General features: G+C 35.6%; 2 protein-coding genes and 1 long non-coding RNA gene across 6 annotated transcripts; 2 read left to right on the top strand and 1 right to left on the bottom strand.

The window, feature by feature from the left end:
• Nucleotides 1-17,368: 17,368 nt before the first annotated feature.
• Nucleotides 17,369-44,887, top strand: LOC136794508 (uncharacterized). The gene is made up of 3 exons (XR_010841412.1): nt 17,369-17,445; nt 26,715-27,115; nt 43,195-44,887. It is a non-coding gene; the product is annotated as an uncharacterized lncRNA (long non-coding RNA).
• A 31,563-nt stretch (nt 44,888-76,450) lies between these two features.
• Nucleotides 76,451-106,751, bottom strand: DCUN1D5 (defective in cullin neddylation 1 domain containing 5). Of its 3 annotated transcripts, XM_059068605.2 has the most exons (8): nt 106,329-106,751; nt 104,240-104,331; nt 98,833-98,903; nt 98,331-98,422; nt 84,058-84,166; nt 83,867-83,971; nt 81,814-81,916; nt 76,451-79,783 (listed from the first exon to the last, which is right to left on the bottom strand). In XM_059068605.2, exons 1-8 carry the CDS (start codon nt 106,412-106,414, stop codon nt 79,728-79,730), a joined length of 714 nt encoding a protein of 237 aa, XP_058924588.1. In that variant the 5' UTR covers nt 106,415-106,751; the 3' UTR covers nt 76,451-79,727. The 3 variants fall into 3 exon arrangements, with proteins under 3 accessions (XP_058924588.1, XP_066894666.1, XP_066894667.1); XM_067038565.1 differs by lacking the exons at nt 98,331-98,422; nt 98,833-98,903; nt 104,240-104,331 and having other exon boundaries at nt 106,329-106,738; XM_067038566.1 differs by lacking the exons at nt 98,331-98,422; nt 104,240-104,331; nt 106,329-106,751 and having other exon boundaries at nt 98,833-98,908.
• A 25,163-nt stretch (nt 106,752-131,914) lies between these two features.
• DYNC2H1 (dynein cytoplasmic 2 heavy chain 1) lies at nt 131,915-512,604 on the top strand. 2 transcript variants are annotated; one of them, XM_067038564.1, is made up of 90 exons: nt 131,915-132,284; nt 136,970-137,140; nt 137,575-137,710; nt 145,519-145,637; nt 146,625-146,769; nt 147,515-147,747; nt 150,329-150,463; nt 150,568-150,681; nt 150,799-150,910; nt 151,247-151,371; nt 152,379-152,554; nt 154,773-154,968; nt 158,382-158,477; nt 162,803-162,955; nt 163,553-163,651; nt 164,702-164,841; nt 164,924-165,152; nt 166,264-166,391; nt 170,259-170,374; nt 173,352-173,479; nt 178,740-178,889; nt 179,680-179,885; nt 180,875-181,030; nt 181,120-181,234; nt 181,786-181,956; nt 182,942-183,324; nt 185,011-185,143; nt 185,249-185,366; nt 186,955-187,067; nt 189,218-189,337; nt 192,905-193,055; nt 194,767-194,972; nt 196,178-196,360; nt 197,099-197,281; nt 199,007-199,230; nt 199,994-200,109; nt 208,845-209,044; nt 209,881-210,145; nt 211,455-211,662; nt 214,034-214,163; nt 216,985-217,140; nt 218,757-219,016; nt 219,865-220,111; nt 221,158-221,309; nt 222,514-222,658; nt 224,872-224,974; nt 225,508-225,675; nt 230,544-230,674; nt 231,911-232,159; nt 232,668-232,776; nt 235,701-235,814; nt 236,823-236,965; nt 241,217-241,301; nt 243,260-243,414; nt 244,931-245,068; nt 250,311-250,424; nt 251,030-251,190; nt 252,163-252,286; nt 253,101-253,222; nt 263,388-263,474; nt 265,900-266,026; nt 274,528-274,669; nt 275,459-275,568; nt 280,602-280,622; nt 282,224-282,322; nt 283,665-283,788; nt 297,006-297,169; nt 298,826-298,945; nt 299,495-299,629; nt 301,341-301,484; nt 305,358-305,447; nt 332,913-332,978; nt 334,771-334,821; nt 335,606-335,683; nt 337,468-337,599; nt 338,815-338,887; nt 349,633-349,793; nt 352,639-352,764; nt 355,500-355,610; nt 361,493-361,648; nt 374,188-374,263; nt 380,126-380,334; nt 383,215-383,319; nt 425,901-426,017; nt 436,134-436,343; nt 450,382-450,471; nt 478,052-478,161; nt 489,038-489,119; nt 502,120-502,236; nt 512,344-512,604. In XM_067038564.1, the coding sequence occupies exons 1-90, from the start codon at nt 132,090-132,092 to the stop codon at nt 512,500-512,502; spliced, it is 12,945 nt and encodes a 4,314-aa protein (XP_066894665.1). In that variant the 5' UTR covers nt 131,915-132,089; the 3' UTR covers nt 512,503-512,604. The 2 variants fall into 2 exon arrangements, with proteins under 2 accessions (XP_066894665.1, XP_058924280.1); XM_059068297.2 differs by lacking the exon at nt 280,602-280,622.
• The last annotated feature ends 64,112 nt before the right edge of the window (nt 512,605-576,716 follow it).

Below are 576,716 nucleotides of genomic sequence, written 5' to 3'. Positions count from 1 at the left end.
CTCCGCAGCATGTGGGATCTTCCCAGACCAGGGCTCGACTCTGTGTCCCCTGCATTGGCAGGCAGATTCCCAACCACTGCGCCACCAGGGAAGCTCTCAGACAATGTTTAAATGTGCTTCATCATGCCTCAGGATGAAGTGAAGTTCGAGGCTAGGGAATATTCAATTAGGGACACTAGGGCCAAAAATGGGGACAAGAGGTGATTAAAAAATATAATGATTGAGGGCTTCCCTGGTGACGCAGTGGTTGAGAGTCCGCCTGCCGATGCAGGAGACACGGGTTCATGCCCTGGTCCGGGAAGATCCCACATGCCGCGGAGCAACTAAGCCCGTGAGCCATGGCTGCTAGGCCTGCGTGTCCGGAGCCTGTGCTCCACAACGGGAGAGGCCACAACAGTGAGAGGCCCGCATACCGCAAAAAAAAAAAAAAAATAATAATAATAATAATAATAATAATGATTGACATTATGATGTGGCCATTTTGAAAATATATTTGTCAAAATGTCTCTCATTTCCCAGAATACCCTGTTCATATGCTGGGCAGTGTGGAGGGCATAAAGTAAGAGATGGAGATTTTTTTTAATGTAGGTGGGGTGAAATTGTAAAGGACTTTGAATAACATTTAGGTGAGTTTGTTTCATAGAAAATGGGAAACAAGAGAAGATTTTTGAATAGTGTTATTATGTGGCAGGTGCTATACTAGTCACTGATATAAAGTGATACTAGCCTTCCAAGAGTTACTAGTCTAGTCAAGGAGATGAACAGATAGATAATTTCCATACAAGTAAACAGAAGGATATAGGGTGACATAATCTTAGTCATGTGTCAGAAATATCTCTTTGGCAACAGTGTGAATACTGGTTGAAGGAGGAACAGAGACCGGAGGCAAGGACCTCAATTAAAAAGCAATGCGGTATCCAAGAGGATCACCGAGTGGTCGGGAGGAAATGAAGTCTAGCACATAGGCAGAAGCATTCATTTTGGAAAAAGCAATTTTACTTCTGAAACAGGTGAAAGAAACAAGCACAAGATACAAAAAATCATATTGCCTTTTAGACTTGCATGATTTAAAAATCATTTTCAGGGCTTCCCTGGTGGCGCAGTGGTTGAGAGTCCGCCTGCCGATGCAGGGGCGCGGGTTCGTGCCACGGTCCGGGAAGATCCCACGTGCCGCGGAGCAGCTGGGCCCCGAGCCGTGGTCACTGGGCCTGCGCATCCAGAGCCTGTGCTCCGCAACGGGAGAGGCCACAGCAGTGAGAGGCCCGCGTACCACAAAAAAAAAAAAACATTTTCACATTTTAATTCAACAGGGTCTTCTCTTTCACTGGTTGTGATGGAAAGTATTCAGACCAATTACTCAGATTCCAAACAAAGAGCATACTTTTTTGTTTATTTAACTCTAATATGGCCCAGCTGTAGAAAAAAAGCAAGAGTTGACCACGGTGTCTGTTTGTACACTTAGAAAACTATAGGTTAGATTCCCAGAGGTTTTTATTTTTCCAGGAATCAAAACCACAGTCACTGTAAAATTATGAAACTAAATAGTCAGGAAAGTAAGATGGGAAACTCTTTTTGAGAGGACAGGGAAGGAAGAGGTACATATCAAAGTAGATTCAAGGTGATAGGCAGTAGATACTTGTAAAGAGGTTACGATCTCTAGGCAGTTATTCAGCTACCCCTGAATAGCTCATAAAATCAACTGCCTACATTGACATTCACTCATTCATTTCTGAAATATTTATTAAATGCCTACAATGAGCCAGACAGTCTTCTATGTACTGGGGATATAGAAGTAAATATAATAGACAAAAAAATTTATCCTCATGGAGCTTATATTTTAGTGAGAGAAGTCAGATAATTAAAAAATAGATAAGTGGAAAAGTAATGTTAGATGGTAATTGTTATGGAGAAAACAGCATGGAAGTTTTGACGAGATGGTTATAGCTAGGGAGAGGGATGTGAGAAGTCTTCACTGAGAAGTTAACATTTGGGTAAAGGCCTGAAGGAAGTGAGAGAGTGAATAATTAACGCGTCTCCTTTTGAACGTCCAGAGACTTAAGAATCAGCATGCTCAAAAAGGTGGTTCCTATCTGTTAACAAAATTCTTTGGCGTTAAAAATGTATTTTAAAAAATATAAGTATAATTTACAAGGGCTATTTAGAATCAATTCCATTGAACTTTCTAATTTGCTTATTTGCTATCTTAGGGTTAGGAATTTGGGCAATTAATATAAGCAGATGATTCATTCAGCTCTATCTTAAAATACATGTCCAGAATCAGACCACTTCTCATCACTGCCATTCCTATTACCTTGGACCATGCCTTCGTCATCTCTCTTGCCTAGATTACTGCAACAGCCTTCTAACTCATTTACCAGATTTATCTCTTGCCTCCTCTTCAACTGATTCCCTCAATACAGCATACCAGGGAGATCCTTAAAAGTTAATAACACAAAACTCGGGCTTCCCTGGTGGCGCAGTGGTTGAGCGTCCGCCTGCCGATGCAGGGGACACAGGTTCGTGCCCCGGTTTGGGAAGATCCCACATGCCGCGGAGCGGCTGGGTCCATGAGCCATGACCGCTGAGCCTGCGCGTCCGGAGCCTGTGCTCCGCAACGGGGAGAGACCACAACAGTGAGAGGCCCGCGTACCGAAAAAAAAAAAAAAAAAAAAAAAAAAAAACCCACAAAACTCTTCTGTTCAAACTCTTCAATGGCTTTCCATCTCACTAGAGTAAAAGTCAAAGTATTTAATGGGCTGAAAGGTCTTATTTGATCTGGCCCATGGGTATCTTTTTGATCTCTTCTCCTATAGTTTTCCACACCATAATTTTAACTCTTCCACTCAGGTCTTCAGTTCCTAGAATACAGCAGGCATACCTCTGCCTCAGGGACTTTTCTCGTGCTTTTCCCTCTGCTCACAACACTCTTCCTCAAGATATTGGCATGACTTGCTTCTTTAACTTTTTCAGGTCTTACTCAAATGTTAGCACCTAAGTAAGATTTTTCACTGATGATCTTGTTCACACACACACACACACACACACACACACACACACACACACACACATCCTATCTCTTCTTCCCTATGCTTCATCTTCAACTAGAACGTGAGCTCCCTATTGTCAGTTTCATTCACTGCTGAATATCCAGCACCTAGAACAGTGCCTGACACATGGAAAGGACTCAGAAAAATAGTTGTGGTATGAAAAAATGAATTTATCGATAATCCTTATTGTATGTCTACTAAATATCAGGCATAATTTCTAGTCCTATAACGATTCCTCAACAGCTGTTTATCTTAGAGCAAATCACTTAATTTGGGGGGCCTATTTTTTGCCACTTGCATAATAATAGTATGTAGTAGCATCAGTTTAATTCATCAGCTCAACAAAAAATATATTGAGCAAGTACTATATACAAGGAACTAGGCCTGGACTGATAAAGGTGGGGGATGTTTAAAAAAATGAAGAAATATTTTTCTTCAAAATATTTACTTCTAAAGGGGGAGTTAAAAGAGGAATACAAAAAAATCAAAGGAACTCAAAGACAACAAACATTACATTTTATTGGGCAGTCTTTGCAATGATTTTGTGGCTTATTTAGCTATTTGATGTCTTGAAGGATGGTTAGGATTTTTAAAGGACTGTATTATAAATGAAGTGAATACAAAAGAAAAAGACAGCAAAATAGATAGCAATGGAAAACAAGAACATGTCTGGTTCAAAAGAAACAGAGCTAATAGTGGAGAGGGGGAAGTCACACTGTATTTTGAGAAGGTACATACGTTCTCAGAAAAGCAGAGAAGGCAGTATATCTGTGTTAGCCAGAGGTCTTCCAATAACAAGTCTCAAAAATCTAAAACCATCTTAAGCAGAAAAAGAATTTAATACAGTGACACAGTTTCACAGAGCCCCAAATGGGCTTGCAGTTATGAAAAATTTGAACTAGGTTTTGAACACTGCCTCGTCCACTTCTACTTTCCTCCTGACTTCTCTTTGTGAGTTGACTTCATTCTTCTTTCTTGTTGCTCACAGTTTATTCTGGTCTTCAATCCATGTGCCAAGCTCCTGCAAAATTATTTACAAAATTACTAAGAAGAGATGCCTTGTGAGCACTTGGAAAGGAGAATTGACTGGGAAACAAAAACAGGTTCACAGAGAAAAGTCATGCCATATCCATGACACTTCGTTTTTTTAACAGGGTTACTAAATTGTAATATTAGAAAAATACTTTAGAGCACTAAAGTTTTACATGATATGCAAATATGCCATATTTAGTTAGCTATGTTAGGCATTTCATGATCTGACCCCTGACCTGCCTCAACAGTCTTCTTTGCTACTCCTATTGCTCCCTGTCACCCTGAACATATCATCTGTCTCTCCTGCTAGGCTGTAAGTTAAATGGAGGGTAGAGAGTATGTCATATTCACCACCATACTCTCAGCATCTAGCAAAGATCCTGGCCCATAGCAGGCATTTACTTAATGTATACTTAATCAATAAATGAATGAATAACATTTTATAAATAAAAACTATGGTATGTGGGCTAAATGAGAGTAAGATTTTGTTTGTTTGTAAGTAAATTCATTAAAAATATGCTTAGGTTCATGTAGTAACATCAAGTAGTTGAGGGCTATAAGGTCTGAACCTAGCTGTGTGCTATTCAATACTCCCATCAATAATTCAAACACAGAAAAAGGAGGAATGTTTATTATACCTCCAACAAAGCTCAAGGGACATGAGATTTGGCATTTCATTGGAATCTCATTCTGCCATATTGTGGAATGACAATAGCAGATATCAAAAATATCTTGACAGGCTGCAGAGATGAAAAGCAATAAGATGGAATTTAACAAAAATAAATAGAAACCTCTGCATTAAAGTTCAAAATCAACAATAACAACGGAGAAATGATTTGACAATATTTCAAAAGGTGAGCCTGAGAATAGAACTGTATTTCAGTTAATTGCCTTCATTTTGCTGTCCTGTGTATTTTATTTTTGCGTTTAAAAACATTCCAAGAAAGGATACAACACTAGGTTGCGAATGGAATTTCATGGCACAAAATCCATGAGAATTCCTGACCTACAGGCTCTACTTTTTCAAAAAAAGCTTTATTGATTTATAATAATTAACCCTTTTAATTCATAAAAATTAACCCTTTTAAAGTGTAAAACTCAGTAGTTTTTAGTATATTAATAGTTATGTAACCACCACCATAATAAAATTTTAGAACTTTTCATCACCCCAAAAAGAAACCCTATACCCGTTAGCAGTCATTCCCCAACCCCATTCCCTCCATTTCTTGGCAACCACTAATCTACTTTTTGTCACTATAGATTTGCTTGTTTTGGACATCTCATATAAAGGGAATCATACAGTATGCGATCTTTTGTGACAGGCTTTTTAGCATAATGTTTCAAGTTTCATCCATACTGTAGAATTATTATTGGCCAAATAATATTCAGTGAGTATGACTGTACTGTATTTGTTAATTTATTCATCAGCTGATGATCATTTGGGTTGTTTCCATTTTTTGGTCATTCTGAATAATGCTGCTATGAATATTCATGTAGAAATTTTTGTGTGTAGATATGTTTTCACTTCCCTTGGACAAATACCTAGGAGCAGAATTGCTGGCTATGTTTGAGTTTCCTAGGAACAGACAGATTGTTTCCAAAGTGACTGCACCATTTTACAATCATGATAGTATGATTGTACATGCTACCTCTATACAGAGGGTTCCAATTTCTTCACCTCCTCTATAGCACTTGTTTGTCTGTATTTTTTATTACAGGTCTCCTAGTGGGTGTGATACAGTATTTTGTAGTTTTGATTTGCATGCACCTATGACTAATGATGTTGAGCATATTTTCATGTTCTTATTGACCTACTATATATCCTCTCAGGAGAAATGTCTATTCAAACCCTTTGCCCATCTTTTAATTATTTGTCTATGTATTATTGAGTTGCAAGTGTTCTTTACATAACCTTTATACAAGTCGCTTATCAGATATACGGTTTGCAAATTTTTTACTTTGGATTGTCTTTTCATTTTTACTGACTATTCTTGACTATAAAATCAATTTGACCCTTTTCACAACATTGCCAACAAAAATTCACATACTGTCAAGCTGTGTTAATAAAACTATAAGATGCAGATCAAAATATATCTGCTCTCTGCTAGTCTGGCCACTCTGGAATTGACATTGTTCATAACACCACAGTGTAGAAGGCATACAAAAAAATAGTTAAGATATTCCAGGGTTAAGCAAGGGCCTGACAATCATTCCATATTTCTTATGAGGAACAGAATAGGGAGCAAAGTACATTTAGCACAGAATAAGGGTTCTCCACTCTTAGTAAAGGATACTCATGTAATCCTCTGGAAACCAAAAGTAAAATAAATAGATGCCAAAGGAAGAGACACATTTGGGGGTCTATGTAATGAAGGAATTACAACAGTCATGCAATGCCAAATACTTATTAAGTATTTAATAGGTATTAGTTAAATTGATCAAGGAAGAAATGAATTAGACCTATACAAAAGTAGAACAAGCAGTTTCAACAAGGAGTAGGCTCCCATTAATAAAATGTTCAAGAAAGTAAAAGACTATTATGTGCTGCTCTTATAGTAGAAAAGTTTCCTGCCTTGGTAAAAACGATTGGATGAGACAACCTGTAAAGTCTAAGACTCTGTCACTTAAAAAACACAGATCGGGCAGCTATTGATGAAAATTCAAATTTTTAAATTAATTTTGAATTAGGAATGTACTCACAAGGAAAAGCATAAGGTACAAGAGAATATATTGAAACTCAGATCTTTCTCCCATCCCTGTATCCCAGTCACCCAGTGTCCTTCTCCAGAGGTAAACTTTGTTATTGTTTCTTATCCAGAGATATTCTTCTTATGTAAGTACATACGAAAATATATTTTTACAAAATGGTAGCTTGGTACACATGTTTTGCATCTTGCATTTTTCACTTTAAAATCTATGTTGCAGTTGTAGATTATATCAGTACATAAAGACCAATTTTACTCCTATTAAAGGTTATACAGTATCCAATAGTATGTAACTACTACAATTTATTTAACCTGACCCCTATTGATGGATACTTATGTGGCTTTCTATTTTTTGCAGTTACAAACAATGCTGAAATGGATACACTTACGCATTCCTCATTTTGCATTTGTAAAAAAATAATTGTCTTTAGGAAAAATTAATAATAGGATTTCTAGAATCAAAGGTTTTGCATTTTGTTTTTGATAGAGAATGCCAAATTGTTTTTCTTTTTTTTTCTTTTTTTTTTCCAACATATTTATTGGAGTATAATTCTTAACAATGGTGTGTTAGTTTCTGATTTATAACAAAGTGAATCAGTTATACATATACATATGTCCCCATATCTCTTCCCTCTTGCATCTCCCTCCCTCCCACCCTCCCTATCCCACCCCTCTAGGTGGTCACAAAGCACAGAGCTGATCTCCCTGTGCTATGCGGCTGCTTCCCACTAGCTATCTATTTTACGTTTGGTCGTGTATATATGTCCATGCCACTCTCTCACTTTGTCCCAGCTTACCCTTCCCCCTCCCCGTATCAAGTCCATTTTCTAGTAGGTCTGTGTCTTTATTCCTGTCTTGCCCCTAGGTTCTTCATGACCTTTGTTTTTTTAGATTCCATACATATGTGTTAGCATACGGTATTTGTTTTTCTTGCCAAATTGTTTTTCATTGGAGTTGTAGCAATTTACTCTTTTACCAAAAATGTTTGAGAATATTTATTTCCCCTCACCCTCAACCCCTAATTCAATTCAGTATTTTCATTTTCTTCTCTTTGCCAGTATCATGAGTGAAAAATGGTCACTGTCACTTAATTTTTATTTCTATTATTTTGAATGAGCTTCTGTTCATGTTAAAGAGTCACTTGTATAATTTTTTTAAATATCCTTATCTAGTTTGCTACTGGGTTATAGGCTTTTTTTCATAGTGATTAATTTGGTATTAATGTGTTAAGGAAATTATGTATTAAAGAAATTAACCATTTGTTTATGATAAGAGTTGCAAATTTTCCCCCAGGTTCTAATCGTATTTTGTTTTTATGTTTTTTTCATCGTATTTTGTCTTTATGAAGTTATTCTTCAGTTTATGTAATTGGATTAAATATCAATGCTTTCTGTTATGACTTGTGAGATTTATTTCAACTTAGAAAGATCTTCCCTATTCCAGAATCATATTAAAAATTATCCTCTAGGGCTTCTCTGGTGGCGCAGTGGTTGAGAATCCGCCTGTCGATGCAGGGTACACAGGCTCGTGCCCCGGTCTGGGAAGATCCCACATGCCGCGGAACATCTGGGTCCGTGAGCCGTGGCCGCTGAGCCTGCGCGTCCGGAGCCTGTGCTCCGCAACGAGAGAGACCACAACAGTGAGAGGCCCGCGCACCACACACACAAAAAAATTATCCTCTGTATGTTCTATTACTTTTTTGATTTTGTTTTTCACATTCAAATCTTTGCACCATCTGGAATTTATTTTAAGTGGAAATAGGGATTCACAGCGTGTTTTTTTCCAGATGGTTACCTAAATGTTTTATTGAATAGAGATGATAGATGAAGTTCATAGTGCTGAGTATAATGCTCATAAATTATCACAGTTTCTACAAGAGTAGCATGTACATAGTGGCATAATAACAATAGCAACAATAAAAATAATAGCAACAGCAATAATACTAGCTATACTTACACGGTACTTAGTACAGTAAGTGCCAAACACAGGTCTAAGCATTTTACACAAATACTACTGGGTGATTATCTCTCATCCTAAGAATTGGCCAGGTTCACTACAATGATTGATGCAAGAAGGCAAATCCTTCCTATTCTCTAGGATAGCCTGCTTAGAATATAAATAAAAACAAAGAAGAATTTCCTCATCTTTACAGTGGAGTTAGAGAGAGATCCAGGAATTAAAACAATTTATTCATTTAGGCAAATGAATAAATAGTAGCTCAGTAGGTATTTGTTGAGTACATGGCTTTGCACTAGGGAAATGGGATAAAGGCTGGATTTGATTAGCCAGTGCACCACAATCATAGTTTGCATGTGCCAGGCATCACAGATATTCAGCCTGTACACACTAGAACAAAAACACCAGCTGGCTCCACTCTGATGATGGAGCTCTGTATACTCTGATTGACCAACCCCAGAGCTATACTGGTTGTTAAATATTTCAAATAGCACCATAGTGTCAGTGCTATGGTAATTTTTTACATGCATTAAAAGTGCTCTAAAAAATTAGCAGTTTGGGATTAAAATATACACACCACTATATATAAAATAGGTAACCAACAAGGACTTATTGTGTAGCACAGGGAACTGTACTCAATGTCTTGTAATAACCTATAATGGAAAAGAATCTAAAAAATAATAGATATATGTATATGTATAATTGAATTGCTCTGCTGTACACCTGAAACAAATACAACATTGTAGAGCAACTATATTTCAATAAAAATTAAAAAACAAAAAATCAAAAAGGAACAATTTTAACAATAAAAATAAATTAAAGTGCTCTAACATCTCTCCCTGCATGTTTTCTTCAAAACATTTACTACAATTATACACTTTTATATAATTAGATTCCTTCTGCCAGATGAGACTGTAAATTCTCTGAAAGCTAGAACACATCTGTTTTGCTCAACATTTTATCTCAGTGTCTAGCACTTAGTAGGTGCTCAATAATTATTTGTCAAGTGAATTATTTTAGTTCTAGAGGCAAACAAACCCAATGTCTAATTATTTCCCCACCTCTTCCTGACTATGTGACCTTGGGCATGTTTCACAGTTCTCTATACTTTGTTTCCTCACCTGTAAGTGGACATAGTAATAAATGTTACCTAATAAGGTTGCTATGAGAATTAAATTAAATATTATATCATTATCACCATCATACTGAGTTCTTATTATATACCCAGGTCCTCTCAGCTCTAGGAAAATCTTGCAGAATGTGGCCCACACATGCTCATGTTTGAAAAGCCAGTCCTGAGATTCCATATCTGAATGTTCAGGCTTTCCTTTAATCTCATGACTCACACCCTGGCATCCAAAATCTACCAAGCACAGTCAGAAGAGAGAGAGGGACCAATTTTTTTCTTTTATGTATGTGTTCTGATGTTGCCTAAGGTGTTTGTCCGAGACTCTTAAAATAATGGTGACATAAGTGTCCATCGACAGATGAATGGATAAAGAGGAGATATGGGGATATATGTATACATATAGCTGATTAACTTTGTTATACAGCAGAAACTAACACAACATTGTAAAGCAATTATACTCCAATAAAGATGTTAAGAAAATAAAATAAAATAAAGTAATGGTGACAGACATATACCACATATAATAAGCAGTTAAGCAGCATATAATAAGTAGATAAGCAGACAAGGCAGCAGAGGGCCTGTCAAGTGAGTATGAACAATTTTAATGACAAACTGTTCATACATTACTCCCTAAGGGTTTATCATCCAATATTCTGTAAAACTAGGTGAGGAATTCATGGCATACAATCTTGCATCTGCACTTTAAATGCCCTAAGATTTACATTGCTGGTTTGGCAGCCACATTACCTCTTCTATTATGAACTTGATACTGTCCTAAAGTGCTTCCAAATCTGCATAGAACCTACTACTCTCATGATGATAACTTAACAGGAGACTTTAAAATGTCTTTGAACAAAGCTACAAAATACACTTTGTACAGAGCACTAAAAGGATACACTAGGGGATCTACTAGAAGAAAGAAGCGGAACTCCCAACATCAGGGAGCTTCTTCACTCAGCTTCTATGTCATGATAACTCATGTGTGTGTATGTCTCCAGTCCAGTCCAGATTGTTTTATTCAGCTATTTACTGGACATCTCCATGTAGTGTTCCAAAGGCTCATCTGCCTCACCAGTTCTAAATGAAATTTGTTGTCGTTTACCCTAAGTGTGTCCCTGTTTTGGTTATTGGCTCCATCACCTGCCCAGTTACCCTTACCAGAAACTTAGAATGGGGCTTGGATTTCTCCCTCTCCTTAATACCCCTCATGTAATCATTCAGAAAACCTGTCAATTTTATCATCTTCATATTTCCTTACTCTGTTCTTTTCTCGCCCTCCCCACTGCCACTGCCTTAATTCCTGACCTCATCATCTCTGACCCGGACAACCACAAGAGTCTCCTCAGCTGATTTCCCTGGCTCCAGTCAACCCTGCCTCTAACCCGTTCTCTTCACTGCTGCTGAAATGATGGCTCCAAATTCAATTGTTATCAGGACCCTCCACTGTCACCAAACTTTTGACTCCCAACTTCATAGGATAAAGTCCAAACAAGGCCGTTCATGAAATGCACACTAATTCTTGCCCAGGCATTTTTTGTCACCCCACACCCACCCTTACATGCTAATGTCAGACAATTTTAAATATTTAGAATGGTCTCTGTGAGGCCTTCTCTGATTTACCTGAACCATAGTTGATGACTTCTTCCTTTATCTCATTAGTGAAATTCATCTGTGTCTCTTTCTGCCATTTCTCACTGTATTCCCATTTTTTTATGCCAGTATCTCTTTCTAAACTTTAAGTGTCTTAAAACTGGATCTTTTAGTATAACTCTTCAATCCATGAAGCGCTCTCTATATTCGTAACCATCACACTTGCCCAAGTCAGCACTTCTCTCCAGAATTATGCAATAGATTCCTGACTAACGAGGTTCTCTACTTCCACTGTTGTCTCCTTACAACCTGTTCTTTCTCTGAATTTGAAGTGTTTTATTTAAACACAAACAGATCATTTTACATATATATATATATATATATATATATATATATATATATATACACACATATATCCTTCACTTCCTAACATATGTTAGTGTCTCCACATTTCCCTTAAGAAGACTGCACATGCCCCAGTTGTCCCAGCTGCCCCAACTGCCCCTGAAAATCTAGAGCCCTGATGACATGTCTGCCTCCTATCCCTTAAAATTCCCTTACTCCCCTCCCTTTGGGGAGAAGGTATCTTTAGAGCAGGAGCTCTCCCTTCTCCATTCTTTGATCAATGAACAAATGTCTGCTCTGCTATACCAAACCCAGTCTCATTCAACTGACATTGTGACTGTGGGCAAATGACCCATTAAAGGGTCCTCGACCCACAGGGGATCAGTAACACATTCAGTGTTACTTGTGTGTTTATATCTTCTCATTAAACACACAGAAGGGTTTAGATTTTCTACTAAAGGACATAAAAGTCAGTAAAAATAGTTTATTAAGTGGGTACCATGATGCAAATATACCAGAAAGGAGGAGTCCATATATACTCTTCGATTGGATGAGTCCTATGTGACCAGCCAGAAAATTGGTGCAATAATCTGGGTGTGACTTGTGTGATGGCAGTGCACACAAAAGAGGCAGGAAGAAATATGAGACATTTCAGAGGGAAATTCTTCAAAATTGGGTACCTGTTTAGTTATGAAGAATGAAGGGAAAGAATGGGCCACAGGAGAATGATTCCCTAACTGAGAGAGAACAACTGGGTGGGGGTCTTGATTTGGGGTTAAGACAATGAGTTCTACTGAGACTTGTTACATCAAGCTGAGGGAAAGTGAACTGAAGGAAATGTTCCTGCGAAAGCATGGACAGTATAGCAATACAGATCTGGGAGCATCCACATAGCACAGAGGGAAAGGCAGCAGCTTGAGTGGATCTGCTCTCTTGAGGAGACTGTACAGAGGAAAGGCCAGAGGTGGAAACAGAGCCAGAGGAAATGCCCAGAGCATTGAGTCAAGAGAAATAAGAGAAGCTGTGGAAGAAAGAGAGGACTATCAAAGAGCTAGGCAGAGGCTGAACACATGATGTCTTGGAAATCAGAACAGAGGAGGTTTCAAGAAGGAGCAGGTGGTCAGTGATATGAAATGGAGGGCACACAACATCATGGAAAACAAAGACTGAGAGAGGGCTTTTGGATTTGGTAAGAAAAAAAAAAAAAAAAGAATATCATTCTTGACTTCTCAGAGAGCCTCATTAGAAGGTAAGAAAGAATAAAAACCAGAGAAGAGAGTGCTAAGGAATAGGCTATTACTAACCCCTGAAAAAAAAAGTGGTTTTCAGTGATATTTTGAAGAGTTAAGAAGGCAAACCACTGGTTACTCACCAGACATCCTGAAACACCTCTTTGTGTTCAGGAGTAGGTTGCCATATGTTGTAAGCAGAGACTAAAACCATATAAAACAATTCTCTTAAAACCTCCAAGGTTGGGAAAGCTGTGAAAAATCCCAGTATAAAATGTTTTCAGAAGCTTTCCCCATCTTCCATTCCTGCTTATTCAGAAGAATGTTTGCAGTCATTTCTTTTCCAGAATGATGTCTTCATTCTGTCATTGTGGCAGGAAAAAACGCAGCTGGCTGCTTTCTTCTTGTTTATGTTTTGCTTTAAAGTAATTCAGATCTGAAATAGCCCAACTCTCCAGCTATAACTTCATAAGCTACTAAAGTTTTAGAAAATACCTAAACTCTTATCCTTTCATTCTAAACCTCTGTATAAACTACTTATGGCTCAGAAATACCTATCTCCTAGCTTTCACTCAAATAAATGAAGTAGCTGTGTCCAAAGACTCTTTTAAAAAAATGACTTTTATTTCACCACTTAGTGAATTCTATGTGAGCCAACCATTATGCTGGTTTCTGAAAAGATGAATGACTTCCCGGCCTCAAAGTTTTCACACTTCACTTGGGGCTAACATGTACTCTTTTTCTCCCATGGGAGAAGGTGTAACTTCCAAGAAGAGTAAATTTGAAGATATGCTAAGAGTCCCAGCTCAGATTATCACAGGAGAGCCAGTGAGTGGAGCTCACTGATCTATACCAGAAGGGAAACTGCAGAGCATTTCTCTTCCCTGAAAATTACTTTATCATTATAATCGATAAGTTGGGCATGTACCAGGGTGGAGAGCCAAGAGCTCTTTAAAGATAAATTCCTTCACCTGGTTAGGGGCATGGCTTATGCTGTGTTCTTTTCACCTTGGAGTGAGCATTAATGATCTTCTTCTCCTGCTTACTGGGAACACAATTACAATTTGCTCTAAACTATGCTGAAAAGGAGATCATTAAAGGGCGTGGATAAAGAAGATGTGATACATATATACAATGGAATATTACTCAGCCATAAAAAGGAACAAAATTGGGTCATTTGTAGAGGCATGGATGGATCTAGTGTCTGTCATACAGAGTGAAGTAAGTCAGAAAGAGAAAAACAAATATTGTATATTAACACATATATGTGGAATCTAAAAAAGTGGTACAGATGAACCTATTTGCAGGGCAGGAATAGAGATGCATACATAGAGAACGGACATGCGGACACAAGGGAGGAAGGGGAGGGTGGAATGAATTAGGAGATTAGGATTGATGTATATACACTACCATGTGTAAAATAGATAGCTGGTGGGAACCTACTCTATGGCACAGGGAGCTCAGCTTGGTGCTCTGTGATGACCTAGATGGGTGGGATGGGGTTGGGGGAGTGAGGGAGGCTCAAGAGGGAAGGGATATAGGTATACTTATAGATGATTCACTTCGTTGTACAGCAGAAACTAACACAACATTGTAAAGCAATTATATTCCAATTTTTTTAAAAAGGGCGTGGACAGATTCGAATGACTATCCAAATGAGAAAATGCATTCCTGCTTTTAAGTGAAAGAACTCAGCTCAGTTATAACAATGATTTTATTTTCCCTTCCTTCTGAGGGAAAATTTCAAGCTAAGGAAATCTGCCAAATCAACCTAACGTTTCTTCAACATGTTTGACATTTTCAGCAGGGAGTCCAAAAGGTCGCCAGAAGTTAGTTAAATATCTGAAATTACTGTGCATCTCACTTTGTCATATAATATTTAGAGTTGATCATTTTGAGATGTCTAGATAGGTAGTTTTTCTTCTGTGTTTCTTCCTCCCCAAAATATTAATTGAGCCATTCAGTATTTGAATATCAATGAGCAAAAAGCTACCATGACAAATTTTCTAAGTTTATACCTTTTATGTATTGTCATTATTTTGAAATGTTAAAATTCATTCACTATACATCTTTAATTTATTAGCATTTTGCAAACTCATGCCTCTAAATTTCTCTTATTCTTCTACTCTCAGTTAGGAGGCAGCATACAAACCAACAGCTTTATATAGAGGAAAATGGTGGGGAAAGAATTATGTCCCACCTTCTTGGTAGAAGAATGCTTAAATATTCAAGGTACATTAGGAATTTCCCTAAAATAAAATATTGAGCTCACCTGGAGCTACCTTGCTTTTACTTACATCTTGTTAGTTTAAATAGATCCAAACTAATTGTTCTCTAATTGTTTTTTTATTGAGCCAGATATTAGATCAGGGATTACGCCAGGTGCCAGTGATTCAAAGGTCAAACCAAGAGCTCGCAATTGACTTAAGTTTAGCCTCTGTAATGAGATTCTGAGTTTCTTGATGGCAAGAATTATTTTAAATGTTCCATAAATTATTTATTCTTCTGAGTACCTTAACAGAGAATCAGTACTTAAAAGAACTGCAGAGCTAAGAGGAACCTTATATACCATCTAGGGTAGGGCTAATCAATAGAAATATAACAGGATCCACAATGAGAATCACATAAGTAATTCTAAGTTTTCTAGTTTCCACATTTAAAAATGCAAAAAAAGTGAAATTAATTTTGATACATATTTTATTCAAGGCAATATATCCAAAATATTATCATTTCAACATATATTCAATAAAATTAATAAGGTATTTTACTTTCTTCTTTTGTAATAAATCTTCAAAATCCAGCATGTATTTCATACTTACAGCACACTTAAATTTAGGTTGGCCACAGTATCAAATGCTAGAGTCTACCCCTGAACTTTACAGATGAGAAAAACAGAGATTCAGAGAGGTGAAATGACTAGCCGATCAGTGAACTGAAGAAAAACTCCAGAGAAAAAGTGATTGCAACCCTGAAATCACAGGGTTTCCCTACTGAGAAAGTTGTGATAACATTTCCCACTTATTAAACCCACGCAATGCCTCTCTTTTTTCCCTCACCTCCAATATCTTAACCCAGGGGTCTGGGTAATCATGATGAAGTCACTGCCTTCAAATATAGGTAAGAAATTTGCTCCCAGGAACTGGTTGTATTTGCCCTGCCACACCTACTGATGAGACAAGACCACTTTTTTAATGATGTTTGCCCTGAACACTCTTCAAATATGAATTCTTTGATATACTGACTAATTGTTTTTGGAGGTAAATACAATTTCAAACTTTCCTCTCCACATTAAGGTTTCTCTTGCCCCTTGAAGACAAGATCTGATCTGTTCCTGTTCACAATCTTGCTCTTCAGACAGTAAAACTGAGTAACGTTAGTGATCAGAAAGGTAACTGAGGTTTTCAAAAAGTCAAAAGAGAAGGGCAAGGTAGAGGTGTGAGGAGAGTTCTTTCAATTTAGAACTTATTCCTCAAAAAGGTTATGAACAGGAAGTGCTTTCCTTAGGATAGAAGAGACATATTAAAAGAGCCACACCAGCTCGGTGATTTGTGACCACCTAGAGGGGTAGGATAGGGAGGGTGGGAGGGAGGAAGACGCAAGAGGGAAGAGATATGGGAACATATGTATATGTATAACTGATTCACTTTGTTATAAAGCAGAAACTAACACACCATTGTAAAGCAATTATACTCCAATGAAGATGTTAAAAAAAAGTTAAGTAGGGTTAGTATATATGTATAACTGAATCACTTTGCTGTACACCTGAAACTAATGCAACATTGTAAATCAACTATAATCCAATAAAATTAAAACAAAAATGTTAAAAGTAATAATAATAAAAGTTAAAAAAAAATTTTAAAAAGAGCCACACCAGGCTGGACCCTGTGCTTGGCACTGATCCTATGAAGTGAAATGAAGGACCCAATCACACTTGATGGCGTGATAAGTGGAGAGAGCCCAGGCACTCAAACCAGGATAAGATAAGGAAGTGCAACTGGGAACTGAGAAGAGTGAAAACTGCAGTCCATGGGATTTGTTTTCTACAGAAACCTTTCCAGAAGATGATTTGTAAATATATTGCCAATCAGATTAAGGCGTAAAATTCAACATATCAATAGACCATAAGGCGCAATTTGGGGAATTACAAAACAGTGACAGACCATTCTGATGACTTGTGAGGAACATGGAGAACCATAATCTGTCCACATTCTTGGTGTTCCTCCAGCAGAACTGGTGCAACAAATAAGCTTATCTACCCGTGACGCAACACCACCTCCCCGCGCCCCCGCCCCCACACACACAAAATATATATCCAGATCTCCATCTGCCTTTTCCTAGGGCTTCAAATTCTAAATTCACCAAGTGAACCCAGTTCGAATGTGGCTTTCTCTCTGAAGCCTCCCCCGACACAAGTAAGTACTCGTCTTTTCTGCCTCTCATCCTTCTGTCATAGCTACTTTACTACAATGAAGTTTCCATCCTCCCGAACTGTGGGTTAGAGTCAACTGATGACCTTTTAAAGATTAAGAGCCCTAGACCAATTAAACTACAATCTCTGTGGGTAGAGCCTTCCCTGTTATTGATATTTTGCTAAAAACAGAGAGATTAAATTAAAATCTATATTCTAAACAGTGAACTATATAGGCTCTTCCATCCACCCTACTTCCCACCATCACCCTCAATTCTAAGAAACCTGGCAATCAAGCTTATACCCTCAAGGCAGTCAAGAGAAAAGGCCTACAGATACTGGTATTTGATGGGCAGGAGGAGGCAGAGACCAAAAAAAAATGTATCTAGGTCAGCATCCTGCAGTCCCTAAACCAACCCTGTTTACACATAGAGCTTCCAATCAGTTTCTTAGTGCCTCACTCTTTTTTTTTTTTTTTATGATTCAATTTATTTTTAAAAATTTCCTTCCCTAAGGGGAACAGGATTTTATTTTTTTGTTTTTTTATTGATTTATTTTATTTAGTTCACTTACGATATTATGTTAGTTTCAAGTGTACTGCATAGTGATTTGAATTTGCATACATTATGAAATTATCACCATGATAAGTCTAGTAACCATCTGTACCCACACAAATTTATTACAATATTATTGACCATATTCTTTATGCTGTATATTTCATTCCAGTATCTTATTTATTTTATACCTGGAAGTTTGTACCTCTTAATCCTCTTCACCCATTTTACTCCCCACTCCCATCCTTCTGGCAACCACCCATTTGTTCTCTGTATATGAGTCTGTTTTCATTTTTTTGTTTGTTTTTTGTTTTTAGATTCCATATATAAGTGAGATTATTCATTATTTGCATTTCTCTGACTTATTTCACTTAGCATAACACACTCTAGATTCATCCATGCTGTCAAAATGACAAAATTTCATTCTTATGACTAATATTCCACTGTACATATATTACCATATCTCTTTATCCACTCCTCTGTTGATGGACACTAAGGTTGTTTTCACATCTTGTTTATTGTAAATAATACTTCAATGATCATTAGTGTTCATCTTTCTGAATTTGTGTTTTTGTTTTCTTCAAATAAATACCCAGAAGTGAAATTGCTGGATCATATGGTAGTTCTATTTTTAATTTCTTGAGGAACCTCCATACTGTTTTCCATAGTGGCTGCACCAATTTACATTCCCACAAACAGCACACAAGGATTCCCTATTCTCCATATCTTTGTCAACACCTGTTATTTATTGTCTTGTTGGATAATAGCCATAATAACAGGTGTGAGATGGTCTCATTGTGGTTTTGATTTACATTTCCCTGATGATTAGTGATGTTGAGCATCTTTACATGTGTCTGTAGGCCATCTGTATATCTTCTTTGGAAAAATGTCTATTCAGGTTCTCTGCCCATTTTTAAAATGGGTTGTTTGGGGGTTTTTTTGATGTTGAGTTGTATGAGTTCTTTGTATATTTTGGATATTAACCCCTTAACAAATGTACTGTTTGCAAATATCTTCTCCCATTCAGTAGGCTTTTTCATTTTGCTGATAGTTTCCTTTGCTGTACAAAGTTTTTTAATTTGATGTAGCTCCATTTGTTTATTTTTGCTTTTGTTTCCCATCCTGAGGACAACAGATCCAACACGATATTGCTAATACTGATGTCAAAGAGTGTATTAGCTATGTTTTCTTCTAAGAGTTTTATGGTTTCAGGTCTTAAATTTAAGTCTTTAATCTGTTTTGAGTTTATTTATGTATATGGTGTGAGAAAGTAGTGCAGTTTGATCTTTTTGCAAGTAGTTGTCCAGTTTTCCCAACACTATTTATTTAAGAGGCTCTGTTTTCCCCATTGTATTTTTTTGCCTCCTTTGTCATAGATTAATTGACCATATAAGCATGATTTTATTTCTGAGCTTTCTATTTTGTTCCATTGATCTATGTGTCTGGGTTTTGTGCCAGTACTATACTCTTATTTTTTTTTTCAGTACACAGGCCTCTCACTGTTGTGGTCTCTCCCATTGTGGAGCACAGGCTCTGGACGTGCAGGCTCAGTGGCCATGGCTCACAGGCCTAGCTGCTCCGCAGCATGTGAGATCTTCCAGGACCGGGGCACAAACCTGTGTCCCCTGCATCAGCAGGTGGATTCTCAACCACTGCACCACCAGGGAAGCCCAGTACTATACTATTTTGATTACTATAGCTTTGTAGTATAGTTTGAAATCAGAGAATATGATACCTCTAGCTCCATTTTTCTTTCCCAAGATTGCTTTGGCTATTTTTAGTCTTTTGTGTTTCCATACAAATTTTAAAATTATTTATTCTAGTTCTGTGAAAAATGCTCCTGGTATTTTGATAAGGATTGCATTAAATCTGTAGACTGCCTTAGGTAGCATGTTCATTTTAACAATATTAATTCTTCCAATTCATGGGCACAGTATATCTTTCCATTTGTTTGTGTCATCTTCAATTTCTTTCATCAATGTCTTATAGTTTTCAGAGTACTGAAAACTGAGTACTCAGTGGCCATGGCTCACAGGCCTAGCTGCTCCGCAGCATGTGGGATCTTCCCAGACCGGGGCACGAACCCGTGTCCCCTGCATCGGCAGGCGGATTCTCAACCACTGCGCCACCAGGGAAGCCCTCTGCAGGGTTTTTATCATAAATGAGTGTTGAATTTTGTCAAAAGCTTTCTCTGCATCTATTGAGATGATCATATGGTTTTTCTCCTTCAGTTTGTTGACATGGTGTATCACGTTGATTGATTTGTGTATATTGAAGAATCCTTGAATTCCTGGAATAAACCCCACTTGATCATGGTGTAGGACCCTTTTAATGTGCTGTTGGATTCTGTTTGCTAGTATTTTGTTGAGGATTTTTGCATCTATGTTCATCAGTGCTATTGGCCTGTAGTTTTCTTTCTTTGCGACGTCTTTGTCTGGTTTTGGTATCAGGGTGATGATGGCCTCATAGAATGAGTTTGGGAGTCTTAATTTTTTAAAAAAAATTTATTAGAGTATAGTTGATTTACAATGTTGTGTTAGTTTCTGCTTGCTGTACAGCAAAGTGAATCAGTTATACATATATATATATGTTATATATATATATATCTCCACTCTTTTTAGATTCCTTTCCCATATAGGCCATTACAGAGTACTGAGTAGAGTTCCCCGTGCTATACAGTAGGTCCTTTTTAGTTATCTATTTTATATATAGTAGGGTGTATATGTCAATCCCAATCTCCCAATTTGTCCTTCTCCCCCACTTACTTCCTGGTAACCATAAGTTTGTTTTCTACAACTGTGACTCTATTTCTGCTTTGTAGATACATTCATTTGTACCCTTTTTTTAGATTCCACATATAAGTGATGTAATATGATATTTGTCTTTCTCTTATTATACTGGTCCTACGGTATCTCTGTTGATGATGACCACAGGGGAAGGGTTCACTGAGGTCCCTCATCATATCATACCTGCATCTCTCCCTCGGCAGTGGGGACAGCCCTCCTTTATGTGAGGGTCTGAGGAACAGGGCACAGGAAACCCCAAAACCGTTAACGCACATCATTCATTCTGGACTAATTAAGACCTGACCATAGGAGTAATACCTCAGAGGAAACAAACCCGATTTCCTAGATAACAAATTCCTAGATAATCTGAAATAGGTGATTAAAAATTAGGTTTCTAGTTTGAAAAGAAATTTTGTCATTATTTAAGAAGAAAAAAAAGTACCAAAATGGTCACTGGTGGGAAGCTTAACACGTGGAAACCATATTGGTCATAAAGTGAGGAGACCTGTGTCATCTTGTCTCCCCACACCCTAACCCTGGGCTTCAGGTTCCTCAGCTATAAAATGAGGCTGGCTTGGATGAGCCTCTTGTTCCCTTCCAACTTGGCAGTTCCATGACCCCAAATGACCCCGGGATCTAACAGCCCAGCATTGCCTAAATGTTCCCGAGAACTAGCAGAGCATGAAGTGGTTTCATGCTCAGTTGGGAAATATAAAAATGGGTCTGTTACTTGTGGTTAGAAAAAACACATCACTTCTGACACAGAAAGAAGACAGAGGGTGAGGAATCAAACCAGAGCAGTGAGTCTGAATTGCCAAACACAAACGATTTTCCTCTTTGAGGTTAGAAGCCAAGCAGTTTGAGAAAGTTACATAATGGTTTGTCACTCCTTCATTCTCCGGCTTGTGCTCTGTTATGATGATTGCCTCTCCTAGACCACCTGGAAGGTAAACGTCAAGAGCTTCAAATTGTACTTGAGGCTTTGTCACCAAATTCTCCCATAACCCTAGGTAAGTCCCTTAATGCCCAAGACCTCAGTTTCTTCAATTGTAAAATGGTTGGATTGAACAATGAATAAATGTGTTAGTAATAATAAATAATAATGTAATAGGTGAAAAGCAGGGGACAAAAATCACTAAAAGCAACAGTAAAATATATGCAGATTATGTCATCAAGATGTAATTTTTATTCATTCACTGAACAAATATTTATTTCTTGTGCCAGGTATTATTTGAGGTACTGTGGATATGGAATTAAAAAAAGAAAAAAAAAAGCAGATATTCCTGCTTTCTTGGAGTGTAAATTTCTAACAGGATGACAGTAAATAGACAAGCAAATAAGTGAAACATGTAGCATGACAGATGCCATAGAGAAAAAGGGCAGGGAAGAGACGTAGAGAGTCCAGGAAGGGGGTGGTAGTGGAGTGGGTGTGGAAAATTCCTGATGGAGGAGAAAGAATGAGCCAGGGCTGTTAGGACAGCTCTCCAGAACGGGAACAACAAGCACCAATATGCCAGGAACCATAGGAACACTAGTGTGGCTAGAACTGGTGGGCTAGGCAGAGAGTAGTAGGAAATGAGCTCAGAGATTTAACAGAGGACAGATTGTACAGAGCTTTGTAGGACTGTGGTATTTACTCAGAGTGAGATAGGAAGAACTGAAGGATTTTGAACAAAGGAATAACTAAATCAACTAAGGGTTCAAAAAGAACATTCTGGTTCAGTGTGGAGAACACAAAAGCTAAAGCAGGGAAATCAGTTAAGAGGCTATTACAATAATGTGAGATGATGACTGGGATCAGGATGATAGCAGTTCAGGTGGGGAGAAAGTTCATATTCTGTGTATTTTAAAAAGCAAACAGGTTTTGTTAATGGATTAGATGCAGATTCTGAGAGAAAAAAAGAGTCAAGAACAACTTTTAGTTTTTTTAGCAAGAATAACTGGAAGGGTGGGATTGACATTTCCTGAAATGGGTAAGACAGCAGGATGAGGAGGTTTGAAGAAAAAGATTGGGAGTTTATTAAGTTTGAGATGTTAGACATACAAATAGAAATGTTGAAAAGGTAGTTGGATTTACAATCCTGAAGTTCAAAAAAGAAGTTGTCAGAGCTAGCAGTATATATCCAGGAGTCTTCTGTGTATAAATGACATTTAAAGTGATGAGGCTGGAGGAGATCACTAAGGAGGAAAATGAGTTATAGAAGAGTTCAGAGGACTGAGATATGGAGCATTCAAATGTTTAGTGGTTTAGCAAGACAAAGAGAAACCACCAAAGGAACCTGAGAGAGAGAGATGAATGAGGTAGGATAAAAACCAAGAGAGAAAAATATTTGGAAGTGAAATGAAAGAAAAGTCTTTCAAGGAAGGGGGATTAGTCAACTGGGTCAAATGCTGTTGATAGGCCAAGTAAGATGAGGAAAGAGAAGTGATCATTGGATTTAGCAACGTGAAGGTTGTTAGGAACTTAGACAAGAGATGCTTCATTGACAACGTAATTGAAATGGCTTCAAGAGAGAACTGAAGGAGAGGAAATGGAGACAGCTAGTATAGATCACTCTTTCAAGGATTTTTGCTGGATAGTAGAGCAGAGACTTGCGGCAGAGCTGGACTTGGGGCAGAGTTGTCAAGAGAGTGTTATATTTTTAAGCTGGGCTACTCTACAGTATGTTTGCATTCTGATGGAAATAATAAAGGGGGAGGAGCAGGGGGAGGGAAGGAAGGAAGGGAAGGAGGGAGGAAGGAAGGAAGGAAAAGAGGGACGGAGGGAGGGAAGAAGGGAGAAAGAAAAGCAAGTAGTGAAGGACAGGGAGAAGAGGAGAACAAGAGAGGGGAGGGGAAGGATTGAAGGATTGAGGAAGGAGGAGGAAGGGAATGCAGAGGCAGAAGGAGGAGTAAAAATTAATAACACACTGAAAAAGAAAGAGAAGTAACTAGCTAAATCAGAAATGGAAGTGAGGACATTACTACGAATCATCAGAAATAAAAAGGATTATAATCCTTTACTATGAACAATTGTAAACCAACAAATTAGATAACCTAGATAAAATGGACAAATTCCTAGAAACACGTAAATTACCTACCTAAACTGATTAAAGAAGAAATAGAAAATCTCAACAGATCTATAACAAGTAAAGAGATTGTATCAGGAATCAAAAAACCTCCCAACAAAGAAAATTCTAGGACCATACAGCTTTACCGGTGAATTCTACCAAACATTTAAAGAAGAAGTAACACCAATCCTTCTCAAATTCTTCTGAACAGTAGAAGAGGAGGGAACACATCCTAACTGGTTCTATGAAGACAGCACTACCTTGGTCCTATCTGGTGCAAAACACAGATAAAGATATGAGAAAAAGAAAATTACAGGTCAATATCCCTGATGAGTATAGATGCAAAGATCCTCAACAGAATACTAGGAAACTGAGTCCAACACCATATTAAGAGGATTATACACCATGACTAAGTGAAATTTATTCCATGAATGCAATGGTGGCTCCACAAAAGAAAATTAATCAATGTAATATATCACATTAATAGAATGAAGGGGAAAAAAAACACATGATCATCTCAATTGACACAGAAGTGGCATTTGACAAAATCCAACACCCTTTCATGATAAGAAGTGAATAGAAACAAATTAGGATTAGACTAGAACTTCCTCAACATGATAAAGTGCATTTATGGAAGACCCAAAGCTAAAAACATACTCAGTCATGAAGGACTGGAAGCTTTCCCCCCTAAGGTCATGAACAAAATAAGGATGCCTACTTTCACAACTGCTATTCAATATTGTAATGGAAGTTGTAGCCAGAGCACAAAAAAATAAATAAAAGTCATTCAAATTGGAAAGAAAGAAGTAAAATTCTCTCTATTTACATATAACATAATCCTATATAGAGAAAATCCCAAAGAATCCACAAGAAAGCTCCAGAGCTAATAAATGAAATCAGCAAAGCTTCGGGGTACAAGATCAATGCACAAAAAATCAGATGTGTTTACATACACCAGAAATAAAGAATCTGAAAAGGCATTAAGAAAGCAATTGCATTTATAATTTCATCTAAAAGAATAAAAGGCCTGGGAATAAATTAACCAAGGACATAATTGTTATACACTGAAAACCAGGAAATATTGCTGAACAAAATTAAATAAGATCTAAATAAATGAAAATACATCCTCTGTTCATGGTACAAAATTTAATATTGTTAAAATGTCAATACTACCTAAAGTAATCTACAGATTCAGTACAACCCCTGTCAAAATTCCAACAGAAATGAAAAAGTCAATCCTTTAATTCATATGGAAAGAACCCCAAATTTACCATCTGGATTTCTGTCTTGTATGTGTGTGTGTGTGTGTGTGTGTGTGTGTGGCCAGCATTTTCCTCATCGTTACACTAATCTAGATGCTGTGTCTAATCACTTGCTCAGGATCCTTTGTGGCAGCCCCTGGCTCTTTCCTGGTTAAGAGTGTTCAGGCCAGCATCTGGTCCTTGTGACAGTGACAGAATGGAGGTGAAGAGGGAACACAGAGAGACCCCAGGTAGGATAGGTGTGTAAGCCAGCCATCGTGTTTGGAGTGTGGCGTGAAGCAGCAGAGGAGACCTACGAGCTGCTGCTTTGGATTCGGTCTGGGACAGCTCATCTGAGTGCTGTCAGCCCCCTCTGTCCTGACATCCACAGCAAGAAGGGATTTGCTAAGCATGAACAAAATGCAAACCTGAGATCTTTGTTGCACAAATTTTGTGCTACAGGACCATGACCAGTTCCTCTTAACAGGTGCAATACGTATAGAGTGCACATCTGATTACTGGTGGGTCCCTTCCTGTGTAGTGCACATCTGATTACTGGTGGATCCCTTCTTTGTGTTTGAGAAAGTCCTGTGGAGAAGTCATCATGGAGAATTAATGATGGCCCTTGCTTGCCACAAACCCTGATCTCACAGACACTTGTAGCATCTTTTTTACATTCCTAACATCATCTTGACCCTTTAGTAACCCCAAGAAAGTAAAAGGTGATCTGAGGATTGGACCCTTAGTGAAAATTGTTGTTTCAAGTTGATAATGGCCAGCCTCAAGGCAGCTCCAGAAGTCATCAGCAGTAGTCAAAAATCCTTGCTTTGTCTCCAAACCCCAGAAGGCAAGTGTTTTGTCACTTGACACAAGAGCTGGGGAATGAGTTCAGAAATTTGGCATCTTAATTTTATATTCTGAACATCTGTGTTCATGGTGCTTGGAATAAAAACAGGTACAACTAAGGGACTAGGTGGACTGCAGCCATTCATCTGTGCAAGGCAAAAACAATTGCCAAGGCCTTTGCCCCATCCTTACTTGGAATCTTTGTGCACAATAGTCAGAGCAAATAATAGTCCTTTGCACTTCCTTGGCCAAGGCTGCTGGCCAATGTTGTTGGTACCCACAGAGTGACAGCAAAGATGAGATGAAACTGAGTTGCAAGAGCAATATGAAACCCCAGCCAAGAGGAGTATTTTTCAGCTCTTTGGCTTTGGTATAGAACAGTTACTTTATCTAGGACCAGGCCTGGAAGAGGGATTTTCTGTGATGAGAATTATTCCAATCTCAGACCTTCCTTGTAGGCACTTCTGTGTTTTAGGACCTAATCTGTCTCCTGGGAAAGGAAGGGGCCAATGCCAGTCTCTAGGTTGTTTCATTAATCTGACATTACAGATACTGCAGAGAGAACAACAGACCGCCCATCCTGTCACATTCCCCCAGTAGGCTCTTGAATGGGTTGAGTCTTCTTCATGCTTCTGGCTGACTCTGACCCTCCTTGAGAGTCTTATAAGAAGAGAAGAAATTTTATGCCCCACCACCCAAAGTCTTGTGGACCAACCCTGAAATAATGAAAAACAAAGGCAATAATTAAAGGAGTATAGATTCAAAATAAAAAGAAATATCAATTTTTGTTTTTCAGGATCTTCAGCTCTTAACTGGAATCTCATCAAGTGTTCCTCATTGCAAAGAATGGTGTGAAAAATCCTGGGGGGAAATATGACCCAGGCTTTGGAAAACTGGATATCTAACTGCAGGGAGAAACTACATGAGATTGAATTAAAATATTTATGAATATTATGATGAACAAATTCTAAATAATGTGACAACTGGTATAAGCTCCAAAGGGCTTCTACCCATTTGGCCTTCACAGTCAGGTACTATGAGTCAGAGAAGACTTCTTGGAGCAACAGAGTTTTGAAGAGGTTTTTGAAAAGGTAATGCACACAGATTTCAGCAAAGGAAGACCTTCTCACTAGGGTAAATGACTAAGGCATATAGATGTAATGAGAAAGCCACGTGAGGAAGAGGGGCTACAGGAGGGTAAGTAGAAAGTAGGTAAGTTTCCTTTTAATAAGCCTGAAGTTAATGCCAAATGCTTCAAACTTTAAGTCATGATTCTTGAGCAATATTTAAAGTATAACATATTGAGAAAATGAATTCAAAAATGATTCACTAATTGAATGATACAATCCAAGAATGTTTTGATACATTCAAAGGAACTTACTAAATGTTATTATTCTGCCTTGTGTTCTTATAAAATCTAAATCTCATCACAGTATTTTTTTGGAAATGGTATTAGGACTAACCTTTACTGGGTACTTATTATATTCCACACACTATTCTATGTGATCCACACATACTTCAGTCAATTCTTGTAACCATCCTATGAGGTGAGCCTTATTGACCACCCTTTTTATAGCTGAGGTACAGAAAGGATAACTTCATAGACTCAAGGTCACATGACAGGTCAGGATTAGAATCCAGGCTGAGTCTGCCTTTCACATGATGTGAGGTACCTCTCCTTCAAAGCAACAGTGGCAGTCAGACAAATATTTCTCTCAATAGATTCATTTTATGGTGACAAATTTATACACCAAAAATGGAGGAGGTAGGGGCCAAGAGAAGAGTAGGAGAAAAGACTCTAGAATTTTAAATTGAATTATATCAGATAATTCAATATGAATGTCATATATATTTTTTTCTTTACTGAACAGTCTTATAGCCAACAGGAGATTTACTAAGCCTCATAAGTGACAGAAAGAATTAAAAAGTGCATGAATCACGTTATTGCCTTACAGGTGTCTATAATCTAAGGGGAGAGCAACAATGATAAATAATGATGATTTATCTGAAGCTAATGAAATCAATCCTATTCTTGAGGCATAAGCACAGTGAGAGCACAAGGAAAAAAATGATTAACTCTGAGTACATGGTGGAAAGAACTTCAAAGAGGAGTGGGCCTTTGAGCTGAGGTTTAGAGGATGAATAGGATTTTCACTAGGTAAAGCCTCGGGGAAACACAATCTGGGCATGAACAAAGGATAGAGATGTGGTGGGTCACAGAATAGTCAGATGGGAATCCCTCAGGAGTGGAGAAAGATGTGGAACTGGAGGCTGGAGAGGCCCTGGAGTCATGATAGTGGAGAACCCTGAATGCCACCACATTGAAACATAAGGACTTAATTTTTGGGGTAATGGAAATTTTCTTGTGTTTTGAGCTATAATGTGAGCTCCTTGAAAATGAAAACAAGGTTCATGTCTCAATCATCTCTGAATTCCCAGTCTCTTGTACAGCGTCTAGAACACAATAGACATACACAAAGATGGATGGATGGATGGATGAATGGATGGATGGATGGATGGATGGATGAATGAGGCAGACTCAATACAAGCTTAAGAAGTTCAAATGACAGAAGTTAGTAACTAATTGAATATTTGAGCATCAGGAGAGTCAAAGACAACTTGAAGGTTTCTAGCACAGATTACAGAGAGTACAAAAGGATGAGCTGGTCTGAGGAGGTAAGAAATATTTTAATAAATCTGCCATACGCATCTAAAAATGTGGAGTTGGGGGAACCACACAGCAAAGAGGAGACAGGAAAGCATTAAAGTAGATAAGCACAATATAGAAGTCCTGTGTCTGTAAGTGGGATTCAGGGATAGTTGTCACTCCTTGAGCCCAGACAAGCTTCTTCTAGGGTTTGCTCAGGGATATCAGATGAATGCAATGCCCTTGAGAATAGGGAAAGGGTAGGGAGAAGGTGATGTACTTCAGAGCTTCCCCCTATCCCATCCTCTGGTTTACCTGAGATAGCCATCCCTATCTATCTCTTTATTTACCTCCTTACTCTCCCCCAACATTACACAGTATCACTGCTACCCCACAGGCCCATAGACATGGGGAAAGAATCAGCTTGGTCAGAAATGTCATTTTAGATTATACAATGTCTCATAAACTTGATCATATTCTGTCTGGATTTTTCTGGCATTTTAAAAGCCTGCAAGGATCACTGAATTCTTTGGAGGAAAAGGACTAAGCTATACATGTATATGAAAAAAACGGGGAGAAAAACTATTAGCAAAATGAGTAGAAAGTGATACGCCTACAATAATACTCTGTTAACTTTACTATTTTCCCAGAAAAAAAAAAAAATTAACAAAGGAAGGCTGATGTGCCACACAGAATCCATAGATAGCCACAAACCAATAAGAATTCTGGTGTTATTTTGGCAGAATTGGTTTGAATCTGCCTCTGCCAGTCATTATCTGTGTGATTTTAGGCAAAACAGTTAACTTTTATGAGCCTCAATTTTCTTATCTCTTAAATGGGTTTAATAACATCTCCCTCCCAGAGTTATTGTGAAGATTATATGGGATGATCCATATGAAGTTTTCAGTGCAATGTTTGGTATAAGTATGAATTCAGAAATGTTAGTTCACACCTCCGCTTTGTAAACTGCTGCATAGGAAGCTGGATCAAGCTGATACACAGAAAGAAAGAAAGAAACTAAAATGATGCTTGCAATTTGTGGGTAAATGCAGATAATATGAATATAAAAGGGTTTACTAACACCAATACAAGTAAGTAAAATACCGGCTAGTTACTGGCATACAGATTGCAAATGTCTTTCAAGTTTCTCTTGCCAAGCCCTCCTTCTCTGACTCTCCCCCTTGAAGTTTGATGGCTACATTTTTAGAACTTCCCAAAGAGAGAAGGAAGAAGATAATTCCAACCATCAGGCACAGGCATGCTATGGAATTGTTTGTCTGAACAGGAATTTGGTGATATAATTGCTGAGGTCACCTAAGAACTTTGAAGACTTTTTTCCAATTTTGAGGATATGATAATTATATAAAATTAATGCCGATTGTGTGCATTTAACCTTCACAACTACATTTTTGCTAATGGAGCCTTTGTTGCATTTAAAAAAGGAAAATACTGCAGTTTACTCTAGTTTATGGCAGAGCAGTCATTTTGGGGAAAACTTTCATTTTCACCTATTCCCCATAACCTTTCTACTTTATTTTTCTCCCCTCACAATCTTTCTTATCTCTTCTCTGCACCTTTCACAGTCATAGTTCTTTTATTTATTCATTTGTTAATTTAACAAATACTTACTAAATGCCTACTATATTCCAGGCACTCTTCTAGGTGAATCCTAGTAGGATTCTACTGAATCCTACTAAGGATACAGTAATGAGGAATATTAAGTCCCTGCTTCCACGGAGACAGAGAGATGACAGAGAATAAACACATGGAAATATAATTACTGGTAATGACCAGTGCTACAAAGAAAAATAAAGCAAGGAGTAGAGAGTAACTGGGATATGGTTACTTGCTTTAGCATCACTTTATAGACTCTCAGATGCCCCAGGCTACAAGATTGCCCGAAGTTTCATTGCCCTGTGCTAGTTACCACTTGCAAGAGACTGGAGCCAAGACCTACAAATGCATGGTATGATACCCCCACTCTCCACTACCACCCAATTTCAGTTAATCAAAGTGATATGAGAGCTGGAAATTTTTCAACAAATAAACATGTATTAGATTTATAATCATATTACCAAGTCCAAGCTCATACTGCTCACTTCATGACAGGCCAATAAATCTAGAGACAAGTTGTTGGGGCAAGGAATAGTGACTTTATTCAGAAAGCCAGAGGCTGAAAAAATGGTAGACTAGTGTCCCAAAGAACCATCTTTCTCAAGTTAGAATTCAGACTTCTTTTATACTAAAAGAGGAGGGGGTGTGGTTGGTTGTTGCAAACTTCTTGGTGTCAGAATCCTTTGTTCTTGCAGCTGTCCATGTAGGTCAGGTCATGATGTTCCTATAAACCTCCGAAAAGACAAAAGTTATTCTCTGTACTGCAACTTTTTAAATATATAAATTTATTTATTTATTTATTTGTGACTGTGTTGGGTCTTCATTTCTGTGCTCAGGCTTTCTCTAGTTGCGGCGAGCTGGGGCTACTCTTCATTGTGGTACATGGGCTTCTCACTGCAGTGGCTTCTCTTGTTGCAGAGCACAGGCTCTAGGCACTCAGGCTTCAGCAGCTGTGGCTCACAGGCTTAGTTGCTCGGCAGCATGTGGGATCCTCCCAGACCAGGGCTCAAACTCATGTCCCATGCATTGGCAGGTGGATTCCTAACTACTGCACCACCAGGGAAGTCCCTGTACTGCAACTTTTTATCTCTATAGTGGAAAAGTATTATACCTTTAAAGGTCAGAACCTTGAGAATAGGCTATCATACATATTTCAAGCTATAGGCAACATTCTTAACTTGTAGCAAAAGCAATAAGAATACAAAGGTTAAAGTAAAAGGATCCAATATGGAGTCAGATTTATTCTTCCCTATTGCAATCAGAAGGGAAAAAAAATTCAATCTTATGTTAAAAAATGAAAATCTATTACATTGAGATCTAAGAGAAAGATAGTGTTTTCAGGCTTTTGATGCAAAAGTGCTCTCAGTGACTGATGATAAAAGGAGACAAGAATAACCTGGATTCAGATATAAATGTATAACCCAAAACCTGAATACAAACACAATTTCAACATGTATCTGCATCAAATCTCTCACAGGAGCATCAAGCATGGAACAAACTTTCCACATCAGAGAGAGTAAAGATTTGTAAAAAAGGTAGCAGAGAAGAACAAAGAAAGACATCTAGATAATCCACCAAATTAAATAACTGACAATAAAATAATTGATTTTAAATTAATTTGTAACTGCTTAACTGAGAATGGAGGCAGTATAAAGTCAAGAGCATGAGTCTCAAAGATAAATCAGGGTTTAAATCCTATCTCCACCCTGTATTGTTTGGGTGAGCATGAACAAGTTATTTAGTCTTTCTGAGCCTCACTCCCCACATCCTTGAAGTTATCAATAGAATACAATGATTCCTACGTGATAGGGTTACTATAAGGACATACAAAGAATTTTGCAGTGTCTAGAATATAGTAACTATTAAATCAATAGTAGCAATTATTATTATTAAAAGTTTTCAGCCTCATGACTTCAACTTTACCAAAGTGGTCTTTTTAGATGATGTTGACATAAATATGCTGCATTTTTATAAGTCTTCATATTGTTTAAATTAAATATATTATAAGAAAAGTATTGCAAGTTCACTGCAGAGATAGCATAATATCCAGATAAATCATAAGAAGGATTTTTTTACTTTCATTAATACAATTTATTTTTAAAAATCAGAATCATTCTGTGCATGCACATCATTTTGAAATCTGCTTTTTCTACTTAACATCATACCATTAACATTTTTATGACATTAAAAAGTCTTCTACATTGCAGTTTTTAATGGCCATTGTATATGTAACCAATTTCTGTGCCGTAACATATTTAACCAATCCCTTTATGTTTGATTTTCAAGATATTTCCAATTTTCTGACATTATAAATAAAATCCTATGAACATTTTTGCATATAAATCATTATACATAGCTATGAATAATTCCTGGAATAAATTCCAGGAAGTAGAATGGCTAGGCCAAAATATACATACTATTTAATAATTTTAAAACATATTGCCAACTGACACCCTCAGATGTATTATTTCACAGTCCTGTTAGTGTATGTAAGTGCCAACTTCACTGCACTCCTCACAAAAATTGTACATTGTTCTAATTTGCATAAAAAGGCAATCTTAAAAATCATAATCATTTCACTACTTACAAACAACTGGTGATATATGTACATATCTTTTAGATCTTTACATAAATCAGTTTATTAAAATGGAGTTGTAGTAGTCTACTGTGTTATAATCCACTTTTTAAATTTAAAAATATAAAGATCTTCCTATAACTATCCATCTAAAATACTATTTTTAATGACTGAATTGTAGTCCACTGTATCAATAAACAATTTATATACCCAGTGCCCTACTGGTGAGCATTTAGATTTCTACCAATTATTAGATTTGATGAAAAATCTTGTAGGAAATCTTGATAAACATTCTTAATATTTTTTATTTAATTTAATATTTATTTTAATATTTTAAAAATTTGATGTGAAATTGCTTGTCAAAATGGTTATAAAACTTTGTCTTGAAAATATATTGCTAAATTACCTTTCAAAAGGAAGCATCAGTTTATACTCTCATCAACAGTGTGTGAGAGTGGCATTTCCCTGCACCCTCAATTATGAATTATTATTTCCTTCCATAATCTTTGTCTATCTGATAGGTAAAAATGATATGGCACTTGAATTCACAGTCCTTTGCATATTTTTTAATTGAGGTATAGTTGATGTACAGTATTATATACGTTTCAGGTGTACAACATAGTGATTCACAATTTTAAAGGTTATACTCCATTTATACTTATAAAATATTGTCTATATTCCCTGTGTTGTAAAATTTATTCTTATGGCTTACTTATTTTATCCATAGCAGTTTGTACTTCTTAATCCCCTAACTCTATCTCACCCCTCCTTCTCCATTCTCCCCACTAGTGACCACTAGTTTGTTCTCTATATCTATGAGTCTGTCTTGTTTTTGTTATATTCACTAGTTTGTTTTATTTTTTCCACATATAAGTGATATCATACAGTATTTGTCTTTCTATGTCTGACTTATTTCACCTAATGTAATACCTTCCAAGTCCATCCATGTCATTGCAAATGACAAAATTTCATTCTTTTTTATGGTTGAGTAGAATTTCCACTGTATGTATGTGTGTGTGTATGTATGTGTGTGTATACCACATCTTCTTTACCCATTCAACTGTTGATGTGTCCATATCTTGACAATTGTAAATAATGCTGCTATGAACATTGGGGTGCATGTATCTTTTTGAATTCTGTTTTCATTTTCTTTGGATGTATACCCAGGAGTGGAATTATTGGGTCATATGGTAGTTCTATTTACAGTTTTTGGAGGAAAATCTATAATGTTTTCCACAATGACTGTACAAATTTACATTCCGACTAACAGTGTACCAGAGTTCCCTTTTCTCCACATCCTCACCAACATTTGTTACTTATGTTCTTTTTGATGATAGCTATTCAAAGAGATGTGAGATGATATCTCATTGTGGTTTTAATTTGCATTTATCTGATGATTATTGATGTTCAACATTTTTTAATGTGCTTGTTGACCAATCTACATGTCCTCTTTGGAAAAAATGTCTATTCAGTTCTGCCCATTTTTTAAATGGGCTCTTTGTTATTTTGCTGTTGAGTTGTATGAGTTGCTTATATATTTTGGATATTAACCCCTTATCAATTATATCATCTGCAAGAATTGTATCACCTTCATTAGGTTGTCTTTTCATTTTGTCAATAGTTTTCTTTGCTTTTTTGCAAAAGCTTTAAAGTTTAATTGGGTCCCATTTGTTTATTTTTGCTTGTATTTCCTTTGCTTTAGGAGATAGATCTAAAGAAATATTGCTACAGTTTATGTCAAAAACTGTTCTGCCTATGTCTTCTTCTAAGAGTTTTAAGGGTCCAGATCTTACATTTAAGTCTTTAATCCATTCTGAGTTTATTTCTGTATATGGTGTTAGAGAATATTCTAATTTCATTCTTTTACATGTAGCTGTCCAGTTTTCCCAGCACTATTTATTGAAAAGACTGTCTTTTCTCCATTGTATATTCTTGGCTCCTTTGTCACAGATTAATTGACCATAAGTATGTGTGTTTATTTGTGAGCTCTCTATTCTCTTCCATTGTTCCATGTGTCTGATGATGTGCCAGTACTGTACTGTTTTGATTACTGTAGCTTTGTAGTATAGTGTGAAGTCAGAGAGTGTGATTCCTTCAGCACTGTTCTTCTTTCTTAAGATTGTTTTGTTTATTCAGGGTCTTTTGTGTTTCCTTGTTTTTTAAATTATTTTTTCTTCTTCTGAGAAAAAATGCCATTGGTAATTTGTTAGGGATTGCATTAACTCTGTATTTTGCCTTGGATAGTATGGTCATTTTAACAATATTAATTCTTCCAATTCATGAACATGGTATACCTTTCTATCTGTTGTGTTGTCTTCAGTTACCTTCATCAGTGGTCTTATAGACTTCAGATATAGGTGTTTTATTTCCTGAGCTAAGTTTATTCCTAGTTTTTTATTCTTTCTTATGTGACTAAAAATGGGATTGTTTCCTTAAATTTTTTTTCTGATAGTTTGTTGTTCATTTATAGAAATGCAACAGATTTCTGTATATTAATTTTGTATCCTGCAACTTTACCAAATTTACTAATGAGCTCTAGTAGTTTTTTGGTGGCATATTGAGGATTTTCTATGTATAGCATTATGCCATTTGCAAACAGCAACAGTTTTACTTCTTCCTTTCCAATTTGGATTACTTTTATTTATTTATTTTCATTGTCTAATTGCTGCGGCAAGAGTGGGCATTCTTGTCTTGTTCCTGAAGCCATTGGGTACGATGTTGGCTGTGAGCTTGCCAGATATGTCCTTTATTTTGTTGAGGTATGTTTCCTCTTTGCTCAGTTTCTGGAGAGTTTTTATCATTAATGGATATTGAATTTTATGAAAAGTTTTTTTCTGAATCTATTTAGATGATCATATGGTTTTTAATACTTCAGTTTGTTAATGTGGTGTATCACATTGATTGATTTCAGGATATTGAAAAATTCTTTCATCCCTGGAAAAATTCTTACTTGATCATGGTGTATCATCCTTTTAATATATTGTTGGGTTAAGTTTTCTAATACTTTGTTGAGGATTTTTGCATCCATGTTCATCAGTGCTACTGGTCTGTAACTTTCTTTTTTTGTTGTAGCTTTGTCTTGTTTTGGTATCAGGGTGATGCTGGCCTCACAGATGAGTTTAGGAGGATTCCTTCCTCTGTAATTTTTTTTGGAATATTTTGGAAGGATAGGTGTTAACTCTTATCTAAATGTTTGATAGAACTCACCTGGGAAGCCATCTGGTCCTGGACTTCTGTTTGTTGGGAGTTAGTTTATTAATGATTCAATTTCATTACTAGTAATTGGCCTGTTCACATTTTCATTTTCTTCCTGGTTCAGTCTTGGAAGATTGTACATTTCTAGGAATTTGTTCTTTTCTTCTGGGTTGTCAACTTTTTTGGCATGTAGTTGTTTATAGTAGTTTCTTATGATCTTTTGATTTTCTGTGGTAGTGGATGTAATGCCTCCTTTTTCATTTTTTATTTCATTGATTTAGGTCCTCTCTCTTTTTTTCTCAATGATTCTGGCTAAAGATTTATCAATTATGTTTATCTTTTCAAAGAGCTAGCTCTTAGTTTTATTGATCTTTTCTTTTTTAGTTTCTATTTCAGTTATTTCTTCTCTGATCTTTATCATTTCTTTCCTTCTACTATCTTTGGGTTTTATTTGTTCCTCTTTCTCTAGTTCCTTTAGGTGTAAGGTTAGATTGTTTACTTGAGGTTTTTCTTGTTTCCTGAAGTAAGCTTGCATCATTATAAACTGCCCCCTTAGAACGGCTTTTGCTGTATCCCATAGATTTTGTATCATTATGTCTTTGTTTTAATTTGTCTCCAGTTATTTTTTAGTTCCTTTTGAGTTCTTCAGTGATCCAATGGTTGTTTAGTAGCATATTGTTTAGCCTCCATCTGTTTGCATTTTTTGCAATTTTTTTCTTGTAGTTGATTACTAGTCTCATAGCATTGTGGTGAGAAAATATGCTTGATATGATTCAATCTTAAATTTACTGAGACAGGTTTTGTGGCCTAGCATGTGATCTATCCTGCAGAATATTTCATGTGCACTTGAAAAAGTATGGATTCTGCTGCTTTTGGATGGAATATTCTATATACATCTATTAATTCTTTTTGATCTAATGTGTTGTTTAAGGTCAGTGTTTCCTTATTCATTTTCTGTCTGGATAATATGTCCATTGATGTAAGTGGGGTGTTAAAGTACCCTATTATTATTGTGTGACTGTTGTTTTCTCCCTTTATGTCTGTTAATATTTGATATACATATTAGGTGCTCCTATGTTGAGTAGATATATACTTACATCTTGTTATATCTTCTTGGATTGATCACTTGATCTTTATGTAATGTCCTTTATCTTTTTGACAGTCTTTATTTTAAAGTCTATTTTACCTGATATAAGTTTTGCTACCCCAGCTTTCTTTTGATTTCCATTCACATAGAATAACTTTTTCAATCCCCTCACTTTCAGTCTGAGTGTGCCTTTAGATCTGAAGTGAGTCTCTTGTAAGCAGCATGTATAAGAGTCTTGTTTTGTATACATTCAGCTATTCTATGTCTTTTGATTGGAGCATTTAGTCCATTTACATTTAAATATAATTCACATTACATTTAAAGTAATTATCAATATGTATGTTCTTATTGCCATTTTGTTAATTGTTTGGGCATTGTTTTGTGGGGTTTTTGTTGTTGTTCTTCCTTTCTTCTGTGATTTGATGGCCATCTCTAGTGTTACATTTGGATTCTTTTTTCTTTTTGTCTGTGTGTATCTATTATGGATTTTTGGTTTGTGGTTACCATGAGGTTTACACATACCCATATATATATATATATATATATATATATATATATATATATATATATATATATATATGTATGTATATACTGCTATATGTAATACATATATATATATATGATTATTTTAAGTTGCTGATCTATTCATTTCAAATGCATTTTGACAATCCTGCAGTTGTACTCTCTTCCCCTCAGGATTATTGTTTTGATTAGATTTTTCATCTGATTGTTTTGTGTATCCCTTAACTGCTTACTATGGATATAGATGATTTTACTGCTTTGGTCTTTAACCTTCCTAATAGCTTTGTGCATGGATGATTTCCTACTTTTACTCTAATGTTTGCCTTTACCAATGAGCTTTTTCCTGTCATAATTTTCATGTTTCTAATTGTTGCCTTTTTTTTTTTTTTTTTTTTGCTTAGAGAAGTTCTATTAACGTTTCTTGTAAAGCTTATTTGTTGGTGCTGAACTCTTTTAGCTTGTGCTTGTCTGTAGAGTTTTGATCTGTCTATCAAATCTGAACAAGATCCTTGCCGAGTAGAGTGTTCTTGGTTGTAGGTTTTTTCCATTTATCACTTCAACTATTTTGTTCCACTCCCTTCTAGTCTACAAAGTTCCTGCTGAAAAGTCAGATGTGAATCTTAGGGGAATTTCCTTGTATGTAACTAGTTGTTTTTCCCTTGCTTAAAAAAAAAAAAAAAATTTATCTTTAATTTTTGGCATTTTAGTACAGTGTATCTTGGTATGGTCCTCTTTGGGTTCATCTTGTTTGGCACTCTCCATGCTTCCTTGTCCTAGATGTCTGTTTCCTTTCTGAGGTTAAGGAAGTTTTCAGCTACTGTGTCTTCAAATATGTTCTCTGTCCCCTTCTATCTCTCTTCTCCTTCTGGGACTCCTATAATATAACTGTTTGCAAGCTTCAGGTTGCCCCAGAGGTCTCTAACTGTCCTCATTTCTTTTCATTATTTTTTCTCTTTTTCTGTTCAGAACCAGTGATTTCCACTACACTGTCTTCCAGCTTGCTGATCCATTCCTCTGCATCATTTAGTCTACAGTTGATTCCTTCTACTGTATTTTAAAATTTCAGTTATTCTTCATCTTTGGTTCTTCTTTATATTTTCTAACTCTTTATTAAAAACGTATAACTTCTCTCTCTGTTCATCCATTCTACTCCTGAGGTCTTTGGTCATCTTTATGATCACTGCCTTGAACTCTTTCTTGGGTAGATTGCCTATCTCCACTTCACTTAGTTCCTCTTCTGGGGTTTTATCTTCTTCCTTCATTTGCAACAAGTTCCTCTGTTGCCTCATTTTGCCTAAGTTTCTGTTTTTATTTTTATGTATCTGATGTCTTGGTTATGTTTCCCAACCTTGGAGAAGTGACTTTTTGTAGGGGACATCCTATGTGTGACAGCAGCACTCTCCCCTCTAGTCACCTGAGCTATATGCTGTAGGGGTTCCCCCTATGAGGGTTGCGTGGGTCCTTCTGTTGTGGCAGGCTATGTCAGTGGTTTGGTAAGCTTTGTTGGCCCTCAGTCCATTTGGTTGCCAGGCCCTGCCTTGTGCAGAGGCTGCTGGCTGCTAGTTGGCAGGACCAGGTTATGTGGCATCTGACTGTGGAACTGTGGCCAGTTCCTGACACAGTTGGATGCAGGGGCTGTATTGTCTCAAAGTTCGAGTTGGCCTGCTAGTAGGTGGGGCCAAGGCCCAGCTGGTCCTGGGGCAGGATTTGGCTTGTTACTGGGTGGTCCAGGTCTGTGGGCTACAGGGCTGAGGTTTTCTTGTGGCTGGTTTCTGCCCCCTGGTAGGTGAGGCTGGTCCCAAGGCTAGAGCAAGCTTCCTGGAAGATAGGGCTGGGGACCAGGTAATTCTGGAGCTGGTGTCTGCCCACTGGTGAGTTGAACTGAGTCCTAGGATCTCTGGCTGGAGGATACTGAGGGTCCTAGGCCTAGTGCCTGTGCACTGGTGTATATGATAGGTCCTGGCTCTCTGGAAGGCAGGACCATGTCCAGAGGCAGCTGTGGGCTCAGGGGTCTTAAGGCAGCCTGTCTGCTCATGGATGGGACTGTGTGTTTGCCCAATTAGTTCCTTGGCCTGAGGAGTCCCAGCACTGACACCTATAGGCTGTTGAGCCAGGGTGGGGCTGGGTCCTGGGCCAGTAAACTAGAGGGAGGATTCCAAAATGGTGTTTTTCAGCACCAGTGTCCATGTGGTAGAACAAGCTCCCCAAATGGCTGCTGCCAGTGTCTATGTCCCCAGTTTGAGCTCCAGTTGCCTCCTGTCTCTCCAGGAGACTCTCGAAAATCAGCAAGTAAGTCTGAACCAGGCTTCTATTAAATTACAGCTTCTTCCCTTGGTCCCAGAGTGTGTAAGATATTGTGTGAGACCTTTAAGAGTGAAGTTTCTATTTCCCTCAGCCTTCTTGGTCTCCTGAAAGTAAGCCTCTTCAAAGCCAAATGTTCTGGGAGCTCATCTTCCTGGTGCAGGACCTCTGGCTATGGAGCCTGACTTTGTGCTCAGACCTCTCACTCCTTTGGGAGAACCTCTGCAATTGTAATTATTCTCCTATTTGTGGTTCATCCACCCAGGTGTATGGGACTTGACTATATCATGTCTGCCCTCCTACCTGTCTCATTGTGGTTCCTTCCTTATATCTTTAGTTGTAGAAGATCTTTTCTGGCAGGTTCCGGTCTTTTCCATTGATTTTGTTTTGCAAATGGTTGTGATTTTGGTATGCCTGAGAGAGAACGTGAGATCAGGGTCTTCTCCTCCACCTTGGCTGATCGCCCTCCACAGTCTTTTAAATTAATGAGGCATTTTAAAGTTAATAGGTTACTTTTATTTTTATTCTGTAAATTGTTAGAGTAAATCCTTTAGATATTTATAAATTGGTGTGTTCATCTTTTTCTTATATATTTATAAAAGTTTGTATATATTAAATAACCCTTTGGCTGTCCCACATATTAGACATATTTTGGCCCAATTAGTCATTTGCTTTTAAAAAATTATTTTATTATACTTTATAGTCAAGGTAATTAAGATATTATTTAGAAAAAGTGAAATTTTCCCTTTTCTATGAATTTTAACAAAAGGATACACTCATGTAATCATCAGTACAATCAAAATATAGAGTAGTTTTATCACACTAAAAAAATTCCCTCTTGAGATTTCCTTGGTGGTGCAGTGATTGAGACACCATGCTCCAAATGCAGTGGGCACAGGTTCAATCCTTGGTCAGGGAATTAAGATTCCTCATGCCACATGGTGCAGCCAAAAAATAAAATAAAATAAAATCCCTCTAGTTCTCTTCTCCCCCAACTCTTCTCCTTAGTAATCACTGATTTTTTTTCTGTCCCTATAGTTTTGCCTTGTCCAAAATCTCATATAAATGACCTCATACAATATGTAGTCTTTCTAATCTGTCTTCTTTCACTTAGCATAATGCATTTCAGTTTTATCCATATATCAGGTTTTTTTTCTTTCTATTGTATTCATTCTATGCATATCCACAGTGTATTATCCATTCACCAGGTGCTGTAAATTTTTATTATTTCTGAGTTTTGGTGGTTATGAATTTTAAAAATTAAGTCTCTATTATTATTCATATAGAAATGTTTGTGTAGACATATGTTTTCATTTCCTGTGGCTAAATATTTCAGAGCATGGTAAATGTATATTGAACTTTGTAAGAAATTGACAAACAACTGTATTCCAAATTGGCTGTAGTATTTTTGCATTCCCATCAACAATGTATAAGAGTTCCAGTTGCGACCTTCAAGATGGCAAAGGAGTAAGACGTGGAGATCACCTTACTCCTCACAAATGCATCAGAAATACATCTACATGTGGAACAACTACTACAGAACACCTACTGAACGCTGGCAGAAGACCCCAGACTTCCCCACAGGCAAGAAACTCCCCACGTACCTGGGTAGGGCAAAAGAAAAAAGAAAAGAATAGAGACAAAAGAATAAGGATGGGACCTGCACCAGTGGGAGGGAGCTGTGAAAGAGGAAATGTTTCCACACACTAGGAAGCCTCTTCACTGGAGGAGACAGGGGGTGGCATGGGGGAAGCTTCAGAGCCATGGAGGAGAGCGCAGCATTAGGGGTACAGAGGGCAAAGTGGAGAGATTCCCACACAGAGAACTGGTGTTGACCAGCACTCACCAGCCTCAGAGGCTTGTCTGCTCACCCGCTGGGACAGGTGGGGGCTGAGAGCTGAGGCTCTGGCTTCAGAGGTCAGATCCCAGGGAGAGGACTGAAGTTGGCTGCATGAACACAGACTAAAGGGGGCTAGTGCACCACAGCTAGGAGAGAGTCTGGGAAAAAGTCTGGAACTTCCTAAGAGACAAGAGACCATTGTTTCAGGGTGCGTGAGGACAGGGGATACAGAGCAACGTCTAAACCAGCTCCAGAGAAGGGAGCAAGCCACGGCTATCAGTGCTGACAACAGAGATGGGCATGAAATGCTAAGGCTCCTACTGCAGCCACCAAGAAGCCTGTGTGCAAGCACAGGTCACTATCCACACATCCCCTTCTGGGAGCTTGTGCAGCCTGCCACTGCCACGGTCCTGTGGTCCAGGGACAACTTCCTCAGGAGAACACACAGCATGCCTCATGCTGTTGTAACATCACGCTGGGTTCTGCTGTCGCAGGCTCACCCAGCATTCCATACCCCTACATCCCAATGGCCTGAGTGAGCCAGAGCCATCTAATCAGTTACTCCTTTAACCTCATCCTGTCTGGATGGGGAACAGATGCCCTCATGTGACCTACATGCAGAGGTGGGGCCAATCCAAAGTTGAACCCCAAAAGCTGTGCGAAAAAAGAAGAGAAGGGGAAATTTCTCCCAGCAGCTTCAGGAGCAGCGGATTAAATCTCCACAATGAACTTGATGTACCCTGCATCTGTGGAATACCTGAAGAGACAACTAATCATCCCAAAATTGAGGTGGTAGACTTCAGGAGCAACTGTAGACTTGCGGTCTGCTGTATATAACTGACCAGTTTCTGGTTTTATGTTATTCTTAGTTTAGTATTTAGAATTTACTATCATTGGTAGAATTGTTTATTGATTTGGTTGCTCTCTTCCTTTTATATATGTATATATATATATATATATATATATATTTTTTTTTTTTTTTTTTTTTTTTTTTTTTTTTTGCGGTACATGGGCCTCTCACTGCTGTGGCGTCTCCTGTTGCGGAGCACAGGCTCTGGACGCGCAGGCTCAGCGGCCATGGCTCAGGGGCCCAGCAGCTCTGCGGCATGTGGGATCCTCCTGGACCGGGACACGAACCCGCGTTCCCCGCACCGGCAGGCGGGCTCTCAACCACTGCGCCACCAGGGAAGCCCTATATATGTATATTTTTTTCCTTTTTCTCTTTTTGTGAGTGTGTATGTGTATGCTTCCTTGTGTGACTTTGTCTGTATAGCTATGCTTTTAACATTTGTCCTAGGGTTCTGTCCATTTTTTTAAAATATTGTTTTAGCTCTTGTTATCACTGGTGGATTTGTTTTTTTGATTTTGGCGCTCTCTTATTTCTTTCTTTTTTCCTTTTTTATTAGTTTTTTTAAAATAATTTTTTATTTTTTACTTTAATAACTTTATTTCTTTTTTTTTTCTTTCTTTCTTTTTTTCTCCCTTTTCTTCTGAGCTGTGTGGCTGACATGGTTTTCACACTCTGGCTGGGCATCAGGCCTGTACATCTGAGATGGGAGAGCCGTGATCAGGATATTGGTCCACCAGAGACCTCCCAGTTCCACATAACATCAAACAGCAAAAGCTCTCCCAGAGATCTCCAACTCAACACTAAGACCCATCTCCACTCAAAAACCAGCAAGTTACCGTGCTGGACTCTCTATGCCAAACAACTAGCAAGACAGAAACACAACCCCACCCATTAGAAGAGAGGCTGCCTAAAATCATAATAAGGTCACAGACACCCCAAAACACACCACTGGAAAGGGTCCTCCCCACCAGAAAGACAAGATCCAGCCTCATCCACCAGAACACAGGCACTAGTCCCCTCCACCAGGAAGCCTACACAATCCACTGAATGAACCAGAGCCACTGAGGGCAGACACCAAAAACAATGGGAACTACAAACCTGCAGCCTGTGCAAAGGACACCCCAAACACAGTAAGTTAAGCAAAATGAGAAGACAGAGAAACACACAGCAGATGAAGGTGAAAGGTAAAAAACTACCAGATCAAACAAATGAAGAGGAAGAAAGCAGTTTACCTGAAAAAGAATTCAGAGAAATGATAGTAAAGATGATCCAAAATATTGGAAATAGAATGCAGAAAATACAAGAAATGTTTAACAAGGACCTAAAAAAAAATGAAACAGCAAACAAACAATGATAAATAACACAATACATGAAATTAAAAATTCTCTAGAAGCAATCAATAGCAGAATAACTGAGGCAGAAGAATGGAGAAGTGACCTGGAAAAGAAAATCATGGAAATAGCTACTGCAGAGTACAATTTAAAAAAAGAATGAAAAGAATTGAGGACAGTGTTAGAGACCTCTGAGATAACATTAAATGCACCAACATTTGAATTATAGGGGTGCCAGAAGAAGAAGAGAAAAAGAAAGGGTCTGATAAAATATTTGAAGAGATTATAGTTGAAAAATTCCCTAATATGGGAAAAGAAATAGTTAATGAAGTCCAAGAAATGCAGAGAGTCCCATACAGGATAAAAACAAGGAGAAACATGCCAAGACACATATTAATCAAACTGTCAAAAATTAATGCAAAAAAATATTAAAAACAGCAAGGGAAAAACAAAATATAACATACAAGGGAATTATCATAAGGTTAACAGCTGATCTTTCAACAGAAACTCTGCAAGCCAGAAAGGAGTGGCAGGACATATTTAAAGTGATGAAAGGGAAAAACCTACAACCAAGATTACTCTACCCAGCAAAGATCTCATTCAGATTTGATGGAGAAATTAAAACCTTTACAGACAAGCAAAAGCTAAGAGAATTCAACACCACCAAATCAGCTTCACAACAAATGTTAAAGAAACTTCTCTAGGCAGGAAACATAAAAGAAGGAAAAGACCTACAATAACAAACCCAAAACAATTTTAAAAATGGTAATAGGAACATACCTATTGATAATTACCTTAAATGTAAATGGATTAATTCTTCCACCCAAAAGACATAGACTGGCTGAATGGATACACAAACGAGACCCATGTGTATGCTGTCTACATGAGACCCACTTAAGACCTAGGGACACATACAAGCTGAAAGTGAGAGCATGGAAAAAGATATTCCATGCAAATGGAAATCAAAAGCAATATGGAGTAGCAATTCTCATATTAGACAAAATAGACTTTAAAATAAAGACTATTACAAGAGACAAAGAAGGACACTACATAATGATCAAGGGATCAATCCAAGAAGAAGATATAACAATTGTAAATATTTATGCACCCAACATAGGAGCACCTCAATACATAAGGCAAATGCTAACAGCCATAAAAGGGGAAATCGACAGTAACACAATCATAATAGGGGACTATAACACCCCACTTTCACCAATGGACACATCATCCAAAATGAAAATAAATAAGGAAACACAAGCTTTAAATGATACATTAAACAAGATAGACTTAATTGATATTTATAGGACATTCCATTCAAAAACAACAGAATACACTTTCTTCTCAAGTGCTCCTGGAACATTCTCCAGAATAGATCATATCTTGGGTCAGAAATCAAGCCTTGGTAAATTTAAGAAAATTGAAATCATATCAAGTATCTTTTCCAACCACAATGCTGTGACACTAGATATCAATTATAGAAAAAAATCTGTAAAAAATACAAACACATGGAGGCAAAGCAATACACTACTTAATAACAAAGAGATCACTGAAGAAATCAAAGAGAATATCAAAAAATACCTAAAAACAAATGACAATGAAACCATGATGACCCAAAACCTATGGGATGCAGCAAAAGCAGTTCTAAAAGGAAAGTTAATAGCAATACAATCCTACATCAAGAAATAAGAAACATCTCAAATAAACAACCTACCCTTACACCTAAACCAATTAGAGAAAAAAGAACAAAAAAAACCCAAAGTTAGCAGAAGGAAAGAAATCATACAGATCAGAGCAGAAATAAATGAAAAAGAAATGAAGGAGACAATAGTAAAGATCAATAATACTAAAAGCTGGTTCTTTGAGAAGACAAAACTGATAAACCATTAGCCAGTGACATCAAGGAACAAAGGGAAAAGACTCAAATCAACAATGTACAAATGAAAAAGAAGTAACAACTGACACTGAAGAAATACAAAAGATCATGAATGATTACTATAAGCAACTCTATGCCAATAAAAAGGACAACCTGGAAGAAATGGATACATTCTTATAAAAGCACAACCTGCTGAGACTGAACTAGGAAGAAATAGAAAATATAAACAGACCAATCACAAATACTGAACTTGAGATTGTGATTAAAAATCTTCCAACAAACAAAAGCTCAGGACCAGATGGCTTCACAAGTGAATTTTATCAAACATTTAGAGAAGAGTTAACAACTATCCTTCTCAAACTATTCCAAAATATAACAGAGGGAGAAACACTCCCAAACTCATTCTATGAGGCCATCATCACCCTTATACCAAAGCCAGACAAAGATGTCACAAAGAAAGAAAACTACAGGCCAATATCACTGATGAATGTAGATGCAAAAATGCTCAACAAAATACTAGCAAACAGAATCCAACAGCACATTAAAAGGATCATACAACATGATCAAGCAGGGTTTATCCCAGGAATGTAAGTATTCTTCAATATATACAAATCAATCAACATGATAAACCATATTAACAAATTGAAGGAGAAAGACCATATGATCATCTCAATAGATGCCGAAAAAGCTTTTGACAAAATTCAAACCCATTTATGATAAACACTGTCCAGAAAGTAGGCAGAGAGGTAACTTACCTCAACCGAATAAAGGCCATATATGACAAACCCACACCCAACATCATTCTCAATGGTGAAAACTGAAACCATTTCCACTAAGATCAGGAAGAAGACAAGGTTGTCCACTCTCACCACTATTATTCAACATAGTTTTGGAAGTCTTATCCACAGCAGAAAAGAAAAAGAAATAAAAGAAATCTAAATAGGAAAAGAAGAAGTAAAACCGTCACTGTTTGCAGATACCATGTTACCAAACATAGAGAATCCAAAAGATGCTACTAGAAAACTACTAGAGCTAATCAGTGAATTTGTTAAAGTAGAGGATACAAAATTAATGCAAAAAAAAAATCTTGCATCCCTATACTAATGATGAAAAAATCTGAAAGAGAATTTAAGGAAACACACCCGTTTACCACTGCAACCAAAAGAATAAAATATCCAGGAATAAACCTACCTGAGGAGACAAAAGACCTGTATGCAGAAAATTATAAGACACTGATGAAAGAAAATAAGATGAATCAAACAGACAGAGAGATATCCCAAGTTCTTGTATTGGAAGAATCAATATTGTGAAAATGTCTATACACCCAAAGCAATCTACAGATTCATTGCAGTCCCTATCAAACTACCACTGGCATTTTTCACAGAACTAGAACAAAAAAAATCACAATTTGTATGGAAACACAAAAAACCCTGAATAGCCAAAGCAATCTTGAGAAAGTAAAACGGAGCTGGAAGAATCAGACTCCCAGACTTCAGACTATACTACAAAGTTACAGTAGTCAAGACAGTATGGTACCCAAACAAAACCAGAAATATAGATCAATGTAATAGGATAGAAAGCCCAGAAATAAACCCACACACCTATGGTCACCTTGTTTTTGATAAAGGAGACAGAAATATAAAATGGAGAAAAGACAGCCTCTTCAATAAGTGGTGCTGGGAAAACTGGACAGCTGCATGTAAAAGAATGAAATTAGAACACTCCCTAACATCATACACAAAAATAAACTAAAAATGGATTAAAGACGTAAATGTAAGGCCAGACACTCTAAAACTCTTAGAGGAAAACATAGGCAGAACACTCTTTCACATAAATCACAGCAAGATCCTTTTTGAACCACCTCCTATAGAAATGGAAATAAAAACAAAAATAAACAAAGGGGATCTAATGAAACTTAATAGCTTTTGCACAGCAAAGGAAACCTTAAACAAGATGAAAAAACAACCCTCAGAATGGGAGCAAATATTTGCAAATGAAGCAACTGACAATGGATTAATCTCCAAAATTTACAAGCAGCTCATGAGCTTCTGCTCATGGGCAGAAGACCTAAATAAACATTACTCCAAAGAAGATATACAGATTGCCAACAAATGCTTGAAAGGATGCTCAACATCCCTAATCATTAGAGAAATGCAAATCAAAACTACAATATGGTATCACCTCACACTGGTCAGAATGGTCATTATCAAAAAGTCTATAAACAATAAATTCTGGAGAGGGTGTGGAGAAAAGGAAACCCTCTTCCACTGTTTTGGGAATGTAAATTGATGCAGCCACTATGGAGAACAGTATGTATGAAGGTTCTTCAAAAAACTAAAAATAGAAATACCACATGACCCAGCAATTCCACTACTGGGCATATACTCTGAGAAAACCATAATTCAAAAAAAGTCATGTACCAAAATGTTCATTGCAGCTCTATTTACAATAACCAGGACATGGAAGCAACCTAAGTGTCCATCAACAGATGAATGGATAAAGAAGATGTGGCACATAGATACAATGGAATATTACTCAGCCATATAAAGAAACGAAATTGAGTTATTTGTAGTGAGGTGGATGGACCTAGAGTCTGTCATACAGAGTGAAGTAAGTCAGAAAGAGAAAAATTAATATGATATGCTAACACACATATACGGAATCTGAAAAAAAATGTTCGGAAGAACCTAGGGGCAGGACAGCAATAAAGACGCACACATAGAGAATGAACTTGAAGACACAGGGAGGAGGAAGTGTAAGCTGGGACAAAGTGAGAGAGTGGCATGGACTTATACATACTACCAAATGTAAAATAGATAGCTAGTAGGACGCAGCCGCATAGCACATGGAGATCAGCTCAGTGCTTTATGACCACCTAGAGAGGTGGGATAGGGAGGGTGGGAGGGAGGGAGACACAAGAGGGAAGAGATATGGGGATATGTGTATATGTATAGCTGATTCACTTTGTTATAAAGAAGAAACTAACACACCATTGTAAACAATTATTCTCCAATAAAGACATTAAAGAAAAAAAAAAAAAAAAAAGAGTTCCAGAGGCTCCATTTCCTTGACAGTACTTGATATTGTCAAGTTTGTTTTCTTTTTCCTTTCCTCTTTTTTTTTTCCACTTTAGCCATTCTAATAAGTGTGTGGTGATACGTCACTGTGGTTTTAAACTGAATTTCTCTAAGAATAATGATGAACATTTTTCCAGTGTTTATTTGCCATTCCTACATCTACTTTTTTAAAGTGTTTAGATCTTTTATTTATTCTAAAAATGAACCTGTTTGTTTTCTTATTATTGAGTTATGAGTGTCTTTACATACTCTAGATGCCAGCTCTTTATCAGATATGTGTTTTGCAATTTTTTTCCCAGTTTGTGGCTTGTTTTTTCATTCTCTCAACAGCAGCTTTTCAAAGAACACATCTTTAATTTTCATGAAGTCAAACTTATCAATTGTTTCTTTTATGACACATACTTTTTGTGTCTTATCTAAGAAATACTTGTCTATTCTAAAGTTGCAAGGATTTTCTTCTATGTTTTTTTTCCAGACGTTTTATGGCTTTAGGTTTCATACTCAGATCTATAAGCCCTTTTCAGTTCACTTTATGCTTATGGTGTAAGAAATGGATCATTGTTTCAGAACCATTTGTTTAAAATGACTACTTTCTGTCCATTGAATTGCCCTAGCACCTCACCTTTGTAAACAAACAAACAAACAAACAAACAAATCAGTTGACTATACACATGTAGATCTATATCATGACTCAATTCCTCCATTTATCTCTGGATTTATACTTTTCCCAATACCATATTACTTTGATTACTCTCAATTTACAATAAGTCTTAAAATCAAGTAGTAGGAATTCTTCAACCTTCTTTTTCAAAATTGTTTTCAGTGTTTTTATTTTTTCATATAAATTTTAGAATCAACTTTATATTTCTACAAAAATAAAATGCTGATATTTTATTTGGAATTGTACTGAACGTATAATTCAATCTGGGGAGAAAGTTCATTGTAATAAATTTTATCCCAGTCTGTGAACATAGTATGTCTCTCCATTTATGTAGGTCTTCTTTTTATTAGCTATTTCATCAGTGTTTTGTAATTTTCAGCATACATTTGTTGTATTTTAATGTAGGCATTTCATATTTGTTGGTGCTATAGTAAATTATACTTTAAATATTTCCCATATTTATAGTATTTTTGCATTTATATATTCAATGCAATTTATGTATTTCATTTAATTAATAATGTTTCATCTGGCCTGTGTATTGCCAATATTTTTGCCCAATTTGCCATTTACCTTTTAATCTTGTTTATAGGCAAATATTAAGTCTTTTCATTCATGGTTCCTCTTTTTGCATAAATTCTTTACATTTCAAATTACTTTACTTTTATCTATAGTATTTCATTTTATCTTTATGATAACTACAAAGCTACAAAAAGGACAGTGCTATTCCTCTTCTATAGTTTATTACACTGATATCAAAAGATTAATTTTTCTAGATTACATAGTTTGTCAGAGGGATTTTTCAAACTAAACTTTTAGTTACTCTGCTTCTAAATACTTTTCACAGACCCTGCACTCAAGGAGCACACAGTCTAATAGGAAAACTAGATAAATAAATGAATTTAATAACACTTCAGTGGTAGCCTAGAGGAAGTACAGTATTTAACATGAGGCGTAGTCACATCTGTACTAACTTCCTCAGTGTGCCCTTAGAAGTCGACACAGTCCTTACATCACATGTTAATTTAGTTCCTGATTGAGACAGTACTTATGGGACTGCATTTTAAAACTGCCTTCACATTACTTTCTGGACTTTCTGACTCGTGTATTTTTTCTACTGATTGAAAGCTCTGAGATTATATCTTGTCATATGACAACTACCAAATGAGGTAAACCAATATTCTAAGTGTAAATTCATAAATTTCTTAAGTGAAAAATAAAAAGCAGCACTAAAAATAACCCAAATATAAAAGATATTATCATCATGGATAAACTTTTGGAAAAGCTGGCATGTGGATCAAAATGGTACCCCTGGACCTGGCAGTAAAAATTATTGGTAAAATGTATGAATATATATAAGGAAATGTAGCTACTAATTACTTTCAGATTAAGATTATAATAAATCTTTAAGAGAATGGTACATATTTTCCATTCCAGAAAAACATACTTATCAAAATACAAGAAATAGCAGAGGATTGTGTATATGTTTTCAGCACAAAAGAGGCTATTTCCTCAAGCTAAACATAAATGCTCATCAACAGCTTCATTTAACTCTATTCCCAGAGAACCAACCTAAGCCAAATCTGCCCTTATGACAAAATCTAAACTGTAACTCAAGAGCTAAATGATGAGGGGCCTCTCTGGTGGCGCAGTGGTTGAGAGTCCGCCTGCCGATGCAGGGGACGCGGGTTCGTGCTCTGGTCCGGGAAGATCCCACGTGCCGCGGAGCGGCTGGGCCCGTGAGCCATGGTCGCTGAGCCTGCGCATCCGGAGCCTGTGCTCTGCAGCGGGAGAGGCCACAACAGTGAGAGGCCCGCGTACAGCAAAAACAAAAAACAACAAAACAAAACAAAAGAGCTAAATGATGATGGTAAGTAAGACAGAATTCACAGTCACTTAGTCGAATATTCTTAGTCTTCTGGGGAAATAGAACTAGTCTTACAAAACACCACACAGCATCAGAAGATCTCTATTTGGATCTTTGTTGATCACTCAAGTTGCAGTAATTCCTCTAGAAGGAAAAGGCTCTCCATCTGAGGAACACTGACCCACTCATCTGTCAACAGATTTGTTTTTAAATGTGCTTGTATTGGTTGCAGAGATTTTAGTTTTGTTTAGGTAGAGATAAATTTTCTTTTAGATTTGTTTTAAGAAATGCAATATTGAGACACAATATTTTATTTAACACATTTATAAATTTACTTTTATTCAACTTCAGTCTAAACAAGGGAAGAATCCAATATGAAAGGAGAGGGATAAAAATAGGAGAACTGAAGATAAAGACGAGTCTATTCTCAATAATGCATTTAAGAAAAACTGTATAACTTGAAAAGATTGAGCAGAAAAAGGAGCAAAAATAGTGAGCAGGGAAGGGAGAGGAAGGTGATGGAGGAGAAAGTACTTGCACAGATGTACATCTCACAGGGATGTACACATGGTAATTAGGTAAGGAGATAATGAAGAAAAATTCTGGAGGAAGCAATTGAACAGAAGCTATGTGAATACTTAAGAAGAAATGGGTGTTAACTATAAATAAGTATGGATGAGTTCACCAAAATCTTCTTATCAGCAGATCGAATTTCCTTCTAAAACAGGGTTATTAAATCAGTAGATCAAGGAAAGACTTCTACTGATTTAGGGTATATCTGACAAACTCTCTCTTAGTACCTTTATGAATAAAAAAAAGGAAAATATAAGTTGAATGTTGGCTATGTTAGATGGGTAGATATCTAGTTGAATAAACTTACCCAAAGCATATTGCTTAATATGTTAATTCATTCACTCATTAATTCTCCAATTATAAACTCTTAAAGTGGCTTCTATTTGCCAGGTACTATGTTAAGCCTTAGGTGTACTAAGAAGACCAAGGTGTGGTCTCACAGTCTACAAAAGAGAAGCAGTTTTATCACAAATAACTGCAATAAACTGTTCAGTAACTAAGATTAGAGGGAAATCTTTAATGAGAAGAAAAGACACTCACAAGGTTCTTTCCAAGCTTACCTTATTCAACACTTTCCCCAGTAATGTAGCTAATGCCAGAAAGGACTTGCTTATCATTTGTTCAGATGTCATAAAACTTGTAGATGTGGCTATACATTGGTAGGTAAAAATAAGAAGCCAAAAAAGTTATAATGGTGTAATGATGGGCTAAAACCATGATGAATTAAATAAAAATAAATAAATGTAGCAGTCTACATTTAGGTTAAAAAACACAACCACATGAATACAGGACCTGGAAAACCTAACTTGACAGCAGCTAATATAAAGAGGACTTGACTCTTAGTCAAACACAAATTCAACATAAGTTAGCTGAGAAGTGTAATGGGTGAAAATACTTGTGTAATTTGAGGTTGCATTATCAAAGCAGCATATCCAAGCCAAGGACTGTTAAGACACTGCATTCTATGCTGGTAAGAATGATTCTGCAGTGTGGGGTCCAGTTCTGGGGCACATTTCAAGGAAGCATTTGACATATTAGTGAGGATTCAGCAGGAGGTAACCAGGAGAGTTTTTTTTTTATATAAAACCCATTCATTTTATATCTTTAAAAATGTGTAAGGAAATGGAGCTCTTTAGTTTAAAGAAAGGAAGATATAACAAAACATGGCATTGTTTTCTTTAACAGTGAATAGAATTATTCTATGAAGTCCCCTAGGGTGAAATAGGAAAAACTAACTTTTTATTGGGATTCATTCTTTGCAAAGAATTGTCCCATGTCCTATGAACCACAGAATGTTGTTCTTATAATGACCCTGAGAGTTAGGTAATGCAGACACTACCTATTACCACCATTTTATAGGTGAGGAAACAGGTTCAGAGAAGTTGGGGTTTGCCTAAAGTGAAAAGGTTAGGGGCCAAATTCCAATTTTCTGACCTGAGACGTATGCTTTTCCCATAATACTATGCTATCCTTCCACTTAGAAGCAGATTTTATCTCAGTACAAAGAAAGTCTTTCTAATAAGGACCACACAAGAATGAAACAGACTGCCTCACAAATTAATTGTCTTCTTTTCCAGAAAAAGGCCAACAAGAGCTGGAGGACTTTGTGTCAAGAACATATTTTGGAGGTGACTTCTACTCATGGAGGAGAGTGGGTCAGGTGACCTTAAATCCATTTAAATAAATGTTTACCATGGGAAAAAGAGAGAGAGGAAGAAAGAAAGAGAGTGAGACAGAGGGAGTGGGAGTGGGAGGGAGGGAGGGAGGGAAGAAAAAAGAAGTTTTGAGAGATTCAAGGTGATATTCATTAGTCATCCACAGAATTCATTCATTCATTCAGCAGAAATTCACTGACCACTTACTATGTGGTGGTGGATTCTGGGACAGTAATGAGCATACCAGACTTGAAAATAAAAATCTTGGTATTAAGTACTAGTTAACTCAGTTATTATCTGTGTGACTTTTTGAGTCTAAATTTTCCCATATGTAAACTGAGGATTATAAAATCTGTCTCAAGAATTGTAAGAATTAAATGAGATAATATTTTTAAAGTACTAAGCACATAGCAGTATCTCAAAATATTAGTTCCCTTCTTCCCTTGAAGTATGAGGGATGCCATGAAGTTGCTAGGAGATAGTTTTATGAACTGAGTATGACAATAAGACAGGACCTAGATATAGAGAAAATGAGGTGCAAACAGAACATCCTTTGGTGTTCCCATTATTTAGCTGGTTAGAGGGTGATCACTCAGGCTTAACTCTGTAAGAATAGGATAGTTTGTTAATTCACAAGCCTAAGTACAACATCTCTAAAACTTTGTTCTCAATCTAAGATTTATTTCTTTTCATTGATTTTTATACATTCTTGAACACTTTGCACTAGTTACTTATTCTCAGACAGAACTGGAGAAAAGGAGATATTTGTCTGTTGGATGCTCTTATAGATGAAACAGAAACAGGAACAGTGTTTTATAGTGACTTAGATATCCAAAATAATATCTATCTAAACATGTTTTTAATCAGAGAAAAAAAATCATTTGCCTAAAAGTAAGAAAATTTCCACTTAGATTTACTAGTTACACATTTCTGCTTGTAAAACTGAACTTCTTGGCTGTATCTAGAGTGGCTTAGGATGTAATAGTTTAGATAACTTTGCCAACTTCATGTTCTGGCCACAAATAAGAACACATCAGGAGACAATGTCTCAGTTGGTTATGAAAGATTATTGGTCAGTACATAAGGTCACCCAGCTATGGAAACCTAGTTTGTAAACAAAACCTTGCTCAGCCCTGCTGAGCCATCCTTTCAGAAATAAGACTGAGTGAAGACATTTACTTTTCTTCCTGTTTTGCTTTAATATATAAATTAAATATTTGCTCAGTTTTACATTAAATCATTAACAAAAACTGAATTCTTATTGAATACAGAAGTCCTTTACTCACATTCATCTCCTGCTGTGTACCCAGAAGTGTAAAGTTTACCACAGAAGTATGAGTAAATCTATGGTTAGGTGTTTTCCCATGTTGAGAATATATATTTAATAGACATGAAGCAGTTAAATAGCAATATAAAATTTATTTGATATTCATAACAGCAAACATTTATTGTATAACAAACCTATTATGTGCTATGCACACTCATTCTTGAGACACTTACAGTCTGGTGGAAGTGGAGGGTGGCAGATATAGACAAACTTGTAATAATGGTATAATGTAAAATGGGTTTCATTAGAGCTTAGGACTATGGTACTATTAGGAGGTTATGGCAAGGTAAGATTGTGTGTCTGTGTACACAGAGAGGGTGGAGAGAGAGTGTTCCAACTCTCAAAAAAAGTTGTCTTATTGAGCCAAGCAATACCCTAACTAAATAGCTTGAAAATTACATAATGCAAAGTTTAACACGGAAAGCAAAACAGAGATTCACTTTATTGCATATTAAAAACCCCCCCAAAAATAATTCTCAGCTCCCAAATACCTAAGAAGTACCTGGCAGCATGCTAAGTGCAGACTCCTAGCTTCACAACAAGACCTTCTGGTTCAGCAGCTCTGGAATGGGCCACTCTTCAGTTTAAACAAATCAGGTGATTCTGATGCAGATGTTCTGCAGGTCTCATTTTGAATTATTCCACCAAGGGAATAAAAATTAGAAAGAATAGGATACAGCTTTTTCAATCACAGACTTCAAAGACTTAAAACTCCTTTAACAAAAAATATAAATTCCTGTAAAAAAGAGCTCCAGGTACATCTATGTTGCTGCAAATGGCATTATTTCATTCTTTTTTTATGGCAGAATAATATTCCATTGTCTAGACCTATATGGGAAAAGAATCTAAAAAAGAGTGGATATATAGATATGTATAACTGCTTCACTTTGCTGTACAGCAGAAACTAACACAACATTGTAAATCAACTATATTCCAATGAAAATTTTTTAAAAAAAGAACTCAAGGAAAGAATTGTTTTTTTAAAATCAAAATAATTAACTATGCTCATTATCATATTTCCTCCTTTAATTTCATCCAGATGATAACAGCAACTGCAAAAGGAGTGAACTAGGATCATTTCTAGGAGAAACTTCCTGACAAATAGAGTATAATTTGCATTATGGTAGAATGAATTATTAAGTAAGAGTAGAGAACATTTTTCCTCTGGTATCATAAGGTTACAACCACGTGATATCAAAACAACCATTTGAATGAGATAAGGTGATTCTACTCATCAAGTATTTCCTTAGGAGACTACCATGTGTATGACTGTATGGGGAGAGGAGATGGGAATATTGCTTGAGTGAAATCTAAGCTGCTGAGAAACCTAAAATGTCACTTAAGAGACAGTACAAAAGTACATAAAACACACATATGGGAAACAATAAATGTATAGTAGAGACTATGAACATTGGATAAGTTCAATGAATCTTAATGTGCTCTGGACTGATGTAGGAAAAGAGCAAGAATTGGAGTCTGAAGGATGGATAGAATTTGGATCGTTAGAGAGAAGAGGAAAACGGTATTAGCAAAAGCACAGCACACTGTTTTGTTTAGGCTGCTAAACAGGGAGACGAAATGCTGGCTAAGGGATCAAGCAGTCATTTTGAGGTCACCAAAGCACACCGTTAGTTTTTCAACAAAAAAACCCAGTAAAGATAGGCAGAGAGAGCAAGAAGAATAAGATAGAGACAAATAAAGGGGAAATTAAATTCCAATGAAGAAAGAAGAATGACTTCTGTTAGTCAGACAACATATTTCTTCACTGAATACCCCTGGGTTTATTTAAAGTAATAATCCAAATAAAATAGCAAACATTTATTGATCACTTGCCGTGTATCAAACACTGTTCCAAACACTCTCATGTATTAGTTCCTTTAATCCTCCTAAGAATTAAGATTGAGATAGGAACTCTTTCCACTATAGCATCAGAGTTCCTAACAGCCCATCACCCTCCTAAACAAAGAGCTTTAAATAGAAGATTGATTTCATTTGGTCATGTTCATTACTCCTAATTTTTATGCATGAAATAAGTTTGCTTTAGGAAAATATCCTTTATTTCCTGTGAACATTATATTTAATTAGTTGTAATGTGAATTTTAAGAGTTAAAATCAGTAAATTCCCAATGAATGTTCAATACAAACTTTACATATATTTGTCTTATGTATACATTTTAAAATTATTAGTCTTAATAAGAAACAAAGTATATAAGCTTATACATCAGTCTAAGAGAATGAGTCGATGTGGAGCAGAGGAAGCCCAGAGGTCAATGTCAGAAGAAAGTCACTTAAGAATTTAATAAACAAGGCCAAATAGAGTAAACTAGAGACCTAATGGAAAAATATACCTACTGTAATCTTGCATTTATGGTGATAGACCAGCTCTGTCAGTAACAAGTCAAGTGGGTTTAAGAATTACAGCTTCTATTACTTAAACTTTCCAGCAATTCAGAAAACTCAAAAGATTTTTTTTGCAACTGAGTTTTATGATGACTCTTCTGCATAATATTAAAATTCTAAACATCTCTGATCTTTTCCCAAACTTACTGAGCAAAAATTAATGACTTAAATGCAGAGTCCACCCTTGTTTAGTAATTACAAGTTTCCCTCTAACCTTAGCAAGAATGCATTCCTGAAAAATTGATTTCCCCACATATACCAAGCAAATTGTCTTTTCATTGACTGAATAGGCTCAAACCACCAAGTTGCTTTAAAAGTTAAACAGTAATATGTTAATCACAGTTGTAGAAAAATTTAAGGTGACATTTATTGGACTAGTTTCCAATCATGTCTAAAGATCAATAATTTAGGGGCTTCCCTGGTGGCGCAGTGGTTGAGAGTCCGCCTGCTGATGCAGGGGACGTGGGTTCGTGTGCCGGTCTGGGAGGATCCCACATGCTGCGGAGCGGCTGGGCCCGTGAGCCATGGCCGCTGAGCCTGCGCGTCCGGAGCCTGTGCTCCGCAACGGGAGAGGCCACAGCAGTGAGAGGCCCGTGTACTGCAAAAAAAAAAACCATAAAAAACAAATAAAGATCAATAGTTTTGGAAATCTGTAAACTTACTATTAGTTACATGCATTTCACATAATCATTGCAGTATTGATGTTCATACCACTTGAAATTACTTAATAGCATTTTAGATTCTATAAAGTGCTTTGCCATACCTTATCTTACTAGAACCTTATGACAAGTCCTGGAAATCATCTATGCAAATCATCTGGCTTCTAGTCCAGAGCTTTTTCTACCACTAATAAATCAGGGTTATGAGAAGGCAAAGAGAACAGTGAATTCTCAGTTATTAATGGACAGATTTTTCTAATTTATAGAGAACTGGTCTTCTCCAGATTGACTTTTGGAAGGGTGAGACCAGCTCCACAAAGTGGATGTACAAATTCCCCTAACATATTTATCTCATTGATCATAGAAACATGGACAGACCATTCTCCCAGAAGTGCATAGAGTTTTATATTTAAAAGAAATAGTTTCTGAATGAAATCCTGATGTCCGCTGATCTCTCTTTTACTTTTAGATATTATTGGTATTTTTCTTGACAATTTCTATTTTTTAGTGGTTGAGTAATTTTCTAATCTTACAGATAATTAACTTATGTTAAGGAAAGTTGTTTCATGAATGTTAAAATCTTGAAAATGAAGTTACCACAGTATAAGCAGATCAGTTATAATAAAGACAAAGAGGCAAGCATGTTTTACATAGATAAGCATGAAATAAGGAAGCACAAAAGTGAAAAACAAATCTAAAAATATCTCAGCTAAGAGTAATGCCAGAAGGCAAAAGCTCAGTATAAACTGAAGACTGTGGAAACTGCTGGGGACTTCTTCAGTTAGGTTCAGGGTAAAAGAACGGAGAAAGGTAAGGATGGCTAGTGAAGAATGTCACATTGAGTACAGAGAGAAAATACAATTGCTTGAGTCCTAGTTTAGTTTCTCTCCTCTCCATTAATGTGAATGTAAATCTGAAATAAAAAGAAGATAGTTTCAAGAATGAGGGGAGTAACCAATTCTCTACACTCTGAGCTGGTTGTATCAAGCTGGAGTTTTTTGGGTTTTTTTTTGCGGTATGCGGGCCTCTCACTGCTGTGGCCTCTCCCGTTGCGGAGCACAGGCTCCGGACGCGCAGGCACAGCGGCCATGGCTCACGGGCCCAGCCGCTCTGCGGCATGTGGGATCCTCCCAGACCAGGGCACGAACCCGCGTCCCCTGCATCGGCAGGCGGACTCTCAACCGCTGCGCCACCAGGGAAGCCCCAAGCTGGAGTTTTATGTTTGTTTCTAGATTCAATATTTTAAGAGAATTCAAAGATCATTGAAGCAAAGTATATTAATTTGTTCATCCATAAATTCATTTATTCATCAGCAAATACTTCTTGAGCAGCTACTATATACCAGAACTCAAATTACATGCTAGAAAATATATTCATTCATTCACTCATTCACTTATTCATGCATGTGCCTCATGTACCAGGCACTGTGGACAAGTCAGTTAAGGTTCCACCTATCATAGAACACACAGATATGTAAGAAACTTAGAAAACAGTATAAAAATCACTGTAGTAAGTGGTGTGTAAAATATAGTAAAGCATCTATGAAGCACAGAGGACAGAGTTAAAATTTTGGCTGGAAGAAGACAGGGTTTAAATTGAGCCTTGAGGAATGAGTAATTCAGTACATGGAGGAAGGGATGAAGGGTAATGAAGGCAGAAGAATGGCATGTGCAAAGTCACTGAAGTGCAACTGTACAAACAGACTGCATCAGGAATAAAGGCCAATTTTATTCCTTATAACAGAAACTGTTACATGAGAAACATTAGAGAAACTAGAATTTTTTTATTGAGATATACTTGATTTACAATATTATGTTAGTTTCAGGTATACAGCAAAGTGACTCAGTTATATATATACATATATTTTTTCAGATTATTTTCCATTGTAGATTATCAAGATATTGAATATAGTTCCCTATGCTATACAGTAAGTCTTTGTTGCTTATCTAATTTTATGTATAGCAGTTTGTATCTGTTAATCCCATACTCCTAATGTATCCCTCCTCCCTTCCTTACCCCTTTGGTAACCGCGTAAATTTGTTTTCTAAGTCTATGAGTCTGTTTCTTTTTTGTATATAGGTTTATTTGTATTAATTTTTAGATTCCATATATAAGTGATATCAGTGAATCTATGACAAAGTAGGCAAGAAAATACAATGGAGAAAAGACAATCTCTACAGCAAGTGGTGTTGGTAAAGCTGGACAGCTATATTTAAATTAATGAAATTAGGACATTCCATCACACCATATACAAAAATAAACTCAAAATGGTTTAAAGACCTAAGTACAAGACATAACACCATAAAACTCCTAGAAAAGAACATAGGCAAAACATTCTCAGACATAAATCACAGCAGTATTTTCTTAGATCAGTCGCTGAAGGCTAAAGAAATAAAAGCAAAAATAAATAAATGGGACCCAGTAAAATATAAGCTTTTGCACAGCAAAGGAAAGCATAACAAAATGGGATTGTTCCCCTAGTTTTTCTTTCTGATCTTCTGTTGTTAGTGTATAGGAATGCAAGAGTTTTCTGTGCATTAATTTTGTAATCTGTAACTTTACCAAATTCATTGATTAGCTCTGTAGTTTTATGGTGGAATCCTTAGGATTTTCTATGTACAGTATCATGTCATCTGCAAACAGTGACAGTTTCACTTCTTCTTTTCCAATTTGGATTCCTTTTATTTCTTTTTCTTCTCTGATTGCCATGGCTAGGACTTCCAAAGATATGTTGAGTAATAGGGGGCAGAGTGGACATCCTTGTCTTGTTCCTGATCTTAGAGGAAATGGTTTCACTTTTCACCATTGAGAATAATGTTTACTCTGGGTTTGTCATATATGGTCTTTATTATGTTGAGGTAGGTTCCCTCTATGCCCACTTTCTGGAGAGTTTTTACTATAAATCGGTGTTGAATTTTGTCAAAAGCTTTTTCTGCATCTATTGAGATGATCATATGGTTTTTCTTCTTCAATTTCTTAATATGGTATATCACATTGATTAATTTGTAAATATTGAAGAATCCTTACATCCATGGTATAAATCCCACTTGATCAGGGTGTATGATCATTTTAATACGTTGTTGGATTCAGTTTGCTAGTATTTTGTTGAGGATTTTTGAGTCTATGTTCATCAGTGATATTGATCTGTAATTTTCTTGTGATATCATTGTTTTTGGTATAAGGGTGATGGTGGCTTCGTAGAATGAGCTTGGGAGTGTTCCTTCCTCTTCAATTTTTTGGAAGAGTTTGAGAAGGATAGGTGTTAGCTCTTCTCTAAATGTTTGATAGAATTCACCTGTGAAGCCATCTGGTTCTGGACTTTTGTTTGTTGGAAGATTTTTAATTGAAGTTTCAATTTCATTACTTGTCATTGGTCTGTTCATATTTTCTATTTCTTCCTGGTTCAGTCTTGGAAAGTTGTACCTTTCTAAGAATTTGTCCATTTCTACCAGGTTGATCATTTTATTGGCATATAGTTTCTTGTAGTAGTCTCTTATGATCCTTTGTATTTCTGTGGTGTCCATTGTAATTTCTCCTTTTTCATTTCTAGTTGCATTGATTTGAGACCTCTCCTTTTTTTCTTGATGAGTCTGGATAAAGGTTTATCTATTTTCTTTATCTTCTCAAAGAACCGCCTTTTAGTTTCATTGATTTTTGCTATTGTTTTATTTTTTCTATTTCATTTATTTCTGCTGTGATTTTTGTGATTTCTTTCCTTCCACTAACTATGAGTTTTGCTTGTTCTTTTTCTATTTCTAGTTGCTTTAGATGTAAGGTTAAGTTGTTTATTTGAGATTTTTCTTGTTTCTTGAGGTGACATTGAATTGCTATAAACTTCCCTCTTAGGACTGCTTTTGCTGCAACCCATAAGTTTTGGGTCATCGTGTTTTTGTTGTCATTTGTTTCTAGGTATCTTTTGATTTCTTCAGTGATCTCTTGGTTATTTAGTAGCATATTGTTTAGTCTTCATGTATTTGTATTCTTCACAGGTTTTATTTTTATCCCTGTAATTGATTTCTACTCTCATAGTGTTGTGGTCAGAAAAGATGCTTGATATGATTTCAATTTTCTTTAATTTATCAAGGTTTGATTTGTTGACCCAAGATGCAATCTATCCTGGAGAATGTTGTGTGTGCACTTGATAAGAAAGTGTATTCTGCCACTTTGGCGTGGAATGTCCTATAAGTATCAATTAAGTCTATCTGCTCTATGTGTCATTTAAACCTTGTGTTTCCTTGTTTATTTTCTGTCTGGATGACCTGTCCATTGGTGTAAGTGGGGTGTTAAAGTCCCCCAGTATTACTGTGTTACTGTCGATTTCCCATTTTATGGTTGTTAGCATTTGCCTTATGTATTGAGGTGCTCCTATGTTGGGTGCATAAATATTTACAGTTCTTCTTGGATTGATCCTTGGTCATTATGTAGGGCCCTTCCTTGTCTCTTGTAACAGTCTTTATTTTAAGGTCTAGTTTATCTGATATGAGTACTACTACGTCAGCTTTCTTTTGATTTGCATTTACATGGAATATCTTTTTCCATCCCCTCACTTTCAGTCTGTATGTGTCCCTAGGTCTGAAGTGGGTCTCTTGGTGACAGCAAATATATGGGTCTTGTTTTTTTATCCATTCAGCCAGTCTGTGTCTTCTGGTTGGAGCACTTAATCCATTTACATTTAAGGTAATTATTGATATGTATGTTCCTATTACCATTTTCTTTATTGTTTGGGGTTTGTTTTTGTAGGTCTTTTCTTTCTCTTGTGTTTCCCACATAGGGAAATTCCTTTGGTATTTATTGTAAAGCTGGTTTTGTGGTGCTGAATTCTCTTAGCTTTTGCTTGTCTGTAAAGCTTTTGATTTCTCTGTCAAATCTGAATGAGATCCTTGTTGGGTAGAGTAATCTTGGTTGTAGGTTTTCCCCTTTTATTATTTTAAATATATCCTGCCACTCCCTCTGGCTGCAGAGTTTCTGCTGAAAAATCAGCTGATAAACTTATGGGGATTCCTTTGTATGTTATTCTTTGCTTTTCCCTTGCTTCTTTTAATATTTTTTCTCTCCATTTAATTTTGTTAGTTTGATTAATGTGTGTCTCAGCATGTTTCTCCTTGGGTTTATCCTGTATGGTACTCTCTGTGCTTCCTGGAGTTGGGTGGCTACTTCCTTTCCCATGTTAGGGAAGTTTTCAACTATAATCTCTTCAAATATTTTCTCAGTCCCTTTCTTTTTCTCTTCTTCTTCTGGGACTCCTATAATTCTAAGATTGGTGCATTTAATGTTGTCCCAGAGGTCTCTGACACTGTCTTCATTTCTCTTCATTCTTTTGCCTTTATTCTGCTCCTTGGTAGTTATTTCCACCGTTCTATTTTCCAGGTCACTTATTCGTTCTTGTGTCTCAGTTATTCTGGTGTTGCTTCCTTCTAGTGTATTTTTCATTCCAATTATTGTGTTTTTCATCACTGTTTGTTTGTTCTTTAGTTCTTCTAGGTTCTTGTTAGATATTTCTTGTATTTTCTTGATCCATGCTTCTACTCTATTTCCGAAATTTTGGATCATCTTCATTATAATTACTCTGAATTCTTTTCCAGGTAGGTTGCCTATTTCCTCTTCATTTATTTCGTCTTATAGTTTTTTACCTTGCTCCTTCGTCTGTAACATATATTTTGTCATCTCATTTTTTTTCCAATGGGTGGGCCTGTGTTCCTTTCTTGCTGGTTGTTTGGCCTGAGGCATCCAGCACTGGAGTTTGCAGGCATTTGGTTAGAGTTGGGTCTTGGTGCTGAGATGAGGACCTCCAGGAGAGCTCACACCAATTAATATTCCCTGGGGTGTGAAGTTCTCTTTTAGTCCAGCTTGGGCTTGGCACTCCCACCACAGGAGCTCAGGCCCAACCCCTGGCCTGTGAACCAAGACCCTGCAAGCCACACGGCATGGCAAAAAAAAAAAAAAGCAGAACAATAACAAAGAATAAAAAAATAAAATTAGGTAGATAAAAAATATATTAGAAAAATTAACAATAAAAATGAAACAACCACAAAGCAAAAGAGAACCACAAAAAATAATAAAGTAAAATAAATAAGAATAAAAAATAAGAAAAAAATAAAAGATAAAAAAATAAATTAAAAAATTTAAATTAAAAAATAAAAACTAAAAATTTCCCTAGTGCCTCCTCTATCAGTGTCCTTGCCCCCATGGTGAGCTACAGCCTACCCCTTCTTCCCCTGTAGGCCTCCAAGACCTCTAGGTAGGTCTCTGGACCCACTTTGTCAGCCTCATCTCTGCATGTTTTCCTCTCACCAGCACCTGTTACTGAAGCTGGCCTGGAGCACACATGTCCAAGCAGGCCAGCTGGGAAGCAGGCCTCCACAGGTGCACCACAGGGGCTGGCACAGCCAGAGAAGGCCTTGGAGGGGGGCAGCACTCGGCCCACCTGGACCCGTGCAGCCAAAGGAGGCCCCATCAGGGGTGGCAGGGCTGCCAGGATGCTTGAGGCCAAAGGAGGCTTTGGTGGAGGTGGGACTCAGGGCCAGGACCCGTGAGGTCCATGGAGGTCTTGTCGGGGGCAGTACTCAGATCCACCAGGACCTGCATGGCTGGAGGGGGCCCCAGGAGGATGGGGCTTGGCCCAGCACCCACACCATAGGAAGCGACCTTGGCGGGGGGTGGGGACAGGGGCAGGGCTCAGGCCTGGGGTCCCATGCAGCCAGAGGGACCCCAGCGGGGGGGTGTTGGTGTTCAGGCCCAGGACCCCAGCAGGCTTGCGGGGGCCTGAACGGGCAGGGGAGACGCTGACCAAGTTCCCCTCTGATCCCCCAATCCCCCAAAGGTCCTTCATCCCTGCTGATCCCCTCACTGTGAGTGGACCCCTCCAAACATGGGAAACTCTCACCTCCCCCAGCTCCCCTCAGGGGTGCCAGTCCCATCCCACCTCAACTATTCTTCCCCCTTTCCTTCCCTCCCACATCCTACCTGGCCACACGTGGATTCCTCCCGTCCCCTTAGGTGTCTGAGGTTCCCCCACCAGTGCCTCAAGTTGGGGTGGGATTTTTTGGTATATTTTAGTCTTATTGTCCATAATTTGCCCCAACTGCACATGAATGCAGTTATTTTTAGTCTCTTACAGTTTCTCTGTATTTTGTTGCTCGAGGAGATGTTTGTCCAGCTGCAAGCACTGCAGCAAAGGGTCCCAGGGCCCAGGGCCCAGCCTGTCTCAAAGGGAGCTTGATTATAGAATCCAATGCTTTCATTTTACAGATGAGAAACAGAAGCCTTGGAAAATAAATGGGTAGTTTAAGGTCACCTAGCAAATCAGTGGTTCCATCTGGACTAGAGTCACCTCCTCAGTTCCCTGTGTGATGGTTATCCCATCATATCACATTGCTGTTCTGAATTGAATCCAAATATCTGGACCCGGAATTCTCAGAGAATACACAGATGTGATAACCAAAGCACAGTCTGTGATGTTGAGGAAAAGGTGGGGAACAAGAGGCCCAGCTTCTAGAGAATTTGGAATGGGCACACATTTTTCCTTATTGTTCAAAAATAAAGAAGGTGGCTTCTCCCATCTACAGCCCTCTGAGGTCTTTATTTCAACACAGGAGAAATATGCACCAGGTTAAAGAATAATAATAAGGAAGAGATGATCACAAGGAACCAGAAGGGAAAACAATTCATCTCAAACTAAGTTTTCTTTACTCTTTAACATGGTAAGGAAATATATTTCTCTATTCCATCATTCATTTCATTTTATCAACAAGGAAATATTTGTTTGAGTACCTGCTATGGGTCTCACACTGAACTAAATATACTAGGAAGATGAAAGACCACATATTTGGTTTTAAGGAGCTCAAGATAATACAACGTATCATGACCAATGCTATATATAGAAGGTAAGAGAGGATGTTGGGGAGTAGGTGCAGGTAAGCAATGCCTTCCCAGTAGAAGCAATATCTATGCTGGGATTAGGGGTTTCAAAGGATGAGTGAGAGTTAGCCAGGGGACACCTTTCAAGATGGTGAGAGTAGCATGTGAAGGAATAGTAGATTTGGTAAATTGCAAGTAGCGTAGTGCTGTCCTGGAAGTATATGGTATCTGTATTTCACCAGTTGACAAAATCTATATAATAATCTTTGCGCATAATATAAACATATCAGGTAGATGGATTACTGACCAGCTGAACAGCCCTTCCCCAAAAGTAAGGAGCAACAAATTTATGTAGATGGGGCAAAGGTTTTAATTTACTTTATCCAATTTTATTTATGAGGTTAAAAATAAAAGTACAATTTGAGCAATAGCTTAACATTGACTAATACAGAATATTCATAGATATGAAGCATTTGTTAACTACAAATTCTATGAGAAAAAGCAAAGCAAGTTAAGGCTACCAATTAAAGATATTGTAGAAGATATATAAGCATCAAGTACAAGATTTCTTTTTAGTTTGAGAATCTATATTTATACAGATTAGAGTTTTACAAAATGAGAGGCCCAAGTGACCAGAAAGAGCACTGGAGTAGAAGGAGAGTTTTTAAATTCAAGTTTAGATGTGCCATTTAGTATCCATTCAATCTTGGGCAAATTTCTTTGGGATCCATTTCTGTCTCCAAAGAGAGAGGGATGGACTAGATACTCTTTATTAAATTCCTAGTTAAAAAATTAATTTCAAAATACAACTAGTTTTCAAGAATATGATTCTTGCCCTTATATCCCAAGTTCCAAGGTCCAGTAGGAATATCAACAAATATTTCCTAAATGAATCAATCAATCAATGTTACTTCTGCATTGGCCCCGATTGTAACCTATGACTACCATGGGCAACAGGTGCAGAACAGGTAGAGAAAATAATCTACCACAGTGGGTCCTGGTGAAAATTCCTGTTTCAAGGTTAGTCTCTCTTCCTTCATTGGGAGAATGGGTAAAATCAGCAAAGGAGAAAGTATGCTTCTTTATTTACTTTTTAAAATTACCAAAGTAATACATACTCATTGAACATATTCAGTACAGAAAATGCAGAGAATGAAGTAAAAATTAAAACTCCTGGTGATTCTATCACGAAGCTACAATTTTTCTGATTTTGGTGTAAAACCTTTCAGTCTTTTCTCTGTACATTTACACATACACTGGAGTAACCAATTGTACATACTGCTTTAAACCTGTTTTCCCCCCTTTGATAATACAGCATGCATTTTTCAAGATGGTGTACTCCACTGTATGAATATATTATAATTTATATAACCAATTTCCTATTGTTAAGCATTTAAGGTTATTTCCTTTTTTTCTATGATATGATATGATATGATATGATTAAAATGTTTTACAAATTTTTAATTTATCATGTAGGATAAATTTCTAGGCATAGAATTGCTAAGTGAGAGAATATGAACATTATTAAGGCTTTTGAACATATTTGCCTAAATGCCTTCCAGAAAGGATCTGCCAATTTAGATTTCCTTCAGCAAAATATAAAAATCCCTGTTTCCCTGTACCTTATCTACAATGAGTATTATCAATTTAAAAATCTGTGCCAATTTTGGAGGCAAAAATGTCATAATTGTTTTAATATGCATTTCTTATTTTGATTTACATTTGTTTAGTAACTTTAATAGTAGGTCAACATTAAAGATAGAGCTGTACTGGAATTTCTGCCATACGGTGAAAAAAAATAGACAAAAGATAGACACCTTACATAAGCAAAATCATTTATTTATCTGTTCATCTTCATGTATTCATTTGTTCCATTTACTGAGTACTTTCCCTATACTGTGGCTAATTGTGAACAGTGGAAAAATAAAAGGCAAAAATACACAATCCCTGCTCTGCAGATCCAGTTAAGAATACATAAATTATACTTTATAATACAGTGTTATCAACACTCTAATAAAAGTATATACAAAATGATAGTGGTTCAAAGATAAGCAGGGGGCTTCCCTGGTGGCGCAGTGGTTGAGAGTCCGCCTGCCGATGCAGGGGACACAGGTTCATGCCCTGGTCCGGGAAGATCCCACATGCCGCGGAGCAGCTAGGCCCGTGAGCCATGGCCGCTGAGCCTGCGCGTCTGGAGCCTGTGCTCCGCAACGGGAGAGGCCACAACAGTGAGAGGCCCGCGTACCGCAAAAAAAAGATAAGCGGGAAGGAAAGGATGTTTCTTTAAAAATAATCAGACCCTGAATAGGGGTAGAACCCTCAATGACTATAGGAGGCAGAAGAGATATGGGGTATTTCAGAGGCAAAGAAAGATGCTGTGACTTTTGAACGTAAGAGAAAAGTTCCAATAAATCCAATCTTACATCATAAAGACTATTACCAGCATACATTTTCAGCTCAAAACGAATCATATTTTCCCTTATTCAGCTGGTGGCCTGTTAACTTTTTTCAATTATTATGTAACACCAGACTACTCAATGTAACCATCTTATGACCAATATAAAACAAATTACCAATTAAGGGGAGAAAATGACTCATTAATAAGTAAAGATGCAAGCAATTAAAGCAAATGAAGCATTCATCCTTCAGGAAGCTTTTTTTCAAAAAGCTATTCTTCATTGTTTATCTTGTGGTTTGCTTCCTTCAATAAGGCAGCAATCTTAGAAATAATGTCAGCATGAAGAGCTCGTGACTTATTCACCACTGACATAACTTTAGCATCTCATTGGAGTTTCCAACTAATCCAAAATGTTTCTTCTGATCATGAGATTTTGTGGCTTCACATATTTACTTTTCTTCCCGTAAGAGGCAACAGGTTTACTGGCAGATTGCGGGAGCTGACATTCCAGGGCTTCCACTCTTTTCATTAATCAATATCATATTTTTCTTTGTCATTCAGCAAAAGTTTATCTGGAACCCACTGCATTCAAAGCACAGCATTATGTTTTACTTGGCATTTTACAAACACTTTGAAGTACAGTATCAATATGAACAACAGCCTTACCTTTACTTCACAGAATAGGAATAGGAAACTACAGTAATCTCAAGGCCCTATAGCCAGTGAGCAGCAAAACAGAAATTCAGAATACAGATCTTTGCTCTCTAAGCCCAGGGCTCTTTCCACATTGTGCCTTCCTTACCAGTCTCCCTGTTCCCAGCCTCTTTCCTCTCCAGCTGTCTAATTCATGTACTTAAAACACCAAAGTACCACCCACCTTTGTCAAGTCTCAGACTCTGAGAATCTGTCTTGACCATTTCAGTTCAAAGAATTCTCCCTCCTCTGAACTTCTATAGCTTGTTGCTCATATTATTCAACTGGTCCTAACTCAGAAAATGCTTAGTGGGATCTCTGTCTTCAATTATGAAGTAATTTTAGTATCTATTTAGAAGGCACTGTGTCAGTTTATGTGGACCTACTCTGGTGCTATTCATACTTAAATTCTATTCAGTTCTACATTTTGACAACTACTATGAGTGAGGCACTATGCTAAGAGCTGAAGACATGGTTTCTTCCCTCAAGAACCTTAGTCTAATGGGAATGTAGATATGTAATTTTTTATGTACACACGTACATTTATTCATTCATTTATTAATTCAGTAAGGAAACTCTAATTTACTGGCTGTGCTACCACTGGGAACAAAAAGATAAGACATGGCCCATCTTTCAAGTAACTTGTAGTTACTTGAAAGAAGATAGACATGTCAATGTTTTCATTCATTCAGTAAACATCTATTTAAACCCTTATTATGTTGTGGACACAGAGCAAGGAACACTTATGAACACCATCCCTGTTCACAGAGTTGTTTCTCCTTTAAAGATTATAATACTCAAGGATAACTACACTCTTTTTATATGTAAAAAGGGACCTCAGCTAGACATTCATTCATTCATTCTTATACCTATTCCAAATCTCTCATGGCAATTCTCATGTAACACTTCCTTTTAGACCAATTCTAGATAATGAACCTAATTATCATAAACTTTATAGCACTAGTATAAGCATTTCGAATGATGCTGAAATATCTCATCTTATTCCATAAGAAAACAATGTCAGCCACATATTGGTTTTTATGCAGAGAATTAAATGGAAGTTTCTAAACAGAGTCTGAGCTTTCTCATTCTATTACTTTATTCACGTTTGACAGGACAAAGTGCAAATGCGGAAGCAGTGGGTTTCAAAACACGCTAGTCAGAGCTAGGGGTTCCTCTGAGGTTTCTTGGAAGTGATAGTGGCAGTGGGGCTGGTGAGAGGGAAAGACTCAGAGCTTCCTACTTCAACCAGAGCATGTCAGTTTGCTCTGTTTTAAATACTGTGCTTCTAAGTACAACTTCTTTTGGAAAAGAATCCTGCTACTTAAATTAATGAAACAAGGTTTAAGAGAATCAAATAATGTAATAATATATAGTATTTTGGCTTTATAATTTTTAATTATTTGTCTTAAAAAAAAAAAGAGTCCTTACTATGAGGTCAAATTGGTCCACGTTTAAAGACAGCTACAGCAGCTAATGTTGTCGAGTGTTTATTACTTGGTGCCAAGTGCACTCTAAATTGATCATCTCATTTAGTCACAGTTAATATCCCTTGGAATGACCATTTCACTATAATGCCCCACATCAATGAAGCAAATAAATCAGTTCGTATCACTAATATTAGAGACTAATTTGTCAAAAGGTTTGCATTTCTAAATGTAACTGATTTAGTGGATCAACTTTATTTTGCCATTTATTTAATTCTATTATATAATAAGTAACACTTAATGAACACAAATCCATCCTACCAAGTACAATTGATCTGTTTTCCAGACACCAGTGAAGCTCATATTTACTGCATGCATTATTTCATTTCATCCTCAAATCTTACGAGGTGAGGACTATTATTCTCATGTTACAGGTAAGGAAATGGAGGAACTAGCATGTAGAAGTAGGGACCCTAAAAAGACTGGGGAGCAGAAGGATTATGTGTGGGCAAACTTTCTGGGTGAACAGTGGGAAAAGGAGAAGAGTGTCCTCAACCCAGAAAGCTCGGTTTCACCTCAAACTTCTTGAAATGACAAGGGCCAGATAGGAGTCGTCCATTTCCACATTTATCCTTCTTCTCCACTTCAGTGACCATCAAAAGGCTAGACCTCCATTCTCAATGAATGCCATAGGTATTTCTACTCACTGCTCTTGATAATCTCCATAACCCTTTTGTATTTGTTAATAGGAGGGCTTTCCTGCAAGGGAAAAAGTATGAAAAGAAAATAGATTTTTGCAAAGGCATTGACTCTGTTCTTCTTTTTTCTTTCCTGTTTTTTCATTCATGTATCCACATGCTATGAACTAACCTAAGTACCAAGCACTGTGATGGGCACTAGGAAGTACCAAAAATAAATGAGTCATGATTTCTATTATTTTTTTTTTTCGGTACGCGGGCCTCTCACTGTTGTGGCCTCTCCCGTTGCAGAGCACAGGCTCCGGACGCACAGGCCCAGCCGCTCCGCGGCATGTGGGATCTTCCCGGACCAGGGCACGAACCCGTGTCCCCTGCATCGGCAGGCGGACTCTCAACCACTGCGCCACCAGGGAAGCCCCATGATTTCTATTATTGAAGGAAAAAGACATTTAAATAGATACAGCACAAGATATCAAGTGCTATAAGATGCTACACCAAAGCTTATTTAGGCAGGGACTATATTTTACTTATTTTTGTAGGCCCAACTCTTTATCACAAAAGATAGAGTGTGATAGCACAAAGATAGCTCAATACATTTCCTGAATGAATGTTTTCATGACCAATATTTATTCTGACTGGCTTCAAATTCTCTTATGCTCATATATGTGTGGACCTCTATATAAGATCTTAACCTACTTAACCTAACTGTAGTAAGCTACGCTTCTGTTTCCTTGGACTTCATATGCAAATATCAACTGTCGATCCTAGATATACTAAAATCAACCACTAGCCTAATTTTATGCTTTCCCAGCAACTCAAAAAATATAGTAGATAGTATACTTGTCGATTGAGAAACAAATCCATTCATTAATTGGGATTGAATATAGGTACAGTAATACATTTGGCTAAATTAATCCATTCACAGCTCTTCACAGTCTAAAGCCAAGCCTGCCCTCTAGTGCTAAAACTCACAAACTGAATCAGAATAGCAATTTCCAACTACCAGAAAAAAACGAACTAGCATTTCAGATATATTAAAATGCAAAACTGTATTATTATCCCAAAACAAAAAGCCTCATTACAAGAATAAAACGGCATTCCCCCTTTTAAATTTGTCATATGCTTACATATTATCAATCTTGTTTCTTAAATCTCAGAGCTTCCATAACATTGTGGAAGGTAATGATTTTGTGTGTAGCAGAAAATGTTAACATCACATTTGTAATTGAAAAATCACAAAAGTTGGCCCAAATTTCACTAATCACATATTTTCAATTCAGGCCTATTCTCTGGCTATACTTACTAAGTGATCTCATCCATGCCCTGACTTAAAATAAGGCTATACACCAATGATGTCATATGATATACATATATATAGTACACATCCAGCTCAGACCTCCCTATAACTTCAAATTCAAATATCCAACTGCATGCTCTACATTTCCCTTGGGACATCTAATAGGCCTAACTAACATAACATATCCAAAATTAAATTCGTGATTTTCCATCCTCAAACATGCTCCTGAGTCTTATTCATCTTGGTAAATGGCTGCTTCATTCATAGTTCTTCAAGATAAAAATCTTGGAGTGATTCTTGATTCTTCTTTCTCATACCCCACATCCAATCCATCAGTATATTCTACCAGCTCTATTATCAAAATATTTTCAGAATCTGACCACTTATTATTTCCATTGCCCTCGGTCTCATTCAACCTACACCATTTCTCATCTGGATTACTGTATTACCCTCCTATCTAATTCTACAGACTTCCATCCTCGCTTTGATCAGAACCCTAATTGCTTCCCCCTTCACTCAATGAAAGTCTAAGTCTTTGGAAAAGAGTACAATGCCCTACATGATTAACTACAATCAGGCACAACAATCATTACTCCCAATCTCTCTAACCTCAATTTTCTCTTTTTTTTTTTTTTTTTTTGGTGCTACGCGGGCCTCTCACTGTTGTGGCCTCTCCCATTGCGGAGCGCAGGCTCCGGACGCACAGGCTCAGCGGCCATGGCTCACGGGCCCGGCCGCTCTGCGGCATGTGGGATCTTCCCGGACCGGGGCACGAACCCGTATCCCCTGCATCGGCAGGCGAATTCTCAACCACTGCGCCACCAGGGAAGCCCTAACCTCAATTTTCTAATCCTGGCTAATACTCTCGTCTTGCTCGTTATCGTCTCAATGATTTTCTTGCCATTTCTTAAAAACACCAAGCAGACTACCAGCTCAGAACAGTAGTCCTGAGCTGACGACTGAAGAACAGAAAGTCCTTCTGCCTGGAATGCTCTTCTCCTGATTATCCATATGGCTTAACCGTTTACTTCTTGAGATTTCTGCTCAGTATCACTTCATCAGTGTATACTCCATTTAAAATGGCAACCCTATACTCACACACTCCCCAGACCCCTTCCTCGACTTATTTTCCCTTAATAGCATGCCACCATACGATATTTTATCAACTTTTAACATATTTTATCAATTAAAATGAAAATCCCATAAGGGTCAGAAATAGTTGTCTATTCTATGCCTAGAACACATCTCAGAACATACTAGATGCTTGGGATTTATTGAAACATTTAGTCCAAGAGGAATATGAATAAGTCAGATATAATAAGGGGTAGAATAAAACAGAAAATCTCAGCTATTCCAATTTATACAGAATGGAAAAATTTGTTAGAAAAAAAAGAACTATTCTGACTAATTGCTTTTCATTTAAATACCAAGGTGTATTCATTCAACATTTACTTAGTGCTGTTGATAGGGCCCTGTTTGAATTTCACAACAACACTGGTAAGTACTATTATTGCTATTTTACAGACAATAAAACTGAAGATGACAGAAGTCAAGTGACTTGTCTAAAAGTGACATAACAAGGATGTGGCAAAGAGGAAACCAACTCAGTTTGCTTTGATATTACTTCTAAAACCTCTCTCAATATTTAAAGTAGTTTCAAGGAATGATATAAATCCAAAAACAGGTAAGGTTTCTGCATTTGTAGATTAAAAATAACTGCATAAACTTGCTATAAGCCATCTGATTTGCATAATAGAATACGGGGAAAGTACTAAAGGTAAACTAATTGCACTTAATTCAATACAAAAAATAATTTTGCTAAGTTTGGTAACTTAATAACACTAAGTCTCTAATGACAAGTTGTTTAAATAATTTAGCCTTTCATCTTTCATGGTTCAAATGCAACTGGAAGCAATCATATGGAAGCACATTTTCTTTTCACCAAAATATGTGAAGGACTTTTATCCACAAAGCTATTTTCTACATGGAAAAATAAATTATGGGTAATACCCAGTGACAGTTTATTTACACACACACACACACACACACACACACACACACACACACACCATTGGGTCTGGGGGGGTAAAGCTGGTTTCATACATACCCATTTTGCTTATTTTTGTTAGCTTTAAAAATAATTTTAAGTACTGTATTTGAGTATTTCATAATATCCACAATTTTAGTTTATATGTAAAACAACACATCATGTGTGGTACAATTTTCATTATTACTTTAAAGCTGAGAAAACCAAAATTGCAAAGGATAAAATTTCTTCAAAATGATATAACTTGGGGAAAAACTAAGAAAATTTTAATATAACTCTTACATTTATGGACCATAGATCCATGAAATAAATAAAATAAAGCTCCAATAAAATTGGCGTCATAAGATAAGAATCCATACTCATGTTAAAGTCTAACCTTTTTACTGGATGTATTTTAAATAATATTTAACACATGATAAACCAGAACCCATGCAAAATTGAGCCGTATTATAAAAGGTTTAATAAATTACAGACAAAGCACACAAAATAAAAAGAAAATGATCAAACCAATAACTGGTCTAGGAAAGGAGCAAAGGAAGCACTATCTGTACAGGATATAAAAGATTATAAAGTGGATATGGCAAATTTGTTTTATTAAGACTGATATTTGAAAAAAGGTAAATTGTGCTTTAAAAGATCTAAAGATTTGGTCCAGTGAAGTAAAAGTTCGCAAGAAGGGTCTCTACAATTAGTGAATTAGAGATATTTCACCTGAGGCTTGGGGCTGGAATTTACCTTTACATAATCTATATAAATTTGACCATAAAAGTTAGACTGCTTTTTTGGGCTTCGGCAGTACTACTTATAGGTAACAATGTCTGTCAACAAAAAAGACTACATTCATTAAAAAATTATATGATCTAGGGACTTCCCTGGCAGCGCAGTGGTTAAGAATCCGCCTGCCAGTGCAGGGGACATGGGTTCAAGCCCTGATCCGGAAAGATCCCACATGCCGCAGAGCAACTAAGCCTGTGTGCCACAGCTATTGAGCCTGCGCTCTAGAGCCCGGGAGCCACAACTACTGAGCCCACGCACCTAGAGCCTATGCTCCGCAACGAGAAGCCACCGCAATGAGAAGCCCACGGCACCGCAAGGAAGAGTTGCCCCTGCTCGCCGCAACTAGAGAACGCCCGCGCAGCAATGAAGACCCAATGCAGCCAAAAATAAATAAATAAATAAATTTATTTTTAAAAAATTATGATCCAAAATATTTAATAATCCAGGTTGGCCTTTCCTCAGGATATCAAAGATATTTTGTTGTTACTTCTCTTTTCTCCTGAAGAGTAAATAAAGCCTTCTTTGAAATGTTTCCATGTAATGATTGCCAGTATCAGTCAAGAAGTAATACTACCTCAAGAAGAGAGAATTCCTCTTTAAGAATTCTTTAGATGTATGATTAAGAGATTATTTTTCCTTTTCTCTTTGTTTAACATAGAAATGCATTTAAATTATGTATTAAAATGTCCCAAATTTATTTGATACTTTAGACATTTGGTAAGCACATGAGAGATGTGCTACAAAACTAGGCTATAGGAGCCTTGAAAGCCCGAACAAAACTTTATCAGATTATGAATTATCATAACAGTTTTAAGTACACTTCAAGAAAGCAGTTAAAAAAATTAGTATTCTTACTGGCTTCTCAAGCTGAGTACATAATGTATTTCAATAAATGCTTTTAAAACTTCACATAAGCATTTAAGGAGAAGGGACATGTTTTCATGAAGAAATGGTTCAAAGTAAAATGTTTCAGGGCTTCCCTGGTTGCACAGTGGTTAATATTCTGCCTGCCAATGCAGGTTTGAGCCCTGGCCCAGGAAGATCCCACATGCCGTGGAGCAACTAAGCCCGTGTGCCACAACTACTGAGCCTGTGCTCAAGAGCCCGCAAGCCACAACTACTGAGCCCACGTACCACAACTACTGAAGCCTGTGTGCCTAGAGCCTGTGCTCCGCAACAAGAAGCTACCTCAATGAGAAGCCCATGCACCGCAACGAACAGTAGCCCCCGCTCACCACAACTAGAGAAAGCCCGCGCGCAGCAACAAAGACCCAACACAGCCAAAAGTAAAAACAAACAAATAAATAAATTTATTTTTTTAAAGTAAAATGTTTCATTGTTAATACTCTACATTAACTTGTATGCTTTAAAAACTCTATCTTAAAATTCTACTCTCTTCCTCACCTCCTCACACAGTGACAGCATTAATATGGTTAAAGATAAATTTTTGGCTCAACAGATGAAAAGGCATTTGTATTTAAGAGAAATACTCTTGAGGGTCAATCTAACATTCCCATAGAAGGCCCTCATATTCCCATTTAAGAAACACTAATCTAGAGTACTTCAAACAAAGTAATACTCAAATCAACAAAACCTATACATTATACATAAAAATACTATTACTGTAAAAAATGGATTATGTCAAGAATTTTACTGGAAGCATTCGAAAAACAAGAAACCATTAGACAATAAAAGACAAACATTGCAACAGAGTCAGATCAGCACACAATACACCATTTTTTATCTCCTATTCAAGTAAGTTACCTGAATCCCTAGGCTATTTCCTAAAGATACCATTCCTTGTTAAAAATTATTGGCTCCGAGGGTTTGGGGGACAAACTCTCCATCCTCTCAGAGAATCAACACCTGGCTCTACTTTTTTCCAGTAGTATAACATCTGTATGTTATTCTGTAAGAAGTCATTTCCAATTACCAAGCACCATTGAGTATTTCATACCACATAAAGGAAGTAATACTGAAAATTTTACAACAGGAGTTCTGGGAAGGCACTTAAAGCTAACTAGCTAAAAGAGCTCCAACAGTTAGAAGGTTTCTTTTTCATACTGCAGGCTCCTTAATACTATCTTCTTTGCTTATACTACTTAACCTCTTGATCAGTAGTTTCCCAATAAATTATGTTCAAATATAAATTAAAAAAGAAAAGACAAGAAAGGTCAAGCCCACATTCTGAGATGAATGAGGCAGAGTAAGTTTGCTTCCAAAATAAATGAATGTTATGACTCTAAGAAGTTAAGAGATCTAAGAAAAGCAAGAGAGTAAAGCAAGCATGGCCTGGGTATAAGTAGGCTGTTGACTTAAGCAAGAAGTAAGTTTCATTTAAATTTTCAGGTTCAAAGTCTAAAAGGTATCTTTGGATAAGTAAGCAAACTAAATAGTTCCATATATTTTATTTATTTAAAGGTCATCTATAAGTTTTGAGTGTTCCTTATTTCACTTTAATATTGAAGATGACAAACAATAAATTTTGTTCAGGCCATAAATGGACAACTTGTAAAATTTCATTTAAATTATATGTTTTGGAATTAAATAAAAATGGGCAATATTCTTCAAGTTCAGAAGTTGTTCCTTGAAGAGTCAAATTATAAAGACTCAAATGTCTAAAAATCAAAATGCTTTACAGTTGTCCCTCAGTATCTGAAGGGGACTGCTTCCAGGAGCCCCCAAGTTTACCAAAATCTGCAGATGCTCAAGTCCCATAGTTGGCCCTCCACATCCACAGGTTCTGCATCCATGGATGCAGAATCCATGGATACAGAGGGTTGACTGCATACTTATTTTAAAATATCTGCCTATAAGCAGACCCACACAGTTCAAACCCATGTTGTTCAAGGATCTACTGTACTTATAACAAATTTAATATGAAAACATCATTCATAATGTCATAACACTGTATGCTCAGTTCCAATAATTCAGTGATTCTAATACTTAGCACAAGTATTCCAGGAAAATTAACCCTATCTATCAGACATTTAAGGGAAAAATTATTTTCCATATTATATCAGTGTTTTACAAAGTTGTAAAAAGTGATTTCATTAAGAAGTAAAACAGCAATCATTTTCTCCCAGCCCATTATCCAAAAAGCAAAATAAAATAAAATAAAAATCTTTAAAATGCTATTCTCCCATAATCACTTCTGTAATCACTCATTAAATAAATTCACCATTAAAAATCAACCTTTACCTTAAATCCCAATAGAAATGTCCTTATTATGGAAAAGTAACTTATTTACTTTTCTCCACTCATACAATGAAACTAGGAATGTTACGGAGGTTGTGACTTGACTGTAAATGTGAACAAGGTTTTCTTATCACTGGGATATTGGATGGTTTGAAAAGGAATGTACAAACAGCCCTGCTGCTAGTCCAAAAGATGCTTTTCGTGTGAATTAGAAAAAAGGCTGTCCTGTCCTCAAGATACTTTATTGCCAAGTCAGAAATATGATAATTAGCAATGTAATTGTATCAATATAAATGGCACCCTTGAGTTGGGCACAATTACACCCAGAGTTCTCCCATAAGTCCTTATTCTATTATATATTTTTTCCAATATATATTTTAACTAAATCCACAACATCAGAGTTAAGGTTCTCTTATGACCAAAAAAGAGATGGGGGAGGGGCGTCCTCAACAAAACTCCCCAAATCACAAAATGACAGTTAAAAACGATCATATATATATGCCACTAACAACAACAATAATGATGCTACAGCTTCAATACTAGTCTTAATTTCTCTCCTAAGGCTGTCTGATTTTGAAACTATTAATATATGAACCTTGCTCTTTCAAATATAAATGAAATTTTTAAACTGACAGAATACAAAAAACTTAAAATTCACATTAAGAATATACATGCAATGCTGATTTCTGCTTATTGACAATATTATTTAATGGTTAGGAAAAAAAATAACTAGACATAATCTTTCCAATTCTAAACTGTGCAGATAAAGTATGTGCACAGTATGTTGGCAGCTTTCACAGAAAACCACAGCTGAAAGCTGGAGCACTTCCAATATCCAGACATGTATTTTATTAGCTGAATCAGAAAATCATTACCCCAGAAGTCAAGGCCAATAAATATTCTTTCTAATTGTGCAGAGATGAATATAATGAGCTATACCATCAGTGGACTACATTGCCAAATATTAAGATTGTTTAAAATCTTTAAAATTTCACAAATTCCCAGTATGACAGACCTCTAAAATTCAAGAATTAAAATTTACAAAAATAAATACCACTCTGACACTCAAGGGACATCTTCACTTTAAGGCCTTTGTCACAAATCTGAATCTTTATTGTTCTGAAATAAATGTTATAAACATAACTCAAAACAAAAACTTCAATATTCAGTCTCGGAAGAGGTGTGGCTCAATGCCCATAACATGTAACAAGAAAACTTCCTTTAAAAAAAAGGAAAAAAAAGTACTATGAGAAGTCTTTCATGAGTGAAAATGCACCCCTTTGGTTTTTTCTTTTTTTTCCTTGTCTCATTAGCTTGTACACACGTAAGGATCTAAAGGTTTGCATTTTCTTCACAATAGTTCTTGCTATGACGTTTGACGAACTTTCTGCCACTCGACAAATTCATCAAGAAGAACAGGCCCTAAAAATAAAAGGAGCAATTTTATTAAGAGTTCAGGGAACACATCTCTCCAACTATAAAACAAACTCCCCACAAACTCTGTGGTGATGATAGGGAACTAACCCTTCCCTTCTCCAGGTGGTTTCCTTTCAGCCTCCCTATTCTACTTCATGAGTGCTTTCTTAGCCTTTTTTTTTAGACATAAGGGACTTTCCACAATAGATATTTGTAGAAACCTCCTTCTCAAGATTTGTTTCATGAACTCTCCAATACTAAGTCAATATTAACCTCTCCCTTTTTCTAACTGCGCACAGCTTTCTGCCATTTAATTATTAAACAATCTGAAAAGTGTTTAATGTAGTATTTCTGTTACCTCACCAAGAAGTTTGTAAGTTTATTGAAGGTGTGGCCATATTAGAGACATATATTGTTCCAGTAATAGGACCTAGTATAAATCTGAACACAAAGCAAGTACCTAACAAATACCTGACTTAAGAACTATTGTAAAAAGATATTTTTATAACGCAGGGGGTTCAAATTCATTTACTTACAGAAGTCAGATAGGTTAGATAAGCTCACTGTTTATCTTTTGTAAATGTAGGAAAACTCATTGCCACAAAGAAATATGCTTGCCCTATTCTTAAAGCACACAACCCTCTGGTGGTCTCACTTTTTCTCTTGCTTTTGATAGACATATTTCTCTACTGTAAGAAAAACAGCAGATCAGCATAATAATAAATGGAAACTGAAAAGCAACCTAGTTGTTGGCATACTGTGGACCAGCACACCAGAACGCAAGTCCAACATAAGCCACTACTTGGTTCCAGCCTAAGTCCTATAAAAGAACACAGGAACAGTTTTGTCAGATTTTCTAACTTTTCAAGCAAATCCAGAAGCTGTAGTTGTCTCAGTTATAATGTTGACTCAAATGCACATGAAAACATACATTTGCAGGCCAGACAAAGCCCTTGGGCTCCCAGTTTACTGCTGTAAGGTATTATTTCTAAAAATATTAAATTTTATACCATTTTGTAGGGGGAAGACACAATATATATAGAAAGAAATAAAGTTATCCCTTCTTCAGTATTTTGTTTCTTCAGTGTCACAAAAATAAGTCCATAATTTCAGTTTACATTTATAGGAATGTATCTTTTCTATGTAACCCTTCACAACATTAAAACAACATATGCAACCAAACTGGTGGTGGGAAATAAAAACTTAATTTAGGGCTTCCCTGGTGGCGCGGCGGTTGGGAGTCCGCCTGCCGATGCGGGAGACGCGGGTTCGTGCCCTGGTCTGGGAGGATCCCACGTGCCGCGGAGCGGCTGGGCCCGTGAGCCATGGCCGCTGAGCCTGCGCGTCCGGAGGCTGTGCTCCGCGGCGGGAGGGGCCACGGCGGTGAGAGGCCCGCGTACCGCAGAAAAAAAAAAAAAAAAAAAAAAAAAAAAAAAAAAAAAACTTAATTTATAGTGAGAATTCGTTTGGCTTATCTAAATAATTTATCATGACTTCAAAGTTTTTTTATGGCATTCTGGATTTTCCACTTTAGGGGATGAACAGATATTTTAATTTGAAGGATTAAAAAATTGTAAATATTTCATTTCCTGTTTACTCAATAATTTCTGAGGGAAGTTACTTTAACATCATTTGCCATATTGTGAATGGCTATTACGATATTAATTTTAAAGCTTCTGCTATTGCAGCTGAGGTTTTGCTTTCCTATTTTAAAAATCATGACTATACTCTTCTTTCATAGGAAAATGCCAGGAAAGGCAGGAATAAAGCAGAATTTTAGCTTCTAGCTGCAGAAATTATATTCTAAATTTAGCTACCAAGTAACCAAAAATACTTCATTTACTAGCACAGATTTTATAACGTTGCTCAATCTAAGTTCTCTACCTTCTACACCTGCCTCCTCCACACTTCCCACACAATTAAATAAGAAATTGTTAGGAAGTTTAAATCCTTTATGGTAATGCTACCAAATCCACGTTCTCATTTAATAGTTTTAAGAATTTTGCTTTCATAGGAAAACATTATATTATACTTACAAGCACCATCTTCATCATAGTTACTAAGATCGGCATGGACTGTTCTGCTGAATTCTAACACATTGTACCACTGATCTTTGTTCATAACGCGATACTTTGATTGCTGTAGAAATGATATAAATTTTGGATTACAGAACAAGCACTATTTATTAGGACTTGACTTCAATAAATTCAGTTATAACCTTTTTTCTGTGATTTAGTCTTTCCTAAAACATATTCCTCTTTTAATTATTTGTGTTTCTAAGAGAATCCTCAGGGTCATTTAGATGTCAACTTCATCAAATTTATTTTTCCCTTTATTTTTCTTTCATTCTTTTTTTTGGGGGGGGGCAGGGAATGGCATGTGGGATCTTAGTTCCCCCACTAGGGATCCACCCCCTGCAGTGGAAGCATGGATCTTATCCACTAGACTGCCAGGAAAGTCCCCTTCTTTCATTCTTGAGGAATAACATGAGCATCAAGGGCACTAATAGTAAGGGTAAAACTCAATAAAGTTTTACCAATGTATACGCTTGTGTAATCACCAATGAGATCAAGCTATACAATGTTTCCTAACACAGTAAATTCCCTCCTACTGCTTCTCATTAAATCATTTCTTTACATAAGATTTACTGTTTAGCACATTTTGAAGTTGGCATCTTTGGAGGCAATGGAAAAGGTATAGACTTGGGTTCAAATCTCACTTCTGCTACTCGAGTGATCTTGGGAAAGTTATTCATTGGCTAAGTGGAGATAAAACATAATTCAAAATGGTGTTATAAAGATTTAAAAAGATAATGTATGTCAAACACCCTCCACGTAACAAGCATTTGAAAATATTTACTTATCTCAGCTCCTTTTAGAGGGGAATATTTTTACAGAGTTATACTTACTGTTGCCCCAAAACTACTAATATGAGGAAGATTGATAACATCCGTCAACCAATCTACTTTATTAGGCTTAAAGATTTAAGTGTGCACAAACCCATTCATATAAGACCTTCTTATACCACTGTCTCTTATCACAAGTTTTAAACAAAACTAATCTGGGGAACTTGTTATGATAAACAACCAGCTTTATGAGAAATTATTTTCAAAGCAAAAGCATCTGTATTCAAGAAACAGTGAGGGTTTCTCTGGTGGCACAGTGGTTGAGTCTGCCTGCTGATGCAGGGGACACTGGTTTGTGCCCCGGTACAGGAGGATCCCACATGCCATGGAGTGGCTAGGCTCATGAGCCATGGCCGCTGAGCCTGCACGTCCGGAGCCTGTGCTCCGCAACGGGAGAGGCTACAACAGTGAGAGGCCCACGTACAGCAAAAAACAAAAAAAGAAGAAAAAAAGAAAGAAACAGTGAGAAGTATACAAAAAATAAAATCAAATGAAATAAAATGAAATAAACAAAATAAAATAGAAAGCACAAAAACAGACAGGAAACTAAAGACAGCAATGAAAAAAAGGACAGTATCTTTTTCAAACCACCACATACAGAAGGTGCTATGATAAACCTTCTAAAAGAATACTTTCTTCATAAATTCAGCAAATATTTCTCAGTAATCACTATATTTAAGTACATCCTCATATTTGTGTACATAAAAGTTTATTCTAATTCTTTAGATTGAGCCTAAGTTTTAATACTAAAATTGGTTCTCTTATATTTATTTTTTCAGCCTAATACCCTGTATAACAGAGAGAAACCTGATTTAGAAAGCTTGAGATTTGTGCACTAGCATAAATTCTCTCCTGCAAAAATCCCAAGAACCTAATTTTACATGAAGGATGTCTGTGCTAAAATATATTTCTTGAAGGTTTCTTTTTTATCTTTTGTTTAGGGGGGGTTGGGTTGCAAGACAGGGAATAAAAGTAACTTATGTACAGAATATGTTAATGAACATAAACTCATGTCTAAAAATGACAGCGGATATGTACACATTTTAACAAATTTTCAAACACTTAAGCAGAATTTTTAAAAAGCACAGTATTAAAAAATCTACTTGTTTTTCTTCAATTAAAGGTATATTTTCAATCAGCTTAAGTTTTAAAATATTATTTTAAAAATAAAAACACATACATACCTCCAGGTACTGGTAAAATACTGAAAACAGTGGCCATGTCCTCCCAAGGAGAAGAGCTAACATAGACTTAGCTGTATCAATATCAAGGCTTCTCTGATCTTTATCCTAAAATAAAGGTAAAAAAGTTTTCCTAAGTGTGGTTTAAAGATTAAAAAAAATATTAAAATTGAAAACATGGAAATTCGACCTACCCTTGCAAAATCAAAGGCATATCTGTAGATATTCTTAAATGAAGAAATATCATTCAACTGTGAGCGCAAAAAGTCAAATTTGTTTTGTAGCTTTTCTGTGCAGTCACACCTTAAATTAAAAAAATCAAACATATTACATAATTAAGAAAATTACATAAAAGTATCTTTAGGGGTTAGAAGGAATGCATTAAAGAAAAAAGTGAGCACATTTATGAAGTTAATTTAGGTTTAAAATTCTCTGATTCACAAATTTAGAAAAACTATTGCCTTGTATCTACCAATGCAATACAAAAAGGAAAAAGGATAAAAGAAAAAGAAAATCTGGCCATCAATGAAAGTTCACTCCAATAACTTTTCTTTAAAAAAAAAAAACCCACAACTCCATCAAAAACTCGAATAAAATCACAAATATTTGATAAAAAGAGAGGTACTAAAATGTGCTTTTACCACAAATAAAGTTAAGATGACAGAACAAATAAAATTAATCAGGCCTCTGATACAAATTTCACTGGGAAGTTCTTAGGCACCAGCTTGGTGAAAGAGATTAGCCATGATTGCTTTTACAAGTTTAGTATATAACCCAGAGGAAATACATTAGTAATTCAGTCATAAAGTCAGATTCCTACATTTTTAGTAAACAAAAAAAGTAAATCAGTGATAACACCTAACTTCACATAAGGCACATATACAAAAGAATGCAAACAAGTAATACATGTTATTTCTAAAGATAAGACATGAAGTATAAGAAGCTAAAGAGATGGAATGTTCAAAAATATTTACTGGTTTTCTGACTCTCCCTGGAATTGATATATTCCCCTCCTTAGGAAGAAGCAAGGCAGACAAAGCCTTTCACAACTGGCACAAATCTCCAGTCTCATCTCCTGCCAGGGCCCAATATCCTTAAAATATAACTGTGCTCTAGTTATAATTTCACTTACCATTCCCAAATGTCACAGCTATGCTTTAGCACACATTATTTTATCTACTTGATATGCTGTTCCTTCTAACATTTTGACAAAATATTACTCATTAAAACCTAACTCAGAGTTTGTGCTCTCTGAGATCATCTGACTCCCTCTGATCAAATTAGTTGTGCCATCTACTGTGACCAACTGCATTCCACTCAAAACTGAATTTTAGTATTCATGACGTAGACACCTAGCATTCTCAGCTTTAACCAAGACTTTCACTATTCTAAATCAAAAATGTGATGTGTAGTGACTTATTGTTTTATTAAGGTGTAAATATCTGAATAAATTTCTAGTGTTACTTAACTCTTGCATTCTTATAAGCCAAACTTGGCGATGTTACCTATTTTATACACTGCTAGATATCTTGCTATGTTCATAAGTGAGACTGGCTTGTAAATTTTATTCTTTCACACTCTCTTTTCTAGTTTTATAACAAGCTTATATCATAAGCTTCAAAAAAAAAAAGAGAGAAATAGTACCCTTTCTTCTGTTTTCTGAAAAAGTTTACTGAACACTGGAATTAGGAACTGTCTAAACTCAGTAACTGAATATCCACCTGGGCCTTTTCACTGAGGGAAGTAAAACCTTTAAAATACTAAATCAGCATTTTAAATGGCTATCAGACCATTCAGATTTTCTATGTCTTTTTAAATCACTTTTGGTCATTTATACACTTTTCTGATCATTTATTTCATATATAATTTTATTTAAATATGCCAATTAAAATATTTATAATATTTTCTAATATGATTATCACATTTATATATTTTTGCCTTGTCTTTGCTTTTCTTAATCACCTTGCCATAATTTAATTCTCTCAATTGTATCTTTTTTCTATTTTACTAAGGTCTGGACATCTTTTTATCTCTTTTCTTCTGCTTTCTTTGGGTTAATCCTTTTTCTAACTTCTTAAATTAGATACCAGTTCATTTGGTTTCAGGCTTTTTTTCTCTTTTAATATAAAATTTAACACTATAGACCTCCCTCTAAGTACAATTTTAGCTTCAGCTAGTTTTGTAAGTATTATTGGTTTGATTATTCACTTGTAAATGATGCCTTAACAAGAGTGGTTTCAGAGAAGTCACAGGGATAAAAGTTTTGCTAGAATAGGTTTAAAAGAGAGAACGAGAAGAGAGAAACTAGAGAAAATAAGCATAGACAATTGCTTTCAAAGAGTCTGGTTCTAAAATGGAGCAGACTTGCACTGCTGGTGGGAATGTAAATTAATACAGCTACTATGGAGAACAGTATGGAGGTTCCTTAAAAAACTACAAATAGAACTACCATATGACCCAGCAATCCCCACTACTGGGCATATACCCTGAGAAAACCATAATTCAAAAAGAGTCATGTACAAAAATGTTCATTGCAGCTCTATTTACGATAGCCAGGACATGGAAGCAACCTAAGTGTCCATCAACAGATGAATGGATAAAGAAGATGTGGCACATATATACAATGGAATATTACTCAGCCATAAAAAGAAATGAAACTGAGTTATTTGTAATGTGGTGGATAGACCTGGAGTCTGTCATACAGAGTGAAGTAAGTCAGAAGGAGAAAAACAAATACTGTATGCTAACACATATATATGGAATCTAAGAAAAAAAATGTCATGAAGAGATTAGTGATAGGACGGGAATAAAACACAGACCTACTAGAGCATGGACTTGAGGATAGGGGGAGGGGGAAGGGTAAGATGTGACGAAGTGAGAGAGTGTCAGGGACATATATACACTACCAAATGTAAATTAGATAGCTAGTGGGAAGCTGCCGCATAGCACAGGGAGATCACCTCTGTGCTTTGTGACCACCTAGAGGGGTGGGATAGGGAGGGTGGGAGGGAGGGTGACACAAGAGGGAAGAGATATGGGAACATATGTATAACTGATTCACTTTTTTGTAAAGGAGAAACTAACACACTATTGTAAAAGTTATACTCCAATAAAGATGTTAAATAACTAAACAAATAAATAAATAAATAAAACGGAGCAGAGAAAAGAGCTCTAAAGTGGGATAGTGAAGGAGGGCTGAAGGTTTGCTTTTTTAAAAAACAGATACAAGAAATAACTTCTACTTCTAGGAAAATGAAGTAAATGTTCTCTTCCCTATCTCTCCTGCTAATTCAACTAAAAGCCCTAGACATTATATATAAAACAAACAAAAGAAGACTCTGAAAGAATCTGAAAAACAATACAGTAGTATGTTCCCTGGGTTTTCTTTTTGCCTTGTCTATCCCAGACCTGGAGATGAAGGAGTCAGCAAAACGGAAATGCCAATGAGGGCAGACAAACAAAACAAAACAAAACAAAATCCTGCTCTCCCGCTAGTCAAAAGTAAGCTAGTCAAAAGTAAGCAGCCTAACAAGACAGAAAACATTAGAAAGAAACACTCTTCTCCTGTCAAACACCAAAGAAAAAACTGGCTCAAACCCCAGCAATGCCAGCAAAGACTGAATGGGGACCTGAATGGTCTACCCTCACCAGAGTATAAGGAGTTTGCCCTCTCAAATTCTGCAGTGTCAATAGTGGGAACCACATGGGGAACACGAACTTCTACTTCCACCGGTTAGTAAAAAGCAGCCAATCCTCCTCTGACCTGAGGTACCGTCAGAGGAGGATTTATAAAGAGTCAGGGCTTTCACCATCACTGCAGGAACAAGGTCACCACCCTAGTAGTGTCAGTAGAGATTTTTTGGGGAAGCCACCACCCTAGTAGTGTCAGTAGAGACTTTTTGGGGAACAAGAAAGTATCGGTGGAGGCCTAGTGGGACCTAATACTTTCATGTCTGCTAACAGTAATAAGGACTTCCCTCCTCGGATGTCAACAGATGCAGAGTGAGGAACTTCGATTTCTATAGGCTGTAAGTAATAAGGTAGTGGCCCTCACTCTTCCTGCTGAAGTGGTATGAGAGGAAGCTAGCTAAAACAGAAGGCTTAAGGAAGATCCAGAGTTTCATAACGTAATACTCAAATCTTCCAGGTTTCAATAGAGAAGAAAAAATAATTGCTTGCCATAGCAAGAACCAAGATCTCAAATAGAAAGGAAAAAGACAATCAATAGATGCAAACACTGAAATGATAGAGATGTTTAGAATTATTTGACACAGATTTTAAAGCAGCTATTATAAAAATGCTTCAATAAGCAATCATGAACAAATTAAAACAAATGAAAAGATAGAAACTACCAGCAAAGAAATACAAAGTCTAAGGAAAGAAATATATAAAAAGAACCAAATGGAAATTTTTGAATTATAAAATACAGGGCAGACTTAAACCCTAATATATCAATAATTACATTATATATTAGTCTAAATATAACAATTATAAGACAGAGATTGACAAAGTAGGTCAAATAAACCAAACAAAACTAACCCTGCTATTTAGAAGAAACTGACTTCAAACATAATACAGGCAGATTGAAAGTAAAAGAATGGAAAAAGATATATTGTAGAAACAATCAAAAGAAAAGAGGGGTGGCTACACTAATATCAGCTAAAGTAGACTTCAGAGCAAAGAAATTAACAGAATAGAGAGGAACACACATAATGACAAAAGGTCAGTCCACCAAGACATAACAATCTTAAATGTATGCACCAGACAATGGAGCTGCAAAATATGTGAGACAAAAACTTATAGAACTGAAAGGGGAAATAAACAAATTCACAATTATAGTTACAGATTTCCACACCTCTCTCTCAGCAACTGAGAGAACAACTACACAGAACATCAGCAGATGTGTGGAAGAATTCAACAGCACCATCAATCAACAGGATTTAATTGACATTAATAGAACATTCTATTCAATGGAAACAAAATACTTATTCTTTTCAATCCTGAGCCATAAACAAACCTTGACAGATATAAAAGAATTGAAATCACACAGAATATGTCCTCTGACCACAATGAAACCCAACTAGAAATAACACTTAGAAACTAAACAGCCAACTCCTAAATAATCCATGGGTGAGAGCAAGTCTCAATGGAAACCAAAAAATATACTGAACTGAATAAAAATGAAAAAACATATCAAATTTTGTGAGACACAAAGCAGTGCTGACAGGGAAATTTATAGCACTAAATATAAACATCAGAAAAGAGAAAAAGTCTCAATCAATAATCTAAGCTCCTACCTTTGGAATCTTTTCTACAGAAAAAAATCAATGAAACAAAGATGTGATTCTTTGGAAAAGATCAGTAAAATTGACAAGTCTCTAGCAAGAATCACAAAGAAAAAAGAGAAGACAAAGATTACCAACATCAGGGATGAAACAAAGGATATCATTACAGATCTGCAGATATCAAAAGGATATAAATTTGACAACTTAAGATGAAATGGACCAATTCCTTAAAAACAAAAATACAACAGTCAAAATTTTAACTATTTGAGTATGTAAGTATTAAATTATTAATAAATTGAATTCAAAAGTTAAAAACATCTATAAAAGACATCTACAGGCTCAGGTGGTTTCACTGGAGAATTCCACCAATCTTTGAAGACCAATTCTACAGCCTCCTTCAAAAAATAAAGTATAAGGAAAAACTTCCCAATTCATTTTATAAAGCCAGTATCACCTTAACAGCAAAACGAGAAAGACAGTATTAAAAAAAAATCATCACAAGAAAATTTATAGCTATGTATACTGATGGATGTTAACTAGACTTATTGTAATCATTTTGCAATATATACAAATACTGAATCATTATGTTGTATACCTGAAACTAATATAATGTTATATATGTCAATTGTACCTCAATAAATAAGAAAAAGAATAAAATTACAGACCAATATCCCTCATGAAGCTGTAATAAAATATTAGCAAGTAGAATGAAGAAGTATATAAAAATAAGTATACACCATGATCAAGTGGGATTTATTCCAGGTATGCAAGATTGATTCAGTACTCAAAAATCAATGTAATCACATTCATAGGCTAAAAAAAGAAAAATTACATGATTATATGATTTAACGCAGAAAACATATTTAAAATATTTAATATCTACTCATGTTAAAACTCACAGAAAAACAGAAATAGAGGAGAACTCCCTCAACTTGATAAAGAGCACCTACAAACAACCTACCAGAAAAAGTACTTAGTGGTGAAAGACTGATGTTTTTACCTCAGCATGGGGAGCCAAAAAAGGATGTCTGTACTCACCACACTTATTCAACACAGTAGTAGAAGTTCTAGCCAATGCAATATTTCAAGGAAAGGAAATAAAGGGCATACAGACCAGAAAAGAAATAAAACTGTCCCTATTTCACATCATAATCATATGACATGACTATCTGTGGAAAACACAAGGAATACACACAAAAGAATCTTAGAATAAGTGAGTTCAGCAGGGTCACAGGACATACAAAAATCAATTATATTTCTATATATTAATAATGAGCATGTGGATGCTAAAATTAAACATACAATACTACTTACAGTGGTCAAAATAAAGATGAAATATTTAGGTTTAACTCTTACAAAACATGTACAGGACGTATGTCTGACACAAGACTGATGAAAGAAACCAAACACTTAAATAAATGGAGACATATCTATCTTCCACGAATTGGAAGAGTCAAAAAAGTAAAGATGTAATTCTTCTGAAATTCACATTCAGTTTAACAAGAACCTCAGTAAGATTTTTTTGTAAATGTAGATTATTCTAAAATTTTTGCAAAAGCAAAGAAACCGTAGTAGCTAAAAAAAAATTTGAAAAAAGATGAATCAGTCTACCTGATTTCAAGACTTAGTATGTAGCTAAAGTAATCCACACTCTGTGGTAGTGGAAGAAGATCAACAGAACAGAACAGAGAACCTAGAAACAGACCACACAAATATCCCAAATGATTTTTGACAAAAGTGTAAAGCAATTCAATAGGAGAAAGAGCTTTTTCAACAAATGGTACTGGTGCAAGTGGACATCCACAGGTAAAGAAATAAACCAAAATCTAAGTCTCATAGTTTTTAAAGAAATCAACTCAAAATGGATTATTGATTTAAAAGTAAAATGTAAAAATATAAACCTTCTAGAAAAAAAGTAAGAAAAAATTCTCGGGATCTAGAGCTAGGCAAAGAATTTCTTAGACTTGACACCAAAAACACATAAAAAGGAAAATCTGATAAACTGGACATCATCAAAATTTAAAACTTTTGCTCTGCAGAAGTCCTTGTAAGAGAATGAAAACACAAGCTACAGAGGGGGAGAAAATATTTGCAAACCACATATTCAATGAAGGAATTAAATCTAGAATATAGAGAAAACTCTCAAAACTTAACTGTAAAAAAAAAATTTATCCACTATAGCCCTTAACCTCTTTCCTATTTTCCTCAGATATTGTAGGTCACTGATTCCTATTTTATTTACATTTATCTCCTTTGCAGCTCACCTATTGAACTTTAAATCTTTTATATATTTCACTTTTAGAAATGTAATTATCTGAAATCTGATCATCTGAGATCATTCCTCTTTTTTCTTTTAAGATATATTAAATGTAGTTATTTTATACTGAGATTATAATTATTCAAAATATTAGCCTTAAAGTCTTATTTTAAAGTTTAAGATGTTTCCCAACTTTAGTGATTTCTGATTGTTAATGATCACTGAAATTTTTTCTGCAGAAATTGAGGCTTCTGTTTAAAATGCCTTCCTGTACAGAATGGCTTCCACAAAACATATGGGAGTACTGATTACCTGGGACAATTCCAAAATACCTTTCTGGATTGTGCCTAAATCTGACGAAGAGACGTGCTGCGCGGCTTGTGGGTTCTCAGTTCCCCACCAGGGACTGAACCCAGGCCACAGCAGTGAAAGCCTGGAATCCTAACCAGTAGGCCACTGGGAAACTACCCACAAAGAGCTTTTAATTAGGAATTCTCTCAACCAGAAGCCCTCTGCCTCCAACTGTATATGAAGAACCAATCCCAAGCAATCAAGCCTCCATCTATTGGGTAGGTTTGGCATCAATGACTAAATGTAGGAGGTTTTGACCTGATTCTCGTTGCAATTTGTCTCCAGTTCCCAACACGCACAGATAAATGGCCAGATCCTAGGTGACTAAGAATAGGTAGGTATCCTCAGGGTAAATGCCAGCTCTGTAGATCCCTATAGAATCACCATCTCTTATAAATTCTGGCCTCTGATTATTTTCCTTAATTTACAGTCAAGTCCAGGTGTGTTTTTTTAAAAGATGCTTTAATATTTTATCTGACATTTAACTGTTTAACATGGGAAATGGTTTGTTTGCACATTTAGGATGCCATAACTGTCAGAAACAGAAATCAAAATTTGGATAAGTTAATCATCTAATTTTTCTGGGGCCTAGTTCCTTGCAAATGAATAAGTGCACAAAATGTTTCATGCAGAAACAAGAAAAATTTATTTGTACCATTTATTAGAAATTTATTACTTACTATTTCAATAAATGGCTTCTATTAGTATAAAAATTCTTCATATGGAAGTTTTAATGAAAGTTGAAAATGCAGTTAACTTCTACCAGAAGAATACACAAAAGAAACAAATTCTCAGATTACATGCTACTATTAAGCTGTTTGAAAATTAGGAAATATAGTCTTCAATATCTCCAAAGTTATCAACTGAGAATGTTCAGAAGGTACTAGTACTAAAGTAACTAGTTACATGTACTCCCTTCCCCATCATGATCTATTTTAGGTAGGGGCCTCATTTTCTGTAAATCTTTGTAGCTTCCTGAAGTAGTGCTTTTCACATTTTTTTTAGTGATGTGACTCACATTTTCACACAAAGTCTCATGCAGAATCTTAACAGACTTGAGATAATAACATGGGGCCTGGCATATAGAAGCATTGCAAAATTATTTGTTAAATAAAAGTATTATTTAAGAAAATTATGTTAAATAATAAACCACAAAGTAGATGATATATTAATTTAATTACAATAAGTTTCAAAATTCCTACCTGGGGAAAGGTTAGTGGAAAACTGTAGTTCAAACAAAATTGTAAAGTGTATAAGTAGTGACTGACAAGTTTCTCAAGGAGATAAGAATCCAAGAGATTACAATGCTTCCCAAATATTTTACATTCCATAGGTACATAAAGCAACAATATCACTTAGGATATGATCTCAACAAGCTTTAAGACAGAGATAAAGAACGAAGTTTCAAGTCAAATAGAGACCAGTTAAAATTCCAATTTCTCCACTTTCCAGTCATGTGGCTTTAGGCAAGTTACTTAACCTTTACCAATCTGTTTCCCATTTTAAAACGACAAAAACAGTAAGAGACAACCGTAAGATTAAATGAGAATCATGTATTAAATGCGTAGCACAGTTCTTAGCTTGATAGGCTCCTTTTGAGGCAAATGGCTGAAAAATCATCTTCACATTGGTGGCTCTCTCCAAACCATTTCTTATCATTATAATCGTTTATCTACATCTTTCAGTTGAGAAATAATTTAATAGAACTGACAATTAATGTTTTCTTCTTGGAGAAGAGTGAAAAAAATAAGAGCACAAACTTCCGTATTTATTACCAACATCATAAAGACCGTGACCAGACCCAGCAAAACCAGTAATCATGCCCAAGCAGTTAAACACAATTCTTATATTTAATCTAGCCCCAAAACAGACTCACCAGAGTTAATAATGTTGATACCTCTTAACTTGACAAGTTTAGAAAGACTATTTCCCCTGAACTAAAAAGAAAAGCATACTTAACTACTGTAGCATGGAAAGTTAAGAATAGCACTTTTTAAAATAACAATCAAATAAAACCACACAGATTTTAGGGAACACTGGCACAATATGACAGCAATCTCCAAGGTCACTGCTGTTAGAATCAGTGAAATGGGTTTAAATTTCAACATAAAGACTTGGGAATTCATTTCCTGAGTATTGTTAAACATCTGATTAACAAGAGGCTTCTGAATTTCTGCTTCATTTAAGACCTTTAAAATGAGAAAAAACTTTTCATTTACATATTAGATCTAAGTGAGGTTATCTTCCTTAATCATTAAGTCAATAAGAATGCCATGACACACTGATGTATGACAGGAACAACTTTATTCAACAAGTTATGGATTTAGAACTTTCTCTGATGAGACTGGGCACATTGAGAGTGGTATGGCCATAGACTAGAACTTTCTCTGAATCAGGTTTATCAATCAGAACAATACAATTAATCCATCTCTGGGGGGTATCTGGAAATGTGGGGCGGGGGCATTTTGAAATTGTTTTGATGACTCTGGGGGAGAGCAAAGGGAAAGAATGCCAATGGCAATTAGTACTTGGGCCCAAAATGCTAAGTGAATGAGAGTCATAAACCACAGACACCACAGCATCCAATCTATTCAACTCTTCCACTCCCACCAAAAAAATTGTATAAATGTTCCCCATTCCTCTCTCCTAAAGAAAGTGAAGCCAGTTAAGCCTATAATCTTCAAAGTACAGGGCTCAATATGGAGACCAGAAGGTGTACAACTTGTAGTCTACTGGCAGACAGCTTAGTTACCATTCTTGTCAGATGCTATCCTTTTGGCTCTTTTTTTCATTATCATAATCAAGTATACTCTTGTCAAAGATATATGCCCACAATTTTCTCTAACAGCATGGTAGATGCTCCAACAACAAACTTTCAGCTAGCAGATATGAGAAAAGTTATCTGCTCCAGTAAGGTATGCCAGAATAAAATTTTCAAGTATCCTTGGAATCTTGCCTCTACAGATGTACATCTTAATGGGGATAAAGTCCAGTTTTCCTAAAGTTCTCAAAAGAGTCTATGACCTAAAAAAAAAAAAAACAAAAAAAACACCTCCTCTATTGAAAACTATCCCCCAAATCTTTGATGATTCCTACACTCAAAAATCTCTGATGGCTTCCCAAGCTGAAACATATGGTTTAAACTCTCTCAACATATTAGTCAAAGCCCTGCATAATGTAGCCATTATCCCAACTATCTGGAGTTTAAAACTACTCTGTCAATTTTCTTTATGTACCTTTTGATTCTAGCAAACTAGACATATGTTTTCTTTTCTCAAGGCTCTACTCACAATTTCTTCTTCAAACAACATTTTCCTATACCCTCAACCATCAAAATCCTAACCATTCTTCAAGGTCCAGTTTAAATGCCACACCTACAGTAAAGACTTTCCTATCTACTCAGCTGGAATTAACCTCCTTAGCAGCTGTGCTTTCATAGTATTTGGTACTTTTACTCTAGTACTTGTCCCATCCCACCTGGATTTATGGTTACAGTATGCCTATGGTTACAGTATGGTTGCAGTAATGCCTTTCCTGCCCTACTGAAATGTAACTAAGGGGCAGAGCTGTGTCCCATGCCTCACTGTGATCATCAGTAAGTGGCACAGTACTTTAGATAAAATAGGTGTTTAAATATCTCCTAAATTAAATCTGACTTGAAGGGAAATTTGACTATTATTAAACAATGATGAAAATGAAATAGAGCAAAGTATCTGGAAAGGATGGCAATTTCATCCCTGAAACTTAAAAAAATGGCCATTCTAGTCCAATTACATACAAATTCATACTCATAAATTCTTTGACACAAAAGGACAATTCAGTTGTGGAAAGTCTGTATGAATAACAGCTTTAAAATAAATAAATGTAAAAAAAAAGTATTCTGAAAACTGTTAAGCATTATACAATTACAGATTATAATTAACCATGATTATAACAGTCCCCTATTCTTAACTATAATATATGTTTTAACAGACTGTTTCTATTCTTTAGCAGAGCTCTACTTAAAGTTTTCTACATGTTAAAATTAATTAATTTGAAACAATTGATAACTACATTAAGATGATTTAGGAACCATCAAATAACTATGTCCAGATTAAATTAAATCCTAAAAATATGAAAAATCTATAAAAGGAATCAAGTCTGTGAAATTTTACATTTTATAATGATTATATAAAACCAAGTATACTAGACAACTATACATTTTTTAAAAAACAAGTTTTATAGATTCTTTTGTCTCTATTGGTTTACATTTTAAACAATTTATTCCTAGCAAGTTCTTTACAAGAAGATTCAGGGAGTAATAAGACTTAGCCAATTAAGAGAAGATACTCTGTACTTCAACAAAGCAATCTAGATCATTGGCAGTAAAAAAAAAAAAAAAAAACAACAAACAATTTTCCCAGTCAAGAGTGCTTGCCTAATTTTAGTAGCTTCAAAGATCTACACTACACAGTTCTAAGCAGATGGGCAGGGGACAATAAATGAATGAAACAGAAACCTCTGGGTCAATTTTAAGTCCTAAATATTGCTTTTATTTTGTAAAGCCTGTGAACTTCCTATTGGAAAGATACGCTAATAAACAACATGCTCATGGGTTCATCAATTTCCCTAGCATATACCCAAGGCCATATGCTAATTATTCAAAACTAAATACTAGAAACACTTTGTGTTTACATATTTCTGTTATACAGAGGCTCTTTATATTACATCAAGTAATTCAAAAACATAAATAATTAGAAATCTTTGATTTAAAAATATACAAACAGTTATTAGCTGAGATATTTTAAAAAGCAATAGACAAAAAAAGCAGTAGGAATAGTACATAAAGCAGTTGTAATGCCAAATAAAATGTCTTACAATTGACAAGCCATGCAACAACTGATATAAATTTTAATAAAACAGACTGAGCTACATGAAATTAGTTTATATTCTTTGCATAATCTTGTATATTTTATCTTTCTCTATAAAGCTAATTAAATGGTGAAAAATAGCTCAAAGAGTTTCAGAATCAACATTATTTTAAATTGGCATATTATGACACCTAGTGAATGGCAGTCTTGGTTATAAATACTATGATTTTAAAAGTTAATAATGGCCTTCTATTTTATAAAGAATGTAACAAAGGAATATACATAAAGGGATGATGCAATAGGAAGTACAGTATGGTAGACTGGTAATCAGGAAATTTAAATTCTATGTCCTAGCTCTGCCACTAAGAACTATGTAAACTTTGGCAAAAATTTTCTTCACCTCTCTGAGTCTCAGACTCCTCATCTCAGTTATAAGTAATAAAAGTGAGAGGGTGGATTTTATGTTCTATTCTAGGATCTATGATTTGGTTCATATGAGCAAAGATTTTTACATTAAACAAATATATATATGTGTGTGTGTGTGTATACATACACACACACACATATATATACACACAGACACACACATACACACACACACACAAAATATCTAAATGTTAATGCTGGTTAAAAAGGAGAATTACAAAACATTAGACACTGAAAATCCAAATATAAATATTTAAGCTTCATATGAACAAATACACTTAAAAAAATAGCCAAGTATTTTGAAATTTAAGGATAGGCAAACAAGGAGTAAAGAACAGTTAAGTGTGTTAATAAAAGCATAATCACAATAGGAAATCACATGGCTAATTAACCTCCAGTTTGGGCCTCAAAAATATTATAAATTTATCTTTGCTCTAACTATTTTAGAATGTTGATTATTAATAACTTCCTGCAGGAACATCAGGAACATGAGATAATATAAAATTAATACACAATTACTAACTGACTCTGAAACTAAGCACACTTTACTCTGGAAAGCCAAAATCAAATTATTTTTATAAAGAAGCAATTTTATAACTTATAAAAGTGTCCCAAGGCAGCATCCTAAACTGAAAGCATACAACTATAAAATGGCTAACGGTTGCACAGGAGCCAAACAATATTTCTACTTTTGTATTCATGAGATTCATTTGGCAAAAAAGAAATAATAAAAGTGTCATGTAACTCTCTTCAAATTTCTTTTTTTTTAATTTTTTTGCATTGAAGTAGAGTTGATTTACAATGTTGTGCCAATCTCTGCTGTACAGCAGAGTGACTCAGTTATATACATACAGATATTCTTTTTTTTAATATCAAATTTCTTTTTTAAGTCAAGTATAAAACTGAAGAGAGAGGAGGCCCCAGAGCTTAGGACTGCCCAAGAACAAACTCCTCATGTAGTAGAATTCTACATTCTGAGAAGGAAATCCCTTATCACTCAAACATCCCATGAGGTAATAACTTTGATCATGAATCTCTAATTCACCCATCAAGAGAGTCAATGAGTTTTAATAGAACTGTTCTTAAATTCTTTCTTAGGGAATATTAAAACTGGAGTAACAGTTCATTTTGCCAAAGACCATAATATAAATTTTGTCAATCCTAAACTGATTGTTCTAGATCAAACCAATTTGATTAATTTAAGGTGAAACCTTACTCCCAAAAAACTATGAAGCACAAAATATCAATTAAGATCTTCAAATAGGCCATCAAATTTGTTTTTTAAAAAAATTTCTTACTGTAATGAAGTCATCCCCTTTAACCATTCTTCCTTGGTAAAAAATCCCATGCTTTCAGCCTCCAATTTCCACGCTAAAACTAACATAATAATCTGGAAAGAACAGAACATAAAGGATAGGGGAAAAGTCAGCATAGAGATAATCATGTCTATATTTATCATGGAGAGCATTTTTATACAACTATTTCCATCCTTTAACTATTAAAGAGTACAATCTCTGGAATTATTAACTGTAAAGAAATTTAGATGGGCCAATTTCTTAAAAGCAAAAAGTTCTAACAATTTCTGAAGGTAGAATCTCTCTAACTCTATTACAAATGACATTTGTATCAAGAAAGAGAACACGTGCCCAATTTAAATACATTTAAAAAAACCTAAATGAAAATCTACAATATTCATGAAGAAGCAAAATCTTCTGCTAGATTAAAGTGTTCCAATTTTTAGAAATTTATGAATATGCTATACCCCACTTGTATTCCATTCTACTTAGAAATAAAACATACATTTTCAGGTTCAACACCAATGTCTTCACAAAATTTTTCCATTCCTTCTGGCCCTACAACTTCATCAGGACCTTCAAAGACAAAAATAATTTATATATTTTATTGTTATAATTTAATATCAACATAAAACATAAGTCACTGTGTTAAAGGCATCTATGAATACATCATAACATTTTTTTTGTTTTGTTTTTTTTAACTGAATTTGAATTTTGACATACCTTTGATAAAGTATAAATACTTGTCACCAGATTAAAAATTTTTTAATTTTGAAATACTCTTTGAACACCACATTATAAAATATAATTAAAGAAACAGAAAACAAAGCAACATTAATATCAACTGCTAGCTTGTACAATAACCTGAACCTATCCATTAAAAATACATTTACTGAGAACCTCCTCTGAAGAAAATTTTTCACAATGCATTAATAAAGAAGTACAAGGAGGTTTGAGCTTCTTATTCTACTAGACTGTGACAGTACCAACCCACAATTCAAGACAGTAAACAGAGGAGAGTATCTGTTTCTTACTAAAACAGAAGGTTACTCATTAACCTTCTGAAATATAGCCAAATAAAATTTACTAGTTTTAAGATATATTATGAAAATAATGATGTAAGGAAATTACAACATTCAGATTCCAGAATGAAATATTTTCCTTATTTACTTGGTCCTAAAATAGACAGTAAAGCATAAGCATTATGTCATCTTAATGTAGAAATAAATGCTTAATCCCTCAGTTAGCTATGTCTATCATTAGTACAAAAATTAAGGACATTTTTCTTATATTTTTCTCCTTAGTAACAGTAAATATAAGTCAGTAAACCAATTCTCATATTTTTTACGTTATCAGATTCCCATATAGTAATTACATCATTGCTAGGTCTCTTTTTTGACTCGATAAGAGTAAAACAAATTTGTGACAACATGAATGGACCCTGAGGGCATTCTGCTAAGTGAAACAAGCCAGACAGAGAAAGGCAAGCACCATGTGAGCTCACTTGTATAAGCAATCTACCAACCCCCTTCCTCCCCACCAAACTCAAATACAGAGAACAGACTGGTGGTTGCCAGAGGCAGGGGTGGGCAAAATGGGTGAAGGTGGTCAAAAGATACAAACTTCCAAACTTAGTAAGTCCTGGGGATGTAACATAGAGCAGGATGACTATAGTAAATAATACTGTTTTTCGGGCTTCCCTGGTGGCGCAGTGGTTGAGAATCCGCCTGCCGATGCAGGGGACACTGGTTCGTGCCTCGGTCCGGGAAGATCCCACATGCCGCGGAGCGGCTGGGCCCGTGAACCATGGCCGCTGAGCCTGCGCATCCGGAGCCTGTGCCCCGCAATGGGAGAGGCCACAACAGTGAGAGGCCCGCGTACCACAAAAAAAAAAAAATACTGTTTTGCGTATTTGAAAGTAGCTAATAGAGTGAATCATAAAAGCTTTCATCACAAGAAAACAAAATTTGTGACTATGTGTAGTGACAGGGGTGATCATTTTGCAATATATACATATATCATTATGTTGTACACCTGAAACTAATATAATGAGGAAGATAAAGCAAATTTTAAAATATAAAATATGATAGAAATGTTTACCACAACAGGTTTTTCGAAGAAAATACAGTCTTCAAATATTACTGTTAAAGTAGCTATGAGAAACTTGTTTTCCTTTCTTAAGGACTAAAAATACTCCAGCTTTGTAAGTCATAGACTAGACCAAGGCTGCTCAGGTGGCATTTTATAGCACCACCATTAGTTCACAAGCACAACATGAAGCCAATGTCCTATGATTTTTCTTCATAGAAGAATGTAACCATCCAATATGTGACCAGTTAAACTCTTACTATCTCAGATAAGGTCCAGGCTGCTAAGATGATGTTCACAACATGGTCTGAAACCAAAACTTTTAACATTTTCTGGTTTAAATAAGCACTGCAATTATTTATGCAGTGAGGTGTTAAAAGGTGAAGGGGTGGTAATTACAGGAAACGTTCACTTCCTAATATATATTTGGAGGGTTTTTTTTAATAAGAATGTGTTAATTATGTAATTTTAAAAGCACACATATGCAATTAAGGTGTTAAAAAATACTGAATATGAATCCTTATATGCGGTTTGGATGAAAGTAAAAATCTGATAAAAAATTTAATGGAAGAAAAGTTTTTTTCTTAATGTATGATGGAAATATATTCTAAACTTTTCTAATGCAACAAGAAAGTAGACTTGCCCTCAAAGCTGCCATCATTAGGAGTTAGAAGAGAAAGTCATGTCAAGAAATATCAGTTACTGTCATAAAATATAGCCTCCCTAGAAAATGGGAGATTAGTTATTAAAATTTGATAAGAATCAAGTTAAATTATGTTATATGGAGATATATAAGATAGATATAAGACCCTTCTGTAAATGACAAGTGACTTTCACAAAGCAATGCAAATAATGATAGCAGCAATCTAAATCTAAAACAAGGTCTATACTAATGTTCTTTTCCCCAGATTGCATAACATCAATTATTCTTCTTGAAACAAACTTCAATAAAACTACTCCCAAGGCAAAACCTCTGGAGTGGAATTTAACTGACTCTTTCAGGCACAAAATAGGCTTCCACTCAATTTAAGAATCTATGAAAATGATTTAGTTCACTCTACCAGCTGGTTACTTATTAGGATTATGCAATTCTATCCCACCTTTTTTCTGATTCTTTATAAGACCTTAAAAGTGCCTTTTCACCTTCTATGCTTTTGTTCAGTAACAGGCCCAATGTATTACTGAATCCTTGCTGATGTAAATAGCACTCAAGATGAGAGGTGTTATGAAAGGGCAAAACTATCAGGCTTATCACACATGACCTATAATATATAAACAAGATTTGTGGTAAAACATTTTTAAAACTTAAAAAAAAATCAATTTTCTGATGTCTTAATAACCATAAAGAAATGTTCCCAGGTATACCTGCAGGCTCTAAAACAATGCTAGCCATAGCAGATGCTTGGCGGGGGCAGGGGGGGGAAATCTGCTCAATGAAATGACACAATACCTTCAACATAAACTACCTAGGAATTATACTGTTAATTTTGGAACAGTATTGTGAAAATATACAACCAGTAAATCTGATGCTGCAATACTATTACTTTTTAAATAATAGCTGACACTTATTGGGTGCTGACTATATTTAACCAGGTATAGTGCTAAGTGCTTTCTTAGCATGTATTATCTCAGTAGGCACAATTATTGTCTCCATTTTAAACAGGGACATCCCAGTTATTGTTTATTTAGCAAACAACTGGCACCTCCTTATCAATTAGGTCTCTGACCAAAGTAATCTCTAGAGAGGCCTTCCCTATTCACCTTATTTGAAAGTCCATCCCAACTTTCTACTTTCTATCCCTGCCTCATACCATATTTATTACTTTTATAATCCTCCACAATCTGTAATTATCTTACCTACTTAACTTATTTACTGTCTGTCTTCCCTGCTAGAAGGCAAGTCCCCCAAAGGCAGGGATCTTGTCTGATTTGTTTACCACTATATTCCCAGCACTTAGCACAGTGCCTGACCTACAAGTGTTCAATAAATATGCATCATTCAGTGAAGGACAGAAGATAAGTTAACCTAAAGTACACTTACTAATATCTTCTTTGTAAAAGAAAAACTAGCTGCCATGTACATATTTTAAAATAAGACAGTAGTAGTTACAGCATAGGCTCTATGGTCAGAATGACCTGAATTTGAATCCAGGTTCTTGTCACTGTATGATCTTGGGCAAATTACTTAATCTAAGCCTCAGTTTTCTCATCTAGAATATAAGGATAACACCACCTACTTAACAGGATGGTCACAGGAGAAAATTATATAATGAGCATAATTTCTATAATAAAGATAGCAATTATTTTGCTGGCCATTAAAAAATGTTTGTATAGGAAATAAATGTTTAAATCAAACCTTATGCTACCCAGGAAAGTCCCTACGAGAAGTAAAACAACCAAGCATGAAAGAAAAACAAATTGACTAATTTTATGGTATCTAGTACCCTTTATAGGCAAAATAAGATGACTGACCTTTTGATTCTGTATCATTATCATACATAACAGTAAAACTGGCATTTTGAATACTGGGTCAACATTTTAAATGGAGGTCAAAAGAAAATGAATTCCCTCTATTTAATTTGGGTTAGTGGTTGTCTTGGGATGCCAGTAATAGCAGTTTTTCTGGTCTAGAAAGAATCTGTTCTGTTACTAAACAATTTTTAAATTATACTTCTGGGATCGCTCAGTGGATCCCAACAGTGAAGTTACTGTCCTCCAAAATAGTCTTATTTTCCATATAGTTAGCCTAAACCTTAACCTTAAGTTCGAAATACTCTTGAGACCTTAACTTGATTAGCAATAAATACAAGACAATGACTGCATATACATTTTTATTCTAAACAAACACTCTGAGAATGATAGTGATAAAAGGGGAAACAAAACAAAACAAAAAACCCAACCAGGGAGGCAGGTAAAAGAAAGGAAACAGAGGGGAGGAAAAAAAAAAAGCTTTAAAATCAATAATTCCAAAAGAATTAAATCATTCTAAGGGAAAAAAATTTCTTTTCATATATGTTTATGAAGAAGTTAATCCTAAATGGAAAACAAATGTTCTTTTTCATACATTTGCTTAACTCTTTGGCCTCATCTCAGGCTTTGACTTTTACCTCTGAACTACAGTTTCACCCTAGGTCTAGAGTGTTTCATTCACCACTTACAGGATTTACTGTAGTTTAAATTAACTTATTCAAGAAGTTTTCCCTGAAACTTCCAAGGTTGTATTATACATTTCTCTTATGAACTCTCATAGTGCATATTCCTAATATAGCATATAGTACACTATACTAATATCAGTCTGTTTATTATTGCATCTCCAGTAGAAATGAATGGCTAAATAAATACCAATTACATTAAAGGATAAATCTGTCATATAATGATATACCTGAGTTTTAAATCTTTTACTATGTCTCTCAAAAGTTTCAGAAAATGTCAGTTTATGGTTCAGAAAAATTTCAAAAGAAAACTGAAAAGAAAAACAAATATAAAGTATAAAATGTTTTATTACATACTTTGTGTTTTCCAGAATACCAACTCTACTGTAGCCAATGGAGGTAAACCAATAAGTGAATCTGTTTACAAATTTTACTAACAGTAAATGAGTTTCACCCCTCCCATTAGACATATACTGAATTATATATTTAAAGAAATATCAGCCTGAAAGGGCACCAACTTCTTAGCCTAACCATAATCCTCTGTCTTGACCCTGATCTCAGCACAAAGGACTAATACATAGCAGGCCTGCAATAAATAATTTGTTAAATGAATAAACCAAAAAGAACGTTTTAAAGCATGTGACTGTTATCTTCTTATATTAATTTCATTACCTGCATACTCATAAAACCAAGCCAGGCACTTCTTGCTTGAAAAATGTTCCTCTCCACTTATTAGTCTAGCAGGGGGTTGGGATCTGCAATAGCTTAGAAAACACACAAATGCCTAAGAATTTTAACAAGTCTCAACTTTTAGTGAAAAGCTAAGTTCAATATGAACTACTTCAATTCAAACCAAAGTATTTTTTTTTTTACAGTTGGTGTTATAGGGAAAAATTGGAATTGTTAAATATTTGCAATTTGAAACAGTAATCTATATATAAAAATTTCTGTCTAACAAAACCCAAATGCTACTTTGCTCACTATCAAATTCCAAAAATATCACTAAAATTATTTCCCCCAGATTTCAAAAGACCACACAGAAGTTCAACCTAATGGTCTCAATCCAGGACTGGTAGTTGGGTATAAATGTTTACAGTGATTCTTCTGCTGATCTGTATGGAAATTATATATGAGTATAATTTGAAAACAAAACTTACAAAGTATATTTTGATACTCAGTGAATCAATATTTCAGAATAGTATTATATATTAAGAGTTGTTTATCATCTACGAAGCTTAAATCAATATTTTAAAGACAAAAGATAATATAGGACTTAAGGCTATAATTAGATTAAAAAGAAAAAAAAAAAAACCTAACAGATAATACCAGTTCAAATAATTGGGCCAAAGCCTTGAGGATTTAATGAACAGAGAACCTTTTCTCAAGGTTCCACACTACCACTATGACTTAGGAACGCTATAACTTCTTCAACTGAATAATGTAATATAAAATAAGGGTGCCATATTTAAAATTTTAAGTTGATAGAGCAAAGTATCACCTGAGTTCTAATAATACTGACTGCTCAGCAGTTTTAATGTGCTTAATTTAAATAATTTTGATACATTATACAACTAAGATTACTACAAGTTAATGTAACAAAAAACTAATTTGCATGTTTCAAAAAAATATGAGCTAATGGAGTAACTATGTCAAATTCTAGTATGAGTTATCAAGAGGTATAAGAAAACAGTATCTTTCACAGTAATAGTCCAAGAAATACGCTTGGGCTCTTTTGCCAAACACAGTAATGAGGGAAAAAGTTCAACCAATTACAAAAAGGATAATGCAGACTAAAAGAAGTCACCTACCTCACATTTTAAGCAGACCTCTCTTTAAGTATAGTTCTATCATTATCTCTTCTTTATAATGCTGGGTACTTTAAATGGTAGCATCTGAAGTTGTTACATTAAGTGCCAACCACTAATACAGTCAAGACACCCGAAAAGGTAATTTTAAAAACTCACTTCTCACACCTAAATTGCAATGATTTTTTGCAGCATACAACGTTGCTGTAATGCCTTAATGACACGCTACAAGGGGATCAAAGAGCTATACAACACAGCTCTGCCTTTTCTTTTTCTCCAAGAGGATACAGAGTACAATAGCTCTCAAATTATTAATATTTATATTGAGAGCTAACAGCATCCTGATGGTTGAAAAACCAAACGCACGCAGGGCCTTTCCAACTCCGCACACAGGGACTTGGCTCAGGTGGAGGCGCTATACTTCCAGAAAATGGGGCTCCTGCTGGGATGGTCCGGGTTAGATCACTCCAAATACTAAATGTGGAGGCCAATTACAGCATAAGGAGCTTTTTTTCTACCATTCCCATGGCAGTTGTCAGGTCAAAATTCCTCGTGCTCTGCTCCTTTCATCACACTCTACAAAGAAATTCTAGAAGTGACCCTCACACGGATCTGTACTCACTTCTAGGTCTGGAAGGAAGGTGGGGGAAGGGATTAAGGGAGTAGGGGGTAACGGGAAAAAGGGCAATTTGCGTACGCATTCCTGTTTCCCCACCCTCCCTGGCACGTAGGCTCAACGCGAGGCGACTCTCCGAGTCCGTTCGCTGGCGCCAGAGCACACAAACCGAACATGAGGTGGAGCCGAGCGCAGACTCGCGCGATTCCGCGCCTCCCACCTAGGTTTATCAGAGGGGGTTCACCTCTCCCCAGCCCGAGTCCCGGAGACCCGGCCCGCCTCCTCCTTCTCTAGCCCTGCAGCAGAGGAGGTAACACTGAAGGGTAGGGGAAGGTGGTACCTGGAGATTTTACACTTTTTGAGGCCTCCGTCTTCCGCTACTGCCGCTGCCACCCCAGGAGATTTTCTCTTCTTCTTCACCGGCATCTTCCGCCCTCCCCGGCAGGGCGGGCAGGGGAGCCGGGGAAGGGGCTTGCTGTCAGCTGAAGGCTCCTCAGTGCTCGCACCCGCTTCCCAGAGACAGCAGCAAGCGAAGGAGCAGAGTCGCCAGCCCGCCCCAGAGCGACCCAGCCCGGCCGCTGCCCGCTCCCAGGTCCCCTCCTCGTCCTTCTCTGCTCGAGGCAGCGGGTATTCCTCGCCGGCAGGCACTGCAGCTTGATCACACTGGGAAGAGAGAACACGGACAGCGCGGCACCTCCACCAGTAACACACTCGGAGAGCAAGAGGCTCACTCTGACCCGGACGCGAATCGCCCAGGGCCGGAAGTGACGCAAGCGCAGAGACGGACGCCGGGAGGGGCGTAGCTCTGGTGGGTTCCCCGCTACCTTCCGCCCGGCTGGGTTACCCTGTGTGGACTCCGCGACAGGGGAGATTGGGACGTATTGATCGTTTGACCGCCTTAGGTTGTCCAGTCTATTCCGACCTTTCTCACGAAGCTCCACCCTGCCCTAATACTGAAGGTCACCCCCCCAAAAGTCTTACGAAACCACTAACACTCTGCAGTTGGCGTTAAAAACAGCCTGGTAGAGTAAACCAGGTTTCACTTCTGACCTCTTCCTTGCGGTAACCTAACGTTGTTTCCCATCCCTTAAATGCATGTTTCTTTATGGGCCATCGATCAGCCCCCACTTACCCATCCCCACTTCTCCGTCATCCCTGACCTCTGCTTATCCCTTTTTCTCTTATTAAAACTTAGCTCCACCATTTCTGTTTCACAGAGCTCACCTTTCAGAGACAGTAGGTGATCGCTGACCTAGTAAAGAGGAATCTGAAGGACAATTCTAAGGGATTATGCAGTTCTCTGTTACTTAACATCAAAAGAATGTTGTTCTAGAATTCTGTAATCCTCCAACCCAATTAAAAGTGCATGAGGCAGAAAAAAAAAATTTCTTAAATAAGATCAAGTCTCTAAAAAGAAATAGCATCTGTAAGTAGAGGACAGAGAACTGTTAAACCTCAGTGCAATCAGCAAAATCTACAAGAAAAATGACCGAGATTCCACAACAAATTATTAGAAAGAGGGAGAGAGAAGGAAATTTTTTAAAGATATTTTAAAAATAGATCAGTTTTTTAAAGATATCTAAAAAATAGATCAATCACTTTTTGTATGTGGTTCTTCTTTGAATCTTTATTCAAATGGCATAAACAATGTTTTGGCATTTATGGGACAACTGGAAAATTGAACATAAGCTGATATTTGATAAAATTCTAGAACAGTCAAAATTATGTGTATGACAGCTATCAGTGATGCTTGGGGTTTGGGTTGGAGTGGTGATGGAGGTGGAAGACTTGACTGCAAGAGGCACAAGGGAACTTTTTAGATAATAGTAATATTCTATATCTTGATTAAGGTGGTGGTATATATACTTGTCAAAACTCATTGAACAGTACAACTGAAAATGTATGCCTTTTATTGTATGAATGTCATTTCCTCAGTAAGGTTGATATAAAAGGTGCCTAAAAAGTCCCACAAAACAAAACAAAGGACAATAACAAAACCCTATTAGACATAACCAAGCTTATTTCTTCAAGAAGTGAGCTACAAAAGCTAAACATCCCTTTTCCCAAATGGGACAAAAGAAATGGGATAAAAATCTAAAGGAGATGCACGAAGACCTCAGAGGACAATGTTCACGGGATATCCTTACAGGGAGCAGAATGAAGGCCTATTTGAAGGATAAGAAACCCTCATAATGCCTGTCTAGCAGGATACCAGCATTGTTACGGACCTGGGACTATTGCATATCTTCTTTTCTAAATAGGAATATTTATTGTGGTTATCGTGTTCCTTCTCCACTGTTGTTTATTGCATGAGAGTGGGGAGCAGATAATTGTCTCTGAGTTCACAGGTGACTAGACCATAAAGAGCCACTTCCAGATGTAAGGAAGAAGACCCCATCACACCTGGAGATTTCTGGAGATTCAGTTGAATGCACTGACTGGATAGGAGCCTGCCTGCATGTATACAATCCTCTGAAAAAAAATACAATTGCGGGGGCTTCCCTGGTGGCACAGTGGTTGAGAGACCGCCTGCCGATGCAGGGGACGCGGGTTCGTGCTCTGGTCCGGGAAGATCCCACATGCCGCGGAGCGGCTGGCCCCGTGGGCCATGGCCGCTGAGCCTGCGCGTGTGGAGCCTGTGCTCCGCAATCGGAGAGGCCACAAGAGTGAGAGGCCCGCGTACTGCAAAAAACAAAAAACAAAAAACAAAACAATTGTGAGTCTATGTATGATATTCACTCATTCAGTCTGTTACTCAAACAATATTTAGTGATCACTTAAACTAGGAACTGCTGGAATTAGGGATATAAAAGGCAGGCATGACTCTTGCATTCATGGTGCTTACAGTTCGGAGGAGGAAATATATGTAGCCTATTTACATTTAAGAGAACATTATGAACAAAGAATAGGGTCAATAATCTATGCTTGTTAGTGATATTAAAGGGAAGGTGATTTCCCTGGAAATCACTTAGATCATTTTCTTCATTGCTTTCCCTGATCAGTACATAATGCCACCACTATACCTCCATTCTCAAAATGAAGCATTCCATTACTCCAATTGCTCTAATAGGAGGGGCATCACTGTCTGTGAGCAGTATAGAATTGCCTAGTTATGTGGTTTTAATCTTTTCTGCTGTTCACCAACACACAGATATACATTATTTTTCATCAAGAAAGCACCTAGAATGGAGAAACAAACTATGACAGAGTACTGTGGTTCTTTGTTGTGTACTATAATTTTTTTAATAAAAGTAAATTAGAAGGAAAGGGAGGGATGAAGCATTTACCTTAAATAGAAACACATGTGTTCTGGTTTCAGATCCAAAGACACTCAGTGACTTTAGGTTAAGTCACAAAGCTTCCTTTCTCTTTCATCTTATTTTACTGTTATGTGAAGGCTATAGAAAAAATAACTAAATAATATCCATCCATAAAGACAGAGGACATATATTTATGCCAAATGGGGCAGTAGGCAAAAGGACTGAAAGTGAGCCATAACTTTCATCTATTTGACATTTTGGTTGTATATTCATCCCGTAGCTTTGGGGGAGGTTATAGCATGAAGCTATGAAAAAGATCGTTTAAAATTGTTGTATCTATATCAAAGCAGTCAAAAATAGTGCCCTAAAATATGTTAATTCATATATCCTGTACATAGTCTATTTTTTTCATAACACTTCTTTAAAATAGGGCATTTCAACTTGACAGAAAAACAAACAATACAAAAATTAAGTGATCTGTGGCATGCCACTTATTATTGGGGTCCTGGATCTATACAAATACTCTCCTTTCCATACATTAACATTGATTGTTTTCAAAACAACCTTATAGGTCAAAATTTTATAAAATACTTCCATACATATAAACCCAGAGAAAGAAGACTATGGATATATCCTGGCAGTCCAGTGGTGAGGACTCAGCACTTTCACTGCCACGGGCCTGGGTTCCATCCCTGCCTTGGGGAACTAATCCCTCAAGCCACGTGGGGTGGTCAAAAATAAATAAAAAATGACTATAAGAGACAAATATGGAGAGACAACAGTAGAGAGACAAATAACAATGAAAACACAACAATCCAAAACCTATGTGACACAGCAAAAGCAGTTCTAAGAGGGAACTTTACAGCAGTACCATTTTACCTCAAGAAACAAGAAAAATCTCAAACAACCTATCCTTACACCTAAAGCAACTAGAGAAAGAAGAACAAACAAAACCACAAGTTAGTAGAAGGAAAGCATAAAAATCAGAGCAGAAATAAATGAAATAGAAACAAAACAATAGTAAAGATCAATGAAAGTAAAAGCTGATTCTTTGAGAAGGTAAACAAAACTGATAAATCTTTAGCCAGACACATCAAGAAAAAAAGAGAGAGGTCTCAAATCAATAAAGTTAGAAATGAAAAAGAAGTTACAATGAATACCACAGAAATACAAAGCATCATAAGAGACTACTACAAACAACTATATGCCAATAAAATGGACAACCTAGAAGAAATGGACACATTCTTAGAAAGGTGCAACCTTCCAAGACTGAACCAGGAAGAAATAGAAAATATGAACAGACCAATCCCAAGTAGTGAAATTGAAACTGATTTAAAAACTCCCAATGAACAGAAGTCTAGGACCAGATGGCTTCACAGGTGAATTCTATCAAACATTTAGAGAAGAGCTAATACCTACCCTTCCAAAACTCTTCCAGAAAACTTCAGAAGAAATAACACTCAAACTCATTCTATGAGGACACCATCACCCTGATACCAAAACCAAAGATATCACAGAAAAAGAAAATTACAGGCCAATATAACTGATGAACATAGACTCAAAAATCCTCAACAAAATACTAGGAAACTGAATCCAACAACACATTAAAAGAGTCATAATAGTCTCTTCAGTAAGTGGTGCTTGGAAAACTGGACAGCTACACGTAAATGAATGAAGTTAGAACACTCCCTAACATCGCACACAAAAATAAACTCAAAATGGATTAAAGATCTAAATGTAAGGCTGGATACTATAAAACTCTTAGAGGAAAACATAGGCAGAACACTCTGTGACATAAATTGCAGCAAGATCTTTTTTGATCCACCTCCTAGAGTAATAAAAATAAAAAGAAAAATAAACAAATGGGACCTAATTAAACTTAAAAGCTTTTGCACAGCAAAGAAAACCATAAACAAGGTGAAAAGACAACCCTCAGAATGGGAGAAAATATTTGCAAATGAAGCAACCAACAACGGATTAATCTCCAAAATATACAAACAGTTCGTGCAGCTCAGTATCAAAAAAAACAAACAACCCAATCAAAAAATGGGCAGAAGATCTAAATAGACATTTCTCCAAAGAAGACATACAGATGGCCAAAAAACACATGAAAAGATGCTCAAATCACTAATTATTAGAGAAATGCAAATCAAAACTACAATGAGGTATCACCTCACCCCAGTCAGAATGGCCATCATCAAAAAAATCTACAAACAATAAATGCTGGGGAGGGTGTGGAGAAAAGGGAACCCTCCTACACTGTTGGTGGGAATTTAAATTGGTGCAGCTGCTATGGATGTTCCTTAAAAAACTGAAAATAGAGCTACCATATGTTCCAGCAATCCCAGTCCTGGGTATACATCTGGAGAAAACCATAATTCAAAAAGATACATGCACCCCAATGTTCATTGCAGCACTATTTACAATAGCTAGGACATGGAAGCAATCTAAATGTCCATCAACAGAGGAATGGATAAAGAAGATGTGGTACATATATACAATGGATTATTACTCAGCCATTAAAAAGAATGAAATAATGCCATTTGCAGCAACATCGATGGACCCAGAGATTGTCAAACTGAGTGAAGTAAGTCAGGCAGAGAAAGATAAATATCATATGATATCAGTTTTTTGATGAATATGAAAAAAGGGTACAAATGAACTTTTCTCCAAAACAGAAATAGAGTTACAGATGTAGAAAACAAACTATGGTTACTAGGCTGTAAGGGGAGGGAGTGATTAATTGGGAGATTGGATTGACATATACACACTACTATACATAAAACAGGTAACTAATAAGGACCTACTGTATAGCACAGGGAACTCTACTCAGTACTTTGTAATGAGCTATATGGGAAAAGGATCCAAAAAAGGGTGGATATGTATTTATATATGTATAACTGATCCACTTTGCTGTACACCTGAAACTAAGAGAACATTGTAAGTCACCTATATTCCAGTAAGAAAAAAAAAGAAAAAGAAAACAGTAGAAATGGGATGTTAAAATAGAAATTCCTAGCTTGGAGCTTTAGTAAAGCCTACAAGAACTCCTAGTGTTTTCAAGAGGCCCAGCAGTGCAGAACTATGTAGCATATGCCATGTGCCCCTTACCTCTTAAAGCAGTGTGCTAGAGCACATCAGTTACAGCTTGACACTAGCTATCATCCACTCCAGGACTCAGATTGAGAGAGTAGCCACTATCTGGAACATCGTTTGTTATGATGACAGAGGGAAAGGAAAACATGGTGAACACATGTTTTTAGATGGGTGGCAGAAAAAACCTTAAGTGAGTGCAGGGAGCTTGTGTTTAGGTATTTTCTTATAAACATTTTCACAGCCTTAAGCATAGATGGATGTCGTGTTTTTGTCACACTATATACTTCCCAAACTTGATATTAGAAAGTTGGCATAGTGGAAATGATTTCTTAAAATGAGAACCACCATTAAAGTGATGTAGTTGCCGTTTTTAACTTTGCAACCTTGTATAAAACATTTAATTGTGTTGTGACTCAGTTTTGGTATCTGCATAATATAATAATAATATATGCTTTATCTAGACATCACAGCATTGTATTGTTGAAAAAGTAAGGGGCTTCCCTGGTGGTCCAGTGGTTAAGACTCTGTGCTTCCACTGCAGGGGGCATGGGTTTGATCCCTGGTCGGGAAGCAGCCCAAAGAAAAAACAAACAAACAAACAAAGAAAAAAGTAAGAAAATATGAAGGTGCTATCAAAACGTCTAAGGGGAACATAATTATGTATCAGCTGGATTCCTTAGTGTACACCCAACCAAAAGTCAAGTTCTACTACCTAGAAAGGATATTTATTTAAGGTAGTCCACATAATCAAAGAAGGATTGCAAAGAAGGAGGCATGTAAAAGGGGTAAATTGACCTATTTTCCATCTCTACCCAAATTCTGGCAATGGGGCTTTCCCTTCCATCTCACTACAACCATTTTTAATGTTAACCGGTGTTTAGTTTCAAGGATCTTAACAATGTTCTCAGCCATCAAAAATAGCGTGATCTACACAGGGCAGTTTGACTAGGACTTAGCAAATTCTTCGGCGTTGGTTAGGCATCACTTCTTTGGAAAGTCCATAGGTGACATGTGGGCAGTTACTGAAGGCTCTCCCTACTCAGCACTGAGCAGATTAGTTCACATGACTGTGCAGCCCAGTCAGCGGAGGCAGTGATTCCTAGAAAGGAAATAAATGATCTGCAAATAGTCTCAGACATTTACTTCACATCCACACTGCTCTGGGCCCTGAAAATGATGGTGTTGGCATTTCTTATCATTGAGTCTGCTCCCCTCCAGTGTTCCTCACAGATCTACTCCTTCATCTCTATAGCCTCACAGAGACCTCGTCCAAGATAGACCTCTATCCAACTCTTGAACCCGCTCTAGCCAATTGTTATGGCATAGACTCTATGCTCTGCTTCTTTCAGGGCCTAGACTTTTAATTTGCAAGAGCCTTCTTGTCTCTAAGGAAAATATGGCTCATAAGAAACAAAAATTTTGGCTTTCAATTGCATTTTATTTATTTTGTTACTATCATGAGGTTTCAAGAGCATATTTTTAAAGTAAAAAAATTAAACATTAACTGATTTTCATTTGACTTTACCATCATAATTCTTCTCAAGGCAATAAGAATGACACTGATTAAAATGGTCATGAACAAGAATGTTCAGAAAATAAAAGCACACAAAAATTTTTTCAAGATATTTTCTCTCTATGGGCTAAACAACCAAAGAATTCTCAAATATGCTCATGGAGCCAGCCCTGTACACACCTTAAAAGAAAGTCAAGGCCTGAGCGACCTGCAGATTCATTCAGTGGAGATGCAGGTTTCTGTGTCAGGGAGTGCTATGTGTTCACTGAAAGTCATTCTTTCTTATCCTGGAGACATAGTAAGATTATATTTCCTGCCCTGCCATGTAAACCTCCTGCCTTAGGCTGCTCTTTACCTGCCAGTGAGCCAGATTCAAATAACTCAGGAGAGGATTCTATCATCCCAGGGAATAGTGGAGCCCCAAAATGGAAGTAGTCTAGATCCCTCAATCACCACATGGAAGATTGCCTGCCAAATACCACACTGAACTGTCAAACGAATGAGAAATATGATTCTGCTATGTTAAGCCACTGAAATTTCAGTTGTTTATTGTATTTATTGTATTTTTGCCATACCTTGGCTGCATTTGTCAGGACTAGGCTATGTTACAGTAACACCAAAATCTCAATATCTTATCAAATGAAAATTAATTTCTTGTTTACAGTATGCCATCAAGAAGACTCTCGTTATCATAGCTAGGCTGATAAAAACTTCATCTTGACTTATGCTTCCATGATCACCACAGCAGTGGAAAAGAACTATGGTAAACCATACATTGGCTTTTAATGTTTCTGTGCATATGTGATATATCACTTCTATCAAAACAAGTCAAATGTTCATGCTTATCTTTAAAAAGAACAAAGAAATGGAATCCTACTATGTGTCAAGAAAATGGAAATGCAGACATATTTGGTAAATGACAGTAATGACTACCACATGAATACAGACATTGGTGTTTGGAAGGAGGGTGCAGAAACATAAAATATGTTGTATAGAATAAGTAGGCAGCAGGCAAGAAAGAAGCAGAGTAGCAGGCTGGTTAGCTGGACAGCCCTACTGTACCTTGGTAAAATATTTATTAAAACTGTCCCCAATGAGAAGTAGAAGTTAACCATGAACCTAGTGAGACTCTAAATCTATGGGAGGTAAATGGAGGCAGAGTGATAATGTGTCGGTTACAGTTATCTGCCTTTAGCAAGATATTACGTGAAAGAGGGGAGCTCAGATGAGAACTGTTTGCTTTTTTTTTAGGAGAGACAGAAGGGTACTAAGAAATTCTAGAGATCAAGGTCCTTTCAGGATTAGAAAAGCTGACTGCTCCTAGATCCTATGTAACAAAAGATAAGACTGGAAAAAATTTAAGTGACAAAGGCATTAAAATATCTCTGTTAAAATAAAACGTGACTCAGTCTTTTTGCAAAGATCAGATTAAGGTTTTTAACCTTGCCATCCAAACTTGTGGCTGCAGATAGCCTCAAGATAGCCATCCTTAATTAAGTTGAGAGTGAGGGGCATATATATGAGGAAGCAAAGAAATAAATCATTCTCGAGAATTATATATGTATAAGAAAGAACTAGAAAGTGGAATTTAGAATATGGAAGTAAAAGCAAATATGTTAGAAAGTCTGCTAAGTTTAAGGGAATTGTGTTGTTCAAGAAACTCGGTACCTGGACTAAAAAAGACTTTGAGCCTTAAAACAACCATCAAGTTTCTAGAATTTCCCTAGCAGGAAGACTGGATGTCTTATTTTTTTGGTTTATAGGTTGCTGGACCATGCGGAGCCACATTTGAAACTGTTGGAAAGGACTGTGCATCACATGGAAATTTTAGATCCCTTTCCTTTCTCTAATAAAGGAGTCCCCAAAATATATATTCATTGACTTCACAGCTCAATTCCTGACAAGGACACTAGATATACGATAGGAATAACTTCACTGGTGCTGAAACCACACATGGGACTTGAACACACCGGCTGGGACTCAAACCTAGCCAAAACCCAGATTGGGACTTGAACCTATTGTCTTTTAGTTGAAATCACACACCTGGTCTTAGGGCTTAACGAAGCTCAGGTTCTTTATGTCTCAGCACAGAAGGAATTCAGTGAGAGGCAAAGTGATAGGTAAGAAGTGGATTTATTTAGAGAGATACACATTCCATAGACAATGCGGTCCATCTCAGAAAGCTTGAGAGCAGCCCCCAAATATGGGGTGGTTAGTTTTTATGGACTGGGTAATTTCATAGGCTAATAAGTGGGAGGATTATTCCAACTATTTTGGAGAAAGGGCAGGGATTTCCAGGATTTGGGCCTCCTCCCACTTTTTGGCCTTTTATGGTTGGCCTCGGAACTGTCACGGCACCTATGGGTGTGTCATTTAGCATGCTAATGTATTACAATGGGCATACAATGAGGCTCAAGGTCTCCTGTCAGTCAAATCTTCCACCATATCATACCTAGTTGGTTCTACCAGTTTTTGTCCTGTCCTCAATGGCTATGTCATTCTTTTAAAAGTTGTGTCCTGCCCCCTTCTCTCCTGTTTCAGTTTCAGTGAACATATTTCTTAGTGGTGTGAAATTTCAAATTTTATAATTTTTAGATAACTCAAAGGTGCCAAGGCAATGCTTGAAAAATGGGAATTGTTACTGTTACCCAAAATCTGGGTTCACCTCCTGGTGGGTGTCAAGCCAATAGGTACAAACAAGCCAAAGATTGCGAGAAGGAAGGATTTATTACTTGCAGCAAGTAAGGAGAACACTGGGGATCCTTCCCAAAGCAGTGTCTCCCCTAACAGCAAATTCAGGGAAGTTTTAATCTAAGGGTGCATGCATATTCATGAGGGGCCTTGAGCAGAGGAGAATTCAGCATAGAATTGCGGCAAAGGTTGACAGAGTCCAAGTTTTAGTTGATTGGAGTCAGGAGGGTCAACATCATCATTCCACCCTCCACCTGGATGTGGGCCTAAGTTTCTGCAGAACTCAAAGATATATTATGTGTATCACTTGAGGAACCAGGACCTTGCCCAAGGCTGCACTAATTTGTCTTAAAAAAAAAAAAAAATTATTTATTTATTTTTGGCTGCATTGGATCTTCATTGCTGCTTGTGGGCTTTCTATAGTTGTGGCAAGCAGGAGATACTCTTTGCTGTGGTGCACAGGCTTCCTATCATGGTGGGTTCTCTCATTGTGGAGCACTGGCTCTAGGCACACGGGCTTCAGTAGTTGTGGCTCGTGGGCTCTAGAGCGCAGGCTCAGTAGTTGTGGCACATGGGCTTAGTTGCTCCGCGGCATGTGGGATCTTCCCAGACCAGGGCTTGAACCCCTGTCCCCTGCATTGGCAGGCGGATTCTTAACCACTGCGACACCAGGAGAGTCCTGCACTATTGTTTCTTGACTGTTTCTCCCTAGTTTCTGCATTCCTTCCCTTAAGATCATTAATTACTGAGACTTGTTCAAGGGCAAGCATTGCCACCAGGCTTAGATCACAAAATGGCTTAGGCCAAAATGGGTTCTTATGTCAAGAAAGCCATTCCTGATTCTCTTTTTCTGAGGACCCCCTACCCTCTCTGCTTACATTACTTGGCCTCTTTTCTTTAAATTTGTCCTAAGCTACCCTGCTGAGTAAATTGTTGTTGCCAATTATTTGATGTTCTATTCTCAGAGCAACAGGCTGTGATGTCAGAGTGTTATTCTATCATAGAATTTATTCAAAACAGATGCTAGGCTGTGAAGCAGAAAGCTCTGATTTAATTGCATGTAACTTAACAATCTTCCTATGTAAATAAAAATGGAAATAATAGAAGCTAAAAGACTCAAAATAGCAGTTTATGTGAACAATTTTTCTTAATAGTTACCATGGTACAGGGCGGAGTCAAGATGGTGGAGTAAGAGAACTAGGAGTTTGTGTCTCGTCACAACTAGGGCACCTACTAGGCACTGGTGGGGTGCCTTGGACCCCTAAGGGGACAGGAAGAAGCCCCACGCGACCTGGTAGGATGTGTGTGTGTGGAGGAAGGAGGCGGGGAGGAAAAGTGGAGGTGGGATGGGACCAGTGCCCTTGAGGGGCAGCAAGGGGAGGGGAGGGGTTCCCACCCTTGGAGGGGACCACTCACAGGGAGGGGATAAGCGGGGACAGGGAGAGACCTTCAGGGGGTAGGGGAATTGGAGGGGAATATGGCCAGTGTCTCCCCCTCCAGCTTGGGCCCAGTGAGCCTGCTGGGGTCCTGGGCCTGAACCTTCACCCCCTGGGGCCCCCTCTGGCTGTTCGGGTCCTGGGGTCATGGGATGGAGGGAGGGAGGAGAAAAAGTAGAGGCAGGATGGGACTGGCACCCCTGAGGGGCGGTTGGGGGAGGGGAGGGGCTCCCATGCTCAGAGGGGCCCACTCACAGTGAGGGGATCAGCGGGGACAGGGAGAGACCTTCAGGATATTGGGTGATCAGAGGGGAACACGGCCAGGGTCTCCCCTGCCCACTCAGGCCCCTGCGAGCCTGCTAGGGTCCCATGCCTGAAACTCTGCCCTCCAGGGATCCCTCCTGCTGTGCAGATCCTAAGCTTAAATCCTGCACCCCATGGCAGGGCCTTTTCCAGCCTCACAGGTCCTGAGACCAAGCCCCGCCACCTCCTGCCTCCTGCAAAGGCCTTTTCTGGATGCAAGGGTCCTGGGCCCTAGGGGACCCCACCCCACCAAGACCTCTTCTGGCCACGAGAGTCCCGACATGAGCCCTGCCACCCCTTCCCACCCAAGGACTTTTCTGGGCTTTTCTTTTTTATTTAGCTGTTGTGGTTCTGCTTTGTTTGTTGTTGTTGTTTCATTTTTCTTTTTATTTTTTCTAACATTTCTTAATTGTTCTAATTTTATTTTACTTTTTATTCTTTATTATTGTTCTGCTCCTTTTCGTTTGTCACCTTTTTTTTTTTTTTTTTTGCCATACCGCGAGGCTTGTGGGGTCTTGGTTCCCAGGCTGGGGGTCAGGCCTGAGCTACTGTGGTGAGAGCACCAAGTCCAAATCACTAGACTAACAGAGAACCTCAGACCCCAGGGAATATTAACTGGTGTGAGCTCTCCTGGAGGTCCTCATCTCGGCACCAAGACGGGGCTCCACCCAACTGCCTGCAAACCCCAGTGCTAGATGCCTTGGGCCAAACAATAAGCAAGACAGGAACACAGCCCCACCCATCAAAAAAAAAAAAAAAAAAAGAGATGACAAAAAATACTTTACACACGAAGCAGCAAGGTAAAAACCTATAAGATCAAATAAATGAAGAGGAAATAGGCAACTACCTGAAAAAGAATTCAGGGTAATGATAGTAAAGATGATCCAAAATCTTGGAAATAGAATGGAGGCATGGATTGAGAAAATACAAGAAATGTGTAACAAGGGCTCAGAAGAACTAAAGAACAAACAGTGATAAACAACACAATAACTGAAATGAAAAATACACTAGAAAGAATCAATAGCAGAATAACTGAAGCAGAAGAATGAATAAGTGAGCTGGAAGATAGAATGGTGGAAATAACTGCTGAGAAGCAGAATAAAGAAACAAGAATGAAAAGAAATGAGGACAGTCTCAGAGACCTCTGGAAAAACAGTAAATGCACCAATATTTGAATTATAGGGGTCCCAGAAGAAGAAGAAAAAGAGAAAGAATCTGAGAAAATATCTCAGCCACCCAAGCCCAGGAAGTATAGAGAGTACCATACAGGATAAACCCAAGAAGAAACATGCCAAGACACATATTAATCAAACTAACAAAAATTAAATTCAAAGAAAAAATATTAAGAGCAGCAAGGGAAAAGCAAAGAATAATATACAAGGGAATCTGCATAAGTTTATCAGCTGATGTTTCAGCAGAAACTCTGCAGGCCAGAAGAGAGTGGCAGGATATCTTTAAAGTGATGAAAGCAGAAAACCTACAACCAAGATTACTCTACCCAGCAAGGGTCTCATACAGATTTAACAGAGAAATCAGAAGCTTTACCGACTAGCAAAAGCTAAGAGAATCCAGCACCACCAAACCATCTTTACAACAAATACTAAAGGAACTTATCTAAGCAGGAAACACAAGCAAAGAAAAAGACCCATAAAAACAATCCTAAAACAATTAAGAAAATGGTAATAGGAGCATACATATACATAATTACCTTGAATGTAAATGGATTAAATGCTCCAACCAAAAGACACAGACTGGCAGAATGGACACAAAAATAAGACCTGTGTATATGCTGTCTAAAAGAGGCCCACTTCAGACCTAGGGACATATAAAGACTGAAAGTGAATGGAAGGAAAAAGATATTACATGCAAATGTAAATTAAAAGAAAGCTGGAGTAGCAATACTCATATCAGATAAACTAAACTTTAAAATAAAGACTACTACAAGAGACAAGGAAGGACAGACACTACATAATGATCAAGGGATCAATCAAAGAAGGAGATACAGCAATTATAAATATTTATGCATCCAATATATGAGCACCTCAATATATAAGGCAAATGTTAACAGCCATAAAAGGGGAAATTGACAGTAACAAAATAATAGTGGGAGAGTTTAACATCCCACTTACACCAACGGGGAGACATCCAGACAGAAAATAAATAAGGAAACACAAGCTTTAAATGACAAAATAGACCAGATAGACTTAATTGATATTTATAGGACGTTCCACCCCAAAGCAGCAGAATACACTTTCTTCTCAAGTGCTCATGGGTCATTCTCCAGGATAGAGCACATGTCAGGTAACAAATCAAACCTTGGTAAATTGAAGAAAATTGAAATCGTGTCAAGCATGTTTTCTGACCACAGTGCTATGAGATTAGAAATCAATTACAGGAAAAAACCTGTAAAAAACACAGACACATAGTGGCTAAAAAATTCACTATTAAATAATGAAGAGATCACTGAAGAAATCAAAGAGGAAATAAAAAAAGTACATAGAAACAAATGATGATGAAAACACAACAACCCAAACCTATGAAGGCAGCAAAAGCAGTTCTAAGAGGGAAGTTTATAGCAATTCAATCTCACCTCAAGAAACAAGAAAAATCGCAAATAAACAATCAAACTTGACACCTAAAGCAACTAGAGAAAGAAGAACAAAAAAACCCCCAAAGTTAGTAGAAGGAAAGAAATCATAAAGATCAGAGTAGAAAAAAATGAAATAGAAAAAGAAAACAATAGCAAAGATCAATAAAACTAAAAATTGGTTCCTTGAGAAGGTGAACAAAATTGATAAACCTTTGGTCAGACTCATCAGGAAGAAAAGGGAGAGGATTAAAATGAATAAAATTAGAAATGAAAAAGGAGAAATTACAACTGACACCACAGAAATATAAAGGATCATAAGAGACTACTATAAGCAGCTATATGCCAATAAAATGGACAACCTGGAAGTAATGGACAAATTCTTAAAAAGGTACAACCTTCCAAGACTGAACCAGGAAGAAAAAGAAAATATGAAAACACCAATCACAAGTAATAAAATTGAAACAGTGATTTAAAAACTCCCAACGGGGGCTTCCCTGGTGGCGCAGTGGTTGAGAGTCCGCCTGCCGATGCAGGGGACGTGGGTTCGTGCCCCGGTCCGGGAAGATCCCACATGCCGCGGAGCGGCTGGGCCCGTGAGCCATGGCTGCTGAGCCTGCGTGTCTGGAGCCTGTGCTCCGCAACGGGAGAGGCCACAACAGTGAGAGGCCCGCGTACCGCAAAAAAAAAAAAACAAAAACAAACAAACAACAAAAAAAACAACTCCCAACGGGGCTTCCCTGGTGGCGCAGTGGTTGGGAGTCCGCCTGCTGATGCAGGGGACGCGGGTTCGTGCCCCTGTCTGGGAAGATCCCACATGCCGCAGAGCGGCTGGGCCCGTGAGCCGTGGCCACTGAGCCTGCACATCCGGGGCCTGTGCTCCACGACGGGAGCGGCCACAGCAGTGAGAGGCCCGTGTACCGCAAACAAAAACAAAAACAAAAACCCCCAACGAACAGAAGTCCAGGTCCAGATGGCTTCACAGGTGAATTCTATCAAACATTTAGAGAAGAGCTAATACCTACCTTTCTGAAACTCTTCCAAAAAATTGCAAAGGAAGGAACACTCCTAAGTTCATTCTACGAGGCCACCATCACCCTGATACCAAACCAGACAAAGATATCACAAGAATGAAAATTACAGACCAATATCACTGATGAACATAGACTCAAAAATCCTCAAGAAAATACTAGCAAACTGAGTCCAACAACACATTAAAATGATCGTACACCCTGATCAAGTGTGATTTATACCATGGATGCAAGGATTCTTCAATATTTGCAAATCAATCAATGTGATACACCATATTAACAAATTAAAGACTAAAAACCATATGATCATCTCAATAGATGCAGAAAAAGATTTTGACAAAATTCAATACTCATTTATGATTAAAAACTCTCCAGAAAGTGGGGATAGAGGGAACCTACCTCAACATAATAAAGGCCATATATGACAAACCCACTGCAAACATCATTCTCAATGGTGAAAAACTGAAACCATTTCCTCTAAGATCAGGAATAAGACAAGGATGTCCACCCTCGCCACTATTATTCAACATAGTTTTAGAAGTCCTAGGATGGCAATCAGAGAAGGAAAAGAAATAAAAGGAATCAAAATTGGAAAAGAAGAAGTAAAAGTGTCACTGTTTGCAGATGATATGATACTAGACAGAAAATCCTAAAGATGCCACCAGAAAACTACTAGAGCTAATCAACGAATTTGGTAAAGTTGCAAGATACAAAATTAATGCACAGAAATCTCTTGCATTCCTATACACTAACAACAAAAAATCAGAAATAGAAATTAAGGAAACAATTCCATTTACCTTTGCAACAAAAAGAATAAAATACCTAGGAATAAACCTACCTAAGGAGGTAAAAGACCTATAGTCAGTAAACTATAAGACACTGAAGAATGAAATCAAAGATGACACAATCAGATGGAGAGATATACCATTTTCTTGTATTGGACGGATCAATATTGTGAAAAATACTACACAACTCAAAGCAATCTACAGATTCAATGCAATCCCTATCAAATTACCAATGGCATTTTTCACAGAATTAGAACAAAAAATTTTACAATTTGGATGGAAACACAATCCTGAGAAAGAAAAACAGAGCTGGAGGAATCAAGCTCTTGACTTTGGACTATATGACAAAGCTACAGTATTCAAGACAGTATGGTACTGGCACAAAACCAGAAATATAGATCAGTGGTACAGGATAGAAAGCCCTGAGATAAACCCACGCACCTATGGTCACCTAATCTATGACAAAGATTAGATGACAAGTCTATGACAAAGGAGTCAAGAATATATAATGGAGAAAAGAGAGTTGCTTCAGTAAGTGGTGCTGGGAAAACTGGACAGCTACATGTAAAAGAGTGAAATTAGAATACTCCTTAACAGTATACACAAAAATAAAATGGATTAAAGATCTAAGTGTAAGACTACAAACTATAAAATTCTTAGAGGAAAACGTAGGAAAAACACTCTTTGACATAAATTGCAGCAAGATCTGTTTTGACCCATCTCCTAGAGAAATGGAAATAAAAACAAAAATAAACAAATGGGACTTAATTAAACTTAAAAGCTTTTGCACAGCAAAGGAAACCATAAACAAGACCAAAGGACAACCCTCAGAATGGCAGAAAATATTTGCAAATGAAGCAACGGACAAAGGATTAATTTCCAAAATACAGAAACAGCTCAGGCAGCTCAATATGAAAAAAAACAACAACAAAAAACAAAAACACAAAAACCCGAAAAGCCCAATTGAAAAATTGGCCAAAGGCCTAAATAGACAGTTTTCCAAAGAAGACATACAGATGGCCAAGAGGCACATGAGAAGATGCTCAACATTACTAATTATTAGAGAAATGCAAATGAAAACTACAATGAAGTATCACCTCACCCCAGTCAGAATGGCCAACATAAAAAAAATCTACAGACAATAAATGGTGGAGAGGGTGTGGAGCAAATGGAACCCTCTTGCACTGTTGGTGGGAATGTAAATTGATACAGCCACTATGGAGAACAGTATGGAGATTCATTAAAAAACTAAAAATAGAACTACCATATGACCCAGCAATCCCACTACTGGGCATATACCCTGAGAAAACCATAATTCAAAAAGACACATGTACCCCACTGTGTATTGCAACACTATTTACAATAGCCAGAACAGGGAAGCAACCTAAATGTCCACTGACAGAAGAATGGATAAAGAAGATGTGGTACATATACGTAACAGAATACTACTCAGCCATAAAAATAAACGAAATTGAGTTATTTGTAGTGGACGGGTGGACAGAGGGGGAAGTGGGTGGTGCGATAAACTGGGAGATTAGGGTTGACATAAATACACTACCAAATAGATAGCTATTGGGAACCTACTGTAGCACAGGGATCTCAGCTCTGTGCTCTGTGATGACTTAGATGGGTGGGATGGGGGGGTGGGAGGGAGGTCCAAGAGGGAGGTCATATATGTATACATATAGCTGATTCACTTTGTTGTACAGCAGAAACTAACACAACATTGGAAAGCAAGTATACTCCAATTAAAAAAATTCTAATTGAAGAAATAGTTACCATGGTATAAAGCTTTCTCTTCAGCACTTTACATTAGTGGTTATATATTTTTTAAAACAATATTAAAGGGTATTTAGTTGCAAATCTAAGGAAGATTGTTTTCTTTTAAGCTAGATTGTGCACACGGTAAAGAAAGCAGCATCAAAGCATCTAAAAGAATAACTTGCCTGAAATGTCCCATAACAGGAGGTTCCAATAAAGAATGCAGTGCTTCCACCAAAAACTAACCAGGAGAATTCGGGAGGCACAAAAGGAGGAGGGAGGAGATGCCAAGCCAAACATCCTGTCAACCTCCTAGAAACCTTCACACTGGAATCCATCTTGCCTGAGAGATCTGCACACCACCAGGATAGACCCTGATTCAGTCCAAGTATGGGCAACAAGCAAGATGACTGGCCAAAGACAACCAGAAAGCAAACCCCATTACCATAAAACCTGAGACTGCAAGCCACGTGGCAGAGCAGCTCTCCTGGGTTCCCTTACCCTACTGCTCTCCACCCGGGTGCCCCTTCCCAATAAAGTCTTTTGCTTTGTCAGTACATGTGTCTCCTTGGACAATTCGTTTTCGAGTGTTAGACAAAAGTCCACTCTTGGGCTCTGGAAGTGGTCCTCCTTCCTACAACAATTATAGAGGAAAAGATTACCTATTATAGTAATATGTTTTGCAAGTTTTTTATACTGAGAACCTTAAAACAGTAGGTTCACTAGCATACTTCATTACACTGAAAGGCAAAATTAAAAGCACTATATTTCTTAGACAAATGATTATCATGTAATTAGTTATAGGTGTAACAGACTTTAATAAGACAGCATACTGTAAAACAGCTTTACAAACTCACATGCCTACAGGGGTAAGTAGGCTATGTAAATTAGTGAAATGGTCAGGGTGTGAGACAGTGGGGTTGGTGAGTGCATATCTTATCTGCAGCAGTCTGGATGGGCTAGATTAGAGCAGAGAAACAAAGAAGTCAATTGTTCAGTTGTTTAAGACAACCAAATATGTTTTTTGCTCACACTACATGTTGGTCAAGGGTCAGCTGGGGACCCTGTTCTTTTTCATTAGAACAAATCTATCTAGATTTGACATATCTATCAAATGTCACTATCTAGAACATTATTGGTTACTATGGCAGAGGAAAAAGAAAGTGCATAGTTTATCTTGCGTAGTCCAAGCAACATTTTTTTCCTTAATTTGAAATATGCTAGAAGGTACGGTAGTCATTAGAACTGTTCTCAGGTATTTTATAGCTCTCTTTCTTTCTGTGCACAAGGTACAATAGCACTTTCCTGCCTACTTGCAGTTAGATGTTACTATGTGGCTTGGTTGGCCAACAAAAGGTAAATGGAATTGATGTGCATAAACTTTAAGAGCCACAAGGTTTCTTTTCCCTCAATATCAATAAGATATATTTTCAATTAAAACAATTGTGACTATTCAAGAGAACTCTTATATAAGGTAATTTAAAACAAAGCTCAAGAGGTAGAAACAGTTTTTACAAAAGTTTACAATTAACTTTGATATTTAATTTTTAATATGTAATGAAGTACCAGCATTCAAATAAATAGTATTTAACATCTGATAGAAGACTCAAAATATTTATTTAATCATAGTGTCTGTATTTTCTTATAGTGAAACCCAAAAGTATTGTCTGCAAGGAACTCCACGCTTTGATTTTGTTCCCCACCAATGTGTTTCTCATTCTCTTTGTTAGTGGAGATTGGGGAAAGTCATCCCCACATTACCACATTTCTGGCCCATTCCCCCACCTCCTCAACCATGTCCAGGATTAGTCTGTGGAATGGAGGTAGACAGAAGTGCAAATGCAAGAATCATCTTCATTTATATGTATGAACTGATAAACACTAACTCCTTTATTTACATGACTCCTTCTTCTTCCCCTATATTTTCAGTACAATTGACTACAGGAAGTATTGGGTCCCTATTAGAGTCAGGTGTAATGGTTAATGACTATTTCCTGACTTAGGAACAGAATTTGGAGAAATAGAATCCCTATTATTCCACAGGGACACATAAAAATGTATAGAAGTAAATATATTTAAGTATTTGAGTTGAACATTAAATGTTATATTAGAATATATATTTCATTGTACTGGTGACTGGTGACTGAAATCTGTAAATACTATGCCCTAGAGTAAGTTTCAGCTTCTCTATGTCTGAAGAAGAGGTTCTGAAATTACATTCTTTCATGTATAGCTCTCCCAACAGTGTCCAAGGATAGTAATTAGATGACTATTCTTTTTTTAAAATTTTGTAATCTTTTATTTATTTATTTATTTATTAATATTTTTTTTGGCTGTGTTGGGTCTCCGTTCCTGTGTGAGGGCTTTCTCTAGTTGCGGCAACCAGGGGCCACTCTTCATCGCGGTGCGCGGGCCTCTTCACTATCGCGGCCTTTCTTGTTGCGGAGCACAGTCTCCAGATGCGCAGGCTCAGTAGTTGTGGCTCACGGGACTAGTTGCTCCGCGGCATGTGGGAGCCTCCCAGACCAGGGCTCAAACCCGTGTCCTCTGCATTAGCAGACAGATTCTCAACCACTGTGCCACCAGGGAAGCCCAAGATGACTATTCTTTAATTTGAAAAATGATATTATAACAATCTTGTGGTATTTTTCTTTAAATTGAATAAAAGTATAAAGAGTGTATTTAATAAATGGGGCAATATTTTTTAACCATCATTATGTTTTTAATATAATTTGCCCAATATTTGTCAAACATAATGGATAAAACAGAAAAAGTTTTTTTCCTCTATTCACTTTCATAAAATAGATACAGATAACTTAGAGATCATCTAGAATGGTGGTACCCTGGGGAAACTTGAGTTACTTTTAGGGGTCTGTGAGGTCAAACTATTTCCACAATAATAGTAAGACATTTTGTGCCTCTTTCTCTGTGCTTGACATTTGATTGTGTAAAAGTAATGGTGGGCAGAATGCTGAACAGCCCCAAGGTTTCACTCTCTGGTGGGCACACCTTGTATAACCTTCTAATCTTGAATGTGGGCAAATCCTGTGAATATGGTGGGCAACTACTTCCATGCTTTAGTTTACTACTCAGTTAACTCTGAGTTAATAAAGGAGATTATTCATTGGGCTTGATCTAATTGGGTAAAACCTTAAAAGGAATGGGGCCCTTCATGTTATAAGAGATTTGAAGCACAGGAGAGATTTGATGTGTAAGAAAGTTCTCCATTGTTGGCTTTGAAGATGGAGGTAAAGAATGCAGTGGCCTCTAGTTGCTGAAGGTGCCTCCAGCTTATAGCCAGCAAAGAAATGGGGACCTAGGTCTTGCAACTTCAAGGAATTTAGTTCTGGCTCAGCTATATGAGCTTGGAAGAGGACCCTAAGCCCCAGATGAGAACTCAGCCTGGCCAACATGTTGAATTAAGCTTTGTGATACCCTTAGCAGAGGACCAGAGATGCAGTTCCCAGACTACTAATGGACAGGACTTCAAGCTAATAAATGGGTGGTGTTTTAGACCACTAAGTTTGTAGCAATTTGTGATGCAGCAATGGAAACCTAATACAGTGGCTAAACTGTTGACACCTTGGCACAAATCAAGGCACCAAAATGTTTTAGTAGTCATCCATTCTTCACTTCCATGTACTCACAGGTAAAGATTCCAGTTTCACTTACGAATGTCCTCAATGATAGAGTAAATAATTTTATCAGATCTCAAAACTTGCGTACAAGTCATTTTATTTTATTTTATTTTTTTGCGGTACGAGGGCCTCTCACTGTTGTGGCATCTCCCTTCACGGAGCACAGGCTCTGGACGTGCAGGCCCAGCGGCCATGGCTCACGGGCCCAGCCGCTCCGTGGCATGTGGGATCTTGCCGGACCAGGGCATGAACCCGCATCCCCTGCATTGGCAGGCAGACTTGCAACCACTGTGCCACCAGGGAAGTCCCAAGTCATTTTAATATTCCGACTGATGAAACACCATAAAGCACTTCTGCTGCATACTGAAGTACAGTTTGCCTTAAAAAAAAAAAGAACTTGTGTGACTGTTTGAATTGTGATCAAAACTAGCAGGTTTTATCACTGAAGACAATTTTTACTTGAAAGAATGACAAACTGATTATTAAGATTTGGGTATTTGGCAGACTTTTTTTCTCAAAAATGAATGAAATAAGCCTATTATTTCAAGGAAAAAACTGACAGTATTTGTTGACAATGATGAAATTCAGGCTTTCATGCAAAAATTAGAATTTTGGAAAACTTAAACTCTCTACTGTAAGCTTGACAAGCTCTCCATACATAAAGACTTTTTCTTATGATATCAGTGGTTTATTAATGAATGTGATTTTTTAATATTGTATAGTGAAATGTATCAACATTTAGAAGATCTGCATAGCTCAAATATTTTCCAAATGATCAATGCATGATGTTACAAAATTATGCACAGAGTACAAGTGACCAATGGATTTTAATGTAGCTGAGTATGAAATGTTGATTGATATGGTTCCAGATTCCAAATTGCAACTGTCCTTTAAGAAAATACCATTTGTTGGGCTTCCCTGGTGGTGCAGTGGTTGCGAGTCCGCCTGCTGATGCAGGGGACGCGGGTTCGTGCCCAGGTCTGGGAAGATTCCACATGCCACGGAGCAGCTGGGCCCGTGAGCCATGGCCGCTGAGCCTGTGCGTCTCGAGCCTGTGCTCCTCAATGGGAGAGGCCACAGCAGTGAGAGGCCTGCATACCACAAAAAAAAAAAAGAAAAAAGAAAATACCATTTGTGGAGTTTTGGTTTAGTAACAAAGAATACTCACAGTTATCTGAAAAGATTATAAAGTTCTTTCTGTTTCCCAACTACATTATCTGTGTTTTCTCCATATACTTCAACCAAAACAACATATTGCAAGAGATGGAATGCAGAAGTAGATAGAGGATCTCCCACTAAGGAATATATTAAAGAGATTTGCAGAAATGTAAAACAATACCATTCTCTGACCAAATTTATTTTTGTTTTAGGAATTATAATTATTTTCATAAAATATGTTATTTATGTTAACAAGTCATGGGCTTATTATTTTTAAATGGATGAATAAATGAATATTTTAAAATTTGTCTCACTTTGAATGACTATTATAGTAAATGTTGATAGAAATAATGCACAGAAACAAAAATTTTCTGGAGGCTTCAATACTTTTTAAAAGTATAAATAAGTCCTAACACCAAGAGGTTTGATAAATGTAAATATCGAAAAAAAAACTTAGGAATCCTTGGTTCAGAAAGGTTTTGTGCCCTGTCCTCTGGCTCACATTATCTGTTTGCATGCCACCTGCTAACCAACTTCTAAACAAATGCTTCATATTAATTTTTTTAAACAGCACGCTACTGCTGATATCAGTTACTCATTGGTTAGTGTGGCCTAAATTGCTATTAAAAAATAGACCCACACATGTATAATATAAAATGGTTCAAACACAATAAAGGTTATTTCTTGCTTAACAATTGCTGGCTTTACGCCACACTGTGATTCAGAAGCCCTGGTTCAGACTCTTTCATGGTTCTGCCATCTCTTGTTGCTTCATTAGCTGCATCCAGCTGGCAAAGGGTAAAAGTATACTTACTTCTTTAAAACCTTGCCTTGGAAGTGGCACACACCACTCCTGCTCACATTTCATTGGTGAGAATTAGTTAATGTCCACACCTGGATGGTAAACACTTCTTAGCTGTGAAAGGGGAGATATGATGTTAGTGGCTAGCCTGCTGCCTACCACTGTGAAATAGTGTCTAGAGATTGATTGAGAATTGGATTTGGGTATGAATCTTCATTCTATAACTTACCATCTCTGAGATTCTTTCTTCTTTATTGAAGCTTCTTGAGTACAGGGATTTTATCTGTCTTGTTTTCCACTCTAGGCCTAAGTCTGGGTATACAGCAGTGAACAAGATACACAAAATCCCTACCCACATGGGGTTTACATGTCAACCGGACATCTAGGTTAAAATGTTTTTTGACATCTGGGTTAAAATTGATTGAAACACTCAAATTTCATATCTTGTGGAAGTTCAAAGCCCATCCAAGATTTCTAAAAATTCCTGGGAGGATGAGATTCTCATGATTTCAAGTACTTTCTAGACTCATCTCCCTACATGAGTTGCCTTTTTATTCACTTTTATTCACATTGCCATGGATGCTTAATTCAGCCATTTCATACATCTCCACCAAAATAACTCACCCAGACTAAGCATTTGTGAGTAATGGAGACTTTCCTTAAGACCCTGGTAAGGATCATAATGCCCATTGCAGAGCAAGAATCTCTGTATCCATATTAGCCATTTTTGCTTTCAAAATCCTTTTTGGCTACCCGGTCACCCTGGGTTCCTATTTGGATTTTTTCCCATCCAGCTGCCAGCATTCTACCTCACTGACTCCTTTCCCATCTTTTGGATTATTTCGTAAGAATTTGAATTCATTTCCCTTTATAATTTAAAGCACTTCAGCTTTCTCTAGTTTCCATTCTTCAAACTTAATCAAGATGCTCAGCAGATAAAAAGACCCTCTTTCTAATTCTAAAAGAATATAGTAGTGATTACTGAGTGCAAATAAAAAAATTGGTATGTGTTTATTTTCCCTAGGATAATGGGTCAAATCAGGGCTGAGATGATGACTGATTATGAGGGCAGAGACTATGATCTCCAGGGCCTATTTCACTACTTGGCATATAGCAGCATGCGGTAAATATTTTTTGGAAGATAATCAATGAATTCGGAGAGTCTTTGATGAATATTGGGATAAATGACCCCAATTTAGTAATTTGTAGTGATGCCATGGGGTAGAAAATGATGAAGCCTGATTTCATGTCTGTATTTCTTCAGCATTTGGTTATGCTTGTTATGAAACAAATTAACAAGTATCATTGCCCGTTTTGGTTATTTTACAATATGGCTGTGTGAGTTCTGATAATGATTGTGATGAAAAATTGGTGGTTACATTTTTCTGAAATAATAGGATAACAAAATTAAAATAATGGTGGGAAATTAACACAGAAACGAGCAGAGTAAGATGTTGAAAGTAAATTAACGTTGTATTGAACTTCTATTCTTTATCAGCCTCTTTAAAAAGCGGTGTTTAAATAGTGATCTCTTAAAGTCCTCATTACAACCCAGATAGTATTTCCCCATTTTACAAATGTGGAACTCGACATTGACAGAGTGGTTTGCTAACTAGTGAAGGGGACGATGGAGCACTAGAACCCCAGCCATCCTAAATCCTTGAAGACTAGAAGTATCTGTTCTAATTATGCGTTATAAGAAGTCAGTAGAAAACATTAAAGGCAGATTTTGCGACCTGACACAAACTTGCCTGAATCCTTTGCAATCGAGGACCGCGGCGAGCAGCTAAGGAGCTCCTAGATAATCGATCCTGTCCAAGAGCTTTGCGTGCGCGTGCCCGAGATGGTAACGCCCACCGCGCGCCGCCGTAGTGCTCCATCGCCATAGCGATTGCCCGTGGCAACGGCGGAGCTCCGCAGGCCCTCAGGCGAGCTCCGGATTTGAGGCGAATTCTCATCTTCTCTTTACTTCTGTCCCGACTGTTTTTTTTCTCCTTCCCTCTTTGCCGCCCTCCCTCCCCTTTCCCCTTCTCTAGAATCATGGCGGGCGGAACCGGGGACATTCGGAAGCTTTTCATCTTCACTACTACTCAGAATTACTTTGGACTGGTGTCGGAATCCTGGGACCAGCTGCTGCTGTACAACAGTCCTGAAATCAACAACTTCTTGGACGACGGGAACCAGATGCTCCTCAGAGTGCAGCGATCCGACGTCGGAATTTCCTTTTCCAATGTGGTATGCTTCCCTGCACCCCTTCCCTGACCTCCCTTTACGTCCCCGAGCTCAGCCAGAAAGATGTCGGGTCCCTTTCTGCCTTCCTGGTTGGATCATCCGAGAGGGCCCAATGCTGTCCCCGCTTGATGAGCTGCTTTGGTCTCCTGCTTCCGCGTGTAGTTTCAAAGACCAAAGGAGGTTCCCTGTCCACGCACCTGAAGAGAACAATTCTAGTCTTTCTAGTTTTTTTTTTTTTTTAATACTACAGATAGGTTATAACTAAAAATAAAATATTTACCTTATTTATTTAAACATTTTTTCCGTCTCCACTCTTTTGAGGTTCTTTGAGGCAAATTCTAGTGTATCTTTTTTTTGATTATATACGAGTTTAAATTTACTCTAGGGAAAGAATAGTTAGGAGTTCAAATCTTTTAAGAAATGATAAGGCAGAAAGTTTAAATTCATTTTGTTGTTCCACATATGATGTATTGATTTATTCATTATTATTTACTGCTGCCTCCACTGGCAGGATTGTTTAAGAAAAGGTTGCATTTGCAACCAGGAGATACACACACATACACACACACTCAGAGTAATACACAGAAAAAAAATTGCCTCACACATTACCCCTGCCTCACATTGAGCCCCTGCTCAGTAAATGGGGGAAAATTAACAAGTGATAGTCATATATTAAACCTTTTCCTCTTGTGTTCATGGATGTCCTTAGGTCTAACAGTATTTGACGCACAGCAAGCACTGAATGCATTATTGTAGGATGATTGTACCATTCACCCTATTATGAATTTTTAGTCTTGGATTTGACTCAATTCTATTCAATCGACGTATTTTGAACTCAATATATGCAAGGCACTTTGCTAGGTTTGGTGAGTTTACAAAGACATAAAAAGCATAGATAATCATAGCTAACGTTTATTTTCCCTTTACACTCTGTCAGGTACTGTTCTAAGTACTTTGTGTGTTTTGGCTTATTTAATAGTCACGACAACACTATAAGATAGAAACTGTTTTTATTTCCATTTTGTGGCTGAGGAAAGTAAGGCACAAAGGTTACACCCTAAGCATTAACTACTCCACTTCTCTAATAGGTTAATATAATTCAGAACAGGACCCCCTGTGTCTGTCTTCTAGAGCTTCACTCCAGTGGCCTAGGATGACATATACTCAATAAGTTATAAAATCAGGGCACATGGTTGTAAATGCCACCAAAAGTTTAGATAGAGTGTAATGGGAAGTTAAGATCCCACAAGCCGTGTGGCCAAAAACCAAAACAAACAAAAAAAGAAAATGGAAACTATAACTTTTAGTTAAGCTAGTAGAGCCCAACAGTGTATTTTATCTTTAGTCATACATCACACTGCAGATTTTTAGTCATATTTGAAAAAGTTTTGTTATATATATATATATATATTTTTTTTTTTTTTCGGTACGCGGGCCTCTCACTGTTGTGGCCTCTCCCGCTGTGGAGCACCGGCTCCTGACGCAGGCTCAGCGGCCATAGCTCATGGGCCCAGCAGCTCCGCGGCATGTGGGATCTTCCCGGACCGGGGCACGAACCTGTGTCCCCTGCATCGGCAGGCGGACTCTCAACCACTGTGCCACCAGGGAAGACCTTCTTATATCTTAAGTTGTACTTCAGATATCTAAGAGTCAGCATGATTGAAGAAATTAACAATTACTGAGTACCTACTATGGGTCTGGCATTGTCCTGGGTGCTGGGGATAAAGTTATGAACATGTCAGGGTTTATCTCCAAGGAGTAACTTTCAAGTGGACAAAAGTGGGCTAAACACATGCACACAGGTGTATAATGTAACATAATTTGGGGTATTGATAAGTGCTGTTAATAAAAATAGAGTAATGTTAAAGTAGTGATGGGGATGGGGAGGGGAAGTGCATTTAAATAGAGAGGGAAGGAATACCTGTCTGAATTAGTGACCTTTGAAGTGAGATTTAAATGATGACTTGTAGGCAGATTTAGGGGAAGAGTTTTCTAAGGAAAAGAAATGATAAGTACCAAGGCCTTGAGCTGGGTCTTATCTTGGTTTTAAGGAGCTGGGAAAAAAAAAATCCAGAGTCATTGCTGAAGTTTACTGAATAACCAGAGAATGTGAAAGTTACAGTATGGGCTGATCATTTAGGACCTTGTACACCATTTAGGTTGAAATAGGAAGTCATTGGTAATCTTAAGCAAGAGAGATATAATCTGGTTTATGCTGTAGAATAGAGGTTGGCAAATTTTTTCTATAATGGGCCAGATAATAAATATTTTGGGCTTTGCAGGTCGTATGGTCTCTGTCACAACGCCAGGTCTGCCATTGCCATGAGAAAGCAACCATAGACAATATGTGAATGAATGAGTGTGGCTGCATTCCACTTTATGTATGGACACTGATACTTGAATTTCATATCATGAAATACTATTATTCTTTCGGTTTTTCAGAAAATGTGGAAATAATTTTTAGCTTGTGGGCTGTACAAAACAGGCAGAAAGTTGTGGTATGCTGATCCCTGATCGATCCCAGTAGGTGATAGAGGTATTTTGCAACCTCAAAAAAGAACCAACTTTACACCTTAACAATTATCAAGTTATAGTCAGTTAAGAGGCAATAGCAGTTGCCAGTGATAGGGAAACTTGGAGGAGATGTGGCTAGGAGTGCTCATTCTCAGTTTTTCTTTACTCAGGGAATGATGAGCAGCTGTAGCCAACTTATCCTTTGCTTTAACTCTGACTTTGGCTAGGGCAAAGCTCATTGTCTTGATTGATGCCCCAGGGTGCCTTGGCCAGTGACTATAGATACTGTTTTCAAAGTATGATGTTAAAATATGTATTTTCTGAATATTCTTTCTTCAGATAGGTGGGAGGAGGGAAGTTTAAGGGTATGGCCTATTTAATTACTAAGGAATGAATTTTTCAAATCTACTTATGTGCAACTTGTTATTCTCTCTTGTAATTGGAATAAAATGATCATGCTAGCAATAGAATTCTAATGAGTGAAAAAGAGAGTTTGAGAAAAGCAGCAATACTGAGTAAACACCAATTCCTTCCTAGTGGCTAAAAGAATACAACGATTAGGATAAAAGAAACGTAGCACAAAAGCGCACTCACCTTTTTTTTTTAATTGGAGTAGAGTTGCTTTACAATGTTGTGTTAGTTTCTGCTGTGCAAGGAAGTGAATCAGCTATATGTATACCTATATCCCTCCCTCTTGGACCTCCCTTCCACCACCCCCACCCCTCTATCCCACCCATCTAGGTGTCTCAGAGCACCGACCTGAGCTTTCTGTGCTTTATAGCATGTTCCCACTAGCTATCTATTTCACACATGGTAGTGTATGTATGTCAACCCTAATCTCCCAATTTGTCCCACCCTCCCCCTCCACCCCGTGTCCACATGTCTGTTCTCTAAGTCTACATCTCTTTTCCTGCCCTGCAAATAGGTTCGTCTGTACCATTTTTTTAGATTCCACAAATATGCGTTAATATACAATATTTGTTTTTCTCTTTCTGTCTTACTTCACTCTGTATGACAGACCTTAGGTCCATCCACATCTCTACAAATGATCCAATTTCGTTCCTTTTTATGGCCGAGTAATATTCCATTGTATATATGTACCAGATCTTCTTTATCCATTCATCTGTTCTTGGTCATTTAGGTTGTTTCCTTGTCCTGGCTGTTGTAAATAGTGCTGCAATGAACATTGGGGTACCTGTGTCCTTTTGAATTATGGTTTTCTCAGGGTATATGCCCAGTAGTGAGATAGCTGGGTCACATGGTAGTTCTATTTTTAGTTTTTTAAGGAACCTCCATACTGTTCTCCTTAGTGGCTGTATCAATTTACATTCCTACCAACAGTGCAAGAGGGTTCCCTTTTCTCCACACCCTCTCTAGCATTTATTGTTTGTGGATTTTTTTTTTTTTTTTGCGGTACGCAGGCCTCTCACTGTTGTGGCCTCTCCCGTTGTGGAGCACAGGCTCCAGATGCGCAGGCTCAGCGGCCATGGCTGACAGGCCTAGCTGCTCCGCGGCATGTGGGATCTTCCTGGACCGGGGCACGAACCCGCATCCCCTGCATCGGCAGGTGGACTCTCAACCACTGCGCCACCAGGGAAACCCTGTAGATTTTTTGATGATAGTCATTCTGACCAGTGTGAGGTGATAATTTAGTTATATGACAATTTAGTAAAAAAGTTTGATCTCAAATACTTTAAGGAAAAAATGTTTGTTCAGATAAAGATGATTTTAGGAGATGGACCACCTAAGTTTATTTTGGTAATTCTGAGTTTATATTGAACTTAGTTTCATGTAAGAGGGTAATTAGCATCCTTGTTATAGAGTTTCTGGAGTGAAGAAGTATACTACTCACCAGGGTGTACCTGGGGCACACAGCTTTGATCTGTAGTATTACTGAATCTGTCTGGAGTTGATGTTAACAATATTCATATAGTGCTTTTTGTTTATAAACCATTTATCAAAGTAGCTTTATGATGCAATCACATATAAGTGGGGATACATTTTTAAAACCCAGGTTTTTTTAAAGATTGGTTGTAATATACTATAATTATTTCTAAAGTATAGTTTTTCCAAGGGGTAAAATTACAGTAATACAACATTTTAGGGAAATATATAAATTTTCAAGTATTAACTTTATGAAAATAACATTAAAAATCATTTGTTTATCACTTTAGATTGATTTTGCTGACACAAAAGATAAAGTGCTGGTGTTTTTCAAGCTGCGACCTGAAGTAATTACTGATCAGAATCTACATAAAAACATTCTTGTTTCATCTATGTTAGAATCACCTATAAATTCCCTTTACCAAGCAGTACGGCAAGTATTTGCGCCAATGTTGTTAAAGGTGAGTAAATTAAAGTAGCTTGTATGGTTGTTGTTGTTTTTAACCTAAGTATTTGGGTAAATGCTTTCATACACACAAACGTAAATATTTATTATTTTATTTACTGGTAATATTATTAGTATTTTAGTTTTTAAATTAAAATATTTTTTCTTTGTAATTAAAAAAATTTTAATGTGGGCTTTATTGACAAATAGAGAAATTGGAGAAAGATGTAAAATGCAATCTACATCAGCTCTTAAATTGCTATAGTAAATGATCTTTATAAAGTTTTAACTGTTGAAAGGACTTTTTTCCCCTCCCTTATGAGATGGCGGTAGTGTCAGGCTTTGAGTGAAACAGATATATTTGGACTTAATTCTTTTGACAGTGTTTTAGGAAACCAGTTTGATTGGCAAGATTTTGATCATTGTATGCTATTGTCTGTTTTTATTTAGGATCAGGAATGGAGCAGAAACCTTGATCCCAAACTTCAGAATCTTTTGAGTGAACTAGAAGCAGGCTTGGGTATAGTTCTACGAAGATCAGATACTAACTTATCAAAACTGAAATTTAAGGAAGATGACACACGAGGTATTTACCTATAGTTTTATCAAAGAAAATCAAAACAATTGCCTTATTAATACATTAGTAAATTAATATACTTCTTCAAAGATTTCTTTCTACACTTCACATCTTCTCTGAGCCTGAGCTGCTTTTAAATGAATAGATTTACATATGGATTTGGAGAAGAGGAAAATGTGATCTTTAATAATGTGCAGTTCATAGAAATAGAAAATATAGTTGATTCTCATTATTTGCAGTAGTTCTGTTCTGTAAAGTCACTGTGAACACTCAATTAGCAAATACTGAAGCATTGCTCCTAGGGTCCCGTGAGCCTCTGGTCATAAGATTTTCACCAAATAAACTTGTTTTAGGTGCGTTTGATTTAGACACGTTATTTAATATATATTGTTGATGAATTGTCATTGAGCTTAAGGGCAACAGCACTGTAAGTCTTGCCTGAATGAAGCTTATCAAACACAAGTATTTTCTCTGTAAGGGACTTCACAGTGTTCTTGTGCTAGGAACACTAGACAGCACTTCAGAACCATGCTTGGGGGCCATTTTAAACAGCAAAATCACCAACAAAAAGCACAATAATGTGAAAAACATGGCATTACATAGACTACAAAAAAGACATTTGTTTACAGTAGGTGATAGAAAATAAGAAAGCAGTGTTGCTTTGTTCATCCTTAGCTGGGAACATATGCGTTGGGCAACTCAAATTTTTCACAGCTCTGTGCATGTCTTCAAATGACCACAGGGCTTCCCTGGTGGCGCAGTGGTTGAGAGTCCGCCTGACAATACAGGGGATGCGGGTTCGTGCCCCGGTCCGGGAAGATCCCACATGCCGTGGAGCGGCTGGGCCCATGAGCCATGGCTGCTGAGCCTGCGCGTCCGGAGCCTGTGCTCCGCAACTGGAGAGGCCACAACAGTGAGAGGCCTGCGTACCGCAAAAAAAAAAACCCAAAAAAACCAAAAAAAACAAATGACCACAAAATCATTGAGAGTATTGACTTTGGGTACATATAAATGTTAACAAGCAGGTGACTTCATAAATCCAGAATCTGTGAATAATGAGGATTGATGCTAATTGTATGTTTGCGAAGATAATAAGCCAATGACTTTTATTTTAAAATGTATTTTTTTCCTGAAACTAATTGTAATTTTGTGGCTATAGATAAATTATTTCATAAGAACAATTAAGTTGAAATGCATGACATACACAAATCATTAGTTTAAAATATTAGTTGTAGTTTTATACTTTGAATAATAAAATAGGTGCTTTTTGAATCTCATACAACCAGGAAGGATAGTGAATTTACTTCCAGCATGGGATTAAGCAACTAGAGGTTGCCCATTTCATTGGGAAAAATAAAACTATTTTAATTTGCTTATTTTTTCTTCCAGTTTTATTGAGATATAACTGACATACAGCACTGTATAAGTTTAAGGTGTGTAGCATAGAGATTTGACTTAAATATATCAAGCAATGTTTATCACAATAAGTTTAGTGAACATCCATCACCTCATATAGATACAAAATTAAAGGAATAGAAAAAAAGTCTTCTTTTCTTGTGATGAGAACTCTTAGAATTTACTCTCTTAACTTTCATATATAACACAGCGGTGCTAATTATATTTATCATGTTGTATATTACATCCTTACTACTTATTTATCTTTTGGAAGTTGTACCTTTTGACCACCTCATCCAATTCCCCTTCCTCCCATCCCCCACCTCTTGCAACTAAAAGTCTGATTTATTTTTGTTTGTTTGTTTTTGATGTATAATTGACCTACAACAGTATGTTATTTCCTGTTACACAACATAGTGATTTGGTATTTCTGTACATTTCAAAATGATCACCATGATGAGTCTAGTTACAGTGTGTCACCATAGAAAGATATTGCATAGTTCTTGACTATATTCCCCACAGTATACATTTCATACCACTGACTCCTTTATTTTGTAACTGGCAGTTACAAAATAAATCTTAATCTCCCTCACCCATTTCTTTCCTCCCCCACCCCCCTTCCCTCTGGGAACCACCTGTTTGTTCTCTATATCTGTGTAATTCTGCTTTTTTTTTTTTTTTTTTTAAATATTTCTCCTGTACAGCGGGCACAGCAGCTGTTGCTTGGTTGCTTGGACTTCTTCAGCAACTTGTAGTTGAAGCCAGGCATGGTGGGTGGGCACTGGCAAGCACATGGTGGCCCTACAGCTTGTGCCTCACTCCAACCACAAGCTGGGTTTGGCTCCTGGTGGTGCCAAATCTCTATAACTCTGCTTTTGTTTTATTTATTCATTTGTTTTGTTTCTTAGATTCCACATATAAGTGAGATCATACAGCATTTGTCTTTCTCTGCCTGACTTATTTAAGTTAACATAATGTCATCTAGGTCCATCCATGTTTTCACAAATGGCAAGATTTCATTCTTTTTTATGGCTGAGTAATATTCCATTATATATATATATATATATATATATATATATATACATATATACATATACACACACACACACACACACACACACACACATATATATATATATACACCCCACATCTTCTTTATCCATTCATCTGTTGATGGGCACTTAGGTTGCTTCCATATCTTGGCTACTGTAAATAATGCTGCTATGAACATAGGAGAGCATATATCTTTTTTTTTTTTTTTTTTTTTTTTGGTATGCGGGTCTCTCACTGTTGTGGCCTCTCCCATTGCGAAGCACAGGCTCCGACGCCCAGGCTCAGCGGCCATGGCTCACAGGCCCAGCTGCTCCATGGCATGTGGGATCTTCCCAGACTGGGGCACGAACCCATGTCCTCTGCATCGGCAGGCGGACTCTCAACCACTGCACCACCAGGGAAGCCCCAGCATATATCTTTTTTAATTAGTGTTTTTGTTTTTTTAAGATAATGACCAGAAGTGTAATTGCTGGATGATATGGTAGTTCTAACTTTTTATTTTTTGAGTAATCTGCATACTGTTTTCCATAGTGGCTGCTCTACTTTACCTTCCCACTAACAGTGCATGATGGTTGCACATCCTCACCAACACTTGTTATTTGTTGTCTTTTTGATAACAGTCATTGTGACAGTGTGAGGTGGTATCTCATTGTGGTTTTGATTTGCGTTTTGCTGATGATTAGTGACGTTGAGCATTTTTCATGTGCCTGTTGACCATCTGTATGTGTCCTTTGGAGAAATGTTTCTTCAGATCCTCTGCCTATTTTTTAATTGGGTGTTGTTTTTTGATACAGAGTTGTATGAATTCTTTATATATTATGAATATTAACTCCTTATCTGATATATTGTTTGCAAATATCTTCTCCCATTCAGTAGGTGGCCTTTTCATTTTGTTGATAGTTTCCTTAGCTGTGCAAAAGCTTTTTAATTTTATGTAGTCCCATCTGTTTATTTTTGCTTTTGTTTCCCTTGCCTGAGAAGCCAGATCCAAGAAAGTATTACTAAGACCAGTGACAAAGAGTGTACTCCCTGTGTTTTCTTTTAGTAATTATGGTTTCAGGTCTTACATTTAAGTCTTTAATCCATTTTGAACTTAATTTTGTGTATGATGGGAGAGAAAAGTCCAGTTTAATTCTTTTGCATGTAGGTCCAGCTTTTCCAACACCATTTACTGGAGAGGCTGTCTTTTCCCCATTGTATATTCTTGCTTCCATTGTCATAGATTAATTGCCATAAGTGTGAGTTCATTTCTGGGGTCACTGTTCTTTCCATTGATCTATGTATCTGTGCTAGTACCATACCATTTTGATTACTGTAGCTTTGCAGTATAGTTTGAAATCAGGGAGCATGATAACTCCTGCTTTGTACTTTCTCAAGATTGTTTTGGTTTATTTGTTTTTTTTTTTTTTAAATGTTTCCAGACAAACTTTAGGATCATTTTTCCTAATTCTGTGAAAAATGCCATTGGTATTTTGATAGGGATTTCATTGAATCTATGGATTGCCTTGGGTAGTATGCTCATTATAAAATTATTAATTCTTCCAATCCATGAATGTGGTATATCTTTCCGTTTGTTTGTATTGTCTTCAGTTTTTTCATCAATGTCTTATACTTTACTGCATACAGGCTTTTTACCTCATTAGGTAGTTTTATTCCTAGGTATTTTATTCTTTTTGATGTGATTATAAATGGGATTGTTTTTTTAATATCTCTTTCTGATAGTTTGTTGTTAGTGTATAGAAATACAACAGATTTATGTGTATTAATTTTGTATCCTGAAATTTTACAAAATTCATATATGAGCTCTGGTAGTTTTTTTGTGGCATCTTGAGGGTTTTCTATGTATAGTATCATGTCACCTGCAAACAGTGACAGTTTTTCTTCTTCCTTTCCAATTTGGATTCCTTTTTTTTTTTCTTGTCTGATTGCTGTGGCTAGGACCTCTAATACTATGTTGAATAAAAGTAGTGAGAGTGGCCATCCTTGTCTTGTTCCTAATGTTAGAGGAGCTGCTTTCAGCTTTTCACTGTTGAGTATGATGTTAGCTGTGGGCTTATCATATATGTTATTGATTATGTTGAGGTATGTTCCCTGTATATCCACTTTGTTGTTGAGAATTTTTTTTTTTTTTTTTTGCCATACGCGGGCCTCTCACTGTCGTGGCCTCTCCCGTTGCGGAGCACAGGCTCCGGATGCCCAGGCTCAGCGGCCATGGCTCACGGGCCCAGCAGCTCCGCGGCATGTGGGATCTTCCCGGACCGGGGCACGAACCCGTGTCCCCTGCATCGGCAGGCGGACTCTCAACCACTGCGCCACCAGGGAAGCCCGAGAATTTTTAATCATAAATGGATGCTGACTTTTGTCAATTTTTTGTGTATCTATTGAGATGGTCATATGATTTTTATTCTTCAATTTGTTAATGTGGTATATCACATTGATTGATTTTTGGATTTGAATAATCCTTGCATCTCTGGGGTAAAACCCACTTGACTGTGGTATATGAACCTTCTAATTTATTGTTGAATTTGGTTTGCTAGTATTTTGTTGAGGAATTTTGCATCTATATTCATCAGTGATATTGGCCTGTAATTTTTTTTTGTGTGTGATATCTTTGTCTGGTTCTGATTTTAGGGAGATGCTGGCTTTAGAAAATGAAGCATATGGACGCATATCTTCCTCTGCAGTTTTTGGGAATAATTTGAGTATGATAGGTGTTAACTCTTCTCTACATATTTGGTGGAATTCACCAAACCATGTGATGTGAAGCCATCTAGTTCTGGACTTTGTTTTTTGGAGTTATTTTTTACAATTACCAGTAATGAAATGATTCAATTTCATTACTGGTAATTGGTCTACACATATTTTCTATTTCTTCCTTGTTCAGTCTTGGGAAACTGTACATTTCTAGGGATTTATCCTTTTCTTCTAGGCTGTTCATTTTATCGGTATATAATTGTTCTTAATAATATGATCCTTTCTATGTCTGTGGTGTCAGCTGTAACTTCTTTTTGCATTTCTGATTTTATTGATTTGGGCCCTCTCTCTTTTTTTCTTGATGAGTGTGGCAAAGTTTGTCAGTGATGTTTAATTTTTCAAAGAACCAGCTCTTAGTTTCATTGACCTTTTCTATTTTTTTTTTTTAGTCTCTGTTTCATTTATTTTGGCTCTGATCTTTATGATTTCTGTCTTTCTTCTAACTTTTGGTTTTGCTTGTTCTTCTTTTTTCTAGTTCCTTTAGGTTTAAGGTTAAGTTGTTTATTTGAGATTTTTCTTATTTCGTGAAGTAGGCTTGTATTGATACAAACTTGCCTCTTAGAACTGCTTTTGCTACATCACGTAGATTTTAGATTGTTGTGGTTTTATTTTCATTTTTCTTTAGGTATTTTTTGATTTTTCCTCTGTGATCCGTTGATTGTTTGTAGCATGTTATTTAGTCTCTACATATTTGTGTTTTTTTGCAGTTTTTTCCTTCTAGTTGATTTCCAGTCTCAGAGCATTGTGGTCAGAAAAGATGCTTGATATGATTTCAGTTTTCTTTAAATTTGCTGCATCTTATTTTTGTGGCCTAGCGTGTGATCTGTCCTGGAGAAAGTACCATGTGCATTTGAAATAAATGTATATTCTGTTGCTTGTGGATGGACTGTTGTGTATATATATATATATATATATATATATATATATATATATATATAAAGTTTATTTTGTCTAATGTGTTGTTTAAGGCCATTGTTTCCTTATTGATTTTCTGTCTGTCCATTGATGTAAGTGGGATGTTAAAGTTCCCTACTATGAATTTATTACTGTCAGTTTCTCCCTTATGTCTATTAGTATTTGCTTTATGTATTAGGTGCTCCTATGTTGGGTGGATATATACTTACATCGTGTTATATCTTCTTAGATTGATCCCTTGATCAGTATGTAATGTCCTTCTTTATCATTTGTGAAAGTCTTTTTTTTATGACTGTAATTAGGCAAATTTTCTTTATTCCAACTTAGATTTTCTTATAGAGATAATTTTCCACATAAATAAGAGTTAAAATCAATGTTTTAATATTTTTTAAAAATAAAAAGTTAAAAGACATCAAGTATTCCTTTTGCAGTGTTTTTATTTATCCTTGTAGGAACGCTTTTTAGTAATTAATTGGACTATAAGAAAAACCGTACAGAAAGTTTGTACCACAAAATCATGTGTGACAGTCTTTAAAGTCTTTTTTTATCTGACATAAGTATTGCTTTTTGATTTCCGTTTGCATGGAATATGTTTTCCCATCCCCTTTCAGTCTGAGTGTGGCTTTAGATCTGAAGCAGGTCTCTAGCAGGCCACATATATATGGGTTTTGTTTTTGTATCCATTCAGCCAATTTAAAGTAATTATTGATAAGTGTGTACTGACTGCCATTTTGTTAATTGTTTTGGGGTTGTTTTTTTTTTTTTTTTTTTTTTTTTTGTGATGTGCAGGCCTCTCACTGTTGTGGCCTCTCCCGTTGCGGAGCACAGGCTCCAGACACACAGGCTCAGTGGCCATGGCTCACAGGCCCAGCCGCTCCGCGGCATGTGGGATCTTCCTGGACTGGGGCACAAACCCATGTCCCCTGCATTGGCAGGCGGATTCTCAACCACTGCACCACGAGGGAAGCCCTGTAGTTTGTTTTTGTTCATAGAAATTGTAAAAATTATTTTCTGTGCATCCTTAAGAATACAGAAATGTGCAAAATCAGCAAATGAAACCAGTGACTTGCTGGCTTTTCATTTTCAAATGATTCTATTTTCTTTTCTTCTTTCCTTCCTTCCTTCCTTTCCTTCCTTCCTTCCTTCCTTCCTTTCTTTTTTTCTTTCTTTCTTCTAGTTTTATTGAGATAATTGACATACAGCACTGTGTAAGTTTAAAGTGTACAGTATAATGATTTGATTTATATACATCATTAAATGATATTCACAATAAGTTTAGTGAACATGTATTATGTCATATAGATACAAAATTAAAGAAATAGAAACAAAATTTTTTTCCTTATGAGGAGAAATCTCAGCATTTATTCTCTTAAGAACTTTCATATATAACATAAAGCAGCATTAATTATATTTATTATGTTGTACATTATATCTTTAGTACTCATTTATCTTATAACTAGTAGTTTGTTCCTTTTGAGCACCTTCATCCAATTCCCCCTCTCCCCACCCCCACCTCTGTTAACCAGCAACTGATCTTTTTTTCTATGAGTTTATTTGTTTGTGAGATTTTGAAGTATAATTGACTTACAAAACTATGTTAGTTCCTGGTGCACAATATAGTGTTTCAATATTTCTTTACATTTCAAAATGATCAGCATGATAACAGTTGGTATTTCTCACTTTTCCTTCTCGCTTTTCAGGTATTCTTACACCAAGTGATGAGTTCCAGTTTTGGATAGAACAAGCTCATCGTGGAAGTAAACAGATTAGTAAAGAAAGAGCCAGTTATTTTAAAGAATTATTTGAAACAATTGCAAGAGTACGTGATTCATACATAGTTATATATCAGGTTTTGATAGAAGTACCTTAGCATTCAGTTTTTACTAGATTTATCTCTGTTTTAAAATCATCACTTGATGGTTCTGGACAAAATATATTCTTCAGATGTAGCAGGGTTTACTTAAGATATGTATTTAAACTGAGTGCAACTTAGAAGTCCAAACTTTTAAAAAATTTAAATTCTAATCTCTAGAAAATATTTTTCTCAAAAACATAATTACTTTCCTGCAGGTAGATCGGAAAAAAACAGAAACCTAATACTAATAGAGGTTTATCCTGTGGAGGTAATATGTTCTTTGGAAAAAATGTTTACTTTATTCAAATTAGCATTTTGGAGGAATCTGAAATATAAAAAGTCTTAGTTTGTTACTTATTAGATTGATTATTCCTTGGTGTATCTATGGAGAGGTTAAATAAGTGACCATTTTGAGTGGTTTTTACAAAATCTATTCTTTTCAAAATATTTAGTAATTTTTTATTCATTCCCAATATTATTTCATTAATATCATTTGAATGAAGTGTTTGAAATGGTTTAAAACTTTTTTCCTAGCAGTGATATACCATGTACTATGTTTGTATTATTGGTAACATCATACAACCCAGGAAATGAATCAATAAAGATATATGAAGTGAAATGGGTAGTGTACATATGGTGTTAAGGCCACTTCTATTAGATAAATAAAAGAAATGTCCCGAATTTAAAGGAAATTAGGTCAAGGGTAAAAATAAATTTATAGAGTTTATGCAATTCTTATTTTTCCTTCTGGCTTTCATGAAATTTATGTTTGCGAAGGAACTTATAGGGTATTTGCTTAAAGAAGTAATATATCATCTGATAGAAGAAGAGGAGAAAATAATATGGCAGATATTAGAGATGTAGCATTTGAAAAAGTCTGAGAACATTTTGACTATATTGCCCAAGGTACAAATATGATTATGTTTAAAAATGAATGCATTTTGGTTTTAGGAGTTTTATAACTTGGATGGTCTGTCCTTACTGGAAGTGGTTGACTTGGTGGAGACAACTCGGGATGTTGTAGATGATGTGTGGAGACAGACAGAACATGATCATTATCCTGAGTCACGAATGTTACATCTCTTAGATATTATAGGTACTAGTAAAGAAATAAACTTTTGCAATTTTGGAAGCCTGACTTATTTTGTTTTCTGTTTTTTCCTAAAATGTTCCTTAATACAGTAATTGTTGCTTAAAATAACTCTTAGAGCAAATCATATAGGATTATTTAAGTAGATATTTGTACATAGTTGGTTAATTTAAATCATAGTGTCAGATTTCTTTGACTATAACTAAATTAACATAGATTTTCATCCCTATCTATGTATTTAGACTTTATTTTGTAATAAAGTGGAAAGTTTAATATACATTGGGTTATCTGTCAACATTAAAAATACATATACTTTTTGACCCAGAATATTAACTTTCTCATGGTTATCCTAAGAAAATGTTAGACAAGTACCTAAATGTGTATGTAAAGGATATTTATTACAGCATTGTTTGTAAAATGAGAGTAGAAACAAATAGCAATTGAGAATTGGTTACGTAATTCTGTGTCCATACTGTGGGCTCTGCAGCCTTTAAAAAATGTGTATATATTTTTATACTTCAGAGATATGCATGATATATTGAAAGATGCAGAAATACAAATATGTGTGTGTATGTGTGTTTTTAAAAAATATTTGTTATTAACAGTGCCCATCTAAAGGTGTGGATGTGGTATTTCATAGATCCTTGGTTTGCTAATTTGTGTATTATTTTAATTTTGTAAAAAGCATATGTTTCATAATTATTTGGTAAAAAGGTATGTTCATTAAAAAGTTTGTTTTACATGTTATTAGGTGGCTCCTTTGGAAGATTTGTTCAGAAAAAGTTGGGAACTTTGAATCTATGGGAAGATCCTTATTATCTTGTGAAGGAAAATATGAAAGCTGGGATTTCAATTTGTGAACAGTGGGTTATTGCCTGTAGTCATCTAACAGGTCAGGTGTGGCAGCGCTATGTAGCTCATCCGTGGAAAAATGAAAAATATTTTCCTGAAACACTTGACAAACTTGGCAAACGCCTTGAAGAGGTATATTTGATTATTTGGGTCTTTGTTTTAAGTGTGAAGTAGGTCCTCACTTGTTTGTGAATGCGTTTTATAACTAATAAGAACTACACATCTGATAGAACCTGTTTAAACTTTTGGGAGAGAATAAGAGGTAAAGTTCATATGAGATGACTTATGAAGTTGTGTGGTACAGTACCAGGCGCCCAGTGGGTACTACGTGCTGGTTTCCACTTCCTTTGTTTTTTTTGGTTTGTTGCTATTCAGTTTGTAAGTTGTGAACTTTTGTTCTTCTTTGATGTAAAAAGACAGTCAATCCACTTGTCTAGGTATGGAAGCTCTCACACTTTCTCTTGGCTATTGAAATTTTTACAAGCGGAGACAGCTTTTCGGGGAGTACTCAGTGGAAATATTTGAAACGGCTGCTTAATTTATATAAGTTATGAGTTTCAGTATAGAACTTAGATGTTTAGCTTGAAGGGGCAGGCAAAATGAGAATATGTGAAGATTCCAAAGTGACTTTTTTCCTTTGGGCTTAAGGGAACCATTGTTCTTGGGGATTTTTTGTTGTTGTAATTTTTTTTTTTTTTTTTTTTTTTTTGGCCATGCTGTGCAGTTTGGGGTATCTTAGTTCCCAGACTAGGGACTGAACCTAGGCCCAGGCAGTGAAAGCGCTCAGTCCTAACTACTGGACCAACAGGGAATTCCTGTTGTTGTGTTTTTTTTTTGTTTGTTTGGTTTTTTTTTTTGCAGTACGTGGGCCTTTCACTGTTGTGGCCTCTCCTGCTGCGGAGCGCAGGCTCCGGACACGCAGGCTCAGTGGCCATGGCTTATGGGCCCAGCCACTCCGCGGCATGTGGGATCCTCCCGGACCGGGGCACGAACCCGTGTTCCCTGCATTGGCAGGCGGACTCTCAACCACTGCGCCACCAGGGAAGCCCCCTGTTGTTGTGTTTTTAAACCTTTTCATTATGAGAAATTTCAAACATACACAAAAGTAACATAGTATAGTGGATGTCAGTGTATCCATCACTCAGTTTCAGCAGCCACTGACAATGTTCAGTTTCTGTTCCATCTTTGTCTCCCCTGCTTTCCGTTCTTTTGCTGGAGTAATTTTAAAGCCAATCCAAGAAATCTTATACTTTTACCCTTAAAACATAATCATAATACCAATATCACCCCCAACAAAATGACAATAATTTCTTAATATCATTATGTATCTAATCAATATTCAACTTTCCTGATTGTCTCAGAAATTTTTTTAATTACTAAATGTTGGTTTACTTGAACCAGGTTGCTTCATAGGCAGTACTGTATAGTTCTTATACATCAGAGGAGGCAGGTAATGTCTGGTTTTCCCATGTTCATGTGTTAAGTTTGATCTGTGAATTCATGTATTATAGGCCTGATCCATCTGTTATAATGCTCTTCATCAGCTTTTTCTGAATGATTTATCATGAGGAGTTGGAAAATGATGATTTTCTAATTCTCTTGTTCTTTCTGCATTTATTAGTGATGTTGGAAGAACTTGTCTTCATCAGTTTTTTAGTGACCCTGAAATATAGTTTGTATAGGAATGGTAGTATAGACAATTAGTTTTTATTTATCATTTTTAGTACAGTGAACAATAAGTTAGTAAGTTCCATAGGCAGTCAATGAAATGCTTTTTTAATAGTATCATTATCAACCTATGATTTTTTATATTTTATTAGTTTCAACCCATTGTAGTTTTTATCATAGTTATTATTACTATATTCAAATTGTCCCATCTTTGGACAGTGAGTACCCCTTTACATTGGCTCTGTGTCATTTTTGGCATGAATCCACTATTTCTTTGAAAATTTCCTTACATTCTGGTCCCTCAAAATGTACTGGCCCATCTACATTTTCTGTTTCATACCTGGAATTAGTAATTTCTCCAAAGATCCTTGTTCTTATTAGTGGAAAATGGTATTTAGCAACAACAATATGGTTGAGGAAGTAGTGAATGTTATTTAATTATCAATGCTTTTAGGCTGTCTCAGTAGACAGCATTGTTAAATTGGTACTTTTGTTTTTATCAAGAGAATAATAAATCATGAGTTTGTTCTGATATTTTCAACTCAAATGGAAGATTATAGCATTTTTACTTAGCCTTTTTGATTACCTTTTGATGGTTGGTAGAAATTTTAGATACAAAATGAAATAAATTGTTTTCCAGCTGTTCATAGGTTATACATAATGGAGTTGTTAACTTATTGTTTCATTATTAGAAGTGCAATTTAAGGCAGAATAATGGAAATCAGAAGTTTTTACTATAGTAAGGAGGAGAGACTCTAAAACTTTACCTAAATGAACTTTAAACATAGTTTAAAAATATTTAAATTTTATATACGTTAACTAGATTTGAGCACACTGATTGATAGTAGTGTGATGATACAGTATGTCTTTGAGTATCACTTTGATTATTGATGAGTAGTAATTACCAATATTACAGTTCAGATTTATTGCTCATTTCAGAGAATCTAGGTTAAAGAAATTCTTGCCCAATATCTTTAGATTTTAGACTATTTGTGCTGATGTATTGATTTAAATAAATTTGTTGTTTCAATATTTTATGTTTTAGGTCTTGGCTCTTAGAACAATTCATGAGAAACTTCTCTATTTTTCACCTGCCACTGATGAGAAAATCATATGCTTGGCTCGAGTATTTGAACCTTTTACTGGCCTGAATCCTGTGCAATATAATCCATATACTGAGGTTGAATATATATGTGTTTGTCTATATCATTTCCTGTTTGTGTGTTCTTTTTAAAGGCGGATTTAAAAAATATTAAAGTCTAACAATATTGTTAATTTGTTTAGCCTTTATGGAAAGCTGCAGTGTCTCAATATGAAAAAATTATTGCACCTGTGGAACAAAAAATAGCAGGAAAATTAAAAAATTATATTTCAGAAATTCAGGATAGTCCACAGCAGGTAAAATATTGAAATATTTAACTTTTAATATTTCCCTGAAGCTATTTGAGGAGATACTCATGTTTTTACCTAGTTGATTCACTTGGGATGAACATATACTTATTTGTTTCATATTAGCTTCTTCAAGCATTTCTGAAATATAAAGAGTTGGTGAAACGTCCAACCATAAGCAAAGAATTGATGCTAGAAAGAGAAACTTTATTGGCAAGACTTATGGACTCAGTTAAAGGTAAAAGTTTATCAGAGATTATAGTATTTGCTTGAAAAAATATTTTTGTAGATTCCTTTTTCCTTTGTTGTATACTGCTTAGGATTAAGATATTATATTTTATGATATCCGTATGTTGAAGGTTAATCTACTATTTCTGTAATAAATGACAGATTTCTTCAATTAACTGGTTATTTTCTTTCTCTCACTTGATGTGTGGAGAGGTCCCTGAGGGTAAAGGACCAACTGTAACTATTTTTCTATTCACAATATTTGACATAGTGTTTGGTACATGGAAGGCATTTAGGAAATCTTTGCTGAATGTGTGTAATCATTTATTTGATTTAAATTTTATAGACTTTCGATTAGATTTTGAAAACCGATGCCGTGGAATTCCTGGTGATGCATCTGGACCACTTTCTGGCAAAAACCTTTCAGAAGTTGTCAATAATATAGTTTGGATTCGTCAGTTGGAACTGAAGGTATTAGTTTTAATAAGTGTTGAAGAATACTAATTGTAAAATGTGCTAAATTAATGTAGAAGTCACTCTAGAACTGTAGTGAGAACATTAAGAAAACATTCTTTGTTTTCCTTGGCATTTTCATGTGAAAATGTAGAACTCTGAAAAATATGAAAAATATATAACTTTCAAAGGATTTTTAAATTCTTTGAAGTGTATCTTTGTAGAATTTTGGTACGTACAAAGTCTGTCTGCAAGTATGTTTATGTAAATAAGTCATCCTACGTTGAAAGGAAGTTAAAGGAATGGTGAAAGGTAATTATGGTATTGCCTAAGGTTGTGGCAGCAATTTATAGAATTAAAGGACTATTATTTTAATATTATCAAAGTTGATCTAAGAATCTTATGTGCTTACTAATTAGTATGTGGTACTATCTTACATTCGACTCATATAATAAATATTAATTGGTTTTAATGTATGATTAAGAACAAGTAAATATAGAGTATTATAAAGGCCAGCATATTTGAGAGATCTATTTATTCGAGTTTATATTTTGTTGTTTTTTCTGTAATATTCTGCCTAACTTTGTTAGTCAGCTTTCCAAGTTGCGACAGTCTTCTTTGTATACTTGTGGAGGAGAGGCATTTCTCTTCTTTAATTGGCATCCAGATTGGCTTAATTATTGTTTGAGCTATTAACCACAGCATTTAATAAAGGGCTCAAATTATTGCATAACATATTTAGGAGTATTGCTGAATTCTTGGAGTTTCACCTGAATTTCCCTTATTGTACCCTTCAAATTATGCCTTGTATGTGTTATCTTCTGTGTTTTGCTATTCTGAGGTTGTATAATTCAGAAGCAAAGTAGGGGTTGATATTCTTAAATTCACTGGCAAATCTTCTATTTTACTGTTTACATATGAATGGGAAAATAATTTCTGAATCACGGCACAGAGAAGAGAGCTGACTTTATGCTAATTTTGTTAGAATTTAAATAATAAATATTCTTGTAATTTGTCTTTTTAAGGCAGATGATACTATCAAGATTGCAGAGGCTCTTTTATCTGACTTGTCAGGATTTCGATCTTTCCGTCGAAGTGCTGAAGATCTCTTAGACCAGTTTAAACTATATGAACAAGAACAATTTGATGATTGGTCCAGGGATATTCAATCTGGCTTGTCTGATTCCAAATCCGGTTTGTGGTAAGTTTAAGTATACTAAGCAGTGAAATCTAAACAAGAATCTTTTTTCTTGTGTTATTAATCCAAATGACAAGATGTAACTAATCATCTCTACTCCTCTCTCCTTTCTCCAAACTTGCTGCTGCTTTTAGAATTTTTTTGTTTGTTTGTTTAGGTTTTGATGATTAACTTTAAGTCATTAAGGTTGGAAACTTTGACTGCCTTCCTTTTGCTTCTCATATCTATTCTCCAGAACTGCAGACTCTTATTTTGGAATTAGGCTTTCATGCTTCCATGGTTTTTTGTTACTGGTATATGTATGTTTTCCCACCTTTTACGTTAATATTATATACCCCCCATACATTTTGTAAACTAAAGTTTCATTATTTTTAAGCTCCTTGAGATGAAGAGTGTTTCTTCATGTTGTCCAACAGTATAAGGATTTGATAAATATTTATTAAGCTATATTGAATGAAATTTAATAGGTTGACCTAATTATTCCAATGGATATTTAAAATGGATGGCCTAGAAATACCATTGTTTATTTGTTCAGGTCAACTTTCCCCATTATATTATTGTCTGTAGTTTTAGAAACTTGCCATGTTTTAGTTTTTAGAAACTTTTTACTTTTTAAAAGTAACTTTGGCCATAATATGAAATTCCATTTGTTTTCCCTATACTGCTGCAATGAATAATTAGGTCAAAAGTGGTAGCTTCCTAAACTGAATGAATAATTTCTTTTCTTTTATCTTGCATTTTGGTTTTGGAAGAAGAATGAAAGAACCAAAGGTGATAGGGCATAATGATTATAACTTTATGTCATTTAACTCTTTCCCTTTCTACCCTGAACCTAAAATGTTAGAGATGATCCCTCCCCCAAAAAGTAAAGAGTTCTTTAATCAATTAATTTTGGAGAATTTTCACGTTTATCACTACGGCTCTGGTGGAGATCCACTGTGTAAGACAGGGTACCAAAAGGACTGAGATCTGCAGTAAAAAAAGCTGTTTAACTTTTTTCAACCTATTTTTTTCTCATTTGGTGATGAAACTTCTGACTTTTACTTTTTTTTGGGTAAAAAAAAGTCGCATAGAATCAGGAGTGTTTTGGGACATATTTCAGGATATGCTGGTATGTAGAAACTAATTTGAATACTGGTTTCAAATAAAGGCAAAAAGTGTCACTGTTACAATTTTCTGATAGGCTTTATGTTCTTATAGGACAGTTTGGGCTAAATTATTATTTTAAGACATTTTAAAGTATCTGCTTTTTATTATGCTTCGTTTTATGCATTGTTAAGTAGGCTGAATAGATTTGTTCTTTGCTTTTCAGTAACTTACTTTCTAAGACCTGCAAGTTCTCCTAATTGTGAAAGTGATTTGAAAGAAAGCATTATATAAACATGATCCTGAAAGAAGGGTCATGAAAACATAATGCTTTTAATTTCCCTCAGCATTATCACAGTCCATGGAGACTTGAGTGCCCCAATGTAAAATTTGCTATTATGGCTTTTAGAAGAAACACAAAGAAAAGACAGTCTTTACATAGTGAAACGAAGAGTAGAAGAATGAAATATTTGAATATCTCTACTCCTAGTATTTTGATGTTATTTATTATTGAGCCTTTAATGAGAGTATTAAAGAACCAAGTAGGCTGACTAAAAATCTAAGATACCTTTTAGAAAATGAATAAAACCCTTTTCTCTTTATGATGGATTTAATGTCTATTTTGAGTCTTAGCTGAAGGTTAAGAGATTGATTTTTCTGACTTCAAAAGCTGCTTGGTTGAAATATTGCTATGATGGTATATATATATATATATATAATTATTTTTTTTTGCGGTATGCGGGCCTCTCACTGCTGTGGCCTCTCCCGTTGCGGAGCACAGGCTCCGGACACACAGGCCCAGCGGCCATGGCTCACGGGCCCAGCCGCTCTGCGGCATGTGGGATCCTCCCGGACCGGGGCACGAACCTGCATCCCCTGCATCGGCAGGCGGACTCTCAACCACTGCGCCACCAGGGAAGCCCTGATGGTATATTTTTTATATTGTAGTTTGTTATCAAGATCTGAACTGTGAAATACTGTGTGAAAAAAATATAAGTTGAAAACTATAATTACAATCTTATTTTTACTTTGAGTTAATAGTTTTTACAACTTTTCTGTAAGTATAAAATTATGTTTTTCATCAATCACAAGAGCGAGACATGAAATTTAAAAAGTTATTTATTTTGTATTGTAGTATTGAGGCTAATAGTCAGATTATGGACTTGGATCCTAATGATGGATCATTAAAAGTGCATTATTCAGATCGGTTGGTGATTCTTCTGAGAGAAGTTCGTCAGCTTTCTGCACTTGGCTTTGTTATTCCTGCCAAAATACAGCAAGTTGCAAACATTGCACAGAAATTCTGCAAGCAAGCAATAATTCTGAAACAAGTAAGAAATGATATTTTTGAAAACATGGCTATTCTGAGTTCATTACATTAGAGTATTTTAAGGGCTTTGCTTTCTGCTTTTGATTTTGTTATGCTAATAGAATGGCACAATTAAGTCTTGTGAAGTTACAGTTTGCTAAATGACTGCATTACAAAATTTGCTTTGTAATCCCCTATATGGGACTTTTATTAATTAGAGGTATTACTGTTACTGCTTTTCATTCTAAAAGCATTTAGAAAAATAGAATGTTATTTTCTCTTTTATTCTTCTTTTATGTTACTAGAGTGGATCTTAAAGGGCTTTCTAATTAAGGGTCCTCTGTCTGCCTTCTAGGGGCAGATTCTTAGAAAATTACCAAGCTGATGGACTGGTCTTTGTTTTTGGTCATTTCCTTGGTCTACCTGAAGCACACTGACATCAAATCATTTACCTGTTTAAGACCAATTATTATTACCTCATTGTCTGTCTGCTTAGCATGTATACAAGACCCTTCTTAATCATATCCTAGATGACCTTACTGATTGTGGCCTTCACTCCCTATACTCTTCCCTCTCATGTTGCACCCGGTGCTTTAGTAATATGAAACTTGGCTCTTCTCTGAACTTGTCCTTATGCACTGATACCTGTTCCCTCTGATTGAAGAACTCCAAGTTATCCTTTAATTCCCAACTCAAAAGTCACTTTAATAGTTGCGTCTTCTTTTAATTGATTATTCCTTATTTTGTGTGCAGTGTGCAAATCACTCTTAGAACACTTTTATGTAGTATTGGAGTTTTATATTTTTTCTCTTATGAATTAATAGATCTTAGAGGGCAGGATCAATATCTTGTGAGTATTTGGTTTCTCATTCTTTAATCCAATAAAGATTCTTTGAGCACTTGTACTGCCAGGCACAGTGTAGTGAGGATATAAAAATGAATATATTACTGCTACACTCTGGTACAGGGTTTCTCAGCCTTGGTATTTTTGGACAACTTCTTTTTTGTGGGGGATGTCCTGTGCATTGTAGGATGTTTAGCAGCATCCCTGGCCAGTAGCACCTACCTAGTCTTGACAATCAAAAATATCTCCAGACATTGCCAAATGTCCCCTTGGGTGCAAATCAGCCATGGTTGAGAACCACTGGTGTAGTGGGAGAAAGCAAACTAAACATTGAGTTCTCATTAAATATCAGGGCTTCTGGTAGATACTGTATTTATATTATTTCAGTTGCCCCCACCCCCATTTTTCACTGATCTAATTGGGGATCAGATTTGTAACATAGTTTTCCCAGTACTACACAGCTAGTAAGTTATGAAGTTAGGATTTAATACCAAGTCTCCCTGACTCCAAAGCCCATATTTATTCCATTACAATTCATATAGTGATGACAGATAGTGAAGAAGTAGATACAGTGTTTAATGAATACTATATTATAGATAGATGTTCAGAAAGTCCTGTGAAAGCATAGAGGTGGGAATTTCCAATTATTTTCCTGGGTAGGGTAGAGATAGTATCAGATAAATCTTTACAGAGGAATGATGTTTAATGTGAGTTTGAAAGAGCATACATATGTTTTCTCAAGAGCACAAGGTAGTGTGAGTGATCATTTCAGATAGAGGGACTATATATTCCAAAGCAGAGAGGCTTGCTGACTTCTCTCTCCTAAGTATTTAGTCTAACAAAATAAAAGCTCAAAAGATGCTTGAATGATCATATAGTGTTTGTATTTACCCCTGGAAGAGCACCTAGGAGAATGTATTGTGTATAACTTTACTTATGAGCACACATTTAGCTAGAGTGGGGGCTATGAAGTAGGATGTTGGACAGAAAACAGTATGGGCAGATTGCTGTAGTTTTATGTATTATTTTGCTTCTAGTTTTCCTGATTGGGCTTTTTCTGGGACTACTATTATGGTACAGAACAAATAGAGTGGTTATTCCCCACGAAATAAAGTATATTTTTATGCATACTAGTGGAAAGAAGTGACTTGCTATAAAATTAGTTAAGAAACATTTTTTAAGCACCTGCTCTGTGCCAAGAATTTTTGACATGCTAGGGATACAAAAATTAAGACAGTCTTCTTAAAGTCCTTAATTAAACTCACTCCACGGTGTCCACTTGATCTTCTTCCCTGAACCTGTCCTTTTCCCCTGACAGATTTGACAGTGTCTCTTTTGTCCACCATGGTACCTTGTAGGTATCTCTATTTTTTGATTGATTGATTAATTCAATGAACACTTAACTGAGTGACACTATTACGGGACATAGATAGCAAATGCATGAATAATACAGTGTTAGGTAGTGATAAGCACATATTTGAAGAAAAAGAAAACAGTAATAGGACTGTGATAAATACTGCTATTTTATACAGAATGACCAGGGGAGGCCTTAATGAAAATGTAATATTTGAGAAGAGACATGGCATAAAATGAGCGAAAGAACCATGTAGATATCTGGAGGAAGACTGTTGCAGGCAGAGGGAATGAGTGACTTTCAGAGTTTCTTAGGGAAGACTCTAGAGTTAGGTAAATAGCAAGGAGGCCAATTTCACTGCAGTTCAATTAGGGAGGGGTTTGTGCGGGGCTAAGGGCCAGTTTATGTATAATCTGCCAAGGTAAGGATTTTAGATTTGGATTTCATTCTTAAGTGTGTTGGGAAACAATTGGAAGGTTTCAGTTAAAGAATTTTAGGATTTTACATTTTATTCTCAAATATTTTGGGGAGTCATTTGAAAGTTTTGAATAGGCTAAAGGTATGATATGATTTATGTTTAAGAAAGGACTATTCTGGCTACTCTGAACGCTTTGAATAGGCCATAGAGCCACAGTTGGGAACAGACCAGTTCAGATACTGTTGCGCTGGTCTTGCCAGGAGATGAGGGTGCATGAATTGGGGTGGGATTGATGGAGGTAGGTGAAGTGGTTGAATTCAATATATGTTTTGAAAGCACAGTCAGTAGACTTCTACTGGTGTGGGATGTGAGAGAAGTGTTAAGGACAACTCAAAGGTTTTTTTTGGTCTGAGGAATGGGTAAATCATTGTGTTATATACTGATGAAGGAACAGGTTCTTAGAGTTGCAAGAATAAGTTCACTTTTTTAGCACTTTAACGTGCTTTACTGGTTTCCTCTGTGTTCCCTATGAGACTGTGAACTTCTTGATTCTAGGGACTAGGTTTTATAGTCTTTGTTTAATCACTCACCAGAACATGACTTGGTAGATTATAGGAACTCAGCACATACTTACACTTGCTGCTTTTGTATGTTAATACATGTGTAAGTGCTCTATTGGAGATGAAATACTAATTTTTTGCTAAATTTTATAATTGAGAAGAGTTAATATTTCCATTCAAATAATTAAAAATGAAAAATTTAAAATTAAGTTGCTATTTATTATTATTAATTATTCCTAATTGGAATTTTACTTTGTAGGTGGCACATTTTTACAATTCTATCGATCAACAAATGATTCAAAGTCAGAGACCAATGATGTTACAATCTGCCTTAGCGTTTGAACAGATAATTAAGGTAAATGGACTTTTTATGCTATTATAATTAGATTTTACATGTGAAGTGTTTCTTATTTCTTAGTTTTTTCATATACCCTTCAGCTTAACACAGCCATTGACCTAAGGGTTTATTTTGCTCCCCACTGACTTCCTTCAGTCTTAACAAGTAACAGTTTTTACAACTGTAGATTTAAACAGTTACAATGTTTCACATATTTTGGTGCTGATTTTGATGAATTGAATTTATATATATATTTATATATATATATATAGTACAGTAAGTCCTCTACATATGAACCTTCAAGTTGCGAACTTGAAGACGTGAACGTGCGTTCCATCAACATCAGGCATGAGTGAAACTGCAGCTTGCCTTCCGGCTCCTGTTGCTGATGATCCTTCAGCTGTACCATCTCCCACCCCTTCTCCCTCCTCCAGTCAGTAACTCTTCTTGGCTGTTCACTCGATGCCAGCCCCTTTATGCCAGTTGTTGTACTGTACTACTGTACTTTTTGAGGTACTATACTGCTAAGATTAAAAATGTTTTTTAAATTTTTTGTCTGTTTGTTTTTTATGTATTATTTGTGTGAAAAGTATTATAAACCTATTACAGTACAGTATAATATAGCTGATTGTGTTAGTTGGGTACCTAGGCTAACTTTGTTGGATTTGCAAACAAATTAGACTTATGAACGTGCTCTCGGAATGGAACTCGTTTGTATGTAGGGGACTTACTGTATACAAACTTGTATGCTATTATATTTACTTATTCACTGAAGTGCTAGGTCCTTATATACAAGACTCTTTAGTGCTTTTCCATCATCTCCTGATTTTATAATTTAAGTTTTATTTGCTCTTTATCTACGCTTATTTAAATATCCACACATATAAAGTTATGAAAACCCACACTAGTTTTTAAACTGTTAGTATGTGACTGCTCACTTTTTGAAATAAACATTTTTAGTCTTTAGAGACATGAAATATTTTAAAAAATAAGTAGAAGAGCGATATACCCATTAATCCTTCTTTTATTTAAAGTGGATAGCTAGTTGTGTCATGGTTCTCAAGACCACCCCCAGGTTCTGTGATTTACTAGGAGGACTCATAGGCCTCAGGGTTTGGTTGTACTCAGAGATGGTTTACTTATGATTTATTACAGTGAGAGGATGCAAAGCAAAATCAGCAAAGGGAAAGGTACATGGGGTGAAGTCCTGGGGAAACCAGGTGCAAGCTTTCAAGAGTCCGTTCCCAAGGCATGCTTAATTTCTCCAGCAAGAAGTAACACATGTGAAATGCTGCTTTACTAGGAAAGATCATTAGCAACTCATTGCCCAGGATTTTATTGGGGACTGGTCATGTAGGTATCTTCTGCCTTAATATGTACCAAAATTCCAGATTCCCAGAAGACAATCAAGTGTTCAGCATAAACCATATTGTTTAGGTACAGTGAGCCACTCTTAAAAATTAGAGTGGTGGGAACTCTTCCAAAATCCAAGTTCCCAGATGCCAGCTAAGGGCCAATCTTTTTTTTTTTTTTTTTTTTTTTTTTTTTTTTTGCGGTATGCGGGCCTTTCACTGTTGTGGCCTCTCCCATTGCGGAGCACAGGCTCTGGACACGCAGGCCCAGCGGCCATGGCTCACGGGCTTAGTTGCTCCACGGCATGTGGGATCTTCCCGGACTAGGGCACGAACCCGTGTCTCCTGCATCAGCAGGCGGACTCTCAACCACTGCGCCACCAGGGAAGCCCAGGGCCAATCTTTTAAGCAGACCTTTTAAGGGATAGCAGTCAGACCTGCTAAGTTAACTTTTTAATGCACACTAGTTCTCAGGCTTAAAATTTACTAGAAGTTATATAATTCATATTATAGATGTTATTAAAATTTTTTTCTTATTGGCAAAGCTCTATATGAGTTTATGATGGAAAGTTTCAAAAATATAGGTAAACAGAACAAATGTTTTATGATTGTACTACCAAGAGTTGGCCATTCTTAACAGTGTATATGTCCTTTTAAACTTTTTTTCTGTGCATATTTACAAGTGTACTTTTTGAAAATGGGATAATACTTTATTATTTTTAAACTTTTTCACCTAATAGATAATGTTTTAAATCAGAATGTTCAGAGCCCTTTCTTCTCTAATAAATGTATTCAAAGTCACATTTGTTGATATTTCTAAAGAGGAAGCTTATTTTGAGAAATTGTGTTGCAAGAAGTAAATAATTATATTTAGCATATGTTAAATGAGACATAGTAGGGGACAAAAACTAAGATAGCAGGAGAAGGAACACTAAAGTACTTAATACTCCCCTGGCCACTCTCTATATTGGAGAGCAGGAACTCTAATTTATTTATTTTTATAATCTAGTAATACAACAGTAACTAGAGTGTAGTAATTATTCAGTAAATATTTTTTGAACTGATTCACAGAGTATTCTATTGAATTTATTATAATTGTTTAATTTCATTCATTCATCAGCTGTTTATTGAGGGTCACTATATGCTAGAGAGTTGCTGTGCCTTAATATATACCAGTTCAAGTGAAATATAGAAACCTCACTTGTAGTTAGGTCTCTTTACCCTCTTCATTTTTATATATTTGTCTTAAATATTTAGTAACCTTTATATACGTGAAACACTGCATCAGATGGGGTTTGCTTCAATCATCAAATATGATTTAAGAAACTCATGAGAAGGATAGTTTTTTTTTTTTTTTTTACGTTTTCCACGTCCCAATGTTCTTTTTTCCTTTCTAAAGTTCCACACTTTAAAAAAAAAAATCATTTCCTTCTTATTGAGAAAACTTCCTTTAGTCATACTTTTAAGAGTAGGTTTGCTAGTGACAAATTCTCTTAGTTTTTGTTTGAGAATGTTTTTATTTTCCCTCATTCCTAAAGGATATTTTCAGCAGATATATAATTCATGGTTGACAGTTGTTGTCTATTTTTTTTTAGAGAAATTGTTTCTAAGTTACTTTGTTTTTTTAATGTTTTATTTATTTTATTTTATTTGTTTATTTTTGGCTGCATTGGGTTTTCCTTGCTGCACATGGGCTTTCTTCTAGTTGCGGCGAGTGGGGGCTGCTCTTTGTTGCAGTGCGTGAGCTTCTCATTGTGGTGGCTTCTCTTGTGGATCATGGGCTCTAGGCTCATGGGCTTTGGTAGTTGTGGCTCATGGGCTCTAGAGCACAGGGTCAGTAGTTGTGGTGCATGGGCTTAGTTGCTCCGCAGCATGTGGAATCTTCCCAGACCAGGGCTCGAACACGAGTCCCCTGCATTGGCAGGTGGATTCTTAACCACTGTGCCACCAGGGAAGCCCGACAGTTGTTTTCTTTTAGCACTTTAAAATGTTGTTCCACTTCCTCCTGGCCCTCATGGTTTTAGCTGAGAAATCCACTGCCATTCAGATTTGCATTCCTTTCTAAGTGATGCATTGTTTCTCTCTGAAACAGTGAGGTACAGCTTGAGGACAGGGTGAATATATATGTTAAAATTTCTGCTGGGCTCTGCAGATACCATCCTGACAAAAATGGAACACTAACTTTCACTGCTTCCTTTTCAGATGAGTGGAGTTGAAGTTTACTGGCCCCTTTTCCCCTACTGACACCTTCCCACAAAAGTGGGACTCCAATTGGCAGTGTCTTGTTGCCTCCAATTAGAGTGTAAGCCTAGCTCCCTTCTAAGCTCTATTGACATGATTGGGAGGATGTGGAGAGCTGATTCATACTGCTCTGTTGCAGCATAACGTGGGTAGAGGCTCAGCTCTCTGTTAAGCCCCAGTGACATAAGCAGGGGATGGAAGATCAGCTCACTTCCTGGTCCCGATGAAACTGAAGAAGGGGGTGGGTTTCTATTGGTGTTGAGTTGGAGTAGGGTGCGTATTGCTAAAAAGGTTTTCTGTCATTAGGCCACTGTTTTCCTGGTCCTGTGGATAGAGGGAACAGGCTGCTTCTGGAGGTTTTTTGTCTGTCTCTGGGGGTGGTTCCATGTTGGAGGCTTCTCTAGCATCCTGTCCGGGATATAAGGGAGACATTAAGGTAACTCAGGTGTGTTGTTCCTCAATTCCCAAGGTTTCTAGGCAGTCCCCCTTCTTATTTCTATCTTTTAGAGTTCCTATGCTTGTTTGTTGTGTTATGTCCAGGGTGTTTTAATTGTAAGAGAGAGAACTTGGAAAGAATGGGGCTACTCAATTCTGGTCAGAATGCCTATCATTTATAAAATGGAAAAAAACTGTTGTGTGCTCTTTTATTGCAGGTCAATGTTAGGGATAATTGGACTAATGATGTAGAATATTGAGTCTTTTCAAAAAAAGAAATGTGTTAAATACTAAATGTCATTTGTTGTACCTTAGAATTCAAAAGCAGGAAGTGGAGGAAAGTCACAAATTACTTGGGATAATCCTAAAGAATTAGAAGGCTACATCCAAAAACTCCAAAACGCTGCTGAACGACTTGCCACTGAAAATAGAAGACTGAGAAAATGGCACATTACATTTTGTGAAAAGGTATATTTTATTTATAAAATTTAATAAGCTATGAATAGTATTATTTTAAAAGTAATTAGGTTATAATTTTAAATAACTTCCTATTTGGAAATAATTTGAGACTTAAATTTGCAAAAATAGTTTAAAGAGTTCACATTTGCCCTTCACCCAGCTTTCCCTACTGTCACCAACTTATGTAACCATAGTACATTTATCAAAACTAGGAAATAAACTGTTTTGAATTTTATAACTTTTTCACTGATGTCCTTTTTCTTTTTGAGTGTCCAATCCAGGATCCCACCTTGTATTTAAATGTTGAGGCTCTGTAGTCTGCTACTCCTCAATCTTACCTTGTTTTTCATGACCTTGATACTTTGATGAGTACTGGTCAGTTATTTTGTAATGTCTCTTGATTTGGTTTTATATGATGCTTTCTCATTTTAGATTGAGATTATACAATTTTGGTAGGAATACCACAGAAGTGATATTTTGCCTTTCTCAGTACATTGATCAGGTATTGATATGTCTTATTATAGGTTGAGTTAACCTTTATCACTTGGGTAAGGTGGTGCCTGTCAAGATTTTCTACTGAAATTATTATGTTCTAATTTTTAATAGGTGGTAGTTCTTATGAACATTGATTTGCTTCGGCAGCAACAGCGGTGGAAAGATGGATTACAAGAATTAAGAACTGGCTTAGCAAGTGTAGAAGCACAGGTAAAGTGTGTTTTACTTTGTGTCTACACTTTGTAATATGACCTTTTCAGAATGTGAATATATGAATTGATGAAAAGTTCATAAAGGTTATCTGTAAATCTTTACTAATGAATTCCTCATAAATTTAGAATTTGACTGAATTATATATAAAGACCATAAATTAGCAATATATTTACATTTAAAAATATGTTTCTGTTTGTCTTACGGAATTCCAGATCCCTCAATTTAGACTTTGTAAATAGTTTCTCTGACATGGTGCTAAAATATCTATCATTTGTTAGTTTTCTTTTAGGTGATTGTTACGTCTGTTGTGACAAAGTTAAGTTTAGGCAGAAGCCTAATGACTGAAATAACTCTGTTTCAGAATTTTTTCTTTTTCTGGGGTAAAATATCAGTTCCACATGCATTTTGATATGAGATGATCTGTACAAAAGTAGTTAGCACAGAGTCTACCTAGTAGTTGATAAAGGGATCCAGTGGAATATGAGGTAAGTATCTTAAACATTTACATATATTTTTCAGCTCTTAGAGGTTTAAGAAAAAAATAAAAATTAAAGTATTAGAATTGATATGTTTATGGTTATATGGAAGCAAAAAAGTATGTAAACTATACTGTGCATTCTTGTATTTTAAATTTATCATGTTTTTAAATGTGCAATGGATTATTTAGGGAGTGAAGAGAATAGAAGAGTTATACTTGATGGGAATTTTTGAAAAAGGACTAAGAAATTTACAAAATAAACTATTGTTCCTGTTATTGTTGTTTTAATAGGATTATAAAATAAAGTCCATATGTAAAATGCATTTACTATTAACTTGATTTTTAAAATTTTTCTGATCTTTTTGTGTACTATTTATAAGCACAAAGATTAGAGATTTTCATATTTGACTTTATATATACAAGTAGCAATTAAGGAATTACATGTTTTAAGATATTTAAGATGAGAATTTTTTTGCTTATAATTTTACCAAATGTGATATGAAAGCATTAAATGAAAACCAATTCTACCACCTAATTATTAAATAAAAAATGTGAATATAACATATTAGGGATTTCAAGCAAGTGACATGCATGCATGGAAACAGCACTGGAATCATCAACTGTACAAAGCTCTGGAACATCAGTATCAGATGGGCTTAGAAGCACTTAATGAGAATCTGCCAGAAATAAATATAGACTTAACATACAAGTAAGATTTTTAAAACCCAGTTTAATTTTCAATCTATAATTTTCCAGTAATTTATATGTTAAAGTTATTTATTTGCTTTCAGACAAGGACGATTACAATTCAAGCCTCCTTTTGAAGAAATTCGGGCTAAATATTATAGAGAAATGAAGAGATTCATCGGCATTCCTAATCAGTTTAAGGGAGTGGGTGAGGCAGGAGATGAATCTATTTTTTCTATTATGATTGATAGAAATGCAAGTGGATTTCTGACTATTTTCAGCAAAGCAGAAGATCTATTTAGGAGATTGTCAGCTGTTTTACATCAACATAAGGTATGGAACATGTAATTTTCTGTCCTTCTATTGTAATATTCATCTGATTGATTGAATTAGTATTAAATGTACAAATCAACAAATTATCTTGTGTGGCATAAAGTAAAAATAAACAAACCAGAGAGCCAAAGTTTAGAATTCATATACAATCTAGGTTTATGCTATAGATGAGAAAAATGTTACCCTAAATTTTTTTCTCTCTATTTGAAGATTGAGAAACTAGTTTCTCTTTATTTTCTTTTTCTGAATGTTGTGTCATTTTTAATTCCTTTCAGGAAAATATATCCTTTTCTTTATTCTTTGGATTGAGAGCAATCCATGGAGGGAAGCCCTCAACGTTAATGAAATTGAGATGATTTAATTTCTTACTTTTGTTAAGGTGCATCATACTAACTCTCCAGAGATAAACCCCTATTGCATTTATTGCTCATTTGATTGACCCTGAGGCATATGACTGAGAATTCATCAAGTTTCTTAACTGCCACTGCAGTGCTTCTTCTGCATTTTATTTTTCTGGAATTAATTGAATCTGGATACTTTCGGATTTGTTGCCTATAGTAGCTCTTGGCTTTGCAGAAGTGATTCCGTCTTTGACACCTCAAACTTGAGAAGAGAATCTAAATAAAAGTTTTTTGCAGTCTCTTCAAAAATTTTTATGATCAGTGTATATATATATATATATATATATATATATTTTTTTTTTTTTTTTTTTTTTTTGTGGTACGTGGGCCTCTCACTGCTGTGGCCTCTCCCGCTGCGGAGCACAGGCTCCGGACGCGCAGGCCCAGTGGCCATGGCTCACGGGCCCAGCCGCTCTGCGGCATGTGGGATCCTCCCGGACCGGGGCACGAACCCGTGTCCCCTGCATCGGCAGGCGGACTCTCAACCACTGCACCACCAGGGAAGCCCTGATCAGTATATTTTTATGTATTGTTTTTTTTTTCCTGTTCATTCTTTAGGCTATGTGATAATGATTACATTTACATACTTAAACTGAAATTTACTTGAAACCTCACATTTGCCCCTTTTTATTGTTTTTAATCGTTGGACTCTAATCTTTTAAATGGTAACTTATTCTATTTTTTTAATAATATGTTTTCCATTTATACAGGAATGGATTGTAATTGGGCAAGTTGATATGGAAGCTCTAGTGGAAAAGCATCTTTCTACAGTACATGATTGGGAGAAAAATTTTAAAGCACTGAAAATAAAAGGGAAAGAAGTAGAACGACTTCCAAGGTATAATACAGAAGTTAAAGTAGTACTTATGTATCATAGCAGTTCTTGCCATGGGATAGTATGGGTACTCTTCACTTAGTGGTACTGAAGTCCAGTCATCAGTCTTACCTCCTCTAGAGCTCAGCTATGACACTTGAGAATCATCTGAGTAGAGAATTGCTGAGACTAAGAAAACCTCTTCTAGAGGTTTGTCTGGCTGAGACCTAGTTGGATAGGACAGATTGGGGGAAGAGGCTTCTCTCCAGATCTGGTGTGAGGATCTAATATTTGATGTTGTACGCACACGGTATAAGAATGGTACGAGTCTACTACTGAGAGCATACTGGAGAACATTTGACTTCAATTTTGTATGGCTCTGCCCCCTTTCAAACTGCCCTGGGAGGCACACAAAATAGTGCTGCATCTGGGTATTGCCCTAAATGTGGAGGAGACCTTCTGAGGGGCATTTCATAACCCAGAATATCCCCCTCACTCTGAAATTCCTATCACTGAAACCATTCTATACAATAAGCCCTGGGAAGGAAGGGCCTTGTTTAATTGTGTATATATTACCTATAAAGGATAATATCACTTTTATTAATCCATTTGTTCTTTCTTTCAATAACTATTTGGTGCTCATTTACAATATGCAAAACCTTGTCCTGTGGGAGTAGAAAGATGAAGACAGAGCTCCTGAGATGAAGGTTCTTGCTCTCTGATAGTGCAATAAGACAAGTATGTTTGATGATTAAGTCAAGTACACGCAGGTGTTGAGAGAGTGGGCTCTGGAGGTAGATGGCTCTTACTAGCCGCATGAATTTGGCAGTCACTTCGACCCTGTGAACCTCCATTTCCTCAGCTTTAAAGTAATTACAACTATATTATTTATCTCAGTGTTTTGCCGATTAAATGAGTAATTTGCATGTAAATTAATGGTATAGCTTAAGTTCTCAATAAATGCTAGTTGTTATTAATACTAGATAGAATAGTCTATATTCCATATTAGAGACTGGACTAAAGGCTATGGAGATTTACAGGATGATGACATCCCATCCATTTGTGGCAAAATCAGGGAAAGCTTCATTAAGATAGAAATACTTGAAATAGGATTTTGATGGGTAGAAATGAGAATTGGAGGTTAAAGCAGAGTCTCTCAGGAGAGGGATTTATATACTGAAAACAGAAGTTGGTTAATTGAGAATTTGATTAGAGTTAATGTTTTATTAGGGACTAGAGGAGATATTTCTGGAATGGGGTAGAGGAGATATTTCTGGAATGGGGTAAAGTACAGATTTGGGAGAGTCTTACGCTCTAAAACAGGGAATTTGGATGTTATTCATGTTAGAATGATTAGTTGTTGAAGGTTTCTAAACAGAAGCATATTAGTACCAAAGCTATACATTAGGAATGTTAATCTGGAAATAATGAGTTGTATGGTAGAATCAAGAGATCCTGGAGGAAGAGAGGTTCATCTGTCTTCATCTAGAAGCCCAGTAATAATTAATTGAATCAAGATGTTGGTATTCAAAATGTGGAGGAGGAAATATTATGAGGTACTAAGGGGTCTTACTTTTGAAGGAAGATGAGGGATGAGGAATAGAGAAGAGACAAATGACTTGAAGGTTTGAATTGGATGACTAGGATAATGATAGTGCCATTAATGTAACTTTGAAGTAAGGAAAAGACAGTGTTTTTGTAATGTTTGAACATGAGATTTCTCTGTTGGATACTCTCTTTGAGCCCATTTTTGTTTGACTTTATGCTGTCACCTGACTACCCAAGACCTCTACTGCTGCTACTGCTATTTGTTTGTGCTTTTCTATAGATGGGGTTTCTATTTATACTTCCCTGCCAAAGCTAAACAAAACAAAAAGAATGCCATGTGTCCTACATGCCATATTTCATTTTTCTGTTTCTTCCTTATAAGTTAACATGTATTCATCTAAGCTAATACACACATACATATACACACAGATAATTATTTTATGGGTACTTTTGGGAAATATGCTGTAAGATTAGAAAATCCATATTCTGATGATGTATTTCAGATACTGCAGTAAGGATATACTTTTTGGGTAGGCCATCTATGTCCATCCCATTCTATCTATGGCTGAATGGAGCCTCAATTGCACATTAATAATATTTTCAATTGAAAGGTGAACATTAGTCTTGTCCACAAGATTCAGTGTGTACAACTCTGCTGTAATCATATCACTTTATGTATTAATTCATTAGTAAAATATGGTATAATGTTTTTAGGTTTACCAAAATCATCTATTTTCATATATCAAATGTTAGAAATTTAGACATTTTATGTCAGGATTTCAAAAATCAAATAACTTCATGTATAAGATAAATTGACTCTTAGGTTATGGTGGTTAAGAACTGGAGTTTAAACCTCTCCAGTTAGTGGGTGATTGAGAATAAATAAATAAAACTTTAAGAGAAAATTGTATTTTTATAATGAAATTTTATTTAACACTTATAACTTGCTTTCTAAGAATATCACCTGGTTCTATGTTTTAAAAAGGGTCTTTTTTTTTTGGTGGTATGCGGGCCTCTCCGGATGAGCAGGCTCAGCGGCCATGGCCCACGAGCCCAGCCACTCCGCGGCATGTGCGATCTTCCCGGACCGGGGCATGAACCCACGTCCCCTGCATCGGCAGGCGGACTCTCAACCACTGCGCCAACAGGGAAGCCCCCCAAAGGATCTTTCTCGATAATTTTTTTGATCAAAATTTCCAGACTTTTTTTTAACTTTATATAATTTAAGATAAATATGAGGTTTACTCAGATGAATGACTATGGTTCAGCTTCTGTTTGTTTAGAACATTATAATTTGCATTCAGAGTACCATGCAAAGAATTAATGTTCTTAAAAGTTTCTGCCTTTTTTCTGATTATTAAATTAGTACATTTGTTTTATAAATTTTTTAAAATATAAAAAGGCATAATGACAATTGCTGTTAATATTTGATGTTTTGGACATATTAGTACATCTGCTTACAAAATTTGGATCATACTGTATCCTGCTATTTATTTAACACTAATCATTAGTATTTCACCATGTCATTATCTGGTCCTCAAAAATATGATTTTAAATTGTAGAGATATAATTTATTTAACCATTCTGGAATTTAGTTTACTTTTATTTTTTCACTATTATAATTAATGCTTTGAAGAAGATACCTGTATGTAAACCTTGGAGTCTGCCCTGAAAATCTCCTTAGGATAAGTTCTGAAAGTGAAGTTACTAAGATTAAAGAATATACCTATTTTAAAATTACTTGATATAGGTAAATTGCCCTTGCAAAAGTTGTATTGTTTTGTACTCTGACCAACAGTTCTGAGAGTTCTCTATTTGCCCACATGATTGAAGATATAGAATTAACAATTCATTGCATTTTTGTGAATTAGGTAGATATAAAATGGTATGTTTTATTGCTTTAATGTCTTCATAATCTATATTCACTTTCTATGTTTGTTTTATTTTCCCTATCATTATTGCTTGTACTTTGACTACAGGATAATAATTTATTTTATAAATCTTTAAATAAGTACATTACATGCTGTGACAAGTAAAGCATGTAAACATTTAAATATATTCATGTTGATAGTTTAGTAATTCATAATGTGCTGCTTTTAAAAAAATTGATACATTAGATTATTAAAAACAGTAGAATTATAACAAAGTCATTGTTTAATGAAAAACTTAATATTAGTAATGTGTAAGGCATTTTTGCTAAATGAAATCTAAATGTGCTTAAAGATCACAATAATATGTTTGGGTGATATTGTAAAATGTATTACACAAAATCATATTATAATGAGACTCTTTTCCTGTAGTTAGTCTTTTTCATGTCAAAATATGTCCTTTGGCATTTTTCAGTACTGTCAAGGTAGATTGTTTAAATATTAATTGCAACCCTGTGAAGACTGTGATTGATGATCTCATCCAGAAGTTATTTGACATGCTTGTTCTTTCTTTGAAGAAGTCCATTCAGGGTAAAGACACTTTTACATTTTTATAGTTATGAAATATGAATCTCAATGATGATTAAAATAAAAGACAATCTAGAAAATAATATGCAATAAAATGTGCTTAAAGTAGTTTTAATAAAGTAGGAAACTCCATATTCAACTCCTGAGAGGTCTAAAAATTGAAGGCATTTTTTATTATTTGCAGTGTGAGCTAGTATCAGTTTGTTGCATATGCTACTGAGAAAGGAGGTAATTCTGGTATAATGTATTTATCCTTATCTCTTCAAATGACTACAGGCATAACTTGGAGATATTGTGGGTTTAGTTCCAGACCACCGCAATAAAGAATATTGTGATAAAGAGAGCCGTGGGAATTTTTTGTTCTCCCAGTGCATATAAAAGTTATGTTTACATATACTGTAGTCTGTTAAGTGTGCAGTAAGCATTATGTCTGAATAAACAATTTACATACCTTAGTTAAAAAATGCTTTATTGCTAAAAAATGCTAACTATCACCTGAGCCTTCAGTGAGTCATAATATTTTTGCTGGTGGAGAGTCTTGGCTTGACGTTGATGGCTGCTGACTGATCAGGGTGGTGGTCGCTGAAGTGTGGCGTGGCCGTGGCAGTTTCTTAAAATAAGACAACACTGAAGTGTGCTGCATCGATTGACTATTCCTTTCTCTGTAGCGTGCAGTGCTGTTTGATAGCATTTTACCCACAGTAATACTTATTTCAAAATTGGAGTCAACCTTCTCAAACCCTGCTACTGCTTCATTAACTAAGTTTATTCAATATTCTAAATCCTTTGTTGTCATTTCAACAATCTTCACAGCATCTTCACCAGGACTAGATTCTCAAAATTACAAGTAACCACTTTCTTTGCTTATCCATAAGAAGCGACTCCTCATTTGTGAAAGTTTTATCATGAGATTGCAGGAATTCATTCATATCTTTAAGCTCCACCTCTAATTCTAGTGCTCTTGCTGTTTTTATCTTATCTTTAGTTACTTCCTCCACTGAAGTCTTGAATCCCTCAAAGTCATCCATGAGGGTTGGAATCAACTTCTTCCAAACTCCTGTTAACATTGATATTTTGACCTCTTGCCATGAATCACGAATGCTCTTAATGGCATCTGGAATGGTGAATCCCTTCCAGAAGATTTTCAATTTATTTTGCCCAGATACATCAGAGAAATCACACTCTGTTGCAGCTATAGCCTTATAAAATGTATTTCTTAAATAATAAGACTTAAATGTTGAAATTACTTATTGATCCATGGGAGGTAGAATGGATGTTGTATTAGCAGGCATGAAAACAACATGAATCTTGTACATCTCCATCAGAGCACTTGGGTGACCAGGTGCATTGTCAATGAGCAGTTGTATTTTGAAAGGAATCTTTTTTTTCTTAGCAGTAGCTCTCAGCAGTGAGCTTAAAATATTCAGTAAACCATATTGTAAACAGATGTGCTGTCATCAAGCTTTGTTGTTCCATTTCTGGAGCACAGGTAGAATAGATTCAACATAATTCTTAAAGGTGCTATGATTTTTTTGAATGGCAGATGGGCATTGGCATCAACTTAAGTTACCAGCTGCATTAACCTCTAACAAGAGAGTCAGCCTGTCTTTTGAATCTTTGAATCCAGGCATTGACTTCTCTCTAGCTGTGAAAGTCCTCGATGGTATCTTCTTCTAATAGAAGGCTTCTTCATCTCCACTGAAAATCTGTTGTTCAGTGTAGCAGCTTTCATTAACTATCTTAGCTAGATCATCTGGATAGCTTGCTGCAGCTCATGTATCAGCACATGCTGCTTCATCTTATACTTGTTATGTTGTGGAGATGGCTTCTTTCTTTAAATCTCATGAACCAACCTCTGTTAGCTTCAAACTTTTCTTCTTCAGCTTCCTCACCTCTCTCAGTCTTTACAGAATTGAAGAGAGTTGGGGCCTTGCTCTGGATTATGCTGCGGCTTAAGGGGCTGTTGTAGCTGGTTTGATCTTCTATCCAGATCACTAAAACTTTCTCCGTATAAACGGTAATGCTGTTTCGCTTTCTTATCATTTGTGTTCACTGGAGTGTACAGCATATTTAATTTCCCTTAAGATCTTTTCCTTGGCTAACTGTTTGGTGCAAGAGGCCTAGTTTGTGGCCTGTCTTGTCATTAGATGTGCCTTCCTCACTAAGCTTAATCATTTCTAGCTTTTGGTTTAAAGTGAGAGGTGTGTCACTCTTTCTTTCACTTGAATACTCAGGGGCCATTGTAGCCTGATTAATTGGCCCAAATTCAATATTTTTATGTCTCAGAGAATAGAGAGGTGAAACAGTCAGAATATATACAACATTCTTCAGTTAAGTTCACTGTCATATGTGGGTGTGGTTCATGGTGCCCCAAAACAATTACAATAGTAGAATCAAAGATCACTGATCACAGATCACCGTAGCAAATGTAATTAATAATGGAAAAGTTTGAAATATTGGGAGAATTACCAAGACGTGACACAGAGACATGAAGCAAGTAAATGCTGTTGGAAAAATGGCACTGATAAACTTGCTCCATGCAGAGTTGCCACAGACCTTCAATTTGTAAAAAATGCAATATCTGCAAAACACAATAAAGTGGAGCACAATAAAATGAGGTATACCTGTACTATTTTACAAAATATCAGTGTTTCTTTTTTCCTTTAAGCTGTGGTGTTTTAGCATATTATTTAAAAGACTGAAAACATTACCAATTTTGAGTAAAATTTACTAAAAGTGAGTACATTTTAAATTTCTTCTCAAAAATTTTAAGTGTCATGTAAAACAAATACAGTTTCATGAGAAGAAATTTCTTTGCTTATTCTACATTTTAAATTTTGCTTTATGAAAGCAAATGACTACTTAGGATTTAATATATTTCATATAGTGATTACTTCTAACATTCCTTGATTTAGAATTTATGTAATTAAATATTGTGGTAATAATAATTTTTCTTATATTCCAATGTTACCTATTTCAGCTCATTTACATGAAATTGATACATTCATTACTGAAGCTATGGCAGTCTTAACAATTATGCCGCAGTCTGTGCAAGAGATAGGTAATGCAAATTTACAATATAGTAAGCTACAAGAACGGAAGCCAGAGGTGAGAATCACAAAGCAATTTATTTATTCTTTTACTGTATTTGTACTGACTATTTAGAAATATCATATAATTGCAATATTATAAGGAAGTCTATAAAATCTAGTCCAATTGATCAGTTCATGATTGGACTCGATGCTATATTGTGGTAATGAAACAGTAACAATAATGCTTATTATTTTCAGAAGTATTTGTGGTCTCTTTTATGATGTGGCTTATTAGAATAAAACTAAACTTAAATAATTCATGCTGTTACTTCCAGGGTTGTACTTTTAAGATGCTGAAGTATGAAGTTAGAGCTGAAGTAGGAACACGAACACACACACACACTCTCACATATGATAGAGGAGCTCATAATTAGAGACAAAGATAAAATGTGGTGAAGGTTTCATAAAAGCAGTATCTAGAAGGCTAGATCCTAGAATAAGCAAGTCAAAATTTTATAGAACATATTATAGATGATCTTAGTTATGTTTAGAAGAAGGAGGAGAAATAATTCAAAATAGAATACAAAGTTTTATATGTTCCTATTATGTGATAGGCTTAAAATTATTAGTTAGATTAGAGGTAAGTGAAATAATATACCATCATGGTGGAAGGAATTATAAACTTTTATATGTAAGGCTTAAAGGTATAAAGAGGATTTAAAGGCAAATAAAATAATGTACTTGTGTAGTAGAAGGAAATAACTAAAGAAGGGATAGCATTATGAGCTGTGGCAGTTAGCTTGATTTAGCAGAGACGTTCATTCATTTATTCATTTGACAGATACTTATAGATCACCTGATATATTCTAGGCATTGTGCTAGGAGTTGTGGTTACAGCTATGAACATGCTCTATTCTCATGAAATTTGCATTCTTGTGTGTGTGTGTGTGTGTGTGTGTGTGTGTGTGTGTGTGTGTGTCAGGGAGAGAGAGAGAGAGACAGAGACAGAGACAGAGAGAAAGAGAGGAGCAAGAGGAGCTAGAGCAGTGCATGATAAACTGGGGGATGTTTCTTAGAGTGGGCGATTGTGGATACCTTATCAGATAGATGACATCTACCTGCACTGAGACCTGAAAAAGTTAAGGAGGCAACCATTCAGAGATTTAGGGGGCAGATAGAACAACAAATACAAAGATCTTAAGGTAGAGAAGGAGTTTGGTATGCTTAAGGAAGATAGGTGAAAATATTGTCAAGAAACTTAGTTATCAAGAAAGCCATATTATTCAAGGAAAAAATGGTTTGAGGTGAAATTGGAGAGGTAGGCAAGGGCCAGATTATGAAGGTACTTTTTTTAAAAAAAAATTATTTATTTTTGGCTGTGTGGGCTTCTCATTGCGGTGGCCTCTCTTGTTGTGGAGCACGGGCTCTAGACGCAAGGGCTTCAGTAGCTGTGGATTGAAGGCTCTAGAGCGCAGGCTCAGTAGTTTTGGCGCACGGGCTTTGTTGCTCCGTGGCATGTGGGATCTTCCCAGACCAGGGTTTGAACCCATGTCTCCTGCACTGGCAGGCAGATTCTTAACCACTGTGCCACCAGGGAAGCCCTATGAAGGTACTTTTAAACAATCATAAGGATTTGGGTTTTTTTTCTAAAAGTAATAGAAAGTCCTTACAGGGATTTAAGCAGGGAAGGGATACAGTCTGGTTTACATTTTGAAGTGATTACTCTGGCTGCTCTGTAAAGAATGGATTGGAGGGAGACAATAGTAGCAGAGAGTCCAGTTAATAGCATATTGCAACTGGTATACAAGGGGTGATGGAAGCTTGTACCATGGAGTAGCAGAGGAGATGGAGAGAACTGGAGAAATTGATGATGCACTTTAGAGTTAGCACCAAGGTCTTCTGATGTATTAGAAGTAGACGTAGCTTAGAGAAAAAGCAATAAACATGTCTCCTAGGTTTTTGGCTTGAGCAGCTGGAAAGCTAATGGTACCATTTACTGAGATGAGGATGACTAGAGAGGGGAGTTGTTTGGAGATTGGAAGTGGTGGGGATTGAGATGTAAGGTAGAATGAGGAATATGGAATTTAGAGTAAAGGTGAAGACTAGAGATATAAATTTGGAAGTCATCTTAATATTCATGATGTTTAAAGCCATAGGATTGAATTAGATCATCTGGTTGATAACAAACTATAGAGGTTATAGGATCAGGTTTGAACTTTCCAAAATTTAGAGTTCAAGCATAGATGGAGGCAGCTAAGGAGATTGATAATGAAGTGGGATGAAAGTGTGTCACAAAATCTATGATAAATAGATGTATGCTGGGAACAACATGTGAGGCAGGAAGTGGCACAAGACAGTATAAAGAGCTAAGCAGAATCTAGGTCATGTGAGTCACATTAAGGATTTTAGGTTTGATTTTGTGGACACTGAGGAGTCGTTGCTGGGTTTTAAGCAGCAAGATGTTACAGAATTGTGTTTTGGTATGTCTCTCTGTTGGTGTGTGGATTTGTAGAAGTAGGAATGTATGCAGGTAGACTTGAAAACTGTTGTAATGTCTTTACAGGCTAAGTTCTGTTCACATACAGGAAATTAGAATCCTGCTCTATTTTTTCTCTCACTGATTTTCCTAGTACAACATGGATTATTGGTCCATTGTTTTTCTGTTTCTCAGGTGAAACTGATCCTGCCCAGAAATTGCAAGCTGGTCATTGAGATATGTTTTAATTTTTTTTTTTTTGTCTGTTGTATATACACAGTGATTTTTAAATATCTTTCAGTGGATTTTATTGCTTTGTTGAGTAGTAAAAGTACAGGTATAAATTATAGGACACTATTCTTTTATGGTGCTTTAAAAGGCCTAGAAGCAATTTGAGTAGTTTAGCACTTATTGACCTACACCTAGTCTGTTTAACAGACTGCTCATTATACATAGCTCAGGGCATTTCAGGTAGAAGCTGAATACAGGAGCTTAGTTCTGATTCTTCAGTTTTCCCTTTCTTAAATACCTTTTTTATCACGACTTATTCTTCTCTGTTAAGTAGGATAACTTAGTTAATCTATGCTTTTAGATAGTCACTAATTTTAAAAGCCTCTTTAGCATTTTCTTATGAATGGAACTTTTATAATAAGAACTTCACTTTGAACAGCTATAGTATTGTCTTCCTATATTCATGATTTAATTCAGTTTCATATTACCACTTTTATTATCCTTTTTAACTTTTGATGTTTGAGTGTCTTAGTTGAGTTTGCATATAATAATAAATGTTAGAAACTTTATATCCAGGAATTTAACAAATTATGTACAGTCCCTCCCATCAGGAAACTTGCACAAGCCTCTTAGTAGACTCATCCACCAGAGAGCAGAGAGCAGAAGCAAGAAGAACTACAATCCTGCAGCCTGTGGAAGAAAAACCACATTCACAGAAAGACAGACAAGTTGAAAAAGCAGAGGGCTATGTACCAGATGAAGGAACAAGATAAAACCCCAGAAAAACAACTAAATGAAGGGGAGATAGGCAACCTTCCAGAAAAAGAATTCAGAATAATGATAGTGAAGATGATCCAGGACCTCAGGAAAACAATGGAGGCAAAGATCGAGAAGATGCAAGAAATATTTAACAAAGACCTAGAAGAATTAAAGAACAAACAGAGATGAACAACACAATAACAGAAATGAAAAATACACTAGAAGGAATCAATAGCAGAATAACTGAGGCAGAAGGACGGATAAGTGACCTGGAATGGTCACTTATGGTGACCATTCCATATGGTGGAATTCACTGCTGTGGAAGAATAAAGAAGAAAGAATGAAAAGAAATGAAGACAGCCTAAGAGACCTCTGGGACAACATTAAACGCAACAACATTTGCATTATAGGGGTCCTGGAAGGAGAAGAGAGAGAGAAAGGACCTGAGAAAATATTTGAAGAGATTATAGTCAAAAACTTCCCTAACATGGGAAAGGAAATAGCCACCCAAGTCCAGGAAGCACACAGAGTCCCATACAGGATAAACCCAAGGAGAAACACACCAAGGCACGTAGTAATCAAACTGGCAAAAATTAAAGATAAAGAAAAATTATTGAAAGCTGCAAGGTAAAAAAGACAAATAACATACAAGGGAACTCCCATAAGGTTAACAGCTGCTTTCTCAGCAGAAACTCTACAAGCCAGAAGGGAGTGGCATGATATACTTAAAGTGATGAAAGGGAAGAACCTACAGCCAAGATTACTCTACCAGGCAAGGATCTCATTCAGATCTGATGGAGAAATCAAAAACTTTACAGACAAGCAAAAGCTAAGAGAATTCAGCACCACCAAACCAGCTCTACAACAAATGCTAAAGGAACTTCTCTAAGTGGGAAACATGAGAGAAGAAAAGGACCTACAAAAACAAACCCAGAACAATTAAGAAAATAGTCATAGGAACATACATATTGATAATTACCTTAAATGTGAATGAATTAAATGCTCCAACCAAAAGACACAGGCTTGCTGAATGGATACAAAAACAAGAGCCATCTATATGCTGTCTACAAGAGATCCACTTCAGACCTAGGGACACATACAGACTAAAAGTGAAGGGATGGAAAAAGATATTCCATGCAAATGGTAATCAAAAGAAAGCTGGAGTAGCAATACTCATATCAGATAAAATAGACTTTAAAATAAAGAATGTTACAAGAGACAAGGAAGGACACTACATAATGATCAAGGGATCAATCCAAGAAGAAGATATAACAATTATAAATATATATGTACCCAACATAGGAACACTTCAATACATAAGGCAACTGCTAACACCTATAAAAGAGGAAATCGACAGTAACACAGGAATAGTGGGATACTTTAACACCTCACTTACACCAATGGACAGATCATCCAAAGTGAAAATAAATAAGGAAACAGAAACTTTAAATGACACAATAGACCAGAGAGATTTAATTGATATTTATAGGACAGTCCATCCTAAAACAGCAAATTACACTTTCTTCTCAAGTGTGCACAGAACATTCTCCAAGATAGATCACATCTTGGGTCACAACTCAAGCCTCAGTAAATTTAAGAACATTGAAATCATATCAAGCATCTTTTCTGACCACAATGCTATGAGATTAGAAATGAATTACAGGGAAAAAAACATAAAAAACACAAACACATGGAGACTAAACAATATGTTACTAAATAACCAAAAGAAAACAAAAACAAAACAAAACAAATTATGTAAAAGCAAAAGTCTTGATTTAAAAAGCAAATCATGAAACAATTGTAAATAAATGGATTCTTAATAAATTTGATAAAATATGTTGTTTTTCACACATCATTTTTTAACCTTTAGATTTTGCCCTTATTTCAAGAAGCTGAAGATAAAAACAGACTTTTACGGACTGTGGCAGGTGGAGGTTTAGAAACAATTAGTAATCTGAAAGCTAAGTGGGATAAATTTGAGTTGATGATGGAAAGTTACCAACTTATGATTAAAGATCAGGTAAGAACCTTTTGGTCATTTTGTTAAAATGGAAAGTTTTTTTCTCATTTAATATTTCTTGCTTATCTTTATTCCATTATAGCTCAGGTTTGTAAGAATTTATAAGCTCAGGTTTTCTGTGACATCTTGTGGAAAAACCTGAAGGAACTTTTTGGTCAACCCAATATATTGCTGATGAAATTGACCTCCCTCAGTACTTCCATACAGTAAAACACTTTGTGTAAATGATGATCGTGTCACATAGTTTATCTTTGTTTCCCACCATACCAGGAATGTATGTGACATTATTTTCAGGCTTTCTTATGAATAAATTTATTTACCTACACAGTAGGTAAAAAAAAACCTTTTAAGGATACATTCTGGCAGTTGTACACATCTATTACATTCATATCCTATTGACCAGAAATTAGTCTTATGGCTGTTAGCTGCATGGGAGACTGGGAAATGCCCTCCTTTATTAAATAGCTGTATAACCAGGTAGAACAACTGGAGGTCATTGATCCAATTTTTTTTATCACATTGATTTTGTTGATAGTTATGATGGATGCTGTTAATCACATGAATGATTTTTGTAATGATGATGTTTGCAGTATGTCTCTCGTTTTTGTAAATTTATTGTCTAATTTATTTTTGAGTTATTTTATTGTACTTGAAATCAGTAAGAAAGAATAATCTTTGAAAAGCTGATACTGATATTTTTTGACCTTTAAATTGAAATGTTGGAAATAAAAATGAATATAAAGTAAGATTTTACTTTGAATTAAATTATGTAAACTCTGTTGGCTTATAGATTGAAGTGATGAAAGGAAATGTGAAATCACGTCTTCAGATCTATTATCAAGAACTGGAAAAATTTAAAGCTCGTTGGGACCAACTAAAGCCTGGTGATGATGTTATTGAAAATGGCCAGCAAAATACTCTTGATAAAAGTGCAAAGTCAATAAAAGAGAAAAAAATTGAGTTTGATGATTTTGAAGTCATGAGAAAACAGCTGGTGTATGTTTATTCTTTAAAACTGATAGTGCACATTTTGGAAAAAAGAGTTTTGTATTTATATATTAAGCTAGTAATGTTCTTATATTTATTATCTTAATGTCTTTCCTTATAAACTTCAGCAGTTTAAAAAATACCAGTATTAAGTGCTCATGATACTGCTTTCTTAGGAGTTGTTGAATTATATTAGGATTTTAAGAGAAAAGCAGATTTCTGGTTAGGCCTAGAAATAGAAATAATAGAAGTTATAATAGCAAATAAAATAATAATAGAAAATTAAATTTACTTAAAAGTTAAATTAGGGAGTTGGAATATTACTTTATGTGATCTCATTGTATTTAAAAATGGAATATATAAAATTAATGGACAATTACTTTTAGAGCTTCTGGGAAAATAAATGAACCTAGCAAAATGATGAAACTTCAAAGAAGAATATTTGTTGTTTTATGTTATAATAATACAAGATATTAAGTTTTATAATTGTTTTAGGTTTGGTCCACTTAGGTAAATGCATCCATAAATTAATTGGCTTCGTAGGTGAGTGGAGGTTTTAGTACCACGTTTATTAAGTGACATTACATTAATTAGATGAAGAATATCTTACTTTCTAGAAGCTAATTCTTTCAACCTAGAAGAATATTAATGGATATTCTTTAATGTATTCTCAGATTAATCCATAAATTTGTGCAATTCTGAATATATATATATGACATATATACATAAAATATATTGATATATATTACCAATTTTACTTTGACTCCTTTGGAAAAAATTCATATTAATGAATTTGGAAGAGCTCGTTCCTAAGTAGTTAAAGTAAAATTCTTATGTAAAGTAGACATAGCCTCCTACTGTCTGTCTACTTCTGCTGTCAGATACATGCACACAAACATACACAGGGAGTGCAGTTAAATATTAATTAGTTAAACTTATTGATATTTAACAGTTTTTCTTTTTAAAAAATTAATGATATTTGCTACTTGTTTCTATAGTGATGATTGCCATCATTTTGGCCTAGAAGAGCCCAACTTCTCCTTGGCATATAGCATCTCTAAGGACATTGAGAGCTGTGCACAGATTTGGGCCCTTTATGAAGAGTTTCAGCAAGGATTTCAAGAAATGGCCAATGAAGATTGGATTACTTTTAGGTTTGCTTCATAAACAGTATTTAGATTCTGATAGTTTTGTGGTATTTTTGGGGATGTAAATTTTAAGGTATGTTTCTGGTATTTTACAGGACTAAGACATATCTGTTTGAGGAATTTTTGATGAATTGGCATGACAGATTAAGAAAGGTTGAAGAACATTCAGTAATGACGGTGAAATTACAATCAGAGGTTGACAAATATAAAGTAAGATAGTTTTACTTATCTTACTATTTAAAAATCGTGTTTGGAGCTTTCATGTATCTTTTTATTGTGTAGTGACTGAACTGTAATTTTAGTTTATATATTTTTAATGATTCCATTACATGAAAAAAATAGAAAGTATAGAGTAAACCATAGAAGTTACTGATATTTCTGCTTCAGTTTGAAGTTATAACTAAGAAATTTATGGTTAAAGTTATATATTGGAGTATTTATAACTTAGCAATTAGGATATGGGTCATTTAGCATATTTAGGATATAGGTCATTTCCTAAATTTCCTAAATTTATAAAAATAGAAATATTTTAGGTCATGTTTTAAAATATATCAAGGTACCAAGGGAAATTTGCATGTATCCACAGAAATGTTTAATAAAAAGTTTTATACAATCCTTTTTAAGAATTTGATTTTAGGATCGTTAAATAAGATAATACAGTAATTAAAAATCTTATAGATAATTGTAATAAAATTAAATAATAATTTACATTTTGCTTATATATATACATACGTATGTCTTTTTTTTTTTTTTTTTAACAGATCGCAGTCCCTATCTTGAAATATGTGAGAGGGGAGCATCTTTCTCCAGATCACTGGCTTGACCTTTTTCGTCTTCTTGACCTTCCTAGGGGGACTAGTCTAGATAAATTACTGTTTGGTGATCTGCTTAGAGTAGCTGCTACAATTGTTGCCAAAGCTTCAGACCTTAAAGTAAGAATCACTTTTATAAATATCTCATAGATCTGACCTTTGTTGACATACATTTTTGCTTTATATTTTATTTAAATAAAACGGCAAGTTAAATTTCTATCTTCACTTAAAATAGTGACAGTGTTCCATTTTTGCATTATTCTTTCATTAGTAATACATCTGAATCTATTGATGGGGTTATAGAAACAATATAAACCCCTTCTTTGAGAGAGAGAAAAATCTGAAATAAAATATGTCTTACTTTAAGAAGGAAGTCAGCTTTAATCAAAAAGCAAACAAGTAGAGAGCATTTTATAAAATACATTTAAAATCACAGGGTATATTATAAATAGATTCTAAGGGATACAAAAATATAGAGAACTAAACAAGGAACCAATTTCCTAATTAGTTTTAGCAGAGGTCTCAGGTGAAAGTAAAACTTGCACAATTGTATCATAAGTAGCAGACTTTCTATTTTGTGTTCTGCCCATTCAATGTAAAAAAAAAAGGACTTTTGATGTCAAATTGTTTTATTTTCTAATATATTATCTAATATGTATACTTTCATCTTTGCTGATAATCTTGGAGCATATGTAGATAATCATAAAGTTATAAAGCATGACTGCTGTAGGAGGTAATTCTAGATGGTTGCTAATCATTTTAGATGTATTGGAACTTACAGTTAAATTACAATAAAATGGCTGAGTTTTGAAAAATTTTAAATATTTTTGTGGTTTGCAATGGATGCTTGAATTTTGTTTTTTTTTTTTTTTTAGAAGTAAAAAGCATAAATCTGAACTCTGTATATATTTGACCATGTGAACTAGATATCTGATATCCCTTAATACATTTGCCAGTAATTCTCTTGGATTGATTAAAATATATCCACTTAAATTTTTTTTTCTTTATGGTGAAAAGCCAAATAAAAATATATCTTATAAAATAGATATAACTTATTTATATGATAATGTTGAAATAATAAATATGGATATTTTGTGTTAAATAGGATTTAAATAGTCGGGCACAAGGTGAAGTTACAATCAGAGAAGCTTTACGAGAACTTGATCTTTGGGGAGTTGGAGCAGTATTTACATTGGTTGATTATGAAGACAGCCAAAGTCGAACTATCAAGCTGATTAAAGACTGGAAGGATATAGTAAATCAAGTTGGAGATAATAGGTGCCTTCTTCAGTCCTTAAAGGATTCTCCTTATTATAAAGGATTTGAAGATAAAGTATCAATTTGGGAAAGAAAACTTGCAGAGTTAGATGAGTACCTACAGAATTTAAACCATATTCAGAGAAAGTGGGTATATTTGGAACCCATTTTTGGCCGTGGAGCATTGCCAAAAGAACAGATGCGCTTCAACAGAGTTGATGAAGATTTTAGGTCAGTACAACTACATAAGACAAATACACATATGATGGTTTTTATTCATATGGTGAGGTACTTAATACAAGCTAATTACTTTTCCATTATTAGCGTCATCTGTGTCTTCAACTTGTTTTCTACTGGATCCTTCTGAGAAAATAGTTTCTCTCATTCAGTCATTTACTTCTTGAATCATTTTGATCTGGTTTCTGTCTTTACCACTCTACCTATATTAATAATATTTCTATAGTGTAATAGTAATAATAATATTACTAATATATATCTAGTATTTCTTAAAGTTACCAATTACTTTCCCATTGTAAATCTGATGGGCATTTTTTATTTCTCATTTTACTTTATCTCTGACTAGTATCTAATAGAGTTGAAAATTTCTTCTTTCTTAGAAAGTTCTGTTCTTTTGGCTTCTGTGATCTGTCCGTTTTGGTTTTCTGCCTGTTTCTCTGGTTCCACTCCAGATTTCTAGTCCTCAGCCCTCTCTAAACATTTAGATGTAGACATTCACCTTTCAGCTTTAGTTTTTCTCACTCTATAGTCTCTCCTTAATGATCTTAACCACTCTCAGAATCAATTCTCATCTATTTGCTGAGGTCTCCTCAACTTATTTATTGAGCTCATATTTCTTTTCTGAGCTCCAAATGTATAAGTATCCTCAACATGTTAAAACTAAATTCATGAATTTACCCCCAGTCCCCTTCCTACAGTCCCTTTTCTTTTCTCTCTCTGGTTTCTTTCCCGATAAATGATACCACCTAACTGCTCAAGGCAGAAGCATAATGGATATCTTTGACCTCTTCCTCCATTTCTAAATCCATTTGTTACCAAATTTTGTTGATTCTAACCTACTAATCGATTTTATTATATCTTTTATATCTCTACTTCTTTGATTTTATTCTGAAGTATTTTTGTTGTCACTCACTTGTACTACTGGCTAATCTTTTGACTTATTTTTATTTGTCTTCTCCAGTAAGTTTTTCACACAACAGCCAGAGTAATCTTTAAAAATGAAGTCCACATTACTTTATTCCATTAAGTAAAACTTTAAAATGACTTTCTTTCTATTGCTCTGAGGATAAAGCAGATCTAAGCATCTGCTCCTTGTCCATTTTTCTAGCCTTTTCTTGTGCTGCTCTCTCTCTCTTTTTTTTTTTTTGCTTTAGTGACTCTAGCCTTTAGTTTCTCTAACATACCACGCTCTTTTTCAGGGTCTTTGCCAGAAGCTGTTTCCCTCCTACTCATTGTCTTTTTCTTTTTCATTATCATTCAAATCTCAGCTTAAATTACTTCCTGAAATAAGTCATAGGTTAGGGATTTCTGCATTAGCCTTTGTACTAATTCTTTCTTAGTACAAAACAGTCCTTTGTACTTTTCTTTCTTAGCATTTATCATAATTTTATTTGAATATTTGGAGAAATTATTTAATATCTTTCTCTGTCACTGGGTGCCATTATCTCTATGAGGTAAGGCTTAATATTTGTTTAGTGAGTGAATGAAATAAAAGAATGTGCAATAATGGAGGTTAAAAATGGTAATGGGGTATTATTAACTTTGAGGATTATTTATTAGAAGTATAATAATGTATTGCTGTTATACTGATGTTACTCGTTTGTTTTAAGCAAGCAAAAAAAAAGTCTCCATATCCCTGTTTCAGCCAAAAACTGTGAAAATAACTTTTTTCTTTTGCAGATCAATAATGACTGACATCAAGAAAGATAATAGAGTCACAACGTTAACTACTCATGCAGGAATCAGAAATTCTCTACTAACGATACTTGATCAGCTTCAAAGATGTCAGAAATCATTAAATGAATTCTTGGAGGCATGCTTTTTTAAAAAAAATCTTGTATAATAAATTATAAAGTACTTTAATATCTTAATTATTTGAAAAGAGATTATTCTTTTTGTTTTGTGGGGTTTTTTGTAGGAAAAACGCTCAGCATTCCCAAGATTTTACTTTATTGGCGATGATGACTTATTAGAAATACTGGGCCAGTCTACTAACCCATCAGTGATTCAGTCTCACCTTAAGAAACTGTTTGCTGGTAAGATTGAACATTTATTCAACAGATACTTATTGAGTTTCAGTTATCTGCCAGGCATTATGTTAGGCTCTTAGGTAGACTGTTGAATAAAATACAGGTCATACACTCAGAACTCTAGTTTAGTGGATGAGGCAAGCTAGTAAGTTGACAAATATAATATACGACAATTTCTATGGTCGACATAAGTATGTGGTGTTATAGCTGCATCTGTAAAGACATTTAGCTCAGTTTTGGGTATGTAAAGATGACATCTCAGATGAGATCTGAAGAATATATAGGTATTAGCTAGAGGAAAAATGGGGAGGCAGAGGGAATAGGATGTGCAGAGGTCTGAAGTAAAGGAGAACATGTCCATTCATTATTGAGTTTAAGGTCTCTTGAGTGATGTCCCAGTGGAGATACTCAGTAGGCAATTATTGTTAGCAGAGATATGTGGGATGGAGATGTAAAATTGGGAGTCAATCTGTGCATAGATGATAATTAGGCTATGGGAAGAGGTGAGGTTACCTGGTAAAAAATGTAGAGTAATAGTGCCATATGCTTCGATGTTGTTGAATCATTTTAGTTGGGTAATTGCATTCGGAATTGGTTTGCTACAAACACGGTGATTATTATTTTCTTGAAATATTATTTGTTGGAAAAGAGCTGTATTTTTCAAATTAACTTTAAGAAGTAAAAAATTTTCATCATCTTCACTTGCAGTCAGGGATTAGCAAACCTTAGGCGCACAGGCCAAATATGACTAGCTCTCTGTTTTTTTCTTTTTAAATAAGGTTTTGTTGGAAGGAATACAGCCATGTCCATTATTGTCTATAGCTGCTTTTGTGCTACAAGCAGAGTTGAGTAATTGACACTGAGACCTTATGACCTGTAGAAACTTAACATATTTACTCTCTGGTGCTTTTCGGAAGTATTTATTAACCACTGTATATCTGAAGCTTTAGAGTGTTTACATCTGTAACTGTGATTTTGCCTGTGGAAGATAGTAGAAAGAGCTCTTGGAATCAGAAAGCTTGCTTTCAAGCTCTACCTCTACTATTTATTAGTTATTAATTTACCTCTCTGAAATCTAGTGTCTTTCTTTAAATTGTAAATAATAACTTATAGGGTTTTTCTAAAGATCAAAATTAGGTAATGTGTTTTTTTAATACTATAAAGTGAGTGCAGAATTTGGGGAAGGGAAGTCTTATTTGCTCTCCCCCTTTCCTATTATCTTTTTGTCTCAGATATATAATGTAAGTGGGATCATTGGTACGTATTCTTATGCACTCATTTGTGCCTGTTTTTTTTCACTCATCATAATGGTTTCAAGATACCTAAAACTATATTTTATTCCTTTTTATTGCTTAAAATAGTTAGTTGTTCAAATATACCACAGTTTCTCTATTCACCTGATGGGCATTCGGTTGTTTCCGGTTTGGGGTTATGAAAAGCTGTTCTATTTCATTATATAACTGAACTAATATAATTCTAATGTATTCTATATTATGAAGTATACTTTATGTATTATGTGGTAATCATATATACTGTCTAATAATTATGTCTTTAATAAAGCTTTTGCATATAAATTGTTACTTTTGTAATGTAGGCATTAACAGTGTGTGCTTTGATGAGGAATCAAAACATATAACTGCAATGAAATCTTTAGAGGGAGAAGTTGTACCTTTTAAAAACAAAGTTCTTCTGTCAAATAATGTAGAGGTAAGTAATTCTTTTTCAAGTGTGAAAGTATACAGAATTAATGATATGAACTTTGTATCAAAATTAATTCAGTCAATTTGTAGAGTAAGTTGGTTAATTTAGGCCTTTTGGAAACTTTTATCTTTTTTTTGTTTGTTTGTTTTTTGTTTTTTGCGGTACGCGGGCCTCTGGATGTGCAGACTCAGCGGCCATGGCTCATGGTCCCAGCTGCTCCGCGGCATGTGGGATCTTCCCAGACCAGTGCACGAACCCGTGTTCCCTGCATCGGCAGGCAGACTCAACCACTGCGCCACCAGGGAAGCCCCTGGAAACTTATATCTTAAAAAATAATTTGTTTTGTTAGGTTCAGAATGATTTGATATTAAAGAGAATATGTATTTTTAGTCTTTGGAAGGCAGCATGTAATTTTGAAAACAATTTTTGCTTTGGAGTCAAGAAGACTTGGATATTAATTGTAGCTCCACACCTTATTAGCTATATAACTTAGAGTCTCAGTTTTCTTACCTGTAAAATGGGAGTCCTACTAGCAAAGACTTTCTGTTGAAAATTAAATGAGATAATTGGCTTTAGGTACACTATAGTGTTTGGAACATAACTACTCAATAAGTCTTTGTTCTTTTTTTTTTTCCTTTAAAATCTGAGTTGTATGAGATGATTTAAGTGAACAAGTAAACTTGAAACTAGTGCATTTATAGTACAACTATTGATTAATTGGTTCTGCAGGACTAGAAGTGAACTGTCAAATGCCTATTATAGTTATACAGCTAAAGCCAACAGCAATAGGATGTAACACATTGAATTGTAACTTTTAAGTTCTAAAGGTATCTTTCAGCTGCAAGTCAGGGCCATGCCTTATCATGCATGTATCTGTACAGTTTAGTAAAAAGACCATTCCTGGTTAGGCCTCAACATTTTATTGGATGTTGAGTATATAAATCAAGTGGTTGAAAGGATAGAAGGTTTGTTAAGTACCTCCCATATTTGTTGAAGAGATTTGTTGTTTTCCTTTCTTGTGATTTTATTAGGACTTGGTGAACAGAGAGAGAGAGCTTTTAGCAGCTGGGGGTAGTGCAGCACTCCTGGAGCTCTTGTGATGATTAGCAGAGTAGGTGTCTGCTGCCTTGCACTGAGAGATTCTTACTCTTTAGCTTTAGTGGCTTTTGAACTGGGCAAAAGTTTGTGCTATTTTTAATACTGGAAAGTGCTCTAAAGATAAACAGTAAAAAGCTAGAACTTAAAAATAGGTAATAATGAAAAGCTATTTAAGATTGTAGTTTTTGCTCTTATATTTTATTGCAAATGATAGTTTTTAAAAGTTAAGTAGTGGGCTTCCCTGGTGGCGCAGTGGTTGAGAGTCTGCCTGCCAATGCAGGGGACACGGGTTCATGCCCCGGTCCGGGCAGATCCCACATGCCACAGAGCAGCTGGGCCCATGAGCCATGGCCGCTGAGCCTGCACGTCCAGAGCCTGTGCTCTGCAATGGGAGAGGCCACAACAGTGAGAGGCCTGCGTACCGCTAAAAAAAAAAAAAAAAAAGTTAAGTAGTGATTCTTAAATATTCATGCTATTTTTATCAATCACCATTATTATTTTAACTTTAGTTTAAATTTTTATTATTTTATCTATAATCAAATGAGTGAAAAATGTATTGTTTTGACTTTGAAACAGATTAGTTTTGTTTGAAGAGGGATCTTAACTCCTTAAATAATATGGTTCACCTTAATGAAGCAGTCCCTTCCTATGGTTACAGCTTTCTGAATATAAGATCATCAGGATAGTGTGAGCCAGAGGACTTAGCTAGTCATTGTGACTCTAATTTATTGGCCCAGCTATCTAGTTTGATTTATCATAATGATGAGATGAATGGGTTAGTTTTTAAATGTTCATGTTATTTTGGTTGTATAGATGGTGATGGTGATAGTGATAACTAGCTACACATTTTTGAGTTTTCACACTTAACATTATCCCAAGAGGCTTCATTTAAATCATTTATTAATAAAAAATTATATACCATACAACACATTTTGGGAGTGTGAGAGTCAATAAGAAATTATAACCTTCCTCTTGAAATAAAAGAATAGAGTCATTAGCTTGTGTTTTTGTTTTATGACTTGTGTAGTAAATAATATATTTTCTAATTTTATTTTCAGACTTGGTTAAATGATTTAGCCTTGGAAATGAAGCAAACTTTGAAGGAGTTGTTGACGGAATGTGTTACTGCTGGACGAAGTTCTCAAGGTGCAATTGACCCATCCTTTTTCCCTTCACAGGTAAGGGGGCTTATGTCTAGAGTACAGATAGGCGTGGTGTCATTGGAAGATCCCTGACCTAGAGATCAGGAGGTTTAGACAACTGGGATCTTTGTTTTCTCTTTATGTAACAGTTAACATTGACTAATTGCTTAATTTCTGAGTCTCAGTCCCTCAGCTGTTAAATGTGAGGGAGGAGCAGCACGATAGTGAAATTATCTTCTAGCTCCGTTAGTTTGCCATAATTCAGATGCTTTCAAGCAGAAGGCCTGCTGAGATCTAAGCTACCCAGGCCACTGGGGAGTGGAACTGGAGGCAGAAGTAGTCATGTATTAGTTTCCTGGTTCCAGATGATTAGTCCATCATTGATGGAGAGGCACAGGATCTATAACATTGTCTCCCACCCTTCCCATGGACTCATCTAGGAGGTTGGAGCTGATGGGAGTTCAGAAGTGTTAGTGTAGGGCTGAAACATAGTCACAGTACTGAACCAGAACTTTGGCAGGGAAGAAGAGTGCTAGGTTTCATGGTTGTTAATAGAGATTGCTGCAGGTCAGTGTTCATAGGAACTCATTTCTGAATCATTGGATGCTAGATATGTGTCTTACAAAACTTGTTCTGGGCCTTATTAAAGTGTAGCACTAGGACTTGGGTTAAATATCCTGCCGTGTTCAGGATTAGTTTTATTGCTGGTTGAGACTAACACTACGGAGGTAGGATATCAGGAACTTTAGTTCTTAGGGACTATGAAAGGCAGGTGTTGAGATGTTCTATGATTTCTCACAGGAAAATCTACCTAACTATTTTTTTGCTTTTCAGATTAAAACATTTAGTAACTATTGGAACAGGGTTTTATGTTGGTTCTTTTTTTGTGTGTGTGTGGTATGCGGGCCTCTCACTGCTGTGGCCTCTCCCGTTGCAGAGCACAGGCTCTGGATGCGCAGGCTCAGCGGCCATGGCTCACGGGCTTAGTTGCTCCGCGGCATGTGGGATCTTCCCAGACCAGGGCACGAACCCGTGTCCCATGCATCAGCAGGCGGATTCTCAACCACTGTGCCACCAGGGAAGCCCTATATTGGTTCTTTTAAAGCATGAGAAGTTAAATAGGAAACTTGGAGCATTTTGGATTCTTAGCCATTTTATCACTCATATCTTTTTGTTTCTTTTAGCTGTTTAAGTCAAACTAAAATATGTTTAAAAAATCTTGTTAAGTTCTTAGAGAAAAATAAAAGTAGTCATTGTTGAATAATAATGCCATTGTAAAGTCAGAGTTAAAATGCTTTATTATCTCTGGAAATGTTTCCTAGTACTCTGTCAACTTCCAGGTAGGATTTAAATTGACTTAGCGTAAAAGACACAATATTAAAAAATATACAAAAGAAAGAATTGCATAATAATTAGATTGAGGAAATGACAGTTATATCAGGAGATATACTGGGAGCTACAGGCTAAAGAATGTGTTGGATTTGAGCCAGAAACTGAGTTCTGGGCTCTGAGCAGTCAAGTAAAAATATGAACTACTAAACATATATACAGTTCATAATCTATCAAAACAAAGAATTCTAGTTTATTAGCAGTTAATGTTAAGAAAAATTTATCTCAAGAGCATTTATGTAAGGGGATTGAATAGTATAACTGGTTACACGAATGTCTGGTACAGGTTACTGTGTACTATTAATTCAGTTCTCTAAAGACATCTTTGTAAGGACCTGAAATAATGTAGAGAAAGCACTTTCTGGTCTGGGAAGGAGGCAGCATGATAAAGTAGAAAAAATCTGACCAACCTCAGTTCAAATCCTACCTTTGCCAGTTATACTTTGAGTGATTCTTTTTGGCACTTAGTTAAGAGTCTGGGAAGGAGGCAGCATGATAAAGTAGAAAAAATCTGACAGACCTCAGTTCAAATCCTACATTTGCCAGTTATACTTTGAGTGATTCTTTTTGACACTTAGTTAAGAGGGTATAATAATACCTCCACGGCAACTCATTTTGAAGGTTAAATTATATAATGTTTGCAGAGCACCCTTAGCGACCATTACATTTTAGACAATGTTAGTGTTTGTCCAGGTATCTTAATGGTAATGTGATATGAGAATTAGTTAAGCCTGTATCTTGAGTATCATTTCTGTTAGCTGCTCATAGAAATCGTATAGCAGACTGTTAAAAATTGAGATATTGATGTGCATTATTATTAAAATTTATTTATAATACAGAAATTCAGTACTATTGCCTGAGTGGAAATTCATATATATGAGTATTAGTTTCAAGGTGGCAAGTGAAGATTTTCATGTGAAAATTAAAAAGCAAAGTCTTTTCTCACAAAGCAGATTTGGATCTGTTTAAATGCTTCACCATATACTTGATTAAAGAAGCTGGTGAGTTTTGTACTGCAAAGTATGAGAGGTGACTTTGCCCTGGAAAGTTACTAATTGGCTTTCTCTTTTGTTAAAGAAGTTAATGTGGTATTTGTATAATGTTCTAAGAGCAAACAGCAGCTTAGCCTGCTATATTAAGTATTAAAATTATATATAGATAATGAATTAATCTGATAAATAGAGGCATTTGATGATATTTTCTGGATGCTAAAAGGTATATATAAGAAAAAAATCTGTTCAGTAGTTAATTGGTCAGTAGGTTTAGTGTTTTTATACGATGATCGATCATGTCTTTAGTTTAAAGGAGGATATTGGTTTTCCTTGTTCATCTCAGAACTGTATCAAAATATTTTAATACAAGTTTACAAAATCTGGTGTTTAAATGTATCATTTGCTTTATCAGTAACCTTGCTATATTGATAATATTATAGAAATTCTCTCAAACAGCATTAATATTTCATGTTTTATGTAAACGTGAAGTTGATCTGTATTTAATTTCTGTTTATGGTTATTAGATTGAAAGATTAAGACAGATTTTAATTTAGGATAAAGTTGGTGTTTTGAAATTGTAGACTTCAGTAGTATACTGAGGGATTATTTTGGAATGCTAGAAGATTACTCTTTTTATTAAGTAGAATGCATCAGGGCTTCCCTGGTGGCGCAGTAGTTGAGAGTCCGCCTGCTGATACAGGGGACACAGGTTCGTGCCCTGGTCTGGGAAGATCCCACATGCGGCAGAGCAGCTAGGCCCATGAGCCATGGCTGCTGAGCCTGCGCGTCCAGAGCCTGTGCTCCGCAACGGGAGAGTCCACAACAGTGAGAGGCCCACGTACCGAAAAAAAAAAAAAAGAATGCATCATACTCTGATATCTTTTCATCTTACTGGTTAAAAAGAAGCCATTTATGAGGAGAGTCATGGGAAGAAAGTACAAAGCACTTAGGTTATAATAAGCTTGGTGGGCTCTAAGACCCAAAAATAGGCCTATAGGAGAAAAGTAAAAGATGAGCTCTTGAGAAGTAAGCTTGGGCTGCATCACACATGCTTTTTCTACAAATGTATTACTCTATTAATATTTGAGGTGCCAGTAAGACATTCAGGTAGAGAGATCCAATATGTAATTGGAAATTTGGAAAAAGGTATCTTTCCTTAAACTTATAAAATATTTCTAAGTAAATTCAGCTTTTAAAAATAATTTTTCTCTTCATTCATTAGATACTATGCTTGGCAGAGCAGATTAAATTCACTGAAGATGTAGAAAATGCCATCAAAGATCATAGTCTTCATCAGATTGAAACACAACTGGTGAATAAGTTAGAGCACTATACTAACATTGATACAAGTTCTGTGGATCCAGGGAATACTGGTATGGGAAAATATTCAATTTCCTGCCTACTTTTGGGTTATTTGAACATTTTCTTAGTATTCTATCTTAATTTATCTATTGTGCATTTGTCTGTCAATCAACCATCTATGTGTCTATTTTGGAGGTTACTTTAGGAATTACAATATACATACTTTTATATTGTACTTAGAATCGATAATTTACTATTTTAAGTGGAATGTAGAAACCTTACCACCATATGGGTTTCTTTATCCTCCTCTTTTTATGTTGTTTTCAATGTATATGGATATCTATATACATTGAAAACTCCATGAGATTATAATTTTTTTCTTTAACTGTCAAATGTATTTTAAAGGACCTGAGAATAGTCTATTATATTTATCTAGATGCTTACCATTTCTGTTGCCCATCCTTCATCCTGATGCTCCAAGTTTCCTTCTGCTGTCATTTTCTTTCTTTGAAGAATTTTCTTTAGTGTTTCTTTTAGAGCCCGTTTGCTGACTATGAATCTTATAGATTTCCTTCTCTTGAAAATGTCTTCATTTCACCTTTATTATTGTCTTTTCTGATGTGAGTTGATTTTTTTTGGTTCTTTTCATGTTGAATGATTTTGGATTGTATCCTGGACATTTTGAATATTGTGTTATAAGAGTCTGAGTCTTATTTAAATTTGCTGGATAATGTTGATATTTTTCTGTTAGCAAGTGATCTTGTTGGGTTCAGGCCACAAGTTTCAGCCAGCTTTCTGTGGGTTGTGTTTCCAATGTCTGTTCTGTCTTTGCTATACTCTTGAGATCGTCCCCACATGTGTGCCACCTAGTGGCCAGTTATCAAAGTCTTTGGTTTAATGTTTAGGATGAGGTCTGCACAGCTCAGGCTGAGCTCAAGAGTTCATAAAGTTTATAGGGTCGTTTTCCCAATCTTCTCCCCCTCCATGGTCTTAGAAGTGATTTTGTGATTCCCTTGGGCTCCTCTTTTGGTCCTCTGGCCAGAAAGCTGGAGTTTCATGTACTGTACTGTCCTTCACACTTTTTAGTGACTGTGCCCATGTCTTGGACCAGTTGATGGGAGAAAAGAGAGAAAAAGAGCAATTTGAGTTAGTCCCACTGTCTTGGAATCATAGCTCCTCTGATTTCAGAAGACAGTTCCCTTCCTTCAGAGTTTTAGGCATTTCTGGGTCTCAGCTGCCAGTGCTGAGGCTCCTTTTCTGCTTTTCAAATCTGAGTTAAAAGCCTTCTCCTGGACCTCTCTCTGTCTACACCAGTATGGGTTTCTGGCAGCATTGAATCCAGGCCCATGGATATAAGAGAGGAAAAAGAAAAAGAAAAAAGGTAAATTTACCACTGGTTTGGTGGCGCTTCTAATTCTGCCCTCCCCCAATTTGTCTGATACTCTTTACTTTTTCAGAGTCCTAAATAGCAGTTCAATGTATGTTGTCCGTGTTTTATACCTGCATTCAGAGGGAGAGACAGGCTGAGTGTGCTTACTCCCTTGCATAAGAAACCAGAACCCTGGTTTCATTGAATTTTGATATCTTAGTTTTCACACACACAATTCTTATTGGTGGATTTGACATTCTTTTGACTTGCATGATATATATTACTGTACTATTCAACTGTATCATGGAGTTACCATTTATTGAGAAATCATATGTGTGTGTGTATATATATAAAATCATAAAGTACATAAATCACAGGCTAACATTATCCCCAATTATTTTAATTGTATACAGAATCTGGCATTCTGGAGCTTAAACTTAAAGCACTTATTCTTGATATTATTCATAATATTGATGTGGTGAAGCAGTTAAACCAAGTTCAAGTTCATACAATTGAAGACTGGGCCTGGAAAAAACAAGTTAGATTCTATATGAAAAATGATCACACATGTTATGTTCAAATGGTGGATTCTGAACTTCAGTATACTTATGAGTACCAGGTATGACTTGTGGCAGAAATGTTTAATTTTTCCAGTTAGAAATTATTTACTTTAAAGGAAATTTGCTATTGGATGAAAGAGTTATTTTTATCTTAGCTGTAACTTTTAAGAATATTTTTTGGGTTATTTTCTTCTATTTCATCATAATTAAAAGGATGTTATATTAGAAAAAATTCTATATACAGAAAAGTTAAAATAATGGCAGTGTTGTGCTGAATTCTCTAAATGTACCTTTTCTTAGAGCAGCATTTATTTATACAGATTGAAATATAGCTTTAATCTAAAGAGAATTGAATATTAGGCAACCTCAATGGAAACAATTTGGTTTGTGCCTCCTTTTACAAGGCCAAAATTAGTGCAATTGTTAATATGTCAAAGTATGTTTGTTAAATATACTCAGTTTGTAAGGTAAAATAATTTTCAAGCAAATAACGTAGCTCATGTAACCTGTTCTCAAAAAATCCATCTGAATACTCTGCCTTTTTCCATCATAGTAAATCAACCATAAGGATATATTTGACGTTTATGTTAATAAGCATGTGTCAGGAGAGTTGCCAGCTGGCTTTTTCAAAAAGGAAATGTATTTTGAGACCCAAATCTTCCACCTAAATTAAAGAAAAACTCTATAAAATGCAGCTTGAATTGGACTCTATTTCCACTAAAGTTTAGTAGAAATTTTGAGAATTATTTGATAGGTTAAGATCATTAATTTCATAAGGAATTTTTCAAATTAATTATACTTTGAGGTTTCCAAAGTAGTTCTGATTTTTGAAGATTGTAAGATTCCAGGAAGTACTTTACAGGAATTTGAAAGTACAAACAGGATGGTTATTGTACATAATTATATTGAATTGTATTGGAAAGTGTATAATTGTATACAGTTTCTGGATTTGTCTGCCTTAGAGGTATATCTTTGTGACGTTATCAAGAACTTGAGAGACTATTTGGAAATCCTAACAGTATGTCAGTTGAGGATAGAATAAAATACATGCTTGAGAAATAACTAAATTTAATTCCAGTTTGTGCTTTAGAACGTTTCTTGAATTACTAAAATAAGTTTTGTATATTTTTTCTATGCTAACAACTTTAAACTATTTGTTGCCTTTTTAACTTTTTAACTAGAATTGCTATTTAACTACACTATATAATATTTGTACATATTGAATAGAATATGAATATTTGAATTTTATATTTCCCTTGTGTAGGGTAATGCTCCCAAGCTGGTTTACACTCCACTGACAGACAAATGCTACTTAACTCTCACTCAAGCCATGAAGATGGGACTTGGAGGAAATCCTTATGGACCAGCTGGAACTGGAAAAACTGAATCAGTAAAGGCTTTAGGTGGACTTCTTGGAAGACAAGTTTTAGTTTTTAATTGTGATGAGGTAGAATAAATAATTATCAAATGATATAATAGTGTCTTACATGTTTGGAATAGTTTTCACATACTTATATATGAAATGCTCTATTTTAAAATCACTCTTCTTTTAAATCACTTGAAAGTGGATTTTATTTGAGAAGTAAAATGGAGAGAGGTTGTACATAGTATAGTCCAAAAACTTTTCTAAAGAGAACTATTACATAGAAATAATTTTAAATACAGAATGAAGCTTTATGCTAGAGTAGAGGAAAAATCTTAAATTCTTATTAAGTTACCATCTTCAAAACATTATGTGTATTTTGACTTAAAGAATAACTGAAACAAAATCTTTCTCTCCCGTTGCGGAGCACAGGCTCCGGACGCGCAGGCTCAGAGGCCATGGCCCACGAGCCCAGCCGCTCCGCGGCATGTGGGATCTTTCCAGACCGGGGCATGAACCCATGTCCCCTGCATTGGCAGGCGGACTCTCAACCACTGCGCCACCAGGGAATCCCCTGAAACAAAATCTTATATTTGTTTACTTCTGTGTACTTTTCAGAACACTTTCATATGAATTATTTTGTTTACTCCTTGAAACCATCCTAGGTTTTGAAAGTGTAGCTATTTAATCTCTGCTTAAAAAAGAACTAGAGGCATAGATGGGTGAAATGATTACCTTCTCACTAAATGACATAAAGTATTAAATTATTATTAGAGATTTTAATTATTTTTATTGAATATAATTTTTATTGTTATTTTTAAGGGAATCGATGTGAAGTCAATGGGACGAATATTTGTTGGTTTGGTGAAGTGTGGGGCCTGGGGTTGTTTTGATGAATTCAATAGACTAGAAGAATCTGTACTGTCGGCAGTTTCTATGCAAATCCAGACAATTCAAGATGCTTTGAAGAATCATAGAACTGTATGTGAACTGCTTGGCAAGGAGGTATAGCATATATTGGGAATTTAAAGAATTAAACTATTTTATAAGACTTCATGTTACTCATACTCGGGCAAATAGTCTATCTTTATTTCTCCTGGCACCTCTGTTTCTAATTTGTGACCAGTGTGTTAAACCTTTTTACCTGTGAATTGTCTCTGAGTTTCTCACCCTTTTGGGGTCCCATTTCCACCATTCATCTTCAAACTTTTGATATTGAATAATCCAGTTATAATAGTATTTGCTAACATTTATCAAACACTCTATGCCACTGTGCTTAGTGCTTTTATGCATTGTTTCATTTAGTACTCATAACAATCCTTTGAGTTAGGTACTATTATATTTTTTTAACTTTATGGATGAGGAGACTAGGGCTTGAGGTTAAACGTCAGAAGTGGAGCTGGAAATTGAACCCACGTCTGTCTAATTCTGAAATTCATGTTTTTAATCACTATTCTATATGAATCTTAAAACAATAAATACTTAACTATTCTTCTGTTGCTCACTTCTCCCCATAAGAGGTATATATTCAAGTCATTAGAACTTGAAACTTATTTGTATATAAAACATAGATTTCTCTATATAATGTGTAATGGTGAATACACTGAAAGTTGAAAGAACTGTGAAATTATCCTCTTCTCCATAATAACATTTTCCCAATACAAGAGTTTCAGGGTAGACCAAGAAAGTAGGACCAGTTCTAACTTGCCTGTTACTTACTTACATGATGTTTCAACTCTTTCTTCACAAAAAAGAAAAGAGAAATTCTTCAGTTTTTACCTCTCTGTCATCAAAATTTATTTTCTTCCCTGTTCATTTTTTGTCATTTCCTCCTCTTAGAAAGAAAAATTTTCCTTTTTCCCAACTCAAACTAATTTTTCCATCTATACTTTGGAATCTGCTTCCCAGGGACCTTCTCTTCAGAATTATCTCTGTCCTTCTACTCATTTCTAATTGGCTTTTAAACATAATCGCATATTGTCCTTCTTGATAATATATAATATTATATTAGATATAATGATACTGTAATATAATGTTTAGTATAATTAAAACATAAGCAAACCTTCCCTTAATTCATCTTTCCTTCCAACCACACTTTTTGTTTTCTTTCCTTTATAACCAGGTTTTTTACTCTAGGTATTTCTACTTCCTAATTGCCCATTCATTGTTTACACATTATAATTCTGCTTTTCTATTCTTAGTGCTTTGTTGAAAATGCTCCTATTAGATACTCTCATGATATTTTGCTCTTTGCTGTCATAGCATTTATTAACTATGATTGCTTCTTTCTAATATTCACTAGACTATAAACTCCAGAAGGGCATAAACTATTAGTGACTTCAGAGTTGTGTTGTCTCTGTGTACTTAGCAAAGTGCCTCACACAAGGAAGGCTTTTAGTAAACATATGTTGAATGAATGAATAGACATTCAAACTAGTTACCATCACTTAAACTTTCAGCCTCAAAAAACTGATTATAAAGAGCCTCTATAAAGTAGTGTAGTTCCTAAGGAGTTTATTATATGTTGAGTAAGGAGATGTTTAGCACACTAGTGCTTGCTTTTTGCTAAGTTATAAGATATATGTGTAGAAATATGTTTTGCAATATGTTTTATAGTTATAGTTTCAAATATTTGATGTTTGCAATATGTTTTATAGTTATAGTTTGCAATATGTTTTATAGTTATATGTTTCAAATATTTGATGCCTATGTTTTAAATTAATATTCCAGGTAGAAATAAATTCTAATTCTGGAATTTTTATCACTATGAATCCTGCTGGAAAAGGTTATGGAGGAAGACAAAAACTGCCTGATAATCTTAAACAGCTTTTCAGGCCAGTAGCCATGTCTCGTCCAGACAATGAGCTTATTGCAGAAGTTATTCTCTATTCAGAAGGCTTTAAAGATGCTAAGGTGTTGGGCAGAAAATTGGTAGCTGTCTTCAATCTATCCAGGTGAGTTTTCCTGTTTTAAATATTTTAATATTTTGTAGTTCCAATGATTGATCAGGGTTATTAATGACCTTTTTTCACATTTGTCCAATTTACCTATTCAGTGATTTTCATATTGGTGATTTTCATAAGTACAATTTTGTATTGTACTCAAGGTGTTGGTAAGAAAGATTTTAGTTTGAATTATAGAAACATCTGGCTCAAAACTGCTTGTTTTTCATAAATACTATTAATTCAAATTTCACTTTTTTTCTGCAAAATAGTTTTATTGGAGTACTCCAGCTAAATGATACTTACTAATTTACCAGCTGACCACTCAAAGCCTACTGTTCTTTGGAGGGAATCTTTCACAATTTTTTTTTTTATGTCTGATTTCTAGTAATAGAGATTGACTTAGCTTCTTTGGGCAACCTAGAATTCTGGTCCATATTACTTAAGAGATAGAACTAGAGTGTCAGAGATTGAGAGCAAGATGGATCAATTAAACACTTTATGAATAAAAGTAACAGGTGGTTATCATTTAGTGTCTTCATTAAGATGATAGCCAGTTTGTGAAAGGTTTATCCTGATGCTTGAGAACCATCCATCTTTAACATTTTACTTCAGTGATTATTTTGTGTTGCTTGGTTCCTTTTTATAAACTAATGTAATATTAGGACTTATTTCTATGTGTTAGTAGTTAGATTCTGTATTTCTTTTAATATGATTACAAGAATAATTTCTTATAGCTATTTGATGATTTATGATTTCCATGTCTTTACCTAAGAGAACTTTTGACACCTCAGCAACATTATGACTGGGGTTTGAGAGCTTTGAAGACAGTTCTGAGAGGAAGTGGAAATCTTCTTAGACAGCTGAAGAAAATTGGTGTTAAACAAAAAGGTATGATTCATTATGCCAAATATAATCTTATTTTTAAAACTAAGTTTGAATTTAGTATAGTTTTAGATTTATATAAAAGTTATACATATAGTATAGAGGGTTTCTGAATATTATGTTCTCCCAGTTTCTCCTGTTGTTAACATCTTACATTAGTATTGTACATTTATTGAAACTAATGAACCAACATTGATTCATAATTTTTTAATAAAGTCCATAATTTATTGAGATTTTCCCTAATTTTTACCTATGTCTGATCATAACTTTTAAACATGCATTAAATATTTCTAGTTGTGGTATATAGAGGAATAGTCTAGTCCACTTGTGCTCAATCTTTAACAGTCACCTAGAGGCTTGTTAAAACACAGAATGTTGGACCCGATGCCCAAAGTTCCTGAATCTGTAGGTCTGGAATAGAGTCTGAAAATTTGTCTAGTCTTAAAACAAGAACAGAAACCTTAGAAACACATGGAGATTTTCTCTTTCAAAGATAGTATACCAGACAAAATTACCCTTTTACTTTTTAAAAAAATTTTTTTAAATTAAATTAAATTTATTTTTTTATACAGGCAGGTTCTTATTAATCAATTTTATATGCATCAGTGTATACATGTCAATCCCAATCTCCCAATTCATCACACCACCACCCCCACCACCGCCCCTGGCCGCTTTCCCCCATTGGTGTCCATACGTTTGTTCTCTACATCTGTGTCTCAATTTCTTCCCTTCAAACCGGTTCATCTGTACCATTTTTCTAGGTTCCACATATATCTGTTAATATACGATATTTGCTTTTCTCTTTCTGACTTACTTCACTCTGTATGACAGTTTCCATATCCATCCACATCTCTACAAATGACCCAATTTCATTCCTTTTTATGGCTGAGTAATATTCCATTGTATATATGTACCACAACTTCTTTATCCATTTGTCTGTCGATGGGCATTTAGGTTGCTTCCATGACCTGGCTATTGTAAATAGTGCTGCAATGAACATTGGGGTGCATGTGTCTTTTTGAATTATGGTTTTCTCTGGGTATATGCCCCATAGTGGAATTGCTGGATCATATGGTAATTCTGTTTTTAGATTTTTTAAGAAACCTCCATACTGTTCTCCATAGTGGCTGTATCAATTTACATTCCCACCAACAGTGCAAGAGAGTTCCCTTTTCTCCACACTCTCTCCAGCATTTGTTGTTTGTAGATTTTCTGATGATGCCCATTCTAACTGGTGTGAGGTGATACCTCATTGTAGTTTTGATTTGCATTTCTCTAATAATTAGTGATGTTGAGCAGCTATTCATGTGCTTCTTGGCCATCTGTATGTCTTATTTGGAGAAATGTCTATTTAGGTCTTCGGTCCATTTTTGGATTGGGTTGTTTGTTTCTTTAATATTGAGCTGCATGAGCTGTTTATATATTTTGGAGATTGATCCTTTGTCCGTTGATTCGTTTGCAAATATTTTCTCCCATTCTGAGGGTTGTCTTTTCGTCGTGTTTATGGTTTCCTTTGCTGTGCAAAAGCTTTGAAGTTTAATTAGGTCCCATTTGTTTATTTTTGTTTTTATTTCCATTACTCTAGGAGGTGGATCAAAAACGATCTTTCTGTGATTTCTGTCAGAGTGTTCTTCCTATGTTTTCCTTTAAGAGTTTTATAGTATCCGGTCTTATATTTAGGTCTCTAATCCATTTTGAGTTTATTTTTGTGTGTGATGTTAGGGAGTGTTCTAATTTCATTCTTTTGCATGTAGCTGTCCAGTTTTCCCAGCACCACTTATTTAAGAGACTGTCATTTCTCCATTGAATATCCTTGCCTCCTTCATCATAGATTAGCTGACCATAGGTGCATGGGTTTATCTCTGGACTTCCTATCTTGTTCCATTGATCTATGTTTCTGTTTTTCTGCCAGTACCATATTGTCTTGATTACTGTAGCTTTGTAGTATAGTCTGAAGTCAGGGAATCTGATTCCTCCAGCTCCGCTTTTTTCCCTCAAGACTGCTTTGGCTATTCAGGGTCTTTGGTGTCTCCATACAAATTTTAAGATTTTTTGTTCTAGTTCTGTAAAAAATGCCATTGGTAATTTGATAGGGAGTGCATTGAGTCTATAGATTGCTTTGGGTAGGATAGTCATTTTCACAATATTGATTCTTCCAATCCAAGAACATCTCTCCATCTGTTGGTATCATCTTTAATTTCTTTCATCAGTGTCTTATAGTTTCCTGCACACAGGTGTTTTGTCTCCCTAGGTAGGTTTATTCCTAGGTATTTTATTCTTTTTGTTGCAGTGGTAAATGGGAGTGTTTCCTTAATTTCTCTTTAAGATTCTTCATCATTACTATAAAGGAATGCAAGAAGTTTCTCTGCATACAGATCTTTTGTCTCCCTAGGTAGGTTTATTCCTAGGTATGTTATTCTGTTTGTTGCAATGGTAAATGGGAGTGTTTCCTTAATTTCTCTTTCAGATTTTTCATCATTACTATAAAGGAATGCAAGAGATTTCTGTGCATTAATTTTGTATCCTGCAACTTTACCAAATTCATTGATTAACTCTAGTAGTTTTCTGTTGGCATCTTTAGGATTCTCTATGTATAGTATCATGTCATCTGCAAGCAGTGACAGTTTTACTTCTTTTCCAATTTGGATTCCTTTTATTTCTTTTTCTTCTCTGATTGCTGTGGCTAGGACTTGTAATACTATGTTGAATAATATTGGTGAGAGTGGACATCCTTGTCTTGTTCCTGATCTTAGAGGAAATGCTTTCAGTTATTCACCATTGAGAATGATGTTTCCTGTGGGTTTGTCATATATGACCTTTATTATGATGAGGTAGGTTCCCTCTATGCGCACTTTCTGGAGAGTTTTTTATCATAAATGGGTGTTGAATTTTGTCAAAAGCTTTTTCTGCATCTATTGAGATGATCATATGGTTTTTCTTCTTCAGTTGTTAATATGGTGTATCACATTGATTGATTTTCGTATAATGCATAATCCTTCAATCCCTGGGATAAATCCCATTTTATCATGGTGTATGATCATTTTAATGTGTTATTGGATTCTGTTTGCTAGTATTTTGTTGAGGTTTCTTGCATCCATATTCATCAGTGATATTAGTCTGTAATTTTCTTTTTTTGTAGTATCTTTGTTTGGTTTTGGTATCAGGGTGATAGTGCCCTCAAAGAATGAGTTTGGGAGTGTTCCTTTCTCTACAGTTTTTTGAAAGAGTTTGAGAAGGATGGGTGTTAGCTCTTCTCTAATGTTTGATAGAATTCACCTGTGAAGCCATCTGCTCCTGGACTGTTGCTTTTTGGAAGATTTTAAATCACAGTTTCAATTTCATTACTTGTGATTGGTCTGTTCATAGTTTCTATTTCCTCCTAGTTCAGTCTTGAAAGATTATACCCTTCTAAGAATTTGTACATATCTTCCAGGTTATCCATTTTATTGGCGGAGAGTTGCTTGTAGTAGTCTCTTAGGATGCTTTGTATTTCTGCAATGTCTGTTGTAACTTCTTTTTCATTTTTAATTTTATTGATTTGAGTACTCTACCTCTTTTTTGTGATGAGTCTCGCTAATGGTTTATCAATTTTGTTTGTCTTCTCAAAGAACCAGCTGTTAGTTTTATTGATCTTTGCTATTGTTGTCTTTGTTTCTATTTCATTTATTTCTTCTCTGCTCTTTATTATTTCTTTCCATCTGCTAACTTTGGGTTTTCTTTGTTCGTCTTTCTCTAGTTCCTTTAGGTGTAAGGTTAGATTGTTTATTTGAAATTTTTCTTGTTTCTTGAGGTAGGCTTGTATAGCTATAAACTTCCCTCTTAGAACTGCTTTTGCTGCATCCCATGGGTTTGGGATCATCATGTTTTCATTGTCATTTGTCTCTAGGTATTTTTTGGTTTCCTCTTTGATTTCTTCAGTGATCTCTTGGTTATTTAGTAACATGTTGTTTAGTCTCCATGTGTTTGTGTTTTTTACATTTTTTTCCCTGTAATTCATTTCTAATCTCATAGCATTGTGGTCAGAAAAGATGCTTGATATGATTTCAATGTTCTTAAATTTACTGAGGCTTGATTTGTGACCCAAGATGTGATGTATCTTGCCAAATGTTCCATGTGCACTTGAGAAGAAAGTGTAATCTGCTGTTTTAGGATGGAATGTCCTATAATTATCAATTAAATCTCTCTGGTCTATTGTGTCGTTTAAAGCTTCTGTTTCCTTATTTATTTTCACTTTGGGTGATCTGTCCATTGGTGTAAGTGAGGTGTTGAAGTTCCCCACTATTATTGTGTTACTGTCAATTTCCTCTTTTATAGCTGTTAGCAGTTGCCTTATGTATTGAAGTGTTCCTATGTTGGGTGCCTATATATTTACAATTGTTTTATCTTCTTAGATTGATCCCTTGATCATTATGTAGTGTCCTTCCTTGTCTCTTATAACATTCTTTATTTTAAAGTCTATTTTATCTGATATGAGTATTGCTACTCCAGCTTTCTTTTGATTACCATTTACATGGAATATCTTTTTCCATCCCCTCACTTTCAGTCTGTATGTGTCCCTTAGGTCTGAAGTGTGTCTCTCGTAGACAGCATGTATATGGGTGTTGTTTTTGTATCCATTCAGCAAGCGTGTGTCTTTTGGTTGGAGCATTAATCCATTCACGTTTAAGGTCAATATGTTTGTTCCTATGACTATTTTCTTAATTGTTTTGGGTTTGTTTTTGTAGGTCCTTCTCTCCTGTTTCCCACTTAGAGAAGTTCCTTTAGCACTTGTTGTAGAGTTGGTTTGGTGGTGCTGAATTCTCTTAGCTTTTGCTTGTCTGTAAAGCTTTTGATTTTTCCATCCAATCTGACTGAGATTCTTGCCAGGTAGAGTAATCTTGGCTGTAGGTTCTTCCCCTTCATCACTTTTTCATGCCACTCCCTTCTAGCTTGTAGAGTTTCTTCTGAGAAATCAGCTGTTAACCTTATGGGAGTTCCCTTCTATGTTATTTGTCATTTTTTCCTTGTTGCTTTCAATAATTTTTCTTTGTCTTTAATTTTTGCCTATTTGATTATTATGTGTCTAAGCATGTTTCTCCTTGGGTTTATCCTGTATGGGACTCTGTGCGCTTCCTGGACTTGGATGGCTATTTTCTTTCCCATGTTAGGGAAGTTTTTGACTATAATCTCTTCAAATATTTTCTCAGGTCCTTTCTCTCTGTGTTCTCCTTCTGGGACCCCTATAATGTGAATGGTGTTGTGTTTAATCTTGTCCCAGAGGTCTCTTATTCTGTCTTAATTTATTTCATTCTTATTATTTTATTCTGTTCTGTGGGAGTGAATTCAACCATTCTGTCTTCCAGGTCACTTATCCGTTCTTCTGCCTCAGTTATTCTGCTATTGATTCCTTCTAGTGTATTTTTCATTTCAGTTATTGTATTTTTCAATCTTTTTGCTTGTTCTTTGTTTTAGGTCTTTGTTAAACATTTCTTGCATCTTCTCGATCTTTGCTTCCATTGTTTTTCTGAGGTCCTGGATCATCTTCACTATCATTATTCTGAATTCTTTTTATGGAAGGTTGCCTATCTCCCCTTCATTTAGTTGTTTTTCTGGGGTTTTATCTTTTTCCTTCATCTGGTACATAGCCCTCTGCCTTTTCATCTTGTCTATCTTTCTGTGAATGTGGTTTTTCCTCCACAGGCTGCAGGATTGTAGTCCTTCTTGCTTCTGCTGTTTGCCCTCTGGTGGGTGAGGCTATGTAAGAGGCTTGTGCAAGTTTCCTGATGGGAGGGAGTGGTGGTGGGTAGAACTGGCTGTTGCTCTGGTGGGCAGAGCTCAGTCAAACTTTAATCCACCTGACTGCTGATGGGTGGGGCTGGGTTCCCTCCCTGTTGGTTGTTTGGCCTGAGGCGACCCAACACTTGAGCCTGCAGGCTCTTTGGTGGGGCTGATGTCAGGTTCTGGGAGGGCTCATGCTAAAGAGTACTTCCTAGAACTTCTGCTGCCAGTGCCATTGTCCTCATGATGAGCCATAGCCACCCCCCACCTCTGCAGGATACCCTCCAACACTAGCAGGTAGGTCTGGTTCTGTCTCTCCTGGGGTCACTGCTCCTTCCCCTTGGTCCCGATGTGCACACTACTTTGTGTGTGCCCTCCAAGAGTGGAGTCTCTGTTTCCCCCTGTCCTGTCAGAGTCATGCAATCAAATCTTGCTAGCCTTCAATGTCAGATTCTCTAGGAATTCCTCCTCCCGTTGCTGGAACCCCTGGTTCGGAAGCCTGTTGTGGAGCTCAGAGCCTTCACTCCAGTGGGTGGACTTTTGTGGTATAAGTGTTCTCCAGTCTGTGAGTCACCCACCCAGCAGTTATGGGATTTGATTTTACTGTGATTGTGCCCCTCCTACCATCTCATTGTGGCTTCTCCTTTGTCTTTGTATATGGGGTATCTTTTTTGGTGAGTTCCAATGTCTTCCTGTTGCTGACTGTTCTGCAGTTAGTTACGATTGTCGTGTTCTCACGCACCTCCTTCTACTCCCCCATCTTGGTTCAGGCTCCAAAATTACCCATTAAAAAAAATATTTTAAGATTACAAAAAAGTACCTTTTTTTAGATTAATTAATTTATTTAAACTGCTCTGGGTCTTAGTTGCAGCACGCAGGATCTTTGTTGTGGTATGCGGGATCTTTTAGTTGCAGCATGCGAGCTCTTTAGTTGCGGCATGTGAGCTTCTTCGTTGTGGCATGTGGGTTTCTTAGTTGTAGCATGTGAACTCTTAGTTGCAGCATGCATGCGGGATCTAGTTCCCCAACCAGGGAATGATCTCAGGCCTCCTGTGTTGGGGAGTGTGGAGTCTTACCCACTGGACCACCAGGGAAGTCCCCAAAGTACCTCTGAACACAGAATAATTTTAGATTTATTACAGTAAAGTTGCAAAGTTAGCATTTCCATCATTTACCTCTTATTTGCTGTGGTACATTTGTCAAAACTGGGAAACTGAGGCTGGTACATTACTATTAACTAAGCTTCAGACTTTATTTGGATTTCACCTGCTTTATCATTAATGTCCTCTTTCTGTTCCAAGATTGAATCTAGGGTGCTGTGTTGCATTAAGTTGTCATGTCTCCTTAAGTCTCCTCTGCTCTGTGACAGTTTCTCAGTCTGTTTTTGTATTCATGACCCTGACAGGGTCCTAGTCAGATATCATGTAGACTCTTCCTCAGTCTGGGTTTTTTTTTCTGATATTTAACTCATGATTTGATTGAGTTGTGAACATTTGGAAAAAAATACTGCAGAGGTGGAGTGCCCTTTTTAAGTCATTTTAGTGGGTACATAATAACCATTTGACATCACTGGTGATGTTCACCTTCATTACTTATGTTAATGTTTGCCAGGTTTCTCTAGTGTAGAGTTGTTATTTTCCACTTTCCCTGCTCTCTTCTTTGGAAGCCAGTTACTAAATCTAGCTCACCTTGAAAGTGGGGAGGCAAGGATTAAGCTCCACCTCTCAGAAGGGGGGAGTATCTGCATATATTATTTGAAACTCTTCCGTAAAGAAGATTTGTCTCTTCTTTTCCATGATGTATTTATTAAATCATTTATTTAGATCAGTATGGACTCATGCATATTTTTTTATACGTTACCACTTTTTTTCCCCATTTATATAAAGTAAGTTATTACCCCCACCAATTGATGTTTGCCTTCATGAAAGGCTGAATATTCAGCCTCTAGGTTGCTATTAAAATTTAAGTTAAATCACCACGAAAATAAGATAACATAAGAAAGACGACTACATAAAATTACCTATTTGGACTTTAAATGATCAAAATATACAACTTAAAAAAGGAAACTACAGCTTTTTTATTAGGTTGGTATATTCCAGGGCAGATGAGGTATTTGTTGAAGTACTTAGATTACCATTTTTCAGTTGTCTATCTCTAGCGATTTTCATGAAATATATAAACCATACTTGTAGTAACTAAAGATGGCTTACTTATGAGTTCAGTACTTTAAATAAACTCTTGTGCAGTCAAGCCTCTTTATATATATTTAAAGATAGAAATATTAAACAATTATAGAGAAATACCAGACTAAAAATAGTTTCTTGACTTTATATAGGTGTCTGATCAATTAGAAGCTAATATCCTTGAAAAAATAAGAATCTGGCAATATTAGTATTTACATTTGGTTTAAGAATAGATTTATGAACCAGTTTTGAGCAACACTGATCAAAGATTTTTGCTCAGTTTGTTAGTTTTTAGTTTTAGGACAAAAATCTCTGCAAGGCAAATATGCTGGTGTACTTGGAAAGATACCTAAGTCTGGAATTAAATCCCACCTATAATACTTAATGCTGAGCTGTCTCAGATAAGTCATTTAAACCCTTAGAGACTTAATGGTCTCATGTGTAAAACTGGAATAATAATAGAAATACTTCCTTATTCTATACAGTTGTTATAAGGATTATATCAGAATGGTAAAGTACTATGCAAAGAAATGTGTTAATGATTTTTATTATTAATTAAAGACTGGGTAACCTGGGATTCAAATTCTATGAAAAATAGTCCAAAACTCAGTAATACTTGTTTTTCAGCAGTTAAAAGATAGTTCAGTAACCTTGCCAATTCACATGATAGCATATGTCTTTAAATGTTACTAAATTCTAGTGCATCATTTAATTACTAATAATGCATATCAAGGCATGTAAAAACTTTTTATAGTCATTAGATTCATAACTAATAATTTTAAAATGAAACTTTTTCTCTAGTTAATGAAAGTCATATTGTGGTACAAGCACTGAGGCTTAATACAATGTCAAAGTTTACATTTGCTGATTGCACTCGGTTTGATGCACTGATTAAAGATGTGTTTCCTGGAATTGACTTTAAAGAAGTAGAATATGATGAACTGAATGCTGCATTAAAGCAAGTCTTTGAGGAGGCCAATTATGAAATCATATCCAATCAGGTAAGTGTCAAGAATACTTCATAATATATTGATCCTTTCTCCTAGTTAATTCTTTATTAACTATCTTTATCTTTTATCTTTCAACTTATCTTTCATCTTCCAACTTAAATCTTACTCACTCATGGAAGCCTTCCCTAATTTTCAAGTCCAAATTAGGTCCCCTTGCTATGTGCTTTCCTTACCTTTGTTGTATATACATATTTAATGTTTAGTTGCACACTTGATTAATATTTGATTAATATTAATATTAGTATTTGATTCTCCCTCACCAGATAGTAGTCTCTATGTAAGGTGGGATCCATGTCACTTTTACCATTTTATTCCTAGTGCCTGTTACGGAGCCTGGCACATAATAGATCGATCATATGTGTCTTTGATAGTTGATTATGTATGATTTAGTTTAACTTTGACAATTTCTTAGGAGAACTTCACTTTAGTAGGTCTTTTTATGTAGCACAAATACATGTTCAAAGTGAATACCTCAGGTTTTTTTTTTTTTTTGAGAGACAGGGTATAAATGAATGAATGAATTAGCAAAGTGAATAAAATATTGAGTATATTTTATTTGAATGAATGAGTGAGTGAAGACAATAGTGAACATATTGTATTGTCAACTTGGAAAGCATACTTTTTTTTAAAGAAATATGAATTTAAATATCATGTTGTAAATATATTCAGATTTATTTAGTAATTCTTTTATTTAAGGCTTTATCTTCCACTGAAGAAATAAAAGACTTAATTTATGTTTGAAATAGAACAACTATTATTGAATGAGAGTAGAACTGTGTATGATTGTACACTGTAAATCATATATGAACATGTTTCTTTTCTACTAGATCAAGAAGGCTTTAGAATTGTATGAACAATTACGCCAGAGGATGGGAGTTGTTATTGTTGGTCCAAGTGGTGCTGGAAAATCAACTCTTTGGAGAATGTTAAGGGCAGCACTTTGTAAAATTGGCAAAGTGGTAAAACAATATACCATGAATCCCAAAGCTATGCCTAGACATCAATTATTAGGCCATATTGACATGGATACAAGGGAATGGTCTGATGGTGTTTTGACAAATAGTGCTCGCCAAGTAGTTCGAGAACCTCAAGGTTGGTCTCTATTGTGTGATTCACTGATTTATTTAATAATTTTTAGAGGATGATAGAGGTTGTCTATAATGCTATCCTTTTCAAGTCTTATACATGACCATAAACTACCGTATAGTGATCTACTTTGATATTTTACTTTGGAGGGGTGAAGACATGCTATCATTTTTACCTGTTACTCCATAGCAACTTTTATTATAATAGAAACTGAGAGTAATCTGGGTGAATCGTAGTTTACAGCTAGATTAATTTACTGAATAAACATAATATCTTTGATTGCTGAATTGATATTATAATACCTCATAAATAAGCAAGATAACAAGTTTTTATTTGGGATTAAAATTGGTATGTGTGTCTGAACTTATCAGTTTGAATACAGTGCTTTCAATAATTTTGAAAATTTGAGTCATAAAATAGTAGACTTTCTGGTCTAAATTTTTTGGCTTGGTGTTTAACAGAATTCTTGGTCAGACTCCCTACTTTTTGTTAGATCATAATTTAATTAATAGTTGTTTTTCTAAGCCAGTGAATGAAAGGTTTAGAATGTCTTAAGACATTGGAAGGGATTTTCAGTGTATAGTGTCTTCATTTTCAATGTAGTTGATATTATCACACTAAATAAAAACCAGATATACCTGTACTTGTTTCTCACACTTTTATGGGTGATATTTTCTTCTTTGAATTGTTTCAAAGGTCCAAGAACAACTTGAATCCACTTTCGTCTTAGGAAATATGTATTAAAAACAGTTTGTTTTGGAAAGACTTGAGTACACAACTTGTTCACTGCTTCTCCCCTCTGAAGTCACCTTTTCATATATCAAAGAAATTTGACGGTGGTGTATTTTTTATTTCTCATGTAAGACACTGAAGAGTAGGTTTCTCATATTTTCCAAAAGTGGTATTACATAGCAAGCATTCATACATTCTAGTGACACGGTAGAAGACAAAAGTCTAAGGAATATCTCACAAGCTTGTGGAAATAGAAATACCTAGGTCTTGCAAACCATGTTTTCTTTTACTGAGATTCCAGTTCTATATGTTCATAGATAAATAGAGCCTTATTCCAGAGTATATAACTGGGTCTCTGACCAGCTGAGCCAGGATTGCCCATGGGTTCTCCACACATTTGTATTGTGTAAATTCACGTGAAAAATTTCAACTTGTTCAACTTTTTGTTCTTTATATTCGGCTTCAGAAGTATAAAATAATATGGAAATTACTTCTAAAGAATAAGTGATAATTATTTTATTCTTTATTTTTAATTATTATCATTGAATTTATTTTTATCTCTACTTTTTTTGTTTGAAAACAGATGTTAGCTCATGGATAATCTGTGATGGTGATATTGACCCCGAATGGATAGAATCTCTGAATTCTGTTCTGGATGATAATCGACTACTCACTATGCCCAGTGGAGAAAGGATTCAGTTTGGCCCAAATGTTAACTTTGTATTTGAAACTCATGATTTAAGTTGTGCCTCACCAGCCACAATATCTAGAATGGGAATGATCTTTCTTAGGTGAGAGCATTTGCATACACTGTATAAGAATATTCTTCAATTATTATTTTGGTTTCACAGCTAAGTGAAATAAGTGATGTATGGGTAATGTGTGAATACTTGTTTTCCTCATTCTTATTAACTTCTTTTTGTTTGTTTGTTAGGTTTTAATTCATTCAGAGAGTTCCTGTTTACTGCAGTTGAATTATTTCAGCAGTGTAGTTGTATCACAATTACTAAATAATTATTTTGTTTACTTAAATGAAAGAGCAAGTATTTAATTTGTTTTCTTCTTTTTTCTATAACTTTTATTTAAATATTATGATTGAATTCAGAGAAGTTTTACAAATTGGAAACCTCTTTACTTAATATTTTCTTTCTTCAGTGTATTTGGAAGAGGCTTGAAGAGCAAAAATAAATAAACTGATTTTAGATTTCATATACAGTAGTCACATACTAGAGCATGGATATTTGAGCCAATTTCTTCCCAAAATGAGTAATTAGAAAGTTTTCTTTTACCTTTTGAATTTATGTTTTAAAATTTGATATTTATCGGTCTGTATAAAGTTCTCTACTCTTTTAGAATCATTTGAAACCATTTTCGATGTTATATGACACATGATAGAGTTATCAAGTTCATTCAGATTGTTTCCAAAATTATTTAATTGCTTACTTCTTTGATAATATTGTAGGAAACATTTATATTAAACTAGCCATAAACTCCCAATTAATATTTTGATGTATTAATTATTTAAAGAATAATACAGCATTTGGGTTTATAGCTTTTGTAGCAGTATCTCACACAATTTATCTTATTTATTAAATGTATTCTTATAATCTTGTGAGAAGAATAGGATAAAAGGGAAGTTTATCACTAAATTTTAAAATATTTATTGAATGCCCGTTACCTATATGATGTTAAGTTCGGCATTTTAGAAGAGACAGCAAGAAAGGAGTAAAGCTAACAGTTATGAAGGGCTTATATTTATGAAGAGCTTGTCTTTATGGAGCATACGTTCACAAAGGAGATAATATAAATATAACAGCAATTATAATATAAGCTAGAATATAACTGAAATTAGGGGTAAGTAGAATGCCATATTGTAGAGCAATATGCCTGTATAGCCACATATTGCTATAGAGGATTTGAACATTGTTGGTGAACCAGATATTGTTTGTGAGAGGCATAATGAATATGTATGATTTCATGTAAAATACAAAAACATATTAATTATTTTTAGTTGCTTTTTGATTAACTTTTACCTTAGTTTTAGGTTTTATTCATTTCTCCAGCAGATATTTGCACTTGCTATGCAATAGGCCAAATGAGGACCTTTTAATAATGAAAGAGAATGCTATTAATTATGCTGGGATAACTGATATAAATCAAGATTGTCTTAGACAAACCAAGGCATGTAGTTGCCATGGGCACTGAGGAGATACTGTGACAACAAAGTCTTTATTCTGAAGGAGTTTAGCATCTTTGCTTTTTCTGTTTTGAGCTTATCAAATGTAATTTAAATATTTACCTTTGATCTTTTCATTTTTTCTTTTGCTTATTAAACTGGATAGAAATATGGGAGGAGAAATTCAGGGACTCAGTATTTACTCCTGTTGCTATGAAATACTGGTAGAAGATGGGAAAAATGATAAAATTGTGAGCCCTTGTAACTTCTAAAATTATTAATTATGAGTTGTTTTTACTATAATTTTTATAAATATGCAACATATAATTTTGAATAAGATGTCTATATTATGTTTAATTTCAATCATTGGATGTTACTCATATAATTAAATGCTTTGCTAAAAAAATTATATTTTACTTTAGGATGATCTTCTAGTTTCAGTAGTGGCATGGGAATTTAGGTGTTTGGCTTTTTGGGGGACAGAGAAAAAGAAAAAGTACTTTTAAAGATCTGCATTAAGATGCAGTGCAACTTGAAGTTTAATGTGCATTTGAATCACCCAGGGACATTGTTAAAGTGAAGATTTTGCTTCATTAAGTCTGGGATGGGACTTGGGATTCTGTAGACCACACTTTGGGTGGGAAGGATTTAGACCACTTTTTGGCTAACTTGTAGATGTGTAATTCTTCTTTAATTTATACTTATAATGATATAGATGAAATTTATTTGCTTTATTTTATAGAAAATGACATATAATATATATATATGTATGTGTGTATATATATAGAAGTAATGTATACACACAATATGTGTATATATGTAGAAGTAATATATACACACATACATATATGGAAGTAAATAAAGTGAATTCTTATATACTAACAGAGTACATGTGTAGAATGTTTATCGGAGCAGAAATTTATTTTGAAAGTAAATTCACAGTTTCTTTCTAAATAGTTTCTTACATGTTTGTTAATGTGTTTCAGCGATGAAGAGACGGATCTTAATTCTCTGATAAAATCTTGGTTGAGGAACCAGCCTCCTAAATATAGAAATAATCTTGAAAACTGGATTGGGGATTATTTTGAAAAGGCTTTACAATGGGTTCTAAAGCAGGTAAGATAGTTATAATATTTCATAATTATTTAGGCAAGAAGTATAATGATTGAAGTATAATGTTGTTTACATTTAACTGCCTTTTAGTATAAGAGCTCTGACAGAATATGAGGGTGGAGTGAGGAGTAGATGTCTTCATTGCTGTCCCACTGTATTTTCATGGTATAACTTTTTATTGTGTTAGTCTTAAAACACTTTAATTCTTCCATGCACGATACCTTGCACTGCTTACCTGAAAATCTTGAACATTGGAATGCCTTTCTGAGTTTTACTAGCAAACCCATCTTGCTGTCACATTTTACTGTGTCAATAAATATCTGCATATATGTCATGCTAAAAATAACGACGTTAATACTAAAGTAGAGAAATAATGGTGAGTTATTTATAACATTATTAAAACATTTGTTTATTCAACAAAAAGTTATTGAATATCTAATAGATGCCCTAGACGAGACTTTGCGAGGTGAACATTAACAGGACAATCACTATCCCTGCGAAGGGTTTGTCTCATGGGGAAAATGACATGTAAAAAGATAATCACAATATAACAGATGAAGAGAGTATTGCTGCCTTCTAGGAGAATTTTAAAAAAGGAGATCACATTTAATTTTGAATTTGAAGCATGAATAGAAGTTTAGCGTGAAAAGAAGACAATTTTCATGTATCTACATGATGTTTTCAAATTTTCTTGGTTTTTCTTTTATGTCATTGCTTTTATAAAAAAGATGAACATATAAAAATAGAGGAAATAAATAGCAATGAGGGTTGTTTTTTTTTTTTAAGTATCTGATTGTTAATCTGAACTTGATTTAGAGGTCAGTACTTGGGGTTGAACAAATCACATAGAGAAATGGCAATCTCACTTTAGTTTTCTAAACTTTTTTTGTAAGGATGAATGATAGAGGAATAGGGATTTGGGAGGAAATGACGCAAATGAGATAGGTTTCCCTGGAGACTTCAGGGAAGAACCACTCCCACCAGCCCTCAGTATGACTGGGCTGTCTACCTCTTTGTGCTTCTGCAGCAATGTACTGTGTCCTTCAACTATATTATAATTGCTTTCATTCAACTATAAGTACCTTGAGGGCAAGGACTAAGCCTGTTATAGTCCTTGTTGTATCCCCAGAACCAAAGTTTGTTAATAACAGAGTAGTGAATCAGAGTATATGAGCTTAATTAAATACCTGATACCTATGTTTGTAGCACCTTTTCAGTAGGTGTGTTGTTATTTCATTAATATAAAACATACAGAGCCTAACAAGGCTTTCCAATGCAAATACCTTGAGACCATCTACTTGCATGCTGTTAGTGTTAGAATGAGAAATATAACACTAGATAGAATGTATTGAAAAAAAAGGGGGTTGTGACTATAGAAATGATAACAGGATAAAATTATTAAACCATAGAGTGGATACCAAAGAGTCAGTTAGAAAATAAACTAATTCTGTTCTGAGGTCAGGTCCCTGTTATTTTTTGAAAGTTTTTTCATGTGTTGAGTGTTCTTTCTTTATTCTGTGCTTTGTTCACCATGTTCAGATTCTGAGAGATATACTATAATGAATGCTCTATTCAAGTGCTGATTTTATTCATAACTAGAGCTTTACTTTCTTGTATTTAGCAAATCAGGCAATCTAGAAGAAAATATGTAGGTTTCCTTTATCTTGCCTTTAAAGCCTAGAACTCTTAGTATGGCCTAAGCCATTGGATTTCTACCCATCTCCTCACTTTTTCCCATTTTTCCACCTATTTCTCCATTCTTTGAAAAATATTTATTATGCAGGCAGAGTGTTTTTTTTTTTTTAAATGTAAATTGGGTCGTTTTATTCTCTTAACGTTTAAAGGCACTGAAAATAAAATTTGCACTCCTTACCACGGCCTATACAATTGCACATACCCTGGCCCTTGCCTACTTTTCTGACTTGAACCGCTCTTCCTTTGCTTACTCAGGCATAAGTGTCTTTTAATTCCTTAACTACGGTGGCTTACCATTGCATATGCTGTGTTCTCTGCATGTCAGATAGATCTCATTCTTTTAATGTTAGCTTAAATGTCACCTTTTTCAAAGAGACTTGAGCCCTCAATCTGAGTTATCCTTTTCTCAGAATACACTCTTCCTCTGCTCTATAGCTTCTGCCACAACGTGTTAACCATCTCCTCTACTAGACTTGACTTCCATTAAGACAAGTGCTCTGTTTAATTCACCTTTTTTAAAAAATACCTAGCACCACATACAGATCCTAATGCATAATTGGTTCTCAGCAAATACTTAGAGAAAGAATGAGAACGCTTAACCCTTCTAATTCCCTGGCAGTTACACAGGGCCCCAGAGGTCCACAGATCAAAATCATCTACACCACCGGAGTCCAAAAGTTTCATTTTAAAATTCTGTGTAGAGAAAAAGTTCCAAATTGTTTTTAAGCCTGCTTTTACTTTTCTTTCTTGTCCAGAGCCATTAATCTAGCCTTTGCCTCTAGCTTCTTTTCTGTCAGCAAGAGGAAATGAGGGACTATTACTTTTAGACCACTGCTCATTGATATACCTTTTTTTAAAAAATATTCTTCAGGTTTAGGAAGTAAACAAACTGTGTATCTATTTGAGGACTCCAGCACTTTCAGCTAGAAATACACAATTGTGTTTTTATGATTACTTTTTATTTTCAAAGTTTATATATATAAATTGAAATCTAAACTTTCTATAACTTCAGTAGGGGGATTAATTTAAAGAAGATCCTTGTAAAGGTAAGTAAACATCAATCTGTGTATGGTTCTAATTTACTGGTTAATATTTACCTTTTGTCTGTAACATGGATTTTAATCAACAGAATGACTATGTGGTAGAAACAAGTTTGGTTGGGACTGTGATGAATGGTTTATCACATCTACATGGATGCAGAGATCATGATCAATTTATTATTAATCTCATAAGGGGGCTGGGCGGAAATCTGAACATGAAGTCACGTCTGGAATTCACCAAAGAGGTAATATACATTTAAACCCTATGTTTAGTCAACATTTTTTGTTAATTTTCATTGATCCTTGGTATAGAACTTTAAAATTTTGAAATTATGCATTTAATACAATAATAATGCATTTATATACAGATCTTCCTCAAATTATGATGGGGTTACATCCAGATAAACCCATCATAAGTTGAAAATATCCTAAGTCGAAAATGCATTTACTACACCTAAACTATCAAATATCATAACTTAGTCTAGCCTGTCTTAAAGTACTCAGAACACGTACATTAGGCTACACTTGGGCAAAATCATCTAACACAAAGCCTATTTTATAATAAAGTGTCAAATAGAATGTAATTTCTTGACTGTGTAAGCATATCAGTTGTTTACCCTGGTGATTTTGTGGCTGACTGCCCGAGCTGCAGTTTGCTGCCACTCACTGCCACTGCCCAGCATTACAGGAAGGTATCTTACCACATTATCGCTAGTTTGGGAAAAGATCAAAATTCAAAGTACAGTTTTTACTGAATGTGTATCACTTTCGTTCTATTGTAAACTTGAAAAATCTTTAAGTTGAGCCATTGTAAGTTGGGGACCGTCTGTATAAGTACATAGGTACATATATACTTATTTTGTCCTTTGAACTAGTTTGTGATATTTTATGATGTTATTAAAATTTTATAAAATAATATTTAATAGGCTAAAGTTCGGACTATACCTTTTTGTTAGATATTTTTAATACTTAGCTATGTAAATAAATATAATTATTTTATTCATTTTTAATCTTAAAATAACATTTTTTAATCATTTTTTTTAACCAGAAGAGTTTTAGCAGTTAGAAATGCTTAGATGGAGTAATCATTATAAATCTTTTCTTTATTAAATGCAAAGGTATATTTCAGCCACGTTTATGAAACTAAATTCTACATATTAAGGAATTTCTTCCTATTGGCCTCTGTTGAAATAATTGAACACATATTCCTTTGGGTTGGCTCCAACATTATGTTTCTGCATTTTTATCACTTTGTTTCATTGATATCACCATTTATTGCTTTCTCTGTTCTATTTTTCTTTCCATGGCTGTTTTGTTGCCTCTGTTACCAGATGCTTCTCATTGCTACCACTCAATGTCATATTATATGCTGCTTTTAAGCAGACATGTTATTGCCAAAGTTTAGAATAAAGCTGTTGAAGAGTGGCATTAGGGTCTAACTCTCTGCTGTGTATCCATGCAGATAACAGTTTTTTATGTAAGAAAGAAGTTGAGAGCAGTGGTGGTGAGAGTGGAATGTTCAGTACCAAAATGTACTGGAAATGAAAGGTCTAGGAGTCCTGCATTGTACAATTTGTAATTTAGTGTTCATAAGAATTCAATTAAAAGTTGAATATATTTATACAACATATGTGTGAACTAGATGACTTTTATTTCTTAAATGATCATTCAGAGAGTAATATTTCAGATAAAATATTACTATAATTATTAAGGATATTAGGTAAGTTTAGTGCATGTGAATTTTTTTTTCTTTTAAAGTAAGATGATTCTCTTTGGAGCATTTACTTTAATGAATTAAAATTTCACATACTCTGTTTGGAGCACTGTATATGAAAATCTATCACAACGTTTTCCTCTTAAGGTTTTTAATTGGGCACGAGAATCTCCTCCAGACCCTCACAAACCAATGGACACCTACTATGACTCCAGTAGAGGACGATTAGCATCTTATGTGCTGAAGAGGCCAGAAAACTTGACTGCTGATGATTTCAGTAATAGCCAAACTCTTCCAGTCATTCAGACTCCTGGCATGCAACGAGGTCTAGATTATTTCAAACCTTGGTTAAGTTCTGATACTAAACAGCCATTTATTCTTGTCGGACCAGAAGGATGTGGCAAAGGGTAAGAGTAGAAAAATGTTAATCGAGGTGCATATTGTGGATTTATGCTTCTCTCCTGTTTTAAAATGATTTAACAGCTTTTGTTACCTTTTTTTTGGTTGAAGTAGCATTTACATTTTCATGAAGGACTCTTTATTGTCACTACTTGTAAAGATAATATGACTATAGAGAAAAATATGTCCTTTTTTCTGCCAAGTTATGTGTTTTCCAATGGAATTAGAAGAAGATACTCTTAAAAAGAATCTGTGCATACCATCATAAAAAATGAATACCTGAGGTACTCACAAACTACTATATGCTGTAGTTATAAAAGATGAATCTTGAAGTTAGCTATTTAAAAATAGCTTTTAATTCAGTGGAATTCAACCTATTTTTAGTGCCTCCTGAATGTAGTTTTTTGGAAATAAAGGAAATATGGATTATTATTTTCACATTTCTAGTAATAATTAAACAATTCTGTAAAGTCATAGTAATTTTTTTTAACTTGGAGAACTTAATATTTTAAAATCTTTTCTTCAGCTGGGGGGAAACAATACTTTTTATGCATACTTTTTCAAACTGAATTATTTCTGTGAACTGTGATTTTTTTTTTTTTTTTTTTTTTTTTTTTGCTGAAAGAGTCCCAAGAATGCCTTAAAATATGAATTTTTTTTCCAGTCTAAAAATTAGAAAGCTTACCTTCATAGCTATGGATAGTTATGGAAACCATATCTATTTTTACCACGTTTTCCCTTAAACATCATATGTAATTTAGAAACTGAAATATTTAAAAATAGAAATTTTGTATTGAATATAAAAAGTATTTTATTGGTTGCCTTTACGAAGTCAAATGTTTTATGTCTTTCTCAGGATGCTGCTCAGGTATGCCTTTTCCCAACTCCGGTCCACTCAGATTGCTACAGTTCACTGTAGTGCACAAACTACTTCTCGGCATCTCCTGCAGAAACTGAGCCAGACTTGCATGGTAATCAGTACTAATAGTGGTCGAGTGTATAGACCAAAAGACTGTGAGAGACTTGTTCTGTACTTAAAAGATATCAACCTACCCAAGCTTGATAAATGGGGGACCAGTACTTTGGTAGCTTTCCTGCAGCAGGTGGGTCTTATCACTTGAAGTGTTTTGATATAATTGGAAACAATTTAATTTCATTAACTTTTCTTATAGATAGAAAATCTGCTTTCCTTTTTAGGGCTAGTTTTATCTAGCATGTGTCATGGAAGTTAAACTCTTAAATCATCTCACACTTGTTCCAGGGCTACTTTCTTTGATCTTCCTCCATCTAAAAATTAGTATTACATCGAGATAATATATGACAGAAAGAGTAAAAACAACCTTTACCCTATACCATTTACCTACCCTTTATTCCTAAAAAAAGGAGGAAAGCAGAAGCTGGGGAGGGTGCTGGAGCTGGGGAAGTTTTTGCTTCATTCTTTTAGGTATGCATTCTTCTGAGAGCAGTTAGACTTCCTCAGTCATGCTTCAATCACTGTGGAAGAGTTTTTTTCTTTATGTGATTTACATCACATTAGAAACTCTAAATTCTAAATTAGAGCTTAATATACTCATATTGGTTCACATTTTGCTTTTCTATATAACTGCAGAATATAATAAAATATTTATAGAAAAAATATCCTTATATTTTTCCTGATTTCTTTCACTTTTTTTTGGATAATTGCTGGTAGATTTATGCTATCACCTGGATTTTAATATTTATTTGCAAAGCATTTTTAAAATGAGGATAATTCAGCTAACATTAATTGAACACAGTCTTTAAAATTAAAAAAAAAATTTATTGGAGTATAGTTGATTTACAATGTTGTGTTAGTTTCTGCTGTACAGAAAAGTGAATCAGTTATACCTATACATATATCCACTCTTTTTTAGATTCTTTTCCCATATAGGTCATTACAGAGTACTGAGTAGAGTTCCCTGTGCTATACAGTAGGTTCTTATTAGTTATCTATTTTATACGTAGTAGTGTGTATATGTTGATCCTAATCTCCCAGTTTATCCCCTCATTTCCCAGTAACCATAATCCTCTGATGATGATTGCATTTTGAAACAATTGAATTTTGCGCAAAACATATCATGATTAGAAAATCTTAAGCATAAAACACTTATATATATTTATTTTCAAATAGGTATTGACATATCAAGGATTTTATGATGAAAATTTGGAATGGGTTGGTTTAGAAAATATTCAAATTGTGGCTTCTTTGTCAGCTGGAGGAAGACTGGGAAGACATAAGCTTACTACCAGATTTACTTCTATTGTTCGCCTTTGCTCTGTAGAGTACGTATCATCATATTAAAAGATTTTTTTGACTTGGGGTGACATACATTGCATTTTATGAAAGGTATATATTAATGATATTACTTCAAAATGTAGAATATAAAAATAGTCAAACTTAATCTCTGATGTTATTTTTTTCCTATCCTTCCTAAACTGTAGGCAGAAATTTAGGGTGATGAAGGCTTTAATCAATGCTTGTTATATATTAGAAATAAAACAGAACTGCTTTGTATTGTCTCTAAATGTCAATCTCAGGAATCTGAATGGTGGGTTTTAGATTTAAATGTTTTATGGGTTATTTAAAACAAAAATACAATCAAATTTTATGTAGATAACTAAAAAGAATTTAAATTTTAACAAAGTAGAATTAGGTCATTTAGTGGCTTATAATATTAATCGTAAGATACCCATCCATCTCCATGGTCCATAATTGTTACATGGACTCGAATTTTATGACGCTGTATCCTCTGTTATATTTTGCCTTACAAAATCTTGCTTTTGTGCTTTCATGCTAAACTGCCCCCGTCTATTAACATTCTTCTTTTATAAATGTTACAGCAACCAATTAAGCTGTACTGAAATAAATTTTGGTTAGGGAGAAACAGGTTGATTTTATTTGTTATTTTCTACTTCTGTAGTTCTAAGGTGGATTACTGCTCTTTGTACAGACTATACTTAATTCAAAATACTTTTTCTTAAGCAGAATTTTCCTTTGGCCCTTTCTAAAGATCAGTGGTCTTTTAAACAATTATGTTTTTAAGTAATTTCATTGGAATCCTCTATTAGAATCCTTAGTATTTGAAAACAGATAATTAGGGATCTGATTCAGTTAAAGTAACAATAGGGACTGTGAGCCCGACCTTAGCCCTTGAGTAAACCTTGGAGGTATTTAGGCCTCACAATTTGAAAACCACACAGTTTGAAAACCATTGCTATAACTTAACATTAAAATAATAATTTAGGGGACTTTCTTGGTGGTCTAGTGGTTAAGACTTCGCCTTCCAATGCAGGGGGTGCAGGTTCGATCTCTGGTCAGGGAGCTAAGATCCCACATGCCTTGCGGCCAAAAAACCAAAACGTAAAGCAGAAGCAATATTGTAACAAGTTCAATAAAAACTTCAAAAATGGTCCACATCTAAAAAAATCTTTAAAAAAAACAGTTTAGAATGTTGATTTATTTCAACTTCTTATATGCTTTTTTTAGTTACCCAGAAAGAGAGCAATTACAGACAATTTATGGAGCATATTTGAAACCAGTTCTACATAAAAATCTGAAGAATCATACTATTTGGGGTTCTTCATCAAAAATTTATCTCTTAGCAGGATCTATGGTACAAGTGTATGAACAGGTATATATTCACTTACATTGTAGTTTTCATGTCTATTGGTATTACTCCCAAAGTGCTACCTTTAATCCTGATTTGTGTTGATGCTCAGGCTTTCTTTTCCTATCATTTATTATACTTTTCTACTGGAGAGTGACTGAGGATAGATGCTTGTGTGTGCGTTATTCATTATTGTATCTTCTGGCATAGTTTCTAATAGACACCCAATAAATATTGAATGAAGAAATCAGTGAGTAGATGGTCATTCTGCTTTGATTTCAAATTTAGCTTATTTACAGCGGGGTTCATCTTCTTTCCAAAACTAGATCTTTCTCCTGACTTCTATCAGTTTCTGTCTTTCAGGCTTCAAACCCGAGAGTAGTTCTTGATGTTTATTTCTTTCCTTTTATCTGTGAGGAAATGTCTAAAATACTCTGATAAAGTGGAGTGATTCTTGAAAATAGGCATTAAGGCTGCAGAAGATATTTATTGAGTACCTTCTCTTTCCAGTGCTAGTCCTAGGGATACAAAGATGACTGAGTCACTATTCCCAGAAATGCACAGTCTAATGAGGGACCTGATCATATAAATAAACTATTAATACAGTGTAATAAGTCTTATCAATAACAATATGCACCAGTTACAGAGATAGCATGGAAGAGGGAGTGAATAGCTTTGTTGAGTGTGGTAGATTTTTTTTTAACATCTTTATTGGAGTATAGTTGCTTTACAATGGTGGGTTAGTTTCTGCTTTATGACAAAGTGAATCAGTTATACATACACATATATTCCCATATCTCTTCTCTCTTGCGTCTCCCTCCCACCCTCCCTATCCCACCCCTTTAGGTGGTCACAGAGCACTGAGCTGATGTCCCTGTGCTATGCGGCTACTTCCCACTAGCTATCTATTTTACATTTGGCAATGTATATATGTCCATGCCACTCTCTCACTTCGTCCCAGCTTACCCTTCCCCCTCGCCATGTCCTCAAGTCCATTCTCTACGTCTGCATCTTTATTCCTGTCCTGTCCCTAGGTTCTTAAGAACCATTTTTTTTTTAGATTCCATATATATGTGTTAGCATATGGTATTTGTTTTTCTCTTTCTGACTTACTTCACTCTGTATGATAGACTCTAGGTCCATCCACCTCACTAGAAATAACTCAATTTTGTTTCTTTTTATGGCTGAGTAATATTCCATTGTATATTTGTGCCACATCTTCTTTATCCATTCATCTGTCAATGGACACTTAGGTTGCTTCCATGTCCTGGCTATTGTAAATTTTAAGAGGAGATGAAATGTGGTCTGAGTTTTGAAAAATAAAGGGAAATTCACAAAGTGGCTGGAGGTGAAAGGGGTCTTCTTGGGTAAAGGGAATAGCATGTGAAAGTTATGGAAGTGTTTGTGGAGGATGCTTTTTATAGTATTGGAGTAGAAGTGGGGAAAGATAAAGCTATGTTTTTCTAAATTAATTCAAATGTTAGGCAGTCAAGGCCAGAATAAGAGCAGTAGCTCCATCCATAGAGAGGAAGGGAGAGGCTCTTCTCTCATTGGTTATATGTTGAATTGTGGCACTTTGATTTGTTAAATGTTCAATGATTTCTTGAACATAAGATAGCTCTGTGGGTCCCACAATTATAAAATGGGTCTGTCTTATACCCATGAGCACCTTGGAATTATAATTACCATTTTATAAAATTTAGGTTAGCTTTCCTTGAATTCCTTTCTTTAGCAGGGCTTTTTAACCTTTCATTTTATTTTTTTCCATAGACAACCTTTGGCTGTTTGTTGAAGTTTATGAGCAACCTCTCTTAGATAATGTTTTTAAATGCATAAAATATAGAATACAAGATAACTGAGGAAATAAGTAATATTGAAATACAGTTCCAGCCACTGGTAGAAATTGACATTCCTATGAATTTAAGATGACTGAAAAATTTATAGCATGATTATATGTTTAAGAGAGTAGACAGGGCTTCCCTGGTGGCGCAGTGGTTGAGAATCCGCCTGCGGATGCAGGAGACACGGGTTCGTGCCCTGGTCCGGGAAGATCCCACATGCCGCGGAGCAACTAAGCCCGTGAGCCATGGCCGCTGAGCCTGTGCGTCCGGAGCCTGTGCTCCGCAACGGGAGAGGCCACAACAGTGAGAGGCCCGCATACCGCAAAAAAAAAAAAAAAAAAAAAAAAAAAAAAAAAAAAAAGAGAGTAGACAGATCATTTACTATATTTTTTTCAGGTGCGGGCCAAATTTACAGTTGATGATTATAGCCACTATTTCTTTACTCCTTGCATCCTTACCCAGTGGGTTCTTGGCTTATTCAGATATGATTTAGAAGGAGGTAAGTTTTGCTTTTATGATTTCAAATCACTTACCTCTCTTTAGAATGTCATATTGTGTGTGTGTGTGTGTGTGTTTATGCTGTATGTTTGTAATAGATAAATGAGTATTATAATTATAGTATTTTAAAAATTAAAATGTTAATATTAAATTTAAACATGATATTAAAATTTTGATATTTTATTATGCTTCCTCTTCTAAACTATGATTGTCACTATTAAAACTTGATTTGGGAAAAAATGTAATCGTTATCCTTTGTAGCCAAAGCATGTTTAATATGCTCTTGGGGATTGATATTTTTATTGAACAACTAGAGCTAATAGTGTTTAACATATCCCTTAAAGAATCAAAAAAGTTTACCAACTCATTAACAAAATGAATTGTAACTCTTTTTCCCTTTATTCTATTTATCTGATGCCAAAATAATGGTATGTAGATTCTCATTCTCTTTTTCTTTCTAATGTTATGTTGAAACAGACCATTTTTAAATCATTTGAATTTTATTATAATTAAAGAAAATTTTGCCTTTCTTAGGTTCCTCAAACCATCCTCTAGATTACATATTAGAAATTGTAGCATATGAAGCGCGGCGCTTATTTCGTGACAAAATTGTTGGTGCAAAGGAACTTCGTTTATTTGACAGTATTTTAACATCAGTGTTTCAAGGAGACTGGGGCTCAGATGTACTAGACAATATGGCAGGTAATATAGTTACAGAGTTTATGTAAATATATAAAAGTTATGAGAACTTTGAATTTTTTTCTTACTGATAGCATGATTTTATATATCTAAACAAATGAAAACTTTGGATAATTTATATATGTATTACTGAATCATTTTGCTGTAGAGTAGAAATTAACACAGCATTGTAAATCAACTATACTTCAGTAAAATCAATTAAAACAAAACCCCCAAAACTTTGGATAATTTTAATGTTTTTACCATAAGAGGATGCTCTGTCTTCTTTGATAGATTTCAATAATTATGTTCCAAACAAAATATGATGGCAATAATTGTTTTCTTGGAACCGTTGTTCAGACCGTAATGTGTAACATTTGCAATTCAAAATTGTATTTCCTGAAGGATTTTTACTAATAAAAATAGCTATATATGTGTGATATTTAAAGATCATAGTGAAAATCCATATTTGATTACAATGAACTTTCGCTTGAGAAAGTGACTCATTCCTGTCACTACTCATAACGTCGTTAGCACAGAACTTCCTATGTACCCTCTTAGCAGCTTTACCCACTATAATGATAAACAAAGCATAGCACCAGTCAAAGGAGCTATGTTGCCTTTGCAACTATTACTGCTTAATGACCAATTTGCATTATGAAATGCTGTGAGAGTGATGCATATAAAATGAAAACCAACATGTTGAAAAGGCCTTTGACAGATGATGACTATAATATGGAATCTTTCCTAATAAAACTGCTTTCAAGCTACAAAATGAATTTCTATTCTATTAGAGTGTAAAGCAAGCCTTCAAAAATGTTTCATATAATACATTATGTTGTATCTTTCTAAATTTGATATTGGTTCCAGGGTCATAATGACGTAAGCCAAGGGTAGTCTTGAAGGTGAAAAGGATGTTAAGATTGATAGAAGAAATTTTCTAGGTGCTGCTTGAGTTTTAGAATCAGGAAATAAGTTCAGAAGAACCTAAGACAGCATGAAATGCTGAAAGAAGCCTGTTAATAGTTCAAAGTCGGCTTGATTTTGAGTGAGGTTTTATGTCATTGTGGCGTGTAGTTTTCATGGCTTAGCATGGAGAGGCTCTTGTTCTCAAATGCTGCCATGTTTCTCAATCTAAAAATTGAGTTAATAGTGTCTCGTCTTGCAAAGAAAGTGACATATCCTTTGGGCATTAGATAGGGCATTAGATAGTATCAGTGTCTTATCTGAATTCTCTAGAATTTGGTATCTTTTAGAATCTCCTATGTAGGGCTCAATAATATTTTTTTCTCAGTATTTTACTTTTTAATGAAGGGTTGTATTTTTAAAAAAATACAGGCTTCATATACGTTACATCCAGGCAAATATGATTTTCACATAGTAGAATATCTATTAAGAAAAATTATTAAGAAAAATTTTGGATGCTTAAAAATTTTAAGTATCCAAAATTTAAAATTTAATTTTGGATACTGAAAAATAAAGTAGATACATTCTTGTGCTCAAGAAACTTGTAATCTAATGGCAGATACAGATATGAAAGTCCTTGCTTACAATAATAACTATTGCTAATATGTTTAGGTGCTACAAAGATTTATGCAAATAGATGGTTAAACTGGTAAATACAATAGAGTATGAAGTGTTTTACAGTTAATATAACTTTTCTGAATATATTTGGGATAAATGCTGGATATTTGGGGTGTAGAAGAGTAGAGACTAATTTCTTTTTGAGGAAGTTACTTTGAAATTTTTTAAAATAAATTTTTTATTTTGAGATAATTGTAGATTCACATACAGTTGTAAGAACTAACAGAGAGAGCACATGTACTTTTTACTTGTTTTCCTTCAATGGTAACATCTGGCAAAAATAGTATAATATCACAGCCAGGATATTGACATTGATACAGTTAAAATGGATCATCTCCTCTTCCATCCCTTGGAAACCACCCATCTTTTCTGTGTTCAATTTTGTCATTTCAACAATCTTATTTTCAATCAGAATAATTCTCTGGAGATATATGCAGGTTCTTGAGTGTTTCAGTAGTTTGTTCCTTTTTATTGCTGGGTAGGTATTATATTTAGACATGCTACCATTTCTTTCACCATTTACTTGTGGAAGGGCATCTGAGTTGTTTTCAGTTTTTGGCTGTTAGGAGGAAAGCTGCTACAGGCATTTATGTGCAGGTTTTTGTGTGGAGATTTTTGTTTCTTTGAGATAAATGCTCAGGAATGCAGTGGCAGGGTTGAATGGTACTTGTATGCTTAGTTTTAAAAAAAACCTGCCACACTGTTTTTTAGAGTAGCTGTATTTCAGTTTACATTTCCATCAGCAGTATATGAGTGATCCAAGTGCTCCACATCCTTGCCAACATTGGGTGTTGTCAGTATTTTTTTATTTTAGCCATTCTGATAAGTGTTTACTGATATGTCATATTGGTTTTATTTTTCATCTTGCTGACAGCTAATATAGTTGAACATCTTTTCATATGAGTAATTGTCTTCTGTATGTCCTCTTAAGTGAAATGTCTCTTTGTGTCTTTTGCCCATTTTCTAATTGGATTTTGTTTAATATTGAGTTTTTAGAGTTCTTTATGTATTTTAGATACTATTCTTTTGTCACATATGTGGTTAGCAAATATATTCTCCCACTGTGTAGCTTGTCTTTTCATCTTTTTAATAGAGTCTTTCACAGATAAAAAAGGTTTTAATTTTATGAAGCTCAATTTATTTTTATTTTTAAGGATCTTTGTTGTCAAGTTTAAGAACTCTGTCTAGTCCTAGATTTTGAAGATTTTCTCCACCTTTTTTTCCTAAATATTTTATAGTTTTATGTTTTAAGTCAGTGGTCCATTTTGAGTGAATTTCTGTGTAAAGAGTGAGACTTAGGTCATGGTTCATTTCTTTTCCTGTGGTTGTCCACTTGTTCCAGCACCACTTGTTGAATAGGCTACCCTTCTGCCTTGAATTGCTTTTGCACAGTAGTCAAAAATTAATTGTATAAATCTGTTTCTGGGTTCCTGATTCTGTTCCATTGATGTACATGTCCTTCTGCCAACACCACACTGTCTTGATTGCTGTAGCTGTATAATAAGTCTTAAAATTCGATTGACTGATTCCTTCTTCTTTAAAATTGTTTTAGCTATTTGCCTTTCCATATAAATTTTAGAATAATCTTGTATATATAAACAATGTTGCTGAGATTGTGATAGGAATTGTATTAGTTCTGTATATTGGTTTGGGAAGAATTGACCTCTTTATTATGTTAATTTTTCCAATCCATGAACATAATATATTTGTCCATTTATTTAGATACTCTTTGCTTTCTTTCATCAGTGTTGTATAGTTTTCAGCATAAGTCCTATAACGTATTTTGTTAGATTAACACCCAAGACTTTAATTTTTTTGAGCAATTACAGGAAATCAAACTGTATCTTAAAGGATACAATTAAGTGAAGAAGAGGGGAAGGGCATTCCAGACAAAGGAAAAAGCATATGCAAAGAATCAAAGGTTTGAGAAAACTGGGGTATATATTGGAGTACAGAGGGAGATAAGAGATTCAAGCAGTCAGTGGAGCCACATTGCAGCCAAATTGCAAAGGGCCTTGTTTAGGAAAAGTTTTTTTTTTTTTTTTTTTAAGGCAGTGGGAAGCTATATGTGTTATTGGAGTGCAGTGGTACTATCAGATTTTGTTTTTGTGTTTGTTACTCTAGTAGCAGTGAGGATATATTTGATGGGGTAAAGGCTTGTAGCAGGGAAATGAGGTAGGAGGATGCTGCAATAGTCCAGCTGAGAAATGATGAGACATGAAGATAATGAGTTCAGTTTCGTGCATGTGTTTGAATGTTTGCAAGCTTTTTGAGTGTCTTTTGGGAACCTACATAAATCAGTTCTGTGAGGGCAGAAATTATGTTCGTCTTATTCATTACTTATCTCTATCAGGAAGTACGATGTTTAAATACAGGTCTGTGATAGATAAGTGTTTAATGAATGAATGCATGAGTTATATGTCATTAAGCAATTGGAAATATGGGACTAGACTAGAGCTGGGAGACCTGCCTAGAGATACGTAGTGAATCGGTTTTTGGTGTATGTTTAGATAGTTGATAATCTAATCCACAGAATAAGATTAAATAATTCCAGGGAAGTATTTAGAATTAAAGCATAACAGGCTGAATTTGGATCCCAGTGAAAATAAAAATATAAGGGATAAGTAGAAAACTGAAAAGGAGTAGTGGTTGTGGCTTTATGAGCACGGTAATATAGATTCAAGGAAAAAAGCTCCATTAAGGAGATGCACACAAGTCATATTGGGATAATGACTACAAAGAAGGTTTGGATTTTGCAATTAGGGTAGCATTGTTGTTCCCAAATAAGAGTTTAGTATAGTGGTTTTGGCAAGTAGAAGATAATGTGAGAAATATGATGGAGAAGGAAAGAAGACCATGAGGTAGCTTGGGGTCCTGGGAAGGTAGGACTGTTGCTGAACGCAGCATATGACAAGGTGGATACTGATGGAACAGTTTCCCAGAGGAATTGGGAGGCGAAAGCTTCAATAGAATGGTGAACAGATTTTCCTTGTATGGTAACAGGAACACTGCTGTAGATAAATTTAAGGGAAGTTTGTGGGATTTTTATTTTGTAATTAAAATTTGGTTATTTTTTCTTTTATTTTAGAGGTTAGGGCTCTTGATGATATTAGTAAATCTGTATTCTTTTTCAAGAATAATTTTGAGATTTTTTTTTTATTTGCCAATTCAAAGTAATTAATTTTTGCCTTTCTGGGACTGTTCTTATTTGTACTAATTAAGTTAAAAACAGTTAGTGTGAAATATATCTATTGATGCTCCCATTACGATGAACACACATAAAACAAAAATATCTTTCATTTCTACAGATAATTTCTATGTTACATGGGGAGCTCGACATAATTCAGGAATAAGGTCAGCCCCAGGACAACCTTTGCCTCCACATGGAAAACCACTTGGAAAACTAAATTCTGCAGATCTTAAGGATGTTATTAAAAAGGTATAATATGAATCATAAATTTGAATTGGAATTGGTTATCATTAAAGCCATTTTCAAAATATTTATTGTAAGTTTTTTGAGGGCATGAAATGAAAGATCTTAGAGTAGGCAAAACCAGTTCGTATCTTTTGGAATTTAGCCCCATGTGGCAGATCTAAGTAGGTGCACAGATTAGTGTAAAATTGCTAGGATACATGCTGGAAAAAGGTATCTGAGGTTGGTACTATTAAAAAGGCTTAATATTAATTGGGAGATATAACTGCTAATACTATATTAACAGTTAATATAATATTAACTGCTCATTCTAGAGCAGTGGTCTCAAAGTTTAGTGAGCATTAAAATCACTTTGAGAACCAGAAAATATTGATGGCTGGGTCCCATCCGGAGAAGTCTGAATTCAATAGGTACTAATCTGAATCTGAAAAAAATCAGAAGAGAATCCAGATTTCTTAGAGGCTTCCAAATGATGTTGATGCTGCTGGTTCACTGAAACTTTTAGTAGCACTGTCCTGTGGAGTTTTGTTTGTTTGTTTGTTTTGTTTTTGAGATTAATTATAATAAGAAGAAACAGTATTATATATGATTGCTTTAAAAATTAATATTTATAATGGAAGTTAGTATGGATTTTATATCAAGAAAAGTCTTTCATGGTCTAGTAAATTATTTATTTGCTTGGAATGGATATTGCAAAGTTTGGGAATGTGCGAAAGTTGTTAAGTATGTGAAAGCTGTCCTTTCTCTCTTTCTTCACTCTATCACAAAGCTCCTGGCAGGGCATACTACCTCTTTGTGGGCTTTTGATTCATTGCTGAGCTGTATGTAAGAACAAGAGTTCACAAAATATCTTTAGGCAGTACGTTTTGAGAGTTTGGGGATTGTTTTATAGTCTGTGCACACTGATTTGATGTGTAACAAGTGGTAAAAATTTGAGAGCTTTTGAAATCTTTATAATTAACCTGCTATCTTATACTGCTTTTTACTAGTTATATTAATGGTGTTCGAAAGTAACTGACTCTTTTGGACCTGTGAACTTGTTTGACATCATGTAAATTTTTCCTTAGAAAGTGCCATAAAGCTGGATTACTGGATAGATAAAAGAGTATGAGACAACTGTATTTACTTAACCCGTTTTCTTGAGGGCACCAAAAATATAATCTCTTAATCTAGATAACTAACATTTTATTATGTAATTTGGACTTATGTTAATTATATAATACGCTTTGTGATCTTTTGAAGGGTCTTATTCATTATGGACGAGATAACCAGAATTTAGATATTTTACTTTTCCAAGAAGTCCTGGAATATATGTCTAGGATAGACAGAGTGCTGAGTTTTCCTGGAGGTTCACTTCTGTTAGCAGGATGCAGTGGTGTAGGTCGTCGGACCATTACTTCTTTAGTCAGTCATATGCATGGAGCAGTGCTGTTTTCACCAAAGATTTCCAGGGGATATGAACTGAAGCAGTTCAAAAATGATCTCAAACATGTGAGTGACTCACAGTCTTTTGTTTTATTTGGTTTTAAATCACAGTTAGTTATTCTTAAAGCCTTTAAAGACCTTTAAATCTCTGATATGCAGCATAGTCTTTATTTTAATTTTGATGATTGTTTTCTCCATGATTGTTACAAAATTATGTTTTTAGCTCTCAGAACCCCAGATTATGGGATGTTATATGGATAGGTAAGATAAACAAAAGGATGGCATTTAGGACATATGTAGGTATATTTAAAAATTATCCTCTCGCTTTTAATGTCCTAGATGTAAAATAATTATATTTCTTCCCAGTAGTATTTGTTTATGAACTGGATTTACTTTCCAAACTATATGGCTAAATTTTGATTTTTTGGTGGATTTATTTGCTAGACTATATGGCTAAATTTTGATTACTCAAATATCAATCAATAAAAACAGCTTAGTTTACATACAAAATGAAAGTTTTTACCTGTGCCAAAAATATTTAGTGGGTACCAAAATGTATTTTCTTATTGTGCAGGTGCTACATCTTGTAGGTATTGAAGCACAACAAGTAGTTTTACTTCTTGAGGATTATCAGTTTGTACATCCTACATTTTTGGAGATGATCAATAGCCTTTTGTCTTCAGGCAAGTAAATGGGTTCTGTTTAAAGAAACTAAGAGTAATAATGTAAAAATTATTCAAGTAAAGTGATCTTATATAAAATTATGTTTCAGAGAACACTTGGCATAGCTTTTACTAAAGTGACATGGAATTAAACATTAAACATGCTTGGAGCAGGAGAACTGAGTAACCCTGTTTTTATAAAACCAAGAGATTGTGGAATTATATAAAAATGATGATTAAATATTGAATATTGACGAATATATTGAAAAATTGGCCCTCTTACACACTTTTGGTGGGACTATTATCTGTTATAACCTTTTAGGAAAGTTATCAACCAGTACTTATTTAAAAAATGTGTTATACCGGGCTTCCCTGGTGGCACAGTTGTTAAGCATCCACCTGCTAATTCAGGGGACATGGGTTCAAGCCCTGGTCTAGAAAGATCCCACATGCCGTGGAGCAACTAAGCCTGTGCGTCCCAACTACTGAGACTGCTCTCTAGAGCCCGTGAGCCACAACTACTGAAGCCTGTGCGCCTAGAGCCTGTGTTCCATAACAAGAGAAGCCACTGCAGAATAACCCCTGCTCTCCGCAACTAAAGGAAGCCCGCGTGCAACAACAAAGAACCAGTGCAGCTAAAAATAAATAAATAAATAAATTTAAAAATGTGTTATATCCTTTGATATAGAAATTATATAATGTATAGAAATTTAACCTATAGAAATAAAAGAACTAGTATGTAAGGAAATATGTAGTATAATTTATAATAAAAAATTGATAGAACCTCACTGTCCATCATTAATGGAATAATCGAATAATTATAATATGGCCTTAAATGTGTTTATATAATAGCAGATATATTTCAGATATATGAGGTCTCATATTTCTTGAATTGTGTTATACTCTTGTTGTCTCTGGAGCCACCTGACCTTTTTGGTGATTTCCTGAGGAGAATACCTGCAATTTCCTGCAATTCTCCCTTTTCTGAAGAATTTATGAAGTTTATTATAATCTCCTTATAATTCATAACCACTGTTAGTAGAATAGGTATGAGGTAGCTTTGTTTTAAACTTGGACTAAGAGTATTTTGGTACTTAAGTACAAAATAAGCCTTGTTAAAAGCTAGTTTCAACTATATGAATTGTTCCATTCTAGGGACCCGAGGACAAAATTTGCATGATGCTAATGTTCCACTCAGGTTTTAATAAATACTTGTTTTGTATCCTGCTAGGTAGACTCTGGGATAAAATAGTCTTTTTTTTCCAGAATTTAACAGCTTTGGTTGAAGGAAACATTTTATTTATACAGTGAGGTATCTACACGTTAGTGCCCAAATGAGAAAGACTCTAGTTAGACAAGTGGTAGGTCAATTTCTGTCAAACTGAAGGGAAATTGTATAGTGAAAGTGGTATGTCTTGAGCAAGCTTGAAGTGTTTGCGGCCCTTTTTATAAATAATCTCTTCTGATTTTTAAAGTGCACATTCCTGCATATTGCTTAAATTGTCACTAGATGGAGACCTTGTTCATTTTGGCTGAGATAAACTTGTAGGCCAGATATATACAGGGGTTTTGTTTTTTTGTTTTGGTTTTAATTTATGAAAGCAAACGTCCAGATAAGCATTAACCCAGTAATTATTTTTATTGTAAGATAAATTGGTCTTTTTATCAAGATATAATAGCAAAAATCATAAATAAAGTTAAATTTTGGTAAAGTTAAATTTTGACAATGTTTTCTGGCAAAAAAAGTATTTGAAAAATACTTTCAGAGAAAGTACTCAATGGGCCTTTTTATCTCTTTTTTATATTTCAAATTCTTATTCCCTATAGAGTATGTAAATAGAGGTAGCTTCCTTTACCAAATTTAAGAAATCAGGGGTATCTTGGTATGGCTGAAATTTAGAGGAAGACATAGAGCACATTTATGTGTGTATGCATTTGAATATGTACATGCTTGTTGGTTGGGGAGCAATCTGGTACCTCTGAGATGAGCCTAAAGAAAAGTAGGGATTCAGACTATTTTGGGCTCTACATGAATGCAACAAAAGAATTTTCATTTAATCTTACAGTTTCTTGTGAACTACAAATATGTTGGTTTAACAAATATTTATTAAATAACTGGATTTATGGTGGTGAACAAGACAAGGTTCAAGCCCTCTATTAAATTCTTACAGTCTTAATCACCTTTGATTTGACTTTCATCATTCTGTTGTATAGTAGCAGGCCATGACTAGTTCTCCTGATTTATAGTACAAGTTCATTCATTCATTTGATAATTCATTTGTTCATTTATTTAACAAATATTTATGTATTAGATACTTGCCAAGAATGCCCTAAGGTTAATATTGATCATGATCAAATTTTTGCCCTCTGGGAATTCAGAATCTAATTGGGCAGGAAAGGGAAGTAATTCATTCATTATTAAATGATGTGGTAAATGCTAAACAGTGATGTTTGGATATTATACACAAGAGAAAAGAGTGCTTTACCTAGCATGTGGGTATTCAGGAAAGGTTCATGGACATAGCAGTTGACAAAGTAGTGTCTTGAGGGATAAACAATAATTTTAGGGGAAGATAAGGGGCAGAGGAAGACTGTGGGTATAATATTCCAGGAAGAGGGAGTATTTTATTAAATTTTTGGAACACAAAGAAGTTCATTGAGGCTAGAATACAATGTCTTGTGGGGTTGGGGTAGAGAAGGACTTGGAAAAGCAGGTAGATGGCTAGATTATGAAATGTCTTTAACGGTTTGCTTAATCAAATGAAGTCTATAGATGTAGATTTGTGAATAATATAGAGGGTGGTAGGGTTTGTTTATTTTTGAAAACAAAGCTTGAATAACATCAGATTATTTGATATAAAAATAGAAGAAGCATTGTATGTGTAAAATGTGTTTTGAATTAGTATAATGCAGGTAAAACTCAAAAGAAATGTAATGTTATCTAGGTGAAGTTCCCGGACTCTACACTCTTGAAGAATTAGAGCCCTTGCTGTTGCCTCTTAAAGATCAGGCTTCTCAGGATGGTTTTTTTGGACCAGTCTTCAATTACTTCACATATAGTAAGTGCCATAGAATTCATTAATCAATTTAAACTATGTTTCATGTGAAATAAATACCATTTAATTTGCCTTATTTTCTCATTAGCAAATAAGTAGCAAATAAGTAGCATAAAGGCTAATCTATAATAAAAACAAGTTAGCAAAATTTTAGTGAAAGGGAAGGGTGAAAGTATGGCAATGTTCTTTGGAATATTTACTTTGTTGCCTCTGTTTTCATGTGAAATTTGCGCTTTAGTACCTCCTATCTTAGAGAATTATTGAACTATTTAGATTGTGCCAGACTCTGTAGTGGTTTTTTTTGAAACTAAAGAAAGTTTGATTATTACAGAAGTAGTTTCATGTGCACTGTAGATATCTAAAATTGATAAACAAAAAATAAGGCAATGATGACAGCACCCAGACATGACTATTACATTGATCTTTATTTTTCTAAAAGAACATTTATTATTGATGAAATACAGAAAGTTGTTAAAGAGCTACCCTCCCTTCTGTCCACGTCAAGTTTACAGGGAAATTCTACTACACCTTTAAGAAACAGATCATCTCAATGCTATTTTAAACTGTTTCAGAGCATAGAAAATAAAGGAAAGTGTCCAAAATCCTTTTTACAAAGGGAAAATAATATTGACATTGAAAGAAGGAAAAGGTATTTCTCCTAAAAGAAAACCAGAGATCAGTTTTGCTTGTGAATATTGAAACAAAAATCCTTGAAAGAAAAATTACAAAATAGAATCCAGTATCATATTTGAAAAGTAACAGCAATATCATACCTTTCTGGATCTTTTATCCTAGCATACACACACACACACACACACACACACACACACACGTATTTTTTAACCAAAATAAAAATTAGACTGTAATACTATTTCATAGCTTGTTCTTTTTATAACAGCTCCTACCATCCCATTTCCAAGCATTGTAATTTCATAAAACCACACCATATATAGGTTTCTCCAATTATTATTATTGTAATATTCCAAAACTATAATTTTCTTGTTTTTTTAGGAATTCAACAAAACTTGCATATTGTCTTGATAATGGATTCTGCAAATTTAAACTTCATAATAAACTGTGAGAGTAATCCTGCTTTGCATAAGAAGTGCCAGGTGTTGTGGATGGAGGGTTGGTCAGATAGCAGTATGAAGAAAGTAAGTTTAATGTTTAAATGTAGAAGTAAAAAGTAAGCACATTTTTTTAAAAGTTATTGATTGTCACAATTTCCCTTTGGTGTTTATTATAATATTACCTTAATTGTGGCACTGAACATCTCTCATAAGTTTGAAAATAACTCTTTTCTTCATACTCTTGTATTTGATAGTTTAGTTGAGTATAGAATTTTAGGTGGAAGATTATGTTCTTAATTAAGGACCACAGAGATATTATTGTACTTTAAAAATTTTATGCATTTCATTACGTAGCCTATTATAGGCTAGCTTATGATAAATATATCACAACAATAATATTAGCTGTTGTTTAAATTAAAATCTAGATGCTTTTAAAAAAATCTGTCATTGTTATGATATGTGTTCAGAGGGGGTTGAGTTTAAAGTGTGAACTCATAGCACCATCTCAGCTGGAAGCCTTTTATATTGCTTCATTTGAATGAATAATAATTTTCAATATTGTCTCTTTGAATGATACTCATATTCCCAATCATTCATTTCTTTATTTTTGTATAGTAGCAGTGCAGACTAATGCCTGTCATGATTCAGAGGAAGGAGTGTAATTTGAGATGATAGACAAAGTTTTAGAGTTGAGATGATATTTTAGTTAGATTTCAGTAAGTAGGTAAAGGAGAGGAAAGTTATTCTAGTCTGTGGAGGCCAATGAACAAGAGGTATTCATTAAGAAGTAGTAATTATTGGGTGCCTAATACATGCCAATATTCTATATATTGGGGATATAGCGGAGAAAAGAGAGACAAAAGTCCCTGCCCTCATGGAATTTACATTCTTTTGAGGGATATTTGGGGGGAAAGCTTTCTAGGTGAAGAACCTGAGATGAGAGCATGCCTGGTGATTCTGAGGATCAGCAAGAAGCCAGTTCATTTGTAACAGAGCCTTCAAGGGGGAGAGTAGTTGCAGGCGAGGTCAGTGAAGTAAGAGAAAGGTTAGGGTGGGGCTTTGGATGCTATTATAAGGATTTTGGCTATCCTGGAAACAAGTAAGGGATCCCTTGGAGGCTTTTGAGCAAAACTGTTCTAAGGTTTTAATGGTAATAACTCTGGCTTCTGAGCTGAAAATAGACTATAGAACACAAGGAAGAAGCAGTCATAAAGCTACTGCAGTAATCTGGGGAGAGACGAGGATAGCTTGCTCTCAGGATGTAGTGGTAGAGGTAGTGAGAAGTGGTAGATACTGGGTATGTTTTGCAGTAGAAACGATAAGATTTGTTGACAAATTGTAATAAGGTGTAAGCAAAAGTGAGGAGTTAAGGATACCTCCAAGTCTGTTGGCTTGAACACCTGGAAGGATGGAATACCTGTCAGTTGAGGGGAGACTCTGAGAAGAACATTTTGGGAGGAGAATATGAGGCTTTCAGTTTTAGATGTGTGAAATATGAGGTGTTAGACATCTGAGTTGGAAGATTGAGAAGACATTTGGATATATGAGAACAGGGGAAGAGGTCAGGCATACAGGTAAAATTGTGGGAATTATCAGAGTATAGCTGGCATTTAAAGCTGTGAGAAAAAATATCCCTAAGGAAGTGAATGTTAGCAAAGAGAGGAGAGATGCAAAGGCTGAACTCTGGGGCACTTCAACATTAAGAGGTTGAGATGAAGAACAGGAATCAGCAAAGGATACTGAGAAGGAACTGCTAGGGAAATAGGAAAGCGGGAGAGCGTGTAGACAAGTGAAGCCTAGAAGCCAAGTGAAGACAGCATTTCAAAGGAATGAGTAAGGATGAATGGTGACACATGAAGGTAGACAAGGCCTGGGAACTGATTGTTGCATTTAACAGCATGGCATTCATTAGTGACTCTGATAAAGCAGTTTCAGTTAGTAGTGGAAAAAAAACATATTGAAATGTGTTTCAGAAAGAATGAGAAGAGTGGAGAGTGAATATGGTCACCTCTTTTGAGGAATTTTGTTACAAAGTAGAAGATGAAAATGGATCAGTAACTGGAGGAAGTGGGGATTAAAATGTTTTCTTTCTTTTTAAAAAAAAATTTAAGTTGAGACAAACTAGCATTTTCATACACTGTTGGGAATGCAGAAAAAAGCAAAACATGTATGTTACATGAAAGACAAGGGAAAATTGCTAGAGCAACATCCTTGGGTAGTAGACAGCATATGGGTCTATTGCACAAATGAAACGATTAAGGATAGGCCTTTGCTTGTAGAATGAAAGCATTATCCATAATAACAGGAAGGGAAGCAGAGTACAGGGGCACAGTTCCAAGTAGGTGGGCAAGTGTGGTATGGGAAGTTTTGGACACTTCTGGATGTTTCTATTTTCCCAATGAAATAGGAGGTAAGATTATCAGTTAAGAGAAAAGTTGAGGGAACAGATTTTGGAGTCTTGAAGAGATATTAGAGGATATGCAAAATAGTAGTTTGGAAGAGGGAAAGAGTGAAAGGTTTAGGAGAATGGAGTATAATAGCTAGGTAGCATTAAGGGTTCACGAGAGGTTAGTGATTATAAAGTTCAGTGAGGCCAGTCAGCATAGTTGTGTGTTTTTTCTCCAGTTACATGTGCACTCATAGGTGCAGACCTTCAATAGGTGGTGACTTGCATTTAACCAGGATTGGGGCTTTGATTTGCTACTCAAGTATGACAAAACGAGTGAAGGCCAAGAGAGCTGAGAAATTATGGTAGGAAGATGGTGAGTGACAGTATAAAGTTTGGTAAATTATAGATTGTAGTTCTTGGTGGAGTCTGAGGATGATTGACATTGCAAAGGGAATGAGCTGGGAAGACAGGAGTGTAGTGGTAGCAGAGTGGAATGTTTGAAAGTGAAATTATGAAATGATTGCAGTTACTGTTAATGACAAGGTATCAGGATGTGACCCTTTGAAGTGGGGGTGAGTGGCTGGGAAAAAGGTGATAGAAAACAGAAGAAGAATTCAAGGAATTGAGAGGTCAGTGTATTAAAAGGAATTAATAGGGTTAATATACTTATTCAATTCTTTTTAGAAAGTGCCTTTTTTATCCCCAAGGTGGAAGAGTGGAGGCAAAGGGGAATGTGGGTAAATCCAGGCAGGAAAACTTTGCTAATGTAGAATATTGTTTAGGGATAGAATATTTCCCACCCCTCCCAGCTTTATTGAGGTATAATTGACACATAAAATTGTATATATCTAAGGTATACAACATGTTGTTTTGTATATTTATATGTTGTTAAATGATTACCACAATCCCACTAACATAAGGGATAAACTTACTTTTAAAATAAGTAAGTTTCCAAAGAAACAAATTTCCATTGATTTAAAAGTGTATATTTAAAATATTCTCACAGTTGCTTAAGTGTTTTTCAGAAATCAGTGAAGGTGTTTGAAAAAAAAAATTCTTTGGCTCAAGAACCATGGCACTTTCAAACTCTCCATTAGTTAAGGAATCTTTTGCTTAATGGTTTATTCAGTCTGAGAAATTCAGAAAATGATTTTTTGACCTAATTACCTAGATTACTTGTATTTCCTCTTGTTAGGAATGTTAACTGTATCAGATGGAAGAAGTTGAAGGTTTTGGCTTAATTTTAAAATTTCAGAGTTCTACTTATTTATTTTCCTTTTCCCAGAAATAGAGTTTAAAAAAATTTTTTGTATATTTTAAAATAGTATTCTTCTTATAAGATTATAATATTTTCTTTAATAATGATGATATCTGTTCATGAAACTTTATTTTCTTATTTGTGATAGTGGCAAAAACCTAGCTATAGACAATAGATAGTTTTTAGAATTATTAATTATGTTGATGGCAGTTATGTTAATTATCAATTATGAAATTATTTTTGTTCAGTGTTAGTTATTTCTTATTTAAGAAAGCTAAGTTTCCTTCCTATTCCTTTATGCCATTAAGGCATTTTATTAGTTTGATGCCAAATAAAATATTTATTTTATTATTTTGTGATTTTAAATGGCATCTGTGATTATTTTCTAATTCAATCAAAAATGTGATTTTCTTCATTTCAAAAAATCTAATCATTTTTCAAGCGAGATGTTGAAACTTTCCTATGTGCTATTAATTTGCAATAAATTAATGGTTGATATGTGTCAAAATCTTGGCTAGGAAATAATGTCCTCTAAAGAATTCTAGAAGAAAAGTCCAATTGAGACTGTTTTTTTTTGTTTTTTTTTTTGGTGTGTGTGTGTTAAAGGTTTTCTAACCTCTGATATTGGATTTACTTAAACTTTTTTCATACTGAATTGAGGTTTATAGAAATGCTCTTCCTATTTTAGATACCTGAAATGTTATTCAGTGAAACAGGTTGTGAAGAAAAATATAGCGACAAAAGAAAAAAAGAAGAAAATAAAAAGAATTCAGGTAGTATTTTGATGAAATTGATTTTATCTGATTTTTATTGATAAAATAATTCCTGATTTCTAATGTTATAGATCCATTAAAGATTCATGGTAATTATGAATTGGAATAATGCTAAACTAACTAAGTTAGATTTCTTTTGATGCAAACTAAACTATATTTATTTATTTATTTTTTGTGGTATGTGGGCCTCTCACTGTTGTGGCCTGTCCCATTGCGGAGCACAGGCTCCGGACGCACCGGCTCAGCGGCCATGGCTCACGGGCCCAGCCGTTCCGCGGCATGTGGGATCTTCCCGGACCGGGGCACGAACCCGTGTCCCCTGCATTGGCAGGCGGATTCTCAACCACTGTGCCACCAGGGAAGCCCCAAACTGAACTTTAAAGCCCTCTTTTTTTTTAAAACTAATGTTTATGTCATTTTATATAGGACCTAACAGAATATCTATTGTTTAAAATTAAGACATTAGAAATTTACATTTTTGACCCAAATGATCTAAAGGACTTACTTATATAGGGTTTTGGGCTAATAGCCTAAACTTTTCATATTAGCTTATCACTTAGATATGTCAAAGCACTCAATTCATATGCAAAACTGTGTTATGATTCTTTGAGTATGGACGTAATATTTTATTAACTATAATGTTCTCATTATTTTCTCCATTTCCACATCAACTTTGAATGTGGTCTTTTTCTTTTATACCATAGCATATTTATTCATTTATTTAATCTAACCATCTAATTATTAAATATTTATTGAACTTGTTTTATATTAGGTACTGGACTGGATACTGGAGATGACTTAGGATAATCTAGTTATAGCTAGAAATATGTTATATATAAACATAAAATTTTGCTATAGCAGGATAAGTGATGGTAGAAGTTTATATGAAGTACATTGGAAAGTAAAGCCTCTACCTAGCAGATACTAAAGGAAACGCACATTGCCCAGATAGGCAGTTTGGGGAGGTCATTTTGGTTAGAGCTACTAGCATGAGAAAGGCTTGAGAAATAAAATAGGCATTTTTATGGAACTATAAATACCCTGAAGGGCTAAAACATAAGATATAATAAGTAGTAGAGTACTAGATGAAGAGAAAAAGGTAGACAGGGTTGGGTAAGGAAGAGCCTTCCATGTCATGCTAAAGAAGGAATTTGGATTCTGACTTGTGGGTGATTTGGAATAATTGAGAGATTTTTCATAGAGACGTAACCAGAGGCTTGTTTTAGAAACATGTCTCTGTGTCTACCCGTTTCTTCAGTTATGAAAAATAGATTGGTGTACAGAGAAACCAGAGGTACTGTAGACCAGTATAGAAGGCTATTGCCTTCTAATCTAAGAGGAAGGAATGGACTTGAGTAGATATTAGGAGGTAATCTAAAGAGGACTTGGTTATGTAATGGCTGTTGCATGCAAGGAAGAAGAAGGATGCAAGAATATTTCTCAGGGTTCTGCTTGGAAACTTCATTAGAAGTTGATTTTATTCACTGAGGTAGGGAATACAGAGGGAAATAGGTTGAGACAACGAGAGGGAGATCGTATGTTTGGTCATGTATATATTGGATCTAATGGGAGCTTGTTTTTAATTTTTTGGCTTTTTAAGTCCTGTTTCTCCCTGTGTAAATAAGAGTGGATAAGTGTTACTTGGTTTGGTATCTCTTTTCCATTCAAGTAGCTTTTAGTGAGCTATAGATTTATCTTTCTTGCAGTAATAAAAATTGTCAAGGGAAATATATAACAGTGGAAGGATAGAGACCAATGAAATTAATTAATGCAAAGTTAATAAGAAAAATGGAAGTTGTGAATGGATAGGAAGGCCTGTGCACCTTTAAGGCAAATATGTTATCTCATATTTATAATTTCATTGTGTAGAAGTATCTGGTAAGAATAAATATAGTTAAGCTCATTTTCTCTAATTCTTAATGGATCATACTTATATTGTCATTTTTTTCTCTTTCTAGTTGATCCTGATTTTCTAAAATCATTTTTATTAATCCACGAGTCTTGTAAAGCATATGGTGCTACACCAAGCCGATATATGACCTTTTTACGTGTGTATTCTGCCATTAGTAGAAGCAAGAGAAAGGAATTATTAAAAAGACAAAGTCATTTGCAGGTACAATATTGGTAATCTTAAATTATTTTATCTATAGATAGGGGACAAGGATTATGTAAATCACAATGCCATGTTGCCATATTTAATATAAATAAATATTGTACTGTATTAAATGTCTTGGAAAACTGTCTCACTTACCAATCTTTATTGCCCGCTAGATTATAGTAATGGTTTTGTAATTTTTTTTTTTTGGTTGAATAATTATTTCCTCACTGCATGGTATTTTTGTGTTTTTGATAGCTTATGGTGCTGTCTTTAAATGTCTTTTTCATATGAATGCATTTTAGAAATCAGAAATGCCTATTATTAATTAAAACATAATATCCAATATTATGCTTTATAATAAACTTTAAATTATATTTATAATTATATTTTATAAATATATTCTTAAAATGATATTTTATAAGTATATTCTTATCCATGTCACTTCACTTGGTATGTTCTGAACAGTTTTCTTTTTGTATTTCTCTAACTGCAGAGCTTAAACTTAAGCATGGTATTAGAATGTCAGCTTCAGATTCTGTCAGAGAGCATTTCCTCTGCCAAGTTCTTGCTTCTCTTGGTGAGGGTTGTAAACTAATTGGCAGAGTTATCTTTATTCTTCTTTCTAATGATTCACTTTCATTTATATTAAGCCACTAACTCTACATGCTTTGGAGGGTTAATTTCCTGATTTAGTTCTCTATGGTGTTTCAGGTAAATCAGTTAAACTCACTGAGTTGCAGCTTAATTGGTTGAATGTGTTGAGTACATTAGATAAAATTCAAATGTAAAGAACCAGCATGATGCCTGTCCTCTGCTGGGTGCTCAGTAAATACTATTTACATTCCTTTTTTTTGCCATTACTATCTTTCCAAATCTTCTGATTTGTTATGTGACAAAAACCCAATCATATTAAAGAAGAGAGGGAATATTTTTCATGTTTATTCCTTGGATTATCCATGGGCTGTGGAATGGGGTGTTATAATGGCCAGGCCAGGGTCAAACAACCACCGAAAGAATAGCTGAAGCATTTTGAGTGATTGCTTACCAGAACCATTTGTAAGGCAGTCTCTTATAAAATAGTTGGGTAGTGGACAGACAAAACCAAGTCACGTCCAATATAAAAAGAGTGGCCCCTGAGTCCTTCTGACCAACCAATGAGACTGAAAAATGGGAAAGGTTTACAGAATTTTTTTTTCTTTTCTATTTTCCTTCCTGTCTAATGCAGTGAGTAAAAACCCTACTATTTAAGCTATCTAATATCTAATATATGTTGATCTGTTCAGGTTTACTGTGATGCTTTAAGATCTATCTTTCTCTAAAGCTTCTGTGGAGTCTTTTACTACATCTTAATGAGTACACAGTTGAATAAATCATTATAATCAGCAAGACGAAAATACCTAAGTCCACTTGCAAATGTAGTATATGTACACATTTACATTTATGCTTGATTCTTTCTTATAGACTTTGTTTACTGTATGTATATAAAATTCCTTTTCTTTTAATATTGTCAATCAATATTTTATTGATGTAGGCTGGTGTATCTAAACTAAATGAAGCTAAAGCTCTCGTGGATGAACTGAACAGAAAAGCCGGAGAACAAAGTGTATTACTTAAAACTAAGCAAGATGAAGCAGATTCTGCTCTTCAAGAGATCACAGTATCAATGCAGGTAATGTTTAGAGTAAACTCAACCATGCAAACAGTAGAAAGGTCATTTATGCCTGATTGTCAATCAGTGTGAGAAATAACATTTTTACTTATGTGGATTTAAAAAATATTGCTTGTCTGTGCTGAGTAGACTGATAGTGTTGTGTACTTGAACTTTTGTGGAAAAGTGTGTTATTTTCCCATATTATTTGAAATCAAAACTATATTATCCTCCATTGTTCATACACTAATTTACCTAAACCCTATAATATAAAAATATAAACATTTTAATTGGTATAGATTGGTCTGTAACTGATTTTGTTTACCCTCTGTTAGTTAATATTTCCTTTTATTTTTCTTAATATCTCTTTCAGGCTTCAAGGGTTTTCCCTGTTTTTAATATTCTCAAGATTTACAAAATAAATCTTTATTCATTCTATTTATACTTTCATGATATTTTAAATATTTTGTTTATATCCTCTTTTAACATTGCCTTTCTTTTGTTGAACCCTCTCAAGGGAGATTTCTCTCTGTTCTTTCTTGCTTGGGTATTCTTTTACATTTGCACACCCTCTCAGTATGCTCCTGTCCATTACCTTGCTTTTTAGTACTGATTATATACCAATTACCACCAAATCCATCTTTTTTGTCCTTCAGCCCTATCCGTCCTCTGAACTTCAGACTCAAATAGCCAGTAATCTGTTAGACATGTCTTCTTGAAAGTTTCACAATTCAAAACAGATTAAAAACTGAACTTATAATTTCCTTTTCTGTATTCCTTTCCTCAGTTTATGGCACTACACTATAGCTAATTATTTAAGACAGAATTTATAAATTATGTTAGACTTCTGTTCCCTCAATTTATGACTCTAATGAATCATTAAATTCTGTTAGTTTTATCTCCCTGATTGTGTCTTAAATGTTTCCCCATCTCAGTGTGGGTGACTATTAACCTTGCTTGAAGTCCAATGCCTCTTTTATTTAAATTAACTTCAGTGTTTATCAGACTAGTGTACATATCTCAGTAAAAGTAAATAGCATAAAAAAGTCTTAAAAATAACAAAGTTGGAGAGCTTATGATATAAAGACTTACTATAAAGCTGCAGTGGTCAAGGTAGGGTAATATTGGTGTAATGATAGGCACAGCGACTATTGGAACACTGTGGCATCCAGAAACAGACTCATGCGTACGTACATGGTCAATTAATTGTATACAAAACTACTGATTAAATGGGGAAAGGATGATCTTTTTAAAAAGTGGTACTGGAATATTTGGAGATCCACGAAGAGAGAAAAAGAAACCTCAGACCTTTACCTTACAACTTATATGAAAAGTAACTCAACATGGATCATAGACTTAAATGTACAGCATAAAATTATAAAACTTTAGAAGAAGATATGGCAGAAAATCTTTATGATGTTGGGTGAGGCAGAGATTTCTTAGATATGATACCAAAATAGAAGAAGAAAATAAATGATAAATAGGATCTTATACAAATTAAAACCTTGTGCTCTTTGAAATAAATTCCAAAGAAAATGAAAGGCAAGTCACAGACTGGGAGAAAACATTTACAAATGTGTATTTGATAAAAGACTTGTATCCAGCATGTATAGAAATGATTACAACTCAATACTAATAAAACTAACGATTCAATTTAAAAATAGGCAAAAGATTTGAACCTGCCCTTCATGAAAAAAAACTTATAAAGGGGCCAGTAAATATATGAATAGATGCTCAGCATCATTAATCAGCAAGGAAATGTAATCCCCTTATTTTTTAATATGAGACCTCATTCTAGCCCTTAGCTTTGTAGTGCTTAGCCTGGTAAATACAAATCCAGAGCTTCTTTGGCTTAATTTCTCAGAATAGTAACCTTTTTTCCAGACTTTTGATAGTTGGGAAGGGGAGTGGTATGACTCCATAAACTGCATATTTAAAAATGTGTTCTAACTATTCTGTGAAGACTTCACAAAGCCTCAGCTATTTTATAATTTTCATCAGCCACCTGCAGCATTCTCTCCTAGAGCCTTCTGGCTTGTTTCATTCTTTGCCTGGTTACAGCTGCTGTCCTGAGATCATTCTTTATCATCTTGGTTTACTCCCTCGTTTCTGTGGAGCCTATCCCCAAAAGCTTTGTAAGAAAGGCTACATGGGCGATAAATTTTGAGATCTCGCATATATGAACATTCTTCTCTGTCCTTGGTTGGTTGGTTGGTTGTGTGCTGGGAATAGTATTCTGGATTTTGAAGACATTGTTCCATATTCTCCTAGATTCCATTGTTGTGATTGAAACACTCAAAGCTATTTTAATTCCTGATTTGGGGTGACTTCTTTTTTTGTCTCGGAATCTTTTAGATCTTTGTTTCCATTTTTCTGAAAGATGTGGTGATTTGCTTTGGTTTAGGTTTATTTTCATCCACTGTGTCCAGTGTGGGTTCTTTCTACCTGAAAATTTATCTCCTTCAGTTCTGGGAAATTTCCTTATATTATTCTATTGATAATTCCTTTTCTTTTATTTCTCTGTTCTTGCTTTTTAGAATTCTTATTATTATTTGGGCTTTGGGCTTACTGGTCTGGTTCTCTAATTTTCTTATTTTCTCACTTTTTTTCTTCTCTATGTGCTTTACCTTCTTCAAAATTTCTTCAACTTTATTTTTTAACCCTCCTATTGAGTCTTTCATTTCTGTTAAATTATTTCTCAGGAGATTTAAAAAAAATCTCTAGATGTTTCCTTTTGGCAGTAGTGTCCTTTTTTGTTGTTGTTTCATCGTTGCAGTATCTCCAGCTAGCTCTCAGAGGATATTTTATGAAGTTTTCTTTTTCCTGAATATTTTTTTTCTGAATATGTTTTATTATTATTTTTCTTACATGATTGCTTTATTCTCAGTTAAAGAATAATTCTTAGTTATTCACAAAAAAACTTTCTTTTCATGTTTGGTCATCTTCATTGAAAATCTGAGCATGGAAGGGAGGTTTGTTTATTGTGAACTTCGCAAGAGGGTTATCTGGACTGATTTGAATGGCATAAGCAAAAGATTTCACCTGGCATGTCAAAATAAATTCCTCGGCAGATGGAAAATCTTCAAAGCAATAACATTTTCAGATAATTGATGATTATATACACATTCAGTGTTTACAAGATAAATTTATGGACTGCCTGACCTGGAAGTAATATATCAGAGAATAAATTTAATTTTCATACTGTAAAACTTTAACATAATTCTTTATCAATGAATTTTAGAACCAAAGTAATATAAATATTTATCTGAAGCAGCTAGTCATTTTTATTGTTAAGAATGTCTATCGAATACTTTTTTTTTTCCCTTCAGGAAATTGAAGGCATCATTCCATATTCTCCTAGCTTCTGTTGCTGTGATTGGAACACCTTTAAATTTCTTACCTTTCTTACCTTTAATTTGCAAAATGTAAAAACTTCATAAAGAATAATATCATTGGCTTCCCTGGTGGCGCAGTGGTTGAGAACCCGCCTGCCGAGGCAGGGGACGTGGGTTCGTGCCCCGGTCCGGGAAGATCCCACGTGCCGCGGAGTGGCTGGGCCCGTGAGCCATGGCCGCTGAGCCTGCGCGTCCGGAGCCTGTGCTCCGCAACAGGAGAGGCTGCGACAATGAGAGGCCCGCGTACTAAAAAAAAAAAAAAAAAAAAAAAAGAATAATATCATTGATAAGTATATATTTACAAAAGGAAAATATTCAGCACTCTGTGTGCCTATGTACCTTCAAACTAATGAACATTATTAAGATACATTGAGTACTGTGCTATTCTTTTCTCTGGACTGTTCTGGGAAGAGGTATTTCTAAGACTGTAGCTAATTGTATTACTTAGTAGAAACCCAGAAGAATAACTCTGCATTTTGTACTATAAGTTAATAATTTTGCTCAATTATAAATTGGAGACATTTCTGTTTGTTATTTTATACATAAGTATGGTAGGGAGAGACAGCTTAAATACCAAACTGTACAACTTTTAAGCTTGCAGCTCTAGGTTTGTGACATAAGGAAAGAACACACTAAATGCTGTAGGTACTCAGAATAGATATAACTTACAATTGGAAAAGTAGGTTAATAAAACACGAAACACATGAGTTGGACCTGTAAGGCTGATTTTGATATTGTGGAGATGGAGAAAAGAACTTTCCCTGTTGAGGAGCAGTAGCAAAGATACACAGGTAGAAACACTTGTGGAACATAGAAGATTTCAATTGTGCTCACGTGTCAGATACCTGAAGGATCAATATATTTGGCAATAGGACACAAGGCATTAGTATTGTGGTTGTTGTTGGTTTAAACAACAGAAATTTATTTCTTCCAGTTCAGGCAGCGAGAGAGAGAGAAAAAAACTCTCTGGTCTCTTCTTTTTTTGATTTAATTGAGATATAATTGACTCGTAGCACTATATATTAGTTTCAGCTGTACAACATAATGATTCTGTATATGTATATAATGTGACATGATTACCACAGTAAGTCTAGAGAAGATGCCAAGCATTAGTTTTTAAACTCCTTGAATGATTATAATATGGTTGAGAATCACTGTTGTTAGGATTCTTGGAAGGTTTCTTGACAAATTTTTTCCCTTGTTTTTTTTTTTTATAGTATAATAAATAAATAAATCAAACACAAACATTCATGATGTTCATGCATTTTTATATATGTGAGACCCTTGATTTTTGTATTCATGAGCAAAGAAGTCATGTGTTAATATATCATTTAGTGTTCTTCGAAGCTTTACTAATTTTTGTTTCTATATTCGCCATATTATTGTCATGATTTCAATTAATTTTTGTCTGAAATAAAGTCTAGAAACAAACTTCTAATATACTATAGCTTGTCTCTAAGAATTATTACTATTCTACTATTAGAATTATAGAAGACTTCTATTTTCAGTTTTCTTATTTATGAAATAAGCATAATAGTATTTATCTCAGGGTTGTTGCAAGTGTTAAATGTATATTATTATGATCATTTTCTAAATTATGCACTTCTGACATGTTTGATTTTTAAATAGTAAGCATTTATTACCTTGCTATTAAGAAAAAACTAAATCAAATTAAGCATACTTCTTTATAGTAAATATAGAGTAAATTATATCATCAGTCTCCTAGGCATTTTAGAAACTCTTATGCCAAGTAATATTAGAAAAGCATTTAATAGAAAGTGCTATTTTAAAATAACATTTTTGGTATCATGCTTTTAAATGTTGAGTGCATTAAAATTGATTGGAATGCTATTTAAATATTCCTATAGGATGCTAGTGAACAAAAGACAGAACTTGAAAGAATAAAGCACAGAATAGCAGAAGAAGTCATTAAAATTGAAGAAAGGAAAAACAAAATTGATGATGAATTAAAAGAAGTACAGGTAAGTTAAAAAAAAAAGGAAGCAGTGAAAGAGCCATTTACATTTTTGATTACCAATTTTACATAGGAGTTTAAATATTATTTGCATAAGTCACTTTCTAATAGTATTATCAATGTGGCTTTCACTCAATACTATTTATTAAAGAGAAGCAGGAAGGAAAATCTGCTAGGAGGAGTAAGCAAACTAACTGATGGTTGTTAAAAATAATCTTTGTTTTCTGTGAACCATGTTGTTTTGACTGTAGAGGAAAAAATATTTTGTAGATAAATTAAGACAAACTCTTAGGCCTTTTTTTCTTGAGACTTGATTAAATAAGCAAACAAGTCTTAGAATAAATATAAAGAGCCTCTTGAAAATGGCAAATTGTCTCAAAACAAATTAGATTTTCCAAATTAGACTGTTGCAGTTATGGTGAGAAAAAACTCTTACTTTCTCTATGTGAACATTTTGTACTTTGTGTGTTTTAGGGTATTTTGATATTTGAAGAGAATGGATATTAATAATGAGTCATTTTTAATAAATGACAATAAATCATTATTTGTAAAGAGTTAGTGATTTTTTCATACATATTTTTTGAAAGTAAAAATGCCCTTTTCGTGTTCTAGCCTCTAGTCAATGAAGCTAAACTAGCAGTTGGAAACATTAAGCCAGAATCTCTTTCAGAAATTCGTTCACTGCGTATGCCACCTGATATAATCAGGGACATTCTTGAAGGAGTTTTAAGATTAATGGGTATCTTTGATACATCTTGGGTGAGCATGAAAAGGTAAGTTTTTGAATTTGTGAAAAATGTTATATATGAATATATATATATAATATAAATATGAATTATACATTCATATTTTTAAATATTTCTTATATTGCTTCTCAAACTGAATTTCATCTAAGTACCTGGTTATACACTTTCCCCTGATATTTCAAGATGGTCTATGTAATCATATATCAAGATCTATATTTTCCTTTCTCTATAAGTTATTGTTAAAAGTGTCAAAGGAAAACAGGAATGTCTTAAAGTCTTTAAGAGCATCTTAATAAAAATAAAAATTTATTTGGTCCTCACACAGTTTAGAGCATTATGTTTATTGTGATTTACTGATGAAGAAAATATAGTCACTATTCTCAAAAACAATCTTGGGCTCTTGGCAGAGACAGAGAGATACAGAGAGCAGGCGAGAGCCCCATAAATTGTATAAGAGTGATGTAAACTGGAAGAGATAAGGCTGATTATTAACTCAGTATGCAGTTATGCAGCTTTAGGTTTCACAGTATAACAATGATATTGTGGTTTGTGCTGCTATTCAATTCCATTTTAGGACTTAGGTTGATAGTAGAGTTCTTTTTCTATCTGAAATGGGAGAGAAGATTTAGATTGAGGGAGCACTTTAAAATCTTTCTTATAAAGGAGTCAGAATATTTTCTTGCATATCCTAGAATGTATTAGTACCCAGGGTTTCACAAAAAAGGGATGTGAGTAGAGTTCAAGATTATAATTCCTTCATTTTATTGATTCAGTGTATTCATAGAACATAAGTAAAACTGTTGTGCCTCTTTCTGGAGATCCTCGTCTATAAAAAATGACGAATGGTACTTTAGAAGCTTAAGTACTTTAAAAGTACCCTATTTTTTGGTTAACTAATAGATTAAAAGTATTGTATATAGCACTTTGTTAAATTGATATTTTTGTTAAAAATAGCAAACTTTATTTAGTCTTATTTGAAGTACTATGCTTTAATTTCAGTTTCCTTGCAAAGAGAGGTGTGAGAGAAGACATAGCAACCTTTGATGCACGAAATATTCCAAAGGAAATAAGAGAGAGTGTTGAAGAACTTCTTTTTAAAAATAAAGGATCTTTTGATCCAAAGGTAATTTTTAACAGTTATGCCATAAACCCCCTTTCCATACTATATAATATTCTATTTGTCAAAATATGATGATTTATCATTATTGATTGTTTAGTTTACCTAAAAACTAAAAGTTTATTATAATAAGTTGTAAGTATTATAGCTGGGAAGCATTTACCAGAAGAATTAGGTAAACTATTGTAGAATCTAGGGGGTTGGGGGCAGGTTTATTATCTTAAGTGGTTTTTGAATCTTATGATCTGCTGTCAACGGTAAGTTCCTAACTAATCATAACTTCCAACTTGCCTGTATGCTTTTATTTCTTCTAGTATACTTGTCATATAATAACAGATATCTCTCGGGATACTTATATCTAATTTCAGTGAAGAGTTTAAATTCCATGATTCTGATCTTTTTTAGATCCTTTATTCAAAATGTCATATACTTCTTTGACACCAATAGCAATTGTTCGAAAATTGCTTTTATCTAGTAAAGATCTATCTTGTATATTGAAGAGAAAGAATTGATGCTTGAATATCATTGTGGATGGCACATCTATTCATTTTAAATGTGGCTAATAATTACTTATGTTAATAAAATGTCATTATATTAAAAATTATATGCGGTTCAAAAATATTTATTCTTAAGAAAAAATAGAGTTTATTTATTTTTCACTTAATCAAAATAGCAATTCACTTTATTTTTGCTATAAACCAAAAACGTCATTATTCAGGATAAGTTATTAAACAAATGCTTTAAAAAATACACTAGAATTAAGTTTGCTTTTATTTGAAATTAAGTTAGGATGCGGGATAATTTCTGATGTATTTTTCAGAATGCTAAGCGTGCCAGTACTGCAGCTGCTCCTTTAGCTGCCTGGGTTAAAGCCAATGTCCAGTACTCCCATGTCTTGGAACGAATTCAGCCTTTGGAAACTGAACAGGCAGGATTAGAATTGTAAGTGAAACATAAAATGCAAATAATTCTAACCTTTATTTTCTTCAATCTGATGACCTAGTTATATTATTAGGATTTATTTCTTGTCTGTATCTAAAAAGGCAGCTGACAACACTGAGTCATTTAAATACAATTAAGAATGTAGATCAAAATGATGGAGTGGAGGATGTGGAGCTCACCTCACCTCACAAACACATCAAAAACACATCTACATGTGGAACAATTGTCATGGAAAACTAACTAGAAACTGGCAGAAGAACTGTACAATTAAAGCTGCAAGAAAGATCTGTACATAATGGGGTAGGACAGAAAAAAAAGGCGTTTGGTCAGGACCTGAGCCCCTAGGAAGGATCTGTAAGAAAGAGAAGTTCTATATGGGTGGACACTTGACTTGAAGAGCGAGGAGGTTGAGCCACAAACTGGGCATACCAGTCCTGGGCTCCTGCATGGAAGAGACAGTCACCCTTGCCTGCTGGGAAATCTACTGAGACAGACAGAAGGGCTGGAAAAGCCTAGACTCTACTTGTGAGGAGTGCTTGCATGCTGGCTTGCTAACAATCAGGGTGGAGAGAGCTTTGCATTAGTGGGTACTGCCTTACCACAATTCCCAATCCAAATGGGCAAACAACCCAGGCCCACTCCACTCCATCCCTGGTGCAAGATTTGTACACAGACTTGGTCTAGCTATGCAGAGACAGACTGGGGAGGCTGGGGTATGATCCGGTGCAGCCATGGAGGCCATTGTCAGTGTGCACATAAGCAGTGCCACAGAAATGCCCAGTGACTAAGCACTGAAGCTCAGGCAGACAGGCCTTGAGAGAGACACAGCCGGAGGGCCTGGGGTGTGGTCCCGGTGGGATGGTAGCAGTTGTCATCAGCATGCTCAGGAGTACAGAGCCTTTCATCTCCCAGTGAGAGCACCCTGGCTCTGGCTCCACTCACTCCACACCACAGCTTAGCAGTAGATCTGGGGCAGACAGGTCCTGTGAGAACACTGCCACAGAGGCAGCCCAGATCTCTGGTGGCAGTGCAGTCACTTCAATTCCTGCAGCCACAACGCCTCAGCTCTCAGCCCCAGCCTACTTCAGACCATAGCCTTGCACTAGATCTCGGATGAACACAGCAGAGAAAGGGATTCAACCTTGGGATGCTTCTGAGCAGAAACGTGAATGCTTACACAGGTGACACATGGGTCCTCTGTGACTGCATGGGCCTTACTTGCTTTAGCAGTCACCTTTTGGGCAGGGTTTAAACTCATGGACAGTGGAATCTGATTGAGCCTGACCATCAGGGCTTCTACTCCAACAACTGGGGAGCAGACCTCACCCCTGACAGGGCATTGACAGCCATGGAACAGAGAAAAAGTCCCACTTCACATCTTGTACAGGCTCTAGATGCTACAACATCAGCCATACCACCTATCAAGGGGATAATAGCCCACACACCCTGAAGAACGGTGTGGCTGGCGTCCAACTGAAACCAGCCCTCACACCAAAAATATTGGATTCACACAGTCTACACAGTGATGCTCCCACATAAAAACACGCCTTCAAGACCACAGTAGATAACTGTTTCTGCTAAATTCAGAGACAAAGGAAGTTAAGTAAAATGAAAAGGGAGAGGAACTACTTCCAATTAAAAGAACAAGATAAATCCCCTGAAAGAACAAATAATGAAACAGACCATGCACCAGTCTACTAGACCCTGAATTCAAAAAGGAGCTAATAAAAATGCTAACTGAATTAAGAAAGATTATCGATAGAAACACAGATCACTGTAACAAGGACCTAGAAACTATAAAGAGGAACCAATCAAAAATAGACAATTCAATTCCCAAGATAAAACCAATCTAGAAGCAATGAATAGCAGACTAAATGACACAAAAGAATAAATAAGTGATCTGGAGATAGAATAATGGAAATCACCCAATCAGAACAGCAGACAGAAAGACAAATGAAAAAAAAAAAATGAAATCAACATATCAGATCTATGGGATAATTTAAAACATGCTAACCTTTGCATGACAGGGGTTTCAGAAGGAGATGAGAGAAGGGGGTTGAAAATGTATTTGAAGAAGATATGGCTGAAGACTTCTCAAACCTAAAGAAGGAAACAGTAACCAGGTACAGTAAGCACAGAGAGTCCCAAACAAGATGAACCCAAACAGACCCACACTAAATCGTATATTAATTAAAATGGCAAAAGTTAAAGAGAGGATTCTAAAGGCAGCAAGAGAAAAACAAAGATTTAGTTACAGGGGAACCACCAAAAAGCTATCAGCTGATTTCTCTGCAGAAACTTTACAGGCTAGTAGGGATGGCATGATATATTCAAAGTACTGAAGGGCAAAGCCTGCAACCTAGGATGCTGTTCCTAGCAAGATTATCATTTGGAATAGAAGGAGAGCTAAAGAAGTTTTCAGAGAAACAAAAACTAAAAGAATTCAGCAATACTAAACCCACCCTAAAAGAAGTATTGAAGGGTCTTCTCTAAATGGAAAAGAAGCAAGAATCTGTTGGAAAGGGAAAATCAGAATAGGAAAGGCAATTATATAAAAGGATTGAAGGGCTTCCCTGGTGGCGCAGTGGTTGAGAATCTGCCTGCGAATGCAGGGGACAGGGGTTCGAGCCCTGGTCTGGGAAGATCCCACATGCCGCGGAGCAACTAAGCCCGTGAGCCACAATTACTGAGCCTGCGCATCTGGAGCTTGTGCTCCGTAACAAGAGAGCCCGCGATAGTGAGAGGCCCGCGCACCGCGATGAAGAGTGGCCCCCGCATGCCACAACTAGAGAAAGCCCTCGCAAAGAAACGAAGACCCAACACAGCAAAAATAAATAAATAAATAATTTAAAAAAAAAAAAAAAGGATTGAAGATCACTTTTAAAAACCAATACATAGTTTAAAAAATAATAATAAAGTTGTGAAAGTAATTATAACTACAATTAACAGTAAAAGGATAAGCATGACAATGTAAAATAGGATATCAGAATCACAAAATGTAGGGGAGGGGAGTATAAAAATGTAGATTTTTTAAAAATATGAACTTGAATGACTATCAATTGAAAGCAAGTAGATATAGTTATGGGTCAACATACTTGAACTCCATGGTAACCTCAAATCAGAAACGTACAATAGATTCACCAAAACCAAAAAGAAAGAACTCAAGCATACTACAAAAGAAAAACATCAACCCCCTCTCCCTGCCAAAGGAAAAAAAATGCACAGAGAAGAACTACAAAAACAATTGGAAAACAAGGATTAAAATGGCAGTAAATACATACTTATCAATAATTACTTTAAATGTCACTGGACTAAATGCTCTGATCAAAAGACAGAGTGGCAGATTGGAGGAAAAAACCAAGAAACTACAATTTGCTGCCTTCAGAAGACTAACATCAGGATGAAAGATACACATAGACTGAAAGGGGATGGAAAAAGAGAATTCATGCAAATGGAAACAACAGGAAAGTGGGGGTAACAGTACTCCTATCAGAAAAAATAGACTTTAAAACAATAGCCATAAAGGAAGAAAAAGGGCATTATATAATGATAAAGTGATCAATATAAAAAGAGGATATTACACTTGTACTATAGGAGCACCTAAGTATATAAAATAAATGCTAGCAGATATAAAGGGAGAAATTGACAATGATACAATAATAGTAGGAGTCTTTAACACATCGCTATATCAATGGACAGATCATCCAGACAGAAAATCAATAAGGCAAGAACATTCCTAAATGATACAATAGAGCAGTTGGACTTAATTGATGTCTACAGGGCACTACATGCAAAACAAAAAACAAAAACAGAATACATGTTCCTTTCAAGCTCACATAGAAGATTCTCTAGGATAGATAACATAGTAGATCACAGAACAAGCCTCAACAAATTTAAGAGGATAGATATTATGTCAAGCATCTTTTCTGACCACAGTGCTATGGAACTAGAAATCAAGTACAGAAAGCAAAATAGGCAAAGAACAAACACATGTAGACAAAACAACAAGCTACTAAAAAGACGGTGGCTTAACAATGAAATCAAAGAATAAATCAGGAAATACCTTGGGACAAATGACAATGAAAACACAACCTTACAAAATCTATGGGATCCAGCAAAACAGTTTGAAGGTGGAAATTTATAGTGATATACAGGCCTTCCTCAAGTAACAAGAAAAATCTCAAATAAACAACCTAACCTACCACCAAAATAAATAAGAAAGAGAAGGATAAACAAAATCCAAAGTTAACAGAAGGAACAAAATAATAAAGATCAAGGGGAAATAAATAAAATAAGAGATCAAAAAATAATAGAAAAGATCAATAAAACCAAGAGCTGGTATTTTGAAAAGGTAAATCAACAAACCTCCAGAGAGACTTGCCAAAAACAAAAGAGAAAGGACTCCAATAAATAAAATAAGAAATGAAAGAGGAGAAATAACTGATACCAGAGAAATACAAAAAATTATAAGAATACCATGAACAGTTTTATACTAACAAATTAGACAACCTAGAAGAAATGAACAAGTTTCTAGGAACATACAGCTTACCAAAATTGAGTCAAGAAGAAATGGATAACTTGAACAGACTCATCACTAGAAGTGCAGTAGAATATGTAATAATAATAAAAAAAAAAAAAACCCTCCCTGCAAACAAAAGCCCTGGACTAGATGGCTTCACTGGGAAATTCTACCAAACACACAAGGAAGAACTCATACCAGTCCTTCTAAAACTATTGCAAAAAGTTGAAGAGGAGGGGACACTTCCAAATTCAATCTATGAGGCCACAAAGTCACTGAATTTAGACAGAAAAATCTTCAGGAAAATATTAGCAAATTGAATCCAACAAGACTTGAAAAGGATCATACACCATGATAAATTTGGGTTCATTCCAGGATCACAAGGATGGTTCAAAATATATGAATCAGTGTGATACACCACATTAACAAAAGCAAAGACAGAAACCACATCATCATCTCAATAGTTGCAGAAAAAGCATTTGACAAAGTTCAATATCCATTCATGATAAAAACTCTCACCAAAATGGATATATAGGGAACATATCTGAACATAATAAAAGCCATTTATGACAGACCCATAGCCAACATAATACTCAATGGTGAAAAGCTGAAAGGCTTCCTGGTAAATTCAAGAACAAGACAAGGATATCCACTCTCACCAGTTCTATTCAACATTGTAGTGGAAGACCTGACTACAGCAGTCAGACAAGAAAAAGAAGTAAAAGGTTTATGAATTGGAAGGAAAGATTGAAAACTGTCACTACTTCAGATGACATGATACTCTATAAAGAGAACCCCAAAGTCTCCACACAAAAACTATTAGAACTAATAAATGAGTTCTGAAAGGTAGCAGGATACAAGATTAATTAATACATGGAAATTTTTTGTGTTTCTTCTTTTTTTTTTTTTTTTTTTTGCTGTACACGGGCCTCTCACTGCCGCGGCCTCTCCCATTGCGGAGCACAGGCTCCAGACGCGCAGACCCAGCGTCCATGGCTCACGGGCCCAGCCGCTCTGCGGCATGTGGGATCCTCCCGGACTGGGGCACGAACCTGTGTCCCCTGCATCGGCAGGCGGACTCTCAACCACTGTGCCACCAGGGAAGCCCTGTTGTGTTTCTTTACACTAACAATTAAATATCAGAAAGAGAAAGCAAAAAAAAAAAAAAAATCCTGTTTAAAATCGTGTCAAAAAAAGTAAAATATCTAGGAATAAACTTAACTGAGAAAAAAAAAAAACTGAACTGAGGAGGTGAAAGATGTATATGCTGAAAGCTGTAAAACATTGGTATAAAGTAAATTGAGGACGATTCAAACAGACAAAACGATATCCTATGCTCTTGGATTGGAGGAATTAATATTGTTAAAATGGCTATACTACCCAAAGTAATATACAGATTTAATGCAATCTCTATCAAAATACTCATGACATTTTTCACAGAACTAGAACAAATAATCCTAAAATTTATATGGAACCCCAAAAGACCCAGAATTGCCAAAGCAATCCTGAGGAAAAAGAACAAAGTTGGAGGCATACCCCTTCCAGACTTCAGACTATACTACAAAGCTACAGTAATCAAGACAGTGTAGTATTGGCACAAAAACAGACATATAGATCAATGGAACAGAATAGACAGTCCAGAAATAAACCCATGCACCCATGGTCTATGACAAAGGAGGCAAGAATATACAATGGAGAAAAGACAGTTCCTTTAACAAGTGGTATTGGGAAAGCTGGACAACTACATGTAAATCAATGAAGTTAGAACACTCCCTCACATCATATACAAAAATAAACTCAAAATAGTTTAAAGACTTAAACATAAGACATGAAACCATAAAACTCCTAGAAGAGAACATAGGCAAAAACATTTTCTGACATAAATCATAACAATATTTTCTTGGATCAGTCACATAAGGCAAAAGAAATAAAAGCAAAAATAAAAAAATGGCACCTAATCAGACTTAAAAGCTTTTGCACAGCAAAGGAAACCATCAACAAAATGAAAAGAAAACCTACAGAATGGGAAAAAAAAAATATTTGCAAGCAGTGTGACTGACAAGGGGTAAATATGCAAACAATTCATACAACTCATTAACAAAAAAATAAACAACCCAATCAAAAAATGGGCAGAGGGCTTCCCTGGTGGCGCAGTGGTTGAGAATCCGCCTGCCGATGCAGGAAACACGGGTTCGTGCCCTGGTCCGGGAGGATCCCGCATGCCGCGGAGCAACTGGGCCCGTGAGCCATGGCCGCTAGGCCTGCGCGTCTGGAGCCTGTGCTCCGCAACGGGAGAGGCCACAACAGTGAGAGGCCCGCATAACGCAAAAAAAAAAAAAAAAAAAAAAAAAAAAAAAAAAAAAAAAAAAAAAAAAAATGGGCAGAAGGCCTAAATAGACATTTCTCCAAAGTAGACATACAAATGGCCAACAGGCACATGAAAAGATGCTCATCATCAGTAATTATTAGAGAAATGCAAATCAAAACCCCAGTGAGGTATCACCTCACACAAGTCAGAATGGCTATCATCAAAAAGTCCACAAATAATAAATGCCAGAGAGGGTGTGGAGAAAGGGAACCCTCCTACACTGTTGGTGGGAATGTAAACTGGTGCAGCCACTATGGAAAACAGTATGGATGTTCCTTAAAAAAATAAAAGTAAAGCTACCATATGATCTTACAATACCACTCCTGGGCATATATCTGGAGAAAACCATAATTTGAAAAGATACATGCACCTTAGTGTTCATTGCAGCACTGTTTACAATAGCCAAGACATGGAAGCAAGCTAAATGTCCATCGACAGATGAATGGATAAAGAAGATACACAAAATGAATCTATATACAAAACAGAAGCAGACTTAAAGACATATAATACAAATGTATGGTTACCAAAGGAGAGAGAGTGAGGGATAGATTAGGCATATATTATTAAAAGACATAAACTATTATACATAAAATAGATAAGCAACAAGGTTTTACTGTATAGCACAGGGAATTTTATTCAATATCTTATAATCTACAATGGAATATAATCTGCAAAAAAAAAAAACTGTATCACTATGCTGTATACCTGAAACTAACACAGTATTGTAAGTTAACTATACATCATTAAAGAAAAAGAATAAATTAAAAGTTAAACAGAACAAAAAAAGAAAAAGCAATTAAAAGATGGATAGCAGAATCAACTCACTTTTTCCTCCTCTGTTAAGTTGTTGGAAAGATAAGTTTGTAGAACTTCCTTTAGAAAGAGCCAAAATTTTGTGAAGGAATACTGTCAAAGTACAAAAAGTAGATTTTAGAAATTTAGAGGTTTTATATTTTTTTCTCTAAATTTTAGGAAACTTTTAGTATATAATTTCCCAAACATCTGGCAGGTGTGGGGAAAATTTAACGATTTACTTTTGGGGCTTAAACTTTTAATTTGCTATTGTTACTAAGTTAGTATTATATTTTATCTCATTTGTTCTAAATGCAGACTAAGAGATATGTTCACGATCATTCAACTTTTTTTTTTTTTTTTTTTTTTTTTTTTTTTTTTTTTTTTTTTTTTGTGGTATGCGGGCCTCTCACTGTTGTGGCCTCTCCCGTTGCGGGGCACAGGCTCCGGATGAGCAGGCTCAGCGGCCATGGCTCACGGGCCCAGCCGCTCCGCGGCATGTGGGATCCTCCCGGACCGGGGCACGAACCCGTATCCCCTGCATCGGCAGGCGGATTCTCAACCACTGCGCCACCAGGGAAGCCCGATCATTCAACTTTTGAAATTATCTATTCTTACTCTACACAAGGAGATTTTTAGCTGCTGAAGTTTCTTATTTTTTTCAATATAATTACATGTATTCATATTAAATATGATTATATATTTTGATTATATAAATATTTTTTACAGGTTAGGCATATCATGTTTTATGAGTATATTTCCTTTCTTGTATACCTTTTGTTGTGCTTAATAACTGCCTTACTTTATCAATTGATTATTTTTTTTCTGTTTATGTATCACATATTTATCCATAGTCTTTTTGTCAGACCCTAAAATATATTTGGAATCTATGTGTTCTTAGTACTCTCCTACTTAGAGTCTTTTGTCCTCCTGTTTCAAGGTGGGTTAGTTCTTCCCTAGGCCTGCAGACCACAGCTTAAGTTATCTTGAAATTGCTTTTCACCATTATTCCGGGACTATATTTGTCTGTTTTCTGATCATATTCTCTTATTTTGGGTCTTTGTCTTTCTCTTTCTTAGTTTAGTCCCTCATTTTTCTGGAACACATCCTCCATAGTAGCTTCTTTTTTGTTTGTTTGTTTGTTTGTTTGTTTTGCAGTACGTGGGCCTCTCACTGTTGTGGCCTCTCCCGTTGCGGAGCACAGGCTCCGGATGCGCAGGCTCAGAAGCCATGGCTCACGGGCCCAGCCGCTCCATGGCATGTGGGATCTTCCTGGACTGGGGCACAAACCCGTGTCCCCTGAATTGGCAGGTGGACTCTCAACCACTGCGCCACCAGGGAAGCCCCATAGTAGCTTCTTAAGCAAGGTTATCTGGGATGAAAAATATTTTGAGATTTACATGTCTAAAATTATCTGTATTACACTATTATATGTGATCATAATTGGGCTGGGTTTAAAATACTAGACTAGAAATAGATTAATATCATGATTTTGAAGGCCTTTTTCTATTATAGTAGTTCTCAAAATGTGGTCCCTGAACCAGCAGCATCAGTGTTACCTGGGAAGTTGTTAAAAGAGCAAATTTTTGATCTCCATCAAGGCTTATTGAATCAGATATGCTGGGGAATGAGACCTTGCAATCTGTGTTTTGACAAAAACTCAAGTTGATTTGTGCAATGCACAAATGCCCAGCAGTGCATGGCAGTGTGGACTGGCCATTTGATGACAACCTCTCAATATTTGTGGGTAGTTTTGAGGGGGTAAACCAGTCATTTCTCTAGAAGAATTCTAATATCTTCTGCCTAGGGATTGAGTAGGGGTGGCTGGAGGTGGGTAAGGGGCATAAGGTTTGACTTTCAGGGATGTATGTAGAGGATTGTCTGCTCTCAATGCAGGAGGGAATCTGAGGTCAAACGTTATATTATCAGTTATCAAACAATCTTCTGTATTTAGCTCTAGTATTTTCTTCAGAGGTACCTGTTGTCCACATTTCCTGAACATTTTTGAATACTTCTTTTCACCTGTCTTCCTGCAGTCATTTAACTTTTGCCCTTTTGCATTTTGGTGTGTCAGTTATCACCTTTCAAAACTTTATTAAAATTACTCCTTCGTAGTACTTTTCTCTTTCATTGTCTTTTTTCTTCTGCATGTATGTTTTAACTTATTCCCTTGGGTTCATTTTAGTAGGATTTTAGAAGGGATAGAAGACAAGTGAATACTTTTAATCTTCCATTTTTATCTAGAAATCTATGGACACAAGTGTTTTAAAATATAGATTCCTGGAAGTGGTATGGTTAGGTCAGAGGATACACTTAATTATAGCTTTGCTTTTCAAATCAAATTCTAAGTGAAGGTATTATAACTACTGAATTATTGACAGTTTTCATTGTCATTTATTTACTGCACGATTACATTTTAAGGTGCTGTTGTGGCTTTTTGTTGATAACTAAAGTAGAATGACTTATAAAATGGAATTATATTTTAGAAATTTGCGGAAAACTGAAGACAGAAAAAGGAAACTAGAGGAGCTTCTTAATTCTGTTGGTCAAAAAGTGTCAGAACTCAAAGAAAAGTAAGTTAAGTTTTGAAATGTATTTTGAATATTTGAAAACATACCTCAACTAATACTTAAATTTTGAAAATCTTAGTTATAATCACTGTCTTAATTTTTTGGTATCTCACTCTAAAAAGGGGACGGATGTAAAATAATATAGAATGTCTTCCTTTTAAAAAAATTTAATAAGAACAAAAATATTTTAAGTTTCTGTATTCCCAAGCATTGGAAAATTGAGCAGGAAGAATTGAATGTAATGTGTTAATTCTGGGAATGTTTACATTTGGTATTCCCATTTCTTTATTATTTTGACTTCAAGATTTTAGACTCCTTTATTTCAGATGATGCTATAGGACCACCTATTCCATAATCTTTCCAGAGGTATGTGATCATGTTAAAATTTTTTATCTTTTTAACTTTGCCCTTTTTGGCATTAAAAAATATTCCTTCATACAAATATTATTCTCAAATTTAAGAACCATTTATGAATGTGATTAATCTTAAAACCTTTCATGTACCTCTGTGCTCCTGTGATTGCTTTTTAATATAGGATAGAAAATATTGGTATGGGAATTATTATAAATGTGGAAGCATTTTCCTTTAAGAATTGTGAAGATTGGAAAACTGGAGAATGTGTCATTAAATATAGCATATGTTATCACTTGCTTTCAGTTTTATGAGACTAAAACTTTCATATAAACATTTTTTCTTTAAGTGGTGTGTTATGTTTCCTTTTTTTTCTTATGGAAGAAATACAAATTATTACACCAAGAAAAAAATTCATCAGACTGAAAACTATGATTTTTTTTTTCTATATAGAGTTAGGAAACAGTGATCTCTGTTTACATTTATATATATTTATTTATAGAGAAAAAACAAAAAAATCTTCAAACCCATAAGTTCAATGTTTTTCATATTCCTGAATGTTTTTTTGGTTAGACATACAGAAATGAAATCACATAATTTCCTTCCACGTATAATTAGAGAAGTATAAGGAAAATAATATATTATTTTCAGTGTTACATGCTCAGAATCAGTACGTAATAATACTCAGATAATTGTCAAATATTTATTGAGTGGTTAGCTTATGATACCAATGTTTGACTCCATTTGTTAGTCATTTGCGTGTGTCAGGTGTTGTCCTAGGCACTTTACATATCCATCATTTTTAACACTTAAAACAACACTGAGAGGTGGATATTCTTACATTTTGCAGACTAGGAAGCTAAAGATTAGAAAGATTTATTTGCCTAAATTGAGCAGTTAGTAAATGACTAAGCAAGCATTAGATCTTGTATTTGTCTGACTCCATAAAGTTCCTTTTCTTAGTCACTACACCATACTACTGCTATTTTGGAAGGATTATTATGAAAACCTTCTGAATAATATGCCTGAGGACCTTGTGGATAATGTGATTGAGGAATTGAATTTTTAATTTTATTTAGTTTTAATTAATTTAAATTTAGACAGCCATATGTGGCTACCATTTTGGACAAGTGACTCCTAGAGTCTTATGTCTAGGGAAGGGAGGAATAGAGCACTTAGAGAGGCAATAAAAGTACTGTAAAATGCCTGGAACTTAATATCAGACACACCCATATATGAATTTTAGGTCCTCTGCTTACTATTGGGGAGATCTGTGCAATAATCTGTTTGGATTTAAGTCTCCATATTTATAAAATGAGAATTGTAATACTTATTTTGAACTGTTCTGAGAATTGACAGAATCCTGGGCATTTTGAAGGCACTTACATATTTGTTGAAGGACTAAGTAATAGGAATATTACTGTTATATTTAATAAAATAATATATATGCACAAGTATTTTTTTTTTTTTTTTTTTTTTTTTTTTATGCACAAGTATTTTTAAGGAAAATAATTTAAAAGTTTTAAACTTTGGCAAATGGGCACATAGGGAGAGAACATATCTAATGGGCTGAATATTTCAGGTGAGTTTTAAGATTTTATTTATATTTTTGATAGGTATATATTTGAGGGAGTTAGATTGAGGGGAGAGGTAGGGATAAGGAAGGAGCTGGAAAGTATTCTAGGCAAATGGAACATCCTGTTGAAGGGCACAGCAGATAAAAGATAGGACATTTTCTGAGAATATAAAATTCTTCAGATGTTGACATATAGTTTTACTGAGCTGAGTAAAATGAAATAAAACTGAAAAGATAGATCAATATTATGACTGGGCCTTTGAATGTCTTATTAAGTTTGAACATAATGTAGTAGGGCATCAAGGCCCTGTGAGAATGTTCCTCTTTAAATTTATGCGTTGGTATTGTGTCTCTTACATTAATGATATTTTATATGCAAATATTATCAATATTATAGTTAATTAAATTATTGTATAAAAGTTCACTTTACTATATATGCATAATTTAATTAAATCTATCTTAAATCCAGTTATCTTTAATTAAATTTTAGTGTTTTCATAGATTTCAGAACAGGACTTCAGAAGCTGCCAAACTTGAAGCTGAAGTAAGCAAAGCACAAGAAACAATTAAAGCTGCAGAAGTCTTGATTAATCAGCTTGATAGAGAGCACAAGAGATGGAATGCACAGGTTTGTTTGAAAGAGAGGTCATAAAGAGGCATTGTTTAAAACACAGGAAATGTGTAAGATAGTGTATTTGTTAATAAAATCAAAAGGAAAAAATATCCATTAAATTTCAGCCCCAGCTTAGGATAAATTATCTAGATATTAATGGCCATGATGTGAATTATTCTTATTTTTTAACATGTTTATTGGAGTATAATTGCTTTACACTGGTGAGTTAGTTTCTGCTGTATAAAAAAGTGAATCAGCTATACATAAACATATATCCCCATATGTCCTCCTGCTTGTGGCTCCCTCCCACCCTCCCTATCCCACCCCCAGGTAGGTGGACACAAAGCACCGAGATGATCTCCCTGTGCTATGTGGCTGCTTCCCACTAGCTATCTATTTTACATTTGGTAGTGTATATATGTCCATGCCACTCTATCACTTTGTCCCAGCTTACTCTTCCCCCTCCCTGTGTCCTCAAGTCCATTCTCTATGTCTGCGTCTTTATTCCTGTCCTGCCCCTAGGTTCTTCAGAACCATTTTTTTAGATTGCATATTTGTGTGTTAGCATACGGTATTTGTTTTTCTCTTTCTGACTTACTTCACTCTGTATGACAGTATCTATGTCCATGTACCTCATTACAAATAACTCAGTTTTGTTTCTTTTTATGCCTGAGTAATATTGCATTGTATATATGTGCCACATCTTCTGTATCCATTCATCTGTTGATGGACACTTGGTTGCTTACATGTCCTGTCTATTGTAAATAGTGCTGCAGTGAACATTGTGGTACATGTCTCTTTTTGAATTATGGTTTTCTCAGGGTATATGCCCAGTAGTGGGTTGCTGGGTCGTAATGTAGTTCTATTTGTAGACTTTTCACCATTGTATACTCTTGTCTCCTTTATCAAAAATAAGGTGACCAGGGCTTCCCTGGTGGCGCGGTGGTTGAGAGTCCGCCTGCCGATGCAGGAGACACGGGTTCGTGCCCTGGTCCGGGAAGATCCCACATGCCGCGGAGCAACTAGGCCCGTGAGCCATGGCCGCTGGGCCTGCGCGTCCGGAGCCTGTGCTCCGCAACGGGAGAGGCCACAGCAGTGAGAGGCCCGCATACCGAAAAAAAAAAAAAAAAAAAAAAAAAAAAAAAAAATAAGGTGACCATATGTGCGTGGGTTGATCTCTGGGCTTTCTATCCTGTTCCATTGATCTATTTTCTGTATTTGTGCCACTATCATTCTGTCTTGATTACTGTGGTTTTGTAATATAGTCTGAGGACAAGGAGCTGATTCCTCCAGCTCCGGTTTTCTTTCTCAAGATTGCTTTGGCTATTCCAGGTCTTTTGTGTTTCCATACAAATTGTGAAAATTTTTTTTCTAGTTCTGTGAAAAATGCCATTGGTAGTTTGATAGGGATTGCATTGAATCTGTAGATTGCTTTGGGTGGTATAGTCATTTTCACAATGTTGATTCTTCCAATCCTAGCACATGGTATATCTCTCCATCTATTTGTATCATCTTTAATTTCTTTCATCAGTGTCTTATAGTTTCTGCATAAAAGTCTTTTGTCTCCTTAGATAGGTTTATTCCTAGGTATTTTATTCTTTTTGTTGCAATGGTAAATGGGAGTGTTTCCTTAATTTCTCTTTCAGATTTTTCACCATTAGTGTATAGGAATGCAGGAGATTTCTGTGCATTAATTTTGTATCCTGCTACTTTACCACATTCATTGATTAGTAGTTTTCTGGTAACATCATTGCGATTCTCTATGAATAGTGTCATGTCATCTGCAAACAGTGACAGTTTTACTTCTTCTTTTCTGATTTGGATTCATTTTATTTCTTTTTCTTCTCTGGTCGCTGTGGCTAAAACTTCCAAAACTATGTTGAGTAAGAGTGGTGAGAGTGGGCAACCTTGTCTTGTTCCTGATCTTAGTGGAAATGGTTTCAGTTTTTCACCATTGAGAATGATTTTGCCTGTGGGTTTGTCATATATGGCCTTTATTATGTTGAGGTAAGTTCCCTCTATACCTATGTTCTGTAGAGTTTTTATCATAATTGGGTGTTGAATTTTGTCAAAAGCGTTTTCTGTGTCTATTGAGATGATCATATGGTTTTTCTCCTTCAGTTCATTAATATGGTTTATCACATTGACTGATTTGCGTATATTGAAGAATCCTTGCATTCCTGGGATAATCCCCATTTGATCATGGTGTAGGATCCTTTTAATGTGCTGCTGGATTCCGTTTGCTAGTATTTTGTTGAGGATTTTTGGATTTATGTTCATCAGTGATATTGGTCTGTAATTTTCTTTTTTGGTGACATCTTTGGTTTTGGTGTCAGGGTGATGGTGGCCTCGTACGATGAGTTTAGGAGTGTTTCTCCCTCTACTATATTTTGGAAGAGTTTGAGAAGGATAGGTGTTAATTCTTCTCTAAATGTTTGCTAGAATTTACCTGTGAATCCATCTGGTCCTGGGCTTTTGTTTGTTGGAAGATTTTTAATCACAGTTTCAATTTCAGTGCTTTTGATTGGCCTGTTTGTTTTCTATTTCTTCCTGGTTCCGTCTCAGGAGGTTGTGCTTTTCTAAGAATTTGTTCATTTCTTCCAGGTTGTCCATATTATTGGCATATAGTTGCTTGTAGTAATCTCTCATGATCCTCTGTATATCTACCATGTCAGTTGTTAATTCTCCTTTGTCATTTCTAATTCTGTTGATTTGAGTCTTCTCCCTTTTATTCTTGATGAGTCTGGCTAGTGGTTTATCAATTTTGTTTATCTTCTCAAAGAACCAGCTTTTAGTTTTATTGATTTTAGCTATTTTTTTTCTCTATTTCTTTTTCATTTATTTCTAATCTGATATTTTTGATTTCTTTCCTTCTGCTAACTTTGGGATTTTTTTTTTGTTCTTCTTTCTCTAATTGCTTAAGGTGTAAGTTTAGGTTGTTTATTTGAGATATTTCTTGTTTCTTGAGGTAGGATTATATTGCTATAAACCTTCCTCTTAGAACTGCTTTTGCTGTATCCCCTAGGTTTTGGGTCATTGTGTTTTCATTGTCACTTGTTTCTAGGTTTTTGTCTTTGACTTCTTCAGTGACCTCTTTGTCATTTAGTAGTGTATTGTTTAGCCTTCATGTGTTTGTATTTTTTACCAATTTTTTCCTGTACTTGATATCTAGTTTCATAGCATTGTGGTCAGAAAAGATACTTGATACAATTTCAATTTTGTTAAATTTACCAAGGCTTGATTTGTGACCCAAGGTATGATATATCCTGGAGAATTTTCCATGAGCACTTGAGAAGAAAGAGTACTCTGTTGTTTTTGGATGGAATGTCCTTTAAATATCAATTAAGTCCATCTTATTTAAGGTATCATTTAAAGCTTGTGTTTCCTTATTTATTTTCATTTTGGATGATCTATCCATTTGTGAAAGTGGGATGTTAAAGTCCCCTAGTATGATTGTGTTACTGTCGATTTCTCTGTTTATGGCTGTTAGTATTTGCCTTAAGTATTGAGGTGCTCCTATGTTGGGTGCATAAATATTTACAATTGTTATATCTTCTTCTTGGATCGATCCCTTGATCATTATGTCGTGTCCTTCTTTGTCTCTTGTAATAGTCTTTATTTTAAAGTCTATTTTGTCTGATATGAGAATTGCTACCCCAACTTCCTTTTGATCTGCATTTGCATTGAATATCTTTTTCCGTCACCTCACTTTCAGTCTGTATGTGTCCCCAGGTTTGAAGTGGGTCTATTGTAGACTGCATATTTATGGGTCTTATTTCTGTACCCATTCAGGTATCTATGTGTTTTGGTTCAAGCATTTAATCCATTTACATTTAAGGTAGTTATCAATATGTGTGTTCCTATTACCATTTTCTTAATTGTTTTGGGTTATTGTCGGTCTTTTCCTTCTCTTGTGTTTCCTCCCTGGAGAAGTTCCTTTAGGATTTGTTGTAAAACTGGTTTGATGGTGCTGAATGCTCTTAGCTTTTGCTTGTCTGTAAGAGTTTTAATTTCTCCATTGAATCTGAATGATATCCTTTCTGGGTAGAGTAATTGTGGTTGTAAGTTTTTCTCTCATCACTTTAAATATGTCCTTCTGGCTTGCAGAATTTCTGCTGAAAGATCAGCTGTTAACCTTATGGGGATTCCCTTGTATGTTATTTGTTACTTTTCCCTTGCTGCTTTTAATTTTATTTATTTATTTATTTTTTTGTGGTACGTGGGCCTCTCACTGTTGTGGCCTCTCCCGTTGCGGGCACAGGCTCCTGACACGCAGGCTCAGCAGCCCTGCCTCACGGGCCTAACCGCTCCACGGCATGTGGGATCTTCCCGGACTGGGGCACGAACCCATGTCCCCTGAATCAGCAGGCAGACTCTCAACCACTGTGCAACTAGGGAAGCCCTGCTTTTAATATTTTTTATTTGTATTTCATTTTTGATAGTTTGATTAATATGTGTCATGGCTTATTTTTCCTTGGATTTATGCTGTATGGGACTCTATGTGCTTCCTGGACTTGATTGACTATTTCCTTTCCCATATTAGGGAAGTTTTCAACTATAATCTCTTCAAATATTTTCTCAGTCCCTCTCTTTTTCTCTTCTTCTTCTGGGATCCCTATAATTTGAATGTTGGTGCATTTAATGTTGTTCCAGAGGTCTCTGAGACCCTCTTCAATTCTTTTCATTTTTTTTTCTTTATTCTGCTCTGCAACAGTTATTTCCACTGTTTTAACTTCCAGGTCACTTAGGCATTCTTCTGCCTCAGTTATTCTGCTATTGATCCCTTCTAGAGAATTTTTAATTTCATTTATTGTGTTGTTCATCACTGTTTCTTTGCTCTTTAGTTCTTCTAGGTCCTTGTTAACCGTTTCTTGTATTTTCTTCATTCTATTTCCAAGAGTTTGGATCATGTTTACTATCATTACTCTGAATTTTTCTTCAGGTAGACTATTTCCTCTTCATTTGTTTGGTCTGGTGGGTTTTTACATTGCTCCTTCATCTGCTGTGTATTTCTCTGTCTTCTCATTTTGCTTAACTTACTGTGTTTGGGGTCTCCTTTTCGCAGGCTGCAGGTTCGTAGTTCCCATTGTTTCTGGTGTCTGCCTCCAGTGGGTAAGGTTGGTTCAGTGGGTTGTGTAAGTTTCCTGGGGGAGGGGACCAGTGCCTGTGTTCTGGTCAATGAGGCTGGATCTTTCTGGTGGGCAGGACTGTGTCTGTTGGTGTGTTTTGGGTTGTCTGTGACCTTATTATGATTTTAGGCAGCCTCTGCTAATGCATGGGGTTGTGTTCCTCTCTTGCTAGTTGTTTGGCATATGGTGTCCAGCACTGTACTTTGCTGGTCGTTGAGTGGAGCTGGGTCTTCGCGTTGAGATGGAGATCTCTGAGAGAACTTTTGACGTTTGATATTACATGTGGGGCCGGGAAGACTCTGGTGGACCAATGTCCTGAACTCAGCTCTCCCACCTTTGAGGCTCAGTCCTGACACCTGGCTGGAGCAGCAAGGCTCTGCCAGCCACACGGCTCAGAGCGAAGGGGAGGAAAAAAAAAAAAGAAAGAAACAAAAAAAAATTAAAATATAAAAAATATTATTAAAAACAAAAAAAATTTAAAAGTAATTAAAAGAGAGAGCAACCAATCCAAAAAACAAATCCACCAATGATAACAAGCACTAAAAACTATACTAAAAAAAAAAAAAAAAATGTCCACACAGAACCCTATGAGAAATGATAAAAGCAAAGCTATACAGACAAAATTACACAAAGAAGCATATCCATACACAGTCACAAAAGGAGAAAAAGGAAAAACATTTATATATATATAAAAAAAGAAAGAATTCAACCAAGTCAGTAAATAAATCTGCCAGTGATAATAAGCTCTAAATACTAAACTAAGATGAACATAAAACCAGAAACAAATTAGATGCAGAAAGCAAACCCCAGGTCTGCAGTTACTCCTTAAGTCCCCTGCCTCAGTTTTGGAATGTTTTGTTGTATATTCAGGTATTCCAAAGATGCAGGGTCCATCAAGTTGATTGTGGAGTTTTAATCTGCTGCTCCTGAAGCTGCATGGAGAGATTTCCCTTTTTCTTCTTTGTTTGCACAGCTCCTGGGGTTCAGCTTTGGATATGGCCCTACCTCTACTTGTAGGTCGCCTAAGGGCATCTGTGTCCCACCCAGACAGGACAGGATTAGAGCAGCAGCTTATTAGGGGTCTGTGGCTCACTCAAGCGAGGGGGAGGGAGCTGTACGGAATGCGGGTTGAGCCTGCAGCGGCAGAGGGCATCGTGACGTTTCAACAGCCTGAGGCATGCTGTGTGTTCTCCTGGGGAAGTTGTTCCTGGATCACAGGACCCTGGCAGTGGTGGGCCGCACAGGCTCCTGGGAGGGGGTTGTGGATAGTGACCTGTGCTTGCACACAGGCTTCTTGATTGCTTCAGCAGCAGCCATAGTGTCTCATGTGCACCTCTGGTGTCTGCGCTGATAGCCACAGCTTGCACCTGTCTCTGGAGCTCATTTATGTGGTGCCTCTGAATCCTCTCTCCTTGCACGCCCCAAAACAATGGTGTCTTGCCTCTTAGGCAGTTCCAGACATTTTCCCAGACTCCCTCCTGGCTAGCTGAGGTACACTAGACCCCTGCAGGCTGTATTCACACAGCTAACTCAAGTCCTCTCCCTGGGATCTGACCTCTGAAACCTGAGCCTCCACTCCCAGCCCCCACCTATCCTTGGGGGTGAGCAGACAAGCCTCTCAGGCTGGTGAGTGCTGGTCGGCACTGATCCTCTGTGTGGGAATCTCTCTGCTTTGCCCTCTGCAACCCTACTGCTCTACTCTCCTCCATGACTCTGAAGCTTCCCCCCTGCCCTGCCCTGTCTCCACCAATGAAGGGGCTTCCTAGTGCGTGGAAATTTTTCCTCTTTCACAGCTCCCTCCCAGAGGTGCAGGTCCATCTATATTCTTTTGTCTCTGTTTTTTCTTTTATCCTACCCAGGTACGTGGGGAGTTTTTTTGCCTTTTTGGAGGTCTGATGTCTTCTGCCAGTGTTCAGTAGGTGTTCTGTAGGAGTTGTTCCACATGTAGATGTATTTCTGATGTATTTGTGGGGAGGAAGGTGATCTCCACGTCTTACTCCTCTGCTGTCTTGAAGCTCTGCCATGAATTAATCTTTAAGCAAAATATCTTTATATGAATGGATTTTAGACAAAGCATCCTATTCCTCTTTTAGTTAGGAAAAGGTAGTGGTAAAAATGAGTTGTGCAAAATTTATTACTGTTTAGAGCCTTTTTTGGACTTACCTTTACCAAGACAGTCCTCTTAGGATTTGACACCGTCAGCTATTTATTTGTGTTTGAAATTCTCTCTTATTTCAACTTTATTAAAGTGTTGTCTCTTGTTTTTGTTTTGATTTTGTTTTTGTCTTTTTTTAAGCAGTTAGATTCCTGCCTTTGCTGGATCGTCCTCATCTGCTTATCCAATAATGTTGATTGCCTCTCAGTATTCTCTTCCTCAGCTCCTTTCTCTGCAAATATTCTGGGAATTCTCATCCAGTCTTAAGAATATCACCCAAATGATGATGCTGACCAGAGCTATGTTTCTAATCTGCTGACTTTTAAATTCATATTTGTAACTACACCTTAGAAATTGGCATTCAGCTGTCTCCAGAACTCAAATACATGTCTAAATTAACTTATTTTCTTTCTCATATGAAATCTCTTTTATTTCCTGTGTCTAATAAGGCATCTTTCTTCTAGGCATCAGAACTAAAAATATGTGGATTATCTTAGACTCCTTCTATTAATTTGTATCCATTTGCAAATATCCCTCATATTTGTCTTCCATCCTTAATGCTTTTCTTTTTCTTTTTTCACCTGAATTCTCCTGACCTGTCTTTCTCCTGTCTGACCCTTTAATTAGTTGATTCTTATTTGTCAGCTAAATTATCTTTCTAAAACCCAGTCTCATTACATCACTCACTGCTCTGTTTAAACACTTTCAGTGGCTCATTATTACCGCAGGTTAAAACTGAAGCTATGTTGCATGGCATGGGAAGACTTTCAAATCTTCCTCCTTCCGGTCAACTCTGTGTTTCTCTTTTCATTATTCCTATTTTTGTACTCTTTCTGCTCAGGCTTATGCATTAGCCACACCATGCTTCTAATTAAAGAGTCTCCATGCTTAATTTTTGTTTTTTACCTTTGCTCATACTCTGTGTATCTAAATCATATTTTACACAGTGATGCTAATTCACAGTATTTATTAGAATTATTAGGAAATTTCAGTGACTAAATATATTCTTCTTTACAGATATATTGGGATTTTATACATTGTTTTAATATCACAGCAAAGTCTGAGGTCTTGTTGGTATTTTTACATTTCAGCAATTTTGTTCAGACATGTTATTACTTTAAACCAATAAATGATTTTTTCTATAGTCAAAACTTCAATTTCTGAAGCTATCAATATTTTTTTCTATCTTAGAACATATCCATATGTTGCTCTCTCTCTCCTTTTTTTTCCAGGTTACAGAGATAACAGAGGAATTAGCTACTCTTCCTAAAAGAGCTCAGCTAGCTGCTGCATTTATTACATATCTTTCTGCTGCTCCTGAGGGTCTGAGAAAAACCTGTTTGGTAGAATGGACCAAGTCAGCTGGTCTTGAAAGTTTGTATTTAGTTATTCATAAATTTGAAATTTCAGTATACTAAAAAGCACATCTTTTGATTTTTGTCATTTTACCCTTTTTTTAAATGAGGAAAATTTTCTGTAAGTTAAAGGATACCATAACTACTTTAGATTTGCTAAATTCTACAAATGTTTTGAGAATCGCTTTATTATAATGACTCTTCTACCCATAAAATCTCTTTTTGAAACTGACACCTGAATTATTTTGATGTTGTATGAATGCATTTTATTAATTTTTACACTAATTTCATATAGTGAGATGTAGGAATTCCAAATTTTTTTGTGAATTTTGTGGTTTTTGCAAATTATTATAATTGTGAGACATTCATTTGAAAGACAAATATAATTTGAGTTTCATTCCTTTGCACTTTTTTTTTTTTTTTTTTTTTTTGCGGTACACGGGCCTCTCACTGTTGTGGCCTCTCCCGTTGCAGAGCACAGGCTCTGGATGCACAGGCTCAGCGGCCATGGCTCACGGGCCCAGCCGCTCCGTGGAATGTGGGATCTTCCCAGACCGGGACACGAACCTGTGTCCCCTGCATCGGCAGGAGGACTCTCAACCGCTGTGCCACCAGGGAAGCCCTCCTTTGCACTTTTTAAAACTTTTTTTCTCTTTAGTTTCTGATTCTAAATGCAGAAGAATGGATTGCATATTAAGAATGATCATGGGACTTCTGTTTGAGTATATTATAAATAGTTTTATTCCCTTTCTTTTATCAAGCACAAGATTATTGTAGTAAAGTATTATTGATACCTTTAATTTTTCAGAATTTGATCTGAGGAGATTTCTTTGTACTGAAAGTGAACAGTTAATTTGGAAAAGTGAAGGCCTACCATCAGATGACCTTTCCATAGAAAATGCTCTTGTTATCTTACAGGTAATTAATCTACTTTAATTGTCTCATTAGAAATGTTTCTTTTGAAGCTTGCTCCATGAAGTACCTTCTTCAAATCCTTAGGCTTTCACAGTTAGTCTTAGTTAAGTAAAAGTAAAAATATTTTGCTAATAAAAATCCATTTGTGATTCAAGTAGCATCTCTAAAATTTTCAGTGTAATTTATTTTTTACCTTAATATGAAAGTATAAATAAAAATGGTATTATTTTGATGGGAAAATATTTTAAATTGAACTTCCTGATAATAATAGAAATGTTTTAGGGATGCTTGATTCATTTGGTTATATAGTTCTTTCATCTAGAGTATATTTTAAAAATAAAAATTTTATACTTTTATTTTGTTTTACAAAGTTATGGAAAGTGAAGATGGATAAGTTTGGGGTTATAAGTTAAAGATAACCATGTGCATATTTTGGAAAATTGTTCTTTTACATAGTGTATGTTTCCAAAAAGTAATTATTTAAAGTTGAAACAATTATACCTTAATTAGCAGTGAGTGTGAAAACCAAATTCAAAATCTTGTATACAAGCAAATCATTACTTTGTATGAAGTTTGATTTTTTTTTACCATTACTTTAGTTTACCTTTCTGATATAGGATTTGGAAGATAACATTTCCCCCTTGAAAATATGTTTTGTTTTTTCTGTTCTTTTTATCTCAACGGTTTATACTCTATATTACCAGTGTTTTCTTTCCTCTCTACAACCCTTCTGTCTGTCCACACATGATTTCTTTATCCCATAACTCCACATCTCAAAGAAAATATGAGCATTAAATGCTTCTCCTTAGGCAGTGTGAGCTATATTATTATAAGATTCATATTGTGAGTATGAATTGTGGTCCCTGTTCATTCCTGGATAATTTATTCTGTTTGCTTTGACCTATTAATCAGCTGACTATGCTTTGACTCTATACATTGGTGTCTTACTAGGATAGAAGTCATTGAACAAAGATTACATAATTTTGCCTTCTTTTAATTTGATTTGGCTTAAACTTTATTTTTTAAACGTTTTTATCATTATTTTTCACACTAGAATTACAAATTTGGAACTCTAAATGTGTATGTAAATAAATTCATTACAACCTAGTAATGAATGTAATGTAGTAATGTAGTAAAGGCCTAGTAATGTCGCCTCTTCTTCCTTTTTCAGTACTCCAAGAAAGCAGTTGTTTGAAGATTTTTTTAAAAATACTAGTTTAAGAATTTTTCTTTTTTATTCCATAAGAAATCAGAAGCTTTTAGAAAAAATATATCACAGTAATTTTTATTTTTTACTGATAATAGTAATTGAAAATATTTACTTTTGAATTCTGAATTAAATTGTCTTATGATGAATTTTGGGGATATTGTCTTTGAAATTAATTTTAATGACAAGCTTAGTATACTTTGTATTTAATATTGCCAAGTTTCTTACAGACACTTATATGCATTTATATGACAAAACAAAACCATTTGGAAAAATTTGTTAGAGTAATTTGTGATTCTGTTGAAATGAATTTTCCATTATGGTTAACATTTTATGTTAATTCTAAGGTGGACTAGATTTAGAATAAACTGTTGTAGTTGTGGGTGTGATTGGATACAACAAGTCTATAACATCTACTCACTAACATTACCATGTGATATGAAGTTAGATGTCTAAATATGTACAAATTGGGTTTCTGGGAGTCTTCCCTGAGAAAAAAAATGACTAGGTGTGATGAATTAAATGTATTTTTGATTCAGAGATATAGCATGTCTCCTCATTAACTACAATAAAGCTTTTCAGAGATTCAGTGCGGGATTTCCCAGATTCAAGGGCTGTAGTCGCTCAATCCCTTATTGGTGTTAAGGATAGCCTTTTATGTCCAAAATTATTCCTTGTCTTACAACAAAAGATGCTTGGAATTCTCATATTTGGTTTAAGCTAACTATTGAAGTACATGTGTTGTCTGGGTGAGGAAATAGTCAAATAATTATCTGCCACAGAAAGCTCATATGACCTATGTCCTTGAGGAGCAGGGGAAAATCTTGGCCATGATGTACTGGACTGCTTGGATTATGATTTACACCTGTTCTCCTGATGTGATTATTAATAATTTTTTCTTTACTTTCAAATGTGTCCTGGTTTGGAAGATAATTGTGTGATCTTTGTAATATTGTGGAACTCAGGGGATAGGATAAATGGAGAGTATGAGACTATTAGACACTATGGAGAGGTGTGAGTGAAAGCATCCAGAAAGAAGATGGAAAAATATGATTAACTTAAATTTCACAGTGCTGTAAATTTTTCTTGGTTTAAATTTCACAGTATTATAAATTTTTCTTGTGAAGATGTCCTAGGTATTTTTTTTTATTGCTTATGTACAGTTCAGTGTCCAATTAGTTTTCTTTATACCACTCAATTTCTGAGATTTTTTTCCCCTTCCTGCCATTTAGTGTATGATGAGGAAATGCAAATTAATTTGCTATTAGTCTAAAGAATATAAAATTGTAAAGGTAAATTGCATACAGAAAACATTTTTTCATTAAATCCCAAATGCATAATAATAATCAACACATGTACTTACTATGTTCTTCATATATTATTATTTAAGAATTAATACAAGTAAAGCGCTTACACACTTAACTCATTTACTTTTCAAATCAACCCTATTTAGTAGGTAAATGTATTATCCCTTTTTGTAGATAAAGAAGTTGAGACACAAAAGGATTAAGTTTCTTTTTCAGGGTCACAGAGCTGTCAAGAGGTAGAGCCAAGATTCAAACACTGCAGTCTAGCCAGTCTATGCTGTAAGGCTGCCTCTCAAAGATATGTGTGTGTGTTTCTGTATATGTTTTAACTTATTTATTTTATTTTATTCCTGTTAATATAATTGTCCTTATCTTATCAAAAGATGAGCTATAGTTTTATTTACAAAATGTTTCTACTCTTATCCCACTTGTGGTTATTAAAAATAAAAATAGAATTATAGAGTTCTATAGATGTTTTAAAAATAGTCTTTTTCTTATTGGATGAAAGTCAGAAAGTGCAAACTTCCAGTTATAAGATAAATGAGCACTAGGGATATTATGTACAACATGATAAATATAATCAACACTGCTGTACATTATATATGAAAGTTACTTAGAGAGCAAATCCTAAGAGTTCTCATCACAAGGGAAAAATTTTTTTTCTATTTCTCTAATGTTGTACCTGTATGAGATGATGGATATTCCCTAAACTTACTGTGATAATCATTTCATGATGTATGTAAGTCAGATCATTATGCTATTCACCTTAACTTACACAGTGTTGTGTGTCAATTATATCAGTAAAAGTGGAAGGAAAAAATAATCTCTTTCAGAAATGTCCACTACCTAATCTTTTTTTTTTTTTTTTTACCAATAGATAACATGCATCTCTAGCCTTTGACCTCTGTTTTGAGCTCTATAGTTCTAATTTCCTGTTAGATATTGTTACCTGGAGTTTTGTAGGTAGCTCAAGCTCTGTCTTTAATCATTTTTTTAAAAAAACTTTTAGTCAAGAATCTTTTAGTGGCCAACTTTAGTACTTTTTTTTTAAAAAAGCAACTTATGCTTTTAAATAACTGAGATGTTAAAAAGATTGGGACTAGCTTAAGGATTTGAATGGTTTTACCAGGACATCTCTCTTTCTCTCCATCTTAAGAGATGGGTTTATTCTTGGATAGGTTCTTTCTACCCTGTGTTAAGGATAGACATTGGCGACTCCAGGCTTACCATTATCACAATTTATGTTCTCAGACTAAAGATATCTCTTCCCTTCCTTTCCAGTATTTGTCACTCCCCCAAAAAGATTCTGATTGGTTAGTTTGGGTCACCTGCTCATCCCTTGTGTGCAGTGCTAGATGATTGATAATCCCATGAGAAATGCATTGAGTGGGTCATGCATGCTAGGCAAAGGTAGCTATGTACTTTAATAATTGTTTCTTTTCCTCACCCACTCCCTTTAACCTGCTTCTCTTTTATTTCCTAACACTGGAGATGTCACAGTCTTGGTCCAGTAATGCAAACTGCAAATCTGCAACTCATTCTTACTATGTCTCTTTAATTTTACATTCAGTTAGTTATTCAGCAAGTCTTGTCAAATCTACTTCTCAAATGTGTCATGAATTCATTCTCTTCTAACCACATCTACTGCCAGTGGCTTCACTTAAGCCTTCATCATGTTGTACCTGGATAAATACATTATTATAGCAGTTGGTCCCCTGCCCCTGTATCAGTTCCTTTATTTTGGAGTGATCCTCCTAAAGTGTTAATCTGATCATCACAGTTCCTTGATTAATATATTTCAGTGACTATATTTTCAGCATAAAAATTTCATTATCCTTAAACATGGCATAAAATGCTCTTCATGATTAGAAAGACCTCTGATTACTCCTACCATTTTATATGCATCATCTTTGTCTATACTTTTTATTCAAACTATGCCAAACTACTGGTAGTTTTCCAAATACTCCCAAGCTTTTCATTCTTCTCTCAATCAGGCTGTTGTTTTGGCCTAATTTGCTTTTTTTACTTCTTTGCCTGGCCAAGTCCTATTTTTTTTTGACCTAGTTTGACTTGATTGCTTCCTAGCAGCTTCTCCTAACTCTGCCTGTGATCCACCAATAGAATTTTGTGTCCTCTTTGATTGAAAAAAATTTAGGTTTTTTGCTTCTTTATTAGATGTGTTGGCAATGAGGGTAAGGGAATGTATCTTATTAATTTTTGTATCTCTCATGTTGTCTTATTGTAAACATTATTCAACATATGGTAGATGAATGAATAGCATGAATGAATGAAAGGTCACTATTTTTGGATCTACTATAATTTGTTAAATGTAGAATTTTACCACATTTACTCATGGAACACAGACCTAAAATATACCTCAGAGGTCTTCTCTAAATCTCTGGAGAAGTATAAATAAGATGAACACAAACTTGTAAGTATTCTTTGAAATTCTTAAGCATATTTTCTGTGCTAAAAACATGATTTTTTGAAACATTATCTTATTCTCTTTTTAACTGCATCAGATCATTGGTTTGAAATCATGGGTAAGAACTTTTTAAAAATAATTATTTTTGTGGTTAGGCAAAATCTAGTTTACTTGTGGAATGTTTGCTATTGAATGCTAGCATAAAATGAGACCTAAAACCTAGGTGTAATACCTTGGTAATACTTAAGAAGCTATTTACTAGCCATATTATTTTGCTATTTCTGGATGCTTCCAGAAATAGATTCTGGGGGAAGATCATACAGTGGAGTAACACTGTGGAGCTGTGGTGGGAGTGGTCCACTCTGGATGCAGGTAAAAAGAGGCTGCATTGTCTAGAGAGAATTTTAAAACAATAATAAAGCTGTTTTAAAGTCAGTCAGCTCTTTATTATCACCATGTGCTGGCAATTTTAAACAGCATTTCTGATAAAATGCTGTTAATCCCCAGGGCATGTGATTCCCACCATCCCTCTCCCTCTTGGTATGCCACTAACATCCATGTTCTTATTAGATCTACCCCAGTTCTAAGTCTTCACTTCACTGCGACTTTCATGTGTTATTTTATCCCTATAGCACATAACTGCATTACATTTTTCAAATAAATGTGAAAATTTAAGAAAAATAAGGTCAGTTGTTATTTAAATCTAATTTGCTAGGTAACAATGACTATTAGATGATTTAAAATTTATCATATTTATTTAAATATATTTACATATATTTAAATCGATCAGATGTATAAATGTATAATTGACTTCCTTTCATGTGCTAAATGGCATTGTATGTATAGCGCACAATGCCAGGTTTCTAATTTTCTGTTTGTTTCAGAGTTTAATTAGTGCAAGGTGTTCTGTAATGAGTTTAGCTCCTAGTTTGTTAGATCTTAACCTATCATCTTATGTAATTTTCTTTTCTAGGATACTCCTTTTGTAATATTAACTATGTAGCACTTTAGAGAAATTAGTCTTAAAATATAAATAATTTTATTGGTAATTATTTCAGTGATTTTTTTTTTTTTTTTTTTTTTTTTTTGCGGTACACGGGCCTCTCACTGTTGTGGCCTCTTCCATTGCAGAGCACACAGGCTCTGGACGCGCAGGCTCAGTGGCCATGGCTCATGGACCCTGCCGCTCCACGGCATGTGGGATCTTCCTGGACCAGGGCATGAACCCGTGTCCCCTGCATTGGCAGGTGGACTCTCAACCACTGTGCCAGCAGGGAAGCCCTTCAGTGATACTTTTATGATTAGCTCGTACTTCTCTTGTAAGGCCTGTATGGTTTATTCAATCAAAGAATATCTAAAGTTAGGGAATGACTTGGCTGTGTATTTTAAAACCAAAAAGAGAGGCAAAAATGGCATCAACTTAGGACTAGAACTCCTGCTTACTGTATTGTTAATATACATTTTCTGTGTTATTGTGTAGTAAATAAGACTATTTTCACAGTACTGTGGTTAAATTTAATTACCTAGTATTAATTCCTGGTAAAATTGATTAATGTAACCTCTGGTGCCACTGAAAACTCTACCCATATTTCCTCATTGTAGTTGTATATTTGTGTTCTCTAAAGCCTGAGAGAAAAACTCACTCATTAATTGATTAATAATTTTTAGGAAATTATTTTCATTTAATGAAAGCTTATAATCTTTTTGTTTTTTAATTAGAGTCGAGTTTGCCCATTTCTTATAGACCCTTCTTCCCAAGCTACAGAATGGTTAAAGACACATTTGAAAGACTCACGTTTGGAAGTTATTAACCAGCAGGTGTGTATTACTTATAATTTAGATACCAACTAGTAATGGCATCTTGTGGTGAAAAGAACTATAATCAGAAAACATAGATTCAAAACTGAGTCTTATAACTTACCTGGTATGGGTCCTGGGGAAAGAAATATAGCTTTCTTAGCTTTAGTCTTCTAATTTGTAAAAAGGAATAAGAATATTTGTTTGATTGCTTCTATATGCAAGGTGTTGATCTAAGCCCTGGGAATTTATAAGTGAGTAGTTCCTGCTCTCATGGAGATGACAAGTAATTACTTACACTAAACAATTAAATAAGCATTTACACTAAATTATGAATAAAGACAAGTATAGGATGCTATAGAAGTAAGTTACGTAGTTTGGAGATTTAGGAAAACCTCCTTGACTTTTTAATTTCCTGTTCCTGTAACTCATCAATGAGCATCCTTGTTGTGTCCCAAGATTTGATAGTTAGTCAGTGAAATGTAATCATCATGTTTTGTGTAGTGACTTTTCACTGTCATGTTTATCTCTCCAAAGAAATTATTTTTGGTCAGTTTTTTTTTTTTTTTTTTTTTTGAGGCAGGCCTAGTGTATGATTAATTTTTGTAGATATGCTTCAGGTGCTTGAAAAATCACCTCTTAAAAATGTTCTTCACTTATAAAATGGGGATATCTAACTCCCTTGTGTTTAAGAATAATTGTAATATAATTGTAATATATTTATATAATATATAAAAATTTAATGTCTTATGGTTGTAGTAGGAGATCTTAATAATTATTATCCAAATATTTAAATTTTTTTAACCACAGTTGGAGGCTTGGAGTGGTATTTAAAATGGCTCTTTACCTAGCCAGAAAGCCTAAAAATTCTTGCATGGTTATAGAATTTTATCTAAAGGTTCTTTTCACAGTAATTAGAACTATCACATCAAGATAAGTTTACTAGAATTCATTATCTTGTCTTTCTTCTTCCATTCAATGTATGATATTGAATACAACCAAAGTAGTTTTTATTAATACTTGGATGAATAATTTATTGCATGTAGAATTTGAAAATTTCTGCATCAATTTGAAATCATAGTAGAAAATTTTAAAAGGCTTTTTTATTAATGTAAAAATCCTTTTTTTCTAATATGTCTATTTAAATTATTTATGAATTTATTTGATAATTTATTCAACTAAATTGATTTATCGCCAAGTACTTATAACTGGAAAAGCAATATGAATAACTTGTATTGTTAACATACATATTAATTTTAAAATATTTGTTATTCCTGTTAATAGCTTCATTCATTATCTGTAAGGACTTTTGTAAATCTAAGGTAATAAAGGAATTCATATGTATTCTTATTTATTCTCTTAGGATAGTAACTTTATCACAACTCTTGAGTTGGCAGTACGTTTTGGGAAAACCCTTATTATACAAGAAATGGATGGTGTAGAACCTGTTCTTTATCCGTTATTGAGACGAGATCTGGTTGCTCAAGGTAAATGAATATTTGACAGTTTCCAGAGAGTAACTATTTTTTAAATCCAAAATAATTAACTTCATTAACTAACTTTGACATTTTTTGTCTTTTCACTGAATCTAAAGAGAGGAAAACTTTTTGGGGACTGGATTATAGTAATGTCATCAAAATCGAATAGTAACAGCAAGTAAAAAACTTAAAAGTGCCTTTTAAGAGGCACCATGTCAGGGTCTCCTACACCATTCCCAGGAACAACATTTTACCAGGAAGACTCACAGGATTCAGCACTCATGGCTTAGATTTATTGCAGGGAAAGGATGCAAAGCAAAGTCAGTAAAGAGAAAAGGCACATATGATGAAGTCAGGAGTCAAGAAACCAGGTGCAATCTTCCAAGAGTCTTCTTTCATTGGAGTCACACAGAATTTGCTTAATTCCCCCAGGACTGAGTTGTGACATGTGTGCAAGTTGTCTACCAAGGCAGCTTATTAGAGACTCAGTGTCCAGAGTTTTTATTGGGGCTTATTATGTAAGCACACTCTGTCTAGCAGGTAGCAAAATTCCAGACTCCCCAAAGGAAGGCAGGTGTTCAGCGTAAACCGTATCATTTGAACAAATAGTTTAAGCACAGTGAGCCTCTCTTATCTTTTCTGGGAATGGTAAGAACCTTAACAAAATCCAAATTCCCATACAATGTTTATGGGCCAACCTTGCAAGCGGGCCTCTCTAAGGATACTGGTCTTAGGACTGTTATGTTACCTCTTTTCTGTGCAGGCACCTAACCCAGACTTTGATATTAGAAAAGTTATGTAAGAGCATGTTGTGCAAAATGTCATAGACATGTACTTATATATAAGTACATATACTTACTTACACCACACACTTTGCTAGCACCACAAAGTTTAGAAAATTGGAGTTACTGGGGGCAAAGCAGAGAAATAGCAAAGAATGCACTATTTACTGATCACCTGTTAACCCACAAATAGGTATGCTTAGCCTAGCAGTGGTTGATATGTTATGGAAAGAACCCTAGTAGTGGAACTGTTGCCGATGTAACCTGGACTTACTTCCTGGGGTTCAGTCTCTGGTCTCAATCTGTTCTTTACTGGAGCTAATTCAGATCTCTTGAGCTACCTCTTGCTATGCTATCTTAAAGGGGGTGGAAATGAACCTTTAGGATAATCTGGATTTGACTCTCTTTAGTGTATATGCTGACCCTTGAGGGCTCATTAAATATATCTCAATGAGCTCTTATTGGTATTAGGTTTTGGCCGTATCTGCTGCATTGTCTGAGAATGGAGTTTGACAAGGTCCCCTAAAATTGGATCTGGTAAAAATTGATAATATTCTACATCATGATTGGTTCACATGATGAACCACTATTCCAGATAGTTGTTCAGGGCTGTTTGGGTAAATTTGTTAACTTTTGTTCACTTCATTGAGAAAAAGAGAGTTACCTTTGCCCCTACTTTACTTTTTCCACCTTCAATCCAGAGTCACATGTGTTCATGTCACATCAGTTGAAGTCTGTTATCCCCTTTGAGTATACTTCAGGTTGTCCTTTTCTACAGTTTTGAGTTCCTCATGAGTAGCCATTTGTCATCATACATTTCCTGTGGGGACAGAGGATGGTTGTCCTAGAAAGATGTAAAACAAAGCCTGTGTCCAAGTTCATTTACATCCCAATGTTCTTAATCTAAGCAGCATGAACTGCCTTTCTACATAGTGATGTCAAAACAGGCACAAGTAATAGGAATAGAATGTACTTCTCCTCCTCAAATTTATGCAGTTCAAAAATCCCCTCAAATGTGTATTGATCAAAAAGAAGAGCAAGGTACAATTCCTTGTCAAAGTCTCATTGTTTTAAATTTTCTGTTTCCTGTGTTCCTAGTAGCTCAGCCAAGGAAGAAGATAGATGTAGCAGTTTGCAACTGTCAAATAGCTGAAGACTGCTTGACCAGCTAGCTATGTAGAAGTTGCTGAAGGAGAGGCTAGTGTAGTTGAGAAATAGTTTAAGTTTTACGAGCAATAGATGTCAAAATTATTTTTATTAATCATTCTAATCCTTTACAGTTATTTCATTTCCATTTGGGGTTTGAGTATGGATTCGAGAGTTATAGTAGAGATGATAGCTAAACATTCTTGGTTGGCTCTTTTAGACCAAATTCTTCACTTTAGGCACGACTGCTTCATACAGGCATATGTATGTGCAATAAAGGTTAACCTTGTGATTAATTGCTGTATCTGTTTCTAGAGGGTGGTTTTCCATATAGGTATGTCTTTGGTAGCCCAGTTGAGTCTAGGCAGCCTAATGGCCTGAACACAGCTAGACCAATGGTTCTCTAATGGTAGTGATTTTGTCCCCCGGGGGACATTTGGCAATGACTAGAGACATTTTTGGTTGTAACAACTTTGTGCGTCTATTCCAAGGATATCTTTAAAATGTACAGGGCATCTCCTCATAAGGAATAATTTTCCAGTACAAATTGTCAATAATACTGAGGTTGAGAAACCCTAAGCTAGCTCACCAGTTCTGACCCATGAATCTCTGTACTAGTATATTTCAGTTATTTTCAGGGTGACATGCTTTATAACCAAGAGCACTATTTGAAGCCAGTTCATTGTACAGAATATTCCATGCTATAGGTTGCCAAGAATTTTACCTATGGATAGTGGGTGGCTGTAGCATTCCATTGGATTTTCTTATGTGTGAGATTTTTTTGTACACATCTGTAATTCTGTGCATCTGCAAGATATAGGGCTCAAAGAGAAGGATTGGTTTACCACTGCTTGTATTACTTCCAGAGTTGGCACTTGCAGCTTTACAGGAGCTGCCATTCAAACTTAGCCACATGTTTGTTGACCAGTTAAATTATTAGGTTGTAGTAAATTTTTCAGGTGTGGAATATGCTGCTTCTAGTAAGTGAAGAAGGTATTCAGTTGTTGGTTTTCTTTCTTTGTGTATAGTGGCTATAAAGCCAGCAGTTTATTCTTAATAGGCTGTGGGATATTTCTTTGAGCAAAGTTGATTTGATTATTTTTGTGGCCGGGTTTTTTGTTTCTCTTCATATAAGTCCCATCATCTTTAGTTAGTTAAGCTTGAAAGTTTTACAATACAATGTGAGCAATTTTATCAATGGAGACCATTACCAAGATGTTACCTATATGATGGAATGTTTGTACCCATATGGCAGTTCACATGGTACTTGGATTTCTCTAATTCAGATGATAATACATTTCTGAAGAGTTTGGACCTGTTAAGGTATACTGCATATAAGAGATGAACTGATTTTCGTCTTCTTCCCAGGGGAATATAAAAAAGAAATCATTAATAATCATTAGCAGTATTCAAGTATCTGCTGTGAGCAAAACATTTTTTGGGCCTCCCACTGTTGTGGTCTCTCCCATTGAGGAGCACAGGCTCTGGACGCGCAGGCTCAGCGGCCATGGCTCATGGGCCTAGCCATTCTGCGGCATGTGGGATCTTCCCGGATCCGGGCACGAACCCATGTCCCCTGAATCGGCAGGCAGACTCTCAACCACTGCGCCACCAGGGAAGTCCAACAGAACATTTTTAATCATTGCTGTGTCAAGCATTGTGGAAGCAGTGGTGGCCACTTCCTGGTTTAAGTTTCATGGTCAAAATAAATGTTCAAGCAACTTTTATTTTGAAATCCAGACAGATAGAATTGTGTAGCACTCTTGCTTGGTGTAAAAAGAATAACTTTCTTTTTCACTTCGTAGCATGATGCATTTCTTTCAACTATAAATATTGGCCAGATTTGGGTACACTTTATAGGCAGATCCTGCCGGTATCTTTGGCTAATTGTTAAAGAATTCTTCAAGGCATCACAGTAAACATAGCCAATTAATATATCTGTACATACAGGTGCTGCAAATCTATTAGATATGTTAACCAAAAAAATCGAAACAAAATATACTCAAACCTGATCCAGGTTCAGAAACCAAAATAATAGCCATGTAAATTGAGGCTTCCCCTGGAAAGAGAATGTGAGACCAAATCTTGTACTTGTGCCTAATCATTCTGTTTCCATAGTTCTCTAAAGTACAGTACAGATTTTGTGCCCAGGAGAAAAACGTAGTCAAAATTAACTCCATCATAGGTTAACTCCAGTGTAAATTAAGACTTTATACAGTTAAAACTGTGTTGGACTTTTATAGTTGTACATGTAATATTTTCTAAGAGTAGTGTAGGGGACTTATGTCCAAGGGTCTTTTTATACAATAAAACATTTATTTTGAAATATTTTAAAAAATGTTATATCAGAATAATGCATTGATGGGTTACATAATCAAATAGTATAGGATGGCAGGAGTGTTCTTTCCCTCCCCTCTTCATGACTAGTCTTAAAAGAGAAAATCAGTTACTTTTTAATTTTTACTTTTTATTGAGATAAACTTACAAATGTATAGTTTAATGATTTTTACAAATGGAATACACTTCTGTAAGCACCCAGATCAAGATACAGTACTTTTTCAGCATTCCAAACTCCCTTATTTACCACTGTCCCCCACAAGGATAACCACATTCCTGCCTTATAACAGATGAGTTTTAGTTGTATTTGTACATTGCATAAATGAGAAAGAAAAAAGCAGTACCTGACTACTATGGGCTGGAAGCTGACCAGGCTCTACAGCTTGACCATGGTGTTCTCCTGTTGAACATAAACAATTTCACAGAACACCATCAACAGGCAGGTCACTCTGTGACCATAAGCATGTCAGCATACAAAAACGAGGACACTTTCCATGCCACAAAAATAACTAAACATCCTCCTCTCCCTGCTAATATGAGTGACTTCTGCTTTTTTATCCATATAGCTTAGTCTGACACCATTTCTGACATCTCCTAGATATCAACAAAATTATTGATACTAATAACAGAATTGTCTGGTCTTTCTGATAGCATCCATTCCCCAGCAAAACTGCACTTTCTTTGAACCATTCTAAAATCACCCAGCATTAAGTCCATCTTCTATAAAAAGCATCTCTGAATACCTTTTTACTGAGACAAGGTGCAGTTTTCCATGGTGATCTATCTTTCATTGTAAGTTGCCAGTATACCCGAGCTGAGGCCCTTTAAACTGAGTTTATGTTTTAACTAATTAGTTAACTGAATAATTTTTAATTGAAGTATAGTTGATTTACAAAATTATATTAGTTTCAGGTGTACACATAGTGATTTAATGTTTTTATGGATTATACTTCATTTAAATTTATTACAAAACAGTGGCTGTATTTCCCTGTGCTGTACAGCAGTGGTCCCCAACCATTTTGGCACCAGGGACTGGTTTCACGGAAGACAGTTTTTCCATGGATAGGGTGTAGGAGATAGTTCAGGTGGTACCGGTCCGTGGCCCAGGGGTTGGGGACCCCTGTTGTACAGTGTATCCTTGTTGCTTATTTATTTTATAAGTAGTAGTTTGTATCTCTTAATACCATACGCCTGTCTTCCCCTTCTCCCGTTCTCTCTCCCCACTGGTGAGCACTAGTTTGATTTCTGTTAGTCTGTTTGTTTTGTTATATACTTTGATTTCTTTTATTTTTTAGATTCCACATATAAGTGGCAATATAGAGTATTTGTCTTTCTCTGTCTGACTTATTTCACTAAGCATAATACCCTCTAGGTTCATCCATGTTACTGAAAATTGCAGAATTTCTTTCTTTTTTATGGCTGAGTAGTATTTCATTGTATGTATGTGCATGTGTATATGTTTTCAATATATATTAATATATATGTGGTATATACATATATACCACATCTGTTTTATCCATTCATCTATTAATGGACACTTAGGTGGCTTCTGTATCTTGGCTATTGTAAATAATGCTGCTAGGAACATTGAAGTACATATACTTTTCAAAGTAGTGTTTTTGTTTACCTTGGAGGTTTACCCAGCAGTAAAATTGCTGGCTCATATGGTAGTTCTATATTTAGTTTTTGGAGTAGCCTCCATATTGTTTTCCACAGTGACTGTACCAATTTACATCCCCACCAATGCTGTACTAGGGTTCCCTTTTCTCTACATCCTTGCCACCATTTATTATTTGTGGTCTTTTAAATGATAGCCATTCTGCCAGATGTGAGGTGGTAGCTCATTGTGGTTTTGATTGTATTTCTCTGACGATAGCAGTGTTTAGCATTTTTTCATGTGCCTGTTGGCCATCTGCATCTCTTCTTTGGAAAATGTTTGTTCAGGTCTCCTGCCCAATTTTTAATCAGGTTGTTTGTTTTTTGATGTTGAGTTATATGAGCTGTTTATATATTTTGGATATTAATCCCTTATTGATCATATCATTTGCAAATATTTTCTCCTGTTCAGTAGGTTGTCTTTTTGTTTTGTCAATGGTTTCCTTTGCTTTGCAAAAGCTTTTAGGTTTGATCAGCTCTCATTTGTTTTTTTGCTTTTTTTCCTTTTGCCTGTGGAGGCAGATCCAAAAAATATTGCTATAACTAATCTAAAAGAGTGTTCTGCCTTCTCTTTTAGGAGTGTTATTTTTTCAGGTCTTACATTTATCTCTAATCTGTTTTGAATTTATTTTATATATGGTGTGATAAAATTGTCCTAATTTTATTCTTTTACATGTAGCTGTCCAGTTTTTCCAGCATCACTTATTGAAGAGACTGTCTTTCCTTCATTGTATATTCTTGACACATTTGTTGTAGATTAATTGATCATAAGTGCATGGGTTTCTTTCTAGGCTCTCTATTTTGTTCCATTGAACTGTGTGGCTGTTTTTCTGCCAGTATCATGCTATTTTGATTACTTTCTAGTATATTCTGAAGACTGAGAGCATAATACCTCTAGCTTTGTTCTTTTTTCTCAAGATTACTTTAGCAATTTGGGGTCTTTTGTTTTTCCATATAAATTTTAGGATTATTTATTCTAGTTGTGTGAAGAATGTCATGAGTATTTTTTTAAAATTTATTTTTATTTATTTATTTATTTATTTATTTTTGGCTGTGTTGGGTCTTTGTTTCTGTGCGAGGGCTTTCTCTAGTTGTGGCAAGCGGGGGCCACTCTTTATCATGGTGCGTGGGCCTCTCACTATCGCAGCCTCTTGTTGCACAGCACAGGCTCCAGACGCACAGGCTCAGTAGTTGTGGCTCACGGGCCTAGTTGCTCTGTGGCCTGTGGGATCTTCCCAGACCAGGGCTTGAACCCGTGTCCCCTGCATTGGCAGGCAGATTCTCAACCACTGCGCCACCAGGGAAGCCCTGTCATGGGTATTCTGATAGGGATTGCATTGAATCTTTAGATTGCTTTGGGTGCTATGGATATTTTAACAATATGAATTCTTCCAACTAAAGAACATGGAATATCATTGCATTTCTTTGTATCAACTGCAGTTTCCTTCTTAAATGTTTTATAGTTTTCAGAGTGGATTTTTCACATCCTTGGTTAAGTTTATTTCTCAGTGTTTTATTCTTTTTGATGTGATTTTAAACAGGATTGTTTTCTTGCTTTCTCTTAGTTCATTGTTAGTGTATAGAAAAGCAACAGATTTCTGTATGTTAATCTTGTGTCCTTCAACTTTACTGAATTAATTTATTCTAATAGTTTTTTGGTGGAGACTTTAAGGTTTTGTTTATATAGTTTTATGTCATCTGCAGATAGTAGCAGTTTTACTTTTCCCTTCCAATTTGGATACTCTATTTCTTTTTCTTGTCTGAATACTGTGTCTGGGACTTCCAATACTATGTTGAACAGAATTGGTGAGATTAGGCATCCTTCTCTTATTGCTGATTTGAGAGGAAAGGCTTTCTTTTCACCTTTTCACCATTGAGTATGATGTTAGCCATGGATTTGTCATAAATGGCCTTTATTATGTTTAGATATGCTCCCTGTAAACCCACTTTGATGAGAGTTTTTATCACGAATGGATGTTAAATTTTGTCAAGTGCTTTTTTTGTGTTTATTGAGATGATCATGTTATTTTTATTCTTTCTTTTGTTAATGTGATATATCATTGATTGATTTGCGAGTATTGACCCTTGCATCCCTGGAATAAATCCCACTCAATGATGGTGTATGATCCTTTTTATTTATTGTTGAATTTGGTTTGCTAATATTTTGTTGAGGATTTTTTCATCTATATTCATCAGAGATATTGGCCCTTAATTTTCTTTTGTTGTAGTGTCTTTCTCTGGTTTTGTTACCCGGGTAATGGTGGCCTCATAGAATGAATTTGGGAGTGTTCCATCCTCTTCACTTTTTTGGAATACTTTGAGAAGGATAGGCATTAACTCTTCTTTATGTGTTCGGTTTAATTCCCTTGTGAAGCCGGTGGGTCCTGGATTTGCTGGGAGGTTTTGTGTTACAAATTCAATTTCAGTGTTAGTAATTGGTATGTTCAGATGCTCTCTTTCTTCCTTGTCAGGTTATATGTTTCTAGAAATGTGTCCATTTCTTCTGGGTTGTCTCTTTTGTTGGCATATAACTGTTCATAGTATTCTCATGATTTTTTATATTTCTGTGATAATGGCTGTAATTTCTTCTCTTGCATTTCTTCTTTTTCTTTTATTTGTGTTTTCTCTCTTTTGATGAGCCTGGCTAAAGGTTTATTTATTTTGTTTGTCTTTTCAAAAAACAAGTTCTTGCTTTCATTGACCTTTTCTATTGTTTTTATGTCTCTAATTTTATTTCTTTAATTTTATTTCCTTTCTAATATGTATTATTTCTGCTGATTTTGGGCTTTATTTGTTCTTCATTTCCTAATTTGTTTAAATGATAGGTTATGTTGTTTATTTGAGATTTTTCTTATTTCTTGAGGTGGGCCTGCATTGCTGTAAACTTCTGTCTTAGAACTGCTTTTGCTGCATCCCATAGATTTTGGAAAGTTGTGTTTCCATTATCATTTGTCTCAATGTATTTCCTCTTTTCCTCTTTAATTTCTTCATTAGCCCATTGGTTTTTCAGTAGCATGTTGTTTATTCCTCACATATTTGTGCTTTTCCCATTTTTTTTTCCTGTAATTGATTTCTAGTTTCATACTCTTGTGGTCAGATAAAATGCCTGATATAATTTCTGTCTTCTTAAATTTGTTGAGACTTGTTTTGTGTCTTAGCACATTGTCAGTCCTGGAGAACATTTCATGTGCAGTTAAAAAGAATGTGTATTCTGCTCTTTTGGGGTAGAATGTCCTGTAGATATCTATTAAGTCCATCTGGCCTGTGGTGTCATTTAAGACCCTGTTTCCTTATTGATTTTCTCCCTGGATGATCTGTCCATTAATATAAGTGGTATGTTAAAGGCTTCTCCTATTCTATTATTGTTAATTTCTCCCTTTATGTCTCTTAGTTTTGCTTTATATATTTAGGTGCTCCTGTATTAGGTGCATACGTGTTAACAAGTGTAATATCCTGTACTTGTGTTGATCCTTTTATTATTACATGATGCTCTTTGTCTTTTGTCATAGACTTTGTTTTAAAGTCTACTTTGTCTGATATGTGTATTGTTACCTCTGCTTTCTTGTTATTTCCATTTCTGTGAAATCTCTTTTCCATCCCTTCACTTTCAGTTAGTGTGTCTTTAGCTCTGAAGTCAGTCTCTTGTAAGCAGCACATAGATGGGTCTTATTTATTTATTTATTATCTTTTTTTTTTTTTTTAACATCTTGATTGGGAGGGAGAGAGGATGAAAGAAAAAAGGACAGTTTAAGGGATCTCTGGGACATCAGTTGTACCACCATTGCATTATACAGGTCCCAGAAGGAGAAGAGAGAGAGAATGGGGTAGAAAATGTATTTGATGAAATTATAGCTGAAAACTTCATAAACCTGAAGAAGGAAACAGATATCCAGGTACAAGAAGCACAGAGGGTCCCAAACAAGATGAACTAAAAAGACACACACCAAGACATATCATAATTAAATCAGCAAAAGTTAAAGAGAAAATTTTCAGTGCTCAGGCAAGAGGGGTTGGCATGGGCACTTGGTGTTGGTCTGGGTGCGAATTGTGGCTGTCTGACCACAGACAGAAATCATGGCTGCTCTGATGTGCTGCCTGTGTAAGCACAGGCTCCCTGCTGCTTAGACACACTTTAGGTCTGAAGTACTTTTGTTTCTCACAGATGAGCTTTCTGCTCAGCTGTAGCAGCCCTCACCCCAGTGAGGCTGGAGCAGTTGCCAGACTTAGACTGGGGTGCATGCTGGGGCAGGAACAGGAAACCAGTCAGCCACTCATGCAGTTTCAATCCCCCCTCTCTGCCCTGTTTTGGAAGTAAGAAAGCGAGTATGCACTCCTCATGAATGGATTCCAGGCTTCTCACAGCCCTCCTGTTAGTTCCCCCAGACTCACATTCTCAGTGTCTGACCTTTGGATAAGGGTGCCCAATTTGTGACTCAAACTGCCTACTCCCTAGAGAGGGTCTCTTCCTGTGTTATCCCTCTTCTGAGTCCCCTCCCAGGGGCACAGGTTCAGACCTGATAGCTTCTCATCCCTTTATACCCAATTCTATATGGATCTTTCTTACAGTCATCTAGTTCTGCTAGTCTACAGTTAGCTTTCAGTGAGAATTGTTTCACGTGTAGACATATTTTTGATGTGTTCTGCATCCTCCTGCTTTGCCATCATGATTTCTTCTCCCTGAGTTAATTTAGTTTGTTTGTAATCTATATTCTGTGTATATATCAACTTAGATTAATTTTTTTAGGTGTTTGTCTATTGCATTTAATTTGTCAAATGTATTGGTGTGTTTTTATATAATATTCTTATAACTTTAAAATTTCTGTGAGTTTTCAATAATGTGTCTTTTTTGATATTGATAATTTTTTTTCTCTTTTTCTTTGGTAGGTCTTGATAGCAGTTTATCAATTTTACTGATTTTTTCAAAATACCAATTTTTAACTGTTGATTTTCTCTATTGTATTTTCCATTTTTGCTTTTTATTTATTTTATTCTTAATATTTTCCTTAGATTTTAATTGATTGTCTTTTTTCTAGATTCTTGAAATGGAAATACAAAGTATTGATAATTCACTATTTTCTTTTTCCTAATATATGCATTTTTTTTTTGTCTATAAACTTTCTGCTAAGCCCTTCTTCAGCTTCATACCACAAGTTTTGGTTTGCATTTTTTTAATTCATAAGTTAGTTATTGCTTTTGTTGTTTAATTTCCAGGGAGTTGGATATTTTCTGGTTACCCTTTTGAGATTGGTTTCTAGCTTATCTCTGTTGTGGTCAGAAAACTTATTCTGAAGTATTCAGTTGTTTTAATCCTGTTGAAGCTTTTTTTATGATCTGGCATTGGTTAATTTTCACAAGTATTCTGTGTACGCTTGAAAATTATGTAAATTTTGCTCTTGGTTTTTAAAATTTTCTCTAAGGTCAATTAATTCAAATTTGTTAATAGTAATGTTCAGATTTTCTATACCTTTACTTTTTTTTTTTTTTTTTTGCGGTACGCGGGCCTCTCACTGTTGTGGCCTCTCGTGTTGTGGAGCACAGGCTCTGGACGCGCAGGCTCAGCGGCCAAGGCTCACGGGCCCAGCTGCTCCGTGGCATGTGGGATCTTCCCAGACCAGTGCACGAACCCGTGTCCCCTGCATCAGCAGGAGGACTCTCAACCACTGCGCCACCAGGAAAACCTTATACCTTTACATTTTATTTCTATTTGTTCTATCATGTATTGAGAAAAAGTCTTTATGATTTTGAATTTTTTCTTTTAGTTCCATCAAGTTTTACTTTAAATATTTTGAAGCTGTGTGTTTGGATGCATACATATTTGGAATGTGCTGTCTTCCTGTTTGGTTATTTTCTTTGTCATTATCAACTGTCTTTTGTCTCTAGAAGTATCTCAAGTTTTAGAATTTGGTATTAGAATGATTACACTAATTTTGGGGATTGGTGTTCACATGGTATATTTTTCCATTCTTTTACTTTCAATTTTCTGTTTTTTTTTTTTTTTTTTTATAAAGTGTGTTTCTTATAAACAGTATGTCATTTGGTTTTGCATTTTTATTCACCATGGCAGTCTTAATATTTGTCATGTAATACAGTTAACCAATTCATGCAATAACTAATGTAGTTTTCTAATTAACCTGATAGTTTTTAATGGCTACCCTGTGTATAACTGTATGCATCTGTGACTTATTTTTTTAATATAGATAAATACTTTGCCAATTTTCCAGTATTGGTCTTTAACTCCATATACCCAATACCTGCCTTTGCATTATTGTTGTGCTGCATTTGTCATAGATTTTCAGTGGTTTTACTATGATGTCTTTAGAAGTAGTTTTCTTCGCATTTATCCTGCTTGCATTTTCTTGAATCATTCTAGTTGGTGTATAGTTATTACATTGAACCTTTAAATTTGTTTTTTTCTAATAATGGTTAAAATTCAGCATTATTTTGATATTGTTTTTAACCATTTACATATCTTCTTTCATAAAGGGCATATTGAATTCTTTTCACATTAACTTTAAAAAGTTAAGTAAATTTTAAAATCTATTCTAGGATTCTCAAAAATTCATTACATTGTTTTTCTTAACATCATAAAATAATCTTTGATAATTGTATTTTTTACCTAAAAAATAATTATTTTTATCAGTTAATATCATAAGTAATGCATGTAATTGTTGATTGATTTTTCTGTATATGTTGTATAATTAATATAATTGTTTTTTGTATTAGAATATAAAAAAACTCCTTTGTGAGACAGTTTACTTTTTCTCAGTTTAATTTGTTGCAAAGTACCTGTGTATGGCAGTCTGAATAAATCTTTTTTGACAATAATGGATTCTTTGCAATTACTCATATGTTGTTAATTCCAGGTTTTTACTAGGTCATTCTGTTTTCAAGTGTTACATCTTAAATACTAGTACACTAAACACTTTGATGAATTTTGAAGTAGAGAATAATTAATAAGAGTTTCTATTTTTGTCATCTATAATCAAACATTTCAGAAAAATTGGTAATATCAAACATATAGTTAATGTTAAAACTATATTGAATATAAGTAGATATTCCTTTGATGCTTCAGTATCCTAGGATTGTCTTAATGAATATTATTTATCCTTGTTTGCATAAGTGTTGACTGATCAGTAGAGCATTCTCATTAATAGTCTTTTGGGTGGCCTTGCTGTTGCTGTATTTTATACTGTATTGAAAAGCCTGTAATAAAAACTAGAAGTACTAGAAAATTATATTTTTTAATGTCATGTAGCAAAATACAGAATATTCCAGCCAACTAATTATGTCATTTTAAAAAAACAGGACCACGTTATATGGTACAAATAGGTGACAAAATTATTGACTACAATGAAGAATTTCGCCTTTTTTTGTCAACAAGAAACCCAAATCCCTTTATTCCACCGGATGCAGCTTCCATTGTTACTGAGGTTAACTTTACTACAACAAGAAGTGGATTACGAGGACAGGTATATATGGACAATCATTTGCCTTAGAAATCTTTAGTATTTTTGTATACTAATGAAATATTTTGAGTGGGAAGCTATTTTGTTAAACTGATTAGCATTTAAACTCATGATTTTGAAAATATACTTGCAAATCAGTAACACATTTGGGTTTATTTCATTTTCTATTAGTTAGAATTGTATATTTGTTGCTAATGTCAAATTGCTGCTTCTTCCAGTATAACTTTAGTTTTAGTCTACTTCTGTCATATTTGTTAGAATTTGAGAAATGGAGGATCATACATGTTAAGATTAGCAACTTTATTTTTTTTAACTGTGAAAACTGAAGTTTAAATGTTAAAATTGCAGTTATTGACTTATTCAGCTAGGTGAGGATCTTTGATTCCCAATCCAACATTTTTTTTTTGACTAGAACATTTGCATGTTTGAATTCACTTTATCTGTGTATGGCTTATTATAGTTTATAGTTATTACATGAATTGCAAAATGATTTTCATGTACAGATTTTTACTTATACACTCCCTTACTCATTTTTCCTCTTTAAAGATATCCTGTTGACTTTTTTAGTATCATCCTGTTTTTTACCATCTAACAATAGTATATTTTTTCTGTTTTGATTTATATGATAGCATGTATATTTGCCATGGTTTTTACTTTATTGTAATTTTTTAAACTCTCCTATTAAAATATTTTTCTTACCATACTAGATGACTCACTGCATATTTTTATGAACAATGTCTTTTGATTGTCTTGATCATATTTCTCATAAATAAAACAATGTACAAATTACTCAGAGCTTGGCAGAATTAACAAAATTGCTTCTTCTACATAAAAGATCTCCACAGTAATTGCTGAAAAGGGCTATTTAAGTATCACTTTAACAAGAACTAAATGAACTTGCTTATACAATAGATTTTGAATTAATATATTTTATGACATGCAAATGTCATTTCCTATTTTAAAGTTTCAAACTGAAGAATTTGACATAGCAGTTTTCAACAGCTTTATTAAGATTCAGTTCATATGTCATACAATTCACTCCTTGAAAGTTTACAATTCAATGCTTTTTTAGTGGAATTTCTGAGTCTTATGGTAACTCTATGTTTACCATTTTGAGAAATAGACAAAGTTTTCCAAAGTAGCTGCACAATTTTACTTTCCTACCAATAATGTATGAGGGTTCCCCTTTCTCCACATTCTGGCCAACATTTATTATCATTTGTCTTTTAAATTATAGCCATCTTAGTGGATGTGATGTGTTATCTCATTGTGATTTTAATGTAGTATTTTAAGTAAGGTAACTATTTCTTTGGGGGACTGTTTGCCATTAAAAATGTTTGCTTCCATAGTTTTTATATATTTAATCTAATTTAAGAACTGAATATTACATGTTGATATGTTAAGTAATGCAATTTCTTATAGGTGTCCTATAATATTTAACATTTTGTCAATTAGTTAACTATTCATTTTGCCTCTTTTGTCAGAAATAATTGTGAAGGTGTCTCATATGTTTAACTAGAAGGAATGAAATGAAGTACATAGTAGTATCATTATACTTGTAATATTTGATCAAACATAAGGCCTGTTTGTGGGAAGTTTTCATTTTGGTTTGTTTTGTTTGAACTTTATTGCTTGAATAACCTTGGCTTTTTTTTAAAGCTTTTGGCATTAACTATTCAGCATGAGAAACCTGATTTAGAGGACCAGAAAACAAAACTGTTACAACAGGAAGAAGATAAGAAAATACAGTTAGCTAAGCTTGAAGAATCTCTTTTAGAGGTAAAATTGAGCTATTCAGGATATTTTTCATATTACATTGTTTTGATTATAATCAAATATTGTTTTTTAAAAAATTATAGTACCTTTAGCATGTTTTTGGTTGTATCAAAGACACATCAATATGTATCTTAAAGTCAAAATTCAAATAGAAAAAGGTAGATGTCTTGGAATATAAGATTTCTAGGAGTAATGTTTAAGACAAGCAATTTTTAAATAATATCGTCTTTATACTGTATTATTTCATTAATATTTGATTTTATGCTCAGAAAAACATTCAAAGGTAGAATGAAATTATGATTTGATTTGTAACTTTAGTTTTTATTTTTATTAGGTTGATAAAATTAATACATATACAATGTTTTGATGATATAGTATCATATAATGATTTACAGTATCGATACAGAAGGCTGTAAAATAATGAAATTCTTTTAAGAGAACATAAGTTCCCAAGATCATCATCAAATTAATGATAGTTCACATGGGCTTCTTTTAATTGATTATTTTAATATATATAATAATGTTCATATTATTTTATTAATTTTTCTGCAGACACTTGCCACATCTCAAGGCAATATTTTGGAAAATAAGGATTTGATTGAATCTTTGAATCAGACAAAAGCAAGCAGTGCACTTATTCAGGAGTCACTTAAAGAATCTTACAAACTCCAAATTTCTCTTGATCAAGTAAATATTTCCTTCTTTGTGATTTTATATTGTTTTCTTAAACTTTCATGTTCATATGATAAAAATTTTCGTACCAAGACTTCAGGGGAATGATGATTGCAAAAAAAGAAAGCTATTCAAAAACACCAGGTCCTTGGGTCTAATTCTTATTATAGAGAGGGCGATAGATGTTGAGGGTATCAAGGGTAAGGAGTGCTGGTCATTGAGCCCTGCTGAGTACTACTGATTCCTGGCATGTTATCCAAAGTTCTAGAGCTATAAATTTGTACTGAAATTGAAAATGAGCGTGTTTAAAATGACTATTAGAGAGCATCTTTGCCATTCCTGGAACTTGTCTTAAGTTAAGGCAAGTTAAGTATATCAATAAGAGAGTTAAAAGCTATTCTTTCCATCAAAAACATTTTTCTTCCCTACTCATCCTGGACCCCATGAATGTGTTGATCTGAACTCTTTTCTTAAAAATGTTTAAGATCCTTCTTGCTTTATTCTTTCGACATTTCCTAGAGCAAAATTTCAACCTTATATCAGTACAATGTATCTTTCTTTTTCCTCCTACATTCGGTGACAGAGATTTGCTGAAGAAAATCAAACAATGAAGCAGATTAATGTTATTGTGAATTCCCAGTCTCCAACCTGACCTGGACCCTTACTGACATCCTTTAATATTTCCCATTTACTTCAATGACTTTTCCAAATGTTATTTTAGGTGTTTTTCAGCTGTTGCTCAAATTCTACACTTACATAGTATTACTTTCTTCACTTGAAAAAGAGCTCTATTGAAATCAGAATAAGAAAAAACATAGCCTGTTTCCAATCCAGTCATCCCACCTTCTGTGCCATAGCTAAAATTGGCAGATGTCATAGCTGTCCCTGTATACCAAAAGGATTTTGAACTTTCTGTGTCTTCTCTTTCTGAACAGGCATCACTGACTCACACACACAATTTTACCAGTATCATATTTATAATCCTGGTGCTTTGATCAGAATGACATGGAGAACCTTCTCAGAGTTCAGTTCATAACCTCAAGGCCATTTAATCCTATGATCCTTTCATCTTTATCATCGTTTACCTTCAGTGAGAATGAAAGCCCCTGTGATTATTGGTTTGTTCTATGCTTCTGTTGAACAATGCTAGGTGCTTTATTATCTTAATGTGGACACTCGTTACAGTCTTCTACTCTACCTCTGCTTCAATCAGTGTTCTTGTTGGTACCAGTCCCACACACTAGATTCATTGTTCTAACTTCTCTCCACTGCAGGGGTAGCCTGTAGTGCCATGCTGTCTTACATGACCTACGTGACCTCTGATCACAACTGTTTACCATTCCATTTAACCCTAATACAGGTGCTTACCTCTTTCCCCTAATACAAGTATTCTTTGTCTTCATTAAAACCAAGCCATCTACTACTTGTAGCTCTGTAATCAGAGGGGAGGGGAAGTATTTAGAATACATTGCCTGCAGTTACATAAAAATACAAAACAAAAATGTAATATCTTAGGATTAAAAGAAGTATAAAAACTTAAAAATAGAAAAGCTGGATTATACAATTTCTTTATACAATTCTGTGATTCATCTTTATTTGTTGTATGTATGTTGAAAGTAAGGCTGTGGCTAGATATGTGCATAGCAGTCTGTAGGTGGCAGTAGAGCATTAGAACTAAGGTGTCACCCTTCCCGCCCCCACCCCCCACCCCGCCCTTGTTCCACAGGAGCGGGATGCCTATCTCCCTCTGGCTGAGAGTGCCAGCAAGATGTACTTCATTATCTCTGACTTGTCAAAAATTAATAACATGTACCGTTTTAGTTTGGCTGCATTTCTCCGACTTTTCCAGAGAGCTCTGCAAAACAAACAGGTATGCTGTTGGTTACCCCATAGTTGAGACTGAATGAGAGAGATCGCTTTACTAGCTGCTTAATTTATAATAATTTCCTAAGAAAAGTTGCTTGCAATTATGTTTCAAAAGACCATATGTAGCACTTTTAAACTATATTTAAAAGAAACTAGCTCCTTAGTTGCATTTTATGTTTTTAACAAACTGTCCCAGTGTGGCAGTCCTCTTAATGGAAATGATTTATGTTCTGAGTATATATTAATAAATGATTATCTTCTCAGATGATCATTAAAAAAACATGGATGATTCAGGAAGGTATAAAGATAAGAAATTATCCACATAATCCCATTACTTGGGGAAAACAACATTTAAAATTTCATTGTATACCCTTGTTGTTTGAGGCTATAATATGTACCCAATATTGTTCTAGAAAATGGGAATACAGGAGTATACACTGTTTTATCAAGCTTGTATTCTTATGGAGGGAACAATATATTAAAGAAGACACATAATTTTTACCGAAAGGTATAACACTGTGCTTTAAAAATATATTGTACACAATTTTCATGTCAATAAATACAAACCTACACAATATTTTTGAGAGCTTGCGAGGCTATACCCTACTTTATTTAGCTACCTCCTATAGGGTGTTATGGTTATCTCTGCTGAATATCTTATTACCCCCAAATTTAGCAGATTAAAACAATGTTTCTCTTATGCTCATTGATTCTTATGCTCATGGATTTTATGGGGAATTTTGTCAGGGCACTGCAGGGATGGCTTACCTCTGCTTCACAAGGTCTGGGGTCTTGGTTGGGAGGAATTGAGAGTGCAAGTGGTTTGGGGGAGGCTTCACTTTCATTTCTGGTACTTGGAGTGGGTGGACTTGATGACTAGGACTGCTGACTTGCAGCACCTCTCCATGAAGCTTGGCTTCCTCACAGCACAGAGTAGTTGGATTCCTCATATTGCATATTGAGATACAAAACATGTATTTCAGTGAACAAGGCAGAAGCTGAATTGCCTTTTATAACTCAGCCTTGGGTCATTTCTGGTGTATTCTATGGGTTGAAGCAGTCAGAGCCTACACAGATTCAAGAAGGGGAAAGAGACTTTAACTCTTGATGGATGGAGGGTCAAAGAATTTGGGGGTTATGTTTAAAATAGCTATAGACACTTACAGGGGTTTTTTCCCCAGTGTTTTGTTTCTCCAATTATTTTCCTAGTTAAATTCTTAGACTTGGATAGCTGGGGCAAAAATGCACATTTGTAAGCCTTTAGACAAATATTGTCTAATTATCCTTTGGAAATATATGTTGTTGGTATATTAAACTAATACAACAACAGGGGCCTTTTTAATCCACACCTTGAGCAAAAATGAATATTATATAACTTTTAATAATTACCCTATTAGGTAATTGAAAAATATTTCACTATATTTGAAAGTCTGTGGTCACTTGTAAGATAAATATCACTTGTAAGATAAATATCAGATTATTTGTGTTTTTTCTTAGGTGAATTATTATTTTTACATTCTATGGTATTAGTATTTTAAAATTTTACTTATAAGAGTTTCTTATATATTAAGGACACTAAACCTTTGTCAGATGTTGTAAATATTTTGGGTTTATTAATTTGCTTTATAATTTATTTAAATATTTTTATGAAACCAAATTCATCAAGTTGTTGTTTATAGTTTTTGTGTTCAATATAATACTAATATAAGTGTTTTTTAGAATTATATTTTGGGTGAGAATAATTTGTTCTTTTAGATAGTTAGGAGCAACATTTCATACCCGAGTAGGTTTACTTAAGTCTGTCTTTCTGAGGAAAGATTATTATTCATTCAGTTAATATTTATCGCAGACTTACCATGTGGCAGGCATTTTTCTAGGTGCATGGGAGATATAGTGGAGAGTAAAACAGGAAAAAATCTTCGTCTTCATTTGTATGGAGTACTTAATATTTTCATGAATGAATTATTTCAGAAAATCTTTATTTGATTACAGATAATGATTAAAGTTTACTGATATCTTTTCCAGTAAAGTAAATCATTTGAAGTTGTTCTTACATTATATTTAAAATAAAATGGCACCTAACTAAGAGCTCTGCTTTAGGGGTAGGCTTTGTTAGTAAAATCTGTCATCTCAGTCCTGGGAGACAAGATAAGCATTTCTCCCATGTATATATGTAATGTCCTTTGGACAAAGATAAGGTTTCAAGATGCAGGAAAGGGCTGAAGAATACACAATTGTGTTCTTTGTCCTTTGGTTTTAAAAAAACCCTGAATTTTAATATGTTAAATTTAATCAAACCATTTATAATATTGTGCTGGTAGAAGAATTTTTACAAAAAACAGTAATAGTGTAAAGTCTGTGAGAGTTGGTTCATGATATATTGATCATATTTCTAATTTGCTGTGTCACAGGTAAATCTAGAGAGTCATTTATACTTTACTTCTTTTGCATTAATAATTTTGTATAAATTACTTAGAAAGTACACAGTAATAAGTTAATTTAAAATTCATTCTTTTAGTAAAAAAATTTTATGTTAAAATTCAATGACCCTATAAAATGAAAGAACTGAGAAATAAGTTAGAAGGTCTAACTCAACAGTAAAAATACTGGTTATTTTGTACTGTTGAGAAAAGCTTATAGCTCAGTATTTCCTCAGTGACAATAGTTCTGCGATAATATGGCCATTGAATAACATTGACCTTTGCATGTGTGTGTACGTGTATAGGCACATGTGTGTTTAGGTGGGCATTTGAGTTAATTTGAAATATATAATCTGAAATACATAGAAATACATACATTGAAAATCTACTGGACCTTGTAGGTACTATATTCTGTCTCACGTTAGAGTGTCTTTTAGTCTTTTAGGATCCAAGCTTCAATTTCACATGTGATCTTTGTTAATAAGTAGTAAAATTAAGAGAAGTGTTTGTGGTATGAACTGTGAATAATGAGCTCTCTTGGTTAGAACATGCTACTAACAAGGCCAGAAACCTACGTTTGATGTATCAGAGTATCAAGTCACAATGTTTTCTGCTAATCTCACACATTTTATTGCTCATCCTGTCATCCTGGGTGTACTTCTCTAAACTGTTAAAATTATTTTGCTAGGTTTTTTTTTCCTTGCCAATTATCATCACAAGGAAGCAAGCAAATTTTGTCTGAATGTTATACCAGAATTTAATTCTGCAAGGCATGTATTCTCCAATTGCACCCAGAATGAAGTGAAACTTACACTCGTATCACACTAATGGAAAAGGCCATCCTTTATAACATCCCCTCCACTATTCCTACCCCAAGCCATTTTTCATTAATCAAATAAAATAGCCATTAATGATATTTTTCAAATCATAGCAATCATGTACAATGGAGGTACAAAAGCAGATAAAAAACTAAAACTGTGAATTTTTACACCATGTATTTCAAATTCAAGTTGGAGGGCATGGTTTAAGATTGTTTAGGTTCCTATACTGGGGATGAGAAAATCCTTTATAGTATGATTCTGGTCATACTGTTTGGGGGCTGGATTGGTAATTATAATACAAGTAATTAAATGGCTTTAACCCAGATTGATGTATTTTTAATGCCAGTAGGAATCAAAGTGGTATGGTCAAATTCAATTCATATGATATTACTGGTAATTGATTATAATTTTCATTTATTGAAAGCTTTAACTCTATACATTAAAAAATACATCAATTTTTAAATTATATTAATGTAGAAGTTTAATGCATTTATTCGTCTAGTCCCTTGAGTCTGATTGATGAAGGTAATTGTTCCAGAATCAGTTTTGAGTCTGGAGGAACAATTAAACTGGGGTACCTTTTAAATGTTCGTGAATTTCCTAAAGGTTTTTCAATTTTAAAATTGTAATCTACAGGATTCTGAAAATACAGAACAGAGGATTCAGTCTCTTATCAACTCATTAAAACATATGGTATATGAATATATATGCCGTTGTCTATTTAAGGTAAGAAACATTGTGTTTTTCACTTATAAAATATTACCTGAACCTTGATTTAATACAGTATTAGGTTAAATTATATTAAATTATATATAACTCTTTACCTACTAGAAAGGTATTAAAATTGAGATTTCTGATATTTTCCCAGAATAAAACTCATTACTAACCAGAATGTCTTACAGCACTTGGGATGTCGTAGGGAGAAAAATGACAAGTAAAGAAGGGAGAGCAAACCCTGGGTTAGCTGACTTAGCCCTGAACATGTCAGTAGCCACTGAAAGAAGAAACGAAGATGGATTATGTAGGTCATTTTCTAGCCAACGTTTCTCAATCTCAGTACCAGTGACATTTTGTGCCACATAGTTATTTGTTGTGGGGGGCTGTTTTGTGCATTTTAGGATATTTACTGTCACCTCTGGCCTCTACCTTCTGGTGCCATTAGCCCTCCATTTCCCCGCTGTGACAATCAAAATCATCTCTTGACACTGCTGGATGTCCCCTGGGTTGGGGAACAAAATAATTGTCTATTCTTTGCATTACGAAGTAAACTAACACCTGATCCTGAGTTATGAAAGAAATTTGTCATAAGTCTTCAAATTATAGGGCACCCAGAGGAATTTACAGTGAAACATATTTTAGAAACTTCTTAATATTATAGAAAACACAGAGGGTTTTCACTTAGGACTTTTTTATAATGTCAGTCCTTGGATATATCTTGAGATATGTTAAAAAAGCACTTTGTAAGGCAGTTAACTAAGTGAGAGGAATAGAGTTATTATGGTCCAATTATATAGGTTTCTTAGAAAATCTTGAACAAGATATACTTAATATTGTTACTATAGAATAAGATAGTAATTTTTATGATTAGAGTGATTTTGTTGAAGATCTTTACTTCAGACAGAGAATAAACCCTTCAAAGTACCTTTCAGAACTTTGTCAAGGGGTGTTATTGGAAATTCAATGAATTATAGTTGAGCATTTCTACAGAATTCCTTCTTTACTGAAAACTATGGATATATATTTTTCTTTTATAGGTCTTATAGTTTACTATATTCTGAAAATCAGCTGTTTGGCCTTCAATTTTAACTTGTGTAAAATGAGGAATTGTAAGCAAATAATTGTCAGTAGTTATAATCCTAGTTATAAGGATGATATATCAGTAGTTTCATTTGTTATAGATTTATGATATCTTTAAACATTTTTATAATGCATTATTATATAAAACTTTGTAAAATTTGATTACCCAAAATTTTAAAATATTATCAGAAAATGTTTCAAATATAATGAGCTATATAGAAAAAAATCTTTAAACATTCATTTCATCCTCTCCTCTAACTCTTAGTCCTTCATTAGAGTAAACCAGTTCAAGGTTTGATATGTTCCTTATAGTCTGTTATTTCTCTTTTCATATTCATATGTACAAATATATAGATATAGTTTTAAAATTTTTCCTTACATTATATTTTCTTCTGTAACAACTCTTTTGTGTCAGTAGGTCCTGAAGATCTTTACATAAGTATAAATATGTTAACCTTATTATTTTGAGTGGTTGTGTGGCATTCCATAATATAATTATATGCTAGTACTCTACTGGTGGATATTAGATTATTTCTGTATTGTTTGTTGTTATGAATGACTGCAGTTCAGTGAACATCCTGTTCAGTTCCTTCACCTTTATGTAGATGTATGAGTAAGTAAGCAGTGGCTTTCTTTTCTAGGAGTTTTATGCTTTCAAGTCTTGCATTCAAGTCTTTTTTTCCCCTCATTTTTATTGAAGTATAATTGATTTACAATATTATATTAGTTTCAGGTGCACAGCATAGTGATTTGATATTTTTACACATTACATGATAAGTCTAGTAACCATCTGTCAACATACAAAGTTATTACAATATTATTGACTATATTCCCTATGCTGTACATTACACCCCGATAACCTATGTTATAAATGGAAGTGTGTACCTCTTAATCTTCCTCATCAATTTCACTTATCTCCCAACTCCCTCCCTTCAGGCAACCACCAGTTTGTTCTCTGTATCTATGAATCTGTTTCTGTTTTGTTATGTTTGTTTTGTTTTTTAGATTCTACATAAAAGTAAAATCATATGGGGTATTTGTCTTTCTCTGTCTAACTTATTTCACTTAGCATAATACTCTCTAGGTCCATCCATGTTGTCGCAAATGGCAAGATTTCATTATTTTTTATGGGCAAGTAATATTGCATTGTGTATATATATATATATATATATATATATATACACACACACACCACATCTTCTTTATCCATTCATCTTTGGATGGACACTTAGGATGCTTCCATATCTTTGCTATTGTAAATAATGCTGCAGTGAACATAGGGGAGCATATATCTTTTCAAATTAGTGTTTTTGTTCATTTCTTTTGAAAAATACCCCAAAAGTGCAATTGCTAGATCGTATGGCAGTTCTATTTTTAAGTTTTTTGAAGTACCTGCATACTGTTTTACATAGTGGCTGTACTAATTTACAATCCCACCAACAGTGCACAATGGTTCCCTTTTCTCCACATCCTCGTTAACCCTTGTTATTTGTTGTCTTTTTGATTATAGCCATTCTGGAAAGATGTGAGGTGATATCTCTTTGCAGTTCTAATTTGCATTTCCTTGATGATTAGTGATGTTTAGCATCCTTTCATGTGTCTGTTGGTCATTTGTTTGTCTTCTTTGGAAAAATGTCTATTCACGTGTTTTGTCCATTTTTAAATAACAGTTTACAGTTGTTATGTCTGCTTGTTAGATTGATCCCTTTATCATTATGTAATGTCTTTTTGTGTTTCTTGTTACAGTCTTTATCTTAAAGTCTGTTAAATTCTGTTTTAAAGAAAGCTCAGCTTTCTTTTCATTTTCATTTTCATGGAGTTGATTTTTCCATCCCCTCACTTTAGTCTGTGTTTGTCTTTAGTTCTTAAGTGAGTCTCTTGTAGGCAGAATATATATGGCTCTTGATTTTTTATTCATTCAGGCACTCTGTATCTTTTGATTGGAGCATTTAGTCTATTTACATCTAAAGTAATTATTGATAGGTATGTACTTATTGCCATTTTATTAATTGTTTTCTGGTTATTTTTATAGTTCATTTTTGTTTTTGTCATCTTATTTTGCCCTCTTCCCTTGTGATTTGATGACTGTATTTAATTTTATGTTTGGATTCCTTTATTTTTGTATGTATCTCTTATAGATTTTTAGTTTGTGGTTACAGTGAGATTCATATATAATAACCTATTTGTGTGTGTGTGTGTGTGTTCGTTTAAGGTTTAAGTTAATGCTCTCTTAAGTTTGAATGCATGCTAACAATCCTGTGTTTTTACTCACCTTCCCCCAATGTTTACTATTTTTAACATCATATTTTATATCTTTTTGTTTTGTGTACCCCGCAACGTTTCTGCTGAAAAGTCATCTCATTGTCTTATGAAAGCTCCCTTGTGTATAACTAATTGCTTTTCTCTTGCTGCTTTTAAGATTCTTTCTTTATCTTTAATTTCTACCACTTTTTAATAATGTGTCTTTGTTTAGACCTCTTTGGTTTCATCTTGTTTGGGACTCTGTGTGATTTCTGGACCTGGATGTCTTTTTCCTTTTCACGTTAGGGACATTATCAGCTATTATTCCTTCAAATAAGTTCTTTGCCTCTTTCTCTCTCTCTTTTCCTTGTGGGACCCCTATAAAGTGAATGTTAGTATGCTTGATGTTGTCCTTGAGGTCTTTTAAACTATTCTAAAATTTTTAAATTTCTTTTTCTTTTCTTTCTCTTCAGCTTGGGTGATTTCCACTATCTGTCTTCCAGTTTACTGATTCGTTTCTTTTTATTATCTAATCTGTTTTGATTCCTTTCTAGTATATTTTTTATGTCAGTTATTGTATTTTTCAGCTCTGTTTAGTTCATCTTTATATTTTTTCACTCTTTGTTAACTTTTTCTCTGTCTCCATCCATTCTTCTCCTGAGTTTGTTGAGCATCTTCATGATCATTAACTTGAACACTCTATTGGGTAGATTGCTTACCTCCACTTAGTTCTTCTTCTGGAGCTTTGTCTTTTTCCTTTGTTTCAAACATACTCCTCTGTCTCCTCATTTTGCTGAATTCTCTGTTTTTATTTCTATGAACTCTGTAAGTCAAATATGTTTTCTAATCTTGGAGAATGGTTTATGTGGTAGATGTCTTATGGAGCTTAGCACCATACCCCCTTCTGCTTACCAGAGTTGTATGCTCTAGGGTTGCCCCCTATGTGGGCTGTGTGGACCCTTCTATTATGGCAGGGCCAACTACTGTGGCCGTACTAGTCAGCGGCACTGGTCCCTGTTCTAGGTGGCTGCCAGGCCCTACCTCATGTATTGACTGCCAGGCCCTGGTGTGTGGGGCCAGGTCCCAGCATGGCTGGTCACATGGCCTGAGGATACTGGGGCTGGTGCTGGCCTGCTGATGGGCAGGACCAGGTTTTGGGGTGTCTGGCTGCAGGTCCTGGGGAGGCTGGAGCTCATGCCAGCCCACTGGTGGGAGGGGCTGGGGATGCAGAGCTTGGGGGCTAGGGAGGCTGAGGTTGGTATTGGACTGCTGGTGTGCAGAGCTGGTTCCTGGATTGGCTGGCTGTGGGTCTGGGGTTTCTGGCTCTGGTGCTGGCCCACTGATGGGTGAGTAAGCCCCTGACATTACTAGGCTGGAGGGAGGACTCCAAAATGGTGCTGCTAGACCAGTGTCTTGGTGGTTGAACCTTATCATTCAACCCTACCCTAACTCTTGGTTGTGTCTTAAACCTTTGTGATTGTTCAAGCAGCCTATTATATTTTTATTAGCTCCCTGTAGCTTGAGGGTGTCTCATGACCTGTCAGTGTCATATGGAGGAAGATATCAGTCAGCAATAGATTCAGGATGCTTTGAAGCCAAATGCTCAGGGAGCAGCTTTTAAAGTATGAAAATATATACAGTCCTATGGGACTGCAAGCATAAGCCCCACTGGCCATTTGAGCCAGGTGATCTGGAGGTGTCTCCTTATTGGCAGTTGCATAAACAGAGGCTCTAAATATGTGTATAAGCTCTTTTCTAGGAGATACTGGCAAGCTATAGTAAGGCAGAAGGAGAGGGCAAAGACGATATTCACTGACCTATGATCCCTGAGAGGAGTTTCATAGGCCCCTGGGTGTGTGCCAAACCTGAAGCCTGCCTCTCAGGCCCAATCTCTAGTACAAGCAAATTGGCTTCTTTCACAGAAAGATGGTAGTGTGTCATTATGTTGTCTGTGCAGAACCTTGGATATAGTAGCCTGCCAAGAACTGTCTCTCTAATTTTTACAGTCCCATGGGACCCAGGAATGCAAGCTCCCTTGGCCTCCAGAGCCATATGATCAAGGGATGGCCCCTTGGCTGTAGCTACAAAAATCAGGGCTCCAAAAGTATATAAAGCTCACTTCTGAGAGATACTGGTGCCCTGGAGGATGGCAGAGAGAGAGTGAGAACATGTTGCCTGCTGGCTGTAGGAAGGCAGAGGGAGAACATAAAGATGGTGCCCACCAGAAAAAGAAAAAAGATAAGAAAGGTGGCACCCACTGGCTAGAGTAAGGCTGAGGGAGAATGCAAATTGGTGCCTGATGCTTGGAGTGAGGCAGAGTATTTGCGGAAAGATGGCACCCACCAGAAAGGGAAAAAACAATGATGGCACCTGTTGGCTAGCAGACGGAGGGTGCAAAGATAATGCCCACTAGCCTGTGCACCCAGGGAGTGTTCCAGCAAGTTCTTAGACATGTGTATTAGATTAGATGTCTGCCTCTCAGGCCAACACTTTAATCTACCCAAGTGAAGCTCTTTCATTTAAAGTCTGAGCTCCATTGGCTGCCCTGGGGCAGGTGAGTCCCAGCATAGGAGCCCTTTTTAAGCTGTTTCTCAGAAGAGTACAGTCTTGTGGATATTGTTGTTGTGAGCCCAGTTGATTTGCAAAGCTAGATATTTTGGGAGCTTGTTACTCAGGTGCAGGTCTTTAAAGTTGGGGTGCCTAGTATGGGGTCAAACCCTTCATTCCTCAAGAAGAGATCTGGATTTTGAGTTTCCTCCAAACTTTGGGTCACTGTTCCAGAGGTGGGTTTTATGGCAAGACTGTATCCCAGCCTCTCCTACCAACTTTGGTGTGGTTTTCTTCTCTTTTGCCCAGTGCATGGTAATTGCTCAGCCAGCCTGTAGGTATTTCTCAGGGGAAATTGTTTCTTATTTAGCTGTAGACTTGGTGTGTCTATAGGAGGAAGTGAGTTCAGAATCTTCCTGTGTCACTGTCTTGAACCAGAACTCTAGATTTCTTAATGGAAGTATAATGGCTGGTCCAAGGATATAAACTTTTGAAATTTTTTTTGTCATTATAAAATTGCCTTCTAAAAGGTTTTTATTACCAGTTGTTATTCCTACTCACAGAGTAATTAAGGTATCTTCTTCTTGCATCCTTGTCAACTCTGGATTTTATCACTGGTTTTAATTTTGTAGTTTATAAATATCTTATTTTTCTTTCTTCTATTTACTTTTATTAAGGTTGTCTATTTTTACTTTCCCCCTTACTTGCCATATTTGTCTATTTTCTTTGCATTTTAAAGAATAAGTTTTGCTTTTAGAATAAGTATATGTTAATTAATGTTTTAATATTTTCTTTTTTAATCATTGATTTATTTTTTGATCTCTATATTACTTAATTTGCATGATTCATTTTTTATCTTAAACTGGAACTCCCTACCCAATAAATAATTGCCCATCCCTGATCCCCCCATCCTCTGGTAACCACCATTCTGCTTTCTGTCTCTATGAATCTGACTACTCTTGGTACCTCATATAAATAGAGTAATTTAAGTGTTTGTCCTCTGCTTATTCACTTAGCATAATGTTTTCAAAGTTCATGCATGTTGTCAATGTTTGCTTTAAAATGCCCATTCTGTCCCCCTTCCTCCCTGAGCCTCTTTGCCCCCCTCCCCCCCCCCCCAAGTTCAGGAATCCACAGTGCTCTCTCAGGAGTTGGCCCTTGTGTCTCTCCTCTCTCTTCATTCCTGTGCAGAAGGGCTTTTCCTAGAGACTCTGCCATACTCATTCGCTTAATGATTATCCTGCAGCCAGATCCAAATGAAATGGAATTTCATTCCCAGCAAGGCTGGTCATAAAGTTGTGCTCAAAACTTGCTTTACAGGAATCTATATACTTTGAGTTTTTGTGCTCTGCCCACTCTGTTTTTCCTGCCTATGCCAGAAGCATTGCTCCAGTGGGCCAAGGGGCCCAAGCCTGAGGGGAGGCCCCAGGATGTTCTGTGCCTGTGTGGTGGTTAGAGTGGTGACAGCAAGGGGGGTACTGTTTAAACATGGAATTGCATTTTTATTACTTGATTGCTGCTGCTGCTGTCACCAAGGGAATAAGGGGGCTCCTGGTACAGCTGCTTCGGACTGCAGTTCATGCTTTACTATCTATCCCTAGGAGGGAGTTTGGAATGGTAAAAGGGCACTTGAGGAGGTAGAGAGCGGCAGCACCTGTACTACCCTGCCACCAGACTTAGCAAGTCTGAACGTAGCTTTAATCTTTTTTATTTTCTAGTGAATATATTATATGTTCTTATTTTATTTTCAGTGATACATTATACTTACTGATGAGATTTAAATCCTTTTGTCATATTTTAATAATGTAATTAGAGAAGGATATGATAAGCATTTCAGTACCAAGAAGATTTAATGTACAGTATCAATGAAGTTTAGTTTAGTGAGCGTTACTTCTTTTTTGCAGAAAATTTTGAAAGTATAATAAAGTAAATGTTTAAAATGACCAATAATCCCAGAGGGTTACTTCTTTTATGTCACTTTGCCTTTTAAAAGTATATTTAAGTTAGGCTAAATCCAGCATTTTGTTACACTAGGAGAAGGGTTGTAGGCTTACCATCCCAACATTTTAGTACCCAACTGGAATTTTTCATTGCCTATCTTGAGTAATACTTTTCTATTGTGAACAGTTGAAATTATTTTCTTAAAATGCTATAGTTTATAGTTCTTTTTTTTTTTTTTTTGTGGTATGCGGGCCTCTCACCGCTGTGGCCTCTCCCGTTGCGAAGCACAGGCTCAGTGGTCATGGCCCACGGGCCCAGCCGCTCCACGGCACGTGGGATCCTCCCGCACCGGGGCATGAACCCGCACCCCCCGCATCGGCACGCAGACTCCCAACCACTGCGCCACCAGGGAAGCCCTAGTTTATAATTCTTAAGACATGTTTCTTTTTCTTTTAACATCTTTATTGGAGTATAATTGTTTTACAATGGTATGTTAGTTTCTGATTTAAAACAAAATGAATCAGCTATACATATACATATATCCCCATATCTCCTCCCTCTTGTGTCTCCCTCCTACCCTCCTTATCTCCCCCTCCAGGTGGTCACAAAGCACGAGCTGATCTCCCTGTGCTATGTGGCTGCTTCCCACTAGCTATCTATTTCACATCTAGTAGTATATATGTCCATGCCACTCTCTCACTTCATCCCAGCTTACGCTTCCCCTTTCCCGTGTCCTTAAGTCCCTTCTCTATGCCTGCGTCTTTATTCCTGTCCTGCCCCTAGGTTCTTCAGAACCTTTTTTTTTAGATTCCATATATATATGTTAGCATACGGTATTTGTTGTTCTCTTACTTCACTCTGTATGACAGAATCTAGATCCATCCATCTCACTACAGGTAACTCAATTTCATTCCATTTTATGGCTGAGTAATATTCCATTGTCTATATGTGCCACATCTTCATTATCCATTCATCTGTCTGTGGACACATAGGCTGCTTCCATGTCCTAGCTATTGTAAATACAGCTGCAGTGAACATTGTGGTACATGACTCTTTTTTTTTTTTTAAAACATCTTTATTGGAGTATAACTGTTTTACAATAGTGTGTTAGTTTTTCCTTTACAACAAAGTGAATCAGTTATACATATACATATGTTCCCATATCTCTTGCCTCTTGCATCACCCTCTCTCCCACCCTCCCTATCCCACCCCTCTAGGTGGTCACAAAGCACAGAGGTGATCTCCCTGTGCTATGTGGCAGCATCCCACTAGCTATCTAATTTACATTTGATGGTGTATATATGTCCCTGCTACTCTCTCACTTCGTCACAGCTTACCCTTCCCCCTCCCCATATCCTCAAGTCCATGCTCTAGTAAGTCTGTGTTTTATTCCTATCCTACCACTAATCTCTTCATGACATTTTTTTTTCCTTAGAGTCCATATATATGTGTTAGCATACGGTATTTGTTTTTCTCCTTCTAACTAACTTCACTCTGTATGACAGACTCCAGGTCCATCCACCTCATTATAAATAACTCAGTTTCTTTTTATGGCTGAGTAATATTCCATTGTATATATGTGCCACATCTTCTTTATCCATTCATCTGTTGATGGACACTTAGGTTGCTTCCATGTCCTGGCTATTGTAAATAGAGCTGCAATGAACATTTTGGTACATGACTCTTTTTGAATTATGGTTTTCTCAGGGTATATGCCCAGTAGTGGGGATTGCTGGGTCATATGGTAGTTCTATTTGTAGTTTTTTAAGGAACCTCCATACTGTTCTCCATAGTGGCTGTATCAATTTACATTTCCACCAGCAGTGCAAGAGGGTTCCCTTTTCTGCACACCCTCTCCAGCATTTTTTGTTTCTAGAGTTTTTGATGATGGCCAATCTGACCGGTGTGAGATGATATCTCATTGTAGTTTTGACTTGCATTTCTCTAATGATTAATGATGTTGAGCATTCTTTCATGTGTTAGCAATCTGTATGTCTTCTTTGGAGAAATGTCTGTTTAGTTCTTCTGCCCATTTTCGGATTGGGTTGTTTGTTTTTTTGTTATTGAGCTGCATGAGTTGCTTATAAATTTTAGATATTAATCCTTTGTCAGTTGCTTCATTTGCAAATATTTTCTCCCATTCTGAGGGTTGTCTTTTAGTCTTGTTTATGGTATCCTTTGCTGTGCAAAAGCTTTTAAGTTTCATTAGGTCCCATTTGTTTATTTTTGTTTTTATTTCCATTTCTCTAGGAGATGGGTCAAAAAGGATCTTGCTGTGATTTATGTCATAGAGTGTTCTGCTTATGTTTTCCTCTAAGAGTTCGACAGTGTCTGGCCTTACATTTAGGTCTTTAACCCATTTTGAGTTTATTTTCTTGTGTGGTGTTAGGGAGTGTTCTAATTTCATACTTCTACAGGTAGCTGTCCAGTTTTCCCAGCACCACTTATTGAAGAGGCTGTCTTTTCTCCACTGTATATCCTTCCCTCCTTTATCAAAGATAAGGTGACCATATGTGTGTGGGTTTATCTCTGGGCTTTCTATCCTGTTCCATTGATCTATATTTCTGTTTTTGTGCCAGTACCATACTGTCTTGATTACTGTAGCCTTGTAATATAGTCTGAAGTCAGGGAGCCTGATTCCTCCACTTCCATTTTTCGTTCTCATGATTGCTTTGGCTATTCGGGGTCTTTTGTGTTTCCATAGAAATTGTGAAATTTTTTGTTCTAGTTCTGCAAAAAATGACAATGGTAATTTGATAGGGATTGCATTGAATCTATAGATTGCTTTGAGTAGTAGACTCATTTTCACAATGTTGATTCTTGCAATCCAAGAACATGGTATATTTCTCCACCTATTTGTATCATCTTTAATTTCTTTCATCAGTGTCTTGTAGTTTTCTGCATACAAGTCTTTTGTCTTCTTAGGTAGGTTTATTCCTAGATATTTTATTCTTTTTCTTGCAACGGTAAATGGGAGTGTTTTCTTAATTTCACTCTCAGATTTTTCATCATTAGTGTATAAGAATGCCAGAGATTTCTGTGCATTAATTTTGTATCCTACAACTTTACCAAATTCATTGATTAGCTCTAGTAGTTTCCTGGTAGCATCCTTAGGATTCTCTATGTATAGTATCATGTCATCTGCAAACAGTGACAGCTTTACTTCTTCTTTTCCTATTTGAATTCCTTTTATTTCTTTTTTTTCTCTGATTGCTGTGGCTAGAACTTCCAAAACTAGGTTGAATAAGAGTGGTGAGAGTGGGCAACTTTGTCTTGTTCCTGATCTTAGTGGAAATGGTTTCAGTTTTTCACCATTGAGAACGATGCTAGCTGTGGGTTTGTCATATATGGCCTTTATTATGTTGAGGAAAGTTCCCTCTATGCCTACTTTCTGCAGGGTTTTTATCATAAATGAGTGTTGAATTTTGTCAAAAGCTTTCTCTGCATCTATTGAGATGATCGTATGGTTTTTCTCCTTCATTTTGTTGATATGGTGTATCATGTTGATTGACTTGCGTATATTGAAGAATCCTTGCATTCCTGGCATAAACCCCACTTGATCATGGTGTATGATCCTTTTCATGTGCTGTTGGATTCTGTTTGCTAATATTTTGTTGAGGATTTTTGCATCTATGTTCATCAGTGATATTGGACTGTAGTTTTCTTTCTTTGTGACTTCTTTGTCTGGTTTTGGTATCAGGGTGATGGTGGCCTCATAGAATGAGTTTGGGAGTGTTCCTCCCTCTGCTATCTTTTGGACGAGTTTGAGAAGGATAGGTGTTAGCTCTTCTCTACATGTTTGATAGAATTCGCCTGTGAAGCCATCTGGTCCTCGGCTTTTGTTTGCTGGAAGATTTTTAATCACAGTTTCAATTTCAGTGCTTGTGATTGGTCTGTTCATATTTTCTATTTCTTCCTGGTTCAGTCTCGGCAGGTTTGTGCATTTCTAAGAATTTGTCCATTTTTTCAAAGTTGTCCATTTTATTGGCATAGAGTTGCTTGTAGTAATCTCTAATAATCTTTTGTATTTCTGCAGTGTCAGTTGTTACATCTCCTTTTTCATTTCTAATTCTATTGATTTGAGTCTTCTCCCTTTTATTCTTGATGAGTCTGGCTAATGGTTTATCAATTTTATTTATCTTCTCAAAGAACCAGCTTTTACTTTTATTGATCTTTGCTATTGTTTCCTTCATTTCTTTTTCATTTATTTCTGATCTGATCTTTATGATTTCTTTCCTTCTGCTAAATTTGGGTTTTTTTTTGTTCTTTCTCTAGTTGCTTTAAGTGCAAAGTTAGGTTGTTTATTCGAGATGTTTCCTGTTTCTTAAGGTATGATTGTATTGCTATAAACTTGCCTCTTAGAACTGCTTTTGCTGTATCTCATAGGTTTTAGGTCGTTGTGTCTCCATTGTCATTTGTTTCTAAGTATTTTTTGATTTCCTCTTTGATTTCTTCAGTGATCACTTCGTTATTAAGTAGTGTATTGTTTAGCCTCCATGTGTTTGTATTTTTTACAGATCTTTTCCTGTAATTGATATCTAGTCTCATAGCGTTGTGGTCGGAAAAGATACTTGATACGATTTCAATTTTCTTAAATTTGCCAAGGCTAGATTTTTGACCCAATATATGATCGATCCTGGAGAATGTTCCATGAGCACTTGAGAAAAATGTGTATTCTGTTGTTTTTGGATGGAATGTCCTATAAATATCAATTAAGTCCATCTTGTGTAATGTATCATTTAAAGCTTGTGTTTCCTTATTTATTTTCATTTTGGATGATCTGTCCATTGGTGAAAGTGGGGTGTTAAAGTCCCCTACTATGATTGTGTTACTGTCGATTTCCCCTTTTAAGGCTGTTAGTATTTGCCTTATGTATTGAGGAGCTCCTATGTTGGGTGCATAAATATTTACAATTGTTAAATCTTCTTCATGGATCGAACCCTTCATAATTATGTAGTGTCCTTCTTTGTCTCCTTTAATAGTTTTTATTTTAAAGTCTATTTTGTCTGATATGAGAATTGCTACCCCAGCTTTCTTCTGATTTTCATTTGCATGGAATATCTTTTTCCATCCCCTCACTTTCAGTCTGTATGTATCCCTAGGTGTGAAGTGGGTCTCTTGTAGACAGCATATGTATGGCTCTTGTTTTTGTATCCATTCAGCCAGTCTGTGTCTTTTGGTGGGAGCATTTAATCCATTTACATTTAAGGTAATTATCAATATGTATGTTCCTATTACCATTTACTTAATTGTTTCCAGTTGTTCTTGTAGGTCTTTTCCTTCTCTTGTGTTTCTTGCCTAGAGAAGTTCCTTTAGCATTTGTTGTGAGCTGGTTTGGTGGTGCTGAACTCTCTCAGCTTTTGCTTGTCTGTAAAGGTTTTAATTTCTCCATCAAATCTGAATGAGATCCTTGCTGAGTAGAGTAATCTTGGTTGTAGGTTTTTTTCCTTCATCACTTTAAATATGTCCTGCCACTCCCTTCTGGCTTGTAGAGTTTCTGCTGAAAGATCAGATCTTAACCTTATGGGGATTCCCTCGTGTGTTATTTGTTGTTTTTCCCTTGCTACTTTTAATATGTTTTCTTTGTATTTAATTTTTGACAGTTTGATTATTATGTGTCTTGGAGTGTTTCTCTTTGGGTTTATCCTGTATGGGACTCTCTGTGCTTCTGGACTTGGTTGACTATTTCCTTTCCTATATTAGGGAAGTTTTCAACTATAATCTCTTCAAATATTTTCTCAGTCCCTTTCTTTTTCTCTTCTTCTGGGACCCCTATAATTCGAATGTTGGTGCCTTTAATGTTGTCCCAGAGGTCTCTGAGACTGTTCTCAGTTCTTTTCTTTCTTTTTTCTTTCTTATGCTCTGCAGTAGTTATTTCCACTATTTTATCTTCCAGGTCACTTATCCGTCCTTCTGCCTCAGTTATTCTGCTATTGATCCCATCTAGAGTAGTTTTCATTTCATTTATTGTGTTGCTCATCATTGCTTTCTTCTTCTTTATTTCTTCATTTCCTTGTTAACTGTTTCTTGCAATTTGTCTATTCTATTTCCAAGGTTTTGAATCATCTTTACTATCATTATTCTGAATTCTTTTTCAGGTAGACTGCCTATTTGCTCTTCATTTGTTAGGTCTGGTGTGTTTTTATCTTACTCCTTCATCTGCTGTGTGTTTTTCTATCTTCTCATTTTGCTTATCTTACTGTGTTTGGGGTCTCCTTTTTGCAGACTGCAGGTTCGTAGTTCCCGTTGTTTTTGGTGGCTTTCCCCAGTGGCTAAGGTTGGTTCAGTGGGTTGAGTAGGTTCCCTGCTTGGGGGTACTTGTGCCTCTGTGCTGGTGGATGAGGCTGGATCTTGTGTTTCTGGTGGGCAGCTCCACGTCTGGTGGTGTGTTTGGGGATGTTGGTAGCCTTATTATGATTTTAGGCAGCCTCTCTGCTAATGGATGGGGTTGTAGACCTGTCTTGCTCTTTGTTGGGGATAGGGTGTCCAGCACTGTTCCTTGCTGGTCCTTGAGTGAAGCAGGGTCTTGGTGTTGAGATGGAGATCTCTGGGAGATTTTCGCTGTTTGATATTGCGTGGAGCTGGGAGGCCTCTTGTGGACTAGTGTCTTGAGGTTGGTTCTCCCACCTCAGAGACACAGCCCTGGTGCCTGGCTGAGGCGCCAAGAGCCTTTAATCCACACGGCTCAAAATAAAAGTGAGAAAAAATAGAAAGGAAGGAAAAAGAAGGAAGGAAGGAGGGAGGGAGGGAGGGAAGGAAGGAAGAAAGGAGGGAAGGAGGGAAGAAAGGAAGGAAGAAAGAAAGGGAGAAGACAAAATAAAGTAGGATAAAGTATAGTTATTAAAATAAAAAATAATTATTAAGAAGAAAAATTTCTATTAAAGAAAAACAGAAAAACGGGCAGGTCTAACCCTAGGACAAATGGTGAAAGCAAAGCTATACAGACAAAATCTCCCACAGCAGCACACACATACACACTCACAAAAAGAAAAAAAGGGGAAAATAATATTATATCTTGCTCCCAAAGTCCACCTCCTCAACTTGGGATGACTCGTTGTCTATTCAGGTTTTCCACAGATGCAGGGAACTTCAAGTTGATTGTGGAGCTTTAATCCGCTGCTTCTGAGGCTGCTGGGAGAGACCTCCCCCTCTCCTCTTTGTTCACACAGCTCCTGGTTTGGACTTGGCCCCGCCTCTGCATGTAGGTCATCCGAGGGCGTCTGCCCTTCATTCAGACATTACGGGGTTAAAGGAGCAGTTGATTTGGGAGCTCTGGCTCACTCAGGCTGGGGGGAGGGAGTGGCACGGGTGCAGGGCAAGTCCGCGGTGGCAGAGGCCGACGTGACACTGCACAGGCCCAAGGCGCACCGCGCGTTCTCCTGGGGAAGCTGTCCCTGAATCCCAGGACCCTGGCAGTGGCGGGCTGCACGGGCTCCGGGAGGGCCAGTGTGGAGAGTGATCTGTGTTCACACACAGGCCTCTTGGTGGCAGCAGCAGCAACCTTAGTGTCCCACACCCATCTCTACTGTCCGTGCCAATAGCTGCGGCTCGCGCCCGTTTCTGGAGCTCCTTTATGCGGTGCTCTTAATCCCCTCTCCTCTCACCCGAGGAAGCAAAGAGGCAAGAAAAAGTCTCTTGTCTCTTCGGCTGCTCCTTGCCTGTTTCTGGGGCTCCTTTAAGCGGCACGCTTAATCCCCTCTCCTCGTTCCCAGGAAGCAAAGAGGGAAGAAAAGGTCTCTTGCCTCTTCGGCAGCTCCAGACTTCAACCGGAATCCCTCCTGGCCAGCCGTGGTGCACTACACCTTCAGGCTGTTTTCACTCTGCCAACTCCAGACCTTTCCCTGGGATCCGAATGAAGCCCGAGACATGACTCTTTTTGAATTATGGTTTTTTCCGGGTATATGCCCAGTAGTGGGATTGCTGGTTTGTATGGTAGTTCAATTTTTCGTATTTTAAGGAACCTCCATACTCTTCTCCATAGTGGCTTTATCAATTTACATTCCCACTAACAGTGCAAGAAGCTTCCCTTTTCTCCACATCCTCTCCAGCACTTATTGTTTGTAGATTTTTGGATGATGGCCATTCTGACCAGTGTGAGGTGATACCTCATTGTCGTTTAAACTTGCATTTCTCTAACAATTAGTGATGGTGAGCATTCTTTCATGAGTTTGTTGGAAATCTTTATATCTTCTCTGGAGAAATGTCTGTTTAGGCCTTCTGACCATTTTTGGATTGTTAGTTTGTTATTTTGATATTAAGCTGCATGAGCTGCTTATAAATTTTGGAGGTTAATCCTTTGTCAGTTGCTTCATTTGCAAATATTTTCTCCCATTCTGAGGGTTGTCTTTTCATCTTGTTTATGGTTTCCTTTGCTGTACAAAAGCTTTTAAGGTTCATTAGGTCCCATTTGTTTATTTTTGTTTTTATTTCCATTTCTCTAGGAGGTGGGTCATAAAGGATCTTGCTGTGGTTTATGTCATAGAGTGTTCTGCCTGTGGTTTCCTCTAAGAGTTTTATAGTGTCTGGCATTACATTTAGGTCTCTAATCCATTTTGAGATTATTTTTGTATATGGTGTTAGGGAGTGTTCTAATTTCATCCTTTTACATGTAGCTATCCAGTTTTCCCAGAACCATGTATTGAAGAGGCTGTCTTTTCTCCATTGTATATACTTGCCTCCTTTATCAAAGATAAGGTGACTATATGTGCGTGGTTTTATCTCTGGGCTTTCTAGCCTGTTCCATTGATCTATATTTATGTTTTTGTGCCAGTACCATACTGTCTTGATTACTGTGGCTGTAGTATAGTCTGAAGATGGATCCTGATTCCTCCATCTCAGTTTTTCTTTCTGAAGATTGCTTCAGCTATTCAGGGTGTTTTGTGTTTCCATACAAATTGTGAACTTTTCTTTTTTTTTTTTTTTGGCATATGCGGGCCTCTCACTATTGTGGCCTCTCCCCTTGTGGAGCACAGGCTCCGGACGCACAGGCTCAGCGGCCATGGCCCACGGGCCCAGCCGCTCCGCAGCATGTGGGATCCTTCCAGACTGGAGCACGAACTCATGTCCCCTGCATCGGCAGGTGGACTCTCAACCACTGCGCCACCAGTGAAGCCCTGTGAAAATTTTTGTTCTAGTTCTGTCAAAAATGCCATTCGTAGTTTGATAGGGATTGCATTGAATCTGTAGATTGCTTTGGGTAGTATAGTCATTTTCACAATATTGATTCTTCCAATCCAAGAACATGTCATATCTCTTTGTCTGCTTGTATCATCTTTAATTTCTTTCATCAGTGTCTTATAGTTTTCTGCATACAGGTCTTTTGTCTCCTTAGGTAGGTTTAGTCTTAGGTATTTTATTCTTTCTGTTGCAGGTTAAATGGGATTGTTTCCTTAATTTCTCTTTCAGATTTTTCATCATTAGCGGATAGGAATACAAGAGATATCTGTGCATTAAATTTGTATCCTGCTACTTTACCAAATTTTTTGATTAGCTCTAGTAGTTTTCTCATAGCATCTTTAGGATTCTCTATATAGTATCATGTCATCTGCAGACAGTTACAGTTTTAGTTCTTCTTTTCCGAATTGGATTCGTTTTATTTCTTTTTGTTCTCTGATTGATGTGGCTAAAACTTCCAAAACTATGTTGAATAATAGTGCTGAGAGTCGACAACCTTGTCTTGTTCCTGATCTTAGTAGAAATGGTTTCAGTTTTTCACCATTGAGAATGATGCTGGCTGTAGGTTTGTCATATATGGCCTTTATTATGTTGACATAAGTTCCCTCTATGTCTACTTTCTGGAGAGTTTGTCATAAATGGTTTTGAATTTTGTCAAAAGCTTATTCTGCATCTATTGAGATGATCATATGGTTTTTCTCCTTCAGTTTGTTAGTATGGTTTATCACATTGATTTGTGTATATAGAAGACTCCTTGCATTTGTGGGATAAACCCCACTTGATCAAGGTGTATGACCCTTTTAATGTGCTGTTGCGTTCTGTTTGCTAGTATTTTTTTGAAGATTTTTTCATCTATGTTCATTAGTGATTTTGGCCTGTAGTTTTCTTTCTTTGTGACATCTTTGTCTGGTTTTGGTATCAGGGTGATGGTGGCCTCATAGAATGAGCTTGGGAGTGTTCCTCCATCTGCTATATTTTGGAGGAGTTTGAAAGGGATAGGTGTTAGCTTTTCTCTAAATGTTTGATAGAATTCACCTGTGAAGCCATCTGGTCCTGGGCTTTTGTTTGCTGGAAGATTCTTTATCACATTCTCAATTTCAGTGCTTGTGAATGGTCTGTTTATATTTTCTATTCCTTCCTGGTTCAGTCCTGGAATGTTGTGCTTTTCTAAGAATTTGTCCATTTCTTCCAGGTTGTCCATTATATTGGCATATAGTTGCTTGTAGTAATCTCTCATGATCCTCTGTGTTTCTGCCGTGTCAGTTGTTACTTCTTTTTCATGTCTAATTTTTTTGATTTGAGTCTACTCCCCTTTTTTTCTTGATGAGTCTAATTGTTTATCAATTTTGTTTATCTTCTCAAAGAACAAGCTTTTAGTTTTATTGATCTTTGCTATCATTTCCTTCATTTCTTTTTCATTTATTTCTGATCTGAACTTTATGATTTCTTTCCTTCTGTGGGTTTTTTTTGTTGTTGTTCTTCTTTCTCTAATTGCTTTAGGTTTAAGGTTTTGTTGTTTATTTGAGGTGTTTCTTGTTTTTTGAGGTAGGATTATATTTCTATAATCTTCTCTCTTAGAACTGCTTTTACTGCATCCCATAGGATTTGGGTGGTCATGTTTTCATTGTCATGTGTTTCTAGGTATTTTTTATTTCCTCTTTGATTTCTTCAGTAATCACTTCGTTATTAAGTAGTGTATTGTTTAGCCTCCATGTGTTTGTATTTTTTACAGATTTTTTCTGTAATTGATATCTAGTCTCATATCGTTGTGGTCAGAAAAGATAATTGACACTATTTCAATTTTCTTAAATTTACCAAAGCGTGATTCGTGACCCAAGATATGATCTCTGCTGGAGAATGTTCCATGAGCACTTGAGAAGAAGGTGTATTCTGTTGTTTTGGATGGAATGTCCTATAAATATCAATTAAGTCCATCTTGTTTTAGTGTATCATTTAAAGCTTTTGTTTCCTTATTTAATTTCATTTTGGATGATTTGTCCATTGGTGCTAGTGGAGTGTTAAAGCTCCCTACTCTGGAGATTTCCTTGTTTATGGCTTTACCATTTGCCTTATGTATTGAGGTGCTCCTATGTTGGATGCATAAATATTTACAATTGTTATATATTTTTCTTGGATTGATCCCTTGATCATTATGTAGTGTCCTTCTTTGTCTCTTATAATAGTGTTTATTTTGAAGTCTATTTTATGTGATATGAGAATTGCTACTCCATCTTTCTTTTGATTTCCATTTGCATGGAATATCTTTTTTCATCCCCTCACTTTCAATCTGTATGTGTCCCTAGGTCTGAAGTGGGTCTCTTGTAGACAGCATATATACGGGTCTTGTTTTTGTATCTGTTCAGCCAGTCTGTGTCTTTTGGTGGGAGCATTTAATGCACTTACATTTACGGTAATCCTTGAGAAGTTCCTTTAGCATTTGTTGTAAAGCTGGTTTGGTGGTGCTGAATTCTCTTAGCTTTTGCTTGGCTATAGAGGTTTTAATTTCTCCATCGAATCTGAATGAGATCCATGCTGGGTAGAGTAATCTTGGTTGTAGGTTCTTCCCTTTCATCACTTTAAATATGTCCTGCCACTCCCTTTTGGCTTGCAGAGATTTTGCTGAAGCTTCAGCTGTTAACCTTATGGAGATTCCCTTGTATGTTATTAGTTGTTTTTCCCTTGCTGCTTTTAATATTTTTTCTTTGTGTTTAATTTTTGATAGTTTGATTAATATGTGTCTTGGCATGTTTCTCCTTTTATTTATCCTGTATGGGACTGTCTGGGCTTCCTGAACTTGACCTTTTCCTATCCCATTTTAGAGAAATTTTCCACTATAATCTTCAAATATTTTCTCAGTCTCTTTCTTTTTACCTTCTTCTTCTTTGGGAACCCTATAATTCAAGTGCTGGTGCCCTTAATATTGTCCCAGAGGTCTCTAAGACTGTCCTCAATTCTTTTCATTCCTTTTTCTTTATTGTGCTCTGTGGTAGTTATTTCCACTAATTTATCTTCCTGGTCTCTTATCTGTTCTTCTGCCTCAGTTATTCTGCTATTGATCTATTCTAGGGAATTTTTAATTTCATTTATTGTGTTGTTCATCATTGTTTGTTTTCTCTTTAGTTTTTCTCAGTCCATGTTAAACGTTTCTTGTTTTTTCTCCATTCTATTTCCAAGATTCTGAATCATCTTTACCATCATTACTCTGAATTCCTTTACAGGTAGACTGCCTATTTCCTCTTCATTTGTTTGGTCTAGTGGGTTTTTACTTTGCTCTTTCACCTGCTTTGTGTTACTCTGTCTTCTCATTTTCCTTAACTTACTGTGTTTGGGGTCTCCTTTTTGCAGACTGCAGGTTCGTAGTTCCCATTGTTTTTGGTGTCTTCCTCCATTGGCTAAGGTTGGTTCAGTGGGTTGTGTAAGCTTCCTGGTGGAGTGGACTAGTGCCTGTGTTCTGGTGGATGAGGCTGGATCTTGTCTTTCTGGTGGGCAAAACTGCGTCTGGTGGTGTGGTTTGGGATGTCTGTGACGTTTTGATGATTTTAGGCAGCCTTTCTGCTAATGGGTGGGGTTGTGTTCCTGTATTGCTAGTTGTCTGGCATAGGGTGCACTGTAGGTTGCTGGTCGTTGAGATGGAGATCTCTGGGAGAGCTTTTGCTGTTTGATATTACATGGAGCCAGGAGGTCTCTGGTATACCAGTGTCCTGAACTCGGCTCTCCCACCTCAGAGGCACAGGCCTGACACCTGGCTGGAGCACCAAGACCCTGTCAGTCACATGGGTAAGAAGAAAAGGGAGAAAAAAAAGAAAGAAAGAAAAAAATAATAAAATAACATAAAGCTATTAAAATAAAAAATAATTATTAAAAAAAGAGTTTAAAAGTAGTAAAAAAAAAAAAAAAAGAGAGAGAGAGAAAAAAGGAAAAAAAGAAAGAAAGAAGAGAGCAACCAAACCAAAAAACAATTCTGTCAGTCAGAACAAGTGCTAAAAGCTATGCTAAAAAAAAAAAAGAAAGAAGCCAGACAGATAGAACCCTAGGACAAATAGTAAAAGCAAAGCTATACAGACAACAGTCACACAAAGAAGCATATACATACATACTCACAAAAAGAGAAAATGGAAAAATATATATATATCTATATATTTAAAAAAAGGAGGAAGAGAGCAACCAAATCAATAAACAAATCTACCAATGATAATAAAATCTAAATACTAAACAAACATAAACATAAAACCAGGGACAAATTAGATGCAGAAAGCAAACCCCAAGCCTACAGTAGCTCCAAAAGTCCACTGCCTCAATTTGTGATGATTTGTTGTCTCTTCAGGTATTCCAAAGATTCAGGGTACATCAAGTTGATTGTGGAGATTTAATCTGCTGCTCCTTAGGCTGTTGGGAGAAATTTCCCTTTCTCTGTTTGCCCAGCTCCTGGGGTTCAGCTTTGGATTTGGCCTTGCCTCTGCATATAGGTCATCTGAGGGTGTCTCTTCTTGGCTCATACAGGACAGGGTTAAAGTAGCAGCTGACTAGAGGTCTCTGGCTCACACAGGTCAGGGGGAGGGAGGGGTTTGGAATGTGGGGTCTAGCTTCGGAGGTGACAGAGGCCGGTGTGACGTTGTAACAGCCTGAGGCCCGACGTTTGCTCTCCCGGGGATGTTGTCCCTGCATCACGTGACCCTGGCAGTGGTGGGCTGCACAGGCTTCCGGGAGGGGAGGTGTGGATAGTGACCGGTGTTTGCACACAGGTTTATTGGTGGCTGCAGCAGCAGCGTTTGCATTTCATGCCCGTCTCTGGTGTCCATGCTGATAGCCATGGCTTTCACGCATCTCTGGAGCTTGTTTAGGTGATGCTCTGAATCCCTTCTCTTTGCGCACCCTGAAACAATGGTCTCTTGCCTCTTAGGCAGGTCCATACTTTTTCTCGGACTCCCTCCTGGCCAGCTGTGGTGCACTAGCCCCCTTCAGGTTTTGTCCATGCAGCCAACCTGTCCTCTCCCTGGGATCTGAGTTCCGAAGCCTGAGACTCAGCTCCCAGCCCCCACCCATCCCGGCGGGTGAGCAGAGAAACCTCTCAGGCTGGTGAGTACTGGTCAGCACCGATCCCCTGTGCGGGAGTCTTTCTGCTTTGCCCTCTGCACCCCTATTGCTGTGTGGCTCCAAAGCTTCCCCCCAACCACCCCCCATCTCTGCCAGTGAAGGGGCTTCATAGTGTGTGGAAACTTTTCCTCCTTCACAGCTCCCTCCCAGAGGTGCAGGTCCCGTCCCTATTTTTTTGGTCTCTGGTTTTTTTTTTTTTTCTTTTGCCCTACCCAGGTACATGGGGAGTTTTTTGCCTTTTGGGAAGTCCGAGGTCTTCTGCCAGCATTCAGTAGCTACCAGCATTCAGTAGGTGTTCTGTAGGAGTTGTTCCATATGTAGTTGTATTTCTGATGGATTTGTGTGGAGGAAGGTGATCTCCACATCTTACTCCTCCGCCATCTTGAAGGTCTCTTTAAAACATGTTTTTAGTTGATAATGGAATATCTGTTTTGTAAAATTCATATTTCTATAGGAGTAATATTAAATCTATTCATCTTGAATTCAGCATTCCATAGAGTTTCAGTGGTGAATAAAAATTCAGAAAGCACATTAATTGTAAAACTGAGGTGCACTTCTCAAGATTTAGCACTCTAACTTTACATAGGATGGAACCAATTTTATATTTTAGTGAAAGGTTTTCAGTTTTTAGCAGTCAGCATCACGTTAAACTGACTGCCAGAGCTTCTCTCATGCTGATTTTGCTGTTGTGTTAGTGAGAGTAGTATGACAACAAGAGACTCTTGAAATAGAGAAAGAATTATTAGTATTCACATCACAATGAACTGAAAGCATCTTGACCTGGAACAGAAAAGTGATTGACTTGTTTTATAGCAGAAAATTTAGACTTTTAATGAACTAAACCAAATGGGGAGAATTGTCTAGTACTTTCAGTTTAGATTATTAGCTATATCATTCTTTTTTTTCATGAGTTCAAAAGTGTTTATTTCAGTAACCTAAGTACCTTAGACAATTATAAGATAAATAGCACATTTGACTTTCACAAATTTATGATGATTATAGTAAAAATATGTACAAGTTAGTATCTTTACATATTATTTCTTCATCACAGTTTGTTTTCAATACATACAAAATAATGGAATTTGTTAGCGTATTAAATAATTTCCAGCTATATTGGGCAAGAGTACAGAAACAGGTTGAAGAAAATGTTGCAAGACCATATGATTCCTACTGTTTCCCCTTCCTCATGGAAGTATTGTCTAAAAGATTTGAAATGGTATAGGAAGAATGTCTGGTGATGTACAAATAGAAGTTTTTTCATGCAAAGTCCTTCTAAGCTTTATGCCTATGCAGCTCACCTTGCCTCTTTCTTCAAATGAAGTTGCTAGTTGATTGATTAAAATTCAGATGAATATTATATTTTACAAATAAAATAATTATAGCATCTCATGATTGTATTTATCTTACATCTCATTTAATTTGAATCATGGTATTTTTCCTATCAAAATGTGTTTTCTTATAATAAAAACGTGGAAGTTCTCTGGTTGGGTGTTTAGAAATTTTATAACCTGTGGTTATTAAAGTGCATCTTGGTAATTTAGATAATTTTCTTCTGCTTAGATAACTTTGAAACTTTTAGTATTGTATCTAACCCTTTAGAGTTTCTGGAAATATAGGTAAATATGCATGGAATTCTTTTTTAAAATGTATGATTTAGCTTCAAGCACAAGTGTGAGTGCCTAAGTTCTATCCTATATCAACTTCTTTGAGATTGAAACAAGATTTTTCTTCATATGGTAACATCTACTTAGACTTTTCATTAAACATATTTGAAAGCAATGAATATTATAGAGTAGAAATAAAATGAATGAATTATAGTTTTATTGCTTCTTAGTCTGTGAGATTTGTGGAATTTATGGAATATTTTTGAAATAAATTTCCTTTCCAATATTACATACTATATCTTTTTACTGTAAAGCAGATAGTTACTATCTGTCACCTTTTAAGACTTACGGTGTTCTAGGCACTAAGTGCTTTAACACATTGTTAATTAATTCCTACAACAATTCTGTTATATAAAGGAAGAAGCCAAGATTTAGAGCTTTAACCTTTCTCTAGGTTACTCAGATGTAGTGAGTGTTGGAACTAGAATTCAAACACATTTTTCATGATGCCAAAGAAGTCTTGGTAATAGAATGTGGTTAAAACAAACCATTACGTTTGGAAATGTGAACTTCTTATCAGCTATAAAGTTGACTTTAAGATTCCCTCATATTGTATTAATCCTGCTCTAATGGTCTCACTCTTTTTGAATTTTTACTAGAGTATGATGTGTGTGTGATGGCATGGTATGGAATATGTGGCTGACGTATACCATCCAGTGGTCTACTGTCTCTTACTGTTTTTCTTCATTCAGCTAGTTAATTATGTAGATGATCAGTTGAAATTTTGTTTATTATGTATCCTCTAGATATTAAATTATTTCATAACAGAACCCAAGCATACTGAAATAAATTGAACTTAAATTAAAACACCCAAGTTTTCCGACTCATAAACTGGGAAGATGAAGGACATCATAGGTCTAAAATATTTTCTAAACTCTGGTTATTGACAGGTTATTTTTTTTGAAACAAATATTCAGAAAATCCTTAAGCTTGATTAATTCATTCTTGATTTTACCTCAGTATAATTGGAAATGTGTCCTCTGTTTCTCAGTAAACTATATTTTTATGTTTTTTCTTGAATTATCATTGTTCCTCATTATAAAATCATTGTTAAATTCTTATGGCTAAAGGGATTCATTGGTACAGCTAGACAACTAGACAGCTGCCATAAACAGCTTTCTTCTGCCATCTCACAGTTGGAAAATCATAGAAGATGATCTTGGTTGGCCTGGCTTAGGTCATATGGCATCCCTTGTACCATTATCTGTGGAGTGATATATTGTGATTGGGCCAATTTGATTATAGGCTTATCCCTAAGGTCAGGATGTCTTCTGTGACCAGAAAACAAAGAAAAGGATGACCACCATTACCTATTTATTGACTACATAATATGTGCCTATTTTTTGCCAACATTTTAGAGCTTGGGCTCAGTAATAATCAGTAAAGTAGTTCATTGACTCCAGTAGATAATCTGGGGCTCAGAGAGTGGTAGAGCCTTCTCTTCTCTCCACTAACACTAGAGACTACATTAGTTAGTTCCTTAGTTCAAAGAAAGAAATGGCTAAATAAATGTATTAATATTGTGTGTGCATTATATGTGTGTAAAAAAGAATTAACTGTATTAATTAAGTGCTAAAGCCTTCAAAGTAATACATTTATTGTCCTGTTTATCTTAATCATTATTTCTTTACCTTAGATGAGGGATGCTATTATAATCATTTACAATATTCATTAGTGTGTAAAATAGCATCTTACTACCTTATACAGCTAGTTGCTGTTCAATCCCAAACCTGAATTCCTTTTTTAAATATTCTCTTTTTTAATATTTATTTATTTACTTATTTATTTTTTGGATGTGTTGGGTCTTAGTTGTGGCATGAGGGATCTTTCATTGCGGAGAGTGGGCTCTTCAGTGCAGTGCGCGGGCTTCTCTCTAGTTGTAATGCATGGGCTCCAGAGTATGTGGGCTCAGTAGTTGTGGCATGCGGGCTTAGTTGCCTCGCGGCATGTGGGATCTTAGTTCCCTGACCAGGGATTGAACTGGTGTCCGGTGCTTTGCAAGACGGATTCTTAACCATTGAACCACCAGCAAAGTCCCCAGCCAAACCTGAATTCTAACCTTCTAATTCCTAAGAACATTACACATCTCTCCCAATAATATGCCTTGCTTTTTATATATTTTAAGTCACATAGTAGCTATTTTATTATACACTGTAGTTGGTTGTAACTGTTTTTCTCATACCTGAGTGATGGCCATCTGCTACCACTTTTTATGCTTTATTTTCATTCATTGACTATGTTGTAGTTGTGAACAGATGTTTGTGTTTCAGTTATTCACTTAATACATATTTATTGAGTACTTGCTATATATATATGTATATATACACACACAAACATACCCTATATATACTTTTATAAAATAAATTATTCTTTCGTATTGTATTATTCAAGACACTGGATTTTTCCAACAGAGGGGGTGGTTTCCTTGCAGGCAAGGAGATCACTTGCTGGTAGTATTTACCGGAGGATCTTTTTTTGTTGAGTATATCTTTTACATATATTGTATTGTAATATCCTTATATTTATCTGTAGGTTTATAAACATGCACAGATATAATATTAGATATGAATAAAGTATTATTTACAATATGGGAAAAGCTAAATAAAGTTTAAATTAGAACTTGGTAGGAAAGATGATGCTTGAGCAGATGGTTTTGTTATGTTAGTAAACTGGCTGCTGGGTTTTTTTACGGAAATGATGTAAGCTTATTTTAGAAGGTTTGCAAAATACACCTAAGAAAAAATAAGGAAATAAAAATAACCTGTAATCTCAAAAATAAATCACTGATAAAAATTTTGATATCTATTTCTAATTTCTTTTGCAGATATATATCCATATCTGTTTATATAAATATATTTGTTTAAATAAACAATAAGAGCTATGCTATACACTTCGATTTGACTGTTATTCATGATAGACTTTTGAATGTTTATTTCAGTTTTCCCTCCATTATAAAAAACCTTGTGGGACTTCTCTGCTGGTCCAGTGGTTAAGATTCCATGCTCCCAATGTAGGAGGCCTGGGTTTGATCCCTGTACAGGGAACTAGATCCCACATGCATGCCACAACTAATAGTTCACGTGCCGCCACTAAGAGTCCACGTGCTGCAACTAAGAGTCCACATGCCACAACCAAAGACCCCGCATGATGCAACAAAGATCCCGCATGCTACACTGAAGATCCCATGTGCCACAGTGAAGATCCCATGTGCCATGACTAAGACCCGGCACAGCCAAATAAATAAATAAATATTTTAAAAACTTGCAATGAATATCCTTATTTTTTCTCTAGGAGTACATTTATGATCCCTTGCATAAATTTCTAGAAGTGAAGTTTCTTGATTTAGGGGCATACAGGATATTCAGGAGAATATAACATACACAATGACAGATTGAAGATTACTAATGCAAAAGGTTGATCTGGTTAGTAATGACTAATCTAAAACCTCACAATCATATTTCAGCTACTTAAATCTGTTTTTTTTAAAATGAGATGTACACACTGATTAATCCTTAGCACTGTCTCTAAAAGTGTTAGCACTCTCTCTATACTCTCATCTCCAACTTAGAAGAGTTGTCATATGTAGATGCCACCTGAGTAGTCATTTCTTATATTGATAAAAGTAAATTATTAGATGACAGAATACAGATTTTGTGAACCAAAATTTAAGGACTATGCTTTTCGAAAAACACAAATTTAGAAAAAGCAAGATAACATCTGTTACTCTTTTCAGGCTGATCAGTTGATGTTCGCTTTGCATTTTGTTCGAGGCATGCATCCTGAACTTTTTCAAGAAAATGTAAGTGGAAGGAAATGAGAAAAATATTAAGAGTTGCATAGAAATCTGGTAATGGGTGGACTTATAGTTAGATTAGAAGTTACTTAAGGCTAGAAATCTCATGTCAATCTAATTTTTACTTAGTTAGAAGTTTAGTGTAAGATGCTGATTTATAGTTCTACTCTCCTTTGGGTGAGCCCAGTATTCTGAAGCAATGGTAAGGCAGGGAAAGAACTCTAACTTACCATGCTACCTAGATTTTTCTGAACACAAGTCCACTTTTCCAGGGCACCAGAAGAGTCAGCCTTCTTATTTTCCTCGTCTAAGCAGTGGAACTGATAAATATAAAAAAGTTAAACAATATGGGTATGCCACTACATTATTTATTACCTCCACTGACTTGCTCAGAGTCAGCAGACGAAGCAAGTGGGTGGGCAGTTCTCAGAAGCCTTCTTTGAGCCTGCAGGTTTATGTTAATCTTTTAATGTATAATTTATCTTTTTTTGTCTGTGACTTCATTTCTGGTCTACCATATAACCCCCTCTCAAACTTGAAAAGAATTTCCTTCAAGATAGAGCTAAGTAATCCATCTCTAACCTGCTTCTAATATTAAAAAAAATTATTTGTAAGTGATTTTTCTCATTCATATGCCATTATCATTAATGTGAGCATTCAGTAGCCAGGGTGGCAACGAATAGTATATATGGACAGTGCACTTTGACCTAGTAACCTTTAACTCTCTATGGTCAGATTTTAACTATGCTCTGGGTTCCCCTCATTTGAATAGTTAAAAGAATGCATACCATTCCATGTGACTGTTCTCTCTTTTTCTCTAACTCCACATGCTCTGGCTAACTTGTATAGTTTCTTCCAAATTTAACTTGACTCTTTTTATTTACACTATTTACTTTGATGCCTTTCCCTCCTCCTGTATAATGTTTTTCACCATGCTCAATATGTTCTGCTGTATAAGACTTAATTTTCCCTAGTTTTCCCTCCTGGAGTATAAATAAATTATCACTGGGAGAGGAGAACAGTTTTCTTTGACTCGCATAAAGTAGTAGTGATAATTTGTATTTTATTTATTTGTGACTGTATAACTTCAGTAGGGAGAATGAGTGGTCAGAGTGGGTTGAGGCAGGAAGTATGTTGTTTTGGTAATTTTTCCATATTGCTCTCAAATTTTAATATGTCTTGGCTTTATTTGCTGGCCAATGTATAACAAATAATATGGTAGTGCCCATAATTATCTGAATGGGTAACTCAGAGTGAAGACATAGATTTTCTAAGAGCTGTAGATTGTGTAACACTTGGTCAATTTTGATTACATGAGTTAATTTTTTTTTAAAAAGGGAGTAACGGCAGTCTTCTCCCAATATGTTGGAAAAGATAAGTTAATGGTAGTACTTTTCTTTATTTTTCCTAAAATACACAATTTTTAAACTTTTGGTGCACCTTACTACTTATCTATTAGTGAGGAGTAGTATATAATAGGAAAAATTAAAGGTAGTGACAAATGTTAATTGAATAAGACATTTAAATTTTTAGATGTTGAGACTCACATGTATAATGTAGTTCTATTTTTGTCTTAAAATTATTCTAATAGATTTCATTTTGATGTTTTATGTTGGTATGGTACATGAACTCATTCTTATAATGTTAATGTAATAGAAGTGGGAAGGTATGAAAGGAGTTTTATTTTTTTTCGTGTTTTTAGAAAGCTAAATTGTAAGCTGTCTTATGGGGAAATTTAAGAAGATTTGTTAAATGATTAGAATATTTTTTGTGTGTTTCTCATATTTTTATTTAATAGGAATGGGATACATTTACAGGTGTGGTTGTTGGAGACATGTTGCGGAAAACTGTAAGTTAGAATAACAAAATTATTATTTCACTCTTAGCGAAAATAATTCTGGCTTTGATTTCATGAAATATAATTTGCTTGAGAGAAGTTTTAAATTACTGTTGAAATTATATTTTAATTAGAGGACTATATCCTTGCCTCTATTGCCCTAATAGAAAATGGACCTATATGTGTGTTTTTTTGTCCTTGAGACTTGTATTCTTTTGAGAATATTAATTAAATATAAGAAATTAATATGGCTTCTTTTTTTCAGTGTATATATATTTGGTTCCAAGAAAACTTTTGTAATTCGAAGACCAAACCTCGTAACATAACTAGGAAAATTTTCTTATATAAGTAAAGTTAAAAATTACTTCATTTAACTTTTGACAACTCTATTCAAATTTAGCTTTTTCTCTAGTAATTTTCTATTTAAACATGTAATGGATAATATTATTCTTCAAAGCGACCTATCCAAACTGTAATGTGAAACCTAGATTATGTCTGAAATGCAAAATATAATTAAAAATAATATAATTCTATGGAAGTTTCTTATTACTTTTGAGTTTTACTGAAGTTTCACAAAAGATTAAGCCCCATGAAAATGAATGTAACTTTTGTCTAAATGTTTACCAGTTGTAGAATTTTACCATATTGACTTGTAAAATAGATAAAAATTTAAAAATACATAGAATGAGTTTTTTTCAAAATAGTGTTCATAAAATTAGCTGGTCAATTTTTAATTTTTTTTAAAGTCTGAGTTTTACCAGATATACTAAGGAAAATAATTGCTCTTATTAAAAAGGACTCTCAACAAAGAATACGTGATCAACTTCCATCTTGGATAGATCAGGAAAGAAGCTGGGCAGTGGCAACATTAAAGGTATTCCTCTTCTACTACAAGAGATTTATTTTTTTAGAATTTGAGTTATTTCTGTTTATATTTTTATGTGCTACTTATTCATACTCAGTGTTGATATTTTTGTGAAAATGATGTAAAATCCCTGGGTAAAAGAATATCCAAGAATTATTCTGATTAGTCCTTTAAACAATTTTAATAGAATGCAAAAAATCAATAATTATGAAAAATAGTGAGAATTTGAAGAGATTTCTGAATTATTGGGCAGGACCTCTGAACTATTTCATGAACTCTTAATGGCAAACTTAATAATAATCATGATACAGTTAAAATTGTTTGAACAATTGATCTACTGAGAAGTTACACTTGGGAAAAAATCTTAACTGTGTTAACCTAAAAATTATAATGATGCTTTTTTTCGCATACTAATTTCTTGTTAAGTAAAGAAATGCAAAACATTTAGGAAAGGGGGGCTTTCCTATTCAGAGAAAGTTGATAATGTACATTAGTATTTTATTATCATTTTAGTTTATAAAACATTTTCAAATGAATTATCTTATTGAATTATCACACAAACCTTAAGAGCGAGGTATTATTAACTTTCTTTTTACAGATGAGAAATAAGAATCAGTGCAACGAGTTGCAAAGTGCATGAACCTATTTTCTTTTCAATTTCATACATATTTTTGAGGACCTGTTAGGTGCCAAGCATCATGTTAAATACTTCAGATGCATTATCTTATTTTATTATCACAATGACCTATTGAAGAGGTCATAATTATGCCTGTTTTTGAGAAGAGCAAACTGAGGTGTAGACAGGTTAAATAATTTATCCAACATCAAATAGCTGGGAAGTTTTGGAACTATGGTTTTAATTCAGGCATTCTGTCACCACATTCCTACATGCCTTTGATATGTAGGTTTTCCAAATATAATGTTTTTTTCCTCTCTTTCTCTCCTTCCTTCTTTCCCCTCCCCACAGTTTTTTCCCCTTGTATGACTTGGGCAGTGAGGATGGGGGCATGAGGAAGAAAAAGCCTAACTCCCAACAGTTCTGTCTGTGTTCTTTACTCAGGCTAAAGTGTTGTTTTTGTGGGGAATGAAAGACAAATATACTTCTCTCAAAATCTGTTACATATGTTTCCATTCTTCCTGTCCTTTTCCTGCTTTTCTTCACAACTATTCTAATGGTACAGCAACACATGGTTAAAACGGTAGGAGTAGCCAGCAGTTATTGATGACTTACCTTGTTCAAGGTATTATGCAGAATTTGAAAATGGATCGTCTCATTAGATATTTTCAGCATTGTGAGGGGGCTACTGTTATTGTCCTCATTTAACAGATAAAGATACTAAAGCCCAGAGTGATATAGTCACTTACTTATGGTCACTGAGAAAGTATAGAGTCAAGATTTGAAACTGGGCATATTTTTACACTCTAACGTGGAACTCCATTCTGGCAATGGTTAAAATTTGCACATGGTTTTAATGAAAGTATTCTTTTCTCCACAAGGTGGAGATAGGTACAAATGTTTTTACCTAGAGAAAAGATTTGTTACCTTGCAAGTATTGATTGAGTACTACTTTGGAAATATTTGCTTTTATTTAATTCTGGATTAGATAAGTCTGCCATACTGTTTCTGATCTAGAAGTGATTAAATAAGCCAACACGAATTAGAAAACAAATGGTAAACATCAATAATTGGTTTCCACTTACATTTTTTAGTGTGTGTTTGTATTTAGTATGGATGTGTGTCTGTATTTATATTTGCTTGTAGCTCAGTATATATGGTTGTTTTTATTTTTTAGATTGCTCTACCCAGTCTTTATCAGACCCTCTGTTTTGAAGACGTAGCTTTGTGGCATACTTATTATCATAATTCAATGTGTGAGCAAGAGTTTCCATCTATTCTTGCAAAGAAAGTTTCCTTATTTCAGCAGGTAAATTTCTAAACGTGTAAATGTATTTAATGTTTCTCTTGTCACTCAGAAACCATTTAAATAAAAGCTTTGCCTTTAGGGTGTCATATAACCTTAATGGGCATATGTAGGAAAGGGCTTTCTGCTTTGGGCACCTTGTCCAGACAGTGAAATCATTGGCAACGTTTCTGGGTAGGGTGTCTCCCACTGTAGCTTTTCTTACTTCCTCTGCCTCTGACCCAAGGGGGATTTCTCAAAAGAGACCACGTCTTACCGAAAGAAGTTAAGGTATAGATTGTACAGGTTCTTCACTCTTTTCCCAGGGTTCTCTCTAAGAAAAAGACCTTATGGTGAGGAACAGGGAACTTTTTTTTTTCCATTTTGTTTCAAAATATAATGATGAAACCTACTGGTGGGTTCCACTCAGTCTTTTGGCTAGACCAAAGTCTTAGGTTGGAGAGGACACAGGAGCTGATGCTCCAGGAAATGACCCATCCATTTATATCTCTTAACTAGGCTGCTGGCTGTGCTTCTGCCCCTTGTTGAATTCTATTTCACCAAGTGTGTTTAAAAACAATGAAAAAAAAAAAAAACCAGAAAAACTTCATTTGAAAACTTAAACATCTAGGAACAGATAGATATGATTCAGCATAAAATTGGTAGTTTGAAAATTTTAGTTAAGAGTTTTATGCCTCTGCACTGCTATCACCAAGAATGCTTTACCTACATACCCTTATTTTCACCTGCCATTGGGCCCTTTATTAGTTCCTGAAGACATAGCTAATGCTATGACCCTTACATGCTGATGTTTACTTTTGATGATAGATCTGATAAATTTTAGTAATATTTTGGCTATTAAAGACGTGTATTTTGGGGGCTTCCCTGGTGGCACAGTGGTTGAGAACCCGCCTGCCGATGCAGGGGACACAGGTTTGTGCCCCTCTCTGGGAGGATCTCACATGCCGTGGAGTGGCTGAGCCTGTGAGCCAGGGCTGCTGAGCCTGCGCGTCCGGAGCCTGCGATCCACAACGGGAGAGACCACAACAGTGTGAAGCCTGCGTAATGAAAAAAAAAAAAAAAAAAAAAAAAGACATGTAGTTTTATATACCTATTGTGACAGTTTTAGGCATAGTAAATATTGTGGTAAACATTTGTTTAATTTAACATTAACTATTGTTCAATTACAGCTGTTGTAGGAACTTTATTATTTAAAAATACTCTGCACTTTATTTTAAGGTTCTTGTGGTACAGGCTCTCAGACCAGACAGATTGCAAAGTGCCATGACTCTATTTGCATGTAAAACTCTGGGTAAGTACACTTCTTTTCTAGAACTAGACCAGTGACCTGAATTATTTGCTTTTAATTTACATTTTATTCTATGCTGACCAGTGACCTGAATTATTTGCTTTTAATTTACATTTTATTCTATGCTGACCTTAGTTTAGAAAGATTATACATTTTCTTCCCCTTTATCCCACTTATCTTACAATCTCTACCTGTTTTTTGTTTGTTTGTTTTTTGTTTTTATTTTGGCCACTCCACGGGGCATGTGGGATCTTAGTTCCCCTACCAGGGATCAAACCTGCACCCCCTGCACTGGAAGCATGGAGTCTTAACCACTGGACCACTAGGGAAGTCCCTTGAAGTAACCTTTTACTAGCATTTTTTGAGAAAATAGAAGCAATAAGACAGAAAATTTTTATTTCCCACTAACAGTTCTACCAGCTACCTACACTGGTACTCATACTCATTCTGCTTTCCCTTCTGTTACTCTGAATGAATGTCCTTGCTCCAATTAAAGGCCAGCCATTTGCTCTTTCCTTTTTCATTCCTGCCATTATCCCCTTTTCCTGCATCATCAATTTTACTTTCTTTACTGGATCCTTTCTGTTAGTATACAAACATATTTTAGTATCACTTGTCTTAAAAATGCTGCCCATGACCCTCTATCCCCTTTCTATCATCCCATTTCTTTATTTTCTTCTACAACAAAACATCCTGAAAGTGTGTCCATAGTCAAAGACCACAGTAATCCATTCCTCAACTCTTATTCTGCCCTCAACTCATTCTATTTGTACTTCCTCCGTAAAGTTCCACAACATTGCTCTTGTTAAGGTTAATGGGGTCTTCTTCCATATATCTATTTCCAATAGTGACTTCTGTGCTTTTGTCTTACTTGATCTCTCAACAAAGTTGTCCATTTGTTCCTTCTTTAAATACTTTCCACTTTCTTCTCTTGATTATGTTTCCTCTTTCATTTCTCAATCCTTTTAGGATTTTCCTTTTCTCTTTCCTTTATTGGTTGCTTCTCTGTATGTTGGAGTATTCTTCCTTCCACTGCAGTCTTGCCCTGGGTTCCCTTCTTTCATTATTATACATTCTTTCATGACCTCATTCAGTTCCTGACTTTAAATATCATTTTTAAATTACTGACTTTTATATCTCTTATTTCTAACCCCAACCTCTCTGTGGAATTCTAAGATAATATATACAGATGCTCATTTGATGTTTTCTTATGAATGTCAGGTGACCAGTACAGAACTTTTGATTTGTCTGTACTAGGATCCATTCAGTTGCTCAAAACAAAAAACCCAGAAGTGATCCTTTCTCTCTTTTTGTTACTTTGCATACCAATCTACCAGATAGTCCTTCTGGCTCCAACTCTAAAACTTACTCTGAATTAATTTACTTGGTGTCATTACTACCAACCTAATGCAAACCACCATCATCTCTCACCTCATTTACTGCCATAGCTTTGGCTCTATCTTCGTAATGTGGAGAATCTAATTACTTTTCATACTTCCACTACCATCTACCACTTTGTTCAAACCGCCATCATATCATGTTTTCTTTCTTTCCCACTGCCAGTTTATTCTCAGCATAGCAGCTGGAGTGTCTCTTGAAATATAAGTTAGATCATATCACTTCTCCGTTCTAACTCTCTGATGGCACCTCATCTTTCTCAGAGTCCCTCTAGTGTCTTACAGGGTCTTACCTCTTCTGGTCCTCTTCTTCCCCTCAGATCTCATCTCCTACCACTGTCACCCTTGCTCAATCTTTTTCAACCACAGTAGCCTTTTTCCTGTTTTTCTAGTGCCACAAGTTTGTTTCTGCAGTCTCAAGGCCTTTGCCCTTGCTGTTCCTTCTTCCAGCAGATTTCTACCCCCAGTTATCACCCTTTCTTCTCTGCTCAACTGCCATCTTTTAAGTTAATACTTTCTCTGAGCACTCTCTATATAATAACATACTCTTTCCTCAGCTCTCCATATACTCCTTTGCCTTGTTTAACTATTATCACCATCTGACATATTGTTATTTACCTGTTTATTAATTTCCTTTTCCCCAACTAGAATATTAGCCACATGAGGGCACAAGCTTTGTTTTGTTCATGGTTGTGCCCCAGTGCCTTAAACAGCTTCTGGTGCATGGGCACTGTAAGTGTGTGTTAAATCAGAGACTGCTTTCCTCATCGGTCTCCCTGCCTCAGTTTGTGCTTCCTCTTCAGTCCATTCTCTCCAGAAGGCTTTTAAAAACTTAAACCAAATCATCTCTCTTTTTTGCTTAAAATCTCCAAAATCTTTTCAAAAAACACTTAGAATGAATTCCAGATTTATATATGATTGATGCTTGAACAGCATGGTTTTGAACTGTGCAGGTCCACTTTTATGCAGATTTTTTTCTAATAGTAAATACTACAGTACTACATGATCTGCAGGTGGTTGAATCTGAATATGTGGGACTGCGGGTATGGAGGAACCGTGGATACAGAGGAACTATGGATACAGAGGGCCAACTCTAAGCTATGTTCAGATTTTTGCCTGTGGACGGTCAATGTCCATAACCCCCCTGCATTGTCTATGGGTCAACTGTATAAGCTTACAAAGCCCCACACAGTCTGGCCGCAACCTTCTTCTCTAACCTCGTCTTGCTTCCTTCTTGCCTGCCGCTGTGCCTTCGTGGGGAAAACAACCATAGGGCTTTTGCACTGTTTGTTCTCTGTTTTTTCTTTTTTATTAATTGTTGGCTCCTCTGTATCATTCAGATGTTAACGTTGCATTTTCAGGGAGGCCTTTCCGGGCCACCTAATCAGTACCAACACATCTACCTGCTTTAATTCTTTACCCATTTCTTAACACGAACTGATATATTTCTTGCTCATTTATATTGTTTTTGTCTGTTCCTATAACTCAAATGCAAGTTTAAATAAAATGAGGCAATTTCAGAGAGGTTCTTAGGAGGCTATTCTTTTCTCACCCATGTAGTCTTTAAAAATATTCTCTTTGTGCCGCATTGCACATGAGCTTTCTTATTGAATTTGTAGTTTGATCCTCTGCCTACTCTGGAATACTTCTGTATTGTATTATTTCATCTCTAGGTTAAATAACATTTAAGGTTTAATGGCAGTAAGTTAAAACCTCATGATATGCACATATTTAAATGCTTTGAAAGTTTAATATACTTCTAAAATTATACTCTACCTATTTCTAAGCAAAAGCTATATATACTGGTATATGGCCGGATGACTTTGTATTTGGTCAAGTGGTTTTATTAATACAGTTTTTATATAAAATAGGAGGTTTTACTGTATGAATAAGTTTTAAAAGTTCATATTGCTGGAAAGTAATAAGCACTTCTCTTTTTAATCAAATTTTAGAGATTTGATTTCAAATGTAATTTCTCAAACATTATTCATATGGAAAGACTTTTATTAAGTTTTAGCAATCCTTTTTATAATCTATAAACTTTAAAATAGTAACTTATAAAGATGCATTTATGAAAGTAGTTTTGGTTTGAAGATTTAAGTTAGCAGAACACGCCTCAAAACTTTCAGGTGTGCTGCTTTAATATAATCCTACAAACCAAGCCTTGTGTACTAACACAGTCTACTGCATTACTTTTTCAAAATAGCAGTTTTGAATCTACTGCATTAATTTTTCAAAATAACAGTTACCAGATGCAGATATTCTGACTTATGTAATTCTGATTTAATAACTATTCTAAGCACAATATTATGCTGTGCGTATTGAGGTATTCATGTTCACAGAAGATGGTGCAATAGCTACAAGAACCAGTAACTTCTCAAAGGTTCTTCATCAAAAAGTCTTTTTGAGCCTTGAAACTTTCCTAGTTTAATATTCCTCTACTTCTCTTATCCATGCTAACATCCCATCCCATGATCTTTGCTTCCATAGCTCAATCTGTCCTGTGAAGTCTATGTCTAAGAGAAAAGGAAGGACATAAGGAAATGTGTATTCATTTTCTTTTGCTGCTGTAACAAATTGCCACAAATTAGCAGCTTAGAACAATACCCATTTATTATCTCATAGTTCTATAGGTCAGAAGTCTGGTAGGCCCTCCTGGTTTCTCTGATCCAGGTTGCCCAAGGCTAAATACAGGTGTTGATCATTTGGACTCTTATTGGAAGGTTCTGGGAAGAATCCATTTCCAAACTCACTCAGCTGAATTTGCACCATGCAGTTGGAGAATCGAGGTTCTTTTTGTCATTTTGAGTTTTTAGAAGTCTGTCTCAGTTTTTAGAAGCGTTTGCATTCTTTGATTGTATTTGTGGCCCCCTTCCTCCTTCTTTATAGCCAGCGATGGCAGATTGATTTCTTCTAATGCTTCACATCTCTGACCGCCCCATCTGCCTCATCTTTCCTGTTCTCTCTTCAGGCTGCATCTCTTTGATTTTAAGCTGGAGAAGTTTTTCTGCTTTCCAAGGCTCAGGTGACTAAATTGGCACACTTGGATAATATGGGATAATCTTATTTTAAGATCCATGACTTTAGTTACATCTACAAAGTCCTTTCACAGAAGTACCTAGGTTAGTGTTTCATTGAACAACCAAGAGGTAGGAATCTTGAAAGTGATATCTTTAGAATTTTACTCTACCACAAAATGTTTGACATTTTTTGTTTGTTTCCAGGCTTGAGTATTATTGCATTTCTAAAGAGTATTTTCCCATTTAATTGGTCAGTGTGTGTTAGGTTAGATAGTGGTTGTCGATTTTCCTTCTTTTTATTGATATTTGTGTTACATTTAAAGAGTTGCCTTTTCTCTCTGATAAAGGAAAGGTAATTTTCTTATCAATCTCTTTGTTAGGGAGGATGAGATGAAAGAGGAAGAATGAATCAATTATACTTGCTAACTATAATAGTTTGATAGTAACTTGCTGCTTTCTTTACTCAGGTACCTGAAAAGTATAGGAGCAATATTCTTTCCTTTTTAAACTGCAAATTATTTTTTTTATTATCTCAAAATTTTGTCTGAGTAAAATAAAATACAATAAAGGTTAGAGTTATTTCGTTGATTTATTTTTAGTTCTTTTTTTCTTTTGAGAGAATTTATGTATTTTAACCATCAAGGTCAAAATATAAGATCCCAGTGATTTACAAGTAGTTTTACGCTTTGATAATTCACAACACAATGAACATTATTGACCCTTTAACTTTATTGAGTAGTTTTGAATGATTGACACTGACAGTTCAAATGCTGTCATGAGTCAAAATTAGGTGGGTTAATAAAACCAATGATTATATATAGACTAAGTTCACTTAAAGTGCAATGTGGATTTTACTGGAGTTTTGTGGGTGGAATGGCTAACATGCAATTCCCAGTAACATGAGTGTCACCTGTGTTATCTTAAACAGTAAAATGTTTTTCATGAGTTTTTTCTCTGAATCCAAAATGTTCCAATACTTTGAAATATTATATAAAATGGATTAATGAATATATATTTATCTTCTGTGGGATTTTAACATTAGAAATAATAATTGAATTTATGCTTGACTCTATATACAAAATGGTGAGCAAAACAGATGTAATTCCTGCCTCATGGAGTTTAAAGTGTCTATTTGTTAAATTAAGAAATAATATGATAATCATTTTAACTTTTAAAAGATAATTTCTGTATTGGCATGTATTTTCCAAATAAAACATATGTTGCAGTCAGTATACACATACCTTGTTTTATTGCACTTTGCAATTACTGTAGTTTTTACAAGTTGAAGGTTGTGGCAGTCCAGTGTCAAGCAAGTCTTTTGGCACCATTTTTCAAACAGCATTTGTTCAACTTGTGTCTCTGTGTTGCATTTTGGTAATTCTCACAATATTTCCAACTTCTTCATTATTATTATATTTGTTATGGTGATCTGTGATCAGTGATCTTTGATGTTACTCTTGTAATTGTTTTTGAGGTGCCAGATAATGCCACATGAAACATTGAACTTAAGTGATAAACATTATGTGTGTCTGACTTCTCTACCACCCAGGTGTTCCCCCCATCTCTCCCCCTCTCCTCAGGCCTCTCTATTCCCTGAGACACAACAAATTGAAATTAGGTCAGTTAATAACACTAAAATGGCCTTAAGGAAAAGGAGGAGTCATGTGTCTTTCTCATTAAGCTTAGTGAGGAAAGCATGTCCAAAGCTGAGATAGTCTGAAAGCTAGGCTTCTTGCTCCAAACTGTTAGCCAAGATATAAATGCAAAGGAAAAGTTCTGGAAGGAAATTAAAAGTGCTACTCCAGTGACACATGACTGATAAGAAAGTGAGACATTCTTATTGTTGATATGGAGAAAGTTTTGGAGGTCTGGATAGAAGATCAACCCAGCTACAACATTCCCTTAAGCTAAAACCTAATCCAGAGAGACGCCCTAACTCTCTTCAATTCTACGAAGGCTGAGAGAGGTCAGAACGCTGCAGAAGAAAAGTTTGAAGCTAGCAGAGATTGGTTCATGAGCTTTAAGGAAAGAAGCTGTCTGCATAACATAAATGTGCAAAGTAAAGCAGCAAGTGCTGATGTAGAAGCTGCAGTAAGTAATCCAGAAGATCTAGCTAAGATAATAAGTGAAGGTAGCTACACTAAACAATAGATTTTCAATGTAGACAAAACAGCCTTCTATTAGAAGAAGATACCATCTAGGACTTTCATAGCTAGAGAGGAGAAGTCAATACCTGGCATCAGAGCTTCAAAGGACAGGCTAACTCTCTTGTTAGGGGATAATGCAGCTGGTAACTTTAAGTTGAAGCCAATGCTCATTTACCGTTTTACAAATCCTCAGGCCCTTAAGAATTATGCTAAAAATCTACTCTGCCTGTGCTCTATAAATGGAACAACAAAGCACCTTCTGTTTAGAACATGGTATACTAGATTAAGCTCACTGTTGACGCACTGCTTAGAAAAAAAAAAAAAAAAGGTTCCTTTTAAAATAATACTGCTCACTGATAATGCACCTGGTCACCCAAGAACTCTAATGGGAATATACAATGAGATTCGTGTTGTTTTCATGCCTGTTAATACAACATCCATTCTGCGGCCCATGGATGAAGAAATAATTGCTATTCAAGTGTTGTTATTTAAGAAATGCATTTTCTTAGACTTTAGCTCCCATGGATAGTGATTCCTCTGATGGATTTTGGCAAAGTAAGTTGAAAACCTTCTGGAAAGGATTCCCCATTCTAGATGCCATTAAGAACATCCATGATTCATGGGAAGGGGTCAAAATATCAATATGAACAGGAATTTGGAAGAAGTTGATTCCAACCCTCACGGATGACTTTGAGAGGTTCAGGACTTCAGTAGAGGAAGTAACTGAAGATGTGGTGGAAATAGCAATAGAGCTAGAATCAGATGTGGAGCCTGAAGATGTGGCTGAATTGCTGCAAAATCCATGATTAAAAAATTTTTGGATAAAGAGTTATTTCTTACAGATAAGCAAAGAAAGTGACTTATTGAGATGGATTCTACTCCTGGTGAAGATGCTGTGAAGATTGTTGAAATGACAACAAAGGATTTAGAATATTACATAAACTTAGTTGATTAAGCAGTATCAGGATTTGACTCCAATTTTGAAAGAAGTTCTACTGTGGATAAAATGCTGCCAAACAGCATTGCACGCTACAGAGAAATCATTGGTGAAAGGAAGAGTCAATCGATGCAGCACACTTCAGTGTTGTCTTATTTTAGGAAATTTCCAAAGGCACCCCAGCCTTCAGCAACCACCACCCTGATCAGTCAGCAGCCATCAACAATGAGGCGAGAATCTCCACCAGAAAACAGATTACATCTTGCTGAAGGCTCAAATGATGGTTAGCATTTTTTAGCAATAAAGTATTTTTTAGTTAAGGTATGTATATTGTTTGTTTAGACATATTGCTCTTGCATACTTAATAGACTACAGTATAGTGTAAACATAACTTATATGCACTGGGGAACCAAAAAATTCATGTGGCTTGCTTTATCACGATGTTTGCTTTACTGCGATGGTCTGGAACTGAACCTGCAATATCTCTGAGATATGCTTGTAGTTGTTAGAAAAGATAAGGAGAAATATATTATACCAGAATTACCTATCCTTCTCTGGAGCATTTGCAACAAACTGACAGTAGCTCATACTGCATATAATAAAAATGTTTATGGTCATTTTATATGAAAATATCTTTATGTACATTATGACATATTCTTATCACATAGTACATCTAATTAGAGGTCTATGAGAAGATATAGAGGAGTAAAAAGATGAGAAACACCTGTTTTTCCATCATTACAAGATAATCATCATTAATATTTTTATGTACACCTTTCTATTCTTTTTAGGCACATAGATGCATATACAATATGGTATCATGTCTAATCTACTTTTCATGGGTATACTATCTTTATTTTATCCACATTTAAATTTCACCATCAAACACTGAGCTCAAGTATACGCTGGACATATGTTCAGATTTTTGAAATAAAGATAAATCGACAGACAGCTTTAATGGTTTAATATGTTAAACATTGCACAATATTCAACAATTAGAGAAAGTCTAGGGGATGGTATAACCATATACCTTTGTATATTTAGGGCCACAAGTATAGGGACAAGCCCTACAATTTGAGGAAAATCCTGCTCAGGACTAAACTGAGAGGTCCTTGGTTGCCGACGGACTCTCCCCTTGACTTCAGACTTGAGACAAACCAAGGAGTCTTTCAATATACAAAAACCAATGAATTCAGGAGAAACAGGAGCAATAGGATAGGTATTAAGGAATTGGTTCTTGCCAGTTAGGATTGTGATGGCCAGTCTGAAGCGAGCAGAGTTGGCTGGAGGCTGGAAATATTGCAGCTCTAGTCCAGAACAGCAGTCTAGAGACAGAATGGTTAGTACTTTCTTCCAAAATTCCCAGTTTTACAAACAAGTTCATAGGATGCTTTCCTCAAACAGTACTAATCTACTTTTAAGTGAATGATCTTTAACTTCACCATTTTTGTAACTTCAGTTCCTTTATATCACTATCAGAAATTACTCATTCAGGCTACTGTTTTTAAAAACTTGTTTCTCCCAGCTTTTAACTAATATTAAGAGCTACAAGGAAAATTATTGTACATACGTCTGCATTCATATTCTGAATTATTTCTTGAATTAATTATAGTTTAAATTACTGAGTCAAGGGCAATGTGCATTTTTAAGACGATGCATTTTATCATATCACAGTACATTTAATTGTCCTAGAATGCTTATAAGAATTTATGAATAAATAAATGAACATATGAAAATAAAAATATTTATTACATTGCCACGAGTATATAACAATTCTTTTCTATTACAAAGAATGAGTGTTACCAGTTTAAGTTTAATTAAAAACAAAATTCATAAAATATGCCTCTAGAAGCAATTCATCAATTTTACATGGCTGTTGGGGTAAATTTCACCTAGTATTAAGACTATTTCTGTCTTTGAAAATCCTTGCTTAGCATTGTTTATTGCTGCTGTGAAGAACACAGGGGAAGAGTTCAGGTGTGAAATTTGTCTTTTCAGGATGGTCATCTAGAAATGCCTGTTTTAGCCCATCTTGATGGCATTGAATTCATATTTTAAAGTGCTTGTTACAAAAGTCCCTAAGAATGTCTTTTCCTGCTATTTTAGGATTTCTGAGGTACAATATTATCTATTCATTTCTACAGTTGAGGATATAAGGAAGCCCTTCTTTCCTCTGTACTCATTCTGTACATTCTAATTCTCTATTTTTAAACCCTTGTGTCATACTCTTCTTTTTAGCTCAGTTCAGACAAGTGTATTTTTGATTTTTAATTGAAGTGGGTCTTCTTTAGCTTGGCTTTTACTAAATACGTTAATAATGGAAACATTAAAATTTTAGCAGAAGAGTTTTAAATATAACAGTGAAGTTATAATTTCTTGTCTGTGTAGGACTTTACAGTTTGTGAAGAGCTTCAGAATAGAAAAAAGAACAGATGAATTACCTTGAATACAGTTAGCAGTTAGTGGTTGGGTGGTCTTTGGGAAGACATTCAATTTCCTTGAGTATGCTTAGCATAGAGTACGTGATGAATTAATAGAATCTATTTTTATTTTGTATCCTATTTTGCCTCCAAATGACCTATGGATTGTTTTATCCCTGTTTTACAATTGAGGAAACCAAGGCACAGTGCATTTTAGTGATTTGCATAGAGTCATTTAGCTAACAAACATAAACTGAGAGCTATATTTCTGTCTCCAAAATAAGCATTTTTTTCATTCTATACCACTTTTTTTTTTTCTCAATGCAAGGACATAAGAAATAACTCTTTATCCTATATCATGACAGTGATATTATTTACCATATCATGTGGAAATCTGATTCTGCATATGCATGGCACAGAGTAGGCTCTCAGTTATCATATAAATGAGTGAAAACCTGTATGGTAATATGGTTGGCTTCAGTCTTCTTTTGTAGGGAGAGAATTGTATGTTAAGACCACAGTGCTGATTGTGTCTGTTGAATGTGGTAATCAGGGTACCTACCTCTTAATGTTGTTGTTAGTATTAGATGGTGTCATAGATGTAAAGCATTTAGAAAAATGCCTGGCACATTAAGCATTCAGTAAATGTTAGTTCTTACTAGTATGTGAATGATTTTAGAGTGAGAAACCTTTAATATGTATAGGATTATAGTTGACTTAGTTATTATCTGTTATGTATCATGTAATTAGTTTTAATAGGCTTTTTCTATTATTTTTCTATGGTTCATGTTGATATTTATTTATAATTTCTTTAATATATCTTTTAGGACTGAAAGAGTTGTCCCCACCTCCTCTAAATCTCAAACGTTTATACAAAGAGACACTAGAAATTGAACCCATATTGATAATCATTTCCCCGGGTGCTGATCCTTCTCAGGAACTCCAAGAACTTGCTAATGCTGAGAGGAGTGGAGAGTGTTATCATCAGGTCAGTACATATTACCCTGCTGTTTTTGCTACAGCTATGGGTCTTCCTGCCATACTTGATTCTATTAGTGGAACAGACATTTTTTGTTGCGGTGTGCCAACTAATGTCCCTGGAAAGTGTCCATATCCTGATCCCCAGAAGGAACTTTGCAAATGTAATTAAGTTAAGCATTTTGCAATGGAGAGTTTATCCTGGATTATTCATTTGGGCCCAATATAGTCATAAAGGTCCTTTTAAGAAGGAGGCAGAAGAGGCAGAGTGAAGGAGGGAGATGTGAGGAAGCAGAGGTCAAAGAGGTGAGCAGTTGCTGTGCTGCTGGCTTTGAAGATGGTAGAAGGGGCCACAGACAAAGAAATGTAGATGGATTCTAGAAGTTCGAAAAGGCAATGGAAGGATTCTCTCCTAAAGCCTCCAGAAAGAACAGCCCTGCAGTACTACCTTTATTTTCGAACCCTGACACCTTGATTTAAAAATAGATCAATAGAAGAGTGGGACTTCTAACCTCCAGAAGTCTGATAAGATAATATATTTGTCTAACATAATATCATTTTGTCCTGAGCTAAATTTCTGAGTTTTAGTTTGTTCAGATTAGCACCTCTTTTTCAATTCAGTTGGCATGTAATTTTGAAAATGAATTAATTTATCCTCAATTTTTGACATGTAAAAACAACTTTTTCATTGGGAAAATAATTAATAATGATTAAAAAAGCAGAATACTTTCACAGCAACCCAAAATTGACAAGTGAGAATGTTGTGAGGAATATAAGTAGAAGATAGCAAAATAACAGAGAGTTAGGCTTACTTGTACAGGTTTTGCACTCTAGGGAGTTTCATTCATTCCTAGTTATAGTGTATTAATATATTAGGACAATATTCAATTGTCAGTGAGATGTCTTGAGGAAGGAGAGCCCTATTCTACAGGCTGTATCTGTTAGCAGTGATATTGGCAGAAAGATAAAACTATTTGCACTCACTGTAAGTTTGACTATATGAATTTCTAGACTTTTGTGTACTTGCAAAATTTTTAATATTGTAAAACCTTTTAAATACAGACATATTTAATCATAAATCTCCTGTTATTTTAATGTTTTTGTTGCTATGCTGAATGTATGTCCTAAGGATAATAATATATTCTTAATGCAAAAAATTAATTTTCATTTCAAGAAACTGTTTTTTTTTTTTTTTTTAACGTAGGGGCTAACCATCTTCTTGACATTTCCTGTTGTGCTTTTTAAAAATGTATTTTTTTCTTAGAGTATATGTTTTATTCTAAGGTTTCATGAAGCTTTAAGCTGTTTTCATACAATTTATGCCTTATAGAAAATTTTGAGTTCCTACTTTTATCTACCATTTCAGTTCAGCAAACTACTTATTCTTTGTATTCCCCTCTGATTCTGTTGTACATGCTTTCAACTGTTGCAAGGGTTTTTTTTGCATTTTAATAATGGCAAACTAATATGTGCATCTAAAGAGTTCAACCAGTATTTGTTTTATCCTTCCTATTTGCTTAGTTCTGGGTTAGATCTTAAAAAATAAAAAGAAATCAATATATGAGCATTTATTACCTGTTTTGTTACATGCTTTTGTATGCAATGAATTAGATGCATGGTTCCCACTCTCAAAAACTTTATAGTCTAATTGAAAAGCAAAATCAATACTGGTAAAAGTCAACTAAAAAACAATGAAATTCTGTCTTGTATTCATTATGAAAAGAGATCACTGTGGTTTGAAGTAGTCTATAACAGTATTCTTCAAAGTGTTTTGACCATGTACCCAATAAAATATTTGAGCCAGGACTCTCAGTAAATGTGTTTCTCTCATATATACAAAGACAGGTATAACTGTACTGATACTTAAGTATTATATATATTATCCTTAAAAAGACATATGGAGGAGTTTAAACTTGGTATAATAAGTGGCATGCAACCAGTTTAGATCCTTGACTAAAACTTTTTTATAGAATCCTAGACTTAAGTAGTCTTAAGTAGACTTAACTAGTCTATTCATTCAAATAATACAGAAATCTTATATACTGAATCTATTTTCTAGGGTGTTTCGGCTTCTGCTTGGAGGTTTTCTATTTTATAAAGTGGCCTAGCCTATTACATGAGTGCCCTGAGTGCAGATAGACTATAGGGATTGGAAATACAGGAATGGAATTCCAGTGAGATCAGGATTCTCCTTCCCTCTTCCTCTCCCATCTCTTCTTTTTCTCCCCTCCCCCTTTCTTCTTTTCTTTCTCTCTCCTTCCTGCCTCCTCTCCCTGAAAAAGAATAGATGAGCAGAGGGCTAAATGTAGAGTCTTGAGGCCCAACATGTTAGGGTCTTCTAGACAATGAAGGGCTAAGGAATTATGCAGTTCAATGGACCAAGTAGCTTGGGAGCCAAATTTGTGCAATGTTGGAGAAACTTTTTTAAAAGAGAAGCAGATTTCAAGGAAGTGGTATTGTTAATGTTTAATCCCACAAAGAATTCAACAAGACAGTAGTCATAAAAAATTATGTGTTTAAAGGTCCATGTTTGAGAGGGTAAGAATTGCAGGAACTAGTGGGATGAGGAACAAAAAAACTATTCAGTAATTCTTTATACTATTCTATAACTTGCAGACCTGTAATGTTAATACCTTTACTAAATAGAATAATATTAAAAATCTGCCACTGATATAAGGACAGAAACAAGACAATTGTTGGAAACAGCAAGAGTCTGATATTTCTTATTAAAAGTTTAAAACCCTGATTACAGTACTTGAGTTAGTTCAGTATGTATGGCAGGATAATTTGAAAGTCTTCTGTTACAACATGTTATCAGATCTGTTTTTTTTTAGTTTTGTTATTTGTTTTTGCAGGTTGCCATGGGTCAAGGTCAAGCTGATTTAGCAGTTCAAATGCTAAAAGAATGTGCCCGAAATGGAGACTGGCTCTGTTTGAAGAACTTACATCTTGTGGTATCTTGGCTGCCAGTTCTGGAAAAGGTAGATTCAGATCAGTGTGGTGCAAATAATATCTAATATACTCAATTCAGTAATCTCCAAGGAACATCAGTATTGAAATATGTCATGCACGATTTATGATGTCTTTAAAAAAATAAGTATTTGTTGGGGAATCATTTAAAATCTGTTACATATTTTCTTCTTATATATATGTACATTTGTATAAACCCAAATGGATCTTTTAGTAAGAAATCTATAAAAATCCCTTTTTTAAAGTCATTTAGGGGAAGTCAAAAAATTAATCAGGACTGAAGGGGAGGCTTAGAGAATTTTTTCAGATGAAAAATAGGGAAATGTTTTAAAGAATTGTAGAAGACCTATTTGTAACATTAAATTTTCTTTATGCCTTTGTTCTATTGTATCTGTATGAGGAGAAAAGATGTAGAGGAGTCAGAGAGAACTACAGAACACTTCCTAGGTGCTAATAAGGAGGCTGGCTGGGTGTAAATGGAAGCAATCATTTTATTTAACAGAAATGGGCCCAGGACGAAAAAACTTTAAGACAGAACAAATTGATGTGTAGGTTTAAATGCAAACCTGGAATTAAGTCTAGTGCTTATTTAAGAAGAAAGATGAATATGGCTTTGGGTAGTCATAGATGACACTGAAGACAATATGTTCCTTGAAGACTATATGTGATTTAGCTAAGTGTAGGGGGAAAAAAATTGCAGTTAATTCTAGCAGCACAAGTAGAGACATAGTGGTGGGAATGTGCCTGCCTAGTACAAAGAATGAAGGTGTCCTTGAATATCCTGGAAGGGTCAGGCAGAGCGATGTGGGGCAATAGAGTTAGCTGGCTAGGAAGGGGCAAGGTTATGGAATACCCTCAAAATCGAGCAGAAGTGCTTGGAATTTTTGTCCTAGGACACAGAGTCAAAGGAGGTCCTTAGCAAGGGAGTTAATAATTAATTTAATTAATCTGGCAGAAGTTATTCAGAATAGAACCAAACAGAATAGAGTGGGAGACCATAGCCTAGTTGTAGTATGTTGAAAATTTGTGTAATGTGTTGAAAATAAATTGGCAACTATAGCACTTTACATAAAACATGTAAGTAGTTAAGTAATCTTTGATGAATGAGTTAATGTGACTAAGTGAATGAAGTGATAGACCATGATGACTTACTACTTATCAAAAGAAGATGTAGATTTTGGAACTGAGATATATATGAATATTCAAGTAATTCCATTATTACTACAGTTTTCTATAAAATTCACAAATGTATAAAATATAAAATTTATGTCAGATGAATTACATATGTTTCAAAACATAAGGAAGACTTGTGAATACTTGAACCTGCTTTCTGTTCTAAACAATAGATTGATAGCTATTAATCTATGTAAAATATAATTACAGTTATTATTTTGGAATCAAATCTTAATTAGGACTTTTTGAAGCATATATAGGGTAGATTATATTATAAAAGTTTAAAAAAATTTAAAAATGTTTTGCTTTTCTTTTGGGAAGTTTGGATGAATTGTTTGGATATAAATTTGTGCTTATTTTAAATTCAACTATATCACAAATGTATTGTTTTTTTTAATCTTTTTTTAAAATATGCTAACCCAAAGCAAAATTTTATTCCAATTTTGCATTTAAAAATTATTATTAGGTATAGAAACGTTTTATAATTTACAATTTTAAGGCAGCACAATGTTTTCATGGCAGTTCTCTTGCCATTTTTTGTCATCTTTACATTTCACATGATAATAATGAATTTTAGTATTAGACATATATTTATTAAGATAATTTGTAGACTTCACTCTCTTTTAGAGCTATCAACATTTCTCTTGTCATTCATTCATTCGTATATTCATTCATTTTACACATGCTTGCTGAGTACTGAAAAAATCCAGGAATAGTCCTAGGTGCTGATTATGTACAAAATTTGTACCTGCTCTCGAGGAGCTTGGTTTAGAAGAGACAGACCACATTAATAACTATACAGTCATATGATGAATACTGCAGAAGGGAATTTACAAAATACCGTCAGTGATTAATCTGCTTGGGATTGTGGTAGTGAAGAGTCGGAGAATATATTCTCCCAGAACATGATAATTAAATTATATTTTGACAGATGAGTAAGAATTTGTCAGGTTACGAGAGAATAACAGGCAGAAAGAATATGATGAATAAAGAGACAAGAGATAAAAATTCGAATAAGTGACTAAAGCGTACAGCACAGGCAGGTAAATTTGAATGGTGAATTTTGGATATTATAGGCTATAGGACACACTAAAAATTATATTGTAAAGGAATTGATATTATAATATAACTCTATGGAAGTGTGAATTGAAGAAGTGAGAACCTAAAAGCCTGAAGATGGCTCGTAGTTTAGGCATCACTACTATAGCTAACACTTATTTTGTATTTACTGTGTGTTGGGCACTGTGTTTTATACAATCCTATGAGGGTAGGTATGGTTATTATTCTTGCTTAGAGAGTTTAAGTCAAAGAATCCAAGGTCACACAGCAAATAAGTGGCAGAATTTGGATTTCTACCCAGGTGGCCCAGTTCTAGATCCAAGTTCTTACCTATTTCACTATGCTAGGAATAGAGAAGATGAAAATTTAGAAAAACATAATCAAAACATTAAGAAATATATCAGAATATCATGGAAAGATTTTAGTAAGATAAGTACTTATTAATAATATATTTATAAAATGGAAATTTGTGTGTATGTTTAAGTAGATTTTTATTCTTGTTTTTATAAACAAGGAATTGAATACTCTTCAACCTAAAGATACCTTTCGTCTTTGGCTCACTGCAGAAGTTCATCCCAACTTTACTCCAATTTTATTACAGTCAAGTTTGAAGATAACATATGAGGTAAGAAGATTTAAAACTTGAAACATGGGCTTACCCAGTGGTACAGTGGTTAGGAATCCACTTGCCAATGCAGGGGACGTGGGTTCAAGCCCCTGTCTGGGAAGATCCCACATGCCGCGGAGCAACTAGGCCAATGCACCACAACTACCGAGCCTGCGCTCTGGAGCCCACGAGCCACAACCAGAGTTCGTGTGCCACAACTACTGAAGCCCACGTGCCTAGAGCCTATGCTCCACAACAAGAGAAGCCACTGCAATAAGAAACATGCACACCGCAACAAAGAGTAGCCCCCACTCACTGCAGCTAGAGAAAGCCCACGCGCAACAACAAAGACCCAACACAGCCATAAATAAATAAATAAATAAATAGAATTTATTAAAAAGATAAAAACCTGAATCACTAATTGTGTAAGTGCAGTAATTTAGCATGCCTTCTAAAGCTCTGTAGACAACTGTCTACACTCAAAAACTTTTGTATATTTAGATGAAGTGTATACATAATACGATATTTATAAAAATACATTTACATTTTTCTTTTAAATATTATTTAATATCATTAACTTTTTTGTTTTTTTATTGTAGTAAAAGATATAATTAAAATTTACTGTCTTAACCATTTATAAGTGTACAGTACAGTGGGGTTAACCATATGTACCTTGTCATGCAACAGATCTCTAAAATTTTTTCATCTCACAAAACTGAGACTGTATCCACTGAAGAGCAACTCCCTATTTCCCTTTCCCTCCACCCTTTGCAACCACTATTGTACTTTCTGTTTCTGTGAGTTGGCTACTTAAGATCCCTCATATAAGTGGAATCATGCAGTATTTGTCTTTTGGTGAATGTCTTATTTTACTTGGCATAATGTCCTCAAGGTTCATCCATGTTGTAGCATATGACAGCATTTCCTTCTTTCTTAAGGCTGAATAATATCCCATTGTATGTGTGCACTACATTTTCTTCACCCATTTATCAGTCCGTGGACATTTAGATTTTCTACCTCTCGGCTATTATGAATAATGTCGCAATGAACATGGGTGGGCAAATATCTCTTCAAGATCGTATTTTCAGTTTTTTGGATATATACCCAGAGTGGGATTGCTGGATCATATGGTAATTCTATTTTTAATTTTTTGAGGAACCTCTATACTGTTCCATTGTGGTATACCATTTAACATTCCCACCAATAGCACACAATTTCTCTGATCCTTACCAACACTTGTTATTGTCTCCCTTATTTTTTTAATAGTGGCTGTCCTAACAGTGTGAGGTGATATCTCACTGTGGTTTTCATTTGTATTTCTCTATATTTAGTGATTTTGAACATCTTTGTATATGCTTGTTGGCTATTTGTATGTCTTCTCTGGAGAAATGTCTATTCAAGTCTTTTGCCCATTTTTAATTGGATTTTTTTGTTGTTCAGTTGTACAAATTTCTTATGTATTCTTCATATTGACCCCTTATCAGACGTACAGCTTACAAATATTTTCTCTCATTCCATTAGGGGTTCCTTTTAACTGTGTTGTTTGTTTCCTTTGCTGTGTAGATGTTTTTAGTTTGATGTAGTCCCATTTGTCTGTTTTTGCTTTTGTTGCCTGTGCTTTTAGTGGCATATCCAAAAAAACCATTGCCAAATCCAATGTCATGAACTTTTCCCCCTGTTTTCTTCTAGGAATTTTATAGTTTCAGGTCTTAGGTTTAGGTCTTTAATCCATTTTGAGTTAATTTTTGTATTAGGTGTAAAGTAAGGGTCCAACTTCACTCTTGCACATGGATATCCAGTTTTCATATCATTTGTTTTTTGACATAGCTAAGTTAGATTTTCAGTCTTTGTTTTCTTCTTTCCTTCATTCATTCCCTTTATCCATCCATTCATCCATACATCTATCCATCAGTCCATCCTTCTAACATGTAATGCTTGGCAGATCCTCCCCAAACCCGATGCATCCAAAACTTTATGTGTTTGTAATGATATTGTGGAACTGGTCCAAGTCATAACTGAAACAATAATAAGAAACTGAATTAAAATTTTTAAAAAACTGGTTTAAAACGTTCTACTTGCATTTTCTCTCAACTTGTAGAATATAATCTCTTATATAATCTCTTGTCTGATGAAAAATATCTTATTAGTGTTTATAACTACCTGTTATTTTAGATCAGTACTTCCGTTTTCCATCTGAAGGCATTAAGTCTCATGTAAGGAAGAAAAAGGCTAAGGATTAATCCAAGGAATGCAAAAATGATTTAATATTTGGAAATATATTAATTGAATGAATGTCAATTATAATGTCTAGTAAGAGAGAACTTCTCCAGCCACTCTCTCAGTATACTCTTCTACTAAACTATATTGCAGAACTGGATTGTACAAGCCCTGAAGGCAAGGACTATGTTTTTTCTTGCTTTTTTTTTTTTTTATTACATAATATGTGGCATGTAGGAAGAATACAGTAATATTTCAATAAATGAAGAGTTAATATATCAGGGGAACTGTTTCTTGAAAAATTTAACTTAATGTGCAGCCTCTTCCAGTATCCTTTTTTAGGAAGTAATTTGATTATATTTTTATGGAAATTTTCAGTTTCATTTAAGTTATTGGTGAATTTTTTTCTATTTCTTAAATCAATGTAAATGATTTTAACCATTCCAGGAAATAGTGCAGTTCATTATGTTCAAAATTATTACTATATATATGTACACATATGTACACACATGTATTGTATTTAAAAATCATGAAATCTTCATTTTATTGTTTCTTCTCTTTTTGATGAGTTGCTGGAGTTATTTTTAAAAATTTATTACATTGAATCTGTAGATTGCTTTGGATAGTATAGTCATTTTCACAGTATTGATTTCTCCATTCCAAGAATATGGTATATCTCTCCATCTGTTTGTGTCATCTTTGATTTCTTTCATCAGTATCTTATAGTTTTCTGAGTACAGGTCTTTTCCCTCCTTAGGTAGGTTTATTTCTAGGTATTTTATTCTTTTGGATGTGATGGTAAATGGGATATTTCCTTAATTTCTCTTTCTGATCTTTCATTATTAGTGTATAGGAATGCAAAAGATTTCTGTGTATTAATTTTGTATCATGCTACTTTACCAGATTCATTGATGAGCTCTAGTAGTTTCTGATAGCAACTTTAGTGTTTTCTATGTATACTGTAGTATCATGTCATCTGCAAACAGTGACAGTTTTACTTCTTTTTCAATTTGGAATCCTTTTATTCCTTTTTCTTCTCTGATTGCCATGGCTAGGACTTCCAAAACTATGTTGAATAATAGTGGTGAGAGTGGACATCCTTGTCCTGTTCCTGATCTTAGAGGAAATGTTTTCGGTTTTTCATCATTGAGAATGATGTTTGCTGTGGGTTTGTCATATATGGCTTTTATTATGTTGAGGTAGTTTCCCTTTCTGCCCACTTTCTGGATAGTTTTTATCATAAATTGGTATTGAATTCTGTCAAAAGCTTTTTCTGCATCTATTGAGATGATTATATGATTTTTATTCTTCAGTTTGTTGATGTGGTGTATCATATTGATTGATTCATGAATACTGAAAATCCTTGCATCCTGGGATGAATCCCACTTGATCATTGCTTAATATCCTTTTAATGTACTGTGGATTTGGTTTGTTAGTATTTTGTTGATGAGTTTTGCATCTATGTTCATCAGTGATACTGTCCTGTAATTTTCAGAGAAAGGCAAATATCATATGTTATCACTTATATGTGGAATCTAAAGAAAGGGTACAAATGAACTTATCTACAAAACAGAAATAGAGTTATAAAATAGATAACAAATGAAGACCTACTGTATAGCACAGGGAACTCTTCTTTCCCATATATATGGGAAAAGAATCTAAAAAAGTGTATATATGTATATGTAAAACTGATCCACTGCTGTACAGCAGAAACTAACACACATTGTAAATCAAATATACTCCAATAAAAATTTAAAAAATAAAATCACAAAATAGAAAAAAATTTATCACAAATAACCAATGTCATACTTTCTGATTTACTTTTTCATATTAATTCTTTTCTATTCACTGAATTTCCTGCTCTTTTCATTATTTTTTCTTTCTTTTGTTTTCCTTAGATTTGTACTGGATTTCATCTTTCCTGATTTCTTATGCTGAATGCTTAATTGATTTAATTAACTTGAATTAATATTGAAATTATTTTGTCTGTGAATTTTCAGTTGAATATATATTTTACCTTATCTCATAATTTGACATACTAATGTTTCTGTTTTGTCATTTTCTAAACATCTTTATTTGTATATGATTTTCTCTGTAATTGTACATGATTTATTCATTTTGCATAACCTTTGGTATAGGGTCTTAAAAAACAAAAACCCTAAGTGGTTGTTCAGTTTCCTTAGTGCTCAGAAAATTTTGTCTATTCTATGAAAATTTTTGGTAACTGTTTCATAAAACATTTTCATTTTAAAAGTGTACATTTGGAAATGCACTTAGCAAAAACATACTTAGGCATTTTTTCTTTTAATAAAACAAAAGTTTTTATTTAAGAGCAAATAGAATGAAAAGGTTTGCAAAGGGAATTATTGTTTTTTTGTGGCAGGCATTCTTAAAGTACTGATCTGAATTTTTCATTAATGTTAGAAACCAGTTTGAAGGAAAAAAATTACTTTTGAAACAAGGTAATTTTTGAAATGGATTTATTTTGGTCTTTTTCCAAGAATTCAAAATATTTTTTCTTTCATTTTGATAATTTAAAAAAATAATATAAACAGATTTTGGACATGTGGATAAGTGTTTTCTGACTAGTACTAGTCCAATGTACAATTTCAGTTCCTGGGTTTGAATTTGTGTTATAAGCCTAACAATGTCAGGTAATACCCACCTTAAGTAAAGTGGACTGATGTTCAAGGAAGAGTAATTGACATTATATGTAAATAGTAATTTGAAGTCCCTATGGAAATTCAGATAGTACTGGAGAGAAAGAACTGGTGTACTGAAGTCAAAAACACCTGCCTGATAATAATCGGTATCATAATTTGTACTGTAAATGATGGCTTTGATTCAGTAAAACACCTCAATGATCATGTAAAACTTATTTGGTTATTTTGAATATCGTTGGTTGTGTAGGTTTTTTTTAATTAAAAAATTATTTTGGATTTTTAAGTGAGATGAGCTATTAGGTATAAGGAGTTTAAAACTAGTTTTATATTTGTACATTTTTTTAACATCTGTATTGGAGTATAATTGCTTTACAATAGTGTGTTAGTTTCTGCTTTATAACAAAGTGAATCAGATGTACATATACATATATCCCCATATGTCCTCCCTCTTGAGTCTCCCTCCCACTGTCCCTATCCTACCCCTCTAGGTGGTCACAAAGCACCGAGCAGATCTCTGTGCTATGAGGCTGCTTCCCACTAGCTATCTGTTTTACATTTGGTAGTATATATAAGTCCGTGCCACTTTCTAACTTTATCCCAGCTTACCCTTCCCCCTCCCCATGTCCTCAAGTCCGTTCTCTATGTCTGCATCTTAATTACTGTCCTGCCACTAGGCTATTCAGAACCATTTTTGTTTGTTTGTTTTTAGGTTCCATATATATGTGTTAGCATATGGTATTTGTTTTTCTTTTTCTGACTTACTTCACTCTGTATGACAGACTCTAGGTCCATCCACCTCACTACAAATAACTCAATTTCGTTTCTTTTTATGGCTGAGTAATATTCCATTGTATATATTGCCACATCTTCTTTGTACATTTTGAAATAACATAATAATAAAATAGTTTAAGTCAAACTTGGTAATGGTGAAAAGTTTTTGCCTTAAAATATGTTCTCAGTATGTTAAATACTGATTTATTTTATTTGTAAGGTTTTAAACAATGTTTGTTTTTTCTCTAGTCACCTCCAGGTTTGAAGAAAAATTTAATGCGTACTTATGAATCTTGGACTTCTGAGCAAATTAGCAAAAAAGATAATATACATCGAGCTCATGCTCTCTTCAGTTTTGCTTGGTTTCATGCTACATGCCAAGAAAGAAGAAATTACATTCCACAGGTAAGTAAGAACATATCTTGAATATAGTCTGAGGTGTACATTTTTTTATATTAGAATATTTTTACAGTTTAGTATAAATAGCTAGGACTACTTCTTAATTTGATTTGTGATTTATAAATTTATATCTCTGATTCCATCTTCTCTGTTAATCTTCTGGACTGTATATAGTTACCTAGTTCACATGTTTTTGAATTAAAGTGTTTAGAACAATGTGTGAGCCATCATAATTCATCATTGTTATTATTGTTATCATTCATCATTTTTATGGTTAATATCTCACCAGTTCAAAAATGTTCAAAAACAGAGTTCCCATACCTGTTTTTTCTTTAGTATATTCTGCTCAATCATAGGTATTGATATCTGTTTACTTCCTTAAGTTAGAAGCATAGGAGTTGTTCTTGATATGGTTTGCTTCCCTACTCAACTTGTGTTTAAATTCTGTTGATTCTACTTCTAAAATGTAATTCAAATCTGTACATTTCTCCTCACTATTCTTTTCAAGCCTCATCACCTCTCACCTGAAGTACTTTTCCAACTCTTCTTCCTGCTTTTTCCATTTAGCAGCCAGAATTATTTTTCTAATATGTAATTTTGATTTTTTCACTCCTCTGCTTAATACCCATCAAATGGATGGAATTCCACTGTGCTTGGGAAAAAATATGCACATTTCTTACCATGATCCAGAAGGAAATATTTGCCTATCTTTTCATCCTCTTCCCAGACCCCTTTTTTCTATCTGTTCTCTACACCTCAGTCACATGGGACTTCTTTATGGTCTTTTAATCCATCAAGCTTTCTCACCATAGGCTCTAACTTTTATTTTTAAACCACCAATAGAGCACAGTTTTTCATGGCCATGGCAGTCCTAACTGGTACCATGCTCTGATCTTTTTGCCAAATGCCTATCTTAGCCAAAAATTTCAGCATTCTTCCATCTTTAAATTTTTCCCATCCTCTTTTTTTAAACTCTGTCTACTTCTGTTGGGATAATCTTTCCTCAAACTGCCCTCCCCATCTGCCCACCTTTTAGCCTTTCTCTATATTTCAGTTGCATGTCAAAATAAGAGCATAGGTTCTGGAGTTTCAGTCCTGACTCTAGAATTTCCTTGCTGTATGACCTTAGGTAAATTACTTTATCCCCTTGACTGTAAAATGCAAATAATGATCATATTTACCTTCGTTGTGAGGATTAAATGAAATAGGGTATGTTTAGAAGTGCTTAACACAGTGCCTGGTATAGCCTATCAATAAATATTTGTCAAACCAATGGAATAGTAAATAGTAATAGCAATGTTTGTTTCATATATTTTACACACTATACTTATTAAAGGGTACACTTATTATTTTCATTTTACAAAGGTAGGACAGTGAATCTCGATGGTAATTAACTTGCTGAAGGAATCACACCTAAAAAGCTGTAGAGCTTGGGTATGGGCAGGCTCACCATCTTCTAAAGCCTTTGCCCCTAATTTCTCTGACATTCATCCTTAGGTAATGTATCAGTTAATCCTGATGCATACAGGAAGAATAGTCATAGTGATGCGCTTTTATGAGAAAACAAAACTTACATTTTAAAAACAAAATTAGTTTTCATTTTTTATCGTGACACATGCACATAGTATAAATTAAAAAGCTATGAAAAGGCTTACAAATTAAGATTTAGTCTCCTCCCACCTTATCCCCTGCCACTCAGTTTGTATTCCCAGGGCACCCACTGTTTACCATTTCTTGGATGTCCTTCAGAGATATTATATAAATACACAAATATATTTTATGCATTTACATGCACACATATGTTCTTTTTAACTCAAATGGCAGCACATTATACATACAGTTCTGTGCTTTGCTTTATTAACCAATACATTTTAGAGATTATTAAATATTAGTAGCCATTTAATACCTAATTTAAAAATATGATTTGTATTAATGATATCCAATAAATATTTTTAGGTAGTTTGTATTGTTAGATGGGCATAAATATTTTCTTCAATCTTTGCTACTACAAAAAATATTGCAATGGATATCCCTATGATTGCCTCATTTAACACTTATTCATGGTGGCCAATTCCTAAATGTAGAATGTTTGCTTCAAAAGATATGTGTATTTTTAAAAGTTCACGAGTATTACAAAAATGCTCTACATAGAGGATATAGCAGTTCATTTTCACACAAACAAAAATATTTGAAAATGTCATTTAAAAAGAAATTCTGCTCTCATAAAAATCATAAATTTAGAGGTAAAAACAGACAAAATATTGAATGCCATTAATTGCTGGATGTCATGTCATAGGGATATGAACACCACAAACTCTATTTTACCTCTTTTCCTTATTTGGTTTTGCTTTTTTTTTTAACAGCCAACTTTGAGAAGTAAAGATCCACTCTTAATTCAACTTAGTTTTCATTCCCTGTGTTAGTAAAAGATTATTCCTTTGCTATTTTTCATTGCAGTTCTATGTTAACTTCCCTATTTTATACATGTATATTGTACTTCTAATACTGCACTTGATGTAATGTCAGTTTTGTTTTATATTTGTTATTCTTTGATATTGTATTATTCTTACTAGTTTGTGAGTACCTTTATAACAGGCTTAATCTCATTCATAAGAGCACTTTACACAGTGCCTGGATTTCCATGTCAGCTAAATAGGATTTGATTGGCTACTGAGAATCTCTCCACAATTTACAACATGATTTCTGTCAGGAATATGATATAAATAACAAAAAATGCCATTCAAATTTTTGTACCATATTTTTTTTTATTTTTTATTTTTTTTGCGGTACGCGGGCCTCTCACTGTTGTGGCTTCTCCCATTGTGGAGCACAGGCTCCAGACGCGCAGGCTTAGTGGCCATGGCTCACAGGCCCAGCTGCTCTGCGGCATATGGGATCCTCCTGGACTGGGACATGAACCCGCGTCCCCTGCATCAGCAGGTGGACTCTCAACCACTGCACCACCAGGGAAGCCCTGTACCATATTTTTAAAAAATCATTAATCATCCAGCAGTATATCAGTAACTGTGCTTTCCAGAGTATAGTTCTTATTTCAGAATTAGTATTTTAGTTGGAAGTTGCTATATTAAGTAATATTAATAGCAACAGTCTTAAGAGTTTTATGAATACTGATTAATTTTTAAGGTATTTTTTAAATGTTGAAATGAGCATTTTTCTTCACAAATAAGATCTAATAGAGTTATATAAGAAATTTTTTTTTTTTTTTTTTTTTTTTTTTTTTTTTTTTTTTTTTGCGGTACGCGGGCCTCTCACTGTTGTGGCCTCTCCCGTTGCGGAGCACAGGCTCCGGACGCGCAGGCTCAGCGGCCATGGCTCAGGGGCCCAGCCACTCCGCGGCATGTGGGATCTTCCCGGACCGGGGCACGAACCCGTGTTCCCTGCATCGGCAGGCGGATTCTCAACCACTGCGCCACCAGGGAAGCCCAAGAAATTTTATTAATAAGACTTTGTTTTGAGTTGGCAGAAAGTTTATTTAAAATGTTATGAGAACTTTGTTAACTGCTGATGTGTATGTATCCCTTACACTTTTTTTTTCTTAACAGCTTTATGAGAGTATAATTGCTTTACAATGTTCTATTAGTTTCTGCTGTATAACAAAGTTAATCAGCTATATGTATACATATATCTCCATATCCCCTACCTCTTGAGCCTCCCTCCCGACCTCCCTATCCCACCCCTCTAGGTGGTCACAGCGCAATGAGCTGATCTCCCTGTGCTATGCGGCTGCTTCCCACTACCTATCTGTTTTACGTTTGGTAGTGTATATATGTCCATGCCAACTCTCTAACTTTGTCCCAGCTTACCCTTCCCCCTCCCCATATCCTCAGGTCCATTCTCTAGTAGGTCTGCATCTTTATTCCCATCTTGCCCCTAGGTTCTTCTTACCATTTTCTTTCTTTCTTTCTTTTTAAGATTCCATATATATGTGTTAGCATATGGTATTCGTTTTTTTCTTTCTGACTTACTTCACTCTGTATGACAGTCTCTAGGTCCATCCACCTCACTACAAATAACTCAGTTTCATTCCTTTTTAAGGCTGAGTAATATTCCATTGTATATATGTGGGCACGTCTTCTTTATCCATTCATCTGTTGACAGGCACTTAGGTTGCTTCCATGTCCTGGCTATTGTAAATAGCGCTGCAGTGAACATTTTGGTACATGACACTTTTTGAATTATGGTTTTCTTAGGGTATATGCCCAGTAGTGGGATTGCTGGCTCATATGATAGTTCTATTTTTAGCATTTTAAGGAACCTCCATACTGTTCTCCATAGTGGCTGTACCAATTTACATTCCCTCCAACAGTGCAGGAGAGTTCCCTTTCCTCCATACTCTCTCCAGCATCTATGGTTTGTAGATTTTTTAATGCTGGCCATTCTCACCGATGTGAGGTGATACCTCATTGTACTTTTGACTTGCATTACTCCAGTGATTAGTGATGTTGAGAATCCTTTCATGTGTCTGTTGGCAATCTATATATCTTCTTTGGAGAAATGTCTCTTTAAGTCTTCCACCCATTATTGGACTGGGTTGTTTGTTTTTTTGATATTGAGCTACATGAGCTGCTTGTATATTTTGGAGATTAATCCTTTGTCAGTTGCTTCATTTGCAAATATTTTCTCCCATTCTGAGGGCTCCCTTTTCATCTTGTTTATGGTTTCCTTTGCTATGCAAAAGCTTTGAAGTTTCATTAAGTTCCATTTGTTTATTTTTGTTTTTTATTTCCACTTCTCTAGGAGGTGGATCAAAAAGGATCTTGCTGTGATTTATGTCATAGAGGGTTCTGCCTATGTTTTCCTCTAAGAGTTTGATAGTGTCTGGCCTTACATGTAGCTCTTAATCCATTTTGAGTTTTTTTGTGTGTATGGTGTTAGGGAGTGTTCTAATTTCATTATTTTACATGAAACTGTCCAGTTTTTCCAGCACCACTTATTGAAGAGGCTGCCTTTTCTCCATTGTATATTCTTACCTCCTTTGTCAAAAATAAGATGACTATATGTGCATGGTTTTATCTCTGGCCTTTCTGTCTTGTTCCATTGATCTATATTTCTGTTTTTGTGCCAGTACCATACTGTCTTGATTTCTGTAGCTTTTTAGGGTAGTCTGATGTCAAGGAGCCTGATTCCTCCAGCTCCATTTTTCTCTCTCAAGATTACTTTGGCTATTCAGGGTCTTTTGTATTTCCATACAAACTGTAAAATCCTTTGTTCTAGTTCTCAAAAAATGCCATTGGTAGTTTGGTAGGGATTACATTGAATCTGTAGATTGCTTTGGGTAGTATAGTCATTTTCACAGTATTGTTTCTTCCAATCTAAGAACATGGTATATCTCTCCATCTGTCTGTATCATCTTTGATTTCTTTCATCAGTGTCTTAGAGTTTTCTGCATACAGGTCTTTTGTTTCCTTAGGTAGGTTTATTCCTAGGTATTTTATGCTTTTTGTTGCAATGGTAAATTGGAGTGTTTCCTTAAATTTTCTTTCAGATTTTTCATCATTAGTGTATAGGAATGCAAGAGATTACTGTGCACTAATTTTGTATCCTGCTACTTTACCAAATTCTTTGATTAGCTCTAGTAGTTTTCTGGTAGCATCTTTAGGATTTTCTATGTATCTTTAGGATTTTCATGTCATCTGAAATCAGTGACAGTTTTAATTCCTGTTTTCTGATTTGGATTTCTTCTCTGATTGTCATGGCTAAAACTTCCAAAGCTATGTTGTATAATAGTGGTGAGAGTGGGCACCCTTGTCTTGTTCCTGATCTTAGAGGAAATGCTTTCAGATTTTCACCATCGTGAATGATGTTGGCTGTGCATTTCTCATATATGGCCTTTATTATGTTGAGGTGGGTTCCCTCTATGCCCACTTACTAGAGAGTTTTTATCATAAATGGGTGTTCAATTTTGTTGAAAGCTTTTTCTGCATCTATTGAGATGATCATATGGTTTTCATCCTTCAGTTTGTTAATATGGTGTATCACATTGATTGATTTGTGTATACTGAAGAATCCTTGCATACCTGGAATAAACCTCACTTGATCATGGTATATGATCCTTTTAATGTGCTGCTGGGTTCTGTTCACTAGTATTTTGTTGAGGATTTTTGCAACTGTGTTCATCAGTGATATTGGCCTATAGTTTTCTTTTTTTGTGACATCTTTGTCTGGGTTTGGTAACAGGGTGATGGTGGCTTCATAGAATGAACTTGTGAGTGTTCCTCCCTTTTCTATATTTTGGAAGAGTTTGGGAAGGATAGATGTTAGCTCTTCTCTGAATTTTTGATGGAATTCACCTGTGAAGCCACCTGGACCTGGGCTTTTTTTGTGGAAGATTTTTAATCACAGTTTCAATTGCAGTTCTTGTGATAGTTCTGTTCATAATTTCTATTTCTTCCTGGTTCAGTCTTGGAAGGTTGTACTTTTCTAAGAATTTGTCCATTTCTTCCAGGTGGTCCATTTTTTTGGCATATAGTTGCTTATAGTAGTCTCTCACGAACCTTTGTATTTCTGCAGTGTCAGTTGTTACTTCTCCTTTTTCATTTTTAACTGTTGATTTGAGTCTTTTCCTTTTTTTTCTTGATGAGTCTGGATAATGTTTTATCAATTTTGTTTATCTTCTCAAAGAACCAGCTTTTTGATTTATTGATCTTTGCTATCATTTCCTTCATTTCTTTTTCATTTACTTCTGATCTGATTTTCTTGATTTCTTTCCTTCTGCTGACTTTGTGGGGTTTTTTGCTCTTCTTTCTCCAGTTGCTTTAGGTGTAAGGTTAGGTTGTTTATTTGAGATTTTTCTTGTTTATTGAGGTGAGACTGTATTACTATAAACTTCCTGCTTAGAACTGCTTTTGCTGCATCCCATAAGTTTTGGGTCATTGTGTTTTCATTGTTATTTGTTTCTAGGTATTTTTTTATTTCCTCTTTGATTTCTTCAGTGTTCTCTTGGTTATTTAGTAGCATATTGTTTAGCCTCTATGTTTTTCTATATTTTGCATTTTTCCTGTAATTGATATTTAGTCTCATAGCGTTCTGGTCAGAAAAGATACTTGATATGATTTCAATTTTCTTAAGTTTACCGAGGCTTGATTTGTGACCCAGGATGTGATCTATCCTGGAGAATGTTCAATGAGCACTTGAGAAGAAAGTGTATTCTGTTGTTTTTGGATGGAATGTCATATAAGTATCAATTAAGTCCATCTTGTTTAATGTATCATTGAAAGCTTGTTTTCCCTTATTTATTTTCATTTTGGATGATCTGTCCATTGGTGAAAGTGGGGTGTTAAAGTCCCCTACTATGATTGTTTTACTATCGATTTCCCCTTTTATGGCTGTTACCATTTGCCTTATGTATTGAGGGGCTCCTATGTTGGGTTACAATTGTTATATCTTCTTCTTGGATTGATCCCTTCATCATTATGTAGTGTCCTTCTTTGTCTCTTCTAATAGTCTTTATTTTAAAGTCTGTTTTGTCTGATATGAGAATTGCTACTCCAGGTTTCTTTTGATTTTCATTTGCATGGAATATATTTTTCCGTACCTCGCTTTCAGTCTGTATATGTCCCTAGGTCTGAAGTAGGTCTCTTGTAGACAGCATATATACGGGTCTTGTCTTTTTATCCATTCAGCAAGCCTGTGTCTTTTGGTTGGAGCATTTAATCCATTTACATGCAAGGTGATTATCGATATGTATGTTCCTGTTACCATTTTCTTAATTGATTTGTGTTTGTGTTTGTGGGTCTTTTTCTTTTGTGTTTCCCACGTAGAGAAGTTTCTTCAGCATTTGTTGTAAAGCTGGTTTTGGTAGTGCTGAATTCTCTTAGCTTTTGCTTGTCTGTAGAGGTTTAGATTTTCTGTCGAATCTGAATGAGATCCTTACTAGGGAGATTAATCTTGGTTGTAGTTTTTTCCCTTTCATCACTTTAAATATGTCTTGCCACTCTGTTCTGGCTTGAAGTTTCTGCTGAAAGATCAGCTGTTAACCTTATGGGGATTCCCTTGTATGTTATTTTTTCTTTCCCCTTGCTGCTTTTAGTATTTTTTCTTTTTATTTAATTTTTGATAGTTTGATTAATATGTGTCTTGGCATGTTTCTCCTTGGATTTGTCCTGTATGGGACTCTCTGTGCTTCCTGCACTTGATTGACTGTTTCCTTTCCCATGTTAGGGAAATTTTTTACTATAATTTCTTCAAATTTTTTCTCTTCTTCTTCTGGGACCCCTATAATTGGAATGTTAGTGCATTTAATGTTGTCCCAGATGTCTCTGAGACTGTCTTCAATTCTTTTCATTCTTTTTTCTTTATTCTGCTCTGACCTTGTTATTTCCACTATTCTCTCTTCCAGATCACTTATCTGTTCTTCTGCTTCAGTTATTCTGTTATTGATTCCTTCTCTAGTATTTTTAATTTCATTTATTGTGTTGTTCATTGTTTTTTGTTTGCTCTTTAGTTCTTCTAGTTCCTTCTTAAACGGTTGTTCTATTTTCTCTACTCTGTTTGCAAGATTTTTGATCATCTTTACTATCGTTACTCTGAATTCATTTTCATGTAGCCTGCCTATTTCCTCTTAATTTGTTTAGTCTGGTGGGTTTTTACCTTGCTCCTTCATCTGCTGCATATTTCTCTGTCTTCTCAATTTTCTTTTAAATTTACTGTGTTTGGGGTCTCCTTTTCACAAGATGCAGGTTCATAGTTCCTCTTACATCTGGTATCTGCCTCCAGTGTGTGAGGTCAGTTCAGTGGCTTTTGTAGGCTTCCTGTTTGTGGGCACTGGTGCCTAAGTTTTGGTGGTGGGGCTGTATCTTTTCCCTCTGGTGGGCATGGCTATTTCTGGTGGTGTGTTTTGGGGTGTCTGTGAAGTTAGTATGACTTTAGGCATCCTCTCTGCTAATGGGTGCGGTTGTGTTCCTGTCTTGCTAGTTGTTTGGCATGGGGCATTCAGTACTGGATCTTGCTGGCCATTGGGTGGAGCCGGGTCTTAGTGCTGAGACGGAGATATCTGGGAGAGCTCTTGCCAATTAATATTACATTGGGCCTGGAGGTCTCTGTTTGTCCAACGTCCTGGACTCAGTTCTCCCACCTCGGAGGCTCAGACCTGACACCTGGCGGAAGCACCCAGATCCTGCCAGCTGCACATCACGGAAGCGAAGATATGAAAAAATGAAATGAACAGACAGTACCCCAGAACAAATGGTAAAAGCAAAACTAAAGAGATAAAATCAGACGAAGAAACACACACGCACACTCACAAAAAGAAAAAAGAAAGAAAAAAGAAAATGAACAGACAGAACCTGAAGGCAACTGGTAAGAGCAAAACTAAACAGACAAAGTCACACAAAGAAACATACGCACACACACTCACAAAAAGAGAAAAGAAAAAAAACAAAACAACAAAAGGAAGAGAGCAACTAAATCAATAAACAAACCCACAAATGAAAACAAACACTAAAAACTAAACTAAGATAAACATAAAACCAAAAACAAATCAAATGCAGAAAACAAACCCCACATTCACAGTTGCCCCCAAAGTCCGCCCCCTCAATTTTGGGAACACTCATTGTCTATTCAGATATTCCACACCAGTGGGGTTTACCAAGCTGACTGTGTGGATTTAATCCACTGCTCCTAAGGCTGCATGAAGAAATTTCCCTTTCTCTTATTTGTTTGTACAACTCCTGGGACTTGGCTTTGGTTTTGGCTCTGCCTCTGAGTATAGGCCACCCTCAGGCATCTATTCCCTGCCCAGACAAAAGGGGGTTAAAACAGCGGCTGATTAGGGCTCTCTTGCTTACTCAATACTGGGGAGAGGGAGGGGTATGTTAGTCTCAGTTGCAATGTGGGGTGTGTCTGCAGCAGTAGAGGCCTGTGTGATGATGTAACAGCCTGAGGCATGTCGTGTGTTCTCCCAGGGAAGTTGGCCCTGGATAATGGGACCCTGGCAGTGGCGTGATGCACAGGCTTCCGCGGGTATGTGGGTAGTGACCTGAGCTTGCACACAGGATGTTTGGTGGCAGCAGCGGCAGCAGTAGTGGTCCTTGCTCACCTCTGTGGTTTGAGATGATAGCCGCGGCTTGTGCCCATCTCTGGGGCTTGCTTAGGCAGTGCTCTGCTGTCTGTGGGCACTCGGAGCAGGAAGCCCCTCTCCTTGCACATCCCAAAACAATGGTCTCTTGCCTCTGGCAGGTCCAGACTTTTTCCCGGACACCATCCCAGCTAGCTGTGGCACACTAGCCGCCTTCAGGCTGTGTTCATGCAGCCAACCTCAGTCCTCTCCCTGGGGTCTGGCCTCTGAAGCACAAGCCTCAGCTCCCAGCCCCCACCTGCCCAGGAAGGTTAGCAGACAAGTGTCTCAAGCTGGTGAGTGCTGGTCAGCACCAATCCTCTATGCAGGAATCTCTCCTCTTTGCCGTCTGCACCCCTGTTGCTGTGCTCTCCTCTGTGGCTCTGAAGCTTCTCCCCACCTCCCATATCCGCCAGGGAAGGGGCTCCCTAGGGTGTGGAAACTTTTCCTCCTTCATAGCTCCCTCCCAGAGGTGCAAGTCCCATCCCTATTCCTTTGTCTCTTTTTTTCTTTTGCCCTACCCAGGTACCTGGGGAGTTTCTTGCCTTTTGGGAAGTCTGAGGTCTTCTGCCAGCATTCAGTAGGTGTTCTGTAGGAGTTGTTTCACATGTAGATGTATTTTGATGTATTTGTGGGGAGGAAGGTGATCTCCACGTGTTACTCCTCTGCCATCTTGAAGGTCTCTGTATCCCTTACATATTTTTAATTCTTAGGTATAGTTTAACTTAGGTATAGTTAACTGAAATCTTTTTTGTTTTCACAATATCTATATTATTATTTTAAAAAGTATCTAAATGCTTGTGACCTCCAAATTTTTATATCCAACTCAGACCAACTCTCTAAGATCTAGGTTTATATATCCAACTATTTATTTGACCTATCTAGTTAGGTGTCTCAAAAATGACTGAAGATGCACATATTCTAGATCCAAGTACTAGAACATTAGCTCCTCAAGAGCACAGATTTTTGTCTCTTTTGTTTACTGCTATATTTTCATTGACAAAACAGTGTCAGGTATATAGCAGACACTCAGTAAGTTTTTGTTGAGCACTTTGTTCATTGATCTCATGTTACCCTTTCCAAACCTTGTATTCTTTCAGTGTTCCACCTGTGAGTGAGTGATGCCAACATCAATTTGAATAAGCCATGAGCTTAGAAGTCATTCTTAATGCCTCTTTTTGGTATCTTCACCCTCCATTACAATCCAATACAAAAATTCTTTCATTTCATTGTCCTGACTATCTATCTACTTTTGTTTTTCTGTCATTTCTTACCCCTTCCCCACCAGGGTGACTTTCCCTTATCTTTTATATTAGGTCAGAGCTCTTTCTTATATATACCAAGTATGTTTCTTTTCCTTAAACATATTAGTTTGTAATTGTATGCGTATTTGAATAATTGATTGTATCCACCCCTCCCCTGACATTTGACTGAAAGCTACATGGAAACAGGGATTATATATGTTTTTGCTCATTCTTTTATTCCCAGATCCTGACATATAATGTGCACTTAATAAATCTTTTTGAATGATGAATGAATAAATTGAATTTGTATAATAATTCTGAATATTATTCAAGTCTAAATAGATTTTAGTTTGAACTTATTTTATTGCATAAAACTAACTACTAGGGCTTCCCTGGTGGCGCAGTGGTTGAGAGTCCGCCTGCCGATGCAGGAGCCACGGGTTCGTGCCCTGGTCCGGGAAGATCCCACATGCCGCGGAGCGGCTGAGCCCGTGAGCCATGGCCGCTAGGCCTGTGCGTCCGGAGCCTGTGCTCCACAACGGGAGAGGCCACAACAGTGAGAGGCCCGCATACCGCAAAAAAAAAAAAAAAAAAAAAAAACCTAACTACTAGTTGTAGTTGATGAAAGCCCTATAAAATTATTTTTAATTATTTCATATTATTGTCTATTACATATAAATGTCTTTGAATGTTCTTTTTATACAAGTATGCTAGCTATTAGCTGTAGGTTTATAATTTTATTTAGCTACAATATAAATGCTTTGTGGGTCACATGTACAGAAAATAATACTATATGCCTTTAGAACTTTAAATAATTTTTGTAACATTTCTGTTTTCATGTTTGTAGAGAAAATCCACAATTCTGAAGGACCAAATTATAGGAAATCTCTCAATGTATACACACTATGTAGACTCAATGATTTACTACGCCAGTTTGTTCTTTCTATATATGACTCTTCTGCCACATACTTAAGTGATAAAAACATTTATGACATTATAAAATCCTTTGCATGCTGTAGAGATCAATAAATCTATTTTTTAAAATTACTCTTACTTTAGATGTATTGTTTTACTGTTTTTATTAAAAATTCTCAGTAGTTGCCTTTTTTTTCTTTTAGTCTGTATTGAATATTCTTTTTAATATTGTAAGGGCAATGATATATGCATATATATATACTTTAACACTGCTTGTAGTTCTCTCATTTTAAAAATATTTGTTTTGATAGGGTTGGACCAAGTTTTATGAGTTTTCTTTATCAGATCTTCGGGCTGGTTACAGCATTATTGACAGAATCTTTGATGGTAAGTTCTAATGATGAAAACTTGGATCTCTGGTGTCAATGAAAAAAATTTTTGAGCTCTTATTAAAAATAGGGTTTTTTTCAAGACTGATTTGACTTCCTATTATAAAATTTGCTTTTTGCTTTTTATTTTGTATTTATTGTTCTGAATTCCATGCTTGTGAAAGTTCATATATTATCTATTGTGGTCATTGGTTTTGATATAATCCATTAGATTTCTGGTTGATCTGTAGCTCTCAGGAAGCAGAAATCTAGAATGACCTTGTCTTTACTTCACGGCCTTCACAAGTTTCAGGCTTCAACTAAATTATTCATATCTCTTTCAAGGGAACTGTTAAAATTCAAGAATATGGTAGACCAAGAATCTGTAGAATCACAATTGTATGATTAAGTAGAAATCAGGAATCAAGGTACAAATAATAGACTAAAACAGGGCAACAAACGAAACCATATAATCTGATCCCTTGAGGCCATCTAGCTCTCTGCCTCCTGAAGACAGGAATGGTCCAATCCCTGAGGGTTATTGCTCAGGGTCAACTCAAGCAAACACTAGAGTTTAGAGCAATGATGGATTAGAGAAGAGAGTATGTGGATACGACTCTCAAACTTAAAACTTTTCCAAACAACTCTAGATTCTTGTCTCCCCCACCATCCTGCAGCCTTGCCAAATTACTCTTCCCTGAGTCTGCCCCATTTCAGTAAATGGCACCACCATTCATATAGTTGTTCAGGTTCAAAGCCTATGAATCACCCTTGATTCTTCTCTTTTACTTATCCTCAGACCTCCAATGCTTTGGCAGTTTCTGTCCCCTTCATGTCCAAATCACATCAAGATTCTGTTCTCATCCTTCAACTTCATCAATCCTTGGTAGTCCAAGAAATAGATTCTTTCAAAAATTCTCCACAGAGTAAACAAATTTATTTTTTAGAAAAGTAAAGTAAAGCATATAATTCACTTTCTAAACCTACAGCCATATTTATCTTCTTTCTGTTCCTTGAACAAACCAGGCTTGTTCCTACCTGAAGGTTTTGGTAGGTGCTTTTCCTTCTGTCTGAAATGCTCCTCTTCCAAACCTTTATATGATTTTCTTCTCTTATCATTCCCATTTCAGCCTAGAGGTATCTTCTTCAGAAAAGTTTTTTATTATCACCAAATCTAAAGTAATTTTCTAATTGTTCTCTATCCCATGTTCTGTTTAATTGTTTTAATACATTGGTGCTACCTTATACTTTCTTGTTTATTCATTCATTTTAAAAAATGTTGTTCATCTTTTCCAACTAGAGTGTAGTCTACATTAAGCAAGGTCTTTGGCTATTTTGTTTACTCTGTATGTCCTTAACATCTGTAGCAGGGCCTAACCCTGGTAGTAGGCACTGTTATAGTTGATTGAATTAACAGCATCATCATTTATTCTGTAACTTGTTTTCCACAAAAGGATAAGGATAGACGTCTAGCATGTGGACAAATCCCATTTTTTTGTAGTTTTCTTTTATTTTAATTTTTTATTGAAGTATAGTTGACTTACAATGTTTCATGTGCACAGCAAAGTGATTCCATTTTACATATATATATATCTATTATATATCTATTTTTTTCATATTCTTTTCCCATGTAGGTTATAACAAGATATTGAATGTAGTTCCCTGTGCTATATAGTAGGCCCTTATTGTTTATCTATTTTATATATAGTAGTGTGTATCTGTTAATCCCAAATTCCAAATTTATCCCCCCCCTCCCACTTCCTCTTTGGTAACCATAAGTTTGTTTTCTATGTCTGTGAATCTATTTCTTGTTTTGTAGATAAGTTCATTGGCATCATTTTTTTCGATTCCACATATCAGTGATATCATATGATAATTTTCTTTTTCTGTCTGACTTAGTATGGTTATTTCTAGGTCCATCCATGTTGCAGCAAATGGCATTATTCTATTTTATGGCTGAGTATTATTCAATTGTATATATATCTGTAGCACATCTGCTTTATCCATTCATCTGTTGATGTACATTTGCATTGCTTCCATATCTTGGCTATTGTAAACAGTGCTACTATGAACAATGGAGTGCATGTATCTTTTTTAATGAGAGTTTTTATCTTTTCTGTATATATGCCCAGGAGTGGGATCGCAGGATCATATGGTAGTGCTGGTTTTAGTTTTTTAAGGAACTTCATACTGTTCTCAGTAGTGACAGGCCTAATTTACATTCTCACCAACAGTGTAGGAGGTTTCCCTTTTCTCCACAGCCTCTTTAGCATTTATTGTTTGTAGACTTTCTGATGATGGTTATTCTGACCTCATTGTAGTTTTTCATTTGCATTTTCCTAATAATCAGCAATGTTGAGCATCTTTTCATGTGCCTGTTGGCAATCTGTATAACTTCTGTGGAGAAGTGTCTATTTAGGTCTTCTGCCCATTTTTTTTTGGTCGGCTTTTTTTTTTTTTTTTTGAGCTGTATGAGCTGTTTGTATATTTTGGAAATTAATCCCTTGTCAGTTCATCGTTTGCCAATATTTTCTTCCATTTCATAGGTTGTCTTTTTGTTTTGTTAATGGTTTTCTTTGTTGTACAAAGGTTTTAAGTTTAATTAGGTCCCATTTGTTTGATTTTATTTTTATTTCTTTTGCCTTAGGAGACAGATCCAAAAAATACTGCTGTGATTTATATCAAAGAGTGTCCTGCCTGTGTTTTCCTGTAGGAGTTTTACATCAGTAGTATCCAGTCTTAGGGACTTCCCTGGCAGTCCAGTGGTTGGGACTTCACCTTCCAATGTGGGTTTGATCCCTGGTTGGGGAACTGGGATCCCGTGTGCCTTGCAGCCAAGAAACCAAGACATAGAACAGAAGCAGTGTTGTAACAAATTCAGTAAAGACTTTAAAAATGGCCCACATCAAAAAAAAAAAAAAAAAGTATCCAGTCTTACATTTAGGTCTTTAATCCATTTTGAGTTTATTTTTGTATATGGTGTTAGAGAACGTTCTAATTTCATTCTTTTACATGTAGCTGTCTAGCTTTTTACATGTAGCACTACCTACTGAAGAGACTGTCTTTTCTCCATTGTATATTCTTGCCTCCTTTGTTGTAGATGAATTGACCCTAAGTGCATGGGTTTATTTCTAGGCTTTCTATCCTGTTCTGTTGATCTGTCTGTTTTTGTGCTAGAACCATACTGTTTTGATACCTGTAGCTTTGTAGTATAGTTTGAATTCAGCTGATTCCTCCAGTTTCATTCTTCTTTCTCAAGATAGATTTGGGTCTTTTGTGTTTCCATGTAAATTGTAAAATTTGTTGTTCCACTTCTATGAAAAATGCCATTGGTAATTTGATAGGGATTGCATTGAATCTGTAGATTGCCTTGGGTAGGGAGTATTGTCATTTTAATGATATCGAGTCTTATAATCCAAGAACACCATATATCTTTCCATCTGTTTGTGTTGTCTTCAGTTTCTTTCATCAACATCAGAGTACAGGTATTTTACCTCCTTGGGTAGGTCTATTCCTAGGTACTTTATTCTTTTTGATGTGATGGTCCATGGGATTATTTTCTTAATTTCTCTTTCTCACATTTTGTTGTTAGTGTATAGAAATGCAACAGATTTCTGTATATTAATTTTGTATCCTGCAACTTTACCAAATTCATTGATGAGCTTTGGATTTTCTATGTATAGGATGTAATCTGCAAACAGTGACTGTTTTACTTCTTCCTTTCCAATTTGAATTCCTTTTTTTTCTTTTTCTTCTCTGATTTCTGTGTCTAGGACTTACAAAACTATTTTGGATAAAAGTGGCATGAGTGGGCATCCTTGTCTTGTTCCTGATCTTAGAGGAAATGCTTTCAGCTTTTCACCATTGAGAATGATGTTGGCTGTGGGTTTGTCACCTATGGCCTTTATTATGTTGAGATATGTTCGAGTCCCATTTTAATTTACATGTTTATGAGATTTTTAAAACTTTTAAATGAAGTATGATACGTGTACAAAAAGTAGTTATATCATAAGATTACAGCCCAGTGAAATTTCCACACACTGAACACTGTCATGTAGCCAGCGCCTTAATCAAGAAACAGAACATTACCAATACTTCAGATTTTACTCTAATGCTAGCTTCCAGTTACTACCATTCTCCAAGTTCCCCCACCCCCACTCCTATGATAAAGACCAGGCACCTAACTATATAGATTAGCTTTGCCTGTTTTTATAAAACTGGAATCATACATCATGTATTCTTTAGTCTTTGGATTCTTTCAGTTAACATTATATTTGAGAAATTCATCTATATGGTTACATGTCATTGTTGTCCATTTATTCTCAGTGCTATATAGTTTGCCATTCTGTGATTGTATTTCTTCTCTTGGTGGGTAGTTTTCAAGTTTTTTCTTGATGGACACGTGGGTAGTTTAGGATGATTGTGCTATATCTTTGGGTGACTAATTGAATATATTTCTGTTGGGTATATATGTAGAAGTAGATAGGATATTAATTTATTTGTTCCCCATAGTTAGTTAATGCCTAATAGTATTCCAAATGAATTTTTTGTTTATTTAAAAATTCTTTGAATTATACATCAGAAAAGTACACATAAAGGTATAATTCAATAGATTTTCATAAATTGAACATTTGTAACTAGCCCAAAGTCAATAAATAGTGTATTACCAACATTCTGGAAGCATCTCCCCCACTCCTTTTTATGTATGACCCAGCATTTTCCCATTTTTGTGCTAAGGCCAATCAGTTTTCTGATTTCCATGAGTTTTTTTTTTTTAATATTTATTTTGAAACATAATTTTTTTGGAGGATATATACTAGTACTTTAGCTTGCTTAGAAACTTGGTAATTTTCCAAAAGGCTTTTGAACATTTATTTGATTTTTGTAATATCACTTTGAGGCAGATATTATTAATGCCCTTTTAAGATGAGGATACCAATGCACAGACAGTTTGAATGATTTGTTTATCATTGTGTTTCAAGCTTGCAATGGAATTAATTAATAGCATCATATGTTTTTTACATACATCACACCAGTGAATTGTTGTAAGAGGAAGATGCTTCAAAATGATACTGAATCTCATGGTAGAAGTCTAAATATAATCTTATGATTACAAGATTTCCTGATATTAAGGGACCCTCCACATATGGAGAATTAAATGTAAAAAGGGGGAATGGTTCATTGAATTTTATAGTACTGAAATAATCTAAACTAGTAATGCTAGCAGTGATGTTAACTAGGTAGATTAAAATTGTGTTTCCTGCCTTTACTGCTGTTGGGTTCTGGGTTCTTCTGGCTGGTCTAAGAATTTACACTGACATGAAACAGATTAACAGGAGATCAAACAAAAATTAATAACATGTATATATAGGAGAGACCCAGGAAGACTAAGTAACTTGCCAAAATGGCTGAAACCATCACCTTAAATACTATCTTCAGCTAAAGACAAAAGAGGGTGTTTGGGGTAGTAGTTTTAGACTTCAAAAGGGAGGAAGGCAGTTAACATAGAGATGCAAAAAAGCAGATGTTTGGTAAACAAATTGCTGGGCTATGCGGAGACAATGGGACACAGGGAGGAATTTTAACAGACTTTGCCAGGTTCCTTCCTGTCCACCATACCTAGTTCATATTATAGTTATCTATGTTAGTAGCTCCCTTCCTGGAACAGGTCCTCTGTGATTATAGTATTAATATTATTAATATTAATGAGTATTACATTAATTTAAGCATTTTAAGGAATGGTTTAAATGAATTAAATATGTATCATTATATCCTATAAATATAACTGGAGCCAGGAATCTGTTTAATATTTTAGAATTTGTTTTAGAAAATTTCTAATATCTCAGAAATGAAATGAATAAATTTTTTTTTTTAATTATAGGTACCAAAGATGTACAATGGGAATTTGTACATGGTTTGCTTGAAAATGCTATTTATGGAGGACGTATAGATAACTATTTTGACCTTAGAGTTCTTCAGTCATACCTGAAACAGTTTTTTAATTCTTCAATAATTGATGTATTAAACCAAAGGAACAAGAAAAGCATTTTTCCATACTCCATATATCTACCAAAATCCTGCAACATTTTGGTAGGTAAAATTAATTATTTTCAATTTACTATCAGATAGAAATGAATAATTTCTTATATTGTTAAATATATGTTGTTTCTTTTCAAATGTATAAGCAATTATCATTCACAAATATGGATTTTTTTTTTTTATTATGCCAATATGCAGCCTGATTCTCTAAACTCTAGTTAGGTGTCCTATTACTTTTGGATACTTAATGATCACTGATTGATGATAATAGGATATAGTAAATAGGTAAATCATGAAGGGGGTGGCCAAGGAAAATTTTTACCTTGTAAGGCTGCCGTGAGATCTGGAATGGGAGAATATGCTACTTCTTCATAGTTATGAGAGTACTCTGATACATTAAATTTAAAAGAAAGCAAATATTATTTAATGAATATCTATCTTCATACTCTGGCTTATAAATTTAAAGAAGTTCTAAAATACAAGAGAGATTCACTTTATCTAGCTTTCATAGCAACATTTTTGTTTATGTGTATTTATTTTATCCAGCTGTAGCTTTTTGCTCTGAGTCATCATATAAAAGCCTCATAGAATGCAATAATCTTTTCCAGAAAATAGTACAAAATGTAGCCCAAAGATTTCAATTGTAGTTTATTTTGCCACAAATTTGTATTTGTGTGAATGCCCAAATAATGTTTTCATTACATAGAGTATTAAAATTATACATTTCTTCATGAATTACAAAATATATATATTCAACTATATAGTTCTATCAGTATTGTGCCTTTTTCTCTTATTCAAATATTTTTCAAGAAAATTCCTTTGTTTTAGTGATATAAGTCAGAAAACAAAGCTTAAAAACCAGTATTAAACATATTACTCTATTGAATATCTTATCTATTTTTTTTATTAACTATTACATCAATTTTGTTTTTCAGTATCTTTCATTCACTTATTCATTCAATAATACACATTGAACATTTGCTCAGTGATAATGTTGTTCCAGACTTTGTGGATCTCTTGATGCACTGTGGAGTTTACTTTTTATTGGGAGAACCTTAGAGTGAATGAGCAAACAAAAATATCACAGTTATTTATTATATATTTATTTCAGATAGTGTACCATGAGAAATCTTTCATCTCTATTGTTTGAAGCTTAAATTGAAAAATAAAATATATACAGGAAAGTGTACATCATAAATGTACAATGCAGTGCATTTGTATACATTGAGCACATGATTGCCACCAGCACTGCGATCAAGAAACAGAATATTTTCAGCTCCCCAGAAGTCCTCCTCAAGTTCCCTTCTAGTTACTACCTCCCCAACAAAGGATACATTAGCTTAACTTCTAACAGCCTGTGTTAGTTTTGCCTGTGTTTGTACTTCATATAAAGGGTATCATTTGGTATATATTCTTTTGTGTCCAAATGAGGATAAATCAGTTTGGATATGTAGTAGTCTACTATTTAGGAAACATGTCAGTGTATATTCCTAGGTAGAGAAGAGACTATAGCCAGACTAGATGAGAAAATTTCACAGACATTTAAAAGTGAATAAGGTGTATAAATACAAAGAATATTAGCTTTAAAATTATAAGATGATTATAGGAATTACTTGGTGGTCCAGTGGTTGGAACTCTGTGCTTCCACTGCAGGGGGCATGGGTGCGATCCCTGGTTGGGATACTAAGATCCCGCATGCCGTGAGGCACATGAAGATCTGGAATGGGAGATTTTTTTAGATGGGAGATATTTTTTCTATCTACAAAGAAAGAAAAATTAAAAAAATAGAAAAATTAAAAAAAATTATAAGATGATTTACAAGAGTCAATGTTTAGCTTTCTATTTAATTGAGTTAGATAGAAGGAGGAAGCCAGAAGTTTCCCAGATGAGAAACACACACACATATACACGGATATATAAAAGCATACACTCACATATACATACATATATATTTATGCATATCTGCATTGTGATTGAGAACCTTAAGGAAGTTTACTGAGATATAGGAGAGGAAATATTTCAGAGAACAGCATATCTTTCCAAACTTTGACATACTTCCTGTAGTTAAACTCCAGGAAGCCCAGGACCTGTGTCTTGGAAATACTGCAGAGGCAGCTGCGAAGGATGAGAAAGAATGATGGGGGTGGGGGCAGAAGATGAGACTCCTTCACCAAAAACAGTTTCTCCTACTTCAGCAAGAACAGTTTAGATGCATATATGTACAATACCTGCCTTAAAATAACTCGTCTCCTCATGAAAACAAAACAATTCCCATCTTTCAGCCAAACTGAATAAATCCTCTTGATCTACACTTATTTTTCCATCTAGAATCTGAAGTGAAAACTGTTCAGATGAGTGCTTGGCAAATCAAACCTTTGCAGTGCTTACAGTAATTCTTGGGATGAAATGATAGGATTTTCGATACATTTCATCACACGTCATCAGTGAAGACTAACTGTGGAATTGCTTTATAATAAAGCAATTTACAAAGCAGTTCTTGTATCTCAGACTGTGTGAGTATAGGTTTCTGGGAGTTCTATAAGTTTAAAAGAAAAGATTGTTGGAATATTTATCTCATTATAAACAGAGCTACACTCTGCAGATTAGCCTTTGGTAGGTTATGGGAAAAATAGCTTCACATAGTAGACATAGTTACTCAAATATGTTTGTTTTTAATCAGTCTCTGAATGTGAGAAGTATAGGATAAGAAAGTATAGTATCAAATAATTTAAGTATGAAGAAGTAATGACAAAAAATATTTCCATTAGATAACTGAGTTAATGCCATACAGACTGAAAGTGAGATTTACCTAGACAATATAACATGAATAATTATTCATTTACTACTTCATGATATTCTGGTTCTTTCTGATTTTGGTGGTTGTAAGTTTAATCTTTATTGAAAAACTGTTTTTTAATTCTTTGTGTTTAGGACTATCGTGCCATCATTGAAAAACTTCCAGAGGATGACAAACCTAGTTTCTTTGGTCTACCTGCCAATATTGCTCGTTCATCTCAGCGTATGATCAGTTCTCAGGTAACATAAAGAAGCATATATGTTTTAGAAAAAATGTTGCTACTGAGCCTAAAGGAAACATTACATTTTATTTAATACTACAGATCTACATGCTTTTATTTAATTCTTTAATTTTATTTAATACAATAGATTCCAGTCTTACCTTAAATAAATTTTAAATGAGCCAAATAGTTCTATCTCAATACATTTGTTAAAATTAGTAAAATAACACTGAACACTATCAATTTTATCCAAAATGTATTGGCTTTACTCCTGTGATTTATCTTATTAAGGGTACTTTAAATTTAATTTATGTAATTGAATGTCACTAAATTTGATATTTTCATAACAAATATCAGATATAGAGATATAATTTGCATAAAAGATAAATATTTCATATTTATGACTGAATGTTGTAAAACATTGAGGGAAATATGGATTTTTAAATTATTGAGACATAGAAAAACATTAGCCATGAACACTGTATATTCTAGCTTCTATTGAGAACAAATAATTAAGAGCTAACATTTATTGACCTTTAACTGTGTGCCTGAAAGTGTTTTAAATACCTTATACTCAGAAACTTTAGTCTTTGTAAACTCTATGAGATAAGATCTATTACTTTTCCTTCTCAGTACTTGAGGAAACTGAAATGGAGAGAGTTAAGTTATTTACCCAAGATCACAGAGCCAGTAAAAGGTAGAACCAGTATTTAAACTGTCTGTCTGAGTAAAGACATGGCCTCTGCACCATGTGCTACAACTGCTCCTCAGGCATAAATCTACTGCTAAGTACGTGCACCAAATTGTGAACTGTTACATAGGTTCATTGTGGGTCAGTGTATGGAAGATTCTTATTGCTCTTAAAAGTTTACTTTTGGTAATTTACCGGCATCCTAGCTAGATTACTTTACCTTATTTAGCTGTACTGTTTTGTACTTTTTGCTATTTTAAACAACATTTATAAAATTGGTAATGTTTTCTGTCTTATTATTCACTAAATTTTTTCTCTCCTATTATTCACTAAATTGTTCATTGTGGAATTGTAATGTTCATTCTCACATCTTAGTAAAAAAGGTGTTTGAGTATATAAATATATGCTCATTTGCATAATGTGTAAATAAGTATAAATGTTTTCTGGAACAAATAAGATCTTAACAACATCTTCCTCTACGCTAGCTGAAGATGCTTTCTAATTCCTTTTCCCTTTCTCATGCAAAGTGTTAAGTCAGATACACCCATGAAGGAATGAAACTCCTACATGTCCCTTAGCTTCATAACATATATGATTACACTCTGTTCTTTCCCCTCCATGTTTTTTGTTGACCTGAGATAGTTATTTTTCAATAATCCCATCAATAACATATAAGAGGGCTTCCCTGGTGGTGCAGTGGTTGAGAGTCTGCCTGCCAATGCAGGGGATACGGGTTCATGCCCCGGTCCAGGAAGATCCCACATGCCACAGAGCGGCTGGGCCCATGAGCCATGGCTGCTGAGCCTGTGCGTCTGGAGCCTGTGCTCCACAACAAGAGAGGCCACAACACTGAGAGGGCCACGTACAGAAAACAAACAAACAAACAATAACATATAAGAATTGCATATGTACCTTTGTGTGTACTTGTTTGTGTTGTATATGTTTGTGTATAATTTTACAACAATGCTTAAGCAAAAAAGGTTAAAACAATCAAAAGGTCATTAAAAGAATAAAAGGTTATTTCATAGAATTCAAGAAGAGTATTTACTGTGGGACTCTTATCAGAAGAAATCAAGAGTCTGTCTTAAAAGTCCTGTTATTAATGTGGCTTTCACAACTTCTAATGTCAGTATCATTCAGCTTCTGAAAGAATCTCCTTTAACCCAGCTTGGATCAAATGTCTAATGAAGGGAAAAGAGTAACCTAGGATAGATATGGCCTTAGAGACTTCTGGGAAGGATATAAGACAAGAAATACAGAATATTGAGCATCTTCATCTTATGGAGAGGCCCACCAACCACCTATATGTGTACCTTCTTTTGCTCCTGGGCCATGTATGGCTGCCACTGATAAGAGCCCAGACTGAGAGGACCGTCATGGCACTAAGTCATAGCCTTAGTTTCCCAAAGATCTTCTGTTACATTTTAGTCACACAGGTACAGGGCTTGCGTGGTATGCTAACATGAAGCTCATCAGTCTAAGTGGAATCCCAGGGATCAGGGGTTTCATAGCAAACTAGGCAGACAAACATTTTACATTTATCGTACCTCTGTAGTTTCTAAGAAAGTAGTACTGTAGGAAGGCAGACTCCAATCTCATTTTCCCAGATAGTCCTGAGACAACCCAGCCTTCATTTTTACTTTTTACTTTTTCTAGTTAGTATACCAAAGAATTCTCTAAAAGTTATTTTACTATGATCTAATCTCTGCTATTTTTTCTTGCCTTAGTATTTAAATATTTATAAATATTTATTAGATGAAAAGAGGGTAACATGTTCTTCCTTAAAGTTTTTTGGTGATACATACTCTCTTAATATTTATATTTTAACTGTCAGTCCATTTTACTGTTAATTTACTTAACTGTGTAACAATGCTTTATTTTAGTTTTTATACTTAAACAGCTTTCAGAGTACATCAATTACTGCAACATTTCTTTTTCCTAATTATAAACATATATATATAAACTGATAAAATTTCTATATTTAGAGCTTTTCACTCCAAGTCACATTTGGAGCCGCACTTAGAATGCTTGGCCTTCTTGAAAGTGAGTGTTCAGATATGAAGCAGTCTGAATGACACTGAGTAGATTTCAAAAAAAATATTATTGATCATATACAAGTTCAGGGATGTGGAACTGATGTTGAAGCAGGTATTTGATGATTTGGCATTTTTAAATTAATTGAGTACATCCATACTAGGCAGATACCACAAGTGGTGTTTACTACAGTGTTAATGATACTTATGTTCGGTGCTGTGAGTCAGCTTTTTGTTTGTTTGCTGATGTAGTGATATTTATCACATTATGTATTTATAGTACAGTATTATTGCTTATATTCATTCTACTGTGCATTAGATCTTTATGGCTTATTACTGCTTGTTTTAAGTTTGTACCCTTAAACACAATTACTCTTATCCCTGCCACCCCTACCCCTGGTAACCATCATTTTGCTCTCTGTTTTTTACATGCTTAACTTTTTAGATTCAATACTTGACTTTCTTTGACTTATCTCACATAGCATAATGTACTTAAGGTGCATCTACATTGTCACAAATGGAAGGATGTCCTCCTTTCTTGTGGCTAAATAATATTCCATAGTGTATATATTCTACATCTTTTTTATCCATTCTTCATTAATGGTCACTTGGGTTGTTTTCATATCTTGGCTATTGGGAATAATGCAGCGATCATCGTGGGAGTGCTTATATCTTGTTGAAATCCTGTTTTCATTTCCTTTGAGTATATACCTAGAAGTGGAATTTCTAGGTCATATTATAGATCTATTTTTAATTTTTTGAGGAAATTCCTTACTGTTTTCCATAGTGGCTGCACCAATTCACACTACCACCAACAGTGCATGAAGGTCCCCCTTTCTCAACATCCTTGCCAACACTGTTTTTTTTTTATCTTTTGATGATAGCCATTATGACAGGTATGAGGTGATAACCTCATTGTGATTTGCATTTGTATTTCTCTGATAATTACTGATGGTGAGCATCTTTTCACATATCTATTGGCCATTTTGATGTACTCTTCAGAGAAACGTCTCTTTTGTTCTTCTGCCCATTTTTTAATTGGATTTTTTTGTGATTAAATTGGCTCACTCTTTATATATTTTGGATATTAACCCCTTATCTAGTTAGATAGCCTCATCCACCAGAGGGCAGACAGCAGAAGCAAGAAAAACTACAATCCTGCAGCCTGTGGAACAAAAACCACATACACAGAAAGATAGACAAGAAAAGGCAGAGGGCTATGTACCAGATGAAGGAACAAGATAGAACCCTAGAAAAACAACTAAATGAAGTGGAGATAGGCAACCTTCCAGATAAAAATTTCAGAATAATGATAGTAAAGATGATACAGGATCTTGGAAAAGTATGCAGGCAAAGATTGAGAAGATGCAAGAAATGTTTAACAAAGACCTAGAAGAATTAAAGAAAAACAAACAGATATGAACAATACAATAAGTGAAATGAAAAATACACTAGAAGGAATCAATAGCAGAATAAATGAGGCAGAAGAACAGATAAGTGACCTGGAAGGCAGAATGGTGGAATTCATTGCTGCGGAACAGAATAAAGATAAAAGAATGAAAAGAAATGAAGACAGCCTAAGAGACCCCTGGGACAACATTAAACACAACAACATTTGCATTATAGGGGCCCTGGAAGGAGAAGAGAGAGAAAAAGGACTTGAGAAAATATTTGAAGAGATTATAGTCAAAAACTTACCTAACATGGGAAAGGAAATAGCCACCCAAGTCCTAGAAATGAGGAGAGTCCCATACAGGATAAACCCAAGGAGAAACATGCTGAGACACATAGTAATCAAATTGGCAAAAATTAAAGACAAAGAAAAATTATTGAAAGCAACAAGGGAAAAACGAAAAATAACATACAAGGAAACTCCCATAAGGTTAACAGCTGATTTTTCAACAGAAACTCTACAAGCCACAAGGGAGAGGCATGGCATATTTAAAGTGATGAAAGGGAAGAACCTACAAGCAACATTACTCTACCTGGCAAGGATCTCATTCAGATTCGATGGAGAAATCAAAAGCTTTACAGACAAACAAATGCTTAGAGAATTCAGCACCACCAAACCAGCTCTACAACAAATGATAAAGGAACTTCTCTAAGTGGGAAACACAAGAGAAGAAAAGGACCTACAAAAACAAACCCAATACAATTAAGAAAATGGTAATAGGAACATACATATCAATAATTACCTTAAACGTGAATGTATCAAATGCTCCAACCAAAAGACACAGGCTTGCTGAATGGATACAAAAACAAGACCCATATATATGCTGTCTACAAGAGACCCACTTCAGACCTAGGGACACATACAGACTGAAAGTGAGGGGATGGAAAAAGATATTCCATGCCAATGGAAATCAAAAGAAAGCTGGAGTAGCAATGCTCATATCAGATAAAATAGACTTTAGAATAAAGAATGTTACAAGAGACAAGGAAGGACACTACATAATGATCAAGGGATCAATCCAAGAAGATATAACAGTTATAAATATATATGCACCCAACATAGGAGCACCGCAATACATAAGGCAACTGCTAACAGCTATAAAAGAGGAAATTGGCAGTAACACAATAATAGTGGGAGACTTTAACACCTAATTTACACCAATGGACAGATCATGCAAACAGAAAATTAATAAGGAAACACAAGCTTTAAATGACACAAGAGACCAGATAGATTCAATTGATATTTATAGGACATTCCATCCAAAAATAGCAGATTACACTTTCTTCTCAAGTGCTTATGGAACATTCTCCAGGATAGATCACATCTTGGGTCACAACTCAATCCTCAGTAAATTTAAGAAAACTGAAATTATGTCAAGCATCTTTTCTGACCACAACGCTATGAGATTAGAAATCACAGGGAAAAAAATGTAAAAAACACAAAAACACAGAGGCTAAACAATACATTACTAAATAACCAAGAGATCACTGAAGAAATCAAGGAGGAAGTGAAAAAATACCTAGAGACAAATGACAATGGAAAAACAATGATCCAAAACCTATGGGATGCAGCAAAAGCAGTTCTAAGAGGGAAGATTATAGCAATACAAACCTACCTGAAGAAACAACAAACATCTCAAATAAACACTAACATTACACCTAAAGGAACTAGAGAAAGAAGAACAAACAAAACCCAAAGTTAGTAGAAGGAAGGAAATCATAGAGATCAGAGCAGAAATAAATGAAATAGTAACAAAGAAAACAATAGCAAAAAGATCAGTAAAACTAAAAACTAGTTCTTTGAGAAGATAAGTAAAATTGATATACCATTAGCCAGACTCATCAAGAAAAAGAGGGAGAAGACCCAAATCAATAAAATTAGAAATGAAAAAGAAGTCATAAGAGACACCGCAGAAATGCAAAGCATCCTAAGAGACTACTACAAGCAACTCTATCCCCAAAAAATGGACAACATGGAGGAAATGGACAAATTCCTAGAAAGGTATAACCTTCTAAGACTGAACCAGGAAGAAAGAAAAAATATGAACAGACCAACCACAAGATACGAAATTGAAAATGTGATTGAAAATCTTCCAATATACAAAAGTCCAGGACCAGGTGGCTTCACAGGTGAATTCTATCAAACATTTAGAGAGGAGCTAACACCCATCCTTCTCAAACTCTTCCAAAATATTGCAGAGGAAGGAACACTCCCAAACTCATTCTGAGGTGACCATCACCCTGATACCAAAACCAGACAAAGATACTACAAAAAAAGACGTTTACAGACCAGTATCACTCATGAGTATAGATGCAAAAATCCTCAACTAAATCTAGCAAACAGAATCCAACAACACATTCAAAGGATCATACACCATGATCACGTGGGATTTATCCCAGGGATGGAAGGATTCTTCAGTATACACAAGTCAATCAATGTGATACACTATATTAACAAATTGAAGAATAAAAACCATATGATCATCTCAATAGATGCAGAAAAAGCTTTTGACAAAATTCACCCATTTATGATAAAAACTCTCCAGAAAGTGGGCATAGAGGGAACCTACCTAAACATTATAAAGGCCGTATATGACAAACCCACAGCCAACATCTTTCTCAATGGTGAAAAACAAACCAATTCCACTAAGATCAGGAACAAGACAAGGTTGCTCACTCTCATCACTATTATTCAACACTGTTTTGGAAGTTTTAGCCACAGCAATCAGAGAAGAAAAAGAATTAAAAGAAATCCAAATCAGAAAAGAAGAAGTAAAGCTGTCACTGTTTGAGGATGACATGATACTATACACAGAGAATCCTAAAGATACTACCAGAAAACTACTAGAGCTTATCAATGAATTTGGTAAAGTAGCAGGATACAAAATTAATGCACAGTAGTCTCTTGCATTCCTATACACTAACAATGAAAAATCTGAAAGAGAAATTAAGGAAACACAATCACTTAACGCTGAAACAAAAAGAATAAAATACCTAGGAATAAATCTACCTAGGGAGACAAAAGACCTGTATGCAGAAAACTATAAGACACTGATGACAGAAATCAAAGATGATACAAACAGATGGAGAGATATACCATGTTCTTGGATTGTAATAAACAATATTGTAAAAATGACTATACTACCCAAAGCAATCTATAGATTCAATGCAATCCCTATCAAATTACCAATGGCATTGTTTACAGAACTAGAACAAAAAATCTTAAAGTTTTTATGGAGACACAAAAGACCCCAAATAGCGAAAGTGGTCTTGAGGGGAAAAAAATGGAGCTGGAGGTATAAGACTTGTGACTTCAGACTTTACTACAAAGCTACAGTAATCAAGAAAATATGGTACTGGCACAAAATCAGAATTATAGATCTGTGGAACAGGATAGAAAGCCCAGAGATAAACCCACATACCTATGGTCAACTAATCTATGACAGAGGAGGCAAGGATATACAATGGAGAAAAGACAGCCTCTTCTATAAGTGGTTCTGGGAAAACTGGACAGCTACATGTAAAAGTATGAAATTAGAACAGTCCCTAACACCATACACAAACATAAACTCAAAATGATTTAGAGACCTAAATGTAAGACTGGACATTATAAAACTCTTAGAGGAAAACATAGGAAGAACACTCTTTGACACAAATCACAGCAAGATCTTTTTTGATCCAACTCCTAGGGTAATGGAAATAAAAACAAAAATAAACAAAGGAACCTAATGAAACTTAAAAGCTTTTTCACAGCAAAGGAAACTACAAATGAGATGAAAAGACAATCTTCAGAAAGGGAGAAAATATTTGCTAATGAATCAACTTACAGAGGATTAATCTCCAAAGTATATAAACAGCTCATGCAGCTCAATATTAAAAAACCAAACAACCCAATCCAAACATGGGCAGAAGATCTAAAGAGACATTTCTCCAAAGAAGACATACGGTTAGCCAAGAAACACTTGAAAAGCTGCTCAACATCACTAATTATTAGAGAAACGCAAATCAAAACTACAATGAGGTATTACCTCACACCAGTTAGAATGCGCATAATCAGAAAATCTACAAACAACAAATGCTGGAAAGGGTGTGGAAAAAAGGGAACCGTCTTGCACTGTTGGTGGGAATGTAAATTGTTAGAGCCACTCTGGGGAACAGTATGGAGGCTCCTTAAAAAACTAAAATAGAATTACCATATGACCCAGCAATCCCACTACTGGGCATATACCCAGACAAAACCATAATTCAGAAAGGCACATTCACCCCAATGTTCATTGCAGCACTATTTACAATAGCCAAGACATGGAAGCAACCTAAATGCTCATCGACAGACGAATGGATTAAGATGTGGTACATATATACAATGGAATACTATTCAGCCATAAAAAGGAATGAAATTGTGTCATTTGTAGAGACGTGGCTGGATCTAGAGACTGTCATACAGAGTGAAGTAAATCAGAATGAGAAAAAACAATTTCATATATTAACACATATATGTGGAACCTAGAAAAATAGTACAGATGAACCAGTTTGCAGAGCAGAAATTGAGACAGAGATGTAGAGGACAAATGTATGGACACCAAGGGGGGATAGTGGCGGGGGTTGGGTGGGGGGATGTGATGAATTGGGAGATTGGGATTGACATGTACACATTAATATGTATAAAATGGATAAGTAATAAGAACCTGCTGTATAAAATAAATAAATAAAATTCAAAATTCCAAAAAAAAACCCCTTATCTGTTATATGGTTTGCAAAAATTTTCTCCCCTTCTGTAAGTTGTCTTTTCATTTTGTTAATTGTTTGTTTTGCTGTGCAGAAACTTTTGAGTTGGATGTAGTCACATGTGTTGATTTTTGCTGTTGTTGTTTGTCCTTTTCGTGTCATATTCAAAACATCATTGCCAAGACATTGCTTCTTCCCTGTGTTTTCTTCTATGAGTTTTATGGTATCAGGTCTTATGTTTAAGTCTTTGATCCATTTTGAGTTAATTTTTGTGAGTGACATGAAATAGGGGCACAATTTCATTGCTCTGCATGCATTTCTCCAGTTTTTCTGGCACCATTTATTGAAGAGCTATTCTTTCCCCACTGGGTATTCTTGGCTCCCTTGTCAAATATTAGTTGACTGTATATAGTGGAATTTAATTCTGGGCCTTCTATTCTGTTCCATTGGTAACACAAACAGACACAAAAAAGTGTCCGTTTTTGTGCTGGCATAATATTGTTTGGTTCTTTTTTAGAATTTCAGTCTCTTTAGTAAAGTACTCCTTCTGTTTATTAATTTTATTCCTAAAGTCATTGTATTGCCATTTTAGGTTTTCCTGTAGCTCAGTGAATTTCTTCGTAACAGCTATTTTTTTAACATCTTTATTGGAGTATAATTGCTTTACAATGGTGCATTAGTTTCTGCTTTATAACAAAGTGAATCAGCTATACATATACATATATACCCATATCTCATCCCTCTTGCGTCTCCCTCCCACCCTTCCTATCCCACCCCTCTAGGTGGTCACAAAGCACTGAGCTGATCTCCCTGTGCTATGCAGCTGCTTCCCACTAGCTATCTATTTTACCTTATAACAGCTATTTTCAGTTAGATTGCAATATTCCGTGTTTGGGGGTTTGGTTGCTGGAAAACTGCCACTTTCTTTTTGTGATAGTGTGTTACTGTGATTTTTCAAAGTGTTTGATGAAAAGTGTCTCTGCCATCACATTTGAAGTAGTGAGCATCTTTCTCATTTAGGCAAGACTGTTTACTTTGGTTCTAACAGCTCAATAGCTTGATAATTAGGAGCCTTTTTTTTGTTTTCCAGAAGGTGGTGCTATAGCACAAGTTTTTGTTTTTTATTGGCGCTGACTCACTGCTGCTAAGGTGGGGAACAGGAACCTGTAAAAAAAACAAAAACCTGGCCAAAAATTTTTTTAAAGCTTGACAACAGAGTTGGGGGAGGTATGTACTTAGCACTAGGGGCATTGGGTGTGCCCATGGCCCAGGAAGGGAGCTTCACTTTGGAGGGTCTCAGAAGTCCTAGGGCCAGAATCCAAGGGCAGACAGCAGTAAAGGCTTTCCTTCAGATCTCTTTGTCTGCCTACCTCCCTTTTCCTTTTCTGCCCCCAGTCACTGCACTCTCTCCTCAGAGAGAGCAGTGAGTCCCTCCTCCTGAAGAATGTGTCTAGGCCCACCCCCACTCACTGACTTTACTCTCCACCTCCTCTGCCAGAAAGGTTGTGCTGTCCTGCTGCCAGACATGCCTCTGCCACCTTCAGCTCCACAGCCACTACCCTCATTCTGCTGCGTCCACCCACTTTCAGGTGCATGTATGTGTAGATCTATCTCTCAGGTGTCCTGGTATGATGTGAATAGGTGCTTTTTTCAGTTAGAGATGTCCAATTAGTTGTAAATCAAAAAGTAGAGAAAAAAGGAATGACTCACACTGCCATGATGCTGTCAGTCGCTCCCAATTTTTTTTTTAATGTGTTGCAATATATACACAATAAGGTGTTTCATCCACATAAGCTATTACAGTATCCCTTTTTCCTTCAACTCTTCCACCATCTTATAAATGTTGTATGGGTGCTGTTGCATTAGTCAAAATGTGAATGTCAAAAGGAAGAAGCTTTGGGTTTTATTTTTGATGGTGGGGAGGGGAAGATATCAACTTGATGTGTTAATTTGATGGGTAAATGAATAATATTTATTATTTGTAATAATAATAATATTTATTTGAGGTGTCCACGTAATACCTAGTTGAAAATGTCTAGTAGGAATTTTGACTAAACAAACACAGGAGAGAATTCAGGTATACATTTAATTTAAAAAGAGGTTGACAAACAGCAACACATCTATTGGAGTTGTAGCCATGGGAATGAGAGATTATTAGGGAACATTGATAGAGCAGGAAGAAAGAGTGCCTGAAGGTAGATCCCTGGGAAATACCTACATTTAACATATGTTTAGAGCTGGAAAGATCTTAGCAAGGGTAAACTACAGTCAGAAAATAAGACGATCAGAAGAATTTTAAAGGAGAGTTCCAAGGTGATGGGAACGTATGGCAATGGTTTTAAGTGGAGTGGAGAAGGAGTTCTAAGTGCTAAATGTTGATCAGAGTTGAGAATGTCATGGGCCTTGACCAGGTTTTCAAGACTTTCTAGAGCCTCTTCCTGTAGAAAGTTAGAGGGTGGAAATAAAATTGCAGTGTTTGGGGAGGCAGGAGGTGGGGCAGTGGGTGAAAAAGTGGTGCAAATGAATAGAGGTGATTAATTTAGAAGTTTAGCACTGACCAAAACCTATGTCTCAGCCAAAACACTTAAAAAGAAAAGGCGAAAATGTGGTAATTTAATGTGAATACAAGATTCAGGGAGACATTACTGTTGGAAGAGACTGGAGTATGTTTTTTTCCTGTATTATGTTATGGGATTGTGAGTTACTTCAGGGTAGAGAACACCACCTGTTTGCTGATTGTACCCTAGTACTTTCCACTGAGTATTGCTATGATTTTAAAGATGTATTTTACATTTAAAGCAACCATAAATATTGTTTCAGTTGATTTGTAAACAAAATGCTTTAAAATATTTCTATTAGCTTTTTGGGTAAATGCATTTCCAAGTTCCTTTTTTTACCTCATTTCTTTTGGAACTGCCCTTGTCACCACTTTTTGCTTGTTTAAATATTTTGTTCAATACCCTGTCCAAAGTTCACCCTCTTCATGAAGTGTTTCTGTTGATCCTGTGGTATTTTTTACTTTTATACATGCTCAACTATCCAACACTAATTGCCTCCAGTGTACCTTGGTCATAAAATAGATTTTAGAAATGTAGAGATGAATAAAAATAGTCCCTGTTCTGAAGGAATTCCATCTAGTGGGGGGAAAAGATTATGAAAAAGTCCCCCTGCAATATAAAGGATAAAATAGAAGCATATATTCTAGTTACTTATGTACGTATCCTGAGAATTTGTATCTCAATGAATGTATGCACTTTTCACTTTTAATTGCTGAAGAAAATTTTTGAATGAATTAGAAGATTTTTTTTAGGGGGCTTCCCTGGTGGTGCAGTGGTTAAGAATCCACCTGCCAATGCAGGGGACACGGGTTCGAGCCCCTTTCCTGGAAGATCCCACATGCCGCAGAGCAACTAAGCCCACGTGCCACAACTGCTGAGCCTGTGTGCCTAAATCCTGTGCTCCGCAACAAGAGAAGCCACTGCAGTGAGAAGCCCACACACCACAACGTAGAGTAGCCGCCGCTCACCGCAATCAGAGAAAGCCAGCGCACAGCAACGAAGACCCAACACAGCCAAAAATAAACAAATAAATAAATTTTAAAAAAACAAAGATGATATTTTTTAACGTTTGCACAGAATTTGTGCAATTAAGCCAGTTCGAGTATGTGAGAGCACTTTAAAATTAAGCTAAATGAGGCTCTACTAAGGAAATCTTTAAAGCAGAAATTATACATCTCTTACAATTTCAGATTTATGAATGTTTGAAATTTTACTTTTTATAGTAAAAAAAAAGTTCGAGTTCCTACAGATTGTTTTGTTAAACAAAAGTTCTTTGTTTGAGAAAATGAAAGCCAAACATAATTAAGTTTAATATTTAAAATCATGTTCTTTAATGAATTAAGTTCAAAACTGTTATCATTAGTGTGTGTCCTTGTTTACCAAGATGAGGCAATATCTTCTCTAGGGGACATATATTGATTTTTGTCTGCCCAGATATATGAAGTAATTAAAATAGCACTCAATAAATAGTAGGTCTCAGTTTTTTGTTTGGTTCTGATAGAACTGTTAATGACAATGGCATTTTCCTTCATCTTTCACATCCCTTCTCCACTTGAACCAAAACTGAGCAGAAAACAGTACTCTTATCTCCTTGGTGAAGGTACACCAGCAAAGTCACTCAGATTTCTTCCCTGGATTAATATTCAGATTCTGAGACCAAAAAGGTGCTCTTTTCATTGGATTAGATAAATGGGAATATTAGAAATCTATTCTTGATTGTGGCCGTACTGGGAGTGAAAGAAGGATCAATAATAAGTTAACCTCAGGGATAGAGAGAGATGAAAAGAGCATTGTTTCTACTCTTACAACAACAGAAGAAGCCAAACCAAGTACATAACTTTTCTTGAACCTATCAGAGAGATGAATCAGCGGAACAACTAACTGAACTCTAAGGAGAGACAGGTGCCTGCAGGTGGTTACAAGACACAAGCATTTGTCCACCTGGAGCAGATGCAGCCAGGCCCTGGTAGGAATTAAACTTAATGAATTGGTCAAGGCCAAGTTCAGGCTGCTAGAAAATGAAGACCACAGATACAGGGTGAGTTCTTACCCTCTTAAAGCCTTTTTTCCCCATGGACCCCCAACTGGTGAGAGTACTTAGAAAACTTCCTTTGTAGTGGTGGCTGAGGGAAGGGAATCATGTCAGTTTGGGAGGAAGAGAGGCATGAAACTCTATCCCTATCTGCTTTATGGAGCAAAAGCCTTAATCTGTGGGGAGAGACAAAGAAACAAAACAACAAGGATAAAAACCACTGTTGCCCTTAGGGTACTGAAGAAAACTTGATGCAGCTAGGAGAAGGGAATAGAAAAAAAAAACCAACTCTCTACTCCTCTGTTAGGGGAAGGAATCTATGCCTGAACTACGCAGTTTGGAGGAGCAGAAGCAATGAGAAGGCCACATCCTTGAGACCCGTGGGTGCAGTATCTACCTAAGACTGAAGCCTAATCAGGACAACAAGAATGCTGCCATCTCTTCTTCTCTGCCATCAAGTAATAAGTAGCAGTGATTACACTGCTAGAAGGGTTATCATCAAGTGCAGACAGATCATCTCTGAGACATATTAGCAAACAGAAGAAATCCACCATACCTGTGGGAAGGGGCAGGAATCTTTGCCAGGCCCAGAACTACAGCTGGGGCAGGGGAAGGGGCCCTGAGAAGCCCACTTCTCTAAGACCCAGGGATACAGCATCCACCTAAAATGGAGTCTTAATTAGAACACCAGAGTGGGCTAGCAAACACTGAGTAATAAGTAACAAGCAAATACGGTAAAATGTTAATTGTAAAATCTAAGTGTTGAGTATATGGGTCTTCACTGTATAATTTTTTTCAAGTTTTCTGTATATTTGAAAATTTTCAAAATAAAATGTTGGTAAAAAATAAGCACATTTACTTATACTTACTTATTACTTATAGCAATTACTATACTATTACTTACTGCTAAGAGTCACAAGAGACAGACCCTTTGAGGTGCAGAAAAAAGAGAAGACCTAAACATGAGGGTGGAGGAAACATGGATAAAAACCCACTGTCAAACCAGGCCCAACCTAAATAAAAGGTATCTCCAGAAGAATTTGAAACCTTTGATGTACTAAGGGTAACTCTAGCAACAACTGCCCTCAAATCTAGCCCAAACCCTGACTTAATTAACACAGACCCCACACTAAAGACCTAACAGAAGGAAAGAAATGCCCATTTACAAGCGTTAACACTACCTTAGTCTCTACCACTCACACATGATGGTCAGCTCTTAACAAAACACTATAGTGCGTATGAAAGGGCAAGAAAAGATAACACACTCTCTTAGAAGTTTTGTCTCTTGAGAGACAAAGTAATAGAACTGGACCTAGATATGACACAGATGTTGGAGCTAACAGGCAATTTAAAATAATTATGATTTTTATGTTAAACATTCTGGTGGAAAAGGTAAATGATATGCAAGATCAGATGGTTAATTTCAGCTGTGATATAGAAACTATAAAAATGAATAACAGTGCTAGAAATAAAGTGAATAGTAACAGAGATGAAGAATATCTTTGACAATCTAATAGTAGACTTGAAACAGCCAAGGAGAGAATCACTGAAACAAGATAAATCAATAGAAGTTCCCCAGACTGAAACAGAGGAGAAGAAAAGAGTGGAAAAAAAAAAAAAAAAGAACAAAACATCCAATATTGTGGAACAATAGCAAACAGTGTAACAATTATGTACTTGGGATCCACAAATCCATGAAGTTCAAAGAACACCATGCTGGATAAATCCCCACCCCACTCACATCAAGAAAAACAAGCCCACCTAGGCATAAAATATTTAAACTGTTGAAAACAAAAGACTAAAACACTGAAGGCAGCCAGAGGTGGAGAAAAGACATACTACATACAAAGGAAAAAAGATAAGGTTTAGAGCTGCCTTCTCCTCGGAAGCCAGAAGACAATGGAATGGTAACTTTAAAGTGCTGAATGAAAAAAACTTTCAACCCTGAATTCCATGCCTAGCAAAATATCTTTCAGAAATGAAAAAATAAAATCTTTCTTAGACAAATAAAACCAGAATTTATTGCCAGCAGATTTACTCTACAAGATTGTTACAAGAAGTTTTTTAGGGCTAAGAGCTGTGATACCAGACAATATTTAATCTACACAAACAAATGAAGAGCTCTGGAAATGAAATAAAGTGAGTTAAACTAAATTTTTATTTTAATTGCTTTGAAAGATAACTAACTGCCTAAAGCAAAAAATGTTGCAATCTCTCGTGTATTTATAGTGTATGTAAAAATAAAATGAACAACAATAGCAGGAAAATTAGGAGGAAGGAATTTGGAGTATACGGTTTAAGGTCCTTATAGAACATGTGGCACATTATAATAATATTTGAAGGCTGACTCTGATTAATTAAAGATGTAGAGTATAAACCATAGGGCAACCACTATTTTTTAACAAGTTATAAATAAGTTAGTGTGGAGATAAATTGAAATAATAAAAATTCTCAGTTGAGGATTAGAATTGTGTATTAGCATATTTTATGACCTTTGAGAAAAGAATATTTTTATCCAGAGTTCAAGTAATGTGTTGTATAGAATCAATTGAATGTATCATACTGTAGGGGAGGAAGAAAATCTTTTATTTTCTCTTCTAGATTCTCAGCTGGAGCTTTATGAGAAAATACAGTTAACAAGAGAAAAGCATACAAATTTATTTGTTTTACGTGCCATGGGAGCCTTCATAAGGAAATGAAGGCCCAAAGAAGCTGTTAATCTTGAGTGCTTTTATGGCAGGTCTGATGAAGAGTGGAAAGGTGTGGGAAAATCTGATAGGACAAAGTGGTATGAGCTAAGAATAACAAGACGGGAAACTTAGTAAGGCCTGTTTGTTAAGATTTCTCAGTGTCCTTCTGTCTTAAGAGATCAGGATGCTCCTTTCCTCTAAATTATAATAATGAGGACACCTCTCTCACATGAGGGTCTTACTGCTGCTTCAGGGGAGGGTCAGAGAGTCCTTCCTGCACCTGCTGTTTCTCAGATGCCTTTAAGTTAAAATATTCAATATGCCAAGGTGCCATATTTAGGGGTGGTATGTACTGAACCCCAACAATACTTTTTGTTAATCTTAGTGGTGAATGTGTCTTGAGTAAGCTGTGGATTTAGGACAAATTTTAAGGCTATGGGCAAATTGAACATGTTTGATGACTGAGATAAAGCAACCAGTGTAGAGGTGGAGATTAGATGTGCAAGAAATGGGGTGATTCATGCACACAAGGAGACTTGGGCAGGTATGTTAGCCTTGTAAAAACAGAAAAGGTAATTGTGCCTTAGAGATGAGATGAAAAAGAACACAAGTAACAAAAAGAGGTATTTTGAAGCAGACAGGAGAAATTTGAAGGCTTTCATGCCCTTGGTTTTCTGGATCTTCTCATTAAAGGGTAAGTTCATAAGTTTAGGAAAGTGAGAAAAGTTAGATAAGTCTCCGTGTTTAGGGTTTGTCAGAAGGAATCAGATACATCAGATAATGCTCAATGAGAATGGATGGCATGAATTTGTAGTGAAATGTCTTATCCCTACTTCCTTTCTTCAGTATCTAATTGTTTTTTAGTTGTTGGTGACATCTAGTTTTTGTCTAGTACTTAATGGATGTTAAAGATTTTTTCTGTCTTTTTAGATCACTAGCTTTAATTTTATATTTTAATGCTCATGTGAATTATCCTGCTACTGAGATTTATTAAAATTTCATCCCCGGGCTTCCCTGGTGGCACAGAGGTTGAGAGTTTGCCTGCTGATGCAGGGGACACGGGTTTGTGCCCCGGTCTGGGAGGATCCCACATGACGCAGAGCGGCTGGGCCCGTGAGCCATGGCCGCTGAGCCTGTGTGTCCGGAGCCTGTGCTCCGCAACGGGAGAGGCCACAACAGTGAGAGACCCACGTACCGAAAAAAAAAAAAAAATTATCCCCCAAAATATTAGTATTGCCCATCTTTATTATTAATATTAGCCATTCTAATGAATGTGAAATGATATTTCATTATGGTTTTAATTTATATTTTTCTGATGACTGGTAATATTGAGCAACTTTAAATGTGCTTATTGGTCATTTGTATATCTTTTTGTGAAGTGTCTGATCAAATCTTTTGCACATTAAAAAAATGTTCAGTTATTGTTTGTGTTACTATTGAGTTGTAAGTGTTCTTTATTGTTTCCCCCATTGAATTACTTTGTCTCCTTTGTAAAAAATTCGTTGACCACATATACTGTGGTCTGTCAATTGATCTATATGTCTACTGGTATATTAAAACAACATGTCTTTATTATTGTGATTTTGTAGTGAATCTTTAAATCAGATAATCTAAAGTTCTTTACGTTTTTCTTCATTTTCAGTATATTTTGGCTATTTTAGGACCTTCCATATAAATTTTAGAATCAGTTAATTTCCACACACGAAGAAAACTTACTGGAATTTTGATTGGGATTGCATTGAAACTAGAGATCAATTGGGGGAGAACTGAAATATTATCAATATTGGGTTTACTGAACTATACATAGAGAATCAATGTTTAGGTTTTTAGAATATATTTCTGTGATATTTTTAAGCTTACTTATCTTTTCTGATGTGATTTTAAATGATATTGTTATTCTGTAACCTTGCTAAATTAAATAACTCATTTTAATAACCTTTTTTGTAGCTTCCTGAGGTTTTCTATGAAAACAATTATCTTGTCTACAAATAAGGACAGTTTTACTTCCTCCTTTCCAATCTGTATGTAATTTATTTTTCTTGCCTTTTAAGTGTGACAAGGATCTCCAGTAAATACTGAATAGGAAGAATAGACTTTGCCTTGTCCATATCTTAGAGGAAAAGCATTCTGACCATTAGATATGATGTTAGTTGAGGGTTTTTCATAGATATCCTTTATCAGATTGAGAAAGTTTCCTTCTGATCTTACTTGTTAAGTAATTTTATGATCATTTTGGTATTCTAAATGACATAAAACCGGCATATCAGATTCTTTTTTATAAACTGGTCAAAACAATGTCACATTTCTCACTTGACGATAAGCTCAGAATTAAAAGTAGAAATTTAAAAAAAAACAGCTGCTAAGGAATTACACTAGTAGAAATGACTTTAGAAATAAGCTATTCAAAACTTTATTTAGAGAGGTATTGAGTTCCTACTGTCATACACTGGTAAGCAATATGCCCATCACTGTAATTTAGGTTTCTTGATTTATGAAATTCCCCCCATAGGGAAGAGTTCTGCTTCCAAGAATTCAGTTCTTCAGGAATTTTTTTTTTCCTTCAAATGACTATGTTAAACCTAGTAACTACTACATTTGCTAATTGCCAGTTTTGTTCTTCCATTTAACCCCCCTAGCCCCCAAAAAAGTATTTTCTTTGCTCTGAGTTTGATTTGATTCCATAGCTATATGGGGATTAAAAAGTCACATTATTGAATCTGATATTTAAGACTTCCACTTCAACAATTTCAAACTGTGATTTATGGAATTAATAAACTCAGGGAAATGGTAAAGTACAATTCTTAAAATAGTGTTCAGCAAAACCACTCCCTCAATTTCTAGAGAAATCAATGAATCTCTAGAGCAATCTGAGATAATTATATGAAACTTTGATGCAAATAATTCTAACTTTTATGCATCTAGTCAATACCCTGCATGATTCGGAAAAAGAAGTATTAAAAGTCATTTGAATCAACATTTACACATACACTTAAATCTTTCTATGGAGATTTTAGGTATGGTCAAATAAGGGTTGGCTTCTGGAAAAAGACTTCCTTATTTTAGGTCAGCCCAACTCTACCCAGGAAATAAGATCTTCTAACAAAAGGATGGACATTTTCATATTCTATAGATGGTAATAGCAATCGTTATTTTCCTACAGTCACTTCCCACCTAACTCAGAGTTAAAACATTCATTGCAAAGGTCTCCCAGCACCTACATGCTCAGGCCTTCTACTCCCTCTTTGCCTTGTCTTCTAATCCTCTTTTCTTGTCTTTTTTCTTCTAATCCTCTTATTCTTGTCCTCTGTTCCTTGCTTACTCTGGGGTAGCCACACTTGCCACACTTGTCTTGAGCTTCTGCCTAAGAGCCTTCACATTTTCTGTTTCCTTTGCCTGGAGTATTCATCCCCTAGATATCTGCATGCCTTACCTTTTAACTACCTTCAGGTCTCTAAATATTAACTTATCAAATATGCCTTCCTTGACCACTTATATAAAGTAGCAGCTTCCCTCAATGCTTAGTATTGCTTATTCCCCTTAACCTGCTTTTCTTCTTAAGACTTAATTTACTATAGGACTTATGATTCTATAGGACTTGTACATTTCTCTAATTTTGAATTTGTTACTACTTTTCAAAATGCAATCTTTGATACCTATAAAAGACCATATATGTAACATACATACATATATATATATATATATAAAACATTAAGAGCATGATGATGTAATATAACCTGTGAGCCAATAACAACCCAAGAACTAGGATGTTACCAGAAATTTATATCAACTTAAATGATTCTCTTCTATACTATGCCCCTGCCTTTCTGCTAAAGGAGCAGACTGTTTTGTTTATAATTTTTTATAGTTTTATACTTTTTAATAGTTGTGTTACATACATGTACTTACACACACATACACAGCCATGCCTAAAAATACATTGTTTCATTTTCTGAACTTCAGTGTATTACGTATGGTGTTCTAGGACTTATTTCATTCCACATTATTTTTCTAAGATTTATTCGTGTTGCTGGTTTAGCTGTAGTTTCACTCATTTTTATTGCTGTATCGTATTTCATCATGTAAATATAACACAATTGGGGTTTTTTTTGGATATTACAAATATTGTTACTGTAAACATTTGTGTGCTTGTCTCCTGGAATGTCTGTGCAAGAGTTTCTCTAGGGTATATACCTAGGAATAGAATTGTGTCAAACTGTTTTCGGTGACCGTACTAATTTACTGTCTCACTAGAAGTATGTAATATTTACATCCTTTTATTCTCACCAGTACTTGGTATTTGGGGATGCCTTCATATTTACCAATCTAGTGGGTTAAAATAGTATCCCATTGTGGTATTAATTTGTACTTTTGATTACTAACTAGGTTGACCATCCTTTCATATCTATGGGTCATTCCTTCTTTTTTTAATTGGAGGGACAACAGTGAGAGATGTGATTGAAACACAGTGAGGGAGAGGCAGAATTGTGGGATATGAGACCAGGAGGTAGGAGGGGTAGAGGTTCACTAGATAACACTGAGCCTCATCAGTGAGCTGTGGTCATTACTAAATCAGTCTGGGGGCGTATGGCTTATAGAGAATTGACAGTGGGACGAAGAATTGAAGCAGAGAGGGCTTATAGAGAATTGACAATGGGACGAAGACTTGAAGCACAGAGGCAAGTTAGAAAACAATTGCAGTAGGCTAATGTATTGCTCAAAAATGGTAGCAGGTTTGTGGGAGCAGTTGTTATTGATCATATTCCTTATCAGCTTTAATTTTTCTGTAAACAAGAAATTGTATGAGTAACATTTATTTTTCTATAAAAGCTACATATTCACTTATTTTTTCCTAAAAACATTCTTTGAAGTTCCAGAACTTTATTATTTTTTTCATAGATTCAATAGCAATTTCATAGCAAAATTCTTAAAATGTGTTATATTTATTCTTAAAATGTAATGATGCCTTTTTTATTGCCAAAGATTTGAGGATTAATTGTTAGTGTAATAATTTTAGCAACATTGCATTGAATGGCTTTTATGAACTCAGCAGCTGTGGTTACTCAGACTCAGCAGCTGCAGTTATCCTGACTCAAATGGTTTTGCATCAGTTATTAGAGAAGTCACAAGTTCCTGGTAAATTCATTTTTTGAAATCAGGAAGCTTAAGATCTTCTTTTCTCTCAGATATCCTTCTATTTGAATATATTAACTCACATTTCAGGAACACATTTATTATTTACAACTTTGCCACTAGCACCATCAGCAAAAAGAGGTAATAATAGATGTACTTTTTTACACCGTGTATAACCTTCTGGCTTCTAACTGTAAGCAAACCTGAGTTTGAATACTTGTCACATTTTGAGTTGTATGACCATTTAAGACAAAAGCAAGGGGATTGGAAGACTTTATCAGTCTGCTTAATTTTGTAGCATATACAAAAATGATTTTATATTTATTACTTTTGAATGAAAGGAAATACTAAGTTCACTAATATTATAAACTTGATTTTTTACTTCTATAATTTATCACTTAGTTAAAAAACAAAAATATCTCTTCGTTTGAAAAAATGGCAATGAAAGGGACAGAATTAAACATTATCTTTCCTTTGTGAATTATATTTCATGGTAATGAAAGAAAAGTGGATGAAAGAAAGCTTTTCTTTATTGAATAATTCTAGATAATAAATATAGAAGGAATGAAGAATTTGAAAAATCACTGTTTTACAAACCCTGATAATTGATCCAGAAAATTATTATCAAAGGTGGAAACCATTAGATGGAAGATGGATGGGGAAGTTTGCAAGAGAAGGATCAGCTGTTACCACTTGTACCCAGTGATCAATCTTTGTATCACAAGGAGAAAGTATTCAGACACTGTGTGCCTCCTGATGTGAAGCAATATGAAGTACTCTTTCAGCAAAGTGAACCTGAACCTAATCAAGCCTTTAGAAATCATTTCCAGTAACAGGAAACAGAGGGGGTAAAGGAACAAGTTAAACTACACCACTCGATCCAGAACGTAGGACATTCTACAAGATAATGGACTCAGTTTTTTCAACAGGTTAATGGCATGCAAAAGAGGAGGGGCAGAGAAACTGCTCTACATTAAAGAGACTTAAAATACATAACAACTGCATACCCTTTCTGTGGATACTGATTCAAACAATCCAGTTTAAACAAATTTTGAGACCAATCAGGGAAATTTAAATATGGACTGTGTATTATATAACACCAGTGAACCTTTATTAATGTTGTTAGGTGAAATAATAGTATTGTGGTTTTGTCCATTTCTTTTTGGGGTACGTACTAAGTACATAAGAGTTAAATAACATGATCTGGGATTTGTTTTAAAACACTTAAGGAATAATAACAAAATAAAAGAAAATAAATTAGAGATGATAGAAGCAAGTTCCGGAAAATCTTGACCATAGTTGAATCTGGATGGGTATCTTTGTGTATCTTTAAAAATGTTCTTAAGAAAATCAACTTTTATATATCTTTGAAAATGTTCACAGTAAAATTAATTTTACAGAATTAAAATAAATGTGACGGATATTTATATATCTTCTTGACCTTTTCACCCAATAAATGTAGATAGCTTTTAGTACTTACCTCCAAAAAATTCCTGGAGGGAGGCAGCAGGCCACTTCATGGTAGATGTTGGAAAAAACAGATACTTACTTTCTGAACCCCTTCACAGTTAGAGCACAGGTATGACAGGCACCAGCACCAGCCTATGAACAGAGATCTAGTGAATCAAGGAGGTCAATTCCTTCCCTCTCTTGGGAAGCAGTGGCACTTGAGGCAAGTTCTAATTCCTGGGTAGCATCCAGAGTCAAGGCCAGTGATGAGAGTGAGAAAAGTCACAGCCTCTGTGTTCACCAGGAAAATCAGCTTTTCCTTACTTATTCTGACCACAATAACCAGTGTTTTTACTGGCCCTAACACCCACTTTTCCATTTTTCTGGTGTTTCTGTGAACTACAAAGCATTGTTTTAATAATTATCATGGTGGTTAATTGAATAAACTCCACATATTTTTATTTTTATAAATTTATTTATTTATTTTTGGCTGTGTTGGGTCTTCATTGCTGCCCGTGGGCTTTCCTCAAGTTGGAGCGAGTGGGGGCTACTTTTCATTGCGGTGTGTGGGCTTCTCATTGCAGTGACTTCTCTTGTTGAGCATGGGCTCTAGGCATGCGGGCTTCAGTAGTTGTGGTGCACAGGCTCAGTAGTTGTGGCTCACGGGTTCTAGAGTGCAGGCTCAGTAGTTGTGGAGCACTTGCTCCACGGCAAGTGGGATCTTAGTTGATTAGTTGCTCCGTGGCATGTGAAATCTTCCCGGACCAGGGATCGAACCTGTGTCCCCTGAATTGGCAGGAGGATTCTTAACCACTGTGCCACCAGGGAAGTCCTAACTGCACATATTTAGTGTATGGTTTGATATATGATACACCTGTGAGAACACCACATCAGGATAGTAAACATCTCTATCACCCCCAATAGTTTTCCCTAGCACTTCATAGTCCCTTCCTCCTCTCTCCCCTCCCCTATCCCAGGCAACTCTGATTTCTTTTTTGTCAGTGTACATTAGTTTGCATTTTCTAGAGTTTTATATAAAAGGGTTATACAATTAAGTGCTCTTTTCTATTTGGCTTCTTTCTCATTCAACATTATTGTTATAAGTCAGAAAGAGAAAAACAAATATCGTATGTTAACACATATATGTGGAATCTAAAAAAATGGTATAGATAGTCTTATTTGCAAAGCAGAAATAGAGACACAGAAGTGGAGAACAAATGTACGGAAGCCAAGGGGGAAGGGGGGGTGGGATGAATTTGGAGATGGGGATTGACATATATGCACTATTGATACTATGTATAAAATAGATAACTAATGAGAACATTCTGTAAAGCACAGGGAACTCTACTCAATGCTCTGCGGTGACCTAAATGGGAAGGAAATCCAGAAAAGGGGGGATATATATATATATATACATATAGATGATTCACTTTGCTATACAGCAGAAACTAACACAACATTGTAAAGCAACTATACTCCAAAAAAATTTTTTTATAAAGATTCACCTGTGTGATCTTATCAGGAGCCTGGGTTTTTTTTGGTTTTTTTGCTGATTAGTAGTCCATTGTATGGATGTAGTACAATGTGCTTATTCATTCACTCACTGAAAGACATTTATATTGTTTCCAATTTGAGGCTACTAAGATTAAGTTACTATGAACATTTGAACATTTTATATTTTTGTATGAGCACATGCTTTCATATTTCTTGGACAAATACTTAAGAGTGAATGGCTAGATCATATGACAGGTATAGGTTTAATTTTTAATTAACTGCCAAACTGTTTTTAAATGTGTTATTTAATAAATTTTTTAAAATAAATATATGAAAGTGATAGAAGACATGAGGTCTTATATATCTGTATATATGGGTATATATATATAATGTAATGTGTATTCTGTGTGTGTCTAATAAATAACAAAGTATAATTTTACTCTCAAGAAGTGGTATTATTAGAGCCACTAATTATACAGAAATTTATGATTATACAAAAAATTATGATTCAACAAAACATCATGATAGTACCTCTTCAAGGCAGAGATGAATCCAAACATTTCGTATAATTTAATGATTAATTCCAGGTTTGAGTTATTTAGTATTAACCAGAGTTATATATAAAACATCAATATATATGATTTATAATGAAGTGTTCAGCCTATCACTCCAAATAATATATACCTCAGTATTTGAAAACTGGTATATTCACTGGTCTTAGTAAAATTTAAACATCATTTGATGAGAAATTCATTCTTAATTTGCTTGTTACAATTGTACAAACTAGTAGTTCTCCTGAGATTTATTTTCAGGCTTTTAATATCATATTGCCTAGAAAAAAATGATGTGAATTCTTAACATGGTACAGTGCCTGCACATTTCACTTTTGACCTTGAGTGAAATCTCTCCAATCACCAACATAAATTACAGTTTGGTCTTGCATCTGACTGGCATAAATATTTTTATCGAAGACACAGGAGACATCAAGAAAGGGTTTTCCCCCCTTTATCTTGCATATATTAACATTAGAAAGATAAACCTCTGGATATTCTCCTGTATCTCACTTTAACAGGTTAGTGTACTGTTTCATTTTTACAGTATGTGGGAAGATTTAATATAGCTTGTTACATCTTGATATGTTTGGTAACACAGTGAAACAGTGAAACATATTATACCTGGCCAAGCACCCAGAGGGAACATGAAGATGTTAGGGGGTGGGTAAAGAGAGAATATGGACTAAGTAAACTTTAACCAGCTCCCAAATAGCTATTGAAAAAGGAAATAATACTTGAGTTGAAGTTAAAATATATATATTGTTTAATGAATTTATATATTTATTTCAAATACAAGTAGAAAAATGTATAGTGAATAAATATAATATGTTATATGAAAAGTATTAAAATTCTTTTTCTGTAAATTGTTCTTTGAGAAAAAGATTATTTAGCTTGTTTTCCTTTCCAATCCATATACATTTCATTGCCTTTTATTGTGTGTTGGGATAATTAGATCTTTGTGTACAGTGTTGAGTTAAAGTGGTGATAGTCTTTTCTTGCTCTGATTTTGAAGGGAATATTTTCTAACACTTTATTATTGATTGTAATATTGCTGTCTTTTGTAGATACCATTTATAAGTTTGTATTAGTCTGCTTGGGTTCCCATAATAAAATACCACAGATTGGATGGCTTAATAACAGTAATTCATTTTCTCACAGTCCGGGAGGTTGGAAGTCTGAGATCAAGGTGCCAGTATGGTCGGGTTGTGGTGAGGGCTATATTTCTAGCTTGTAAATGACTGTCTTCTCGCTATGGTTTCATATGGCTTTTCCTCTGTGAGTGTTTGCAGACAGAAGGAGAGAAGAAAACAGATCTCCCTTGTCTCTTCTTATAAGGATACAATTCCTATCAGATCAGTGCGCCACCCTCATGACCTCATTTAATCTTAATTACTTCCTTAGGAGTCCCATCTCCAAATACAGCCATTCTGGGAGGTTAGAGCTTCAACATAGGATTTGCGGGGTGGGGGTGGTGCAGAGTACACAAACATGCAATCCCTAACACAGGTTAAAGATTTCCACTATTCCCGGTGCTTGCTTCAGTTAGTCTTTGTTGCATAGCAAATCATCCCAAAACTTAGTGACTTGAAACAATAATGTTTTATGATTTTCCTATGATTCTGTGGGTTAGTTTCATCTGGATTCCCATATGAGGCTGCCTTTATTTGGAGAGTTGGCTGGCAGGTTCAAGATGGTCTTACTCATGTTTACAGATGGCATTGGCTATTGGCTGGGGTGACTTGGTTTTCAACTACATGGTCTTTCAACTACCAGAGGCTAGCTTGGTGTTTCAGGATTCCAAGGCCAGAGCAGAAACTGCAAGTTCTCTTAAAGTCTAGGCTTTGAAAATTGCACATCTGTTTTGCCACATTCTATTAGTCAAACAAGTCATAAGATCAGCCCAGCTTCCAGGGGGTGGAGAAATAGATTTCTCTTGATATCAGAGGAGTGGAATATTACTTTTCAAACAGGCATGATTACAGAGAGGCATAATTTATCAAAGGCTGTTATAACAATCTCACATATCTTTGCTAAATTTCCTAAGGGTAGTTTGTCAAGAATGTATTGGTGAACTTCATTGACGATATTTTCACCCAGTATTGAAATTATTATATTATTTTTCTCTCTAATCTGCTTATGTGATGAACTGTATTTTCTACGATTGAACCATACATTCAAAGTCATCATGTATGTCTTTTTTGAAAGGTTGTTTGATATTTCTTTATTTATTTGCATCTATGTTCAGGAGTAAGTCTGATCTTTGAATGTTCCCTTATATTTCATATAATGTTTTTAGTAGCCTCTATTGCTTGATTTGAGGAATTTTGCCTCCTTTTCTAGTCTCTGAAATGGTTAGTACTAGATTTGAATTTCTGTTCAAGGAATGTGAGGAGAACTTTTATATTAACTGCTGGTGTCTGAGATTTACTTTGAGATAATGTTTTTAACTTCTCATTTAATTTTTTTAAGCAACTCTAGCCCAGTTTAGTTTTTCTATTTCTTCTTGAGACTGTTTTATTAATTTATATATTCCTAGAAATTTCTCAATTGGCCAAATTTACAACTTTTTATGGTATAAAGTGATTCAAAATAATCTCATATTCTCTTTTAGTCTTTTCTGTAATTATATTCCTTGTAATATTAGAATTTTAAATAAATTTTTACCTTCTCTTACTTTATCATTTAGCTATAATAATTTAATCTAGTCAGAAATCTCATAATTTTATTAGTCTTTTAAGACTAACAAAAACTTAAAAAAAAATCTGATCTTGTATCTGTTTTCTAGTTTATTATTTTTTTTGCTCTTGTTATTTTTCTTCCATCTACATTCTCAACTTTATAATTTGTTAAGTTTGGCTCCGTTTTTAGCATTGCTTCTCTTTGAACATAAGTGTTTTCTGCTATAATTTTCCTCTAAGAATCTCATTCACTGCAGTTCCATAAGTTTTGGTATATATTTTCATGATTGCAGTGTGTAGGGTGAATTTTGATGATCACACTATTTCAAACAGATCACATTATCACCCAGAAGCCAAGGTAGCGAATAGCAAGTGTCCCTAGTCTTTCCCCCTGCCAGGCAGTTTGTTTTCTAATTAGCCTGTTGGGTGCTTTTTGTAGAGTTCTGGGCTTCTCTTTTCTGTCTTTGGAAATGTGAACCAGATGAACTCAATGAGGAACATTTTACAAAGTAATTGACCAGTGTTTTTCAGAAGCGTCAAGGTCATGAAAGAAAAAGAAACACTGTCACAGTTTTGGATGAGACTGTGATAAATAACTAAATATAATATGGTATTCTCCTGAAACAGAAAGAGGACATTTGTGGAAAAATTGGTAAAATTTGAATAAGGTCTGTGGCAGTTTAGTTAGTAGTATTGCACTAGTGTTAATTTCCTGATTTTGATAATTATGCTGTGATTATGTAAGATGTTAACTACGAGTAAAGTATATAATGGGAATTCTCTGTATTATTTTTGCTAGTTTTATATAAATCTAAAAATAGTTCAAAATAAAAAGTAAACAAACCAAGCTGTAGGCCCCTTGAGATAGGCAGATACCCCAGGGCAAATACTGGCTTCAGAACTCACTCAGGTCTCTAGATCAGCTCTGCCTACTTGGCTCCAGCATTTAAAGCTTTCTCTTAATTTCCCTGGTGCTTCAGTCATAAATTTTAAAAGGTTTTTTTTGTTGTTGATGATGTTGTTATTTATGCATAATTTTTAAATGTACTGTGTTATAAAATTTTCTCCAGATATTTAGTCTGCCATATTCCTTGAGACAAACATGTAATTTACTTTTTTTTCCACTATAAACATCTTAATCAAAATAATACATGGAGGGCTTCCCTGGTGGCGCAGTGGTTGAGAGTCCACCTGCCGATGCAGGGGACACGGGTTTGTGCCCCGGTGTGGGAAGATCCCACATGCCACGGAGCGGCTAGGCCCATGAGCCATGGCTGCTGAGCCTGCACGTCTGGAGCCTGTGCTCCACAATGAGAGACCACAACAGTGGGAGGCCTGCGTACTGCAAAAAATAATAATAATAATAATAATAACAATAATAATACATGGGAAAAGCTATATAACTTTAAGTATACAGCTGGATGAATTATCAGAGTGACACACATGTAATCGCCACACAAGTCTAAAACCAAAATGTTTCCAGTATCTCTCCATCTCTACCCTTTTCCATCACATCCCATTTTTAATTTCTACTCACTTTTTCCTCTCCAAAAGAAATAGATTTCCTGACTTATAACAATGGGTTATTTTTGCTTGTTTTTGAATGATAGTTGTAAATGAGTTATACAGTATGTTTTTGGTTCTGTGTATCTTGCTTCTTCAGCTGTATGTTGAGACTTATATGCATTTTGCATGAAGCTTTAATTTTCACTGGTGTATAGTATTCCATAGGGTGATTATACCATAATTTATTGATTGATTCTACTGCTGATGGACTTTGGTTTAGTTGTTGTTGTTGTTTTCAATGGGAAGATTTATTTTCTTGTTTGCATCAACCCTCTAGACCATTCCTCATACAAGTTTTTCTTTTTAATTAATAGACTTTATTTTTAGAGCAGTCCTAGATTTACAGAAAAATAAGCAGAAAATACATAGAGTTCCCATATATCCCCTAGCACTCCAGTAGGTTCCCCCTCTTATTAACATCTTGCATTAGTGTGGTACATTGTTACAACATATGAGCCAGTGTTAATACTGGTACATTATCATTAACTAAAGTCCATAGTTTACATTAGGATTCTGATATTGTATACTCTATGAGTTTAGAAAAAATGTGACTTGTATCCATCATGAGAGCATCAAGCAGAATATTTTTACCTCCCTGAAAATCCCCTATACATCCCTCTTACCTCTAAAACCCATGAAAACTACTGATCTTTTCACTATTTTCAGTTTCTCCTTTTCCAGAATGTCATAGAGTTGGAATCGTAAGTATGTGGACTTGTCAGATTGGTTTCTTTCACTTAGCAATATGCATTTAAGGTACATTTCATGGCTTGATAGCTCATTTCTTTTTAGTGCTAAATATTTCATTGTACTTCATAGTTTTTTTTTTAACATCTTTATGGAGTATAATTGCTTTACAGAGTTGTGTTAGTTTCTGCTGTATAACAACGTGAATCAGCTATACATATACATATGTCCTCATATCTCCTCCCTCTTGCATCTCCCACCCACCCTCCCTATCCCACCCCTCTAGATGGACACAAAACACCAAGGTGATCTCCCTGTGTTATGGGACTGCTTCCCGCTAGCTATCTATTTTACATTTGGTAGTGTATATATACATGCCACTCTCTCACTTCATCCCAGCTTACCCCTCCCCCTCCCTGTGTCGTCAAGTCCATTCTCTACATCTGCATCTTTATTCCTGTCCTTTCCCAGGTTCTTCGGAATTTTTTTTTTTTTTTTTTTAGATTCCATATACATGTGTTAGCATATGGTATTTGTTTTTCTCTTTCTGACTTACTTTACTCTGTATGACAGTCTCTAGGTCAATCCACACCTCTATAAATTATGCAATTTTGTTTCCTGTTATGGCTAATTTCCCATTGTATATATGTGTCACATCTTTATCCATTCATCTGTTGTTGGACGCTTAGGTTGCTTCCATGTCCTGGCTATTGTAAATAATGCTGTAATGAACATTGTGGTACATTACTCTTTTTGAATTATGGTTTTCTCAGGGTATATGCCCAGTAGTGGGATTTCTGGGTCGATAGTAGTTCTATTTTTAGTTTTTCGAGGAACCTCCATACTGTTCTCCATATTGGCTGTATCAATTTACATTCCCACCAACAGTGCAAGGGGGTTCCCTTTTCTCCACACACTCTCCAGCATTTATTGTTTCTAGATATTTTGTTGATGGCCATTCTGACTGGTGTGAGGTGATACCGCATTGGGGTTTTTATTTGCATTTCTCTAACGATTAGTGATGTTGAGCATCCTTTCATGTGTTTGTTGGCAATCTGTATATCTTCTTTGGAGAAATGTCTATTAGGTATTCTGCCCATTTTGGATTGGGTTGCTTGTTTTCTTCATACTGAGCTGCATGAGCTGCTTGTATATTTTGGAGATTAATCCTTTGTCAGTTGCGTTGTTTGCAGATGTTTTCTTCCATTCTGACGCTTGTCTTTGTCATGCTACTGTTTAAATTTCATTAGGTCCCATTTGTTTATTCTTGTTTTTATTTCCATTTCTCTAAGAGATGGCTCAAAAAGGATCTTGCTGTCATTTATGTCATAGCATGTTCTGCCTGTCTTTTGCTGTAAGAGATTTATAGTGTCTGGCCTTACATTTGGATCTTTAATCCATTTTGAATTTATTGTTTTTGTATGGTGTTAAGGAGTGTTCTAATTTCATTCTTTTACATGTAGCTGTCCAGTTTTCCCAGGAGCACTCATTGAAGAGGCTGTCTTTTCTCCATTGTATATTCTTGCCTCCCTTATCAAAAATAAGTTGACCATATGTGTGTGGCTTTATCTGTGGCTTTTCTATCCTGTTCCATTGATATATATTTCTGTTTTTGTGCCAGTACCATAATGTCTTGATTATGGTAGCTTTGTAGTATAGTCCGTAGTCAGGGAGTCTGATTCCTCCAGCTCCATTTTTCTTTGTCAAGATTGCTTTGGTATTCAGGGTCTTTAGTATTTCCATACAAATTGTGAAAATTTTTGTTCTATTTCTGTAAAAAATATCATTGATAGTTTGATAGGGATTGTATTGAATCTGTAGATTGCTTTGTGTAGTATAGTCATTTTCACAATGTTGATTCTTCCAATCTAAGAACATGGTGTTTCTCTCCATCTGTTCGTATCATCTTACATTTCTTTAATCAGTGTCTTACAGCTTTCTGCATAGAGGTCTTTTGTCTCCTTAGGTAGGTTTATTCCTAGGTATTTTATTCTTTTTGTTGCAGTGGTAAATGGGAATGTTTCCTTAATTTCTCTTTCAGATTTTTCAGCATTAGTGTATAGGAATGCAAAAGATTTCTATGCATTAACTTTGTATCCTGCTACTTTACCAAATTCATTGATTAGCTGTAGTTTTCCAGTAGCATCTTTAAGATTCTCTCTATATAGTATCATGTCATCTGAAAACAGTGACCGTTTTACTTCTTCTTTTCTGATTTGGATTCCTTTTATTTCTTTCTCTTCTCTGATTTCTGTGGCTAAAACTTCCAAAACTGTGTTGAATAATAATGGTGAGAGTGGGTAACTTTGTTTTGTTCCTGATCTTAGTGGAAGTGGTTTCAGTTTTTCACCATTGAGAATATTGGCTTTGGATTTGTCATGTATGGCCTTTATTATGATGGGGTAAGTTCCCTCTATGCCTACTTTCTGTAGGTTTTTGTGTTATCATAAATCAGTGTTGAATTGTCTCAAAAGCTTTTTTCTGAATCTACTGAGATGATCATATGGTTTTTCTTCTTCAATTTGTTAATATGGTTTATCACATTGACTGATATGCATATGTTGAAGAATCCTTGCATTCGTGGGATAAACCCCACTTGATCGTGGTGAATGATCCTTTTAAGGTGCTGCTGGATTCTGTTTGCTCGTATTTTGTTGAGGATTTTTGTATCTATGTTCACCAGTGATACTGGACTGTAGTTTTATTTTTTTGTGACATCTTTGTTTGGGTTTGGTATCAGGGTGATGGTCACCTCATAGAATGAGTTTAGGAGTGTTCCTCCCTCTGCTATATTTTGGAAGAGTTTGAGAAGGATAGGGGTTAACTCTTCTCTGAATGTTTGATAGAATTCGCCTGAGAAGCTATCTGGTATGGGCTTTTGTTTGTTGGAAGATTTTTAATCACAGTTACAATTTCACTGCTTGTGATTGGTCTGTTTACATTTTCTATTTCTTCCTGGTTCAGTCTCAGAAAGTTGTGCTTTTCTAAGAATTTGTCCATTTCTTCCAGGTTATCCATTTTTTTGGCATATATTGCTTTTAATAATCTTTCAAGATCTTTTGTATTTCTCCAGTGTCAGTTGTTACTTCTCCTTTTTCATTTCTAATTCTATTTATTTCAGTCTTCTCTTTTCTTCTTGATTAGTCTGGCTAATGGTGTTTCAATTTTGTTTATCTTCTCAAAGAACCAACTTTAAGTTTATAGATCTTTGCTATTGTTTCCTCATTTCTTCTCTGTTTCTTTCTTTTTTTTTTATTGGAATGTAATTGCTTTACAATGGTGTGTTAGTTTCTGCTTTTTAACAAAGTGAATCAGCTATTCATATACAGATATCCCCATGTCTTCCCTCTTGCATCTCCCTCCCTCACACCCTCCATGTCCCACCCCTCTAGGTGGTCACAGAGCACTGAGCTGATATCCCTGTGCTATGCGGCTGCTTCCTACTAGCTATCAGTTTTATATTTGGAAGTGCCTGTATGTCCGTGCCACTCTCTCACTTTGTCCCAGCTTACCCTTCCCCATCCCCTTGTCCTCAAGTCCATTCTCTTGTTGGTCTGTGTCTTTATTCCCATCCTGCACCTTGGTTCTTCACAACCTTTTTTTTTCTTCAGATTCCATATATATGTGTTAACATATGGTATTTATTTTTCTCTTTCTGACTTACTTCACTCCATATGACTGACTCTAGGTCCATCCATCTGACTACAAATAACTCTATTTTGTATCTTTTTATGGCTGAGTAATAGTCCATTGTATATATGTGCCACATTTTGTTTATCCATTCATCTGTCAATGGACACCTAGGTTGCTTCCATGTCCCGGACATTGTAAATAGAGCTGCAGTGAAAATTGTGTTATATTCTCTTTTTGAATTATTGTTTTCTCAGGATATATCCCCAGTAGTGGGATTACTCAGTCTTATGGTAGTTCTATTTTTCGTTTTTTAAGGAGCCTCCTTAATGTTCTCCATATTAGCTGCATCAATTTACATTCCCACCAACAGTGCAAGAGGTTTTCCACTTCTCCACACCCTGTCCAGCATTTATTATTTCTAGAGTTTTTTATCATGGCCATTCTGACTGGTATGAGATGATATCTCATTGTAGTTTTGACTTGTATTTATCTAATGATTAATGATGTTGCACATTCTTTCATGTATTTCTTGGCCATATCTTGTATATCTTCTTTTGAGAAATGTCTATTTAGGTCTTCTGCCCATTTTTGGATTTAGTTCTTTGATTTTTTGATATTAAGCTGCATGAACTGCTTGTAAATTTTGGAGATTAATCCTTTGTCAGTTGCTTCATTTGCAACTATTTTCTCCCATTCTGAGGGTTGTCTTTTCATCTTGTTTATGGTTTACTTTGCTGTGCAAAAGCTTTTAACTTTCATTAGGTCCCAGTTGTTTATTTTTGTTTTTGTTTCAATTTCTCTAGGAGGTGGGTCAAAAAGGATCTTGCTGTGATTTATGTCATAGAGTGTTCTGCCTATGTTTTCCTCTAAGAGTTGGATAAAGTCTGGCCTTACATTTAGGTCTTTAATTTATTTTGAGTTTATTTTTGTGTATGCTGCTAGGGAGTGTTCTAATTTCATTCTTTTACATGGAGCTGTCCAGTTTTACCAGTGCCACTTATTGAAGAGGCTGTCTTTTCTCCACTGTATATTCTTGCCTCCTTTATCAAAGATAAGGTGACCATATGTGTGTGGGTTTATCTCTGGGCTTTCTATCCTGTTCCATTGATCTATATTTCTGTTTTTGTGCCAGTACCATACTGTCTTGATTACTGTAGCTTTATAATATAGTCCGAAGTCAGGGAGCCTGATTCTTCTGGATCCGTTTTTGTTTCTCAAGATTGCTTTGGGTATTCGGTGTGGTTTTTGTTTCCTTACAAACTTTGAAATTTTTTCTTCTAATTCTGTGAAAAATGCCAGTGGAAGTTTGATAGGGATTGCATTGAATCTGTAGATCACTTTGGGTATTAGAGTCATTTTCACAATGTTGGTTGTTCCAATCCAAGAACATGGTACATCTCTCCTTCTATTTGTATCATCTTTAATTTCTTTCATCAGTGTCTTATAGTTTTCTGCATACAGGTCTTTTGTCTCATTCGGTAGGTTTATTCCTAGGTATTTTATTCTTTTTGTTGCAATGGTAAATGGGAGTGTTTCCTTAATTTCACGTTCAGATTATTCATCATTAGTGTATAGGAATGCAAGAGATTTCTGTGCATTAACTTTGTATCCTGCTACTTTACCCAATTCAGTGATTAGCCCTAGTCATTTTCTGGTAGTATCTTTAGGATTCTCTATGTATAGTATCATGTCATCCACAAACCATGACAGCTTTACTTCTTATTTTCCGATTTGGATTTCCTTTATTTCTTTTTCTTCTCTGATTGCTGTGGCTAAAACTTCCAAAACAGTGTTGCATAATAGTGGTGACAGTGGGAACCCTGTATTATTCCTGATCTTACTGAAAATGGTTTCAGTTTTTCACTTTTGAGGATGATGTTGGCTGTGCGTTTTTCATATATGGCCTTTATTATGTTAAAGTAAGTTCCATCTATGCCTATTTTCTGCAGGGTTTTTATCATAAATGGATGTTGAATTTTGTGGAAAGCTTTTTCTTCTCTATTGAGATGATTATATGGTTTTTATTCTTCAATTTATTAATATGGTGTATTACATTGATTGATTTGTGTATATTGAAGAATCATTGCATTCCTGGGATAAACCCTACTTGATCATGGTGTATGATCCTTTTAATCTGCTTTTGGATTCTGTTTGCTAGTATTTTGTTGTGGATTTTTACATCTCTGTTTATCAGTGATATCAGCCTGTGACATCTTTGTGACATCTTTGTCTGGGTTTGGTATCAGGCTGATGGTGGCCTTGTAGAATGAGTTTGGGAGTGTTCCTCCCTCTAGTATAGTTTGGAAGAGTTTGAGAAGGATAGTTGTTAACTCTTCTCTAAGTGTTTGATAGAATTTGCCTGTGAAGCCATCTGGTCCTGGGGTTTTGTGGAAGACTTTTAATCACAGTTTTAATTTCAGTGCTTCTGATTGTTTTTTTTTTTTTTTTTTTTTTTTTTTTTTTTCTGTTTCTTCCTGGTTTAGTCTCAGGAGGTTGTGCTTTTCCAAAAATTTGTCCATTTTCTCCAGGTTGTCCAATTTATTGGCTTATAGTTGCTTGTAGTAATCTCTCATGATCCTTAGTATTTCTGCATCTGTTGTTACTTCACCTTTTTCATTTCTAATTCTATCGATATGAATCTTCTACCTTTTTTTTTTTGATTAGTCTGGCTAATGGTTTTTCCATTTTGTTTATCTTTTCAAAAAACAGCTTTTAGTTTTATTGATCTTTGTTATTGTTTCCTCATTTTTTTTCATTTATTTCTGATATGATCTTTATGATTTCTTTCCTTCTGCTCACTTTGGGGGTTTTTGTTCTTCTTTCTCTAATTGCTTTAGGTGTAAGGTTAGGTTTTTTACTTGAGATATTTCTTGTTCTTGAGGTAGGATTGTATTGCCATGACTTCCCTCTTAGAACTGCTTTTAATGCATCCCATAGGCTTTGGGTCATCGTGCTTTCATTTGCATTTGTTTCTAGGCATTTCTTGATTTCCTTTTTGATTACTTCAGTGATCTCTTGTTTTTTTAGTATTACATTGCTTAGTCTCCATTTGTTTGTATTTTTTACATGCTTTCCTGTAATTGTCATCTAGTCTCATAGCGTTGTGGTTGGAAAAGATACTTGATATGATTTCCGTTTTCTTAGTTACCAAGGCTTGATTTGTCACCCAAAATATAATCTATCCTGGAGAATGTTCCATGAGGACATGAGAAGAAAGTGTATTCTGTTTTTGGATGGAATCTCCTATAAATATCAATTAAGTCCATCTTCCTTAATGTATCATTTAAAGTTTGTGTTTCCTTATTTTCATTTTGGATGATATGTCCATTGGTGAGAATGGGGTGTTAAAGTCCCCTACCCTGGGAATATCTCCTTTTATGGCTGTTAGCAATTGCCTTATGTATTGAGGTGCTTCTATGTTGGGTGCATAAATATTTACAATTGTTATATCTTCTTCTTGGATTGATCCCTTGATCATTATGTAGTGTCCTTCTTTGTCTCTTGTAATAGTCTTCATTTTAAAGTCTATTTTGTCTCATATGAGAATTGGTACTCCAGCTTTCTTTATTTCCATTTGCATGGAACATCTTTTTCCATTCCCTCACTTTCAGTCTGTATGTGTCCCTGGGTCTGAAATGGGTGTCTTGTAGACAGCATTTGTATGGGTCTTGTTTGTGTAGCCATTCAGCAAACTTGTATCTTTGGTTGCAGCATTTAATCCATTCATATTTAAGGTAGTTAGTTATTGATATGTATGTTCCTGTTACCATATTCTTAATTGTTTTGGGTTTATTATTATAGATCTTTTCCTTGTCTCATGTTTCCTGCCTACAGAAGTTCCTTTAGCATTTGTTGTAAAGTTGGTTTGGTGGTGCTGAATTGTCTTAGCCTTTGCTTGTCTGTAAAGGTTTTCATTTCTTTGTCGAATCTGAATGAGATCACTGCTGGGTAGAATAATCTTGGTTGTAGGTTTTTCCCTTTCATCATTTGAAATGTGTCCTGCCACTCCCTTCTGGCTTGCAGAGTTTCTGCTGAAAGATCAGCTGTTAACCTTATAGAGATTCCCTTGTATGTTATTTGTTGCTTTTAATATTTTTTCTTTGTATTTAATTTTTGATTGTTTGATTAACGTGTCTTGGCATTTTTCTCCGTGGGTTTATCCTGTATGGGACTTTCTGCCCTCCTGGACATGACTATTTCCTTTCCCATATTTGGGTAGTTTTCAACTATAATCTCTTCAAATATTTTCTCAGTTCCTTTCTTCTTCTCTTCTTCTTCTGGGACCGCTATAGTTGGAATGTTGTTGCATTTAATGTTGTCCCAGAGGTGTCTGAGACTGTCCTCAATTCTTTTCATTCTTTTTTTCTTTATTCTGCTCTGCAGTAGTCATTTCTACTATTTTATCTTCCAGATCATTTATCCATTCTTCTGCCTCTGTTATTCTGCTATTGATTCCTTCTAGGGAATTTGTATTTCATTTATTGTGTTGTTCATCATTGTTTGTTTGCTCTTTAGTTTTCTAGGTCCTTGTTAAACGTTTCTTGTATTTTGTCCATTTTATTTCTAAGATTTTAGGTCATCTTTACTATCATTCCTCTGAATTCTTTTTCAGGTAGACCTCCTGTTTCCTTGTCATTTGTTTGTTCTGGTGGGTTTTTACCTTGCTTCTTCATCTGCTGTGGTTTTTTTCTGTCTTCTCATTTTGCTTAACTTACTGTGTTTGGGGTCTCCTTTTCACAGGCTGCAGGTTCCTAGTTCCCATTGTTTTTGATATCTGCCCCAGTGGGTAAGTTTGGTTCGGTGGGTTGTGTAGGCCTCCTGGTGGAGGAGAGTGGTACCTGTGTTCTCATGGATGAGGCTGGATTTTGTCTTTCTGGCGAGCAGTACCACATCCAGTGGTGTGTTTTGGGGTGTCTGTGGCCTTATTATGATTTTAGGCAGTCTCTCTTCTAATGGGTAGGTGGGTCTTAGCGTTGAGATGGAGATCTCTGGGAGAGCTTTTGCTGTTTGATATTACATGGGGCTGGGAGGTCTATGGTGGACCAATGTCCTTCACTCAGCTCTCCCACCTCAGAGGCTCAGACCTGCCACCCGGCCAGAGCACCAAGACCCTGTCTGCCACACAGCTCAGAGAAAAGGGAGAAAATTAAAAAAGAAAGAAAGAAAGAAAAAAGTGAAATAATGTAAAGGTATTTAAATAGAAAATAAAAAATAATTATTATCAAAATTTAAAAAATAAAAGAAAGATGAGAGCAAGCAAACCAAAAAACAAATTGACCAATGATAGCAAGTGCTAAAAACTCTACTAACCCCCCCCCCAAAAAAAAAACCAAAAAGCGGACAGACAGAACCCTAGGACAAATGGTAAAAGCAAAGCTATACAGACAAAATCACACAAAGCAGCATACACATACATACTCCCCAAAAGAGAAAAAGGATAAATATATATATATATATATATATATAAAAAAGTAAGAGAGCAACCAAATCAATAAACAAATCTACCAGTGATAATAAGCTCTGAATACTAAAGTAAGATAATCATAAAACCAGAAACAAATTAGATGCAGAAAGCAAACCCCAAGTCTACAGTTGCTCCCAAAGTCCACTGCCTCAGTTTTAGGATGGTTCCTAGTCTATTCAGGTATTATGCAGATTCAGGTTACATCAAGTTGATTGTGGAGATTTAATCCACTGCTCCTGAGGCTGCTGGGAGAAATTTCCCTTTGTCTTCTTTGTTCATACAGCTCCTGGGGTTCAGCTTTGGATGTGGCCCTGCCTCTGCATTTAGATCTCCTGAGGGCATCTGTTCCCCAGCTCAGACAGGACGGGGTTAAAGGAGCAGCTGATTAGGGGGCTCTGGCTCATTCACGCTGTCGGGAGAGAGGGGTATGGAATGCAGGGTGAGCCTGCAACGGCAGAGGCTGGCATAACCTTGCAACAGCCTGAGGCACGCCGTTTGTTCTCCCGGGGAAGTTTTCCCTGGATCAGGGGACCCTGCCAGTGGCAGGCTGCAAAGGCTCCCTGGAGGGGAGGTATGGTTATTGACCTGTGCTTGCACACAGGCTTCTTGGTGGCTGCATCAGCAGCCTTAGCATTTCATGCTGTCTCTGGTGTCTGCACTGATAGCTGTGGTTCGCGCCCGTCTCCGTAGCTCATTTAGGTGGTGCTCTGAATCCCCTCTCCTTGCGCACCCCAAAATAGTGGTCTCTTGCCTCCTAGGCAGGTCCAGACTTTTCCCCGGACTCCCTTCCGGCTTGCTGTGGTGCATTAGCCTCCTTCAGGCTGTGTTCACGCAGCCAACCCCAGTCCTCTCTCTGGGATCTGACCTCCGAAGCTGGAGCCTCAAATCCCAGCCCCCACCTGCCCTTGCAGGTGAGCAGACTAGCCTCTCAAGCTGGTGAGTGCTGGTCAGCACCAATCCTCTGTGCGGGAATCTCTCCACTTTGCCCTCTGCACCCCTGTTTCTGCACTCTCCTCCATGGCTCCGAAGCTTCCCCCCTAGCCACCCGCAGTCTCCGCCCGTGAAGGGTCTTCCTAGTGTATGGAAACTTTTCCTCCTTCACAGCTCCCTCCCTTGCAGGTCCTGTCCCTATTACTTTGTCTTTGTTTTTCAATTTTTACTTTTGTCCTATGCAGGTACGTGGGGAGTTTCTTGCCTTCAGGGAAGTCTGAGGTCTTCTGCCAGCATTTAGTAGGTGTTCTGTAGGAGTTTCATGTTTCACATGTAGATGTATTTTTGATGTATCTGTGGAGAGGAAGGTGATCTCCACTTCTTACTTCTCCTCCATCTTATAGGTCTCCCCTCAAACGTGTAATTTACTTAATTTCTTGGACAATCCAATTTCTCATCTGTAATTTGAGAATGAGCACTCATTTTTAAAATCTATATTCTTTCTCATTCCTAGAAGGATTATACTGGATGTGACTTAGAAAAATACAGACGATCTATTAGTGTAAAATCAATAGATGAGGAAATCAAAGAGAAAATTAGGAAATGAAAAGAAAATAAAACTAGGGAAACAATTTATGCTAAAAGAGACAAAACAAACAAGAAAGCTGATGCTCTAAGGTTCTATAAAGTTGTTATTGTTAGATCAGAAATTCTTCTCTGTGCTTTATAACTTCCAAAAGAAAAGGAAAATACAATTGTGTATAAGATGTATTATGCTACAATACAATCACACCAGTTGTTCAAGAGAAACATAGGTATTCCTGAAATGTCTCTCATTGTTCTTTGGAATGTGAACAGATGGAATAGGGGTGACAGCATATTCTGCAGCTCCCCTCCAACCTCATAGATGCCGCAAAGCATGCCAGTGGCATAATGCAAGCTGTTCAGTATGCTTACAACATGGAAGAAGTATGTTTTTCTTGGGAAATTTCATCCCCTTTGATACCATTTTAAAGGAATATCTTTGAAAAAAAGTATTTTAATTGGTTTAAAACATGTATAATGGACAGACATTTTATCATCTGTGGTTTGTAAAAAGATGAGTATGTCAGCTTTTGTAAAAAGAAAAGATGGTCCACTGTTACAAGTTATAGCCCTATCCTCATTATAAAATATTTTTATTATGCATTTGAACCCCCTTTTCATTACTCTCTGTTCATTAAGGTTTATAATATATTATGATAGTGTTATTATGAAAAGCAAGCCTCGCATGTTATTTTTCTGGGAAGAAAACAACCTTTTTTGGGTTGTTAAACATTTTATTTTTAAAATAGTTTTTAACATCATGTGTAAAAAAATATTTGAACCTTTGTTCCTTTAGATATCTCTTTGCATTCTTATTTGTTCTCTGTCATGTTTGACAAATTTAAGACACAAATAAGTGATAGCCAGTGTTACCAGAGTCAAAATAGCACTTCTCCTGACTACCAACTAGTGATGTTTTGTGGTCTAGCACAGCTGATAAATTAGGTGCTGTTGCAGGGTTCAGCTAGAGCAAATGAAAATAATTTATCAGAAAAACAAAGAAAATGAAACACTGAATCACCACAATTTTTTCTAGATTAGAGAATCAATCAAAAGCTCTAGAAGTAACTTGAGTTTAACAGCTGGTTTCTGTATGTTTAACAATTAAGTAGTGCATTTATTTTGAAATATTTATGGCCTTTATTTTATTGTAAACTTTAATAATGTAAGAACCTCCAAAATATTAAATACAGCCCTATCTTTTAAAAAGGAAAAACAATTTACATCTCTCAAAAAGTAAAACAGAAAAAAAGTAGTCGACACACTGCAAATGTTGATATTTAAAATACTAGCTTAGGAAAACATATTGTCTTGATCTGGGAATTTATTTTGTTTATGTCAGATAAGCAATGGTATAGCACAATTTTAATATTTAGTTGAAATATTTATGAAGAACCATCAGTACATACCTCACTGATTTTTATACACCTCCCCCAATATCTGTAATACCATATATAGAATACTCAGTAATATTCTGGATCATTCTTAGCAAATGATTAAGAAGACCGATTGGTATTATTAAAATTGAAGCCATTAAACACTATTTTAGAAAAGAAAATGTGAGCGAATTAATTTTGATGAGAATGATGAAAGAGAAGCTGATAAAAATGTTACAAAAGTGAAAACCCTAAATAGGAAAGAAGAATTTACTTTGCCTGATTTTAATTAATTGATCTATACCTCTTTCATTTGAGTCTCATATCTAGAAAAAGCATTGAAATAACTTAAAATTGATATAGAACCTTAAAAGTTAGATTTATTATAATTTTTACCAGCCAATAATTACTTTAAATTGTTTTACCATTTTATAGTTTGCTATGCTATTTACTATCTTTCCACTCATTTCATCGTTCAAAAAAACTATCTTTAATTTATCAGCATTTTGAAATTATACAATTTAAATTATTCAAACTGGAAAATATTTTTATTTCAGAAATGAGCAAATAGAGAGGTTATTAATAATGGATAATTAGAGCTTTCTGGCTAAAGAAGTAGCTTTTCAAATGAAGAGCCATTACAATATGTAATTTTTATAGTGGTTTTTCTCACCATTTATGTTCTTTTGCCTTTTAACAGCTGAAATAAATCAGTAAAATATTAATCCAATTGAACAGGGAAAATGGGATTAAAACTTGTTTATAATATATATATTTGGTCTTTATAAGTAAATATGGCTATTTTTGTATCTATGCTTTCCCTCTGAATGAAGTTATGTTCATTTTTTGCTACTTATTATTTTCTTCATTCAGGTTATTTCACAGTTGAGGATCTTGGGCAGATCAGTAACAGCTGGTAGCAAATTTGATAGAGAAATCTGGTCTAATGAACTTTCTCCTGTCCTCAATCTCTGGAAGAAATTAAACCAGGTTAGTAGTGGAATATTCTTCCTTTGTTTTCCCTTTTTTCTCCCTATCCCTTTTTTTCCAGTTTTATCCCCAAATTGTCCATGTTGGTAAATATGATGGTAAATTTTTGCATGGATCTGCCCTTAATGTATACAGTATCCTGGAAAAAGATGGAGGAAATAAAAGTAATAGAAGCAGATCAGCCCAAGAAGCAGTGTTACTGTGTAATTTGTCTCATCCTGGTAATATACTATGACGTCCTCTATGTCCGATACACATTTTGCTCACTCCTTGTCTTCTCTCTCCTCTTTCTGTAAAGTCAGTGACTGCTGTTAAAGGTGAAATTTTCAAAGGAATCCAAGTGCTAAGGAAAAGCAATTCATCAACTGGAGTTGACTTGTTTCTATATTGTAAAATAGTTATAGATTATAGATGGTTGCTTCTTCCCTAGGCAAAACCATTACAGTATTATGATTACTATTCTAATTGAATAAGGACTTACTTTCTGGAATTAAAAAAATACAATTTTACAATTCATGTTTAGTAATTCTATGAAAATGCTTATATATCAGATAGCCTTCTGCAGTAAGGGAAGTCAAATTAGGCTTATTTAAGAACCTATGAAAAAGGTTAAAACTTTCTAAAAATTCAAAATCCTCAAACCTTATAGTATTGTAATTTCGAGTTATTCTGACTTAGTATCAACAATTGGTGATTGTCAGGAGTCTGAATAAACAATGAGCTCAACTAACTGGAATTGCCACTTTATTTAGACCATCAGATTGATAAAGCTTTATATAGCTGGCTTGAGGAAAAATTAGAGAATGAAAAAAATACTACATCCCTTGGCATCCCAAACCCGTGCTCTCCCCTTATGCCTGGTCATATAAGTAATCACATTGTACAGATTCCTGACTATGAAATCATGGCCTGATTTCCATTCTTCATATCAATTCGTATTGAAGTTGTTATTCTTTACCTTCTTTTCTCTTAAACTAACCTTTGCTTATTTTTAAATTAATAACCCAGTTTACACAAATTTATTGAGGAAAGTTGCTGTTAATCTGATTCTTATTTCTCTGTAACTAATTTGGTTTTTTCCTCTAGAATATTTTGTCTCTGATCTCCCTAAATTTCACCATAATAAATACAGGTGTGGATTTTGTTATGTTTTGTTTTGCATCTATTCGTGTGATACTCTGAGACCTTGCAGTTCCAAAAGCCAGCCTTCCCAGCTATATCTGTTTAAGTCTAATCCCCACATTAGCTGGGCTGCATGCTGTGAAATATCAAGTACTCTGCTGTCTATGGCAGGTGCTTGATACTGCTATTTTTTATTCCTAAAATGTTGACATAGTGGGCAGTGTTCCATCCAGGGCAATATGAAAAGATAAGTTTGCAACCAAAAACTCTCCTAGCCTGGCTCCAGCCATGGCATCCAGCCCTCAGCTGTAGGTTACCATATTCTTACAAGTACCCAAACCTTTCTGTCTCTCAGATGTTTCCCATTCTTTTTGTGCCATCTTCTGGGTTCAGTATCCTCTTGTTTTGTCAAAGACAGGATTCAGAAGTGGGAGGTAGTTTGCCATTTTGTCCAGAAACAAACATAACTTTTTAAACTTCATTTTAACTTTTATTTGTAAGATAGATATAGATTCATTAAAAGGTTATCATTATATTATATTCATAATAGTCAAATTAATCTATCAAATATCTTGCACTTCATCCTGTTATAATGTTTTGTTCTTTATCTCTCCCATTTCCTTCCTGAAGCTATTGCCATAATGTAGACTTCTGTCTTTCTCATATGGATTATTGCAGAAAACACCAAATTTGACTCTCCTTATAATATATACTTCCTCCAAGTCATATTTCAGATCATCATCACATTAATTTTCCTAAAGAAAATCATTTTTCACAACATGGCTCCATATCCAACCTGACTTGTAAGGCTCTTCCATAGTAAGGCAGCTCTCAGTGATTCTGTCTGTGAGGACTTTCCAAATGCAATTTCCTTCTCCCGGAATCTCCTAGCTATGCTAAACCAGTAATGGGCAAAGTTCCAGCATCTTCCAGAAGTCTCTCAGCTATTACTCATTTCCCTCATGTTTCTATAGTACAAACTTATAAATCACATAACCATAAAAGTTATATTTTAAACTAAGCAAGTTAAGATATGGTGCTTAGGAATAGGAATTCTCTTATTTTGGGGTAGCTTTAAAATGTATGCATATAAATATTTCAAATAAAACAAACTAATGCCACATTTCTGTTTTAGAATTTTTCCATAATTATTTTTATCACTTCTGAACTTTTTAAAAAGTTTTTCTTTTGTAAAAACAGAGTAATAATCTTTCCTCTGCATTCATTTGTTCATGTATTTCATTCATCAAATGTCTATTGATGTGTCTGCTATATGCTTGGCACTGTGCTAGATGCTATGACTTATTAAGAGATGATAACAATACACAACAATATAGGTATTACAATGGTCTTTGGGAACCCAAATGAGGGAGTGTTAAATTCTGCTAAGAGGAAGTCAGAGGAGGTTACATTATGAGTAAGAAATTCTTTAGAGGGACTTCCCTGGTGGGCTGGTGGTAAAAAATCGGCCTTCCAATGCAGGGGATGCAGGCTCGATCCCTGGTCAGGGAACTAAGATCCCACATGCCGCAGGGAAACTAAACCCGTGCACCTCAACTAGAGAGCTCGCATGCGCCGCACACTGCAGAGCCCATGTGCTCTGGAGCTTGCACGCCACAACTACAGAGAGAAAACCTACAAGCCACAGCTAGAGAGAAGCCCACATGCCTCAACGAAGAGCCTGTGCACCACAACAAAAGGATGCCACATGCTGTGACGAAGATCCCGCATGCCACAACGGAGACCCAACTCAGCCAAAAATATAAATAAATAAATAAAATATTTTTTAAATGCTTTAAATTAAAACAAGAGGTTACATGATGAACAAGAAATTCTCTAGTTAAAAAAGAGTGCCATGTTTGTTATTCTAACCTGACTGGAGTAAAGAATGCTTTGAATAGAATGGCTAGACATAACAGCAAAAAATTTTAGTAGGACCAGGTTGGAAAGGGTTTAATGTCATGATGGAGCGATTATAATTTATCCTGTAGGCAGTGGGGATACAATGCTAATAAGAAGGTGGGAAGGTGATATGTAAAGATCTGTGTTTTATAAAGGCAAAACCGATGATGGTGTAAGCAGTGGATACTAGAGGCCTGAAAACCAATTTAGAGGAAGCTACAATGTTCTAAGAGCAAAATCATGGGAACCTTATTGAATATGGTGACAATGTGAATATAAAGTAAGAGAAGAGTCAAAGATATTTCAAAAGTAAAACCAGTCTTCAAAGGACGATTGTATGGATCTAATAAAAAAATAAATGGAACACTATTTGTCAAACATAAACTCTTTATGGATTAAGCCTTTTGTATCCTTCTTATTTCTTTAAAGATTTGTAGATTTTTAAAGTTTAGTATAACAAGCCCTAGTAGTATTGATGACATTGCCACATTCAAGATATTTTATTAATTTAACTTTTCATGCTTGAAGGTTAAATTATCAAAATTTTTAGTGACTGTATTAGTGATTATATCTTTTTCAGGGAAATATATAATATATACAAATGTGTAATTATAACTTTTAACATTATTTTGTGTTAACTGTTAATTCATATGTAATTATATCATCTTTTAAATAGTTTAGATGCATAATTTAGTAACATCTCGTATTTTGTGACATTTTTCTTGGGATTTCCACTGGAAAACTTAGTAATTTGTAAAACAGTAATTTAAAAAGCAAAATGCTGAAAAGTATAACACATGAAAAATCTAATGTCATTTAATATTCTGCATGTATACATTCAAAAGGTCAGTTCATGCTTTAAAATTTTTATTATGTACAAGCTCACCAAGCAGTTTTTAATATCTGGTTGATGGTGATAACTGATGAGAATTACTGACATTCTAACCAATTTACATCTCCTTTATATAGCTTCAGAACTTCCATTAATTCCCATATGATAAAAGGTACATGTAAAACTGTCTCTTTTAGGCTGAAAGAATTTGTTGAGCAAAAAATAGGTGACAAATTTTTTTCTGAGCAACAATTGAACTGGTTGACCCAGTAACTATTTTTATTATTTCTTTCTTCAGGTTTGTAAGTAGATTTGTATATCTGTTAAATTATACTTGTAAACTCAGAATACCTTAATTTCAAAAGAATGCATTGAAATTAAATTAAATTAAAATCTAGAGTGGCAGGATAAACAATTAATAGGACTAGTACTTTCTTATGTTTTTGAACTAAAAATTTAAATATCTTTAAAATTGATTAGTTTCATATTATGTTTGAAAAGAATGTGTATTCTACTCTGTTGACTGCTATTCTCAAATTATATTCTTTAGATCAAGTTTTTTAAATGTTTTGTTCACAAATCATAATATATAATAGGTTTTTTCTATCAATTTTTGAATTATACAAGTTCAGAATGCTACCTCTTCTTGATATATTGAACCGCTATCATAGTAATTCTCTTTAACTCTTATAATGTTTTTCCTATTTTTCTGGTATTAATCTGTATCCGTTTTTTTAGTTACTATTTGTAAGATATATCCTATTTCATACTTTCAACATTTAAATAAATTTTTATAGGTGTATCTTATAAAGAGCCTATAGCTGGATTTTGTTTGATCTTTAGCTGGAACATTTAGTCTATTTACATTAATCTGGTTTACTATATTATTATATGTTATGTTTTGTATTTTTTCTACTTTTTTTTATTTCTTTCTTGTCTTCTTTTGGACTATTTTCTCTAATATATTGCTCTCTTAGTTTACAGGTTATATATCTTTTCTACTTTTTAGTGGTATCCTAGATATTTTATTGTACATGCATAGATAACCAAAGTTAAACAATATATTTGCCTACCTGGCAGATAATTCAAGAAGCTTAAGACTTTATACCCAACTTCAACTGTTTTTTTAATGATATTTTTATTTATTTTTTAAATTTTTCAACATCTTTATTGGAGTATAATTGCTTTAAAATGGTGTGTTAGTTTCTGCTGTATAACAAAGTGAATCAACTATACATACACATACATCCCCACATCTCCCCGCTCTTGCGTCTCCCTCCCACCCTGCCTATCCCACCCATCTAGGTGGTCACAAAGCACTGAGCTGATCTCCCTGTGCTATGAGGCTACTTCCCACTAGCTATTTTACATTTGGTAGTATGTGTAAGTCCATACCACTCTCTCACTTTGTCCCAGCTTACCCTTCCCCATCCCCATGTCCTCAAGTCCATTCTCTACATTTACATCTTTATTCCTGTCCTGCCCTAGGTTCTTCAGAACCATGTTTTGTTGTTGTTGTTTTTTAGATTCCATATATATGTGTTAATATACAGTATTTGCTTTTCCCTTTTTGACTTACTTCACGCTGTATGACAGTCTCTGGTCCATCTACCTCACTACAAATAACTCAATTTCATTTCTTTTTATGGCTGAGTAATATTCCATTGTATATATATCCCACATCTTCTTTATCCATTCTTCTGTCAGTGGACACTTAGGTTGCTTCCATGTCCTGGCTATTGTAAATAGAGCTGCAACGAACATTCCTTCAACACTTTTGATTTGAACAATGTATTGGGTAATTAGCACACACTTTCCTGGTTGAGCTCTGCTTGCTCAATTAAGTAATATTCCTTTAACTGTAACTGAACTAAATGAAATGAACATTAAAAATGACTGCTTTGGTTTCCTTTGATCGACTCAATAACTTGGTATGAAAAGAAATAGTTGTTACCTGGTTTAGAAATCTAAACTCTGTTTGTTCACTAATAACTAGGATGATAAAGCAACCAGCTCTCCTATGAAATAGGCTGCCAGAGAAATTCTATAGTTCTTTCAACTCTTTGAAGTCACCACACTCATCCTTCTATTTTCTTACCTTTTTTCTTCCTTTCTCTTCTATCTCCTTTCTACATGCTTATCAGAAATCCACTTCTGAAGAGATGTAATTTAATGCAGATATGTCAAACTTTTGACTTCTCTGATTATGAATGCTTAAGACAGGAGTCTGTTGAACTTGAATTAATCAGTTAACAATCTTTGGATTCAACTGGTGGAAAACCAAGTTCAAACTGGCTAAGGCCAAAAAAGGGGAATTTATGGTGCCCATAACTGTTTCAATCACAGCTTGTTACAAGGAAGTTGAAAGGGTGTCATCAGGTCCCAGTAATACATATATATATATATATATATGTATACTTATTGTAATATATATGGTACATATATTCTGAAAGATCTGATGCACTGAAACTGATATGATAATGATATATGAATGTGTATATGCTCCATTTTTCATGCAGCCTCTCTTTTTATTGTCACAAAATGACTACACCTGTTCTCTACCTTATGATCTCTTAAGGTCAGGTCTAGTGGAAAGAAACAGGTATCTCTTAATCAGAAGACGCAGTCAAGATTCTTATTGCATTTTGTTATCTCTTTTTGGTAACCTGCCTATCTATGGGCAGGACATGGAATGTCCTGACTATGGTTAGGACAATGGAATGCTTTGATTAGTTAAGCTCTAAGTCACATACTATTGATAGCTTCTGGAATTGAGTTGAATCAACTTCACCAGAACCATATGGACTTACACTTCGGAAAGTTTGTTTCTTCCCAGAGAGATATTAGAAAAATTATTAGCTAAAGAGGAATTGAAGGGTTACTGGAGGGCAAAAGTAAAATTTCTACCACATGGAAGTGAAGATATTACCCCCTTTTCTATAACTCATAGAGCTACCACACCTTTGTTTCTAATATTTCTGATTTCCTTTTTTGCTTTTTAAAATGATTGTTGAGTCTTTTAATAGTTTTCTTATCATAGAAAACATATCTTGGACAAAGACATGATCGTATGACATGGAAAAAAAATACATCTGTCCAATTGTTGATTACTGTTTTATAAGTCATGGGTAAATATACACATAGAAACTATAATTCACATCTTACTAATTTCATTGAATTGCAGATCTGGAAAGGACTCTGATGTTATCTAGACCAATATATGAATCTTCACAATGTTTTGAATAAGTGGTAGTGTACTTGAGAGGTTTGCAAACTACAGCTCATGGGCCAAATCTGACCTGCTCCCAATTTCTATAAATACAGTTTTATTGAAAGCCATCCATGCCTGTTTGTTTATATATTGTCTGTGGCTATTTTACACTACAACAGCCAGAGTTGAGTTGTTATGACAAAGGCCTTATGGCCCACAAAGTCTGACATATTTACTATCTGAACCTTTACAGAAAAACTTGCTAATCTCTAGCCTAGTCATTGCTTAAGTATCCTTTAGTGACAAAAATTCTTGCTGAGAGAGAACCATTTTCAAAAAGCTCAAAATAATAATTATTATTTTAAAAATTCCAAAGAAACAGAAAGAGTAGTACTTCCATGTGTCATCCATTTTACTTATGTCTAATGTCGTTATCTCACTTAGGAAACTATTCTAGTTAAAACACAAAATTCTGGATTAATACCTAAATTGCACCAAAATTAGACTAGCTTTTTTCTTGCCCCAAAGGTATTTCTTGCTTAATAGTTAAGTTTTAAAATATCCACAATCTTTTCTTCCCTAGCAGCTCCATAATTATATAATGATTTTCTGTGAATACACTTAGCTTTTTAATGACAAGATGAACTTTAAAATGTCAAAGATATCCTTCAGAAGTGTATGATTCAATCAATTGTATTTGTGAAAAAAGAAAAAGCTTTTCTTATAACCAATTGACTAAAGATATGACTGTCGTCCCTCAGTTTCACTAAAAAGCGTACTATAATGATGAGTTATAATTTACTCATGGTGATTTTAGCTATTTGAATTATAAATAATACTTAATTTAAGTTTTTTTGTTTTAAGGTTATGTAATACTCTAACATGTTACTACTGCTATAAATCTTCTCTATACTTCATCCTTTTAGAATGTATAAGGTATCTACATTTATTTTTGAGTTAAAGTTATTTTACATTAATTTTTTATCAAAATTTTGTGATGGCCTATAGGAAATGGATTACATTATAATATATATTACAATATATTTTGATGTCTTCTGCTATATTTTTCTCAGTCATTACTTTATCAAAGCTTATATCACAGTGTGTCTTACTATTCATTTTTTCACAATTTTTTTCATCGTTCATTAATCAAACAGTTTTTGAGATCCTACTATATGCTGTTTTCTCCTCTGTCCTTCTGTTCTTATTGCTGAACTTACATCATTTTACTTGATAGTTACTAGACCAGCACTATGCAATAGAAATATGATGTGAAACACAAATGGGAGCCATATTTTTAATTTAAAATTTTCTACCAGCCACATTTAAATAAGTATGAAGAAACAAGTGAAATTACTTTTGATAATATATTTTATTTAACCTGTTACATTCAAAATATTAGCATTTCAATGTGTTATCAATATAAAAAAATATTAATGTGGTATTTTACATCCTTTTTTCATATTGCCTTTGAAATTCAGCTGGTATTTTACACTAACTGCACAACTCTAGACCATAGTTCTTACTTGAACTCTATTTGAATTTTAAGTATTTTTGATAGTTACTCTCCCAAATCAGCCTTTTTAACAGTTCGGTAAGTTTCTGTTTTCTTACATTATAGAGAAGTGTAATCTTGCTTGAATGACCTAAGTTTGGGTGTTCTTCTATAAAGTAATAGCGCAAACAGTGCAAATTTGTATCATCAATTTAATAGGATGGATAAAAATCCATAAACTAAATTATTATTTGCTAATCTTTGCCAGTCTTAGTATAAGATTGATAAAGATTTAAGTACCACATATTATTCACTTCCAGGAATGGTTTTTAATATAAGGAGTTATGGAAAGTCTATAACCTAAATTTTATGTCAGTTTTATTATTTAATTGATTGAGGTTGGAGATGTGTTAAGTAATATTTATTGCATGCTGTGGTTCAGATAGTTAATTTCAATCTAGGGGATAATAATTCTAATTAATTTTCATAATATTATACTCTTTCTCTTCTAGATTTAGTTTTGAGTTCACCACCATTTATTTAAGTGGGTATATTTATGTACATTTTTATGTCTATCAAAAATGATTTCAGCAACTTTAATATTTTAAATATAGCAGTAATAGAAATAAAATGCCTAAATTTGAACTCATAGCCTAAATCTATCCTCAGGAATGATCTCATGCCAATAAAATTTATTTCATGATTATTTATTTAACGGCAATAGCCATGCTAGATCACCATTTTATGATATTAAGTTGTCATGCCAGATACGTGAAAAAGAGACAGTGCTCTCATGGAAGATATGAATGTGACAACCATTAGAACAAAGAGAGGGGATCCTTAACTAGGATTGTAAGCAGAATATATAGAGAAAATTAAGATAATGGAGAGCAGATAAGAGTACAGGACTTCCCAGATTTATCTCTTGACAGTTCTTTGACACTTTTAGAATACTATTGAAGGTGATTTGTTTTCCTCCTAACCACATAAGCTGTTTAGAAACATCTGGGATTCCTTGAGTTTTTCTTAACAATTTGAGAAGCCCTAGAAGTTCCATGTATCAGAGCCTCTGTTAAAGTATAGACATAGAAATAAATACTAAGATATAATATTCACTGGTACAAGATCTTTAGTGTGATTTTTCTAATATACATACAGGTAATTTTCAAATTGAATTAAATGTCCATTCACATATTTTTCATAGCCATGATTCCTTCTGCTCTCCTTACAGCAGCAGAGTGGTAATTTAGCTGTGTTGCTCTCTTTGCATTGGCTTACAGTGTGCCATTCTTACCATTTTCCACCTATATTGACTGCTCCTTCTCAGCATGGTTCCCTTTTCTCAGTTCCCACCCCCACACCATTTCAGTGTTGGTGAACTCCAGAATTCCCTTCCTATGTATTTACAGATTTAATAAATTTGGCCAGTCATAAAAGAGAGTATTTCAAAACAAGATAGACCAGCAAAAGGTTTTAATAACTTTTGAATGTTTTAATGTATCGGTAATTTGTGTTACTTTTCAGTAAATATGACATGACGTGTTATCTTTTTAGAATTCAAACCTGATTCATCAGAAAGTGTTGCCTCCTAATGATCGACAAGGATCTCCAATATTATCGTTCATCGTTCTTGAACAATTTAATGCCATTCGCTTAGTACAAAGTGTTCATCAGTCTCTTGCTGCTCTCAGCAAAGTCATCAGAGGAGCCACCTTATTGAGTTCAGAAGTACAGAAATTGGCAAGTGCTTTATTAAACCAAAAGGTGAGCCAATACTATATATATATATGTGGGGTTTTTTTTCATTAATATAAGTGGCTCTTCCATCAGGTATATATTTGTCAGGAGTCTTACAGTTTACTGTAAACCGTAACTATAACAGAAAACCCAATTTAAAGTAGCTGAAGCCATATAGGAATTAATTGGCTGTTGTAACTGAAGGATCCAAGGGTAGCTAGCATTAAGTCAGCTTAGCAGGAGCTTAAAATTGTCATTAGGATCCCAGCTTGTGTTATTTATCTACCTCTTTAGTCATATTGTGTGTGTATGTGTATGTGTACATCCTCCGTATTAATTTCACTTTTGGGTGGGTCCTCTACACGTGGTGGTATCCCAGCAGTCCGAGTCTTATATCCTCTGAGTTCTAAGTCCAACAGAAAGAACACCTGTTTCCTGGCAACTCAAGCAAAAAATCTTGGGATTAGCTTTGATTCATACAAAATGGCTTGTGTTTTATGCCTAGTCCCATACTAGTTCTGTGGGTAGGGTATGCAAAGCTCTCATTGGCTAGGGCTTTAGCCAAATGCCTAACCCAGGAGCTGGGGATAGATTCAGCTCAATCTGTAACACATTTACAGAGGGGAAGCACCCTCTAAATGTTAGTTGTTTTTGTCACTGTTACTTTAAGAGAATTTCATTGTGTGAAAAACAGCTTTTGGAGCAGTCATCTGATAAAATTGTGCAAAATGAGTTTATAGAAGTAGGGATACCTTGTATGTTACTATTTATTCATCTCAGTTAGAGGTGGTTAAGGAATAGAATAGGGTAGTTCAAGAGGGTTCTATGTAATATTAATGAAAAATATGGAAGGTAGTGGCAAACATGGTTTCTTGTTTTACTTCTACTGTTAACCATCTGGGTAATCTGTGGCATAAACACTTGAAAAAAATGAATAACTTAAATTATTTTATGATTGTAATATAATGTGGCTTACAATAGATCTTATTAACAGATAACAAAGAACTAAATGGGTTTTATTATATGAAACATTTTCCTTGAATAAGACCAAAGAATGGTATTTTAGACAAGGGTCATAGATTTTTAATTCTTTATAACATTTCTTCATTTTCCCTTGGCCCATTAAGATCTGCTAAGTATTTCCTATTTGGTATAGCAACAGGACCTGATGACTTATTTCTTAAAAATATGTTTATGTAAGATGTATGCAATCTCATTGTTAATTTATTAAATTAAGTATTCTACATTACACTTTGATTTAAGAAATATAGCCTCTGAAATATCACTATTTTTGAAATACTTGTATAATTTGCATGAAAGTGAATTTGTTAAAATTCTTTCAAAGGATAAAAAATGTGTTTTACTAAGCATATTTAAATTCTATCACAGATAGTGGCTTTGGAAATATTTCAGGGTGTTTGGTGAAACTCAAATGAGATTTGGCTGAGTTTCACTAGAATAAGATCAATAAAATAATTTTGACATTTACTTTCTAATGAGCTTTACCAAAAATTTGAATCTAGTACTATCCCATTTATTTCAGGATAAAAGTTTAATGTTTTATTACATTTGAATGTGACAAGTTTTGAATTATGTGATATGATTTAATGTAATTTAGGAAATAGTTCAGTACTTGACATTTTCTTTACTGTATCTGAAATGATTGGACTAAGAATTTTCCTAAAGAGAATTATGACTTTTATTTCCTTGACACTTTTCTGGTGATCTACTGAAACTTTTTTTGTAAAAAGTTAAAATATTTATAATTTGTTTGTTAAGGACAATGATATTGTAGAATATTGTTATTTTTCTTTTACATATTAGAACAAAGGCTTTAAATCATGATTTAAAAGATATGCCAAAATTGAAAAGATAGAACACTAAATTACCTCATCTTTCTTGCTGAATAATCACTAAGGGTATTACCACTTTGTAGAAATCAAGAGATTGTGTTGCTTTTAAAAAAAAGTATTTTAATAGTACCGCTTTAAACCCAATGTAAGTATTTCCTGTATATTTCACTTTATCCTAAGGTACTGGGTAGTAACCCTAAATGGCTTTTTAATTTTTTAAATCAGGGAGTCACTCAACAATACAGCACAATTGCTAATGGATCCTGAATCTTTAAAATAAGTTTCCAAACAACTGGTGTTTAACCTTGTTCAGATCACTGACAGTTTTGAAAATTGAAGGAAAAAGATGCACTCTCTTAAAATATATATATACACACACATAAAGCTTTATTATATAACTTCAGGATATCTAAGAGTTAAGATCTCCTCTGCTAGAAAGGTGTTTCCTTTCACTCCTTTCTCTGCCATGGTCTTCTTTATAGCAGTGTCTCTCAAAGCATGGTCTCAAGACCAATAGCATCAGTAGTATCACCTGAGAACTTCGTAAAATTATGAATTCTCAGGCCCCACCTCAGACTGTTTGATCGTAAACTCTAAGTGTGTTGCCCTGCAATCTGTTTTTTATCCATCCCTTGAGGTGGGTCTGATGCATGCTAAGGTTTGAGAAATGCTGTTCTGTAGTGAGAAGTCTCATAAAAATGTCAGCAGCACCTGCTTTCTCATCTTGTGCTGTCTCCACTCCACTTCGTAACCACCTGTGCCACCTCCGTCATTGCTTTTCCAGTCTTTGGGAGAAAAGAAAAGATAAAGTTGTTCTTATAAAATGGTTGGAGACCCCATCTTTTCTTAAAGGCCCCCCTTTTAAAATTTACCTACCTTCATACAAATAAGTTCTTAGAAAAGTCATACCCAAACTATTTTACCAAATGATAATTATTAATGTTGAATAATTATCATTTTTCCATTAGAATAAAGTAGTAGCTTATGTTTTATATATAACATTTTACCAGTTATAGTACACTTGTGTGGCCCTTATCTAATTTTCTACTCTCATCACCTTCCTTTTACTTAGATTAGAAAACTGAAGCTGAAAGGAGTTGGTATTCTGGTAGAGTGTCAAAGCCCATACTGCAGTCCTGATATTGTGTTTCCTAGTTAAGTATTCTTTGCACTTCATCTCTCATTGAATATTTTGTTAATTTGATCATGAAGCTAGATGGTAGTCTTTGTAACAAGAGGCAGATATCAGCTTTATGAAGACTGAACTCCACATACACATCTCCACAGGCCTACTAAATACTAGGATGGAATTGCCCCACCTCCTCATCTCTAGCTTTACTTACAATCAAAATTTGATTATGTATACTTGTAAATGGAAATCAGTTTTTATTGATCTATGTAAGAACAAAGGGGCCTGTAAATACCCAGAGTCTCTAGTATCTTGGAATTCTGCTCCAGTATCCCTAACTTATAACCACAATATGCCATGATAAGAGAATATATTTAGGTGAACTTAGATGAAATGTACAAATTCCTTGAAAGATAGAAACTACCAAAGCTCATTCAAGAAGAAATAGGTAACCCATAGCCTATATCTATTAAGGAAGTTGAATTTGTTATTAAAAACCTTCCCACAAAGAGAGCTCCTAGAACCCACTGGGAAATCTAACAAATATTTATTGAAGAAATAATACCAAATCTGTAAACTATTTCAGAAAATAGAAGAGGCAGGAATACTTCCCTGCTTTTTCTGTGGGACCAGCATTGCCTGATAATAAAAACTAACAAATACATCATAATAAAAGAAATCTACAGACTAATTTCCTTCATGAATATAGACACTAAAATTCTTACCAATATATTAACAAATTGAATCCAAAAAAGTATAAAAATGGATAACCAAGTATGGTTTATCTTAAGAATACAAGTTTGAGTTAATAAAAAAATCGATGTTATTTACCATTTTAATAACTAATTTTAAAAATCGTGATTATCTTTATAGAGACAGAAAAAGCATTTGACAAAATTCAGCATCCAGTCATGACAAAACCTTTCACTAAATTGGAATTTGAGGTGAACCTTCTTAACCAGATAAAGGTCACCTGTGAAAAACCTATAGCTAACATAAAAGACTGAATGTTTTCCCCCTAAGATTGGTAATAAAACATTGAGGTCACCAATTCTTTTCAGCATTATACTGAAGGTCCTAGCTAGCGCAACAAGTTAAGAAAAGGAAATAGAAGCCATACAAACTGGAAACGAAGAAGGAAACCTGTCTTCTTTTTGTAGAGGATATGATGAACTATTCATAAGATCTTAAGAAATATAAAAGCTCTACGGCTAGTAAGAGAGTTTAAGTTTAGCAAGCTTTTGGTAAATACATTAAAAATTATGTATATCCTGGAAACAAACCATTGAGTATTGAAATGCAAAAGTACCATTTGTAATAATAGCAGAAAGATGATATATCGGGATTAAATTGACAAAAGATGTGTAAAACTTTTGTACATACTGAAAACTACAAAACACTGATGAGTGAAATTTAAAAAGACCTAAATAAATGGAAAGATGCACTGAAAGTTGTACTGTGTTCACAGATCAGGAGACCCATTATTACTGTTAAGATGTTAGTCTTTTCCAGATTGATTTTGAGATTCAACACAGTCCCAATAAAAAACCTCTGTAGAATTTTTTTGTAGTGATTGAGAATTTGATTCAAATAAAATGCAAAAGACCTAGCGTAGCCTAAACAATTTTGAAAAAGAAGAGTAAAATGGAAGATCTTACTCTTCATGATTTCAAGACTTATTAAGATATTATAATCAAAGCAATGTGGTAATGGTATAAAGATAGATATATAGCTCAATAGAACAGAATAAAGAGTTCAGAAATAGACCCACAGATATATGATCAATTCATTTTCACCAAATATACTGGGGCAATTAAATGGAGAAAGGGAAATTTCTTTAACAAATGGTAGTATAACAATTAAATAGCCAAAAGCCTAATAATAATAATAATAGTAATACATACATCTGTAACTCCAAACATATATAAAAATTATCCCCAAATTTATCACACTGTTATGAAAATTCAAAGTAAGCCACAGACTAGGGGAAAAGATTTGCAAGACATACCTCTAACCAAGGAATATATATCTAGGAATATTAAAAAGAAATCAATTCAAAAATGCAAAGATAAGCATCCCAGTTTTAAAAATGAGAAAGAAGATTTGAATAGACAATTTATCAAGAAAATGTACATATATTTAATTATACCAACATGACATTGGCCTAATGAATTTATCACAGAAAACAATGCAGAAAGAATCCATAAATTCTTAAAATCTCAGAGAATGTAAAAACATATATTCGACATATGTTCAACATGTTGAACATTATTTTGAAATAAATTTCACAGAAGTAAATATACATTTAATCTATTTTTATTAGATTTTATTAGATGGAAAAATTTATAGATTATCATTTTACATGCTGAACATATTTGATGATTCACTTATCATTTTTCCCAAAGCTTCATTATAAGTATTTTTAATGCTTCCAGTTGTATGTGTATGCTATGCTGAGGATGCTATGAATCTGTTACATATTGGAAAGACAGATATTAAATAATACTTGTTTTAAAATGTACATACGTTTTTAATAGAATTTATGATTCTCCACCAGTAACCATTTTCAATCATCAGGTCCTTTCTCAAGGTGCCTTTAAAATTATTTTGGTATGCTGTACTAATCACAACAGCAATGTGTTTTACCAGTTATCCGGTTTGTTTATTTCCTTGCTTGACTCTTTAATTTTTTTGGTAATTCTGGGTTAATTTAGTTAAATTTTTGTGCTAATGTTGTCATGATTCAATCCCTAAATTGACCTCTTGCCTTCAAATTGTTATGTAAATTTGAATTTTTTTAAATAACTATAGTGACCTTCAAATTTATCACCCAAACTATAGTTTTAAGAGTGAAAGGGACTCCTACCTGGATGGAACTCTGGGACAATAGGGATCATTAGGCAAATTGGATGTATGGACAACTTATTTATAACTCTATTTTTTCAAAATGTGCAAGGATGGAGGAGGAGTTGGGATTTTTTTTTTAAAATTAGTAATTGGATGATATAATATTTAGCAAACATTTATTGACCATCTACCATGGACTCTCTGTACCATGCCAGGCCCTAGAGATAGGAAAAATACATAGTACATGGTCTCTGTATTCAATGAGGTCAAAGTGGGTAACAAAAATATTATCAAGCACATAATGCTGGCATAGACTCAAGAAGGAAACTGGTTTCTTCTTTTCCTTTCTCAAATTTTTCCAATGAAGTTTTGTAATTGTGGCAATATACATATATCATAAAATTTATCTTTTTAACCATTTTAAGTGTACAGTTCAGTAATGTTAAGTACATTCACACTGTTGTGCAACCAATCTCCAGAACTCTTTCCATTTTACAAAACTGAAATGCTACCCATTTAAACAACTTCCCATTCCCCCACCACCTAGCCCCCAGCAACCACCATTCTCCTTTCTATCTCTATGAATTTGACTACTCTAGGTACCTCATATAAGTAGAATCAAGCAGCATTTGTCTTTTGGTGACTGCTTTGTATCACTAGGCATAATATCCTCAAGGTTCATCCATACTGTAGCCTGTGTCAGTATTTCCCTTTTTTTTCAGTGCTGAATAATTTTCCATTGTATGTATATGCAGATGGTCCCCGACTTAAGGTGGTTTCTACTCTATGATGACGCAAAGGTGATATGTATTCAGTAGAAACCATACTTTGAATTTTGAAGTTTGATCTTTTCCCTGGCTAGCAATATGTGGTACATTATGCTCAAAATGCTGGGCAACACAGAGAGCTGCAGCTCTCAGTCAGCCACTCAGTCATCAGGGTGAACAATTGATACGCTGCAACCATTCTGTTTCTATACAGCCATTCTGTTTTTCACTTTCAGTGCAGTATTCCATAACTTACTTGAGATATCCTACACTTTATTATAAAATATTCTTTGTGTTAGATGATTTTGCCCAACCATAGGCTAATGTAAGTGTTCTAGGCACGTTTAAAATAGGCTAGCCTACGTTATGATGTTTGGTGGTTTAGGTGTGTTAAATGCATTTTTGACTTGCAATATTTTCAACTTCCAATGGGTTTATCTGCACGTGGCCCCACTGTAAGTCGACAAAGGTCTGTATCAGATTTTGTTTATCCATTCATCCATCAATGGATTGCTTCTACCTTTCCAAACTTTTTATAACTTAGTGTAATCTCTTAATAAGTATTTTATAATTTTTTAATGGAAAACAGAAGTTACATGTTCTGAGAAAGCAAATAATATGAGTCTCTTTAAAGGGAAGACACAAAATAAAAAGATTTTTAAAATAAGATTCATATTTTAAAAGAAAATAATTCAGTTAAATAAATCTCTTGGATCTGAAAGTCCTTAGTTTGTTCTGGTGCTGTTTTATAGATTGTTTCTCTGTACTATTAAGAAAATTGAAATCTTTGGCTCTAAATAAAGATCTTAGTAAGATTAAATCAGAAAGCATTCTAACTTTTATCACAAATTATCTTCTGAGTTGTACTTTCTCTTCCAAATAGAAGAGAGGCTATTCTATTAGATCCTTTCTATATAGTAAGGGCTCTATTATTAGAGTGTTTTACTCTGCAGCTATCTTTATCCTTCTGAAATATAACTCTCTAATCATGTATATGTGTGTAAAATGGATTTTAGCTAATTTAATTAATTGTACAAATTTGTAAGTTATGGCTAGTATAGGAGTTAGTGATAATTTGTAAACTGTCCATATGGGTTAATCACTTCATGTGAAATTGAAATTACAATGAACTATACATTTTTTTCCTTTTTTCCTTTCTCCTTGTCTTTAAAAAAATGTAAACTGAATTCTGTTTTCCCACCTACAGTGAAATCCCAGTGCAACTTCCAGTGCTTGAAATAAATAGCAATTTCCATGCCGTCTCCCTGTGTCAGACACTGCAATAAGCTTGAGTCAAATGAAAGTCGATTCATTTCCAAAAACTATAATCCAGTGTTGGCTTAACTTCAGCAGTGTGCAGATACTGGATTACCAGTGTCACACTCATGTGAGGATCAGCACGTCATTTTTATTAGTAGGATAGTGGTGTTTGTCAGTAGTATAGATAATTATGTTATTAAATGAAAAGGGAAAAGAGTTACTAACTGTGGTCCTTTTTTTTAAAGTTCATATAGTAAACATATTAAGGTTGTGGAATGGAACTTAAAACATCCAAGATTATGTACTAGAATGTTTACTTGTACAGGTCACTTAACCTTTTTCTACCTTGGTTTCTAAATGTTCGAAAAGGGAGTAATAACTGTATCCATCTCAGAGGGTTGATGTGAAGTCTAAAGGGTTAATACAGGTGAAATGCTGAGAACAGTGCCTGCACATGTAAGTGCTGCACAGTTTTTCTACAGTACCTTCCTAATTCACCTCTCTGACTGCAGTTTCATCACCCTAATGCTTGTTCTCCCTATTTCTACTAGGATAATCTTTCTAAAATCCAAATATGATTGTGTCACTTCCCTAGTTAAAGTGTAATTTAGTTTTATCATTGCTTTCCAGATTAAGCTTCTCAGTATAAACATTCAAAAGCTTCATGGTCTGACCATCAGCCCAGTTGTCTCATGTCTTTTTTTATTAATGCCCCTTCCTTTTCTTACTGTCTTTCTTTACTGTAAGCTGTTTATCTTTTGAGACTCACCTCAAGCATTATCTCCACCAGAAAGCCTTTCCTGACTCTTGTCCTTAGGCACAGTTTGAATTTGGTGTACTTACATCTGTGTTCACGAGCACAGTGCTTGTCATTATCAGGGAACTTACTGTACTGTCTGTAGCTGTCTTCTTTTATTATTTATTTCCCCCTCTAGCGCAAACTTCTGTGAACAGGGATTGTGTTATATAACTTTGTATCCACAGGACCTAACAAATGATTGACAAATAGCAGCTGTTTAACAGGTGATTGCAGAGTTGTCAATTAATTAATTGATGCTTGAAAAAGAGTGAATTAGGAAATCTGCTTGTATCCTGTTTTGCTTTTATGACATCTTTCATGAAAAGCATGGGATAACAAAACGTTTACATTTAGAGTTAGACCTGGGTTCAAGTTCTCTACCAAAAAAAGTTAAATAAAACCTACTCTAAGCCTTAGTTTCCCCATAATTATAACTTTAATTCCCAACACATAATTGTCATGTTGAATCTTCACGAAACTAGCAGCAACCTTCTGCAAAATATATGTGCTTGATTGCATGTACTCCCCCTTCATCAAAATCACACATATACTGATCTTCCCTCCTCCCTCTTTGGAGCTGTTTCTCAGAACTATCTGAAATGCTGTCTCCCGGGCTATAGTCCTCATTTTGCCCCAAGTAAAACTTAATGCACAACTCTCACATTGTGCATTTTTCTTCAGTTGACAAATCTCGAATGGTGTAATATAGAAATTACATTATAGAAATGTAAAATACATTGGAGTCAGAATTAATGCTGACAGACTCTAGAATTAGGTTACCTGGGTTCACATCCTGGACTTGCCATTTACCAGCTCTGTGATTTTGGATATGCTGTTCTCTTTGTGTCTCCATTTTCTCCTCTGTGAAATGGAAATTACAATAGTACCTGCTTCCGGTACATATCCAGCGCTCAGCAGTTACTAACACATAAACGTTAGCTTAAAAAGTCCCCTCCAGTTCTGTCTACCTTTGTCAAAATTCAACACAACTTTCAAAGCTTAACAGATACTTCCTTTACTAAGATTTCTTTGATTAAATCATTGTTTTCCTCTTAGCTCCAGAAACATGCTATATAAGTCATTCTTAAAACACCATTAGGGGACTTCCCTGGTGGCACAGTGGTTGAGAATCTGCCTGCCGATGCAGGGGACACAGGTTCGTGACCCGGTCCAGGATGATCCCACATGCCGCAGAGCGGCTGGGCCCATGAGCCATGGCCAATGAGCCTGCGCGTCCGGAGCCTGTGCTCCACGACAGGAGAGGCCACAACAGTGAGAGGCCCGCATACCAAAAAAAAAAAAAAAAAAAAACAAACCACCATTAGGGACATGAGCTGTGTATCTCCTTTACTGGTTTCTAACGCTCTTTAGGGTACAGATTTTATTCCTCATTGTTTTCTATCATATCACTATCATTTATCACATTACTTCTGTCATATCACATATCATGTTGTAATTCTCTACATAGGATTTAGCACTATGTAGTCTTTTTCTTATAATATATTTAGAAATAAGTATATTGCCTTTATCCCCCAGTAAAATGTAAGCTCCATGATAGCCAGGACCTTGTAATACCTGCACATTATAGGCTCTCAGTAATTGCTGAATGGATGGACAATAAAGACTTGAATATGTATTGAATGAAAGTATTACATCTGACACTAATATTGATAGCTCTCTTAGTTATCTATTGCTGTGTAATAAATCACTCTAGAATTTAGTGACACAAAACAATGAAAAGTTATCACATTACAGTTTCTGTGAGTTGCGATCTAGGGGTAGCTTAGCTGGGTGTTCTGTCTTAGGGTCTCCCACAAGTCTGCTGTCAGGTGTCACCAGGGCTTCTCAGAGCACATACGGGATGGCTCTTGGCAGCCCTCATGTCCTCGCTTATTGTTGACTGGACATATCTGTTCCTTGCTACATGGGCATCTCCATAAAGCAACTCAAAGTATGCAACTTTTTCACAGAGAGTGAACAAGGAAGAGATGAAGAGAAAGTGAGCTAGACAGAAGTCACAATATTTGTACCCTACTCTCAGAAGTGGCTTCTCATCACTTTTGCCATATTCTTTCATTTGAAGCAAGTCCCTAAAACCAGTTCATACTCAAGGTGAGGGAATTTCACAAGGATGGATATGAATGCCAAGTGGCAGGGATCACTGGGAGCATCTTAAACGTTGCCTACCACAGTAACTTATTTTATGTAATTAAACACTATATAAAGGAGCTATCTTTCTACAACAGGAAAAGCATAAAACTTAGAATGTGAAAACCTGACCTATCAGCTGTCTATTGCTACATAATAAACGACCCTGAAACTAAATGGCTGAAAACAAGAACAATCATTTATTTCGCTCATGAGTGTGCAGTTTGGGCAGGGTCTGGTGGGGAAGGCTTGTCTTTGCTTCGTGTGACACCAGCTGAGTCAGTTCAGCTTATAGCAGGAGGATCTACTTAATGGATGCTCAGTCATGGGGCTGGCTAGGTGGTGCTGAGTATTGGCTGGTAGTCTATCAGGACTGATGGCTAGAGGCCTTGGTTGCTCTCTAGATGTCTCTACATGGGCCTCTCTATATGGACTACTTGGCTTCTTCACAACATGGTATCTTGGTTCTAAAAGTGTATACCCCAAGAAAGAGGAAATGAAAGCTGTGAATTTGTTAAGACCTAGATCTGAAAAGTGATAAAGCGTCACTTCTCCCTTATTCTGTTGGTCAGGTTGTCAAGGGGTGGGGTGGACATAGATCTCAACTCTCAATGGGCAGAGTATCAAGTAATTTTGGGACCATGTTTTGAAGCTGCTGCTGTCTGCCCTTTGGGTACAAATTATTTGCATGTCTCCCACATGTAAAATGCAGTCATCTCCTTCCAAGTTTCCCCAGATGTCTCATTTCTTTACAGACTCAGGCCGGATGTTGTCATCAAAATCAGGTGGAAGTATGGGTAAGGCTTCTTGGGTTTGGTTCTTCAAAAACAGTTTCTCAAGCATGGTTTTCAACTAAAGACCTATGATGTGCAGAGATAAGTTATTTGTCCCCTACAAACCCAACATAAAATGGTAGGACAGGTAACTGCAATAGACATTCCCACTCAAAAAATGAGGAAATGGGAGGCTCACGTGTCCTTAGCAATTCTGAAGTCTAAGCAAGCTTATGGTTTCAGTTCCTTTATTAGGATTCCATGTTGTTCCCTGGGAATAATTATCCATGGCTCTTGGTTTTGCCCTCTGAGCTGTTGATTCTCATCTCTTAATTATCTACACATTTCAATAAGATTTAGCCATGTTTGCAGCTAGTGGTTTTCTCAACCTGCTTCCCACCCGTAGGGATTCTGGGGTCCAAAGTTCTCATTTAATTGTTCCCTCTTTTCCCCATTAATCCCAAACAGATGAAGCTTACACCAGAACAATATTCTAAGATCTTGAGTTTGCTTTGAATCTCATTGAGATTCACAACATTAGACAAAAACTATGACCATAAATCTTGTGATAAGCCTTTTTCTCTATCTTAGGCTTCTTGTGTGTTGGCTGTGGGACAACACCCTTAAGATTTATCGAAGCCTTATTGTTTAACAGAAAGGATCTGCAAGGCATGCCCTTAAGGTCCCAAGAGTACTTTTGTCTGTCTGAGATTGTTTCCTCCCTTTCCTTTAAGTCCTCAAAGTCCCTTAGACCTCCACTATTCTCTTAGAAGTCCTTTACGTTTTCACTTATGTTCTGTTGAAGGTTCTTCCAGCTTCAGCCCACCACCCAGTCTCAAATCTAGTGCCATATGTTTTAGGTTTTTGTTAAGGTAGAACCCTACTTCTGGATACCAAAGAACTGTATCAGTTAAGTCTTGCTGTATAACAAATCCCACCAAAACTTACCAGGTTAAAACATAATAATTTTTTTAAAATCATTTTATTTTAAGCTTACAGATCTGAAATTTGGATAGACTTTGGTAGAGAAAGCTTGTCCCTTCCACTCTGCTCACTCATGTGGCTGGCAAGTCAGTGCTGCCTGAGAGCTGGGAGCCTCAGTTTATCTCCACCTGGGCCTCTCCAAAAATTGGACTTCACAATATGTTGGATGGGTTCCAAGATCAAGAGTCACAAAAGACAGGAAATACAAGCAACCAATTTCTTAAGACCTGGACCTGGAAACTGGCACCACATCACTTCTGCTATATTCACAGGATACTTATTTAAGAAGAAGAGCAGACTTCAAGTCTCCACAGGAGAATTGTCAAAGGATTTAGGAGTCATGTTTTAAAATCATCACACCTGTTTCAGTTCACAGCATAGCTCCAGCACTTAGCTACCATATTCCTAAGAAGGCTTACTTCATTCACCTAGAGTAATTGAACTAGATGTTTTCTAAGGTCTTTTTTTCACTGTAAGGTTTGTTATCTTACAATTTCCATTTTCCATACATTGTTGATATACTCTAGCCTGGAGTAGTTTCTCATCTATGTAATCAGACAGTGTTTGGGGTTAAGAAATTGATGTTCTCTCCTTATTTTTCCACTTGAGAAAAATAAGTATTAAATTTGAATGATAGTTACATAATATTTGAAAAATCCATAAAACTCTCACAGAAAAGGTATAATATTATAATGAATGTATTGATGGAGAATGTCACTTAAAAGAAGGTCAGATATTAAAAAGGTAACTTTTTTAGAAAGGTTTTATTTATGTCTTTAATTTAGAGTATTTTCTGTTTTATTCTTTTTGTCATATATCTGGTGTGGTTTGGGAGATAAAATTTCTGCAATTCTGTAGGGACACAAGACTAGTTGTTCTTTCTCTTTACTACTTATAAAATGAATTTGTGAAATTTAATTTGATTTCATTACATATTGTTTCAAGAAAACATGGTTTGCTACTTTCTATATACCGGTTTATGTTCATTTGTTTATTCTTTCAAGAATTTTTCTTAAAAATATTTCCCTTTAGAGAAACAGGTCAGTTCATTCTGACTCTATTTATCGTTCAATTTTAATGAGATAAGATCAGAAAAGACATATCTTTAAAAAAAATTTTTTATTAATTTTTTTATGGAGTATGTTTGCTTTACAATGTTGTGTTAGCCTCCACTGCACAACAAAATGAATCAGCCATACACATACAGATACCCCCTCCCTTTAGGACTTCCCTCCCATTTAGGTTACCACAGTGCACTAGGTAGAGTTCCCTGTGCTATACAGTATGTTCCCATCAGTTGTCTTTTTTATACATACACTGGTATTGACACATATACATTATTGATACTATGTATAAAATAGAAAAAGACATATCTTAATGAAATGAATTCATGATACACAATGTGAATTATGCCAAAATATTTTCCCCATCACACTAATGTTAAAAGATCTTTTATATGTAATATTGTATATATAAACTTAATTTTGATCCTTTTAAAATTGCAGTGTCCTCTCACATGGCAAAGCAAGTGGGAAGGTCCAGAAGATCCTTTACAATACCTTAGAGGTCTTGTAGCTCGTGCCCTTGCAATACAGGTAAGATGAAATTATTTAGTAATTGTATTACTGTATGACAATTGTAGTATAAACTCTCATATTGTTAACCATTCTGCTAGCAACTAGTGAAAATATTATGATTTTGTTCATAGAGCACCATATATTCCTTTCTTATTCTGTCATCTGTGATTTTACCTAGCACTCTTTAACAAAAAAACTGTGTTCTGTCTGTGTAGTGTGGCTTTTCATAATTTTTGAGAATTTAGAGAAAAATCTACAATTTTAATATAGATGGATCATATAGATGGTAACTGAAACTTATAACTGTGATTAATTTGCTTTAGGGTGTGTCCGCCCTACAGGGAGCTACTTTTTTCTGTTTTATTTTGTTTTTTTCCAAATTGATCAAGTTTTTTCAGATCAGGTAAATGAAGGAAAATTGAACAGAATAAGGAATGATATAGACGGAGAAAGACAAGGTGATTAATTTTTTTAAGGAATAGAAAATGTTATAGGTCAGTTGGTGCACGCAATGTACCCCTTTTCCTGTGTGGTTTTGCACTGTCTTACTGCCTTCTTCCTCTGCTTTTTACACTGCTTTCACAAATAACATTCTTTGTCATATCAGCTTATTAGGAGTAACTTGATCAGTGTCCTTCTAAATACAGCAATCCTCATTCATTTTTTTTTTTTAGTAGTGCACATACCTGTCCGCAACTTTAACTTTTCCCTTAGCAGAACACCCTGCTTTTTACCTTACAGAGAAAATTCAAGCTATGAAATATGACCACTTGAAAATGCCTACCCTTCCCTCCCACCTACAAATTTGTCTAAACTACCCTCATCATCTTTGTTCTAATACAAAAGTAGTTGACCTTCTGCTGTTGAAGGCTCATCCCTAGAGCTGTATACTTAATTTCATCTACTCTCATCTCTTTAGACACTTCCTCTAGGGGGGCCTTGCCTTGTTGTGTAATTTCATCTTTTCCTCTCTTCTTACTCTATCCTGCCAGTCTGCAAATGGTACTCCTTTGAAGGGGCCAGAACTCCTCTGAATGTTTATTTGGCTTCCAGTATAATCAACCTCTCAGTTGTAGGATTATTGAAGAAGAAACTACTGGATCTGAAATTGAGTTTAAAATTAGTAAGTAGAGAAGAACAAGGCAGGGACTCGGATTTACCCATCTTCCTATCTACTGTTTATATGTCCGATATAATCTATCAATAAATGCCAGAAAAATGGAGGGAGAGAAGGATAGAGAAGTCAGAAGAGGAAGGACAAATAGTCCATCAGTGCTCTTAGAAAAATACAGAAATGCTCTGAAGTCCCTGGTATGTTATAATTGCATGGCTCTGATAATTTATCACTTAATATATGTATCAGTATTATTTTCATTAGATTATTTTTGTAAAGGGCAAAAACTTCATTTGCTGCCAATGGGTAGCTTTTATTACACTATATGTGTAAGTACACTTAATAATTATATGTGCATATAATAAATGTATTATTGATACTGAAATTAATATCATTTAAAGCAGTTTTACATAAATTATTACAATTTTCTGGCATGATTATTCATACTGAGTATATTGTATACTGATCATAAAAACTGAAAACTTTTTCACTGTGTGATTTTTCTAAAAAGCTTTATAGGCATTTAGCCTTAATTATAATGATAAAATATCCTTCTAAACTTCACGATAATTTTCAGGCTTGACCATAGTTTATCTTATCTTTCTACCTAGGGAATATGCAGTAATTCATCATTTATGTCACCACTTAAGGATATATTTTTATTGTTTTCCTGCCTTAATATTTTTTTTTCAGTTATGAATGTACAGATATTCGCTTCCCTAAGATAACCTTTAATGTTTGGGATTCACTTTCCATCTAGTCAAGGGTCTGCCAGGTCCTTTGATTTCATACGTGCCTTTTATGTTTCACAGATAAGTAACCAGAGCAACTTACAAAGTTTAGAGGAACAGTGTGGCTACTGAGGTGGGGAAGAAAGGGCTGAGCATATTGGGAGGGCAGGGAGAATTAGAAGTACTATTTTCAGAGATCTGAGAAAATGGCAGCTTTTGGTTATTTATGAAAGTGTAATGATCAGACTGATTCCAAACAGGTACATAGCAGGTTGAGCCCAGTTCCAGCCATGGTTTAAAATCCCAGAGCCTTTCATTTTAGGGCATAACATATAGGAAACAGAACAAGCTACTGAGAGCATTACACGTAGTGCCTGATCATTACAGGGGTTTTGTGCAAATAAGGTGAGAGTGACTGGGTCAAGATGGCATTCATTTATTTAGTCAGTCAAACATATTATAAGCAGCAACTTTATGCTAAGCTCTGAGTGAAGTACTGGAGATAAAATGATTAGTAAATTGATATAGTTTCTGCCTCACAGAATTTAAATTTCTTACATTCATTCATTTAGCAATTAAAAATTCTATCTTGGTGCCATGCACTGTGCTGAGGTTGCTGAATATAGAATGGTAAACAAAATAGACATACATTGTGTCCCAAGGAACTATCCTTACAATTTATCAGAAAAAATAGACAACCAAATAAACAGCAATAGTAAGAGTGACAAAGGAAGCCTAGCACTATGGGAGCAAATAGCAGGAGTACCTAACCTACATGGGAACAGGGAAGTGCTGCTTAAGCTGAAAGCTTAATAGGAATAGACCAAGCGAGGACAAGAGGAAAGACTGTGCCAGACAAGAGGAAGGTCAGAGTCAAGAGTAAGCCATGCACTTTCAAGTAACTAAAAGCAGAACATAGAGCGCAAGGAGGGTTCTTCAGAGATTAGGCTGGTGGAGCAGGAAGGGCCATGTTATGATACTGTATTAAGGGATTATATTTGATCATAAGGGCAAAAGGGAACACTGCGGGATATTAAGGAGAGAAATCAGATTATGCTTTAGAGGGTCATTTTTCAATATGGAGAGAGTCTTACTCTACTGGGTGACATGGGTTTAAAACTGTCCTCTAAATGCTGGTGATTTAGAGAGAGCCAGAGAACGCCTAGGTACACAAGCAGTCTCAGCCAAAGAGAGGCTTGCAGTCATTTATCCTCTGGTCTCTACTCTAAGATCCTTTAGGGCAAGGACTTTAAAAAAAATAATAATTCCACTGTATTTCTAATATGTAGCATACTGCTTTCTGAATAAATGAACAAATGAATGGACTAGATATATAAATATAATATATATAACATATTATTTCCTATTGAGACCCTAGAATTATTTTCCTGACTTCAAGTTTTTCTGCTCTTTCTTCAGAAATAACATCTTCTGAGAGTTTCTTTGGTTCCTGATTTCCACTGTTTGTTTCCCCTTTGGCCTGCAGAATAGCCTCTGCAGAAGTTCTCCCTAGTATAGTCTGATTTTTCTGTGTTGATCATTTTAAATTCCAGCATGTTCTCTATCCAGTTCATACATCTGTGGGGCCAGCATTTGCCTTTTTCCCTCTGTCTTCCTATTTTCAACTTCTCACAGTTGGATTCCTTGACTCTACATCTGCAATTTCTGTTCCAACCTAGCTCATGAGTTGATTCTATTTAAGGATATACAGACCTTCATATCGAGTACCCAGTTAGGCTTGGGTATGCTAAACAGACCAGTATTCTGCACATGTTTCATGGGCTCCTGAATGTCTCCACATTTTGCTTCTACTGCTAACCAAACTTGGGGTGCCATGTGTCATTCGCAAGATTTCATGCTCATTTTTTAGGACTGAGCTTCTCCTTAGTTTCTGTCTTTCGTTTTAAAATTTATAGTGACTTCTTGAACTCTACACAATTGTTTTGGCCTAACTCAAGCCAGTGGCTGGTACACTCATATACTACCAAATCCTGCCACCCTTCACTCTTATGAAGGATTCTTGTTTATATCAACTGTTAAGGTCCTTGAAATCTGGGGAGATTTAAGCAATAAAAAGAATTAGTTATTATTGTTATTATTATTAATAAATGCCATTCAGCATGACATATAAACTATCCTTAGAGTTTATCAGGAAAGACAGCAAATAAGCCACAACAACCAAAATTATAAAGGAAGTACAGTACTCTAGGAATAAATAGCAGAAGTACTGCAACCTAGAAGCACTTAATGCTATCTCCGTTCCTGTAATGGCCTGAATTAAGTCTGAATTAAGCCTCAGTTGGGCACTGTGTAGTAGACTATACCAAAGTACCTTTTCTACCAGCAGACACTAATGTTATGTTGCTTCCTTCCAACCCCTCCCACTGTGGAACGCTGGGAAGCATATTTTTCCCTAGTATAGGCATCAGCCCCTTCACTCTTATGTTTTACAGAGATTATTTTTAGGTGCTGCTTCCTATTTTTTGTTCAAATATTCAGGCACACAGTTTCTCGCATGTCTGCAAAGATGCTTGTTGTTAGCCACATAGATTGCTTTCACTCTTCACTTTGCATTTTACTTCTTTGGCCTACTTCAAGAAAACTAAGTCTTCATTGAAAAAAAAAAATCTGTGAGCCTCTAGCTCTTATTTCTTCCCCTTTAACCCTAATCATCAGACTGGCATTTCTAGATCTAGAAATGTAGCTCATTATGCCCTTTTTGGGTTCATCTAAATAGCTCTTCTCACTTCCCTAACAGTAAAATGTACTAGTGACCTATATTTGAGCTTCAGATCGCTTTCTTTTCTTTCAGTGCACCATTTCAAACATATACTCAAACTTTTTAAATGGTCAAATGAAGGATAGAAAGAAAAATGAATATTTATAAGAACTGAGCATATTTTGGATCTCAGGCATACATGTGCTTTACACGCGATCTAGTAATATTTATAACATATGAGGTAGATAATTTTATTTCTGTTTTTAAAGATGGGAAAAGTAAAACCCCATATTCAAGAATAGTTTACAAAATGTATATGATAAATGATAGGACTCACACTCAAGTTCCCTTTCTATAATAATATCTCAGAGTTTTTGATATCTATCAGCAATGTTTCTACCCCTTGAAACCTTTTTATAAGTTGGCCTCAAGGTCACCACACACTTTTGTTTTTTTAATCTGTCTATTTCTCTGGCTTCTCTGTTCCCTCATCTCTAATTGGATTCCCTAGAGCACAGTCCTCTGACCTTTTCTATCTATACTCCACCCATAGTGATCTCATGCCTATGAATCCCATCTAAACTTTTATTGTTCTCAGATTTATAGCTCCAGCCCAGTATACTCCCCTAACTCTGGTGTATACTCAGTATTCTCACTTGGATGTTTAATAAACATCTCAAACTTAACATATTCAAAACTGAGCTCCTGCCCTTTACTGAAAAACTTGTGCTACCCGCAGTCTTTTGCATAAAAGTAAATGACATCTCCACCCTTCTTGAGGCATAGGAACAAGGTCTTGGAATCATTGTTAACTCTTCTCCTCTCATACACTGCATCCATTCAACCAGAAAAATTACCTTGGCTGTACGTTCAAAATATTTTCCGAGACACCTCTCCACCACTTTTCACTGCTACTACCTTGATTGAAGTCATTATTGGTGCAGCTGCCGCCTGACTAGTCCTGCTTCCACCCTGGTCTCCTTTCTGGTCAGTTCTCAACCCAGCAGTCTAAATATTCTGGTCAAAGCGTCAGATTATATCACTCCTCTCTTGGAAATTTCCCCACGGTTTCTCATCTCATCCTGAGTAACAAAATCCTTATAGCAACCTACAAGATCTGGCCCGTTTACCTCTCTGATTTCCTCTCCTACTTTTTGCTTCCTAATTTATTCTGCTCCAGCCATACTTGTCTCCTTGCTTTTCAATGAACAGCCTGGCACACTCCCTCAAAGGGACTTTATTCTTCCCCTTTCCTCTACCTGGAATGCTCTCCCTCAGATATCTGCAAGGAAGTTTCTTTTTTCTTTGTTTCTTCTTTCTTTTGTTTTTTTACAAGGAAGGAAGTTTCTTTATCCCTTCAGGACCATCCTATTTCAGATTGTAACCCTCCTCTTCCTTGGTACTTTACATCCTGTTTCCCTTTTAAATTTTTTTCCATAGCTTATATCTCCACCTAATAGTCTGTATATTTTACTTATTTGTTTGTTTGTTTTCTCTGTATTCCTCCACCAAAATGGAAGCTTGATAAGGGCAGAGATTTTTGTCTGTTTACTGCTCTATCCAAGCATGTAGAACAGTGGCTTACACAAGTAGGTTTTTCAATAAATATCTGTTGAATAAATGAATGATTCAGTCAATCTTAGGGTTATTCTCAAGCAAGCTGACATAAATCTCTTTCATGCTTCCCAATCATCATGATTCATACACCTCCTGAGATTTTAGCTTCTATTTAAATCTACCCAATGAACACTATTGTTTAACTTTATACTTTGTTCCACCATCTAACATTTGAAGGCTTGTTTCATTTTCTCTTAAGATCCTGAACTTTAAAAGTAATTTTATTAAAATTACATTGTTTACTTTTCATGCCTCTTCTGAGGTGTCTTAATCTATTTTGCAAGGTTCTGCAATACTTTGCATTCCTGAAAAGGGAATCTCTTTTTTTCCCCTAACTCAGAAACTTTCACAGTCATTACTGCAGTGTTTTGCACATACTGGGTACTCCGTAAAAACGTTCATAGGAAAAGTTACATAAACAAAATCGAAAAAATAGTCTATGTGGTCAAAAACCTCCAGCATCCCTATTTTCATGTACTATACTCAGCTAGAAGAGCTACCTTATGGGTGTTTTTTATTCATATTATTTAATTTATTCATCATTTGGTGAATGTTTATTGAACTTTTATTATGTGCCATTCATTGCTCTGCCAATAAGAATCTCTGCATTTAGTGAAGGAGATATATAATAAATAAATACATTAAATTAGAATTGCATAGAAAAATACATCTTTGCCAAAATCCTGAGATTTAGGATTAACATACAGTCAAACTTTAAATTGGATTATCACCATTATAGAATGAACTTAGGGTATAGTATATCTGAAATTTTATCCAATTAAATATAGCTATTACTATAGCAGTAGAATTACAGAATTTTAGGAGTCAAAATTTGTACAAGGACAGTAATTTCTCAGTACTGTCAGCTGATTACTTCTGCCTATAGTCAACTATCTTACACATTTGGAATACTAAACAGTATTCTATGATGATTGGCAGTTTTATAGAAGCAATCCTATAAATGATGCTATTTGTACTGCTTGCAGAAGATAAATCTTGGGTCTATAAATGTGACAATATAGCAACATAATTGGCTTTCAAGATAACAAAATCTTCTCTGAATTTTTAACTACATCTCAGCTTTTATCACATGCATACCAATTTCAGCAGCTTCCTAGAGTATCACAGTAAGAGGATCTTTACAGCAGAAAACATGCAGAGAATTTAAACTCTTAAGACAAGTTTGGTTTTTTGAAGAATTGGCAGGTTCTAGCAAACAAATTACTTTCCCTGAAAGTAACCAGTGATTGTTAGTAATTATCTACTATGTTGGTGCCCTTATTTTCAAAACACTGTTTCAAGGCCTTCCTTGCTTTATACAACCATTTTTACCAGTTAAAGTATTCTGTTACATCTTGTATGAACATAGTTTATTAGTATATAACAAGACAATTGAAAAATGTCTTTTATGTCATAGAGTTTTATCTTGGTTAAAGAAGAAGAATGAAAGTTGACAATTTTTCTCCTATAGTCAATAAGTCTGTCCTATCAAATACTGTTATTATTTCTGAAAACCCAATGGAAAGTTGTGAACAAAACGTTGTGTACCTTTGATTCCTAAATCAGTCATAGTCCTCACCACTATTCTATTGTCAATGATAAATGCATGTTGATTTTCCACTCTATAATGTATCTTCTATCAGGTTCACTTTGTTGTTAGCTATTTGCAGCTGCAAAACTCTTCATAAGCAAGAAAAGCAGCGATTGGTTTCATTGTTAATTTACACATTGTCACACTTTAAAGGGACTTTAAGATATATACGCTTATCTAATTGTCTGTTGTACATAATATTAAAGTAGAATATTTAATATTACTACCAGTAATATTAACTTGTTTGTGAATAGTAAAAATAGTTTAGGAAAATATATTTCAGTAAAATGTTTTCTAGGAAGAACCTTGAACATAAGGTCTATAGCTTAAAGAAATCTCAAAACTCCTCATACTTCATGTCCTGAAAACAATTGTTAATCTTATATTAATGATTTTGTCAAGCTTTTTTTTAACCTCCACAAATTTAAAACCTCAATGAAAAATTGTTCCTAAATAAATATTCCTTTTAATGTCTATTGTTTTGAAATTATAAAAGTGAGAAAATAAATATTTGATGTATCTAATATTTTTCTGTATTTTTAAAAATTGCTTATGCCTGGATTGAAGATGATTTATATTTGATCTTTTTGTAAATGATATTAGGGCCTTGTTTCTCCTTGAGAAAATTCAAGATGGCAAAGCTAATATTTCATTGTTACTTCATTCTCACAAGATAGAAATTATTCCCAACTAGAACCTCCCCTTGAAGGACTCATGTTAAATAAAACTAAATAATGTACAATTAAATTTTGTTCTTAATAATAGTTTTATTTAGTGTTGCAAATGCAAGTATGTCAAACAATTTTACAAAGGTCTGAATTTCAAGATAACCAAATATGTATATTATTCTTCATATTAGTTAAATTTTTATTAGTATTTCTTGTCTAAAATGCTTCCAACATTTTTCCTTACACTTATCTAGCTATTGTAGTCTCTCAATACCTGTAATAATTATCAATTTCTCTATATATTGAACTCTAGAGTTCTTAATTTTCTTATATAAAATTATCAGTTTTCACAATTATTTTTAAAACTTTATTGTTGCAATAATAAACTCTCATTTATAGTTTAGAGCAAGAGAATTTCAACCTATAGAACACATGAGGGGTTATTTTCACTCCAAGTGGCATGTAAAATGCCCATTTATATGTGTTAGTAAATAATTTAATATTTTAAATAAATCTAAATGTCATACCTTGGCATTTGTAACACTGTTACACTTATTAGCTAGGGTAGTAACATCTGTGCTTATACACATATTTATATTATTCATTTCTGGGAATGTCAGGACATTTTTAAAGTAAGCATCTATTTATTGGGGCTACCAGAAGGTGAAGGCAAATAGTAGATCTTGATGAAATATTAAAGCCAAACTGAACTTTATATCTAATAAATATCTGGATGCTGTAGAGAAAATTGATGTAGATTAAAGGAGTTAGAAAGTGAGTGGGTTGAAAAGGGTGACACTTCAGCATGACTGGTCAGGTAAGGCCACTTAGGAGGTGAGGATGCTGTAGAGAAAATTGATGTAGATTAAAGGAGTTAGAAAGTGAGTGGGTTGAAAAGGGTGACACTTCAGCATGACTGGTCAGGTAAGGCCACTTAGGAGGTGATATTTAAACAGAGAGTTGAATTAAGTAAGAAAGCAAATCATGAACATATCTGAGGGAAAAACAGATGTAGGCAGGGAACAGGCTAACTAGTTAAGAGGTTATTGCAGTAATCCAAGTGATAATATGGTGGTGTTATTGATTAGGGTGGTGTATGTGGAAATGAAGAAGTGCTAAGATTTTTATATCAGACCTGTGAATTTGGCTGTGGGACATGGGAGAGAGATGTAAAATATAATTTCGAGGTTTTGGCCTGAGCAATCAATTGAATTTCTCACTGAGCTGAAGGATTCTGGTGACAGAGATTTCTCAGGGAAGAGGAAGGTGGTCTTGCAAATTTAGAATTCTGATTTGGACATGTTTAGATAACTGTTAAACATCATGGTGGAAATGTCAGAAAACTAAGTGACAGGAAACAGGTAGGAAGGAGTAGGAGATACAATGTTGGGAATCATAAGCATAAAAAGCTGGTCTTTAAAGCTATAGGATTGACCCAAGTAATGGTCCTGAGTACACCCCAATATTGGGAAGCCCAGGAAAGGAGGAGGAGTCAATGATGGATGCCAAGAAGTTATAGTCAGGAAGACAGAAGAAAGACTGGGAGACTGTAGTGATTGAGAAGCCAAGAGAAGAAAGTGTTTTAAGAAGGTCAAAGTGTTTTAAAAAGGTCAAATACTATAGATGAAATTAGACAACTTTTTTTTTAGGGAATTTTGTTATGAAGTGGCACAGATAAATATCAATAAGATAAAAGCTGGTGAGAAGAAGGACCAAAAGAGAGTATTTTTTGGTTTGGTTTGCTTTTTAGTGGGAAATATTTCACTATATCTGTATCCAATAAAGGAGGAAATATAATAGTGCAAGAAGAAAGGAAACAATTTGAGGAGTAAAATTCTTGGAAAGACAAGAGAAAATAGGTCCCTGTGCATATGTGAAGGATTGTTCTTAAATAAGAACTCGGAGTAATCATAAATTATAAATTATACTTGATTGTTAGGAGGGAACCTATAAATAGGGTGGACTATATAAATTCCTGGTTTGCCACACTAAAAATTAAGTGCTGTGCAAAAGATATTCCTAATAACCTTGTTTCTCATGGTAGTTCAGGTTCTGCTTGAACCCTGTGAGGGTTTTACCCATGCAACTTAACTCATTCCTGTCTTTGGAAAAGCCAGGGGAAACAATCAAGAAAAAACATAGATAATCAAATTTTAGTTTCCAAAATTTTCTGCACAAGGGTATAAAAGAAAGCCATAAGATTTTATTGAAAAATAACACTTCTTGTGTCAAATATTAAGCCTAGAAACCCTGATTTATGGTTTCTGTTTCTTCAAATTAAAAAATACCACAGGTTTAGCTAGACGGCCCAGTATTCTAAAAGATAGATATATTAAGGGTAGAGGAAGAGTAAAGATTTCCCTTTTTAAAGGTAAGATAAGGTTTATTCTGTTTCTAATGAGATAGGACCATGTCTATTAAGTCAACGAAGTTTAAAAAGCTAGCAAAATCATTTCATTCGAGACTACTGTAGAGGTCAGTTTCACTCAGACGTGTGTACAGCTTGAGTTTTTTTTTAAGTCAACTATACATGTGAGGGACCATTAACAGTACCCAACTAGAAAGTGGTTCAGATTTTAAGAATTAGACCAGTTGACTTCAATTTATAGAGTTAGAAGAAGTAAGCCTTCTAAATATCTATCATGCTCTTACCAAATTCATATTAGAAGTTAGTTTGTCCCTGAATATTTATTCATTACCAAACCACATGACCTGACATTGCTCTTCTTAAAAGGTTTATTACAGCTAAGTTTTTTTTAATTGAAATATAGGTGACGTACAATATTATGTTATCTTCAGGTATTATATACTTGCATACATAATGAAACGATCAGCATGATACGTCTAGTAACCACCTGTCCCCATACAAAGTGATTATAGTATTATTGACCATATATTCCTTATGCTGTATGTTGCAGCCAGGTCACTTATTTATTATATAACTGGATGGTGGTACCTGTTAATCCCATTCACCTGTTTTACCCACTACTGCATCCCCTGCCCTTCTGGCAACCATCTATTTGTTCTCTGTATCTATGACTCTGTTTTTGTTTGGGTTTGTTTATTTGTTTGTTTTGCTTTATAGATTCCACATGTGAGATAATGTGGTATTTGTCTTTCTCCACCTGACATATTCCACTTCGCATAATGCCCTCTAAATCCATCCATATTGCAAATGGCAAGATTTCATTTTTTACAGCTGAGTAATAGTCCGTTTTCTCTATATACCACATCTTTACCCATTCATCTGTTGATGGACACTTAGGTTGCTTCTATATCTTGACTATATTGTATGTAATGCTGCAGTGAACATTGGAATACATATATCTCTTTGAATTAGCATTTTTGTTTCCTTTAGGTAAATTCCCAGAAGTGGAATTGCTGGATCATGTGGCAGTTCTATTTTTAATTTTCTGCGGAAGCTCCATGCTGTTTCCATAATGGCTGTACCAAGTTATAATCCCATCCACAGTGCACGAGGGTTCCCTTTTTTTTCTAGTCCTCATCAACACTTGTTATTTGTTGTCTCTTTAATGATAGCTATTATTACAGGTATGAGGTGGTATCTCATTGTGAGTTGGTTTTGTTTTGTTTTGTTTTGTTTTCTTTCTCGTTTTTACAAACCCTTGTGTCGAGGGCTGACTTCCAATAGATTGCAGTGAGGGAGCTGCTCTGCTGCATGCGAAACCCCAACCCAGAAGCAGGTCGTCTACAAATGGTTTAGCACCAGGTTCCCCACGAACGTGTGGTGCGTGACGGGCAAGGGGGCGGCCACCTTTCCAGCCGCACCCCGTGTCCCAGGACTAAGGGCTCTCCGCACCGGACCCCAGTCCTGACGCACGGCAGGGCGCACTGTGCCGCACTCCAGGGGACGTGGGTGGTGGCCTGCTGGCGGGGACGGTGGGGGACCGGCTATCCCAGGCCAACCAAGGCTCCTGTGGCGCTGCTGTATCATTCTGCCTGGGCAGGATTATGACTTAGAGGCATTCAATCATAATCCCACAGATGGTAGCTTCACCCCATTGGCTCCTCAGCCAAGCACATACACCAAATGTCTGAACCTGCGGTTCTTCTCGTACTGAGCAGGATTACCATGGCAACAACACATCATCAGTAGGGTAAAACTAACCTGTCTCATGACCGTCTAAACCCAGCTCACATTCCCTATCATTGTGAGTTTTTGATTTGCATTTCCCTGATGATTAGGAATGTTGAGCATCTTTTCATATGTCTGTTGGCCATCCATATATCTTCTTTGGAAAAATGTCTGTTCAGATCCTCTGCCTTTTTTTGTTTTTAACATCTTTATTGGAGTATAACTTTTACAATGGTGTGTTAGTTTCTGCTTTACAACCAAGTGAATCAGTTATACATATACATATGTTCCCATATCTCTTCCCTCTTGCGTCTCCCCTCTGCCTTTTATTAAATAATTTTTTTATGTTGAGTTGTATGAGTTCTTTGTATATTTTGGATATTAACCCCATATCAGATATATCATTTGCAAATGTTTTCTTTCATTCTGTAGGCTGCCTTTTGGTTTTGCTGATAGTTTCCTTCACAGTGGAAAAGCTTTTTAGTTTGATATAGTGCCATTTATTTATTTTTGTTTTTGTTTTCCCTGGCTTGAAGAGACAGATCCAAAAAACACTGCTAAGACTGATATCAAAGAGCATACTGCCTATGTATTATTCTAGAAGTTTTGTGAGTTCAGGCCTTTCATTTAAGTCTTTAATGCATTTTGAGTTTATTTTTGTAGGTGGTGTGAGAAAGTAGTCCAGTTTGATTCTTTTGCATGTAGCTGTCCAATTATCGAAGAGGCTGTCTTTTCCCCATTGTATATTTTTGCCTCCTTTGTCATAAATTAATTAACCATGTAAGTGTGGGTGCATTTCTGGATTTTCTATTCTGTTCCATTGAGTTATATGTCTGGTTTTGTGCCAGTACCATACTGTTTTGATTACTGTAGCTTTGTAGTATGGTTTGAAATCAGGGCACGTGATAATTCCAGCTTTATTCTTTCTCAAGATTGCTTTGGGTATTCAGGGTCTTCTGTGTTTCCATACAGATTTTCAAATTATTTGTTCTAGTTCTGTGAAAAATGCCATTGGTATTTTGATAGGGTTTGCATTGAATCTGAAGATTCCCTTGGGTTATATGATCATTTTAACAATATTAATTCTTCCAATCCATGAGCATGATATTTGTTTTCCTTTGTTTGTGTCATCTTCAATTTTGTTCATAAGTGTCTTAGTTTTCCAAGTACAAGTCTTTTACCGCCTTAGTTAGATTTATTCCTAGGTATTTTATTCTTTTTTATGTAATTGTAAATGGGATTGCTTTCTTAGTTTCTCTTTCTGATACTTTAAGTGTACAGAAACGCAACAGATTCCTGTATATTAATTTTGTATCCTGCAACTTGACTGAATTCATTGATAACTTCTGCTAGTTTTTTGGTGGTATTATCAGGTGTTATTAGCATATTCTATATATAATATCATGTCATCTGCAAACAGTGACAGTTCTACTTCTTCTTTTCCAACTTGGATTCCTTTTATTTCTCTTTCTTGTCTGATTGCTGTTTCTAGGACTTTCAATACTATATTGAATAAAAGAAAGTGGGCATCCTTGTCTTGTCTCTGATCTTAGAGGAAATGCTTTCAGCTTTTCACCAGTGAGTATGTTGTTAGCTGTGGGCTTGTCATATATGGCATTTAATATGTTGAGGTAGATTCCTTCTGTGCCCACTTTGTTGAGAGTTTTTATCACAAGTGGATGTTGAATTTTGTCAAAAGCTTTTAGTTCATCCATTGAGATCATCATATTGTTTTTATTCTTAATTCATTAATGTGGTGTATTACATTGATTGATTTGCAGATGTTGACAAATTCTTGCATCCCTGGGATAAATCCCACTTGATCATGGTGTATGATCCTTTTAATTTATTGTTGGATTTGGCTTCCTAAGATTTTGTTGAGGATTTTTGCATCTATGTTCATTAGTGATATTGATTTATAATTTTCTTTTTGTGGTTATCTTTGTCTGATTTTTTGTATCAGAGTGATTCTCACCTTGTGATGAGTTCAGAAGTGTTCTTTCCTCTGCAATGTTTTGGAATAGTTTGAGAAGGATAGGTGTTAACTCTTCTTGATATGTTCATTAGAATTTACCTGTGAAGCCATCTGGTTCTGGAGTTTGTTTTTTCGAGATGTTTTAAATCACCCATTCCATTTCATTACTGGAAATTGGTCTGTTCATATTTTCTGTTTCTTCCTGGTTCAGTCTTGGGAGATTGTATATTCCAGGAATTTGTGCATTTCTTCTAGCTTCATTTTATTGGCATATAATTGTTCGTGGTAATCTCTTATGATCCTTTGTATTTCTGTGGTGTCAGTTGTAACTTATCTTTTTTCACTTCTGATTTTATTGATTACATCCTCTCTCTTTTTCCTTTATGAGTTGGGCTAAAGATTTATCAATCTTGTTTATCTTTTCAAAGAACTAGCTCTTAGTTTCATTCATCTTTTCTGGTTTTATTTTTTTTTAAGTCTCTATTTCGTGTATTTCTGCTCTGATATTTGTGATGTCTTTTCTTCTACAAACTTTAGGTTTTGTTTGTCCTTCTTTTTCTAGTTCCTTTAGGTGTAAGGTTAGATTGTTTATTTGAGATTTTCTTGTTTCCTGGGGTAGGCTTGTATTGCTATAAACTTTCCTCTCTTAGAACTGCTTTTTCTGTGTCCCATAGATTTTGGATTTCCATTTTTATTTGCCTCCCGGCATTTTTGATTTCTTCTTTGATTTCTTCAGTGAAATTATTTAGTAGCATATTGTTTGGCCTACACATGTTTGTGTTTTTTGCAGTTATTTTATTATTATTATTATTATTGTAGTTGCTTTCTGGGCTCATACCATTCTGGTTAGAAATGATACTTGGTATTATTTCAGTCTTCCTTGATTTACTGAGATTTGTTTTGTGTCCTAGCAGGTGATCCATCCTGGAGAATGTTCCATGTGCAGTTGGAAATATTATGTATTCTGTTGCTTTTGGATGGAATGTTCTATATATATATATGTATGTGTGTGTGTATATATATATATATATATATATATATATATATATATATATATATATATATATATATAGTGCAATCTGGTCTAATGTATTTAAGGCTAGCGTGTCCTTATTGATTTTCTGTCTGGATTATATGTCCATTGATGTAATTAGGGTGTCAAAGTCCCCTATTATTATTGTATTACTGTCTATTTCTCCCATTACCTTTGTTAATATTTGGTTTATGTATGTAGGTGCTCCTGTGTTTGGCACATATATATTTACAATGTTATGTCTTTTTGTTGGATTGATCCCTTGATAATTAGGCACTGTCCTTCTTTGTCTCTTGTTACAGTCTTCTTGTTTTAAAGTCTATTTTGTTATAAGATTTGCTACCCTAGCTTTCTTTTTGTTTCCATATTCACTGAATACCCTTTACCATCCCCATACTTTTAGTGTGTGTGATTTTTAGATCTGAAGTGAGTCTCTTGTAAGTAAGTCTCTTTCAATTTATATTTAATGTAATTATTGATAGGTGTATACTTATTGCTGTTCATTGTTTCCTGTTTATTTTTGTATTTCTTTTTGGTTCCTTTCTTCTTATTTTACTCTCTTCCCTTGTGATTTGATGACTATCTTCAGTGTTATGTTTGGATTCCTTTCTCTTTTTTGTATGTGTACCTATTATAGATTTTTGGTTTGTCATTACCATGAGGTTTATACATAAAAACATATATGACTATTTTAAGTTGATGATCTTTAAGTTCGAGCACATTCTAACAACCTTGCATTTTTACTCCCCCCTCCATGTTTAATTTTTTTTTTTTTTTTTTTTGCGGGCCTCTCACTGTTGTGGCCTCTCCCGTTGCAGAGCACAGGCTCTGGACGTGCAGGCTCAGCAGCCACGGCTCATGGGCCCAGCAGCTCTGCGGCATGCGGGATGGGATCCTCCCAGACTGGGGCACGAACCCGTGTCCCCTGCATCGGCAGGCAAACTCTCAACCACTGTGCCACCAGGGAAGCCCCATGTTTAATATTTTTGAATTCATATTTTACATCTTTTCTGTGTATGTCCCTGTACTACTTCCTGTGGATATGGATAATTTTACTACTTTTGTCTCTTAACCTTCCTGCTAGCTTTATAAATGGTGGATATAATACCTTTACTCCATGTTTGCCTTTACCAAAGAGATTTTTCCTTTCATAATTTTATATTTCTAGTTGTGGTCTTTTCTTCCCTGCTTAGAGAAGTCCCTTTAATATTTCTTGTAACACTGGGTTAGTGATGCCTGAACTATTTTAGCTTATGCTTGTCTGTAAAACTCTTTAATCTGTCCTTCTAATGAATGATAGCTTTGTCAGATAGAGTATTCTTGGTTGTAGGTTTTATTCTTTCATCAGTTTGAATGTATCATGCCAATTCCTTTTGGCCTGCAAAGTTTCTGCTGAAAAGTCAACTGATAGTCTTATGGGGGCTCCTTGTTGCATAACTAGCTGCTTTTCTGTTGCTGCTTTTAAAATTCTCTCTTTATCTTTAATTTTTGCCATTTTAATTGTCATGATTTTGGGTGTGGATATCTTTGGCTTCATCTTTTTTGTGACTCTCTGTCCTTGCTGGACCTGGATGTCTTTTTCCTTTGCCAGGTTAGGGAAATTTTCAGCTATTATTTTTTCAAATAAGTTCTCTGTACCTTTCTCTCTCTCTTCTACTTTTGGGACCCTTGTAATGTGAATGTTTGTACACTTGATGTTGTCTCAGAGGTCTCTTAATTTACCCTCATTTTTTTTAATTTCTTTTTTTTTCTGTTCATATTGTGTGATTTTGACTGCTGTCTCACAGTTTACTGATCTGTTTCTATGTATCAATTTATCTACTGTTGACTCCTAGCTTATTTTTTTATTTCAGTTATTGTATTCTTCACCTCTGTTTGATTTTTTTTTAATATTTTCTAACTCTTTGTTAAACTTCTTAATGTGTTCTTCCATTCTTCTCCATTTGTTGAGCATCTTTATGATCATTACATTGAATCCTTTCTCAGATTTCTTATTTCCACATCCTTTAGTTCTTTTTCTGAGGTTTTGTCTTGTTCCTTCATTTGGAACATATTCCTCTGTCTCCTCATTTTACCTGATTCTCTGTGCTTATTTCTATGTGTAAGGTATGTTATATACATTTCCTGATCTTGTAGACGTGGCCTTATGTAGGAGATGTTCTGTGGGGTCTAGCAACAGACACCTCTCTGGTCATCAGAGCTAGATGCTCTAGGTGTGCCCCCTATGTGGGCTGCCTGGGCCCTTCTGTTGTAACAGTAACAGGACCAGTTACTGTGGGCACACTGGTATGCATGGTTGGCCCTGGCCTGGTTGACTGCCAAGTCCTATCTCAAACTGTGGCTGCCAGTGTGTTGTGAGTAGGACATGGCCCCTGCACAGGTGACTACACTGCCCAGTGGGTCCTGGGACTGCTGCCAGCCACTGGTGACATGCAATCTTATGGCACTAATAGGTGGGAGAGAGAACTCCAAAGTGAAGCTTGCCAGCACCAGTGTCCCATGGTAGAAAGGGCACCCAAAAATGGTGCTGCCAGTGTCTGTGTACCCAGGGGGTATCCCACTTACCTCCTGCCTCTCCAGGAGACTCTCCAAGATCAGCAAGCGGGTTCAACCCAGGCTCTTTTCTAATTACTGCCTCTATGCTGGAGCTTAGATTGTGTGGGATTTTGCATGTGCCCTCTAAGAGCAGAGTCATGTTTCCTATAATCCTCCAGCTCTTCCATACATAAGCCGTGCTGGCATTGAAAGGCAGATGTTTGTGGGCTCATATTCCTGGTGCAGGACCCATAGACTGAAAAGCCCAATATGGGACTTGGACCCCTCACTCCTTTGGCAGACCTCTGCAGTTATGATTATCTTCACAGTTATGGATCATCTACATGGTGATGTGGGTCTTGACTAAACTACATCTATGACCTTCCTACCTGTCTCATTGTGGTTCCTTCTTTATACCTTTAGTTGTGGAAAATCTTTTCTGCTAGTCTTCAGGTCATTCTCATAGATAGTTGTTCTATAAAGAGTTATAATATTGATGTTCCCATGGGAGGAGTTGAGCTCAGTGTCTTCATAGTCTGCTGTCTTGGCTCTAGGGATATAGCTAAGTTTTGTTAAGCAATGAGAAATATATAACATGCTTTCAGTTTTATAAGCACCTAGGGTTGCTACTAAGGTTTAGTTTCTTTTTTTTTTTTTTTTTTTTTTTTGTAGTACGCAGGCCTCTCACTGTTGTGGCCTCTCCCGCTGCAGAGCGCAGGCTCCGGACGCGCAGGCTCAGCGGCCATGGCTCACGGGCGCAGCCACTCCACGGCATGTGGGATCTTCCCGGACCGGGGCACAAACCTGCATCCCCTGCATCGGCAGGTGGACTCCCAACCACTGTGCCACCAGGGAAGCCCCTAGGTTTAGTTTTTTTTGTGTATCTCAATTATTTGGGTAAGGTTTTTTTGGTTTGTTCAATCTCTGTTTTGTTAATTCAAGATTTGTTTTTGATTGTTGATATTTTTGCCAGATATTTTTGACAATCCAGAAATAACCTACAAGGTAGAACCCAAAATACTGCGAATTTTTTGTTTTCATGTTTTATACTATTTGCAATTGCCTGATAATTACTGAGAGAATAAATCTTAGCCTTTTAATATACAAGAGGCAGAATTATAAAGAATGCCTAACAAGTAACAGGTCTCTTGTAGAAAAATCTTTCAGAAATGTTGTTCTCTTTTATCCCTGTTGAGACAGGTTGTGTTCACTATGCCGAGGGTTCAAACAGGAAGAAAATATTAATTTCATGTAGAAGAATTAGGATATTAAGTTTAAAGAAATAGTAAAGCAAAGCAGGGAGCTTACTACATTATCTATAGTGGTTTCCACTGGAATGAATATGGATGTTCATGTTGTGTACATATTTTTTCACAATGCCATTTTACAATATCAAGTTCTGTTTGTAAATTAGTGTGTGGAGAAATTTCTTATTCTAATTAATACTGTTTCTAAAAAGATACCTTACAGGACAATATTATCTCATTTCCCTATGGCTCCCGATCTACTGCTAATTCTGGCATTCCATTGTACAAGATGGTTATCAATTTCATGGGGATCTTTAGAATGAATAAAGGTTAAATTACCATAAAACAGGTCTCATTTCCAAACTTGATTTCTTTGCCTTAACAGGGGAAATGTAAATGGTTAAGAAATCTTATCCAGTCTGCAAGGGAATCGCATCCACTTTGGGAGAGGTTAAGGCAAAGAGAGATTTCTTATGATTTAGGTAGCTTTCAGCATATCTCTAGATCAGTAGGAGATGAGAATAGCCAAGAACATTAGAATTTCTTTATAAGCTTATAATGTTGAAGCCCCTCTCAAAGGCCAACACTTACTTCTTTTTTTCTAAAGTTGTTTTGTTGAAATAAATTGCCTAAAAACATGAAAATGGGGAAATGAAAATTTAGTTTCTTAGACAATTTATTTTGAAACACCCTCAGAAAAGAAACACAATGAAGTCTTCTAGAATATTTTTAACCAATTCCATGTGAAAAAAAATACAGCTGTTGACTTACCTTGATCATAGATACTTTCTTTTTTAATTCCTATTAATAACATATAGAGATCTAGATATAAAGGTAAAATATGTAAAAAAAAAAATTAAGGTGTTAGAATTAGGGAAGACATCTTTGATATGGTGGTATTTGACAGGGACCTGAAGAAGTTGAGGGAATTGCCTTGCAGATAGATACCTGCTAGAAGAGAGTTTCAGGCAGAGGGAATGGCAAGTACCCTGAGGCAGAAGATTTTTTTGAGAAAGGGAAGCCAGCGTGACTGAAGGAGAGTAAATAAGGAAAATGTGGTCAGAGAAGTAAAAGGTTAGAATGATGTGGTTGGGGGAGAGAGGTTAGAATTGTGGTAGGGGCAGACAGTGAACGCCTTGTATGCTATTGTGACATTGACTTCTGTGAGTGAGATACATGTGATAAATATTATGTTATGTTCATGATATTATGTTACTAAAATGTGATAATTATTATTATTAAAGCCAGCATTTTACTCATTGAATTGTATTTTGCTCAGCCTAAACCCTAAAATTTTCTTTTACAATATATAGCTATTTATAAGCTCATTTCCTCCCTAAATAATTTTAAAATAAATCATTAAGTAGTATCTTTACATTGATATATATTTTCAAAGCTACCAACTGAAATGCAAAAATTGTCAAACTGCTTATAAAAATATCCAACCAGGGGTTTCCCTGGTGGCGCAGTGGTTGAGTGTCTGCCTGCCGATGCAGGGGACACGGGTTCGTGTCCCAGTCTGGGAAGATCCCACGTGCTGCGGAGCGGCTGGGCAATTAAGTAACTTAATTGATATTTACAGAACATTATGTTCAACAACAGCAGAGTACACATTCTTTTCAAGTGCACACAGAATTATACCAAGGTGGATCCATAGATAGATCAAACTTGTATCAATAATCTAAAAGGATTTACAATAAAATGAAGTTAGAAATTAATAACAAAAAGATTTGAGGAAATTTAAAATACCAGGAAGTTTTTTTAAATACCTACTTTTAAATAACCTATGGTACAAAGAGTATATCAAAAAGAAAATTAAGAATTAATTTAGCTGAATAAAAATCAAAACACATAAAATTCTGAGATACCTTGGAAAATTAAAGTCAATGTTAATGGTTAGCAGAACATTAATGGATGGAATCTTAACTGCAGTGTATTTAACACACTTTTAAAAAGCAGTTCTCTAAAGTTGATAGGCAAGGTAAATTTATTAATGGAGTACATGAGGCAAGAAATTATTTTTTTAGGGATCATATAGTCAAAATGATTAGATCTCCAGAAAACTCATCCAAATCAATCTTGTTCTCTTGAACTCCAGATTTTACATTTCAGTCTCAAAAGTCTACTTAAAGATGACTTGAAACTGAGACTCAAAAGACTAAACTTGGAGAGCTTACTTAATTTATTTTTTCTCCCATGCTTATATGACTAGTAAACCTAATGCACAAGATTTGAAAAATGATGATATAGACCCAGGTTTGAATTTAGGAAAAATTTAGATTCAAGGAATGGCAAACATCTAGTAGTACACCTTCTGTTTTTTGAAGTTGGTACAACAAATCTTTCCTAGGAAGAAAGATCTTATTTGTCTTTAATTACTAATTCTGAAGTTTTATTTCCAATATAATTCCTGATAATCTACCTTGTAGATGAGCTGCAGTTTATTACTATCTATTAATCCAATGAATTGAGAAACTTATTATATCCAGACTTGTCAACATACTAATAGCTTTTAATGTTTTGTTTACTCCAGTCAATGACTGGAGGCCCTTAATTTCATTCTGGATAAGTTAGATTTTAATTCTGGATGAATATGTTCACAGATTCTTAAATCTCTAAACTTATACTAAATAATTTTGAAGAAAAGATGAAGGAACTTAAAAGATGGCATATTGAGAAGAATGACTGTCTGAATTATTTGTTATTTGCCTTAAACCCTTTTTTGAAGGAACACAGTTCATTAAAACAAAATAAAATGGCATCAGTTTATTAATGTATTTCATCTTATACTAAATAATTGCTATAAAATGTGAATGAAGTTAGTCATTAATAGGTTATAGGTCAGACCCAACTGAAATAAGTTGATAATGGCTTTCATCAATATTTTTTCTATGTATTCAAGTAATTTTTACATAATCAGGTTAATACTATGTGTATATTTTTACATTCTGATAAATACATTAAGTAATAAACATTTTCCATTGTCATTAAATATTCTTCAAATACCAGTTTTTATTGTTATGTAATATTTTATTATATTGATGTATCATAATTTAATTAGCTAATTTCTATTATTCTATTATATATTATTATAGAATTTCTATTATTATTATGCTTCTGGTTTCTTAATATTACAAATAATTTTAAATGAGCAAGCCATAATAATCTCTTGATTACTTTCCTAATTTACATCACAAGAAAAGGAATTACTGAGTAAAATGGCTTGCATATTTACAAAGCTTTGGCACATTTCATCAAATTGCTTTATAAAAATATTGTGTCCAAAAAAAAAATATTGTGTCCAAAATTGTGTCCATGCATGTTGTACACTTACAACATTTGAGCATTATCATTTCTCATTCTAGTATTCTGAAGGACTAAAACCATGTATTAATTTTTAAATTTACATAACTATTAAGGATGATCCTATCTTTATGTTTCCATAAGCATGTAAACAGTCCACAATTATGTTAATGTTATTAATTCATTTTCATATTTGTGGGAAATATTTTTGCAAATTTAGTTTTAATGGCTTTTACATTTATTTATGATATTTTGGTAAATACAAATTTTTTTATAATCTAACATATATTTTCTTTTTTAAAAAAGGTCTACCATTCTAATCAGACATAATCTTTTTTCCCTTGACTTGGTTTTCTCTTTTTCAACATTATTTCAACTCTGAATGCTAATTAGAGTAATTTTAGACTGTATGTGAATTAAAGTTTAGACTCTTTTCCCCAAAAGAGTGAATAATTTTCCCCCAGCACCATTTATTGAACATCTTTTTCATTCCCCAGTGATCTATGATGCCACCTTTATGATATATTAAGTTCTTGTATTTTTGTTTCAGTATGATGAGATTGAAGCTCATTTTCTTCTCTGTGTCTAGATATATGATGTATTTCATAAATGTGTGTGAACACTTGAAAGGAAATATTATTTTCTCTGTGGGATATAACCTATACAATTGGATTTACTCCAATCATTTGATTTAATTATTTCTGTTTTTATGCTTTGCGGCCCTTTAAGTTTTGTAGAAGGTTTTTTTTTTTATTATATCCATTTAATTTTGTTACAAAAATCATTTAGGTTTAATTCTGTATTTAACTGATTTAACTGACTTCTACATCCTTAAAAATCTTAGTTTTGAGTAATATATAAAACAGTTTGGGGCTTCCCTGGTGGCGCAGTGGTTGAGAATCTGCCTGTCGATGCAGGGAACACGGGTTCGTGCCCCGGTCCGGGAAGATCCCACATCCCGCGGAGCCTGCGCGTCCGGAGCCTGTGCTCCGCAACGGGAGAGGCCACAACAGTGAGAGGCCCGCATACTGCAAAAAAAAAAAAAAAAAAAGAGTTTGAGGGGCTTCCCTGGTGGCACAGTGGTTGAGAGTCCGCCTGCCAATGCAGGGGACACGGGTTCATGCCCCAGTCCAGGAGGATCCCACATGCCACGGAGAAGCTGGGCCTGTGAGCCATGGCCACTGAGCCTGTGCATCCGGGGCCTGTGCTCCACAACAGGAGAGGCCACAGCAGTGAGAGGCCCGCGTACCACACACACACAAAAAAAGAGTTTGAGAACACTTTTGAATAACGTTTAGAAGAAAAAAGATGCAGAGGTATGATTTATATATTTTCTGAACTCTGGCCTAAAAAATGATACTTATATTCACAAGTGAACGGTAAGTTAGCTAGATGTTAAATTTTTGAGAGAACAGCCTTTTCCTTCAAAACTCTATATATATGGGTCCATATAGGAGTAGATCACTCCTGAGACATGATTTATTTCTTATATAATTTTCCCCTTAATACCTTTCAACCACAGTGATTTATGCATGTTTGATCTCCCCTAACTAGGTGGTAAGCTCTTTGCCTTCAGCAAGTGCTTCTGAATGAGTGAATGAATGCCATTTCTGTTCATGTGTTCTGTTTCATCACTAATCTTTTTAAAATAAAATTTTGCAATATTTTTAAACTGTCCATGTCACCTGAGAAAAATCATTTTCTGTGTTATAGTAAGGAAACTATATTCGATGATCTCTATGGTTCATTCTAGTTTAGAAGTTTTACTGCCTATGAATCTAAGTGTGTGTTTATAGTATTTAAGAAATTACCCAACCCATTAAGTTATTCAATTCTATTAGGTATTTATTTGCTTACTTCTATGATTACATTTATTATATAACATTTGAAGAATTATAGCTATATAGTTGCATAATTATAGGAGAGACATGCGCCTTATGTTCAGTCTCAAACCTAGTCCTTTAAAAAGAGCATGGCCTGTAACCAGGAGTGGAGTAAAGAAGAAACATTTCCTGAAAAATAACTGCCAGTGATATGCCTACAGCTTTGTTGAGAGCTCAATCTATATATGAGCATTACTGCTCATAAAGATCATGTTAATTGTCTTTATTTCTATTCTTATAAATGAGTATAAACATCATTTTTTTTTAAAAAAGACATTTTTAAGAGCAATTTTAGGTTTACGACAAAATTGAGAGGAAGGTACAGAGGTTTCCTATATACTCCCTGCTCCAACACATGCATAGCCTCCTGCATTATTAACATCACTCATCAAAACTGTACATTTTTACCAAGGATGAATCTGTTGACACATCATAATCACCCACATCCATAATTTACCTTAGGGTTCACTCTTGGTGCTTGTTATAATGGTATAATAACCCACATTCTGTGGATTTGGACAAATGTATAATGACATATACCCATTATTATAATAACACAGAGTATTTTCACTGTCCTAAAAATCCTCTGCTCTACCTATTCAACTTTCCCTCCTCCCTTATCCCTGGAAACCACTGATCTTTTTACTATCTCCATAGTTTGGCCTTTTCTAGAACATCGTATAGTTGGAATCATATAGTATGTAGCTTTCCAGAATGACTTCTTTCACTTAGTAGTATGCATTTAACTTTCCTCCATGTCTTTTCATGGCTTGATAGCTCATTTATTTTTAATGCTGAATAATATTCCATTGTCACAGTGTACCACAGTTTATTTATCCATTCACCTACTGAAGGCTATATCTTGGTTGCTTCCAAGTTTGGGCAATAAAGCTTCTGTAAACATCCATGAGCAGATTTAATGTAGTTTTTAAAAATTAAAAAAATGTGCTTATTGGTTCTTTATTTTGAAATTTACTGTTTAATGATATTATATACATTAAAAGAATATTTGTTATTTAAACTTTATCTTATCAAATATACCTTTGCTTTATTCTACCTTTAAGCTTAATAGACTAACAGGTTATTTTTACTATAGACTAATAAAAACATTTTTACTAAAGAGGCTTTTTCTCCTTGACTAATTATGTTAATTCAGACTTTAATGAAGTTTAACTCTGATTGTTATCCACACTCTAATTTTTAATTAATTTGAACATATGCACATCCATAGTTGTCAACAACTCTTATAGAGTTTTTGAATTCAAAATTATGTTAAGGACTTTTTGAAATAATAGTATAATTTGATATATTTACAGTTATTTTAAAAATAAATAAGTATTTACAATAAAAATGGGTCATGTAAGCATAATTTGTTGACTGTGTTTAGGTAATGAAAACAGGAGGCAGATATAAAAATATTTCACAAGGAGTAAACAATATTTGCTATGCATAATTTTAAATTATTTAATTGAAAATAGATACTCTGTGGGGTATTATTTAAAGGATAATATCCAAGAAGAAATAATTATACTTTGTTAAAGAGATCTTTAACAAATATCTGTTAAACAAATCTGTTAAAGTCTTTTCTACTTTTAAAATCAACATATTATCAATTGCTAGGAAGGACATAGGGACATTTTTTGCTACAAACTGTAGGGTAGGATTACTAGTCAAATGCATTAACATATTAATGCAAGCACACTAGCTTTGGAGATATTAATTTCTCCTATTCTAGACCTGGCTGACAGATATAAATTCTTTGATGGATAACAGGGTGTTATAGTACATGAAACACAGCCTTTCTACATAATCATAAATTAAATAAATAATTTTTCCTAGACTTTATAAATCATGCAAAATGAATTACTGAGTAGATGAGAATTCTGAAAGTTTTTAATAGCCATTACTGTGGTACCATCTCTGTGTAACAGCTGAAGAAACAGACTGATTCAGAAATTGTCAGTAAGCAATCTCTTAAGGCACATTAGTACCTGCAGAAATATTACAGAAAAACAAATCACCTGAGTTTATTATTATCTTGCTCCAACACTAACTATGTAACCTTGGGCAAGACCCTTAACCTCACCATGCCTTCATTTTCTGATTGTAAAATGGGGATATTAACACCAACTTTAGGACTGTAGTAAGCATAAAATTGGTTAATACATGGAAAGCATATAGTAAGTTTTGCTGAAGGCTTTGTTGTTTTTGTTATTTGTTCCAAATGGCAATTTTTTATTATGCTTATTAAACATACTTAATGATGATGTATCTTTCTCCAAATGGAGTATAAATTGGTTTACAGAATGGCAGATAAGCAGGAAAGACTATTAAAAAACACATTTTTACAAAAAAAATTATTTTTTCCTGGTCATTACCCTCCACTATAATGCTTGATTTAGTAAGGTGGCAAATTTACTGTTAATTCTGGAACCCAAGTTCAGTTTGCCTTGCCAAGAATTGGCAGCCTTGGTAACTCTAGTAGTAGACCTAGATGCTCAATATCCCCTGAGCACACTTTGAGGGGTAAGTCATCACTAGGAGAAGTGCTAGCCCAAATCTAAACGCCATATATGAGATTAAATGTCATGTTTTAGACTCTTTTTTTTTTTTGAGTAGATCTCTATTAACAAAAGGTTGTGCAAAGATACGTTTTTGTGATAGATGGATATTATATCAAAAAACTATAGCAGATTTTATAATGTACAGTGGAAATTTTTTTTTTTTTTTTTTGCGGTACACAGGCCTCTCACTACTGTGGCCTCTCCCACTGTGGAGCATAGGCTCCGGATGTGCAGGCTCAGCGGCCATTACTCACAGGCCCAGCCGCTCCGCGGCATGTGGGATCCTCCCGCACCGGGGCACGAACCCGTGTCCCCTGCATCAGCAGGCGGACTCTCAACCACTGCGCCACCAAGGAAGCCCGAAAAAAAAATATTTTTCCTAGACATCATTTCAAAGCATTTGGAAACTGTATAACTTCCTCATTGAAAATGACTTCTGCATAATTCTTCTTTAATAGATGTCTTTATCTTTCAAGTTTGCAAAGTTTTTAAATGTGTGTTCCTGTATCTCCCTCCTCCTAGAACTGGGTAGAAAGAGCTGAAAAACAGACTCTTCTCTCCAATACACTTGACCTATCAGAACTCTTCCACCCAGACACATTTCTCAATGCGCTTCGCCAGGAAACTGCAAGGTAAATAGAATGAAAGACTTATTTGTCTGAGAGTGTAATTATATTTTGATTTGTTCACTTCTGATCACATTCCCTTGATTGTCAAGAAATAAATTTATTGTTGAATCCGGATAGTTGTGTTATTTCTTAACACTTGACTTTTAATAACAGTAAACTTTTAGTTTAGAGAACAGTGCTTTAAAATATGATATGCTTTTTATTAGAATTGAAAAAGGCAAACTTTTAATTTTTAAAATTTTGGTCATTTATTTATCCAGACCTATTGTGTCCAATATGGTAGGCAGAAGTCAAATGATGCTATTTAAATTTAAATGATTTATTCCTGATCTTAGTGGAAATGGTTTCAGTTAAAAAAAAAAGAATGATGTTGGCTGAGGGTTTGTCATATATGGCCTGTATTATGTTAACGTAAGTTCGTCTATGCCTACTTTCTGGAGAGACTTTATCATCAATTGGTGTTGAATTTTGTCAAAAGCTTTTTCTGCATCTGTTGAGATGATCGTATGGTTTTTCTCCTTCAGTTTGTTAATATGGTGTATCACATTGATTGATTTGCGTATATTGAAGAATCCTTGCATTCCTGGGATAAACCCCACTTGATCATGGTGTATGATCCTTTTAATGTGCTGCTGGATTCTGTTTGCTAGTATTTTGGTGAGGATTTTTACATCTGTGTTTACCAGTGTTATTGACCTGTAGTTTTCTTTTTTTGTGACATCTTTGTCTGGTTTTGGTATCAGGGTGATGGTGGCCTCATAGAATGAGATTAGGAGTGTTCCTCTCTTTGCTATATTTTGGAAGAGTTTGAGAAGGATAGTATTCACTTGTAAAGCCATCTGGTCCTGGTCTTTTCTTTGTTGGAAGATTTTTAATCACAGTTTGTTGGAAGATTTTTAACACAGTTTCAATTTCAGTGCTTGTGATTGGTCCATTTATATTTTCTATTTCTTTCTGGTTCAGTCTCAGAATGTTGTGCTTTTTGAAGAATTTGTCCATTTCTTCCAGCTGTACATTTTATTTGCATATAGTTGCTTGTAATAATCTCTCATGATCCTTTGTATTTCTGCAGTGTCAGTTGTTACTTCTTTTTCATTTCTAATTCTATTGATGTGAGTCTTTTCCCTTTTTTTCTTGATGGGTCTGGCTAATGGTTTATCAATTTTGTTTATCTTCTCGAAGAACAAGCTTTTAGTTGTATTGATCTTTGCTATCATTTCCTTCACTGTTTACACATGACATGATACTATAAACAGAGAATCCTAAAGATGCTACCAGAAAACTACTACAGCTAATCAATGAATTTGGTAAAGTAGCAGGATACAAAATTAGTGCACAGGAATCTGTTGCATTCCTATACACTAATGATGAAAAATCTGAAAGAGAAATTAAGGAAACACTCCCATTTACCACTGCAACAGCCAGAATAAAATATCTAGGAATAAACCTATGTAGGGAGACAAAAGACCTGTATGCAGAAAACTATAAGACACTGATGAAAGAAATTAAAGATGATACAGATGGAGAGATATACCATATACTTGAATTGGAAGAATCAACATTGTGAAAATGACTATACCACCCAAAGCAATCTACAGATTCAATGCAATTCCTATCAAACTACCAAAGGCATTTTTCACAGAACTAGAACAAAAAAATTCACAATTAGTATGGAAGCACAAAAGACCCTGAATAGTCAAAGCAATCTTGAGAAAGAAAAACAGAGCTGGAGGAATCAGCCTCCCTGACCTCAGACTATACTACAAAGCTACAGTAATCAAGACAGTATGGTACTGACACAAAAACAGACATATAGATCAATGGAACAGGATAGAAAGCCCAGAGATAAACCCATGAACATATGGTCACCTTATCTTTGATAAAGGAGGCAAGAATATACAGTGGAGAAAAGACAGCCTCTTCAATAAATGGTGCTGGGAAAACTGGACAGGTTCATGTAAAAGTATGAAATTAAAACACTCCCTAACACCATACACAAAAATAAACTCAAAATGTGTTATAACCTAAATGTAAGGCCAGACACTATCAAACTCTTAGGGGAAAACATAGTCAGAACGCTCTATGACATAAATCACAGCAAGATCCTTTTTAACACACCTCCTACACAAGTGGAAATAAAAAACAAAAATAAACAAATGGGACTTAATGAAACTTCAAAGCTTGTGCACATTAAAGGAAACCATAACCAAGACGAAAAGACAACCCTCAAAATGGAAGAAAATATTTGTAAGTGTAGCAACTAACAAAGGATTAATCTCCAAATATACAAGCAACTCATGCAGCTCAATATCACAAAAATAACCCAATCCAAAAATGGGTAGAAGACCTAAATAGTCATTTCTCCAGAGAAGATATACAGATTGCCAACAAACACATGTAAGGATGCTCAACATCACTAATCATTAGGGAAATGCAAATCAAAACTACAGTGAGGTACCGCCTCACACCAGTCAGAATGGCCATCATCAAAAAATCTACAAACAATAAATGCTGGAGAGGGTGTGGAGAAAAGGGAACCCTCTTGCACTGTTGGTGAGAATGTAAATTGATGCAGCCACTATGGAGAACCATACGGAGGTTCCTTAAAAACTAAAAATAGAACTACCATACAACCCAACAATCCCACTACTGGGCATATATCCTGAGTAAACCATAATTCAAAAAGAGTCATGTACCACACTGTTCATTGCAGCTGTATTTACAATAACCAGGACATGGAAGCAACCTAAGTATCCATCAACAGATGAATGGATAAAGAAGATATGGCACATATATACAATGGAATATTACTCAGCCATAAAAAGAGACGAAATTGAGTTGTTTGTAGTAAGGTGGATGGACCTAGAGACTGTCATACAGAATGAAGTAAGTCAGAAAGAGGAAAACAAATACCATATGCTAATGCATATATATGGAATCTAAAAAAAAATAGTTCTGAAGAACCTAGGGGCAGGACTAAAAGTCAGAGATGTAGAGAATGGACTTGAGGACACAGGGATGGGGAAGGGTAAGCTGGAATGAAGTGAAGGAGTGGCATGGACATATATACACTACCAAATTTAAAATAGATAGCTAGTGGGAAGCAGCCGCATTGCACAGGGAGATCAGCTCTGTGCTTTGTGACCACCTAGAGGGGTGGGATAGGGAGGGTGGGAGGGAGATGCAAGAGGTAGGGGATATGGGGATATATGTATACATATAGCTGATTCACTTTGTTATACAGCAGCAACTAACACAACATTGTAACACAATTGTACTCCAATAAAGATGTAAAATAAAAAAATTAAATGATTTAAAGTTGAAATGGATTAAGGAGACTAGATGATTGCATAAGAGGATGTGGATGTGACCCTCATCTTCTCCCCTGAACACATCCAAAATACATCTACAGGAGGAGCATTTCTCACTGAAAACTAACTGTAACTGGTAGAAGTACTCCTTTAAAACCAAGGCTGTAAGAAAAATACGCATGTAATCAGGTAGGAAGGGAAGAAAAGCAATCAAATCAGGACCTGTGCCCCAGACAGGGGACTCAGAGGAAACGGGTGATGTACGGGCAGACCCTAGCCCTGGGGAGTGAGTGAGTCAAGCCACATACTAGGCATCCCAGTCCTGGGGTCCTACATGGAGGAGATAAGCCCTCTCACTGGTTGGACGAACACTGTGACAAATAGAAGGGATGGGAAAATCCTGGGCTTCATTCAAGAGGAGTGTGTGTGCACTGGCTAGCCGCTGGGGCAGGGTGGAGAGACGTCTGCTCTAGTGACTGCTGAGTTTCCCGTGACTGCCTCATCGTACACCCCAGCCTGAGCTAAGCAAAAGCTCTGGCCCCTCTTAGTCCATGCCACAGTATGGCACTGGATCTGGGGTGGCCAGGACCAGGGAAAAGACTTGACTTTGGGATGCAGAGGTGACTTGGTCCCAGGGTGGACCTTGGGAGGGCTGTGGTGGCCATTGTTGGCACTTACTCAAGTGGTGCCCTAGAAGCAGCCCAGAGGGCAGCCGCTGTACACCACAGCTCAACCCACCACCTTGCCCCAATATACACAGAGAAACCGGAGATAGTGATCAGTTGTGAGGGACAAAGAGGTCTTGCCCCCAAGGCAGGGAAGAGAGGTCTGCTCTAGTGGCTGCCTGTTTTCCTCCAACCACCTCATCATGTGCCTCGGCCCAAGCTAAGCAAACGGTTGGGCCCCACTTAGTCCATGCCACAGCACAGCCCTTGATCTGGCGTGGCTGCAACCAGGGAAAAGAGTCAACCATGTCTGTGTCTGAGCAGAACCACAGATGCCTGCACAGACAGCACATTGGACTGCTGTATGCACATGAACCTCACTTGATTCAGCACTCCCCTCCTGGGACAAAATTCCTGGTGTGGGGAGTGGGGAAAACACACACTTAAAGGGAATGGAGCCAGTTCGAGCCTGACACACAGTTCTTCTGCAGCAACATGGGATCAGACCCTATCTCTGGGAGGGCAGTGATGGCTACTAACCAGAGAAGAAGACTTGCCTCACATGCCAGGCCAGCTCTTTCTCCAGTCCCACCACTTGCCAAGGTGATAGCTGCCAGCACACTCTGAGGAAAGACATGACTGGCATCTACATCAAATCCAGCTCTCCCACCAAAGGCATTGAACATATGTAGTCAGCATAGAGACACTCAAACATAAGAACACTCTTTTAAGATGCAATAGGTAACTGTTTCACCTAAATTCATAGAGGCAGAGAAAGTTAAGTGTAAAAAAATGAAAAGGCAGAGGTACTACTCTCAATTGAAAGAGCAAGAGAAAAAATAAATAATGAAAGAGAAATACACAATTTACCAGATAAAGAGTTAGAAGCATTGGTATTGAAAATGTTAATTGAATTAGGAAAAAGAATTGATCTAAAAAATGAACATGTTCTCAAGGAACTAGAAAATATAAAGACCCAGTCAAAACTAAATAATTTAATAACTGAAATAACACATTAGAAGGAATGAACAGCAGACTAAGTGATATAAAGAATGCATAAGTGATCTGGAAGATAGAATAATGGAAATCGATCAGAGCACCAGGGGAAAAAAAAAATTTTTTAAAGCAATCTAAGAAACATGTCTGATAACATTAAGTGTCCCAACTTTCACATTTTAGTGGTTCCAGAAGAAGAGAGAGAGAAGGAGAGCGAAAATGTATTTGATGAAATTGTATCTGAAAACTTCAGAAACCTGAAGAAGGAAATAGATATCTAGGTACAGGAAGTACAGAGGGTCTCAAACAAGATGAACCCAAACAGACCCACACCAAGATATATCATAATTAAAATGGCAGAAGTTAAAAATAGAGAATTCTAAAGGCAGCAAGAGAAAAATAGAGAGTCGTACACAAGGGAATCCCCGTAAGGCTATCAACTGATTTTTCTGCAGAAACATTGCAGGCCAGAAAGGATATATTTAAAATCCTGAAAAGGAAACACCTGCAAGCTATGATACTCTACCCAATAAGATTATCATTTAGAATAGAAAAAGAGAGATAAAGAATTTCTCAGACAAGCAAAAACTAAAAGAATTCATCAATACTAAACCTACCTTAAAAGAACTGTTGAAGGATCTCTAAATGGAAAATAAGTAAGAATCTATAGGAAAGGGAAAATCCCAGTAGGATAGATAAATATATAGTAGATGTTGAAGATCTCTTAAATAAGTCAGTACATAGATTAAAAGACAAAAAGTGTAAAAGCAACTATAACTACAACAAGCAGCTAAGGGATAAACATGAAGATGTAAAATATGACACAAAAAACAAAAATGTCGGGGAGGGTAGTAAAAATGTAGATTTTTTTTTCTTGTTATTAAGAAGATAATTTTTTTTTTTCATCCTAAACAGTTTGATTTTTATTTTATTTTTTTAACATCTTTATTTGAGTATAACTGTTTTACAGTGTGTTAGTTTCTCCTTTACAACAAAGTGAATCAGTTATACATATACATATGTTCCCATAACTCTTCCCTCTTGTGTCACCCTCCCTCCCACCCTCCCTATCCCACCCCTCTAGGTGGTCACAAAGCACAGAGGTGAACTCCCTGTGCTATGCTGCAGCTTCCCACTAGCTATCTAATTTACATTTGGTAGTGTGTGGGATATGGGGAGGGGGAAGGGTAAGCTGTGACGATGTGAGAGAGTGGCAGGGACATATACACACTACCAAAATGTAGATCTTTTAAAATGGTTTGAACTTAAATGACTATCAGTTTAAATCAGATAGATATAATTATGGGTCAATACACATGAACCTAGGATAACCACAAATCAAAAACCTACAATACATAAAAATTAAAAAGAAAGGAACATAAGCATAGTACTAAAGAAAATTGTCAAAGCACTAGAGAAGAAACAGAAGTGAACAGAAAAAGCTACAAAAGCAACCAGAAAACAAGTAATAAAATGGCAATACGTACATACCTATTAATAATTACTTTAAATGTCAATGGACTAATGCTCTAATTAAGTGGCTTATTGGATACAAAAACAAGACCCTTCAATATGCTGCCTATAAGAGACTCACTTTAGGGCTAAAGATACACACAGACTGAAAGAGAACAGGTGCAAAAAAGATATTTCATGCAAACAGAAGCAACAAGAAAGTGGGAGTAGCACAACTGATGTCAGACAAAATAGACGTTAAAACAAAGACTATAACAAAAGACAAAGAAGGGCATTATATAATGATAAAAGGATGAATACAAGAAGAGGATATTACACTCGTTAACATATATGCACCCAATACAGGAGCACCTAAATATATGAAGCAAATACTAACAGATATGATGAGATAACTTGGCAATAATACAATAATAGTAGGGGACTTTAATACCCAACTAACATCAATGGACAGATCAGACAGAAAATCAGAAAGACAACAGAGGTCTTAAATGACACAATGGGACATTTGCACATAATTGATACCTACAGGACATTATATCCAAAAAACAGGAGAATACACATTCTTTTCAAGAGCATATGGGATATTCTTCATGAGAGCTCACATACTAGATCACAAAACAAGCATCAGTAATTTAAGAGGATAGAAATTATATCAGGCATCTTTTCTCTGACCACAATGGTACGAAGCTATAAATCAACTTCAGAAAGAAAAATGGGAAAAGAACAAACATAGAGACACTAAACAACATGCTACTAAAAAAACCAATGGGTCAATGAGGAAATCAAAGAGGAAATCAGAAAATACCTTGAGACAAATGAAAATGGAAACAAAACACTCAAAAATCTATGGGAGGGCTTCCCTGGTGGCACAGTGGTTGAGAATCCGCCTGCCAGTGCAGGAGACACGGGTTCGTGCCCGGGTCCGGGAGGATCCCGCATGCCGCGGAGCGGCTGGGCCCGTGAGCCATGGCCTCTGAGCCTGCGCATCAGGAGCCTGTGCTCCGCAACAGGAGAGGCCACAACAGTGAGAGGCCCGTGTACCACAAAAAAAAAAAAAAAAAAAAAAATCTATGGGATGCAGCAAAAGCAGTTCTAAGAGTTGATACTGATACAGGTCTTCCTCAAGAAACAAGAAAAATCTCAAATAAACAACCTAACATACCACCTAAAAGAATTAGAAAAAGAAGAATTAGCAAAGCCCAAAGTCAGCAGAGGAAAGGAAATAATAGAGATCAGAGGGGAAATAAGTAAAATAGACATAAGAAAAAAACAATAGAAATGATTAATGAAACCAAGAGCTGGGTTTCTAAAAAGCTAAACAAAATTGATAATCCTTTAGCCATGCTCACCAAGAACAAAAGAGAAGACCCAAATAAAATAAGAAATGAAAGAGGAGAAATAACAACCAATACCACAGAGATTTAAAAAAAAAATCCACAGGAGAATACTACCAACAGTTATATGCCAACAAATTGGACAACCTAGAAGAAATGGATGAATTTCTAGAAGTATACAGCATGCCAAGACTGACTTAAGAAGAAATAGATAATTTCAATAAACCAGTCACTAGTAGTGAAATTAAATTTGTAATAAAAATACTCCCAGCCAGCAAAAGTCCAGGACTAGGTGGCTTCACAAGGGAATTCTACCAAACATATAAGAAGAACTAATACCTGTCCTCTAAAACTATTCCCCAAATTCAAGAGGATAAAACATTCCCAAATTCATTCTACAAGGCCACCATTTCTCTGATAACCAAAAGCAGCCAAAGACTACTACAAGAAAGAAAATTACAGGCCAACTGATGAATATAGGATGTAAAAATCCTTAACAAAATATTAGCAAACCAAATCTGACAATATATAAAAAGACTCATACACCATGATAAAATGGGATTTATTACAGAGTCTCAAGGATGGCTCAACATTTGCAAATCAATTAATGTGATACATCACATTACCACAAGAAAAGGCACAAATCACATTATCATCTCAATAGATGCAGAAAAAGCATTTGACAAAATTCAACATCCATTCGTGATAAAAACTCTCATCAAAGTGCATATAGAGGGAACATACCTCAACATAGTAAAGGTCATTTATGACAGACCTATAGGCAGCATCATACTCAGTGGTGAAAAAATGAAAGCCACCTTCTAAATTCAGGAACAAGACAAGGATGCCCACTCTCACTACTTCTATTTAACATATTATTTGAAGTCCTAGCCACAGTAATCGGACAAGAAAGAAATAAAAGGCATTCATATTAGAAGGGAAGAGTTAAAACTTTCACTATTTGCAGATGACATGATACTGTATATATAGAAAATCCTCAAGTCTTCACCCAAAAAATATTAGAACTAATAAATGAATTCAGCAAAGTTGCAGGATACAAGATTAATATACAGAAATATATTATGTTTCTATATAATAATAATGAGCTATCAAAAAGAGAAGTAAAAAAAAAATCATGTTTAAAGTCACATCAAAAAGAATACCTAGGAATAAAGTTAACCAAGGAAGTGAAAGACCTATGCTCTGAAAAGTATAAAACATTGATGAAGGAAACTGAAGAAAATTCCAAACAATGGAAAGATACCTGTTGCTCTTAGGATTTTGTTAAAATGACTATACTACCAAAAGAAATCTACAAATTTAATGCAGTCCCTATCAAAATACTCATGACACTTTTCATGGAACTAGAACAAATGATCCTAAAAATTGAAATGGAACCACAAAAGACTCCAAATTGCCAAAGAAATCTTTTTTTTTTTTTTTTTTTTTTTTTTGCCATACCGCTCGATATGGATCTTACTTCCCTGAATAGAGATTGAACCCATGCCCCCTGCAGTGGAAGCACAGAGTCTTAACCACTGGACTGCCAGGGAAGTCCCTCCCAAGGCAATCTTGATTAAAAAAGAACAAAGCTGGAGATATCATCCTTCTAGACTTTAGACTATTCTGCAAACCTACAGTAATCAAAACAGCATGGTACTGGCACAAAAACAGACACATAGATCAATGGAACAGATTAGAGAGCCCAGAAATAAACCCCCGCACCTGTGATCAGTTAATACACAACAAAGGAGGCAAGAATATACAATGGAGAAAAGACAGTCTGTTCAATAAGTGGCACTGGGAAATCTGGGCATCTACATGTAAAACAATGAGATTAGAACATTACCTCACACCATATTCAAAATAAACCCAAAATGGATTAAACTTCTAAATGTTAGACATGAAACCATAAAACTCCTAGAAGAGAACATAGGCAGAACACTCTTTGACATAAATCGTAGCAATAGTTTTTGGATCTGTCTCCTAAGGCAAAAGAAATAAAAGTAAAAATAAACAAATTGGACCTAAGAAAACAAAAGCTTTTGCACAACAAAGGAAACCATCAACAAAATTAAAATACAACCTAAGGAATGGGAGAAAATATTGGCAAATAATGCAGCTGACAAGGAGTTAATAACCAAAATATACAAACAGCTCATACAACTTAATATCAAAAGAAACAAACAACCCCGTCATCCTGAAGCAATAACAATAATGACTTCAAAACTCCCTTCACATGTGATTTATGTAGAAGTGTATTTCCCCCTTGAACCTTCTCCCCTCTTCCCATCCTGCTCTCTCCACCCAAATCCAAGTGGTCCTACTATAAAGTCAGATGGAAAAACCCTGGTCTGTATCAGGAAGAAAAGAACTGCTAACACCACCTGCTATTAAAATTCTTTAATAGCACCCCCCCAAACAAGTTAAATAAAATTAAAAATGTAATTTCTCAATACACTAGCCACATTTAAAGTTCTCAATAGCCATTTGGGTAGTGGCTGCCATTTTGGACTGAATGAAAATATATTTATCTCTGTAGAAAATTCTGTTGGACAATGCTGACTAGGCTTCTTGGTGGGAAACAGTATTTGATGTTTAAGATCAAACTCTTTCTAAAAACAAATTTGGAATATAATATATATAGTCTATAATTTTTAAGAAGTTAGAATACAATGAAAGAGACACTTCCAAAAACATACTGAAAAAAATTTAGTTTCTTTTTAGTGTTTTGGGGGATATTCAATTGGTAGTACCTCAGGAGCATATTATAAATATCATATTTCAGTTCAGCTAGTAAACATTTATTGAACCCCCATTATGTGCCTGCATTTGAGGATGATAGTCAAAACGAAGGATGTAAAAATAAAAGACCCTATCCTCAAGATACCTACACAAACTTGAAGAGGAGACATAACAAGTTAAGTTTAAAAACTTAGTGTGAAATCTGAGGTATTGTGCATAGCCTAAGATATCTGATTACTTGTACATTATAAATATTTCAATTTTAAATAAATAGGAATGTGTATATCTTCTATAGCTATTCATATTTTAATTCCTGAAAATTATCTTTCTGACATTTGATGCTTTATTTTTACAGGGCTGTGGTCTGCTCTGTGGATAGCCTTAAATTTGTGGCCTCATGGAAAGGTCGACTGCAAGAAGCAAAGCTGCAAATTAAGGTATTAGAATAATTTTAGATGTTTATCTGAGTCAAAAATTATGTAATTACCAACTGTGATAAAGAGATTTTGCTCCAATCTCAAAGTCACCTATCTCTATAGTGTAAGATCAGCAGAGATAGATTATATTACCTGTGTGAAAAATCAAAGTAAGTTAAGATTTAACATGAAACAACCTGTACAAGATACAACATGTTCTCATGCAAAAATAAGAATCTTAGGAATATAACATAACATTTTAAAATATAACTTCGGTAAAAAAAATGATATAAATCTTAAAGTTCTGTTAGGTTACCTGTTCTAACATTCAAGTCAATTAATATTTGCTATACAATAAAATATGTATAAAATGTGTGAAAAATTTAGACTAAATCTTGTCCTTAGGGAGTTTACAATTTGTGAGTATTTGAGTTCACTGTTAAAATCAAGCCAACTATGTTAAAAAAAAATTAAGCCATCTTTTGCAGTATAAATTTTCCTAGCTAGCTTTTCTGCTAAAAATGCATTACTCTTGCAATAATAGATAATATAGATAACCATTCAAATATTAATAACAAAACTAATGAAATCCTTCCCCCAACAACTCCAACCTTCTTCCATGTCATTGACATTCTCTACCATTCTTTCCCATTCTCTCACATAGAATTGCCCTCTTAACTTTTTTCCACTGCTAATATAAGATGCTGCATGTGTGGTACAATTATCTCTATACATCTGTGTTGGTCTGTCTTATGATACTGTACTGACATTGAAGATAAAGACTGTCTTATCCATCTTCAGATCCCCAGTATCTAGTTCAGTATATTACATATAATTAAAATAAATGTAAAACTATAATTCTTTAACTTAGTTAACCTTAGGCAACTGACTTTTCAGAAGTTCTATTTATATAATTCTAGTTCTCAGGCCAACAATTTCCTTTTCATATCACTACTGCTTTCTAACATACTATGTAATTTATTTATTATATTTGTTGTTTGTTGTCCGTCTTAGTCTACTGGAATGTAAGTCCCATGAGAGTAGTCACTTTTTTTCCAGTTTTGTTGTATCTCAAATACTTCAAACAATATCTCGTACATAATAAGTGCTCCATTAAAACCTTGTTGAATTGTTGAGTTGAAGGCCAGCAATAGGAGAGGCACTATAATAGGCATTATTAACATCAGCTGTAATGGTATAGTGTGCCAGAAATTTGATCATTAACAATTATCTAGGTCTTTCTTTCTCTTTTAGCTCTATAGATGGCTATAAAATTCTCCATTGAAGCTGAAGAAATTAGTAGGTTCTCTTTCATCATTTGCATTTTATTTTAACCTTAGCCTCTAGCCCATAAGAGCTACCTAAGCTATTATTGATGCACATAAACTGTTGCCTAGCTGTTAAGGAGAGGGAGGGAACACATGATGTATAATCCAGGAATTATGCAGTTTATCTGATTGTGTGGTCTCTTAGCAGCTGTGAAGCACACACATAATATGGTAGTATCATTATTTAGGTATATTGATATAAAAAACAAGGGAAATGAGTTTTATTTTGTGTCAAGTTGTGTTCATATTTCCAGAATATTTTGCTTCTGTTCTTACAAAATAGAAATAAAATTATCTACAATCAGAAAACCCCAAGCATATATGTTATGTTTTATAGATGGGGAAAAAAGGCTGGCCGTTAATAAAACAAGATTCTAATCTTAGTTCTTCAAAACAGAGCCATGTGACTTCTAAAAACAATTAATGAAGCAGTCTGAGCCTTTGTTGTCTCTTTTATCAATGGATATAAATAATAACTTCCTTGACATGTTTATTATGGGGGTCTCTGAAAACCTATGTGTGTGTCTTTTATTATTTTTTAACTTGATTTGGATTAGGTTTCATTAAGCAATATTTATTTCTTAATTAGAAACAAGTGTATTTTAATAAAAGTTCTCTGCTCTTATCCAGTAAAGCAGAATTCTTTCATTTGTCATTTGACATTCATGAAAGCTACTATACTGTTAAAAACCAAAATATTCATTGGTCAATATATTCAGGAACATTATAAGTTTGATACAATTATATCTTACAACTTTAAGTTAAAAAAAAAACATCCCTACATATGGGATTTGAGGTAATTCAACAGAATTTTTCCTCTCTTTGGGCCCTCATTCATGTGAGCTATAGAAGCACATTTCCTAATTTCTTACCTGCAGTTCCAGATATATTTATCAGATAAAAAGTTTTTGTAAGCACCTCACTGTTTACATTTGGCAAAGTCAGCAAGTTAAATAATTCATTTAGGTTCCTCTTAATCAAATTTTTCAGCAAAAGGATTATTTTGATAGGAGAATTTTGGATTTGAATTTTACTGTCACTGCAGAATTTAATTTATTTTGAATATTTTTCAATCTCTACCACCCTAGACTGAATTAAACCAGTGAAACGTTCAAGCAAGGCTATAGTTCCCACACCAATCAATATTTCAACCCCCTAGACCAGCTTAAGAGAACATGTATGTATATTGATTTTTTTAGATCCTGAACATGGCTCTCTAAAATTTCCTCACTACCATTATTGAGTTATTATTTGTTAAACAGCAGTTGTGAAACTTAGTACTGGAAAATGTGTAAATCAAGCACCTGTTCAGCTTGCGTGCTAGATCTTGCCCAAGGCTGTGAAAGTTTTGCCCTGGCAAATCTGGGTAGCTTCCAGCTCCTTCCTTGACTGCTGATGCTGCCAAACACAAAAGGCAAAAACAAGTCTTTTACCTTGGCAAATCAGGCTTATTAAAAACATTTTAGTCTTGTTAATAATACACAATTCCCTAGGATACCTGAAAGCTGCTGCTCCTTTGGGACCTGGCAGAGTCATATAGCCACTTATGCTTGCCAGTTCATTTCAGCTGCTTCCTGCCAGGCTAGAGTCTGCCCATATACCAAGTGGTTATTATGCTATTCATATTTCAGTTCCCTCCCTTGTAAAGCTTACCAGGAAATAGAAGTTAAAACAATGAAGAAATTAGACATTTAGACATGTGAGGGTTCATGAGGAGAATGGGTTCATCAGGATTGGGAGTTATGAGCTTTAGACGCATCCTCCCCAAATGAGTGTAAGTAGCTTATCAGTCCAGCAGTGGACAATCTACCAAAAAAAAAAAAAAAAAATCCTTAAATAGTTCATTTTAAGACATATATTTCTCATAGTTTTCATTTTAAAACTGAGCACTTAATGTGAATATGCTTATATAGTCATTATAAAATAGAGTTTGTTTTTAAATCATGGGGGAACTATAAGAGTGCTTACTAATATAATTTTTTCTAAAAGTCAAGCTCTAAAATGAGTTGGTATGTGCAAGCTAGTACATATAAAACCAGTTCAACAAAAAATGATTTTTCTTAAGAACTTAAGTAACTACAGCAACCAGAGGTTTTAAATCTATTTGATATTCTCGTAGCATTAAATGCTTTGAGTGTCTTTCTATGTTTCCACCAGTTTAAAGGACTTTTAATTCTTAGTTGACTATACTGTTTAAGTAGCCTTGCCAATTTAATGCTATCTTCTCATGTTCTGCAAATATAGCAAGAGGCTGAAAACTGGCTCAAACTTCCTGATTTGAAAGTCTTTCTGCTATGAAACATTCTGACTTTACTTGACACTACTGAAAAAACATCAGTGTGCTGGGATTACGTACTAAGTTCCATCAACGGTTCTAGTCCTTCCCCAGCTTTCAAAAACTTCTAAGAAACCTGTTTGTATTTCTTTCCCTAGCACACTCTCCTTTCTTCAACCTGTATCAAGCCACATATGTAATTTTATATTTTCTAGTAGTTACTTTAAAAAAAGTAAAAGAAACAGATACAAATAATTTTAATATTATTTTATTTAACCTAACATATATAAAATATTGTTGCTTCAACATATAATAACTATTTTAAAATTATGAATGATATATTTTACTTTCCTTTTTATTGTATAACGTCCTTGAAATCCATCATATATTCCATATTTATGGCACATCTCAATTCATACTAGTAACATCTCAATGCTTAATAGCACATGTGGCCATGGCTACTGTATTGGACAGTAGCTCTAGACAGAGAAGGTAATTCCCTAGAGAAAATTTATTCTCTGATCTTCAAGTTTTTTCCAATTGTTTATAGTATTTTTCCTTATTAAACAATTTCAAACAGATACAGGAGGGAGAATAGTAAAATGAATCTCCATATGCAAAGTTTTCAAGATTTAGAAATATTCCTTCTTTTTCTCTTTTTGATTGTCTTTGTTGAAGCAATTCGAGGCATTGTTTTGTTTTACTCCTCCATTTCTCAAAAACAAATTTTTCTTAAATAAGCACAATATATTATCACACATACAAAAATTAACAATAATTCCTTGGCATCTTTTAATACTCAGTTCATAACAACATTTACCACTGTCTCAAAAAATCTCTTTTCCAATAGTTTGTTCAAATGAGAGTCAAGGTCCAGACACTGTGTTTGGTTATTATGTACCTTATGTATTTTTACATCTAGATGGGGTTCCTCTTATTATTTCATACCACTGTTTGTTACAGAATCAAGGTTACTTCTCTTATAGAATGATCTACAGTTGATATTCATGTCTTGGCTTCCTTGTGTTATTATGTAATTTTTGTTCTTCTGTCCCTATTTCTTGTAAAATGGAAGTTAGTTGTAGATGAAACAAATTTTTCTAAATCTGTTATTCCTTCTTCATTTATTAGCTGAAATTTTCTTCAAAGAAGCCTAATCAACTAGGTCTATTTGGTTATCTAGATACCATGGAATTTTATATAGAAAATAAAGGATAATTTTTTTTTTAATTTAAACTAGGGATATTCAGAATATGGTGTTGATACACTGTTTCCCACAGTGTTCAGTAACATTTCTTCTTTGTTTTTAAGTATCAATGTGAACTTCTTATATATTTAATGTGCTTCTGTAAATTGCATTTATTATTCTTTTTCATGTGCAGTGTCCCTAGTCTTTGGCTTATGTGTAGAGCCTCCTCATGTTGACCTCTGTATCTTATTTTTGGTAAAGTTTTATAGTGAAACATAGTATCATACAGTAAGTTGCACAAATCTTAAGAATACAACTTTATGAATTTTTAATAAGCAAACAGACCCATGAAACCATTATGCAGATTAATTTTAATATTTTAGGACATTTTTTCCTCAAAACTTCTTTTTATAATTAAATGGACCTAACACATTCAGTACAAACTTTATTTTTCTTTCATTCTAAGAGATATACTTAGTATATCCCCCTAGATATTTGTCTACCCATTTTTCTTTCCTCCCTTTATATATTATATTGTATAATGTATTCTGATTTTAAACAGTTGAGAACTTCAGGTGAAGATGGCCCAGGGAGCTAATGATTCATCCTGTCTGCTCCAGATATATATATAATGATAGAAAAAATATAAAAAGAGGAAACCACAAACATAGTCTGGCTTCAGATACAAGATCAGTATTTCATTGCATCAGAAGCAGGACAAAGTAAAATTGTGACTAAGCCTGAAAGTACAGGTCTTGAGCTCCAAGTCCAGAAGTGGGAAGCAATGAACAGTGTGGCCCCAGCAGAGTGAAAGGAATTAGTGGTGATATATGTGAAATGGAGACTGAAACAGGGGTCATTGCTTAAATCCAGGACTGAGATTAGACTCTCCAGCTCTCCAATAAAAGGAGACTGAATAAAGTTATTGGCCTAAGGAAGCTGAAAGATAAAAGCATAGACTTAATATTAGATATTGAGCCACACTAACCACCAGATCAATAGCTTAGAACTGCAATATCTCCAACACCTGCAGAATAGAACCTTCAAACTGGCATTGTAAATTTTATAGCTGTGTAGATTTGGAAATGTCACTATAGAGGTATGTGGGAGAAAAATAAAGTACCCCTCAAGATGAACCTAGAAACCAAAATCCAAAATAAATAGGGAAAAAATCTAATCCTAGAAAAGAAAATGAGCAAAATCATTAGGTTAATCAACATCTGTTCATTTCATTTATTATTACTTTTGGGAAAATCTGATAAAAAATGTTAAAATATTTATTTTAGTTTCCTTAAACAGTTGTAAGAAAGAAAAACTTTCACTAAAAAAATTACCAGAACTTACAGGATAGAAACAGGCAGAAATAATACAGTTATATGTAGGTGGATGTGAAAACCAGTCAGTAGTCTTGGAGATGAAAAATATAATCTTTAAATGAAATATTGATAGATTAAATATACTCTACATTAGATACAATTTAAAAAGACATATTAACCGGAAGTTAGTGCTAAGGAATTAACTCAGAACTGATCACAAATGTAAAGTGTTAAAAATATGAAAGAGATATTATCAGACATAGAGGATAGTTTAAGGCATTCTATCCTACTTGTAAAAGGATTTCTACTATATAACAGACAGAATGGCAGAGAAGCAAAATTTGAAAAATTAATTGCAGGGATTTTCCAGAATTGGAAAATGGTAAGAGTTCTCAGGTGAAATGCACATGCAAAGTACCAAAAAACTTAACTAGAAGTATATTCAAGTTCACACCTCATTACACTATAATGAAACTATATAATATCAGGGTTAAAGTGAAAATATCTTAAAAGCTACCAGATAGAGAAATCAGAGTTCCAACCAAAAAAACAAAAAATAACATCAAATAGATTACTCATCAGCTCACTAGATGCCAAAATGCAAAGGAGTGAGTAATATATTCAAATTGATGAGGAATAGTAATTGTTAACCTCAAATTTTATTCCCATCTAAAATATCATTCAGTAATGAAAGCAATAAAAAGATATTTCCAGAAACCCAAACACCACAAGGGCTTACCACTCTCAGAACCTCAAAGAAGTATTAAAACATGAAAAAGAAAAACCAGAGAGAAAACAAAATATAATAGTGAGCCCAAAAATTACAAAATAATTTAAATTTAGCATGTAATTTAAATTAAGTATTGACTGTAAAATATAACTTTTTATTATGTTTAAACTAAAACTAAAACTCTAAACAGTAATAATTAGATTAGAAATAACATGCTAAAATAAAATCCATGTCATGTTCAGAGAAGTACTGAATAACTAAGAATTCATTAGAAAATGTCACAGTTACTATTCAAAAGATATGGTTAAAAGCTTAAAAATAGATATGCAGTCCATTAGCAGAAAAGGAGAAAAATTAAACAAAAAGAAATGAAAACTATATATTAAGTATACTGAAAATAATTTCAAATATATGACTGATAAAAATAAATATAATTTTTTAAATTGAAGTATAGTTGAGTTACAATTTTGTGTTAGTTTCAGGTATACAGCACAGTGATTCAGTTATATATATATTTATTTTTTCAGATTATTTTCCATTAGAGGATATTAGTGAATATAGTTCCCTGTGCTATAGAGTAAGTCCTTGTTGCTTATCTATTTTATGTATAGTTTGTATCTGTTAATCTTATATGCCTACTTTGTCTCCGCCTCCCTTTCCTCTTTGGTAAGTATAAGTTTGTTTTCGTTTTTTTTTAATTTATTTTTTATACAGCATGTTCTTATTAGTTATCTGTTTTATACACATTAGTGTATATATGTCAATCCCAATCTCCCAGTTCATCCCACCACCAGGCCCCTCCCCCTACTTTCCCCCCTTGGTGTCCATACGTTTGTTCTCTACATCTGTGTCTCTATTTCTGCCTTGCAAACCGGTTCACCTGTACCATTTTTCTAGATTCCACGTATATGCGTTAATATACAATATTTGTTTTTCTCTTTCTGACTTACTTCACTCTGTATGACAGTCTATAGGTCCATCCACATCTCTACAAATCACCCAATTTTGTTCCTTTTTATGGCTGAGTAATATTCCATTGTATATATGTACCACATCTTCTTTATCCATTCATCTGTTGATGGGCATGTAGATTGCTTCCATGACTTGGCTATTGTAAATAGTGCTGCAATGAACATTGGGGTGCATGTATCTTTTTGAATTATGGTTTTCTCAGCGTATATGCCCAGTAGTGAGATTGCTGGGTCATATGGTAATTCAATTTTTAGTTTTTTAAGGAACCTCCATACAGTTCTCCATAGTGGCTGTATCCATTTACATTCCCACCAACAGTGCAAGAGGGTTCCCTTTTCTCCACAGCCTCTCCAGCATTTGTTGTTTGCAGCCTTTCTGATGATGCCCATTCTAACCAGTGTGAGGTGATACCTCATTGTAGTTTTGATTTGCATTTCTCTAATTAGTGATGCTAATTAGAGCCTTTCATGTGCCTCTTAGCCATCTCCATCTGTATGTCTTCTTTGAAGAGATGTTCATTTAGGCATAAGTTTGTTTTCTGTGTCTGTGAGTGTTTGTTTTGTATACAGATTCATTTGTATTATTTTTTAGATTCCATACATGTGATATCATAATATTTGTTTTTCTGTCTGACATTTCATTTAGTTTATTCTTTAGGACCATCCATCTTGCTGCAAATCACAGTATTTCATTCTTTTTATGGCTGAGTAATATCCCATTGTATATGTATACCACATCTTCTTAAGTCAGTCATCTGTTGATGGGCACTTGGGCTGTTTCCATATCTTGACTATATAGTTCTGTCATGAACATTGGGGAGCATGTATCTTTTCAAATTGGAGTTTTCATCTTTTCCATATATATGCCCAGGAGTGAGATTGCTGGATCATATGGTAACTTTATATTTAGTTTTTAAGGAATCTCCCATTCTACACAGTGGCTGCACCAATTTACATTCCTACCAACAATATAAGAGGGTTCCCTTTTCTCCACAATCTCTCCAGCATTTATTATTTGTAGACTTTTTGATGATAGCCATTCTGACAGGTGTGAGGTGATACCTCATTATAGTTTTGACTTACATTTCTCTAAAATTAGTGATATTGAGTATCTTTTCATGTGCCTGTTGGCCATCTGAATGTCGTCTTTGGAGAAATGTCTATTTAAGTCTTCTGCCCATTTTTTGACTGGGTAGTTTGTTTTTCCAATATTGAGTTGTGTGAGCTCTTTGTATATTTTGGATATTAACCCCTTGTTGGTACATTGTTTGCAAATATTTTCTCTCATTCTGTAGCTTATCTTTTCATTATGTGATGGTTTCCTTTGCTGTGCAAAGGAAACATTTAATTCACCATTAAATCCAAGTTAAATTCAAGTTAAAATCAGAAGTGTTCAAGGAATTCAGCACTGTATATGAAATAAATTAATGGCTTTAATCCTGTTTTTAGTGAGCAAAGTCACTACTGTTACTGTTGCTAACCTCTTTTGAGTCTCACCTCAAAGAATTGAATCAGATTGATCTTATAAATAGCCTTTTCAAAATAGGTTGGGGTCATGGTAGTTAGTTATTTGGAATATATTTATGCAGTTGTGGTTGGCATGATACACACTACCCCTTAATAAATGGTTTTGAAACTATAAACAGAATGAAATATGTGTGAGGGTTTTTTTTGGAGTTTTTATTGTCATCGTTTTGTTTTTTAGTTTTCTTACTTTCGCAACTGCTCCTCTGTTTCAGATGTTTTAATCAGAGGTTCAAGTGTGAATAACATTCAAGTACAGATTCTTTTCCTTTTGTTTTAATGATTTTATGCTGTTCCTGTTCTGTTAAATTGAAAGCTATGCATTTATAAGCAAAATAAGAATAGTTAGAGGAAATGGTATTACAGCAAGAGATGCACATTTAGATGCCTTTCACTTAATTATTTGCTTTCAACTCAAATAGTATATTTGTACAGATGTCAAGAGGCAGCCTTAACAATGCGGTTCTTTTAAAATAAACAGACATAACCCCTATGGTTACCAAAGGAGAAAGAGGGAGAGAGGGATAAATTAGGAGTTTGGGATTAACATATACACACTACTATGTATAAAATAGATGACCAACAAGGACCTACGGTATAGCACAGGGAGCTATACTCAATATTTTGTAATAACCTATAAGGGGAAAGAATCTGAAAAAAAAATATATGTATGTATAACTGAATTACTTTGCTGTATACCTGAAATTAGCTCAATATTGTAAATCAACTATACTTCAATTTTTAAAAAAAGATTAAAGTTAAAAAAAGAGAGATCAGATGTTGATATAGTTAATATTTTCAAATGTATCTCTTGTGGAAATAAAGAAAATACTGGAATTCAAAAAAATGTCTACTTGAAAAAATAAAATAAAATAATGTAAGCAAATGAGCTCTGATCTCAGTAATTATTTCTTTGCATCCAAGGGATATGTGTCATGCACAATAAGGTACTAATGACTAAAATAAACTTCTAACAAACTTTTAATAGAAAACTATGAAATTTGCCCCATAAGTATATATATAAGTATAAATAGCATTTTAATATGGCTTATCATTTAAAGGAGGTGAAAAGAGAGAGGAAGTACAGTATTGATCAAATTAAAAAGTATGCTCTAACACATCACCTAGCTCTTTGATATATAAATGAAGTGATGGATAGACTCAGTTATCTAGGACAAATTGGGAAATATTTTGCAAAATCAAATATAAGCAAAAATTTTTTGATTGGGGCTTCCCTGGTGGCGCAGTGGTTGAGAGTCCGCCTGCTGATGCAGGGGACGCAGGTTTATGCCCCGGTCCGGGAGGATCCCGCATGCTGCAGAGCAGCTGGGCCCGTGAGCCATGGCTGCTGAGCCTGCGCATCCGGAGCCTGTGCTCTGCGGCGGGAGAGGCCACAACAGTGAGAAGCCCGCGTACCACAAAAAAAAAAAAAAAAATTTTGATTGAAATTATTTAAATAATTTCCAATCAAACCTTATTTTGCCTTATTTAAATGGATACACTACATGAAACAATTCTAAATGTCTAGAAATTCAAATCTGGGTTAGATTAAATGAACAGTAATAGCTAATGCTTATTGAGCACTTGCTGTATATCAGGCAATTTTCCAAGTATTTTAAATATAATGTTAGAGGGGATTTCTTATTTCCTGCTCCTGTTGTTTTTTTCTGCATGGAGGAATATTTACTAAGGTTCATACTCCTAGACACTGTCTGCCTTCTACCTGACTCCTTCCTTTCCAGGAAAGGTGTCAGATAAAGGTGTTTATCTGACTGTGAGTTTGAGTCAGAAACCCAGGGCTGAATACTGTGCCTTCCTATGCTTTTCTTTTGGGTGTACACATTCTGCTCTGCCCCTTCAATATAGTCTCTGCACCTGGTGCAGCTGGCTCCTTAGCTTAGTACTGTCATAACTAGAAGTTAAGCCTTCCAAATTCTTGTGTTTAGTGTTGATATTAGCAAATCCATTTGCCTGGAGACCTTTTATATCCTCCAAACTATCTTTTTCAGTAATAAAGGTAATATTTTGGGCCTACCTGCTTTTTCACCTTCCATTGATGCAGAATTCCAGATGGAACAAGGGTGCCATTTGTTGATACTACTCCAATCCCTGATATATTATCATTTTATTATATAAACAACAGCATATCGCTTTTTGAAGTTCTTATGTTTTCTCTTTTTTTTTTACTTTACATTCCAAAGTAGGGGAATGATAGAGGGTGTAGAGAGAAAAGGACAGATTTAGAAGATTTTATTGGAAGTGGCTGGACTTGATAGTTGATAGCATGTGGGAAGTTCAGGAGAAGGAACCAAGAATGTATCCCAGGTGTCTGATTAAGCAACTACATGGTCAGTAGTGCCAATTACTGAAATAGGCTCCAGATAATAGTATTTCTCACCCCTCTTACCCCCTGGTTAGAAGAGGAAAATGATAAGTTTATATCTGTATATGCATATGACATAGTCAAGTTGTGACACTATCAGTGGGGACTACTTTTCCAAATTTCTATAAAGACCAATTGAGCGCAAAACTCAATGAAATTTCTAGAAGAGGCTTTAGAAGAATTATCTTGCAGAGATTTTCTAGCACTGAAATTAGCAAGTACTCTTTAAATTTTAATTTACATTTCTTCAAGGCAATACTTCAGCAACCCTGAAGTGGCCTGTATAACATCACTTTAGTGGTATAGTAGAAAGAATATTGAACTTAATTCAATAATTCTGTTTTTATCCCAGCTCTTTCACTGACAAACAAGTTGCTTATCTTTTCATCGTAAAGAACACTACTATAAATTTAGCTAATCAGAACTATTTGTCAAGGCATACTCTACTAGTACCTCCTCGTCCCTAAACCATTCTCTAGTTATAACTGAAAATGATTTCAACACTTCCAATTTAAAGTGTTCCCTTGACTCTAAAATTCTATAGTATGTTAACTTAAAAGGTACTATACAATATTTATAAGATTGTTTACATTTTCTATCAAGTTTAAATTGTGAGACTATAGATAGGGGTCTGAATGCAAAATGCAGACTCTACGTTTGTTGCCTTTAGATAAACTCAGTGTAGATTAACACTACAGAAACGAAAAGAATGAACACTTTTAAAGAAGAAATATGAAACTAATATTACCAAAATAATTATATTTTTATTTTCATAATTTTATAAATTTACACTAAGGTTAATTTAGAGTAAGAGATTAACTCTTTCTCCTTTTTTATTCTTCTTTCAGCTCTGCAAGAATTTTTTCATTAACCTTTCCAAGTTTTGTTCTATTTTTTAGAAAATGATGTTGGAATTCCAAGCAGGGAGCACATGTTCTTTTTCTCTAGTATGCTTTTCTTTCCCCCTCATGGAAAAAGAGTAACTTTTTGGCTTTTGTCATTATATGTCTATTAATCTAATGCCAAGGCATATGCAATTATATAACTGATGACATTTGTAAGTCTTTTTTTCCAAAATATTTGCTAAAATTGAGGATTCAGCCTAAAGGAAGCTCACAGTGAACATTGGTTCAGGTCTTCACCTTCATTATTCTCAAACAAAATACCATGATCTTTGTTTTCACATTGTTTGGAATGAATAGTCACAATGGAAATTGTTGCCTTTCTTCTGAAGATATACTATAGTAACTACTGCTGTTTCAGCCTTTAATACATATTTTAATGGTTTATGTGTTTCTATGACAGATCAGTGGCTTATTACTGGAAGGATGCAGTTTTGATGGAAATCGACTTTCTGAAAATCAGCATGATTCTCCTAGTGTATCATCAGTTCTCCCTTGTTTTATGGGCTGGATTCCACAGGTAATACATTTTTAACAGGAACAAGTTTTAATTTAATCAATTAATTTTTAGATTTTATCTTTTCAATAAGATATAATTGGCCTATGAATTTTTCGTTTAGTTTCTAATCTTACCTGCATCTGAACAAATTTACAATCAAAATATTGTGTCCTTTATAATTTTTTAAGATGTACAGGACATTTTAAAAGCTTCATTTTGTTATGGAAAGAAAAATATTATAGTTTTTAATTTCTAAATAAGTTATAGTCTAATAAGAAAAAAACCTTAAATGGTAATCTGAACTACCACATATTGTGTTCCTATTATTTTCAGCAGTGTGCTAAATGTTTTATATACTTTACCTTACATACTTTTCTGAGTAGCCCTGCAAGGTAGATATTATTATTTCTATTTTCAAATGAGGAAATGTGTGTTCACATAAGTTAAATGACTTCCCTGTAGCTTGGCATGAAGAAATCGAAAGCATCAAGATGTTAATACACATCTAATACCATGTCACTATGCTGCTGATTGGCAGATGAAGAAAACTGTCTTGACAAAGGCTTATTCGGTTAACTTTTTCCCTTTTAAAACCTTCAATTGTTTTTTAATAAATTTATTTATTTTTGGCTGCATTGGGTCTTCGTTACTGCACACGGGCTTTTCTCTAGTTGTGTCGAGTGGGGGCTACTCTTTGTTGTGGCTCACAGGCTTCTCATTGTGGTGGCTTCTCTTGTTGTGGAGCACGGGCTCTAGGCGCGCAGGCTTCAGTAGTTGTGGCACGTGGGCTCTAGAGCGCAGGCTCAGTAGTTGTGACAAACGGGCTTAGTTGCTCCACGGCATGTGAAATCTTCCCAGATCAGGGCTCGAACCCACGTCCCCTGCACTGGCAGGTGGATTCTTAACCACTGCACCATCAGGGAAGTCCAAAACCTTCAATTTTTGAAAGAACTTTCAACAATGGAACTTGAGGGATATTTGCCTTTAAAATAAGACATAGTTGTAGATGAAACACATAACTTTTACTAAATGTAAGTAAGAATACATGTGAATAAACTTAAAAGTTTTGATTCTATATCTAATCACCAACAAACTATTTCATATACTGCTTACTACAAGAAAAATGAGTTTTCTAGTTGTGAAATACTTCATTGAATTTTCCAATTATTATAATTCTTTTTTTTAAATAAAAAACCCAAAACATCAGAATATTTATTTTAAAATAAAAACTAATAAATCTATAATTAACAGTTATTGCTAAGAGAGCTATAAGAGCATCCTCTGACCTAAAGGAACATACATTTCTGTGAAACTCGCCATTTCCACCCCCCATATAAGCTTCATTTTCTCTAGTAGTAGAGTGACAGAGAAGGGAGAAGTTGAAATCATCTTTATTTTATTTCTCTCTGGTTATTGATTCATGTAAGAAATTTGTATGTGAAAAAGTTGGTAAATTATGGATTACACACATTAGGTGTGTGGACCATATCGAAAGTTCTATACAAAAGTTAAGGTTAAAATTTGCTGAGGGTTATAACCATAATATATAAAGTTGTATATTATGACAGAGATGAATTCAAATGAATCCAAATTATGTGAAGTGTTACTTCTCTGGCAAACAAAATTAAAAGCCATATAATGACCTTGATGGGAGGGGAAGGTTGGACATGTATAAAATGATTCACTTAAGGGGAAACCCCAGCAATAAAAATAGAGCATGGAGAATGAGTAGGCGTAAATGCAAAAGAGGGTGACCTAGAGCAATACCCACATAACTGACCACAAACTGAATGCAAATCAGGAATGCAGTGTGCTTATGAACAGAAGCCAATCTGTTAACTGGGTTGTATGAAAAGCAACATAACATTATAAGACTTGGAATTTATCCCTCCACAATATTTTACTTTGAGTATCATTTCTATCCAGTTTTATTTACCACAGTTTAAAAAATCAGGATTGGAATAGAAAGCTAAAAGTAATTTAATTTGAAAAATATCTCATGTAAAGAGAGGTAAAATGAAGTGGAATATTTAGCCAATAAAAGAGATGGCTAAAAGATAATATGAATTTATTATTTTTATAAAAGAGATTTCCCCGAAGGCTTTTGCACTTTTTCCTGCCATGTAATGGAAGGATTTAAGATACTTCCCCACCTCTTTTTTCCCCCTGCTTCCTTTACAGTGAGCCTCTTCTTCCCATATAATCTTACTGTTTTGACTGCCTCTCCTAGATCAGCTAAGAAGGAGAGAATATGAGGTATATTGCTAAATGTTTCAGAACATGAAATTTTGGAGTCCAGCAGTTTAAATGCCACTCGCAGCTCCCAAACTTATGAGCTGGGTGATTTGGAGCAAATTACCTAACCTCACTGAGCCAGTTTCCTCATTTGAAAGTGGAGATAATGATGTTTCTATAGGACCATGTTGAGGAATAAATAAGGTCCTGTGTCTGTGAAGTACCTAGCAGGGCGTCATACACGGTAAGTCTAATTTATCCTGATGCCAACACTTTTAAATGTTTTTATAATAGTATAATAATTAACATTTCATATGGTGCTTTATAGTGTACTAAGAAGTGCTTTCAATCATCATAAGATACTTAAGTTCCTATATACCATATTCTGAACCCTGGGATAACAAAAATAAACAAATCTCTTCCATCAGAGTCTTCTGTTGAGTAGAGGAGCAAACGGGTAAAGAAACTATTACAGTTCAGAGTTATAGAAGTACAATTATGGAGGTTTACATGAAGTGCTTTGGTAAATGAAGGGAGACCTCAGCTCTATCTTGTATAAGCAGATGAGGAAAAGTCAGATGACCTCACAGGGAGAGGAAGCAGCTTCTCAGGACTGTAGTCACAGTAGAAGTAAGAAAAGTTCAAGGACAAATTCAAAAATGGTAGGGGCGGGCTTCCCTGGTGGCGCAGTGGTTGAGAGTCCGCCTGCCGATGCAGGGGACACAGGTTCGTGCCCTGGTCCGGGAAGATCCCACATGCCACGGAGCGGCTGGGCCCGTGAGCCGTGGCCACTGAGCCTGTGCATCCGGAGCCTGTGCTCCGCAACGGGAGAGGCTACAACAGTGAGAGGCCCGCGTACCACAAAAAAAAAAAAAAAAAAAAGTTAGGGGCAAGGCTTTCCATGTAGAAGGGGAAGTATATTTAAATGCATGGAGATATGAAAAGAATTTAGGTTATTTTGGGAACTGACAGTATAGTATATCTGGAATGTACTGGAATGGTTCAAATGAAGAGTGGTAGGGGATGTGGTCAGAAAGGAAGACTAAGACCAAGTATGACAAGCCATGGAGCCATGCCAAGGAGTTTAGACTATGTTGTGATCATAGAAAGCCATTGAGAGCTTAGAACACGTGTGTTGTAAGATCAGATCTGTAGTTTTAGAAAAGCAGTTTAGCACTGAGAGAATTGAGGATGGGCATAGGGTGAAATACAATCACACTTACCTTTCATTGCAGTCCTCTGACTATGGTAGAATAGTTTTTCTCTCTGTTTTGCTGAGGAAGAAACCGTAAATCTAGTAAATAGAGTGATTTGTTATGGGTCCTCCAGTAGTAGCACTAGTGTTTGAACAATAGCAATGAGCATTTATTTGTATTGATTATGTGCCAAGCACTGTACAAACTGTTTAGAATACAAGATATTTAGGCTTTCCAAAAACAATTTGAAATAGGAATTATCATCTCCATTGTAAACTAAGAAAATGGAAGTTTAAAAGATTGTATAACTTGACCAAGATAGAGATAACATAGTTAATAGGTAAGCAACTAAGTTTCAAATCCAGGTTATCTGTCTTAAATCTTAGGCCTAATACTGAGCCAACCTAACAGTATAAACCAGAGTTTGGAAAACTACAGGCCACAGGCCAAATCCAGTACGCTGCCTGTTTTTGTACAGCCCACAGTCATGTGAGCATGAATGACTTTTACATTTTTAAATAGATGAAAAACTTAGGATAGTACTGGGTTGGCCAAAAAGTTCGTTCGGGTTTTTCTGTACGATGTTACAGAAAAACCCGAATGAACTTTTTGGCCAACCCAATATTTTATGACATGAAAATTATCTGAAATTCAAATTCCAGTGTCCATAAAGAAAGTTTTGTTTGGAGAACAGCTATGCCCATTTATGTAGATGCTTTCAGACTACTACAGCAGAGTTGAGGGTATAGTTGTATCCGAGACCATATAGCCCATAAAATATTACCATCTGACCTCTTAGAGAAAAGTTTGCTGACTCTGTATAAACTATCAAACTCTCCAACTTCTGCTTGAGCTAAGCACTATTTTTGTTCAATAAATCATTTTTTAGGGTAACTATAGCTGTTTTTAATAAGTGTTACAGAATTTGGTGGGGGCCATCAGCATTTTAACACATTTTTACCAAGAGGGAAGGAAACAGCATAAAATCAAAGGAAGCATCAACATCAATTTATATAAACAAGTAAAAAGAATTACTTTTGCCACTTACTCGTATAGCTACTTCATTGCAGAAAGTTCAGAATCCTTTGATAAGCTTAGATAAAATAATGGAGTTCAGAACTTTGGTGACTAATTGCTTTTAGGCCAGAAGAAGGTTTTTCCACATATTATTTCGATAATATTATCTGACCCCTAAAAGTCCTGAATAGCTTTATTTCAGCAGAAACATGCCGGACAACTCAGACACTAGGAGGTACATAGCACCTACATTTTTTTAAAGAGCATTTTAGGTTGCAGAAAACTGAAGAACTTTGAGATTTTTTAATATGTGGTAATACTTAACAAAGGATATGAACAACAAATCCTAAGGCTTTTATTGAGGGGAGGGGGAGGTTTACCATTGCTTCTATTATAAATGTAATGTACTTTGCCAGTTAACAAAATTAGAATTAGGAATGCTCAAGAATTAAAAGGAAGTAAAATGCTGGTGCTAATGTTTTCCTAGTGTGTCTGTTTACCATTATCTTTGTGCAGGAAGTTAATATACCTACACTCACACTGTTCATTTATGTGTTTATTCATTGATGATGCAGATTCTTAAGGTTCTTCAAGTTCCAGCTCAGGACTAGGGGTTAAATTAATATAGGTACAATAAGATTTCCCGAGGGGATTTTACCCAAAGAAGCATTCACTTTCTCCAAAGCACTTCCTAAAAAGTGTTTGACTCTACATTATTCCATAATGGTTGTCTGAAAAGTTGTTCAGTAAACAGATTTAAATTTGGAAATTCATGATGTATTTGAGGATATTAAAAACTCTGAGAACTCCCAAAGTTTCCTTAACATGCAACCCTGTTCATGCACCTACACCCCACCCTCCATCTGGATCTATGTTCCACATAACATAGTTTGGGAAACACTACTTTATGAGGTAGATCAGTCTTAGATAATGTCCTGTTCTGACATTCCACAAGAAGTCAGTTTGCCTTTGTTCTATTTTTCCAATAAAGAGTATTACTTCGGGTTTATCAGCCCCACAGTAACATAGAAACCATGGACCAGCCTGAACCCCACAGGCCTACACCTTCCAACAGTTGCCACAACTGACAGTACAACTTCAGAAACAATTTTATTCTCAGGGAAATTATGACTATATAATGATTACACAAGCCACTCACAGTAACAGTCTTTTCTTTATGTTAAAGTATTTTCACCATGTATATGAAATGATATATGCTGAAAACTCTGGTTTAAATATAATAAATATTTAATTAATGTCTTTTCTATGTGACAGTTTTTTTTCTTAAGAACTTACTATGAGAGCAATGTTGTTAGCATTGTATTATTGAAAAATAGAGGGAAGTATTTATCTACCAAAATAGAGTAGCTAGACATTCTTGACAGAACAAAGTCATTCAAAATATTCATTGTTGGCAAGTTGTTTTGTTTCCTGTTTTGAGATAGGTTATTTTTTTCAGGGTTGTATTACTAATAATGCCACTTTTACATACATGAAACCTCTGATGTCCTAACATCTTCTTTTCTAAAAAAAAGTAACTGTCCACTGACTTGGTTCATAAACATTCAGAAAGCATATGTTAGAATAAGTTAGTTGCACTTTATGCATAAATATATTTCTGATGAGAAAAATATTTTGGTTTGCCCTCATGTGTTTTATTATAATGAAATTTGAGTTGATATAGGCCAAATAGTTAACATAATTAACCTGGATAATTTGGGGCTTTTTTGTTTTCTGGTGTTGTTTTATTTTGTCATTTTCTTTGGTTTGTTGGCTAAGTGATACCAAATATCACCATTTGCCTTTGTAAATGTCTTCTTTCACATATTAACATATTGCCTTCTATTTGTAGTACACGCATACTTTTAAGCCACTTTCCCTGGGGCATGGAGATGAGCATGAGTAATCATAATATATAGATTTTTAATTATTTAATTTTAATAATGTCAAACTAATTTGTTTACATATAATATAATATGAATTATTTGAAGTTTTCCTAATATATCTCTTTTGTGCATTAACTGAGCACTTAGTGTATTTATTGATAGTTATTAATAAAATTTTACTTTCATCCAAATATTTCAGCCCAGCAGGGTCTGTGCTTTGTCTGTTAAGATAAACATATTAAAGAGGGAATTGTGGCATAAGAATTTAATTCAGTTAAACAATATAAAGTTTCTGTCTGCATAAGGTATTGTGTTAAGTGAGAGAATGCCCAAGTACTTAGCTCTATTACTTTGATCATTTATTTATTGGTGACAGAAGGACAAGTCCTTTTAACTTTTTTTACGGGAGGTTGTAACATTTACCGTTTATGAGATTTTAAGCAATAACAAGTAAAATTTTAAGAAGCAACTGTGGTACTTCGCTTTTAAAACACTGTACGTTTTGCTGGAAAGATTTGTACCCTCACTTTAAACAAAAAGCCTACAACCAAAAGCAAGTTTGGAAGGGTTTGGAAATATATACAAAAACTGGGAAATTGATAGTGAATATGCAAAGAATCAACTTTGCATTACTCTTAAATTCCTAATTTAAAGGGAAAATTGCTTGGAGATATAGAGAAAATCTTCTGAATAGAAAGGAATAGCATTATAAAACATTTCAATGTGATGTTTTCATTTTTGACCATAGAAGTTATGGGAAGCAAAGCAAATATAGGGTGGCAGAAGAAGATAATTTAAGACCTTTTCTAGGATTATAGACATTCATAGATTCAGATCGTTTCAGTTCAACAAATATGTAATGTTTGTTTGCTCTTTGCTGAAGAATTTAAAGCCAATACCAAAAGAAAGCTTACACTAGGTTATTAACTTTAGGAATGGCTAAGGAGTTATGAAAATTACAGGAATTTGTGAATCCTAAAGCTTTGCCATTTAAGCAGAATTGGAGAAGAGGGAAGAGATTAGGCAGTGACTAATAATGGTTGAAAATTCTCTTTACTCCAAATTCTGTATTTTTCTGAGGCCCAACTCAGGATTCATTCTCTCCATTAATCCTTGCTAGGTTAACATACCCCAGAGTAGTAGTTTATTTTGATTTTCTTTAAAATTCTCATTTTGCCAAAAATTATATTCTAAATATTTGATGTGTATGTTGTTTCTTAAACTAAACTTTAAGCTTCAAAGAAGATTATTATTTTCACTATTTGGATACTGTTGAAATGCTTTGCTTTTATAATTCTAGGTACAATATTAGCACATAAATGCTGTTAAATGAATGGATGAGTAACTGACAGAATCATCAATACAAACATAGAGGAAAATTAGAAACATTCAGGGCAGATGGGCTTCTTATCTATTTGGGTAATGATTCTTCATAAAGAATGAATTTTCTCATATGTCAATCAGGTTACAATTTAGAGATTTTAGAAATGAATGAGTTTTCAAAGGGACTTAACTGTTTTATATGAAGGACTTAGAAAAGTTAGAACATTATTTTCGTGTTGGGGGGTAGAGAAAAGGATTGGAAAAGACAATCAAAATTCCATATAATGCCCACTTAGACTTAAAAATAGAATGCTTTAAATTTCTTCATGAAGGAAAAAATATTTTTATTTCTCTCTATCCTAGCACCATCCATGACCTGTAGTAGATGGTAAAAGGCTGGGACTTTTTTTCTAATTGATTTGAGAATTAGTAGGAATTAAAGAAAAGTTATGCATATGTAGTCCTTATGTGAATAAATAATGCTTTGTATTTGAACTCCTTAATAATACATCATTGGATTCACCCAACATCCCATTAGGTGGACCAGTGTTGTTTATGTTCCTTTTATAATAGGGAAACAGATGCTCAGAGAGTAATCTACTCTCTAGGGTCAGGAGCTCCTAAACAAGCTAATGCCAAATTTTTTTTTTTTTCAATTGTACTACCTATGGCAACTTTGCCACTTGCTTAACTAGGTTACCATGATAAATTCTTCATGGGTTTCTGATTTGTCACTTGTAAAATTCTAGAATGAGTCTAACTTTTCTCTTAAGTTTCATTCTAACTCTAAAAACTAATCCATTAGTTGAATAAAATTATATAAATTCAATAAAAACATGAATCCTAAATTTGAATTGGAATGACTATTATGAGCTTCTGATGTTTTTATTTTTAAAATTACATATTTCTAAGCTTCAGTCACTGAAAAATCCTAGAAGGAGAATGATAGATCATTCCTAGCACCTAGATTATGATCTCTAGTACCATTTCTCATTAAAGGAACCAAGGATCCTCAGAGTAATGACTAATTTTTGATTTCTGGGACAGCAAATATACAAGATGTACTTACAACATCTTGACATACTAGAAGGTAAGAAAGCTACTGAAGACTACTAGGGACATATCAAAACAAAAACCCTCAGGAGCCAGCCTAATGAGTTCCCACTGCACAAAGATTGACGTTTTGAACACCAGTAAGATAGTAATTGCATTGCATTGAAGCACATTGAACATGTTTAAATCCACCAGTTCATAATGATACTTAAAAAAATAGAGGGGCTTCCCTGGTGGCGCAGTGGTTGAGAGTTCGCCTGCCGATGCAGGGGACACGGGTTCGTGCCCCGGTCCGGGAAGATCCCACATGCCGTTGAGCGGCTGGGCCCGTGAGCCATGGCTGCTGGGCCTGCGTGTCCGGAGCCTGTGCTCCGCAACGGGAGAGGCCACAACAGTGAGAGGCCCGCGTACCACAAAAAAAAAAAAAAAACAGGGTGCTCATTGATCACCTTTATAGTATGCTAGGGAACAAATGCATTATTTTAAAAGCATGTAAATAAAGGGAAATTAGATAGCATTTATTCCAGCCTTTCCTATATGAACTGTACCTCATGGTAATCAAATGATTGATAACTGGAAGTTCCTCTTTATAGATTTGTTTCTGCCTGGAAATGAAGAGATGTAGAATTAGATTATCATTTTGTAATCTTAAATATAAATAATGATCATCAATGGCTCCTAATAGCTAAAAAGAAAGACACCCAGACTTTATATGCCTCTTGATTGAAGTATACCCTACTACCTATGCAGTATTTTTACCAGAAATTGAATCTGCATCTGAACTCACCTCCAGACCCACTTTACAAGAATACAGGGAACAGAAGAACATGACACCATGGGAATGTAGCCAACAAAAGTCAGAATGTGGGAAACTCTTTGATATAGTTCTTTAGCAAACAAATTACAAGGAAAAAAGGAGAAGAAATAAATTTAGGAGAATTAGGAGACAAAACAAACCTCAAAGTGTGGGCTGTATTTGAATTGCGGTTCTTACAAAAAAATTCTTTTAAAAATTATGGGATAATGGCATTATGGGTATAAGATGATATTAAGGAATTATTGTTAATACTTTTATGTGATATCGTATTTTAATTATATTTTTATATTTTATTTATAGACATATATTTAAATACTTATAGATGAAATTTTATAATGTGTAGGATTTGATTCAAAATACTCTATTATTTGGGGCTGGAGGAGGTTATAAATGAAATACAGTTGGCCATGAGCTGATAATTGTTGCAGCTGAATGATGTGGGTTTATTATGCTAGTCTTTATTTAAAACATTTCATAATAAAATGTTAAATATATTTTATTATTTGGGAAGATTTTGTGTTTGTATCTTTGGTTATCTAATGATCTGTTGCAACACAGTATATTGCTGTATTTTAAAACAAAATTAATTCTTTTTAAACAGGGCGCATATGGTCCATATTCCCCTGATGAGTGCGTATCTTTGCCTGTTTACACGAGTGCTGAAAGGGATCGTGTGGTGATCAATATCGACATTCCATGTGGGGGCAGCCAAGATCAGTGGATTCAGTGTGGAGCAGCTCTATTTCTCAAAAATCAGTAGAACCCAATGACGATAAAAGCTGTCTTAGCCAAAAGAAACATTTATTATTTAAGCTTTAAATAAAATATGTGGTCAGTCCACATTTGAAGTGTTAGTTCAAAATATTAGCATGTAGTTGTCCTGTGTTGTTTATCTCATTGTGTTTTTATTTTAATGGGTAATGACAGTACCCTGTACCTTTTAAAGTAATAACTTAATGGAGTCAATGTTAAAATAGTATATTCCCTATATAATATTAAGTATTTCTGTGAGGCGGTTCACTTTTCCAGTGGCTCAAAAATTTAATGTTTTAGCTAAGAGTTTTTAAATAGTGTATTTAAGGAATCAGTACTAAATATTTTGTCTATTATTTCTGTATCATCATTATTTAATAAACTATAAGATATTATTAATGTTTCAGTCTTCCATGGTTTTATATATATACATATATGTATATATATAATGTCTTCAAACATTGAAGGAAGTATTATATTTTAGTTAAAATATACAACATCTCAAAGTAATGCAAAAGAAATGGGAAATAATAGCACAGAAACCAGGATAAGAATTTTATAAATAGAATAATGATGAAAAGGTTATAATTTCTCATATATATAGCTTTCCCATGTGTTTCTGTGAAACAGTAAAATTCTACAATGGCTGAAAGCTTAAATAAACAGCTAGAAAAGGGAAAAGCAGGGAGGAGTATTCAGGGAAGGTGTTTGTGGACCATGTCTGGAAATGTCACACATCATTTATGTTTATATTCCATTAGAACTTAATCACATGGCTACACCTAATTTCTAGGGTGGTGGGAAATAAGAGTCTAACTGGGTGTTCATAGAAGGGAAGACTAGAGAGCCTAGCTAGCTCTCCTTGCCACATCCCCATGCAGAGGAGAAAGCTCATTCCTCAAATGCCTCCAGGACAAAGGCATAAAATGACTGAAAACTCGTAAAGACACGTATGGCCTTTAATTGGTCTTCTGACTCCAAACCTTGTGCTTGTGAATTATAATACTTACAGAAAACAACATGATCCAGGCATTAGCCAGATCCCAGGAATACAAGGATGAATAACATACTATCTCTGCTCTTGAGAGATTTAAGAGCTGATAGGACAGTGAAAGGTAAAAATAATATCACTGTAAACTCTGTGATATTAATATTGCTATACAAGCTTTTCTTTTGGTTACTGTTTTTTATTGAGTATATAATACATAAAAAGAAAAAATATATATAGAAAAAAATTATAGTACAGTGAAATCCATTATATGGCACACCAGCAAAGGGCTATAGAATTCCAGAGGATGGTGTAACTAATTCTACTTAGTATATGTGTTGTTTAATCAAAGCTTGGCTAATTAACTTTTTCTTTCTTTCTCTTTCTTTTTCTTCATTTTTTCTTTTCTTGGAAAACTTACTTTGAAAATTTGTTACAAAGGATAACACATTTACTAGTCTTCCAAAATGAACAAATATATTAACATGCTGTGGTGTTTACTTTAGATTTTTTCAGGAAATTTTAAAATTTTTAAATAATTTCAAAACCAGTTGAAGCCCTTCATGTTCCCTTCTGCAGCCCCATTTTCATCTTACCATTTCAGAGGCACCCACTAACATGTATTTGTTATGTACACAGGCCATTAGTATTATGGCAAAATGTTTGACCAAAAACAATATAGGAGAGGTTTTTTTCAATCAGTGGGAACTCCAAGGAAACTACCTAAAACTTCAGAAGAACACACTATCTGAGATTCTGAATCAGTAGAAGCAAGAAACAATAGTATTAGATTCCCAGGGCCCACAAATGGTGGAATGGCCCAATCAGGACAGGGATTTTCAAAATAAAAACCTCAGCAAACCAAGAATAGAAGGGAATTTATTTTCATGGATGGTGGATATCTAGGAACAAAAACCTATAGCAAAGATCATTCCTAATGGGGCAACAGAAGCATTCTCTGCTTATCACTTCTATTCAACATTGTTTAGAGTTCCTAACCATCACAGAATGACAAGAAAAACAAAAGCAAAAGCAAATAAGAGAAAAATATGTTCAGGAGGAAGACATTAGTACTCCCTCCCTCCCATCAGCCCTTTGTTCATCTTTAATTTTTGCCATCTTTAACACATGCACATACAAAAATAAAAGTTTAAGAGCAGAAACTGTGAACTGTGTTAAGCATTTCTCCAGAATTCTTTGGAGGTTTTATTTTTTATTCTGAGACTTTCTGCTGTAACTTCTGAGAGAGATGGAGACTGATGTAAGAAAACAGAAATGACAAGATCACTCCAGACACTTGAAACAGCTTTTTCCATTTGACTTCCATTCACTCATTTCCATTTGTCAAAATAAAGTGTGGATGAGTTATCACTTCCCAGCTATCTCCTCAGAAAAGCATGAGTGCAAAGGAGACCGACCAGTAAGGCAACTCCAGAGCACATCCATGGCAAGACTGCAGTGGGCCCTGGGATCACACAGGCAAAATAGACAATGAAGTATATTAGACTCAAAATCGGCCATCTTATCCCTTGTTTTTGGCCCTCTTACACATTAAGCATCTTGAGAGCAGGACGTGTACTTTTCATGCTTTTATTTCTGGTATTTGTTTACATTGGAGCTCAATAGATATTTGTTGAATCAATTACTAAAACTGCTTTCAGATGACTTAATCATTGGATTTGTCTCCAAAATATTTTAGATTGTTCCCAAAATCAAGCCCACACTCAAAGAATGTGTATTTCCCATTATTAAGGACAGTTGAAGACTATCCAAAGGTCCTTAAGGAAATCTGAAAGAGAAGTTCCAAAAATATCTGAGCAAAGGTAGCCTCATTTTTCGTATGTGATAATCATGAAGAAGACAACTACTTTGGATGTGTAGTCTTAAATCAAAATTTTTGGGAAGTGAAAAGGATGATAGAGACTTGCTGGATTTTTGTTTATGATGTTTTACTTTTGCTTTGTAGTCCTACCTTCCTAAATGCTTTACTGTTCCTTGTGAACTTGAGATTTTCAACTTAACATTGCAGCTAGGAGGAAAATTAATTATCAAAGTTTCATGAGTGAGGTGGATTTTATGATGGACACCAGAGAATCTATGCTGTAAGGAGTAGAGGTAAACCTGTCAGGGTCCAAAAGCTCAAACCAGTTCTCCTCCTCAGTTTATCTGAAGCCCTTCCAAATGTTAACACTGCAAATCTCTCACTGAAAAAATGAACATTCTCAAATAGTTAAATCATTGGTAGAAGCACAGGAAAACTAAACCCAAGCTGAGGAAACAAAAAAGCCTGTTGAGAATAAATGTCTTTACCTGTGTTAATATTTTCCATACAGGTAGACATAACAATCAGCATTTTTTTTTTTTTTACAAAAGAAAAGGGAAAAACAAGTGTCAGCCGAAGTACTGTGTTGTAAGTCTCATTACTTCTGATTATTCTATGCCTAATCTATCCTTCCCCCCTCCTTTCCAGTTCCTAAGAACCATTTCAACAGCGATTAAATCAATAGAAACTTAATAAGGTAAAAGCAGAGAGAGGAAGGTGGATGGACAGATGATCTTTGATATCTCCTTGTTTTAGAAGTGGACTAGTTATTGGTTAGCAAAGTAAGGGTAAAGAACAAAACATAAAGTTTGTGTTTTATGGAAAGCTCACAAGGCAATGAAGATATCAATTTAAACCACACAAAAAATAATGGAATCAGATCATAGCCTAAATATAAATTTTGAATATTAAAGTCAATGACACCCATGTGATATGGAAGCTAGCTTTATTTCTATTTGAAATAACAAATGGTTATTCAAATAGGAATTTATTTGAACAGATCTAGTTCTGCTGTAGTAGTTATAGTCTTAACAATGCTGCAGCTGCTAACTGGTTTGTAATTTTAAGCACAACTCTTTTCACATTAGAAACTGCTACTTATCATTCTCCCCATTGCCATGATAATACAATGTTTAACTTGGTACTCAAAGTAAAAACTACAATTCCTCATCTCCCTTATATTCAAGAATAGCCATGTGACTCACTTCTGGCCAAAAGATTGTGAACGCAAATATCATATGGCAGCTTCCAGGAGCCCTCCTTATAGGACATGATCAGTATGTCATTTTTCCTCTTCATCTCTTCCTCTATTCTGCCTACCACCTTGAGAAGTGTTTATGGCCACAAAGGGCAAAGCAACAACATGGAAGGAACCTGGTTCTCTTATTGGAGCATAGATGCCACCCCTGAACCATTTAACTCTGACTTCATTTATTTCAATTATACAAGAGAGATTACAAACCCTAGATAAGATATAAAAAAGCCACTTGGCCAGTGGCATGGACAACTAGAATGGGACTGACTGCCCTCAGACAGTCCCTCCAAAGACAAGGACTAGACTCAGATATTCAAACTGAACTGAGAACCTTCAGCTGGAAGCACTTACAACCTGTCGTCTCCGACTGAGGCAGGTCCCACATGGGTGGGCAACAGCTGTAAACAAAACTGTCTTTCCAGAGACACCAGGGGTACCTTTGGGACTGCACTCCTTATGTGGCATTCAAGCATTAACCTGCCTCTCTCTCAGAAGCACTTGTACCTTTGACCACTTTTTGGGAGGCCATAGGAGAGCTGCAAGTATATAAAGAAGCACCACCAGTAGGTCATTTATTCCTCAGCCCTTTTTCCAAAATGAGTCAACCTTTGGTTACTTGGTGTAGGATAATTGCTTCATTATATATGCTCCTTGTGAACAGTTTTCCCTGTAAGGGGAGTCATCCAATTAAATAAGGTGGTAGGAAATGTGTTCTTGACTTCAGCTGTAGTGATCAATTACATCATCTTGGCCCTAGAAGGCATTCAGATCAGCCTCAACTCACCATCCAATGGTGGTTTATCTCTGGAATAAATTCTATTTGGTTATTAATTATATGATAATGAAAAAAGAAATGCTTGTAATGGTAGTAAAAGAAGATATAAAATATCTTATACAGTGTAATTTTTTAAAGATTGTTTTGATGACCATTTTTAAAGTCTTTTTTACAATATTGCTTCTTTTTCATGTTTTGGCTTTTTGGCCACGAAGCATGTGGGATCCTAGCTCCCCAACCAGAGATCAAACCCACACCCCCCACATTGGAAGGCAAAGTCCCAACCACTGGACCGCCAGGGAAGTCCCCAGTGTAATTTAATGTGTAAATATATATATATGGCAGACTCTGGGGCGGACGGCTTAAAGATGGCGGAAGAGTAAGACGCGGAGATCTCCTTCCTCCTCACAGAGACATCAGAAATACATCTACACGTGGAGCTTCTCCTGTAGAGCACCCACCGAACGCTGGCAGAGGACCTCGGACCTCCAAAAAGGCAAGAAACTCCCCACATATCTGGGTAGGGCAAAAGAAAAAAGAATAAACAGGGACAAAAGAATAGGGACGGGACCTATGCCAGTGGGAGGGAGCCGAGAAGGAGGAAAGACTCCCACACACTAGAGGCCCCTTCACGGGCGGAGACTGCGGGCGCCGGAGGGGGAAGCTCCGGAGCCGCGGAGGACAGCTCAGCCACAGGGGTGCGGAGGGCAAAGCGGAGAGATTCCCTCAGAGGATCGGTGCCGACCGGCGCTCACCAGCCCGAGAGGCTTGTCTGCTCGCCCGCCGGGGCGGGCGGGGCCGGGAGCTGAGGCTCGGGCTTCAGTCGGATCCCGGGGAAAGGGCTGGAGTTGGCAGAGTGAAGACAGCTTGAAGGGGGCTAGTGCGCCACGGCTGGCCGGGAGGGAGGTCGGGAGAAGTCTGGAGCTGCCGAAGAGGCAAGAGACCTTTTCCTCCCTCTTTGCTGCCTGGGCGCGAGGAGAGGGGATTAAGTGCGCCGCTTAAAGGAGCCCTAGAACCGGGCGCGGAGCTGCCGAAGAGACAAGAGACTTTTTCTTGCCTCTTTGCTTCCTCGGGTGTGAGGTGAGGGGATTAAGAGCACCGCGTAGAGGAGCTCCAGAAACGGGCGCGAGCCGCGGCTGTCGGCACGGACAGTAGAGACGGGTGTCGGACGCTAAGGTTGCTGCTGCCACCACCAAGAGGCCTGTGTGTGAGCACAGGTCACTCTCCACACCGGCCCTCCCGGGAGCCCGTGCAGTCCGCCACTGCCGGGGTCCCGGGATCCAGGGACAGCTTCCCCGGGAGAACGCGCGGCGCGCCTTGGGCCTGTGCAGCGTCACGCCGGCCTCTGACGTCGCGGACTCGCCCCGCCCCCGTGCCACTCCCTCCCCCCAGCCTGAGTGAGCTGGAGCCCCCGAATCAACTGCTCCTTTAACATCGTCCTGTCTGAGCGAAGGGCAGTCGCCCTCGGACAACCTACACGCAGAGGCGGGACCAAGTCCAAAGCTGAACCCCAGGAGCTGTGCAAACAGAGAGGAGAGGGGGAGATCTCTCCCAACAGCCTCAGAAGCGGCGGATTAAAGCTCCACAATCAACTTGAAGTGCCCTGCATCTGTTGAAAACCTGAATAGACAACGAATCATCCCAAGTTGAGGAGGTGGACTTTGGGAGCAAGATATACTATTATTTTCCCCTTTTTTTTTCTTTTTGTGGGTGTGTATGTGTGTGCTGCTGTGTGAGATTTTGTCTGTATAGCTTTGCTTGCACCATTTGTCCTAGGGTTAGACCGACCCATTTTTCTGTTTTTTGTTTGTTTGTTTGTGTGTTTGTTTGTTTTTGTTTTTTTGTTTGTTTTTTAAAAGGAAATTTTTCTTCTTAATAATTATTTTTTATTTTAATAACTATACTTTATACTACTCTGTCTTCTCCCTTTCTTTCTTCCTTTCTTCCCTCCTTCCCTCCTTTCTTCCTTCCTTCCCCCTTCTTTCCTCCCTTCCTCTCTTCCTTCCTCCCTTTCTTCCTCTGCACCTTCCGTCCTTGCTTTCTTGCTTCCTTCCTTCATTTCTTCCTTCCTTTCTTCCTTCCTTCCCTCCCTCCCTCCTTCCTTCCTTTTCTTTCCTCTCTATTTATTCTACCTTTTATTTTGAGCCGTGTGGATTAAAGGTTCTTGGCGCCCCAGCCAGGCACCAGGGCGGTGTCCCTGAGGTGGGAGAACCAACCTCAAGACACTAGTCCACAAGAGACCTCCGAGCTCCACGTAATATCAGACGGCAAAAATCTCCCAGAGACCTCCATCTCAACACCAAGACCCAGCTTCACTCAAGGACCAGCAAAGAACAGTGCTGGACACCCTATCCCCAACAAAGAGCAAGACAGGTCTACAGCCCCATCCATTAGCAGAGAGACTGCCTAAAATCATAATAAGGTTACCAACATCCCCAAACACACCACCAGACGAGGACCTGCCCACCAGAAGGACAAGATCCAGCCTCATCCACCAGAACAGAGGCACTAGTCCCCCCAACCAGGGAATCTACTCAACCCACTGAACCAACCTTAGCCACTGGGGACAGCCACCAAAAACAACAGGAACTACGAACCTGCAGCGTGCAAAAAGGAGACCTCAAACACAGTAAGATAAGCGAAATGAGAAGACAGAAAAACACACAACAGATGAAGGAGCAAGATAAAAACACACCAGACCTAACAGATGAAGAGGTAATAGCCAATCTACCTGAAAGAGAATTTAGAATAATGATGGTGAAGATGATGCAAAATCTTGGAAATAGAATAGACAATTTGCAAGAAACAGTTAACAGGGACCTAGAAGAAATAAAGAGGAAGCAAGCAACGATGAGCAACACAATAAATGAAATTAAAAATACTCTAGATGGGATCAATAGCAGAATAACTGAGGCAGAAGGACGGATAAGTGACCTGGAAGATAAAATAGTGGAAATAACTACTGCAGAGCAGAAGAAAGAAAAAAGAATGAAAAGAACTGAGGACAGTCTCAGAGACCTCTGGGACAACATTAAACGCACCAACATTCGAATTATAGGGGTCCCAGAAGAAGAAGAGAAAAAGAAAGGGACTGAGAAAATATTTGAAGAGATTATAGTTGAAAACTTCCCTAATATAGGAAAGGAAATAGTCAATCAAGTCCAGGAAGCACAGAGAGTTCCATACAGGATAAACCCAAAGAGAAACACGCCACGACACATAATAATCAAACTGTCAAAAATTAAATACAAAGAAAACATATTAAAAGCAGCAAGGGAAAAACAACAAATAACACACAAGGGAATCCCCATAAGATTAACATCTGATCTTTCAGCAGAAACTCTACAAGCCAGAAGGGAGTGGCAGGACATATTTAAAGTGATGAAGGAAAAAAAACCTACAACCAAGATTACTCTACCCAGCAAGGATCTCATTCAGATTTGATGGAGAAATTAAAACCTTTACAGACAAGCAAAAACTGAGAGAGTTCAGCACCACCAAACCAGCTCTACAACAAATCCTAAAGGAACTTCTCTAGGCAAGAAACACAAGAGAAGGAAAAGACCTACAAGAACAACCCGAAACAAGTAAATGGTAATAGGAACATACATATCGATAATTACCTTAAATGTAAATGGATTAAATGCTCCCACCAAAAGACACAGACTGGCTGAATGGATACAAAAACAAGACCCATATATATGCTGTCTACAAGAGACCCACTTCAGACCTAGGGACACATACAGACTGAAAGTAAGGGGATGGAAAAAGATATTCCATGCAAATGAAAATCAGAAGAAAGCTGGAGTAGCAATTCTCATATCAGACAAAATAGACTTTAAAATAAAGACTATTACAAGAGACAAAGAAGGACACTACATAATGATCAAGGGATCGATCCATGAAGAAGATATAACAATTGTAAATATTTATGCACCCAACATAGGAGCACCTCAATACATAAGGCAAATACTAACAGCCTTAAAAGGGGAAATCGACAGCAACACAATTATAATGGGGGACTTTAACACCCCACTTTCACCAATGGACAGATCATCCAAAATGAAAATAAATAAGGAAACACAAGCTTTAAATGATACATTACACAAGATGGACTTAATTGATATTTATAGGACATTCCATCCAAAAACAACAGAATACACATTTTTCTCAAGTGCTCATGGAACATTCTCCAGGATCGATCATATATTGGGTCACAAATCTAGCCTTGGCAAATTTAAGAAAATTGAAATCGTATCAAGTATCTTTTCCGACCACAACGCTATGAGACTAAATATCAATTATAGGAAAAGATCTGTAAAAAATACAAACACATGGAGGCTAAACAATACACTACTTAATAACGAAGTGATCACTGAAGAAATCAAAGAGGAAATCAAAAAATACTTAGAAACAAATGACAATGGAGACACAACGACCCAAAACCTATGGGATACAGCAAAAGCAGTTCTAAGAGGCAAGTTTATAGCAATACAATCATACCTTAAGAAACAGGAAACATCTCGAATAAACAACCTAACTTTGCACTTAAAGCAATTAGAGAAAGAAGAACAAAAAACCCCCAAATTTAGCAGAAGGAAAGAAATCATAAAGATCAGATCAGAAATAAATGAAAAAGAAGTGAAGGAAACAATAGCAAAGATCAATAAAACTAAAAGCTGGTTCTTTGAGAAGATAAATAAAATTGATAAACCATTAGCCAGACTCATCAAGAATAAAAGGGAGAAGACTCAAATCAATAGAATTAGAAATGAAAAAGGAGATATAACAACTGACACTGCAGAAATACAAAAGATTATTAGAGATTACTACAAGCAACTGTATGCCAATAAAATGGACAACCTGGAAGAAATGGACAAATTCTTAGAAATGCACAACCTGCCGAGACTGAACCAGGAAGAAATAGAAAATATGAACAGACCAATCACAATCACTGAAATTGAAACTGTGATTAAAAATCTTCCAGCAAACAAAAGTCCAGGACCAGATGGCTTCACAGGCGAATTCTATCAAACATTTAGAGAAGAGCTAACACCTATCCTTCTCAAACTCGTCCAACAGATAGCAGAGGGAGGAACACTCCCAAACTCATTCTATGAGGCCAACATCACCCTGATACCAAAACCAGACAAAGACGTCACAAAGAAAGAAAACTACAGGCCAATATCACTGATGAACATAGATGCAAAAATCCTCAACAAAATATTAGCAAACAGAATCCAACAGCACATTAAAAGGATCATACACCATGATCAAGTGGGGTTTATCCCAGGAATGCAAGGATTCTTCAATATACGCAAATCAATCAATGTGATACACCATATCAACAAACTGAAGGAGAAAAACCATATGATCATCTCAATAGATGCAGAGAAAGCTTTTGACAAAATTCAACACTCATTTATGATAAAAACCTTGCAGAAAGTGGGCATAGAGGGAACTTTCCTCAACATAATAAAGGCCATATATGACAAACCCACAGCTAGCATCGTTCTCAATGGTGAAAAACTGAAACCATTTCCACTAAGATCAGGAACAAGACAAGGTTGCCCACTCTCACCACTCTTATTCAACCTAGTTTTGGAAGTTCTAGCCACAGCAATCAGAGAAGAAAAAGAAATAAAAGGAATCCAAATAGGAAAAGAAGAAGTAAAGCTGTCACTGTTTGCAGATGACATGATACTATACATAGAGAATCCTAAGGATGCTACCAGAAAACTACTAGAGCTAATCAATGAATTTGGTAAAGTTGCAGGATACAAAATTAATGCACAGAAATCTCTGGCATTCTTATACACTAATGATGAAAAATCTGAGAGTGAAATTAAGAAAACGCTCCCATTTACCATTGCAACAAAAAGAATAAAATATCTAGGAATAAACCTACCTAAGGAGACAAAAGACTTGTATGCAGAAAACTATAAGACACTGATGAAAGAAATTAAAGATGATACAAATAGGTGGAGAAATATACCATGTTCTTGGATTGGAAGAATCAACATTGTGAAAATGACTATACTACCCAAAGCAATCTACCGATTCAATGCAATCCCTATCAAATTACCACTGGCATTTTTTACAGAACTAGAACAAAAAATTTCACAATTTCTATGGAAACACAAAAGACCCCGAATAGCCAAAGCAATCTTGAGAACGAGAAATGGAGCTGGAGGAATTAGGCTCCCTGACTTCAGACTCTACTACAAGGCTACAGTAATCAAGACAATATGGTACTGGTACAAAAACAGAAATATAGATCAATGGAACAGGATAGAGAGCCCAGAGATAAACCCACACACATATGGTCACCTTATCTTTGATAAAGGAGGGAAGGATATACAGTGGAGAAAAGACAGCCTCTTCAATAAGTGGTGCTGGGAAAACTGGACAGCTATATGTAAAAGTATGAAATTAGAACAATCCCTAACACCACACACAAAAATAAACTCAAAATGGGTTAAAGACCTAAATGTAAGGCCAGACACTATCAAACTCTTAGAGGAAAACATAGGCAGAACACTATACGACATAAATCACAGCAAGATCCTTTTTGACCCATCTCCTAGAGAAATGGAAATAAAAACACAAATAAACAAATGGGACCTAATGAAACTTAAAAGCTTTTGCACAGCAAAGGATACCATAAACAAGACCAAAAGACAACCCTCAGAATGGGAGAAAATATTTGCAAATGAAGCAACTGACAAAGGATTAATCTCCAAAATTTATAAGCAACTCATGCAGCTCAATAACAAAAAAACAAACAACCCAATCCAAAAATGGGCAGAAGAACTAAATAGACATTTCTCCAAAGAAGATATACAGATTGCTAACAAACACATGAAAGAATGCTCAACCTCATTAATCATTAGAGAAATGCAAATCAAAACTACAATGAGATATCATCTCACACCGGTCAGATTGGCCATCATCAAAAACTCTAGAAACAATAAATGCTGGAGAGGGTGTGGAGAAAAGGGAACCCTCTTGCACTGCTGGTGAGAATGTAAATTGATACAGCCGCTATGGAGAACAGTATGGAGGTTCCTTAAAAAACTACAAATAGAACTACCATACGACCCAGCAATCCCACTACTGGGAATATACCCTGAGAAAACTATAATTCAGAAAGACTCATGTACCAAAATGTTCATTGCAGCTCTATTTACAATAGCCAGGACATGGAAGCAACCTAAGTGTCCATCAACAGATGAATGGATAAAGAAGATGTGGCACATATATACAATGGAATATTACTCAGCCATAAAAAGAAATGAAACTGAGTTATTTATAATGAGGTGGATGGACCTGGAGTCTGTCATACAGAGTGAAGTAAGTCAGAAGGAGAAAAACAAATACCGTATGCTAACACATATATATGGACTCTAAGGGAAAAAAATGTCATGAAGAGGTTAGTGGTAGGACGGCAATAAAACACAGACTTACTCGAGCATGGACTTGAGGATATGGGGAGGGGGAGGGGTGGGCTGTGACGAAGTGGGGGAGTGGCAGGGACATATATACACTATCAAATGTAAATTAGATAGCTGGTGGGAAGCTGCTGCATAGCACAGGGAGATCACCTCTGTGCTTTGTGACCGCCTGGGGGGGTGGGATAGGGAGGGTGGGAGAGAGGGTGATGCAAGAGGGAGGAGATGTGGGAGCATGTGTGTATGTATAACTGATTTAGTTTGTTGTAGAGGGAAAACTAACACACTATTGTAAAACAATTATACTCCATTAAAGATGTTAAAAAAAAAAAAGTATAATGAGTGATTAAAAATTAATTGGTTTAAAAGTAAGTGATAGGGGACACCTTCAAGATGATGGAGGACTAAGACATGGAAATCACCTTCCTCCCCACAAATACATCAGAAATACATCTACATGTGGTACAACTCCTACAGAACACCTACTGAATGCTGACAGAAGACCTCAGACTTCTCAAAAGGCAAGAAACTCCCCATGTACTTGGGTAGGGCAAAAGAAAGAAAAAACAGAGACAAAATAATAGAGATGGGACCTGCACCTCAGAGAGGGAACTATGAAGAAGGAAAAGTTTCCACACAATAGTAAGCCCCTTCACTGGTGGAGACAGTGGGTGGGGGAAGCTTCAGAGCCACAGAGGACAGCACAGCAACAGGGGTGACGAGTGAAAAGTGGAGAGATTCCTCCACAGAGGATAGGTGCCAACCAGCACTCACCAGCCTGAGAGGCTTGTCTGCTCACCTGCAGACAAGGGGTGGGTGGGGGCTGGGAGTGGAGGCTCTGGCTTCGGAGTTCAGATCCCAGGGAGAGGACTGGGGTTGGCTGTGTGAACACAGCCTGAAGGGGGCTAGTGCACCATAGCTAGCTGGGAGGGAGTGCAGGAAAATGTCAGGAATTGCCTGAGGCAAGAGACCATTGTTTCTGGGTGCATGAGGAGAGGGGATTCAGAGCACCACCTAAATGAGCTCCAGAGATGGGTGCAAGACACAGCTATCAGCATGGACGTGAGATGGGCTTGGAACACTAAGCCTGCTGCTGCAGCCACAAAGAAGCCTGTGTGCAAGCACAGGTCACTATCCACACCTCCCCTCCTGGGAGTCAGTGCAGCCTGCCACTGCCAGGGTCCCATGATCCAGGGGAACACATGGTGCATCTCAGGCTGTTGCAACATCACACCAGCCTCTGCCACTGCAGGCTCACCCCACATTCCATACCCCTCTCTCCTCACCGGCCTGAGTGAACCAGAGCCCCCTAATCAGCTGCTACTTTAACCCCTTCGTGTCTGGGTGGGGAACAGACACCCTCAGGCAACCTACAGACAGAGGCGGGGCTAAATCCAAAGCTGAACCCCAGGAGCTGTGTGAACAAAGAAGAGAAAGGGGAATTTTCCCAGCAGCCTCAGGAGCAGCAGATTAAATCTCCACAATCGACTTGATGTATCCTGCATCTCTGAAATACCTAAATAGACCACAAATCATGTCAAAATTGAGGCAGTGGACTTTGGGGGCAACTGTAGGCTTAGGGTTTGCTTTCTACATCTAACTTGTTTCTGGTTTTATGTTTATCTCAGTTTAATATTTAGAGTTCATTATCATTGGTAGATTTGTTTATTTATTTGGTTGCTCTCTTCCTTTTCTTTTTCATATACAGATATATATTTTTTGCCTTTTTCTCTTTTGGTGAGGGTGTATGTGTATGCTTCTTTGTGTGATTTTGTCTGTATAGCTTTGCTTTTACCATTTGCCCAGGGATTCTGTCTTTCCATTTTCGGTTTTTCTTAGTATAGCTTTTAGCACTTGTTATCATTGGTGGTTTTGTTTTTTGTTTTGGTTGCTCTCTTCTTTGTTTCTTTTTTTTAAATTACTTTTTAATCTTTAATAATTTTTATGTTCTATTTTTTATATTAATAACTTTATTTTATTTTTTCTTTCTTTCTTTCCTTTTTTCTCCCTTGCCTTCTCAGCCATGTGGCTGACAGGGTCTTGGTGCTCCAGCCAGTGTCAGTCCTGTGCCTCTGAGGTGGGAGAGCCAATGTCAGGATATTGGTCCACCAGATATATCCTGGCTCCACATAATATCAAATGGCAAAAGCTCTCCCAGATATCTCCACCTTAATGGTAAGACCCAGCCCCACTCAACAACCAGCAAGCTACAATGCCAGACACCCTATGCCAAACAACTAGCAAGACAGGAACACAACCCCACCCATTAGCAGACAGGCTGCCTAAAATCATAGTAATTTCACAGATACCCCAAAACACACCACCAGACGTGGTCCTGCCCACCAGAAAAAAAAAGATCCAGCCTCATCCACTGGAACATAGGTACCAGTCGCCCTACCAGGAAGCCTACACAACTCACTGAACCAACCTTAGCCACTGGGAGCAGACACCAAAAACAATGGGAAATATGAACATGCAGCCTGTGAAAAGAAGACCTCAAACACAGTAAGTTAAGCAAAATGAAAAGACATAGAAACACTGAGAAGATGAAGGACCAAGGCAAAACCCACCAGACCTAACAAATGAAGAGGAAATTTACAGTCTACTTGAAAAAGAATTCAGAGTAATGGTAGTAAAGATGATCCAAAATCTTGGAAATAGAATGGAGAAAATGCAAGAAACATTTGACAAGGACCAAGAAGAACTAAAGAGCAAATAAACAATGATGAACAACACAATAAATGAAATTAGGAATTTTCTAGAAGGAATCAATAGCAGAATTACAGGGGCAGGAGAACGGATAAGTGACCTGGAAGATAAAATAGTGGCAATAACCACCACAGAGCAGTAATAAAGAAAAAAGAATGAAAAGAATTGAGGACAGCCTCAGAGACCTCTGGGACAACATTAAGTGCACCAACATTCAAATTATACAGGTCCAAGAAGAAGAGAATAAAAAAAGGGGGACTGAGAAAATATTGAAAGAGATTATAGTTGAAAACTTCTCTAATATGGGAAAGGAAATAGTCCATCGAGTCCAGGAAGGATACATCCAAGGAAAAACAGGCCAAGACACATATTAATCAAACTATCAAAAATTAAATACAAAGAAAAAATATCAAAAGCAGCAAGGGAAAAACAACAAATAACATACAAGGGAATCCCCATAAGGTTAACAGCTGATCTTTCAGAAGGAACTCTGCAAGGGAGTGGCAAGACATATTTAAAGTGATGAAAGGGAAAAACCTACAACCAAGATTACTCTATCCAGCAAGGATATCATTCAGATTCAATGGAGAAATTAAAACCTTTACAGATAAACAAAAGCTAAGAGAATTTACCACTACCAAACCAGCTTTACTACAAATGCTAAAGGAACTTCTCTAGGCAGGAAACACGAGAGAGAAGGAAAAGACCTACAATAACAAACTCAAAACAATTAAGAAAATTGTAATAGGAACATATATATCGATAATTACCTTAAATGTAAATGGATTAAAGGCTCCCACCAAAGACATAGATTGGCCGAAAGGATACACAAACAAGACCCATATAAATGCTGTCTACAAGAGACCCACTTCTGACCTAGGGACACATACAGTCTGAAAGTGAGGGGATGGGACTTCCTTAGTGGTGCAGTGGTAAAGAATCTGCCTGCCAATGCAGGAGACACCGGTTCAAGCTCTGGTCTGGGAAATCCCACATGCTGCAGAGCAACTAAGCCCGTGTGCCACAACTACTGAGCTTGCACTCTAGAGCTGTCATGGCACAATTACTGAAGCCTGCATGCCTAGAGCCTCTGCTCCTCAACAAGAGAAGCAGACACCTCAATGAGAAGTCTGTGCACCACAACAAAGAGTAGCCCCCACTCACCACAAATAGAGAAAGCCCGCATACAGCAGTGAAGACCCAACGCAGCCAAAATTAAATAAATAAAATTTGAAAAAAAAAAAACTGAGGGGATGGAAAAAGATATTCCATGCAAATTGAAATAGAAAGAAAGCTGGAGTAACAATTCCCATATCAGACAAAATAGACTTTAAAATAAAGACTATTATAAGAGACGAAGAAGGACACTACATAATGATCAAGGGATCAATCCAAGAAGAAGATATAACAATTGTAAATATTTATGCACCCAACAGAGGAGCCCCTCAATACATAAGGCAAACGCTAACAGCCATAAAAGGGGAAATCGACAGTAACACAATCATAGTAGGGAACTTTAATACCGCACTTTCACCAATGGACAGATCATACAAAATGAAAATAAATAAGGAAACACAAGCTTTCAATGATACATTAAACAAGATGAACTTAATTGATATTTATAGGACTTTCCACCCAAAAAGAACAGAATACCTTTCTTCTCAAGTGCTCATGGAACATTCTCCAGGATAGATCATATCTTGGGTCACAAATCAAGCTTTGGTAACTTTATTAAAATTGAAATCATATCAAGTATCTTTCCAACCCCAATGCTATGGGACTAGACATCAATTACAGGAAAAAATCTGTAAAAAATATGAACACATGGAGGTTAAACAATAAACTACTAAATAACCAAGAGTTCACTGAAGAAATCAAAGAGAAAATCAAAAATTACCTAGAAAGAAATGACAATGAAAACACGATGATCCAAAGCCTATGGAAAATGGCAAAAACAGTTCTAAGAGGGAAGTTTATAGCAATATAATCTTACCTCAAAAAACAGGAAATGTCTCAAATAAACAACATAACCTTCCACCTAAAGCAATTAGAGAAAGAAGAACAAAAATCCCCCAAATTTAGCAGAAGGAAAGAAATCATAAAGATCAGATCAGAAATAAATGAAAAAGAAATGAAGGAAACAATAGCAAAAATCAATAAAACTAAAAGCTGGTTCTTTGAGAAGATAAAATTGATAAACCATTATTAGCCAGACTCAACAAGAAAAGAAGGGAGAAGACTCAAATCAACAGAATTAGCAATGAAAAAGGAGAACTAACAACTGGCACAGCAGAAATACAAAGGATAATGAGAGATTACTACAAGTAACTATATGCAAATAAAATAGACAGCCTGGAAGATATGGAAAAATTGTTAGAAAAGCACAACATTCTGAGCCTGAACCAGGAAGAAATAGAAAATATAAACAGACTAATCACAAGCACTGAAATTGAAACTGTGATTTAAAATTTTCCAAAAAACAAAAGTCCAGGACCAGATGGCTTCACAGGCGAATTCTATCAAACATTTAGAGAAGAGCTAATACCTATCCTTCTCAAACTCTTCCAAAATATAGCAGATGGGGGAACTCTCCCAAACTCATTCTACGAGGCCACCATCACCCTGATACCAAATCCAGATAAAGATGTCACAAAGGAAGAAAACTACAGGCCAACATCACTGATGAACATAGATGCAAAAATCCTCACCAAAATACTACCAAACAGAATCCAACAGCACATTAAAGGATTATACACCATGATTAAGTGGGGTTTATCTCAGAAATGCAAGGATTCCTCAATATATGCAAATCAATCAATGTGATACACCATATTAAAAAATTGAAGGAGAAAAACCATTTGATCATCTCAATAGATGCAGAAAAAGCTTTCAACAAAATTCAACACCAATTTATGATGAAAACCCTCCAGAAAGTAGGCATACAGGGAAATTACCTCAACATAATAAAGGCCATATATGACAAACCCACAATGAACATCATTCTTAATGGTGAAAAACTGAAACCTGCCACCAGCCGCAGCGGGTCCTCAAAGTGCAGCAACAATCGACGAGAGGGGGTAGGGAACTGAACGCACCAAGGTATGGGATCAGAAGGGCACAAGCAACTGATGGTTGCAAGGCAAGTTTAATAACAAAGCATAGCCATATATATACCCCTAAAGCAGGGAATTTGCTTAGTCATGCCTTATCGGCATCAGCTGGTTGATTGGCTTCTCGGCTTCTCCCTCAAAAGCACCAATTTCCCCTCCAGGGTTGCTTTTCCTAGCTTTAGGGAACAACCAGGGACTCCCAGTAACTGAGCAGGTCCCTGGAGCGATTTGGCCAAAGGCCATCTCCTTTTTTACGTTCATACCATAAAGTCCAGGATGCATACCAAGGAGAGTACAATCGGGCCCTGAGGCTTATGAGGGTCTAAATGGCGCCTTCCTCAGAGGGCAATGCTCGCCACAGAAACCATTTCCTCTCAGATCAGGAACAAAACAAGGTTGTCCAGTCTCACCACTATTATTCAACATAGTTTTGGAAGTTTTAGCCACAGCAATCAAAGAAGAAAAAGAAGTAAAAGGCATCCAAATCGGAAAAGGAAAAGTAAATCTGTCAGTGTTTGCAGATAAAATGATGCTATACATAAAGAATCCTAAATATGCTACCAGAAAACTACTAGAGCTAATCAATGAGTTTGGTAATGTAGTAGGATACAAAATTAATGCACAAAATTCTCTTGCATTCCTATACACTAATGCTGAAAAATCTGAAAGAGAATTTAAGGAAACACTCTCATTTACCTTTGCAACAAAAAGAATAAAATACCTAGGAATAAACCTACCTAAGGAGACAAAAGACCTGTATGCAGAAAACTATAAGACACTGATGAAAGAAATTAAAGATGACACAAACTGATAGGGAGCTATACCATGTTCTCAGACTGGAAGAATCAACATTGTGAAAATGACTATACTACCCAAAGCAATCTACAGATTCAATGCAATCCCTATGAAACTACCAATGGCATTTTTCACAGAAGTGGAACAAAAAATTTCACAATTTGTATGGAAACACAGAAGACCCCAAATAACCAAAGCAATCTTGAGAAAGAAAAATAGAGCTGGAGGAATCAGGCTCTCTGACTTCAGACTGTACGACAAAGCTACAGTAATCAAGAAAGTATGGTACTGGCACAAAAACAGAAATATAGATCAATGGAACAGTATAGAAAGCCCAGAGATAAAGCCATGTACATATGGTCACCTTATTTTTTATAAAGCAGGCAAGAATACACAGTGGAGAAAAGACAGCCTCTTCAGTAAGTGTTGCTGGGAAAACTGGACAGCTACATGTAAAAGAATGAAATTAGAACACTCCCTAACACCATACACAAAAATAAACTCAAAATGGATTAAAGACCTAAATATAAGGCCAGACACTTTAAAACTCTTAAAGGAAAACATAGGCAGAACACTCTATGATATAAATCACAGCAAGATCCTTTTTGACCCACGTAATAGACAAGTGGAAATAAAAACAAAAATATGGGAGAAAAATCTAAAGCAACTGTTTTAAAGTTGGAATTGCAAACTTCTGGAAGCTGGGTGTGGTGGTGACATCAGTGGGAATTAAAGTCAAAGCCGTGTCAAGGCTAAAATATTAATGAATCTGGCTTTGGATACAGTGATTCTGAGGTGACAGCAGGATATTTGTGTGTAAATGTCCAAAACACAAAAGGCAGTTGATAGCATGGGAGTGAGTGAAATCGCACTGGGGAGTGGAGAACCTCAGCAGGGTAAGCATTAAACCCCAAAGACAACCTGTTTTCAGGAGGCTGGTGTAAGGAGGAGACAAAGAGAGACAGAATGAGAAGCAGCAGTTAAGCAGAATGAGAACTAATAGAGCATGTTTCTCAAAGCTGTCTACGGTCTCAGATGTGATTGATTTGTTAATTTAAAAGATCGGATGCCTAGGCCCTGACCAGACCTTCAGAATCTGAATCTCTGGGAGTGATACCTGGGAATCTAATTCTTAATTAATTTCTCAGGTTATTCTTATGACAGTCACTATAGTAGAAAGAAGTGTTACAGAATCCAAGGCAGAAAATATTTTGAAGAAAAAAGTGAGCAATACTTTCAAATTCTATAGAAAAGTCAAATTCCATTGAAAAGTCAAAATCTCGATTAAAAACTGACCACTGGATTTTACAATTAAGAGGTTATTGGAGTCCTTAGTGACAATGAATTTTGTAAAACCGTTCAGGTTAATGCTAAATTGTTTTCTAGAGTGTAACTCACTTTTTCTGGAAAAAAACTAAGGGTAAATTTTTTGGCGACTTTTGCAAATCTCTGTCTTTCTGCTACTTTTAGAAATTTCATTATTTTTATTTCTATAGTACTGCTGTATCACACTCTCCCCTAAGAAATGTCAAACCAGTTTCTTCTAGCAATTTAGGTATATTAAGATTCCTTTAAAAAAATTACTTTTGAAAATCTTTTCTTATTTTCTTCCTTTTGGTTCAAAGATAAGAAAAAAATTATTTTCTTAAAGATTAAGAATGTCACTAGAATGTGTTCTAATGCTAGAGTCTGCATATTATTTTTCTTCTGGAAACTAGATATCAATTTTAAGTTTTTAACTTTTCGGGGTTTTTTTTTCTTAAAGTTCTGGAAAGTTTTCTTCACTCTTCGCTCTTGATAAATTTCTCCCATTTGTTCTGTATTCCCCTTTAGGAAATTCAATTAATCTTGAGTTGCTCCTTTGTGTAGTATCATCTATAATTTTGTCACCCTCTCTTGAATTGTCATTTTTGTTATTTTCTTTCACGGTCTCATATATGTTTACAGAGTTTATTTTCTGTTCCATTATCTCTTTCTGAAACATTAATTCTACTACTCAAGATTCCAATGAGTATTTGTTTTATCAGGGAATTTGTCCTGATCTCTTCTTGTTTCATAACTTTGCTGTTATCTTCTATCTCCCTGAAAATAGATTACAGATATTTTCATTAGATTAGATGTTTTATTCTTCTGTTTCACGAGGAAAACCTACATGATGGATTAGAACTGGTTGAAATACAGACTTGTCATTGCGTTTTCTGTTTCTTTGGCGCTGCCACTTCCTGGCTGCTTTTCCTTCCTTGCTCATACTCCCTCTAGCTTGCTTTGATAATCCAGGGCCATTGCCTCTGACTGTGCAGGTTGTGCTGGCTGAGGGGTGAGGGGACCTGGAATCCAGCTTGCACCATTGTTGCCTGTCTGAGCACTCAGGTGGAGCTGCAGCCCCTAGAGAAAGAGGCACCTCTTTCTAACTGTCACAAATACTCTTAGTTCTTACAGTACTAGCAGTGGCTGCTGTTGGCCATACAGAAAACTGCTTGAAAATTTCATTCTGGTAATTTCTTTCAGCAGAAGACTCTGTACATTCAAGGTTGGGTATCCTTGCATTCTTTGTAGCTTCACAATGACCAGGGATAACAGCAGAGAGCCTTTCACTTCCAACCATGTCACCTACTCAATTGTCAATCAAGTGCTTCCTGGCAGATTTTACATTAGAAATTACTCTGAGGCACACTTCTTCACTATGGTTGTCTGTTTTAAAAAATGTGAACAGCATATAAAAGAATAACATCAGCTGCCTTGTTAAATCTCCTTGAGATCATCCTTGAGGATGTAGCTGCGAGTGATATAGTTGTGAGAACTCCTGTCCCATCTGTTGCCAGGATTGATTTGACATATCTGGCTGCCTAAGCAGGTGACCCTTCTTTTTATCCTGATTCACGTGTTCCTACAGAAGCTGCATAGTCACTTGTGGGGAATGACTTTACCCCAATAAGAGGTTATTCAGGGAAAATATATCAAAAGACTGATTTTGTGAGAGAGGATTTGGATTACATTATTTTTATAATGTCCCTCAGTGAATCATGCTTCTTTGTGTCCATGTCCCTTTGCAATGTGATTTGCTGCTCCTGGCATCTGGAGGTGTAGTCTATTCCCACCCCCACCCCCCGAATCCGGTCTGGCCTCGTGACTTGTTTTGACCAATAGAATGCAGCAAAAGTTATGTCATGCAGCTTCTGAAACTAAGTTTTAAGAGAACGAGTAGCTTTCTTTTTCACTCCTTTAGGTCACTGCTGCCTGTGGACAGCCTGGCTAACTTCCTTTCTCTGCCTAGAAGAGAAATCACAGAGAGAGAAAGACCCAGTGGAGAGAGAGTCTTGGCTGTTTCAGTGGAACTAAATGTAACCTCATGAGTTCATTCAGGCTGGAGCTCCCTGCCAACCCAAAGAATCCCAAGACCTAGTAATCACTGTTGTTTTAAGACATTAACTTTAGCTATGGTTTCTTATGTAAACATAGAAAACTGATAAAGGTGTTAACCTGGATGTTCCAGAAAGTAGAGCTTAAGGCAAAAACTTCCTTGTTGGTGCTTTCCAGAGGAGCAGGGATGAGGGTACAGGGAGTGAGACAGGAAAGGAGGGGAGCAATACATGCATGCATTCTTTGGGGATATGCATGCATATCCCCAAAGGATATAGTAATAGAAAAATTATACTGTTTTAGTTTAATTTTTCATAATTAGTTATTTAACCAGATTGTTGTATGTGATGTGGAGTATATGTCTAATTTTTTTTTTCTAGATGATATTCTCTTTTACCCAGTAAGCAATAATTTCAACTTTGTCTTATTAACATGTTGTGCTGGGGTTATTTGATGAAAAGGCGTTCAACTTTGCAAAATCCAAAGACAGAGCCTCAGTCTCCAGCTTGATCAGTCTTTTGGCTGCATTTTATAGATTGTCATTCCTTTTTTCTTTTACTCATTTGGTCTGAGGAATAGCAGATGCTCTGGTCTTTTGTCCCACCTCACTGGTGCCTCTAAACTCTGTTGATAAATGTACCTTCTCTCAACCTCTAAATGTAGGAGTATCAGTCTTACTCCTCCGGTTTCTTCTTTAGTTGATAACTTCCCAAATATGTATCTTTCTTTTGAATTCCAGATTTATATTTAATGTTTACTCAACATCTCTCTTGAATGTTTAAAAGTCATCTCAAATTTAAATTGAGACTCTGATTCTGACTACACACACCAACTCCTCCCCACCAATTAAAAAACAAACAGCAACAAAAACAACAATCTGTTCCACACCTGTTTTTTCCACCTTAGAAAAATATACCATCATTCACCCAGTGGCTCATGCCAAAAATTTTGGAATCATTTCTGATTCCACTCCTTCTCTCAAATCCCACATCCAATCTATAAGTAAGTCCAGTTGGCTCTGTCTTCAAAACATATTAAAAATCCAACAAATTTTTACCATCTCTAACAGTTAGTCCAAGCCACTGTCATCTCTTTTTCTCCTTGAATGTTGCAGTAGATTCCTAACTAGGCTCCTCATTTTCACTCTTGACTTCCTATGGTCTACTTACCATGGAGCTGTCAGAGTGATTCTTTTACAGAATAAGTCAAATCTCCTGTATTCAAACCACCCCAGAAGTTTCCCATCTCACTTAGAGTAAAAGCCAGCAAAGCATGACATTTTCTGACTCTGGGCAACATTTCCAATCTCTTCTCCTAAGATCCTAGCCTGTCCTTATTTCTTTTCCTGGAGCATGACAAGTTTCATCCCCTCTGGGTTATGGTACTTGCTTTATTCTATTTCAAAAATACTTCTTGCTCAAATATTTGCAAGAATTAGCTTTTCTCTTTGCTTAGATCTGTTATATGTCACCTTCTCAAAGAAGGCATTCTGATTCCTCTGTTACTCTCAATTTTCTTAGCATGCTCTATTTTTCTTCATAGCACTACCTGGTAGTATTTTGTACATCTATTTGTGTATTTGCTTATCATATTTCTCACGTATAGAATGAATATTCTGTGAGGACAGACTTAGACTGTCTTGTTCTTTATTGTATCCTAGTATCTTGAACTTAGTAGGCACTCAACAAGTATGTGTTGAACTGATTTATTAATTAGGCAATTGTTGGCTTAAATAATTAATTAGCTACTTAACTAAAATGTCATCTTTTTCATCCACTAAATTACCTAGATCTGTTTCTGGACACTGTGACCTGTTCCACTGACCTATTTCTATCTATTTCTGAGTCATATTTTTTTGATTACTAGAAAATAATGATAAATTTTAATATTTGGCAGGATAAGTCTCCTTTGACTATTTGTGTTTTTCTAAACTTTCCTGTCAGTTCTCCCATATTTATGATCAAATATGGTCTTTATTGTCATTTTGTACAGTTATATAAAATATGCTTTTGAAATTAAGTTAAATTGATATATTAACTGAGAAAAGTTTAATAATTTTTTAATATTAAATCTTCCCATTCAGAAATATGGACAATACTCAATATTTTCAGGTCTTCCTAGTTTTATAGATTTCATAATTTTTCCTGGACATTTTAGTAGTTGTTTTCACTATTGTATGTGTGTTTGATATTTATTGCTAATATTAATAAAACTCGATATTTAAATACTTAATCTTATATTAACCTACTTTAGCAGTTTTTTATTAGTTCTCACAGGTTTTATAAAAATAAACTTTTTATTTTTGAATACCTTTAGATTTACAGAAAATACACACATCTCACATGCAGTTTATCATACTGTATCTTGTATTACCATGGTACTTTGTCACAACAAAGAAACTAACATAAGTACATTATTATTAACCAAAGTACAGTCTTTATGTCATTTTTACCAGTTTTTCCACAATGTCCTTTCCTGTTCTAGGAGCTAATCCAAGATAACACATTATTACATTTAGTTTCCAGGTGTTCTTAGTGTCCTCTGGTCTGTAACTGATTGTCATTCTTTCCTTGCTTTGAAAAGTTATTGGTCAGGTATTTTCTGGAATGTTCATCAGTGTGCATTCATCTGATGTTTTTGTCATGATTAAGTTGGGGGCAGCACCCTTCTGATCATATCCTATGAGGAGGTACATGCTATCAACATGACATATCACTGCTGACGTTGACCCTGGCTGAGCTAGTGTTTGTCAGGTTTCTCCCCCCACATTTTCATATTCTATTTTTTTACATGGAGGCTGCTAAGACCAGCCCACAGACAAGGCAGAAGGAGGATAATTAAGGTTAACCTTTTTGAAGAGAGAGCATCTACATATCTTATTTGGAATTGCTCTGTAAAGATTGTTCTCTTCTTGTTTATTTATTCATTCAATCAATCAATCATTTACTTATATAAATATGTCCTCATGGATAGTTATTCTAGATTTTGGGTTATAATATAATGTTACACTATTATGTTGCTCAGATTGTTCCATTCTAGCCATTGGGAGGTTTCCTATCTGCCTTTGATATGCCCCCTCTAATAGGTTTTTAGCTGAGCTGTCAGGATTTTGTTACATATACAATCACATAAACTTCAAAAAAGTAAAATTTGCCTCAGCTGTTCTTGATTTTAATGGCTACTTCTCCTAACCTGTCTAAAGTCAATAAATGTTTAATGCTTCCTAGTTTCCTATGTTGCAGATGAGAAATTTGAAGCTATTCTAATTCTCTTACCTTTGTAAGTAACCAGTTCTCACTGATTGGAAGCTTGCAAAAAGATTTTCTTTTAACTTTGGAGTTTAGAAATTTCACCAGGATATCTAGGTTGGTATTATCTTATTTTGCCTATGATTTGGTGAGTCTGAAACCTCAAATTTTTTAGCTCTGGAAAGTTTTCTTCTATTTATTCTTTGTGTATAATGTGTTTTTGTACCTCAAAACTTCTATTTTCACACGTTAGTTTTTTGAATCTATCCTTTATGACCCTTATCTCTCTATATATATAATTGTTGAAAAAATTTAAGCACATTTTTATCATTGTAAATTATAAATGAATGTAAAAAGAAATCTACTCAGACTACAATCAAACTCAAAATTACAATTAACTTACTGGTATATATATTTCCTATATTCCCTTTATGCAAAGTTATTTTGTTATGTTTATGTAGTTATAATCACACCATTTATATGATTTTACTTCTTATTTGACTTAAAAAATTTACAAGCATCATTGCTTATAATGATATACTATTTATCATCTTTTTTAAAACAATTAACATCTTTTTTTCTTCCAGTTTTAATGAAAAATAATTGACATACAGCACTGTATAAGTTTAAGGTGTATAGCATAATGATTTGACTTACATACATCAGGAAATGTTTACCACAATAAGTCTAGTGAACATCTATCATCTCATGTAGATACAAAATAAAAGAAAAAGAAAAAAACAGTTTTCCCTTGTGATTAAAACTCTTAGGATTTACTCTCTTAATAACTTTCATATATAATATGCAGTAGTGTTAATTATATTAATCATGTTGTACATTACATCTCTACTACTTATTTATCTTATAACTGGAAGTTTGTACCTTTTGACCACTTTCATCCAATTCCTCCTTCCCTCCCCGCCCCCTACTCTGGTAACCACAAATCTAATCTCTTTTTATATGCATTTGTTTATTTGTTTTTGAACTATAATTGACCTACAACAGTATGTTAGTTCTTGGTGCATGACATAGTAATTTAGTGTTTCTATAAATTACAAAATGATCACCACGGTAAGATTAGTTACCATCTGTCACTCTACAATGATATTACATTATTATTAACTAAATTCTGCACACTGTACAGTTCATACCAGTGACTCATCTATTTTGTAACTGGAAGTTTTGTACCTCTTAAACTCCCTCACTTATTTCTCTCATCCAGCCACCACTCCTCCCCTTAGGCAACCACCTGTTTGTTCTTTGTATCTATGACTCTGTTTCTGATTTTTTATATTTGTTCATGTTTTGTTTTTTAGATTCCACATATAAGTGAAATCATATGCTACTTGTCTTTCTCTGTCTTACTTATTTCACTTAGCATAATAATCTTAGTGTAGATCCATCCAGGTTGTCTTAAATGGCAAGATTTCATTATTTTTATTTTTATTTCACTATAAGGACTCTTCTTTGTCCATTCATCTTTGAATGGGCACTTAGGTTGCTTCCGTATATTGCTCATTGTACAGAATGCTGCAATGACTATAGAGGTCATATATGTTTTCAAATTAGTGTTTTTGTTTTCTTCAGAAAAATACCCAGGACTGGAATTTCTGGATCATATGATAGTTCTGTTTTAATGTTTTGAGAAACCACCATACTCTTTTCCATATTAGCTACACCAATTTACATTCCCACAAATAGTGCACCAGGGTTCTCTCTTCTCCACATCCTCACCAATACTTGTTATTTGTTGTCTTTCTGATGATAGTCATTCTGACAGTAGTGAGGTGATATCGCAATGTACTTTAAATTTGCATTTCAATGATGACTGGTGATGTTAAGGATCTTTTCATGTGTCTCTTCGTCATCTGTATGTTTTCTTTGGGAAAATGTCTATTCAGGTCTTCTGCCCATTTTTAATTGGGTTGTTTGTTTATTTGATGTTGAGTTATATAATTTCTTTGCATATTTTAGATATTAACCCCCCTTCACATATATCATTTGCAAATATATTCTCCCAATCAGTAGGTGGCCTTTTTGTTTTGATGGTAGTTTCTTTTGCTGTGAAAAATCTTTTTGGTTTGATGTAGTACTATTTGTTGGTTTTTGCTTTTGTTTCCCTTGCCTTGAGAAGACATATTCCCCCAAATATTGCTAAGACAATGTCAAAAAGTGTATTGCCTATGTTTTCTTCTAGAAGTTTCATGGTTTCAGGTCTGACATTTAGGTCTTTAATCCATTTTGAGTTTGTTTTTGTATATAGCATGAGAGAATAGTCCAGTCTGATTCTTTTGCATGTAGCTGTCCAGTTTTTTCAACACCATTTATTGAAGAGGCTCAGTTTTTCCCTTTGTATATTCTTGCCTTTTATGTCATAGATTGATTGACCATGTAAGTATGGGTTCACTTCTGGGCTCTCTATTCTGTTTCATTGAGCTATGTGTCTGTTTTGTGCAAGTACCAAGCTGTTTGTACTGTGGATTTGTAGTATAGTTTAAAATCAGGGGACATTATAACTCCAGTATGGTTCTCCTTTCTGAAGGTTGCTTTGGGTATTCAGGGTCTTTTGTGTTTCCATACAAATTTTGGAATTATTTGTTCTAGCTCTGTGAAAAATGCCTTTGGTATTTTGATAGGAAGTGCACTGAAACTGAAGATTGCCTTGTGTTATATGATCACTTTAACAATATTAATTCTTGCAATCCATGAGAATGGGATATCTTTCTGTTTGTTTCTGTCATCTTCAATTTCTTTCATCAATGTCTTATAGTTTTCCAATTATAAATCTTTTGCCTCCTTGGTTAGATTTATTCCTAGATATTTTTTTGACGCAACTGTAAATGGGATTTAAAAAAAAATTTCTCTTTCTGATACTTTCTTGTAAGTGTATAGAAACACAACTGATTCCTGTATGTTAATTTTGTATCCTGCAACTTTACTGAATTCATTGATGACATCTAACCATTTTTTGGTGGCTTCTTTAGGGTTTTCTACATATAGTGTCATGTTATCTACAAACAGTGATAATTTTACTTCTTCCTTTCCAATCTGGATTCCTTTTATTTCTTTCTCTTGTCTGACTGCTGTGGTTAGGACTTCCAATATGATGTTGAATAAAAGTGGTTAAAGTGGGCACCCTTGTCTTGTTCCTGAGCTTAGAGAAATGCTTTTAGCTTTTCACTGTTGAGTCTGTTGTTAGCTGTGGGCTTGTCATATATGGCCTTTAATATGTTGAGGTATGTTCCCTCTATGCACACTTTGTTGAGAATTTTTATCATAAGTGGATGTTGAATATTGTCCAAAAATTTTCTGCATCTGTTGAGATGACTGTATGATTTTTATTCTTCAATTTGTTAATGTGGTGAATCACATTGATTGATTTATGGATATTAAACCATTCTTGTTTTCCTGGGATAAATCTTACTTGATTATGGTATATGATCCTTTTAATGCATTGTTGTATTCATTTTGCTAATGCTTTGTTGAGGATTTTTGCATCTATGTTCATCAGTAATATTGGCCTGTAATTTTCTTATTTTTGTGATGTCTTTTCTGGTTTTAGTATCAGTGTGATGCTGGCCTCATAAAATGAGTTTGGAGTTCCTCCACAATTTGTTGGAATAGTTTGAGAAGGATAGGTGTTAGCTCTTCTTTAAATATTGGGTTGAATTCACCTGTGAATCTGTTTGGTCCTATATTTTGGTTTGTTAGGAATTTTTTTTTGTTATTTGATTACTTACTCAATTTCATTACTGGAAATGAGTATGTTCATATTTTCTATTTCTTCCTGATTCAGTCTTGGGAGACTGTGTTTTTCTAGGAATTTGTCCATTTTTTCTAGGTTGTCCATTTTATTGGCATATAATTGTTTGTAGTAATCTCTTATAATCCTATATATTTCTGTGGTGTCAGTTGCAACTTCTCTTTTTCATTTCTGATTTTATTTATTTGGACCCTCTCTCTTTTTTTATAGCCCTTATCTTTTTCACTCATGCTTTCTATGACTTTTTATTTATACTCTCTATTGTGCTATATTTCTTCTGTCTGACCTTCCAGAACAATAGAGCAGTTTTCAGCAGTGACCATTCCTTTTTTTAGTCTCTTGATTTTTTAAAATTTATAAATTATTTTTAAACTTCCCAGAAAATCTTTTATGCTCTCTATTTGATAACTTTAAGATGTATATTTTCGGTGTAGTTACCTTCTGTTTATTCTCTTAACTTTGACTTCACAGGAGCCACTGCTCCTAGTTATTTGTCTTAGTGTCCTTTATACTTCCTTCCCATTATGGTCATTACTCAGCTATTGTTTCTAGGCTCCAAGACTACCCTTCTAGTCTTTCTTTGTGAACTTGGGCCTGGGCCTCTGCAAACCATTTTTCTCCTTTGCCAGGTAGCTCCCTGTTCAGTTTTGTCAACAGGACGCAAGAGGGAGACTGGATGCCTGGAACAGGGAAAGGGACACAGTTAGATTTCTGTTTGTTTCCTGTTTCTGTCAGTGTCAGAACCAGCAAAGCTACTTTATCCCAACAGGGGCAGTTGGTTTCAGTAACTGTGCTAGTTTCAGATCTCAGTTATTCACACTCCCAGAATCAGTCTTACAGGCCCTCAGAGATTCTAGTACTAGCTGGATAATGCTTGTCTTTCAGCATTCTGAGTCTCAGTTCCACAGGGTTCCTCGATAAGCTTTCACTGTGTTGAATCATATGAAATTGCTGGCATTTGAACATTTTGATCTAAAAACAGAGTAATTTTGTATAATTCAAGACAAGACCAGCTCCATAATTTGAGGAGCCCAGTTCAAACTGAAAATGAGGAACCCCTTGTGAAAAACTAATGAATTACAAGATGGTGACAGCAGAGCAATAAGCCAAGTCTGGGACCTTTCTGAACATAGGGTCCTATGTGACTGCATAAGTTTTCCCATGAAGCCCTGGTTGAAACTAGTAGGTTCTAACAAGCTCTACCTCTTCCCTTCTATGAAGTGGTTAACTGCCTTTGGTAATTACTGTTCTGCGTTACCTCATTCTTCTCTTTTTTTGCTGGTTTGGTTCTCAAGTACCTATTCAAACAATTTCCTTTATTAAATTATGTTTACTACAATAACTGGTGTGGTTTCTTTTTTCTTGAGTGGACCCTGACTGATCCTTCTTAAATTTCTTATGATATTTATTTAACCTCTCATATTAGCAGTTGTGTAAACAGGAACTCTTCTGTTAAGGTGGGGGTCATGTGGGCTTTTAGGGGATATCAGGAAAGTCCAGTTGTTTTTCAAGGAAAGGAAGTCAAAACATCAAAGTCAGGGACTTCCCTGGTAGTGCAGTGGTTAAGAATCTGCCTGCCAGTGCAGGGGACATGTGTTTGAACCCTGGTCTGGGAGGATCCCACATGCCTCAGAGCAACTAAGCCTGTGTGCCACAACTACTGAGCCTGCGCTCTAGAGCCCACAAGTCACAACTACTGAGCCTGCATGTCACAACTACTGAAGCCCATGCACCTAGAGCCCTGCTCTGCAACAAGAGAAGCCACCACAATGAGAAGCCCGCACACTGCAACAAAGAGTAGGCCCTGCTCACCCTGCAACTAGAGGAAGCCCGTGCACAGCAACAAAGGCCCAACACAGCCAAAAATAAATAAATGAATAAACAAATAAATTAATTTAAAAAAAATGAAAGTCAGAAACTTATATAGTGAGACATGTTCAAAACAGTTTAAAAATAGGTTATAAATACTTTCTTGTTCTTACCTAGTTCAGATTTTAGTATTCTGTTAGCATGTCTTTCCTACAGAAATTGTTCTACCCAGATGTAGACTTTATGCTTGGTTAAGTGGTATTGGCACTACGTTCCAGTGTATGCATAAGACTAGCAGCACTGCAAACTTTTTAAAGACTTTGCTAAAATCCACACACCTCCACCAAAAATCTTGTTGTATTAAAACAGCACTATTATCCTAAAGGAAAACTGTAGTACCTGTAGACTCTTAGATGCCTGTGTTCAGTTCCATAGGACCAAAATGCAATATTTGATTTTGCTCTTAAAGAGAATGTTACCTTTCAGAGCATTTTACGGGGTCTATGTTTGTTACTAAACAATTAGGCACATGTTGGCTTATATTTCCATGCAAGCCCCACATTGATTGCAGCCTTTTGTAATCTAACTGCTGATTGTTTTGAAGGATAGGGAGAGTGCATCTGTGTTCCAATGAAGCCCATGCATTCAAATTGCCCTTAAAACAACAGAAATCAAGTCAAAGCAGCTAAAATGCAACAGCTCCATAACTGGGAACACTAACATGCATGAGTATAACCCCCATATGGATGTATTTGGTGGAGAAATGTTTTTAGCTTGTTAGGGAGCACAAATTAATGCAAATTTGAGAATGAAAGGTTATAACCATTAGAGGCAATTTCATTTCTGGGCTACTTACAGAGACAGAAAATATTACATAGCCTTTATAAAACTGTAAATTACATCTGATTTGAACTTCATTTGGAACTCCAGAGCGTGAGAGAACTCTGAGTTTCCCATTAAATACAAAAGCTTAAATGAGAATTCAGCACCCAGGAGACAGCTGACTGACAATGCACAATCTCACTGAAGCTTCAGTGGGTACACGTCAATGCAGTTAATCAGAACTCCACTCAGCGGGCAGCTCTTTATGCATTCGGCAGAGCCCAGCAGAGAGTTTTCGGGACAGAAGATTCACATGTCAAGACTTCATCTCTGCTTTCCTTGACACTGCAGGCAGATTAGCACATGACAGATTTGTGCAGCCCAGTAACTGGGCCAGAATGCATCGATGGCGGAGATGACAAGGAAATCTGTGGCATCAAGTGTCATGGCCTCTTGCTCCATCAGAACTGGCAAGGCCACCACCAAGGTTATTAGAGTCATATGGTTTGGAGAGAAATATTTTGTTTCAAACATGTGTCAGGAGAGAGAATGAGTCTACTTCTGACACTTATGGCAGGATAATTATCAAGCCTTCACCACCCAGCAACACCCACTGCTTCCCAGACGCTTAAATTCATAGTGTGTGTATGTGTGTGTGTGTGTGTGTGTGTGTGTGTGTGTGTGTGTGTGTGTGTGTGTGCTTTGAGAAAATAACAAAAATCTTTTTGTCTCTAGTCTGATTAAATCTAAAGTCTACTCTGAGTTAAACTTTACCTACAAAAACTTTTATACCTAGATATTCCTAATAATTTTGTCCAACACCTGCAAATGTCTCACCTTTTTCGAAAGTAAATGCACATTACATTATAAGCACAGGTCATTTGTACATACTCACAATGATTTTGCACTTGTTTAAACATAATTCAATCAAAATTTAAAGGCTTAGTTGAATATAATATTCAAATGAGGCATGTTTGTAGATTCAACTGTACTGTTAGCTTTACCCAGAATCTGTATTTCCCCTTGCTTTATAACCCACTTATGAACAAGTCCTGTGTGTCTTGGCTGACAATCAACTTGCCAAGTCTTTATTTGTTTGTTTCAGATTATGTGTCCTGTTAATGTGTTACTGGGCTCTAAAGAATTGCCTTCTTCTCTGTCTCACTCCAACTTGATTTTCTCAGTACTATTGTGGACAAGGAGCTTGCAGACTACTGGAGAACACATAAATGGAAGTGCTCATGCTTTTTCTACTTGGATAATGAATATCGCGTTACCCCTCTAAAGCACAGTTTCCATGGCAGAAAAAACATTTGAGAAAAGAGCCAACGTGGCAACTATTAAGGCACCTGAGATTGTGTTGCCCAGGACAGCTGAGACAAGGCAAGTTCTCTTCAAACGTCCCCCCCCTTTTTTTCTACTAGGAAATGCCAGAAGCTGGAAACACTTTTGAAAATGTTTGTAGCATCTCCTCAGGATTTGAGCACTTTACTGTATGTCCCAGGTGAACTTGTGCTGTTGTTTCATTTTCAGTCCTTTAATGTCCATCCCCTCTCTGCATCCCAATTTGTAGAAAAAATGATGCCTAATTTGAGTAGTGTTTTATGGTTTTCAGTGGTTGGAACCACTCTTGAGGCAGTTTGGATTCAAATCTCAGCTCAGCCCCTTATCAGCTGTGTCATGTTGTACAAGTTACTAAACCTCCATGTACCTCAGTTTGGTTATCTATAAAATGGGGATAATATTAATACCTATGTGATAGGGCTGTTTATGAATCAAATGACATATGGAAAGCACTTAGAACAGTGTCTGGCACAGAGCAAGTTCTATATACATATTAGCTGTTAGTATTATTTGATCCTCTTAATAAATCTGTGAGGTAAATTTGAATAATTACCCTTTTTAAATGAAGAAACTGAGTTTTGGAGATGTTGAATAAATGGGTCCAAGCTCATTTCTGTAATTTCTAGATCAGAACCAGAATCTGGGTCTTCTGACTCCTTGTCAAGTATTCTTCCCACTACTCTGCGAGCCTAGGGCAAGTATCAGCTTCTAGAAGGCAGGGCCTGTGTCCTCCTTGTCTTTTATGTTACCTCAGTGGATAGATGAGGACATGCCTCAAGGAACGAGGGTGGCATGACCTCTGGGTTGGGGAGCTGGTCATCAGAGCCCAGAAGGAAGTAGTAGAGAGGATGTGGGGTGAGAAGCCACGCTGGCAAAACAGACCCTTCTGGGCACTCCTGGCCACATGTTCAGTGTTTCATTTTATGTCACCTTCTCTGTAAAACTTTGGTCAAATTTGACCTGGTACAAAACACTGCCTTTTTTATGGAGACCACATCTGCACTGGACACTGTGGCTTTCCTGAACTAAAGGCTCAAACCCAAGATTGTAGGAAGAGGTTTAAATATAAAGTCTGTGGGGTTTAAGTTCCATACATGCATCATGCCCAGATCACTCAGGGTCACCAGACTGAACAAGGGTTTTTCTTGTCCCTAGACTCAGAAACCCTCTATGCCACTGCTCCATCTCTGCAGGCTTGACACTGTCTTCTCTTATCATGCCTGGAGCTGTCATGGAGCATAGCTTTTGTTTTTCCCATACAGGTTTGTGTGAGCTTATAGCCACCCACACCAGCCTCCAGCCCCCTTCCTTACTCTCTCACTTTCTTGTAACCAATCCCACCTCCGTCTACCCTTTACAAGCTCACGCTGCTCTCACTGAGCTGCCCTGGGAAGAATAATCTAGTGTCTCTGCTCCAAATGCTTCTCTTGTGAGGAGAAGTCACTCCACTAATCTGCCTTCTCTGGGCTCTGCCATTCTCATGAGTACATAAAGTTAATTTTATTAACTCAAAGCCACAGAACTCCTACAAATTGATCTGACTCTCTCCTCTCATCCTTTCTTTATACTTAGAGGAGATTAGAGTCAATACAATGGACTCTATAATAACTGTCAATGGAAGAAAAGTAGGGAGATTTTAAGATTTTAAGTGTCTTATTATCATATTTTATTTTGTTTTGTCTTATGTAGTTATTAAGGTCCTGTACTAAGACAACGGTAAGACATGTTGTCTGCCCTGTGTTACAGGAGGAGTGACAGAATGCGGTGATGTGGTAAGCGACAGCAACACTAAAAAGCTACCCCATCCAGTGGGATAAAGTTTATAAAAAATAATGATTGGAGTCATTGATTAAGCATTTATTTACTAAGCATTTATTGTTATGTGTGTCTTATGCAGAATGGGAAAATATTAATAACAGCACCTACATTAGGAACACATGAGTTAGTGTATGGAGAACACATAGGACTGGGCCTGGTGTGGGGAAGTCTTGGTCATTGTCACTTTTGTCATCACACATACTCCTCCTACTCTGTTCTCACAACAACTCTGCAAGGCAGGGATTGTTCTCTCCATTTTGCAGAGGAGGAAAGTGAGCGATTTATTCATGCTTGCAAGATTGTAAGCATCAGTGTTGAAGTTCCAGATCTTTCTAATGTTATAAAGTTTGGGGCCTTACCACTATATGATGCTGCCTTCTGAGTGGCCCTAGCTGGTGAGAAACTCCAGGGGAAACCCCAATCCTTCTTCACTGCGGGTTTGGTCTTGGTGGCATTGGGATAAGGTGTAGAATTGGCGAATAATGCATTCCCACTGAAATTATTAGGAGAGAAGAGAGGGTCTGACAGGTGGCTCTGATAGAGTCTTTGAAAAATGCAATATAAGGAAGTGTATAGTTTATAGGAGTGATTTTTAGTCACCACTAAAAAAACCTCATCCCCTGGTTATTGTAAATCATGATCTGCATTTAGCACACATGTACATGTACACACACACATGCCATGTACACACACAAATATAAATATAAATATATGTATACCCTGACTGATGCAGAAAATTAAATGAAAAACTTTGTTCTTCACTAATGATGTAGGAAATCATCCATCCTAATTTTGAATTAACCCCTGATATGGTTCACCATACATTCTACTATTTCTAGATATTCTTTTTTTTTCATTTATCTTTTCTTCTTTTCCTCTTCCCTTCATTCAAAAACATTTGTTAAATCCTTACTACTTGCCAGTCATCATCAGTTCAGATGAATTAGCAGGATCCTTGACCTCATGCAGCCCTGATTCCCCCCATTCCTCCAGAGCTTTAGCACTCTTCTCTATCACTATGTTTCTCATTCAGTTCAGGCCTCCTACCTCACCAGATTCTTGTTGAACCCCCCTAAATGGTCCCTTTCTCAGCTCTCTAAGCGGGGATATTACCATGCCCTTTTCCCACTTAGAAACTTTGATGGTTTCCTATTGCCTGATGAATTGAGTACAGACTCCTTTTTGTGGCTTTCAAAGCCCTCCACACTCTGGCTTCTGACTTCTCTTCCTGTTGATACTTGTACAACTGCCCTCTCTTTCACCCTTTTTGCTGGATTCCAAAAAGAACATTATCCCACCAAACCTATTTCTTCCTTACTCTCAACTCTATTTGTGAAAATGGTGTCATTGCAGTTCAGATGTTACCTTTGTTCTCAGTCACATATCCTCAACCAGCTATCTAGCCCCTGTTCCCCTCTGTTGTATAGGTAACAGTTCATGGCAACACTATGTGCTCTCTTTATCTACATTATCTACTTTTATTCTTACTGTAAGACCATGAATCAAGTGATTTATTATCTCCATATTACACATGATGAAACTGAGGCTTGAGACATATTGGCAATATAGGATGATAGAAAGATAAATCCCAAGTCTCCTCTCAGGACTCTCTCTTGGCTTTTGGACCAGTAACTTGCCCAAGATCACATAGCTAATGAGTAATGGAGCAATAACTTGAACCCAGACTGTCTGATTTCAAAAGCCTGAATTGTTTGATCACAGTCTGACTCTCTGACTAGACTGTGAATGCCTGAGTTAAGATGTTGAGTTACTTGTTCCTGAATCCCTAGTACATAGTTAATCGAACATACTTAGTGAACCAGTGAAAACGGAGTGAGGTAAAGTTTGGCTGGGTTCAGAGTTCTGGAAAACTTGAGGAGACCTTTAAAAAAGAAAGATTAAGAGAGTACGTAACTCATTCTTGACCTTGGCAGTGTCTAAGTGGTATGATATTTTGGCACTTGAGCAAGAATTCTAAGGCAAACTTACATGAGATTTAACTTCCCCTTTTTTTTCTTAGCCTTTCAGTATTATATGATCAAAAAGCCAAGGTTTGAATACTTTGGAGAAAGATAATTTTAGATGTCTTCTTCTACTGACCTGTATTGTCACTTCAGCCATAACCCACAAGTCTTCTTTTCAGGCCTCGCTTGAAGCAAGCTCAGAGGACTCTAGGGATACCATATGTCCTTGAGGACTTGTTTAATTTTCATCCTAAGAGAGGCTGAAAGGTGGACGACTGAGGGCTCCCCCCGCTTCTTCTTCCAATCTTTCTTTTGTGAGTGCTGAAAACTAACAAAGTAAACTTGAAAAGCTGAGGGAGACATCAAGTAAAAGAGAAAACAATTACTTTTTTTGTAGACTAGCTAAAATAGAAATTGCCTTAATTTCAACAATGCATGAAACTTTATATTCTGCCAGGAATGGGTGGTTTGCCTTCTGTTTCATAAGAAATATTCAAGAAAAATAAATAATATTAGTGACAAAATTTTTTAAAAAGATTCCAAAATGGGAAATCATGCATTTAAGCCATGCCTTAGAAATGTGCTTACAACCATTGATGGACTAGACCCTGGGAAATTCACAGAGGGAGGAAATAATAGAATGTGGTTTATTCATGCAATGACATCAAGAGCATTAAATATATTATTCTAAATGAGCCTTATTTTACTATAGCAGATGATAAGTAATTTATCTAAGTTATGAGCATATTGTTAGAAATTCATCACACAAAATGTACTATAGGGCTTCCCTGGTGGCACAGTGGTTAAGAATCTGCCTGCCAATGCAGGAGACACGGGTTCGAGCCCTGGTCCGGGAAGATCCCACATGCTGCAGAACAACTAAGCCTGTGTGCCACAACTACTGAGCGTGCCCTCTAGAGCCCACGCGCCACAACTACTGAAGCTCGCGCGCCTAGAGCCTGTGCTCCACAGCAATGAGAAGCTTGCACACTACAACGAAGAGTAGCCCCTGCTCGTCGCAACCAGAGAAAAGCCCGCGTGCTGCAATGAAGACCCAAAAGCAGCCAAAAAAAAAAGTACTATGGATCATCTTTTAACCTTTTCACGTTGAAAGAATGAAGGTATTTCATTCTAGTCCCTTGAAGGTCCTACACGGTATCATATATGTTAGCAATTCCATTTGGAAAGAATTACTTTGAAAGAAAGAGTAGTTGTATAAAGAAGCACAGAGTTTTAGTATAAGTGACTGCAATGCAGCATATGATGGAGGGAGTGGGTCAGTTATGAGTAACGGAGTTCTGAAGTGAGAGAGTGGGAAAGCCAATAAGATTATTTTTACTTATATTCAAAAATATTTTAAAGTCAGTTCCTGAATTGAAACCATTAACAAACAAATCCTACTGGAATCAATGTTTTTGATTGGGAAACAGATTAGCATAGTGGTTAAGAAAGCTGGTTTGAAATCAAACTAGACTTACCAAATCATTATTTGGTTAAATAGTCCTTAGAAGAAATACCTAGTCTTTAGGGTTTTTGTTTTTGTTTTTTCTTCATTTTACAATGGCTTCTGGTTATTTGACAGGTGGTGCTAATGGTGGGGTTACTGTGTGCTTATGATGCACTCTACATGTATACCCTTACATAATTTATAACCTCGTGTTGTGGGCTTTTATGATCCCCATTTAACAGTTTAGTTGTCAAAATATGTGCAAGACACATTCATGAGTATACAAAATATTCTTGAGAGAAACTGAAGAAGACCCAAATAAATGGAGCAATTACTATGCTTATGGATTGGAAGATTTAATATGCTAAGATTTCGATTCTCCCTAAACTGACACAATACAGTACTAATCAAAATGCCTGTAGACTGTTTTTAGTTAGAAATTTAAAAAACTTATCCTAAAACTTGCGTAGAAAGTCAAAGAACTCATAATAGTCTCAACAAATTTAAAAAACAACACAAAACATCTTGTTGGAACTCTTATATTACTTAATTTTAAGATAAGATGAAGCTATTAATCAAAACACTATTGTAACTACATAATATGGATATATGAAACTATATAAATCAGTGGAACAGATTACAGATTCAGAAATAGACACATAATTATACAATCAATAGATTTTTGACAAAGTCATCAAGGCATTCAGTGAGGGAAGAAAAACCTTTTAATGAATGCTGTGGGACAATTTGACAGCCATGTACAAAAAAGAAAGTGTTGATCTTTAGATCTTCTCTTTAGACACAGGAACCGATTAGAAATCATAGACCTAAATGTAAGTGCTAAAACTATGAAACTACATAATAAAACAAACAGGAGATATTCCCGGTAGTCTTGAGCATGGCAAAGATTTTGCAAAAAGAACACAAAAAGCTTGAATTGTAAAAGAAAAAAAAATTCTTACATTGGACTTCATAAAAATTTAAAACTTTTGCTCTTCATAAGACAATCTTATGAAAATGAAAAGAAAAACCAAGACTTGAGACCTAAGATAAAACATTTGGAAAATATAAATCTGACAGGGGACTTAAAACATTATGTAAAGAACTCTTCTTATTTGTTTTCTTATTGAAGAGAGATTATAAAAATATGAAAATAGATAAACTATTTGAACAAACACTTCACTAAGCCATACAGATGGCAAATGAACACATGGAAACATGCTCAACATATTAGCAATTAAGGGAATTATAATTAAAACCACAATGACATACCACTATATTAGAATGTCTCAATTTAAAAGGACTACTGAAACAAGTGTTTTTAAAGATGGGAAGTACCTAAAATTTTTATAAACTGCTAGTAAGGTTATAAAATGATATAACTGTTTTGGAAAATGTTTTGACTTTTCCTTAAAAAGTTCAGCATAAACCTACCAAATGACCCAGCCATTCCATTCCTAGGTATTTACTCAAGAAAAATGAAAACACATGTACACATATAGGCTTTTTTTTTTAATAGCAGCTTTACTTGTAATAAGTACAAACTGGAAACAAAGGGTCCATCGAATAGTGAATGAATAAATGAATTGTGATATACTCACACAATGGAATAACAATCAGCAATAAATAGGATTGAACTATTGATACATGCAACAACATAGATGAATATCAAAATAATCATACTGATTGAATAAATCAGACAAAAATATGTTTTGTCTGTGTGATTTCATTTACATAAAATTCTAGAAAATGCAAACTAATCTATAGCAATATAAAACAGTTGTTTTTGGATGGTGGTGGGGTGATGTAAGAAGGAATTGATTTTAAGGGGCAAGAGGAAGCTTTTGGGTGTAATGTATATGTTCATTATTTTGATAGTGGTGATGGTTTCACAATTGTGTACATATGTCAAGTTATCAACATATATACCTTAAACATGTGAAAGATCTGAACCACAATTATTCCTAAATAAATCTCTAAATATTTGAAAACATCAGAAAAAAAAATCATTATAATTTTGGAAAAGGCATATTTTCTGAATCTTTAAAAAATTGTGTTTATGTGATTAATATAATATTAACAAGTTTTCTGCCTTTTTTAACACTATGAAATATTCCTAGTACCATTATAAATTCTTTTTAAACATTCACGTTTAAAGAATCATACTGTAAAATTTGCATACATTGAAATGCACAGGTCTTAAATGTCTGTTTTGATATGTTTGACAATTGTGTGTAACCATCTGAGCATAACTCTATCAAGATACAGAACAATTTCATTACCCCAGAAAATTCTTCATGCCCCCTTCTGGTCAAACTTCACTCCATATAAGTAATGAATGACCTTTCTGATTTCTACAACTGTAGATCAGTTTCATCTGTTTTTAAACATCATATGAATGGATATGTTCTCTTACATTATCTTCCAGCCTAGTGTTGAATTCTTTCCCTTAGGCTGGTGGGCTGGCCTTTATGATACCAGAAGCATCCAGTCCTGTAGCTACCCCTTTCTGCTTCATACTATCTCTTCCCAGACTCCAGCTCCACACACACAGGATGAGGCCAGATACCTGTGTGCCCTTCGCAAGATGTTGGCTTAAAGTCCTGCTGCTTGCCTTTCTGTTTCAGCCTGGGTGAGCCAGCCCTTCTTAAACTGGGAATAGTGTTCTGTAAGTGTGTTGTTAGATCCCAAGTGCAATAGGAAATGTACAGAAGGTTTTGCTTCATTACCTATACCTGCAGAGAGAGAGCAGCAGATGCCATTTGAACAGGGCCTGATTAGAGAAGATGTTTGCCAAAAGTGTACCTGATTGGCATCTGTGGCTTTGCAACCAGACCATCTGTTTTTGCTAATGCAGCCTCAAGTGCGGTGCATAATGAGGTTAGGGTCAGGACTGTTTTGCTCAAGTCTGTGTCTTATGTGTGCCGCTTCTGGCTAGGTAAACAGTTGGGGGCACTCCCAGGACCATCAGGGAGGGGAAACTTCTCTGCAGAAATGTGTCAGGAAAAAAAGGGATAATGGGCTCTATTTGTGTCTCTCTGGAGGGATCTTAAGGATGAGGAATGCAGAGCTAGAGCAGCAGTATATGGGCAGAGAGGGCAAGGGACATGAGGTTTAGTAGTTAAAAATAGGTGGTTTCACAAGTGGGAAGAAGGAAGTCTAAAAATAAGGGAAAAATCAAGATGGACTGACAGGAAAAGAGGGAGACAGACATAAATATTTAAGACTCTGGGGTAATGTTTCAGCATTTATCCAATGGAGACTCCCCTACTCCCACCCACCCTCAGCTCATTAGGGTGGCTTTGTTTAGAATGAAGTAAAATAATGCACCTTAGTCTAAATATAATTCAAGTACCTATGGATTTTATGATGATTCCCTCTCATCCTTGTGCCCAGTGATTTCCTGCCTTCATGCCAAAGCCTGGGTAAGGGTCCTGATTCATTTAAACAGTCTCTCTGCTTAAGCCGGGCTACAGAACTAGATTTAAAGTAGAAGGTTATTTGAAATTTTGCATTTTATTTTGTTCTTATACAATATATTACATAAAATGTACCTATATCAAATTTTATGCAACTTAGAAACACCCCCAAAGGGTCACTGTTTGGTAGTGTTTCTCAGCAGTTCTTAATATTTTTTTTTTTTTTTTCAGCAGTTCTTAATTTTTTTTTTTTTTTTTTTTTTTTTTTGCGGTATGCGGGCCTCTCATTGTTGTGGCCTCTCCCATTGCGGAGCACAGGCTCCGGACGCGCAGGCTCAGCGGCCATGGCTCACGGGCCCAGCCGCTCCGCGGCACGTGGGATCTTCCCGGACCGGGGCACGAACCCGCGTCTCCTGCATCGGCAGGCGGATTCTCAACCACTGCGCCACCAGGGAAGCCCCCAGTTCTTAATATTTTGACAAACATAAAATACTCACTCCACTCATAATATTATTTGAAGTTTATAAATCAATTAGATAGTGTGACTAAAAACAAAGCAAAGCATAGTCACCTTCAGAGTATGCATTCTCAAACTACATGCTTGTGGCTCTGGTATGTCTCAGTACATGGGTGAACTAAAACCTACCCCCAGTGGCCCAACAGTTCCTGACTTGAGACTCAATGGATTAATAAGTAAGGCATCCAATGCAGGTATGTTTTTTGTTGTTGTTATTTTTTACAATTTATTTTTCAGGATTCCATACTAGGTTAAGCCTTTATATTTAATATTTCCTGTGTTAATCAATATATTATTTTTTTAGAAAACTATATTCTGAATATATACAGCTTTGATCATTTTCTTAAAGTATGTGTTTATCATTCAGAATAATCATGGCTGGAGGAGGTTTGCCCTATTGAAGTCAGAATACCCAGCACCCTCTGAATACTCCCCCAGTGGCAGATATACCTTCTTCATGGACTGAGCTGCAGATTACAGCCTGGTGTTGGAGCAGCTCCTTGGGTCCTCCCTGTCACAGGCTTCTGAACACTTGCCTTTTCACACATGCACATTGATACCCAACTGCTTTTTGTTGAAATTCAAATTTAGCCCTGAGTGGATGAACATTTTGAGCTATGACATGGTTTGCTGTCTTTGTTTAGTAGTGCTTATGTATTTACTGGATATTTCAATGCCTTTTTTCCTTATTAATTTATAAAAATAACTGTATTATGGGGGAAATGAAAGTGCCTACACCAGCATTAAACAGAACAGTACTTATAAACTCAAACCTAATTGAGATCATCGTTAGAGGGGCTGAAGCTGTGACTTTATAGCCTCAGTTAGATGCTTAATGAATTAAGCTGGCTGACTATATTAATTATGAAAAAAAGGAAAAAAATTAAAATTTAGAAAAAGTGAAATGTTGGAAATACTTGTTGAAGATTTTTCTATAAGGCAAAATATTATTAAGACTTTTATAGTGTTTAGTTTCATGGGAATAACCTACCTCCTCCACCCACAGACACACACAAAGTTCTTCTCTTTGACTTTCAAAAAGTCACTGTTAAACATATTTTAAGGACACGTTGAATAACAAAGATAGGAATTGTTTGTATATCTTTCTATTTAAAAATTAGTCTAAAAAATCACAACCTAATTTGTGTGCTTGGTGTAGAGCATCTTTTACACAACACATTATAAATAAATAGATGATGTCACCATATGTTTTTTCTTCATGCCAAAAGTGATATTCAATATATTTAGCAACCAATATAGACATACTGGTTCTATGGTCCTATTGATTTGGAGAGAAGGAATTCCTTGAGATGATACTGTGTTATATTGATATTTTACAAATCTTCTTAAAGACACAATATAACTGTTGCATTCAGTACATGCTCAATAAATACTATAAAAGTATGCTAAGAGTTTTGTGTATAGCTCTTTACCAGGGAAGAATATTTCAAGTCAATTCTATGCTACAGGAATTTGTAATTGCTAATCTAGTCTCTGTAAATGTAATTGTGGCTATAAAACTTGGAAGGATTCTCTTTCCTTTGCATAATTTGGCTTTTTAATTGAGAGATTGATAAGGCTATAATGATTTCCTTTTTTCTGGGGTCATAGACTCTGTTACTCCTGCCTCTCTCTCTTCATCGCCATAGAGCCTTGCAAGTTCTCTAAGTCCTGAGTTCTTAGCTCTTCTTAATCACAATATTGAAACTAACAAGTCAATTTCACCAACTCTAATCATGGATATTTGATTTCCAGAAGGCTTTCCAGTGGGAAGACTGTGGTCATGACATTGACTAGATGGAGTTTTTGGTCAACCAAAGTACTTATCAAATGGGAAAACTAACTGACTGTTAATTTTGTGTGTCTTCTTGACTGGACCACCGGTCAGATATTTGGTCAAACACTATTTTGTGAGGGAGTTTTGGAATGAGTTTAACATTTAAATCAATAGGCTGAGTAAAACAGCCTCCCTAATGTGAGAGGACCTTATCCAATCAGTTGGAGGCCTAAATAGAAAGGTTGACTCTTTCCCCAAATTGAAGGGAATTTCCTCCCGCTTGACTGCCTTGAGCTGAGACATCAGTTTTTCCTGCTTTTGAACTTGAACTGAAGCAGCAGCTTTCCTGGGTCGTGAGACCTGTTAACTTCACTAATCATGTGAGCCAGTTCCTCATAATAAATTTTTTTCTGCATATTATACAGCCCACTGGTTCTGTTTCTCTAGAGAATCCTAATACTCCGACATTGACAGATAGAAACATTTTTTTTTTTTTTTGCTCAGAAACTGTCTACAAATCCAAAGTCCAAACAACTTGAAAATGATAACAATCATTTATTTACATTTGAAGCCCTTCTTAAAGCATGTGATCAGTCCCCCATACTACTGCAGCTACCTCTCTGGTCATGGCTACACTCCACATTGTTTTCAGCCACAAAAATAACCCGTGAGCCTTCTACATGTGGACAAATTCCATGCTTGTTTTATTATGACATCACAGAGGGCAACACAATGCAAGAACCACAGAAGAACAGCTGAATTCAGTAGCTCTCATCTTTAAATCAGAAAGCCACATTCCTTGTCTTAATGAGTAGTTCTGCTGGACCTCAGGCTAGAGCTATGCTCGGAGTGATCATGAAATCCACCTCCTAATGAGTTCTCTTCTTACACTTGGGACCCCTCAGGTGGAAGTCATGACACTAAGGCATTTCTACATTTTTACCAGAAAAGGAAATTAGAACTATCTGGAAGAGAAACACATGTAGACACCTAGGATTGTGAAGGAGGAGGCTTGAACACATCAAAATTTAAGGTTCTAAGGATTGAGTTTACATTCTTCAAATTATTAACCTTAATGTCTAATCTGTCTAGCTATATAACTTATACAATTTTGTGCCACTGTTGTGAAACAGTATGTTACAGATTCATTGAAATATAAAAGTATCTTTCTCTAGCTTTTTATCTGAGGCTCATAAATACCTCTCACAGTAAATGTTTGTCAAGCTCAGTTTTGAAGTTTTAGTTTCATCTTTGATTCATCCCTTTCACTAAGTCCTCAGAATATCAGTTCTATTTTTTTTTTTTCTTCTAAATGACTCCTTTTATTCCATTTGACTCTACAATGAGAAATGGTGGCTTAATGGTTTAAAAGTATTTCTGGACAAGTAGATCCTGAGGTTAGAATGGTGATGCCAAAGACCATAATCTGTGTGTGTGTGTGTGTGTGTGTGTGTGTGTGTGTGTGTGTGTGTGTTTCTGTGCATGTGTTATCTCCCATATCACATTGATGATTTTGTGGTTAGTACATAATAAATACTTTAAAAATTTTTATTTTAGAGATTTACTAAAACAGCCACTAGGCTTACTGTTCTCTTAATACTTTACATAAGCAGTAAGCCCCGATCTAATGAACCTGAAGTGAGGTCTGCCTGATTGTGAGGCAGAAGGCCTAAAAAACACACAGAGAAATACCTAATATCCTCTATTTTGTACAGGTTAGGTATGATTGAGCTAAAGATTTCATTTATAAGTTAATGATGATAAGCAATGGTCACTTTAAGGTCATAAATCACCTCTTAAATCATTAGCAATTGATACTATTGTATTTAATAAGCAATTTAGATTTAATAGAGTTTTAGAGTTAATTTCATTTTTATGCATTATAATTATTAGAAAATTAGGAACCTATAGTTAGCTTGCATAGATGTCTCTAACAAAAATGTTCCCAAGTGACTCATTCTTAAAGTTCTCTGGACAAAATGGAGCTTTCTGCAATAGATACGTTTTTTTGCTCATCCAAATCATTAGATGCAATATGTATTCATAAAGAAAAATGTAGCTTAGAAATGCAGTTTCCTTTTGAGTACACCATTAAGAGAAAAATTTAATGTCTTATGGCTTGTCCCAGAGGAGCTGCATAGGTAGGGAAAAACCAGGTCCAGGTCCTTTGCCCTCTTTGCTGAGTGCCAGGTGCTGGCCTGCTGTAGGGGTGGAGGTGACATTTGCAGGTTAAGTCAGGCAGATAACATGAGAAACATATCCACAAAGGAAGAGATCACCCAGGGAAGGGTAAGGCTCCAAGCCTTATCAAGGAGTTGGCGAATCAAGCCCATACTGGATGAGGAAATCATTTTTGGGATGGAATGAGAAACCCAATTATAGAACCAAGGCACATTGCTGAGGGCCAGACCAGGCTTATTTGAGGCTTAAGTATGATTAGAGAACCTATTAATAACAGTTCTCATTTATTGTGTGTTTACCATGTATTGTACTAACCACAATGCTAAGTATTTTACACATATAAACTTCTCTGATCATTGCAAAGGTTCAATAGAGTAGAAAGTCCATTATATGGATGAGTGAACTGGACTTCTGTGTGCACACCTTCCTGAGGTCACACTAAATGAAAGACTTGAATCAAAAAGCCTATGCCTCCAGAGCACTGCAGGTAGGGTGTGATGTGAGCATATGTGTGCTTGAGGGTATGTATGAGTACATGTGTGTGAACCAGGAACCAGGAACCAGGGTGACTGTGTGTGTATGTGTGTGAACGTGTGTAGCTGAGTATATGTGTGTTTGGGGAGGGGGGCGAATGCATATATAGAGCAGAATGGAAAGGAACCCAGCAGTTCCCTTCTGGTCACTGAGAGACTGAAACTCAAGAACAGAGTGAGGACCCACTGGGCGCCTTGATCTCAGGTCAGTCTAAGGAAAAGAGTGACCAGTGCTCATTGAGCTGGGGTGCCCAGCTCAGAGAACTCACCTGCGCTTTACTTCTTGTTGAAAGTCAGAATAGGTTTGGGACCCAGGACATGAAGAAATGTGGAACTTGCCAGTAAATGGCTATACCTGGTTACATAGGCAGTTCTTCATTCTAGAATAATTTAAATAGGAAACTAGCGGCTTCAGATTACAGTTTCCAAAATAATAACCAACCCAGATTCTGTGGTTTTCCAAGTTCTCTCTATATCAAAGGGTTTCCTGAAATTCTACAAATAGAAATCTAAAAGTGAAATGAAATGAAGCAGAAAAAGGAAGACATGCCATAATTTTATTCAAACACAAAGGCTCCTGAGGGTACAAATTGCTTTTTATGTCCGGTACAGTATCTAGCACAGAGTGGGACACATCTAAGATTCAGTATAAGCTCTCTTTGTGTCTGCAGTTTATATAGACTGTGTTCTCATTTTAGAGTGATGAAGGCCTAAGATTTGGTGCTCATGATTTTATAGAAACCATTTCCAGGATTGATTTGTTTTTTTATTGAACTAAACTAAAAACCTGAATATTCAACTGATATAGAAAAATAATACTGCCTACAACAGATGTTTGGTATAAATGAAAAAGCTATTCCTAAATCATAAAAAAAGCCACTTGAGCTTTATATGATTGTAATGAAACACAAAGCTCTATCAAACACCCAAATTTAATTTATTAGTATCTGAAACTGACAATGTGCCAAGGATGTTGATTAATTAATGTGATTTTGCAAGCCAGGCATGGACTATGAGGGATTCTTTTTGACAATTTCCATAAAGATTGCAAAAAGAAACTTAGCTCTGTGATCTGCCGTATTGTTGGAAGAAGCTCATATGGAATGCGTTTTAATTATGGTAGCAAGCACTGTCTCCCCTCCTATTTCATTCTTCAAATTTACTCAGGCATAACTAGAATTTGGAAACATTCAGGATCTATAAATTCTTTATTCTTATTCTTTCACCTCCTGTTTGTACTTCAGATAATTCAAAAAGCTGGATTTAATTGAAAGTTTGACCCAGCTTTGGTCATCACTAAACAATTCAAATATCTGTCTTATGGAAATGGAATTCTCTTTGATGAGTAAATAAGGCTAATAGCATTTGATGATTTTGCAAATTCCAGGACTTGAGCTTTGCAATGATTTATTCTCAAGTGGTAAAAATGTATTATCTTCAGTTAACTACTAAGATAATACATATTAAACTGAGGAGAAGAGCTAGAAATGGTAATGAAATCATTTCTTTTGTCATCTACATATTTTGAGAGAAATATCCAATGCATTGTCAATGATATTTTTGTTTATAAAGGTACAAAGTTAAATGGAACATAGTTATTGATTTGACATCATTGTCTAAACCAGAGGAAGTTTGAGTAGCTTATGGAATGTGAAACAGTATTACTATATCCTGTAGATATATCATGTATTGCATTTTCTAGTGGTTTAGATTCCCATGTTATCATTCACTATTTTATGACAAGGAGGTTCAAGGTGTTTTCTGGTTAAGAAATCTTTCCAGAAACAAAGATGTTCCAGAATTATAGGCTTTGTCAATAAACCCAATGTGTGTGTGTATGTGTGTGTGTGTGTGTGTGTGTGTGTGTGGTGAATCAGCATGCATTTTTTGGGAACCTATAACATGCCAGGCAGAAGGGATATATGATGAGCAGTGTGTCATCTACTCAAAGAATTCAATGCCCAGTGGAAAACACGGATGATCAATCCAGAATACTGGTCCACAATGTATTTTCTATACTTCTTAAAGCCAAAAAGGCTCTGAAAATTGGTAGATTTTTTTTCTATTTTTAAAAAAATTATCCCACTTAATGTGAATATTTATATAATTCATTGCTAAAATATTACTCTATTTGATTACAAGGTGCCGCTGCAGATACCACTGCAAATTTTATATAATGTCCAGTATATGTACCACATTATCTTTCTAAAGTGTGAAAAATTGGAGGTTCCAAAACACATTTGGCCCCCAACATTTCAGATAAGAGTTACAGACTGAACAACAGGATAAGTGATTCACACAGTGTTACAGAACAGAGAGGAGAGATAGGGATACATCCCAGATATGGATAGCGTTGGGGGAAGGGCTGGGGAGGAGGAGGAAGTGACACTTGAGATGTCTCACTAAGATCCATATGACTTAGAACTGGAAGACAATGTGAAGGGGAAGAGGTGCATCTGCACAGATAACACTTTGTGCACTAATTGTGGTTAGGTGGAGAGAGAGAGATTCTGATTATTCATTACTTTGTAACACCATCTCAACATTTTGTGTCCTAAAACAACAATGATCATTCACTTGCTCATATATGGGCAAATTGGTCAGTGGGTTGGGGATAGCTCATCTCTGCTTTATGTGGCATCGGCTGAAGCAGTTCAAGTGGGACTGGAGAATTTGCTTCCGAGAGGACTCACTCACATGGCTGGCAGGTAAGTGCTGGCTACTGAATGGCAGTTCAGACAATAGAGGCTGTCAGTAGTCAGGGGCCTTGGTTTGTCTCACACAAATCTATCCATGAGGTGGCTTGGGCTTCCTCACAACATGGCAGGTGGGTCTAAGAGCAAGTATTTCCAAAAGCTGGGAAGTGAGAGCTGTTATTCTCTTAAGGCTCAGGCTCAGAATCTGGCAAAGCCTCACTTTTACCATATTCTGTGCTTAAGAAGTTATAGAGAAGAGGAGTCACAGATCCCACTTCTCAGTAGGAAGAATGTTGACAAATTCGTGGTTATCTTTAATATCCCTGATTGGAGCTCAAAATAGGAACTTGAAATAGTGGGAGTGGGGTGGGGGAGTTGTTGAGGGAAGGCTACTCCATCACTCTAAAGACTCAGCTCTACCACCAAGAGAGTGCGTTCCTAACAACAACAAAAAAGCAAAATAAAATACTTAATGTTACTTCCATGCTTATGGTTAACCTCTCTCCCTTCCATTTCCATCCCTGCTCTCCACTCAGAAAAGGGCTGGGGATAAAGAAAGGAGAAAAAAAAATTTGATCAAGTTTGGGAAGACACCTAGAAATTGAATCCTTTACATTCCTATAAAAGAATTTAATCTTAGAATGCCACTGTAAGTGTGGTACCTGTGAGACACGGTGTGCACTAGTCAGTTTATACTAGCTTATGAGAGCTGATTGTGTACATTTCTCCCAAATCCCACATTCAGCAACAGCACACTGGTAGCTTCAATCCAGCTATGGCACACCCTACAAATCAGGGCTTTTCTTTTCCCCCTCTCCGGAGAGTGAATTTACCAGCATACCGCTGTATCTATGTCAGCCTGACCCTGGCCAGGGAGCAGGAAAGCAAAACGTAACAGAGTCCTGCCTTTGGAAACATAAGAGTCCAGCTTTCTGAATGACTATTACCTACTGAAAAAGAAATTGAATGCAAGAATGAATAAAATAATTAGTTTCAGTGTCAAATGGACAGCAAGGATACGTTAGGTAAATTAGAAAACACGGAGAAGCAATGGGACAGTCATAATAGAGGTTAAAAAACAAAACCCATCTGGGCTGCAGAGGAAGCTGGTGGCTGAGGAAGCGGTGGTGTTGGGAAAGAGGGAGTGGGGAAGTTCTTTCAGAGGCTGCTCACTGATGGCTGCATGTGCACTTCTTGGAGCTAGAACTTCTTCAGAAAAAGAGCCTGGTGGGCTCTCTTCCCTCTTTTGGAATTTCCCTGAAGCATCCTCTCATCTGCATGTTCTCCTACACATCCTTGGCTATAGAAGCTTCTTCCTTCCTTTCTCAGAGGGGGGAAGAGAAGCTTTTAACATTGTGTTTTTGTGAAAAGAACAAGATTGCATTTGGAACACTATTCACTTCCAGCTAAATAGAACGGCTTGTAACTGTAAACCAGGAACTGCAGTGTCAAAACAGATTTTCAGGAGCTGGAAGCTGCAACTTGAAACTGTAAACCAGGAACTGCATTGTCAAAACAGATATCCAGGAGCTGGAAGCTGCAGCAGCCAGAGTGCTTGCTAAACTAGTAGAGGGGAAATTGTACCACTGCTCATCAGCAGAGAGTCTGGCTCTATCTGTGGGGTCTGAAGGCAGAGGCATTACTGTAAATGAAGATATGGGCTTTCACTTAGGTGGTATTGTTCTGAAAAGCAATTTCATTCGCATTTTTCCTACCTCTGTTCTCAGTAGAACTTGACTCTGTTCATCAGTTTACACCAGCATTATCAACTGTGCTGTGAGTCCTAGGGTTCCAGTGAATCTCTCTCTGAGAAGCTATAAATGACACTTCTTCCTCCAAACACAAGTCTCCTGCAAATAAGGCTGTATTGGGAAGTATTAAGCCTCCTGTTCTTCAATATCCCTTTAATGTGGATCTTATATTCTGCATATTTACTGAAACTAAAAATTTGCAGAGTCTTCAATTTACCCAGAACATTTGCATAAAACATTCTCGCTTGCTCTTTGCCTCTTTATTTCTCAAACGTAAGAGGAAGGCTCTGATTGCAAAATTCAAGGCAATGCACATTAGGTGAAGCGTTCTTAATCTTTATGTTTTGCTGCAGGAGAAACTTGGAGGAAGATGTCAGGGGAAGTAGAAAACAGAAACTAATTTGGGGAGGGCTGGTGGTGGGCAGGTGGTTGTTAGAAATAAGGCCAACATTAGGAATGTAGAATTGGGCCCCAGGGATAATAGGACATTTGCTGCCACTGGTCCACGTCGTCAGGGACAGCTGACCTGTCCTCTTTCTCCAAGTCATTGGTGAAAAGTCTGAACAATTTCCTTAGCAGGTGATTGAGATGTGAGGGTAAAAGGAGAGGTGCAGTCTTTTCCTCCGTGTGATCTGGGATGTGGGAGCATGTCCATCAAACTCATGGAAAGAAGGTGACTCTTGTGATTGTTTTCCCTAAAAGAAGGTCATGGGTTAGAAAGAAACAGGTTAGTTATCAAGCTGTAATCTCTGTCCAACTCACAGTAACTTAGGATAGTGGGGTAAAAGGCTCTTTCTCGCTCTGAGGACTTGCTGGCCCTGCAGTCTGTTTCTGCCCAGGGAAAGCCATGCTAGCCACATATCCTCTCTGAGCTCACCTAGCCTTTCTGGTGATGAAGGTAAATGGAGTTATCCCAAGTCTGTTAATTCCAAAGTTTGTCTTATAATTGTGTTATGGAATAACATCAAAGTCACTCCCCAAATCAGATTTCAAAATAGGACATAATCAAATCGCTCACCTCTCTGCATTCTATGTATAAGTGTGGGCAGGCACAGGGGAGTGGTTAACTATGGCCAAGAATAAGGAGCTGCAAGAGAAAATCTGTGTGAAATACTAATGACCAAGGAGCAACATGCAAAAGGAGGATAAAGCGGTGGGTGTCTAGGGACTTTTTATCTGTGCTGCGATCTCTGGAAATATCTGGGAGATCAAAAATCATTGTAAAGTGCTTTCTCTAGTCTACCAACTCCAAAATAAAACTTAGAAAAAGGGAGGGAGGGAAAGAGGGAGGGAAGAAGGGGAGGAAGAAAAAGAAAGAAGAGGAAAACCAGCTTTTGTTTGTTTGTTTCCAACTCTTAGATGGAAAATATCACAGCCTCCAACCAACATCTTTACACAAAACCTCAATCAGAAGTTAGGAACCACAGCTCTTCTAAGTATGATTATTTTCCATCTAAAAAAAATATTTCTCTACTTCCTACCACAGTCAACACACAGGATATGTGTTAGTTGTGAAGCTTACACCCCCAACACCACAAAGCAAGACCCACAGTTCTGAGGGGTGAAGCAGGTCAGCCCATGCAAAGACTCTTGATGGTACCTCTTTTATACACAAAAAATTTTCCATAGCTGGAGCACAGGGCTTTGGGGCCCAGGCAGCTATTTTTTGGACAACCTTCATTCAACTACCATTTATTTTGTGCCAGCATCGTAAATTTAGGGGAAAACAATAATTTTGTGTGGAGGAAGAAGATAGATAGGAAATGAGATTTGAGATGAGGCAGGGTCTTATATGCCATGCTAAGGAATTTAGAATTTGGATATAATCTTTCTTTCCACCTTCCCAACCACATTTTCTTCCAAAAATATTTTCTAAAGTCTCATTACTGTGGCACCCAGGTAATATGGGTCACAGGTGGGGTCACTGAAGGATTCAACCATGGAAGTGACACAATCCTATAGTGATTTGAAAATAATATTATGGAACTGGTGTAGTGGATGTATGAGAGGATGCATGATTAGATGCAGTAGACCTAGATAGCCAACTCTGATAATAGCCAAATGAGAAAGAAGGGCCTGAAGTAGGGAGATAATAGAACTTAAATAGATAGATAAGGCACTTGGACTGAAGGGGAGGAAGTCAGTGATAATTCCTAGTTTCTAATCTAGGAGGCTAAGGCTGTCCTCTCAGCCTGTACTGTTTTAGCAGCCAAACAAGTTCCTCATGATCACACCCTTTCTGACCAATAAAAGAAAGTCCAAAGGCTGTTCAAGGCACCCATTTTGGCCCATTTCACTTTTACCCAAGCAACTCCAGAATTAACCTCCCTCGCTCTGTCCGGGCATGGTCCTCTTGAATGTGCACCCCTGTTCAGGTGCTCCCTCTGGCCCTATGGACTTGGCCTTCAGACCTGGCAGACAGCTCTGTCTCTCAGTCCTCTTGAGAGGGCTGTGTCTTGGTTGTATTTCTGAGGGCTTTCCCATCCCACTCTGCTTAGGTGGCTTCCTTGTTCCAGCCTGAGCTCCTTGGAATCCACCTCATGAACCAAGAAAGGGTCTGGAGTCCTCCCCAAACAGGGGCTTAACACAGAGAAAAGAGAAGGAAGAAAGGTGATCATAAGTTTATTTTAGGTTTGTTGACTTTGACATGCTGGTGGGCCTGGTATCCAGGGAAACAAGTTGTGCTGGTGACACCAATTTGGGAACCGTTGACACCATGGGAATAGGTGAGATCAGCCTTCAAGAGTGTATGAAGTGAGAAAAGAAGCAGGTCAAGGAGGGAAGCTAGGGATGCTGATGCAAGAGGAGACGGCAAAGGAGAGAAAGGAAACCAAATTAGAGAGTGATCATTTGTGTTAAATATCAAAGAGAGGTTCAGTTGGAAAAGGACAAGATAGAGTCTTATACTGGGTGATGGATCTAAAATAGACAAGTACTGGTCCCTAAAGGACATTTTAATATTACTTCTAAATCCAAACACTGAATTACCTCACCCTCTCTCAGAAAGCACTTAGCCAAAATCAAATAAGTTGAGACAGAGGTATAGTGATGGCAAATAAAGCTAGGAGACACTGCTATGTGATGTGTATACAAACCACACAAAGCTGTCAGCATCAGCATGGGTTTAGGGGCCAAAGAGAGTTTTGCTAAAAAGTGAGGCAGAATGATTGCAATTAAACCAAGATCTAGCTACCAATTATAAACACACAGTAAAACTTTATTTATTTATAAATTCCTCATTTACTAGGAATACCCTGATAGAATACTAAATATAACCCCTAACCACAAAGAAGGATTTTTGAAAAATACATTGCTGTGCATTATGTTCATTAGCAAAGACAATCAGTATTTCAAGGTTTATCCCCTCTAGTAGCTTTCATTACTTTGCGTTTTTACTGTTTTACTACCATGTGTCCAAATGGAGTTTTGTTTTTTTTTTTCTGTTCAAGTCTTGGCATGTTCCTTCAATGTAAGGACTCATGTTTACTATCAGTGCTGGAAATTTCTTAGCTAGTATCTCTTTGGATATCACCTATCTTTTATTTTCTCTATTTCTTATTTAGGAACTCCAAATTTAATTTTGTTATCACAATCTTATGTTAGGTTTCTATTTTCCTTCTAATTCATTACTTCTCTTGAATTGTATTATGGTAATCACCACTTGAAGGTTGTTTTTAATTTTCATTTATAAAATTTTTATTCTATTATTTTTCAAACTGTCTGTTCCCTTTTTCCATACTGCCCTTTCCTTTCATATGGTTTTTATTTATTCCTTTGTCTCTTTGAACATTTTCATCATACTTATTTTAAAGTGTCTTTCACATAATTTTACTGTCTTCAGGTCTTGGGGTACAAATTCTCTTGTCATGGTGGTTTATTTTTGTGCATTATAACTTTTTATTTAAATCTGTAATCTCCTGTTCAGGCTGATTACATTCTCTGGAGTTGTGAAGCTGTAGGACTATGCTCCCAGAATGTTTTCAGCTTGCTGCTGCCTGGGACCTACAGACTACACCTAGTTTGGACCATGTTTTAGTTTTGTACCATAAGAGAAAGATTAATTCTGACCTTCTATTCATGTGTATTGAGTCTATGAAAATTAAACATATGGCTTAAATTTGCAAGCTTATTTTTCAAGAGATAATATTTTACAATATCTCAGGAGTAATTTTTTTTTTTTTTTTTTTCCCTATTAGGGCCCTGATTTGATAGCAAAGGTCCAAGCTTCTTTCTTGGGTGGCAAACAGAAGTCTTCTAGAATTCATTTCACATTTGGATCAGTCCAGAGGGCTGCTGGATTCACAAAGATAGTTTAATTCCATGGTCCATAAGCAAGGGCCCTATGCCCCTATTTTTGTGGGCATTATAGCTGTTTATGCCTAACTCCTCTGTGAGGATCTCAGCTTTGATGCCACTCACTTCTCTGGCTTTGGGTTTCTTCTTCATTTATGAAACCTGAGAATTTCCCTTTCTTGGTTTTGAGCTCAGTGCTATATTTAATCTATTCAGAATTATTAAATGTTTGCACATCACGTTAGTTTCCCAAATTGACGAGAATGTCCTCTGATGATACAATCCTTAGATACTAAAACATTCAAAATAAGTTTGATGACCACTTTTATCATCCCCACACCCTTACTTAAGGGGTCTCTTCCACAAATGCAATTGATCAGTTTAGCATCTGAGTCTCCTCAGACATGTCCCTCAAAAATGTGCATATGGTTGAACATTCTGTGTTTCTTACATGATACTCTATAAATCACTTTTCTTAATTGGAAACACTTTCAAAACCATTATCTTTTTTAATCTGACAAGGGAGATTTGGTGGGTTTTTTAATTCCCATGTGAATGGAAATGAAAATGGGGAGGAGCCTGCAGAGTGAGAAACTGTGGACAATGAAAATGAGGTAACACCAACATTTACAGTAGGAGAAGAGGAGGAGTATACCATGAGGATGACTGAGGGGGATTTCACAGGGGTGGGAGCAGGGCCATCAGAGACTGGCTGCTTGGAGTAATAATAATGAAGGAGAGGCAGGCTTCGCAAAGAGATTGGTCAATGCACCCAAATGCTGCCCGTGTGGGTGGTGGGGGGAGAAAGATGAAACCTTACCTTTTTTTTTGCAACCTGAAAGCCACTGGTGATTTTTGGAAGAGCAAGTGTTGTAAAGTATTGGGATCTTTTCAGATGTAATACATTAATGGAAGATTGAAAAGTAGGAATGTATATCTAGTGAGCATATGCAACTCTTAAAATAAACCTACTTTAATGAAAAAGGGAGATTTGGTTATTAGCTATAGTATAATTTTTTTTTCTTTTTGGCTGCACTATGTGGCTTGCAGGATCTCAGTTCCCCGACCAGGGATTGAACCCAGCCATGGCAATGAAAGCCTGGAATCCTAACCACTGGGCCACCAGGGAGCTCCCAATGAAAGATAAAATTTTAAGGCTTGCAGGTAAGGGAACAATTAAGAGGGAAAGTCTGAAAATATAGATGAAAGAGAGGATTATTGATGAAGTGGTTTTCCACAGGAGGCATTATGCCTGAAACAGAGAAGATACTCAATAAATATTTGAATGGATGAAAAAGTAGGAAGGGTGGAGTTCTATGTCGGATATTTTAAAACCAAGAAAGTGAGGAGGGCCTGAAGAGAATTAGAGAGAAATGCTATGTGTAGCAATTCACTTGCTTTCAGCTTTAAGTGCAGATCTTACTATTCTCACATGACAAGGAGATAGATGTGAAGCTGATTAATTCAGTGGTTCAGTGATGTCCTCAGCGATCTTGGTGTTGAGGTTTGTGGAGAAAACAAAAATTGCACTCTATATTCCTTGTTTATGTTTTTAATTCATAGAGATATACTTGGGAGTAGGGCAAATGGAGATCAAATTTCAGCTTTAGTATTGATAGTGATGTTGGATGTGCCTTAGATGAGTGACTACAACGGATTTCTTAACAATGGACACTAGATAAATGGCCTTACCACCATTCACTGGAGAAACCCAGGCTGTGACCCCAGGTCACTTCACAAAAAGAAGATGCAGAGCAGAATGTCCCATTACTTTGTAATTTCAAAAATTAATTTGCTTGGAGAAAATAATCAGACATTTTTCAAAGCATATGTAACATCTTAGAAGTGTAATTGAGATATTTAGTTACTTTGTACTTTAGTATATTAATATTTCTGAAAACACATTTGATTACTAAAATCTCTACTACTAAACAGAGTAAACACACTCAAGATCACTTCTTTCTGCATATCCTCTGTTTGAGTGCTAGAGACAAACAGATTAAATTTGGAGAGGCTCTCTTTTTCCATTTTAATTCAGGATTTTTTTCCTGTTCACATAATTGAAAATGAAGACTAATGAATCATGTCTTCTGATCAAGACCCATGTTGGAGAGTGTTGCCTTGACCTTGAGAGAAACTTTGTGGAAATTCAAGTATCAACGAAGTGAAAATAAATATGTATTATCTTATAGAAAACAGAAAGGTTTTGCTTAGTGAAATCTAGGAAATAAGTCCTCAGAGACAACTTCCAAATCTTTGATTTACAAACTTTTCTGCAAAAAATTTTAAATAAGTTTTCTTCTGGTAAATAAAGAATGTTAAAAAATTTTTCAGCTCTTCCTGGAAACACTGAGAGCACAGCAAGCACATAAATTTTTCTGACAAATGCTGAGGTGAATGCATTTTGATGACATCTGCTTCTTTTCCATGGCACCTGGTGACATTACAACTGTGGCTTAAAAGTAAACAGAGAGATCAATTTTCTTTTTTTATAAAGCTTTTAGCTTCAAATACATGGGATAGATGCCAGGACTTGGCCCAGAATACCAGTTAATCAGAGAACAACACACATTTGGGAATCAGGTCTTCCTAAGGAGAGTTGGACTCAGATCCCCCTTCTGACACCTTGTCAAAACAAATCTATCATGATTCAGTCCAAGCCCCAAGCTCCCATACTCAGTCTGAATTAACAATTTAGTATATAAGGATGATTGTATGACTAAAGGGCAATTGTGTTAATGGCAAACATGTACTGAATGATTATTTTGTGCAAACCACTGTTCTAGATGCTTTTCATTTATTAACTCAATTGCTCTTCACAATACCAAAACCATGATTTGAAAACCACACACAGCCATCAGAAAGGCCATAAAATTATAATACCTTCAGTGTACTAACATTTATTATGTGCTTCTTTACATATTATATCACATGCTTTACACACATGACACCATTGAATCTTCAATCAGGTATTTAGTTGCAAAAAACAGATGCTAACTGATTGACTGAGCAAAAAAGGATGCCAATAAAAAGAGGTCTACCTCTTTAGATATACCACAGATATGTTTGGAGGTCTGGAAAACCAAGCTCAAGACTGACCTACCTAGAACAATACCTACATCACATAAACTGGTCTAATGAGAAAAATCACAGCTGCTACCAAAAATTAGAGTTTTGTGCACCACTGTCACCTTCTATGCTAGAAAGTAAACTTTATAGCAGATGCTTGAACCATTAATGTTACTGCCATTTTTTCTCCATGAAATTTCAACCACTGTACTACTACTACATCACCAGTTCTTGAGAAAATGGAAGCATGTTGAAGAGCTGACATCAATTGTCTCTACCCTTGCTGCAAGAATGTTTAGAAAAATAACTATCTAGCATTTTAGAAAAATAATTATTCTCCTACCCAGGAGATAGTTTTTATTTCCTACCAATATTTTAAATCTGGAAAGGAATTCAGAGGAATGACAAATATCCACTTATAGTAATCTTGCAAAGAAATTTTTGTTGTTCTCACTTTATTTAATCATGGGACTAAGATCCAGAGAGGCTGTTTTAGATTGAGTTCCTGCAAACAAACTTCAAGATGGAAAATTTTGGGTAGAAAGGTGATTAGAGAGTGCTTTCCGGAGATACATCTCTCAGGAAATAAGAACAGAATTGGGCTGAGGGAAAAGCTAGATTTCAACACCTCAGTGCAACTGAGGCCTTAGTCAGTCCTGTAGGGAACACCCTTGCTGGGGTGACAACAGAATTGTTCCAAATTATGGCAAGGGAGCTAAGCATAGAATCTCTAGATAAGATAGTTTTGGGCCATATGATGTCTTTTGGATGGGGTAAAGTCTCAGATGAGATAGTTCCCTGTGGCTTAAAGAGAACAAGTTACTGTTGTTTTTGTAATGGTAATGAATTAATCAATTCAATACTGACTAATTCTCAAAAAATATTAGTAGAGAAAAACTGTATCCATATCTCTTCCTATGGTAGAATCTACATGAAACATATTTAAATATTTTAAAAACATAAGATTTGAAACTAAAGAAAGACTATGTCAAGTGTTATTGAGGATGTGGAGAAATCAGAGTCCTCATACATTGCTATGTAATATAAAATGGTGTAGTTGCTTTGGAAAAGTTTGACAGTTCCTTATACTAGAAGCCCAGGAGTGGCCCTCTGTCTCCCTCTCCTTCAACAATTCTAATGATTTCATATTATATAAATCCCCTTCTATTAAAATATATGGGAGTTTCATGCACTGATACCTGACTGATATTAGCTGTATACCGAGAACAAGGATGGTAATATTCATTCTTTGCCTAGACCACCTCATTTAGTTTTGGGTATTATGCACTGAGAATAACAGATCATTGAATCCATCCAGATGAGGGTGATCAAAGTGGTAAGAAACTTGAAATCATGCCAGGTGATCAAAAGTTGAAGGCACTAGACAAAATTTATGAGGAACACAATGGCTGTTTTCAAATACTTTAAGCCCTTATGTAGAACTGTGTATTACACAGGAAACACGAGGACAATCTGGGGGGCAAATGTAAGGAAGAAAGTTCTGGTAGTCAACTTGCCTAGCCAGGCATTGAGATTCCCATTTCAAGAGGAGATAAATTAGAGGGTGGATAACCACTTGGTGGAAAAGTCATGAAGGAAATCCAAGGATTCTGAAGAGGGCAAGTGTTGAACCAGATTATCTTAAGGTGAAGACAGCAAATCAATATCTCACAGCCAATCTGGCCTACATGATTCTGTAAAACAGATGGACTTAGTTATCAATATTTATTGATATTGATTCAAGATTTATGCAAGATTCACATAAAAATCTTATATTTTAGGTTTTCTTGGGGAAATTTTTCAGAAATTATGATAACACTGGGCCTGCATTCTCATTTGGCAATAATCGGTGTTGCTAAGAACAGATTACTTGCTTTAGACAGGGCAAGCACCTCTTACTTCACCACAGTCCCAACATTCCCAATTGTTTTGTCTTTAGCTCACGTTTTACTTATACTACCTTCCTGGAATCTAAATTTGTTACCTCTGGATCCCCAAACTTACGATGCTCTGATTCTTTGATGCTGTGATTCAAAGTTCAGTCCAAATGCTATATCTACTAGGAAGTTTTCCTACTCATTTCAGGTAAATATTCTTACTCTCTTCCCTGAGCTCCTTTGGTTCATATGGCATTTACTACAACTTTCTTGAGCTTTTTTCTTGCAAATTGCCAATAAGATAGTTATATGCTTAAGGTCACGGTTTTCATATAGAGGAGGTCTCCATAGATATTTGTTCAACAAATATCTTGCATTGACTGTTAATGCTGCCCTTAAACAAACTGATTAATTTCACTACAGCTTAGAAATAGCTTGTTCTAAGCAAGGGAAAAGCTTGCCTGCTTTCACTTTAAAATGCAAAGTTTATTTCTGAAATTGGGTTTTATTTCCCCCTGGAATTCTGGAATCTTGAAACAAGTAAGAAAGAATAATTTAAATTATAGACTATGGAATTTTATAATTGTAAGTCATTTTACTAGGCATCATCAGAATGTACCTTTGTCAGGCAAACCTGTAAATTACTTTTTCATTGAGAAATTAAGACTTAAAACTGAGTTGATCCACTACACCTAAAGTTTACATTTGAATTTATAACTGCAAGTCTATTTCAATGGTATTATACGAGGCATTATTTTATCTAACCACAATCTTCTTTGTGGGGAGAGGTGAACAGTTTGTTACCTTTGACCTAATCAGGACTATTCATAATACAAGTTTTAATTTAATTCTTAGTAATATTCTTTATATCATGAATGTAATACCTACATATTGCATATATCAACTTTGTCCAAAATATATTCCACATAATACTAGTTTCTTGAAATATCCCCCCAAAATAGGTCACAAAATTATATATTATACCCCAAATAGACTGAGCCACAGTATTTTTAAAGCTATAAAAGCACTTTAAAAATTCTAAAAATGTTTCTGCTTCCCTAAAATAGACTTCCATTTATTCTGGAACTTATTTACCACCTGTGCTTCCTTTTAATTATGCAGTTAAAAAAGGTCTAGTTCCTAATTGTACTTATACTTGAGGCGAAATGAAGATTCCTAGAGATGCCAGGAAGTTGTTAGATAACTGGTCTCTGCCACATAAAGATTGGCTTATGCAAGGAACCCCTCAGCAATAAAGTCTGAGGTCAGTCCTTGTACTATAGGCTTTCAGAATAGCTCTTATGGTATCAGTTGCCATGATTCATGAAGAATGTATAAGTGAAGAGCAGAATTCTTTCCTTGAGGCTGGAGTAAGGCACTGGTATTATTGCCACTGGAAGAAGGGCTGTGCTCACCATGAATAAAGAGGCAACAAATGGACTAACTAAAGACAAACCCCAATGAAACAAAGTGCAAAAATAATAAAGGAGTTAAAAATTCTACCTACAGAGTTTTAGCAGAATATTTCATCATAAAATTTGAATAGGACTTCAAAAGAAGGAAAACAGTAGAGAAATGTTGGAAATTTAACACACCTACACAATTGCCACCCTACCACCCCACCCCAGACTCATACACACAAAACAACCCAAACAAAGGATGAAAAATGAATAGACCTGGCTAGGAGTGGAAAATAGCACTGAGGAATTATCTCCAAAAGTAGCACAAATACACAGATAGCTTTTAGTTATATGAAGGAGAAGTTAAAAGGTAACTTCTGGATTGGCTGAAGAAGGAGCTCTGTAAATTTTCTCACCAAAAAGCAGTGATAAGGGCTTCCCTGGTGGCGCAGTGGTTGAGAATCCGCCTGGCGATGCAGGAGACACGGGTTCGTGCCCTGGTCCGGGAGGATCCCACATGCCGCGGAGCAACTAGGCCCGTGGGCCATGGCCGCTGGGCCTGCGCGTCCGGAGCCTGTGCTCCGCAACGGGAGAGGCCACAACAGTGAGAGGCCCACATACAGCAAAAAAAAAAAAAAAAAAAAAAAAAAAAAGCAGTGATAAGACAGAATAGGCACAAATAATCATTTTAAGGACTCTGAATGTTGACTAAATAATATGACAAATTGAGAGACCTTTATTCAAGAAAAAACAGTAAATCTCGGTAAGAACAGTGGGAATCTGTGACATTTTAGCTGAGGATGCCTTCATCCTCATGCTCCCTGCCCCAACTCCCTGGTGCAGTAGTTGTACCAGGGAAGAGCAGGCCATGAGGACTGGCAGGTTCACTGATGCCAGTCACAGTGTTGACTTGGAAAAAACCCATGTGTAGGGACATTATTAGGTGGCAATGAAGACCATCTAATATTGCAGCTAGGCTGAAGCTGTTATACTTTTTGAGACAAGCAGCAGACTGAAAACCAGTCAAAAATTAAATAGGCAAATTTGGGCTCTGATAAGCTCCTATATATCCCTGGTGGTCTGAGAAGCTGAAAACATACACAAAGCTGCATGTGTGCACAAGAAAGCCTAGAGAAGTCTCTAGATATCTATGTATCCCTGGCTAAATGTGATAGCTTGAGCACAGAAAAAATAAAAACCAGAGGAAACTTGAAAACTTGGAATTTTGAATGTATTCAATCCAATCACAGATCCACTAATGAAGAGTGGAAGAGTTACTGGCTCAAGGTGCTTAAGCACAAAATCTGACCAATCATGACTGACCACTAAGCTAGATTGGCCCTAGAGTGACCACTTGGATGCCAGACTTAAAATTTTTTGAAAAGAATTTTAAAAACTGATCAGGGGCTTCAGTGGCCACACAGAGTGTGGGGAGAGAGACTAAGTCTAGAGACTTAGTTCAGCTAAGTCACCAAACAAACAAACAGTAGGTGATAAAAATCCACAGTTTCTATGATATTATTCAAAGGTCCAGTTTTCACCAGAATATTATGAGATGAAAAGCAAACAAACATGAATGACCATCCCAGGAAAAAAGCAGAAAATAGAAATTATTCTGATTTCCTCCTGATGTTCAACTTAGCAAATACTTCAAAACAGATATAATAAATATTTTCAAAGAACAAAAGAAAGTCATTGTTAAGAATTAAACAAAAGTATTATTACAATGAGCCATCAAATATCAATTAAGAGATATATTATTTTTTAAAGGACCAAATAGAAATTCTGGAGTTAAGAAGTGAAATAATCAAAATGAAAAATTTACTAAAGGGGTTTTACAGTAGATTTAAGGTGACAGAAGAAAGAATCAGTGAACCTGAAGACAGATCAATCAAGACCATGTAACTAAAGAATGCAGAGAATAAAGATTGAGGAAAAATGATGTGAAATATGGGCACCATTATGCATTCCAACATATACATATTGACAATTCTAGAAGGAGAGGAGAGAGGGAAATGGAAAGAAAAAAAATTCAATGAATTTATGGCTGAAGACTTCTGAAATTTGATGAAAACTATACATTCACAAAGTTCAGTGAACTCCAAGCAGGATAAACACAAAAACATACAGAAAACTTGAATATTTTTAGCCAACATGGCTCTATAGAACACTCTACTCCACAACAATAGAAAGCACATGCTTTTGAAAAATACACAGGACATTTTCCA

Source organism: Kogia breviceps, chromosome 7, assembly GCF_026419965.1.
Source record: "Kogia breviceps isolate mKogBre1 chromosome 7, mKogBre1 haplotype 1, whole genome shotgun sequence".
NCBI classification, from domain to species: Eukaryota; Metazoa; Chordata; class Mammalia; order Artiodactyla; family Physeteridae; genus Kogia; species Kogia breviceps.
Note: the sequence above shows the minus strand (reverse complement) of the source record. Positions and strands in the feature narration are given on the sequence as shown.

Coding starts and splice junctions, on each gene's coding strand:
- DCUN1D5 (XM_059068605.2), bottom strand. CDS start 106,414: ATGCCGGTGAAGAAGAAGAGAAAATCTCCTGGGGTGGCAGCGGCAGTA. Junction 104,332..106,328: donor AAAAAGTGTAAAATCTCCAG/GTACCACCTTCC, acceptor GTGTTTTCTAAG/CTATTGCAGATCCCAACCCC. Junction 81,917..83,866: donor TATTTTACCAGTACCTGGAG/GTATGTATGTGT, acceptor TCATTTCTACAG/CAATCAAAGTATCGCGTTAT.
- DYNC2H1 (XM_067038564.1), top strand. CDS start 132,090: ATGGCGGGCGGAACCGGGGACATTCGGAAGCTTTTCATCTTCACTACT. Junction 232,160..232,667: donor TCAAAAATGATCTCAAACAT/GTGAGTGACTCA, acceptor CTTATTGTGCAG/GTGCTACATCTTGTAGGTAT. Junction 298,946..299,494: donor TTGAAGAATCTCTTTTAGAG/GTAAAATTGAGC, acceptor ATTTTTCTGCAG/ACACTTGCCACATCTCAAGG.